This window comes from Pocillopora verrucosa, chromosome 1 (assembly GCF_036669915.1).
Source record: "Pocillopora verrucosa isolate sample1 chromosome 1, ASM3666991v2, whole genome shotgun sequence".
Classification (NCBI taxonomy): Eukaryota; Metazoa; Cnidaria; class Anthozoa; order Scleractinia; family Pocilloporidae; genus Pocillopora; species Pocillopora verrucosa.
Window position 1 is genome coordinate 23,177,613 of NC_089312.1, and position 563,165 is coordinate 23,740,777.

The following is a 563,165-nucleotide window of genomic DNA, read 5'->3' on the forward strand; positions in this document are numbered from 1 at the left end:
CCCCGAAGTTCTCCATTTGGAGGGAGGTAAATAAACACTGGCTGTTCATATTCTCGCAGTGCGTCGACAATATAGGCGCCATACTTCAACACTTGTTCGTACATGTCCTTCATTCCTAGGAGTTGTTAAAGAAATAGAATCTGTTATTGATCATGGGAATATCTTAATTGTCAGAGGAACAGTTCTCTACAAAAATTGGCTCCAAAAAGAATTTCACCTCTGTCTTCTTCCTGTCAATATAATATTATCCAATTCTATTCATCCACGACCTCTCTGATATCTTTCATTAGTGTCTACTGAAACAGTGGATAGCGTTAAAGGCGCGCTTTGATTGGCTATTCAAACTCCTTTGCTATTCACCTCTCAGCAATTCGCGCTGGATTTGCACCCCGAAAAAATAGTAATCGTTAAAGGAATAAATGATGTGTTACAAGAACTTTTCAGCTCAGAGACGGTGGCTGGAGATGGATGTTTACCTCGCCGCTTCGTGACTTAGTAAATATCCACCACTAACCACCTACACTTCGGTGAATAATTGTTAATTATCTGCAAGACGTATCAGATGTGGAAGTTAAGTGCCCGACGCAGCATCATCATACACTTAAATCAAAGAGATTATCTAATATGAACCATATCACCAGATTGTTTATATTGGAACACGAGTGTTTGTACGTCAAGTCATTCTCTGCAAGGAAGGTTAAAAATGAAACGTGAACTAACCAATGGACAAATACGATAGTTCAGCTGCTTTAAGTACAGAGGAGAATTAAATATATCTTAACGAGTCCCCCCCTACCTCCCGAAAATCCTCTCCAGTTGGCAAAAATCATCAAAGGGAGTTGCTCTTTGTTGAAGTCACGGATGGCTTGCGCAGTTTTGTAGGCAGAATCTGGGTACCACACTTGCCCTGCTTGGGCGTGAATCTGAAATGAATGGAGATAACAGTGATGAAAGGAATAACTATTTCATTGAGTATTCCTTGCCTGCTAAACTTCTTCTGTCGTGTCCCTAGGTAACAATTAAGATGATCCTTTCTTATAATAAATACCTCTCCCAAAAATGAAGATGCGCATGTAATATTTTAGATATATTAGTCAGTGGGTAAAATTCTGAAGCCTTTCCTGACATGCCGACTTTTCAATCCCCTCTCTTGTTGTGGCATTAGTTGCAAACAATAAATTAACACCGAGTGGTGTTCAATTCTTTGGAGACGCCATATGAAAGGAATACTGAAAAAAAGAGTAGACCTGTTGACCGAGCCAGTATTTCAGGATTAACACAGAGGAAGTGCGTTCATACCTTGGTGTCGGAATCAGGATTGCCAGGATCTGCAGGAATAACAACTTCAACTGCTCTGGTTTCGACAGTTATCACTCCCATTGGGATACCACCCAGCCTACATAAACAATAAATATTACGAAAAAATGAAACTTGGTCGAAGATAACAAATGGCCTCACTAACAAACAACAAAAACAGATCACTCGTCACTTAAGTTACCTTGCTCTTCCACACACGACAGTCTTTGCCCAACCGTCTAAAGTTTCCACAAAGGAACCATTATCAAAGAAGCCACTGAGCCAGACATCCTCATTTTCTACAAAACAGAGCAGTCAACAAAGTCAATAGCTGTTGTAGGAAAGTTACATAGACGCTTTCAACGACGCAAAGAACGCCCTCGCGAAACTTAATGATACATGATACATCAAGACACACGAAAGTGGTGTATTTTTTTTTTTGGCTTGTAATTCATTTAACAGTAAAGAACAATGAATAGCTGACTCTATCCTACAGCAAACCATTGCACACTCCGTTGGTTAAACCCTTGATGTGCTAACTTATGTTTCGTTCCACAACCATGACGACCCATAAACAAATAGTATATAAAATATAACCACATAACCAAAAATATACAAATAGATAAAGTCATTGTTCTCTGTTTTAAAGCTGGAAAAATTTTTGCTTTGCATCTATCGAAATCGCGCGAGGTTGAACGGACAAACAGAGAGCAAATGTTTCTTCAGTGACTAGGGTTAAATTCATGAATCTGAGCACTTTAAACTTTAAAGTACCAACCGGGATGTGGTGCTCCACAGATCAAGTGCCGAGGATCATATGGTGTCTTGGGTGGGACAAACTCAATTTCTCTCTCAACAGGATCACTCGTCTTTAGGATCGGCAGAGGACCATTTTTGCACTAAACACAAACAACAAAATGACAAGATGCAAAAATACAAAAAATAAAAAATAAAGAAATTGAGTTTTTTCAGCAAAGTTGTCAACGAGAATTGTTGCATTATTGATATACTTACCTTAGGAACATACGAAAGCCACTGCACGATAGCGGAAATTCCTCCAAAATCGTCGGCAACTACCATGTGAGTCACGCCTGTAGAGAGCGTAGGCATAGATTCAGTTATGGGAATTTAGCGACTGTACCACCTTAAGTATAAGGGGGCTGTTGTTCCCTGTTATACAACGCCACGAAGTAAATCCCAATCATAATAACAATCTATGAATAACAACATTAGTTGACGTAAAAACATATTGAAACAAACAAGATAATTAAACATAGCATTTAAAAATGCCAACTGGTCGGTGTCAGAGCTCAGCCAAGGAGATGAACTCGGAGCAACCGACAACAAACCCAGCGAACCCGGGACCACCAGATGACAGGTTCAACGCCTTAACCACTCGGCCACACTGCCTCCTCCTCCATCTCAAGAAAAGAGACTTAAAATAAGCCCTTAAATAAGTTTCAGAACAAAATAAGCCCTTTGGAAACGTAGATTCGTTGTTAGAAATGCGTTCCACGCAGTTGCAAATCGTCTCGTGGATCTGTCAGGAAATATGAGCTTAAAGGGTTTCGAAGGTTTTGTTACTTAGTTCTGGCTGGAGGATTTAGATCAAATGTGTTATTTTCTGCATTAATAAAATAATGAGTGACGGCGTATATGGCAAATTCGGCTCTGCAACTAAGAACACAATGTGCAATGTTGAGACTGTGATAAAAAAACTACTATCTATCTACACCCCCCAAAAATGCGCGTATCAACACACCATTATTGTGCATAATCTGAGGTCCTCCCAGCTGAAGGTTTGACGTATAAACCTGGCGACCAAGGACCTAAGAGAGGAAATATCTATTAAATAAACGAAACAGTATTATCCGCCAAGGTTTCTGTCATTTTTTTGATAACTGAGGGAACAAAAAATAATTTCAAGCTTAGACTTAAAAGGTCTCTACCTTGTTCAGTGCTCCAGATCCCGTGAGTATAACATGCGCATTCTCTACTTGAATAACCCTCTGACCAAGACGAACGAGATAAGAACCAATACCAACAGCACGGCACGTAACCTACAAAAGGGGAAAACACAACTTAAAAGAGGTAAGGCGATCTCGTATTTATCATGTTAACATTTGGGTACAGGGGATAGTTTTTGTAACCCAACCGCTTTAAGAAAACTGTTTACCAAGTAGCACGCGAACTCAATGCATGGACTGAGTAATAACATAAAACAAGATCGTCAGATTCGGCCACCTTATGCTTTAGGTTCTATCATTTTTGTCTTCATTGCTCGGTTGCTGAGGACTGTAAAAGTTCTTCATTCAAACTGATCAGTCAACAAACATTTCAATTGAGAAAACGCACAGTTTTGAAATATTTTTCCGATCGATCTCCAACAGTTCTCGAATTTTCAAAATCATTACAATGAACAGCTACTTACAAGACTCATGGTCACGATATCATCGTAAGCAGCGGACATCTCTCCGGCGATCATGCCAGACCCTTTTAGATTTTCCACTCCGATACCATCATCACGCCCTGCAGAGAGTATGTAAATAACTAATGAGATAAAACCTCAGAGGAAAAGTTCATGATAATTGATTATAGAGATTTATGACTTCTAATGGCTCGAAGAGGACTCTTCACACTTATTCATTACAATGCAGTGTGATTAATGCTCACCTATGATGTCAGTGACTTTGTATCGGGACTCGCCGTCATCTTCAATCAGTTCAGCATGCATGGAGTTTGTGGCACTCAGCTGGAATGATAAAACATGATCACATCACGTTTCAATAGAAACTGCTGAACGATAGGTATCTAGAGCTAAGGAGGAAACTCTCTTTGTCAGTCAGTGGAGAGGGAAATTCGGCTAATAGAGCTGACATCCGAGTACCTCCGACAGAGGCCGAAGCCGAAGCCGAACCAAAGACCTTCCGATTAGTGCTACCAATGCTCTGTAACTAGGCATAAAACAGGTAGTTATATTTCTTCCTTCTAGGAGTGTTTGGAAAGATAAGAATGGGTCAGCGTACAAGAGCACAAAACGATTCTCGCTCCCTAAATACAGGTAAGCAGTTTAAGAAAATGAAACATCATAACGAAAATCATGACACCACTCTCACCTTTTTGAAGTCACTGGGAGTGACATAAATATATTTGAAGCCCTGAAAAGATAAATAAACTTTAAGTCAAACAGAAGACAATTAACTCATAGTAGGATTAACTTACATAGAAAAGTTTCTGTTTCCGGGATTGACTTATCGGTAAGTGTAAACTTGATATGGTTGCATTTAACTTAAATCTGGTAGCACATACTGCCTGTCTAACGTGTGGAGAACAAAGGTCTAACTGAAGTTATATTTATTTTGGTGACAAAAACTTTAACGTCATCTTCCGACTGCTTCCTGGGTTCAAATTTTAAGCTAATTTAAAGAGCTAATTAGATGAAAAACTTCTGATGTCTTTTTTTCTTTTCTGGCGTATCTAATCATCAGGTATACTCTACAAAAAAAAAAAAAGAAAAAATAAATAACAATAAAATAACATGAGACAAATTTAAAAATCCTATGACCTTCTCGGGTGCAAAGGGATCATTCCAGGCCACTTTAAAGTGGTGCTTTACTTCCTCGGCTAATCCAATGCGAGCACCACTGTTAGCAGAGATATACACAAATGGTAGGCCCTGAGCCCTTGCCATTTCAGAAGCTCTCTGAAAGTAAGATCAGAAAAGATAAATTAGAACACTGAAAACAAAAGTAATGTTTGAATTCAGTTGAACTTTAATAGCTATGGAGTCATTCTGGTGGTAACTTACCATCTGAGAAGTATTTCACTGGCAATAACAACGAACTGTAGTTCGGAGAACTCCCTGAAATGCTAACCCTCGACTTAAACATTTAGCATTCCCAGTTTTCTCTTATTTTGGAAAGAGGTCTATCGCTAGTTCCAGGAATTTGTTGAGTGAACTGTAAAAAATATTTACTAGTTCTTGGCTTTTTTTAAAAGCTAAGTTATCGATTATTCTTACTATAACATAAACCTCGAATTCATTTGGTCAAGTAACTACAACATTACCTTGAAAAGCATGTCCTCTGGGGGAGCAAATGAGCCGATCATCACTGTGATGTCATTGGCAACAACAATTATCTATAAACAAAGCGTAGACAAAATAAATGAAAACAAAACAAAATAAAACAATAGACAGTAAGTAAACTAAGTTTCCATAACTTCAAAGTAGTGTAGGGTCGAACTAATTCATCCCATTCTGACAAATCGCCCTACTTTGCCTGGAAAAAATCTTAGGTTCTCCGGAACCCTTCCCAGCTTTGTCGCTCGTTTCATTGGCCGAGATCCCAGAACAGGTTACTCTCCACTCTCTCAGCCAATCATTTTCGCGCTTGAGCTTGACTAAGTAAGATTGCTTTAAGTTCTTGGGGTTTTCTTTCTGATATTTCATTAGCTTCCATTGGCTCTAATGATTATCAGAGGCATTCTAAGGAGAAGTAAGCAAGTAAGTTAAGTTACTAACCTCACGTCCTTCTGGACATTCTGGTGTTATACATTGCAGTCTCCATGCTATCATTCCAATCTGAGTCATAAAAGTCGTGTTAATGTTGCCTATAGTAGAACACAGAATATAATCCACAAGCATTTTTACCTGTGTGTTGGTGGTATATATCACTTACAGTGTTCTCTCCATGCAATCTGTTCATTGGCATAAGTTGATCGTTTTCATCCAAAACATACTCCGTAACTTTCATCTGAAATAAAACGACTATGGAAATGAGAAAAGGAGAAACCTCACACCATTTAAGCAGCATATTGCCTTTTTTATTTATATTGTTCAGTATTGTGCTCAAGACTAGATAACAACAGTTCAGTGTAAACAGTCAGCCCCACCAAACCTATAAACACACGTACGATTTTGTAACTGATTCAAAGAACGCCTTTGTATTATGGATGATAGGCCTAATACTGGGTCTAAAACAAAGATGCATGCTACTGAGAGACTGCATGAAAGACATGACATGATAAACTTACAACATTGGTGGGGCATTTTTCCTCCTTGTGTTTAGAACACCATTGTTTCCATTGCCTTGCGATAGCCTGATACGTTAAAGAAAAGAGAAACCTCGTTTGCACGAGTACTCCTATTTTGTCCTACCGAAGTTACCGTGGATTCACGACATAGAAGCCTGTGAAGTGTCAAGTTTAGAAGAGTCGCGTCACGAAGGGGCATCTTGAAAAGTTAAGCTTAACGTTCGTTAAGCACAATCCGTGCTAATCTTTCTCAGTCCCAACCATCCACGTTCTGTTCTTTCCTCCCCTTCTTACTCCCCCTCTCTCTCCCCCCCCCTCCCCACTCCGGTTATCAGGAGTCTCGGGATAACTTTCAAACTCTGTACATGTGGAATACCACGTTTCACTTCACTTTTCGCGTGGGCTCTAAATCCACGCTGCAGAAATGTGGCCTTAAACTCTTCTTGAAAATAACTTAAAATTATACGACTTGAGAGTAAAAGCAGCTCCAAGGAGACAGGAAAAAGCTCAACTTTTGTTATTTGCTGTGTTTTGAACACGTCATACTTCGAAACCTCTCTTCAGCATACCAAACGGATCTCTCTTCAAGCTACAATTAGAAATCTCCTAGGATTAAATTTCCTGTTAACTTTGGGAGAAGTTATACCCTAAATTCTATTAGGGCAGTAAGGCAGATGACTCACTTGCTGAAAAAGCTCCGGAAAATCATACACGTAGGTTGTTCCAAGAGTCTGTGCCGAAAAGCGCTTCAGCTAAAGAAAAAAAATGGTAAATTTATCCTTACGAATAATAAACCGTCGTTTTTAGCATTGATAAGGTACCACAACAGTATTACCTATCAATTTTTTCGTCTTCCTACCTATTTGTAAATTTTCTTAGAGCTATGATGCTAGGTGAGCGAGAAATCTCTCAAACTGCAATATACCTAGATGTCTCGTAACGTTTAAGTTGTATCCAGCTCTGACCAAAAAAAAAATATATATATACACACACACACATATATATCTTAGAATTTGTATACAACTCTTGTTATGTCAAAACAGTTAGTGCTGGTTGAAGCTACATTTCCCTTTCAATCTAAAATATTCCAGCAATTCCCAATCTTCAAGCATCAATAAAAGGTTCAGCATACATCATCACCGTAATTATTATAAGAAACACACTGGCGAGCCAATTTGACGGCAGTAGTTACCTGTAAGTGGTCCTTCGTGACGTAAGGGGTGCTTACAGGGAGTCCGTGGTGAGGACCTTGTTTCTGATCATAGGACTCAAACACAATCTATACAATGATCCGGTAACAAGGGTTAATAAAAAAAGTGAAAGAACGACTACCAAAGCACATATTGTAGATATCCACACACTGTATAAATAAACGTTTTATCTTTTTCAAGCGAGACTTGTACCACAAGTTTGAGGGTTTACTAAGAAATTATATCGCGGTCCTTCTTGAATACGTTAAATACGTTACGCAGTGGAAGACTAAGTGGCGAACAGAAATCTGGATCGAAAGGTCCAAATTCGGGCCCTTGGGTATGTCTTTCTTATGATTAAGCCTTTAGATTAGTATTGATATTCTCCACACTGATCTCTCTACATTTCCTCTGGTTATAACGAGGAGAATATTTTTGACAATCAAAAGTTTCTTCAATTGTTGATCATTGACATCATTCTCATGACCTTTACATTTGAGTCAAGAGTGATATTGTGAGAAGAAATTAGACGTCAGGGTGAACAGTTACCATCAATTGTAAAGCAAAGCTATCAGTTGCAGCAGCACGAAATTATTCAAAATCATCAACTCACGAAGACCATCCATATCAGTATAGCAATCGGAACGTTGCGTCCTCGACTGATACTTTGACTCTACAATTGATCGCGACTCTAACTTGTGAGAGGAACAAGTAGACATAAATTCAGTGACAGTTGCATCATCAGTTTTCTGACATCACACCGACCACTGTCTCATCCCCTGTTGCAAGAGCCTCGAACTAGTAAGCGATGGCCGCCTTACTAAATATATGTACGATTTTCTCGAAATCCTTACCTGTCCTGTCCTTGGGTCCGTTATCTCTCGGTAGATATGGAAGCCCAAATAATATCCGGACTCGTTGGACATAAACACCCTCAGAGGAATCTTTTTTCCAGTGGGAGTGAGCCTAGAATATAAAATAATTCAAAGATAAAGACTATAAAAACAAAGAATAACTCTCAAAGTAGCCCAGCTTCCGACTAGCATTGAGCGGTTGAGAGCATCACCACTCTCCTTTGGATACCCTCCCCTCCCTTCCTTACGCATTTCGCTAAATTTGCTTGGAAGCCATCATTCGCACTCTTGAGTGGAGAGAGGCTCCACAAGGAAAAAGGAGCTGACATTTGTAACCTTTGATCCAAAGACCAGCAAGCTATCGTTTGGCCGCAGCGTCTCACGCGTTTATTTAGTGTAAAACATAAATCGACAGGTATTTATATAAAACTCTGGTTAAATACCCCAACATCGCTCAATACCTGATAGTGACTTTCATTTCAGCTTGAAGCACACGCAGCTTCCACAGCCGTCTGCCATATCGCGTGACTATGTGACGTATACTTTCTTCAATCTGTCAAAAGTGCAGAATTCATCGGAAAATCTGTCATGTTTTATGCTATCAATAAAATCATCACCTGAATCATACCGGTCTGGTAGAAAAACAATCCGTTTCAACTGATGGACCGTTTAACTGCTATCGTTTACCTTTTCCTCCCCTGTACAATCAAACCACTTCAAAACAGTGTCATTATCATGTTTAAATGCAGTTATCCCCGTAAGACCTAAATCGTACAAGATTAAGCAGACCTACCCTGTTTGGCTCAATAATGACACAAGGCACGAAGTGCAGGAAAATGTGATTGCAGTCTGTTCTCTTGGGCTGCAAGGAAAAACACACTGGCCTCACCCAAATTGAAACTACTATAATCGAAACTCCCGTAGGCACCCAGTCGTAGGTGCTCACTTCTAAGATCTGCCAAAGAAAGCAATTTGAGACAAGAAAATTTTTGCTATTCTGTAAAACTGGCCACGTCAGGAGGTGGTCTTTTAAATATCAACTTTCCAGTGACCAGTGCTTTGATCTTTTCACTGCTATACTTTTGCATCCTAATCAGCTGCGATAATTTCACTTTACATAGAAAATAAACAAAACAAGCTTGCTTTACGTATTACTACTAAATGAGCCTTGAAATCTGAATTTTTGTTTTGTTTTCCATTTATTTTCTTCTTGGCCGGGAGAAAGTTGCGATTTAGAGCAAATAATAGTGCGTTTTGTTAATTAACTGCACTACTGGGAACCAATCAGATTTTAGAGATCACCTATGATTTCAAAATGGATGTTGCAAAGCAAATAACCATGGAATTATTTCATCGTGCCGTTTGCTGGAAGTTTATTAATAGCATATGATACTGGTAGCAAAAATTAAACATTTAATGCACAAAAGAAGACTTACAGTCTCTGAAACACAAACTTCCAGTTGATCTAAAGACTCGAGGAGTTGGATCTCGCTCTCCTTTTCCATATATTCAAATGACGCCTCCTATTAAAGAGAAAAGAAGCGCAAGTTGTAACTTCTTCATATTGAAAACATCTCGTAATGGAACATAATACCGCTGTCTATAGGGTAACTCAAAAAAGTGCGTCAGTAAGGTCTTACCCGGGTAATGAAATCCGAATGTCTCACAATGCTTCTGATGAAGAACCTGTGGTCTGTGACTTCTGAGTGAGCTGAAATCTGCGCAAAATATGATAATATTGACATCATCAGCTTCAGAACAATATTCCTTCTTTTTAACTTAACACACTGCCACCTCATTCAGATTATCTTTACAATGTCAATGCTAAACCAAACAATATCAAAATTAGTCTTAGGAAATTTTTCAAAATTATAATTAACAGATAATTTTTTTCACATCCTCTTCCATCAAAGCATTCCCTTGAAGAGGTTTAAGTAATTTTATTGGAGATCAATGGGACTTTTCAAGGGCTATGGTCCTTCAAGTGTCCTGCCTTTGCATTGTTCACTGATCAAGCGGTGTAACAGCTTTTTCCAACCACTATGAACCAACACAAAGCAGACACAAAATCATGGTTATAGGAACCTTTTAAGATTAATGAATACCTTCTTAGCTGATCCGAGGTACAAATGAATGTTGTGGTTTGTAGTTGGAATCGTCTCCAAGTCAAAGTTTCGTAAACGATTAACCTCCAACTGGAATGCCAGAGCTGGCTCCAAGTGACGATAAATGGAATCTTCTTCGAACTAAAAGGAAGGTAAACAAATACAACGGCACAAGTTAGGACAAGATTTCTATCTACTGCCGAAGTAAAGAAGTCTCAATACCCTCACAGGGGCAAGCCCGTAACCTTCCGTATACTGGTCTGTTGCTCAGAATACGGTACCAACGAGAGGATCATGGGTAGAGCAGACCGGGTGCTTTTGTCGACCTGAAGCCGAATTTAATTACAGAGCTTCCTTTGGCAAACTTTAAACGGAAAATGTTTCACTTTAAGTACTAGCAAAGAAAACTGTAAAGCAAACCATTAAAAATGGAGAAGTGAAGGAGAAGAACTTTTGTTAACATCTTGAAAATTCCCTTGTTATTTCTTCTATACCAACAAACCGGATCTTTGACAAGTCCTTTCTTTAAGTCCTCTCTCTTCGCATGTCGATCAACCTACTATAAACACATATATCAGGAGAACGTTTTTTTTTTTTTAACAGTCGCATACTCACATCGTCCCGAGCTCGGAAGGTGAAGAACCATGGCATCATGCCCTGCTGAATACGCCATAATTTATCAACCTCTATAACATTGTGTCTATCATACTACAAACAGAGTGCTTTGGATTGAGAGCTCTTTCTCCTATTTTTAGTTTGTGCATCAAGTTGCCAATGGTGCTGGTTTGTATCAGACTTGTGGCGGACATTTTTTATATACATTACAAACGGTAGTGCAGGAAAAGCAGTGTAATGGTGGACCTCCTTTTCTTATTTAGAGTAAAAAAAAATTCATGTGATCACCCTTTCTCAATGACAGTTGTCAAAAAAAAAAAGGAAAAAATAAACAAAACGGAAAAAAGAGAAAAACCGAGATCACCACGATCGCTATCAACATAAATATGCGATATTTCCTTCCGTCCTCGCAAGTCACAAAACATGCTCATACCGAGTACACGAAATAATTGCATTACCTTACAATCACTTAATAGGTAAGTGATTCTCCTGATTCCCTTGTCCTTCAAAATCTCTTTCTAAATAATAACAAGAAAAAACGATTAGTGGAATGATTGGCTCAGAAAAGAATACCTTCTGCTTTTACCCTTTTTCTGCATTTCTTAAAAATTTAACTGGGTAGAAGATCCAAAGCTGGCGTAAATTTAAGAAACTCTCTGCCTGCAGCAAATGTAGGAGAAATCGTGACCTAATGATTAGTGCGCTGGACTCTGGATCAATTGCTTCGGGTTTATGTACCCCTGGATATAGTAACTGTGTTGTGCTTTAAGGCAAGACTCCGGCAGCACTTCTATAGTGAGTTAATTTGATCCCCCCTTGCGAAAAAAAAGAAAAAAATATAACCAAAAAAAACAACAAAACAATAAAACAAAAATAAAACAAAGCAATTCTTACCTTGGATTGTGTAAACTCATACACCAGCTTTCGACAGATTTCCACATCTTTGCAATTCTTTTCAACTCGCAAAGCGACGTTTATAATGTGAATTGGTTCTTCTTCCTTTCCAGCACCAGGCTAAAAACAAAATCAAAACAAAAAAGTAATATAAACAAAAACTCGCGCTCTGAAAATATTCACTTGCACATGCATGGGCTTAAATACTGTAGTTCTAATAAATACAATTTCTGTTCTTTATCACTGAACAAAAAAGGTAATTGGAAGGAACTTACACCCAATCTCGAAACTAATAAAAAATACAAACCAAAATACTTCTTCTCAACAAACAGACAGCGACAATGTTTGAGAAGATAAACACTCCACGCTTAAACTAACTGGAAGAGTAAAACATATACAGATATGCCATGGCTAAAACCAAAACCTGACCGCTGACCACGCATGCAGTTATAGGAGAAAAGCCACCATTTGTCCCTCTCCACCAATATCGGTTATTTTGTTGTAAAAATTTGTCGGTTACGGGCTGCGTTCTTTTCTTTTTTTTATTCTTCCTAACTCTTTAGTGCCTGGCTACTCTAAAAGGTGTTATCCTGCAGTTTCGCTTCATTTAGAGCGCATTTCAAATGGAGTGTCGTAGAACTTAAACTAAAGAAATCACAACAGCTAATCAGAACAGAGAAAAATATCACAACGAGCCAATGAAAACTCAAAGCAAAAACAAGCAAACTGCCTAAAGCGTAGGAAAGCGCGAATGACAAAATCGCGATTGGTTTTAGGTTTGAATCTGATTTGTTGAGGGAGTCGGGCAAGTTTTCTAGACCAATCACGGAGCAAAGTAAAGCAAAAGCAAACAATCCCAGGTTACATTGGACAATTAATAGAAAATTGATCTAAAGGAAATTCTCTTCGTTTCCATGAAATAATTTCAAATATATTGACGTTGCTTCACGTTATTCTTACCGCTGGCTTATTTTCAGCTTCAAACACAGGATCCAAACTCATCTTCCTTCCCATTGGTGATGGGGACAACTGCTCTGGGGTTGTAGGCTCAAAACGATTCATGATTTCCTCAAAATTCCTGGAAAAGAATAAGAAGATGACACTTAAACATAGTCTTTGCTTGTTTTTATTCAAGTAAGATGTTTTCGGAGGGGTTGTGGGTACTCCTTTCCAAATTCTCTGTGAACAAAATTATTTCAGTAAAGGTCAACCAGTCATTACTGACAAATCATACTAGTGGCCTAGACCTTATCAAGAAAATGGACTGGACGCTGCGATGGCAGAGTACAATAAAAACTAATAAAAAGTACATACACTCTATTAAATAAAAAGAAAAAGGACATTCGGGGGTGAAAATCAAATGCTTCGTAAGGATGTGTGCACCTTTAGGGGGGTGAAAGACCGTCCCTATTAATAGACAACAAATAAAAGAAAAATTTACTTTTCGAATTCACCCATTGACTGAAACGCTGCCATTACACCGGTTCTTTGGCATGGCTGTAAAGGCTGCTGATTGATTAGGTCATACATATCTTCACTAAGACTGCGAACCTAAAGGGAAACAAAGCGACATTAAAAATTGAAACAGGGCTAAAACAGTCCAAAAATTCGATAGGACTTTTTTCTAAGACAAATGTAACCTTACCCTTGGCATGGCAAGAACAGTTCTACTAGAAGGAACTCTTTGTGGCATCCTAAGAATCACAAGACAAAAGCAGTCAGTAAAAGTCGCTGGGACATGTCAAAATGTGTGCTAGAGCACAACAAACCTGTTTGGATGTGCACTTGGAAGAATAAACTGGAACTCCACAATTAAGACATTTTCGTCGATCTAAGAAAACAGAAAATACAGCAAAACGTTATCAAAAGACTTCACGGTTAATATTAGATTACGTCTCTTATTCTGATCTTTGTTTCCACTTAGCTCGTGATACAGGATCTTCAGTAGCATTTAAGTTGAAAGAAAAGATACTAATTCTAAAGTTTACTTCTTGAGCAGCATACTCAAACGAACAAGCGTCAGTAGGACCACAGAATAGAAGAATTGTCTCACACCCAGTACTGCCTCAAGCTCAGTTTCTCTAATTGGGTTCCATCCCCGATCACAAGGCAGGTACAATAAGACTCAAATACAATACTCATTATTGACAAAGGAACTCTCCCTCAAAAAACGAACAATATCTGATTGTGAAGACCATAATACATGCTACAAATTGTTATTATTGTTTTAAAGAAAGGCCATTCTGATGAATTTGTCTTAAAGGAAACTCCTTAAGCCAACGTTACCAACAACGTCGGTTGGTGTAGTGATTGAATAAAGCTAAGGAATAACTGAGAGATCTTTAAAGTTATATAACTATTTACCTTCTCGTGGTACAATGTGGTGAGTTCATAGGCTTGGTAACTACGTCTGATGTAAACCTACAGAACATGGTGTAAGGAAATATCCCTCGTCAGAGATACAACAGAGTGAAGAAATAATTAAATATATAAACAGTTGCCTCCATTTGGCGCGAAAATAAGCACGGCTTTTTGTCTGCTGACACTACCCGTTCCAACGTACGAACAGTTTTCCAAGAGCGAAGCTCGAGAAAACTGTGAGCTTCGATAAACAGATAACGTCCAAGGACAAATGTGCGAGCATATTTTCACGCCAGATGGAGGCAAATGTGTTCATCATCCATCAAATATTGTTCAATGTGCGCGAGAAATGTTTACGAACGACTTGCTGTTTACGGCAGCGGATTTACTCTTTTCAGTGTTCTCTAATGATACTTTATGAACAAAAAAACCCTTTCCCTTCTTTTGTAAAAACCAGACAACGCACTTAAATTTTAAACAAGGAGTTTCCGTATGGATGTGAGGTTTTAAAATTGGGGAATATCACTGGGGTTTATCCACGAATATTCCCCAGTTTAATCACGTGATGCGTTTAGGCCAATCACACGCGCACAAAAATATTTGAAGTATTATAAGCGTGGATATCATCATTACATCACCATACCTCCAAAGCTGCCCTTTTCACGGCTTCACTGGAGTGGTAGAAGAAGCTTGGAAGAATGTCAAAGATAGCGTTCTCTGACAGAATCAATTTCTGTGACAAAAGCACATTTTAAATATTTACTCATCATTTCCCATAAAGATACAGTTGTTATCATGCTTGCGGTCATCTTTTTCGTTTACTATGCATCGGCCCCGTGGGGTTTGGCAAGATGCTGTAAGTAACAGAAGAGTTAGGGTAACAGAAGGTGAGTTCTGTTGATACTGGGACGAATGCTGTTCTTTTCGAGGGCCATCATATGGGGGGGGGGGGGGAAAGGGGATAAAACAACACTAATAGGGAGTGCAGTGGCGTCCTACCAGCAATTGGGAGAATAGAAGGTTATTCAAATATCATAGATGCATTACCTTTTCTTCACAAAAGTTACGCAAAACATAAGATTCCCAACTCATGTCGGTTTTCACCATAAAAATGGAGAGAAACCAAACCATCGAAGGTGTTTCCTAGTTATGTACGAATGGGGATTTTGTAAGAGAGCAACCTTTAACTATACCTGAAAACTGTCGGAAGACATCTGGTTACCGTACATGTCAATGCCGGAAAGAAACAGTGATTCAATCTGATTGTGACGAAGTTCATAGGATGGTTGCTGTGAAGCTAGCAAGGCCTAAAAAAAAAAGAAGATTGAAACGGACCAAACTAAGGTACCAGGAAATTCATTAAGATCGAAAGAGCCTCAGAAGCGCAGTACAATTTGCTTTTACGAGACTAATCCCATTTCACCCAAACGTAAGCACGAATTCTCATTTTAAAAGAACCTCCAAAGGTGTTTCATTTGATGTTATGCAAATAAATGGCAATCACTTTGAGCGCAAAAGCCCCAAGTAATACCTCAGTGCCGCGCTAACCCTTCAAAGTAACGACCGTAACAATAGTCGAACAAACCTGTCTTGCTCTAAGTGCCACCTTGGCATTATCATGTCTGTTGAGGGTGGTAAGTTCTTGAAGCAGATGGTTCAGTTCATCTGACAAACCAGTTTGCCGTCCGCACAACTGATCCTTAGAAGATCGAAGTTATTCAAAGAGTTTAGCAGCTAAGTTGACTCAAATCAAGTCGATATGTACTATAGTCATCCAATAAACCCTGACGGAAAAGGAAAACTACCACAAATGTCAACGACTAGAGAAAATCATTCCTGTCAGAATGACCAGAAATAGAGTAAGATTATTTACTTACTATTAGCATTATCGTCAGCAGGTTTTTCTTGGCTACAGAAGCATGAGAGAAAATACTTTGCACAACCGGAGAGAGATCTTGCGACTTGTGTTTGTCACGTAACAGTGTGACGCACTTTTCAAAGTTTCCTGCAGAGTTAAATAATCGTTAATAAAATTAACGCTTCGCAATTTTTTTCCAAATGTCTTTGGTCAAAGAGAGCACCAAGGAGTAAATACGGATGAGAGGTGGAACAGGAAGGAGAAAGAATGACTCTTAATTTAATTCTTAAAATCATGAATATCTGTTTGGACGCTCAGAACTTCACTCTTTGTAGACAGTACCTTCATTAAAAACTACTTCATGCTGTAAATACTGCCTTAACAGACTCAAAACCACTGCCTTCATATGTCCACGAATGCCATTGCGATACCTGATGGAAAATTAATTCAACATAGGACAACAATAAGTAAGAAAGTGAAACGCAACTGTTGTAAGTTGTTGTTATTGTTTTATTCTCGGCCAGGAGGAGAGAGCCGAGGAAACAAGGGAATAAAGAAGCCTCCTTCCCATTGACTGCTTGATTGCAAGCTACTCTGACTCATTCTATATCTTTCGCGCACCTACGCATATGTGTGTACATAACAACAACAACAACAGTCGACTCGAAGCGAGTAATGACATCACACGTTCTACATATCCTTTCACTCCTGGAACTTTGAGAAAGCAACCTCGAAATATGCTTGAAACAAAGATCTCATCGCATTCAAACAATGACAGCTTGGAGTGAGGGATTGAATTACATATTCACAAAAGAAAACAGCAAAGCAGATGAAAGACTATCAACACGTTGAGTTACGTTGTAAGCAGGACTGTGTAACGCCAAAAAAAAAAAAAAAAAAAAAAAAGGAAAAAGGTCACCGAAACTGAAATTTTTACCTCTGGACAAGTTGTACAATATTCTGCGTGTTCAAAAAGAAAGCATCCCGCTCAGTTCTTTTAGTCAAAGTTGCTGCATGAGCATCAACAACATTGGCAATCTGCAATAAATTCAGCTCTTTTAATCAGTGATAAATGTTGAACAAATTTCAGGCAGCAATCTTGTTTATTTCTGCATTCACAGTTGCCACCAATTCTGAATGTTTATGGTAAAGGAAAGAAATGTAAAATACTTGCAGTTGCTTACAGGTATGTTTACCTTGTTCATATTTGGAGCCGAATAGTAACGTGGCTTCTCAAATATTATTCACAAGTGTTTTAATACATTTTTCAAGAACGCACTTTATCAACATCAACAGTGTCTCACGTTTTGTCTAAACAAAAGGGAAACCGTAAATCTGCTTCTGATTCAAGAGATAAAAATTTTTATGAATGAGTGGCCCTCATGGTTATCATGTTGCCCAGTACAGCACGGTCATCCTTACTGTATCTTCTTCCTCCGAAGCTTACCTGCTGACTTGGAAACTGACTCAACACGGATGTGATATTACTGGCGTAGCTTGTAAGATGCTTTCTTATGGCCTCTTCAACAGTTCCTGGAATACGGCCCGAAATGGATGAGATCATATCCTGCAAAGAATCAAAACATTCTCTCTTATTCCTAACCAAGATATATCACTTCAAAAACTCAATGGTGATATAACTCAACCTTGTTAAAAGTAAATGATGACAAGTAGCTTACTTGTAATTCTAATAGAGGTAATGCAGGATCTTTCAAGGCTTGCATGAGCGTGTTAACATTTTCTTGTAACCTTTGAGAAAAATATGGTTCACCAACACAGTAACCATCCATGACGTTCTGAAGGTTCTCACGAGCCGTGTGGAAAATCTGCAAAAAAAGTTTTGCAACTGAAATAAACGATGCCATTTCATCTGAGACAGCCCTTTTACGAATATATGATTAGCAAAAGTTTTATCAGGTTTTCTCCCACACACGCCAAACAACAAAGACCATTGCGGTGGTGTTTTGGTTTGTTTCGTTAACTATCACTTTATATTTTGTTTGATCAAAAGCGATTAAATTAGCCGGCACAAGATTTTAAATAAACGCCCCTCTGAGGAAAAAAAACTGAAAAGACATGTTCTTTTCTTCACCTGGTGCAATTTACTTCCTTTAAGTTTGGCTCCACAAGTTTCAGGAAACTGACCAGTATAGGGCTGCGCCTGGACGAACAGAAAAACAAAAAACCCTTGCACATTGTAACAAAAGATATGCTGAAAATAATGATATCATACATCTATGATAACATGCCCTAAAGTTCAACACTAAGAAATATAAATTTTTCGCTATAGCAAAGTGGTACACGCGTTCACCCGTGTCTTTTCAAAGAAAATCCTTTTAGCCTTTTAGCCTGATCAAGTTGCACCGGATCGTTAACTCTAGCCTACTTCTGCTTGGTCTTCCTGTTGTTCTAGCACCTTTCAGCGACTCATGGTTTCATCAAGATATCGTCATCGTTTATATTACCTGTGTAACTTTACTTGGATCATCCAGTTCCAACTTGGCCACGATAGAACCAGGCTCCAGCACAGCTCCAGCATTCTTCATATAGTGCACACTAGTCAAGAAAAAAACCATAATAAATTTTATCTCAAAAAAACTACTTTGATAGAAATTCGAATAGGAAACATCACGAACTCGCAAAAGGCATTAGACAACCTTATGCTTTCGCCAATTATTGTTACCATTCGGCGTCAAAAGCAACAAATTGTTGATTAAAATATTTTGGAGACCAAACTGAAATACAAAAACATCTCACTCACCAACCACTCTCACTGACGGTAAGAGGCATAACCATCTTCATAACCTGAAACCCAGTAAAAATAGCAATGAAAATATGGCAAAAATGTATCTAAACTTTGCAACTGAGGCTTTTCTAATAAAGAGGTACGTTTCTAAAAAATCTATGGCGCTAAGTCGGTAACTGAGTTGATAATGCAAATTGGCCTCCATAGAGAGTTTCAAAAGCTGACTTTTCGAGCGCTTACCCCTCATCGAAACGTCAGCTTTAGAAACTCTTTACGGTGACCAATTTACATCATCAACTCAGTTGATAAAACCAATTGAAATATTTGAAATATAAGGCAATGTTAATTTTTTTTTGGTCATTCAGAGATAAACCTATAAACCAACTTCATCAAAACACTCGCCAAATAAAACCTGAATATATACGAACATAACCTAAGATTCCTATAGGTAGGAACTAACAGCTGAAGAACCACCATTCAACTCACTTCAATCTCAGCAAAAGACTCTCCCTGAAACACATGACCTCCGTCTTCAACAACAAACTGAATAAGCTTTCCAGCGGAAGGGGACCTGATTGTTTAAAGAAAAAAAGATTAGAATGTAACATTGGGTATACTTCACAATACACGATAACCGTTGCTGTATACACCTCGTGAAAACCAAAATAAATTCTGTTGTATATTCTAATTTTGTAAGTTTACATATACCAAGCGTTTAAAGATGAGGGCTTGAGTCTGAAAAAGGATAGGTAAGTAGAAACTGAAAAACTTGCACACGTTTACTTTCTTTATTCATTTTGATTCATCGTAGTTGAACACGATTCCGATAATTCATTTTCCAACAATAGTTCACTCAAAATATTAATCATTCATTACACATAATTTAGACACAGTATAAATAGTAGAAACGAGAATAAGGTCAAAATTGAAAGATGCTATTACCTCAGAACTGTTGGATCGTTCTCTTTCTGGAAGATGCAAGTTTTTCCACTTATTGTCAATCGATAGCTGTTGCAACAAAGGGAAAGAGCATCAATAAAGTAGACACTCTTAAAGCATTACAAGTAAAAGAATTTCCTCTCGAAAGCGAGGAGAAAAAAATTCATCTTTAAATGGACATAAATTACGAAGATAATCACGCACACAGTCGTGTGGAATTTTTAGCTTTCACTTATCAGTCAAGATTTAATTTTCAACCAACCTGTCAACTTCTTCCTTCATGTAAGTGGTGTGACTACTGTCATTCCAGGACAAAAGTAATCCACCATCACTCATCCTGCAAAACAAAGATAAATTCAAAGATTAAGAGTTCAAAGAACAAAACCAGAGTTTTCATATGACTGAAAAAACAAAATCAATATAATAACAAAGTATGTTGATATTAAGCCATTTCAGTATATACTCTATAAGTAAATAGTGCTTTTCGCTCGCGCCGATTGGCTAGATTGGAAGTGATTAGCGAATACTGTTCACCTCCGAAGCCGAAGATACAAAATCGCGCGTCGATAATTTAATTTCCAACCATTCTTCGGAATGTTGACAGAAATTAACTAATTTTTTTGTCGGTTTCTATGTGGTATACTGAAACAGTCATTAAACTTGGTGTTGGTGAAAGTAGTGGATAGTTACCTCCACATCGAAGAATAATTGGTCAATGTCGTAAAAATTAAAAAAAAGGAATTTATTTTACAAAGATCAAATGCCCTTGTTAGTTTTATGCATTCCTGTAAGAGCACCGATAATTTATAGAATAAGCCTCTATAGACTATTGATAATAATTCCAATAATAACAATATAATGATAATAATAACAATTTGGTACAATATAAAATGAAACAGTACAGAGGCTGAGGCTTTTATTGAATAAGCTACAAATTTGCTGTTGAGCACAGCCATCAAATTCAGATAAAACGCTTTTCTCACAAAAACGACAACATGGCAGTGAAATTGGTTTCAAAACTTATGAACAGTGTTAGCATAAAAAGCCAGAGATTTCTGATTTCAAAACATGGATGTTAGCTAGCTAAACAATACATACCTGTGAGCTTCCACTTCTGTCCAGGAGTTGTTCATGACCAAGAAAAATGTGTTTGCCCCAGATTTCCATACCTTGGAAGTTTTTAAAAAATGAAGGGAAAAAACAAAGCTACAGGCAATTATCAGAAACGATTACGTAAAAAAACAATTTTAGTTCAAAATTTCACTCACTTTTAGGCAGTACTTAATTCCGTCATTAATCAGTTCAACATCTTCGGTGTTTACCAAAGAATCAGTTGTAAGAATCTGTCCCCTGAGGTAAAGAAACAAAGAAAAGGCCTAATTAACTATCCTCGCTTAATGAATATTATCGTTACGTCTCAATAATAAGAGCCGGTCACTTCCAACAGACGTAAACTAGCAAGGTATCTCAATCATTATAAGAGTGCTTTACCTTTCCAAAGCAGACTTGAAGTTCACATATCTCTTGCTTATACCTGCTTCTGCCACCTGAACGGCTCCACAGATAACACTCAGGATTACATCAGGACGTTCGGTCTGTTAAGAAGGAAACAAAAAAATTGCCTTAAAGCCGTTCAATCCTTCAAATTTCTTAATAAAGCTCAAAACAAAATTGCTTATCAGCAGAACATTCATAATCTGAAAGAGTCTCAATTTTTCCTTTCGTCACTTTCGTTTCCTTTCAAAACGTGAAAGTTCCATTTTCTTCCCCGAAAACTTTTCGTGACGCTTAACAATTGGGCATCTTTCGTGCTCTCTAAACTTCCCAAGTGCTTCATATCTCTATGAACGCACGCTGACGTATGAACCAATTGTTTATAACATTTTCAACCTGATGGAAAATTTTTTTTCCTCGAGGGATTTGTTTGCTGACGTCATGAGCGTGCACAATAGGAATATGAAGCACGCTCGCGCAATTGAATTTGATTACACAAATTTACTAGCTATGTTATAATGTATAAAGGGGTAAGTTTCTAAAGAAACTGTGGTGCTGCGTCGGTGGGAGAGTATAGCAGGTAATTTAGTGTTAACAACTGGGTTGAAAACGTAAATTAGCCACCGTAAAGGGTAAAAAAGCTGACGTTTCGAGCGTTAGCTCTTCATGCTATGTTATAATGTATGTTTGTTTCTATTCCATTTAAATTTTACGCGGGAAAATGAGCGCGCGCCAGGCCAAACTTGACCTATTCGCGCATGTCAGATAAGACCAACACCTTGTTGCAGTTCTATTCTCCAACAAGTCGCTGTTTATCAGTATTCCTGAACGGTTTTATAGCGGTTGTTTCATTTACTCTTGGGTAGCTTTTGAAGCAGTTGTTTTCAATTGTTCCTGAGAGGATTTCTGGAGTTCCAGAGCAGGTTTTGTAACCATTGTTTTCAAGCTTACACTTACATTTTTACGGAGGCTGTTTTCGGACGTTCTCGGAACGGTTTGGTGTCAATTATCTCAATTAAGCGTTTTAAAGCGTTTTAGAAAGGTTTTCAAGCTCTCCTGAGCAATTTTGTGGTTTTTTAGGCTATTTCTAGAGCGGTCTTATGAAGATTTTCCTGTGGCGTTCAAGCGTTTTCGTGCCGGTTGTCTTTAAGCGTTTCTAAGCATTTAATTCGTGTCTTTAAGCGTTCTTGCTTGCTTTTGTCTACATGATCAAAACTTTCCTGAGCACTTTCGTTGCGGTTGCTTTTAAGCGTACTTGAGCGGTTCATTAGCAGTTGTTTTTGAGCGTTCTTGACCGGTTTTTGTAGCCCGGTTGCTTTCAAGTGCTTCCTTAGGATTTTGGCCCCATCTACAAAACCGGTTTTGAGGGGTGCCTACTAGATTATTCACCCTCCTCCAAGCCCCACTACCACCTTTTCTTTTTAGATCTCGTTGTCGTGAGGGCTGCCTTACGACCATTGAGAGTTCAGGGTCGTGGTTGCCTCCTAGCCAAAAGCCCTTCTCTCCCACCTGAAACCATGGTCACTCACATGCAGGCCAGAAATGGGGGTTTGATCGCAGGATTTGCCACTGGGGGAGTAGTCGTCTGCCTGGGGCTGGCTGAAGTGAATGTTGCTACATTACCCAGGACCCACATACTACTTAAACAATTAAACATTAAATTAAATATTTCTGAAAATCCAACAGAGGATGAACTGATAGATGAACTGAAAGTGAAAGAGGAACAAATTTTTAAATGAGTAGTGTGACAGGTGATTACTAACCTGAACCTGCTTGGCAATTAAATAGTCCAACCAGCCAGTGTCTATTATGTTTGTTGAAAAATATTCATGTTCCAGCAACTGGATCAGGTATTCAACAGTGGTACGGAAATCACCACGAATAGAGATTTCCTTTAAGGCCAACACCATATTTCTGAAAAATAACAATTATTTAACTTATTATTTTAATTGCCTAATGACTAATAATGATTACTGAGCATTAATTTTAGGAAAATTATGCCCAGTTGCTACATGGTTGGCTGAATTGTCCAGATTGTTCCAGCAGTTGTTAAAAACCAACACAATCAAAATAAACAAAATGGAACAAATACACAGATGATCACTAAAAACTTAAACAATTAGGAAAAAAATGGGGAATAAAGGTATAGCTGAAGTTTCAAATCCTTTGGAACACAAATGAGACGAGATAATGATATCACCAACAACCTGCGTAGGGCTGATGCTGGGGTTTTGCCGATTTTTGCCATATGGGCCATTACAGACTGTATTCTCCATAGCATTTTTCCAATAGACAGTAACACATGAACAGGCATACAAAAAGCTTCTATTTAAAGAGGTTTTTTATATATTTATTATTAAATGTCTTCTTTAATTCACAACAATGACATGAACTTCCTCACCTCCTTGCTGCATCTCTGTCCTCTCCCCAAGCAAAGCAATGCCCAAACTGAGAGTCTGCAAATTCATGCAGGCCACCATCAGCTCCTACACTGAAGTACCCCCAAACATTTTTCATACTGCGAAATGTCAACTCTGTTACTGTACCACTACTTGGTTTAAATCCCTGCAAACATTAAGGAAATGGTCAGAATACCTTACTGATAGAAAGTTTGACATCAGCATTTGTTACAAATATATATATATATAAGACCCACAACAATTGAACTGTTTTTCATTTCATGCATCCCTGCATAATTTAGTTTTTAGCCAACCAGAGGGATCATTTTAAAGCTCCATTCAAGTCAATATAAACCTTATTGTCGACTCATAATTCTATTAAGACATAATAATAAATGTTGAGACTAGGCTATAGAGAGCTGCAATTCTTAAACATCCGGCATGTTACTTCCTCTTACTTTGAGGAAATTGGCTGTGTTACAAAAAACAATTGTCAGTGTGTATTATTTGGATTACTTGTAGAAGTCAATATTACTAAGTTACCTCATCTGGATTCTCAGAGGTAATTCGTGTTGCAATAACATGTCCCCTTGGTTTAGGAGGGTTCTGCGGCCTGAAAAAGGATTTCAAATAATTTTATTTAATTAATGAGTCAAATCCATTTTCCAGTGTGTTGTATATAGTCTAATATATAGTTTACATAATTATATTTGTCAATACTGAACAAAAAGTTAATCAAGGAAAAGCATCTGTGTGTAGTGATCAAACCAAAGAATCTTAAATTTTGCAGTGTGATGCTCCACCATGATCTAAAAAAAAAAACTTATTGGCAAGCTGAAGTCATAAAACACAATACAAGTTGTCAAATGAATGTGACCAGAATCCTTGATGCTGCAGGGATCAGCAATGTCAAAAAAGCTCCCCCAGTGAAAATCAATTGCCACTTATTTTATCATTATGATAATAATTATTTGAACAGAATTTAAACATTCGAACAGCTTACTTGTCAAAGTCTATAGGCTCCTTTCCAAAGGGATCCAAACCATACATTGTCCTGACATCCTTAATGTTATACAGAGGAATCCCCATTGCCACCTGCAAGACAGAACAAAAAGTACATGGGGAACTAGTGCAGAACTTTTTTCTACTTTACCTTCCTCAACAAGTTATTATGAAGCCATTTGTTTTGCAGGATTCACATTTTGTATGATCATTAACTAAAGATAGACATTCCTATCTGCCCCTTACCACTGACAAACTTATATACATGTACATGTAAGTGATGTAAACACCCCTGAAATTCCATTGCAGCCCATTTTGTGGGGGCTGTATCATTTTTGTTTTTTTGTCTTTAAATTGTTTGTTTCTTTTCTTTTCTTCTTCATTTAATATTGTTTTTGATTATACTGTATTAAAAGTGAAAATTTTTATTGTCAAGCCAAATATATGCCCGGTTTACTGGTCTGCTGAAAAATTGCACAGCCTCAACCCAAAAATCAAACTTGCTCTGTGAGGAAAATTACATAACTTGGACTAATAGTTGTTGGGTGTACCTGAAGCTGGGCTGCGGGAAGGTTTATGTCAGAAACCATTTCAGTGCAGGGATGTTCAACCTGAAAAAAAAAGACAATAGTGAAAATATAATGAAATACCCCATCATTTGGTTATGATACAGAACCATATTTCAAATGAATCCTCTGATTTCAGTTTTGCAGAGGTGGGCAAATTATATCATAAGGATGCCAGTCAATATGCGATTAGTCTTGGCTTTGAACTACATGTACCTGTAACCGAGGGTTCAGTTCCAGAAAATGAAAAGTGTGATCCTCAGGATGGTAGAGATATTCGACTGTTCCAGCACTGACATAACCCACAAGACGACCAAGCTTAACAGCATCCTGATAACATAGAAAATCAGGGCTCGTTTAAACCTAAATAATGAGTACCACTCACTAGTAATCTTTACTTAAAACTACAATTTAGCAGAAAAATACCTACAGATTCAGTTTTGTGAAAATGGACTGTACCAGCCCTTACCCCAGTAGCAATGTATTTTAGGTTTTTAAAGAAAACTAATGATATGCCTGACATATGATTACCAATCCAGTCAAATTTAGGAAAAAGCCTATGAAACTTTTTAAAGTAGATTTTCTTTTAATTCAGGCCAGCTGGTATAATAATTTAATGCACAGTAAATTAGAAACATTCACAGCTTGTAGTTGCATTAAAACACTGCCTTTTAGTTATCTCTTTATAATGTTAAGCCTGTTTCAATCTTATTGGTACACAAATCAAGTCTTTCAATAATACCTCTTCCATCTTTCTGAAAACATCAGGTTTAGCAATAGCTGCAGGCGCTTCTTCTATTATCTTTTGATGTCTTCGTTGCACTGAACAATCTCGTCCAAAAATGGACATTGCATTGCCATGCTCATCAGCCAATAGCTGGACCTCTAAGTGCCTGGCACTAAAATAGTATTTTACAACGATTTTTTATCACAGTACAAGAAAAAATAGTTCATCCTAAGTAAGGCATATAACTGGTACTTTCATTCATATAGGATGTATTAATTATTTAATACTAATACTTACTTTTTTGCAAGCTTCATAACAAACACAGGAGAACCAGGTACTTCAGTTTGAACCTGGGAAAAAAAATTAGAGAAAAGTATTATCATTTTTCATAATTTAATTGATCCTGTAATTATAATAACACACATAACCTAAATTCATCCATGATGCAAGTAAATACCATTTAACATTATTGTTATAATTATGTATGATGCTTTTTCAGGTTTCAAAACAAGTACAAATAGTTATTTCATTGTGGTTTGATCAATCAGGGTTTTATAAAATTATATTTCAAAACTGCCATTGGAAAATAACATAAGCTTCTCTATTAAAGGGCATAGTGAACACATACACTGTACCTGTCTAAAGAAGTTTGTAAACTCATCGTCACTTGAGGCTTTGCGGATTCCTTTACCACCCCCACCTTCTGAGGCTTTGATCATCACAGGGTAACCAATATCTCTAGCATATTTGATTCCCTGACTGACATCCTGCACACAGCCTTTCATGTACAAGTCATGTGAGACTCCCACAACTTTTCCATCAACAAAGTCTTTAGATGACTTGTCAAGTTTAAGACCTAAAACAGAGTACATTTAGTAAATGAAAAACAACTCAACATAAAATGACGTGAGAAGTATTCTTTATTTGGGATGAGAGCATGCCTAGACATTTTTCTGGACAGTGACTGTAGAAAAAAACAATTTTCCAGTCAAAGGAAGGCTTGAGAAAATCTGAGTGTTTAAAAAGTGATATGGTATCCAAGGCCAAATGTTATCATTCTGTGTAAATTTTCTATAAATGTATGTAATGATACATTTATCATAAACCTAAATACGGTGTTCTCTTGAACGGGTGATTTTTTCTTTTCTTAAGTTAACAAAAAAACACTACCTAACACTGCTCCAAGTATTCACTTAAGACTTGCATCAAATCAGACAAAGTTTGAAAATTGAGGAATATCACCATATATTCCAAGAATTATCAAGAGAAATTTCAGTCAAGAGACACAGTTAGAGCAGTCAAACAATTAACCACCTGTTCCGCTCCAAGGTAGAGTAGGTACACCAACTGTCTGAGCAACTATGGTTGATGCAATTTTGTCACCAAGAGCCCACATGGCTGAAGCTGGAGGGCCTGAATAAGGAATTTATCAGAGGTTCACTTCATTTACCACAGAAAAAGGCAATCCTTCATGAATAATGCATACTGATTAGTCAGGGTTTTCTTTAAGGTTTTGAGTAGCCGGAGCTTTTTTAATGGTAAACAGTTGTGGGTATCAAAATCCAATATGGCAGACAAAACGTCATATTGTTCACACTTTCCCTGCCACCACAGCAAGATTTGTCAAAAAGACAGTCCCCATCAGAGCATTTTTAAACTAACCTTGAGTCAGAAGTCTTTTTATGCTTTCAGAAAAGATAGGCAGTGTCAATTTATATTTTTATTGAGCCCAAGTTTAGACCTGATAAACATCATCTCTATATGGGCTTTTGAAGCAATGAAAGTAGCCGGCGAAACTTTGCTGGCTGCTGACTCTTATCTAAAATCCTGTTAGTGCACTGTCAATTTACACCAGGGCATGACAACACACATTTGCTGATACAAGACTGCTTCCATATGTATAGGCAAAGAAAAGTATACTTACCAATAAAAGTGATTCCATGCTTTGAAAGAAGGTCGGGTAGTTTTGGATTTTCAGAGGCATGACCCCATCCAGCCCAAACTGCCTGGAAAATTAACAAAACTTTGCAGTCTCATTTTGGAGTTGGGGGCAATGGCATTTCCTGCTGCTTCTGGTTTATCTTTCAGGAATTTGTTTGTCTTTCATTAAAACTAGGCTCAAGTGCTTCACAGTAGTCACTTTTCAGTGCTATAATTATGTTTACCACAAGGAAACAAAGATTATTTTACTTTCATCCTTGTTGATTGAAAAACAACTTGACTCTGAAGTTTGAATCAACAGATAATCTCAGTGGGTGAGATGTTGATACTGGAGATTTTCAACAAATAATGCAGATTTTGAATCTTTTGTTAAAGAAACAGATCAAATCAGTGGGTGAGATATTGACTCTAGAGATGTTCAACAAGTAATGCAAACTTTGAATCTTTTGTTAAGGAACATCAAAATCAGTAACATTATTTATTTAAATTGCAGTGAGTGGGAAAGTAACCATAACTGGCAAATATTTTGACTCCACAATTGATCATATTCTTTGTCCAACAGGCATAGTATAGTAAAATATGGCATTGCCTAAGGCATACTAAAATTTTAGGTACAGGTACATAGCAGCTTCAGGTGAAAAGAACAAACCTGCACAGGAATTCTCTTTGCAATATCCAGAATCAATTCAACATTAGCATAGTTGTGATTGTTTGTTCCACCAGGTACTGGTACATACTGATCAGCCATCTTGATGTACTCTGCATTAGCCTGAAAGTCATTTGTACTTCAAAGTAAATTCTTGATTTCTTAATAATGAGTTATATGTCCCCATGAATAAAAAAGATTAACTTCAACCATTCAGATCAACTTTAAAACATGAACATCCAACTAATCTAAATGCATGGTCATCTTTTTTTTATAGCAAATTGAGTAGGTACTATAACATTCTGAACACAATTTTATATCTGGTGGAAATAAATGGGAGATATACTGTGATATTTTTGTGAGAAACTCGGCAGATTACCAGTTCACTTAAAAACCATATCATCAAGAATATAAAGAGTTAAGAACAGTAGAATGTTCAAAGCTGCTCACCCGTAGATCTTCTGGGGTGACCATTGCAACAAAACGTATAGCTTTCTCATTACCAAACAGTTCATAAGCCCAGCGTCTACAAGACCTCATACATTTCACAGCTGCAATGCCGTTATTGGCAATCAGGACCTTTTCTATAACTCTTGAGCCACCACAACGCTTGACAAATTCCGCAGGTGTTGCAAATGTCTGTTGAGACAAAATTAGAGCCAGACTCTATTACTGATAGTCACTATACTATAATATTAGCCACTACTATGAAACATAACATACAACATTCTTTCTAAATTTTTGTTTGGTTTTCAAGTGTGTTTTATCCACTTCTTTTAGGAGTTGGTTTATTTCTCTGGGCTTAATATTAATACTACCGACTCAGATATGCACACAATTAGGTAAATAAATACAAGTACAATAAATAAAATAAAGAATTATCACTTAAAGCATAAACTTTGAACATTATATGCCATTGAGAAATTTTTTTATAAGACTTCAATATGAGAATGCCTCATTTCTTTAGAGCAATTTACTTAGTGCTATTTCAAACACAACAATTGAGAAAATCTCCTGGAAAAATTAATCCAAATACAAATAACAGGGAATAGCATGTAAACAATATATTATTTCAAGTTTTATATAAATTAGAAATATGGTATTAAGCAAACATTAAAGTAATCAGAAAAAATTGAAAAAAGTTCCAGCCGTACTTTGTACACAATTAACATTATTGCATAATACCACACCTCCAACACACCCCCAAAATTAACTGTCTAGACAAAGGCTCAACAGGTTTGCTGGATTTTATTTCACACAAGTAAACTCGTCCCTTTGACACTTAGCCAAAGAAAACTCACTTACGTAATGGGTACATAAAACGTTGACTGGAGAACTTAGCCTACCACATTATAACGATATTTGAATGGTTTACCTCGTGAAATTGAAGTACGATATGATTGGAAGTTAGTCTTGGGATATGAAGTGTGCTTTTCAGTCAATCATAATTCCCGATGAAGGAAGATTAACAGAAGTAATTGACTATGCCTTAAAATATCTCTATTAAAGGACAAGCGATGGGTTTCTGTACTTAAATGAATGTTTAATATTGAAAACACTGAGACCTCATGTAACATTTAGCTACTGATGTGTGTCTCATTTTATTACTTACGTTGCAATCTTTGCTCCCTTTCGAGTCGATCTTCATCGAAATTCCGTCTTCGCTGACATCTGAATCGTTATCAGAGACAGACATTGTGGAGCTGGAGGAGAAAGTAAACAAATGATTAGCTGATTGTACAAAACCGATATCAATCGGATGCATGTTTTTGTCAACAAATTTAAAATTACAAACCTTATAGCGTTCAAGCCGCGGCTTTCTGTGTCCTCTTCGCTCGATTCCCTGTAAATTTAAGAGTCTCACTAAGTTTCTCCTCGTGAATAACTCCGCACTGTTCAGAGAACAGCGCGTTTCGATCTGCTCTTGTACTTCCCTAAATCACGTTGTTCGTATCCCATGCACAGAGCTCGCTTGCCTTTGAAAGCTTGGCTTGCAAATTCTCTACTGAGCATGTCACACGCGTGACAAGCACGTGAAACGCACTCGTCACGCAGGCTACCTAGTACATCAGGAGTTGCTCCAAGAAATACCTCATAAGGTCTACAACAGTTACATTTTACATGAGCATGTGCCCAGATCGTGAATTCTAAAATCAGTCAGAAAACTGATACTGGTCTTAAATGACAAAATGCTTTTTTTGTTTTGAATCAACCACGCTCAAATACGTGACAGGCTGAGTAGATACCTTTACAATTGTTTTAATGCAACCTTATTCACAGTCTCTGTGCTAAACCATTTTTATTTTATTTATTTATCTTTATTGTGCGACTTTGTCAACGTTGGTTGTACGATCCTCAACAACTTTACGAAACAATAACTTATTAATTTCGTGTTTAGACGGCGAGCGACTTTATAAGGAAAGTCACGCAACACATCATTGCGCCAAGCTCATTATTATTAATAAGAAAATTTAAATCGTTCCTTCGTTTTTGTCGATTTTCCTTAAACTTAATCCAAGCAAAGAAATAGAGAAATATTATATTTTCTTCCTTTTCCACCCGACCGAAAAGAAGTTTCAGTACACACTACACACTTACACCACAATTCTTTCATCACGGTATTTATTATGTAAGGCTTCCTTGGTCATTTCATCAGAGTTTATAGCTATGAGATTATTCTTAGAAGGCATTTCATTTCCTTCCATTTTATTATTTTTTGCTTAATTTTATCAAATTTTTAATCCCGGCTAAGTCTTAGTCTCGCTCTTAAGAAATTACTTTCCACAGTTCAAGTGTCTGAATCCTCATTTGGTTACGATACCTTTCACTTATCATTTTTCTAAACAGTGAAGAGCCGCCTGCAGTGCATGTGATGCACAGCCTCCAGGTTTCAGGGTCCACCCGTAACCCATGGAACATCCACAGCACGGCATTATCACATTATATTTTGCCAATTAAAAAATCAAAAAAACAAAACAAACATTATAGTAAAAGTTATAGTGATCACTTTTACAGTTTTCGCACTTTTAAGACGACTGGTAAACTTACCTGAATAGTCTAAAGCGTCTTTGAAAGGAGCCCATGGTGCGACTTACACTCGTTACTTTTTACAAAGAGTGATGCGCGGTATCCAAAATGCCCTTTGTTCCGCGGTTCACTGAGAATACGAGAGATTTGATACACTGTACGTTTATGAAGAGACTCAAGGACATCTGTTTTGGAGAGGATGAAAGAAGAAAACAAACTAATTAATACCGTGTCACCCGAATGTGTTTTCCAGATAATTTGTGTAATTAGTGACAGCAGCCTAGAGACTGAGACGAGATCACAAAATCTTATTGACAGCACGGCTAACCTAAACATCCTTAGACCTTCTTTTAACCAATCAATAATGAAATCATTATCTATAAATAAACATGTTGTTTTCCTTCTCCCGGAAGGATTTCAATCTATTGTTCAGAACTGGTTGTGCTCTTCACATGACAATACTTTTGTTTTCCTTTTCTCTGAATTTTTTTCGGCGTAAAAACCCAGGCAAATCACACAATTTGGTTTGCTATGTTTAAAAATTGTAAAGGCTTCCACTTTTGAGTCGTTTCACATTTCAAAATTTCCTTCATAGTCTTCTTTTAAGAACGCATGCCAGCATGAACACTCTCGGGGTTGTAAAGCAGCCCGAAATGTTGGCAACAGCGGACGGCATTCGATAAAGTTCCATCGAAAGCATTTGAGCTGACGATCGGAAGGTCACAAGTTCTACCATCAGTGAAAGCACCCGGATTGCTTATGAGGAAAATACTTCATATGTGCCCGCTCAGACCGAGGAACATAGGCCGGTAACAGGAACTATCTTACTAGCACATTTATAATTGTTTGGAATGATGAATAAAGTAATATCTCGTTTTCTTTCGTTATTTCTTTATTCTTCATTTATTCATTTTTTTTGTTATGTTTCTGACTATTCTTGGCCTATGTGCAAGTCTTGTGATTTTTTGCGCCTTTAAGTTTCGGGTTTCTAAATTGATCGAGTAGATGTCATCTCTCTTTGTTGAGGGTAGCGAAGGGGATCGAAGGGAGGGGGGGGGGGGTTACCAGGTGCCGTTTCACGCATGGATGTTGGTAAAATCCATGCGTCGCGTGTAATTTAAACAATGTTTCATGCTCTAAGAATCTAGAAGAGGAAAATTCAAATCTCACCTTACATTGCTTTGCTGTAAAAATTCCCGCGTCGCCTATCAATTTTTGGTGTAATCATGCGTTGCGTTTAAAACCTTTGCCACCCTCTTTTCTTATTTAACCCTAGTTTTGTTACAGTTTTTTATAGTGTATAACTTTTGAAAGATTAACTTAAGAACAAAGCTCAATCTAATATCAAGGTACTATGAACTACTGAAGAAAAGTAGACACTAAACTAGAATACGTATTTCCTAATATAGATGGTAATTTGAACATTAATTGAAGATTACCTAATTAACTGTGCTGCAGCAGGTAATTTGCTACATCAGGAACCACATTCCACTATAAATAATTTCATTTGTCGCTCTCAATAATTTTTAATATCCACGTGTTTGCTGTCTGTTAATCAGTTTATTCACAAGTTGACGCGGAAGTTTTCATTCAGAGGATGATAATTTATGGGCAAAACATGGTATTCCTGAGATATATCTGCAATAGCGGAGTGGAGGGTGAAACACTAACGTAATAGTCACCTGCGGTTACGGATTAGCGCCCCATTTGATTCAGGGCCGGTCGAAGAACTCTTATTCGTTTCATGCCTAAAGAAACAGAAGCCTTGATGATATAGGCCGTTAGCCCGTCTCTTGTGGACGCCTATATTGGCCGGAAGGGTATAGATCACGCAAATTGTATCGAGTGGTGGATCACACGTTTATCTCCTCTGAATGAATGCGTCCTTTCTACTATACATCATTATACACGTAGTTTAACGAGAAAATCAAGATAAGGCTCACATGATTAATGACTTGATATTTCCGAAACTCTCTGTTCTAAAGTTAGAGGTGCTTATCGATATTTAGTTTGTATTTAATTATAACCTGGGTCTTACAAGCGTCGGATTTATGTTCCCAGCATCGATGGCTCTAATTTCAAAATTAAAAAACAGTTTTTCATAACATTGATGAACTTTTTATTTATATCTAGCTCATAATCATTTTAACCCTCGAATTTCCAAGTATTTTCCACTTTTCTTTTACGTATTTTTGCAGTCCATGACACACTTTGATCGCCTCCCTCTTCTCCCTCTTCTTCCCCTTCCCCATCGTCCCGAAACATGAATACTTAAATTTTTTTAATAAGTTTTAAGTTTCAAGAGGGGGGAAAGGGATACAGATAACTGTAAGGGAGATTAGCCTTTCTACTTTCAATAAACGGCGTTTTGAAAGCTAGCAGACGAAGTCCGCATTGTGGTTCGCTGGAAAACAGACTAAGTGAAAGAGACCTGATCAAGTTCATGGCAACATATACTACATGATTACGTTTAGAATTATATGAGCTAGAGCTGAAGAGCAAACTAAGATAAAATATTTCTTTAGGAGCCAAATAAAAATCGAAACAACTGAAAGTTAGAGAGTTTTAGACGTGATATAGAACTAGATTGCTAGGCGAGCTATACATCGTTGATTGGTGCTGTGAATTTGGTAAATTTGGTTGATGAAGTCGGCATCTGGCTGTTCTCTGGTACGGGAAAATTATCCAAATCACCTTCCCCAACGCTTCTGGCATTGTTTTCCTCCTAAAATTAAGCAACAAATTAAAATGGAAACCATGCTTGTTTGTATCTATTCTAGCTTTATTCGGTAGTAGCTGCCGAATCCTACACATCGCAGGTTATACCCTCATGAAGACGTCATATCATAGTGCAGGAGATATTATAAACTGTTTTTTCATCTCTTGCATAATGATACTCAGACCCATACACGTAGTAATTCAAATGAGGGCCTTACAAGTCCTGTTCTGTATTTCATATAATAATTACTGGATCTAAAGGACCATGTTGTCCGATCATAGAACAAACAATTAAACTGGCAGAAACTGAAATATTTCAGCTAAGTGAGTTCGAACCATTCATTTATTGAGTATTTCAAAGCTTTGGTTGACTTAAGCGAGTAAATTTCAAAACATGTTAAATATGTTACACAAAGGTATCTCATGAGTTTTGACCAATTTTTGATAATTTTTTTTTCACACCCAAACACCGACCGTCAAAGGGTCAAAGGAAACCTATCTAGTCCTGCGATTGAGACATTCAACCACCCGCCAGTTTCGTGGACCAAGTTTTTTTGCAAGAGCAGATGCATGGTATAACTGACAATTAACGCCGAATCAGTGGAGGTGTAATACTTACATTTAAGGGCGAAATTTTCAAATTCTGCATTATCAGGTCGATCTTGTCATCAACTAAAACATAACAAATGTAACTTTAAAGCATAAAAAATGATGTAAAAAAAGACTATTTATCGCAGTTTACACAACTGACAAAAGCAATAATAACAATAAAGCCTGAAAATCAACTAAAGCAATACTAAAATCTATTTTTGACAAAAAGAAAACAGAGCATTTAACCCGAATTTTAGGCTTCATTTTCAAAAGTGCTTAAGTTGTGTTCTTTATGGGACGATGTTTCTTTGCTTGATAGATACTTTAGTTCCACATTTTAAATAGAATTACTATCATACAGTGGCCTAATTAAGGGCATAAAATAAACTCGAATAACAATGGGCTCCCAATGATAGCTTTGTTGATCGCATTGTTATCCATGGGTTTGAGCCCATTCAGCCGATTGTGGCCTGATACATACGTGCTGTCGTGTGTATAGTCATTTCAACGGGTGTGTTAGCAGTGCTCTTTGTCCCACCTGAGGAGGTACACGTGATTTTATCGCTACTCACATCGGAAAAGACCGAACTAATAATTGTGACCTTTGAGTTCTCATATAACCGCTAACCTAACATTTTGAAAAAAACCGCAAGAGTTACACAACCTACCTGACAATGGAAACGCTCCACCATATTTTTCGAGATACCTTTTAGTAAGCAGTGGAAACAGACGCTCGCGATAAAAATTCTTGTATTGTTTTCGACGGTCTTTTGCATCCTGTCATAGTGAAACATATATGGTTTCTGACTTGAAAGTTAAAAACGAACTGATAAAAAGACAAAATATCTCGATGTTGACTTAGCTTCCTAGGTTAGAAGAATTTCACCTACCTCTTCACGAGGATTACCATGCAAACGAATGTAAAGGAGTGCTACTGGAACAGATAGCAGGTTGAACGGTACCACAATAGAGTGAAGATTCCTGTACTGGTTTTCCACAACAGCGCGTGAAAATTTCCACTCAACTTCCGCATTGTTCTACAGGCAAGAAAGACAACAGACGTCTTATTTTTCGTTGATGATTTCTGAATTAGAAAGGTGCAACACTAGCTGGATTTAAGCGTTTATAAGCATGAAGTCAATGCGACCTTTTCGTTTAACACATAAGCAAAAAAACACACACAAACAAACAACATCTCGTTTAACACACACGCAAAAAAAAAACCAACAAACGAACAATCAAAGATCGGCCATACATGGTGTACCAAAGAACTCCTCAGAGATAGGATCGAAATCTTAAGCCATCCAAGCGCGTGTCATCAATAACCAAGTTTATGGACAGCTAACTGAGTGTGAATGCATCCATCAGCAGCAGTGTACCACAGGTTACGAGAGTAAATAGTCACGTAAATTCACCCAGCTTACCCACGTGGAAGAGAAACAAAAAATAGACAAACACTAATGGGGAAATGGTACTTATCATATTTTTAATGCTTGCTTGATGACAAAGGTATTGCCTATGTAACAGCTATCACAAAACATGATGCATTTGACCCTATCCGCACTAGAAGTAAAGCAAGTCTAGAAAGGATCCTAGACTGACAGCAAAAATTTAACCTCGATACTCATTTCAAAATATTCCGTGATTTGTTTTTGGTTTTCTTCTTTTCCTGATTATTCAAAAAGGGAGCTTTGTACCTTACAGCGCATGCTTATCTCAAGAGTTGCTAAGTTACTCATCTCACCGTAATATTGTCATAAGTCTTGGAAAGTAAGGCCACAAGCATGTTGATCAGCATGATAACGGTCAAAATAAGGAAAACCAAGTATAGACCTCTGGTGACTAAGAAGGCGAGACGATCAGTGGTATTCAGCTTATTCAATTCAGTTAGACCAAACACTGACCATATAAGGTGTCCAGATGTCTTGTACAGGCTGAAAAATCGAAATTATTCTTCTGTTATGATCGATATTGGCTAAAGGACATTACGGCTAACAAATTTCAGTCCAACGATACAGAAAATTATACTCTTACTTTGCATGTTATCGAGTACTAAATTTTCCTAACAATATGCGCTGGCTACTCCATGCAGCAATTTTGTTTCTCAACGTTTAGGAGAATGTTTAGCGAATCATAATTTGCAAATATTTATAAATGCTATTTCACAACAACTTATTTATAACATCGATGTGGGTTGGCCATAACCAAGTAAGATTCACTCTCGGTTAAGTCGAGCTTAGTTTGAGGAATAATATACCTAAACGATTCTAAAAAAAAATATAAAGTATAAAAGTATAAAATTATACTCTTACTTTGCATGTTATCGAGTACTAAATTTTCCTAACAATATGCGCTGGCTACTCCATGCAGCAATTTTGTTTCTCAACGTTTAGGAGAATGTTTTGCGAATAATAATTTGCAAATATTTATAAATGTTATTTCACAACAACTTATTTATAACATCGATGTGGGTTGGCCATAACCAAGTAAGATTCACTCTCGGTTAAGTCGAGCTTAGTTTGAGGAATAATATACCTAAACGATTCTACCAAAGAACGATCAGTAGGGACTCGCCAAACAAAAATGCAGCTTACAAGTCATGTACCCTCAACTGATGAAAAATTAACCTGGCGTGTTTTATTCCTTTTTGTCAAAGGCTGAGCTGAAATCTCTGTACAAGACACATGTAAAGATGTGAACCTAATCTTCATTAACCAGTTACACTCCGAAATCAGTATGCGTATTCTCCACACTGTTCTCTAAACAGTTCCTGTGATACTAGCAGAGAAAATTCGTTAAGCAATCATGAGCCTCAGTTCTTCTTGTTGATTATTTTCTTTAACATATGACCTTGTAGTTTGATTCAGGGGTGATGTTGTAACGACAAATTAGATGCTAGTCAATCTGATGGGTTGAGGGGTTAAGCAGATAGAATGACGTACCACTCTAATGCCCCTGCTTGGCCACAATACCTGGATGGGAACAAAATGAGAGCCAAATTTGTAGCTTATATAGAGTGGACAGTGTAGGAGGAACAGAGATGAAAGGTATGTATGACATTTCTTAAATAAAGAGAATTTATTATAGTGGACTTTATTATATGATAGCCGAACTCGTGCTACCATGAAAGGCTGATCCAAGGCATTGGCTGATGTTGGTACACATCTGGAGTAATGCTTTACATTGCCTGAAAGAATTCTCTCATACATGATTTCTGAAGATAATTTCACTGATAATTTTTCCTTTAGAAACAATTTAATGACCAAAGCCATCTTCTTTATGAAGATTTCCAAAGGACTTTTTTTAGAGCATGACAATATTCTGGATCTGTTTCGATAATACCGCTAACATGCACATTGTTGTTTTTTTTTTTTAACTTGCTGAACTTTTTTTCTTCTTGAAACAACTCTAACACGGAGCTAGTTTACAAAAGGTAGAAATTCAAGTTGGAGGATGGATTGGTAACCAGTCAGGTCAAGGCAGTTTCAGTTTGCTAGTAATCTGAATTTATTCAAAGTTTGTATTACTCTTCCGTGTTGTAAAAGTGAGCTTTTGATCGGATAAATTAAATGATACTAGTTACCTGTTAGGGACTTGTCCCAATAACAAAAGAACAATTCAACAAGGAAAAGGAACGTAACTCACGGTGCTAAGTTGGTTTCACCACTAGTATCGTTGGCGCCGTAACCCAATTTGAAGAGATCTGCATTGGAAACCTTTGTTATGGCCAACGAAAACGCGGCGACCAAGAAAGCAAACTGCATAAGTATGGTGAGTAAGTCAAGAATCATCCGAAATAAAGCCAACTGCAATGGACCAACAAATGAGTTAACCTCCAGGATACTGGAGAAGCGCAATACCAATAACATGGTATTTACGCCATAGAGGATGTTGGCAGTTTCTAACAGGTCATTATCATAAGTTTCGCCTCCGCGGATAACCGTCGCAATGCGCGTCAACACAATCAGGATATAGATAAAGAGAGTCAGGACATCCACGTAGTTCCACATGTCCCTGCAAGTTAAAATAAAAGAGGTTTCCATGTTCACCTGTTTGAATCATCATTTCACTCCAGAGTCCAACGTGAAGTGTCTGGTGAAGAGTTGCGACACGCCTTGTGAACTCTGTGTGAGAGTGTAAGGTGGGGGCAATGGATTCGAAGGCCTCAAAGGCGTCAATATTTCCTCGTTTTACCCACAGTAGGTGATAATAAATTGCATTTTGGAACAAAAAAAGGTTCTGATCTCCTTAGGCTCTTAATCTGTCTATCATCCACAGTAATCTTCTAACGCAAGCTACTAGACTTCCTTTCAGGCTGGTGTTCTTAACCTCCAAAAGTTTTATGTTGAAAACACTTTTTTTAACCGAATAAACAAAAACACCAAATCCGTAAGAGCTACTGTATACTCGTGGTCACAGAATTGAAGCCCATTCCTCTTTATCAAAGAAGATATACGCTGCAAAAATTTCAAATCAATCATAAGCGAAATGTCTTACTTGAAATATTTCAGTTGCGACCGCTTGTACTGCTGGAATTCACTCAGGATCATGCCACAGAAGAAAAAGAAAATTATGTACTCTTCGTATGTTATTGCGATCTGAGAATCCGAAGTGCAGACTATGCAGTGAAATGCTATAAATACCACTTGGGTTAGCTTGTCTTTTATAAACAAGACAAAGGGAGAAGTCAGGTAATTCAGGTAAGAATCTGTTGAAAACAAATCGAGAGATGAATCGATAAATGTGTCGATCATTCATTTATTCACCCAGTCATTCAATCTATCAATCAATCATTTGATATTTGACTCGATCACTTCATCAATCCATCCCTCTATCAACTTGGCAAGAGGGTAAGTTAGGAAACCGAACGACCAACCAGCTTTTTTACTCTTATTATTTAAAAAAAACTTTTTTTTAAATTTTTCTAGTATTCTGACATACCTATGATACTCAATCGTGATCTTTTCACACCCGTACGCGATTTTCCTCTTTGTTCTTGTGACCTCACACGCCTCTGCAAAATGATAAGAATACAAAAGTTTTCATGAAAGATCAAAAGTCAGTTGTCAAAGACAGCAAACGATATAGCTCAAATAACAAGCATAACAAACTATATTAAAAGATTTTGCACCTCTTTTTGGTCATGGTAAAAAGCATATCCAATAATCGGAAGCAGAAATGGAGTGAGGATCGTGTCTATCAGTATCAGCAGGCACAGAAAAGGTCGAAACTTTTCATGAGGCTTTAAAACCTTAGGTATTCCAAGATTCCATCTCATTTGTAGTCTCTTGTACAATAAAGGATGTGCAACAAACTATAAAATAATTCAAATCTGTTACTGGTAAAAAGAGTCAGAATTAAAAAAAAAAAAAAAGATGATAAACGAAATCAATAAGAAAACTTGTATAATATGAGCTATGTACTAAATAGCCATGCTGATGAAAGCTAGCAAAGTTCCAAATCAGTATGCATTACCAATATTACTCCGGTCTGGTATGAGAAAGGGCCGTTCAAGATTGTATTTCACCATAGTTTCAGTTTTCTGTAGGTAATCACAATCGGACTCTTAATGCAACATCTTTAAGAAAAGTGACACCTCTGTCAAGCTATATTTGTGTTGTTTTTCAAAAAGATACGTACTTTCTTTTGAGAATATTCAATTGCCTTATCCGTCATGCCACTGAGCATCGAGGCACAGCGATCAACGTTTCCCGGTACGTCTTGCAATGCAAGCTGCTCACTGCCATTAACCTGATCGATGAGCTGCACAGCAAAATCCTCTGTCTGGTCTGCAAGATTGTTTAGGGTCTCGGTATTCTCTATGTACGATTTTGCCAAAACCCGCAAGTTACTGTTAACCTGAAGACCAAGAAATTTATAATCTATCAAATAAACATGAGGATAAAGTATTAAAAACTTTCTCACTATTTTCAAAGCACCCTGTTTTTACAGTTTACAGAAAAAGACTCTGCTTTGGGCGTTCTGTGTTGTTATATAATTAAAATGTAATTACTTTGAGTTCAGCATGATCTTGTCACAAAAAAGGGATAATAAAAACATATATTTTCAGGAGAAATGATGAACAAGAAATTCAAAAGAAGGAGACTGTTTATTGAGGTTTCAGTTCAAAGTGTATTGGAGTGATCACTTGTTTTTTATAGGAAGAGCCCAAAACGTATTTTGAAATGAAAGTTACCCGGTTCCCTCGCAGAACTTTTCTCTGCATGACTCAGGTAAAAGCCAAATTTGATGTTTATATTGGTCATTGCCATATCGTCGTCCCAGGGGAACATAAGTAGAAACCTGTCAAAATGAAACTATTGTTTAATCATAATCAAATTTACGTAGGAGCAAAATTACTCTACCTTAAAAGCTGTCGATATAGGATCACTGCAAGAACATAAATTTTTAACAGTAACTATGCTTTTAATTTCGTCGACAGTCCATTGACCGCTGCGGTTGCCAACTTTATCCGCTGCTAAATTCTTCAGCGCTTTTTCACCTATGGAAAATAAACTTTGTTCAATTTGCCTACCATATTGACGAGGAAGAAAATTTGGCGCGTCTTGTAAATCTATTTATTCTGAAGTGGTGAAAGATTCAGAGGAGAGGAGTACTTCTCTGTTAACAGCCACTGAACTAAACTATCATAAAATATAAAATATAAGATATTACGATCACTCTTGAACCCGTGATCTTGCTAAGTCACCAACTAAAAAAGTGCAGCTATAAAATTAGCGCTTTTTCTCCAATGGTAAATAAATTTTGCTCGATTTGTCAACGACCTTCGAGGAAGAAAACTTAACTTTAGGATTACATGTCTCTTAGTTAATTTATTCTGAAGTTATGAAAGATTAAGAAGAGGGATGTGACTTCTCTGGTTAAGGTCACTGAGTTAACATCTTATGCCCTTGAAAAACACTTTAACTCGTGATTCTGCCAAGTCATCAGCTAAACCAATAATAACAATGCCAGAAATAAATTCAGTAAAGGCACTGAGAAAATATCCTGAGCAAAGATGCGACAGTGGCTGCGACAATTATAGCAACAAAAATAAAGTAACAGCTGCATTCCCAATCATCAACGACTACAAAAACCAATTTCGCAGTTTACCTAATCCTCGAATATGGCAGGAAAAAACGGAGAGGTCCGATAAAAATAACAGTAGAATACGCATGGCAAAGAATACCTGACCGGAATGTGCAAAGCATATGCAAAGTGCAACAAACCTTCAGAAAGATTTTGTTTCCACGACTTCTTCAGCTCAACTCCTTCCGCGCAATCACCTTAAACACATCAGATACTCTTAGTGCTAAGTAATGATTAGGTGGAAATAATGTTATTGTAATATGATCACCAAGATACTACTCTGAGCTTAAATTTCAATACTGTTTTCAAGGTAAAAACAAAGGTTAAATGATTCTTCCCTGTTTCTGAGGCCCTTAATTATTAGATCAGCTGAATTTCAGAGGTTTCCACGGAAACATGAGCAGTTTTAGATCCTGCAACTTTAGAGGCAGTTTCTCGTTCCCCTTTTTTCTTCCTGTTCTTCTTATCAACTTTTACCGAGTCTGACAAAGACTAACTGCTTTAAGTCTTCAGTCAAGCTAATTCACTTCGATAGTTTAAGGCCTTTAGATGTATTTTTAACAAAAGTGAGGTTATTACCTTTTCCCTTCTCATTCCTTTCTGTTTTCTTGTACCGTCGAAAATCCAGGAGGTCTGTTGCTTGTTGTACTATTTTTACTCTACGCATCTTTTGGATCTATGTTTTAAAAGAAATCTGTTTATACCTAAGGAATTATTGACGTTTTATTTCTTTTTATTTTCGGACTTTTCATGTTGCTTACGGGTAGGTTAATAAACAAATGTAAAGGTGCGACGGTGGACCGGTGGAAAACGGTTATTGAAAACTACTCCTGCACCTTTTCGCACAAGGATCTAAAATTCAAATTTCAGTACACTTTGCAGAATTTTGATCATTCAAATTTTTTTAACATTAAATGTTTTTAAATTTTGTTTTTAACTTTTTTTTTAGAATCAAAATACAATCTAATGTTTCGTCAAGTATTCGTGAAGTTTCTTTGAAGGAAAGAAAACGTTCCTTAAACCATATACGGTGTATAAAAGAGATTTTTCGGAAGTTTCTTTTTTCGAAAAAAGCATGCGATTAATCGGTGCTTTACAGCTGGTGTCACTTCTTCGTACTTTGAGCCCTTATTTACTCTTGGACCAGCTTCATTGGCTAACATGCAGACAATTCAGTTGCCCACCCAAAATACTCTACTCACTTGCAGTATAACATGCACGCAACGCATAATCAGTTTTTCTTTTTTTTACCATGACGCCTCATTCATTCGAACTGAAGGAACAATGACACTTTGGTATATACTTCGTGAATAATTGACTAGAAACAATAGAATGGTATTGATCCAGAGGGTGTCATTTGTTCTGTTTTTCCAATTATCAATGTTTCGTGAGGTTAATTTGATCTTTTACAGCTTCATTGTTGATGCTGTCATAGTTCTTTTCAAAAGTGTTTTTTCCTCTTATGATTAAACTCTACATGGCTTATGAAGGTTTTAGAACACTTTTGCTTCAAGGGACTTACATCAATATAGTTATATGATTGAGTTTGTGAAAGCTAAAGGCTGCTTTCTGGCTCCCAGCATGAATTTAAATGAACTTCGGGGTGAATATTTTATACAAATTTAAATAATGAATGAACACAGGAAGCCATCATTACGCTTAAAGTCTGAAGTGGATAAATATATCGTTCTCATAAAGAAAATGGCGTTAACCTTCAAGCTTTCTCTTTTATTGTGTAATTGTAAGAGCGTGGTGTATTATAAGTAAAATACCCAGCATTGAGATTCGTCTATTATCGTTTAATTCAAATGCTCCTTGTGAAAAAAGCGAAAAAGAATTAGCTGCACCTGGTTTAAGAAAGAGTGGTTACCCAAGAAACTTTGAATGTTATAACACAACTATTTGAAACAAAAATAGGTGATTAGAGAATCTACGTTTTCAACACAGTTGTAAACACTAAATTACCCTTTTATTTCAAACAGAGCAAGAGGAAAATCATTGAGCTAAAAACTCTATCCCGATGCGTCTAAATGACATTCAATTCTTTGAGACGTGATAGACACCCGATCCTTTCTTTTCCTAATTTCTCTTCGAGTTATACGGTAAGGGCGTAATTACTACTTTCAAATTTCTCGAACAGTCTGGGTTCTGCTCTTTAAATTTAGCTGTTGGTAATTTGCTTTTAATCTTTACTCCGACCACGAAATATTGTTGAACACCTTCTAGAACTTAACAAGCGTGCCGCGAAATGCTTTTCACATTTTTTGGCATGTCGTACATACATTGTTTCAATTACCGGGGCCCTCCTAATCTGAATTCCCGAGCTGCCTCAATGTCTTTATTTTATCTCTTTAGCGCATGTTAAGCAGCACTAATCGCCTAACTTATATATTCTATAATTTCCTTACCTTATCTCGAAGATGAAATGACTCTAGCCAGAGCACCTCTGAGAAATCTATTGAAGCCCACTTTGTAATGCTCTCAAAACGTTTGGCAAAGCATCTTTCCGCTTATAGAATGATAAGCGAAAAAATTACCATATGCCTCATCCATGATGATTAGACAGGTGTCTATCTTTGAATAGACAGCACAAATTTATATTTAAATTAAGCCTCCCAGGGCACAATTATCTGTTTGGTTTTTTCATTTCTGGCTATGTGACCTAGTATTAATTATTCAAACCTACTGAGCTCTTGAGCATTTTGAGAATTTAGGAAATAAGACGACTGTTCTAAAACTTTGAACCACGAGCTCAGTAAATATCCCGAAATGTCCGCACTGACGTATCCTGTGACCTAGCAATTCTCTATCAAAGATGAATTTGAAAATGCAATCAGAGAGGTATTTCGGAAAACATCATAAAGATCCCATACATTAATTAGATGAATGATGACTGGGCTATTTTTTACTGTTAATTAAATGCGCCATATGTTCTCGTATCTTTACTGCATATTTTTCACTAACACCTGCCTTCACTTTACCCACGAAACAACTACTATTATATACTTTGGCTGCATTGAAAGTCAATGTATAGGCTGCAATTTTGTGTCTAAAATTAATAAGAGTTAAGAAGAAGTTCATTTTGCCAGTCATAGAAAAACGTGATCTCTATCGAATAAAAATCCCTTGCTATTAGACATATCACTCATTCACGGTAATGAGGAGGCGGTGCATTTTTGGAGGCAATGAATCTTATGTGTAAACTTTCATTCATAGGCAGTGCTGTTGTTGTCGGCAAATAGGTCAAAAGATATATGCATTGTTGCTCAAGCGTGCGATTGAGATGCCTGGAAATTGACTGGCTTCTTCTTACGCGTTTCACAGACTGAGATGAAGTCGAGGTCTATAAAAACGCCAAGAAACGGGCGCTGCCAGCAATGCAGGAAGAAGCTCTTATGAAATCTATAATTCATCCTTGAGATGAAATAATATGTATGGCCGAAATTTTTTTCATTTTCTTTTTTGTAATAAAACTAATTATTTTTTATAGTACTTGACAGTACAATGTAATAGAATACATTACTTACAATAATGTCACTTACGATATGGCCGTATTTATAAAATAAATGAGATAGTGCGCGAGCTCTCACTGGTCATCTGGTGAGTTTAGATAAGAATATGACAGTGAAACGCGAAAATAAGTCTTTTGTGGGCGTGTCTCAGATTCATTTTTACTTCTGGCGGAAACGCGCTCAGCTCGTAAGATTAAATACATGTTTCATTAAAATTGCATGTATTTTTCCATCAGTATCTCCAATATAAGCGTAAAATTCTCCTCTAAATAATTGAGTTCTAGCTCAAAAATGAACCGCGATATGTACGGGATCCGTAACTTCTTCGTCCTGGAAAGGAGTGGGCAAGATTTCCCTGTAACCCTATACTTCATTATAAATACAGAATTGCGATATGAAGATGGCGTTTACCTCTGATAGACCTTAGGTTTTAATCGACTAATCTCAATGAAACACGCCATACAAAAACATGGTGGTCGAGTGCGCCGAGTCAGCAATTCAAATGCTGAAAATTCAAATACACTGAGTCAACTCTAATATAAATTAAATAGTTCTTAAAATCTTATGGAACTGGTTAGGGGGACAGCAGTCTGTATGTCGCTGAGTGCTGCTATTGATATCGATTTGATTATGAGAAGTATGCATCTGGCTGTTCTCTGGTACGGAATGATTGTTTTGGGATGTCCTTAGAGCTTCTCGGATTGTTTATAGGATAGCTATCGCAGTTGAAGAACAATTCTGACCACAAAGTTAGCTTTTTCACCGTCCAAATTGAAATATTCTTCGATCACGCCGGGCTGGTGAGCGCTCTGAAGCGGAACAATCAGCGTCCACAAATATGGCGTTTGTGACCGTGTGGTTTTTAGAGAAGCCTGGAACTGAGTTAACGCCTGTTGAAAACTGCCTCCGAGCGGTCCTGGAGTTAGTCCGAAGGCGCCAAAACTCGAATGTGCTGAAAGTACACAGTTTTCCCGTCATTTTGATACTAAATATGCCATGGTTTCTTCGATGTTCGCTTAGCAAGAGACAGTAGAGGAAATAGTAAAAGAAAAGGTAAGGTTTATTTGTCGTTTCTATCGTATTTTTGGCTAGGATAGTTTTTTAAGTTTCTCTACTTATCCGAGAATTTGTGCTACGAACCGAAACTTCAAAGCCTTGACAAAAGCTCTATGATTTTTGTTTTCCTAATTTTGCCTTCTTTCCTTAGTTTTTTATGAGTTAATTTCTAGGATGCCGCTTGGCTCAATTCATGAAAGCTCGCAAGGTTGCAAGGGAGAAAGCTGTTGATGAAAATCGCAAGCTATCGGCAGAGTACAAAAAAGTCCAGCGAGCCCAAGAAAAGGTGAGATAAATTTGTCCAGTATTAATGTTTTGGGAAGATTTTTATTTTCAATATCAGAGAATATTGTAACAAAGGATTATAGGAAAGTGGTGGAGGTCCATGTGTGGGGAGGCTTGAATTTCAATTTTGACAGGGTAAAAGCTTTTTATGTGTTTAAACTCTAAATGACACTTGAAATTAAACAATCAGTGCTTATGAAATCACTTGTATAATAATTGCTTTCAGTTGGCCACAGTCAGGGAACACTTCAAAGACATAACAAATGAATTAGAAAATATTCCTGTGAGTATACTCTTGATTCTTTATTGTGGTTGTTTTACCAGTACCAGTAAGTATGCAGCAAAAAACTGCTGGGCGCAACCTCCAACTAAGTCTGTAGGTTTGCATTGATTAGTGGTTGGATGAGGTTTAATTTTATGCCAAATTTTATTAATAATGTGAACAGAAAAATATTCAATTTTGTAAAAATAAAAAAAAATATTTTGCAAGTTCAATTTCGGTGAACTAACCACTTAACACAGAGCCAGTGCCAGAATGACAGCCATGGTCAGGCTTCTATGCCGGTACCTATGCAAGTAACCTGAGGGAGTGCCTGTGTTCATTTGGTCAGTAAAGACTGTCATAAATGACAGTGTCTCTAAATTGTAAACTTCAACATATTGAATGTAAGATTTGGCTAAATATCTATTTTGTTATCATCCAACCACATCTAATTTAAATAATTGTGTTACTACCCAGTGTCTAATTTAGCAATATTTTAGTCACAGGGACAGGTATCTCAGGCACGAACAAGAAGCCCTACTGCACTTGTCAATGGAGAATCAACACTGGGACCAAGGACCGCAAGAAAAAGGAGGCATGAAACCATTGAAGCTGCTGCCAAAATTCATGGGAGCTCAAATGAACATTCCTCAGCCTGTTTCAAGGGAATGTTTGACACTCTGCAAAAGAGATGCAAGTTAGATAAGTTAACAAAATATGTGACAGAGAACAAGCAGTTGACCAATAGAATAGTTTGTAAAGAGTATAAGAAGAGTGTGTTAGAATTTGAAAAGTCAGATGACAACATTGTTCGAAGTATTGCAACATATTATGCAAGTGGTGTAATGGGGAAACGAAAGTACAAAAGTATAAGACTGGTGCTTTCAATGAAATCAAATGAAGGCAAACCAGGGAAAAGAACAAGTATTTCAATTTGTAAAGGCTGTAAGGTTCCAAAGCTTCTAACTTATAGTAACCTTGTAGAACAGTTAAAAAAGATTGACATTGGGACTGTTCATGAAATTGACCCAGACTATCTAGAGGGCTTAGAAACTGAAAACCAAGTCAATGGTGCATATAGAGACTTGAGACAATACCCACCACTTGCTATGTCCTCTTAATAAATGTGATGGTGAAAGGCGTTTCAGAAGTTATGGAAACTTTTGAAGTTCCTTTTCTTGTTCCTTTACTCTGCTTAATAAGGAATTCTCGGACTGAGTCTCTGCTTAGCTCAGATAACTGGGCAAAATCTCGAATCAGTCTGTTCTCTCTGTTATAGTAGATTATATCTGTGTGTTTTTCTTCGTTGTGCACAACACCATAAGCGGAACGGGCCTTTTTAACCATCTGTAAAATTAAGGAAAATATTTCCGAGGACATCGCCCTTTTAAACTCTACAGTCCAAGCGCTTCGGGCCTTCATTCTTGGACTGAGGCGCCTATGGAGCATCTTAAGCCACATCTTCACTTCTCCTTCCAGGAGTGCTGTCGCTGGAATTTGTGACATTTTAGCTCGTTTCAAAGAGCTTTGGCCCACACGGTTTTTTTCAAAATTGAAGTGAGAGCTGTTTTTACTTCTTCTTCAAACAAAAAGAAATTATCGACTTCATCACGTAAAGGACGAAGAGCCACAATAGCATTCAAAATGCTATTTTCAGCCGCCATTTTGAAAACTGCTTTGTACTTTTATTCGCATTTCCGCTGTACAATCTCAAACAACAGCGGGCGACAAAGTTCCACTTCACGGCACGCGCCAGCCCGGCGTGGATGGCACATTAAAATGCATTTTGAGAGCAACATTTGATAAATGTTAGAAAAATAAAATATTTATCGTTTTTTTTCGGCGGCGTTCAAAGCGCCCTCTGCGTTCCTTCTAAAGCAAAGGCCTTCAATAAATTTAAATCTGGGAATTCGTTCCGCGTGGCACCATAGATTTTTACCAATCAGAGCGCACGTTTTGTCTAAGTTATATCATTTAGAAATAAACTGCATTTCTATCAGTTTACTGACGAAATAAACCACGCGGTATGTCGGAAGAACACTCAAAGAGTGGTTTATTATGCTGATAAAAAGTGCGGTTTATTGCCTTCATGACATAAGTATGGATGAAGTTTGTAAAAAAGGATTTTAAATTTATTATTATTTTACAATCAAGTTAACGTATTCGCACGTGAGTAAGCCGCACCCCGACTTTTGACCATATTTTCTTGAAAAAAAATTATTTCACGTTTTCTCGAAAGGGCAAAAGACCTGGCGAGTGCCGCACACCGCCAAGATATATTTGTTTATATCATAAAATTCATCGCGATGAATAATCTAGCATGGCATGACATCATCGAACAAACATTGCAAATGCAAACAAAAATGGCTAGTCATATCTTCAAAATGGTCTTAAAGTCAAAAAAAGGTAAAAGAAAGATACCTGGGTAATTTTTGCTAGATTTGTATTCCAAGTACACTAACATTTTGTTTTATTTCCTCAGTAATGATCGCGTGAAATTGCGTTCGTGATCGGGGACACGAGCAAACTTAGCTTAGCGGCCTTGCCTCTTGATGAAAGAGGGAAACTGGGATAAAAAGATTTAAGAGGCCGTGACTGTAAATATCGAGAATCGCTGGCCAGGCTAAAAAAATCGAAAATTCTGATAATTTGCCTGGAAAACCCTTTTAGGGAGATACATTCAAAAAAATTATTTTAAAGTTTGAAAAATCAAATGTGTCCGAGGAAATGGGGAAAAACGAAAATTCGAGTTTTTACCTTATTAATTATTAATTATGCAAAAAATACAGTAAAATTGACCAACTTTAGTGTGCGAGTACTGAAGGAGGATGTTTGGAAAGAAATCGGTTTTTTCTTCAAAGTATAATTCATTTGATTTTTATTTGTGGCATTTTAAGGAGCTTTGGTTTAATTTCAAAATTCACATGATTTTTTAACAAAGTGCTGTCAAACGCTTGTTGCAAAAAGCGAAAAATCGAGCAACTTCAAGCCTTAAAAATGCGTCTTGGTATGTGTGACATCATGTCAAACTACATGCTGGCACAAAGTTTGGTCCTTATACTAACACAGTATGAAGTAAAAAATCTGGGTAACTCAGAAACGTGCCGGCAAAACATAAAGGTTTGCGACGCACTGTGGCCAGAGGTCACGAATTTGCATGATGCAAATCAGTAGTAGAAATCGTACCGCCTAACGGTTCTGGTGTAGGAAAGGCTCTTTTGACGGCTACAACATGAAATTTACAAGAATAATGATCCGCATTTAATAGCGTTTAATTCGTTTTTTAAGCCAATGAGTTTTTTGTTTCATTTCTCGTAACTGTCTTGACGAAAAGCAAAATGTTTCAATTGCGTGACAATTGTCACGTTGGATCAAAGGTTAAGTTGCCGAGTAAAGCGGACACAATCCTTTTTTCGTCAAAACTCCATTCTAAAGCACCCAGTCCTATATATCTCGTTTTATATTACTTGTATAAATTCTTTTATGAGTCTATATCGAACAACATCCAGCCGGCCTGATCCTGTCTGACTGCCAAGTGCAGTTCGAAGGGGACTTTTTCATTTCCGGTTTGCGCCTTTAATACGGGGACCGCGGAGCTATGGGGTTGAGTGGGCTGTGGCCCCACCAAGAACAATTTTTTGTTATCATTATTATTAATTTTAATCTTTGAATTAAAAATTTGACAAATTTTCCTTTGGATTGAAACGTGTTTCCGGTGATTTCAGAAGCTCTAGATTTCAAAATTTGCCGGGGGAGAATACCCCAGGATACCCTGTCAGCAGTCTTTCTGTACTAAGAAAGGCGTACTAAGAAACAGACAAAAGGAGGCCCTCCTCGGAGGGGAGGCCCCAGGGCCCTCATAGATAATTATAAGTTGGTGCCAATGAGCTCACACTACTTGGGAACTGCAATAGCTCCTCCGATCCAAAATATGCTACACGGCCCCCGTTTTGTATCAACGTTCATATAAAACTCAATTTTTTTGAAGCAGCTTTTTGTCATTTGCCTTTTAAACTGCACTGCAAGAGCAGCATCTAACAAGGTCTTCGAGCAGAGCCTTTTTTCTATGATCAACCCCAGGTGGTAATGCAAGATTGAAACTCTCGCAAAGGAGTTTTAAGAATGCGAGTTCAAGATTTTTGAGTGTGTTATTCTCGACCATGGAACAGTTGTACTGTTGGTAATGAATAGAATGAGTTACATTTGACTGCTCAAAAATAGACTCCTTAGCATTTGACAAATTAAATTCTTCCTCCATAGCAACGAGATCTTGCTCAGTTACAGCTTGTGCGCAGGGAACTGTCTGCTGTTTCACTTTTGCTGCCATTCTGGAAAAAAATGAAGCTACTTGTTAAGTAAAAAAAACTCAGAGACACTGAACAAGCGCTCCCCGTTCAGTTCCTTTGCTCTTCTCATTTCTGTTGCAACAATTTCCGCGTCGACCTTCTTGCCGCTTTCTTGTCCGATGGTAAGTCAGGTACTCTCGTTGCTTTTCGTTAAACCGGTAAACTTTCTTTACTTGTTTTAAAGCGAAGCCTTCAGGCAGTGTTACATATCCAGCGCTACGGGGACAGGTTTCATGAGGTAGAGGAATAGTTGGCACGGAACTTGAACCTTCCTCGAGCCTTGCAGCATATTTAACCTTCGCTTTACCAAGAAGTGTCTCCCTTTCAACCGTCTTTGTGCATGTTCCGAACGCGAGATGCTTTTTTAGAGAAGAGTGCCGTTGGAAACTATGCGTGCAGCCCTCTTTTGGACATGGAAACACTTGATCTCTAGCACAGTCTTTCAATTTGACAAAGTCAGCCATGTTTGGATTTTCAGAACCTGCACCACAAGCCCCTCCAAGAAGAGAAGCAAAGCTACAGAATGACATCGTTTTCTGTCTATGCTCTATGAAAAACCTCGCACGTGTTTACCTTTAAGAAAAAGACCGTGATTGCATCATAGAGAATTATCCCCCGGACTGCAACACGGTATAATTGCTACCGTGACATAAGTCCTTTTTATCAAGTTTTATGACAGAAATGTGGCCATTTTTCCGAAAAAGATAAGAGTAAATAGCATAAAAATGGTTGGGCTGTTATCTTGAGGTGAAAAACTTCACAGCAGAAGCTTGCGGTGTTGCGTGACTTTGTTTACTCACATAACTTTTTCCAAGATATCCAAGATATTTCAAAAGAAATATTATCGCAGTTGCAGAAAACATAACTATTCAACTAAGAACGATATCGATAATAAACCACTTGTCAACAAAAATGATGAACTATAAAGCGGCCCTTATCTATAGTTAGGTGTAGGTAGTGCTATTGAAATAGCGAGTCGACAATAACAGTCTCTGCAATTCAAATTAACAGAAAATTTCGTATCTACGCATCAATTTACAGCCCTCTTCTGCAATGTCTGCGGATTTTTTATTCTATAATTTCAAATCATTTCCATATCAAAGAGTTTTTAACCATCTTTAACTATCTTGTTTACTTCGTAGCTCTCAAGTACGATTTCTACAACTGATTTGCATCATCCAAATTCTTGACCTTGGCCACAGTGCGTTGCAAACTCTTTTATTTTGCCGGCAATTTTCTGAATTACCCAGATTTTTTATTTCATATTATTTTCATATAAGGACCAAACTTTGTGCCAGCATGTAGTTTGGTAAGATTTCTCACATGCCAAGACGCGTTTTGAAGGCTTGAAGTTGCTCGATTTTTCGCTTTTTGCAACAAGCGTTTGACAGCACTTTGTTAAAAAATCATGTGAATTTTAAAATTAAACCAAAGCTCCTTAAAATGCCACAAATAAAAATCAAATGAGTTATACTTTGAAGTAAAAACACCCCCGATTTCTTACCAAACATCCTCCTTCAGTACTCGCACACTAAAGTTGGTCAATTTTACTGTATTTTTTGCATAATTAATTGGGTAGAAACCCAAATTTTCGTTTTTCCCCATTTTCTCGGAAACATTTGATTTTTCAAACTTCGAAATATTTTTTTTGAATACATCTCCCTAAAAGGGTTTTCCAGACAAATTATCAGAATTTTCGATTTTTTTAGCCTGGCCAGCGATTCTCGATATTTACAGCCATGGGCTCTTAAGTTATACGGTGTATAGGCCGCACCCTCATTTTGCACAAAATTTATTTGGAAAAAAGTGCGGCCTATACACGTGCGAATACGGTACTGATTCTCATTCGGCTAGAAGAACAAAGATTGAAACTAATTTCTCAATGAATGAACAAAATAGCACCGAAAACCCAAACAGAAATTGAAAAGAACACTTACGAAAACAAGTGACATTGAAGACAAAGGCACAAACTTGAACGTGCCACTGAAGAATACTTACTTCAACTTGGACGGAGAAAAACGCGAACCTTGTGGTCAGAAGTGGTCCACCACTGCGATAGTAGTGTGCTAATCTACGGAAATTTTCTAAATTAAGTTCGCCTGTAAGTAAGATTGATTTATTGGCGAGCAGTAAAGAGATTGGTCCTTTTAATATCAAACCCCCTATCGTGCAGAATGCCGCGACATATCCGGGACTTTTTAAGACTGACCAGCAGTAAATTTGAAACTGAATTGGCGAAACGCGCGCCACGCAATAGAGAAAATGGCCTGAAAATCACAAGAGGGGTGCACGTTTTTCTGATTTTTACTAAAAAAAGAAAAACTTTTAATAAACCACTTTTAACATATTGATTTTGAAGAGGAGAGATTATAGAAGCCTCCTATACCTTTACTGTTGCTTTAGGACGTCTAAAAGACATCAAAACGGGTATTAAAACTCGCTTTTTTACACGTTTGCCTGCATGGGAAAAAGCCCTTTGCTTACTTATGGACGTAATTTTGTGAAAGGGAAAAACTCTTTTGCTGTTTTACCATACGGTTATTTTAACTTGATTGTTAGGAAAACCTTATGGATAAATTTTCGGAGATTGCATAGAATGGAAGTCATACCAAATCGTGATTTTCTGGAAATGTCACTTATTGCCTCGGCTTCTCTGCTAAATTTGTCTTCCACGGGCTCCGGTGGGACCCTTCTCCAAAACTCCCGCGGATATGTTAATTTTCTCTAGCTCCGCCTCCTCTAACAATGTGGCACATGATCCGCGGTGATTAGTGCTGAAGTTGATCAAGAGGTGCTAAAAGAAACGGTCACAAAAACTTTACAAAAAGGAATTAACGACAGGTTTTTTAAGCATCGAAAGTAACAAATACCGCGTAAATAGTGCTTGACAATTATGCAAAAAAAAGAGCATAAAAAAGCTACAGTTTACAATTGCGTAAATTGTAAGGCCTAAGTGTCCGCAACTGCCTTCTCTATGGTTTTTTTTGTGACTATTATGTGCGCATAATTAAATAACTTTCCAAAACTACAGCCTTGTTCTCATTTATGAGAAACTTTTCTCCCTGACGCCAATAATCGAGATGTGTTCCGTCCAAGAAATGCAGCAGGTCGATCGAGAGCTGTCTTTAAAGCTCACGGAATTCCTGACCAATCCTGCCTTGCTTCGTCTTTGTTTACCCTTCATCGAAGGCTCTGATCCACTCTCTTGTCCCCAAATGAATGGAGAGGTCCTATGGCAAGTTAGAGACTTTCGCACTCTTCACGAAATCTTCAGAAACCTGCACGTTAGTTTGGTGAAGCTAGGGTATAAGCTGGCATCATCTTGTGGTCATCGAGTTGGACTGACGGTCTACAGAAGAGTTAAACATCTAATGGATAAATCGAGAGCCATGACCAACAATGAAAGCCGCAAAGCCATGCGATCGTCGTATTGGTGTAAAGTTAGTCTTCGTCCAGATGAAATGCGACGCCATTCAGCACCAAGAAAAGAAAGATGAAGAACTGACCATCAAAAACAAACGATTATAATTTGAACTTGACGATAAGAAAGCATTTTGTAGTTGCTCCTTTTTTAACTCCTGTTTATTAGCAAAAAAGCTTTTACGGTGGCCATTTTACATTATCCCGGCAACTGAGTTGATAAAACCAAAGTTATCTTGTTATCCTCCCAACCAGCGCAGTATCATAGTTTCTTTAACCTTTCAAACCGTTTTGAATTTTTAGGTAAAACAGCGAAGCTTTACGAGGCAATGTTCAGCATTAAAAAAAGAAAAAAAACAAAAAACAGGATGGTCATCGAGGCAAGAAGATTTATAATGTACGGAAGCGACAACAACAGAGGCATTTTAAGGAAATTAGGTAAGGATTAAACTAAACATGAGCATGATATAAACACAAATTCCATCCAACATTTAATGGTGACATATTGTGAACACGAAAAGGAGCATCATGATAATTTATGATATACTTTTTGTTTGCAACAGTAATTAAAAACTATGTTTGCATTATAAATTGCAGAGAAAAAGTTCCAAAGGCACTCTGGTTATCAGAGAACTACGGTCTTACACTTCAGACAGTTAGTATGGAGGATCAGAGTGGGAAAGCATTTATTGACAGTTTTTGGTAAAGGTAAAATCAAGTCACAGTTGTTCCTCTTCTTCCTGTACAAGTTCAAACAGAAAGTTAACAGCACTTAATCAAGAATCTTTTGAAAGAACTAGTAAGCCTCCGTCGTAAACTTGTCGTTATACCAAAAATCCTGGATTTGGCTGTTCTAAGAAGCGAATGATGAACTCTTTGTTATACCTTTACATTAGGAAACAACAATGTTTTCCACTTCAGGCTAAGAATAACTTAAGTGAAATCGACATATCCCAGCCAACGCCTTGATCTTCCCTCTCTCTCCCATTGTTTTCTCTTGATTTTCTCGCGTCTTTCCTGTCTTTCATTAACTTCGGATATAATTCTTGCCATTGTTCATCGATCAGATGCCATTACCCCAGTAATCTAGTTGCTGATGGCGGGCTAATCATAAAGAGAAGATTTTCAGTATAAAACTAAAAAATTGAATGTAGTACAGCTCGCAAGACAAGTTTAGGTATGGGTGTCCGTTTAGTTTAGTTTGCCCCTAATCGATTGGCTTACCTGTATATAAACATAAATCACTAATTTAAAATACACGTCTACTAGTATATGAAGGATCATTTAAATCATTGTGCATTATTGTTTGCTAAAAGTATTTTCAAAAAGTTAAAGCTAACCAACAACGTTTTCAGTACGACGTCGACCTGAAATGATGACGTAAATCAGTCTGTTTCAAGCTGCTACAGCGTGTGTGGTCGCTAATTCTATCATTCTTTGAAGATCTAATGATGCAAGATATAGTGCTTCATTACATGCGCTTTGTTTGATGGGAAAATGTTGTTATAGATCTCAAATATGACTAATTAATATTCATAGAAATAGGACTAGAGAGGCATGTCCGGATAATTAGAGAATTTGGATAATCGAGGTTCGCCTGTATTAGTATAGGTAATCACATGATTTCGAGTGCAATTTGGAATAAATAAGCATGAGCAAATTTTTTTAAAGACTAACAAAATTGCACGAGCCCGTAGGGCGAGTGCAATTTGTGGTCTTTGAAAAAAATTAACCAATCAGAACTGAGTAATTTTTCCATGTATATTATTAAGGATAAAACACACAAGGTTCTGCTTATGATCAATAACATGAAAATATTTCATATAGGTGCTAGTAGTTAGATCGTGCAACAGATCGTGAGTGGAACTAAATCCAAACAGTTTAAAGGAAATGTCAGTTGGTCCGATAAAATGCGTAAAAGTAGGAATGGAACTTTTTAACTAGTTTTCTTTTAGATTTTCCTTAATTTAGGATTTTAGTATCTACCTAGTAAGTTTTTTTTTTCATAAAGGCCTCGTTGGTGTAAGGAAACACGTATTTACCCAAAAAATTCTACTCAAACCGAGATGCAGTTGTAAGTAAGTTTTCCGACACAGATAGGCAAACAGAGGTAACTTAAAAAAAGGGCTTATTGAAGATATTATCAACTAAGATTATAGAAGTTTTGATTATTGATCCATACCGTAAAGACCATCGGGGTTTCACCTTCAGAAACATAACAAAAGCAAAAAAATATTGGGAGAAATTAAGAAACAGAAATTTGATTAAAACTTAAACAGCAGGTAAGCGGTAAAGCTTGTGGCCAAATAATTTAATTTGGGAAGGGCCTGGCAACAACCAACCCAAAACACTATTTTACTTATAACATCTGCGAGAGCCAATGTCATGATGAACAACGTTAAGTTGATTTAAGAGTGCGCAGCGACTGTTAGCTGACAGCAGTATGATGTCACATCCAGAGACTAGTTCTCGTCCTTGGAAATTCATGAAAGCAGTCCCATGTCGGTGTAAAGAATTCGAAGAATACAAGAGCTATTTTTCAGTCCATTTATGTGGAAGCGCAAGAACTAAACTTGCCGTAATCTGTAAAATCTTTCCGTCCGACTGCCATTTAGGCTTGGAAGTCCACTACTTTAGCTAAAATCTTAAAACATTTGCACAAATCGTTCTGGCCAGTTAGGCTGATAAACTTACTAATCAAACAAACTCTGAGTACAACTGCCAGTTAGGCTTGGAAGTCCACTTCTTTGGACCAAAATCTCCCACACACAGATGTGCACAAATTATCCAAGCCAGTGAGGTTGATAAACCAAAGTACAAGAGTATTTAGAAAGACTAAGTCAGAGTGAACACTGACGCACGAAACAAAAACGTTGGAATCGTCTGGTTAACGGAGCTAAGCAACCGCTTACAATGGAAGAACGATTAGAGCGTAGGCCAGAAAAATAGGTAAGAAATGTGGGTGGGAGCCAAGGCTCTAGCTCCAGAAACTGTTCGCCCATCCTACGGAAGCTTCAAAAAGTCTAAACTAGATGATAGTGAAGTAAAAATTAACCAAAAAGATATGATAGAAATTAAAATGAGCTCTGAAATATTTGATTCAGAAGCGTTGATGACTCATGATAGCGTGCTATACCCCTTCCTATATACCTCTCGTTAACTGCACATAATACGGCGGGCTAAGACCTACGCCCTGCAGTGTCCTGACAAAATATTTATTTCGGCCTTCTTACAAGCTCATTCGTCAAAAAAAGAATTTTACTTCCATTGACAATTTATTATTCCCTAGGGATAAAATTAATCTTAAAAGTCAGCCGATGCCTCTCCAGAAGGCCTTTGTATATTCTTATCTAATTGATGATCGACAGCATCGTTGTGTTGGGAAACTTGTGAATGCAGGAACTCTACAGGAGTCTGAGGAAACAGATACCATTAGTTTCAATTCATAAGAATGCTGTCTAAGTAAAGAATCTTTCAACGTAAAATAAAGATAGATCGCAAGACAACGTCTATATATAAGATACAATTTCTATCACGGTATATTTTAGTGCACTGTCTTTCTTACTGAAGTTCCATTTTGAACTGAGAAGCAAATAATGTCTAACCTGTTGAGCTTGATGTATTTTTTCCATCACCTCCAATAATCTATCAAGTTTGTGTTCTTGCTGTTCAATTTTGTTGGCAACTACGTCTATTTTGTTGGCAAGCTGATCAAATTTGTCAGCTACTAGGTCGATTTTCTCCTCATCTACAAATGGAACAGGTTCAGTTGTTATTGTTTTGAAATATCTACTTGGAAAAGGCTTTAATGAACAGCTGATAGGATTTAGTTCGGCCAGTATATGTTGCAATTGTCAGGAAAACGGACACCCTGAAGCGGATTCATATGCTGTGGTGATGTTTACCGTCAGAATAGCACCTAAAAGGTTTCATATTGACGATAATTGGCGTCTCTCAGATTCATTTCACTCCTGGCAAATACGCACTCGTAACTTTAGATTCATTTGATGCTATATTTGGATGCTTTTCTACATTTTTTATGCAAGATAAGCATAAGGATACCGCTCACCCACTAATTTAATTAGCGCTAGATTTCAGCACGACATCTACGGTGTTATTTTCGATAGAAACCTCCTATCGAGGTTTGGAAAACAAATAATACATAAATAAAAACAAATTGAAACAACCAAAGAAGAGAGAGCCAACAGAGAAATGAAAAATAAGTTTCTCTTAATTAGTTGAGAACTATATGTTCTAACAGTTTAAGCCATCATGCAAGTTCTTCGTATCATCAAGGATAGCAAGTTCTAAAAGGTCACTCAAAAAATAAACTCTGCTCACTTATCAGAAAGCGGATATTATATTTCACATACTTGACAGTGGAAATGAGCCTCCATATTTATCCAGGTATCGCCTTGTGAGTGCAGGAAAGAGCTCCAATCTGCAGCGCTCTTCATGCCTTCGTTGACGTTCTTTAACTCTCTGAGGTTAGAATTTCTATAATTAGTATTCAGAATTAAACTGATTTAAGTCAAGCTAGGCAACTAAAGATAAAACTTAAAGACAGAAGATATCATTGGACTGCAGACATTCCTGGAAATAGGAGAGCCTTATTTGGGATGAGAATGTAAACGCCGCAGCTTAGTTTACCTTACAGACAGTTACTCACAACTTCTCGAACAAATTTGACAAATTTCCGAAAAAGGTTACGTATTATACCTGGCACTGTCATAGTTTAATTAATTGGTAACAGGACTTCCTCTCGTCCAATTCTGTCTGGTATCATACTCATGATTTAAAAATCGGACCATTACCTCGCGGTCGTCCGATTTCGTTAATCGTTTGTATGATTACAGACCGAATTAGACTCTACTCGGTCATATTGCCAATATAAACATGTCAGTAATGTCTCCCTTGAAATTTTCCATTCTGTTCTGCTGTCTACTATGCAATATAACATAGCCGCCACGAGAAATCTAACAATAAAAAGTATCCTCCCAATTCTCTCTTTCTGCCATATCGGTTTGTTTTGGTTTTGTCTAGACCAATCGTATTACGGGAAGTGGTATGGACAAACTGTCTATGGCCCAGACTGATAATAGGCCTTTAAGGTATACCATTTTCATGTCTGAATATCAAAACTTTTAATATTGTTTTTTTTTCTCCTTTAAGAGAGTGATTCAAGAAATTCAAAGGTTTTACCATCATAACATCAATCAAACCTTTGCTCGGTTGTCTCCATACTTTTTGGTGTAGAGGAAAGACATTGGTAAGGAAATGATATTGAACGGAACAACAATGGGATGATATCTTCTATATTCTTCTGCTACCACCGCGCGAAAAAATTTCCACTCTAGGTCTGCATTAGTCTGAAAATAAGGACAGTTGCGTTGTGAATTTGAACAGTGATAAGGATACAAAGTCATCCTGAAGTGAGTCGTTTTATTTCATTTATCTTTGATTAGCAGTGAGATTTTCCATTCAAATCCAAGCACGTAGTGAAGGTTACATGCATTGGAAGGTGTTAAGCATGTCTTTATTGAATATTTCTGGCCGGATAGCTTGGTACCTTAGCTCTCTTTTCTATGGATGTAGTTTGGCATTCAAACCACTGGGAATATATAAATGCATTTCAAAAGCAAGCTTTCGTTTGAAATTAGTTACAACACAGGCTTAAACTGAAATCGATTTTTAGACGGACTGCTTCATTTCAAGCTGAAATAGGTGGGTGGGAGGCGGATGCAAGGACAGAGATTTTTTACCTCGACCTTGTTGTAAGTATTTGTGAGCAAGGCAATCAGGATGTTGACCAGCATAACAACTGAGATGATTAAGAAGGAAACGAACAGGATACCGACAACATAATCGGACCCATCGTCGTTAGTCTCCATCGTGTCCAATTCGGTTAGACCAAATACAGACCAAATAAGATATTTAGACGTCTGGAGTAAACTGCAAGATAAGGGAAGTATGATACAATCTCCTCCGTATATAAGTTAAAGAATTTATTAAAATTACACGTGCAGTATTTGATTGGAAACTAGTTATACAGGCACTTGAAGAGCTTTTCCTGGGATCGCAAAATTCTCTGCTCGCTGGCGTCGTTAGCTATGCATGCGAGTTAAGTTTCGTTGTTCAACCTAGTGCACCCGGCAGACGTATTAATGTCGTTGAGTTGTTGTCGCCATTAAACCGTTGCAGTTCGCTAGTAGTTAGTCGCGTTGCCTTCATTACCAGCTTGTATTAATATAAATTGGCCAAGAAATCTTCTTGGCAAAGTTTATCATCTCTGTATAGATAAGAAAAGGTAGTGAACAGTCAAAAGTAATGAATAGTAAGAATTATTCCATAACAGTGGTACATATTCAAATCGAGATTGAGGGAACCCGATAGACTTTACTTACCAGGCTGATTTTCCTTTCGTGCAAAACCTGAAAATGAAAACTTGTCTTAGTATAAGTAACAGTTTAGAAAGCGTATTAACACTGGTATACCGACTTACTAAGAAATGTATATATTTTTTTTAACTTTCGGTTTGTTTCAGAAAATGGGCAAACACAAAAGCATAAACTTTCACGAAAAAGGAAAGCAACTCCTTAGGTCTACTTGGTACATGCTGATAAAAACTTATCCTACAGTAGGAAACTCTTTCTACAGACCCTCCTGTTCGACCGGTTTCGTTGAGTTCTTCAAGTCGACCCGTCTCGTTTGATTCCCTTTGGTGTGCTGGCGTCAGAAAGGAAATCTCAGCGACGTATACCTTCGTGATAGCCGCAGAAAAAGCCATAATAACGAAAGAGAACTGCGTCAAAATGATCAGTAAGTCGATACACATTCGGAACAGAGCAAGCTGAAGAGGTCCAACTGTTTTGTTCACCTCCAGAATGCTCGAGAACCTTAGAGTCAGAAGAAGAGTACTGATGCCATATAGGATGTTGACCACTTGTAATAATCGACTCTGATATGGGTCTGTTTCGTTTAAAGTAAAGCATCGAAGAACAAGCATCATAAAGAACAAACCCAGGATTACCATATCAACGTAATTCCACATATTTCTGCAGAAGAAGAAGTAAGTAAATTTATCTACATATTTGACATGAAGTCCTAGGTGAGCATCTCAAAACTCTCTTCTGATGGTATTTATGTCAGTCAAAGAGATAATCGCTGCAAATATGAAAGCAAAAAAGCAAAAGCCTATCGACAATAAGAAATTTCGGACCAACCGTTCTACTCCGTTAACCTCAACGGTGAAAAATGATCAAACAGACGAATGTCACTCTATCAAAAACAGCAGACCAGCCAAATCGTTAGCTGATGTAAGGCGAGCTATGGGGGAGGGGAAAGATTTCCATTAATAACAAATATAATTGCTTATAGGACCAACAGACACAGAGCGTCTAAAAGACTGTCCCGGTCATCTTACTAACCGTAGGTAAACTCGAACTCGTTTTTCTTTAGCGCTTTTAGAACTCCGGTACTGTTGATATTCAGACAACATGAAGCCTATGTAGAATATCAGTGTTAGCCATTCCTCGGTTCTCACGGAGACGGACGAGGCAAGAACACATAATCTAAAGTGTAGCCCTAAGTGGACAACTTGACTGAGTCGGTCCTTTATAGAAATTACGAATGGTGTTCTCAAGTAATTCAAGTACAAATCTGAAAGAGAAAAAAAGATAGCACATAAAGCGTTTCCTGTAGTGGTTGTACGTGACAAAGGCGAGTGATCACAAAAAAATAATTTACAAGAAAGTCTCAAGTCCTCTTTTTACATTATAAATAGAAATGAATTAGTTCAAAAGATCTTTTGTGAAAGTGATAAAGCTATTTATAATATCGTAACTGTGTTAGCATGAAATATCTATTTTAAGCTTGGACCCAGGTGATATGAACAGTTTCCTTAGGTATTATCCGAAAAGCAAAGAAAGAAATCTCGAAATGTAGATTATTAGATGAATGGGAGTCCATATCATTTCTGGTATTATGCATGCACATGTGTTTAAAGGCTAAAGACTATGGAATAAGTCGAAAAGAATAGGTGTGGATATAAAAGTATATGGCTACTTTGCGGTAAACAGTAGTCGTGACGAACTCCCTCCGGCCTTAGGTAAGACCCTGAGTTTGCAAAGCTGCTCGTCCTTAAAAAATCTTTTAAATTACTTAGGTAGTAGTTAATCTTTGATCTTCTTAAGTATGGTAATCTGATACAGGCCGGTATTCTGGTATTCATGAACTTATCTTGTTTGGAGATTTCAGTTATTTTCTATTTAAAAAAGAGCCGTGAAGTAGAAGTTCTCTTTTACAGTCACCAAATTATATGTGTGCCAAGGCCCTAGAGTAGGCCTTCCGAAGTTGTGCAATGGCTGTTTTCGAAGGAAGTGTCCATACCTCTGAGCATTTTTCTCTCCAGACATGTCTGATCCTTGTAGGAAAAATAGGCAATGAGGGGAAGTAAAATGGGAGTCAAAATCGTCTCCAGTATGGTGAATGAAATCACCGTCAATCTCGCCTTCATTCCTTGTCGATATTTGGATGGCAAACCCCGCTTCCATCTAATTTTAAACAGTCTGTACACCAGTCGATGAGAAATAAACTGCAAATAATTAGATGTGAGGGAATTGGTAAGGTATACGTTAGATTAATGCCAAGACGTCATGGGGTATGTTGAGGCCGCCATCCGTATCCACCATCCCCTGCCTACTCTCTTGGATTGGAATAGTCAGCTAACTTCACATTTACGGCAGAAGATCACCCCGCCCAGACTAATATCCTGCCCCTTAGATGACTCGTCGGTCTTGTTCGTCCCTTGATGGACTAACAGCGAGCCCAAGTAATATCCCGAGCGGCTGAGAAGAGTGTATGGGCTAGTGTACTGACTAATTTTTACATTGCAAAGCTAGAAAAAATGGTGTGCGGTCATTCCTTACCCGTGGTCGTTTCGTACCCAGTCGTTTTGTTTCCAAATGTAGTCGATTCGTACCAAAGGTTGAGTCGTTTCGTATCCAAGTTTGAGCCGTTCCGTACCCAAACCGCTGATTGATTCTTAACTGTCCCATAGTGATATAAATTTATTCGAATTATCTAACGTACGAGCGCGTGAACAGATGTCAGTTGTTGCGTACGACAGGTACCACAGGACAACATGTCTAGATAAATGACATACTTTCAGGAGAATTAACTATGTGACTAGTCCTGCTGGCTTATCTGAAGTTTTCAGTTTATCAGTTATTCCCCTTTGATACAAGAATTACTGACACAAGCAACGACAAACGGAAATGTCGAAGAATAAGTGCAACAATAATCATCACATTGATTGCCGGATACAATAACAATAAAAATCACACTGAGGATAATGATAACAGACAATAATAAGAGGAACTTCACTCACCTTCTTCTGTTGGTAGTCAATTGCTGGCTGAGTTATACTATCAAGTAAAGATGCATTGTTAACAATGGATTTTTCCTCTGTTGGGGTTACTTGGTCCATCAACGCAACGGAGAAGTCTTGAACCTTTCCCGCCAAATTGTTGAGGATTTCCGCGTTCTCATCTCGTTCTTGGGCAACTTTCTTGAGCTTTGCATTACACTATTGTTAAGATGGTAAAAAAAACTATTTAAAAGTTTGATCTTTTTAAATTTGAATCCTTGCAATTGAACTTGAAGTAGTGATCGTTAGAGATGCTCCTCTGTTTTAATTGGAAGCGATAATTGCCACTGACCTATTAAATCTGGTCTTACAACACTCGGTATATAGACCGCTCTATCATTTGTTATCCCCAGTCCTCTGTTACCTAGTATTAATTAGTTGGATTCCTAACAGTTCCAGAAACGGACAACGTCTTCACAGCGTTTAAGACTTTCCGCTTTATATCAGTTATTTTATAATAAAGTTCGGATGTAACGCGCGCTGTCATTGGTTGAAAGAGCGTGCTCTATGAGAGTATAGAGCATAGAGCTAATCTAAGGCTGTCACGTTATCTGCCAAATTGTAGTATGTCCGGCTTTCTCCAGGACTTTTCCCTAGTTATTTTTCTGTCATTGAAAGTGAAATTTCCGAACAGGCAAGTCGGCAAATAGCAACAGAAGAACCAAACAAAGGTTTGTAAAAATGCCAGGCGCCGTAATTGACGTTATTATAACGTGAGCAGAGACGAGAATCCTCAAAGAGTAAACGAAATGGACAGTCGGAGTTTTGAAGGTTTTCACACTCGGTTAGATTGCAAGCTTACTTAGGGTAATAAAAATCAAAGGCAGCTAACACTCGTGTAGTATGTATAGTTTCGTGTTCAAAAACAAAACAGAACAAAATAGGAATGATAAAAAATATAGCCAAACTGGCGTAACTGTTAAAACTCATACTAATCATAACGGTGTCGAGTTGAGATCCAATGCGGCTAGCTGATCATGGCGATCTCCGGTCATCACATTCAATTAAGCGTCAGAAATTACATCGGCCGCCCTTCGAGAGTACAACTAAGAGCTTGCTCTGATATCCTTTCCGAGGCGTTGAGTGGAAGGCCACATAAGACACTGATGCCGAGTTTTACGGCGCTGTCATCCCAAGCAATCTTCATGTTCCGGTAAATTCGGCTGTCGTTCATTCATTAAACACACGCTTAAATAGTTTGTTTTCTAATTGTTATCCGTAAAAAAAATTGCGTGTTTTAAGAGCCACAATTCGGCCGGATTTCACTTAACATTTCACTTTCAGATTCTGTATTAGACACTAAATGGCTCCAGGAGAAAGAGTTAAATTCGACCTGCTATACTATTAAGTTTGTAAACTATTGTGGAATGTGAACTGTGATGGTTTTTTAACTTTGATGCTCTAACATTTTTGACAGCTTCAATCTTGTACAGCCAATTAGATTGTTTGAGCCATTCTAACAGAAATTCTGATTGGCTCATTGTAACGTGCTTTATGAGAGTATAGAGCATGCTGACGACACTGTTGTTCACTTTAGAATAAAGTTTGTTTGAAAAATTGAAAGTAATGCGTGGAGAATTTAACAGATTCTTTACTATAAAACAAACAGAGAAACCTTGACTGTGCTCTGTTCTATTGTAAAGCACTTAGGAAGCGGCTAAAGCACTCAAGAAGTGGGGAGAAACACGAGACGTGGTCGAGTGTTTCTCCCCACACTTCTTTCGTGCTCTAAACGCTTCTTGCGTGCTTTACAACAGAACAGGGCAGAGACAAGGCTTCTCTATTTGTTAAATAAGTCGCCGAATATCCACTGAAACGACCTTAACATTCTGCTCCCAGTATAGGCTATAATATATGTATATTATATGTGTATATATGTATATATAATTAGGAAGTCTGCAAGTCGATTTTCGCGTGGAACAGTGCTCAATACGTTGAAGCAGAGCAGGATAAATATTATGAGAGGAAAAAAGGGGACGTAACTACATTTCCCGACAAGCCTGTTTCGTGAATCGCTTCACTCTTCAGGGGTTTAAACCCCTGAAGAGTGAAGCGATTCACGAAACAGGCTTGTCGGGAAATGTAGTTACGTCCCCTTTTTCCTCTTAATATGTATATATAATTATATATATATATATATATATATAAATACCTGCGGATAAATAAAACAAGGTTCCTCGAAGTCGTTTGGTTTAACTATCACTAAATGACATTGAGTCAACTTCAGTTAAACCTTTTAATAATATATGTGCTTGTTGTTCATCGTGGTGTAAGATAGGAGACGAACTTTGTTCGTTTGTCTCACGATAGAGTCACTTTTGATGTAGATCGCGACGTTTCGACTGAAATACTGCTTGTCTTCATCAGGCGATGAGGTCTATTGTTTACTTGTCACTATTTGTAGCACGTTGATATACTGTTATTGGTGCATTTCGATTAGTTTCGATTTCTTAGTATTATTCCGGTTGTTAGATGGTATCGCCTCATAGGTCCTCATAAATCGGCTGTTGTGTTGTTTGATCGTGGGTATCCAAGCTTCGGAATCGTCGATTCCGCTATCTCTATCGATGTTGTTGGGATGAAGTCTTATATGGATAGCCTCTTTGACCCTACGTGTTTTTGTTTTTCGCTATTGGCCTCGTACTTACTATTCCCTTATTGGATTGACTTACCTGAAAGGATTTTTTCCAGGGATTTTGACAGGAGCATAAGTTTTCAGCTGTAATGACATCTTTAATCTCTTCCACCGTATCCTCTGGAAATTGTTCAAGGAGGCGTTCGATTTTTACTTCACCTGTACGTCAGGGAGACATGAAATTTGCTTGTAAGAATTAACCAAAGCTAGAAGACATAACATCGCCTGTATAAATTCATGAAAATTTCATATAAAACCAAAGCTCTAAATTAAGTCCTATTAGTCGAATTGGGTCTAGGAGATTCAGGTGACTGGAATAGATGGATGGAAATATGACCTCATTTAACTGAAACTCCTTTTATTCTAAATTACCTCAGTCTAAGAACTACAACACCACCAACCGAAAATGAAATGATAGGTTTTCAGTTTTTTATTATTATTTTTTTATCAGGGTAAATTTTTTTACGAAGTAAGAGGAAACTGTGATGGGGATTCAGTCATGCACGGCGTTGAAAAAAAGCATTATTGCATGCTTTCACCGAAAAAGGGACTTTCAAGTTTGACCGCCAAGCATCAGTCTGTCGGGTCTATCATTCTCTCGGATTTTGGTATTTGAAAGAAAAATCAGAAACTTATTGGTCCGGTTTAAATTTGTAAGGGTCTGTTTTTTTAAGATGTATGATTACATCAGATTAACTTAATTATAACTTAAAGTACTTAAAAACTTCCAAGTGTGCACGCATGTTTGCCTTAGCAGACATGCATGCGTTTACCTTGCATTGCTAACAAATAGTAGACGGCTTTTACAGTACGTTGGCGGGTAATGATTGACTGTCAACTACATGCTGATAAAGGCAAATAAATCGCTGTATCGGAAGTTTGGGAAGTTGGAGTTTAAAACGTTTGATATTCTTCGGAACAAAGAGGATCATTGTTGGCTTAACGTGCTTACGTGTCAATACATTACTAGAACGGTGTTGGTTAGATATCACTAGAATGAATGAAAAAAATTTGCTTTGCTTCTTTAAAGGCATAACACTCGCTCAGCTTCTCAACATTTCCTAACCCCCTTATGTGCATTTCTTCGTTTCCATGATACTATCCTGCTGGGTAAATCAGCTTTACTGGCTTTCTTTCATTCACAAGACGGTATTTTAAAACGGGTGTCACTAATTACAGCCTGGGGGGATATAAGTAAGCAGCTAGTAATTTTGCCGCAATGAATCAAATACCACTCATATCGTGGCTTGAATTCGGCAACCGGGCTGTCTCGATGATATGGTGATGAATGGCCTGAGTGCCGGAATTACGGAGTTTTAGAGCTTTAGTCACCAAAAAAAAAAACAAGAAATCATGAAAAATAGACAAACAAACCTACAAACTCACAGCCCCACGAAAATAATAATTAGAAGAAAAGCATCTGCAACATTAGTTGAGACAGACAAGGACACATTTTCGATAAAACCACCATTCTGTACAAGCGCGAACAGCTTTACCTTCTTTCAGCTTTGTCGTCATCCTGAGGGGGTCACCTGCACCTCCATCTTCTTCGTTTATCACTGTTTGACAAATCAGTTCAGTCATCTCGCGGTTGTAAGCGTGCTGGATCAATGAAAGTTGACTATCTCTTAAAGATAACTTAACGTGATCATGGCGAAATCGGTCGACAAGTACATCAGTAGGATGCAAGCATGCATAACGTCTAATTTACCGAACTGAACAAAAGAACAAACCATCTATAATTAGCTGCATATCTAGTTTTGTCCCATATGACTAATTTTATAACACGTAGCACTCAGCTGTGAAATATTTAACATTTTGCTTCCCTTAGTCAACCGGGCATTCGAGGTGTTGATATCTGGGCGCGTTTGCCAGCCAAGCCACCGTACAGTTAATTTAACACCAATATATTTACAAGGGTTTATTATAATTACGATGGAAAAAAACTAAATAAACCAAGCCGAACACGAAAACCCTAAAAACCAGCAGGTGGAAAAAAATGAGGAACGTGTACCCCTAACTAAGGCAATGGTGCCACCCTCTGGGTCTTAGGGTATCCTATGAATAACATGAGATACACAAGTAGATAACAATTACTTAAGGAGGTATGCGAGTACGGCTCTAAGTAAAACCTGGTGTGAACATAACAAGATTTTAGAAAAAAAAATAGCTAAATAAATTTAATCGAAAACGAAACCTAACTACATAACAAGGCACAAATTACATCTTTCGTAATCCTATTTGGGGGATTTTGGAAGAAGTGTAAAAATTGCTCGTGTGAATACGTGTACAAAGCGATGCTGCACGAAGTTTTCATGTTCGAGCTATGCAAATGAATGGATGAATGGGTCTATGACCCTTATCTGTAGATAATCACATCACAAGGGAAGGGGGTTCTTCTGTCACTTTGTCACTACATTGATCGGTTCATTACGCAAATAATATTCCATGTAGCTGTGTATCATTATTTATGAAATACTAAAACAGCGGATAGCGTTGGAAGCGCTCTTATTGGCTATTCAGACTCTTAATATCCTTTGCTATTCGCCTCCGAGTAAATCGCGCTAGATTTATATCCGGAAAAATTGTGATCGTTGCCGGAATAAATGAGTTAAAATAATTCAAGTTTGTGCTATATTATCACACTGTTTCAGCATATTCGCCTAGGTGTCGGTGGCTAGTGGTGGATATTTACCACGCCGCTTCGTAACACGGTAAATATCGACCACTAGCCTCCGATACTTCGGTGAATAGTTGTTAAAAAAAAGTAAAATTAATTGCTCGTTCCGTTATCAAAATCGATCTATGACAGCGAGCAAACTCTCTACTCGTACGACGGAATTAACCACCAGACCCGTTTTGCTTTGTCGGTATGAAAATCAGGCAGCAGGCGAGTGTGTTGCAAACGCCCAAAATTCTCATAGTAAAAATTTTAGTGACTCGTCGTGATATTATCAAACACGAAAGGGAATCCATTTTGTTTTGTTGAACTATACGACACATTTATTTTCAAATTTGCAAATCAGGCTCGAGATTCTACCGTGTCGATGTATCGTGTAGAAATTCCAGTGGCCATAGTTATAAACAACAAATGTTTTGAAACTGTTGGGTGCGCTAATTAAAAAAATATCTAGGAGCGGCCACTAAATTTCAAAGTTTTAGAGCACACGTGTGGTGTATGTGTACTCTAATTGACAAAAGCTTTCGACTTAGAAACCTGCGAAGGTTTCTGTAGCATCGAATTGTATCCGAAGAAAGTTTTATCTTCCCCTTCCCCATGGTTACATCCGCAAATGAGATATATTCAAAAAGTGTCTCTTATACTTGTATCACTGAGTTTTTAGCATTACAATGATATTTGTTTATTTAAGATAAGAAATCACATTCGTAATAATTGTTTTCATATCAAGAAAATTTTATTAAAAAAAGATGAGTAAACCTTCCCTTTCATCTGACTCGATGATCACTATAGCCTATAAAACTGGTCAAACTAAAAGTTTGCAATAAGAATCCTCCTCCTATTCAGCAAAATCACTCTTAAATCTCAGGTGCCTTTCCGTAATTGTCGTCGCTTTCCTGTCAAACTTCGGATTGGTAGCACTCTCGTTGGGAAACATCTGATTGTTGGACTTGACATGGGGTCTGTTAACAAAGTTTATTTTAAAAAGAAACCATGAAAAGACACAGTTAGAAAATTTGTTCCTATTTTTCCAGAGAGTTTACTAGACGAAAAACTAATAATTACAAACAATTAACAACGAAAAAGATATAAATAATGCAATTAAAGCCGAAAACCAAAAGAAAAGCAAACAAAAATATCAACATAGCCGAACTAAAACAAGCAAGTGAATAAAGGGGTAAGTTTCCAAAGAAACCGTAGTGCTACGTCGGTGGTAGAGAATGACAGAGTAATTTAGTGTTATCAACTGAGTTGATAATGTAAATTGGCCACCTTAAAGAATTTAAAGGCTGACGTTTCGAGCGTTTTCCTCCATCGCTCTGACGAAGGAGAGCGATAGACACAGGAACAGAGAAAACGCTAGATAGAGAGGAGAGCAACATAAAAAGAAAACAACAACAACAAAATAAACAGTAAATATCACAACAAACTGAAAAACGGAATTTTTTGAAATGTTTGCAAATCAAAGCATAGATTACTTCTAACCTGACTTTTATGTTGGTCCTTCACCTCCATAAAGGTCTGTAAAGGTTCCACCATTTTCTGCAAATCGTTTTGAAGCTTGTCAATTTTCTCTTCAGCTGCAAATAGAATGGATTCTAGTATTATACCTGGACGGAAGAGGGAGGTAAAAGAAGCATGTAGATATGGACACACCTCGAAAGAAAAGGAAGAGATTAAGGAGCTATGGTAGATGGAATTTAGGCAGTTGTATATTTTCATAGAATTGTATAAAGCATAAATCAACAAATGAAAAGTCTTTAATAAGATGGGAAAATTGCGGTCGTGTGCCACCGCACGATTAACATCGCTTTTTCATAAAATCAATATTGATGTTTAGAAACGTTTTAACCAATTATCTTTAACTCGACTCTTTAAAACAACGTCCTATATGCAGTTTTCTGTGGTTTTCTTATTCATTTGATACTGTCTGACAGGTGCGAGAATGTTGAAACAAAAGAATAATAAGTTTGGCATAACTATGATGATGCCCATACTCTTGAAATAATACAGTTAAGAGAGTTAAACATCCATTCGTTGAAATCCAGGTGAACATTAGAATATTAGTCGTGGTCTAAACCTCTTATCAATCAAAACCGAACTTGTTGGGGAGCACGGTTTCAATCCACGGTTTGCCTTGAGGTAGAGGACCAATCAGAATGCTTAAATCTCCCCAAAAAGGCCTGACTGGGCAAATACTATAACGTTTTATTTTAAACAGCCAAGAAAAAAGCAGGAGAATAGGTATGAAAATGCAAACTCATGGTGTGGCCTTAAAGCAGTCATATATATTTTCAGGAAAGGATTGCTCTTTCTTCAGTCCTCTACTTACTTGACAATGGAAATAAAAGGCCGTGTTTATCCTTATAGCGCTTCTTAATAACAGGGAAAAGTTCTTCATCATAAAACTTGATATACTTTCTGCGTCGCTCTTCAGCCGTCTGAAGTCAGAGATAAAACCACAAAGTTTAATTCATGTTCTGGACAGAAATCTCCGATAAGCTTCCCCGCAAAGTTTCGCCATAAAGCAGTTATCGACAGGAATCCACAACGTATTAAGGTCTTTATATTGAACTTGTACAAACATGTATGGAAGACAGGTGATAACGATGCACTATAATTATATTAAGAAAGAGAGAAGATATGTGGTTATGTTTACCTTCTAAAAGCAAGGAAAAACAGCAAGGAAGGGGAGCAAAATTGGTACTCAGGCGAACCATCTTGTCATAGTTTAAACGAATTTCTAAACTCCTATTTTGCGAAGACAGTGCGCCTAAGACCCATCTTGATCATTTGCATTTTAGAGAGTAATATTTAAGTTAATACTGTTTAAATTGCAGTTGTTTCGTATTTTGATTTGGTGATCCATAGAGAAAATCGGCAAGCCTGCGAAAACGTTTAGAACTCAGACGATAGCGCAAACGCCAATTTATGTTGTTGACAAGTAAGTTGATCGCGCTAGCACTGGCTTATGAAAAAGACTATTCTTTACAAACGGGCGAAGTTCATGTAATCTCAGTTTGAAGATTGGTCAACTGGCCTCCACCCCACTCCCCACAGGAGTCTATGCCTTGACTTATTCCATCTTAATGCTTTCTATAAACACCCTTTGTCTTCGCTTACTAAAAAGGTGAGAAAGAGATTTGGCTTTGTATTCGTTCATACCCTTTCTCGGCGGTCACCACTTTTCCAGATGTAGCATTGGCAAGCGGGAAAAGAAATGATATTGAATGGAGCTACAATGGGATGAAATCTTCTGTACTCATCGGCTACTACTGCACGTGAAAACTTCCACTCCACGTCTGCATTCGTCTGAAGAGAAAGCGATACGCATTCAACGTTTTAAAATCTCATTCGATTGTAGGAGAAAGATATCAGAGCATTCGAATTAAAAGTTAAAAGCAAGACGATTAGAATAATGATTTGAACATGGTTTGAACACAATTATAATTACTTATGATTACTCCAAAATAACATTTGTTTTTCTTGAGATGACTTCGCTTTATGTTACTCGATGACGAGACTGGACACTGAAATTACACAACCAATGAGACAGTAGTATAGAAACTCAAAACTTGATCATAAAACAAAAAAGCAATTACATTACCTCGACCTTCTGATAGGTGTTTGTGAGCAATGCAACAAGCATGTTGATTAGCATAATAACTGACAGAATCAAGAACAACACGTACAGAACACCAACTACGGCTGAGGACAACTCTCCGTGAGATTTCATGGTCTCGAGATTAGTGAGACCGAAGACAGACCATACAAGATGTGTGGATGCTTTGAATAAGCTGAAAAATGAAAATAGAGCAGTTGGTTTCTAGGCCACGTTTTTTCTTAATTATCCAAACAGCATGCCACTTCAGCTTTTGCTTATATGGGAGTTCTTCATAAATACTAAGTTGACCAAAATCCGAAAGTCCACGACGTACATCACAATATTTGTGATGTACGTTAATGTGGGAAGTGGTATTTTCATGCTCCCGTTGAAGCTTGTACTTGATGCAATGAAAGCCTGTTGCATCTTTGAATTCTGATATTCTCAATGGCAGGAAATCAATTTTAAAAAAAGCTTCGACTTTGAACTTGCACATGTTGATTTCTAAGGACCATAACTTACCAAGCTGTTCGTCCTTCTGCGCAAAAGCTGTCATAGAGAGAAAACCAGGAAATTACAACTGAGAAAAATTAATTTAACTGGTGAGGAATAACTTGAAAAGAGACAAATGTTCTTTCGTCTTGGTTAGGATTTAAAAATTGGCAGAGCTAGTGATTTGTTGTAAACGATCCAAAAAACAACCGACTAACGAACAAATCTTTGTCAACGAACGAAGCAGAAGAGTTCACTGACCCGTCAAAATGAGTCCCGTTGATCTTCTTTGTCCTGTGGGAATCAAGTAGGAAATCTCTGCAGTGTAGATCATGGTGATAGCCACAGAAAATGCCACAATAACAAAAAAGAATTGAATCAAAATAATTGCTAAGTCGATGCACATTCGAAACAGAGCCAGTTGAAGAGGTCCGACTGTTTTGTTTACTTCCAGAATACTTGAGAACCTCAGTACAAGGAGCAGAGTGGTGATGCCATAAAAGTGGTTGACCACTTCCAGCAATCGGTTATGGTAAGGATCTCCTCCGAGGCAGATCGTAATGATACGAAGAACCAATATCAATGCATGTAGTGAGAGGGTCATTACATCAACGTAATTCCACATGTTCCTGGAAAGAAGAAAATATTTGGAGGTCACGTTTTGTTTCCGTCAAATATAAACATATCTGCAGTCATCTTACCACAGGAAAAGAGAAGAATTATGGATAGATAATGAAAGGGTATTTAGCGTAATATCAGTAGATAAACATGCCAGATGAATACAGGAAAATGTGCTACCACGTTCTTATCAAATTTTCTATCAAAAAGTTAAACCAGTAGATAACCTTGGTAGATTTACTATTTTGAAGTTTTTCTAAGTTATGTGTCTCTGATTGATATGGTAGATCTGCCTTCTCCTTCAAAGAACATTTTCAATAAACCAAAATCTTCTATGGGAGCTTAATGAATGTCGGATTATGTTTGATACCAATTGAAAATTTTAACACAAATTAATGCCTTATTTTTACGAACTTTGCAAAAGAATTAAAGTAATTTACTTTATCTGCATTGAAGTTGATATTCAAGTGATTTGCTAAAGGTTATGAATGCGGCGAGAATGATAATTACTAAAGAAGATCTACAGGAGGACGAGACGAGGTTTGCCTTGAGTTAGCAAGACACAGTCAAGAAAGAACCCAAAAATTAAATAAAAGGAAAGTAGGGAAAAGATAGATTTTAAAAAAGGTAATAAATGATAAAATAGGGAACTTTTGTTACCGCAGATAAACTCGAGACTGAGATGTCTGTACTGTTGGACCTCAGTCAGCAAAGAACCAACATAAAATATCAGGATTAGGTATTCCTCTGTCTTCGCGGAAACAGAAGATGGTAGGACGGAAATTCTTAAGTGCAGCACTATGAAGACAAATTGACTGAGTTTGTCCTCAAAAAGATCACGAAAGGTGTCGTCAAGTAGCTCAAGTATTTATCTGCAAGAAAGAAGAATAATTGGAAAGATTTCTCACTCTATGAAATTTTTCAGAAAGCCTTTCCAAAGCCATCGGGTCCTAGTCATTAAAAGGACGGCCAGGGGACATATATGAGTAGCAAGCTTAATCTAAGTTTAGTCAGGCGTCTCTGTTACCAATGAAGAAGTTGTTGAATTTCTGCATTTTGTTCCTTGAGAATAATCGCAAATACTTCATAACGCCTTTCCCAAACCATCGATTCCTAGTCACTATAAGATCGGCCAGGGACACATACAAGTAGCAGCATAATTTAAGTTCAGTCGGGCCTCTGTACCACTGAAGAATTGTTGAATTTATGCATTTGTTCCTTTAGAATAATTGCAATAGTTTCTTTACCTCATTCTCCACTTTCAAACAAATGAATAAAAAGCTGATTTCTATGCTTTTTTTTTTCGCATTTCTCAAAGGGGTTTCTCAAGAGTACGCTTAAATTCATTCCCACTATCAATATCATTAAAACTCTTGAGTGACTTTCTTCTTTGCTTACTACTGTGTAGAGAACATACAGACCTCGAAGGGGCTTTTCGGTTTTTCCTTTTTCTTTTTCCTCCTCTGTACGCTTACTGTTGGATATCTGGTCCATGTAGAACACATATGCGATGAATGGACACAAAAGAGGAGTTAAAGTCGTCTCGATTATGGTGAATATGTACAGCAAAACAAGCTTCCATCCCGCAAGGTAGTGCGACGGCAAACCATAGTTCCATCTCTGGTTCACCAGTCTGTATGTCAGTGGATGCGAGACAAACTGCGTAACATTGCAATTTATAAAAAATTAGAGCATGAAAAGTTTTCAGTTAGAAGAAGAATAGCTGCCATTTTGAAAGGGCGATTGCAAAATCGCGTCGCAACTTAGTTGTTCTTCATTCAGTATCTCTTGATTTCTTTATGTGCAAGGTTGCTTTTGTCTATGGCAATCTAGATCTTGAACCTGAACCACAGCCCTAACGTTATCTATCTAATTTCTAAATCATTAAACGGACATTTCATATTGTTCACATATACTCAACAACAATAACAACAACGATGAAAGCAACACTGACAACAATAAGATCAACACGAGAATGAAACGGTTTCCCTAACCTTCTTCTGTTCGTGGCGTATTGCGGACTCTGTTATACTGTCAAGTAGACATGCGTAGGTATCCATATTTTCTTTTTCTTGAACATCGATTTTTATTTCCTCTTCAGTGTTTACTTGGTCCATGAGTGTAACAGAGAAGTCCTCGACCTTTTCTGCCAAATTGTTGAGAAGAACCACATTTTCATTGCGCGTTTTGGCTAGTTCCCGTAGCTTTGCAGAAACCTATTGTATTAAAAAATGAACATTTTTTCAACTTTTATTGAAAAAGAAAAACCATTTTTTTTTTGGCTAAAGGTGTTATGAAAGTCACTTACCTCAAAAGCTTTTGTGAAGGGATTTCGACACTGAAAAAGGTTGTCGACGGTGATGGTTTCCGTTATCTTGTCCGCAGTCTCATGAAAGATGTCTCTAATTTTTGTCTCTTCTGTGGATGAATGAAATGACATGCTAAGTCGTTTAGGAGAAATTCTCTTTCTCGACAATACTTACCACTTTTGTGCTTAGTGGTTCAAATCCTCTAAAGTTTTAGACTGAAATCCTTTTTCTGCTTATTTATGTTGATAAATATCTTCCCAGTCGTGATGTTATCGTAAATATACACATTTTCGACTATTTTCGTGAAATATTGATCGGACAGATGACATCGGATGGTCTGGTAACGTTTGGAGGATGGATTCTGTTTGCATCCCAAAGGATTTACTGTCGTCCTCTTTTACCTAGAGAATCCTTACCAACAGACTACCTAAACTAGAGTGTTCCTCAAAAGATAGGTGAGAGGGTGTACTGACCATTGAGCTGAACATGTTAGTGCTTCACCATTTTCTCCCAAGATTGACACCCACAAAGGAGCATCTTATGATACTTTAAAAAATGGCAGTCAAACAAAATCTAAGCGCAGTTCCTCAGTGACATTGATCTAAAGTTTTTGAAAACTAGGATCGCTGCAAGCTCACACATTTCTTTCTAAGGACACCTTCTCTGCTCTTTTTGCCTTACGATTGTCAAAGAAACGTTGTTGGACCTGAGCGATTATTTTCATCTATTTGCACCTGTATGGGCTCTTGATTTTTATAGACAGGAATCGTCAAACTTACGAATTGGCGTTGTAACATTCGACACCAATACTCAGTTTTCTTGGAAAACATACATCTAAGAAGCAACTTTTAAAGAAAATTTTAATACCTTCACTTATCTCTTTTTCAGGACCGTCTTCCTCGTCTTTTTCCGAGTCATAATTAGGCGGATTTATTGTATGACTCAAACCTACTATGAACAAGAAAAATATATTTTGACATTGGCCTTTTTTCATTCGAGCGGGGATGGCATGGGATGGAAGATTCTTGGTAGTCTGAGTAATAATTTCATTTTAAATCATCATATTTGGTACTTTCGAGCTCCGATTCGCTTAATGTAGGTCTTTGGCGAAATATTTGTAATTATAATTTTGTGCTGTAGGCCGCAGTGTATTATGCGAAAATCGGTTTTGATTTAAGGTTGGGATCACGTTTACAAACGTGAAAAACAATTTGAAGATCCCACAAACAGTTTATTATTGTACGTTTGCTTTTTGCTTTTTGTTAAACCTTGAAAACTAGGATAATGGCGGGAAGGAATCAGTTTTCATGTGTTCTCTTAGCTCTTTAAGAAAGAGACCGCTAAAAACCTGATTTTCAATACGAGTATAGGTGTAAAGCCTTTGAATTTAGGTATTATTTCTTTACTCACTTGAAACGCACCCTCTACATAAAGGTTTTGTATTTGACCTAATTTTGAAAGTTAAGTTTTGAACCGATTGGATTCAGATATGACCTATGTACTTTACGTTACAAAATCAAATACCATAAAGTAAAACGCAAATTTTTAGTAAAGAGTATCATTGCTTTGTAACCAAATTCTCGTTACTAACTTTCAGTTAACCCTTTAACTCCAAAGATCTGGTTATTAATTCTCCCCTCCAGTTGCAAGACATGTTCTTGTAAATAAGTTACGAGAATTTTGCGTTAGATCAAGATAAGAGTATTCCCATTACCTGTTTGCTAGATGGTGGATGGATATTGTATGAAGATGAAGAAATGTAAAATGGTTTCCGTGTTTACATAGCCTGATGTAAACACGCGGGAGGTTGGGAGAACACGAGATAAGCGTAGGAAACCACGACACCAAGCGGAGTGGTTTCCAGCTTATCGAGTTATTTTATTATAAAATAACTAATGAAAGAGCCTCTTCTTGCAACGAAGGAAAGCGACGTGCTTGTTGTTGTTGTTCATTTGGCTTTTCGGCCATTTCTTGAATACTGGAAAAATTAAACTCCAAAGAAAAATTAGGAAAATCTTCTTCTTCCATGACTGTACTCAAAACAAACTTAAAGAAACTGAGTTACTGCTAAATAAATAGCAGGGAGAACTCCGCGAGAAGATTCAGGATGATAAACCGTGTTTACATACGCTCATGTAAAATGGTTTTATGGCCAATCAGAGCGCGCGTACTATTTGAATTATTTTATAAAGTTACTTGTTAATCACTTCTAGGAGTCAATGGGTTAAATATCTATCAACTACAAACGAGGAATACGATCGATGCGTGCACCAAGCTTAAAATAAAAAAAACCAAACAAAAAACGAAAACACTAACCTTCTTCCGATGGAATTATTTCCTCTCGTACATGAAAATGACGGTTCATAAATTCTTGAGCACTAATGGGATATAATATGCCTTGATTAACGTTGGTATCATCTTATCAGGTTGTGAGAGTTCACAAAAAGTAATCGTTATACTATAAACAGCCTGCGTTGTCAAGTGTCAAGTCTATTCTTTTGTGGCAAAGCTACATCCTACTTTGATCTGGATCATGAGGGCTTGCAGAGAATGTTATTTGCCTACCATGCTCGTCTTACCCTCTTGTGGCCTTTGTAACTTTTTTATTGACGAAGGTACTCATACGAGTAAAGATATCTTCTTCACTCCCACGTTCTTCACCCGCCATGATTTGGTTGTTTTATCTCAAAGGCGTTAGTGCTGAATTGTCTGGAAAGGCTTAAACAGTTCTTCCTCTGCGTAAAGTTTCCTCTGCACCCTAGAGCCTGAAAATTGCAAGATTTTAAAGTTTCCCCAAACCTCAGGACGAGTCAGAGTATTTTAACCGAAAATTGTTATTATTATTGTTTTTTCCATTAAATGTACAGTTGAATTATTTAATTTTGGCTATGCAAAGTCGCTTTTTATTAAATTAATATACCACGTGATTATCTCTCGCTGTTATTTCCACTCTCGTGACTCTTCAAAAAATGACGATTTTGCTGTCGGGGTAGTTACGTCGTTGAAATTTGTTTCCTGCAAGGGTTATTCGTATAAAGATGGAATCTTGGATTGCTTCTTATTGTGTTTCGACAAGAAAGGATAATTATTTGGATTTGAACACTAGGACCAGCAAACAGCTTCTTCTGGAGCTTCACTAAAGATTCAGTCAAGGCAGAAAATATAATTTTTCTTTACAACATTAAACTTTATTTTCCTGGAGTTCAAGAAGTCTCTTTCGCTTATACTGTTCTTTCAGATGTTTGTAATTGCTGGCAATTTTGCCAGTGTCGTGATTTTTAACTATCAATTTGCTTGAGCATAGCGACGCGAAATTATATTGGCTTGAGCAGGAAGTATTGATTTAACAAATAGAAAAGCCTTGACTGTGCTCTGTTCTGTTAAAAAGCACGCAGGAAGCGGCTAGAGCACGAAAGAAGTGACTACGTCGAGTGTTTCTCCCTACACTTCTTTCGTGCTCTAGCCGCTTCCTGCGTGCTTTATAACAAAACAGAGCACAGTCGAGGCTTCTCTATTTGTTAATTATAATAAAGTTCGGATATAACGCGTGCTGTCATTGGTTGAAAGAGCGTGCTCTATGAGAGTACAGAGCGTAGAGCTGAGCTAAAGCTGTCACGCCATCAGCCAAATTGTACTATGTTTGACCTTTTCCGGGAACTCTCTCTGACTTTTTTTCGTTCGAGCCGGCGAGTAGCAACGGAGGAACCATTTCGAGTGCAATTTGGAATAAATAAAAACGAGTAAATTTTTTTAAAGACTAACAAAATTGCACGAGCCCGTAGGGCGAGTGCAATTTGTGGTCTTTGAAAAAATTAACAAGTGTTTGTTTATTCCAAATTGCACGAGAAAAATCATGTGATTACTTGTTAATAATATTCATGGAAAAATACGAGATGGCGTATCATAATTAAACATAAGCAAAGCGCGCATCAAGTGCAAAAATAATTTATTCAAACCGCGAGTTCGGTCAAAACAACCGCGTACGATCAAAACAATAATAAATTATGCAATGATATCTTCACATCTTTAAGGTGCAAAAAAGTTCAAGGAATCCAAGGCTTGCGTTTTATTTGCTATCTGTGAGTTTCTTTGATTATTGACCAATCAGAATGTCTGATTTGTTTCTTTCTTTGCACTGAATTAACCCTCTTCTGCACTCAATTAACTCTCTTCTGCACTCAATTACCTGAAAACTGCATTTATCTTAACCAATCAGAACTGAGTAATTTTTCCATGTATATTATTAACGTTATTATAACGTGAGCAGAGACGAAAATCTTCAAGAAGAAAACGAAATGGACAGTCCGAGTTTTAAAGGTTTTCATGCTTAGTTAGATGGAAAGCTTATGTACAGTAATAAAAATCAAACACAGCTAACACTCGTATGGTAAGTAAAGTTTCGTGATCAAAAACAAAACAGAACAAAACAAGAATGAGGAAAATTATAACCAAACTGGCATAACTGTTAAAATTCACACTAATCATGCCGATGTCAGAGCGACTTCAATCACCCTGAGGTCCATCGCAGCTAGCTCACATGGCGATCTTTGGTCATTGCAGTAAAGCAAACTTAAGGAAGTATATCAGCCGCCCTTCGAGTGAAAAAATAAGAGCTTGCTCTGATATCCTTTCCGATGAGTTGAGTGGAAGGCCACATCAGTCAGTGCAGCCGAGTGTCACGGCGCTGTCATCCCGAGCGATCTTTATGTTCCGGTGAATTCGGCTGTCGTTCCTTCATAAAACGCCCTCCTTGAATTGTTTGTTTTCTACTTGTCATGTGAAAAAACTTGTGTGTTTTTATGAGCCACGTACAATTCTGCCGAGTTTCTCTTAACATTTCACTTTCAGACTCTGTGTTAGAGTCTAAAAAAATTCAGGCAGAAGTGTTAAATTCGACCTGCCGAACTGTTCAAGTTTTTAAACTATTGTAGAATGTAAACTTTGATGGTTTGACATGTTTGACAGCTTTAGTCTAGTACAGCCAATCAGATTATTTGAACTATTCTAACAGGGATTCTGATTGGCTTGTTGTAGCGTGCTTTATGAGAGTATAGAGCATGTTGACGACGTTGTTGTTCGATTTGGAAATAAAGTTTGTTTTGAAAATTGAAAGTAATGCTTGCTTAAATTGATGTGTCCAGAGGGGTTCAGGGTAATTTAGAGACAAGTGTCTACCGTAAACCTACCCACACTGACAAATACCTCGCCTTCGATTCTCACCACCCTATTTGCCATAAAAATTCTGTAGCCAAAACTTTACTCAGGAGGGCTGACTGTCTACCATCTTCACTCGATTCGAAGGCTGAGGAGAGGAAATATGTTTCCAATGTCCTAAAGGCAAATGGCTATACAAAAACTTTTCTCCGTAGCTGCCAAAAAACCAGTTACAAATAGTAACGCTCTTGATAAAAGGGAACCAGCGACTGGTTTTGCTGTTATTCCTTACATACAGGGTGTTACGGAACCCATCAAGAGAATTTTGAATAGCCACAACTATCTAAAAATATCTGAGCGGTGTGTCTGGAATACCTTAGTTCATGTAAAGAAAACCGCAACGGGACCAGACGAACTCCCGTACTGGATCTGGAAAGACTGTGCTGAGCTATTCACACCAATCGTCACTCACGTTTGGAATCTGTCGCTGTCTACTCATACATGGCCAGACTCCTGGAAAAGGGCAAATGTTAACCCTCTCCCCAAAGTGAATATGCCTATAGAGGACTCGGACTACCGTGGTATTAATGTTACTCCCGTTATTGCCCGGTTGTTTGAGAAGGTCGTGTATCGTACACAAGCACAGTCAGTCATAGAGAGCAACCTGAGCCACACCCAATTTGCATATAGACAGGCGGGTAGTTGCACAAATGCCTTGCTCGCTATCCAGCACCAGACATACAAGTATTTAGATAGTAGTGACTATAGCGCAGTGCGAATTTTTACCATGGACTTCAGTAAGGCTTTCGATTTTGTGAACCATGCTATTTTGTCTGCCAAACTGAAACAGCTACCTCTAAATCCGTACATTATCAATTGGTATCATAGTTTCCTCTATGCAAGACAACAGCGTGTTGTTAGTTATAATTTTTTAGGACAGTGGAAACTTGTCAATAGAGGAACCACACAAGGTAGTGTAAGCGGACCGTATCTTTTTAATATATTTTTGAACGATTTGGAGATTTTTTTTAATGGTTGCCCTGTGCTTTTTAAATATGCCGATGATTCCACTATTCTTTCGCCTATCACTAGGAATAGTGACCCGTCTGCCGACTTAGTAGGACAGTTCTTAACATGGTGTAAAGACAATAGAATGGTCTGCAACCCTTGCAAATGTAAAGAGCTGGTTGTTAGAAAGAAAAATCATAATGTACTCTACTCTCCAATTAATAATATTCCCCAATGTAATAGCTTCGTTTTATTAGGAGTAACTTTACAGAGTGATGGAAAATTTGATGAGCATGTAAGAACTAAGCTTGTCAAAGCAAACAAGTGTTTACACGTCCTACGAACTTTGAGAAAGGAACATTACTCTCAGGCAGAGATTGATCATCTTTTTATATCGATTGTTTTGGCTAATTTTAGCTATGCACTTTCAGTCTATGGGGCATCTGAGTCCGATCTTACGGTTGTACAAAAATTTTTAGACCGATGTCATGAACGCGGTTTTATCTCATTTCCAGTTTTTATCAAGAACCTTTTAAACAAACAAGACAGAAATATTTTGAAGAAACTAAAATCAACGGATTGCCACCCCCTGAAAGATATCATTCCTGTCCAAAAGACATATCTACACAATCTCAGGAAAAAAGGCTGCGCGCGCCCGAAAATTAATACACAGCGCTTTATGAACACATTTGTAAATAGGTTGATATTTAAGCTCCATTTATTGTAATGATATACTTTTTAATTCATAATATGTATGTAGATTTCTGTAGTTTTTTCAATTCATTGTAACATAAGATATGTAGTTTTATCTTATGATGGAATAAAGACTTATATATATAGACTTATATATATACACAACGTTGAAGTTGCGCAAAAACCTTTTCAGACTTTGGGGCATATTTTCGCCAAACCTAAGGATCCTGTCACGAAAGAACAATGAACCGACGCCATTTATTCTATTCCTTGCAATGACTGTGACAACGAATACATCGGACAGACCAAACGTCAGTTTGGTACACGGTTAAAAGAGCACCAAAAAGCGGTTTTCCTTTGCAAAAAGGAAAATTCAGCTTTATCGGAGCATACATGCTTAACTAACCATACAATTGGGTGGGATAAAACTATCACCACTTATCGGCGTTGCCACCAGCGCCTTTGTTTGGAGGCTTGGCATATTAACTCCGTCCACGCTCCTTTAAATCGTGACGATGGCGGTTTGCTTCCTGGCGCCTATTTACACCTCGTCAGAAAAAAGGCCGCTAATTAGTGATCATATAAAGGACCTCTTGTTGCAGCGTTTAGATCACCCCTGATGAAGGCACTAGACAGGAGTGTCGAAACGTTGGGTCTATGAATTGTAACTTCTTCGGTTACATTCATTAAATCTGCAAACCAGAGTAGCATCAAACTATGTCTGATTATCCACCTGGTTGCCCTGTGAACTTTAATATATTTTAATGCTTGGGAGTTTGCTTGGGAAATTTAACGGATTCTTTATTATAAAACAAAATTATAAAACAAACAAGAAGTGGGGACTACGCCTCGTGTTTCTCCCAACACTTCTTTCGTGCTCTAGCCGCTTCCCGCGTGCTTTACAACAGAACAGAGCATAGTCAAGGCTTCTCTATTTGTTAATTCAAGCGTCATAACTTGTCAATACCAAAGGAAGGAAAATCAAGACGTTTTTCAAGATAACGCTTTGATTTTAATCGTAATTTAAAGGGGATAAGGATTGGCGATAATCTCAGCCGTTTGAGTGCTTTTCACAACATTAAATCGTGAAATACCGATTGTTGAGGGCCAAAGAGTATCAAAAAGTACGTTGATAGCTCAACTTAGGTATAAACAGGATTGCTCTGGAAGTAAAATAGTGCTTTAAAAGTCATCTTTAAATCCTTACCTTAAGCAATCCTTCGACTCCCAATTCAAAATTTTGCGATCAGTACGCTCAGGATCAACTTATTATAATAATTAAAGGATGCACTGTCTTTTTGTGTTAGACTCTTTTCTCTTAACTTTTACTGCATCGACTGCACGTTTAAAGTAACTTTTCGTTTTTGCTTTGTGAACATTTCTTTTATACCACTGGTCGGCTGCTATTTGCATAATTAAGGTTTTGTTTATCAATCTTAGACAAGGAAAAATCGCTGACCTTGACTGACTAGGTACTTAACCAACAAATGACTAATGCGTCATATCCGTTAATGAAGTGGCTTGGCTTAGAAAATATTAACTTCCTGTTCCTGTTTTTCAGATATGCTTGTAAAAGGTAAAAGTACAAATCTTAGTTATATTACCCTGTAACTCCGCTTTTCCGTGCTCAAACATTCACTGCAGTTCTATCGGTAGAAATTACTACACGAAGGGATTAGATTAAGAACACAAGGCTTTACGGTCCAAGTGACTTCAATAAATGGTTTACTAAAAGCAATTGTGATATTATGTAGCAAAGAACTTTGAAATGAATTTCTCATTTCGAGTCCTGTTCTCTGTAATAATCTCAAGATAGCATCTGTTGAAATATCTCTGAAGATTATAAATTTTATGGAGAGCAGATGTCACGATTAATTACTGCATTATGGATGGCTTGGAATGTATTCAGAAGCGGAAAAAATTCCTCGCTCGTTAGGTCGGGGATTGGAACAATTTGGTTGTTAATAGCAAACGCATCATGAAAAGGCAAGGAGTTCAAACATCGACCACCGGATTGACGATTGATTTGGTAGAAGTTCCTGTTTACATAGATTCCCCAGTACACAGACGGTTGGAAGGGTTCTAGTGGGGTCCTCGTTGAAAAATGTGGCACTTTGTAAGTGCCTTTTCCAAATCAACCTCAAACAAAAAGAAAACAAGAGAACGAAATTTATGCCAAGAAATATATCGCTAGTACAACAGAGTATAAAGTACTTTTTTCTGAAATTGAACATTCTCTTTTCAATGCTTATTTGTTACGCATGAAATGAAAGCGAATATAGCAAAATTTAGTCGAAGGTCACGCAACTATTTCGAGCCACCCGAGTGAACAGTAAAGAGTCACTTTTGTTACTTAGAAACCTCTAAAATGATTGGTGAGTAAGTGCTGTTATTATATCAAAGTAGTTTGATTCTTAAAGATACTGCTGACATTCTAAGTGTAATAGCTACATCTTTTTAGATGATCATAATTATGATGATCAAGATGGTGATAGAGGTGACACTTTTTACGGAATACTGCAAAGTAGCTCCTCGCCGGACTGGAGTCTTCAATACAGTAGCTTGTTAGTGCTTTTTCATTCCGATAGCAAGTCCGTGCTGTATTTCAAAAAAGGGACCAGCTGCAGGCTATTTCTGGCCGGAGGTAATGATAAAATAAACTAAAACCTAACAAATTAACTTTGTTCGTCTTTCGTTATTTTGAACTAAAAGTGGAGCTCGTAGGCTGCGCTTCAAGCAAGGCTTTAACATTATTCGATTCATGCAGTTCAGACTTTCCATTAGTTAATTTCTCGATGAATGCACGCTAATTTACGAACTAATTGTCATCTGTTGGTCTCTCTCGAGTTTCAGAAACTGCTACTTACGGCAGAGTATGCACCACCCAAAAAAAAAGAGACAACATTGAAAATCGTGTCCTTGACATAAATTGGACAATTGGAGGACCTTACAGTAGGCTGATTCACCCAAACAATAACATTTTATCTAAGAGCTTCCTTGACTTATAAGAATCGAAAATCGTGGCAAATAAAAAGTGCACAGGGTTAACGATGTTTATTTTTCCACAGATTTTGTTCTTATTCGCAAACGATACATCCACTTTACATGGCCAGGTCTGTTAAGGCACGGAAAGTTAAAATTTTGTGTCAGGGGACCTGGGTGTGAAAATTGTGCCTGTTGCTGTCGGAAATGAAGCATATGTGACGACCTGAGATACATTTCTTCTGAACCCAGCCGTATTATCTCCTTCGGAGTGGACCAGAATCCTCCAACTCTAGTGAAAAGGCTTTTACGAAGTAGTTTCAACTATGCGAATATGAAAGTGATCTTCGCAATAATGAACGCTACTTGAGTAGTAGTGAAAATAAGGCCTGAAAAAATATCAGTCCTGTACCCACGACCTCTGCGATACCAGTACCGCAGTGTTCCCTTACAGTGATCGGTGGAATCTATTGGACTAAGTAACCCTAAATATCTACTTCTTAACATTTAAACTGTGCATAATTTCGTGAGGAACTTACACATCTGTACCGGGAAATCGATGGCTTGTAATTGCTCAGTACCGAACTTCCTAGACGTAGGGAAAGGCCGCATACTGCCATTTAGGAACGAGGATTTATATGTTGAGAAATAAAAAGCTTTTAAATCATTAAAAATAAAGTCTAAATGCGTATTCTTGGAGGAAAAAGAAAAAGAAATGATTCCAGTATGTAATGATAGGTATCACACATCCTTTACTAATAATGCGGCTTTCTCACACGTTTTGTTATCCGAATAGGTCGTCTTATAGCTTTGAAGAGTGATTATTTTAAGATTTTCTTTATTCTTGTTTTCTTTGTTTTATTTTCCTCGGAGTCTTCGACTTCCTCGGAGTCTTTATTGCGGAATTTCCATTTCGCAGTTGTTCCTTACATTTGTCTGAATGTAGTCACTTTAAGAGGCAATCTAATCGGGCTCAGTCCTGGTTGACTACACCCACAAGCTTGAGGACTGTCATGATCGTATCAAGTAAACACTGACACTACACTCTTAGCACATCGAAGGTTAATATTAAGAATGGGCGTGGATAATTGTTACTTACAGGCTGATTAACTCAGTGTTATTATGGAAGACTCCAGATGGTAGCTCTTTGATCGCGTTGTTACTTAGGGCCCTAAGAGGAGATATTCCATGATTTTAGTTAGAATCATATTACCTCCTGCGTGTTGCTGCCTGAGGTTTTCTTTTCGGTCGGAATACAGTTTGTTTGTGCCGTACCCAGGTCAAACAAACGCTTTCACTCTAATCTTGAATGTGAATGAACAAGTTGATATATATCAACACTTTAAGTATGGTACAATCTCACTCATCAATGATTGAACTGGATAATTGGGAAAATAAGTCGCCTGGCAAATTCATCAACTTGTTGCCGTTTAACCACCTGTAAGTTTTGGAAACTTTGTGTCAACAATGCGTGGAAATTTATAATTCCTGTGTGCGTTCGGCTGTAATACTAATGTGAAAAGAAATGCAGAGTGCGAGACCCGTTCTTCTGAAAGGAAACGCTTGCAGGTGCCTCCCTCTTCATACTGGCCACGCCCATGCAGACTGATAAAACAAAGTTAGCAAGGGAATAGAAATTGGATTTACAAAACGAGGGCCACTGACATATGCTAGGAAATGATCATGGATTCAACTGTCTAAATACAAACCTTCCTACCCTCTTTCATTACTATTTACTAAGTGCTACGTATCATACTTTCATGACTTGCACATTGCTTATTCTTGTCAGCTCTTAAGTGTTTTTATATATCCTTTACCTTCCCTGCATTAAATCCAGCTTGTTAGTCTTTGTTTCCAGGATCTGGTATCGGACTTTAGCAGTATCGAGACCCGTATCTTCGGGGACACTTTTTGATAACTTGAAGAAACAATTTGTTTTCTACCTTGTCATGTGAAAGAACTCGCGTGTTTTAATGAGCCATAATTCGGCTGAAGTTTACTGATTATTTCACTTCAAGATTCTGTATTAGAGACTTAAAAACTTCAGGCAAAAGTGTTAAATTCGACCTGCCGAACTATTTTAGTTTGTAAACTATCGCAAATTGGGAACTTTGATGGTTTTTGAACTTTGATGGTTTGACACTTTTGACAGCTTTTGTGTTGTACAGCCAATCAGATTAATTGAACCATTCTAACAGGGATTCTGATTGGCTGATCGTAGCGTGCTTTACGAGAGTATTGAGCATGCTGACGACACTGTTGTTCGCTTTGGAAATAAAGTTTGTTTTGAAAATTGAAAGTAATTCTTGGGGAACTTAACAGATTCTTTATTATAAAACAAATAGAGAAGCCTTGACTGTGCTCTGTTCCGTTATAAAGCACTTAGGAAGCGGCTAGAGCACTCAAGAAGTGGGGAGACTACGTCTCGTGTTTCTCCCTACACTTCCTTCGTGCTTTAGCCGCTTCCTGCGTGCTTTATAACAGAACAGAGCACAGTCAAGGCTTCTCTATTTGTTAAATAATGATAGCCTTTCTCATTGACCGCTCTCCTAGTGAGTTGTTCTGCAAGTAAACACATACACAGTCAGCCTAGTACTTTTTTACCCGCGTGCATTTAACAGGGAAGTGCATGTCTCTCATGTTTTTGCTTCTATTCAGCGGCTTATTCAAAAAGGCATAGAGAAAACGGAAAGTGAGTAAAGTCGCAATGAATTTTTTTCTGTATTATGGATCTTATCCTTCAGCTTACCTCTATTCGTTCGTAGGTGATGACCAATTTAATAATCAAAAATGTTGAATAAAAGGATGAGCGCTGATATAGTGAAGCCAACGTACAGTAGTTGTGCTATGTAATTGGACAAAGTATCACTGGGGATGAAGAGTTCCATATGTCTCGAACACCAAGCAATGTTCAGCCCAGGAAATGCCGCGAAAAGCGAAGTCAGCTAAAAACCATTCTTACTTAAAGAAGATTGTCAAAACCCCAGAACGGAAATTTATTTTCAATTCAGCACTCTTAATCCCCACGATATCAACGAGCGATTTTCATTCAACTAATTCATTCTCGCATTCTTGTCACCTTATTCCCAACAATGGCTTAGCTGCATTTCTACATATCAACATACACACAACCCACAATTCCTCCATTCACCCTAAAGAAGGGCTAACGCTTGAAACTTCAGCTTTGAAACTCTTAACGGTGGCCATTTACGTTATCAACTCAGTTGATAATACTAAATTACCTTAACTTATAGATTGACTATTATCTCACAAGCTACAAACTCGTACTTATGTAAATGTGTTACAATCAAGTTTGTTCCTTTGTTGCGTAACAAATGCAAACATTTATATCCTCTGGTTGTTTCATTTGTAAATAAATTTTCTTGCCCTTGCTTTATAGAATTCAGAAGGAGACCCTAGATCACATGGATTGATTTTGAAGGCTCATTTTTCAAAAATGAATTTAAAAAGTGGACATTCTTTTTTTCTTGGGGACTGTGGAGCACAGACTGCTAATGCGTCGTTTGGTATTTAGAATTCTGTCGTAGAAAAATGAAAATGATCAATTGATCAGCTGACCGTTTGCCATGCTGTCAGGCAACGGAGACAAGCGAATAAAGCGAGTGGAAAAATGCCGTGAGTGTTGCTGCGTCCCTAACAATCACAAATGATCGTTCGCCTATTGGTCCGCTGACTAAGTACCTGAAGCAAGTTAGAGTTGCTTCCATGTGAAACTATGACCATCTTAATAAGGAGGGGTGGCATAATTCACTTTCGTTTGTTGGAATGGTGAATCAAACTGAGCTTCGCTGGTGTGGGCAACTTAGGTTCTTTTTTGTGTTTTATGTTTCCCAGCTACAATTAGATTATCTGTGTGAACAGCATACTGCGACATACAACGCTCAAGTTTAATTAGCCTGTAATTACACCTTTTTCTGAACGTGATTACAAAAACAATGACTTGATCCAACTATGATTCTGTTCCAACTATCCATTCCCTACGTTCACCTAAGGAAGCTGTGACGTAATAAAGCAAATCAATCTTCATCTTCATCGTCGTCGTCGTCGTCGTCGTCATCATCATTATCGTCTTCATCATCGTGTTCGTTCTCGTGATGATCATTGTTTGAGTCCGCAGCATCATCGATTGTTTCATCGTTTTCTGATTGATGTTCCTCGTTAGAGGACCCTTCGTCTCCGCTGGGTGACTCTTCCTCATCTTCTTCTTCTTCCTCCTCTGGTTCTTTAACTAAACTTTCGTCACTTCCCTCATTGGAGTGAATGCCTACATGCGCTTGAAACATGATTAGGGGATTAATTGAAGACTAGCAATGCTTCATTAGTACTTAATCTCCATGCTAAAGTATTGAAGCAGAAATTTATTTAAAAACAAAATACGCAAAAATTCAACATGTAAACAAGCAAACAAAGCTTAAAAGAAATGGAATAGATAGGTAGACTAACAAACAATTTCAAACCAAAAAAAGACATTTATCTGTATTATTGAATTAATGAAACTATTAAAGAGAGCTGCGATTAACATAAGAACGAGCAGAGCAATCTTTTATTTACCTCTCATGACCAGTATTGAATCTTTCTCTGGATTATTTCGTTTGTAAACGCGTTTCTCGTCCAGTTGTTCAATTGGGCGCCCATACGCTTAAAACGGTTGAGCAGATTATAAGGATAAAGTAATATCAAGAAGAAGCATTTTAGAGCATTGCTGAATATATATCGTAAGAGTTATCGATACTCGATTCATCCGTGCTTGAAAAAGTAAGACTCTGAAAACCAACCAAATCTAGCTTGCTACAGGGAGACGGATTTGTACATCCCGTTTCTATTTTTTATTGCTTTTTCGACAACAAGCCATTGACCACTTCATAAATCTTGCAAAGGAAGAGAAACGTTTATTGGTTTCTTAAACATAGTGCGATCAAAGGAATTGCAAGAATTGCTGATCCTCAAAAATACTCCCATGAGTTCAACTACGTCTTAAAAATAATCATGAAGATCCCCTTGGACTCGAATCCCAGATATAGAGAACCCTACCCAATTAGAAAGAAAACGCTCATCGTTGACCTGGGATCTGAACCGGTGCCTCCATGACCGGCTCATGGTTAGCTACTTTCTTCGGATTTGGTGCAGTGAAGACAGCGAAGATAGTGTATTTCATGAAGGTTTTTTAAAGTGAACAATGTTAAAATTGCACTTCGTTCTTACCATTGATGACGGCACAGCACAGTATCAATGTAACTATGACAACTTTCATGGTTCCCTGAGTGTAAGAACGTGTCTTTCATTCAATTTCCATTCAGATGCAAGTGAAGTACGTAACTTTTAAAACAGTGTAAATGATCACCTAAGTTAAGCGGAGTGTGACTCATACATTTTAGCAGCGTTAAATCTAGTTTCAGTAGCGTGTTTTGAGCGTTTCGAGGTTACGCCTATCCCTATGAACAGTTAAAAGACGATCCCACATAATTTCTCTCCAGTATTTTGTCAATTTTCCTTGAAAGTTTGATGCCATCCATTTAAACTCCTGGCTGAAAGAAGTTGGTGTCATGAGGAAATAGTAACATGCTTTTTAACTTTTGTCTCGATGTTCAGATCACGGCAAGGAAAAAATGTTCTTGGAAAAAGATCATCTTGTGAAAATCATCACAACCATCTGAGGCGTTTTAAGATACACTAGTGAACTTACCAGTTTGCAGGGTCAGATATCCGCTAACTTAAAATGTGATTTATGATATCACTTATCGTCAGCCTTGAACTAAGAATGAAGGATGTGGACCTGTTTATATCACAGCAACCAATGAATTGCAACCACGGATGAGACAAGATATTCAACAACCTGAGCATGTCGGGTCAATAACCTCCGTAAAACAACGACTAGTCAACAAGTCAGCAATCTTTCATGGATGAATGTCCAAATTCTCCACACATTATTAAAACATTAAACGTGGATTTAACTAGCGTTGCAAAGTATATATCTGAGAGCCTTTAAGGCAATATAGAAATATGTTTCAAACTAAAAAAATAAAAATATGATCAGTTTGCTTCCTTCTGCTTTCGGTTACAATAAAGTTTTAAATATGGAATAGTTTTTCATCGGTACAGCTACAGGAAAGCCCTCAAGACTAGTGTTTGTGCGAGAAACTTTGTTATGGGAATTTCTAATTTTACCACAATTTGAGATGACAAGCAAGCAAGCATATTTCATACATGAACTGTTATGCCTTGTCATCTAAAGTTTTTGTTGTGAGAGTGGCCTATTCTTGGGTCCGTTAAATATTCATTGAAAGGTTATATAGAATCTATGAAGAGAGAGCCTTTCATATTGTTTTCGGGTGGTATCTTTTGTTATGCTAAGTACTTACCTGTTTGTAAGTTCTCATACCGTGGGCTAACAACACCATCACGAGAGCATTTTACCTGTGTTCTCTCTAGTGAAAGTTCATATCACTAATTTGGAGTTGGTGCAACCTGATTGCTTCAGATGCCTTTGGTACCGATTCCAGTGTTACGAAGCTATTTCAAACCATGTTTCATACCACGGGGAAATGCGTAATTCTCTTTATGTATGAAATAATTCCACAACTCTGGAGGATTAGGAGATCTTCTTCACATGTTGAGCTTCTAACGGGTCTCAGATTCCTTCACTGCTGGCGAATTCTTTCTGTCAAGAACTCTTCACCCCAAGCATCAGTTTCTAAGTAGCCAACGGGTAATATACGCGATGCTGACAACTCAGCACGGGTTAAAATACATACGCTCGGTTCACATGTTCTTAATCCCGTGTGTCATATTTATTCCGTGAGTCATATGCGAGTATTCTCCTTTTCCCAGCCAGAATTTCATTTCAAAAATTTCTACATTTTTACACGGGACGTTTTCCTTGCATCAATATTTTCTTTCGCTAAAGGTGATTCCTCAATTTTGCACTGGTAAATCCTTTACTGCGGATAAAAATCACGTAATCAGGCGAATAAGCGCGCGCATACCGGGAACACGGCACTGTTTTTTCAATAAATGAACCAGGTAAAGAGGTACAATGGTCTGTAGCTCTTGAACGAGCACGATGACCTATATTTTTTTACTGCATAATTTTGGTGTACAAATTATTCCCTTTAAATTGGACGAAACTAGGAAAAAAAAAGTCATCGAAGGGAAAAAAAGATGTAGCTAATTGAAAAGCCTGCACTCAATGATGCAAATTATGACCTTAAGGAACGTGTTGAGTCGATGTCGTTTAAAATTGCGTGACTTTTTCCACAATTTATGGATAAAATTTTTCTATATCTCTAAGACTTCCTACCCATCAAGTTTTTTTTTCAAGTTTAAAGTGTATCGTGAACCGATGAAATGACGCGCGTGATTAGTGCCCGTAGAGGCATAAATACGGGGTAAGTTCGGTACATAATATCTCTTAAACAAGCACACTGACCTAAGTATCTTTTCAGTTACATTTTTTGAAACAGACGTGAGTAGAGAAAATCGAAGGAAAGTTAAAAAAAAGATGTTCGATAACTTTTTTTTTCTCGAGGAAACACCTTACATTTGGTGAAATATACTTACCTCAGATTTTTAGGTGAACTTCAATCAGTTTTTAATCAATCTTTTTTATTCCATGTTTTCTGAGTGGCAATCATTAAATTAAATCAGATTTTAGAAAATAAGAAATCCACTGCTTCGCAGGAACTGCGCGTTAAGCTGTCCAAACCTGGGAAAGCTAACGATTTTCGAATTACGAGTCATTTCCCAGAACTGGCTTACAGTCAATAAGATTATTGTGAAGCTACTACGTATCTCTTTTCCGAGAAAAAAATAATCTTTTGCATCATTTTAAAAACTAGGAATTGTATTACAAATGACACTGCGTTTAAAATTTTACATCAACATCTGGAAAAACTGACCAACCCGCTGTCTATAATTGTAAATCAGTCCAGATATGCTAATACATGTAGAATTAATATCATTATCATTTCAAGCTGCCTGAAAGCATCAAATCGTCCGTTTGGGCTGTTGTTTAACAAAGGATCGAACAGAAAAGCTTGGGTAAGTCCTATGAAGTTAATTTCCTGTACTAAGAGCTTAGGCTTTGTGTTTATAAAACTAAATAGTATCCCTCTTACCAAGTTAGTCCTGATAATAGACTCTCTTATGAATTTTGTCACGTAAGAGTGAAGAAAACCTCCCGCTCACCACTTCCGTTTTGGTAAACAATTGCTTTTTCTACGCACAGCGACCGATGTTTTAATCAAACCAGTTCCTCCACTTGATTTAAGAAATTATGCTACGTGCACTATGACATTTAAGCGTCTTGTTAAGAGCATATTCACATATATATATATATATATATATATATCAGTACAAAAGATGCTAAGAGAGCCAAGTCGTGGCAAGCCTCCCTTCCGCCTTTACGCCTATTTCATTGAAATGCCACCAAACAGGCAAAGCACTAATCAGTTAAGGATTAGAGTCAAGATATATATACAGCTATGTGAGAAAATAGTGGATGTTGTTAAGTGATTTGGCACCGGTAATGTTCAAAATTTATCCCATGCCGAATACGTCAAGCCAATACTACCAGCTTTTTCGTTTGAGATGTTATTGTAGCAGGCATCGAAGGGGCGAGTTAGTATGCGTCGAATGCAAATACTCAACATCGCCGTCGCTTCTAATAAACCTCTATTTCGTTCTGAATCCTTGTTGAACAACTTATGAAGTCTGAATTATGAGACATGACAGGTAGAAACTGAAAACCAGATTGCTAAGCACTTCCGCCAAGAACTTTCGCTTTTATCACCTGAAGATTTGTTATTTAGTGTGTTCAGTTACGTGTAAGCAGCGTCTATCGCCGATAAGGGAAAGCTAATAATCTACCGGTCGATTTTAAAGAAATTTTTGGTTATTTTTATGGGCTTCTAGTTAGGACATCTAAAACTTTTTATTTTGCATTACATCACAGGGATTCTAGCGAGAAGAGGTAATTGCATAGGTTTCACTATCATTTCCGACACACTCGAGTGAATGTCACAATGTTTTTGTTTTGTTTTGTTTTTTTGCATATGAAAGACGTATTTAGTTCGGTGATTTATCGCCACCTGACATGAGAGGATCTTCATGAAGTTAAACAATCGCCGTAAAAAGGCCAAAAATTAAATTATCCGTTGGGAAAAAAAATTGACAAATTTTAACCGATAGTTTACCGTAAAAAAAAAAATTAGCGGTGACAACAATAGAATGATGTTAACCGTTAACCGTAAAATGGTCAAAATTTTAACCATTTCCCCTAAAAGCCATCACCCCATTGAAACCCTCACATAAGGCTGTTTAATTCCAAACCAGTAGCTTATACACTGCGACAACGGAGCTCGTGTTTTCTTAAATATCTTCTGTGTTGTCCTTCGCGGATTGTCCATAATTTCATTACATTATTCATGTAATTTCGCAAGTAACTGTCTAATTTTGGTTCTGAGACAAAACTCTTAACGTAATAAGAAAAAGACACAATCGGTTAAAACGTATTTAATGCTCCAGAGTAAAGGAAAATTGATCCTTCGTGGTTGGTTATTCCTGTAAGTTAATCCTTCATTATATAATTTCCATCGTAAAACCCCTCTGATGAATTTTCTGTTTTCTAGTCTTCTTTCTCCAGTAAAGCATGACTACTACAGCTAAGGGAAAGGGTTCATCCGTTGTGAAAGAAGTCGTAGACACGATCAACGGGTTAGGAATATTTCCAAATGATCATAAGTTCCTTTGCCGCATAGCATGGGTGGAATCAAAATATGGTGAAGACCCTGGTACATATAGACGTGGCTACCATGGAGGTATTTGGCAGGTATAAGCTTAGCATTTAATTTTCTCACCTGAATAAGATGGTTCTAAACTACTATCGTGAATAACTCTCTAACCTCGCCCCGGCTTTGATGAGAATGTATTTCCCTTCGAAAAAAATTGATACAAACTTTCGAAATCGGGGGTAGATCTAAAAATAGTAATATTTTGAAGAATTTCCAAGAGAAAGTTAAATGAATTTCTTCATTATTTTTCACATCATTTAACACTGGCAAATGGGCTTACAAAGCCATGCAACAGCTCTCTATGGATAGAGCGATGTTGCCTTTCCAACATTGTCTAACCTTGAATGACCTAGAATATATTTTAAGTAATGCACTTTTGTTGCGTAGGTGGACGAGATTGGATATCGAGAGACTGTTATACAGAAAGGTCTGAAGAAATATTGGGACAAAATCGAAGCCGAGCTTGATATCGACTGGACCAGTACAAGTTGGGCAGATTTGGAAAAACCGCTGTACTCTGGATTGGCTGCTAGGCTCTTCCTCGCCAGGCTTTCCGCACCTATTCCAAGGGACTTGACCGGTCAGGCTCAGTACTGGAAGACTCACTACAATACAGAAGCTGCCACTAGTAGTGGAACCGTACAGAAGTTTATTGATGATGTTAAACACGCCAAAGGTTGCGCTGTGTAAAATAGATGACGAATCTGTTCAATAAAAGACCATAAAAATTACCAGTCTGCCGCAATAATACGGGCCATATGGTATTGTAAACGTATTTTTATTTCTATGATAGATGCCCTGGGCGAAATACTGGTGAAAGACGAAGGAAATAATTGTAGTCAATAGCTCAAATTCATTTTCTCTTCCACAGAATGTCTATGTTTAAGCATTTGGTCTAAGTGCTCAGAATTCATTGAAACAAAAACTTTTATTTTTAAACTTATAAGGGACTTTTCAAACTATCAAAACAAAGTGGTCGGCATTGAACTGGATGGCAGTGAAATACTATGATTACTACCCGGCAATAAAGTGGTAAGAGCAACTGATCTCTCCTGCTGGAACTGAAAGGGGCATAATGTCATCAGAATTTCAAGAGCCCAGATAATCTGCTGGCTTGGCTCGAGTTATTTTCGAACCTTTCGCATATGATTTTGGAAGGAATACAACCACTTTAAGCGAATTCATGGGGTAAATGGATTTGACCGATTATCATCAAATTTCGCCCAAACGTTCCAGGAATAATGGAAAACGAAAGCGTGTCGGGAAATTTTGATCTTTGAAATATTTGTCTCATGACGTGCACTTACGCAACACGCCTCGCATATTTTTAGCTACCCAAATTTAGATATCGACATCTAGACAACCATCAGAATATCGAAAAAGCCTGACACACTGTTGTTGATTGATGCCTTGTGAGTAAGAGCGTGCAGCCATTTGGCTCATAATGCGGCATCCGATACCCGATAAATTCAATAGAAGAACCCTCGATCGTTTCACGCCTTACCGGCTCCTGACACTTCCTTTAAAAAAAAAAAGTCGCTTAAATTATCTTTTTATCGTAAACTGCATTTATTAAGCTTTCTTCTGATGTATAGTTTGCTAGGTTTTAGTAAAAGTAGCGCGCATACGAATTTTTTCTCGAAGGACACCCGCGTAGGTGGGAAGTAACCTTAAGTTTGGAGAAAAAAATCTTGAGTCAAAATAAACATTTTGCGTAACTGGATGTTAAGAAAGGGATTGTCGTGATGTAAGTACGTTTGCGTTGAGGCGGAAAGCACTAGGTAGCTCATCAATCTGACAGCGGAAAGATAAGACACCTACATTTTAAAGCATACTTCAATTTGACAGTTGAACCTTTCTCATTAATACGCGATTTCCTTTCTCAGAACACCAAGTCATTCTGCCTCATTCTTTTCGCTGGCTAAAACGAACATAAGTCAATTTCAAGCGTTGGATTTTGTCCTTGAGTAGGAAGGTGTTATAATGTCAGACGTGTAGATCAAGTGAGGCCAGGTATGCTACGATAATTAAGTTTTCCGAGCTTTCGTCGATCTACGGCATCATCAAGAAATGTAGATGGAATCAAGATTCCATGATGCTGTAGATCGGCGAAAACTCGGAAAACTAAATTATCGTAGCATACCTGGCCTCACCTGATCTACACGTCTGACTTTATAAATCAATATGGTCAGCTATTTACCGGAACATGTTATACCAAAAGTGAAACTGACAACACCTGAACATTGTGATGTTGATGAAAGAAACACTTCGCATTGATATCAAAGATGAAAGCACGAATATCACGTTTCAGGTTAATCCTTTCATCATTTGCGTCTTCCGTTTCAGAAACGTATCATCTCGAAACCGAAAATTGCAATATAATCGTTGTCAAGGTTCATCGGTCATATCATACCACCTCATTAGTCAACCAATCATTTTTTATTAGGATCAGTTATAAAAACAGGAAAGAAAAGAAAATTATTTCATTAGTTCTAGCGTGCGAAGAAGAAGACCAGAGGACGCTATCTGAGAACCCCAGTGGTAAGACGAATTTTATGTTTAGGTAAGCAAAATGCACGCGGTTAGATGCGAATTTAAACAGCAATTTTCGTGATGTTTACTGCTCGTTCTATAACTAGGGCTCAGACTTGATTCCTGATTAACCCACTCAGACACGAACGGCGAGTTAACAGTTTTTTAATCAGCCTTAAAATGTAACAGAAATTGGCATTCGAGCATCGTAATTAAAATTGAGGTTCTGACCTACAATAGTTACCAACGAATATCTTGCATTTCCAGCATCGTCCTCTAAAAAATCCAGGGCGAGCAATGCAGACGACATTCATTTTCTTATTTGCGATTTCCCCTCAGAAAAATTACTAATTAGCAATAATCTATTTAAAAAAAAAAATTTCGATTTTCCGACTAGTGATCACATTCTGCAAAATAAATACTCTAAGTAACTTCTAAACAATATCTACATTTGCTTGAGTTATGGTGAGAGGATAGGAGAATCCATTAAATACTTCATTTAAGTGAACGCCTTTACAAAACATATGTAGACTTTCACATCTGTTGGTCTGTTTATTCTAAATCAAACATGTGGTATTAACGTGCCTAACCGGCGCAATTGGAATGATTAAATCAAGCTTGAAATTGTCTAGATAGCGTTATGAGAGACCCATATTCAGTATACCGTGACTGACTTTTGAAATTTTTTAATGCTTGAGATTTCAATGTCAATGTGCCTCTACTTGTGAAACTATGATCGAAACAGAAACAACTTCGAAAACAAAACAACGAAGTTATTGATAATGAAGTTTGATCGTCGGGATTCAATTATTATTATTAATTTCATCTTATTGTTTCGGTCCAAAAGGAGACCACGTGAACCACTACACAGGACACTGCTACCCACCTCTGCTCACCGTTGTCGCTACCCTCTTTCGTACTCATCTCTTTTTCATTTCTTGAACATTTTTTCTTGGCAGAACATGCTTTTGACGATCATAGTCTTCGGTCTCGTCGCCCAACATTTTCTAGGCTGTGATGCTGACTCTCCTTACACCCCAAAAGGAAAAGGAGGCGATGTGGTTGCCGATGTTGTAGAGATGATCAATAGCTTGGGTATATTCCCAAACGATCACAAGTTCCTTTGTCGCGTTGCCTGGGTCGAGTCCAAATATGGAGTGGCGCCAGGAACGTATAGGCCATCTTATTACGGGGGAATTTGGCAGGTAAAGATATTGGTCCGGGAAAAGATACCTACAGTGATCTGAGACTCGGTTGGGTAGTGATGAGGGGGGAGAGGGGGGAGAGGGGGGAAAGGGGAGGGGAGTGGGTGTAGTGGTATTCATTTAATTTCCAGAGAGGAATACGAGGGCAGTAGGCATGCGGCATAATTACCCAATTATGATACTTGCAGCTCTCTCGGAAAGTCTTTAACAAATGGACTATTTCCGTACTCCCCCAATATCCGGCACAGACTATAACAGTAACAAACCGATTGAAGGTGCGTGTTTTTCTTGCCCCCTCCTTCCCCTCCCCCCCCCCCCCCCCTCCAATAACACAAACCTCTTACGGCCTTTTACGGAAATGCAGCACCGCTAAACAGTACCAATTGAGAATAAAGGGTGTAAGTTACTAGAGAAACTGTGGTGCTGCGTCGGTGGGATAGTATAACAGGGTAATTTATAGTATTATCAACTGAGTTGATAACGTAAATTGGCCACCGTAAAGGCTAGCTTTGAGGCTCTTTACGGTGGACAATTTACGGTATCAACCAGTTAATAATACTAAAGGGACCAATTTAGAGATGAGAGTACTGAAATACGTATGAACACGTGTTGAAAGTGAACAGCGAGAGCATGATATAAGGTCGAGTCACCAGAGCTGATAAATATGTACTTCATTTGATGGGTTAGTATTTCTTGTTCTGCCTCTATGTCGTGGGCTCTCGCTGGTGCAGTGCAATGGATGGCGAAGCCAAAGCGTTCAAGTCTGCTAGCCATTCGAGCTCGCACGCTTGACAGCTCGACTCACGCGCTTCGCCACTCATGACGCAGCGCTGAAGAGAGCCTGCGCGCAGGTCATAGCTATCTTTCAGGCGCCACCTATTTTTATAATCCCATTCATAATACCCTCGTCATAGGTGGACTCTATTGGCTATCGCGAAACAGTTATCCAGCAAGGCCTAAGGAAGTACTGGGACCGAATTAAGGAGCGACTGCATATAGACTGGGAAAAAACTTCATGGTCAGATTTGGAAAAGCCGCTGTACTCCGGATTGGCTTCTCGATTGTTTCTTGCCAGGATTCCTGCTCCTATTCCAGCTGACCTTACTGCTCAAGCTCAGTACTGGAAGAAATATTACAACACTTCAGCTGGGAAAGGAACCGTGCAGAAGTTTATTAACGATGTTAAACAAGCTACAGGGTGTGCTGCGTGAAAAATTCCAAATGAATCATCCTATCTGTAGCTTGCAAGAAACAGGATAACAATATACATGTATTAAAGAGAAAAAAATTATCAAGTAAATTAATAGCTTTGAAATTGAAATTGTTTCTTTTTTTAAATAGTATTTTTTCTTAATTAAGTTTGGATTTAAGAATTCAATTAATGTTCTTAGCAATTGGATGATCGGTTTGAAATTTAACTATTGCCTATCGCTTGCAAGGTTAGTTTTCTCAGGTCAGACACTTCTGTCCAGTGAGCATTGATCATGCTTCAATTAATTAAATCTCAATTACCAGTCATTGACATTGCCTCATATTATTGGAGTCTTCCCCTCTCCCAACATGTATGACAATCACTTATTTAGTTGAGCACTTCTTTGGCTCCTCTCCAAAAGCTATGTTTATTTGTAATATACATTATTTGTAATATACATTATGCTAGAATGCCAGGGAAAGACCAGAAGCCAAAAGGAAGAGTACATTTATGTTTTTCACCCCTTTTGATGAGACCCCACTCCCAAGTAGTCTTGTGCAGATTTTGAAACATCTGAATATAGTGGAGGTTGAAATCGAAAAACCCACAAATAGCCATAGAAAATTCACATCAGGAATAAACTTGAAGATAGGAGGTCCAAAATGCAAGAGTGGGAAGCTGAAAAGGAGCCAAATTTTGTAGCAAATTGTATTTCTCAAAACATTGAAACCTGTGCTAAAAGGGTACCAACTGGACTCTCGGAAGTGTTCACTCCCTACAGAGTGTTACGGAATAATAGTTTACTGTCATTGTACAAGTAATCATTGGTTGATTAATAACCCAAATAGAACAAAGTGACTAGTCAACATTTCAAGTATGACCAATTCAGGTGGACAAAAAAATTGAACAAAATTATTTACAGGAATAAACATTTTAAAACTCAATAAAGCTCAAATTTCTGTTCAAGCCATCCACTTAAATTTGGTTTTGTGTAGAAAATAAAAAGTAATTTTGGTGTCTGCCTTCATTCAAAGAAGGTTTCAGCAAAGGAGAGATTTTATGCAACAGCCCTCAAGAGAAATGCAGGTAGTGATCTATAATCATCCCTGTTTAAAACTCATTAATCATCAACTAAAGTTCAGTGGTCAAACAACAGTTAACTGACAACCTGTAATTGGACCAACCAATTTTGTTTTTTTTTTTCCTCATATCATACATTTTTAATCTGTAAATATATTACATTGAGGACTTCAAAAGTTCAAGAAAGAATGTTGCTTTCTTGAAAGCAATCAGAGACTTTTTGGTCCTTACAAAAGTGCCCTAACTAATGAAAGAATACTCGGTAACATCTCAGTGTGAACTTTCCACACCATTGTGCTGTCTTAAAATGAACAGGTTGTTTTCATTTCATAATGAGAACTCAAAAAAATCTTTCAGCATAAAAAAAATTGTAAAAAAAATTGGTTAGCAGAACTAAAACTATGTGCTCTAGTCAAGGCTGACTCTTTCATGCTTCTGTATACCTTCCACTCATTGTCATTATCAGATCTTCCATAATGTTAAAACCCTGCAAACAAAATAAAACTGAGCTGGGTAAAATAACCAAAAATTTGAACATATTAAGTTAATTAGAGGTGATAGGCAAGTGTGATTTCTTAATTTTCTTAAATTGATCTTTTTTACCTTGTTTGCTCCACGTTGAAGAAATGACTGTCCAAAAGATTCCATCATTCCTCCAATAAATGAGCCAACACCATAAACACTGATACTACCATGCTGCTCAAATGATGTCCTGCCGAGGGATATAATAAAACATGGTTGGAATTACACCAAAATTAATTATTTACCACCATACAAAAATACTCTTCTGATCAATAATTCTTCCATGATTCCTCCATGGTTTTTCAAGGATTCTTCAGGGATTCTTCAATGATTTTTCAACAATTCTTCAATGATTCTTCAATGATTTTTCCATGATTCTTCAATGATTTTTTAATGATTTTTCAATTATTTTTCAATGATTCTTCAGTCTCAGAATCTACAAGTACATGGTTGGAGAGGAGGCAACTTAAGTTAAATGTGCTAGTCATATAAAAGTGTTGTCTCAATTTGTACAAACAGAATTTGTAAAATTTGTGAAATCAAGATTGAGAACAAACAAAATCAACATTTTTTGCCATTTATTTTGTTTAATGTATGCAAATGTATTTCTCTGACTGCATAAAGTAGCTTTAAAAGTGTATCACTAGTTTTGAGTAACCATCTCTCAAGTATCTTCCCAGACCTAAGGGAAAACAAGTGACAAAAAGGATGATAAAATGGTGATTTTGGCTGCACTATTGTATTCAGCTGAAAGCCCCATCTCATATACCTCTTGCATCATTATTTGCTTCTGAGTGTCCGAGAAATTTATTTGTGTACATGAAGTAGGTGACATACCAGTTTGGATTGTTTTCACATGCTTTAAAAGTGCTGAACTCTTCCAGGGACGCATATTTAGACCATGTAAGGCTATAACTATGAAGACGAAGATGTCTCTCCTTACTATTGAGCCATGCTTCCTCTTCTACTTGAATTGCTGGGAATGGACATAGCTAGAAATAGAACATTTACAGTAACAACTTTAAGTTTTTCTGTGAGGTAATTTATTTTTATGGGCGCTTGAAATATTACTTACCATCTGTTGATTAAAGAAGTGCATAACAATGCTGCCATAAAAAACAGTCTGAAGTGTCTCTACATGTAATGGTAATAGGACTAAGTGGAGTTCACTTACAGTCTGTAATCATTTATTCCAAGTGATTAACAAAGTCAGATGACCACAAATTAAAAATTACAGTAATAAAAGCACATGAGTGAGGTCAAAATGCTTTAGTTTTTTTAACAGACATGCAAGAATGATAAAATGTTTAAAAGTATAGGTATCAACCAAACCTAGACTTGCAGTGAGATGGGAGTTCAGACCTTAGAACTCTGTTTGCAAGTAGTATGACATATGTTAGGAAAAAAATAGTTTTGTGCATTGTCATCCAAGAACAATGATCAATGTAATGTGCATGTATAGTTATAAGTTCATACCTTTTTAAAGAAACCAGGCAAAACATTCACACACTCTCCTCTTCTTAACATATATTCTTCTCCAGTTTCTGGGTCTTCAAGATCACAAAAACCAAACAAAACATAGCCAACTTAATTACAGCAAAAACAAAAAATATAGGGCAGAAATGAGAATGTGACTAAAGTTGGGGAAACTGCCATCTATGACCCTCCACGGGAATTTTCAGGGAATAAGGTGCATGCATGCACAAAGCACACTCGCACGCTTAAAACAAAAGAACCAACTTTTACCATGTTAGCAGCATGTTAGTTACTTGCCTCATCAACTTTGCAGCCATTATCTTGCTTTGCACAGTAGAAATAAAAGAAACGTGTTAAGATCTTGCTTGCAACTTTGCACAATATAATTTTATAACACGTCTCTTAAAGTTAAAGTTGCTTTTCATTTGTACAAGAAGTATATCCTAAGTGGTACGGCTTTTTAGCTCATCAATACACCTAGCAGATTGTGAAAATCCTGAGGGAAAGAGCCATGATTTACTATAAATGTCTCCTTTTTTATTACAACTTTTGACTTGGACAGAAGATCTGCTTATATTCTGTACGTAATTATAAACACCATTCTCACAATTGAGAAGCTGACAAACACAAGTAACAAAGTAAAGTGGCTTACATGAGATAAGCTTGCCTGTTAAGGAAACAAAGGAACTTAGCGTGTTATAAAAAAAAAAAAAAAAAATCTACCATGTTATTGAAACAAATCTCTACCATGTTAGCCAGATATGAACAATAGCTACAACACGCTTTCCAGAATCAATAGTTTTTATGCACATATCTGCACGGTAGGTAAGTCATGCCATTAGCATGCGAGCATGCTAAAACATGCCATGTGCATACATTCACCTTATTCCCTGACATCCTGTGGAGGGTCACATATTGTAAATAGTACTGTATTCTACAACTGTAAAGTACCATAAGTGGGTAAATTTATTAATTAGTCTATATGATATTATATAGAATATGACACATTCAATAATGGTACCAACAGAAGTTTATTAACAAAATGGAGTAAAATCAGTTTTGGCCATTTGTAATGGGCCAGTCACTCTAAAATGACTGAGGCAGTGTCTCTATCAGCATCTCTATCATTAGTAACACCACTGAATCAAATGAACTGCAGCAGTAATAATTTATTAAGAGGCCATTTCAATGTTTTTCCTGATACCATCTGATATAGAAAATGAGTAGCATACATATCGTTCAAAATAAACAGCCCTTGGAGACCTCAGAAAAGTGGAATACAGCAACATAGACTACGTACCTGTTTTGTGTTGCAGTACTGTTATGGAGGTCACATTGGAATCCTTACCACATGTGTACTATTGTTGAGCATACATGTAAACACAAGTGTGCACAACAGTGATAAAAAGAAAAAGAGGCAGTCACTATCAACTCCTGATTTTTGTACAACTGTTAGAGATTCGTTACATTGCATGAGGTCTAGCATTGAAATGTGAACATAAATGTGGCGGTCAAAAGTACAGTAATCACAATTTGATTCACAACGTATGAGTAGTTGAGTACTTTAACCTTTTAGACATATTCTATATTATATTTACAAATTTGCATTCTTTTGCTTGGACAAAAATTTCTTAATTGTGCTCTGTACTTATGAACACACATGCATGTACTGTACTGACGTATTTTAACAAACCTTTTGAAAGTAGGCACTGATCACTTTCTCAAATGGATGTTTAAAGGTATGGTTAATTTCAACATGCCGGACCATTACCGCAGAAGATCGCTTCCGCCATGAAAAAGGAGGGACAAAAATTCGTGCGATAAAGCACTCACAAGCACGATTCTTTTCTTTGTCAATAAAGACTTTAATATATTAAAAGCCGTGTAATTGGTCCATTCTCCAGTATAAGCCAATCACAACAAAGCTTATTTCTGTTCCAACATGGCGGACGAAAATGATTGATACCCGTGTTTCAGCCTTAACGAAGACTATAATTCAAAAAGGAACTGGACTAGAAACACCGAATTATGGAACATCATGTAAAGGTGACGGTTTAAGTCACATTTTACGTTTTATTTGATTCATCTGCAATATTTAATTGTATTTTTAAATATGCTTCATCGCAGTCAAACTGAAGATTTCTTCTCCGCATGGCACAATTCTTCATAATACCGAGAAGGAAGTCGTTATAGGCGAAGGCAAGTAATCTATGTATGAGTTTGATTACTTGGCATGTTCAAGTGTATTCCCAGGTCATGAATCGCCATTATCATTATTCAAAACACTACATTAAATTACAAGCGTTCGATTGATCCAGCATGTAATTTACGTTTTCTTGTTTGTTTATATTGTTACAAAAATTGTACCACTATGTCCTTTTCTTGATGATACCATTGTTAATTCAGTGAAATACATAAAATGACAGTTTCTCAGATTAAGTAACTTGTAGCTGGCTGAAAAAAGGGTCATGTCAATTAAATCATGCATTTATTGAATATATTCTACCTTTGTGTTTTTTTTTGCTTACTTTGAAGGTGACAATGAGGTATCTGAGACCTTGGACAAATGCCTTGAATGTATGCATGCTCAAGAAGTCTGTTCGATACCTTTTGATGATGTCAATTTGTGCCAAGAGCTTGGTATTGTCTTTGAAAGGGATCTAAAATGTGAAATTGAACTTCTTTCCTTCTCCAAGGTACAGTTTACTGTAAATTCATACATGCATATACAGAAATTTCCTTAGTTATCATCTTATAGAGATACTGCTTTTGAAAAAAAATTCAGGTTTGTTCAGGAGTTGAACCTATGATCTCTACAAATTCTGGTGCAGTGCCTTAACAATTAAGCTTACAACTGAGCTCAGAAGCAAACAAAACAAAACAAGCCTGAATTTTTCTGCTTTATTTTCACTATTACTTAAGAAGTGTTGTTAGTGCACGGTGATCACTCTCATCTTCATTTAAATAATCAGCAGTTCAAAGATATAATGTGTATTATTGGCAGTTGTTTATTCATTACTACTGACACAGATTTATTACAAACAAACAAAATGACCAACTCCCAGTAATTTTCACTACTGCTTATAGGTGTTCATTGCTGTGATGATGATCACTATAATCTTCACCATATTTCTTGTACAAAGGCATGTGAAGTAGAATGAAATTTGAAAAAAAGTTTTCTGTGACTATCCCATGACCTAAAATTGTTAACAAAAGAAACAAGCTGAAGGGGTATACATAGTATATTCCAAAAAATTACTGACCAGAACTGATTTTTTTTATCCAGAACAATTGGTATCTTAATTATAGAAAAATCTCAACACATGCACTTCACATTCCTCCAGTTTTTCCTTTTACTTTGGCAGGCAAAAGAGCCTTGGGAAACTACTCCAGAGGAGAAAATGTCTCTTGCCAAACACCATAAAGATAAAGGAACAGATTGTTTCAAGGTTGCTTTTCATTTCCCAGCTCATTTTGTAAATGTTGACACACCTCGTTTTTTGCAGTGCTCTCTTAGTTCATTCCCTGACTGCCGTGAAGTGTTGTTAAAGAGTAAATCACACTAAGCATATTCCAATCATTCAAATCTGTTCATATTTTAGTTATTCAAATCCAGGGACAGGTACATGTCCTAAATGTGTATGTCAAGTGTGGCTTCTGTATGTTGTTTGTCAGCTGCCTTAAGTCAAGCTTCAGTTTGTCCAGTATGAACCATCCCAGTACTCATGCATGTGGACGTAGGTGAACCTAAGGGAGAATGCGGGGGGTGTGTAAACCCCTCTCCCTACTTAAATTACCAACCTTACAATTGAACAAAATCTTCTGTATCATCTGTCATGTAATATCCTCAGTTCACATTAATTTATGTTATTACATAGTCATAAGCCTTCTTTTGTGATGTTTGCTTTTAAAAACTTTTTAAGCCTCCCCCCCCTCTTTAATGTTGAACCTCCTTGTTAGAAAAATCCTGAATCCTCCTCTGGTGTAACTGCTTTTGTAATGTATTCCTTATGATTCTTTTTAAGTCTGGAAAATGGCCCTGCGCTGGAAGGCGTTATAGCCAAGCCCTTAAACAGTTGATTTTAATAGACAATACATTGTCTGAACAGATGGAAGAACAGGAACAACTGAAGGCTGCTTGTCTACTCAACTTATCTGCATGCCAAGGAAAGCTAGGACAGTATGACTTTGTAGCACTTAACTGTACAAAGGTTAGAACTGAGTGCATTTCAGTTGTGCACTTTGTAATAATGACTTAGTACATGTCACATGTACAAAGTTATTTGTAGTAACATTGCTGGCCATATTAAGCCTTCCAGATTGAAAACCATTGTCATGCAACCCATTGAACTACATGTAGCTTATTTGGGAGCTTAAAAACTGTTGTGTTTCACAGAAAGAAGGAAACAAAAAGGAAAGGGTTATTTTCAAAGGGATTGCTACAGATTTGTTGTTAATACTGTTTAGTTTAGAATGTTAAAATAAGGGCTTTCTAGTTTTATTGTTTGACATCAAGCACGTCAGAAGTACATGTAGTGTAATTAAAGTTGCCATCAATCACTCAAAAATTCCAGTTGTTTATTTAATATTAATTTTTTGTGATACAGGTTTATAGTACATTTTGGTATTATTTGGGTTTAAATATTTATTTGAACTTTTACTGTAGGTACTAAGTTTATGGCCAGAAAATATTAAAGCTCTCTACAGACGTGGACAGGTGAGATGATATTATATACAGATATCCTTTCCACCTAAATGGTTGATTTACTTGTTGAGGTTATTTAAAATGTTTTTAACATTGAAAAGGCACTAGCGCATATGTAGGCAATCTGAGTTGTTACGTGTTTTAAAACACTGTGTTGCGTGGTGTTACTGCATAACGTCTATAGCGAGATATCTTAACAAGTTCTTCATGCAAAAACAGAAAAGCTACTTTTCAAATACTGTTTGTCTTTATTTAAAATGTGCACGGTTGTACTTTATTTATTTTGGTAAATAGTGTCCTAATTCTCCATAGGCATTTGTTATCTTGAATGAGTTTGAGAAGGCAAGAGGGGACTTAGAGAAGGTACCGTAGTTTATATTAACGCAGGGAAGGAAAAATAAGTTAACTAAAGCATGCCATTCCATGAGAAAAAACGGTCATTTAAGATCTAGAATCCTGATTTCAACCGTGATATGTTGGTCTTAGTTTAGCGCAGGTAATCGTGTGAACGTCTTGAGTTGACCTTACCCAATGAAACACACTGATTGAATCTAAGAATAAACGGGATGGTACAAGTATTCGATTTTTTTAGGGTTTTCTTCATAGGCAAAAAAATCTAGAAACGAGAGAGAGGAATGAAAACTACGTGTCAGTTAAAAAATAAGCGTGCAGTGTTAAGGCTCCGACGTCGAGGATCAATTTGCAATTCCACAGCTCGATCTCTGTAAATTTGAGTTCAATACGAGTCAGGAAATTTCCATATAAAGCGAAGGTTAACCCATCTAAAATTAATTAACTTTCTTTTTCAGGCTTTGACACTTGACCCGTCCAACAGAGCAGTTCAATATCAACTAAGAATTCTAACGGAGAAGGAACGGAAACACGATGAAAAGTTGTCCAAGGCATTGGGTGTGATGTTTGGACGCAAAAGTAACGACCGGCAGGACTTCTTTCGCAAGACGGATTGGGAGAGTCCCAATGCGCCAGAGTGTGATTTTCTCTAATCAGTGCTTACGCTGCAACGCATTGCTCAGTAAAAGATCCGTAGTAACCCACAACATTGTACTTACTTGTTTTCCTCTGTGTCCTTAGTTCAGTGCCCAAAACATCAAACATTTTTAAGGCAAACTCAATCGGCCGTTCCGAATTTCGAAGCCGCAGAAGAACTTTAAACCTTCCTATTTTGTGGTCAGGTTCTCCACCAACCTAACTTAACTCCCAAAGAGAATGATTGCTTGTTACTTCTCCCTTAATATCCATACATGATCTAGCGAACAGATGATGATATTTTTTTAACTCAAACTTATCTGGTAGAACTGAGTTGTTTATTTTGATCTACCACGCGAGTTGTGTCTAAGTGCTGAGGGGTGGGGGTAGCAGAAGACAGTGGGGGTGCAAAAGCTTCAGGAGGGAGAATTTAACAATCAGATCTTGGGAGTTGAGGGGTTAACCACCACCCACACCACACACGAGGGTGCTATGTGACAAATGTCCTGTGTACGGCTACCATCAGCCAAAGCGAAAGCTTCCTGTGTAGGCATTGGGTGAGAAAACTCTGAACTTCGTTGTTTTATACTGTTGTGACTCGCCCTTCGCGTTTGCTGCTTTGCGACTGAAAAACACACAAAAAAACTGCTGCCTTTTCAGCATACCAAAAAAATTAAAGTCAAACAGAACATTGTGCTAACTTTGCCCAAACAGTTAACATTCTGAGTGAGAAGATTACGAATATAAACATAAAACTTCTATGGTGATCGATACCGTCTAATCCAGAAACTTAAATTAATATGCGTGTTTGTCGAGAATGGAGTGCTATCGACATCATTTGGATAATTTGTCGGTAAAGTCGCGAAAAAAAACTGTGATTTCTAATCCTGGTGTAAGTCACGACCGGTTGTGAAGTGTAGCAGCAATTTTTTTATGATCTACTCTGCTAGTGTTGATTGCCGCGTACGAGTACAGTACTTTAACTAAACTTGAATCCTCAACAGTCTTCAAAATCTGTCACTCAAGTTTCCCAGTCTTTCCTTGAGAATAAAAATTAACTGCACATGAATTTTGATGTCAACCAATTTTCTGTCTAGGATGGTTTAGTCTTTTTCTCGTCTTCGCTTGGAGGTGATAATCTCTATTTTGAAAGCCGGTAACCGGTAGGTAATGCCCTTCCATTCAAAGACAATCACAATCTCTCTGCTTTTCTAGTCGGAGTGAGAGAGCTTGGGAATGAACCTTTTTAGAGACGCGCCCGCAGTATAATTGCGGCTTTTCACTGTAAGCCTTCCTCTCTTTCTCTCTCTCTGCTCGCCAACTGTAATAAAATGAGGTAGGAGCAAGTGCAATCTTCAATTTTTGTAGTTGTTATAAGGCCATCCAAAACCAAGTCATGCCAAAATGAATTGGAAAAGTGTTTCTAATTTTGAAGTGTGAAGTATATGGTTTCAACCATTTCATCAAGATTAAATTTGAGGAGATTGTGGAATGAGGAGTTAAAGGCAAAATGGCGATCGATCATTGTAGCAATGTCGATTCCTCGAAGTATTGAAGAGCGAAATTGACTGTGACCCGAACACCCTTTTGGTGATTGAAAATCTCTTGATCAACTGAAATCGAGTTTGAAGGTGTTGCATTATTCGAGATTTTAGATACTTAAATCCATAGACTTCTTTCTGTGTTTCACTGCGTAATGTTATTTGAAGTAATCCCTTAGCAGTTGAAATTGATCTTCAATTCCTCGAATGGAAAACACTGTTATAGTTACAGTGGTCATCAAGGTTACAGTGCATCGCACGCTGATGATTCTTGATCATCCTGAATGCATTATGCAACTTCACAAAACTTGCACTTCGCAAAATTTGAAAACTTTAAGGACAATTGATGCAAGTACGTAACTAAAGAAAAGTAACTTTTTTGCTTGCTTGCTTACTTCCTTACCAGTAAGCTCCACCGTGATACACTTTATGAGTGCTGTGGTGCTGTCCTCCAAGGAGCTAAGGACAAGAAAAGGAAGTTTGTTGAGACCGTTGAGCTCCAAATCAGTTTAAAGAACTATGATCCTCAGAAGGACAAGCGTTTTAGTGGAACCGTGAAGCTTAAGAATATTCCTCGACCGAAGCTCAAGGTCTGTATTCTTGGTGATGCCTCACATTGTGATGAGGCCAAGGCAAATGACATCCCCTGTATGGATGCTGAAGCTTTGAAAAAGTTGAACAAGAACAAGAAACTTGTTAAAAAGCTGGGTGAGTTGTAGAATTTGAGTCTTACATATTAATTGAATGAGTTGCTGTGACTTTTGTTTTTTTTAATTTGATAATTGCATAGTATCCTTAAACATTAAGACTCTTATGTTGATGTGTTAATTTCAGCCAAAAAGTATGATGCTTTCCTGGCCTCTGACAGTCTCATCAGACAGATTCCTCGTATCCTGGGACCTGGTTTGAACAAAGCTGGCAAGTTTCCCACAGCATTGACCCACAATGACAACATGGTGCAAAAAGTAGAGGAAGTGCGCTCCACCATCAAGTTTCAAATGAAGAAGGTAGGATGTTCACCAGAAATAAGGCACAGTGCTCATGGTAATGCAGTGGTTAATGTATACATATGAACAGACAAAACTCTTTCCAAAATCAGACAACATGGGATATGCATACGATCTTGTCAGCTTACATACATGCACCTCAAAGGTGGTTCATTCCCTCAAAATCCTGTAAACTTAGGGATTAATCATTTGTGGCAAGTGGCTGTTTTTGTTAGCATTATAATCACAGCACTTGCATGTAATGAGTCTCGAAATGTTGTAACTTAGAAACACTTTTCATTTTCATATGGAAATAATTCAGTAGTTAAATCATCCTTTGAGCACTGGTAAGGCCTTGTATTCTGGAAGACCAGGAAAGTTTTCTGGTCGGACCTGCACCCAGGGTCTTAAATCTGTGGGGAGACCGTTTGGTCGATAAAAAGCAAATCACACATTGACTCAGTCACTAAAGCATAACTGTAATGCACAGTTAATGTATTTGAAAACTGCAAGGAATTCTAGGGATGCAATGGGTAAAGTTCAATTCATTTCTGAAATATAGAGGTCTTTTTGATTGGGTGTTCCAAACTAAAACAGTATAGTCACAGTTGCAAATCAGAACGCATGAAAAATATTAAGGAGCTTTGATATTTAAATTAAATAATTCAATTAAACTGGCCACTTCAAAGCAAACTGTGACTAACCAAATCATGGTTAGTTTCCAGTTTAGGAGGATAGTGGAAGTTTTAGGACAAATTACATTTCAGCACTATGTAAAAGCTATGCAGTCTTAGATTTCTTCTCACCATTTAATTGAAGACTGTTCTATGCCATATGTTGACTTATGTTTACAAGAGTACTGAGATTATTGATTCCAGCTCTCTGCACATTAACTGTTTTACATTACTGATGGTCTTTAGGTTCTCTGTCTTGCTGTGGCTATTGGTCATATTGAGATGTCTGATGAGGAACTTGCAGCAAATGTCTATCTTGCAGTCAATTTCTTGGTGTCTTTACTGAAGAAGAACTGGCAAAATGTACGTGCACTCTATATCAAGAGCACCATGGGAAAACCCCAGCGTCTTTATTAAGCACTTGAGCAGTACATGTACTTTCAGTTGTACTATGAACAGTCAATAAAAGTGCATTGATATGTTAACCTCTGTCATTTGTTTTGATGAAGAGTAGAATTGAGACTGCAGTTGGAAATGCAGATGAATCAGCCTTTCAAAAACACATTCTTAATTTTTTTTTGTTTTGCCTTGTGCAGCTTGCTGGAGTCTACACATATGCAGACTTTCCTAGCGATAAGGCTAAAATTATTTGTTTCATACATTGATTGTTATTCAACATCAAACCTGGTTGAGGTCATTTAAGGTTTTCAGCAAACTTGGGTTCAAATTAGAGACAAGAATAACCTGGAAAGTATACACTAAAGGTCCTCTGTAATTACAGTTTACATACTCCTAATATTTTGTCCTTCTTTCACTTCAATGGAGACCTCAGTTGTTTGACAAGGTAACTTATGCCAGAAAAGAAAAACATTGCCTGTACAAGTCACAGTTGTGTGTTGTGGGATTCCCTCCTTCCTGATTCTCTTTTAGTAGCTCCTAACCATGTAACTCCCAAGATGTGATTGTAAATTCTCCCTCTGGCCGTTACACACTTCCTTGTAAATAACATAAATGAATTTGGTTTTAGATCAGGATTTAAACTTCTACCTGATACATCTGAGTACTCTCACAACCTGTTTGCTGGATAATGTGTGAACATAATAGGGAGAAGTTTCATGTGGATCACTTCTGGGAGGTAAAGGGTTAAATTTTTTTCAATTTTTCTCTATGTATTATACTTACATAGGTACTTACACTACACTTCTTACACGATGCTTACACCACATTAACTTGCCTTACTTATAATACATATATTACAATACAATTACACTGGTCAAATTGAATTACAGTTGATCTATTTACATTATTGTGAGTCAATAAGAATTTTGTTTGTTAATTAACATTACATAGGATTTTCATTTTCTAGAATTTAATAGATTATTAAATAAATAGGTAGCGAAAAGAAACAAATCAAAATACAAAGGTTGAGAAGAAAAAGGACAATACAATTTTAAAAAGACAGAAAAAAATGTCCATTTGTTCCAGAATTCCTTCTCCTTATGAGAGACTGCAATATGTTTTTCTAGATAAACTTTTTCAGGCGCAAGTGAGACAAAATCATTGAACTGGTATGTTATGGTATTTAAAGCGTTAACATATAAGAAATATTTACCCAAAATAATGAGATGGTTGAGGACCAAACAGTAGGTGTGACAGCGAATAATTCCGAACATAATCTCTAGTTCTGACAGCAGCAGTTTCGTATTACTAGAGATCATGTACCACTCCTGGAATCTATTCCAAAAAGATCTTGCGTACATGCAGTTTATAAACAAATGCTACAGGGTCTGACACTCAGAAGGACAAAGGGACAGGAGGGCGAGGCAACTTTTTTCACTTTGTGTAACAAGCTATTTGTTGGTAAAATTCGGTGAATGATTTTGTATTGGAACATCATCAATTTGATTTCTCTCGTGGCTTTGAATGGTAGGAGGTAGATTTTAGTCAAGTCACTTTTCTTGACACCAGATGTTAAAAGTTTTTCCTCAGAAGTTGGTGGAGATAGATCTTCAAGGTTAAGCAGCATACTGTATATTGTCTTGCATGACAGTGAACAGATTGAGGTGGGAGGTGTAACTGGGTCTTAGGAACCTTGCAATAGTTTCTTCCAATTTTGGGAAATAGAAGAAAGAATGCTGTAATATTGTAAAAAGTTACATTTTAAATTGAATTTATTGCCAAAAGAATTAAATGGAAGGAAATGGCCCTCACAGGAGTAAAAAAGGTCCGAGATTTGTTTTATTCCTGCTTGATACCAATGAGGAAAGAATACCATTTTCTTATTCACAGTTAACAATCGGTTATTCTAGATTGGCTATGAGAGAACCTCACTTTTATTTTTAGGTGCGGCCGTTGCGATGTTCTGCCAGTAAAAAATGATTTGTTTTTTAGAAAGCAGGAAGATGGTTGTCCAGGTCAAGGAGATTATAATCATAATTATATTTAAACAGTTGTGTACCGCCAACATCAGCTAGGAGCGATTTTGGTATGTACTGCCATGGAGCATCCGAGTTAGAGCATAACCGTTTCACTCAGTTTAACTTAAGCGTTTTGTCGAAGAGAGAAAAATCCTTCATGTCCAAGCCACCAGCTGTTTTTTGCTTGATAAGGGTAGTCTTTTTTATTTTGGCGGGTTTGTGATTCCAAAGAAAGTCGAACGTGATCTTGTTTACTTCTTTACTGAAGTCTTTAGGGGTGTTCATGACGCTGCAGATAAAGACCAGTTTTGAAAGTGCTAATGTTTTAATTATATTTATCCTACCAACGATGGAGAGGTCTCTTTGGGACCACATATTCAATGTTTTCTTTAAAGATCCTAATTTGTCAAAAAAAATTTTCTTTTCAGACTCTTCTAGATCATATGTAAAATGCACCCCAAGCGCGTAAACTGGCTCGCCGCTCATTTGGAGATCAAGTATGGTATCTTTTCTGTGGTGCATAAAGCCAAGCCATAGCATTTCAGATTTTGTTTGATTTAGTTTTAGACCAGAGCACCTTTCGAAAAGCGATAATAAATCAAATAATTTTGACGCTGATTGGACATCAGAAAGAAGTACAGTTGTGCCATCTGCATTTTGCGAAAGTTTAACCTCATTATGTTCATCTATCGTAATACCTTTTATTTCTTTTGAGCGTCTAATACTTTGCGCCAGTAACTTAATAGCAGTAACGAATAGTGTGCCGGAAAGTGGGCAACCTTGACGCACCCCACGTTCTAGATGAAAATGTTTTGAGGCATATCCGTTATATCCGTATAGAACACTTTTATCCATTGTCGGAGGTCAAGACCGAAATGAAACGTTTCGAGGCATTTATTAATAAAATTCCACTCAATCGAGTCAAACGCTTTCTCGAAATCTAAAAACACGGCTATCCCTGGAATATTCCTCTCTTTAGTGAAATGCATTGTGTCTGCTATTAACCTGATACTTTCTCCAATGAACCTTCCTTTAACATACCCAGCTAGATTGGCAGGGATGAATTAAGTTCGGCAAGATCTTCTCCAAGCGCAGAGCAATGGTCTTCGTTGCTATTTTATAGTCTAAATTCAGTAAAGATACAGGTCGCCAATTTTTTAAATATTTGGTATTTTTCTTTTTGTTCGGAATTAAGGAAATAATCCCTTGGCGTTGAGAGATAGACAGAGTTCCGTTTCGAAAGGCGTAATGAAAGCTACTTACCATAAATGAACCGAGCAAGTTCCAAGAATAGCGGTAGAATTCAGGCGTTAGCCCATCCGCGCCAGGAGTTTTATTGTTTTCCATAGTTATTAACACAAGCTCCCACTCATGAACAGACATGACACTTTCGCACGTTTTCGCGATTTCTTCTGATAATGCATTTTCTGTTTCAAAGAACTCACTGAAAGTTAGGCAGTTGGGGTCCATACATCTCGATGTATAAATCTCTTCGAAAAAACGTTTTTCTTCCTCCAGGATGTCCTTCGGGTTTGTGATTTTGTCACCATCGTTATTAACTAAGGACGTTATATGTTTCTTTTTTTGGTTCCTTTTTTCTAAGTTATTAAAATATCTACTATTCCTCTCACCATACTCGTACCAACGTGCTCTATTACGCACGATTGTTCCTCTTGTTTTGATACACGCAATTTTCGAAAGCTTGGATTTTATTCTCTCCAGCTCGGTCACTGTATGATGTCTGGAGTTTGGTCTGCAATCTCATCATTTCCGACAAAATAATTGATTCTTCGTCACGTTCTCGTTTAGCTTTCTTCTTTGAAAAAGCTATTGTAAAGGCACGAATTTCCATTTTAATCCTTTCCCAATACAACCCTTTGTCGTTGACTTGTTCATGCTTTTTTGCTAACATTGGAATTTTAAATGTTAACAGTTCCACGTAATTAGTATCTGACGGCAAGGAGTTGTTAAACTTCCAGAACCCTGGTTGATATTTATGAAAAGGCTTGATTCTTATTACCTCGTTAATATCAAAACAAAATTGATCAACATAATAGAAGAGAAAGCTAAATCGAAAGGACATGCGGAAACACATACAGAAACACATAACTATTACAGACTTACCTGAAGCTTTGTGCGACATTTTGACTGGATATAGAGAGTGGAAAGCCGAAGCTCTCAAGTGGTGGTTCCGTAGAACAAAAAAGAAAACAAACTAAACTACGGTTTAGCGTTCATTTTAGCTTAATTGTCCATTAAACGCCCATAGAAAGAAAATTGTGATGTTTCTTCGCCACGGTTCAGAGCACCATCGATGATCAGCTTTTCGACGTTGAAGTATGCAGCCTTCTTCTGGCGCTTTCTTAACATCTTTCTTACCTCGTCGACTTCTTTAGGAAAATCGTCGGATATTCCAAATCCGGTACCTCTTGGGAGATTTTTTTTGATGAAGGATTTGATGAAAAATTTATCTTGAAATTCCGTCAGCCTAACTATAATCGGTCGCGGTTGAAGACTTCGGCCATTTGATTGTGAACGGCGCGACGTAATTCTGTGGACTCTGTCAAAATGAATGTTTTCTTCGTCGACTGGAAGGATCTTTAGCTTCGTACGCATGAATTCTCTTGGGGCGAGTTTAGTGTCATTGTCTGTTTCGTTTTCACGTTCCTTTATTCCAAAGAATTTCATATTTCCTCTACGACTGCGACATTCCAGTTTAAGATGTCGGCGATGTAGCTCTTTGAGTTCGCGCTCGATGCGTTCACTGGAGGTGTTGGCTGCTTCTTGCTTGAAATTGACATCTTTAACAATGGCTTTTAAGTCTTCTATCTCTGCTTGCGAATTCTCCAAGCTCGTTTGCAGGGCTTTGTTTTCTTCTTCAAGAAGAGTAATCCTCTTTTTATTAGTTTCCAACTCGGGAAGTATAGCTAATAGCGTGTTGAGTTTCTCTTCAATACCGAAGAGCCTCGAGTTTGTTGTTTCGAAGTACTTTTTGCATCCTTGCTTGTGATGTTGATCGGACGCGTTTTCTTCATCCGTTTGAGAGCTACCCTCCCTTGTTCGTTTCCTGCCTTTTTTCCGCGGCTCCCTTTTTCTTCGATGGTTCGTCAGGCATTTCAAATGGATAATTAATATATTTTAACTACCGCTGGGGCTGCGAAGCTGAAAAGATACTACGAGCACATTTTCGGCGTAACCGCCATCTTTCGTGCCTAGTTCAAGTTAAAGGGTTAAGGTTACCAGTGATGACATCATCAAGAAAGTTTATTTGTAATGTTTTAAGTAGACGTACCAGGAAACATGTCATAAACGTGTCTTCGACATGTATCACGAGTTTGGCGCGAAGACTGCATTTGAGGATGGAGTCTCTACATTCCTAACCCTTTGCCTTTGATCACCAACCAAAGAGGCTCTTGATTTTACAAAAAAATATCCTTGTTAGCGCTTTATTGAGGAAATGTATGAAGAGCAGTATGAAGAGTATGCATACTGATGTTAGACGAATAAAAAAAGCGATAAGGCCTGGCAGTCATTTTGCACACTCCCTTTCCCATGAAGTTTGTACTTTGTAAGAAGGAGCATGCGTTCTGCTTGAGGATTACATGTGCTTGACTTTTGAAGTGTGCGTGGTCAGCCATATTTAGTTACATCGTGATAAATTCCAAATCATCCTTTATTTGACTCTGCGAATATCGCAAATACTCTACAAGCTAAATTACTTCCCTTAAAATCGGAAATTATCACGTACGCCTACGTTAAACAACTTCAAAGAATCCAGTAAACGAACTAGAACGGTTTTTAGAGAAAAACAAATTATAATGTTTGACGGTAGAGGAATTGTAAATTGGAGGTACAGTGGTAAAATAGCATTCAGTTTGAATATTCCTGGGAAAGAAGGCGTTTAAATTATGACTTGTCGTGTCTGTCTAATAACGTGAAGTGACATTCCCACACAACACGTCCACGTCATTAGCCGGAAATTGCGTCAGACTCTTCACAGGAATGAGCGAATCGAGTAGAGGCTACCACAGGCCAGTGATCTGAAGGAAAATCAGCTAGTCGTACAAAACATTCGCTGTTCAGCGAATCTCTATAAAATATGCAAGATCTTCGATGAAATTTAAATGTACCCGTCGGGAGACGCCATTTGGTTGGTCTAAAGACAGTAAAAACTGAACAGCACAAAAATAAGCTCCTTGTTAGAATTTTTTAAAAGCTCACAGGGACCAGTGGTGAAAATGATCAGCGTTTACCAGTTGTATCTGAAGCGAATAAAGGAAATCGATGTAAAGACGGGTAAGAACTGTCAAGCGATCTCTCCCATAGTATGAATAATATCCTCATTTAGGAGTGAACGTAGATTAAAGGGTTCTTTCAACATGAGAAAAGACTCCATGAGGCGTGTGAAGATGAATGGTGTTCTAATGGTTAACTTACAAGTTAAGAAATTTTGGTTAACTCTTATTCTCTGTTGTAAATTTGTGGGCTTTCCACAAGTTCGCCAGCTTTGGAATTTGCGAAGACTTTCGATTGGTGAGGTAATAACCATTTGCCCTAAGCTGCAAGCCATTCGGTACATTAGAAAAATAATTCACGTATCGGTGAAAGACTCAAAGTATTGAAACTATTTTCCCTGTCAGGAAGCCATGGCCTAACTGCCACTTTTAATGTTGCTAAGTGCAACTGTTTCCCCTGGAATATCAAGAAACTAGTCGAAAAAATAGGAAGCAAGATACGGCAAGCTGATTAGAAATTACTATTGGAAGTTGAGCATTAATTTTCAGGCAATTTCGAACTTGATATTTTTGCTAATACAATTTTTCATTATGTAACATCACATCGTTACATCTAATGCATGCAGTAGTTTATGTATTCGCATAATTTTATCATCACCTTGGTTGTTAAGTTACAACTGGTTCAACATCAGAGTTGTACTAAAAAAATCAAAATATGTTAGTAAAACTGGCCTCAAAGACCTGTGTCAAATAATGGTAAGAGACTTACTTAAGACAGCGATAGGTTAAGAAGAGCCTTTATAAATAAGTGAATCCCTATCAGGAAACTTTCAGAAGTGTAGTGAGAGATTAAGGATCCTTATTACCCAACTGCACAAAGAAGAATACAAATAACGCGCGAATAGAGTACAAATGTCCTGCGATATTGTACGGTTATTTGGATAATTGGCTTTTTTGTACGGTAAAAAAACCTGTTTAACCAGTCGGCTGCGCGCTATGCTTCTCTATCCACTTCATAGGGCTTCTTCCGCCTTATGAGAAATGAGCAGAGTTAAGACGTCACATAACATGCAGAAAAAAAAGCTGTTGTTTGTATTTTGACTCACCCTACGGGCTCGTCAGTCAAAATACGGTACAACTCGTAAAAATACTCAGCTATACTACACACCAAAACGTCTAATACCCTATATATATTTCTGAATTTGCCAATTAGCAGAAAGGCCAATGAATATGTGACGGGGATCAAGGGTCAGGATCTTGTTTTGTGGAAAAGAAGGACATACAGATGTAGCGAGTGAATGTCTTAGTGAATGGAAACTGATTGAGTGCACATGTGAATGCCTTAGTGAATGGAAACTGATTGAGTGCACATAAATGGCTGGGAAATTGCTTTGGTAGGAAAGGTGAGCCAGCGATTAAACTCGAAGCCATGCTATATTCCAGAGTGATTCCTTGTGGGGCCCTTTGAGCAGGTAAATCAATACAAGAGTTTGAAAGGACTCACAGCACCATCTAAGGAAGCGTTTTCTTTTCAGTGTTTGTTTATCACTGCTACTCTACTCGGGATTGGATCGTCAATGAGGTTTTACTTCATTGCTTCGTCCACCCGAGTATTAACTTACCTGGCTGCTCCTTTACTAGGTCTTCGTCTCTCTGCCATGTTTGTCAATGCGCTCACAGTTCGGAGCAGAAATCTTCTTGGATCTTCGACAGTAGTGGCTGATGTTGGATTTAGAACCTGATGGCCGATTTTGGATTTTACACCCTGGTGGCCGATTTTGGTTCGTGGACGTTAGGGACCGATTTTGGATTTTGCACCTTAGTGGCTGATTTCAAATTTTGAACATCCCTGGCCAAGTTCGGATTTTGGACACTAGTGACTGAATGAGATTTTGGAACCTCTTGACCGATTTTGGACATTAATGGCCGATTTTGGATTTTGCACCCTTGTGGCTGATTTCAGATTTCGAACACTAGTGGCTGATTTTGGTTTTGGACACTAGTAGCTGAGTTAAGATTTTAGACCCTCTCAACCGAGTTTGGACACTAATGGCCGATTTTTAACTTTGGACCCTAGTGGCCGAAATTGGCTTTTGGAACTTAGTGGCCGATTCTTCCTTTTGGACAATAGTAGCCGATTTTTTCCTCGGACATTAGTGGCCGATTTGAGATTTGGGATGCTAGTGGTCGATTTTGGATTTTGGACCATAGTGGCCGATTTGAGATTCTGGACCTTAGTGGCCGATTTTGGCTTTTGGACACTAGTGACCGATTGTAAATTTTGGACAATTATTGCCGATTTTGGATTTTGGACACTAATGGCCGTTTTCAGATTTTTGGACCTCCGTGGCCAATTTTCCATGCTGAACCATAAAGGCTGATTCTGGAGTTTGGTCATTAGAGGCCGATTTGAGATTTTGGACCCTCGTGTCCGATTTTTTAATTTTCGACACTAGTGGCCGATTTTTGAGTTGAGACACTAGTGGCCGATTTTTGCGTTGGGACACTAGTGGCCGATTTTTTATTTTGGACACTAGTGTCTCAAGTTTTAGTTTTGTACTCTAAACAGTTGTAAACAGTTAAGCCTTCAGCCTCAGGCCATAAGAACCAAAGCTATTTTGGGAGCCTGTCAGTTCCATAGGTGTAGTGCGATAATCTTTGATTCGCCTGAAAAAAATCGACGATCAAGAAACTGACAAAAGCGGAACAATTAATAGGTTAAAAAGGGGTATGGAGAAAGTGTGGACTTGAACTGTGGACGCGAAACTCCTGGGATTTTCCAGTCTATTAGAAATCCACTCATTGAATGTCGGCCACTCGAGCATGTGTTTAACTGGGTGACTAACTTTTCTAAAAGCGGGTAAACTTGATCTGCAAAAACACATTTCCATGTTGCCTTGCGTCTGCTCTGTAATAGATCTTAGATGAAGTCAAAACGTGGTAAAAAATAAGTGGTAAACAATGGGCAGCCGAGTGTTTCACAGATCAGTCTTACCACATTTTGACGTCTCGTGTTATCTATTATTGAACAGAACCATGGCAACATGAATATTTTTGTCTTTTTATAAGATAAAAATCAAAATGTTTTCAACGGTGACGTCATCCAAGTGCCTGTCCTCCAAGAGAGGGCGGACGCAATCAAAATACATGCGTAATTCAGCTTATCATATAGAATCTTTTTTCTTCAATTAGAGTTGCGCGGAACATGAAGATGCCAAAATTGCGCTTTGCAGATTTCGGAAAAAGCCTTCGAATCACTCTCCTAGAATTTAACGTTTCTCCTATGGAGTGGGACACGCACTGAGGGAGGACATATGGCGGCTCGTTAACTTGTTCAGACTGGCTTTCTTCTTGAAAGTACTTGTAACTTTTGTCCTGGATGTCAATGGCTGACCATGTCGTACACTGCCATACTGTACACATTTATGGCGCTGGCTTTAGCTCTCGTAAATATTGGTCACCTTTCACTAGTCCCTGCAATTACTTCGCAATAATTGCCACAGAATTTCAAAAAATTCTAATTACAATAATTGCTACAGAATTTCTATCTTAGCTGATTTTTATTATTATTTTACAAAGAACTGGCTTTACATTCATACTTGGCGTTCTTATTTACCTTGTGGCATGACCACAATGCATGATTGTCTGTCACCTGAAAACTCCACGGGTTTCACAGTAAACGAAACTTGACCTTGAAATTAACTTTTCACATCACTAAGACTATCTTGCACACGCACACGAGTCGAAATTAAAGTAATGTCATTACGCTTTCTATGTTTTTGAGCTGTTTTGGTACACTTATCACCAGAATCATAGGCAAGAACTTTAGAGAGCGTTGATAATTTTTTATGTGAAAAATTGCTTTAATTCTGTTTCTCAGGTTGGATTTTATATATAAGTGAATCTGATGCGATGAACAAGACATGTCTTAAAACTTACTTTGTACTACATTTTTATTTTACAGCGTGTGCTCGTCAGTTTGTTCTAATTCATCTCGCCTTTATTTTCGAAGGTCATAACAGTGATTCGGTTAGGAATAGACTTGGTTTTCGGTCTAATCTTTCACGCTGTTAGAGTAGATGGCCCCTTGGAAATTCAGAACCATCAAGGAAGTTGTCAGAAAGCGCGGTAGAGTTCAAGGTAAGAAAATTCTTCATACTGTTTAAATATGCACAGACAAGGTGAAGAGTTGATATCCCATGGCCGGGCTAGGATATTAATTTTGCCTTCGGAGGTGAGTGAAAGATCTTTCAAATATATACAATTTGAAACACAGTTCAAGATTAGGGAAAGCAGAGTTCAGCTCGATGAAATGCTATTTTATCTCCCAATATTAAAAATGATCAAAACAAACGCTTTTTGCAAGGAAAAATTTCTTTTGTCGCTCAAAAAAAAGATTAAACCTAAGTGTTGTTGATAGGCGATAAGCCTTTCAAAAGGGGTGAAACTGTCAGGTTTAAGAAAGGTCTTTGAAAAAACTTTGCATCTATTATTTTAGCCCACTTACCGTGGCGCCTTTTCATTCTCACACGTGGAGATTTTGAAGTAACGTTTGGTGTCGCGGTGAAGATATCATGTTTTGAGAATAGAAAAACTTTGATGTATCACTGATATCGCTTTATACTTCAAAGACCTTTCTTAAACCTGACTGCTTTGAAAAACCGTGCTTGGAATCTTTTTAGATTCAATTTTTCTTTCTGTACAGAGAAAAAGTCCCTTTGTTCCATTGGGTGGCGTTCAACTATCGATGATGTACGAAGTAGTCGATGAGGCACGTGGTAACGAGTATGTTAGATGAATTTACGATTTGAGTTTATCACTCAAAACATTGAAATGACACTGATATCTTTTTCCTTCTTTCTTCAAGATTAGAAACGCGAGGAACGAATGTGCAACTTGTTCGTAAACAGTCTGAAGACAAAGGGGGAAACTTTTACAGTCAAAAGCGCTGCGAATGTTGAAAAGAACAGAAGCATGGACACGTTTCCGATGCGTTTTCTTGACGCCTTGTTTTCTGACGAAGATGACAAAAATAACACGCAAGAACTACCTTGTGACATAATCGCTTTGACGAAAAAGCCATCAGCAAAATGTCAAGGGCATGAATACCTAAGAATTCAGAGGAAGAAGAAGTGTGTGAGAACGTGTAACAAGCTGCCTCAGGAGCGAAAAACAAGCCTCATCATGAGCATTTTTGACAAACTTGCGGGAAACAGTAATGATAATAAGACGAGTTTACCAAATTTGCCGAAAGAGATGGAAAACAATACGGCGAAGACAGATTCCGACTCCCACAACAATTGTGAAGAAACCTCTTGCTCGTCAAATAACAGTGAAGATTGTTCATCGTCATATAAAGAATATGTACGACAAATTTATTTCCATGTAATGATAAGAAACAGACTTGGCGCCAACTTCGAGATTCGGTTCAGCGAATGAAGGATTTGATGTGAATGGAACAGGGCTGATATTATAGAAGTCTCCAGTATCAACCACTTTGAGAAAAAAGGACTGTACAAAAGCTGGAGAAATAACCTCCGCAGCATTGGAGATTGACGGTGTCGAAAATGGTGGTAAAGTAGTACATGAATTGACTGTACGAGCGTGGTTAAGGAATCCTAGTATTTTGATAAATAATCTTTCAATCGTCGCATCATCTTAATTGTGGGTATATTACGAGGAAACCGATCGCTTTACTTTGGATGTATTCATTATGGCTTTGGTCATTTTCGTTTTCCTCTAGTAAATAATTTTTTTCTACGGACTCATGAACTCTTCTCTCATGTCATCTTACACTTTCGAAGGCTGTGTAGATTTCATTTCAAAATTAAAATTTCCCTTATTCTCGACAGGTCGCAATCATTTTCGCGTGTGTACAGGATGTTTCTTATTCCTATTTACCACTATTTCTTACCGATACACTGAAATTTGAAAAGGAATGATAACACCTACAATAACAGTTAGTCAATCCGTCAGTTACTCAGTCATTCAGGCTGTCTGTCCATCGTTTATTCAGTGAGTCAGTCAGTTGGTCAATCAACCTTTCTGTCAGTTAGTCAGCCAACTGTCTCTCAGTCAGTCAACCTGGGTGTCAGTTAGCCAGTCAGTCTTTCTGTTAGTCATTTAACCTGTGTATCAGTACAGTTAGTCAGTCATTCAAGTTTTACTAGCTGTAGTTACCTTCTCCATTTTTATGTTAACAGCTGCCACGGAGTCTGTTCAACTTGGTAATTTGATTTCTTGATTGTTACAAACTTAAAAACCATAGCTGCTTTTCCTTTCAGGAAGCAATTGCTTACCTGCCTCTTGTTATATTACTAAGTTCCATTGTTTCCAGTTGAATAATAAGTTGAAACAAGGCGGAAAAATAGGAAGAAAGGTACGGCAAGCTGTTTCATGCTAATAGTAACTTTTTCTAATCACGTAACCTACCTTAATCTTGACTATAGTGAGAAAGGCAGTGTTTATTGAGTGATGTTAGGATCCAAACGAAAATGGTGATACTAGTGAGCGGCAGTTTTGGAATTGTCTCACAGAAGCCTTTATATAGCGACTTGAAATCGTCGTTAATTTATTGAACAAAAACATGAAAAAAAAAAAAGGAAAAACAGCCCTAAGATTCACAGGAAGGAAGGAAATGCCAGCTAGGCAAAAGTGAATAATATTGCTCATTTACTTCGCCAATTTCATTGCCATTCTTCCAGGCATCAGAGCCGCAAACCAAAATGATTTAAATTAAAGCATATCAACTTGGTGAAACGTCTAAGTCAGACGTCAAATACAAATTGAAGAGAATGTGTCGGAGACCTCATTCGAGGTATATTCCCCATCATATTATTTTTAGATCACTATGGTATTTTAAGATCCAATGATATATTCCTTTTTTCACCACAACGCCTACAACGCCCTTACGCTGCCTAATGCGAGGAGCCACTTTCGTCATTGTGCAAAAGCTCTTTCCAGAAGAGAGGTATTTACTTAAGGCCAAAATCTTCACTACCTAACATTTATATGGATAGGATGTCATCGACTTGGAACTGATCAAACGCTGATATTTCACAAGTATTCTTAAAATTTATTGGTGATTAATTGCGTTGTAAGTTAGTCTCCCACAACAAACATTCTTTTATTACTTAAATCAAGGTATGAATCAGCTTTCAAGACTACGCGCACATCCAGATTTTCCGGCCACGACTAATAGCATTATCAGCGGGACTTTTTTTGTTGCTTGCAGTTCGTCTGAAGATGGCCAAGAGTGTAATGCGCGACACGTGTTTTCAATCCATCCAGTATCAATTGCCTTACTCAGCCTTCTGACCGTTTTATTATTTCAGTATTTAAAAGCAATATACGTGGGAAATGATTTGTGAAGTAAAAGTGAAAGAGAAAATTATTTTCTTGAATAAAACTTGCATGGAAAACGAAAATTTCCGAATTGAAGAAATTTCTTCGCCTGTTCCCAATACTTCGATTCGTTTGTATCAACAAGTTGTGATATCAACTGCTATTTCTGTGGTCTTTTAATGTTTTAGAAATAAAAACTCTCTTCTTAGTGATGTTTGATTAGCGTATGTTTTTTGTCCACCAAGAGGGCAAGGCAGTTAAGTTACATTTACTTAAAAACAAAAACATAGAAAAAAACGGAGTTTTAAATTACAACGGCACGAAAAAAAGTTCTGGCACCGGACAACAACTGAAGGGGGGATCCATTTTTATGTTGGGGAATTCAAGGCAACCGGGCACATAAAAACAGCTGTTTGAGAGTTTAGGTGACTGTGCTGAAAAAAAACAAAAAAAGTTGCAAAAAAAAAAAAAAATTTATCATTGATATGTGTTTGTTCCCTTTTTGCTAAATTATCTTTTTATTTGTTGGCCTTTCTGATCTGTTAGTTTACTAAAAATTGGAGGATTGGGGCTTGTTGTTACCAGCGTTGAAAAAGTAAATGCCACTTCGAAAAGAGTGATGAAAAACAAAAATGGGACAGGGGAGTGGTGATCCTTTAGTAGAATCACGGAAGGCAATTTTATAAAAAAAGGGCAGGGTTACGGGGGGGGGGGGGACAAGTGTTTTCTATGAAGAGAATATGGTTTTGTTTTTCATGTTCTCTTGATTTTGTTTTTGTCTGGTTTATGTTTTTGTTTTGTTTTGTTTTTTTTTTTTAATAAAATTAGATATTGCATCGGTTTAGCCGCTTTCATTTTTATATTTAAAAAATTTTTACGATGAACAAAGTACCCTATAAAAAAAGTGCTAAACCACAAATCCCCACTCCGTAACGCAAAATTCTATTTCATTTCTGGTTTATACTTTTGAGCTCATCTTTATTAAGACCCATGCAAAGGAAATCTCTCTGACCAAAAAAGGCCTGTTGGCGCCCTCTTCTTTTTTTGTCGATATGAATTTGAAAAACACTAATAGGGAAAAAATTAAATATTTCAGGCCTTCTTGTTTGCCATCCGCCCCGCTCCGCCAATTTAGCATTTAAAATATTTTTAGTTAAGGGAGGGACAAAGAGTGCATTTGTGAAGTTAAAAAACGTAAAACAAAAACTCCTTGCGCGGCCTTAAGGAAGGAGGTACTTTTCCCTATTATTTTCGTCTTAAAAAGGGCTTCGATTTCTCCCAAATTGATAAAAGAAAAAAAAAAATAATGGTGATATTTTTAAAAAAAGTATTATTATTAATTTTCGTACATAAGAAGTTTCCAGATGAATTTGCAATTTTCTTCAAGTTTTAGGAATTAGACCATTCCATATCTAAATTTGTTGAAGGACTTTCCAGGGCCACTCTTGTTCTCTATTGTGAAGTGATGCCTATGTTCGGGGGTCGTTTCCTTTCTTTGATTAAAATTGGGACGGACGACCGAAAGGAAATGGGGCCAATGCTGTTAGTCCCCCAGTGGGGGGGAGGGTTCAATGCTTAAAAAAAAAAAAAGGTCTGAGTTCAAACTAAACAGGATGGAAACTGCCTGTCCTTAATGCTTGGGACAGCATTAGCCTGGAAGGTCCCATAAATATAAATTACATTAGTCAAATTCTTAGTTTACCATGGTAGAGTTAATCGCATTACTCAGCCATTAAATTTTCGACATCTCCTCTAAAAGCGGAAGGCGTGGGCCGAATAAAAAGCAGTGATAAAATAAATTCGGTCAGACACTTTTCTGGTATTTATCTTGAGAGTGACTTCCTGTGGCGCAATTTCTATTTTTAACTTTTATAAATTTATTGTTAAACAAAGAAAAATGTGCTAGTGGAGGTAGATTGAGTGAAATATCTAAGTGTCTTTTTTCTGCAGATAAGACTATGATAAATTATCGTCGCAGGTAGCATAAGTTTTAGAATTTTTGCGTGAGAAAGATGAATGAAATCCATATTTACTTTTTTAAAGTCATAGCTTATCATCTCTGGAATATATAGCGCATTAAAAGAGCCATGACATGATATCTGAACCTTTTTTTTATGCACTAGAGTGCTTTTAAATCAAAGGGAAACCGCAAACAAAGGGAAAACATAATTTCCCAAATGACGAACTTGGAAAGTCCGGACTAAATCTAAGAAGACGTTGTGAATCTTAGCACAACGTTAACTTTTGGTGATTTCTTTCTGCGCGACGCATAAGAAGTCATGGATTCAGCAGCAAGTGGAAGTTGATAGAGTTTTCAGAATACGAAGACCAATTGGTTTCCTTAATTCTAAATTTAATGGATGAAAAAGCCTAAGAGTCTGTGCTAGTTGCACCTATGCCCAGCTGTACAAAGCTCTTTTTATTATTATTTTTTTTTTCGGAAAGAAAAACCCGGGGACATCAATATGATTTCTATCGCGGAACATTACACCTGTATGCGTGGCAAACATTTACCAAAGGACGTTACTAGTATCCAGTTTCAGCAGGGAGGGCTGGAAAGCGTATACGAAATAGTACTCTCCAAACCTAAGTCATTACCAGATGCTTCTTTTCTCATTCTCGATTCTTCATTTGTTTTAAAAGTCCATTCAAAATTAAAAGGCAAAATAATGAAAATTGAGTATGTTTCGATAGTTGCAGTTGGAGCTATTTGTTTGTCCCGTTGTCAATCGAATTCTTCTTTTGGTTATCAGGATCATTGGTAGAATAAAATCTTCCTTGAAAACAAGAGAAGCAGATGCATCCATTTGTTTGCTTGTTATGTCTAAAAAACGGAAGACTCTCTCAAAATAAACGTTATGTGGCCAAGATCTTTCTATAGCCGCGACTGTGCGTTTGATCTGGGATATTGATAAGATAAGGAAAGCGGTGAGCTCTAAGACTCATCGTCTAACCACAAAAAGTCACCGTCGCGGAAAAGGCTATAGTAATTTGATATATGGGTTTTAGGTGACGCATCCATTGAGAGTGTAATTGCCTGAACAAAATCTACAAACACTTTGATCTTGAAAGGATCAGTCGAGAGACGTAGGCAAAGGGAATTTCCATAATAATCACCAGACATAAAGTTTGCCTTCTCAATTTCATTACTATCATTGTGCAAGAGCTCCGGCTCGCACAATATAAAACGTTTGTCACATGAGCCTGGTTTTAAAGTTCATTTACATCAGTCTTATATAGCTCTGTGCTAGAGAGACTGGGTAAACAAAAAAGGTCGTACTTTTAGTTGGTATCAGGAGTAAGTTATGACTCAATTTTTCCTCCTTGAATGATGCCCTCAATCAAGAACGTAGAGGGTTTTTGAGCCACCATATGCTTGAATTTGATTTAATTCCGTGTGGCCTGCATAATGACCTCTCTATTACTTCCACCATCAATAATCTTTAAGTACGTTTTTACTTATAAAAGTTTTATAATTGTTGCAGCTGACTTTGTATAAAAAAACCGACGGACGCAAAAGTCAACAAGGCGCTCCATCAAGCAGTCCATTTCCCCTGTGAAATATCATGGGATCCATCATGAGCATAGCTTTCTTTCTGTAGCACTATCGTTTTATCAAAGTATCACATTCAGGCTTAGTTATTCTCTTTGCCCTAAACGTTATTTGGTTGAAGGTCTTCGCCGGGTGTTGGATGCTTTGAGCGAGTGGGTGACACCCTGCTCAAGGGGTAACGTCTTCGTGATTTTCTGCATTGTTTGCTGTTACTTCTTAGCTATTGCACTTTTCACCTGTTCCCTTTAAAGAACTCCTTTCCTATTGTAGATACAGCCCATCTGAACTTTGCATTTCAGTTTTCGTTTACTCACCCTGAAAAAATCTCAGGACCCGGTGTGCTTTTTCGTCTTCTACTTTATGTTCTTCTGTGATTGATCCACAGGGAATATCGCATATTCGTTTTATTTGAAAATTTCGGATAAAGGCCCCGAGTGTCGCATATGTACCTACTTAAACTTCATGAAAATTCCTAAGAAGTCTGACAATCGTCCTTAAAGAAGATGCGTATTAAGTTATCGATGAGCTTTTTCATGGGGTGTTTCTTGCAAAATTACTTCAACTTTAACATCGAGACAGTCAGGCAATCAGCTTCCTAGCTTCTAGTAACTTCGATACCTTTGTTAAGTCAAATGACAGCCTTTGAGAGACCCTCAGTTGTGATTTGTATGACTACTGTTTCTCTTTACTAGGGAAAAATGATTTGTGAAAATTAAGCTTTAAGTTTCACTCATACTTTCACCAGTCCTCTCCAATCTATTTTGAATTCCCGGCCTTTGTGACCCTTTAAGAGGCAGTCCAAAAACGGCTTCTACGCTTTCCGTGAACCGTTAACAAATTACAAATGTGCAGATTCGGGTTACCTGCCCGATCAATTCACTTCTTTAATTAAATGTTCCAAAACAATCTTTCCATCAATCATATGCGTTCAAATACTAAATTTTCCCTAAGCCGAATGAATTTTTAATCAGAATATGAGGTTTTAGATAATCCGATAATCCAAGTCTTTATAATCATCTATTCAAGAGGATATCCATATTCTCTTGTCTATTGGATGGAGTCATTTTTGCCCAACACAAAGATCGACTCGTTGGTTCATTTTTGCGCGAAAATTATTAAGTTTGTATTCCGTAATTTGTGCGGAGGTTCAAAGCTGTCATGCAAGACGTATAAGTGTAAATATCATAAGAAATAACCATATCAAACAAACGAAACCCTGCCAAACTCCATATGAAAACAGCCAAAATTTCAAATGGCTCAAATTAATAATGAATGACTGTCTCAAAGACCACTGACAACCTGGATGTACCGCTCAAGTAACTTTATCGGCTTTCTGTTTTGCAATAAGAGTCAATTCTAAGTCATGTTCGCATTTCTTGCGCTCTTAACGCACGACACTTCGGAGCACGGATATAATTGGAGTTGGAACTCATATTTAGTTACAGGCTTGATAAGAGGTACTTGTTTGCTTTTCCGGCATCTGCATTTATCGGGAAAGTGACAAATTTTCTGAGGAGCGGTTTATAATGAGGAAATAAATTGCGTCCCAAAGAGAACCAGAAAGATTCATTGTATGAGGATACAAGAGTGAAAAAAAAGTTTGGAAAAAATGCCTAAAAAAGTAAGCAACAGTAAATTCTTTGTTAAAGGCTGCTTAATGAAAGTTTCTGAAGGATAAGCTGTATAGAGGACCTAATATTATGTAAATGTGGATATCGTTAAGCCATACATCGCTCATAGATATTGAGCGGAATCATTTCATGGATATAAATGAAACTTGGAAGAATATCACATGAATTTTATCTGAACTATCGCAGCGGGAGAAAAAAAAAACCATCTGATCGGTAAGTGATGGAAAGAGTATTTCAGAGACAGCAGTTACTGAGGATAAAGATCAATCTCTCCACCAAATTGTTTCAGGTTGAAACTGTAACAAATTAAAAAGTGAATCCATGGTGAAAGAAAGATGTCATGACAATAATTTCAATGTCTTTTGTATACGTTTCTTGTGTTTATTTTCTATTTGTGATATTACGTGGCTGAGTTGATTTTAATTAGTGGGTTTCCGCAGAACTTTTTTTGTTTTTGCACTCTGCTGTGGCTATCAAAAAGCAATGGTCAAACCCAGAGTCATTCATTTTCAATTTATTTCCTCAGAATTTCCTTCAGGGATAAAGCTAAATTGCGTGCGTGCAATACTTTTTAAAATATATTTCCTTCCTGCAGTCCGCTCCTCTATAACATTCAGGTGACGTGGGAAATAAAATTGAAATAAATGTCAATTTTGTGGGCCTTTTGGCTGCATTAGCGCCTTTCCCGCAAAATGACATTGAAGCCACATTTCGATAAATGCTAAAATACACAAATATTCAATTTATGGTAATTACCTTCCATCGAACGAAAGAAGCTCGTGACAGTTAATAAAAAAATGTCTTCGATCACTCAATGCGGTTGCATATCGCGCGGCGCTGATTTAATGAAAACTGCAACTGAGAAGGCCACATGTTATAAACGGCTGAACTTTAAGGAAAAGGTTTCATGGTGAGAGCTACTAAAGTGGCAACGAACCTGTTGTAGATGGTGACCCTCGATGCACAGCAGAGGGGAAGACCTTGACATTAATATTGTTCGACAAATTGTGTAGCTGTTTGAAATCCACTTTGAGCACCGATAGCAAGATAATAAAGCTGCGGTTCGACGAAGAGATTGAGCAAGAATTAAAAGATTGTAATTAAAAAAATTGAAACAATTCAATTATGTTATAGGAAGCAAGCATACGTTGAGTCTGAGCAATCGGGTGTGTAACAGCGCGATAAAGAACGATATGTTCACTCGCATTGATATGTTGAGCTTCAATTTTGTCACAAAGAAAATCATTTTAGCCGAACAGCCTTTAGTATTCTTTCTGTGGGCATAGAGCTAACAGAAAAGTGTCCTCTCTGGAATGAATAGATAATTCTGCCCTCAATAAACCAATTACTGTCACTGTAATATTTCTGAAAAAAAAAATTGTAGATCTTGGACAGATATGAATACAGCGATTGGCATAGAATTTGATCAATTAGTTTAGTTGCTAAAAGTCATAAGTGGCATAGTCTCATCTCCTGCGTGGCGACAATTCTTATCTTAGAGTGCCAAAACATTTAACGCAAGGTTTATCTTCCTTTCCGAATAAATATTTCAGTAATGTCAATTGAACTTATTTCATTTACCGGCTACAATAGAGAGACCACTAGCAAAGATTAAAACATTAAATTAGATTGTTTTTTTGGAGAAGAGAGAATGCCACAAATACTGAATTTGAGCAGTGTTTCAAAGAAATGCAATTAATTCGCGCAATTACAACGGCGAAATTATCGGAGAACTTCAAGCTGTGTAAAAGGATCTTTAAAACCAAAACAGAGAGAAAAGATGAAACATAAATAAGAATAAAATTCAAGATTAATTGAAGTGTTGTGTTTCCCACGATATTAGCTCGAGTCAGAGATAAGCTCTCTACGAGATGAAATTCAATTTTAAACTGAACTGATTCGATTACACCACTGTCATGGATGGTTATGCATAATTCATCGTCTTGTGTCAGTTAGTCATTAAATCTATGCAATTAATTTTTCCTAGACGCACGACTTTTCGTAAAATTACAGCATGACTCCTGCTTCTACGAGGTGTTTACGGTATTTTTTTCTAGATATTTCATAGTGGTTCGAAACTCAAAAGCTTGGTATTCAAGCGCTTAAATACAAACATTAATCTTTTTATTGAGCCCTTCGCTAGATATCCAATGCGGAAACACGAAGGAAATAGCCTAAGAAGATGACGTTGAAGAAAATCGAATACAGCCTTCAGATTGGCTGATGTTGGGGAAAAGCTGAAGCCGTGAAATCTCATTGGTCTTTGTCTTGAGTGCTTGTCAATTGTAAAAGAACAGTTGTTCTTTGCAAGCGAAAGAGATTACAAGCGATTATAAGGACCTCAGGGAAGCCAGCGAATTTCAATTGTTCTGATGTTCCATACCAGGTGAAAGACAAAGTAAACATCGCAGTTGGAGAGCATATTCGCTTAAAATCTGTGGTTTTAAAAGTCCGCCCTCATACAGAACCATCTTGGTATGTGGTGAGACCATAGAATATTAACACGATCTATTCGTTTCTTCGAAGAAGATTAGTTGAAGGTTTTAGGGGCGAGAAGACTGACACTGCGTGAGTAAACTTGGATTGGTTGTAACCGGCAGTTTTGGATACAATGTTCGCAGCTAATCAAAACACATCGATCGCAGACAGAGCAAACAGCGGTTTAAATGTCACATCGAACGACTACGGTCTTATTCTTGAAGATCTGTTTCCCGTCGTTGGTGTTTTAATGTGCACTGTCGGTTCCATTGGCAATTTTGCTGTTCTCTTCGCCTTCTTAACACAGCGTAAGCTAAGGACAAAACTCAACTGCTTTCTGGCGAGTTTAGCATTTTCGGATATCTTACTCATGGGCATAACTGTACCTCTGGAATTGGAGTACCATATTCGAGCGAAGTTTATTCACGGCGTTGTCATTTGCGATCTTATGTACACCATCCATTTTCTAGCTTTGTCCTCTTCATCGCTCAATCTATTAGCGGTCAGCGTCTACCGCTATATTACTATTGCATTCCCGTTTTCAGCAAAACTAGCTCAGCCAATTCATATCGTGGCATCAATAGCTGTTCTTTGGCTGTATGCTGTGATTACGGCTCTTCTACCCCTGATGGGCTGGCGGTCAGGACCATCCTTAATTAAATACAGCCTTTGCGTGTTTATGATTGAAAAAGAATACGTAATGTTCATCCTCACAGTCAACTGGGTGCTACCGGCGGTGATTGTTCTTATTCTTTACGTCATGATCTTCCGCATCGCCAGAATTCATGCCATCAAGATAGCAAAACAGCAAGTCCTCAGAGAGTATGAAAGAATTCGCAGCCCTCTTTTCAAATGCGCAAAAACATTAGGGAAAATAGCCATCGTCTACTTGATATGCTGGATTCCATATGTTACTGATACCATCCTTTTGCTATTGTATGGCCCCTCGGTTCCCAGAGCGATATCCCTGATCTTCGTTTTATTCTATTACGCAAACTCAGCAATCAATCCGTTTCTCTACGCTGGGCTTTGCACAGATTTCCGAGAGGTGTTCAGCGAATGCGCAAGAAAGGTATACAATAAACTCTCTCTACTTTGCCGAAGGGTCTCCGCATTTTTTCACTCAGTGGTATCATCTCTCTGTTCCGATTCCAGTCGGACTGGAACACATGCAACAGAGCGTTCTCGACTTCGCCGTTCTCGGAAACGTGCTCGCACACGATCTAGAAGTTCATCTCAGCAACCATCCGTTGCGACTTTCGTTTAAAAGGCGGACACCATTACCTGTGTACCAAAACATGTCTGCTCGTGATATGAAATATGGTCAAAAAGCAAACATAGTCTCGGGAGAAATTTCTTGCATTAATGTGAAAGAAACAAAATGCTTTTATTTTCTTTATTTAAGTTAAAGTTTGTTTGTTTTGAGAAAACATCAACGCGCGCATGGCCGGCCTTTACGGAAAAGAATCGAGAAAGGATAGATTTAACCACCTTCGGTACCTAGTTTTGTTACATGGTTGATCAATATCATAAATTAGCTTGAAACCCCAAAAAAACAGGTTTCAAAAAAACTGCTAAGACTTCATAGCCAGACGCTTTTTTATTATGTGGATCATTTAAATGATAACTCCATTCGTGAGTAATTTTATGGTTCTAGCCGGTATCAACCTTTTAGGAAAATCTCTGGGGCAAGTTTGCATCTAGTTTGGTGTTACTGACCTTAGAGTAATTCATATTTAATCAGGTGTCTGAGAATCAGCTTTGAATATTTAGTTAGTGGGTACTCGGTTGCAAACATCAGTAACCTTGACTCATAAAGTTAGGCCCCAGAAATTGAAAGATATAATTTGAGGAGTTCGTGGTGCATAGAAGAAGCAGGAAACTATTAGTGCTTGAATGAATTCATGAATGAGTTGGTTATGGCAATTCGATAGACGCGTCTAGTCTCGGCTCTGAAAGCGTTAGCGCAATTTTATCTTATTGCGTAGTTTTAACAATTTTGAAAACATATTTATCATAACACCTGTATTTTACGTCAAAATAAATAAGAGCGTCGATTTCCACCCACATTTTGAGCCGTGAAATGCACGCAAAGCAGTGGCCATTTTGATCGAAACGTGCTGAGCGTATGCAAATGTAGAGAAGGTAATCTTGACTCAGCTGATGCTGGATGAAACGGTGTAATTTGCAAAGATTCGAGCAAGATATTGAGTCGGTAAGATATTGGCTTAGGGAATGATAGATAAAAGGTAGAGGAAAGCATGACTATCCCGTTTCCTCCTCCGATAATGGAATCAGATCGTAGCTAGAACAGTCAAGATAAAGAGCACGTAACAGTCTACTTTTAAATACATATGAAGGTTCTTTTTATCCGATGTGTACGGTATACTTTTGCAGCGGGAGTCCGCTTTCAAAACGCTATAAACTATGATAAGATCGGCGTATATATATATATTTTATTTGAAATTGCTTTTTAAAAACAACGACAGGAAAATACGTGAACTAATCGGAGACAATAAATCATCTTGAAATTGAGCACGTCTGACGACACAGCGTTTTGAAAGCTCAGGTGCGATTTGCACAGATCTCTGCTTTGACTTTCACTCCACTTTGTTGCTTATGGGAATCTTTTTTTTTCTTTTTTCACTCTGCTGAAGGTGAAAATGGAAAAGAATGAGACAGGTTATTTCCAATAAGATTCTTTGAAACGAAAAAGTGTTGAAAATTTATTTTATTCCCCCCCCCCAAAAAAGAAAAAGAAAACGAAAATTACAAACACCACTGGTACCGTTAACTATATTCGAAGTATGAGTAGCACATATGAATAATGACTTAAATGCCTCTGATGAACAGGCAACCGGCACGTAAATCCTGTTTGTTTATTAACCGGTTCTTATGAAAAAAAACAAATTTTCCTATGAAGTATCCCTATCCCTGGTTATTGAAACGAATGAAAAATAATATTAAAAAAGATTACTTTGTGGAAAAATTTTATTTCATAAAATAAATCCTATCATTTATATGCTGATAGGTGATCGTGTAGCGGAAGAGAAACAAGGATCTCCGTCCAGTGCATAACACAGTAAATGAAAGTTGGAGCGGTTCATTTATCGTATTACGGAAGACAAACGTGTTCTTTTTGCCGTTTCCGTGTTTTCATCATCATACTGTAGCTTCAAAGAATAAAAAAAAATAGAAATGAAGGCTGTAAGAGCTGTTGTTATTTGCTGTTGAAGTGAAAGAGAAAAATACATGAAAATTGATTTTTGTTTGGCCCAAAAAAATAACAGCAAGAGCACAGGAAGTATTAGTGCAGCCTTCTTAATAGAATCAGACAATTCTGTATTCAATATGTGCTCTTTGTCTCTATATACCGGAATCAGTGCCTGTCCACCTCAATAATGGCTTTTGAACATACTTTTACAAACAAAGCGTTGGTTGGGATTCACGAAACAGTCCTTTCAAACACTAACAACAACGTAATATGGACTGATAAAATTCCTAGTTAATACGTTTGGTTGGTCTGATGTGGTTTAGGTTAGAGAGCAAGAAACAGCGTTAAGCATTTAAGTTTCTCAAGTGTCTCAAATTGAACTAGTTCCCCTGACCGCATAATGACATTTCTTTCCGTTGATCGTATACACAGTTAAAAGGATTGTTTGTTCAGTGTGCCACACTGGGACAGCTTGCTAACACGTTGTAGATTCTTAATTTTTTTCTCGATCTCGTGTAAAGTATTGTTGTATATGTTATTTCAATGTTTCTAAGTGCGCTCCTTTCCCAGCCGTGAGTAACATTCTGGAAGTCTATTTTTCACAAACAAAGATCACTTGAAAAGGAGACAATTTGTTCAACATATCTAATAAAAGAGAAACTGGCCATTTTGACTTTTGAATATCTCTGTCTCCATTCTGTATCCTTGGTTACCGATTCCGGCTTTAACCTTAACTGTGTTTCTATTCTAAGAATTGCACAGAAATGAAAGGGATTTTGACTTCAAAAATACAAAAATTTGCGGAGAAATATTTTGCTTTGGGAAAGCATTTCAGGTTTTTGTTGCTTTGCCCAGAATTGAAACTAAAATGTACCACAATAATTTTTTTTTCGGTATCGATAATTAAAATATTTATTTAGAGGAGCAAAAGTTATGTATTTGTCGAGAGAAGCCGGGCAGAATTTCTGCAGTGGTGAGTATGACTGATGAGGGTGTGCTCCCCACCCACTCCTGGGTTTTAATGACCAAAGCCAGCGTCACATGTGGGTCTATCTTGATGTGGAGTCCCGTCCTTGCATCCAGGATAATTTTTATGTCTACAGGTTTTCCTGCTTAGAAGCCAGCACACAAAATTTTTTGCAACCTGAAAATAGTAATGGGTACAGCAACCGCGTAAAGGCCGATTTAGTTTTACACACCTTCTTTCACGGGAAATTTTCCTGTACACTGATCTCATAGAGAGGACATGCACGTACAGCTGTGGTTGATTTCAAATGTCAGTTTTTAACTTTTATCCCGAGTTCAAGGAGCTCTGAAAATTTTGGCGAAGTAGGGAAGGTAGTTATAATTTCTTTTATGGATAAGACTAACGCGCTTAAATTTAATAAAAAAATTAATAAGTGAAAAATACACGGATAGCTACAAGGATAGGCATTTGGTGAGCATCAGATGAAATGTTCGAAAAGTCAACGTTCTGGACTCCGGATCGAGAGGTCTGGGCACGAGCCAGATCAGGTTATATTGCGTTCTCAGTCTGACGCAAGACACTTTTCCCTTATAAAATCTCTCTAAGGGTATGGATGGCTACCAAAATGAAATGATGGGGGATAAGCCGCAATGGAAAAGCATTGGCGTTACTTAGCACAGCGAAACATGATAAAAAAACAAACATAGCGTTACTCTCGATCGCTTCATGCCACGTGAATCGATCGACCTGAATTGTCCTGTTTTTGATCGCGCCAAAGGTATGTTTTAGTCAAGTGTTTGCATGTTATTTTTTATTAGAATGGATCATTGTAAACATGAATTTTGTCAGTTAATTCTCAAATCCGGTCCTAACGTTAAAATAGCTGGCCTACTTCTGGTAACACTAGGAGAAAAAAAGTCCTAAATTTGACCCGCTTGAACCCGCTCTCTGCCCCATCTTGTCCATCACTGTTACATGGTTTTCCTTAATTTTGCATACCTATTCGCAATCTTTGACCTACTTTCATTTTCACGGGAACTTTGGTCACTCATCAGGAAGATTACCCTGCTCTTACTTTAGTGTTAGCCTCAACTCAGTTAGGCACGATGTAGCCTCAATCGACATTTTCCAAGTATTTTGGACCCTCCTCGGTTTCTCTTTCCCTAACGTGTGTGTATCAAAGGACAGACCCTGTCACTCTTGGAAGGGAAGACTTCTGTCGTTTCTCGTTTTGTTAAACTTAACATCACGTATCATTTCTGGCAAAGGACGGAAGCAGATGGCTGCTCCAACTTTTTTCCTTCTCTTTCTGATACAAGACGCCAAGCCTCCAACTGAGACGAAATTTAGCCATTTAAAGTCTTCTCCTAGGGTAAGAAGAAAGTTTTTCAGGTGCACCATCTCCTACGGCCCAAATCGAGTGGCAAGATTCAATCTTTGTGAAACTCCACTCATTTCCAGCGTCCGAATCCCTGACCCGCTCGCTGGAGTGATAGTCTTCGTGCTCTCTACTTGAATATGAGAAGTCTAAAAGCCATCGTTTAATCATTAGATGACTGTGCAAGCAAGATCTGCAAAATGACTTTACTCCAGCGGCTTGCTTATAGTGGGGACTTTGATGTTGTCTCAATAACCGAAATATGGCTGAACGCTACCATATTTGACAGCGAAATCCTTCCCGGACAGAGGCGAACGCGCTGGCGGAGTACTGATGGCAGTCAAGCGAGATCTTCAGTCTTTTAGACGCTATGTTTCGGAAAGAGAGTGTATTGAGCTGGTTGTTGTCGAGCTTTGAAATGGTCATGACAAACCAGCACTACTCCACTGTTTCTACCATCTTAATACAGCACCCGAACCGCTCCTCGAACTGAACTCTTCGCTTCAAGAAATCTGCGAGTCCACTTGCTTAATAATACTCAGTGATTTCAATTTGCCAAAATTGGACTGGTCAAGCGACTCGTCTGCCCATGTAAACACAAGGGAGATATGGGAAATAACTTCTTTCAACAGTTAATCCCTGGTCCTACACATATTTCTGGCAATAAACTTGATCTACTGCTGTCCAACTGGTGATTGAGAGCGTCTCCACATCCCATCCCCGCGACAGTGGGTTTCCAACGGATCATTATCATTGTTATCTCATTCATGATTAAACAGACCTAGAGATTCAGGCGATCCAAGGGAGCAACGCGGCAAGTTTACAACTTAAGGAACGAAAATCTAAACGATCTGCGGGAGGCCCTCACAAGAACACTCTCTGAAATCGCTGCCTCCGAATACATTAATGAGCACCGGTCAAAATGGAAGGCTCTGTTTCTAACAGCCGTAAAGGATTATGTACCGATGAAAACAATTCGTAATACCAACTCGCCGCCCTGGATTGATGGTGAAGTGCGCCACTTAATTCGCAAAAAAAACGCTGCTTTGCAGAGATTTCGTCAGAACAAAACAGCAGAGCGTAAGCTGAAACTACGTATTATAAGTCAGAACATCAAGTGCTCAGTACAGAGAAAACACCAGTATTACCTAGCCAAAACTGCAATGTCATTCAAGCATAACCCAAAGATTTTCTGGAGTTATCACAAAGCATTCCTGGGTGTTCGATCAGGTGCGAACTCAGTAGTCTCTTATAACAGTGTCGCTGCCGAGAAACCAGCAGAGAAAGCGGAGCTGCTTAATAACTATTTTTGCTCTATTTTTCGCTTGGCTACTCCCGTTGCAAATTACTTATGATTCACTTACCGATATGGAAATTTTGCAAGTAGAAGTGTTGGTTGATGAAGTCAGGGAATGCTTGGGTAGACACCTCAAAGGCGCGTGGACCAGATGGCATCCCAGCGCGTCTTTTGAGAGAATGCTGTGAACAAATAGCTCCCAGCCTCTGCGCGATTTTCAACCTTTCGCTGAGCAAGAGTAAAATTTCCTATGAGTGAAAACTGCAGATATTACACCCATCCACAAGAAAGAATCAAAAGAGCCCGCCGAAAACTATCGGCCCATATCACTTCTTAATATTGTGAGAACAGTTTTAGAACGTTGCGTGGGCTCCCGATTTTATGATCACGTGAAACACTCGATTACCCTTTTACAGCACGGGTTCCTAAGAAATCGTTCATGTGTACACCCAGTTATTGTCTGTGCTACAAGCCATAGGACAAGCTTTAGATAAGAACATTCAGACTGATGTGATTTACCTGCATTTTGCGAAAGCATTCGACTCGGTCGATCATACCATTCTCTTGGCCAAGATAAGGGCTTATGGGATCTCGGGACAATTACTTGCATGGTTCGTTGATTATATAACGGGTCGAGCTCAAAGCGTAGTTTTGGACGGCGCTGCATCGCAGTGGGCCCCGGTTACTTCCGGCGTCTCGCAAGGGAGCCTGTTAGGGCCGTTATTGTTTAAGATCTTAATTAACGATCTGCCTGGTGAAACTGTAGGGCAGCGTTATACACTGATAACACCAAGCCGTATAAAGGCTTCAGCTCCGTCAGCGAGTCTGTCTCTGCAGACCGCTCTAGCGAACTTGAATGACCGGTCAAAGGGAAATAACATCAACTTCAACACCTCGAAATGCAAAACGCTTACTGTGACGCGGAAGAAAACCCCCTTGATTTACGAGTACACCCTAGAAAACACACAACTTGTGCGAGTGTTCGCGGAAAAAGATCTAGGAGTTACAATTACGAGTAAGTTGTCTTACCACTCTCATATAAACACCATCACCGCTAAAGCCAACAAGCTCTTTGGGCTTCAAAAGCGGACATGTCCCTTACTAACTGACGTGTCTACTCGGCGCACGCCATAATTATCGCTGGTCAAGTCACAACTGTGCTACGCTACTCAAGTCTGGTCGCCTGCTCAGGTTTCCCTGAAGGCACAAGTCGAGTGAGTGCAGCGGCGCGCTACCAGACGGATCTCACAAACCCGGATTGGTGAGATGTCCTTCAGAGATAGACTTACAACCCTAGACTTACTCCCTTTTACCTACGATAGAGAACTGAAAGACTAGGTATTCTTTTATAAGTGCTTATTTAATCATACTCACATTGATGTACATGGTTTTACAAACTTTATTTCTCACAGCCATACAAGACTAAGCAACTCCTTTAATTTAAAAACACCAATCTGTAAAACGAGCACTTTTCAGGCCTCCTACTTTAATTGCATTTTGAAACTATGTAATTACTCTTGTTCTGTTGCTCCTTCTTCTAGTTTTTAGAGTCCTCTCTCTCCTTCCAGCTTTTTATTAAAAAAACACTTTTTGACCACCTGAGAACGTCATTTGACATTGACTGGTCTTGCACGTGGACACTAGTTAGAACTTGCTCGCGCCACAAGTTATAGGTGCAGCTGACGCCACACAAACTTGTTGTAATTTAGATCTCTTATGTTTTATTGTATTTTAGCTACAGGGCGGTGCCTCGTATGGGACGTCAGTCCCGTTCGCACCTGCCCTTCTGGGTCAGAATTACTTTTGTTTCTATCTTCATTTATTTTTGTCCCTATGCAATATGTTTTTGTAGTTAGTACTATGTCATAAACCCAATAAAGTTGTAAAAAAAAAATACTTCCTCCAAAAAACGGTCCTACCAGCTAATTTTTGTCAAGCTGACACGATCGCAAGAGTAGAACGAAGCTGTCGAAGTGTATTGTACAGATAGAAATCAATTCCTGAGCATGCTCTGCCTCCTAATTTGAAGTATGCGCCGGAAACAGCAACACGCGCGTTTGGATTTATAACTTCATATGGGTATACTCTTAACGTTGTTTTAAAGGAATCTTCTTGTCTTCCTCGAGACTGCCATAATATCAAAAGAACTTCAGGATGTGAAACTCTGTTGTATGGGGCCTTCTCCGCTCTGACTGAGATATCTTAGTCTGCATGTACAACCTTTATTTGAGGCGAGGTTGATAAGGTTGGCATAATTGTTTCTCTTCCAATGCTGAACGAAATGTAAAACTGGCCAACTTTCCTTTCCGTTGATGATAAAGAGTTTATATCACCACCACCTCAATGCCCGTTTTTCGGTTCATGGCCCTGTGGAAACAGGTCCACAACTATATGATCCCTAAGAGGATCATCCGAATGTTCAGACTGGCCAACGAATCTCGTCAGGCCACCTAAGCCGACTAACCAACCGTGGCATGGCAACTTACTCGAAAGAGAAAGGCATCTGCAACGATCGGCCGAAAAAGAAAAAAACCCAAAAGTGAGAAAACTGGTGAAGATATGATGAAATAATGTTAAGTTGATCCTCCTTCTCCTTCTGACTAATGTCACTCGGTTACGTACGTTTTCCACCTAAGCGAGGACTACTTCTTTCTGGATTTTAATATTTGAGGATTACTTTTCCTTTTCCTTCTGGGACTATAATACCTTTCTCGGAATAGCCGTTTAAATCAGGGGTGAGTAAAGTGATGGAAAGATAGGGAGTTCTTCACAGTGCGCTCTCTGATGACTTGCTTTTAGTTCTCTCTGGTGCGAGAAAATTTCCCTCGTCGTGGTGCTCTTGATGGTATTGCTGTCGCACAATCGTTGGTGGGATACATTTTCCTTCGTAGAGAATTTGACGATGACAATATAAATTTCGTTTTCTCTCTCTCTGCTTGACACGTCTTCTCTATCTCTTGTAGCTCAACTTTTTAGGTTCTCTCGACTTTTCAGTTGCACTAGTCTTTTCGGCTTTACTAGCGACGGCGTTTTTCGGCTTCACTTCTTCGCGACTCCGCCCAACACCACATTATTGTAGCGTGCGAGCAAGCCCTTATGATTAGAGCTTCGGCACGTGGGTTCTTTGCCGGCTGAAAAGTAGAAAGCCATGAGCAACTTGAGTCGGCAAGAAGTTTGCACTGATCAGTAGTGCCAGATCCCCGCACTACTTATTTGCAGTGCCAGATCTTCGCACTACTGACTCTCCACAAATCTTTCAAATCTTTCCGAAGGTGGGAAAAAACGCTTCCTGCAGCACCTATGATGAGGTCATGCATACATACAAAAATGTAGCTGAGATTGGTAAGGTATGGATGGTGATGACCAATCAATTTGTATGTCCTGTATAACCTGTAAGATGGAGGGAAAACATCACGCTAAGTTGTTAAGTCTAGCATTCAAGAGGGTAAGTCTACACTGATTAGACTGAATGTAACATGAAAAATGGCTCTTTTGTCGGCAGAAAATGGGTAAAAGGGTTTTTTTATGCGATGTTGTGCTTTCAGTATTGTTAGTTTGAACACTGCATCCACTAAATTTGCGAAAAGCAAAAAACCAAACCGAAAAAAAGAGAAACCCGATAAAAAAAAATCGCACACATCCAACCTCAACCCTGGTGCCAGCTGTCTATAATATGGCACCTGCTGGTCGGAGTTTCCAAATTTCTAAGGTCACTTCTACTTAAAAATCGACGCTTTTGAGCAAAAACATCGATTAAGTTCGGACGAAAGCCCAACAACGATTAGTGTGGGCGAAACTTACTTCGATAACAAATTAGTCATTTTCGATATTTGATGGTCATGTTGGTCTAATTCAAATGACCATTTTATTAGTAGTCCGCTGTAAGTGGATCTATCAAATTTAAGTTCGCCCTTCGCTGAATTCAGCTTTAGACCACCATGTGATTAGCTTTTCCATAGCATCGTGTCGTTAAGAGCCAAAGTAAAAACTCTAATTTGACGACGTTTCGACGCCTTAAAATTTTAAAACAATTCTGTGTCTCTGTTTTTGCAACGTCTTAGTCTATGTGAACACATTGTGAATTTAGTTTCCTCGTTTAACCTTGAGAGAATTAATGACCCTACGTCGACTCGTTTTGTTTTTGTCTTAAATGTTTCACAACAATAAACAGCCATTCAAACTTGTCGTACGGCCCGTGTTCCATTGTTTCCTTGCGACAAATATACATTGCCTAAGCGCTGACAACTGAGTGTTTTCTGACGTGACGTCATTAGCGTCAGCCATGTTTTTGGCTCTAACCACGCACAGGTTGTTAACACTGACCTCATTTACAAATTGATCAGTGAAGTGTGAAGTGTAACTCATGTGGTTTAAGTTATTACTTAGTATAGTGAATAACAGTGTGAAGACCTCTAAGCGATACAAGAACATTTTTCGCAGTAAAAAATTATGTAACATTTAAAGGGAAGTGTGATTACCACTGCAGGTGCTAAGTAAGTTTGCATGTAAGAATTTTTATGGAGTTCGAGTACTTTAAGTTTCCACAACACGCGGAACAAAAGTACCAATCTCTGGTTGTTAAATATGTGCTTTCTTATGTTAAAAATGTCCGAATAAACTTGTGTCTTACGTGGGATGGGTCATTTTATTAGTTTGTTAAGTTGACATATTTGTAGAGGATGATTTCTAAAAATACATAGTCGTCAATAGACGTGGTTCCGCCGAATCATTTGAATTTTAATTATAGTTGGTAATGTGTTTTAGTCAGGTTTTATCCTAGCGGAGCTGGAGGTTTTCAGGAACGCAGTTTGTGAAGAATAACAACACCTGCTTTTTAAAATAGTGTACTGTCGACATTATCGATAATGGTTTTTATTTTTATCTGAGGGGGGAGGGGCGGGGAGGCAACAATAAACTTAGAATATGACGTCTTGGTCGTCTTGTCTAGTTTAAATTTACGCGATCAAGCTAATGTTCAGATGTGTATCTAATATACTCAGCAGAGCATGCACCGATCTATCAACTTTATTTTGAAGAAAGGGCTGAAAAGTACGAAAACATCACTAATTAGTTGCCAAAGCAATGAAGTGAATGCGGTTATCGCCGATCTTAATGACGACTATAGAATGTCCTTTGTTTGAGAATAACAAACCTTAGAGATTGTTTGACGGGTCAGGGATGAGTGATTTTTTACTTTTAGAAAAATAAAATATACATATATATATATATATAGCGAAGAAGCTGAATTTCTTGTCGAGATTTGCCTGAGTATAAAAGGTACAGTACGAAGAAAGTTTTAGAAGATAATTAAAAGTGAAAATACACGTTTTTTTTTTCAATTAATCTTTTTATGCTACAAATGCCAGGCGAATATTAATTACAACAGGAAAATTCAAGCATCGGTTGGGTCGATTTGTCATCTCCTGTCAGTACCTTTTTAATGGATAGCTGCAGCATAAGTAGTTTTTGTTAGTTTGTGTAATTGGAAAAAAGCTGTCTGCAAACCTTTTTCTTGCTCTCTTAGACAGTTGCTTGTCTCCCTTTCTAAAAACAAAAAAGGTTAAAGAAAAACACAAAAAGAACCGCACTTGTGTATGCCATACGACTGAATGCTTAAATTTACGTCAAACGGAGTGATTGCGTGTTGCCATCGCGTGCGTTATTGTTGTAAGCAACACCGTTACAGCTTGTCAACTGAGCATGAAGAGGAGGTTTTTCAATGGAAAGAGATATTACACCTTTCTATTTCTTTCCTTTTCAATATCTTATCCACACGTCACATCCGGGCTAGTTTACCTCTCGCGCAGTCTCCCGGATGCGACCGTATGTTTTGGGCCCCGTGGCGGGAAGCACAATTGAAAATGTGCATTTTATAAAGAATAACGAAAATAAGCGGCGCGCGGCATGTGTGATGAGTGGCGCTAGGAAACACAACCACGCGGGAGTAGAGACAGTCAAAACAACGCTAGTTGTAGAAAATTCTGCTAAGAATTGAATACTATCGAATGGATTTCAAAGCTCATGACGCTCTTGGGAGATTTCATGTACCTCCCGGCGGTGATTCGCTCGAAGAGACGCGAAACACCTAAAGAAATTTCGTTCATCTTAAGGGGGTAAGTGTTGTTAAGCATTATTTACAGTAATTTCAAACCAAAATGTGCTTCGATAAAGGTCCCGAAAGATCGCTCAAAATACTACGAAAGGAAATTGTAATTACAGAAGGTGACACTTACGGTCGTCAACCTAAAATCGTACTCGAAATTTTCAGTATTTAAATCGAACGGAAATAGTATATTGAATTAGGAAGCGTTGTAGAAACTTCTAGAGTGTTCCGCTTCGAAAGTGTGAGATTTCAAAACCAGGTTGAGATCTGGATATTTTTTCACTCCGTCCGACAACATTTGTAATTTTTCTTTCAAAGTTTGTATAATGAACGAAATATCTCTGTGATGCCTGTTTCGCCAAATGATAACTAACAATCAGGAAATACTAACATCAAAACAGACAGGCTTGACATATAAAATCAATATACCGTTCGAAGACCGTGCATTTATTATCTCCTTTGCCTCACACGTTTGAGAGGAGAGGTGGGATATCATTCTCTTCCGTTGAGAGTGATTTCGCGTGATTTATGTTGCTTAGCAAAGATCTCTATAAGAGAGGCTCCCGGCATGTTTTCTTAAGTGCACTTATGATCCAACATAAAAAGCCTTAGATGAAAATTGGCCCTATTTTTTTATTCGCCTTGCTCTGGTGATCACATTGTATAAGTTACGATAGCTGTGTTTGCTTTTTTGGCCTATTCTGTCCTGTACTGTTTATTTTCTATTGGATATTTCCGAACATTGAGCGTTAGTTAGTTGTATGCCTCAAATCAGTTCTTCGCTTAACTGTCAGTTTAGCGCCGCCTAGAGTCAAATAATGGAGGAAAAAGTAAGGCCATTTCGAATTTCAATTTACGGTGTTAACGCTCGCATGCTGTAGGCTCCTTTTTAAGAATAATGTGTCGATTGAGTAAAATAACTTGGCATATGGCTTTTCAACAACACAGTGACATAAAGTCAAACAGATGCAAAGATAGGAAATGAAATCGTGGCCAGAGATTGCCTGTAAAATAGACTTAATATGACAGAATATTATAAGACTTACTTTCGCTTTATAATCTCGAGTTTTTGCAATTAAATTCTATTCAGTTGATGCATATATTAGAATTCAACTTTCCCGTTAATAGTTTTTGCATGTCATTATTCTTAGCGGTGGGCAAATACAACGACGAGAATTTTTTCCTTTAGATCTCAGCGGCAGTATATTTCCCCTGTTATCTGCTTCAATTACTGAAGCAAAAGATCACCTCAATATAGAATCGAGAAAATATTAATGAAGGCGTCAGTCTATGATTCTAGGATCGAAAGTAAACTTTTTAGAAATAAAAAACAAATATGGTCAAATCTTTGACGAAATTATTAGAAATTCATTGAAATTATTTGGAACTCTCACGTTGGGATAACTCCTAAACCGAGCCAAAAAGAAGGAAAAAAATTACTTCATTTCGGTCGGAAGCCAGAGTGAAAATTTAAATTGAAGAGTATCTAGATGACATGGCATTCGCTTTTCCACCAATTATATGGAGCAATTACCGGAGATATCTTGTAAAGTGCCCAGGGTACACAATATTAATTAAAAAAAAACTCGGTTGGATATTGAAAATTTAAGCAAGAATTATCTAAGGTTTAGATATTTAACATGTGGTTCCACAAAGTCGCAAAAGCAATGCGATAAAAAACTGATCATCGCGTGCGATTTCATTTATAAAAAAGCTAATTTCCCATTATTCTGTTTCCTCAGCTTGACCCATTCTTTGGATCTTAGGCAATCTATCAATGCGTCAGTTCGAAAAGAGAGCTGTCTTTGTTTCTGTAATAAATTATTAACGATTTTCAAACAAGTTTGTTGCGGTCGTTGCTATACGACTCGCGTAACAAGTTAACAGTCTAATGTTACCATGGCTACACCAACTTGTTTTTCTGTATTCAGCGGAGCCTATAACGATACTTAGTGTTATGAATCGTGCCGCAAATGAATACTAACTCTAAATTCGAACAGGACAATTTTTATGACGACTTCTGCACGCTTTGAACCGGTCGATACATATTTCCCCACTAAGGTTTTTCTTAAAATGTATAGACTTAATTTTTAATTTGTTTCAAGCTATAAATCGAGCGTTGTAAACTTTAATTTAAAACAGAACCGCATTCTAGAGAACACTTGTGAGATACTGTATACGAACCGAGCATTCTGTCGAGTTCGGCAGCGAATGTTAGGTTCTGTTAAAGTTGACCGAGAATGCGATCTTAAATTAGATGGGATTCAGATCTTTTCGATATATTCGTATTTTATTTTTCACGATTTTTTAAACTGCTGTAATATGTTTTCAACATCAGCCTTTATTCAACGACTAAGGTCACTGTTAAAAGTTTCTAAAGCTGACCCCCGGCGTTTTGAGCGTTAGCCCTTCGTAGGAGCGAATGACTGTGACACCACAGTTGTTTAGGAACTGACCCCCTCATTCATTTGTCGTATAGAGATAGACGATCTCATCTCAAGTAATTTAGTGTTAACAACTGAGTTGAAAAGGTAAATTAGCCACCGTAAAGGGTAAAAAAGCTGACGTTTCGAGCGTTAGCCTTTCATCAGACGAAGGGCTAACGCTCGAAACGTCAGCTTTTTTACCCTTTGCGGTGACTGATTTACCTTTTCAACTCAGTTGTTAACACTAAATTACCTGCTATACTCTCCCACCGACACAGCACCACAGTTTCTTTAGAAACTTACCCCTTTATTCAGATCTCACCTCAACTTGTGATTTAAGAAAACAATGGGCTGTTTCGGCTTTTCTTTCATTCCTTTTAATGTATGTTTATCAGTTCGTCTGGAAGCTTTGGAAACTGATGAGTTTCATCTGTTTAATCAATTTTGGAAAGTCAGATGTCTGAGCTTACCTCTCTGATGTTTAAAATGAAACTAACAGTCTTTTCATTGAATTACACAGTTGAAATTTCAAGTTAGTTCTGACTCGGCAACTTCTTTGATCTTGGTTTATTTTTGTTCATTATCATTTGTTTTGCACTCCTGAACTGCTGATGGGTATTGCGTGACAATTGTTTACGCAGCAATTTAAAACGATTGCTTTTGACTCTCGCTTTTAGACATTTTTTAAATTTTTAAGCTTAAAATTACCTTTTGCCACCTTATATTCCGCTAATTGGTATCGGGAATTCTCAATTTTAAGGCACTTTGTTGATCACTCTGTGTAAGCTCAATAAGAAAATCGGCAGGGGGAGACCTGGGTAGGGGTGCGCTTTGTAACCACTCGACCACTTAACCCGCGCATAGTCTACTGGGAAATTTGTAACTCGGCTTAATTTTGTTGTTTTGGGAACTTTTGTAAGAGTCAATATCGGAAATTGAGTCAAGATTTTCAGTATTAAGCGTGATCTGAGCGATTGACTTCACGTCGGAAGTTCTAAGGGCCTACATGAAAATAGATAAAGATTAACAAAAGCAATGAAAGAGTGGATCTGGACGAGATGAGGGACACAATCTCGTTGCAAGCTTTGTTGTCATGGACGTGCTGTGTTCTGCAGCTCCGAACGGAGTGGAATTTTGCATTTCTCGCACAATGCAGAAATGACGAATAGGACCCATCCTCTTGAGATGTGAGTTTAATTATTACGATATGAGTATCTGTGAAGTCAAACCATGACTAAATCTACAGCACTCAATGAAAATTGCTTTAATCGTCGAACACAAAATGATGGAGCTGGGTGAAAATTTGCCGTGATTTTGGCGACCAATTATTGCTCAACGATTATCTATTAATTGCCTATCAATTAGCAGACAGACAAATTCGCCGACTAAATCATCTTTTTGACCCCTAGTTTTCCGGCTACTACACACTTTGTGTGTACTAGTACACAAAACATTTTTTTAAGACAAGCATGCAAAGGAATATATGCGCGTTTTAAGTGCTACATTTATTATAGGTCTTAGTGCATGTAGATTAAGAAGTACGGAAATGTTGAAGGATTTGTTATTTCATACTGAGCGTCTTGAAAAGCAGAGATTAATCAAAGATTTCAATATTCGTAAAACAAAGTCTACAAGCTTTCTCCTCTGGATTAAATGTCCATCATACTGTCCTGCTCAAATGGGGTTTACACGTATGTTTGTTGGTATACTGAAATGGTATAATTTTACGTGCAGTACTGCTGTGCTTTGTGTTACTGTAGACTCTAGTAGACTTGATTTTTATTTTGAAATGACATTTTCAGATTCCAGGATTAATATTAGGACCATTCCATAATTTAGAACTACTTAAATGGTGAAATTTAAAATATTTCATATATAGCCCAATGATGGATTTTTGGAGTGAGGAGGCTAAATTATTTTAAAGATAGTAATCTGAAAGTTGAGTTTGTGGGAAATGACAAAGAGAGGATGATTATTTTTGTATGATGAAAAGTGTGTGGAAATAGCTGGCATGCTGTAAGATTTAAAATGATTTTAGGGAGACATTTTTATTCGCAAAATCTCACCAAGGGAACAAAACTAATTGAACTCAACACAAAGGTAAACTTGCTGATAAGATTTTTTCCAAAATGGATTTACTTTGTAAATAAGAGCAAGTAACAATTTTGTTACAGACACTATATAATGTCTGTAACAATGACATTTTTTTTCTTTGTTTTCTCTGAAAATAAAACCCTTTTTTTGTAAGCCTTGCACCTTTTTCCGTTATTAGGGGCCCAAACTTAAGTGCTGTGAATTATCAAAATCCTGGAAAAACGCCAGAAAAAATAAAGCCTACTTTGTCTTACAGACATTATGTTACAGACATTACATTGCAGATATAACATTATGAAAATTTCATTATGGATGTTATGACTGAATGACTTTTATTCTTGTAATTCTTTTGGAAGGAATAAATGCTTCATGCAAACCAATTTTGTTCAAATTTATCACATCCAAGTTTACAGTGCTTTTAACTAAACACTTATAATGATAACCATAACAACAACTGTACATTAACAGTTGCAACACCATGGTGACATGAGGAGTATACATTTTCAAAAAGTTTATGTCCATTTGTGAAACAAGTTTATTGAAAGACATATCATGTTAATAGTCAGTACCATCTTTTAAAATATCTGAAGATTATAAATTAAAAAATGTTTCAAAAATGTAGTTTAAAACAAACAATACTTCAACTTTCAAAGGTCATTGCAGTGATAATGACTGTCCTCATACTACGGAGGAAATTGCCAATTCATACTGTTCTGTGCAGTGTAACTTTCCAAAATAGTGTCAACTAGCTTATTAAGATTCAATGAATAGTACTTTGACAAGGAGTTCAGTACAATCCAAGTTCAGAAATTAAAGCAATGTTTAAGTACTGCAATCTGCAGTTAGTTTGACTATTTATCTGAAAACATTTTCTTTTTGAAAATAGTTAAACAGCCTCTCAATATATGAAAGACTTGGAACATTGAAAGGTCTAATGTCTTTAGCTCTATAGAGCCATAGAAGACTTTTCTTGTGGACAATATAAAATAAAACTTGGTCTCATACTAGAAATCTAATCTGCACTGTATCTCAGAAAGCAAGAAGCAAACGACAGCAGAAATACTAGTTAGAGCTTTCTCAATAAAATTGAATGGTGAGAAGCATGCTCTATAGGGGATACTCTGCAGACCACAATCACATGTACACACAAACTGTAGTATTAATGTTATGGTTATCAGTACAACCAGAAAAGAGGATTAACTTGTAATTAAGCCTGATTAAGAATACCTTTATCAGTTCTGACAAAATTAATTATCAGAAGTTGATAAATAAACAAAAACATTACCTTATTCTTACTGGTGTAAAAAAAAGTTTTCCAGTGTAATGTCTGCAACAAAAATTGTGTAATGTCCATAACAGCAAGTTTTTACCTCAAGCTCAAAATCTAACCATAGAATAAGGGATATGACTAGATTTTAAAGAGCTATGAACCAGCTTTGTTCTTACTATTATTAAATGATTTTTGTCTGAAAAGTCAATTCACAGGAAAATAGGTGTCAAGTGAATATGTTAATTAAATTGAAGCTCTATTTCTTTCCCAGCACCAAAAATTTAAGATAAAATTTATTGTTTAATGGTTCTGAATTGGTAAGATAATTTAGAAAAAAGTGAATCCAATTTTAGACTTCAAGGCAAAAAGAACTTCAGATAATTTTTGTGGCCAACTGTTTAGCCCAGATTGAAACATGGTGGTTTTGGAAAAAGAGCTTCAATATGTGCTTTTACCATGGTTTGATTGTCATCTTCCTTTACATTGCTGTATAATAATTATATAGATTTAGCCAAGCCTAAAAGCAGAGCTCGCATTTTTTGTGGGTCGTCCAACTTGGAGCCAAGTGCACTAACCACCAGACTACTGAACAAAGCCATGGCATTGGCGTGCCCACGGTACATTTGACCTTGCATGTTAAGAGTAGCACCTTGTACGGTCATACAGTTGTACGGCCGTACAGTTGTACAGTCATACAGTCATATATCCAAATTTTTTTGGCTTGATGGGTTACTACTATTTTGTATAATTATGGGGCTACGCTCTGCAAGCTCTGCTATTACCACAATCCCTTTTTATGCTATATTGTTGTGCTTGTAACAGCTGACTTAATATAATTATACTTCCTTTACTGACCTTCATGTATGTGATTCATAACAAACCTTTCTTAAATTTTCTTCTATATTCAACATATTCTTTATTTTTATCTCTATTGCTAGCCGTGGATTTTCTCACAGTAGTGTGGATGCTCTCCATCCTCTCCCTGAGAGACCAGAGGAATCCTTGCCTTTGTCCTATTTTGAGAGAATTCACAGCAGCAACTTCACTAACATCACCCCTGACACCAGTGGTCAATCATCACCCACTACTGACAATACTCCAAGTATTGGTAATGGACTTTTTGAGTCAAACACATGGTCGACAAATACAGGGATCCTTACTGGAAGAAGCAGTGTATACTCTTGGGGAAATGAGGATGTGAGTTTGTAATTTACAACTTGTAACGTAGCTAATGTGTTTATTTTGTACTGTATAAAAGCCAGGTCTTTCACAGTTCCTGGAAAAGTGTTTGAGTAATATTTGTTCTGAGACTTTTGAGAACCAAACATGTATATTGTGTATTACTTTATCATCAAGGAGTTCGATAGACAGGCTTCAGCAACAGTGAAACGGATGTTTGATGAAATTGATGGAATGCTGTTTGAAGGAATGCATTTCAATGGTTAGTGACAATTTTAATTGATACATGTATTCAACATAAACTGTCAAGAATACTGTTTTTAATTATAGATGAGTGTATATCATTGATACACATCTATATTCATTAACTTTTTTCCCACTTGAGATAAAACAGTTAATTTCCATTATAAATGTTACCCTTCTTCTTTGCCATATGCACAGATGATTTCAGTTACTATTAAAATGACAAGAGTATTCAAATGGCCAATAAGAAGATCAAACTTAACAAACTTATTTGTTTGACTTGTGTCAAGGGCAGGTTAAGTTTAAATGTTGTTTGAAGAAAAATTCCCTCTTCTATGCATCAGTATGTATTCTGTGCATGTCTCAATCAGAATGCACCGAGGGAACTTATGAAGCATGCAGGAAAATTGAATCTGATCACCCAAAGTTACCAGCTCTGTTATTAATAATCTTTGATGATTTGTTCATGACAGGAAGCCCTCAACTGTTGTCTGAATGTGAAGAATGGTTCAAGCGATTTCCACATCTGCGGTATGTATTTTGTTCATAATTGATTGTTAACATGCTTCCATGTTTCATTTTCCCAGTTAATAAGGGAGGGGAAATGTATGCTTTCGTGCAATTAGCCTTTTATTTTATTTTAATTATTATCAGCAAGTTAAGTTTGAAATGTTTCCTGAAACAATGATTAAATTGGCAGTTTACATGACAACAAAGGATAATAAAAAATATAATAAAAAATACAGCAAAATGTACTGAATTTCCATTAGTAAATCCCATCACTAGAAAATGACTTTCTCTGCTGATGATCATTAATTTGTATGAACTTGTATACAATTTTGTCAGCCTCATTGAATTATTGGTTTAATTAGACCCCTGTATGTAGATCAGTAAACCTGTGAGCTTTTCCACTAACTATCAATTTCTTTTACATGTAAAATATTCCTTAAAGTACATGTATTATGCCTGTTATACAATTTGTGAAATTTTCATTAAGTACCCCTATGATAAAAGAATAATGCTCATACTCTCAAGCTTTTGCAAAAATGCACCAAGCTAATTCATTGCGCTTTGTTCTTAAAAATAAGTGTTACGGCAGTAGATGGCTATGACAGTGATATCTTTTGTCTGCCATCACCATATTACTTTGAGTTGAGTTGGAAAATGTGGGCAAAGATTAATGCAACATTAAATTACATTTATCAACATGTGAATCCAGCTAGTTAAGAATGCAGCACAGGATTTTTATACTAGTAGGTGTTAATTGTTATCTGCTCACCGCATTCGCCGAGTTTATGTGTGAGAGAGAAAAAGTCGTGAGTCTCTGAGATCACTTTCCAGCTATCTCAATGCAACTTGACTACATCATCACCTGGTAAAGGCAGATTGTTAAAAAAGATAAATCATTACACTAAGAATCAGCCTTATTTTTGCACCTCAGGTTAAAAAAATGAAATAAAACATGCATGTTAACTTGTAAATGAAATCACATTCAAGTGAGAACAAGAACAACCATTTTATTGATGTAGGTAGGCTTTGAGGCAGTTGAATATCTTGGATGTCTTGTACCTTTCTCAAGCTGTAACATGCTATAGTCAATGAGCGGTTTTCTTTGCTTCTTACATAGTATGACACTTTATTTGAGGGGTCTCCTTCATTTCCCTGCAGAATCTGTGGTTATCAATTGCTCAATCCCAAGGATGATGGTACTCAATTGATTCCATTTCCAGCTGGAGAGCCAAGGATAGACAACCAGCGACCACAGACATCTTTTCTTGAAGATGTGGAGGAATTTGGTGCTTTTGATTCACAAGGGTAACTTTGATTTGACATATATACACATAGTTCACCACAAACTAGAAAAGAGGTGTTTGGTTCCATGGCATAAAATGAACAGGTCTGTTCCTTTTAAGGAGGTCTGCCTGTACTGGGTGGGTGAATAACATGTATTTTTGTTATTCGTATATATGGGTTCAGTCTTATCTGAGTCTTCTTTAATTAGAAAGTAATTTAAAAATAGATCATTATCCTTTTGCTTCTAGTTTATGCATTCAAGGATTTCATCTTGATCCATTGCCAGAGCCTTCAGAGTCTTACATGAATGGTAAGAACAATTGTATTTCAATAATTTTTTGTACCCTATTAAGTAACTCTAATAGATTGCAAAAATATTAGAAATGATGGGCACAGTGAACATGTGTACATGTGGAAGTCCAGTAGGGCAAATTATATGTACACGACACATAATAATTATTTTATAGAATGATGTAGCAAAAGCAGATTTACCTGACGTGTATTATAGGGTACATTTTACAATTATACAAAAATTTTGTATACAATGTACTGTAGAAAATTGTAAAATGTACCCTATAATACAGGTATTAATGTGGTAATGTAATGTATTTGGTGTAGCACTGCTATATTTTTAGATTTACCTCAATTATAACCTTTTAAGATGCTCTGCATGTATATGTATGTGTTGCTTCTAAGGGACAGAATTAGTGGTTGTTAACTACATGTAAATTGCTGTTTGTTACTTTGAGCAGACTGGATGCGCTTTTGGATTACTTTTAGATTTTGTAATTTGTGTTACATGCCGAGATTTTTTGCAATTGGTGACCAGTAGTATATAATGGCAGCAGGTTGTACATGTGATATCTGAAGTCCTCTCAACCATGTGCATGTACTGTTATTTTAAACTTGTAGTTGTCTGTTGGGCTCAATGTCATTAAGATCAAGATAATTATTTCTACCAAATGATTGTCTTTTCCTTTTGTCTGGTATTCATTAGAATCTTAATCTGAGAAATTAAGATTATAAAGAAATTGAAGCAAACAAACATAGACAGATAAAGGCCCACAAACTCTGCAGGCTGTATGCATTTTTAAATATTGACAGTAATGTACATTGTAATATATACAACAGTTGGTATAATTCTCCAAAAACATGATTCTTTTATCCATTGCATGGAAAGTTCACCTAACCAAGTATACATCCACATAATGTATACATTGTGCATGCTCAGCATACCATATAAGGCAAAGGTGATATGATACATTATGCCTCTGGTTATTCTTACAGCTGATGAAATGAATGGCTTCTATTCAGAGTTTGAAGAAGAGATCCTGGCAGAAGATGGTGAAGTAGAAGAATATTTTGGTTATGACCAACCTGCTATGTAAGTTTCAAGAAGTGTTTACAACATGGTTATTGACAATAATCATAGATGGCAAAGCTTGCAAGTCATGTACATGTACATGCTGACATTATATTTCCTGTCATTAAAAGCAAATAAATGTTACGATGCATAAGACTTGAAATGGTAAACTCTGTTAATTTGCTGCACCAAATGAAACTCTTACAACTACAGGAGTGATGATATACAGTAAAATATTTGATGCACGGTAGACAAATTGCTATAAAGTAAAGATTTACCCTTAATATACATTTTATACTTTTCTTACCCTTTGTTTTTTTGTTTCATTTTTGACAGTAGTCTGAAACTTATTGGTTATTTTAATTATATGTACTTATTTTGCACTGTAGAGAGGAAGAGGGAACAGAAGCCAGAACTGGTATGAGGTATCGCCGTCAGCAGCGACGAGGTTACCCCCCTGTGACCCCCAATGCTTGTGCTAAGGATACTGTTGTCAGCCAGATGTTTGACCAAGTTTGGGGAGAGGTGAGCTGACATTCCCCATCATGATTTAGAGTCAAATCAGAACACTTGAACACAATTTGTACATATAAGATCTGTATATTTCTTGGAAGTAACCCAATAAATATTTTGGCATCTTCATAAGAATTGAAATGCAGTAGTTACAGGTTTTTAAAAGCAAGGTGGGATCATTTAAAAGCTCATTAAAAATGAAAGCTTAGTACAAATTATTACCAGCCATGATTCAAACATCCTGGCCCTTCACTTTCCTTAAGTTTTATTGTCATGTACACCATAATTCTTATTTTTTTTAATTCAGGTAATGTTCTTTTGAAACTCGCATGTTCTTCAGCAGAAGACTGCCCTCAATAATTAATCACAGTTTTTTATTGAATTGTGTCAATGTTGATTTCATTACTGTTTTAGGTGGTTTTATGGCTGAGAAGTTTGTTAAGTCTCTACTCACAAAAAGTGCTAAGAGGTATGGTATATTAAGTGTTAAATAATGTAGTTTGTTTTATTCACCTATAGCACCTCTGCTCGGTAGTGTATCATTGTAAGTTTTTGTTTTATAAGACTTGTGAAACTGTTTTTAAATTTTAGCTGTTTAGCTTTAAGCAAATGGTAACAACAAATCTAAATTACAGTTTAGAGTTACAACAGAATTGAGATTGGGAAACAAATACTGCAGACCTACATGTAGTGCATGTAGGGGTACATGTAAGAAGCATGCTCTCATTGGTTCATGAAAGTATGTCATGCTTTCTGTATTCAAAAATTGTTTTTGATAAATCTTTTATCATTGTGTTTTTGTATTTCTGTCTGAGGTGTCCACACTAAATCACTGGGCCTTTTTTATGCACCTTTACAGACAAACCACAGTTTCTTGCTGATGTGGTGGTTTCTTCTGATCGTGCCATTGAGAGCCCACTTCGGCCATTTTCCCAAAGTGTTATGTCAAGGAATCACTTTTCCTCCCAGGTGAGCGGGAGTAAATCCCTCATTGTACTTCAATGGTTGTATGGCCTTTTTCTAACTCTTTGTGCTTTATTCCTTGTACTTTTTATTGTACTTCTTAATATCACATACATGTATTGATTCTCCTTATGAACATTTTTTTTTCTGCAGTCAAGACTAAAGACATTTTCAAGTTTCAATCCCCCACCCGATCAAAGTAGTTTAATTCATGCAATGAAGGTGCGACCAATGCCTTTAAATCCAAGGGCTCCTTCTGCAAGCACCTCTCAGTAAGTAATGAGTGATACACGCATATGTACATATTTGTCCATAACAAGGAAATTCTGTGTGTATACTGCATGGTGATTTAAGGAAGAGATAGCTTACACGTCACAGGCAGTTTGAATTTGATGTTTTCAACATGTACAATGTAGTAGCTTCTGTTGTAACTTACAGGATCACTATTTAAAGAAAATTACTCTTTAAAGTGAATCTCTATTCCATATTTGCAGCGCCCTTGACAGCAGAGAAGGGACCCCCTTTAATCCGGTTTGTCTGATATTCCGTCTTTACTTTTTAATTCTTGTTGGCCAAATGGTAAAACTGTGCTTGTTGATTTTTTTCCTTGGAGGTATGAAAGTAAAATGTATTTATATACATAAATGTGGTATGTTTCTGGTAGCTAGTATAAAATCGATGTTGAAAACGTATGATTTCCTGTCATGCAATCCTCTAACCTACAGTATATGTTGCAAATATACATGATATTAATTGTCGGGAAATCAATTAAAGGTTGCTTTTATTATTCAAAGGGCCGGCCAGGGTCCAGCAGCACAGTGATTTCACGTTCTACACGGATCAGTCAGCACAGTTCAGATCCATTCATGCACAAGATGATGCCATTTAAGAGAAATAGGTTTGTCTGATAAAATCATGGCATGTTCGTTTAAAACGAAGGCATTCTTCGTTAGGTGATTCATGTTGTCTTACCTCAAACATGGGGCTCGAAAAGTCAGAGGTGTGGAAGTAGGAGGTTGAGAGGTGGAACTAGAATGCCTACTCATAGAAAATAAACGAACAAATCAAAAATCAAGAAAGACAAATTTTAGTTGAATTAACAGAAACCTTCCAAAAATCAACGGATTATAAAGTAGGGTTTCTTCTCTGTTCAATTGCGTGAAGATCACATAAACGACTGAATTGAAGTAGCAGAACTGATGTGTTCCTAGTGTTCCTAATTGTATTCGACAAAGACACAGTTATAGGAAGAACTTCAGAGGAAAATGTTCATATGTTTACTTCTTTTATGACACAGTTTGGGATTTAAAGACTTTTCAGCAAGGATTGTTGTTTCTCTTGTTTGCAAACTTTTCCATAAGTATAAAATTGTTTTTCCTTTCAGGAACTTACCAAGTATACTACGCTTGACCCATCCGGACAGCAGTAAACCTAAAACACCCAGCGTCCAGGTACGTACCCACAAATGCATGTTAGACAATACATGAAATAAGTACCGCAATGATGCCTGAGAGCACCGCACATGTAGTGTTCCGTCTTAATAGTGAATTGCGCCCCCCCCCTCCCTTCTCCTCGTTCTAATGAACCTACTCCTAATACCCTTCTCGATATCAATCAATGCATGAGTTAAACTTGAAACAAAGAATGAATAAATACTTGCAAATGAATACAAAACAAACAAGGAAATAAATAAATTCCATTAAGTAATTAATAGATCGATGACATTTGATACACACAAAGTGTGTTTATTAAAAAAATATATATTGATTACGGTTATTTTGAGATATGTTCTGTACACTATAGATTATATTTCTTTAAGGAGGGTTTTGAGCAAACGATGTCTACTATTTCTGACCCTTTCATGTTAAAAATTAACACTTGAACTTTAGCTCAGGTTATCCTTGTCCATTTTATATCCGTTATTGATGTTGTTTTGGCTTGTTAGATGATGTTAATTTTCTATTGATGTTTTTGTTCCTTTTAGGATGATGTCATGGGCGGTATCGTGCAAGGAAGGAAATTGTAAGTTTGTAAGTTTGTTTGTATGCGAGGTTGTTTTTTTTCTTAAGAATTATAACGTTTGATCTCATGAATCGGCCCTAAGAAAGAGGCTCGAATATCGAACTCATACTGTCCTTTTTTTCAGATTTCCAGAGAAAGAAAGACTGTCATCTCCGCCTCAAGCCACGAATTCAAATTCTCCTGCGCCTTACATGTAAGTGGGCGGATGATTAGTTTGCAAGCTGTTGATGAGACTTTCTTTACACATTTAAATGATATTAACTGCGCCGATGTACACCGTCTACGGTCATGAGTCACAAGAAGATAAAGCAAAACAAATTATTGTAATTTCTCATAAAAAAGGCCTTCAGGTATAGAATCAGATACGTCCCACACCTTTGGCATTTGGAGTGTTATCGGTGAGAGGTGTATCCGTAAGAGTGTTACATTGTACTGATGATAAAGAACTAGTTTCTACTCAGCGAGAACACTTGACCACACACCAATTGTCACGAAATATACGAAAAAGTTTAACTCATTATTTTTCTTTAGGGGAAGAAACTTCGTTCTCCCTCCGATAGATGGTTTTAGTAGCAGAGAGACGCCTGTTCAACATAACGGAGGAAGAAATAGCGCGGTAAGTAATTTATTTCTATGTTATTTTATCGCATTTTCCAAGTGAATGTGACATTATGTAGGGATTTCCTAAGTAGTGGATCGTTTTCTTTCAGAAACAAGTTTCGTTCCGCCAGTCACGTGCATCAAGTGCCGCAACAGATGATTCTAGGTAATACATCAGTGTCTGAGAGAATAATTGTTACATGTAGTGGATGCAGAGCTCGTCTGTTTTCCTCGTGATAATCGATCTTTTTGTGACAGCTCTGCATCATTTTTTGCGTCTTGCTACTCTAGTCACATTTCCCAAGGTGAACTAATTTATCTTCTAAAGGAGTAATTTGTCCTTACAGTTCTTTTCCACTTTTCAAGGCAATCTTTTAAAGACAGAGCAAGGAATGTTACAGAGTCGTCAAGGCCAAATACATCAATAGCAACACATTCATTGAGAGTAAGTTTGATTGAGATGTTAGCTTGAGGCTGTAAACAATTCTCAATTAATAATCAATAATACAACCTGCAGTAGCCTTCCTCAAGGGAAATTGTAATCAGCAATTAATGTGGTATCAGCCAGTGTATAAGTTAGTAGTGGGACCGTCATGTTCATATTTTCCTTTTTTTGTTACAGAATGACACACCGCATCGACGCTTATCTACCCCCAGTGGGACTCATTTAATGCAAGGAATGTACTCTCGAGGTCAAATGAGACACGCACACAGCCCCCTGACGGGAATCACTGGTGTGAGCATGCCAATAGGCACTCACCCTGCTACTGAAGCAAATGCGTCGGCGCTTACGTCATCTAGTAGTCACCAATATGATGGGCGAGAAATTTCCCCCGTCAGTGACGAGGAGTACGAAGGCTTTAAGAGTGAGTTCATTGTTTTATCTTTTATAAGCTCCCGCAGGCCTATTTTCCCTTAACTATCACATACAGTTTGTTGCTTTGGTTCCTTTTTCCTGCTTTTGGATAGGGAAACCATCAGATTTAATCAGTTCGTTAGATTTTAAACCACTCTTTTACCAGGAGATTGTGCTCCAAGACACTGGAAATTGATCAGATTCTTCCTGAAAACCATGTTATGAGAAGTATCAGTTTCTAACGATAAATAATTTCAGAAATTTTCTTCCTTAACCGAAAACTCGACTAAGGTGCTAAACATAAGAAGCACCAATTAAGATTTTGCAGTTGGCATTTCTAATACACTCTTTTCTCGTTATTTCAGGTCCTGGCCCTTCAAGTCAACATTCTCATAGACGGAGCAAATTAGTGTCTTCCATTAGGTAGTATTTAATCAAATATTTTACTTTCAGAGCGGTGCGGCGATCATTACCATTAGTTAACTGTTAAAATTTTTTTAAGATGTAAAGATCTTTAATCGTAATTTATTTTGTACTGTATCAGTTGTTACATACCTGTACCAATATTTCTAAATTTGTAAATCAATAGACAGAGGAGAAACGGCTACTGCATAGATTTTTATGTCAGCACATTCATGGACTACATTACAAACCAATTGAGAGGTTCTGCATCCTTCAGTGTGCCACTTTATCGGTTTTAATGAGGAAACATGTATCATAACCAGCAAACTTTCGTGAAAATGCTCGTAAGGTTACGAAAAAATCGCTGAAGCACTCGAGAGTACTTCATCAGGTAACCTGTTTTCTTTTGGTGACCTAGGCTGGGACAGTCAGATATGACATCCCAAAGGTCAGCAACTATACTTTTTGAGCTTATGACCGGGTTACAAGGCTTGGAATATCCTTAACGCCATAGTTCTTTTGTTGTTCTCTCTAATGATCAGACATTTTAAATGAGGGATACTTACCAAACAAGGGTTTTTTCCCTAAAAATTATTCAATCACCTTTTGTTGCTTATTTTAAATCTGGGAGGCTGTTACAAACCTCACCATGAAGCACCTAACATCCCACGATATATCTGAAACTCGCCCTATTGAGAATTAGCCAAAGCATAAGTTTCCTCTATTTACCTGCCTTGCTCATACTGTATATATCCTCGGGGCATGCAGGGTGCTAATATTTATAGAAGAATGTATTAAGTATTTAATGTTTTCATTTCATAAAATACAATTTGAGATAAAGTTGACCCGAAGATCATCAGGCCGAAGAGAGCAGTATCCAGACAGGTGTCGGCTCTAGTTACTGCTCAGACATGTCCAATGTTTCAGTGGTATATATTTTTATATTTTTCATGTAAATTTATAAAAGGCGACAATGGATTTATATATTATTATCAGTTAAGAGCGTCGCTGTAAATGGTCAATGCCTCATCGTTGACCTTTGAATTTAATGCAATTTGTCGTAAGAATAATTAATCGAAAGGGATCATAATGTGTCTTCTTTTATATCGTGACGAAAGAAATTTAGCGTCAAAACCTCGTTTGCATATTCTCCACGTTATACTCCAGGTAGTCCGTATGTTACTCTTTCGTTTTGTTTAATCAGTTTACTAAATATTAACTCTGGTTGGCGAAGTTCATTTTATAGTTGTAGGTGCTGAAAACGTGGATGGAATAAACTTTAACTGGACGCCAACGTTTCATTAGACGTCAAACGTAGTTGAATGCATGCTTCGCAGACTTTTTAATTTCTCCAGAAACGAGATTGTTCTGACCATTGGGGCATTTCTTGATAGACGAGAAGAAAGTTATTGGTAACACTGATATATTAGCGGGTTTAGCGGAAATAGAACCATAATAACTGTAGGGAATATCAATAATTGTTTAAAAAAATTAATTGAAGATAGATGATTTTTAGTTCCTCCAGTTAGTTCATTGGGCATGTTTTTTAATGATAAATGAACACATTAATTTATTTTAACTTATATTTGTGCTTTGTAGCCCAACGACTATTGCTGGAGATCTATTTATTTGCAGTGTACGAAACTGCACGTTTCTTTGTTATAAAAAGAAACTTCGCATTTTCACATCACCCATGAAATGCAACTAATTGTGGCTTGTAATCGAGGTTACCATTAGAAAACGCTAGTAAAATACGTTGTTCTCAGTCGCGTGATAGTCACGTGACCGTAGTCTCTTAATTAACCTTGATTTCAAGCTCATGCGGGTGAGGTAAAAAATACCGCTTCATTTGATTTAAATTGACATGTACGCCTTAAGAAACGAAATAAATTCGTTAACTTCCGAGAATGTGCTATTGTTGTTTGTATTCTAAATGTGCAAAAGTTCTTGGTTTACGTATCATTTGTTCCTCATTATTTACAAAAAAACCTGTTTATAATTCGCCCCGTTAATGCAATTAGCTCATAGTTACCTTCAGGCTCCAATCAATATTGTTTTGGTAAACGGTTGATTTCTTTTATGAAATATTTGAGCTCTTTTTTGGAAACCGAACTGCTTCTATCTTGCATCATTCACAAGTTTTGTCGTTCCACCGATATGTTTATCCTCTAGAAATATACTACAGGCTATGAAAACTACCAAGAGCATAGGGCACTTTTGAAGTTATAATAACGAATTTCAGATCATTTGTCAGGACAATAGTCATATTAAAATTTGATTGTTTGTTCGTTCGTTTGTCGTAAAGACTTCTTGTCTGCAATTGGCATATTTTAAGCGAGAGTTTAATTGGTACCGGCCGAAACAAAAGCACACTCCCGAGAGAGAGCAAGAAACAGAAGAAATTGGCACCGTACTTCCTCAGTCCATCATGACAACAATAGATGATTATGCTTTTTCCGAGATAGCAAGCTCGTAAGGCGGTTAGGGAAAAAATGTACTTTATTTTCTATGGGTTTATATATTTTATTGTATGTGTCTATTCATTTTAGTGAAGTGAGAGTTTGTGAGTGGGGATGTCTACACCACAGCTGATTTCCAATTTACGATGGGAAATCGCCTAACTTATCCTAAGCACAGGGTTCTTTTTTACTTGAACGGCCGCGGTCCACTTAAAGCAGATTTTTAATCACGTATCTTGTCCGTCAAAATAAGAGAGAGTGTTTTGTGATAGAGAAAGGCATACAAAATATAATGTGACCACCGATTCTTAGTGCTTGAGAAGGCGACTCGATGTAAACTCGGAATTTCCTTGGGTCTTCGAGTACTACTCGAGGACGATAACGAGGCTTGAGTAGGTTCCAGACCGTAGGATGAGACAAAAATTCAAAATGGCTGGGCTGCAGTGTTTCCTTCACATCACAATAACAACAAAGCACACTCAGGCAAGGTGAGGTTAATTTATTCCGATCTATTTTGTTGTATGATCTTCACAAAGAAGCCCTGTTTTCCGAGAAGATCCTTACAAGATTCAGTGTGGAATTCTTGAGTTCAATAAGAATTCCACGTTGATTTACAACCACGTGTGCGGTAAAATTTAACACTTATTTCGCTGAACTTGTCCTGTAACCCTTACTTTTCCTCTTGCTCTTGAGTATAACCGAAAGAAAAAAGAATGAAAAAGATCCCTCATCTTCAGAAAGTAAAGAGATTTCCTTATTCAGTTCGTAAAAACGGTTGAAGGGAGAAAGCTTGTTTAGTTCATGCAAATTAGACATAGCTTTAAATATAACCAACCTTCTGTTGTTGTTGTACATGTATGAAATTCGCTTTATGTAAAATGGAATGTCTTCGATACTTATGAACACTTTGTTCATCTTAAATGGCACAATGTTGAAATCTGAACCTCTACGTGGTAGTCAAATGGTTATTGATTGACTTAAATATTTACGTAGCTTGCTGTTAATATGAAACTCTGTTTAGAGGGTGCTAAACCAGTGGTCATAGCTCACAGCTTTAAAAGTAAGCGAAAGATTTGTCCATATTTGAAGGGGGAAATTTCAAGTGGTATTTTGACTCGTATTCGCAGAGGTAAACTTTTCTTGACGCCAAGAGATTGTAAACAGTTTCTAATCTCTTAATGACACTCATGGTCTATTTCCTTCACTTTCTAACGCAAACTGTTACATTTCCATCTCGGCATATGCCCGTGAAATTTCAAAAGGATTACTACTTACTTGCAGTGAATTACTCGGATTGTTCAGTTCAGTACTGATCATTTTTGTATTGCACATATTTTTAGTATTTGCAAAATTGTCTCTAGCCTTTTATAGACTCCATGACAGCTCACAAGTGTACCGAAACTGGGCTATGAGCTGACTTCATAATCGATAGAGGAGAGCAGACATACCTGTTGATATTTCATAAGTTTTAACACTGAGCTTCCCGGTTGCATGTACAACCGATCGTTCAGGTTGAAGTGACTGACGGGATTCCTTTTATATTGTCTGTACCGTCGCATTCAGTTAATTTCCAGCATTATCTGATGCAAATGAATACCATTATCAAAAATTTCTGTTAATTTTTTTTGTTAACTCCTGCATGCAGTGAGTTCATTAATCAGTGCTTGATTGGGCGACAAAATTTCGCTCCCTCTGAGTAGCAGACTTGAGATCTGTATCGGGCCATAACCTGAATAGGATTGCAAATTAAAGAAACTCGTCGTGGGCTAACATGAACGTTGTTTTTTCCCTAAACGTGTTGCTTTGGTTCGCAGTGAGATTTTCGCTCGACGATAAAATTAAGCAATAAAGAAAAACCGCGCTCCAATGTCTTTGTGATGGCCGCGAGTGTCGCAGAGGATCCATTGTCTTTACATGCAACTTTATTGTTATCATACATGGATTTTAAACCATAATGGGTTTAGTCTTCTTCACCTTGCTCTGTTGTTTTTTCTACGATCAAAAAAACATCAGTTATCCCGAGAAGTGTTGGTCATCAGTGAGAATAATTGCAACATTCATCATATTCCTGTCTCAAAACATACCGGCAGTTTTTCATCTTTTGGTCCTTGGCTTGAGTTGCCGCTTGAACTGTTTCCTTGGACGCTATTAGCCATGGCTTTGTTTTCCATTGAAAGATCTTCGTTGGTACTATTCTTTTTATTCAGAGATAGCTTGGTTATCTTGTAACTTGTTTTTGTTTCCAAAGAAAATCGTCTGTTCTTATCATGTTGCGAGCCAGACTTCCTGTAGGCTTTAGGTGCTTGACACCTAGGGAAGAACACAGGGAAAACCTGCATTGAGCCAAAGCAAGAATCCAACCGCCGTTTTTTCGAGACAAAAAGGCTTACTTTTGAATCAAAAGGCTGCTTTTTAACTTTCCTTTGTCATTGTAAGAATTTTTTTTTTCCTTTTTGTTTTTTCATCTAAAAGACGTATAAAACTAAGAGTGTAAATTTCATGGCGGGGTAGGCATGATTACCAGCGAGCCCGCGCTCATCCCGAATAGCGAAAACAGCGATAATCAGGACAAAAGGTGGAGTAGTTTCATATAATTGTTTTTCTCTTTATTATTTGATGCATACCTTAGCAATCTACCGAACTCTTTTCGATAGTTGCGGTTCAATACTGCGTAAACAATGGGGTTACAGCAACTGTTGGCAAAACTTAACCAAAAGCCAAACATTATCAACTGAAAGACGGTGCCCGTCATTTTTCCACCAAAGTTATCGTACATCATCATCACGTGGTATGGAAGCCAGCAAACGGTAAACAGAACTACCACAACAACTAGCATACGTATGACGCTTTTCCTCGCTCGGCGAGCTCCTACGGAACATATGATGGGAAAAATACACTGCAATCAGAGGGAAGTCAGATAAGATATGTCTAATAAGCGTTCTACGATTTAATTAAGATAGTTTAAGTAATGCAAATCAAAGAAAGAGATTTGGTTTGAATGCACGAGGCCATTTAAAGACGGGATATTGTTGTTTTGTGGCAGTGAAAATCTATGAAAAGACGCGAAAAATAAGCAGACGAAGAACAAGCGGGCCCATGTGTTAAAAAGTTGTTAAATACTACAAAGTTAAAGTTTTTCTTCTGTTCCTCGCATCCACAATTAATAAAAAATCTCACTGCGACCTTAACAATCATGAGATCAATATTTCGTTGTTTTTTGTTGTTGTTGTTTTTTTTTTTTCAGAGATAAGCTGAAACTAACTTCATAATTTAACGCCGCACTACAGAATTGTGTACAGTTAGTCATGAATGCCAAATACAGAGAACCTGATCTAAATAGTCCGGAACATCAGTTGTGTTGAGATCCCATTAACTGAGTTTGAAATCTTGTTGAAATCTCTGAAATTCCAAGAGGGCTGATCTGTTGCCATAAGTATTCTTTAAATAACTTGAGACCCCAGTTCACAAAGACGGCTGTGTACGCTTGTGCGAAAGCTCTGAAACGGCTTATTTTCTACATTGTGTTCAGACGGACCCTGTTTCTTCGGTAATTATAAATTCGTACGATGCTCTTCTTTTATTCCTCAGATGAGAATAATAATCACTTAACATGGTAGAAATGTTCTGAACGTGCTAGACTAGTTTTTATTTTCAAATTTACAATGCTTAGAATATAGACCAGTTGCATTTGAAATGGTATTTTTATAAATTGAAAAAAAAAATGGGTAATTCTTAGCTTGGTAGCGGCGTCTGGATGCCCTTATTGTTCATGAAAGAAACTTATTAACTTTGAGATTTTCAAGTTCGGGGACGTTAAGGCGTACGCGAAAGTTGACTATCATGTGAAAATTACCATGCAAATGTTAAGATTTGATTTTTAAAAGGCAAGGAGACAATTTCAAATTCGATTTGGCAAAGGGAACAAACTATTTGACATATCTCCGAATACCACGTCACCCAAACACATGTTGGGTAAGTTCATTTTCCCATTGAACTAACACATCTGATACAGTTATCTGATTTTTTGCTTTAAGTACTTACCGCGGTCATAGATTTCTTTCATACTTCAGCTTGGTTGCTTACTTCTTAAAAATGAAACATGCATGTACCTAATATATTTTAGAGATAAATTTGGCAGATAGCCTCAACCACGATAGCCTCATTCAAACGTATATAGAAGTTTTATTAAAAATTGTTCATTAGAATAGATCTGTTTCGCTCTTGTCAAAAATAACGGAGACGTGTTTGGATAAAAAAAAAAGAACTGTTTAAATGCAGTCATTAGAATCAAATTTATGCTCGAGTTCCAATCAAATAAGGTAGGGGCGATGATCGAAGACGTGTCTTTTTGATGATGGCTTTGAAGTTGTGTAACTATGTACCTTATCATATTTGTCCTTCACTCTTTTTCTTTGTTCGTTTACCTAGATCATACTTGCTTGTTGGTTTTACTTTCGCTGGGTAAAAAGTTTGTTCTTGCTTCACCGATCAGTAGAAATAAAATTGAGCTGATTCAAAACATGATTTTTTTTTTCAAAAAAAGGCACCATTCGATTGCCCTAGCATTTTAGGCACTCTAAAATTTTTCCTTGATACATCTTTAACTCTTCAACAAACTTATTACATCCCTCTATTTTTTTTAATCATCGCATTGCAATGATAATAGAGGATTCATCTCTTTACAAATTCTTGAAAAATGTTAATCTTGGAAACATCAGATTCACAAAAATGATTGATTTTTCACAAACTTGATATGAAATCTTTGTAAACCCAGTTTGCACCCTGTTTTAGAGAACACTCCGTCATGAAAACAGCCTCTTTGGACGAATCAACAACTTAGTTGAACCGATACATTTACTGCGGCTATTGCTGCTGCGAACTTAACATTTTACCTTTATATATTAATATTATTATTGTTATTTTTTGCATAAAATTGCTCTATTTTCCAAAATCTCATTGCACTTCAGGGTTTCTTTTAATTCTTCAATGAGGAAGGCAGAAAGCAACCTTGAAGATAATTTAGCTGAAAAATTATAGCGTTGTAAGCTCTAGTTTTGTCTTATCCATTCCGCTAATCTTTCTTTGGAACACCCTAAAGCAATTTTCCTTTTACAACACAAAAAATAAAAGCTTTTTTTCTAATCTTAATTAGTCACAAATTCAAAATTAAAAGTGGACTCCATTAACTGCCGCTATTTTAGGACTCTCACCTCAGTACAACTATTTTCAAACCAGAGTCGGAAACTTATCAATTGTTTTTGATACTTTCAATTATTTTAAAAACCTTTTCGAGCTATTGTTGATATTTACTTGGCATGGGTTTTAATTTTAATCATTAGCGATCAAAAGCTTTTGCATGGGGTCTGGTTCCTTTTTTTAGCTCAAGCAATTCTGCACCCCTGCAACAATTTCTTGCTGGGCGTGGTATTTAATTGTTGGCAAAGTTCCACGCTGAAGGCGCTTGAAAAACTCAGAGGACATTACATTTATATCGTTATTGTTATTCTGAATCAAGAAGTTTAAGTGGAGAAGTGTGTTCGTTGAAGAAAAAAAAAAAAAAGGAGAAAAAAAAAAGGAGAGAAAAAGATTATATTAAACCCACTTTTTTTCTTGTCTTAAAACCTTCTCATCCGGCAGTGAGAGATTATCGAATGAGATGTTTTCGGAAGCATACTATAATTGCAGGAAATTAAAATAATACAGGCTTTTCTTCCAATGACTATCGCATTTTGACTCCTAGATTTTAAGATTGTATGGAATGCCCTAGAAAACCATGACTGGAGGCCTCGGAAAAGGAGACAAGGATGCGTTAGTGAAACAAAAGGCTCATAAATCAAACCGATTTAACTTGAAGTTTTCCCCTTAAATGAAAACATAGGCTCGCGAAAAGAATTAATCATTGTTTCTTAACGTTTAGATCTCTGATAGGTTTTTGGTTAAGTTTGTAAGCGCAGGGAAATCAATGTTCCCACACTTTCGTGTGCAGCAGAGCTCGAACACAGTAAACTGTTTATCCAAGCCCACTAAAGGGCAAAAAAAGACTGGGAAAATTTTTTAAGAGATCGAATAGTTATCTTATTACAGGAACACTGTTAATTCCATAAAATGTGTGGTCTTTTTATGAAAACAAACCGATCTTTGACGCAAAACGTGCAGCATGTGGCCAGAAAATGAGTCTACACAGAGAATACGAATCGCCAAAATTGTACAACTCACACAACGTAATAAATCAATCAGCTAGTTAGACTTAAAGTTATTTATTCAAAAGCAAATCAATTTTCTTAGAAAGCATCAGTAATCACAGTTGTCATCGTTCTTATACCCCGTTCGGAACACTGTATGGCAGCCACATATTACGAGATACAGTACAATGTAACTAAAGGAGCGAAAAGCCCTTCACCGACAGCTTCGCGAAAGATTTAAATTGAGTTTAATATTGCATTTTTGTCAGGTTTAGTACTTAGAAACTTACCGCCAGTCAACTTTTTGCGGCCTTTTAGGCCTGAGAAAAAAAAATTGACATAAAGTGAACGTAACGTAAAATAGGGAAAATATTAGGTTAAGAAAGTAATTGCGAATGAAACGAAAAAGAAAAAAAAAGGAAATAAATCTTGATTGTGAAGTTTATTACTATTGAGTATTCTGTTATTGTTTAAATTTATGTCAAAAAGGGGTTCTCCGTTAAACTTGTTGATAGAGAAAGTCGCCATTGATATAAATTACTATCGATGAATTTACCCTTTTTTAAATATTTTGAAACCAATTGTACTTCACTAAACAATTGTTTCAAGAGTCTTTACCAGGAAAAAATTCTTCCCAAGTAAGATCAAATATTATTCTATATAGTCAACAATCAATATTTCAAATAACTTATCTCCCTCTTGCGAGACAGATAATTTCTCATCCTTTATCACAACTCTTAATCTCAAATAATTGACATTTAAGGACAGTGTCTTATAGTTCAGAGATTACGCTGTCCTTTTCTTTTCTCGAAAAAAAAGAAAAGACAGAAAAAAAAATAACATAAAGAACTAGGCTTCCAAAATTACGCTGAATTTCTCTGACTCCTCTCGATGAATGTGCCAGTCACCTGTCGATATCTCAAGACAATTGCCAGTTGAATAGAGCCGCATGTAATGGCCGGTACCAATTAAAGTTGTATTATAATTGTAAATCTGCCATATTATGAAATACTCGTCAACATGTTTATGAAGACTTAACTCGAAAGCGCCGTTTCAAGTCTCGGAAATCAATTGAATTTTTCCTTCTTTTACTATTATTTTCTTTTCTTTTCTTTTCTTTTTTTTTTTTTTTTTTTTGATCCGCCTTTAGCTGCACGTAAATCTTTAAGAGGCAAGAAAAGTAATTAAATATTCACAAACGACAGCCTCTATTTTTGTCAATGAAAGAGAACTGGAAAGACGGTCAGATCTAAATGTTATATTAAACAACTTAAATTGATTTTTCTATCGAAAATTGTGAGTTTTAAAAGGAAATAGTAAATAGAGTCACGAAGATTCAACGCAAAACAATCGGAGATAGACGACTGAATGGATTGTTTTATGTTCATTGCGCAACCTGCATTTGTTTTAAAACCCATAAGTCAATGTCAGTAATGTTATTAATTCTGACAATTTTACGTTTTCAAGGAAGAACAGCGTGCGATCCTTTTCACACAGCAAGCCTCCATGTATTTCAAAAAGGTCATGCAAATAAACAACGGCTACAGCAAGATGTTTATCAGTAAAATTTCCGTTTCATTGGAAGTTTCCTTCGGGAATTTTTGGTGTGCGCACAATGGTGGGAACTTTTTCTGCACACGGGGTGATTTACAAAAATTCTGGGCCAAAAATGTGCATAACTCCTTTTTAGTTTGCGACTTCAATCATTGTAAACATGGCTATATTGCTTCAGGTTAATTGAAACGGGTTTAATGGCTAAGGTCAGTCCTGCATGCTCTAAAAATGGAATTTTTCCTTCTACGTTTGGGAATTTTTTTACTTCTACGTTTGCAAAGTCGACAAAAACCTATCTGGAGTAGAGCGGCTCTATCCCGTTGAAAAACTACAATGTCTCTATATTAAAAGCTGATTATTAAGCCTATAATGCTGATAATTGTATGACAGTCTTCAGCTTAATCTCTCTATTCGACTGCTTACTCGGAAAAGTTCCGAAGAATCCAAATTGTGACTGAAGGTGTTTCGTCGAGAACACTTAGCTTTTCTGTTTACCTGATTTTGGCTGATTTTATCAGCAGAAGTTTTAATACCGAAAGCTATCTTTATGTATATTTATTTATTCTTTTTATTCTCAAAGTTGCTTGCATTTTCCTGTGAACACCTTCGTACTGAATCCGGTTGCATAAAAACAATATATTTTTCGGAAATAACGACAGTAGGTGATGTTTTTATTCAATTTTGTAAATGCAAAAAAAGAATTCGACTGCTATGGAAATATTTTACCTCTTTTGTTACCACTGCAAATTGCTTTGTTTACATCGATGTTTTGAAGTTTTTATCCATACTCATTTATTTTTTTTACTCTTTCAACTATTACAATGCAGTGATAAGCAACTGAAATAAACAAAATGCACAAACAGTCACACTGTCCTTCCGATATTTCTTCCTTAAAATACTAACAAAGAAGCAGAATACATCGATTAAAATCTGCATCTTTCAGTTAAAGAAGAATCATTGTTTGTATTAATCCATTAACTAAAAAAATGACAAAGAGACTGTTTTAAAACATGTAACCTACTCTCAATTTCAAAGAAACACGCTTGGGATTTTGCATTCAAGAAAGTAGCATTTTCGTTCATGTTTGTAGGACTACAAATACTTCTATTCCTCGTTACCCGAAAAATTAAGACGATGTTTGTAACGCCTGGGCTGGTTCATCGTAGTTTCAGCGGAAGTATTGTGGCTTTAATCCCTCGACCCATTATTTTGAAAGCTGTTTTCACATTTTTAGACCATTATTTCAGATTTTTAAAAGCTGTTGTTTCTTAAGATCTCAAAGCTGTCACGTTCTCCTCGTATGAAATACGAGTGGAAAAGCCACTATCATTAATGCAAATTTGGGTTTAGAGTATTTGTTTATAGATTAGAAACAGCAAACAGATCTTTTGAATTGGCTTCCAATCCCAATTTTTTCTTTTAGGCTTAACATATTCTAGAAAGCTTACATTTGGGCTTGTATTCGTCTTTTTCACCCATTCGAGGAGCAGTATTTAAAAAAACATACAGCACGAGGGACTTTTCAGAATAAATCCGGCTTAGAACGAAACGTTTGAAAGTAATGTTAATAATTCACAATTTACGCGTTTTGGTTTTGGTAAACGCAGACGCCGTATGTATTTAGGCAAACGTTAACAGATCACGCCGAAACAGGCCGCTGCATTCAAGGCTTTTCATAGCGGCAAATAACTGTGTATCTGTAAAAAAATCTGTTTCCGCCTCATCTCGCGTAAACTTTCCGTTACTTAACGAATGAAATATTACTCGCTTACATTATGAAATGACAGGAATTTGCTGCCCAGCACTTACCTTCCTGAGTAGAAGATTCCGAAGTGTTAAGATTGTGACAAATTAAAAAATACAGTACCGATATGGCGATCAGTGGTATCAGATAAAGTGCTGCAAACACAGCAACCGTGAAGATCCTCTTAGCCTTTTCTGTGGACCATTTTTCTTCACACCGGCCTTCTGTAAAATGTTGGTAAATTATTAACGGAATTGGATAGATGAACGCGGCGATCCAAATTGCTGCAATGATCATGATCGCATGTCGCGTTCGAATTCTTGGAAGCAGTGGATGGACTATAGCGCGGTATCGGTCCGCTGCGATGGCTATCAACGTTCCGACGGAGGAGAAGAGAGTGACCCCGAGTATAAAAGGTATGGCTTTACAAAGAAACTCGCCAAATGGCCAGTACTGTAGTACAGAATACGTCACTGTGATGGGAACGTTTATGAGAGTCACAGTCAGATCTGCAACGCCCAAATTCGCTATAAAAAGATTGGTTACACTTCGCATCCGAGGATTTCGATATGCTAATATGACCAGAGCGTTTCCTACGGTACCAACAATGCTTATTACACCATAAAATACAACTCTTAGCCACACAAGCTTATCCTCGTACGCAGCTTGAGGCTGTAGTGTCGGAGGAATTGTCGAGGTCACATTGCTGAAGTTTCTTTGGGAGAAGTATTCCGTCATAGTGGCGACTGCAAACTGGCTTGTGGAATCGAACGGTGCAATTTCCTTTCTTCAACGTTGAATTTATTTTTGTTCTCTACGTCGCTATAGGCACCACTATATAATTTTTTTAAAATAATAGGAGCCGACGAAAAGTGTATCCCAAAGCCAATATTTCCGGTAAATTCTGCAACGGAGACGAAATATGATAATGCCGGGCTGTAACCGTAACCTTTCAACCGGTCGCGAAAACTTAGTGAAGACTATCCCGCTAAATAGCAAACCAGAAGTAGTTATCTAAGCCGTACACCTTACGAAAGCGCGCAAGGGACTACTTTCAGAAAAATGTAGCGCTTCAAATTGGTGGCTTGATGTCTTGAAGTTCGGATCCCTTATAAATTTAACGGAGTTGTGAAAGGAGGCTTCAAATGTCGCCTTTACCGCCGTGAACGCGATCAGTTGACGTCAGTGGTCAGCCTGCGATTGGTCCAAATGAAACTAAGGCAGCTATGATGAACGCAAGGAAGCCAATTTTACTGTTTTTTATAGCCAATTTCCATGTTCTGTCTGACTAAATCTGATGAATTTTCAATTGGATATTTAGTTAAGGCAGATGCACCAGTCGACATGCCCATCAAGGTCTTTAAACATTATCAACCGGATAACCTGTGCGAGTCCACTCATCAAATAAAGGCAGGCAATTTTCTTTTCAATTAAATCGCCTCAGTCTAATTTTTCCAGGTTTTTCTTCCTCTTTTAGCAATAATTTGTCGCTAAACCTCTGAGATTTTGCGGCTATTTCCCAACCGTGTCGACGTGACGCGTGATTAATATCCACAGACCCGTGAGATGTGCGAGTATGCAGTCAAAATTAGTCTCGAGGCGCCAGTACTATACAAATACTCCTTCGCCAGATCCTGAACCTCAGTGCATTCAACAATCCGTTGGCTATCCGTGGATAAATTAAAAAGGAAGAAACAATTAGCAATTTAGTTGTCCTTGATTCGCCCCAGAAACCGTGTAATATTATATTCCACTCGCGGCTTCTTCAAAAAACAGACTCTCGACAACCTTTAAGTGACAAGTTATCATCACCTGCTTTTGGAGACAGAATATTCGTTCTTTTTCCAGTAGCGGTTTCTGTTGACTGATGTGCGAACTTACTTTTTCCTTACCTTTGTATTTATATTACACAAGTAAAAAGAAAACTTCAAGTCTCTTTCTCCTGTCATACCTCCTCCAAATGTGTTATTTCTTAAGCTTGATGAGTGTTACGTTTGACTCTGCTTGTGCAAATTTCATCAAAGTGTGCTTGCATGCATGTGTATATTATTTTTTTTTTCTGTTAGCTTATATAAGCAGCAAGCCTGTGGCTGATGGGTGGTGGATATGTCCTTTTATAACTTGATTATCAGATCGGATGATTATCAATATGCCAAGTCTGTAGAAGATAAGCGAAGCAGCGCGCATTTTATGATGAATTGATTTTCTAACCCGGGTGAATATTACTCTTCTACTCAATGTAAACATTGCAGATAGTTTTAACAGTGAGCTTTGAGCAGCTGCCGGGTCCTTTTTGTTTAGGTAGTATTCAAACTGATCTTCTGTTTAAAGTCCCCTCTCATTATCGTTATTGTTGTGACGAGCTGCCGTGAAGTTTCATTTTACAGCTCAACGTTCGGTGTGGAAAAGTTTAATTAAAATATTTTTCCCACTTTGAGCCTCTTGAGGGATTGGTAGATTCAGTTCTATTTGACTTGTGTAAACAAGTTTCGTTTGGGCTTAACTTTTTTGTCCCTTATCTAGAGGTTAAACGCATCACCAAACGCAGATCTTTAGATTTGTCGTTTTTCCCCCTTCTATTCCTTCTTTATGAAGTAACAATTGATGTCATCTCCCAAGCCCTTTCCATATTTTGAATCGTTTACTTTTTAATCGTTCAAACATGAAATCGAAGCAAACTTTTAGTAACAGACACGATTTATGTCAAGTTAGGATGATGAAATGAATAACGGTGGATTTTTTCCTTGTCCCAGTACTCCAACAATCAGCTACAGCTTACACCTTTTTTAATTTTGTAAAGCCCTAATGATGGAGTGCTTCCACAATGATCACAATCGGTGCCTTTTCATCAAACAAACTTCAAACAGTTACTATTGCTAATGAATTTTTTCAGCCTTGGTTCTTGGAAATGAAAATAAACACTACAGTGACACACACATGGCTCTTTACTAGTTTTATTTATGATTTGAAGCGCTTCGTTACGAATTAAAGAAAGAGCAAGGAAAACAGTGGGCTGAATAATCCTTACTTACTTCTTTACTCCAAATGTATGTCTGACACACGAAAGAATAAGCAAACAAATGAAATTTGGCGGAATCGAACGCTCTTGCTGATTGTATTCAGATATTAAGTCAATAAAAAATCATTTCTTTGTAGAAAATTCTAGAAATTTTGCAAATGACAGTTATGTATAACTTCTCGTGCATTTTCTAAAGGCCTTGCCTGTCGTTTTCGTGGAAAGTGCAGAGTTTATAGTTTAATTCTATGGCCTCTTCCGGAACTTTGTACCAATATTCTGCCAATCGAGTAGAATTAAAGATACTATTCTGAGAGTGTTTATGCTCTTTTCCGGAAAGTGAAGATTTGTCGAAAGGGAAGGATTTGAGATTAAGTGAAAAGTTGTCACAATACCGGCCTTAAAATTTGTACCGATTTAGACTTCAACTGCTCAAATGGGCGTTTGTTATGTCTTCGACCAAAGAGAGATTCTCCAAATTAAGTCACCAAGGGTAGATTTGTAGAAATTTTGATTTGGAACATGCCAAAAGAAACTTATTTTACTTATTTTATGATCAATTAATGTTTTTTAGCTCACTTTGAAGTTTTACAGCCCATATGGCCTTCCGGATGAAGCTCCGACAATAATCGCTCATTATAGAGCTTGCTTTAGTTAAAATTATTATTTTCAAGCCCTGGCCATTCCAAAATTACTTCTCTCTTCCGTGACCACTATTTTGTTTCTTCAGGAGCTGAATCTCCTTGAAAGCTTTTGGTTTCGGCAGATCCCTTTAATAGATATTTGAAATGCACTTTCCTGAGAGTTCAACGTTGTTAATGGTGTTAACTGATTTCTTACTTCCTTTTACGGAGCCAGTAATCCGCAGACAGTGCATAAAACACTTTCACTTATCTGTTCGTGGCATCATGCTTTTTTCTGTGTAAATTATTTATTTAGCGGCGGCGCGGAGAAAAAAACTGTAAAAAGACATCCATATATCAAAGAGAAATATTTCATTTATTACTTAGTATGATATTATCTTTCACAAAAAACTAAGTCACCGCAGAAGATACTTTGAGATATGAATTATGTAGACATGTCATAACCAACCGCCTAAACCTTCGACGGATTAAAGTTTAATAGGAGACTGGCGTTGTAAAACAAGTGGTCCTTGTGAAGAAGAGTATTGTCAAGTGCTGTTCAGTTTTGAAAGAATGGTACTGATAAAGCAAAAAAAAAAGAAGAGATTAAATGTAAATTCAAGCACGAGGCAATATTCATAAGATTCGAAGCTCGTTGTGACACTCAATGCTGTCCTTTGTTATCGTTTAAACCAAGAGGTGTTGGATTTCCTTTCTTAGATCATAAAGATCTCACGGACGTACATTTAAGCATCTTTGTGGTGCGCTCTACTCAGCCAAACATTGACTGTAAACTGCTCTTCACGTTGAAAATCTAAAAAATATATTAATCACCAGTTCAATCTTAGATATGATTTTGCAGTTTAAGTATAAATTTGCGATTACATGAAATGCCGCTTAGCAAAGTATGCTGGTGAAAAATTAATATCAAATACTAATTAGAAGTACGTTTTCTTTTTGTTTTGGTTTAGCTAGCCAACTTTTGCTGGGTAACCTACATCAGTCAGGGTGGAAGTTTATCAATGATTCAAATCAGAGAAACCTCCGACTAGTTCTTGAAATGTTTACATACGTAAAATAGAATTGATTTGATGTTTGTCACAGTAATATCCTGCCCCCAGGAAGAGTCTTAGACATTCTGCGAAAGGAACGTATAAATCAGGAAGGAAAAAAAAAAAGAAAAAAAAAGGCTAACTCATGGAGTTACCGCATTTAATTTTAGCAATCCATTTTAGTTTGCCATCATTAAGAAAGGTACTTTCTTCGAAGGTAATAATACTAAATACTATTTATATCTCTGTCAATAAAGGATGGACATTCTTTCAAGTAATCACTTCCGAAACGATAAGCCGGTGAAACTGTCAGAATTTAATTTAATACCATAACAAATTAAGGAGTGGACTGAAAGATAAAATGAATAAAATAACTTCTAAATTTTTTCTTTTTATTTTCAAAAGCAATTTTTTGTGTTGTCATTTATGCCTTAGATTTCTCGCCTCAATTTATTTAAAGTCTTTCAGTGAATTAAACTGCGTAATTTGATAATGTTCCAGCTGTTGTTTGATCAGTGTTCAGAATCTACAGCGAACTATATGTGGCATATTCCCGATTTTTATTTATTGTCAACAGGAAGGAATCCCGTCAGAAAAATCAACTATTCTTTATTTCGAAATTTCTTCATAACTTCGCAAAACTATCCCTAAACGTTTTTGATTCAATGCTTTGATTAAATATTAACGAAAAGAAAAAAGAAAAGAGAAAGAAAAGAACGAAAACAGATTATTTAATCTTTGGTCGTGGTTGATATTGAAGATTTGTTTTTGCATCCTGTTCAACTTCATTAAGTAAATTGACATCCGTACAAGAGAGATCTTGAATTGTCAATTAATTTTGTGCTGTTAATTTGCATGGCAGCCGAAGATGTGATTTTTGTGACACACGGCTGTCGGGTTATCTGGACTCAGCTGGGGATTTTAATTAAAAACTAAGGAACCCTCCTGTCAGGTACAGAAATCTAATATGTCTTTGGCAAATATGTGACAGAACGATCTACCAGGTGAAAAAGGCTAAATATGGTTTAAGCGTGCACAGTAGGAAAACCAAATATTAACATTCTTAAAACGCAAACATTCCAAGAAAAATAGAAAGCACTTTTCTTAATTTTAGAATGACTTATTCCGGTAAGGATTTGTTCACAAGGGCTATGAATCGCACTGCGGAGCGTAAATGATCCGGAATCTATGCAGCTCGTAAAAAAAATCATAACTAACCCTTATTTAATTTGCATCAGACATTTTCTCGTTATTTAGTTGAGAATTAGATAGCGATCTTTCTACGATGAATCAAAGTAATTTTCCCGAGAGACTTTCGATCATCTGCCATTTATACGATAAATGGTATTTGACAGTGTACTAATTGCTTGAGAATACTGAAAAATTCATACGAAAACCGTGAAGTTTTATTAGTTAATTGATGTAATTTACCATTTTAGTTTATGGGTGTGATGTTTTTTTTTTCCAACTAAAAAATTTTTTTTATATCTAAGTAACAGGCGTTAGAAAGAAAACTATGATACTGTACAGCTACATCGAATTTATGTCTTTTGTATTTTGCTTTTTTTTCTTTAAGCAGAGAAATGTCATGAAAGGTATAGTTAAGAATTAAAAAAGTGCAAAATAAACCTTTGTTGTAAGAACTGTTGTGTTAATATTCTGTGGAAACAAATTAACCTTGTGTAGGAAGTTCTCACACCAATGATAGTGCGTCACTGTCCTCTTTCAAACGCTATTGACAAATTCTTAACGCTGCGATTAAGTTCTTGTAAACACACTAATTCCACAGGCTAACTTTCCAAACGGGCGGATATTTGCAAGTTGCGTTGTATTCTCAGTTTCTTAAGGGCGAGGAAAAAGGCCTGTGTTGGACAAATTATCCGCTCGCACTATAATTATGGTGAACCATCAAATACGGGATTATTTATTCCACTTTCATCTAATTTTTCTGTTTTTTTTTTTACCTCTGGCTTTCAAAATACATCCTACGGCCTCGTCTGAGCATTGTAGGCGTGCTCGAAACATAAACGAAACCACGACGGTGCTATTACGATCTACAAACAAATCTGAAGCACTCAAAGGTTTGTCGCTCAAGCGTAAAAATCAGGAAAGATAATCAAAGTTTGGATCATTTAATGCTGCCGTTTTTTTTCTACGCTTTTTATCCGTATGTTTTGTCCTGCTCCACAGTGCATTACCTTGGTATATTTTACGCGTTCCAGTCACTCTATGTGGTAAAGGAACATAGTTGTAGAATGTTAAATGCTCCTCGTGTTGAAATCGAAACATTCCCGACAGGGGAAAAAAAAAACCCCGGCCATATTTGCCTTTGACAAATAATTTGCCAGATTCATGGCCAATCTATTTGAAGATCAACTCGTGCAACGAGCAAAGTTGGGTTTTTTTGACGCAATCATGAAACCTTAGTGTAGCGGCCCTTTTCCACATCTCTCGCGATTTTGCATTTTGTCCCTGTTTTGTCTATTGAGAGATAAAAATAGATAGGAAAAGCTGAGATATCCTTATCTGATTTGTTTGGTATTGGATTGGAGTTCTGTTTCTCTTCCGTTAGTTTTTAAACTGAAGCTCCCCATGTCGAAGAACAGCAAACTTCTTAAAGGTGAATGAAAAACGTTTGATCACGAGGGCGATATTTTTTATCCTTTTGATGTTTATTTCAAATCTAAAGCCATAGTACATTAAAAGAACGACTAAATCAACAGTTACCTCTACGGTTAAAAAAAAAAATCATCAGGTTTCTCGCTCTATCTAGATAAGATAAGGCCTGAATTTTGTTAACGATAAAAATATCAACGATGTTACTTTAACCTGTCAAGTTTACCCTTCACAATATTTCCTCTAAAATTTAGCTTTGCCGTCGTTCAATAACTACCATACCTTTTATATAATGATGTTTTATAATGTAGATTGCTTGGGGAGAAGATTGACAGGGGAATTGAGACATATATGTGAAATTCCAAAATGCTAGCAGGAGCATTTGACATAAATTGATTTTCGCCTTTATCAGACAATAAAATAAAAGAATTATCGATTTTAGCTTGTGCAAGGAATGATAGAAATAACCTGAGAACGATATTAGTCAGCAAACGGAAGATTGCTTTTATCTATAGAGGAAAACCTGCCTGCCATGTGAACAGGAAACAGTTCATTGAAGAGGACAAGTAAAATCAAAATATCAGGTGGCAGCTTGGTAAACTTTCAATATATATTTATTTCCTCTGACTGTAAGATCTTATTTTTCTACCCAATCCCAAAATATTCGGTTAAAAGGTTGGATTCTGTGGCGGCGATGATTTTCAACGAAAGTAACACGACCTATTACAACATACCATCCACTGTTTCCCCAGGTGAATCAGGAACTGCGGCTGAAAGCCGGGTTTTTAAATTTTCACGCATTGCAGCCTACAGCGTTATTTGTGTTACTGGAGTTCTAGGTAATCTATTGGTTATTCTCGCTAGTCGTAAACCAGGCATGACCACAGTGAGCAACGTTCTCATTGCAAATCTTGGATTGGCAGACCTCGCAGTCTCTCTCATCAACATGCCCACTGTAGTTACATACAGTCATCTGGTGTACTGGCCATTCGGTGCTGCCCTCTGCAAGCTTGTTCCGTTCCTGCAAGGCTTAACTTTATCTGCCTCAGTGGGTACGTTGGTTGCCATCGCCGCTGAGCGATACTGGCATATAGTTTTATACACAAGAAGAAAGCTCACCGTCCGTGAGGCTCACAAAGCCATAGTGCTCATTTGGGTGTCCTCCATTTTTATTCCTATCCCGCTGCTGGTGTTTAGCAAGACCATAAGGTGGAATGAAGGAGCCAGAGAGATCTGCATCGAAGAATGGCCAAATCTGAAAACCAGGCAAGCTTACACAACTCTGGTGTTCTTGCTGCTGTATTTTCTTCCCTTATTGTTCATCTGTGGGCTTTACGTTCGGATCGGTCACTTCTTGAAAACCCTGCCGACAACCCAAAGTGGTGTGTAGCCTTTCATTTTATTCCGCTCTAATGATTGATGTAACCTGAAAGGCATACTTTTCTAGGTTCTATAGACTTTCTGTTTTCTTCCACTATAAAGTTATACCATCTCAGAACTTTTTTTATGTAAACTCGCTTAAACATGATGTGAATACTAAGCATCTTTAATCACACCTTGGTGTATTAATCGGGTACTGCATTAGGAGCATTGAAACATAATTAGTCGGAGAATTAGTTAAGACTTGGCCACGATCCAAGTTCGCACAAATCTTTTGTTTTTCTTTGTACGTAAAGACAAAACCTACTAAAGTCTGTCTGATTAGCATACAAGCACGTAAACTCTTGTTTTTTCTTTCTTTTGGTAACTTATCTTGTAATCATATCCTTTCAGTTAACAACCGAAATCAGAGGAAGGTGATCAAGATGTTGGTTATTGTGGTGCTTTTGTTTGGTCTCTGTTGGTTACCATACCACATCGTCTATATGTATGCCGAATTCAGTCTGTCCCAGCTCACGCCACCTTTCATCTCGTTCATCCTATTTGCTCAGTGGCTGATGTTCACCAACAGCGCTTGTAATCCAATTGTATACGCAGTCCTGAATAATAACTTTAGGGGCGCATTCTTGTCGATATTGTTTTTTTCAAGTCGCAAACAACCGCGAAGGCGCAGGCGAACTGCCTCAACTTCTGTTCAGGTTGTACAGAGTGCCCAGTGAATGATTGTCACAAGTTTTCGAAAGCTATAGAATGAGTTAAACCAATGTATAGCTTTATTGACAATAAAAAATCCAACTGTTCATTTACACTGTAGGTGGAGAATATATGGCGGAACACAGCTCTACCAGCCGTGTGTTTTACAACGGCTGTAGCTATGTAATATATCCACCGTCCGCTTTTACATACATAAGGCAATTGTATTTTACATGATTAATTTGATGCAGGTTTAAAGGCTGATTTATAATTTACATTGTAACGAACCCTCTGAAGTCATATTTTTCTCGTGCAGGAAACATCCAATCTGATTATGTCACTTAAAATAAGTGTTATATAGATGCCTGTGCAAAATTAAGTGCCGAAACTCCGTGATGATGTTTCTCTAAACGGACAGATCCTTCAGCACAGGACGAAGCGCGACAAAAGCATTCCATGTCATAACAACTACATGCTCGCGATTAAAAAGGTCATTGTGTCTATTGAAAAATGCTATAAGTCAGGATTTCAATAGTAAATAAAACAGCATTAAATGTTTTACTACCAGCTTATATTCTGCTTATTTGGATTCATTCTGAGTTATCACCAGTCTCATCCTTCCTTTTCTTCCTGCCCCAGAGTGATGTCCCGCCTGGAAAGGTTTTCTTTGAAAGCAAACAAGTCTCAGAAAAGAGATCTCCAAAGACGGGGCCTGAACTCGGATCTCCTGAATTCCGGGTTTCTTTAGTTTATAGCGATACGAACTTGACATTGTGAATCTCGCTAAATATCACGCAAGCAATTCGTGATTGTCAATACATCTCTCCTTCAGGGAGATTTTGAACAGCTTGACTGCCAAAAACAAATCCAACAAAATATATCGTTAAAAACAGCGAGTAACAAAAGGGAAATATAAATCTTGAATATCTGTCTATTTGATTCCCATCCAGAGTACAACCAAACGTTTTCTTAATTTTTTCCATTAGTGTTCCTTCGTTTTCTTTTTTTCTCCTGAAAATTGGCTTCGTGTGATTGCAGGTTTTGATAGGTCTCTTGGTGCTATTATATTTGAAAATTGTTCCGTTTTTCCTCCCTTTGGATGAGCCTATAACGTTATCTATAGAGTCCGTAAAGACGTAGGATTTGCCTCCCATGCAAATTCTTATCTCCATTTTGCTACAGTTATCAGCCTGAAAGAGGAAAAAGTAGAGAATTTGAAAAAAACGTGATTAAAGATTTGATAAATTTTAACCCTTTAACTCCCATGAGTGACGAAGACAGAATTTCTCTTTACAATATCAATACAATATCAAGCAAACTAGTGATGAGAATAAAGAAAAATATCAATTAGGGGATTATAAGTTGATCCAATCCCAAATTCTCCAAACTAACATCACAAGAACTGTATGACAGACAGTAAGGAGAATTACCAATGAGATCTTGGGAGTTAAAGAGTTAAAACAGAAAACAAGCAATTGAAATGTGGGATGTTCATCTTGTTTTTGTTTTTTGTTTGTTTTCTGTTTATTACTATGTATTAAAGTTTGATACCTTCGGTGACAACTTGCCATCGCTATGAAATTTTGAATTGTTCATTGGCACATAAGAAATTTCGATTGAAAGTACATGGACGTACTCGTTTTTTGAACAAGTCATAATGTGAAACTGTAAAGTGCAGACTTGAAGTTTTATTTATTCTCTTCTCACAGCCGTTCTTACCCAATCCTCTGTTGAGAAATCGTCATGGGACCTTTCACCAGGAGAGAAACTACCAACGTACTTCATTCTTCTTGAATACCTCAGAACAAACACATATTCCACCAGAGTAAGAAAAATGAATCCAAACGACATCAGTAGAAAGTAGTCAATAGCTTTGAGGTAGGACACTCGCGGCAGATTCGAGTTCACAGAGCCTAGCATATAACATATCGTCAATACTGTGGTGATACTAAGGCCAACACGTGCTGGTATTGCGCCCGGGTCAATCCAGAAACTGACCCACGACAGAGCTACAATGCATACACATGGTATGTACATCTGAAAGATGTAGTACATGGTGCGACGTTGAAAGTGTATGGTCACTGTGAGACCAGAGAATGATTCTGGCAAGAGAAAGAAAATAGTTATAATTTAACAATTTTTTTAATGGCTTTTTTAAAACAATGTTCTTTTAGTGCTTAAAAATTCCGTTTCTACAGTTTATTCATCAGTCGTTATTCAAAAAACTACTTAAATCGTCACGCAGTTGTGTTCGTCAACGACTTGCATGGTGTATCTATGATTGGTGAACTTCACGATTTGTTTATTGCGACTGTTAGCCATGCAGTCGTATGTTCGTATGTTTATTGCTCTATCAAGCTGCGGTTTTGATTTTTACTCATTTTACTAAATTCGGAATCATACGTAAGTGCGGTCTTTTTCACACCATTACTGGAGGATCTGTTTCATTATCTGTCACCTGAGTGATATAATGGATGCTTGAGTTTCCTCGTTGCGTTAATGACAGTAAACTGCGCCATTTCCTTGTCGTATATATAGACTTCAGTCCCCACTTCTTTTTTCCAGGTGAATTTAAGATCGTCTCTATCATAAGAAACTGAGAGAAAGTTTGTTCGTAAAGACATGTTTTGATGCTGAGAATGGTAAAAAATGAGTCATTTAATGAAGACTCTAAAGTAAAAAGTATAAAAGCGTCTCATGTGTTACTCACAACTTTCCAAAGCTAAATGACAAATTTGATCATCCATTGGATAGTTCCGTAAGTTCATTTTACAGGAAGCTGTAGATTTCATCCTAAGGAGATATAAAAACAGATTTGTAAGATTTTACTTATACAGTGAAGAAAACATTCAGATTATGTTTAGTTCCCCAAGCTTTCAATAAAAATGAGACATGCATATGCATACCAAAAAAGAGAGACCTGGTCGTTCTTGAAACAAAATTGTAATCACTCTGAATAGAGACTTTGTCACGAATTAGCTCGGTAGCGCAGTGTTTCTGGTGAAGTAATCGAAAAGTCTCACACTAATTATGCGGTGAACAGCATTGCTGGTGGAAATTGTCATGCTTGTTGTGGTCTCACCAAGAGATGGAAAATGCTGGAGATTAGGAACCCCTAAATGTGCGTCATGAAGCGAATAGGTTTCAAATTTTGCTTTGGAGCCCAGAGATTGTTTCCTATAAGATATGATGCCCTGGAGCCCCCAAAGCCTCGTTTGAAGTGATGCCTCGCTCCGGTCTTCACTTTAAATAGGCTAAGGCCAACGTATACAGATATCAGAACACAAAAAGTTTAAAAAGGTATCGCACCGAGCACTCAGCATCATATGACCTCCATTCAGGTTTACCCAAACTTTCTTGTTTGGAAGGATAGTCTCGTGGACACTGGTTTGAACTGAATTTACGAAGAAAGTGTCTGGAATCCAGAATTTATCAGCAAAGTCACCACCAAGAGTTAGAGATCGGTTGAGACCTAAATCAAGTCTCGGATCCTGCCAGAACAAGCCTAGGTATAGATCCATGCTAAACTCCTAAAAGACAAGGAAAAATCAAATGTCATTGATTCATATGCTCGGACTGTGTTCGAATCGAGTGTAGTGTGATTGCTTCGCTGTTGACCAAGGTTAATGAAATGTTGGAAATTTAATTTTGCTCAACCGTAAATTATATTTTTAAGAATTCTTCTGACTTTTTGAAGGCTTGGAATAACTTTAAATTTGGTGTTTGGACCCTTCCTATTTAACCTAAATTTTGCGCGCTTTCTTTTGTAACTTGTTACGTTTATTTTTGGCATGAACCTTCCACACTAGTTTACCAGCTGACTCACCATATTTGCCTCCCGAATTTCCCCAAACGATAAGATGAGAATGTCCACTTTAACATCAACACCTGTCACTATAATGAAGGCAGGAACTGTTGTAGTCCTTTGGCGTATCAACATTGGACACCAATGAAATTCTTAATGGGCAACCAGCGTTGCAACAACGCTCCTAATCGTACCTGCCGTGCCACTAATCAGGGGAATAACCCTAAATCATAAATGCCTCACGGTGCCTTCATGGTGCAAGAGTTGCATATCAAGCATCATGCCAGTAGTAGTTAGGTGAGGAGGGACGTGGTGAGGTGCAAGGCGAGGTTAGTGGCCGGGCAAGTCGGTAGATAGGTAGATTGGTGGGTGAATAGGTAGGTGGATAATTGTAAATGGGTGGATAGGGTGAGTGGCGGTCAGTTACTTAACTAAGAATGGATAAAATCGTCTATGCTATTTGCATCTTTTCGATTGTCTTTGAATCTCTGAACTGAGACTGGACACATGTTTACATACTGAATCGGAAAGAACGCTTACCTCCATAAAAAGGCCGCATATTGCGATCATAGTTCCTCAATATCAAATTGATTAATTCAGACATGTTCCTTCCTGGCTGTATAAGCGTCCTGTTTTTTACTACTGAGAGCTTGTCCCTTGTTTTGTATTAAGAAATTAAAAGGGGAAGTTAACCTTTGCTAAAGATTACTTGGTTATTACCTTCGCAGGAAAGAAAATGAAATGAGACTGATTATCACAAGGACAGCCACAGAGTTTGTAACATGTAAGTCAGTTACACTTATTTTCAAATGAAATCAGTAATGTTTAGATGTTACAGAGTAATTTTTATTGGTGATTTCTAAGAAATTTTTCGGGGAGGAATGGTATATAAATCTGATAAATAATACTGATCTTAAGTGATTTTATCACTCCTTCTATTATTTTAAGCTTTTTTAGTGTTCGTAAATAACCACAAACAAGACTGAAAGAAAACAGATTTCCCTATGAAAATGTTTGAAGTAAAATTTCATGGATACATTTCGAGAATGATAAGCTTAAGTTTATTGTTCCATAAGATAATTTTAGAGATGGATATCTTCTTTTGTCGTATTTGTTCGCATCACACATACCGATTTAAATATTTAAAATACTCACAACACGTTTGTAGCGATACAGTCGACGAGCAGTAAGGTCAGTGCAAGTATTCTTCCGGATCCCATTTTCTCGTTCAGGCCTGGAAATAGGGTTTTGGACGAACGTTTAATTAGTATTTATTAAATCCATCGAGGAAGCATTTGCAAAGGTAGAGGAAACTAGAGATGCTTTTCGATGAGTCCAGTTGATACCGCATGGTGATGCCTTGAACACTTAAAAAGGTGTGTCTGTTTTCCTTAGCATGTCTCTCTACCTTACTCAAGATGATGCAGCAGTCTCTGAAGCCAATAAATGCCTAGGTATACTACCTTCAGTGGTGACGCTCATGTCGAAAAGACAGAAACACGGTTTTAGGCTTTGTTCGTGGGAACTGCACAGCTTTCTGTGCACGCCCGTCACAATAATTGCCATAGTAAGGAATTGTAGGAATCCTTGTTATGTCATACCAGAATCAATTCGTCACCAACTGGGACGATCAGAAAATGGACTTTGTTACGCATGAGTTTACATTATGGCATGCGGCTTTTCTAGCGAAGGTAGTTTACATGATCGAGTGATGCCCACCTTTTCGGCTCTTTTTTTCAAAAAGGGGAACGAGGGAACTAACTAATCGTGTATAGGTGGTCTGTGTAATTAAATCACCCACTCTTGTCATAATTGCAGCCCGTTGGATGGCATATGCCAAATGCTATAATGTTTAGTGTCAACTCAAATTAACTTGCAAAAGAAAGGAGTTTCTGGGGAACATTTGTCAGTTCTCGCTTTCAAAAGAATTTAAGAATTCAAAAATCACAAGTGAAGACATCGTTTCAGGGTAAAATAATGTGAGATACATGCCTGTATATCCGAACTTTAGAGTTTCTAATTATTTCCCTATTCTCAAGGACTCAAAGTGCTGGATCTTGAAAAATTTCCAACTTGAGCATTTGGATGGCCGTCTCATACACTGCAATAAACACGTACATGATTGAATGAAATCTACGGAGAACGTGATGTTTTTTAGTGCCTCATCAAAACATGCACATACACAATAATGTTACAAAAGTATTTGTACAGCTATTTTCTGTAGATATTTATCATTAGTGTCTTAGTAATTCCACGAAGTTCTATTGCACTTCAATCACTCATTGTTATACAATGAGTAGGATATTCAAATCTGGTATCAATGGGCATAAAAAATTAAAAGCGTGTTTTTATCTTCCGAAAGGAACCCGACGTTTACCTTGACCTAGCTTTTTAACGAAATATGCTGAGGTCAAACATTCATTATGCGATCTTGTATAACACAAGGAGCAGGTTTTGACTTCTAGGGGAAAAAATGAAGCAAACAAACTCACTTGAAAACTACTAGGTTAAATAATGTATGTCACTCTTTCATTATCTATCGCTGCGTTTGAAAACTCCTGCAGTTTAATACCTAGCTGGCAATCTTAGGCAAAATCCTAAAGAGCAAGAGCTGTTTTGTTTCATAGTTCATCATTTTTCACCTTATTTCAAATTGTTGTACTGTGTTGAGTTTAGTTTTTAGGCTTCACTACGGTCTATAAACACAGAATTAGACCTATGCGCCCATCTTACTTTCCAAGATTGAAATTCTCAATTGCTTTTTTCGTTGTTGTTTAGCTAACAATGTTCTGGGATAGCGCTGGCGTGAATTCTAAGTCATCTGGTTGGGGCTCCTTGACTAAATTTTGTTTATCATTCTTTCGTGGCAGTAGCATTTGACAATGACGAATTTTATAAAATTTGTCACATTTCTACCATATCATGAATAGCGTATTTTTCATAATTGCAGATTTGCTCTTAGAATATAGCCTCTAATGAAAATCATCAAATCCTGTAGATAAAATACGACAATCTATTCACCTTGGAATAATTTAAAAATACAGCTAAAACATTGACTCAAAGCGTCTCTGCATAATTATATAACTTCTAATTATTTGAATTAGGTCTTCAATGAAAACATTGGGGCGAAAGTACCGCAAAACTGCCAACGGGCGTTAGATTGTCTCTGTACCAAGTGAATCGTTTTCCCCAGATTTAATATTTACTCCTTTTTGTCATCGACTTAGATGAGAGATTATACTTTGGTGCGATCTCGACGAACCGTAGTACGTGGAACTACCTATATATTTTCTTGTCTTAATAACTAATACAACCCTTGAATAACATTTACCTTTGAATGAGCGAAGGAAAATCCTAGCCGTATTCGTTCACTGGATTACCTTGACTGTAATATTCTTTTTCAAGCGACGTAAACGAATTATCGCACCTCGGCTTGAATTTTGTGTCAAACGATTTGAGTTTCTGCCTGATTTTTGCCTAGTGAAATCCCCGGATGCCACAGCAGGGCTCCATTTGTCTCCCGACTCACGCTATTTGACCTCTGTGACGGTTCAGAAACAACAAAATTTGCTCTTAATCATAATTTGCCAAGACTTTGCGTAATACACTGCGTATATTTCATTACCAAAAAAACGGTTGATCAAGACTCTGAAACTCTCAGGTTTTTGAGAGTATTTTTTTGTATAAGCCTTAAAACTGAATTCATAAAAATTACAATCATGCAATGACTTTTCATTACTCAAGTCAAGTTGTGAATGACAGGTGCTTATGAATTTTTAAACGCAGTTGTATTAACGATTTTGAATGTTAATGAGCCGTGATCAATGAAACGCTTGGATGTTATGTGCCTCACCAGAAATGACTTATTTACTGGCATCTGACGTAAACTTTCAGAAGTTCTCCTCTTTTGTTAGTTATCCGCCTGAAGAAGTCGACGACCCTCCGTTCCATAAAATTGTTTTCTAACAGAATGATAACACTCAGCTATCCATTTCTAGGATGAAACCTCTAGAAAAAGAGGTAATTTTCTGAAAATCGAACTTAGCTAACTGGTCAGTAGTGAGATGATCCTATCACAAATAACCCTTTTTGTATGACGTTTGCTTCAAGACCGAAATTTCATTTCCTCAGTTTCTAGTCGCACTAAGTTCACACTGATGTTTTTTTGACAAAGAATTACCAAAACAATTCATCGTCTCTTGCTTTGATTTAATAAATGATCAGTATTGGATAGGCACACTATCTTAGCTAGTTAATTGTACGGTGTCTTCAATGGATTGAAGAAGGGTTTGATTATTTCAGTTGAATAGTATCCAGTTCTCTCGCCTGCTCCCCTCCCCCGCCTTATCCCCTCCCCTTTCCCCTCTTTGCATTTTGCTCAATATGATTACATTGATTGTTTTACCGAATTGTAACTTCATTGTTCTCAAGCTCGCTTTTACGCGCCATTTTTATTCAATATGGCTCGCAGATAATTTGGGGGATTATAAGAACTAACAGACGCGTCTAAGTTGATGCTTCCATATATAGGGGAATAAATTGATTTATTTTATTGTAACCCGTAAATTGAACTTACTGTAGCATACATGAACTAAGCATGTGGTACTTTAAGGTTTCTCTAACTTTTGGCAGATAGGCCAGGATACTTATAGATCAAAGCATAAATGACACTGAGAACACTTCCACTCCAAGTGGTTCACTACACCAGACGCACAATATCAAGTATAAATTGGCTTATGGTCTTGCAAGATGTTTTTCTCTTCTCGTTTTCCTTTTTGTAGTTTTCCCAATTTCTTATATTCATTACACTTTTCAAATTTGATATAATCGTTTTTCAAATTTTGTATAATATCACTATACTGAAATCTTTTTTTTCCATCATAGTTGTAGTTCTCACATCGTTTTGCCAGAGAGGTATGATCTTATCAAGCACTCGATATGTCACAGATATCACATATATATCTATATAATATAAAAAAAAGAATAATGAAAGAAACATGGAAATTTGCCTTTTTATCCAAGTAAAATTGTACTGAACAACAACTTTTGATTCTTAATCTGACTACTGCATCTCCAAAAAAATTTTCAAACAAGTATTAGGGAACGCCTTACAATAGTAGAAAGTAACACGTTATGTTCATCGTTAATTTAAATTCCTATTGATGCGATAACAATACTACGATACAATTTACCACGCGCGAGGTAGTGTGGCTTTCGATCAGATAGACCAAAGCTGTCTTTTCTCATCATCCTTGAATTTTAATAAGAAATCTCCCTTTTTACAACTGGTTTACGGTCATACAAAGGAGCAGCAACGGCGGCGAATCTGGCCATTTGAGAACACGTCATAAAGCAAGCGACAGCATGAATCAATTTGACTTGGGTTCTTTCAAACAAGGTATATGCTCTTAACACCACTTCCCAACGTCTACTTAATGGATAGGACTATTTTCTGTTCTTGCTTTGTAGGTCCAAAGTACAATTAATCATTCCATCCAGGCACTGTTACTTTTTCACCATGTAGATAACGAAGTAGGTGGTCAAAAAGGCAGCATATCCCAATGGAAACAGAATTCTTGAATACTGATCTAAGTAGTGAACTCCTTGTTCTGACCTAAATTTGCGTTTTACTCTGTGTATGACTCCTTCGTTCTCTTTAACTCCTTTCTTGACAAAGAAGGGTTTTAAGCGTGTTGCCAGGTTCTGCTTTCGTGTGCGATCGTGCACGGAGCTTTTTCTTTTTGGGTAAGAAGAGTGTAAGCCATTTTCCATGTTTTCCAAAGAATGTCTAAACTTGTAGCTTTTGCCGTCGAATGCGACAGTTACAAGAAGAGGTCGTCGGTCCTACGAAACAGGAGTTTAAAGACATGAGGTGAAACAGTACCGCTACCTTACATCGAATGATGGTAGGTTAACACTCTATATTCGGTAAATATTTGAATATAGTTGAGTAGTTATCTCTAAAATATATGATTATGATAAAATGATTTCGGTGAGCATTACTTATTATTGACTTCGAGATGTTCAGCTTTGTTGAGTGACTTCACATGAAAGAAACTCAAATGTGCTTTTAAAGTAACGATTTGGTAAAAAGGTACCTTTGACACTAAGACAGAAATTTCAGGCTATAAATCTCTGTTCTTACAATAGAGAGAGTTTGTTCTATAGCACAAACGAAGGAAAAAGAAAACGGCTATAAGAATCGAGGGATAGAAGTAAGAAGGGCGCGTCTTACGTGTACTGCTGTTGCAACTGGCCGTGAACTTACCAGATTTTCTTTATCCTGGCTTAACTCGCAATCATCCTTCTTGGTGTTATTCATCGCGTGTATTTTGCGAGATTGCTTCAGAACAAGAACATACTCTAACAAAGTCATAAATATAAACACAAATCCTCCAAGTAAGAAGTAGTCGATAGACTTTAAGTAAGAAACACGTGGCATCCCTGCATTGACGTTTCCACGCATGTAGCTTATAGTCAATACAGTGGTTATACTGAGTGCCACGCGGGCGGGAACGGCCTCGTGATTTATCCAGAAGCTGACCCAAGAGAGAGCTACAACACACACGCAAGGAATATACATTTGAAAAATGTAGTACATAGATCGTCGACGAAATATCATAGTCGCTGTTAAACCAGAGAACATGTCTGAAACATAATGAAAAGAGAAAATTCTGGTTGGTTCCTTGTTGAAGGAAAACTATTGTTTAGGAATAAATAGTAACTGGTTATTTTCAGTTCATGAATGGATTGATAAGTACAAAATGTCACATTGTTAGCCGTCTGCTAGATATCAATGTTTTGTTTCTATAGTGCGCAACAAAATAATTGGCACATTGGCCTGAAGATATATTGAAACAGCCGTTGGCAAAATTATCGCCAACAGTCTATTGCCATCTCCGCTTCTCCTTTGTAATTTTGCGATTTGTGTTCATCATGATACATCTCGCTTCATTTCAAAGTGATATCATGCCATCTTACTGTTTAACATTTAAAATAACTCGACACTTTTGCAGACTGTACAGTTTTCACCTCCCAAACCATTAAGTTTCATATGTGTTAAGCAAAATTTTATTATTGTGCTTCAAATTAGGATGTTTTGTGTGAGAGTCTTTGCAGTATATTTCTTTTAGTGACAGCTTAGCCTTACTTATTTACCGCATGAAAATTTTCCTTACCAGAGTGATACACTGCATGTTTTAGATATCTCGTGGCGCTCACAATATCGAACTGTGCCATTTCATTGTCATAAATGAAGATCGTACTCTCCACCGGAGACCGCCACTTGTATTTCAAGTCTTTTTCCTCGTACGAAACTGCCATATCGAAATGATAGTAACAACAGTAAATGTCAAGTCAAAGTGTATCGCAGGAAAGGGAGAAATATTGACAAACTGGTATGAACCCATACACTTAGTTTAGCCGTGTCAGATTAGTTCAAAACAGTGGGCAATAATGTTTTAGGGATAATAAGAGATTCTCCCTGGCGTGCCCTCATCCCAATATGAAAGTTTTTTTCTTGTGAATACTTACAACTTTCAAAGGCTAGGTGACAAGTCTGTTCATCCAGTGGGTAGTTCCTAAGATCCAACTTGCACGAATTTTTTGTTACTAACCTGTTGTGTAAAGATTGTAGAAAGAAAACAAACTTCAAACAGCTTATATTCGATTAATGAAAGCATCGAAAGAACACTGAAAATTCTGTGTCCAAGCAGAGCAAAGGGCTTTATTTGTGGTGACTGTTTTTAATTCGCTATAATTGTAAGTTTTTTTGTTTGTTGTCTTTTCTTGTTTGTTTTTTTTGTTTGATGTGTGTTTGTTTTTTGTTTTGTGATGTAATTGAAACTACCTTGCGCTTAACATCATGCTTCCGTTAATTAGATTTATCCATATTTTCTTGTTGGCGAAAACCATCCTGTGTATTCTTGTGTCGATGGAATTGACGAAAAAGGTGTCAGGTAACCAAAACTTTTCGCATGCTATTCCACCAAGGATAATTGTTCTGTTGATACCGAAAGCTAATCGTGGATCTTGCCAAAACTGGCCAAGGTATAAGTCCACCTCAAAATCCTGCAGGATAGTAAAGAGCACTGAGCAAATAATATGATATAATCATGAATAGTAATCGGCTGTTAAGAGAGGAACAGGAAAATTGCATATGCACTTTAAATAAAGCGGTAGCACCAAAAAAAAGGCAAAATGGACGTATTTTCTTCGAAACTAATTTTTCTTCCTTTTTTTCACTTTAAAGGTAACGGAAGTTTAGATGAAGGTTTTCTTTAAATTAGGCGAATGTAGGTGCCACATACCATGCTAGTTTCACTAATCTCTCCAAATGACAGAATTAACATGTCCAAATCGACGTGGAGTGTTTGTACTGAAAGAAAACACAGCATAAATCATATACAGGGGAAAACGTAAAATAAGGTTGTAAAATCATTTTTTCAGAAACTAAGATGGCAAATGAGGGATATAGATGCGTTTTTTACCTCGAACGGGTTCAAGATTGTTAAATTCTGCACAATTCCTTTCTTTGCTAAACATTTATGAAGCAAATGATTGTCTTTGTTTTAAGAGATTACAGATACAGACAAAAGCCGACTTCGGGAGCTAAGCAGGCAAACCTGGGCGGCGTTAGACAGATCCATCTAACGCACTCCTATAGTTAATCAGAACACAGAAAACGAATTATTCTGCTTGCTTGAGGAGCCAGCCATGCATTGAATAAATGAACGCGACAAAGTAACATTTTTATCTAAAGAGCATATTTACCTCCATAAAATGGACGAATCCTTTTGTCATAGTTCTTAAATACAATTTCAAGAATATCAGAAACGTTTCTTCCCGGTATCACTAATTCCTCATACTTCAGTTGGTATTCCCTGTGAGGAAAAGAAAATTTTGTCAAAACGACTTCAAGATTTGCTCTTAGTCAATTCAATCCTCACAAAAACATCACAACAATACTTTTGAACCCAGTAAGGAGCTTATAAGTGCACATAAGTTCAGCTTGTTACCATGAGCAGAATGAATGCACGTCATGTATCTTCCGAGGACACCCTCGGGACTATAGAGATTATTTTAAAATCAGACAATTGCCCGAAAATTGATTTCCCTTGTAATTCTGTAGCCGGCTACATGAAAAAAAGTACCTACCATGGCGGTGTGTTCGCTGGCTTTATTTCTTCACTCCTATTATGTTTTCGCGTTGCCAAGTCTATAGTTGACTCCCTGCAAATAAAATTGAGAAAAGCGACCTCATTTCTAGGTTGGTCTTTGAAGAATCGCCAATAAATCTACTTGAATTACGAGAAGGAATTGAAAAGGCAGTGGTTTTTGATACACAAAAATAGAACTTCAACAAAAATACAACTTTAAGGTGACATGCTATCTTTTTTTTTTGTTTTGTTTTGTTTTTCAAGCCCATTCTTCTCCTTTGTCGAGAAAATCTAATTCGTCTGATCACAGCTATTTCAAATAATGGCACCCCTTGAAATTGAGGTGCTCTCTTTTTTAAAAACTTACGTTGTGGTGAGCATAGACTCGAAAGGATTCCCTATCTTAGTAAGTGGCTGTTTACTTGTAGAGGTAGAGCTCTCGTCAGCACTAGAGGTATTCCTTATCACCAAGCCATGGCTAAAAAAAAAATCAATTAAGTTTAGAGAAAAACATGCCAAACTTCTCCCTTCTTTGCCACGTTTCTTTTGTTGGCCTTATTAGTTTTGCTTTAAATGGCGAGAAAGAATCACTTTAAAGAATTACCTGTATGTTGGCTTTTCAAAAGAGTTAGATGTGTAGGATAAGTTTGTATTCGTCTAGTCTACAATGTTAATGGCATAGGAACTCTAAAGAAATTGATAAAAACTGATCCTAAAGTTCTCTCTCCTTGGACATGAATGCAAATTTGAACTTATATATGACAACCACCCAACAACGGCCGATTTAACACTTGCTCCTTTGAAAATAACGACAACTTGGTCCCATAGAAACACAATTAATATAGAAAACAAAAGGTGTAAAACTCATTTGAATGGGCTGAGAAGTCTCTTTGTATTTCCTATGCAAATTATCGGGTTCATGAACGATTTAATTTAAGCGGTTTAGTGGCAGAAGTTTCTGAATATATGGCTGCCTTTATAGAACCCTGAGTTTGTTTTAAAACTACAGTTTGTTTTAAAACTAGCATTTGTATCATGATTTACTATTATCTGAATGATATTGTAATAAATTATAGAACGGTCGAGAGTTTATGCACCCATCATTAGTGCCATCAAAACACCAACATAGGCTGAATATAGTTAGAGCAATATATGTAATTATGAACTTTGTAACTGACATTTATCGCATCAAACCAGGTCAATTCACATTTCCCTTAAATACAATCACCAATCACCCATTGTTTATTAACTGGTTGTTAGCGATAGTTCAAACTTGAAAAACAAACTTTCCAAAGCTAAGGCAAAATATGGAAGTGAATTTCTCTTAGTATACGTAGGAAGATTTTCATGTTATTACCTGAATAGACCTGACAGTCGTAAAAATGAGAGAAATCCAACAAAATGCAAATATGACATCGCTGCCTTTCCTTCTAAAGCCTCTAGGAGAATGAAAAGAGTGAATTTGTTAGTGTTGTAACCTGGAATACCGCGTAATGTAAAAATTGTCATCTCGAACATTGCATGAACAACAGTAGTTTTACGTGTGGTAAGATTCACTATATCACCCACAAACTCTAATGTATGAAATATCTTCTGCACGACAGCTACTATTTCATGCACTGACATGTTTTGGTAGCATAAGTGACATGTTATTGCAAAAGAACCATCCCTACCTTGGACGTTTCCTATATATCAGCGGTTCTTAAGTGCCCTTACATGGTGGCATTACGCAACAGGTTACTACATAGAGCTTACTACACAAACAAATCATTCAGCGGCGATAAAAAAAACGTAGCGACAGACTGATTTAAGATCAGGAATAATCCAAAATCGGCCTCACGTATTAACCACGTTCTTTCCCTTTCAAGCGAACAGTGTTACAGAATATTACACAGACGTTCTCTTGTGCCATGGCTCGTGAATATTACTAATACCATATATTAGACAGCCAAAAAGACGTTTCTATGTAGAGTACTTCGTCAACTGTGACTCAAGATGCTAAAACGAACATGCATTTACTTAATTCAATTCTCCCATGGGATTTGCCGAAAGTACAAAGTTTTAGATTATTATGTCTTTTTTGAAGGGTTTTGTATTAGATATTTAATCAAGATGAACTTTGTGTTGGTGTACTTCTTCTAATTTTGCGGGAGATAATTATCATTTTTGTTTTGTTTTTTTCTCATCTGGAGACGATTCTATTGCCTTAAAAATTCATTTGTCTTTTAATCAACAATCAAATATCGCGCTCAGTCCCTAAAGCCCCCATTACCTGTGTTTCTATAAGTTACATGCAAATTTTGTTAAATTTCGTGCAAAAATATATAGCTTTCCTTTATTTTCATCGTTCTTGTCGGAGTTTTACTTTCTATGTAATGGAGAAAACAAAAGTGAATTAGGCTGGTTTTCTTTTATTATTTATTAGTTCAGGACTGCCAATGTGTCTTAATTCTGACTTTTAATTACAAATAGAGTGTATAATATTTCTTTCTGAAATCAGAAACGGTTCATCTACTCGATGATCTTAGAAAAACAGGGTTTCTCGTCTGTCAAAGAGTGCATTATTACGAACAAGTGATCAAAGGATGATAACGGTTTGTAAGCGAGTTCTTCTTTTCAAGAATTAAAGAAGTTTAAAGGTAATTGAAGATTTTTTACGTAAAATCACATCTTTATTTAACACCTTAAATTCAATCTTCCTTTCAAATTTTCAATCAGGTTTCAGCTTATTAATTGGCAATCCTTTGAGAGTAGACAAAACATTACTTTTGCTTGGACAGACATCGATCTGATGAAGTTTTAAACTCCATATGCATTTGTCTTAATGAGGTAAATCTTTAGAGCGTTTTCCATGATAAAAGCTGTTAAACCTCCGGTTTGTAACGGGAAAATATGCTATATCAGGAGGTGTCTAGCAACCCGCGACTACGCGGTCGTGATGCATTTCCCCTACAGTACGTTTTTGCAAAGTTCAAGAATCCTCTGATGAAGAGAAAGCTCTTTCGACCAGTAAATTCTCTAAAATTTATACTTTTAAATTCTTTCATTGCGAGGAGCAAATTCGAAAGATTGAGAAAATTGATTCCAAAAGGTAATTAGAAGAGACTCACGTTTATGTAAATTCGATTCAATTTTCAGCTTCACCGCTGTGTTGACGACTTTTTATTTCAAAACGTCTGCCGTTGTTTTACGAAAAAGTCGACTTGCTCAAATTGTTTTTTTCCAAATATTTAGGTGATAATCTTGTTTGAGGTTTACCAGCATCACGAAACAGAAAATACAGTGACATTTAGACATCTAGGCAATCTCCTATTGGCGCCAAATTTCAACGGGCAGCACCTGCTTGCGACTTGTCCTCAGTAATTTGATGCATTTATTTTTCTTAAATATGTATTATGGTGACATGGCGAGACTTTGGCTTACTTTACTTCCATCCCATCTCATGAAACTGGGGCAAATTTCATCATAGACAAGGAAATTCGAAATGTCAATACGTTCAGCTATATACTTGCCCTAATTTGGCATAATTTCATTCAATTTGTATACACTGTTTATGTATATTTACTTGAGGGAACACGAGTTATTCAATTCTGTAACTGTAACGGCGACAACTTGAACGCTCAATTGAGCATTGCTCAAAATTGTCGAAAGTGATAAAGCAAACAAAAACATAAAGGGCAAGGGAAATGTTTTCCGTTGGATAGGCCTCAAGCAATCTTAAGATAACAGTAACCGATACAACTAACCGCTAATTCCTGCTATCGAACTGATGGGTCCTCGTCGTCAACCACAACATTCTTCTCTACTTTCAAATTCACTCATTCTCCCCGAGTCGGCTTAAATACTTCTCAGGGGATATGTATGACTAGAATGGCCTTAGCTACGGACGATGAATGTATTTAATGCTGCTGAATCGCACAACAACCCAAACTGTTTTCCGTTATTAATTACAGATGGGAGACAGAGTGGTTATTTAAATACTCAGCGCTCGTCATTGGATGTTTAATTATTAGTGGCGTGCCAAAATCTATGCACTCACCATACTGTCGCTCATTGACGTTGCATTGAGTTTCTAAATCAACAGAATGTGGCGTAGGTGATTCTAACTTGACTCTAAGTTTACTACAGCGACAGAAAACGTGTATTTCAAGCGGGAATTTCGACTTCTCCATACAACGGTACGAAGGTGATTAAATTAAGATTTGGTGCTCTCTAAACGGTTTGTAAACAACGCTTTTCTAATAATTAAAAACTAACGATAGAAGATTTTCAAGAAAGGTCCTTTCTATTAAAGACATTGTTTCAAGGTCCTTTACGTCTTATAGGGAAGAAAACAATTCAGCAATTAACTTTGAACTTCACGGTTATTACTAAATCCATACTCTTGACCAGCCCGCTTTTAATAAAACCATGAAATAATTGAAAACAGTAGGGCACTCGAAAATCATAACATAATTTCCGTCAGCAGTGAAACTATGGATTAAGTTTGCTAGCAGGTGAAAAACTGAACTATATCACAGAGCCACATGAGGTCATTGTTCACAGAAATGTTTAGTATTTTATGAGTGAAGGACTTTTCCACTCGGTGTTAGAGACATGCTCTACGCAATGTTCTCAGATATTGAAAGCAGACTGAAATTTCGACAACCACACTTGGTGAATAATTGTGGAATATTCAAAGCGCAATTCAAAAGGATCATAACAATTATTCTTTTTTTTTTCCAGTGACCTTGCAATAACATCTGATCTCCCACAGTGAATTGTTTACAAAACAATGCACTCTTTTTTATTAAGGAGGAAAAAATACCCAATTTAACAAGTATTCCGGCTCATTGCATAAGTTGCCAAGAGACAGTAGTTTTCATGAAACAAATCCGGCTTCGTTTTCACAGCTACCTAAGCTATGTGTCTAACTGCGATGATCTTACTTTAAATGATTAGTCTACAGCTAAAATACATGCCGTTGACATATCGTTAGGAAGCGTATCACCGATTCAGAAAAAAAAAAGGCCAGATCCCGTCTGGATTGATAGCAAAGCTGGTGGAAATGGTGCACCGGTGCCGCATTCAGTGTTCATTTCATGTGAATTTCAAATCATAAGTAGATGACAGCATTCATTTGTAACTTCTTAATTACATTATACTTGAAAGGGATCAATCGAATAATCAATTGAAATCAAACAAGTGAGGTATTTTTGATACCAAAGCCGGTTAAAAGAAGCAATTCCAAAACTCACGGTAGCCATGGCAGCCATATGACCTATCGCTGATCTTATTTCAGAAGAAGTTAAAATGATAATTTTGACAACAATTGATATATTATTCATGAATTTTTCGTTTGGAAAAAAATATAGTACCGTGGTAAAGATTCCAGTTGAGCGAAGTTTACACATTATTTTTAAGTTTGTAAGAGCTTTACACGATTGATTAGCCCCACTCTTACATCGTGAGACAAACGATAAAAGGTTCTCTTGTCTATGGGAAAAAAAAACAAACAAACAAACAAGCAAACATGACGAAATACAATGCTTTCTCTAATAAACTAAACGAATGCCGCAATCACTGAGTCGCCTGTGTGTTGCATTTTCAAATGACTGCTGCGATCGCTGTGGACCGTTTACAGGTACCGAGCTCTAGTTTTTTTTATTGCTCTTTTCACGGCAAAGTTTCGTTATTACATTTAAATTATCCTCTGTTTTGGTTTTATCGAGTGTTAGAGGGCTTTACTCCCCGAAGACGCTTAAAGGAGTGTTTACTACAACACAGTCATATCGTGGGCTTGCAGAGATCTGTGACTTATTTAACCAAGTTTTATTTTCAAAGAAAACTGGTCGCAAATTATGACACGAAATAACAGGAAGAAGGAGACAACTTCCTATGTGTCGAAATATGAGCATCAGGGGAGATTTTTTGAAACAAAGAAGAAACATTGAACAGCACGATACGTGTGAGGTTTAGTTTGCCACCCACATTATGCTAATGGTATACTAACTAGATCATGCTATTGAATGTCGTTTTGCGTTCATGGTAACTTACAAGTGAATCTCTTTCTAAGTTAAATGGGAAGTACATTTTTGGTGAGCAATAGGCATTCTTTGCGTCTTTGCGATGTTTGTATCGGCCTCTGATTGTTGCATTTTTGATAAACAGTATTTTGTCTGCTCTCTTTCCTCTTCTTAACTCGAAAAAACCAAACAGGACTCCAGTTTCTGATTCACAAGGCCTTACCTGATGTTTAATGAGCAAACATACAAATTCAATAAATTATTGAGCAAAATAAAATACCTTTTAGGGAAGCAAAAAGAAATCTGCCCATCTAAGACACGATTATAAGTGCTGATCATTATCAAAATAACCTTAACCAACTTATAAAAGTGCCTCGAAGTGTTTATTGTAAATTTTAGGAGGTAGATGGTTAAACAATGAATTTGGTGTGCTTTTGTTTCTTCTTTGTTTTAAAGTTTTCACCCATGTGTCGATTTCATAACAAAGGGAACGCTTTTCCATTTTCCATAATGCTATCGGAAATTTCTTTTTTTTGCAATCCTTTGAAAAAGAGTTTTAAAGGTCAAATTATCCTTGCGAGTGCGAAATGATTATGACGAGAGAGTACCTTAGGTGTGAGTGTTTCAAATTATCCTTGCAAGTGCGAAATGATTATGACGAGAAAGTACCTTTGGTGTATTAAGAATCAGGTTATGAGTGTCGATCATGGACCTCACTGGAAACTCGTGCCACTAAAGAATTCATCCACTCAAGACTTGATCCAGATAACATCAACTGAGAAAGTGGATTCAAGGAACGTGGATGCCAGCAATCAAAAAGCATGCACCACGGGCAGTCAGTAACAAACCTAACCTATCAACACCATGTACCATTCGAAAAAATACTCAGGATAGAAACACACCAATGACTATGAGCTAAGATACACACGTACAGTAGTTTTTAACCAACGTGCTGAACAGATACGACTCGTATTCATTCGAAATCATCACCTGACAAAGAGTTGCCACGTATAATGCAAGGAATAAGTTTGAAGTGGTAGTTTAAAATGACTTATTTTTCAGTTCTCTTGTAAAATTTACCTTTGTTTTGTCAAACCGCGTTTGACTCCTAACGGCTACTTGCAGAGGAATATATTTTAGGACGTTGTGGTGACCATTAGCGACAGTGCGTTAATCTCGATTTGTCTCTGGAAAACCACCTATTTACCTCAGGCGATGATTACCTGATTATTCCAATTTAAGACTCACTTGATCCATTTAGATAGTAGAACTCTAGCGTGTAAATAAGTGAACCGCACTTTAGGGGTAAGCGTTAATAGCAGTGGCTAGGAGAACGAAAAACTTTTCTTTTAATCCTACACTGACCAATTTTTAAAAAAGGGAAAAAAGAAAATGCACGGGGAAAATGTATCTCATCATTAACGCAATGCACTTATTTGAAACGTGTTTTATTGAAAACGAGTTCATCATCGCATATCGTAAATTGAATTTAGTAACTCTTGGAATCAAGAGTTCTCTTTTGTATTCTCTGAAGCTGTAAGCTAAGGGGTGAGTTCTTCTAAGAAAGCTAAGTGTTAATAAGAATCTTGACCAAGCTACCCCATGTGCAAGTTTTAGATTTCAAACTGTGTTTGAAAAATAGCAATTTGAAAATGGAAACGAAACCTCGCACTGCCTAGCAACCGAAGTACAAAATCTTATTGTAGATTAAATTTACGTGCTGTGGCAAGTACTTAGATTTATTTCCGCTTTTGTAAATGTTATTTTTTTAGCGACATAAATAAAATCGAGTCGCTCCTTTTACAAAGTTATGGCTGGTAATGAAGGGCTAAAACGTTGCAAACTAGAAAAATAATATCATTCAAGCGTATAGGAATAACTACTATTCTTCAACAAGTTATCGTGAGAATCACCCCTCGAGTTGTTTCTAAATACTTATGAAGTAACTACTGTGATCCCTTAATACTTGCGCAAATCATTTCTTTTAATCTTAGATTTCAAACTGTGTTTGAAAAATAGCAATTTGAAAATGGAAACGAAACCTCGCACTGCCTTTCAACTGAAGTACATTATATTGTTGTAGATAAAATTTACATTCTATGGCAAGCACTCAGATTTATTTCTGCTTTTGTAAATGTTATTTTTCAGCGACAGAAATAAAATCGAGTCATTCCTTTAACAAATTTATGGCTAGCAATGTAGGCCCAGAACGTTGCAAACTAGGAAAATATCATCAATCAAGCTTTGAAGAATGACTACTATCCTTCCTGACAAAAAAATACTTTTGCTTGATCTCTTAGAATCTTGATGTTTAGTGTTCCGTTTCTATTTTTCGCTTAACTGACACAAAAGTAGCTAGAAATGATTTCAAAGTTGTCATCAAACTATGCATTCTAAATAAGGGGAGCAATTGGCATGTCTCAAAATATGTATCTTGTAAAAAGGAAGAAACACGTCAAAAGAATGAGAAAAGAGTAATTTTTTTAAAGCAGAAAGGTAAGAACACTTACGTGAATCAGTAAAGATTACGAAGAAAAACTTCAGTGAAAAGGACTTTGTACAGTCTTATTCAGAGAAGGACGACTGATGAAGTCAATGTGATGCACTCAGGGGTGTGTTATTTCTTTATGAATGGTAGCACTTAACAGCAATATGCAAATTGATATCTGAGTTAAATGTAGAAGTTACGATAAGTGCTATGAACTTTTAAAAGAATTATGAAATATTAATTGTTTGAAGGCAACATAAATAAACTTGACAATTACTTCAAGAAGTGAAATGCACGAAAATATGTTTGTATTCTACCAGCGTAATTATTTTGTTAATAATTAAGAGTGTTTTTAAGGCCACTCAATCTGACATGTTTTTTTCCCAACAAGTAGAGAGTACATTTCTTCCTTAAATACTACGATGGGTAAGGAAACACGATAAAATTAATCGGATCAGGAAATTATGAGTTGTAGGTCTTCCGCTTCTTAAGTTAATCGATTTTGAAAACAAACAGCAAGTCTCTATTTCTTGAACTCTTATCTGGTCGGCATCATTTCGCAGATTGTCAGTGATTCACAATTTCGCTGTTGGTATTTAGCATATCTAAGGGGGGTCGTGATTCTCTCACCTTGTAGCAATTGTAAAACTTACTAGTCTCTCGCAGAAATGAGGTATACGCCATTTGTAATCACCCTTGCAGTCACCTTATCTCAATTTAATTGGAGACAAGGTTCAGTTTCTTGGGTATTGTAATTTAGATTAGTTTTTAATGGATGATGCAATAAGAGGTCGTAGCTTGATAGGTAAATGGCATTCACTAATCATACTCTCATTGTTGTTAATTGATCATTATATAGTCCTAACTGCGCTGAATCACTGCCATTAAGCCGTTGTTCGCAGAGTCACAGAGCAGCACTTACTGTTAATTATCAACTGAAAATCGATAAAAATTTGAAAACCACCATGACTAAGTTGAATCTTTTTTTTTTCTTTTTTGCCCAATTTAGCATATCATTAATTTTATCTAAGTTTCTTATTTGGCCACTAACTTAGTCATCAGCTTGTTTGGGATCTAATCTGTCTTTTAATTCCTAGAGGCTGCAATTATGGTTCTCTCACGGTTTAATCATTATAAGTACATTATTATTTACACCGAAATCGACAAACCAACAGTCAGTCAAAGTCCTTCAATTAACTTCTTTTAGTCTGAGATGATCTGATCTGAATTGCCAGCCAACCTTGTCATTCTTGGAGAAGCAAATCTAGACTTTATGATTGTAAAAGCTCGTAAGACTAATGAAAAAAAAAATTTAAGAATTTGACTATACTGAAAATAAGCTTACGTTATTTTTGGAAAATAGGGAATATGAACAGTGACGGGAAATACGCAAAGACTTTCTCTTCATCTTAAATTTATGATGAGCAATTGTGGTTTCATACTATCGGCGTAATAATCGTTTTCTAAAATGTATTAAGTGCTGTGATGACCGAATAAAATGCACTTTCCAAAGTACCTCGGATAAGGGAGATTCTTGACGCTCTCTTTTATCTTCAAAGCTTTTTACTAAGGTTAAAGGAAAATATTGTAAATGATCTGTTGAACTATATGGCTAATTTTGTATGCATTGGGAAATTTGTCGCTTACTAATCTTTGAAATGAGACATCAGTTAAAATAAAAAAAAAGACCCTTACACGTTTTTCCGTATCAGCAAACAGCAAAGCTTTTCAACTGGATTTTCTTTTTGCAGCTGAGGTATCTTTTTTATTGAAATTAAAAAGAAAAAAAATATATATATATATATGCATTAGACTAAGCTAATATTGCCTCAAAAACTAATCAATCAAACACTGAAATTAGTTACAGCTCGCAGGGAATTAATTCCCTTTTTTTTCTTTTAATTTTCGTCTTAACATCTCCGCAGCAAATCCGAGCGAAATTAGTCTTTATTGCAATATTCAAACCCAGTCGTCATCCATAAGCGATCATGACAACATTATAAGACTATCTCACTCAGCAGGACACGGATTTTCATTAATGAAGTAAGAAATAAGCCAACCTGAATACGCACAAATCAGGTTATGGTCAGGAAATATTCCTAAGAGTTTCCACTTTAAAACAGCAAGGCGGAGATATTGAATTAATTTGGCTATAGAGACATATTCAAGTGGGTCAGTAACCAAAAATTGGTTTCTGGAGAATATTACATTGAATTTCATAGACACATTCCTGGTCTTATAGTGAGCCATTCTCAGTGACAACTGTATTACATCAGATATACCGTTATCTACATATTTCGAAGGACCAACTCAGCTGAGATTTTACAGGATTTCCCTTGTGAACTATTACTAGTATCACAAACATGTGTCCTCATTATTTTCGAAACGATTACAATTTGTCATTCCCTGCGGCAACTAAGATTTCCAACCGAGAAACTCGAATATTGAAAAAAACCATGCTGCACGTCAAGACTAACGAAATTACATCCTTTCTCTCGGTTTCAGTGTGTGAATTTAAATGCTCGTGAAATTGGCGATAAATTAAACTAGCTTCCTGCTGAAATTTATTCATGGCATGATCGATGGCAAACAATTATCAAAGACTGAGTATGATGTGATAACACGATAATAGCCACTTCAACGATTTTTCTTCAAATTTAATAGCTTTAAACTTGAAACTGATTGGAGAACCGACAGAAAAATTATTCGAAATACAGCGATTCAAGATGCTACGATAGCTATGAAATTTAGAGCTTTAGTAACAGGTAAAAGAAGCAGATGACGTGATCTGTATTATGCGTTTGAGGCGACTGTTTTTATCTCCTAACGGAATCATCATAAGTTTTGTTTAAATTCAGTTTACTTTCTCTTTTCTTTCGATTCTTTCTTTCGTAAATTGCTGGGTTTCACCAAATTTTGAACCTGTGATTCCCATTTCAGGTACTTTGTTATGCGAATATTCTTTCACTATATTTATCATGTCACAAATTTGTATGAGAAAGAAAGAAATTATTTGTTTCAATTCAATGAATTATCATTTTACCTGAAATGTTTCAGTTTCCATTAATGACGTGAAAGAAAAAATGATTCCTCTAGATGTCGTGAAAAGTAAACCATCAGTCAGTGGTAATTCTGGCCCAATATATTTTCGTTTATGAAAGAAAATTAACTTGATATTAAAAGAAGGAATCTTATATCTCGTGCTTATATATTTATAAGCCATATGTGCCCAGTCACAAACCACAAAAACGTGATAAAACAAATTTCAATAAACATTTTAGCATTTAATTACCGAAAATTATATGTTCGAACATTTAAAATAGTAAATGAGTGCTCGCATGAAAATTAAATGCAGAAATAACATGAAAGTTCTTCATAGAAAGACACCATTCCCTCTCATGCAGGAGACCTTAGTACTTTTCCTCTTCTACATGGTTTAGTGGGCCTTTCTTCAACTCCTTGAAGTTATTGCAATGCCCACTTTATTTACAACCTTGAGAAACTTCCCACAAAGATGAGCCTAAGTTCCCATAATCAGTTATGACCATGGTGCGCATGTCCACCAATGGCCATGAGGGTGAAAGGTTAACCGCTGTCCTATCATCTTGTCGGCAATATTTCAACAATCGAGAAACTCCCTCTACAGACTCGCTTATAAAGGTGATTTTCGTGAAACCTTCGAGTGCAATTTTCGTTTTGGTTTTTCATAAAAGCGGCCACGTCAAGAATACTTCAGAGAAACAATGGCTGATATGCAAAGCACATGTCTGACCAGTATTCAATACTTTGTGTCGTATGTATGGACACTTTTCATCGTTTAAGTCTTATCTCATCATGCCTATCACTGGCGAAAATGGAAACTCTGAGAAAAGCTAAAAGAAAGTACTCTTTGCCTTCCTTTTACCTTAGACAATGGAAGCCGATTAAATTTACTGCACCACTCGTTATACCCCTAAACTTGTGCCTCACTAGTTTAACTGGGTCGAAAAATATAAAGCGAGCAAGAAAAATGGTCAAAACCAAATCGATCAAAATCTTTTACTTTTTATTTATTAGTAAATAATCGTTTTAATCTGCATATTGCATTGCTAAAAGATTCTGTCAGTATGTATTTGCATTTGAAGGTGAGCAAATGTTTGTGCTAGATAAAAAATCCAGAATGAGAATTTTTAAATAGAATTGGAGTGAGAAGGCCGCCCTCTTTCAAGTTTCAGTTAGATCTGAATCAAAATAGATTTCGCTTTCAGGTAGTTCATTTTGTTTATCGCAAATGTGGTTTTTCGTTTTTAAAATCTTCACAATATTAAACTTCAACATTAGAAACTCGACAAATTCGTACGAGTATCGTCGAGGATAAAGTAACATAGTGAGGACAAAACTGCAGCAACCATGATGAATTTCTCCGAGTGGGCAGTTAAATGGGTATTCCTTTCATGATACAAGACGATACGTAATTAGTTATTTGTTGTTGCAGGGGAATTCTGCAGATATGTGTAAATAGAGTTGAATTCCTACAAAGTAAAGCCAGATCTGAAGTGGGAATTGTTTCACTTACCTTAAAAGACAATGCCTTTGAAATTCATGACGAGTTTGTCATTAGCTCCCGCGAGTCCTCCACTTTCTTCTCGAAAACCGTTAAACTTTAGAAATACATTGCGCAATATCAGTATTAGTGAATTCTAGTTAGTTTATAAAACGTTGAGGATATTCTCACGATGTTTGCCCAAACAAGACTCTCCTAGTGTAAGAGAAGACGGTGAAAAATGCTTCAATAGCACGTTACTAGTGCGAGAGACAATTTTGTGTGTGGATTGATAACAATCAAGAACAGTCTTTTTAAAATGAAATGAAATCTACAAGTTGCAAAACAATACATACCTAATTTCACCATTAATAAATAACTAGTTGAGGAAAAAACAATGTCTAGCCGGCAGACTTTGATAACGGTTGTTTGACTATTGTTGCAGTTGTGGCTTATGTAACGCGCGAAATGACGGATGATATAGAGGTGAAACTAAAACCGCAGAGGATTTTTCTCATTTATGATAAATACAAAACAACGGACGTTACCATGTCAACAACAGTTAACCTGTTTCCTTATCTCTGAAATTGAAAGATTTAAATGCAAATTGTAACCTATTTGACTTCAAACACATCTGCTTAGAGAACTTGCATGGGAAACTTTGACAGAAGTGTACACAAAAACTACTTATGTAAACATACATATAATTTATAATGATCTTTACGTTTGCCGGCGAAAATTGCTGGTTTTTCACATGGTTTCATCGGATGCAATGACTTGTAAAAATATAACAATGTGATAACGAAGTAAAATGTCGGTTACATAACTCAAATTCTGCTTCCGTTAATGAACACATTTTTTTACCTTTCATTTAACAAAAAGATCCCTTTGATGTTTTAACAATGGTGCCAAGGAAAACTAACTGAAGAGTTGAAAAAATAAATTGAATTTGCCTACCTTGTTATCAAATTCATAGTAAAATTGAATTGATTTCAATTCACTCATATTATTTCAGAGAATTTCCTGTTTTAAAAATCTCTTCTCACATTTCGCATATCTTCAAGAAGTTTTCCTGCGTAACGTCCTCAAGTTCGCTCAGCCACCTTCGTATAAATCTGAAAAAACTACTAGCTGTGGTGATCTGCTGTGGTTATGCTAACAGCAAGATTCTATGTTTATTACCATAAAATCTAAAAACTGGTTAAAACATAAATTTTAATTAACCAAAGATAACATCCCCAAACAAGCAGGGGCGTACTATGAAGTGTTGCTTCGTAACGATTGCCCACTCTGATCAATTGAGCACCGACCGTTACCAAAGAAAATTTGCAATTTGTGCCATCAGAACTAATCCATCGTTCGCTGAATTTATTGCATGTATACAAAAGTAAAAACTATATTTAAAAAAACCTTGTTTATAACTCAGAATGCTAAAAATCTCGGGAGGAATTACATAACATCTTAAAAAATGCAATGCTGATATTTTGATGTTCAGTTTGGGAAGGTCTCAGTGTGAGTAAACAGACGTTTTGCTCGTTCTTTCGTTATTGTTTCTGATAACCATTACTATGCAGTAGTTAGGACCACGCTATTAGAACTACAAGTTTCACCTACTGCTGCTACTTGAGATAACCCAATCCTTTTCGTGCGCTGTGTCATTTGTTTTCATGCTTTCCTTTAGGTAACAATAGCTGGCCAGCATGTATTTCCTAAATGCTAGAATAAACAAATTATGTTACATTTTAAGAGCTTGTTTCCGCTAGATCACAACCAATCCGTCGCAGTACCATTTTTTCCATTTTGAGAACTACTAAGACAAATACTGAGTTAGAAAGTAATTATCAAAAATGTCAGCCGATGAAAGGACGCCGAAAATTGCTAATGCAAAGCAAATTTTGTGAGTTGATCTTGTTTTGGATTATAATTGATTCAATAAGGTATGGACCGATTCAGCTCTTCGCGTGGAAACATACTTAAGCATTTGAATTACCTAACGGGCCATCGATATTACCAATATAAATTATAGCTCAACGTATGTATTCGAAATAATGAAAAAAAATTTTTTCTTCGGTGATTGCAGCTATCTCTGTGGCTTTATAGCAACTTCAATTGGTTGCAGCATTTAGCAAGTTTTTCTACATAATCTGACCTGTTACAATATTAGGATGTGAAATTGTGGACAGATATATTCGTTTAGTCGATTATATAAGAATGAGTTAGACGCTGACATTTAATTGGAAGAGTTTAACATGATTGTCAACTCGTAATTGTTGTAATTAACAATTTATGGACGACGACCACGAAATTCTTTTTATCACTTCGCAACTTATGACATCTCAAGAAAACTGGAAGGCTTGCTTCTCGATTATGTCAGGAAACTGTTAATGACATGTATTGTAGACAAACTGAAAACAGATCAGAGGAACTGCATTGACGCCATTTTACTACAAATTTCAAACAAAAGAACCCGCTTTATTTAAGGACTACGTAACACACTCAATCCATTTGGCAATTTCATGCTACAAGAAGAAGAAATTAGATCTAGTCTCACCTGACGATATTTCTCCGTGAAATACCAGGATTTTACAATTGGTCAGACCCTTGCTTTGACGCTTCGCGATCCACGTATACTAACAGCTAAGGAACAGATTGCCGAAATAGATAACTCCTTTCCTGTTTGAGAGTAAAGCGAATTCCTGTGACGCCTATATTTGATGTCACGTGAAGATATTGATTCTGGCACAATTATTATCAAAATTAATCAATTGTCCTTCTAGTTATTCATTATCCTTCTCATAAACTCAGCTGCTTTTTTTCTTGTTTCACGTTACTTATTCAAACGTTTTATTCATTCGATCGGGCTGACTCCAAATCAATTTGGTTTCCTTGAGGCTAGCATTGAAACAGTTCTTCACAGTTAGAGCAAATAATCTATAATGAAATTTGCCTGTGGCAAAACATTGTTTATGTCTTTATCTGCTCTGTCTATACATTTTTCAATTAAAAAGGATGTCTAGAGATTCTTTGTCGCCACCCCAGGGCGACAAGTTCTCAGTTGTTGTCACGAAATAACAAAATGTACTCAATATTGTTGATGTAGTGAGCGTAGAACGTGTTGTGTAACGTGCACTTTAAAGATCTCTCAAATTTATCATTTTTGGTCATGCATAAATCAGAACTCACGCTGACAGAATCTGGGATAAAACTAAAGTAAATAACGTGAAGGAAAACCGTTTGAAGATTAACATTCATAACAATGTTATTTTATTTGTTAGAATATATGCTTACATTCCCTTATTGCCGATAATGTCGGACTCTTGTTCTGCTCAAGCTAGTTACTACATGTAGATGCACACACGATCATATGAGACTGTAATGCAGTAAAATCTACTTGTATGTGTGTGCCCTCCATACCTTCCTTTACGAGCAGAATTGATTGCTAAATAACGGATATTCAAGAACACCATGTACAGCTATGTTATAATTCTTGATAAATCATGCTAAACATAATCTTGATTAAAACTTTAAACAATTGCACTGTAAAATCAGTATAAACTCTCACTTCAGTGACAATGAATGTTAATTAACCAACCGCTAAGAACTGATTATCACCATATCTTTCTGAATCGAAAGTATTTTGGCACATGAATTTAATTGCGTATTCTACCAGTCTCTTCGTTTTCGTTCACCTGAGCATTAACTAATCTTTAATCGTTTGCTTGAAACTTTAGTCTCGGCCTCGTAACAATCGATGATCCCAACTATATCGGAAAATTTTGATTAAATTAATGGTCGGTTTTTTTTTTCTCCATCTAGGGGCTTCTTATGCAATTGAAGTGTATCAAATATTTGACTCTACAAATAAGTAATAAAAATAAATGGTTGAATCAATCTCGACTTTTTATGAGTGATACTTTTGGCATGGCAAATACGGCATATATCTTTGGGAGTTTGTGGTTGGTAGGCCTCCTTAAAAGTCATGTTTTTTTTTGTAGAATAAGTATCTATTTAATAAGGCTGCATTTATCTGAAACGCAAGAAACAATCCCAGAGAACTTTCGTAGCAACTTCTACGTCAAAACAACGGAGTTTTTCGCTCCGAAAAATCACACTCTTATGGTCTAACAATGTTTGGTCAAATTGCGATTAAGGGCTGTAAAAGACTCTGTTTTCCTATCTTTCCTTACCATCTGAAAGAAGGCAATTATTATTTGTTATTTTCTTAAATGACTACGTCACAGTTTATCCATTTTATGCATTTTTTTCTAAACTTTTCAATTCGCAATCCGGAAAAATCTTTTCCACCCTTCGACATAAGTCCCTACTAGTTCAAAATTACTCCTTTTGAGTTTTTCTACCCAAGTATTAAACATATTAACGATAGTTTTTAGCTATCCAAGAATGAATTACAGCGAACAAGCAGCAGAAAAGCGTCCAAAGAAATAAGCATTTATACCTTATTCCTTTAGAATTGGCTGAGCTTTCATTTAGTTCACATTTCCTTAGAAGCCACAACATGTCGCCTTAAATCAAAGCAATTTTTTTTTGTCAATCCTAGTATGAGCATAATAAAGTGCATATCTCTCATTCGGTGATATATGTCTTGAAAATTGGCGATGCATGCAGCCTTAGCCACCGATTTAATCGATATCAGTTGAAAAAACTTTCAAGCGCGTGCGAAGCTAATCAGATTGGAGATTAAGACGAAGGGAGAAAACTTGTGGGATGTTGGACTCTTCTACTCCTTTTCGCCTTCGAAACTAATAACGGAGTAAAAGCACCAATAAAAAACATTGAACACAAGATATGCAACAGGGAATAATATACGAGAGACGCGATCGATGATGCTTGCATCACTCTCCAGAAAAGCAAACTTCACGAGTTCCCTAGTTTTCCCGAGGGCCCCAATGCTGCCGCTTTGCGAACGCTCAAAGTCTTTCTCATTATCAGAATTGTCGTCTTTCTCACAGCGTCTTGGTGATGTTTCGCCATTGTCCTGAAAAACAGTTTTTGCAAATACGAAGATGATCAAAGTGATTTGTAATACAATTCTTTAGCGGCTGTTTCCTGTTTCTTCCCAACCAGCTCAGAAATCGCGAAAATATTTACAGCTCTACGTGGGGTTGAAAGTCGCAAATTTACGCCAAAGTCCTGGGAGAAAAAAAAATTACTATCCAAATCCTATTACTCTACCAGCTCCCCCCCCCCTTTTTTTAATCTCGCTTTTTCCCTACCCACTGAGCCACTGTCACAAGAGGAAAGGTTATTGTACACGAATAATTATGTGCGGATAGCCTGATGGTGGCAATAACAATTTGATCATTTTTGAAACGACATTTTAATGTTACCTGTTTCAGAGGTATCATTTCCATATCTAAACTGTTGTCTTTTTGAGGCCCTTTCAGCTTTCTTTCGGTATGAAGACGCACGATGACGTATTCTCCAACCGCGCCAAACACGAAAAAGAAAGATATTATGAAGTAAACATCGATGGCCTTGATATATGACACCTAGAAGAGGAAACGAGGAAAGAAAGCTTAGCTCTGTGCTCTTACTTTTTTCCTGTTGTTGTCTGACTCGAAGAGACGAATATGTTTATGTAGCTCGCGCGACATTATTATTATTGCATGACGCAGCGGTGAGCGGATTGGACTATGCACGCGCTGAGCATGAACATGTGAGTTTTACAACAGATCCTACGGAATGATGTACGGAAAATGTCATTCAAAGTTACAAGGGCACTCTCCTGTTTGAGAAGACGCTTGAAAGATCTTTCAAGCGTCGATGACGACGTAGTTTGGTTTAAATTAGTTTTGCATTTCAATAACTCTTGCTATCTGCAACACCTGAAGTTGTTAAAATGTGGTATTTCCCTCTAAAGTTCCTGTATATGCTTTTACTTAGCGGTATGTACCATAACTTCAACTTCTTTATGATTTTTTTTTCTTTTTTTGATTGAGCAAAGCTAAAGAGACAAACAGTGTAAAAATATTCTAGTAAATGAAATGGAAGTGTGAAAATATGGAACAATCAGTATATAAATGCTTTGCAGGCATTAACAACGCTGAAAATCAAAATTTTGAGAATATTAAGATCATATGCTTTTTGGTAGAAGAAACTTTGGCGCATCAAATGCTAGATCGAGGGGAGTATGAGCCATATATGGTGCATGTTTTTTAATATATGCCACTCTTCTTTTGCAGTGAAGATCATTGTGCTAAAAAACGTTTTGAGTATGCACTACATGTTATTTGAAAATAGCCACACTTTTAGTTCTTCAAAGCATACCAATAAATATAGATGAATGATTGTCACATAATTCTGCAGTATCCCCGCAACTTGATGCATGCACATTAAAAAATACATAATCATGATAGAAATATTAAAAATAATAATAATAATAATAATAATAATAATGCAATTAAAAGAAATGCTCGTTTGTAAGCAATGTATTTTGGAAATGTAATATGCTAATTAGCTTCGAAACAAGGCCTTGTCCAACCCGCAGAGTTAAACACACGAGGACAGGGTTTCTGCCATTTTCTTAACCCTGTTGCCCTCACCTTAGGTACTGAAGACCGGAATGAGCCCATAAGTGTTACGATGGTTAGAACTGTTGTAACTCCCAAGGCTACACGAGCTGGAACTGCGTCCTGTGCGATCCAAAAACTTAGCCAGGAGAGGAGAACTATCAGAACTGTCGGTGCATATATCTGGATGAAGGCGTATCCAAGACGGCGCTTAAAGGTGAATTCTGCCCACAGGTGCGTATAGTCTGAATCTTGTCGAAACAAAAAGAAAAAATGTTTTTTTAATCATTTCTGTGTACTCATAAAGCTGCATTTTACAAGAAATTAATTTTTATAAGCAGCAAGGCGACCACTAGTTCCTGACTATTGAACAAACGATCGAGCGACCTAACAAATGCTCCGTCAGGTTAGTGCCCACAGCTACGCTTGCAAAAAAAATCAAAAAGACTATTGCCATGTGAATTGTATTCTCTTCATTGTTAACATGTTTTTCCTCATCAACTTCTTTGCATAACTTGACGAACAAACTGAGTGCGAATACTTACTTGAACCGCGAGTCCCATAAAGTACTATCGCCCTTCTGGTCTTGATGTCTCTCAAAGTAAACTCGTTCATTTCATCTTCAAGAATGACGATACCTTTCTTATCTTTGTCTTTCCAAAAATAGTCGACTTGTTCAATCGGATAAGCATCTAAAGGGCACATACGGCTGTTAGACTGCGAACTGTGTCCTTAAGTGTTACCACAAACATATAATAAAAAGGTGCGAATTGGCGATAAGATGTCGATATCAGATTTAAATCTATTCGTCATGAATTTGAGTGAATGTAGCCTGGACTTTTCACTGATTAGAAAATTTGGCCTAATATGTCAACAAAATATACATTTAAATCTCCTGGAAGAACTTGTTTAATGAAAAAAAAGTTTACTCAACAGCTTAAAAGTGTCAGGTTGCAAGACTGTTTGTCCAGTGGGTAGTCCCTCAGATCCAACTGGCAGTTTGCTGTCATGGTTATCCTGCAAGAAATTTATAAATTCAGTGACTATATAAGTTTTCTCGTTTTTTTATTTTTGAGTGTCATTGTTTTGTTAAGATGACAAGTCATTTACCTACTTTGGGTATATCTTCTACATTTAGTTGTAAGAGCGGGATAATATTCTTGACTTTGTAGTTTATTTTCATAATTGGCAAGTTTTCACTCTGCAATTTCTCAACATAATAGTCTAGGAAAGCTTCCCTCTCTATTTGAGTTGCGCATTATAGTGTCTCGAGTTTTAGGTTTGGCGTCTAAGGGTCATAATGTATACGCACATATAGAAAATTATTTTTCGATTTGTCTTTGAGTAACTGGTGTTCGTTACCTTGAACTCCAAGTGACCTGACCGTCAGTCCTAATTTTTACTCTGCTGTTATCAGCTGGTACGTTGTGAAAATTGGCTGTCTTGATATTGAGAAAAAAGGTATCCGGCAGCCAGATAAGATTTCTGTAAGATCCGGTCAAGAAAATTGGCTCTTCAAGGGTGTGGTTCAAGCGCGGGTCTCGCCAGTACTGACGAAAGAACACGTCAACGGAGAAATCCTGCAGTACAAACATAAAGGGTTTCTCTGACTTCAAAACGATCAACCGTTTTTTTGTTTTGTTTTGTTTTTGTTTGTTTGGTTTTTTTTTTTTTTTTCATTCAACATAGGTAAACTTTATTTTTCGCTCAAAAAAGGCGACTATTGCACCAAATATGCTGCGAACTTTTAAAATTTCAGATTCCTAGAAAAACGGCATGTTCTAACATACGATAAGTAAAGTACAAAATCTCCCGCAGGATGGGACGGTGGTCTATTTCTTGCTACAGTCAATGAAAATGGTCGGGTAAAAACTTTGCGCCTAAGGCGGGTGATTTTGAAAATTTATTTTAGCTCCTGATCCGTTACTTACCATATCAATTTCCCTCACTTTTCCGAAATGTACCACGGACATGTCTATCGTAATATTCAGTTGTGGTCCTATGTTGAGGAAAAAAATATTCGCTTATCCTGCGAAGAATATGATACTTCAAAAACTGAACATTTTTTTTAATGAAAAGAAAGAACATTTGATGGTATAGTCTGATTTTCAGGGTAAGTCGTGAGAAGGCCTGTTATCGGTAATAGTCACTGAATTAACGACGACCCGAAGCCGAGTTGTTGTGACTCGAGTGTACTGAGTCCGATTACGCCGTTCGTGTTAACTGATTTGTGAGTTTACTCGTAATTTTTGATCGGTCACGAGACTCACGTGGGTCAGTCGTGATTGACTAGTTTCGATCCGTCGGTATTGTTACGTTGTTCTGTTCAGGGGAATCTGAAAACCAGCTTTCCAGACTTAGTCGCTGAAAACAAATAGTGCTATAGGTTAGGCATTACGCATGGTTCCAGTCAATAGCGTAGTTCGTAAGTCGATGATGTTCGGCATTTGATTGTTGAAATCCCTTTTCTCGTCGCTCAGTCGTGTTCAGTCAGTCTTGCTGTGAAGTTTTTAGTCTTTCCGATGTAGGAGGCTTGACCGTTGGTGTACTTAATCTTAAAAAACCGCGCCCTATTTGTTTTTAAGTTCTTCTATGTCTTTGACGTGTCTCGGTAACTGACGTGGTGTAGTGATAGGATTTTAAAAACCCATACATACACATAGAGGAAGGGAAGGCAGATATGAGGTGTGTTTCATTGCTAAGATTAAGCAAAATGTTCATCTAGAACTAATTTAGAGAGTATATTCAGTGATACTGAGCGTCATAAAATAAGTAGAAACGATTGCAAATTCTCTAAAGATAGAGATCCATTACCTTTGTGAAAAGGCCTCAGCCGTTTATCATAGTGATCCTCGTGAAATAATTTCTTCATAGTCTCTGTAGTGCTCTTGTAGCTTCAATGAAAAAACGAAACCGAAAAAAAAAAAAAAAAGAATTTTAAAGTGATCTGGAATAAATGAAACATATGCATACTTTTATTTTCCCTAGGTATAAAAATATAAATAAGGATAACGAAAATTGTTTCAAGATGTATTTTTATGCAAACGATGCTTTTGTTTCACGGCATGTATTTTAGATAACTCATAATTATCGAAAGGTCTCAAGGAAATTTCATTGTTGGAGGAGAGTATTAATTATATTTTATAAGTAGATTAAAACAATTCTCCCCATGCAACTGCATTCACGACACATATCACACAACGAGACACACGCACACGCACGCGAAATTGGTTCCTTTTACAGAAGCTAAGCGAAAAGCTCACTGGGAGGCTCGTCCTTCAGCCAAAATCTGTGCCGGGTTAAGCTGATTGAACGTTGCTTTTTGTGGGGAGTAGGATATATTTTTTGTTTTACAAAATCGCTGGTAAGTTGACTTTCTTTCGAGCTTTCGTTTCTTAACTGAAATGGAGGTGCATCATCATGAACTTAGCACTTAAGCCATGAATCGGAACATTCTCAACACAGTTGTTGAACTTCTCTACGCATCGAAACAGTTATCTCGACTTTATTTGAAACTTTTGCACTGAAAATTTTGGCTCAATGTGAAAAACACAAGGAGTTCGCGACGTCTCTAATAAGTTTAGCGCAGTTTTTACATCCGCTCTTCTCCTAACATGTTTAAACTCTACATTAAATATTAATTTGAAATTCCTTTCACTTTCTTATCTCAATGCAACCACATGTTTGAATACATTTTCAGGGTGGAAAAGGCAATCATAGGCAACCCATCTTTTTCAAAATCTCAGCTCCTTGTTCGATGTTATGTATCACTAAGTTCGGAGTTTAATTCTTTGAGAGAAAACCTTATAAGTTTAAGTTTTCTCGATGAACGCGTTGTATTTATCTAAGCTCATCATGTTTCCTTATTAACTTTTTTTGTAATGTGGCAAATAAATAAATACAAATTCACGGGAATAAACGTAATCTAAACCTACCTTGAAATTGACACCTTTTACTCCATTTTATGTACTTTTCAATTACTTTGCTATAAGACTAAACGATGGGCTGAGATCTCTTAGCTTCGAAAAAAACATATACGCTGAAAATTGAATTCAATCAGTACCTGTCCGGTGAAGGTGAAGCTGCTATATATAACTTGAAATACCATGCCATGAAATAAATACACAAGAATGTGCGATGCATTGTAACCTCTTGCTAACCTAAAAAAAAAAAAAAAAACAGTTATGGAATAAACAAACTCGCTCGCCTTAACGTGAATAGAAAGATCATAATCTGGATGAAGAATAGCAACCGCCTAAAAACGCTGAAGACACGCACCGTCGGCTTACTGATGTTCCAGCTGATGAGGATATCGTTAAACAAAGAACATTTATGCTGTTTTTATTTCTTTCCTTGCTTTAAGAGCTTTTCACTGCAAGGGAAAACACCTTTGTTGAAGCTCAATACTGATCAAGTCTTAATTAAATTTATACATAACTATTCAAATATACATTTGATATATTCAAAATTATAATGATATTTACTCTACGGCTTCCGAAGTCGATTTCCTCTTTTTGATAATAGGTGTACGTAAAGTATAAAATGAAAAGAACGTTTATCTTACCAAATATATAATTGCTATTCTGGTTTGTCATACTTAGATTGGATAGGTAAATTGCAAGACATAAAGGAAAATGTGTCTCATTCCTTAGGCTACAGGTATTGTGTGCTCATGAAATTATTCTGTTTGTTTAATTGTTGTGAAGAGACGCACAGTTACCTGCTACTCTTTGTAAATATCACTACATTTTTAGTGCAATGCACTGGCAACCGCTAATAACAATGATTGCCGTGGGATTGAAGGCTTTGGTGACATTGATGGTTCCCAGTGAAAATACCTGATGCCAGATGAGTACTTCTGTCACTTTTATTTTGTCATAGAAACCGCATATGCATCTCCGGGATTTTATGGATTATACCCAATTAATAATTGATCAAACTCGTCCGCAAGGGCCGCTACACAGCTGGAAATAACAATAACTCCTTTCTCATGGAGCAATAAGCTTAATGCATGTTTACGTAAGAAAAGCCATATTCACCCCCTAAGCCTCGTCTCTCCGAATCACCAATGATATCAGAAGAACGCTTTCCTTAAAGCGGTAAAAAGTTGGCAAAGATTCAAGTGTAACAAAACTTCGGTGTGAATTTTCAAAGGGAAAAACGAGTGAGGGCTATCGAAAAAATGCTGTAATGTAAACTTATTCAACGGCCTTGCTTACCACAATGTTGATCAGAATGTCTTTGAAACGAAAATTTTTGAGAAGGATATCAATTATGTTGTGGTAGTTTATGAGATGTGCATGATAGAATCAATACCGAGTCTCGCCTTACTTTTTCGTACTTTTTGATGAGAGATTACAGGGAGATGTCAAATTCGCTTTGCACAGGCGTGGAAACATAAAATAAACGGCGTTCAAATGTTCTTTAAACTTTGTTAAGGCGACAAAAAGGTGGTAAATTTCAATCTTGGTTTTCTAAAGACGTTTTAAAAAGAGAAAGGAAACAAAAAGTCACTGAAATTACCTCTTACAATCATCCTCATATAGTTTGTGTGAAAAATTCAAGTTGCAGAACAAGGATTCTTTAATCCTTTTTCTAACGTACGTTAGCAGTTTCACTGAATGAAGCAAGGCTGTTCGGCCAGCGCCTTTTTTGCCGACTTGTGTTGTTGGGCCGGCATTTGTATTTTTTGTCGTGTTTTGGAATTGTTTTTTTCTTGTTGCCATCTCCTTATGGCCAAATAACTGTCGTATGGCGGCCACAAGGGTGTCTGAACACTCAAACTATATGAGCTTCACATTAGAATACGACCTAGTAATATAGAAAAAGCTGCCTGACACACAATGCTTATCGTCATGCCAATTTGTGTAATTTCTTGTGGAAAACCTTAAAACGAAAAAAAAAATTATCTTGAGCAAATTAAACAATTTTTACCCACTATTCCTATTTTCTGGCATTTCACTTACAGCCGGAACTTTTCGAACATTGGTGATGCGGGTGAAACGTGATGAAATGGAACTTATGTTCTATCCATTATGCAATTACACTGAAATTAACTGGCTTCCAGACTATTTCAGTTATGCTTTCGTTTTCACTTTGCTTCGCGTTTAAAATCTTGCGAACACTCTTCAGTTAAAGTGGTTAGTGACTGGAACGCTCAAGCTACCCCTCGCCGGCATTTTCTTTTTTCCTATTTTTGTCTTTTTGGTGTATTTTAATTGTTGGGTTTTCTCTTTTTGTTTAATTTTACATTTGCCATTTCATTTTGTCCAATTCCTATACGGAAGCCCTGTTTACTGGCCCTGTGGCGTGTTACCTTCTAATTTTGTCGGATGTTATCAACGGGAACGCGCTCTCTTCCTCTTGAGTAGGCTTCGATTTCAAAAATGCGTCGATTTGAAAGAAAAAAGCAGTTTCCTAGCCATTTCATATTAAGAAAATAATTGAATGTGTATTTATCACTTTGATACCAATTACGAATTCTGCAAATAGAAGAAACGCTGTGGGTCGCGTCCTTCCAGACACTCAGACATAATTGTACTAAAGTTTCATATACATCTCGTACACGCTGCGTTTTAGGAATGAATACCTTTTTCTAGATACCACATCGTTTTCTTTTTAGGGTGCTTATATCTGAATAAATTCTAACTCTTTCCTGGGCGTAGTATAATTCGAATAAATGCTACCCGACCAGTAGAATCGGATTTAAAAAATATTTGCTAGTGGTCAGTTTTCATTAACATGTACATAAGGTAATATGGGCGTCTGAAATAAAACAATCCCGTGTATGAGATAACCTTCCCTACTGATGTAATTCAAAGTTTATTTTGCGAACTGGAGAGTCATCAAAACGTTAATCAGACGCCAAAAACATGAAATGAGTGAAACAGGTGTTTTTATTTAACTAGCAAGTAATAAACACCTTGCTAAATTTACAAACGTTACTCCATTTTAAATTATCTTTCTATAGTCAAAGTGTTGATTTTTTGGCAGATTTCTTATTACCTATACCAATCTAGATCCATCCTTTAAATTTCGTAAGTTCTTACTTATGCAATAAGCAATAGACATTTGAAAAATTAATATTGATATTATCTCCCTCTTTTTTTTCAGTAAAAAGTTATTAGAAATGTTGCATGCTTTTGGGTCTGTTTGCTAGGCGTTCTAGTTGAAAAAAAAACCACAAACAAAAAAAGAAAGAAAAAAAAACTGAAATCTCAGCCTAAAGAAATTAAGATCTCGTGCCACTAAAGTCTGGCCATTTTATTGAATTCTAGTTTCCGAGGAGAAACGTGTGCATGTGAATCCTATGCTTTTCAGCAACCGCGACATTGAAAAATTAATTGTTAAATAAAACATGCATATATCGCCCGCAAAATAGCCGGACACTCAAGAGACATACAGCCTCTGACAAACATCGACTAAATATTTGCTTAAAGCAATATCACTATAGCCCAGTAGAAGACACGTGCTTCTTAAATTTGTCTCTCCGATTGGCTCCTGAACTCCGGAGATCAGCGAACAAGCATGCTGAGAAAATATGGGTTGCGCACCAACCAATTCAGAGGAAAAGTTGTCGTAATTATTACTTTTGAATCTCCCATTAATATAGGAAGAAAAAATTGTCTTAAGCAGAAAAATTCACCTGCCGGATCCCTCATGAATTATGTCTGAATAGTGAGAATGAAGAGTACCTGATCATAAAATTAATCAGTTGCAATTTATGGTTACATTGTTTGAAAAAGCGGACCACTAGAAATGGTCAGAATGTTGAAAGCTTGTAGAGCGAGTCAACCGACTGATAAACAAACTTAATCCGTTTTCCTCCCTGCAATGTGCTCTCAGTTACCTCACATAAATATGGCGCTCTTCCCCAGTTCGCCGGCGACTTAGTAAGTTAAATTGTCTCATTCATTTCCAAATTATATGTGGAGCGTCGCTATTAATTTACGCCGTAAATGTTCGTTGTTGGGTAAGAGGGTTAGTTGGACTCGAATATCAATCCCAACATGGTGAACACTGGACTGATCGTGTCAAAATCATTAGAATGCATTCCATTATGCTCAAAATCAATGATGTGAATTTTGTTCTTTCCTCCATACTGCCATTTATTTACGTCGGCTTGTCTGAGCCCAGCAATTAGCCATACTATGATTGTGGTATCAAGAAGGCCCACAGCCACATTCACTACTTTGATCCGTTGCGATAAAACATATAATGGCCCTGGAAAGGCAAACACACTTTATTGACTTTAGTTTAAACTTTTTGCCGGCATTTGTGCTCACAAGTTAAATTCTGATAACTTGTGCGATATCCAAATTTGATTTTAGTTTGGGTATATATTTTAACTAAAATAGTCTACCGAATATTGATACGAATGTATACACCACCCGTTCAGCTTTTTGGAAATCAGTAGACAAATCGGGCTAGGAAAATTAATCTTCTGCAAACGAAATTGATGAAACGGCTTTTATCTAGATATACGGATAAGTAAAAGTATATAGGGAAAAGTTATTATCAGGAAAGATTGAGTACCAAGATGTATTTCTTCAACAGTAGCAAGTAGCCAATATGGATGCAAACTTCGGATGATTTTGCCTGTTTTCTGAGAACAGGGTTACTTATGATACGCTCCTATGAACTTTAGCCCTACTGATTACTTTAAGGAATTTTGATCAGATGATAGTTGAAAGAAAAAAACCGGCATCTACGTTGTTTCATAACAGGTTTCTGTTACAATATTCAATATATAAAGAAGAGCCCACATTCTGCCTATAGAGATGTAAATTACTGTCTGAATAGCAGCTGCCTCTTTCTCAGAAGAATGTTAAAATAGATCCTTTGGAGAATAGTAGCTTGCGTCAAATTCGGGTGAAAATGTTTCGTGTTGAAATTATATAAATTCTGGAGAAAAGGTTCTTCACGGGTTTTTCGCACTTTGTAATAACCCTACCCTAACCCTCTCCCTTCTTTAAAGCTATAAGTATTAGGGGTGTGAATGTTCCGTGTTTAATGTCAAAAACTCTCCTCGAGTAATGGCACTTCTTCTCATTCAATGCATTACGCATTCTGTGGCTCTGATGTGGCTTTAAGTCTCAGAAACCACGTACTTAAATGTCCAACCTTGCGCTTAGCAAGCTTCCCTGCTCAGCTGTTATGCACTGATGTCTTGTTAGATGGATTAGGCTTCAACTTCGCTGCATACCTTACTCAGGAGTTCAACTTCCAGGTCTCTGAGCTAGTTATGCTGTTGTAAGGCAAATTCGCCTCGTTTGAAAATCATGACGTGGTCTAAACATTAAGATTTCTCCGCATACTCACGTGAAGGGAATATTTTTGGCTGGTCTGTCATAGCGTAGTTTGATAGCATCCTTGTAACCAGGTTTCTTTCCTCATCAAAAAAGGGATGGGCGAGACATTTATGTTTCACATCGAAAGGACAATACCTCTTTCTTTTTTTTTTTTGTTATTGTGCTAAGGTGAAAAAGCAGCTATTGTATTTCCTTTTGAAAAATTGTACCTACTATTTATTCTGTCAAGACCTTTCTAATGGAAAAAGAAAATGTAAACGTATTTCGTATATTTTTTTTCAAATGGCAACATTTTTGAAAACAGGTGTTTATTTAATTAAATAATTTCAAAAAGATCATTTTTAACGGTGTATTATGTAGGTAGAATTTTGGATTTTGATTATTTTGATTATTATCATTATTATTAATAATTGTTATTAGTTATTATTTATTATTATTACTAGTGCCCCAGAACATTCGTAATGCCAACATCATGACACTCTTCAAGAACAAAGGAGATCGCAGTGACTGCAACAACTACCGTGGAATATCCCTCCTCAATCTTGTTGGGAAGGTCCTTGCCCGTGTAGTTCTGAGCAGGTTGCAGTTACTTGCAGAACGCATATACCCTGAGGCACAATGCAAATTTAGAGCAGGAAGATCAAGGATCGTCATGATTTTTCTCCCTGAGGCGGCTGCAAGAGAAATTGCCGAGAGCAAAGGCGGCCATTATGCATCGCCTTATCGACCTGACCAAGGCTTTTGACTTGGTTAGCTGGAGAGGACTCTTTACCGTGCTGCAGAGAATAGCATGCCCCTCCAAGCTCCTGAAGATGATCAAAGCTTTTCATGAAGATATGCAAGGTATCATCCAGTACTATGGCTCCTCCTAAGATCCATTCCCATTCAAGAGCGGGGTGAAACAAAGGGTGTGTACTTGCTCCTGCACTTTTTGGAATCTTCTTCTCTCTGCTGCTTTCCCATGCCTTCAGCCTGTCAGAGGATGGCGTGTACCTCCACAATATAAGTGATAGTAAACTGTTCAGCCATGCACGTTTTCGATTGAGGACGAAAGTGCAGAAAGTATTGAATAGGGAGATGTTCTTTGCAGACGATGCTGCCCTGGCGGCACACACCGAAGAAGCTCTACATTGACTTGTAAACTGCTCTGCACGTGCATGGCATGAGTTTGGTCTTACTATTAGTCTCAAGAAGACCAACATCATGGGCCAAGACGTCAGCCAAATTCCCAACATCTCCATCGGTGACTACACTCTCGAGGTGGTAGACACTTCCACTTACCTGGGTTCCATCATCGCCAGCAACCTCTCTTTAGACGCTGAGCTGAACTCAAGGATCGACAAGGCAGCAACGGTAATGGCCCTTCTGGTCAGAAGGGTCTGGGACAACTCCATGCTGACCATCAAAACCAAGATGAAGGTCAGTCAAGCTTGCGTGCTCAGCACACTGCTCTACAGCAGCGAAACATGGACCTTGTACTCTCACCAAGGGAGCAGACTTAATGCCTTCCACCCGAGTTGTCTCATACAGATCCTGGGCATCACCTTGCATAATCATGTCCCAAACAAGAACGTTCTAGCACAAACAAGAATACCCAGTATGCTTGCCTTGCTCGTCCAGAGACGCTTGCGCTAGCTTGGTCATTTAAGCCGCATGGAAGATGGTCGAATTCCTAAGGAAATGCTGTATGGAGAGCTTGCTACTGGCACTAGACTTGCAGGAAGGCCTGTCCTTCGATACAAAGACGTTTGCAAACGAGATCTGAAGGCAGGCGACACCAACTCAGAAGGCTGGGAGGCTGCAGCTGCAGACCGCGACAGTTGGAGGCTCGCCGTCGAAACAGGGATCCAGACAAGCAGGAAGAAGAGAAAAGACCTGTGGGACGCCTGGCGAGAGCGCAGATGACAGAATAGGACAGCAACAGCATCTACAGAGCCAAGCATGGACATGTAGACCTGTCAAAACTGCAACAGAGCCTGTCGATCAAGAATCGAATCGTACAGCCACCGCAGGCGCTGCAACTCAATCAGACATTAATCTCTTGGCGCATTTTCCATTGTCTTCAGAGACAGGATACCGATATATATATATATATATATATATATATATATATATATGTATATATACATATATATGTATATATATATGTATATATATATATATATATATATATATATGTATGTATGTATATATACACACAAACACACACACACACACACACACACACATATATATATATATATATATATATATATATATATATTACTACTGTTATTTTTATTATTGCAAAACCCGAAAAGGAAGCACTCGCGAGGGAAGCCTTCAAAGATACGGCTATTAATGTAACCACATAAGCACACAACCATCTGGGGGCAATAGTAGACTCAGCAGCATTCCTGAACGAATACAGCACTAACAAAGTCACATGCTGGACAAGTGGCCAGGCTGGCCGAGTTTGTACTGTCACAGCCTCAAGCATGCTATGCTGCTTTCACATTCAGCCTGAAACACCGCTGGACCTATTTCCTTAGAACACTGCCTGATATTCAGGATCGTCTAGAACCACTGGAGAATGCAATATCAAATGTCCTTATTCCAACAATAACGGAACATAGCTGCAGTTCAAGCGAGCGGGATATGTTTGCTTTACTAGTGTGTCATGATGGCCTTGGAATCACAAACCCCTGTCATGAAGCAAATAGTGAGTATTAATCATCAGAGAGAGTAACCATGTCGTTAGTTGAGAAATCGTTTCCCAAACACATAAGCTCCCAGATGACTTCAATCTGCGTTCAGCGCAGTAGGAAGCCCGAAGTGAGAAAAGGCATTTAAAATCTCAGTTGATCATGTCAAAAACACATTACCAAGAAGAGTATCATGGTCACCTTATCTGGTTGAATACAAAGGAGAATCCATTTGGCTGTCGGTGGTGCCGATGAAAGAAATGGGTTTCAACCTGAACAAGATGGAGTTAAGAGACGCAATCAAGCTACGCTACGATTGCCTAATTGACGACATTCCATGCACATGCGTTTGCGGCGAAGCCTTTTCTGTGGACCATGCCATGATCTGTAAACGTGGGGGTTTTGTAATTCAGCTCCATAATGGGTTACACGATATCGAGGCTGAGTTACTTAGTTTGGTATGCAATGATGTTCAGACAGAACCCGTCCTTCAAGACATTACAGGCGAACAACTAAGTAGAGGGACAAACAAAGTCCTGGAAGCAAGACTGGACACTCATGCTCGAGGATTTTGGGGAAGACAACGATCTACCTTTTTTGATGTTAGGGTATGTTACCCAAATGTAGACTTGTATCAAGGTCTTGAACCTCAACAGATCTGCAAATTGCACAAAAACGAGAAGAAGTGTCTATATGAGGACAGAGTTATTGAAGTTGAATGTGATACGTTTACACCATTGGTCTTCACCACAACGGGAGGTTTGGGAAAAGAATGCAACAGACACCATAGCCGGCTAGCTGACCTGATTTCAACTAAGAAAGGAGGGAGTTATGCGAAGACCATCTCGTGTATCAGAGCGAAAACGTTTTTCTCATCAATAAGATGCACTCTATTGTGTCTGAGAGGCTCAAGGACTATTAAGAGAGTCTCGTGCGACATTAAGAACATTGACATCCAAACAACAGAAAGCGCCATGTCCATTGAATTTTAGACTTACTTTCTTTTATATGTTCCTTTTTTATTATTCACTTTATAAATATTGACTTTTGGATTATTTATCCTCCACAAGTATTTGAAATATTGAATTCTAAGTAGTTGCTTTTTATGTTGAAAATTTTACCAGTGAACTCTTTTTTGCTTTAGCTATGCAAGTTCTTCGGAGTTAATATACATTTTTGTAAATAAAGCACGATTTGTTTTCGTTCTCTATCCATTTACTATTATTCTGACTAAGTTGTCGATAAAGTTTTACATTATTATCATAAATTATTATTATCATCACTATTATTATTTTTACCACTATCATTATCATTACATGCAGTGAAAATTTCTGGATACATAAAAAAAAAATTACAAGATCAGGCGTGAACACGTGACCTATCTGCTTAACAGGAATTTTAACCTAAAGGTCAAAAAAACTGTAAATGTTTCTTTTCAAGCTAGAGTTGCAAGCTCGATTCCCGGGTTGATACACGCGCATGCGATAAACACCAAACCAAAATAAACACCAAACCAAAATAGGATCTTTTCTCTCTTTATTCCTTTCCTATTCCCTGGGGTGTTATTATATCGAAGCGGTCAACTGAAATCATTACGTGAAGAAATAACCTAGGTATTGTGATCATTGCTTGAGAATAATGTTGATTTTGAAAACGAGCACGTGGCAATTATAAGAACCAAAGAAAGGTAAAAACGAGCGATAAATTTCGCTTTGAGTAACGACTACGAGCTGGATAACATAATCACAAAACAAGTTATTGCTTACCAACGTTCGTGGGTCTTGATTGCTTTATCGAGGATTGCGGTGTAACTTGTTTTCTATTCAAAAACGATCTTGATCACACGGGGTCTTATTTGAACTGAAACGCTAACTATAATTTTCTAGCTAAAACCTAACCACAAAATATTTCGCAGCTTTTCTCGGAAGCGGTAACACTTAGCTTCAATGGAAGCAGTTACAAAAATTACTAAAGTATATACAAAAGTTATTATTATTATTATTTACGATTATTACTTTCGACGTAAGAAGAACGCACACTATTTGTGTCGCTATTTGTGTGGACAGGCTTACATCTCGGCTCGTTTTCTTCAAAGAGCTTTAAGCTAGTGGAACCCTGTGGGTTGACTCGCTTCGTTCTCCGGGATGCCATGGGTTTTACAAAGAGCATCAGTTCTGTCTCGCGTGATTAAAATGCTTCCATAAATACCAGAAGCCTTAAGGCAGAGCTGGATAATCCACAAAGCAGAATGGGTAAATTAAAAGCTACTCTAAAAATATTTAATGTTGTCGACTGACGCTGTTTTCGATTAATGCTGGTCTGTTTTTTTCTTCATACTTCGTCGGCTAGACAAATTTTAACAAACGTATCAAAGGGGGAAAGTGGTTGATAACACAAAAAGCTTAGTTAATTCAAATCCATTTAACACCTGTCCAAGCTAAAACCTTTTCTTTCAAGTAAAAATTTAGGTTCGCATCGTCTTTTCCAAAAGAAAATATTCTTTAAGTGGAAAAAAGATGCATCAGAAACACTTTTGATTTTGCCATGAATAGCTCTTTTCTCGCATTTTACGTTATTATAAACCGCTGTGTCTGTAAACAGACGTTACGTAATTCGTTAATCGTCACAAATATTAGACAAAGCTTGCATTCTTACTCTACCGTACAGAGTAGGCTTTCACTGTCTCTCATGTATTTTGAATGGTAACAAAATTTAAATTTCTTAAGCGCAGTTATATACATTCCTTTTGGAAGAGGATTAATTTTATGTAATAAACATGTCTGCCCATTAGGCTGAAGTTGTGGTGTCTTATATGGCACTTAAGTGTTTCATAATTATGATAAATTGTCTTTCGTCGAAATAGAATGGAAAAAGGATCAAGAATGACATACCAACTACGTAAAACGTTAATCTGCTCTATGGAGGTATAAAAAGTGTGTGATGCCTTTTATGCAAAACAGCTATTTGTTTGCTTTCCGTGTGGTTACGTATATTAAGTTGCCGATATGCTATGTCAAAGCAATCGTGGGAAATAAGCCAATGGGAAACGTACAATCGTTATACTGCATGGTGAGATATTTGTTTTACAATTTTTACATATTGAACGAATGATGTTCCCACAGATCTTGCCAAGACCTTCAAGATGTGTCTAAGATTCGGATTACCGGCTTTCGTTTGGATATTGATGGCTCTTCTGTTGAAGACATCGAAAGCGGAGTAAGTAAAATTTGAATCATATCGATTAATTTGAGTTTTCATTGACAAACATTCGAGTTCTGTAGTTTTATTGGCAATGAATACGGTTTCCTATGGTTAGTATGAACTCATCAAATAATGATGAATGGTTTTACTAACGATTCTTTCCCATGACGAATGCATACGACGAAAAATCGTTATTCTGTTGGCACGACGGAAACTTGGTAAAATATGTGCTGCGATGAACTCTCTCAGTTGCATTTTATCGTAAACTGTACTTGACGCAGAATGCAGGATCATTTTCAAACTTCTCCTTTTATATGTTGTAAAGATATAAGTTAATCTTCATCACTAAGGAAAGGAATTCAACATCGCTCTATCATCGTCGTCCTCACTGTAATATTTCGCTGCCTTTTCAGTTTTGATGTTGTGCCATCTTTAAACGAGAAAAGACCTGTTTACACATTTTAATGCGCATATATTATAACTTTGGTTCCATACGCTCTTTACACAAAGCATACTCATTACAATATCTCATTAATGCAATCCTAATTCACTTTTAGCGGTATTTAGTGTCATCGAAAGTGACTGCAATAAATGTCTGTAGTTTTCCAATACAAGCAGTTCTATACGAATGGTACAGCTCTATATTGTATTAATTTGTTAATTTTGCACTTTGTTTTCTTAGAAATGTAGAGGCCGAATCGAAGTTTATTCTTAACGAACCTCAGGCTCGTCAAAACATTATTATTATTATTCCTAAGTGATCGCGAATTCTTCACTTTAAAACGCTCCATCGTCGAGAATTCAAAACAACTTACACCTGGTCCAAGCTCAACAAATCATTTGCGACTTTGCAAATTATTCTACGAAACACCTGGTAACAGCCCCAGTAAACGTCATTTTTTTTGGCAGGAAATGAGGTGGGAAGCGAATCAGTGATGAATCAATAATTCATCCCTTGAATTAGTGAAACGTTTTCGCCCCCAGTAGAAACCAAATACGAAGTATTTATGTGATGAGAAGAGTTTAAAAAATATAATTTACGGAATACCAGGTGATATGACATGAAATTCTTTAAGATAAGATTGTAAGAAATGTATGGCGGACGGTGTTGAGAATCGATACTTATATCCCAAGAGTAAAAATGTGAAATGATTGTTGCTCCCTTTTTCTTGAGCTGAAAAGAAAAGTACCATCTTCAATTTTTCATCTTTGCAGTTATCAAGAAACCGCAGAAAAGCTCCATGAAATAACCGATCCTGATACTTACCACAAATATCTGCGGCCGTATCACAAAGGTGAAATACTTAATCAAAACATTTTAAGGTTCTGGGCTTTAACAAATTAAACCTGATGAGCAAACAAGAATTATTTTTGTGGTAATCAACAGGTTACGCAGTTAATGTCACCGTCAAACTAACTGTGGTACATTTCGTAGCTGTAAGGGAAATGAACGAGGTATGAAAAACTAGGCTTATTGTAATCGAGTTAATAAGATTAATGACAAATACAGAGGTAAATTTTTATTTTTGTTAAAAAAGTGGGTCCTTATGTCCGGCAGTTTCGGAGTTTTGATTGGTTCAGCCACCATGCTATAATCTGAAAATTATCCTTGGCGTGCACATTGTATGGATATAATGATCACATGACCAAAAGGAGCGAGAAAAAATTATTTGTTTTAGTTTACAAAAACGTCTATAGCGTATAGATGCATTGACTTATAAATTGATCAACGATTAATTAGGAAACGTGATATATCATGATCCACTTTTAATGAGAAAGATTGAAACTGCACCATGCCTAACTCCCTTTTAGTTGCCTAAGAAGCCTCATCCTCTTCTACTTTTATAGAAGATTTTCGTTCCAGTTTGATGGACTTTGTTAAATATAGTCGAAACACTCTAAAGGAATAATAACTGGTTATTCTTAATGACAAAAGTAATGCTTATCCTGGTAAATCGATGCGATGGAAACAAATAGACATTACTGAGTGAAACACCACAAGTATTACTGTGTGGGTCTTCTAAAAAGGGTCAGATATACATGTAACAGTGAGAGAAGGTCATTTGCTGCTGTTTCGCACACAGGAATTTTCCCTAGACCTTGTGATCTGGCAAAAGTGGATGGATGCACGGTTGAAACATTCGTTGAATTATTCCATTACTTTGCCTGCAAACGCCAAGCACCTGATTTGGCTCCCTGACACTTTTTTCTTGAATGTGAGAAGTGCTACTGTGCATGACGTCATTTCGGAAAACAGCAAAGTCTCAATAAGCCCCGCGGGTCTCGTAACTTACAGTTCAAGGTAAGTATACTTTGCAGTGAAGTTGTGAAGATAAATGGAATTCCCTTTATGGAAGAAGATATCACATCCGCTATAAGGTGAATCGAAAAAGTTCAATTCCGCGTTATCGTTAGCAACATATATAAACCACAGGTACATTCAGCCCGTTTTTGTGAAATGAATATAAAAGATCGACTATAAGCTTCTCACTTTAATGTAAGTGGGAATGGCTGCTATAGGCTTATTTAATTTGTCCTTGTTGGGAAAGTTTCACTGTGACAGAAGGAAACTCGTTTGAAGGAATTCTAAAATGAGTGGTATCCAAGTGTTCCCAGTTAGAGTCTACCCATGACTTCCTGACTGGTCCTTCGAATATCCTAACCATTACACGCTTACGGAGGCTCCTAAATCAAGCTCATCTGTCACACATCCTTCACAACGGTAGAGCCTTAATAAAACTGTTATTCCTTTGGGTTATGAAGCAACTTATGATGATTTACGTGAAACCTGGTGGTATTTACGGAATGAAAAAAGAATCGGAATACTAAAATCAGATTTAAAGAATTTCGTTGCTTCTATTTCTTATTCAAAGGTACACTTCTCTTTGCTCATTTGTAATTGTAAAATTAATATGATGAGTGGTTCAACTTTATTTTTAGCCACAAAGATGGGAAGTGTAGATGAATAGACATCCTCAGCTTCACCTGGTGGTTTAAAGCTTTTTCTTTACATTTACGCATAGACCATGCTCATAAATCTAGAAAAATCCATTTTCTTTTACAGAATAACCATTAGTGCAGGATGCCCTATGAACTTAAGGGACTATCCAATGGATGAACAGATGTGTGACTTAGAGTTATCAACTTGTTGAGTATTCAAATAAATGATTTTATCCATTGTATTAAGTACTGCATATTCCTGACATCAACGAGCAAACCACTGCTTATGCACATTTTGATTTCCATACAGTGCATCGGTGGTTTGAGAAAACTGTTTAAAGTTCTTTGTGAAAATCGAGAAATTTCAGTAAAATTAGACTAATTTTTATTACTCGGGCATTTTCAGGATGTGTCGAAGAGACTGTGCCTGCTTTGCTTTTATGGCCGCTATATTTACCATTTTTTTATCTATTGAACCTCTTTCCTGCTTAGATGCATATACTGAAGAAAATCTCGAGTTCAGGTGGTTGAATAAAAGTCGAGATGATCCGATAGCTGTCAAGGACGAACATTTAGCCGAATTAGCGCTCATCGACACTGAAACCTTAACCAAATATGAGGTTTATGCTGACGGTGAGTAATAACGAAATCAAACTTGATTCTTTAGCCAGTAATTCGAATTAAAAAGAGCATAAATTGTATAATAACATTACAGTATTCTTTGAAACTACTCTCTCACTTCTCCATAGAACAGACTCATATCTGAAAACGATGCTGTCGCACAGAATTTCAAAACTAATGTTTGCCAAGCAAATCTGCTTGCTTGCTTGATTCTGCGGAAAACAATCGGATTACCTGAAGGGGTTTCCGAACAACTTCGGAATTCTAGTTGAGATTTTAGTATAACAAAGTTTCTCCTCACCGTCATTTACTCTTTGCCTATATTTGGTAGTTTTGTCCTTGTGTTCTCCACAGAATCACTTTCTTATTGATTTCATAATCCAAGACCTGGATTTTTTTTAAAGGAATTAGGATCCTTAAAGTATTTACCTATCTAAATTTTAAGTTGTTTTTGTACAAATCAAATTATGGATTATCAAGTTTTGATTTTCGACCTGTGTTAGGATCACATACAAAACTCGTGGCTCGTTTTTGGTTCAAACGGCGTCTGGGATATGCACTTCTGCAAATCTACATCCCCACTATCATGCTTGTGGTCTTGTCTTGGTTTTCCTTTTGGATTCCTGAAGAATCTGTTCCAGCCCGTGTAGCGCTTGGAAGTACAACTGTGCTTTCTATTGTGACATTTACTGGCTCATTCAGGAGTTCTCTACCAAAGGTCTGTTATTAGCAACAATCCTTGTCCTTGATACTTATATTTTATTTTAATTTTTTTGTTGTTTTTATTTTACAAACTGGCGATGGGCATTGCATATAGGTGTCTTCGTTAGTCAACTGTAACACGAACTTTTAGTGAGTCTCGTAATAGTATACTTTCAGTTTATTGATTATTTCGGGAGTCTTATTGTGATTCAGTTTTAGCAGAGATCCCTTATAGTAAAGCACACTTTTAATTGCTGTTCGCAGTTATTAAACATTAAGAAACACCATCAGATTTCCGCGATAAAATCTGCATCAAACTTGCCTAGCTAAGGTCATATCCCTTATAAGGAATCATTCCGTAAGTAGAAGTTACTCGTGCTGTATTTTTCACATTTCAGGTATCATATATAAAAGCAGTGGATGTCTACTTTATCGTTTCGTTTGCATTCGTTTTCGCGGTAGTCTTTGAGTACGTTTTAGTTTTGCTTAACACTGGAATAAAGCGCCAGAGACGTGTCAGTAGTACACATCTCTCAGGAAATAACAATGAGGCAAACGGCTCAAAGGTAATACTAGCGTTTCGCTTATACACAGCTTTTATTGAGGCATGTATACAATCTCTTCTAAAGAGATAAACTTATTCGTGGAAGTTTATGAAAATGGGGCCTAGCGATGAGAATCTATTCCACGGATAAATTTAAAACCAACTTTCTCAACCAAAAGAACAAACCTAAACCAGAACCTTTTCGGACGCTTTATCGTTGACTACATTTTTACTGCCTATTTTGAAGAAGAAAATCTTGACCAATTTATCAACTTAATTAACTTATTTCATTCAGCACTTCGGTAAATTTACTTGAGAAATTTGGAAACTTCAGCCACCTTTGTAGACATCAATTTATTTATAAATGGTAGCGGCTACAAAACGTGAGAATTTTTAAAAAATCGTGACTGTACCGACTCCTTTTACAAATGCCTCTAAAGCAAAGAGAATTCCATTGGTATTGACCCTCTTCCTCAACAATCTTGCCCTCGAAAAACGTGATCTTAGTTGACTTCAAACACTCGTTTCCTTGTGACGAGACAAGAATATTGTTAATTTTCCTCTAATAGAAGTTGTATCAAAACGGAAGGACTCCTGGTTATTTTGAATGTTCGCGCACGCAAAGAAGTACCGATCCATTCATCTCTTATTATTTTAAAGACAGATAACATTTGGACTTTCTCTCCGCCAAGGCAAAACTGAACAAAATTTACCTTTCAAGCTGCACCTTCTCTCCCTCGGGAAGAAACAAACGTTTCTCATGTAATGAATCCCAGTTTCATTCAATACCACGTTAACCTCACTGAATCAAAACACAACCCACCATCCTCCACTTTGCTGAGGCAAAACTCTTACGGTCAAAACTGTCTAGGAGGCCTATCGACCTTTATAAACTTATATTTAATGACAAAAAAAAATTTTTTTAATGTTGCGCGCGCTCGCTATTTAACTCAAGAAGCTAGAGTCGCTCTCGACTATCGCCTCGAGCGACTCTTACGCTTCTTACGTGCATAGTAACCTCTCGCATGCATCATTATATAACCCCGTAGTGTAGTACACTGATACATTGTAGCGCAAGAGTTACCTTTTTATCACACCAAAAATGTTTTTGCGATGAATAAATTATTTTTAGCCCTTAACGATGTTACACGTACACAAACCATTTTCATCCTCTTTGTGTTGTCTGGACCATGATTGACTTTGGTGCATTCAAATGTTGAAGTTGTCTTTAACCTTCCGACATCCTTTTTTTTTCTTTAAATGACAGATAGACGTGTTTAATAGCATACAAGAATTGCAGGATATCAAAGTAGAGAGTCTGGAATCTTCGAAAGAAAAGTCTAAGAAAGGGAAACATAGCTCAGTAAGGAAGGCCAAAGAGTATATGCGCTATGCTTTTGTAAGGAATGAAGGTAGCTCAATTGACCGAGTGTGTCGTTATCTTTTTCCTTTTTGTTACGCTGTATTTAATGCGGTTTACTGGGCTTATTATGAGTTGTCGACATTTGGAAAGCATCCACCTTCCGATATGTAACAAGTATGTGACTTCAGATAACACTCGGGAAAGGTTAACATTGAAGACAGATTAAATAGATTCACTATACGCATGCTTTGTTTTTTCATATTACTTACCAGGATTTTATTCATCGAGGTTTGATAGGTGCACATTACATTAAAGACAGTGGTTACCAATCATGTGTATGAAGATCAACTTAAATTCTTCAACCACCTGATATTCCAATTTCAGTGAGGGTTGCACGATCCCTGGACTTCGCCGTTTAGAGTTTCATGGCAAAATTCAAGAACCAAGAGTTCAGTATCCTCTTTACCACCCCCAACACGGCTAGGCAATCAAAAGTTTCGATAAAACCTACTGGCCATTCTGTCTAATATCAAAATACCAATTAAGCTACAGAGATAAGATTTCGGAAAGAGTCTGAGAGTTCTAAAGAAGGTACGGCCTTCATCCTGCGTTGAAAAGAGACACACGGTGTTCTCCGACCTCACTGAGACATAAATTCTAAACCAAGAGAATACGAACTCTTTTTTCTAAACAGTAACAAAATAAAATATACTTTTGAATAGGTTAGTAGTATTAGTAAGAAAAACTATGATATTTCCTTTTCATGGCATGAATAATTTCGTTTAATATGGAATTAAGCTTTGGAAGAGCCGCCAGGCGTCTCTAAAAGTGTTGCTCTTTGCCTCCTGCGAGTGGTGGTGGAGAAAGTGATTTTTTTATGCAATTGTAGTTGCTAACTTAAATCTGAACCGATCTTTATTGTTAAGTACACCAACAAAAGATAATTACTCAAAGGCAGCATTCGGATTCCGTAGGACTCGGCGTCAATGAAGAAAGTGGTAGTACGACTAAAAGATCCAGTGTACTCATCATTTTAAAATTCTCATACATTCTAGATCTGTAAAGGGGAGTTTGAAGGATCTCTTTCATATGCATGAATTTGAGACGGAATCGAAACGCAGATAGCTGATAGCGCTCTAATTGGACTGTTTAATATTTGCTCTTCTCTATGTTTCAAAATAGCATAAAGAAAAACTTAAAGACCTCTGTTAAAACTTTCTTCTTACAGAACATCACTTTTAAAGCGGGTCACGTGAACAAACTCAACCAAAACGCATTATAGGAGACGAACAATAATTCCAACTAAATTCCATTGAACCAGTCATTACTTAGAGCTAAATAAGTAGCGATGATAAAAAATTTTGGTGAAATCCAATGTTCGCTTCCTGTAATCGGATTGGTCAGTTTTGTTTATACAGGGAGCACCGGTAATGGAAATCGCACTTTATTTGGCCGTTATGAAAAACCTTTAGTTAGTGTTTCTCATGTTACAGATCTTGCTTCATAAAGTTTCTATATCTACTTAACTTGCAATCAAATAATTCAAACGAAGACTACAACGAAACTCTCGTATCCTAACCGATGCTGCGTAAATTCCTTCTCGTTTCCAAGACTATATATCAGTACTCTCAGTTTGAATATCTGAAGTAATAACCAATGTTGAACACAAAGAAACTCAAAGGAAAAATTATTCGGGCAATCCTGTCAAAGATATCCACCTCACTATTTGACCCAAGAGCTAAGCAGAAGCTGGGGATACATTGTATGATGGTTGTTCTGGGTGGATTGGTCGTGTAAGGACTGTGTTGGATAGCTGGTCCAGGAACGTTCTGAAACAAAATCACACGAAACAATGGATGTCAACTGTAAGAATCTCTCCTGGGCTTACATTCAAGACATTATAGAAATATGTTGAGCCATGTAAGCATCCATGGACAAGTTTGGTTTTTATATGTCTGTAAAAGTCTTGGCTTGTGGTTATTTACATAGGAAGAATAAGAAACGAGTAATTTTTGTTATTGTTATCGTTAGTTGTTGTTGTCATCCGGGCTTTTCTTTCACTTGTACGATCAATGTAGAAAGTTTTACAAATTGATAGTTAAAAAATGTATTCCCACTCCTCAACCAACTTCTTCCATAGTCGTCAAAGGTTCCTCATTTTCATGTTTTATAACGAAAAATTTCAAGTATTCCTAACGATCGGCCTGCTCTGTCTGCGTTACTCAGTACTGACCTGACGTGGGTAAGAACTTCGAAGGACAGATTTCGGTGGTAAACTGTATGACGATACTGGACGCACTGGTAAACTATACGAAGACGGTGACCTCTGAGGTGGTAGGCTGTGTGCTGATCTCGAGCGGGATACAAGGGGAGTGTTTGTATGATTTGGAGCTGCATTAGCACTAAAATTTTCTATCTCCATTTCTGCTAATGCATAATCTTTTGATGATGAATTTTGTTTCTTCCTTGCCTTCATTCGTTTTCTTTCGCTATGCATTAGAACTGCTACGTATTCTAGTAGGACACCAAAGACGAAGATGAAGGAGACAATGAGATATGAGTCGATTGCCTTGATGTAAGAAACCTTTGGAGAGATAACTATAGCTTTATTATTAATGCCTACGGACATTTTTTTTGCGTGTGTGTAGACAAGCGACCATGCCCTCTTCCGAAAATGATCATCAAACCAATCATCTCATACCTCCTCTAATTCACTATATTTCCTACAACAACCAAATGTGGGGAGCTGTTTTTAACACTTCGAATGTGATTGGATGAGAGCATTCCTCAACATTACAACAGGAAACCAATGACCAAATCTGGGAAAGTGGTGGCTGCCTGCAGCCAGAACTTTCCAATTATTTCCCTTTGCCTTTGTCATGCATCTTTTCTATCAAAAAGACATAAGAAGGGTAAAAGTAAGATTAATGCAAGAAAATCATTACCGTACCTTAGGGACAGAATTTCTGAGTGAACCCATGAGTGTAACAATGGTCAAAACTGTGGTAATCCCAAGAGCAATTCTCGCGGGAACTGCGTCTTTAGAAATCCAGAATGACAACCAAGAAAGAACGACGATGAGGAACGTTGGAGAATAGATTTGAATGAACGAATATGCCAGTCTTCTTTTGAAAACAAACTTTGCGACCAAATGGGTGTAAGTACCTGTAAAGATAAAAAATCTTCAGATTGCTACATTTACTGGAGGCAAAACAAAACAATAAAGTTCTATACAATACATATATCGAACAGGGGCTATGACTCGTTCAAAATGTGCATGCGTCATGAAATGATTAAGTGAATTACAAACATAATTTGAAATGAAGTATTTTGAAATTATTGATAGTGAAAAATTAAATGAAACCATGATTCTTGAGAATACCTTTCTTAAGGTTGCATTGAAATTCACTTAGACTTGCTGAGTTATCAACTTAATTCAACAGCAAGTTAAACTTGGTAGAGCTAACATGTATCCATCTCCCTAGAGATTATAATTCGTTTTTCTTAAGCTAAATGGGGATTTCACATACTAAGGACCATCGTGATATAGACTCTTATAAACTGACCAACTCGTTCACTCCAGTGTAACTTAACTGATGAAATGGAAGTTTAATTAATTTACTTCTATGAACTATCCATTATTTTTTGTCGTCACTAAACAACGACTACTTCAACTACCTAAAGTAAATCTTCATGCAACATAAAGAGGGTAAAATTCAAAGGAGACATTTTTACGATTTAAGAAAACTGCACGTGCTTTTGTAATTAGACTCATAACAGTATGACACGTTTTAAACAAAATTGCCAATCTTGAAAAAAAAATCTGAGACAGTATAAAAAGGCATATCTACTTACTTTGGTTACAAAAGAAAGTACTCTCACTTTGAATTTGTAATTAATGTTTTCGAATCACTGGTTTGGTTAAATGAATGTGAATCCATGGGAAAAGGTGAATGAGGAAAAAGACTCCTTAAAGGCATACCTATGACGTATTTCACAAGCTTGCGCTCACTTTGCGCATTAGCCAGTTCGAACTCTGACATTTCATCGTCCAATATTATAACTGCATTCTCGTCGTCCCAATGGTAATCCATGTCATTAATGTCATATGAGTCTAGAAAAACCAAGAAAACAATAAATTGCCGAATATGTTTTGGAAAATAAGGGAAAAAATAGTTCAAGCAAAAACAATGAACCAAGTGAACGTCTTAAATGTCAGAGCTGATTGAAATCTAACATTTCTGTCGATTATCATTGTATTACCCACCGAAAAAGTGATGAGGACATTTAAAACCAAGACATCCTAAATAAATTTACAAAGAAATTTGTCATAGTTAGAAAGGTTAATAATACTCACAGCTTAAAATTTCAAGAACACACGTCTGAGTGTCTAGTGGATACTCTCTTAAATTCATCCTACATGACGCAGAAACTGTAAGCCTTTATGATAAGAAGAGAAAGAAGACGAAAAAGTCAATCGTTTTTACAAGTGGGGTGACAATCTCAAAATGTACAACGAAGCTGGATTGACTTCACGAAAATGATAAGTTTCTGGCTATTTAGAGGTTTAAATTCTTAGGAGAGAGATCAAAATATAACGTTTCGCGGTTCGTTTCAAAGGATACAATTGAACATTTAGAGTAAAAGCTTCTCACCTCTCACTGAGTTCAATATCCCCGTTCGGTTTAATCACAACTCTGCTATTAGCAGCAGGAACATGGTGAAACTTGGCTGTCTTTACATTCAGAAAGAAAGTGTCTGGAAGCCAGAACTTGACCTTTTCACTTCCAGAAAGAAGAATTGGTTTCTTTAGATCATGCCTCAATCGTGGGTCGTTCCAAGCTTGCTTGAAAAATATATCTAGGGTATATTCCTATCAAAGAAACAAACAGTTTATGAAATATATGTTTGTGTTGTATTTTTTCCTAATTCACAGAGAATTTTCTAAATTAATCGCTCAAAAAACTCGTAAGTATGATGGAAAAAATACATCAGCTGGACTGAAAAGCTGCTTGTCCTCCATACAAGTGCATTCCTCACGAAGGTCGCTCTACAGCTGTTTTCCTCTACATTTCAACATTTTAAAAAATCACTTTGTCACGTACCATGTTTATTTCCTTTATTGCACCAAACGAAACGACTGTCATGTAAACTGAAATGTTCAAAGGTGGACCTGTGGGGAAATGATCTCACTGATGAGATTCAACAACAATGCTCGTGCCTTCGGACTTTATTGAATAATTGTCTCAAACAAGTACCTGGACAACTGACTGACTGAACAACTTACTGACTGAACAACTGACTCACTGAAAGACCGACTGCTTTCTGACTGATTGAATGACTGACGGAGGGATGAGCTTAATGACTACTGTGTAAATAAGTAACTACGTGACTGAGAGTCTGCCCTATCGAATGCGTGAATGTTTGACTAACTATGAATTGAAGAAGTTATTGACGAACTGACCGGCTGACTTAGGGAAAGACTACAGCTGCAATGACTGACAGATTGACTTACCAACTGATTGTCTGACGAACCTAATACATTGGTGACTGGCAAACTGGATAACTGGTGGACAGACAAAAACTTTGACATAAAGAACCACTGATAGCCTGAGTGATTGACATGCTGACCTATAAACCGACTGACTCACTAAGTCACTGACTGAAAGTCTGAATGAGCAAAATAACACCCTACCTTCGTGGTAGGGCCGTATCCGCTTGTCGTATTTAGGAGTTTTCGAAAGTGAGTCGAGAACTTTAGTTGTGTTCTCATAACTTCTTCTAAAGAGACAAATTCATATTAAATGAAGCTAATGTGACACAATGGTCGAATGTTTGTTTTGTGCAATAATCTTTTTTTTAGCTAAGTAATGTGACTTGACTTGCAATGGTTTTAAAATGGTTTAAATTCCCCATTGGTGATTAAGTGTCATTTTTACAGTAGACTGGCTGCACGATACTTACAAAGTTTTATTTTAACGTTTTTGTTGGATGTTCTGTTATGAATTGGCTCAAGTCAATCTCCAGGGTTATTCCTTTTCCCAGTTCTCGTCTTGTTTGTTCACATCGCCGAGAAAACTCTCACCCGTGAAAGTACGGGGAAAAAAGAGGGCTTCAGAACCACAATTCGGCTCAATATTAAAAATTTTCACACCAAGAAGTTACCTCAAACTGGAAGAACTCTCAAATACCGTTTGATAAGATGAAAATAGACCAGAATAAAAGGAGTTAACCAGAGATGAACGAGAAAGTTGAGAATGGAGAAGATTGACAAGAGTTTTGTGCGAAAAACTTGAGTAGTTTAGCGTTAATTTTTTTAAACCGAACACATCGGGAAGCAGCCGTGATCAAAATTTATGAAGATTTCTTTGCACAGCAAGTGTTTCTTACCTTCCAAAGTCTTTGCTTGCCCGTGACGACAAGAAAAAGATAGCTGACATAAAAATTGATATCTTCCTCATCACTCACTCAGCTGTAAGAAAAGGAATAGTTTGAATTACTGCTTCAAAAGGTATATCTATTAAATGAATTTGAGGAGGATTTTAGTGCCCACAGCTGAAAACAACAATCCGTTCCCGCGATGGCCTTTGCATATTCCCGTCATATTTGCGCATATATGATATTTTCTTTAGTTCTTGGGGGAATGGGGGGGGAAGAGATGCACGATTGAGGATGAAAACAATAACGAGGGATCTTTTTGGTTGGAAAGAAAGAAAGAAGAGAGAAAGAAGAGTTTTCAATCTGTGATTGGTTTTTTACATCTCGTTTTTCTTTGAAGTTTAATACCCACAATTCACATTTATGCATTAACGAATCCGACAAAGCTAGTTGTAGCACTTCCTTGCAATCTCTTTGATCGTAGATAATGGTTTTATATATATATATATATATATATGTATATCTATATAGACAAGATTTACTCTCAAACACCGGAACACCGGTTGTATTTCGGGATGGCTTGTCAAGTGGCATAAAAACTTAAAGAAAAGACATCAATTTACCTCGTGCGATGAGAGATGTACATATGATCTTGACCGACTCAGACACACGGCTGAATCAACGTCTTTTGCTCACCCGGCCCATACACACACATTCGAACGAGAACTTGACTAGCAATCGATTATACTGACTGATTTAAATTTCTATGTTTACCAAGCGGAGATGGAACAAAGGCATTAAAGTAACAAAGCTTTTGTTCTCAACAGTGTAACGCTTATGATTTTGGTTTTACAACCTGGGTGTACTACGAAAAAACTCTTTGAATTGTGGTGACTACCAGTTTAAATGAGCATGAAACTTTCATTGATTATCAAATCCCGCTTATCTGAGAAATAACGACAGTGAAATCCAGTTGAAACCAGCATTATTTGTGTCGTTTCGTAAAGTTTACTGACCAGCCATTTTGAATGTTCAAAAAGGTTTAATCGCTTGTTTTAATCCTTTCGTCGTTTTGAAAACTAGATTTTCCACCGAATGACACGATATAGTATCTACATCCTTAACGAAGGTGCTGCTCTATTCTCCCGGATAAGAGAAACTTTGTGTTTTTTCAAAAATTTTTTTTTTTATAGTTATTGAGAAGCGCAAATGATTTACCCTCAAAAATTGCCAGAAGGAAAATATTAATCCAAAGACAAAATAAAATAATTTTTACCATTTAAGTACAGTCGTCTAGAGAATCTTCGTAAGCGTGTTTCATCTCACATAAATTTTGATATTTTCTTGTCACGTCTCGTCATTGATTTTGAACAAAACTGATTGTAAACAAGCAATTCGTTTTCGTGAAACATTGCCTCGTTTTCCAACGAATAAACTCTCATTCCATCATATATAAAACGTACTCACTCACCATTTCAAGTAGTTTTGCCCTTACGATCCTATTAACGACCTCGTTATCTTCGTCTATTACTGTTATTTTCTTCATTATATTTTCTAGTACCTGTATGAAAATTAAAATTTAATATTTCAAGTGCATTTCAAATTTGTGTTTATCTCCATGTGGTTAGTTAACGAATATACAGTTCAAATGATTGGTTTGAGAAGATCTTCTATTGTTAAAAATACAACAATAATCAACACTTTATTTCATCGTTGTATGTCATATTAATTTTATCTTTTCTCCCTGTCTTCAAGCTTAATCACATGCCAAAATTACATGTATAGGAATATAAAAAATTATTCTTATGGGAGTCGGGCTATCGGATCACTCTTCGTTGAATTGTTTATTTGGAACGTGTCGCTGTAAACTTTGTGGAGTGGGTAAGAGCACTGTCAACCGAGTACAGCTGCTAACCACTAAAAAAGGAAGTTCAATGTTCAAACAAAGAGATTATCATAGAAAGAAAAAATGGAAGTTTGTGGCGACTGGGGACGTGCCAACAATGACAAATGTCTGTTTACACAATTATCTTCCCTAAACTATAAAAATTGTAATCTGTTCGAAAATCTGGTTTGTGTGCACAAGAGCCGTACTTTAAGAAAGCATTCAGTAACTAAGTGAAAAAAAATAATCCTTTATCATCTAAAGATCTCCGTCCATGATTGCAATGCTTGGTTTAACAGATAATTTGAGTGCTCTTGGCCACGTTAGACCACGTAATGAAATTTTACGCCTTACTTGTGAGCAAATGATGAACAATTCTTAATCATTTTCTTCCTGAGTGCATCTTTTATGTCTGACGAATAGTGTCAGATGAAAATTTCTCGCATATGAATGCAACTTAAAATACAACTAATCGTTCTGCAAGAAAAGGGTAACGAGAAAGTGATCAGCTCATCATCTTGATGAGTGAGAAGAAAAGGCATGACAAGTAACTGTATTCATTGTATGGCAAGGTATTCCAAAGGTAAATCCGAGCGTCCTGTTTGGTTCTTACCTGGTCTGTATTTTGCCATACGGACTGTTTTCACGGAAACAGACATAAGCTGTGTATTTTTGTTCACGAAAGTCGGCGAACTCAAAATAAACAAGTTTGGTGCGAGCATCATATAATAAACTACTTATTAACCCCGCTTGCTTGAGCTCAAATGAGATACATTGAACCTCGTTGTTGAAAGGACCGAGCCCAGCAAGGGCCTTACAAAAAACTACCTCGGGCAAATAATCCCTCTATGGCCCTCACGATCGGTTAGTAAAAAGTTAGCATTTTTGAAAGATTCGACAGCTTATGCCTGTATTGTTATTTACAATGATTGTGATCCCTTGCCTTAAATTGCTTTCAATGATTGTGCATAACTCTAAAATTTACTTAAGGGTTGAGTCTGTTACTCTTTCATTTTCAGTAACATAAACCCTATTTGTTTTTATTCGTAAAGCAAAGCTCGAGGACTAGTAATATCCAGATTTGTCTTAAACTCAGATTTAATTAAACAATTTTTTAATTCAAGTTTTGCAGTTAAGAAGAGAAGCAATGAATGATATCTACTCTTTAATTCCCGAGAAGTGGTTTTCTTAAGTTGTATCTCCCCGTCAATATCTTGCTTAGACTTCCGAAAAGAGATTCTTTTTTTCGTCCAAATCAAAACAAAACAAAAGTTTTATTTTGACTGTAATACTTTTAAGAGAGACTACCACGAAAATGCGCATTTCAAATGGAGACATCAGAGTTTTTTTCTGTTTTATATTTCTGTTCTTTAAATTTATCTACTTCATTTTTTCAAATTTTTTTTGTTATCAAAAGTGCACTCAGTCGAAATAATACTGATTTAAGGGTCAGTCATTTTTTGTTAAGAAAGAAGAGTAGACGGATGAGCATTAATAAATGCATGGCATAAACAAAATGGAAAAGAAGCGAAGATCAAGAGAACAAAAAAAAACATCTTAAACCTATCCTTAGATAACATTGCTTAACTTCTTATTCTTTGATGAGTAACCCTATGTGGTTGCCTGGCGTAACAAAGGTGTTATCTGATTTTATAAGTTTGTTCTGTTGTCTCACGACAAGGTCACTTGATGTGGAACGCAACGTTTCGACTGCTTACTGCAAGTCTTCTTCAGGCGATGGGGTCAACTGGTTGTGGTACAGCATTATATATCATGGTGGCCTGTTGTGAATGGTGCATTTCGATCCGGCGATTGTTCCCATGTATCATGGCTTCCCCAGGCGTTGGCTGGTTTTTCGTGCGTCGTTGGTTTAGATGTTTTCTTATTGTAGGCATCCACGCCTCCGGTATTTCGGCTCCGCTGTCCCTGTTAATGTTATTTGGGTCGAGTCTTATGTGAATTGCCTCCTTCTCTTTCCTTGTGTACCAGTGCATTTCTCGGTCAATAAGCTTGGTTTCGTTCCACAGCGGCTTGTGTCCGGTTCCGTTGGCATGTTCTGAAACCGCAGAATTCTGAGTGCGTGCGAGTCATATATCACTGTCGTGTTCTTTCATTCTTTCTTGCATGGATCGTCCTGTTTCCCCGATGTAGACTTTACCGCATGTGCATCGTATCTTGTAGACTACGCCATCTTGCTTTTTTGGATCAGCGGGGTCTTTTTGTCTGACCAGCCGAGATCTTAGTGTGGTGTCGGATTTAAAGACGGTGCGTATTTCTTGTTGCTGTAGGTGGCGGCGGGACTTCTCTGATGTATGGCATCACTGCGGTAGACTTGAATTCTGCTGTTTCCCTCTCGGGCGTTGGATTCCTGGTTTTGGTCACCTTCTTTAAGAGGGACGGAGGGTAGCCGTTGGCGACGAGAGCTGTGGATAGATGTTTTTTTCTCCTGGGCTGTTCTTGATGGCTTGGTGACGCGTTTAGCTCGGTCATGTAAACGATTGAAAATATCGCGCTTCACAGATTGTGGGTGGTGCGAATCATAGGCGAGCTACTGGTCGATGTGTGTGGGTTTTCTATATACACTTGTGAGTTTGTGAGTAGTTTACCGTCGGGTTTCCTTGTTACGAGGGTGTCGAGGAAGGCGATCTTGTTGTCTACCCCATTGCCTGACGAAGACTTGCAGTAAGCAGTCAAAACGTTGCGTTCTACATTAAGTGACCTTGCCGTGAGACATCAGAACAAACTTATAATATCATCCAACTACCACGATGAACAACAACCTATTTCATAACAAAGGTGTTATCTGTCAAAGCATTCTTACTTTTTGCTTTCATTTGCTAATAAAAGAGCTTTTAAGTGATTCAACATGAGCCCAATTAAACGAGTTTTGGACAGTTAGAGGCTTGTATGGACGTGACGCCCTTGTGATAAAAGACAGTAAATAGAGTAAACGAGAAGGAGTTAATACAAGTATAGAAAGCAATTCAATACATGGCAGTGTTAAAATTAATTCCTTTACCGGGCTCGTCAACATTATCAAACTTTAGGGAATTTTACATTTCACCCATTCTTTCCACTCTTCACTGTACAGTATATACCGTCAAACTATCCGTAATAGTAATTAAGACGGGAGTTGTATACATTCCATGTGTTACTATAGTGGTTAATCTTGTTGAAAGCATCCAAACCTTACAGAGCATTTCACTCGATTTACTCAGGTAAAAGAATGTAATTTATGATACTAATGTTCCATTGAAAAAACATGGTACATCAGTAAAGCTAGATAAAAACTAAATCATTTCATTAACCTGGATAGCAGACCTTTCTGTTTCCATTGGAGTGTGAAGAACTTGAGCCAAGAGTAGGCTTGGAGCGAAAGAGTGCAAGAAAGTTAACTTACTTTTGGTCAAAATATTTTTAGTTGAAAAATACAAAGACTGTTAAGTCTGTCGAAACCACCAAAATTTCAACCTAATTTGAATTTAAAAGCAGAAAAGCTAAGTTTTAGTTTCAACTTTTCCAAAACAAGGTGATTAACGTCCCATCATCCAATAGAAATCGTAACAAGGTGTAACGGTAATTTGAAAAGTCGTATAAAAATTGCCTGAGGCCGTACTCTTCGAGAAAAATCTTTGCGACTGGCAGACGATTGGCCAAGACTTGAAACGTTTAATAACGTAACAATTGGCATCTGTTTATCCTGAGACCTCCCTAAATCCGAAAACAAAAGATTAATTTCAATATTTTAAAGTTTAAGTCTCTGTTTTGCATGTTTTATTTCCCATTTCAACGCTGTTTTAATTCAGGCAAGTTATATCACTGTAAAGCTACTATCATCGTAAATTTGGTGAGAATTGAACAAAAAACCTTTTGCTATAAAAATATGAAATTAAACCATTTGGTGTACGTTTTTGTCTGTTTGGACACGTACATGGCCTCATCGAAAGGTAAGCTCTTAAGCTCTTAAACGGTGTTACAGTCAAAAGAACGATAATCATGTTTATTTCTCACTTCCTTCACTGCGTCTTTTTTTTCTTGCTTTTGGGGTTTTATCTTTGCCCCTAGGATTCATATCATCAGGTCTCAATTCTTAAGTAAGTAAAGAACTTGATATTTCTGCTTGTAATTTTAGGTTGCCATGGTTCAAATTCATGATTCTGAGCGTTTTACTTAAAATTCATTAGCTACAATTCTTCAGTAATTAAGAATTATTCGTTTTTTTCATGCGTCGAAGAAAGCATTTTTCAGTTTTTTTTTCTTTCGATAAATGTTCAGTTTCCGTTTAGACTGGTGTCGTATCAAGAATACTATGATTGGCGAAGCGATATAGCCAGTCTTATTTAAATGCTAAACATTATCTTATGAAGAAAAAAATAAGTACTGCTCTTATTACAAATGAAAAATTCTGGAAATCGCATTTTTTTTCTCTATTGTTATTTAAATCAACATTTAGCTTTATCGTGTTAAATGGTCTGACTTACTACTTTTTAAATGAATCGTTGTCTCATATTTCACTTTTTATCATTGGTGATGAGATCAGAGTGTAAACCTTCGTCAAATTTATTTATAACTTAAATCATTTTCAATTATCCGGTTCTGGAAAAGCTCTGGAAATTACATATTTCAGTTTCATTCGACATTTTTAATTCATCATCGTCATGCTCCAAATACAGTTTACTTCTTTTAAAATATCTCGTTCTCAGTTACTAGGGTGTGATAAGAGCATATAGAATAGTGTTGCAGCGTTTAAATCATTTATTTAACGGAAGACTGATGATTAGGAAGGTAGTTGCCGCAAGTAACGTGTCTCATCACTTCCTTCCGCTTCTTTCCTGCTTTTGCAATCCGGGCCAAGGTGTGATTTCCTTTAGGTCAAGAAATAATGTTTGATAGGTCTCTGAGAGAAATGTCGTGTCTGCAAGTGTATGTATGCCTAAAGCTGTGAAGAAAAATTAACGAGAATTGGCCATTGTACGGCACATGAATATCAAGACACGCTGTACAGAAACTTTAATACTTAGCCTTTTTAAATTGCCTTTTCAGATAGGAAATATGAAACATAATAATGCCTGCGGGTGTCAAACATCCTGTTTAAAGAAAGTGTTTTGATATTGGTTTAACTACGACGCGTAGAAGATAAAGCCACACTAAAGAGTGAGAATGTTCTAGAACGAATTTTAATTTAATTTTGCAAAGCAAAACGTATTGGAAACAATATTCCACTCAATATTTCCCTAAAAGCAATGTAAACAGCACTTTCCAAATAATCTTCATGAAGAATTGAATTTTCTTTGTACTGCATAAATGTTCTTTTATTTGTTCCTGTGTTTGCAGTTAGGGAAAAGGAATAAGCTCTATTTTGCCATAGATAAAGATTTTCTTTTGAAACGTATTAAAATAACATAGGGAAGTACTTGAATCATTATAGCAGGCAAAAATACCATGTTTAACCATAGAAGTTATTGGAATTACAAATTGAGCCGTTTTGGATAATGCAACACTTTTAGTGTTATTCAATTTGCAGCAAAAGTCTGTACAAAGCATCATTTTTAATACCTAGGGTAGTTGTGTTTTATATATGTTTGGTACTGGGTTTTGGTGTTCTATTCGACCGACAGACTTGATCCAATATCATGATTATCTGCTAGGCGCAATGAGAAGTCAACTCAAAAAAATTGAAATTAAAACCAGTCAAAAGGATAAGCATTTTCTCAACAAACCGCTATTAAAAAACCCAGATCAGTGTTATTCAGGCGAACGCGAAACAATGGGCTCTTCTGCAGCGAATATTATCAAACTAGATCAAAGATCTGGAGATATTCAGTGTCGTCCAGATATTTCAAACGTCAGAGTAAACACTTATTGTGATAAGGTAGCTTATAAGGGACATTCGAGTTTTTCGATGGCAAGTTCCAAACTCGAGATAGTGTTAATCGCGGCCACAATTTATAACTTGTGATGGCGACTTATAACTTGCAAGTTGGGAGTATTTTTGTCTTGGTTTTAATTACACCGAAATTCTGGCCCCTTTAGCGTTGTATTTCGTTTTACACTTAAAAAGAAAGAAAAAACCGCCACCAGCAGTTGCTGTTAACGACTCAAGGGAACGAAGAAGTAAGTCGCCATCGTAAGTCATAAGTCGCCATGGCAGGTGCAAAGTTGCGATCGCAAATCATAAGTCGCCATCGCAGAAATAAGTCGCGATTGCAAGTTAAAAATGGTCATCGCTAGTGCTAAGTTTTCATCGCAAGTCAAAAGTCGCCATCACAGAAATAAGTCGCCATGGCAAGTTCTAAGTCGCGGTCGCAGGTTATAAGTGGCCATCGCAAGTTTTAAGTCGCCATCGCAAGTTTTAAGTCGCCATCGCAAGTTTTAAGTCGTCATCACAAATCAGAAGTCGCCATCGCAGAAATAAATGGTCATCGCAAGTTCTAAGCCGCGATTGCAATTTATAAGTCGCCATCGCAAGTTACGAGTCGCCATCGCAAGTGCTTAGTCGTCATCACAAGTCAAAAGTCGCCATCGCAGAAATAAGTAGCCATCGTAAGTTCTAAGTCGCGATTGCAAGTTATAAGTCGCCATCGCAAGTGCTAAGTCGCCATAGCAAGTGCTAAGTCGCCATCGCAAGTGCTGAGTCGCCATCGCAAATGCTAAGTCGCCATCGCAAGTTCTAACCAGTGATTGCAAGTTATAGGTCGTCATCGCAAGTGCCAATTGCAAGTCGCCATCGTAAGTCATAAGTCGCCATCGCAAGTTCTACTTCGCCATTGCAAGTTCTACGTCGCCATCGCAAGTTCTAAGACGCCGTCGCTGAAATAAGTGGCCATAGCAAGTTTTAGGTCGCGATTGCAAGTTATAAGTCGCCATCGCAAGTTGCAATTTTTGAGGGTTAGTAACTTACAATCGAAGTAGTTGAATGTCTCTTTTGGGCCACCTTATCCTGTGTGTAACAACAGGGATTACAGGAAAAATAAAGATACGGGCAATTCAAAATCAAACACCATGCAGTTTTACGGTTGTAAAAAAGTCAATGCTAGAGAAAAACTGTTCTTCAGTGGTCAATGCTTCCTATTACCCGGAGAAGCAAAACAAGCAAACCAATGCAACAGCTTATGCAAAAGTAAATGCAGCTCTTTGGAATTTCCGCTTGATACACATGGTATTCATGATACTGAAGATAAAACCGGCTACTGAAGGTTTCCATCTCATGTCTCTGCACTGGATAAGAGAAATTAATGGATCAATATCAGTATCTGGGCAACTGTGTTAGGGGAGGGGTAGGTGGGCAGTTTCCCAAATACTGATCAAAACTGTAGGTTGTAAATGCAAATATTCTGAATAAGACTAAGAAAGTTTGGCCAGAATGTTCGACCTCCAAATCTAAGCACCAACCTCGTAGCTACCAAAGTTACACAAGACAAGCTGGAAAGCTCTTCTATTGTTGCACAGTTATTCTGTATAACATTTCATCGTAACCTACAAGCTACAAAAGAAATATCCTTCAAACTTATATTAGAATAATTCTTATACTCGAAAGTCTATGTCATTCATAGGCGCGGAAAGATGTTATGAGAACTATTATTTGTTTTAGCATTTTGGTAGTTGTCATTTTCTAGAACTCTTTCTCTTGCAAATTTGAGAGTCTAGGATTCCGGCGCTTTGATAATTATCTACAGTTTTGCTTCGAATTTAATGTTATTATTTCAGCGACAAATAGTAGTAGCATCTTGAATGTCCACAATTCATTCTCAAATGTGTATCGCCGCAATTTGGAATTTGCATCCTTAAAAAACTGATCCTACTCGTAAACACAAAAACACAGTTAAAATGAAGATCTAGACACAATGAAAAGGGCCGTAATATACTGAGGACCTTCAATAGTAAAAATTGTTTGGGGTTCCTTGAATCAGGGATTCTGCTCTTACGTTTTCTGCTCTCCTCATTGTCATCTCCTCGTTAGCCTTTCCGCCCCCAGTCAAAAGAAAGTGTTTTTCGTTGGCTATCAATTACAATATACGACAGCGTATGATGAACCATGCCTCCTACTAATAATTATTATCCAGACTACATCATTCTCTTTCGGATCCGTCATCAGTTTTATTCGACGAAATCAGAATGCCTTATTGCTCGTTCCACATGGTAAATTCAATTGGAAAGAACATTCGACAGGGTTTGTACACTTCTTGTAGGTCAAACGGATATTGGATTAATGGGAACAGCAGCAATTACGAACATGATTGCCTTTATTCTTATTTTCCAGTTTAAATCAATTGGAAATCAGCTAATCCTAACATACCTCACTGTGATTAACAGAGGCAAGTGTAAAATGGCACGTTGACGTTGTTTGGTACGTTTTACCGCAACATACCGTTACATAATCACATTTAATGTAAAACACACCCTCACACCCAGGAAAGGATAATTGGCTTTCAGATCCAAATAAAAAGTCTCAGAATAATCCCATTATATTAAAGTGTTTTGAGTTTTAGTTTAGAACCTGGAGTAGAATAACGAGTGACTATTCCTCAAATGACTTAAAAATTGCTTTTGAATTCAGCAAAGTCAAAGAGACGTTTCTCTTGTGTTGGCTACAAAGTATAAGTATTGATCGCTATGAAAATTGAGGTCTATACATTTAGTGCTATAATTCAGCTCGTTTTTGTCAAGGAACTTTTATCCTCTCAAGAAACGATTGCAGAAGGTAAGATATCTATGCCTTCCATTCAATGAAATCGCAACGTTATAATATAATTCTAGGTAAATTCTGAACCCACATAAATCAAGTGCCGTCCGCGGTCAATATTTATCTTCTCGAAGGGAAGAGACTTGGTAGATACAACCATCAGTTCCTGGTTCTGTATTCGTTCAGAAAAATAACGTTAAAAAAAATTGTTTGTTTTGCTTGTGTACAACATAAATTTTCTCTCTAAGAGTAGAGTAATTCATCTTTCTTAAAAATGTCGAAATTAAAAAGAAAAAGAGACAATTGCTTAAAAAAAAAACTGCCCATTCTCATATTTAAAATAATAAAAAAAAAAAAAAAAAAAAGATATTTTATTTCTTGATTGTTATTTATTTCGATCGTCACCTGAAACAGCATTATTAATACACCACTTAAATCTTTTCTAAATATCATAGATACTTTTAAATGGTAGATGTTTACACAGCCGAGTTTTTAGGGGTCGAGATATTTATACTCCATTTTTCCTCAAATGATCAGGCATGAAAGACCTCACGGAAAAATTAAAGGAGAAATAAATCCAGTACCGTATAGGTAGCAAGCAGGAAATTTTTTTGATGTTGGTGAGCATTAGAATGAATGCGGAGAAAATCTAATCCGACAGTGTTAACGAAATATTTTAAATGATAGCTATCAATGTTTTGCTGCTCCCTTGACAGAATTCTCAAGTTCAATTGAAATGTCGATGTAAAATGGCTTGAAGTTATTAATTATGACTGAAAAAGACATGTACTCTTCGGAAGAGTCATTCACATTATAACTTTCTCAAAACCATTCATACACACTGAGTCTCTTTTTAAGGAATTCGAGATCCATAAATTGCCTAATCCGGCTAATCTATAAAATGTATTTTTCCTGTATTAGCATCAAAATTATCCCCTTTCATCACCTTTTGCAAATTTCTTTCAGACTGCATGATCAATTTATCAATGTAATAATTGGCCTACCTTCAAATCGTCTTATTTTCATCAATGTCATTAACGCCAGCTATTAAGAAAATTTAACATCCGCTTTGCAGCTGAAAAAGTTTGGGTTCATAATGATGAAACCATAGATAAAAACACGACCCTAGTAAAATCTTAAAATGTGCTAGTAATATCACACCAAAGATCCTGTGGTCTTATCGCTGACATAATTAAAAATAACTGGTGGTTCAAATTTTCGTGTGTAATTTTTTTTTCCTTTTTCACTTGGTTATAAATAATTGATTTTCACCATTTTAATTAAGGGTATCTTTTGTTGATTACTTTTTGTTTATTGCAAAGTTACCTTCTACTTAATGTAAGTTGATAATACAATTTTCTTCTCAGCTCGACTTGATGCTTTTTCTTAGTCTGCGTAACACAGCTTAATTTTTGCTCTTAAATTACTCGACACATATATTTGAATTTAAAAGATGTGAAACACGGTGCTGTATTTTTTCTTTTTTTAATTTTTAATGTTAAAAAAGGCATTGTATTTCAATGAATTTCACGATAGCTCGAGGCTAACACCCCTGCTATATATGAAACACTTCTTCGTCTTAAAAAAATCCTGAAACAAGCTGAATTGAATAACTTCAGAAATTTTCGTCATTATTGAAAATCCTTCCTTAATGCCTGATATCTTAATAATCTTTGCTTAATTTCCCTCCATAATCATTCCAATCAAAATAAACCACTAGTTCTCTCACCTCTCACTCTCACTCTACTCTAAAACGTAAGAAAAAGTCTCAAACAGAGAGATGAGATTGTTATAATCTCCAATCCTGAAAAGACTCGTGCATTCAGGAACATAATTCCGTAGCTACTAATTCTCACATTTCGTAACATTGTAGCGTGTTTAGGGCAGACGACATTCAGGCGCGCTAACTCCATCATTGATTTAAGTATCAGCCAAGAAAATAAGAGCTGATCATACGGCTATTGTAGTGTTTTCAATTGCTTGACTATCTTTGTTTCATTAGGCGAGCCAATAACATTTCTTTTCCACAACTCGACGACTTTTTTCGTTCCAAATGATACATATCGCCTGCGTGTGCTCGCTGTTGGAGGAGGGGGAGGCGGGTGCGGCGGGATAATGAAAGGACTGGGTAGGAGTGGTGATGTAGCAGTAAAAATTGTTCATGTCAGCGGACCAGCGGCCATCAATGTGTCTGTGGGACTCGGAGGATTAGGCGCTGAAGGCCACAGTGTAAAATCGATATCCAATGGAGGATCTTCTCATTTTGGCAAATACTTCACTGTCCCTGGAGGTCCTGGGTGTTCAAAGAGTAAATCTGAATACAACCTAAGTCACCTCAAAGGAATAAGACACCTGCAGATGAGCAAAATAGCTAAAGGTAATCTGATCGCTATATCAATAAAATTTATGACTTCATAGACGGACCCCAATCAGAAGCATTTACCAACCTGAGAAAAATACGAATACATGCAATGTTTGCACTGGCAATATTAACCTTCTGGCTGAAAACTGATTTCCAAATAGGTTAGTATTATTACAAGGCGTTGAGTCTGGCTTGAAAAAAATTAATTTTAAGAGACAATCATCCATCAAATCTTGTAGCTATGTAAAAGCTTCCTGCCGCTTAGCATGATCGGCTTATCTACATCTACTACGCACTTCGCAAAAAAATCATACCTCACGACTTTTTTTAACACCTTAAGTTAAATTGAGCATTGCTTTACGGATTCAATGTCCATCATACGACGAAAAACAATAAACTAGCAACTTCTTAAGCTTCCATATAAAATCAGGAGCGTAGCCAGGATTTTTCAAAAGGGGGGTTACACTTTGTCAAATAGAGTGTGCTCACCAGCTTTTCATATTGACCTCCACGCCTTGTTTTACTTAACGCGACATAAAAGGGCTTACAAAGATTGTGGACACGGGCACCCAAGGGCCCTCCCTGGCTACGCCCTTGAAAAATCTATTGTAGGACTTTTAGTCAATCCAAGGTGAAGTATCATTCAGAATCATTTCAGGTGTGAATGGCGTGTCTAACAGCTCTGGTCTTAAAGGTGGAGAGGGTGGAATTCTTATCAATGGCTCTGGACCTTCAGGGAACAAGGGAGGAGGTAGCACTTCAGCATTAGGAGGGATTGGCTACGGAGCAGGAGGTGGAGGTGGAGGTGCACTTTACTTACACAGTGGATCTCTAATTTATCCTGGAGGAATGGGCGCTAAGGGTGTTGTCTACGTGGAAATGCTACATTCCGGTATCAGTTACAGTATATGCTCTCAATTTGTTTTTCACAATTGAAACTGTTTTACTTGAGACACCAAACCTTTGCTATTGTAAGCAAATAATAGCATACAATGAAAATTTCTTGTTAGACGAATATAACCATCGTCCCAATGGAGGATTTCCAGGCTTCTTGTCCTTTAAATAAACAGTGACTTTTACCATTTTTTCGAAATCTTTTTTACTTCTTTCATTTGTTCTATTTGTTTCCATTAGTTTATTTTTGCATAAAAAGTATTAAAATCCCGTTTCTCTCTACAGTCTGTTCAAACCCAGCTCATATAGTCTTTGCAGTGGAATCGCGTCATTCTCAGAGCGAGTTTGATGAACAGTTAACCTTCATACAGCACATTATCAAGTCCTTTCAGATATCTCCTGATAACGCCCGCGTTGCTTTGATAACGTACGGGAATGAAGTCCATCTTCAATTTGGATTTCATGACTTCAAGGACTCTAGCAACCTTTTGAAGGGGGTTGCCAGCATCATGAATGATTTTAAGGAGAGTGCAGAGGTGCAGTTCGCTAAACTATACGAAACAGCGCTGATAACCTTTGACGCCGAAGGAAGAGCAAGTACACCATTGTCTAGGGCGTTAATTGTGTTTACTTATGCTAAAAACGCCACTCAAAACGATTCGATGCACAACTTGGTGAGCAGCGCTGGGAATAAAGGCATTTTGATGTCAGTAGTTGCAATGAGAAACACGAGCAAAGAAGAAGACTTTCCGAGTCTGGTAGAGGACGAGCAAAACGTGTTTACTGGAGGAACGACTAATATCACAAACGACGTTCCTTGGATTGTCGATCTCATTTGTCAAGGTAAAACAGTTTATCGTCAAGATCAGCGATGCACCACTTGTATCTATATATATATATATAAGTCAATGCTAATCATACTAAGAAATAATGCAAAACGATATTTCTCCTCTCTTAATCATTTGATAGGACCAACAGCAGGAAAATCTGACATCAGCTCAACAAATGTCGGTCTCGTTCCATCAACGTTAGAAGTTGTAACAAGTTCCAGTTCATCGAACGTTACAAGCCTGTACTGGCACACTCCGTCACTTTTTGGTACGAAAACGAATACTTTTTTTCCCAACCCTCTAAAGGAAGGCTAATGCAAAAGCTTCTGAAACTCACTAAGTTCCTCAATTCGGTTATAACGGTTCTTGCCATGTTATTTGAAATTGTATGAGCCTGAGCCTGTCTTGTTGCTATGTATTGAAGGACTAGCATTTTGTAACATTAGTGTATCATGCAATATTTCTCCTGTTTGATTATTTGTTACGTTAGCGTCTCGTGCACTGTAAGTTTTTTCTGTGTTCTGTTTTGATTGTTTGTTACGTTACAGTCTCGCGTGCTGTTTTCTCTGTGTTGTGTTTGATTGTTTGTTACGTAAATACCTCTTGTATGGTGTTCTCTGTATTCAGTTAGATTGCTTGTTACGTTAGTCTCTTGCGCACTGTTTGCTCTGTGTTCTGTTTTATTGTGTGTTGTGTTAGTATCTTGCACATTGTTTTCTCTGTGTACTGTTTGATTGTTTGTTACGTTAGTACCTCGAGCAATGTTCGCTCTGTGTTCTCTTCTATTGCTTGGTAGTATCTCGCACATTTTTTTACCCTTAGTTCGGTTTGAAATTTTTGTTACGTTAGTAAATCGCTCCCTACTCAATTCTCTGTGTTCTCTTAGTATCTCGCACTCTGTTTTTTCTTTGTTCATTTGATTGTTTGTTACGTTAGCATCTCGCGCGTTGTTTTCTCTGTATACTGTTCGATTGATTGTTACGTTAGGTAATTCTTGCATACAGTTAGCTCTGTGTTCTGTTTGATTGTTTGCTAAGTTAGGGTCTCGTGCACTGTTGTTTTAGTGTTTTGTTTAATTTTTGTTTTCTATGCGTAATAGCTGATTTGGGCTTCACATAGATCAACATTCGCGGGAAAAATATCTTAAGCTCATAATTTATCTGCTTTTTATCATCGCCAGCTTATGAAGTAATACGCCAAGATAATTCAATTGTTAGGGACTATTACATTGAACTAATAGGGAGCACTTTCTCAAGCGAACTGAAATTTAAAAAGGCTTAACTGTTGCCTTTCGTTCTGTTCCAGCCGAGAATATCTCCACAGAAACTGTTTACAAACACAATTTGACAGTAGCGACCATTACCGTGAGTGCAACTGTCCCTGTTAAGGCCACTACCCACAGTCAGAATGGCAATCAACGGACAGTGGAAGAACTTGAGGAAGGTACTCCAAATTGTGTGCATGCATTGACATACCAAATTTCTAAATTTTATAAGCCTCTAGTATAAATTCCCTTTTTCTTTAAGAGCTAATGGTAGAGAATTCGTCTTTACAGATCTTGATGATGTTTTAAATTTTAATGTTTCGTCGATCGACCCAGGTGATATCGTCAACATTAAGGTAAGTTTGTATCCGTATTCGAAATAATCAGGATTCCTTTGCTACCATACTGGCTGTGTCATCATGAGGACGTAAATAAAATGAAGTCAGCAAAGATACGCCAAAGACTAGGCTTGAATTTTCAATTTTTTTTGGTGGAACCTCGTCTCCCTTGAGAGAAACCTTATGTGTCAACACATGTTTTAGAAAACTCAGTTTTTTTTATAATCAGGCATATGCTGTTTCCTAACATAAGACATGCCATTTTTCATGGCCAAGAGAACTTGTACTATACGAAACCTTGTTGGCTCCCAAGCGTCCCGACAATAGTGCTGTTACTTCATCGAGGTCCTTGCTCAATGCTTTACCTATTGATCAAATATATGTAATATTCACTCGGATTATTACAATGATAGATTTCTGATCGAATTATCAGAAAAAAAACGTCTCGTGTGAGCTGTTTAACTATTCCACACACATGCACGGATTAACTCCAGCTCCTGTGGTTGATGCCCTCTGATCTTTTTAGGAGTCTTAGTGATCGCTTTGAAGCTTAACCCTTTACGCCCTAACATCAGTATGTATATTCTCCATACTGTTCTCCGTCCATTTCCAAAGAGGCTGACAAGGAGAATTTGTTTAAAAAATCAAGAAATGCTTTAGTTGGTGATCATCTCCTCCATTCTTATGTTTGATTTAGGGGTGGAATAATAAGGAGAAATTAGATGCTGGTCACTCTTAGAGGCTTAAGGATTAAGGAGCTCATTTTAGCCCCATGTCGGGTAAATGCGAATGTTTTCTTACTTGGCTTGCAGAACTATATCAACTTAGCTGGCGACGTCCTCGCTGAGAGTCACAGGCTACCAAACGCCTCAGAGGCAAGTCTTACTTTTCGTACCAATCTACATTAGTCCTTAGACTAGTAAGACTACAATCTACATTAGGCCTTAGTCCTTAATAGAGTTAAACAGTCTTTGTTAAAGAAGATGTGTTCCCACGCGTTAGAGCTAGCGAAAAAAATTAATTAAAGAGATAACGTCTATGTATCCGTCAGTAAGAGCTCTTCTCTACTCTTTTACATTATCCTGGGTGATAGTTTGTCTTGCTAAAAGGGCAAAGAATTATTCATTCTTGATTTCTTTCATGTGATATGTAAAGAATCAAAACTTGCACGATCACCACATCAAAATCATGTGACATGTTTTTATGAATCCTTTTGCAAAATGGATCTTTTGTGATTGATGGAATATGGCATTGATTTTGCATTCTTTTGAAATTCGTCAGCGCGGGATAGAATTTAAGTTAGTGCAAAAAGTTGAAGACATCGGCCTCTCATTGGCAGAAAAACTGGTACCGACAAGAGATGGGTACAAAACTGTGGCACTTTCCTCTGGGAAAGTAGGTGAGCAATTTTCGTCAATATGTTTCTTTCCTTGCCCCGGTCACGGTGCGTGACGGACGGTGTTCACAAACATAGAAAATCTGGGTAAAAGAAAAAAAGACAGCTAACCCCTACATAACTTTTTTTTTTAATATATATATTTTGTTCTCTAGAAATGGAAGTAGCGTCTATCAACCTGACACAACTGGAACAGTTAAGTTTACCAGACACCCGTAACAGCTCTTACAAAGGAAGTTCCTTGGAACAAATTGGCAAAGTCGTAATCCCTCTCGAGGCCTTTGCCTCTAATACATCAGGTACATTAATGAAGAATCTTCCTTACAACGTGATAATGCTGCTCCTTTGTCTGCATGGTGAGAGGGAGAATATGTTGCAAATGATGATTTCAACCGATGACATACAACGGTACCTGTATGCATTCCTTACGATTTCTGAGAATTTAATGGAAGGTTGCGAATCTTAATTTTTGTTAAGGAAAATATCATTGTGATTTTGAAAGATCAAATCTTGCTCAAGGTTTTACAAAGCCTTGGCCAAATTAACTTTGTTAAAACCCTAACCCATTTATTGACCAGTTTGTGGGCTGATAAAGAGCCCTGTTACGCTCATTGACTCCATTTCTGTGGTAACACCCAAGTTATTTAGAGAATGATTTTGAATTTAAAGTTTCCCCCCAAGTTTCAGTCACACAAAATCGCAGACCATGCTGCGATGTAAATTTGCTTCAACCACCTCTGAATTGCCAAACAGCTATTCGCATTTAGTTCATTGAAATGCACGCTTCTGGAATCGACATAACGTCTTTTTTTGCAGAGCTTGGACAGGCAGTGTGGATAATGTTCGATCCATTGACGGCTATGAACAACTCTGCGTAAGTGGTTGACCGGCATTTGGTATGATTTTTAGATAAACTTTTCTTTCGCAGGCTGGATTTCAGTTTTAATGCATTTTTTTTTGTCACTTTGAGAGCAAGAATGAATTTTTAGTGAATGTTCCTTTGACCTTGAAATTTTAAGAGAAAACTCCACCCATTTATTTCCATACCAGATCGATTTTATCGAGGATTTTCATGGAAAATAAAGGAAAGCTAAAGACACTTTTTTCTTTCCCACAGCGAAAGTACAGTGAGTACTCGTATTATGAATGTCATTGCACAACCGCATCGCACGCAAGAGTTTGAGAAACCAGTCGAAATGACGTTTTGGCCTGCTCAGGTAAAAATTCTTATCTGCATATAGGGGATATGTCACTTTTTGGTTCTTTATCAAGGTTTTAATTCCTCGCTGTTCTTTTCATTTCGTATCTCGACGTCTAGGCCAGTCAGAGTAACGAACATTGTGTATTTTGGAATCAGAGCGAGGGGTAAGTCTGATTTACTTTTAGAGGATATGAGGGTCTTCCCACTTATTAACTGACTGATTGACCCATTGTTTAACAAATTACTGACTGACTGACTTTGCCCGACTGACGTGCTGACTCATTAAGCAACTCACGGTTAACTCACAGACATGTAAAGAAAATGCACCATCTGGTAATGTGGATGCATTTTTGGTTTTATACACGTGACTCCCTAACTGGCCAGCTTGCTGACTGAACCACTCGCTCGCTCGCAGACTCACAGAAAAGTTATAAAAATGCAACCACAGACAGTACTGATTCGTTTCCCCTCAAAGTTTACTAAAATTGAATTATATTCACTCAATTTTAATCTAGAAATTACCACGGCATCTGGTCGACAGGAGGTTGCCAAGTTGCTTATAGAAACTATTCTACAATCACGTGCCATTGTAACCACTTAACTAGTTTTGCTGTTCTTACAAGGGTCACTCCACATCAGGTAAACTAAACACAACCTTTTCAACAGCGCTATCGTTCCTCTCCTTAAATACTTAGGAAAAGGCGTGGATCCAAAGAAAAAGAACTTGAAAGGCTGCGCATTATAATCACCGTGTTTCAATAATGCCAGAGCGTCAGTATCGCAGTTTCCTTAGCATAAAATAGCCCAGGATACTATCATTTCCGACGCACAAGAATATTAGTCCGTTACAGCTTCCCTTCAGCAATTTATCAAGTTCCTCTGACATTTTGCTGAAACCGATTTGTACTCTTGGGTAGAGAGGGGCTTCATCCCTCTAACAAATAATCATTTCCCATGTTGTTGTTATACATATTTTGTATTTTTTCCACAGCCCGGCGAAAAGCACGAACTATCGCTGTCGATCATTACCTATGTGGGATGTGGTCTGTCAGTACTTGGATGTCTTCTAACAATCCTGACCTATGCATTCTTACCGTAAGTATGCAGTCCGGCCGTAAGAAAATATTGCAAGGGCACAAAAATCACGGTGCAACTTTCATCACTCTCAATTCGGTCTGCCTAAAAGTCTCACTCTATCACTTCTTTGAAATAGAGAAATAGCCATTAATTTATTGGGTAAATTCTAGGATCAAAGTTTCCATCTCTTTCTCTTTTGGCTAATCGTTATCCTGTTTACATATTTTACAGGAGTCTTCGGTCGCAGAGAATTCTTATTCATATGAACTTGGTGATTGCTATTCTTTTGGCCCAAGTGTTGTTTTTGGTTGCAGTGTTTGCGGTGAGCCCGCAAACATCAAGGGTAAGTTACTGCCGACAGTGTAAAAAATCCCTGAAAGTAATGTAAAGTAAGGAAAGCAAATAAGAGCATTTTTCTTGCAGTGATTTCATTAACTTGATATGGACACTCCACTAAACAATGATTAGATTTCAAGTTGATGAGCGACAGAACTCGTACCTCGAATTTTGGTTGAAATTAAACCAGTCATGGTTATCCTTTACAAATCCTAAAGGGAGCATTCTGATGTCATGCTGTACTTAATTTTTTCTTCAAATGTTAATCTCATGAAGTAGAATTTTTACTCAGCCATGTGTATATTGCAGGTGGCCTGTTACGGGATTGCAGTAGGCCTGTTTTTCTTCTTATTATGTGTGTTCTCGTGGATGTTAGCCGAAGGCCTCCATATCTATTTCATGGTAGTCAGAGTCTTTGATTCTGGGAGAACAAGGAAGCTTTTTTACTTGCTTATAGGATGGGGTAAGAAACTTTTATTCGTTTACTTATATTTCCTCTTGTTTTTCTTTACTTCTTTTTCGTTGGACGGAATGCTGACTGTAATGTTTAGAGTGTATTACTCGTGTGACAAAGGCATTTGTATTAGCACATTTTAATACAATTTTCGGTCCACAAGTCGATGAACCTAAATGGAGCAAAGATGCTTGGCAAAGTAGGGAGTTTAAATACGTCAGTAAAAACCGTGAAATCAGCTCTCTGAGTTTAATTCGGCGCTTCGATGGCAAATCGGCACCAAGTTATGAATGATGGTTTTTAGCTAATCACAGGAACCTATGGTTCCTGCTAATCATTAATACTTTCAATTATTTTTCGAAAGGTTTTCCATTTATTGTTACTGTGGTTGTGGTTTCATTTTTTCAAAGGGGACTTCTCTCCAGAGATCTGTAAGTACATTGTAAAGTACTTGTTGATCAACAGAAACTACGCAAATCTGCGCGATAGGGGTTGCAGGGGATAACGCGTTTAATCCAAGTTTTAATGCATAAATTAATTGTCTAAAAAATCAAAGCAGTGGAGTGAGAGATTTAGCGAGTGACTGAAATTTCCTTCTATACCAAAACCTCATAGTATAAATGACCTCAGACCATGACATGAGGTAGAAAGGAAAGTTTAATGTAAATCGGCAAAAACGCCACGGCATAATCTTTATCGATAGTTAAAAGTGATTAATATCTATTTTTGGGCGAACTGTTTATTGGGTTACTGATTTTGAAAATTCTTTCATGTCCTGTTCGCAGATGCTGGCTTTCAATTGAGACTGGAGCCATTTGGAGTTTTGTTGGTCCACTCATCTTTGTCATGCTGGTATTTTACACCGTGATCACCACTTTTTTTCTAACATTAACGTTCAATAACATTCACTTTTATATTTACGGTTAAATTGATTACACTCTGAGTGTTTCATCTACCACTTTAAACCATATCTTTTATTTCTCGTCAATCTGCAGTTTAATCTGGTCATTGTAACCATGGTGATGAGTGTTACATCTAAAATGTTAAATGAAGAGAGGCCATCCAATGTTAGGTAAACGATATAATCTAACATAGGTTTTTTCTTGTCTGTCTCTCTATCGGTGGCAGTCTAGATCTGCCTGCCTACTTGGCAGTCTGTGTGTCTGTGTGTCTGTCTTAGTGTCTGTCAGTCCGCCTGTGTCAGCCTGTATCTGTCTGGATTTGCCAATATATAACCCATATCTTATGCCTGTCTGTCTGTTTGTCTGTCCATCTGTCCGTCTACCTGCCTGTCTGTCTGTCTTTCTGTCTACTGTCTGTCTGTCGGTCGGTCGGTCGGTCTGTCTGCCTGCCTGCCTGTCTGCCCGCCCGTCTGTCTGTGTGCCTGTCTGTATGCCTGTCTATCTTTCTGTCTGTTTGTCTATCTGTCTTTCTAAATGACTTTTAGCATATATGTCTATCCATTTGTATCGCTATGGTCTGTCTCTGTCACCATCTTCCAATTTACTCTTTTCTTTTGACTGTGTTACTTACCGAAGTGGACTTGCCTTTTACTCACGCCCATGACTGTTCAGTGAAATTATTAATTACCGGTCTTTGCACATACAGTCGTTTGTTTAATCAAATTTTCCTTATTTGTACCTCAAAGGTCTTTGACAAAAGCCTTCGTCACCCTTCTTCCTATTCTGGGTCTGACATGGGTGTTTGGTCTTCTTGCTGTCAACAATAACTCCATAGTATTTGAATACCTTTTTGCAATATTCAATTCCTCGCAGGTAAGATGTTTTTAAGAGTAAACAATGTTAACTGTTGCACTCGGTTAAAATGATATACATCGCAAAAAATGCCGCACAGTGTCTAAGAAACTCACGGCTATTCCAGCCTTCGTCGGTTACCTCCCTGGCCTATATTCCCTTTCTCGATCACATTATTTTCATCGGTCCTCCATCCAATTAATTAATTCATCTTATCATCTTTCCATCTATGCATGATTTTTAGCGAAATACTTCACACGTTAGTTACCAACACGGAAGCTTCGTCTTGTTTTCTGTAGTTCACGGCCTTTGTCTCATTGCAATTTTTATCAAAGGAACCGTGGTTATGTAGAGTATTTTATGCATTTACCTATCCGTCCATCCGTTTTCCAATGTAAATAATTCATTTATCTAGAAAACAAATCTTTCTCACCAGGGCTTCCTTATTTTTCTCTTCTACTGCTTGAAAAATTCAGAGGTGAGTAGCATTAAATGTTTCGACGACAAAAGTATTTGTGTCTCCAACTGACACAGACAACAGAGTTGAAAAACTAAGTAAACAGTGCATCTTTTGTTTCTTTTGACGTAATCTTGTGTCCAAATTGAACTTAGGTTCGTAAAGAATTTAAAAGGAAACTGCACAATCTACGTGCGCAGAGGCATCCCTCTTCTCAAAATCCGTCGAACACTCCAAGATCTACGCCGGCAGAAATTGAAGTGCCAGGACCTTGCCCTCAGCAGGAGAACATAACACGAGATAAGGGCTTTGAAACAAGACTATGACCATATTTATTTAGTCTTACTTTCTAAAACAACTGAAGTATTTACACGTTTCTTCACGACTTTTTAGCCCAAGCCATTAGCCCAGTCTTTAAAATGGAAGATGTGAAATATGTTTCGTTGCTACTGCTGATTTAACGTCGAAGAACATAGTTTTGACGAACTTGCCCTTGCTTGGCTGAACTTGAACAAACTACAGACAGAGACTACTTAATTATTTATAGGTTATCCTCGTCTAAACTCGAGAAAAGTCCCTCGTGGATTTCTTTGATCAACATACCGGTAAGACAGGCCACCTTTTGTAAAACGAGATAGGAACTACACTGATGAAATTTGACGGAACGCCGCAAGATCAAATGATTCCCATATGAGTCAAAGCAACTATTATTGTTAAAGAACCAGATTTTAAAGGGGGATTTTCGAACGTGGAGCAAGAAGGCAGCTAGAGTAAGGATAGTTCTACAAAACATAGCATGGAAATATATATATGTATATATATGTATATGAAAAAGTGTGAAAAAAAAGTTAAAAATTCCTGAGTTGAATTTGTTGTAGAACAGGTAGAACTTCAATCGGCGAAAACCTCATCAACATAGATGCATTGAGGAAGACAGCTGACAAAACCAGAACAGTCTGTTTGACAAAACAACAAGGGTAGGGCAGATAATTGATTAGCTCCAGCAAGAGGCGCCGGTGAGGGGCTGTGATAGAAATTCCATATGCATCTAAAATGGTGTGTAAATTCACGGCTTATCTTTCCAAGTTACAGATCAAGAAGGTGACTCAAAGGGATGTTGGGTATAGTTCTCATGACGTAAAAGCAGTTCAACGGGCGCTTAAAAAACACCACTATGAAAGTTATGACCCTGGCTCCGCCATTAAATAACCACTGAGACCCCAGGAATGTAGACTCCTAGTACTAGATAGTCAGCCTTTTCCGGGTAAAATGGGTAAACGACAAAGAATAAATGGGTTCCATGTGCCTGTCCCATTTAAAACCTGGTATAGATTTGTATCCGACCTAAAAAGTGCAGCCATCTGTCCGCTGTACTTGCCTCTAACAGTAATCAAAGTATGGTCAATGAAAAACTGCCTTAACACCTCGTTAACGAATTCTGTTGAAATAGCAAGACAATTGAACAACATTCTGAGTCCTCAAATTAATTACCGAAGTTCTTGAATATTCCTTAATTAGCCCTCTGTACAGCTATTTTTCACTCGTTCTATTATATAATGTTCTATAATAATGATACCAGCAATTTCATCGATCCATTTTCTTCCATTCATGCTCTAGCGAAGACACCAGACATCAGACCCTTATCATGAATGAAACCGTAGCCCTACACCCATCATTGCGAATATGTTTCTTTCTTATGGTCCATATATAATGATGACGTATCAGTGATGGTGTTTCGTCAGTAGTTATTTCACTGTAATCGAGTTTAACAACATCGAATTACAAAAACAAGTTATATGGCGGGTAATCAATGCGGACAACTTGATCGATCAAAAGTCGATCGATTACGTCTCGTTTTGCAGATGGTCGGTGGACACCTCGATTGTGACATCGGCTTGCAGTGTGTCGTGTGTCCAATCGACCATCGGCCGACTATCATTCCCTTTCTCGGTCGATTATCGGTCAACTATCAGTTCGTTTATGGGTCGATTATCGGTCGATGATATGCCGACTATCGACCGACCATTGGTCAATAGTTCGACCACAATGGATAAGAATTAGAACACATGATCCAAAATCGCTTGACTGTTAAGTAAGTATCGCTAAAAATTTATTTGTTTCTCCAACACAAAACACCCTTTTCCGGTTCCATCCCAAAGGTATGATACAGTTGGAACTCTGCCTAGGCGGCCAAACAACCAAGCCACCTTCCATAAATACGGTGCACGCATACACTTCTCAGTGGCTGCGGTCGATCGAAAATAATCCCTATATAATGCATTAGGGTTTGGCAATAGCCGTTGGAAACAGTTCATTTTTCCTGGTCTACCTTACTGAACGTGCATTCTTGAATTATTTTTGCTCGAGCTCTTTCAAGCCCTACTCGTTGGTTATTCAAGCCCTATTTATTGATTGAGTGCGCAAAAAAATAGTGCATGACAATGAATCGTAGGTGTCTGGGACGCTGCTGGCAGTAAGACCCATTTAATTTTTTTTCCTCTATTTTTAATCGCTTCCATCTGTTTTTCTACTGCTAAAACTGGCCGCGAAATCAGCGGAAACAACTGATTATTTCGCGGGTGTTTGGGCGACATAACGTCGCGGCAGTTTAACAACTGATCAATGTGTTATTTCTTTAGTAAGCGGTCAAGGTCAATTTTATTGCACGAGCTTTGAAACGTTAAATCGCACAGAGTTAAATATAGCTCACTGAAGCAAGACTTCACTAACTTTCGTTGAAAAAAAAGCAAACTTCAGAAATCATCGCATTATTTTGACAATTGGATTTCCGTTTTTAGCCCACGCGTTCATCCGAATCAACAATCCTGTCATGTTTGTGCCAGATGCTGCCATAAAATTCACCGAACTGCGACAGTCTTTCGTGTGTATTTCAACGAAATATTCAATTTCTCTCTTGCTGTCGACGCCTTGGGTAAAATAACGCTGAAGACGAGACGTAGAGATCGCGTGGGTTTTCAGCAAAACGATTAAACTTTGATCTGACACTGTCTAGATAAACCTCAAATTTAAATTCCAGTACAGTTATGTAAACAAAAATTACCCCGACTTGACTTCGAAGTTTTATTAGAAGAGGAAAACAAAAAGAGAAACTTCTTCCTTCTTCTAACTTTTAATGTGTCTATTATGTTACTTCATGCACTTCTTATCGCATGCAGAATTGGACCAGGACATCGGAAATGTTCAAATATTGTACTTTGTTATAATTCCGACCACCAGATACAGATTCTTATCACTTCGTCTTATTCCAGAAAAGTCTTTCACGAAAAAGCTCTTCTCTTATAGCACTTCTAAATCTTTAAATGTGATATCTTGACGCGTTTTGGTCATGAAATCTAAGCGCTGTTATCTTTAAAAATACCAAACATATAAATAGATCATGAAGAATGTAAATACAAAGATTTGCGCTCGTTGTTTGAATTTTAGTAATCCTGATCTTGGTCTGTTTGTGTTAATCTTCCATTGTAAGGCTATTTACATTGATTTTCCAACACAAGCAATATTGGGTATTATATTGGCTTTCTTAGTTGAACAAACCGTGGAATTTTGGTTCGAAGAAAAGATTTTAGTGAACGCCACAGGATAAAGATCAGTTGGGGGTACGCAGACTACGTCGCACAAACAAAGTGGGTGAAAAACTCTGAAGAAGGGAAGGAAACAACTAAATCAAGACAGGTCCAAATTTAGACAGAGTGATAAAGCTAGTTACATGAGTAGTCAATGCAAAATTTATGTGACGATATTACCATGTCTGTCAATTAAGCCAAGGCTTAAAATTTGGAGGCGTGATTAATCTGTAATAGAACCGTCCTCTTCTTTTTTCGCTTCTCCAGTTTGGGAAAAAAAAAAAAGATCACAGAACTTTATAGGCTCCATCAAGTAGTTAAGTAGGATGCATATGGGTTCTAATTAAGAGCATCAAACCCGTTATCAAGAAAATTTACCTCCAACCGCATGTCCTTAAAGACTTAAAGAAGCTTAGGGTGTGCTATTGTGACGTCACATAGTTTTAAGCAAAAGTTACAAAGGGGTCAGAACCGAGGTCGGTACAAAACAAGTGCTTCAAAGGAAGTCATTTAAAATATGCATACCTCCACGTGTAATACCAGCCGATTTGATTACTATGACAGCGTTTTGCTCGAGTGATTCCTGCTTCGATGGTTTGAGTGTTTGTGTTAGCTCTGTTACAGAGTGTGCTTTTAATCAGACACTCTGGACTCAGACATGACTAAGGAGAGAAAGACATCTTCACCAGTTGAACAAGGATCGCATTTACACATGGCTATCAAGTTGTTGAAAGCGGAAAATGCGAACCTCGAGAAGATAATAATTTTGCTGAAGACCGAGAACCAAAACATGCAGCGTAAGATGAAGGAACTCGAATATCAGAACGACAGGTTTAAAATCACGCAAAATCAGCTAAAAGCGGAGTTGAAGAGGGAAAAGGAAATGGTGAGGTATTTACATAATGTGAACAAGAAATACGAGCGAACGCTTCAGAAGAAAGAAGCAGAGAGCAGACAGCTGCGCAAAGAGGCTAAAGAAGCTGAGATGAGGAGTCTCAAACGAGAAACCAAAGACGTAAACAATAACGCAAAGGAAACCGGCAAAGACACGGAAATCCGACGACCGCAGCCACCTAAACGATCGGACTCGTTCAAAAGAAACAAGGATCTTGCGGCTATAAAAGCGGATCAAGGAATCACTACCGTGAGCAACCAAAACGCTAATTTAAAACCAAAACAACCGGCTCAAATCACGCCCGCAATCAAACAGTCGAACTCAAGCGACGACATAACTTGCGAATGGGAAGACGTTACGGACGTTTTGGGCTTCTTAAATGAGAAGGTCAATCAGTTCGAGCGGTTACTTCTGGAGACTGGAGGCTCGAGCAAGTCGGGATCTGGCTCAGGATATTCCTCGTCCGACTCAATGACATCCACCAAGTAAAGTGTGCATGAATCACCCGGCTGTAACTTGTATGCAACTTGTCTTTTATAATTCAACCCACGTAGATATCACTATTGCTCCATGTATAGCCTCACGAACTAGAAAAAGGGTTTTCCTCAGGTTTCGCTGCTAAGTATGTTTTATTTTAATTAGTAAAGCAAGTAGCTGTGACCTTTTTCAAAACAAACACCAATTGTCTTTTAAAAGTGTACTTCAGTATGTGACATTTTACTCCAGCTGTCAAAGGGGCTTATTAACTCGACTGAGGTATAATGTTTACTAACAACAGCGAACAAAATGGAAGAAATAATGCAAAGGTCAAGAGAGCTTTTTTTTAATGCTCCAATGATTACAAGACGTGTGTATTTGTTCTGCAGCATGACCCCATATTCATTACAGTTTTAAAAAATGTACTGCGCTGTTTTCAGATAATATTAGTAGGAATTATGCAAATAGTTAACGCAGTTTACAGCCAGGTGTTTAGTTTCTTCGTAAATATGAATGGATTATGAGTTCAGGGCGTGACAGAAAAACGTGCGTAACGCAAAGGAAATCAATCTGAACTCTTAAGAGTGGGAGTCGAAATTGGCTCGGTGTACAAATTAAATTATCTTTCAGTATCACAGATCCATGATTATAAGCTTCTCAAGAGATCTTAAATGTATATTAAACGTTTGCAAAAGAATGTTTATGCGCTTGTTCTTCACCATTACAGTACAGTGGCTAGTAAGACAGCGCCATCCCGTAAAATGTTGCGTTTCCCATCATCTCTTAGCACGTGAAAGTCAGCTGAGTGAAAAAAAAGGAAGAGAGAAAAAAATTTATCGATCGTGGATACGGGTTGGGTTGCAATTATGTCAGGGGGTTTAGGTATTAATTTTTTCCATGCTTGCCCCCCTGATCGATTTTTCCCCCAAGTCTTTTCCGGCCTTTAGCCCCACTCAAGAATCATTTCCCAAACCAAATTTAATTTCATAAGTTTTGTTTGCCAGGCAGTATGTATTGAATCTTGATTAAGTTATTTGTACAAGAAAAAGGGCCTATCGTGCGACGGGAAACGAAACATTTCGTACGAATGACCAGTTTTCACATTAGTTAACATATGCTTCACAGCGATAAGTGACGGATTTGAATTGCACGAGTTTTCCAGGAAGACATCTGTACTTTCCTTCGGTTGGTATTGAAACGTCTGAACAAATCCTTAAAGTTAGGCTTCACTGTAGCGAAAGTGTGTTTATTCAGAAAGATGTACCACGTTGTTCCTCCAATTGGTTCGAAGCTTACCTTTTATCATGGCTTGATAATCAGACGAGCTGGTGAAGGGACCTACAAAAACAACTTATGTCCAGGGCTACTCTGTCGTTCCCCTAATGCACTTCAGCACATCTTCCATCTATTTAACTCTGAAGAAGAACGCATACGTAATTTAACATAAACAGTTTATGTGATACTGTCCTACTGATTTGTCATATTTTTAAGGGGGGTTATTTTGAGCTTCGTATCTTGTTGTAATTGACATTTTAGCGACATCTTTAGACCGACGCTGCAAACTACAATTCAGATAGTTTCATTGCGAACTGACAAGCATCAGGTCCCTCATTGAAACAGAGATCGATAGATTCCGTGGAGCTTAACTCTTTTTCTCTCGTGCCGTAATAGGAAATTGTACATCAGGTGTTGACAAATAGCAGCCAAAAAAATGAACACAATTTCAAGATAGTTTACTCTCAAGTGACCTTGTCCTCTTAGCTCCCGTGCACTCATGTGAATGGAAAGTCGCCGCTTACGTTTCACCGCCAAAAACATATCCATACCTTCGAATCGCATGAACAGATTCACCTAGGCCCTTCCTTCAAGAAAGAATAATATGCGACGCAATGATGTTCAGATCGCGTACATGTAAAGAATCGTTTTCAAATTTCTATGTTATTTTCAATGCTTATTTGTCAAGCTTATCCCTATTCGGAAATAAGATATTCCATTATCTTATTAAAAAAAGAAGAAGAAGAAACAAGATGAAAAGTAACGAAAATTATTCATACGCCAAGTCAAAAGATATCAACTGATGAAAAATGATCTGAGAATAGAAATGGTGACAAGGCCAATATACAATTTAACGCCAATTATACCACAATGATTAACAAAAGAATTGAAGCCCGTGACAGTATCGAATTCCAGACACGCAATGATAGTTTTTGCCATCTCATGATAGGGCTTATCATAGACGTCGTCCGCGTCGTTCTCACATATCCTGCGCCCTCTGAAATTTACCAGTTTAGCTGATTATCTACGAATGGATCAAAATCACTTGGAATGCCTAAGAATTGAAAACAAAAAGCTTCGTGGTAAGCACAATGAACTAGAGTCGGATCTTATCGAGGAGAAAGAAATGGTGAAATATTTGCATGGTGTGATAAAGAATTACCAACAGCTGTTAAAGTCACCACAAACGACACGACATCTTCAAACTGCTTCTCAAAAGAGCGTGCGTCGATCTTCGAGTGCCCGACGAGTGACTAGTGAAAAAGATGTAGAAGAATCGTTCCTGAAGAATTTGATCGAAATGAGTAGTTTTCATCCGGGAAAGAAGGAAGCGAAACCTAAGGAACAAGGGTTCGTGCCAAATGATAATTCACATTCAAAGGCGTTAGACACGTCCGACTGTGAAGATACAGACAGAATCGATAACAACAACAGCCATGTATCTGATGAAATTTTATTACCTACTGATCAGCGACGCGAGAGATCAGAATCTATTCCTCCTACAAACTCGTTTTACTCGAATTTTCTGAGTCAAAAGACCCGTAAACCACGAGGAAATACTATCTCGGACTTTAGAACACTTCCCCTTAGCAACCCGAGCGCGAAGTGTTTCGAGAGAGAGCATGTTATGCAAGAAATGACCCAAATGTTGGACTCCATGATGCAGAAAACAACTTTACTCGAAAAAAGCTTAAAACAGAAGGACAAACATTTGACAAAAATGGAACGAAGGTTCGAATACTTGGAAAGCATAGCGCTTGGAGAAGAATCTGAATGTCTGTGACGAGCTTTTGCGTGACTCACCTGATTTGAGGAAATAAGGCATACGAACGCCCACGCGGTGAAGGAAGTTCGTACAATCAACGAAGATACAATTTACTTACCACTCTACCGTGGCCATGCTCAAAATTAATTTATCGTCAGTTTACATTGGTGATCAAAGGTCCAGCTCGGTTTCCAATATCTTGCCCCTCCTCTCTTTTTTTGGCTCAATAGCTAGGTGATTAATTAAGACGAGTGGCAAGTCCACCCAAATCCCACAAGTGCGATCACAGTCCTTGTAATGCATATCTGTAAAGGTTTCAGTCGAACGATTTATTCCGGTTACCGGGATTAAACTTGAAAGGTGGCGTCGCGTTCATCGCGATCACCGAGTTGAAATTTCCCACTGAATGGAGGCCGGACTGAAATCTCCGTTCACTTAGCAAGCTTAAATTTCCTATATGAACAGAGGACATTTGTCTTGCGAACCAGGCTGAACCTGACACTGGCCTCTTATGATGACTCGGAAAGGAGAAAGAATGGAAACCAACAAGGCTTCGCTTTCCAATAACCTGACGGACAGAGGTACAAAAACATTTAAATACCGTGATTGAAAGAAACCTCGAGACAAGGAACTATTGCAAAAGAGACTATGCAAAGCTGCTATAATAAAAGTGTTTAAATTATCACTTAAAGAAGTCGTGTATTAGGTTTTATGAAAATTTGTTTCTAGTGATTTGTTAAGTTTACATGAAGAGTTATATTTGCGATTCAATAAGCGGAAAAAACAATGTGAATGTTTGACACGAATAAAGGGATCGAAAGAAGAATAGAAAATCCGCACGCGTTAATAAATCAAATCAGAAACCGCTGTCATGCATAACCTCTATATTGTCTCTTTCTCGTTTTCCTGTGGTTAAAGTGTACTTCCGCGCTTAGGATCTTAGTGATATTTAAAGTTGGAATCTCGACGAAATGAATTCTTAGCCCAAGTTACCTCGCCTTTATAGAGAAGCCATGAACGTTATAAAGCTTCACGTGACGACTGAAGTAGAAAAACGTCGGTGTACTGAACTCCTGTCACCGGGTTTCTCGCGTGATTGACCGTGCCAGCTGGGATGCCTTCAGTATATACTTATAATACAATGTGAGATCAAGAAGCCGTAAGTTACAATGGTTAGCCTGTGGACCTTAATTAAACCGAACCTTCCCCCGTCTCCAACCCCAGAAAAGGGTGCGAGCAGACTCTCAATCAGTGAAGTCTGCGAAAGTCGAGCCGGCCCTTTCTCAGTCTTCGAGGGGTTTGGCAGCTTGCAAGATGCTGGTGATTGAGGCGACAATGAAAGCGTGTTCGTAAGCTACCCTCAAAAGGAAAGAAACCAGCCACCGATTCCCTTAGTGATAACAGATATAGCTCGTGATTATGGCAATAGCTGCAATCGTCTAGGGGAAGAAAACCTTAGCAAAAATAGGATATCACTACCAGATATGAAGGTCCAGGACTGTGGAAAACCACTCTTTCCATATCATTAAAGGATCATGCCAGAAATAATCAACAAAACAGTTAAATCCAACCAGGGAAGTAACGCGCTTAACCTCTTCCTAAAGCTTAATTAAAGACCCTAGATGGCTGCAGGCACGAAATGAATAGTTGACAGGTAATCTGTATTCTTCGTCTTCCTACATCCTTTTTTAACCTTTGTTTACTCATTTGATATCGATATATTGTAATTGAATATTACTCTGAGGTTTTTCACAGCTGGTCGTTCCATTCCGCAGAGATCTCTAAATTGCCTCTTAACAGCAGTTCTTCCTTCCTTTTTAAAAATTAAAAAAAGAAAAATAAATGAGATAACGGAAACCAAATTGTATGGGCTCCCTGGGTGGTTGGGATAAGCTGTATAGTCCGTGACAAGATCGTTGCGCAATTGAAGTATGAATTTCATTTCTAGAAGGTGATTTTATGCCTGTCTCTACACGCGTGTATCCGCGCAACTTTGCGTGTTACGTGGTGGATTTGCTTTGTCGGACGAAAAACACTGGAAACTAGTTTAAAACGTAAATCCAACATGGCGGCTTGGATGAAGATGTAAACAAGAATGAGTTAATGATCTGTCAGTTTTTAGGCAAAAACAGGAGAATAATGAGGATTTTTAACATCACACGCCTTTAAGTTGATGTTGGATCTTGCTAAATGTTGTTTATATGGAAAAAACGACGTCCCATTGGTGTAAAATCTCGGAGATGGAGACCTCGTGCAGTCGTTGGGATGAACTGCTGGAGGTAAGGAATAACCTTCTTACAAACTGCTGGACGAGCATGTTGTTTCAATTTATGGAAAGACTCCCATTTAACCCATAAAATTCTAAAACAAAGTCGTAGTCCTAAAGGTAATCTATTGTTTTGCTATTGTTTTCCTCTTTCAAGTATATACTGAATTAATATGATATGTACAATGTCAACATAATGAAGAATGGACGTAAGAAAAAAAATTCCAAATCGTACTCAATTTATTTCTACTTCATGTCTGGGGCGGATCTAGGATTCGTCTGGCATGAGGAGTGGGTGGTCGGGAGAGGGGGGGAAGGATCTTCTCCAGGAGAGATCTTGGGAAATGGGATTTCCAATGCCCAGAGCCAAGAACAAATTAATGCACGAAACGTGAGTTTTGAAAATAATTCACAGTGGCAAATTAACATCATCAACTCAGTTAAAATTTTTTGTTATGATCTCACACTGAATTGCAGCACTACAGTTTCTTTAGAAACTTACCTCCTTTATCTATCTAATATGATACTTATTTAAGTATGTGACAGTAAGAGAATGAACATAAATTTAATACTCACAATATTTCTATCCTCACCATGCCAAAGGTTCACCTTAATTAACAAAACACGTACCAAAAGAACCCAACTGATTTAGGGCAGATTAAAGATAGAGGCTTCACTCAAGAAAATTTTATCCGCATAATGTATCTATCCGTATAAAGGTTCAGCATCCCCCCTTTCTTCCCCAGTTACCCCCTGGGCATTGGAACTTTTAAAGATTTTTCTTTCCTTTCAATTCTTGCCCGGGGGCAAAAATTGTGTTCAAATGTCTCCTTTTTTTTTTCGTGAAAGGTTAAATCAGGGACCTTGACATTCTATGCATTGACCAGACTTTAAAACTAGACCTTTTTAGACCTTTTCCTGTGGTTCATTGCCTCTTGAAAGTGAATTATTTACCTTAAGCACCTTCATATTTGTAATGGTAATTGAACTGAGTCGAGTGCAATGATTTTGAGTGCAATTTGGGATAAATCAGCACAAGTAACTTTTTTAAAGGCCAACCAAATTGCAGGCAAGTGCAGTTTGTATTCTTTGAAAAAATTATGAGTGCTGATTTATCCCAAACTGCACAAGAAAAATCATGCAATTACTAAGTTATAATTATACAAGCAAAATATGCCTTTGTTTCCATTTTTGGCTGTTTTGATTTTTTGTCATGGCTCACCAGTTCACTGAGCTGTTTGCCTTTCCCTGTTGCAGGAGTTTTTGGGCTTTCCCCTCAAGAACTTGCTTCAAATTTTCAAAACCTCTCTCAAGAATAATTCAGTGCTTGTATTCTTTCTCAGACGACAGCAGTAACCATTACTTGAAAACTTTTACTCTCATAATCTTCCCCATCTTTCATACATACTGTTACATAAAACTCCTTTAGGATTTTATAAGGGTCTCCAGTTCATACTTTCATATCTGTTTTTGGAGGCCAGACTTTTAGCCTGTTGTTTTACCTTTGTTAGGTATTTTGAATTTAGCATTCTCCCTCAAATTCTGAATTAAGACATTTTTACTTTCTCTTTACCTGTTCACCATTTTTTTTTTAGGTGTTTTGGTGACTTACCTGTCAATTAATTTAATTTCAACTTCCTGCACTTGATTTCAACTTTCTGCTCAGTTTGGGGCTAATTTACATGTTCTCACCCAATGAACATGCTGAAAACTTTGCAAATATGTGATTTCAAAATCAAATGAGTCAGCACACCACAACTTTGCCTTTGAACTCACACAAAATTGCAGGACACAAAGTTTAATTACCATTTCATTACATCCATTTTAAGATTGCAAAATTCAGTCACTCAGATACAGGATTTTTTAGTCTTTACAAATGTTCTGTTGATCCAAGTGGTGAGCTGGTTTGTAGAAAGTTGCAAAAGTTGTTTTTCATTTTACTGCAATTTGATTACTTTCTTTTAACAAGCAATTGGTTGTTGTATTTAAGTAAAGCTTCCTTGATGGTGGGGAAAAAGATACAATTTAGAGCAATGGCGTGCTTGGTGAATAAATCACACCAGTGAGAGCCAATCGGATTATTTGGATCATCAGTGATTTCAAAATGGAGTGGATGTGAACTAAGTTCAATTTTCTGTCAAGATAGTGATTGAAGACCTACAGTTTATATGTACATGTATCCACTTTCAAATAGCATTTTGTAATGGAGCAATAAAAGATGTGCCTTAAACAAATGGAGCTATGGTAAACTAAAAATGTTGCGGAATCAATTGAGTCAATTTCAAGTGATCAAGTTCATAGCATAAGGTACCAAATGTTTTGAATGTTTTCATTCAGACAGAAAAGGACTAGATCTGTGATAACCCCATCGCAGGCAACTGAAAATTGTTTCAACTGAGACAACATATCTTTTAAACTAAGCAATCTTATTGAAGATCATGACATTTGACTTACTGGTTGTTCCTATATTAAGTAATGATTATACAAAACATATAATTTATGATTAAAATTCCTATAGACATATATAACTCCTTTGAGCAAATAATGAAGACAACTTAATAAAATATATCAACAAAGAGTTATTGCTCTTTTTTAAAAATTGAAATCTTAATTTTTTTTATTTGATTGGCATCAAGCATTTTGCTGAAATAAGGATGAAATTTTGCTCTGAGACATATTCTGTTTCACTGAATGTATCAATCATCAAATAAAACTCATATGCAAACAAAATGAGAATAAACTTGACAGAGTAACTGTAGATAAGACTTGTATGCTTTTGATTTATTTTTCAATTTTTTCGCAAAGTTGTTTGAAGGAAGATTTTTGATTGTTGAGTTATATTGGGGGTTTCAAACCTCAAAATTCAAAGTTAAATATGGCAGTCCATCACAAGCAGATGTTAGGCATGGTTGTGTTTTTTGATTGTGAGATAATTTAGATAAATACAAAGTAAATCATGATTTAAGTTTAGAGAAAGATGTATGAACCAAATCAATAGTCAAAACACCATATGTTTGTATAATTCAACCAAGATCAATCGCAGGCCTTCACCATTACACTCAGCAGCCAATTTCAGGCATAGGTAAAAAAATGATTTAAAAAGTGCTCTTGTTTACATTGCATTGTTGGGGCAAGGATAGCTAATTATCAAACCAATCTTAAATAAAGAGAGGGAGGACTCAGAAAACAGGAAGTTACAATTGAGAATAGCTTAATATGCAGGTAATTTAAACTATTTCTACCATTCAAAGGCATCTCCTCAAAAAGGCACATGCATATCTGTACATTAAGTAGTTCACACTAATTTCAGCCAGGTGCTGTAAAGCATTGTTATTGAAAGAAGAATTTGCCTTTTACTTACAACAATTGTCAAGTTTGAAGTTGATGAATATTGTATGCTTAATGTTAATGAATGTTCAAGCAGGTTGTTGGTTACTAGAGTCATCACCTTGCTTCATGATTTTCAGTTGAGAAGGACAACAAACAAGGAATTCACATGTACAACTTTTCCCTTATTTTGCTTCTTCAAAGTTAAGAATTTGAATGCAAATTCTGGTTATAGATCAAAGCATCAATTAAGTGTCATACTGTTCCTTGTCTCTGAGGATTTTATTCTCCTTTTCAAACAACAACAGACAGTGTGGAATCTCTGGAGAGAGACCACAGATATTGCAGGAAGTCAATTTTAATATTACATGAACAACAAAAATAGACTGAATATGTGAACAATTCGAAAATTTGTGGTACACACTTACATCGGCATGAAGATGAAAATGTTTACATCTTGATATAGGCATTACATGTGCAGACCATTAATCCTAGAATGAGCGCCTCCCCTGATAACCACTCCCCCTCCATCAGCCCAAAAAAATTTCAAAAGGCTCCCCTCCTAAACCAAGCTCCTCCCTTCCCTTTTTTCCACGTCTGTAGAAGAGTAATGAGACTACAAAGAAAGTTCACATCTGATACTCACATTTTCAAATATGACATGAGCGATAAAAATCACTTGCGCTCCCACACTTGCACCAATTTATAATTATGTTAAGTGTGGAAAGTATTAAAAAAAACCACAATTTTACTCCCACAGGCAATCCGTTGCTTTTACCATAATATTATTTCTTTTCTTCAGGGAACGGTTTGCATAACAAAGTATGTGGTTATATGGGAAGCTAGCCAAAAATCACACGTGTATAATATCTGTTCTGCATAATTTTTGGGGGAAAGCACTGCAGCATGGGTATTCTAGAAGTTCGCAGTATGCTTTTGACTCGAATGTAGCTTAATTGTTATTTGTAATTGTCTAGCAAAAAATAATGTTTGGAAGCTTAACCGTAGAGTGTCGTAAGTGCTTATCGCAAGTTCTCACGTTTGTCTCTTGTATGGGACACCCGGAATTTCTTTCTAAGAACAGGTCTAGTACATGCACTTATAAAAATTGTAGTTAACCTCGGGTAAATTAGTTATACCACTTGTGATACTTGGTGAACGAATTCCTTCAAATAATGCAGCAAGCCTTTTTTAACAAGCGGGGTCTTTCGCGTTTACAGAGACGCGGCAAGAGTAAGGAAGGTTGAGCAGTCATCAGTGGAGCTTCTCTTCATGTAGGGTCAAAGTCCTCAAATATTTTTTTATTTTTTTATTTGTGGCATCGAACCCTTGTCGACTGTCGTTGTTTTCCTACTGAAAGTTTCCAGTATCGTTCATTATCCCGTTGAATGCTGACATGAGAGTTTGGAAGGGGTGGGGGGGGGGGGGTAACGAATTGTAGGCTCGTGACGGTTTAAATTTTCCCGTCAATAACCCATTTTTAGAAGCTAAGTTTTATTCAAATCCCATAATTTTCTTCAATTGTGTGTCCTGGTCTTAGCGGTTATCATCATGATAATCTTCTAGCAGATAGGTGGCCTCATTATATATCCATTATAAGTGTACGTGCCTTTATCCGAAAAGTTTCAAAATAAAGGTCGGTGTTTATTTGCTTGCAACGTAGTTCCTCGTAATTGTTGGAGATTGAAGTACTGTATGATACGGGTAATCTGACATTCCATGGGAAAAGAAAAACATACCGACTTTACGGGCTGTTCAAGTAAGCTGGTTTTAGGTGATTAAAATATGCAGGGAATCTTTTTTAGCAGTTCAAGTTCATCTGAATTTAAGGGACTATATTTTTCCCATTACAACGATGATTGTCTCTCTCTGATGAACTTTACAGAGATTCGAATCAGCCTACTGCTAGTCATCCCCCCATCGATGTGAAATTTCAACAAAGGTGGCCGAAGAGCTCTCCGATTCATGATTTTCGGTAGGAAAACTGATTTGAATTGCAAATAATTTTGACACATTAATATTCATAATATGAGATTGGTCTTGCACGTGGAGAGACCTTACTAGTTGTAAGAAATGTCAGCGTATTTTTCAGGTTCTCAGGGGCCAGGAAAAGCCTTGTTCCAACCCAAATACCTTGGATATCGTCTGTAAAGGCGTGAGATTGTTTCTTAGAGGTTACTGAAGCAAGTGGTTTGAATTCGAAGACGAAGAAGGCTAAGTATGATGGATGTCATTTAAGTCACGACTCTTTTCAAGGTAAACAACGTACAAATATGTATTTATACGTTTTTTGTATAGAAATGCAGTGTATGTGTTTCAGGTTGTTGCTCTAGTATAATTTATGGTATGAGTTTAATGAAAAAAGGAAAAGCATGTTATACAAAGTTCAGTGTGAGACAATTTTTCTGTAGTAGCCGCCATGACAGTTCTTGATGAACCACGTGACTTTTAGGGCAACAATAGGAAATACGTACTTAATTCATGATGAACTGATCGCCTAATGACTCACTTATCTTTACTTTTATACTTATTATTCTGTACACAGTTTCTATTATATTGGTATTTTAAAGTTAAATTTGTTTCAACGCGCTGTTATTTTCCCTACTTCCAATCTCCACTAGAAAAGAGAATGCTAAGTCGTCTGAAATGATAGAATTCGTATCCGTTTTTAGGTCTTGTGATCATGGTAATGGTACATTGAAATTGTTCATCGAAAATGCGATGATGACTCCGATTGAGTCTTTCAATCCCGACATTGATCCTCATCAATCACCCAAAAAGCACTTACCATAATATAAGTATGTACGTTTTTACAATACAAATTTCTGCTTTTTCTCTCATCAGTAACAACGTTGGGCAAAAGATGAGGTTATCACTAGATCAAGAAATTCAAGCGAGGAAAGGAAACAAGACAACTTCCAAAAATGTGAGTTATTTGCTTGTTTGATTGTTTTTATCGTCTGTAATATACGCTTTAACCTGGATTTAACAAATGTCTGAAATTCAAAAACCACCAGGAGTAAAAAATTTAGGAAAAACTACAAACAGAGAAATGATTTCGACTGTTTTCTTTAATGTTTATTCCGGTGAATATATCTTTGATCAAGGTGATTTTCAGTCGTTTACAGCACTTTTAAGTTGATAAATCAATTACCACTTTTGATGATAAAATACTGTAGTCACAAAACAAATCTGGTAATTGTTTAGCACTTGAAGCTGAAACCGGCCTAATTCAATTCGTCTCAAAGTCGATACTTTCTTACCTCTGTCTACAGTTTCTCTAAGATCGCTGAATAGTTTGAGTTTTTCTTTTCAAAATTTGATCTTTTGTACTTCATTCGATAAAAACCTTGAAGTGTGATTGTCTAATGCTATAGAATTGGTATTTCGCAATAGTTTTTTTCCCCAAATTCTATTTTAAACCCCTGATAAGTTTGATAGGTTTTTTTTTGACAAACTTAGGAATTTTTTACCTCGTTCGATAAAACCTTTGAAGTTTAAGTGTCAAGTGGTCAGCCCTTGGCGCTAAAACCAAATTCAAATAGGATGCTCCAAAAGAGGATATTTTTTTCGCCGATACAGGGCGTGAAATTAACTTTTTTTTCTGATAGCCACTTGGCTCTAAATTCTTCAAAGTAGTAGCCAATTTAAAAAAAGTTGGTCGCCATTTTCAAAGACAAACAAAATCTTTCTTTACGTTGTCAGCATTCTAGATAGACCTTCCAAAATTAAGTTAGGGAAAAGATCTTTAACGTGCTACAAAGTGGACACTAGGATGGATGATAAACAACGTTCAGGCTCATCTAAATCCAAGATGGCGTCTAGTTATCGATCGAGATGCATGTGCTACGTTTTGGAAACAAACTTAACAAGGAAGTTTGCCGCGGATTTATCTTTGCAAATCTTTTTAATTCACTATATCTCTTGGTAAGGTTATGATGAAACGTTGTAGTCGCCAATTTGGCGACTAACTTTCAGGATTTGGTCGCCTAAGTGAAAAATTTAGTCGCATTGGCGCCTGTATTAGGCGCAATTTCACGCCCTGCCGATAGTCATTTAATGTTTTCGTGAAAGCGAAAATCCAAAAGCCGTAGTGTTGATTAGACTTATTGCGTTTTCGATGTGGCTTTTATTCAAGGGAAGCGTCTATTTTTAAAACCTATTTGATGAAACACTGAGTTCAGTTAGAGCAAATCACATTTTAAATATTTTGTGACCAGATATTTTTTTTTAATTCCACCGTTTTCCTTTTTTAGTGTATATTTTTTTCCAAGGATAGTGAAGTTTACCATGTTGTGCCACACTTGATATTTTCTTTTCATTAATTTTCAAATGAGAGCTGCATTCTTCTATTCAAGGGCAAAATTGTTTATTGCGATTAGGTTTGGTGGTGGCGCCTATGTCGTGGTTTGATTTTATCCTTGGTTCAAATTTTACTTTCTTTTGTTTTTGGGTATTGTAATGTAAGGTAATGATTTTGAATCAAAGGAAAATAAAATTTGAACCAGGGATATAATTGAACCACAGAACCTATTCACCGTGAACTGTGAACTGAAACTGTAAACTGTATCCTTTCACCTTGATCAGCTTTCGGTAGCCTGATATTGAATTGCGTTATCCAGCGACGGTTTGACAAAATAAATGTCATTTTATTGTCATTGAATTTTCACGTTCAGCGATTTGCATTTATAGGCTTGCGAAAATTATGGGATTCTTTGACCTTTGGTATGATGATTCTGTTATCTTTTTTTCATCCCAAGTGTGAGTAAAAGCACAATTGCATGTCACTTGAAATATTTACACAGACGAAAGAAGTGAATGGAAATATAATGATATAACTCATTTCTTACTACTATGAATCACATTCCTGCGTGATGATCTTAGAGGAATTGCAAGCGAACATTTAAATATGTTGCTTGAATGCAAGTGTTCACTCAGATAGAAAATACTCAATCTTCCAATACCTGAAAAAAATTATTAGAAAGGCAAGATTGTAACTTAATTTCAATACTTTTGAGAACGTAATAAATTTATCGAGAAATCCAGATTACGTCCACGTTCCTTTATAGAGCGACTTAGTCCTATAGGATTTAATAACAGATTTATTCTCGTTTTACATCGCGAAATAGTTTTAACGTTGGTTCATCTATTAACGACTCAAACTCAAAAATCGCGGCTTGAAAACAAGGTGTAAGGTCTGTTGTATTTGTTGATGTATCGTTTCATTCAATTTTCACGCAGATTGACTGATGCACGAATCAAACAAGAAAGGCTGTTACACAAAGACAAGATTTATTCAGAGGTATAAAACAGGTGCAGCCCATTGCCACCCCGAATACCGCCAACAAGAGCCAAGAGACATTTAAAAAAATCGACGACTTGAAGCCAAGCGTAAGCAAATGTTATTTTGCCATTTTATTGAAACCCAAAATTTTTTGCCAACGTAATGCTCATGGCCACGGGCTGTTTAATACTTTTATTTTTTCCCGCCAAAAAACTTAGAAAAATACGTGTGCCTATACTACGCATGCGCCATTTTTTTTTTTATTTAGTCTGTAAGTAAGATCTGTTCAAATATGGCGAATTTTCCCGCCAAAAGACTTATAAAAATACGGCGCCCAAAGTACGCATGCGCCAATTTTTTTTTTTTTTTTTTCTAAGTTTTATTTTTCAAGTAAAGTTTAGGTAATAAACTTCATCTTTATTTCCTTGTTGTCTTCATTTTCTGTATTATCATCTACTATAAGTTGATAAAGAGATCAGTTTTATTGTGTTTCACTCAAATACCACAAAGCATTTATTTGCTTGTTTAAATTCTCTTTAATAATCAGTTAAATTAATAAATAGGATGTAACGAAAAAGTTTTGTTATATATACTAAGACTTTTGGCGGGAAAATTTGGGCCGATTTGCACAGAGTTTCCCCTGGCAACATTTTCGGCAAAAATTTTAACAAGACTTCATAACAAATTTCCCACCAAGTAAACATTAAACAGCACCTCGTGCAAAAAAAATTGAAAAGTAAAGGTCAATTTATCCTCTCTTGGAAAATAAATAGTAAAAGGTCTAGAACGTTTCGTTTCTTTCAAAAGATATTCTGACTCGACTATGTTTATCCCTTAGCGGTTTTTTTTTTTTTTGCACGAGATGATGTGTGTATGTTTTAAACAAAAAAAAGCATCATGGCAAGCTATAGAGAGCGCTGGAGCCCAATCAGAAAAATTAAAGATTTCAAAATTTTGATGATTCGTAACTTCAATTTTTAAACCGATTTGTTGAAGTCCATAGCTTGCCACGATGTTTTCGTAGAGAAATTGATCTTTAGAGCCACCAGTTTTCGAATGTGACACTGGACACAGGCTGTAAAAGGACCAACAAGGTTTATCCAAAATGTTGAACTAGATTTCCGAAGTAATTTGAAAAAAAAATTGTATAATAACGGTTGGAGCACATCCTTCAAATTTGAATCGCCGGCAATAGCTCATACACTCCACGATTAGGCTCAAAATTTCTTAACTCAATTCGCGAAGCACTTTGAGAAATTATACTTTGAGCAATCTCTTTGAATTTGATTGTAGCCGTGAGGGCTTAGACAAAATACAATTAGGCCCGAAGTTTCTCATACCAAATTCGAAAAGTAATGTGACAAATGAAATGGTATTATAAATTTATTTTAGCCACAAGCGCCAAGACATACGATATAAACTGAATTTTAAGACGAAACCAAAAGTGTTTGATCTTTTTTCTGTGTTCCTGTGTTACACCGAGTGAGTGCCCATAAGATCTTTCTACCATTTCAAATAAGGTGTAAATAAATTAACTACTAAACTATTTTAAAACCGAATGCCTGGTCTGAAGAGCAGAAGATGATTCTTTATTTCAAGTGCAACTTAATTTGCAAGTTTAACTTGATGACCTAACAGTTCCTTTGAAGAACCAATTGTATGTAGACCAGTTAAAATTCAATACGAATTTTAAACATTACTAGCTTTTCAACGCAAGGACGCTTTAACTTCGTGAATTTTGGTTCGCACTTTGGTTTGTTAAAATCAACGTGCATTCTGCACAAATTTCAGTATCATTATAAGAATATATACCTTCATTTGGCCCTAATTTCTTAAATTTCCAAGTTATTTTTCTACAATATGTCAAGACATTCAACAAGAAAACAGAACATAACTCATTTGGATGACAAACTGTTGAATTATTCAATTTTGATTCATTTACATTTGATTCGCAAGTTTTCGGAAAAAAGGTGCCTTACCAAAATTTCACACCGTTGTGCAAAAATAACATCAAGATTCCTCTGGGAATACCAGGAGACTCTAATGCTCCATCATAGAAATTACCACTTGCCGTTAAAATTTTTTAATTCTTGTGTACTAGCCAAAAGCTGCGTCGATTTTAGTTTAAACCGGCTTTAAATGATTTGCCTAGTGATTTTCTTTCGTCTTCTCCAGCGCATAAAATCTACTAGAAATGTAGAACTCTTGTTTTTGCAAAATTTTTGCCGGTTTATATATTAACAATCGGTTTTCAGAAAAAGCTCTTGACCAGGCATTCGAGTCTTAGACGTAACTTCTGCACTAGACGTGCTCAATTGATTGCACAAAGGAGTGGATACAAGATATTATGTGGCACTATTTCCTACATGAATGACATACAAATGCAACTTTTTAGAACGAATTAAAGTTCTTAAATTTAGTTCATGTAGAGAATGAATGTGCGGTTAAAAATTATCGTTGTTAGCCGATGTTTGTCGAAATTAGTTGACTGGCCTGAGCTGAGTCAAATGAAGAGTGATTATGGGTCAATTAGTACAGCTTTCGTTCGTAAAAGTGTGAACTCGGTCAACTCGGGTAAAATAATAGCTGTCAGACTAAATTGGCGTTGGTCAGTTGATCAATCGATAAGGTTGGTTTATTCCATTGGTTACTTTGTGGGATTTTAAGTCGTTTGTAAGGTGCTGGCAGTTGTCATCTGTAGGAGTCTTTTTAAGCTAGTTAACAAGCTTGATTATCAAGGTCAGTCGTTGAAAATAGGGGAATAAAGGTTTTGACATCGAGCAACATGCCAGTCAATAGTGTGGTTTGTGAGTCAGCGCTGTTCATCAATACGATTTTTGAAATGAAAAAAAACAGCTGGGATGAATTCAACTCTTCAAAAAGATTTAGTTTGAAATTCTAGAAGTCTTTTGTTAGAGTGCCACCTTAACAAATGTCCCCTTTGTGCAACATCAACTGAGGTATACTTATGATACAAACTGTTAAGCAAACGAAAATTGAGCGATTGGTAGTTCAAAATCAAAGATTTCAGTTGCAGCTTTCTGTAGCCAGGTATAAATAAATTTCCAGATGTTACTTTGGTTATTTCGATAAAATGAAATCGTCCGAGATAATTTGCTCAAGTTGTCGCCAGTAGTTTAATTTAATCATACTATCCCTCAGGGTCTACAAAACAATCCCTATCCAAAAATAGTGCCTAATTGAAAACTATTCACTTACCAAGTATCCAGTTCTATCCATTCCCTGACTCTAAATGAAAGAATGAAGTCTTCGTACGATAATAAGACGAGGAGAGCCACTATTTTTGCTACTTTTACTCAATAATTTCAAAATTCTTATCTTTGCAGTATCCAATACTAATTCAGTCATCCTAGTGTATCCTTTTGACCAGAATCTTTGTCCTTCTATCCTTTTGACAACTTTGCTTCTCCTGAAAATATGAATAATGAATATAATCAGGGAATGCTTATCGTCACAGGACGAAGTCGCTTAATCTCGAGACCTTAAAATTTAAGTTCCATAGTTTCTCCGCACTAAAGCACAATTATAGAGGAAAGGAAAAACAACAAAACTTTTCGAAATATAACGTTGAATGAAGCAAAGTTATTTAGTGTCTTGGGTTATTTATGCTGAATAGTTTTCACATATCCACATGGCCATCTTCAACTTCAAAATTTCCTCCCTGAAATCTTTTTTTCCTTGATTCACCAAAAGATAGCCATGAATTTCTCTAGAAATATTTTACAATCATAGTTACTGCTTTCTCGAAGCAAACACCCTAATTCAATCGGACTTCGAATCGAAGAGCCGCTCAGACGAAGCAATCGACTTGTGTTTAGTTGTTTCAACGAGATACGACAAATTTAGGTCTCTGAAAGAATTTGAAACAATATTTTCATAAAGAAATACTCACTTAGTTTTGTTAGTAAATCCAGAGTGCTTCTGACTATCTTTTGTAATGGCCCAAAGTCGTTTGCTTTTCAGAGTGTAACTCTATGTTTCTACTTCGAAAGTTTCGTCTACACTCTTCCACGTGCACGGACAGCGTGGTTTACTGAAAACTCTACAATTCCTGATGAATATGGATCAGCACCTTCAGCCAATGATTGACTGATGCGTCACTGATCTGGTGCAAAAGAACGCGAGGCTTTGTGTGAGATTAATTTGCATGCAAGAAGTAGGGAAAAAATTATCATTAATCGCACTGTAGAGAGTATTCTAAAGTATTGCGCGAAACTATGGCGAAAATAATTGATTGCTTTGTTTTTAGAAAAAAGTATGGAATTTTACAGAAATCCTTTCCTTATTTCAAAAGAATAAAAAACTGACAAGAAAATCGAAAAAGAAACATCATAGTATATGATGATGATGAGAAAACCGAAAAAGAAACAAAAATGACAAGATTCCCCGCGCCAGGGTTTGAACCCTGACCACGGACCGCAACATGGTGCAGTCAGATGCTCTACCCACTGAGCTGCAGGGAACTTGTCAACATTTCAGGCTGAATTTTAAAGTCATGTTTTAGGTGTCCTACGCACTGCAAAGATCAAGCCTAGAAACATATGCGCTGTTCCACAGGACGAAAAGAATCTCCCTTGCAATGAAGAAGAAACTCTTTCCACGTAGATTTGCTGGTTCTATGAAGGATTACCTATTTTCCTTTATTAGAGAGTCTCAATAGGGTTAACCAATAGTTGTAAAATGGCCAAAAAGCTAGTCCCTAGGCGTAAAAATTGACAAATATTAACCATTAGTCGTTAAAAAAAAGTTAACCGTGGAAAAAAAAACTATCTGGTGACCACAAAGGAAAGTTATTAACCGTCAACCGTAAATTGGCAAAAAATTTTAACCTTTAGCTGTAAAAGCCATCATCCTAGTATTGAGACCCCTTGTTATATAAATAATTTTTGTTCTGATGCATCTCATCAACTTCACATGTTGAGAAAAAACATGCAGTCTATCCGATGATAAATAATATTTGTATCAGTATGTGAGGACATTAAAGACGTGTTATCAACAAGAAGAAAAATATGATGAGAAAACCAAAAAAGAAACAAAAATGACAAGATTCCCCGCGCCAGGGTTTGAACCCTGACCACGGACCGCAACATGGTGCAGTCAGATGCTCTACCCACTGAGCTGCGGGGAACTTGTCAACAACTCTGGCTCAATTTTAAACCCATGTTTTAGGTGTTCTACGTGTTACAAAGACCAAGCCTAGAAACACACGTACTATTCCATTAGACGAAAAGAATCTCCTTTTCATTAGTTTGCAACTGACCTAAATTAGTAAGAAGAAACCCTCTACACTTAAACTCGCCGTTTCTATGAAGGATCACCTATTTTCCTTTATTAGAGAGTCTCAATGGGGTTAACTGATAGTTGTAAAACGGCCAAAAAAGTAGGCGTTAGGCGAAAAAAATTGACAAATTTTAACCGTAAGTTTTAAAAAAAAAGTTAATCATTAAAAAAATACTTTCAGGTGACCACAAGGAGAGATATTAACCGTTGGCCGTAAAAGCAATTACCTTATTGAGACTCTTTTATGAATGAGTAATTGATATAAAGGATTACCTATTTTCCTTTATTAGATAGTCTCAATGGGGTTAACCGATGATTGTGAAACGGCCATAAAGCTAGCCACTAGGTGTAAAAATTGACAAATTTTAACCGTTATACGGAAAAAAAGGTTACTCGTTAAAAAAAACTTTCTGTTGAGAAAACCAAAAAAGAAACAAAAATGACAAAATTCCCCGCGCCAGGATTTGAACCCTGACCACGGACCGCAACATGGGGCAGTCAGATGTTCTACCCACTGAGCTGCGGGGAATTTGTCAACTTATAAATCTGAATTTTTAAACTCATCTTTTAAGAGTCCTATGTACTGCAAAGATCAAGACTGAAAACACGCGCTATTCCATTGGACTAAAATTTAGATTTTCTATCTCTTTGAAGGATCACCTATTTTCTCAGTTATAAGAGAGTCTCAATGGGGTTAACTGATAGTTAAAAAACGGCCAAAAAGTAGGCGTTAGACGTAAAAATTGACAAATTTCAACCATAAGTCTTTAAAAAAAAGTTAACCATAAAAAAATATTTTTTTAGGTGACCACATAGGAGAGATACTGACCGTTAGCCGTAAAAGCTATCACCCCATTGAGAACCTTTTATATGAATGAATAATTTTTGTTTTGATGTATCACATCTTAAGGAAAAGCGTGCAATCTACCTGTTGGTAAAGGATATGTGCATTAGCAAATGAGGACATAGAAAACGTTTTATCAGCTAGGAGAAAAAAATTTGATGACAAAACCGAAAAAGAAGCAAAAATGACAAGATTCCCCGCGCCAGAGTTTGAACCCTGACCACGGACCGCAACATGGTGCAGTCAGATGCTCTACCCACTGAGCTGCGGGGAACTTGTCAACTACGCATATGGAATTTTAAAGTCCTGTTTTAGGCGTCTTACGCACTGCAAAGATCAAGCTTGGAAACACACGTGCTATTCCATTGGACGAAGAGAATTTTCTTTGCAATGGTTTGCTATTGATCCAAATAGTGAGAAGAAACTGTTTCCACTTAGATTTGCAATTTTTATGAAGGTTTACCTATCTTCCTTGATAAGAGAGTCTCAATGGGGTTATCCGATAGTTGTAAAACAGCAAAACGTTATGCGTTAGGCGTAAAAATTGACAAATTTGAACCCTAAGTCTAAAAAAAAATTAACAATATAAAAAAATTATTTAAGATGACCACAAAGGAGAAATATTAACCGTTAGCCGTAAAAAATATCACCCCGTTGAGACCCTCCTATATGAATGAGTAATTTTTGTTCTGATGCATCACATCTTGAGAAAAAGCATGCAATCTACTCGTTGATAAATGATATGTGCATCAGTATGTGAGGACATCAAAGACGGATTATCAGCCGGAAGAAAAAATATGATGAGAAAACCGAAAAAGAAACAAAAGTGACAAGATTCCCCGCGCCAGGGTTCGAACCCTGACCACGGACCGCAACATGGCGCGGTCAAATGCTCTACCCACTGAGCTGCGTGGAACTTGTCAACATCGCAGGCTGAATTTTAAAGTCATGTTTTAGGTGTCCTACGCACTGCAAAGATCAAACCTTGAAACATATGCGCTATTCCATAGGACGAAAAGAATCTCCTTTGCAATGGTTTGCAATTGATCCAATTAGTAAGAAGAAACCCTCCCCTCTTACACTTGCTGTTTCTTATAAGAAGCACCTGTCACCTTTTATTCTCTAAAAAAATTTGTGTACCAATGCATTACCTCTATTCTACTTCTTGAGCAAGAGAGTATAATCTATTCGATGATAAAAGATATGTGTCTCAGTATATGACGACATCAAAGACATATTATCGACAAGAAGAAAAATATGATGGCAAAACCAAATGAGGAACAAAAATGACAAGATTCCCCGCGCCAGGATTTGAACCCTGACCACGGACTGCAACATGGTGCAGTCAAATGCTCTACCCACTGAGCTGCGGGGAACTTGTCAACATCTCAGGCTCAATTTAAACTCATGTTTTAGGCTTTCTATGCACTGCAAAGATCAAGCCAAGAAATACAAGTGCTATTTCATTGGACGAAAAGAATCTCCTTTGCTATGGTTTGCAATTGACCTAATTAGTAAGAAGAAACCCTCTCCACTTACATTTGTAATTTCTATGAAGGATTACCTATTTTCTTTTATTAGAGAATCTCAATGGGGTTAACCGATAGTTGTAAAACGGCCAAAGAAGTCAGCGTTAGGCGTAAAAACTGACAAATTTTAACCGTAAGTCTTTAAAAAACATATAGGAGAGACCACATAGGAGAGATATTAACCATAAGCCGTAAAAGCTATCACCCCACTGAGACCCTCTTATATGAATGAGTAATTTTTGTTCCGATGCATCACATCTTAAGCAAAAGCGTGCAATCTACTCGTTGGTAAAGGATATGTGCATCAGCACATGAGGACATTGAAAACATTTTATCAGCTAGGAAAAAAATGTGATGAGAAAACCAAATGAAAAAATTCCCCGCGCCAGGGTTTGAACTCTGACCACGGACCGCAACATGGTGCAGTCAGATACTCTACCCACTGAGCAGCGGCGAACTTGTCAACAACGCAGTCTGAATTTTAAAGTCATGTTTTAGGTGTCCTATGCACTGCAAAGTTCAAGCCTTGAAACGTATGCGCTATTCCAGAGAATGAAAAAGATCTCCTTTGCAATGGTTTGCAATTGACTCAGTAGGTAAGAAGAAACTCTTTCCACTTAGATTTGCTGATTTTATGAAGGATTACCTATTATCCTTTATTAGAGAGTCTAAATAGGGTTAACCGATAGTTGTAAATTGGCTAAAAAGCTAATCTCTAGGTGTAAAAATTGACAAATTGTAAACGTCAGTAGTTAAAAAAAAACTGTTAAAAAAAAGACATTTCTGGTGACCGCAATGGAAAGTTATTAATCGTCAACTGTAAATTGGCCAAAATTTCAATCGTTAGCTGTAAAAGCCACCATCCCATTGAGACCCTCTCATAGGTATATACCGTAAAATTCCGGTTATAAGTCCCCCCCCCCCTCGGCTCATAAGCCCCCCCTCACGGTTATAGGCCCATCTACTTGGAAACAAAAATATTTATCCAGTTATAATAGAACCCCCCCGAATATTAGCCCCCTCTAGTTTTCTTTGTTTTCCTAATATTAAGTCACTCTTGCAGAACCCTGTACTACTTCGAACACAAAATTTGTAGTTGTATACTGAAGGCAAACTGACTGCATCATACAGGCGAGGTCGTCTGACCAAGTGGAAGGGTAGAGCGTGGCGGGAAGTGAGTGAGAACAAAGATGCCATCGTAAGAAGATTCAAGAAATGCGGAATTTCTCTGGATCTCAGTGGATGGGAAAATAATAAAATTAACATCGAAGGGATTCCCGATTACAAGATGCCCTCACTTAATGAATCGAAGTCCTTGAAGATGATGTAGAGTTTCATCTTGAGAGTGATGACTCAGACAAAGACGTTTACGATGATGATGGCGATGAGTTCGTAGCATAAAGTCAGATCACTCGGTAAACTAAGATGATGTCAAATTAACTGAAAGAATTAAATGCAGGAAGCCCCGCCGCCGTGAACTGGACATTATAATTTTTAACTTCCGGTTTGTTGCGTTCCGGTTACGTTCACGTTGTTAATTTTGATTTTGTTCCTAAAATAGAATTACATTCGATATATAATGAGGCTTGAAAGTTTAATCAAAAATTAGTAAAAGTATTTCCATCAACACTGCTGTGGCTCATTTCGAAAGGTTTTTTTTTTTATTCCGCCACCGCGGATATAAGCCCCTCCGTTTATAAGCCCACCCAATAAACCCCTTACGAAGTTGTATAAGCCCTGGGCTTGTAACCGAAATTTTACCGTATTTTTGTTCTGATGCATCACATCAACTTCACATCTTGAGCAAAAGCGGGCAATCTATTCGATGATAAATAATATGTGTATCAGTATATGAGTACATTAAAGACGTATTATCGGCTGGGAGAAAAAATATGACGAGAAAACCAAAAATCACAAGATTTCTCACGCCAGGGTTCGAACCCTGACCACGGACCGCTGCGGTGCGGTCAGAAGTTCTACCCACTGTGCTGCGGGAACTTTTCCTTTTGATCAATACTACGAAATGTGCTTATTCTATTTGGGTTAAGTTCCAACCCCGTCAATGGACCAAACTCTTTTCTAACCAAGCACTTATTTTGTTACAATTTGAACGAGAGCTGTTCATTAGGAGATAGAGCTAAGAACATGAGTGCTTTTAGTAAAGTTAAATTATTGATAGATCTCTTTCCTCTGACACTTTATCAACATTTTGCAAGCCAAATCAATTAATTTAACATTTTTGTTCTTCTTTTAGAATTTTCGGTCGTAACCCAATGAGACAGAAAAATGAACAGTAATCAGTATAAAGAATTCAAATATATATATATATATATATATATATATATATATGACGTCGAGAGCGTCGGGGCACATTTTTAGGAAGTTCTTCTTTCCCCTGGATACAATTTGAAATGAAATAAATTTTATTTATTGGCCGATGAAAATACTACTTCTCAATTTTAGAGATCCTTGTCGAAAGAAGTCTGGCATAATCCTGAAACTGCGCGACTCATCGTCGGGGCTATAAATTTTGCGAATTTTGCCAAAGAATCTCTACAGAGACGTTCGGAAATTCTTTGGATTCGTCGTTACGCGCTCCATGAGCCATCATTAGTGTCACTATAGGAAGTTTTCCTCATAAATTATGACCCACCTAATAACGAAAATTTCAACGCCTTATCAACTGCTGTTGACTTAGTTACTCATTAAGATACTCTCCTAAAAGTCAATTAATTGCACCCCAAAAGTACTTAATTCTTATTTTGGGTAAACAAAAACTCAAGGTTTAATTAACACTCGATTTTTAATGGTACAAGAACCTTTTAAGGCACTTTTTTATGAGTGTTTAGTATGACCGTTAATCCGAAAACAGGTGGATAAAGAAAGAAGCCAATGAGAACTGAAAGAATTAAACGTATCTGGCTAAGAGATGAATTACCGTTACAATTAAAATTCAGCTGGTACGTGCCCGATTGAATAAACTGTTCTTCCAAATCTGAAGATTTTTAGCGATAGTCCTAGCTGAGAAAATCCGTTTCTATTGACAACGAATAAGGCAGACGTCCTTCATCTGGTATATTTTAGGATATCTTACTTTTTATTACCATTTTTCCGACCATTATCGGCGATAGAACGGTTAGACTTACTGAGAGCAATGTGTTTATAACAACGCAGATAAGACTGGTGTATAGGATACATTTATATACCGATTTGCCTAAGGTAATTTTTCCAAATTTCCTATGTTTTTTTGTTTTCCTACCCCAAGGCATAAAATATACCTGCTGAGTAGGAATTGATGTTACAGCTTTATTCAAAGCAAACATTTTTCATTTTGTAAACGACAACTTATCTCACAAAAACCTTCCCTGTGTTTTTGTCGAATACTGTTAGGATCGTTAAGTTTGAAACCATAGTTTCGATATGATAAAGAAAGTTGCTACTCAGATAAGGGTTGTCGAGAAAAAACCTTCCAGAGATGATAAAAATTTTTCTTAATTTATATTGGTGGTGCATTTATCATACAGTTTGTATCTAATTTACATATCGCGGAGGTTTGAATTGCAAAAGAGTTCTATAGCCTGAAACAATTAACATTTCGTCTGCTCATAATGAGCTTAATCTCTTCCAGTTTTAAGTTTTATATTAAGCAATTTTTCCTGCATGTTGGTGTGCACTGTATAATCTTGTTCTCGTCAGCGGAATATCAAGCAGGGAAATGCTATAGGTCAGGATTTAACTAATTTGTTATCTGTCGATGTCGTTAAAGGCAATTAGAAAAAGAAAAATTACAGGGATCGAAGGCAAACACAGAGGAAAATATCGTGTAAGTTACTAACTTCATTTTATAAACTACCACGGTATGAATACACAGAAACCAGTTAGAGAAATTACACGAGCCTATAGAATTTTTCGCCGATTATGTTCTTGTGTTCGTTTTCTAGGTGGTACCGCTCCTTCAAATGGAAAACACGACAAAGGAAAATATAGTCAATATCTCTACCAGCCCTCGATCGAACTTTGACGTCGATCCTTTGCTCGTTGCACAGTTAGTAAGCTTTGCAGTCATCGTTCCTTTAAATGTTTTGGGAAATGTTTTAATTTGCTGGATTGAACTATCGAGGAAAGTAGTCAGAAGCAGCAGCCTTTTCATACTAAATCTTGCCATCAGTGATTTAGCGGTGGGCCTCCTAAGTATTCCACTCGACATCACCGAGATCCTCTCAGACCAGTGGCCCTTCTACGGTTTCGTGTGCAAATTAGTCTACCCTTTCCAAACCGTTCTTATGGCTGTGTCCGTCATCACACTACTTTGTATGGCTATTGAACGTTACAGAGCAGTTGTTACACCTTTTAAGTGTAAGCCAACGAGCCGATTTATTATTAAAGTCATTGTCGTTGCATGGGCAATGAGCTTTCTACTGGTTACCCCGTATACCCTAATTTTGAAAATGAAGAATGGCAAGTGTGTAGAAGATTGGCCAAGTCGAGATCACGTCAGGATCTACACCGTCAGTGTTTTCTCGGTGCTGTACCTTTTACCACTAACGCTCATCACCATCTTCTACACAAGAATTGGTCTGTATGTGCAGATGGAGGCCCAGAGGTGGAAATCAATGGTAAGATGTTATGGTACTTCCATACGTCAGGTGCGGGAAATCGCACAATCGCGGCACAGACAGAATACGAAACTTATAGCAGCATTTATAGCTGCAGTGATGGTGTTTGCAGTATGTCAGTTACCCACCCACGTCATTTGGCTGTGGCATGACTTCGACACTAAAAGCGAAGGGGAACACTTAGATGTTGTGATGCCATTCTGCCACATTCTAACATATTTAAATAGTGCCATTGATCCATTTATCTTTGGAAGCCTTAATGCTCAGTTGTTACGAAAGAAAGTAAGATCAATGTTTAACTTTCAATGTTCGAAAAAACACAGCATCAGTTGTATCGCCTCAGGTAATAGTAAATACAGTAAAGGATGGAAAGAGTCATCATCGAGTGCTGAGACTGAGATGCAAAGACTGGAGAACGACATAAAGGAGACCAATGTTTAGTGTAAGAGGTTAGTAGTTCCCCCTTTTTATGAATGCTAATCAATCTTCACTTGTAATCAGCATGTACCTGTTGGCTAAAAGCGGTTGCAGAGGGGAAAAAACCGCGAAGACGGCAATACTTTTTAAGCTACTCCGGAATATTGTGTTACCTCCATTGTGGAAGGACTTTGAAGAACTGAAAAGTTCTAACTCAACTATTTCTTAAATAAAGGCATCATCTTCAGGCTTCGACGGGATTTAACCCTGAGGCAAAATGAGCGCACGTGCATATATCGAGGCAAGATAGCGGCGTTTTTAAAATTCCCATTACTTGTTTTAGTTTCCCAGGGATGAACCCAAACCAAAACAGGTATCTGTCACATATCTCACTAAACGAAAAAAGGTGTTTTGGTAATAGCTGTGAATTTAGCGACTGAAGTTGAATATCCGTAACATAGCTATGAAGTTCGTAGAATCTATTGGCGGTTTAGCGCTTCTTGTCATCACCTTCGTAGTAGACAAACCTCAGGAAGAAAAATTTTTGTTATCATAGTCGCGGCGGAAAAACTCGAGTCAGCTTATGTTTGAGGAAAAATGATTGTAGCCCTAAACGCTCAAATGGTTCGAGTGGCGCAGTATACGCACTCGTTTTGCCGCTGTCATTATTTCGTTGTTGAGCTCGCGCATGCTCTTCAAGTACATCTGTCCATGGCTTTGAATTATCGTTTAAGAACTTCTGTTAGTTGTTGATGTAAATAAAAAAACCCGCGCGTGCCACGATCTTATTTGCAAATCCATAGAAACAATAGAAGTTTAAGTGAATCGAAACGGAAACTTTCTAAGGAAAATCATAAGAGGCAAAATACTCTTACCTAAAGTAAGGTTATTAAAAATAGTAATGCCCAATAGGCCTTAAATTTCATATATGACAGTACACACGATATATAACATTCAATTATTTAATTGAAGATGTGTTGGTATTGCTTCATGCAATATGTACAGCGGAGAATGTTACTATAACCTTGTTACTCTTTGGATCCAGTCCCTCAGATAACGAACATTGGCATAGACTCCCAACTTATTCGCCCAGGCACACCCGTCACCCCAGCTGACTACCCCTTCCAGATACCATCTGCCGTTCCAGTTTTTACACACGTATGGTCCTCCGCTGTCACCCTGGCAGGCATCCTTTCCCCCAGAGATTAGACCAGCACACAGCATACTCTCATGGGTTCTTCCTTCATAAACTCTTTTGCACGAACTGTAGGGTACGATGGGAACGCTCACCTAAGCCAAAACAAATTAAGTGAGAGATAAGGAAATATATTAAACGCCTCCGGTGTAAGGAATCACGGAGTTCGGCGCGTGTCATTTCTCAGACTGAATCTCCCTTATTCGTAATCTTTTTGGAGCACGCATAGCTTGCAGTTGCATTGGTATATCGTTATATGCATATATAAGCGGCTACAGCCAAGATTCATACGAACATTTCCTTTGTCTCAACACAAATTGGAAAAAACACAGTGCTTCTTGTCCTATGAATTTACCTGATTGAGGTAATCGGGTGAACCACCGCCATGTTGTAGGTGACCCCAGCCGGTCACTGTACATTCCCTTCCATACTGGTTTCCGTCATTGGGTAAGCACACTGGTTGGACCGCACCGTTTAATCGGGCTGGGCGATCCAGCTGCAGCAAGGCGATATCATGCGCATAGGACACGGGTTTGTGGTAAGATGGATGGCGATAGATGCGTCGCACGTTGAAGTCTTGTACCCTGTTAGTCACAGAGGTCCTGTGGTGTGCTCCAAGCCTAAACAAGACATTTCAACGGAATTTTCAGAGACATCAAAAGCGAGGGCAGCAATGTTTGGGCATGTTCCGTAGTTTATTGTAAATGAATTGATATGGCTCTAGTGAACAAATTTCTTTCAGATGGTGACAGTTGTTGCAATATTTTTGGCAAATTTATTTTTGTTTCTTTCTGAAACAGGTTCAAACACGTGAATATATGACAATGTTATTTAAGGTGAAAGGGACGACAAATTTTTAAAATGGAGTCTTTCAAAGTCCTCCAAAAATAATTTGGCAAGGTGGCTCTGGTTGAAGCAACGTAGCTCTCTTTATCTGAAAGATATTCAAACCTATCCTCCTGAAAACACGAGCAACACCAGATTTAGGAGTATAAGAGCGAGACTGCCCAATCGTCTGAACCTTTCCAATTACAAAAATCACCGAAAAGACACTGAACGATTTTACAATAAACTCGGGTGCAATAACGATGTTTCAAATAGATAGTGCTTTGTTGAATATCATTTATTGCTTATCTGTGGCATTCAAAGGCATTTAACTTATTGCGCAGAATGCACCATTAAGAGATCAAGTTTCGTGCCTAAAACAAACCATTTCTTTTTCAAATGTTCGACTCAGAACGAAAATGACTGAATAGTATTACTTTACCTATTAATACTTGCCACGAATTGAAATGAAATGGTTCTTACCTGACCTTAAAGTCTCTCTCATTAATGTTCTCGACGCAATGCGCCGCTGTCACCACCCAGTTAGGACTCAACAATGAGCCCCCACAGAAAGGTCCTCTGGTCATAAGCATAGCCTGCCATGGCCATGAATTAGGAGCAGCTTGGTATCCGCCAACGATTCGAGAACGTGGTCGAACACCACACCCCTCTTAAAAAAAATATTGAATTAGATAGGGTCCCAAAAAAAAAACTAAGTGAAGAAGTATAATTACCAGATAGCTGAGAAGCCATTGCTATTTTTAATACTTATGGCCTTATACTGTTATAGACAGCTTATAGACAGAAAACAAAAAGGACGATAAATTTAAAGTGATGCTCGAGATGGAGTATTGCGTGCAGAACTGAAAAATGTCGACTCTAAGATTTCTGTGTCTGCGAATCCCCTATTCCTTTTAAAGTGAAGTATGATCGCTTTTGCTGGAAGCTTATTTTTTCCACTCTCTGATAATAAGTTGAAGACAATGTGAAATTGTCGTCATCCCCTGCTGTCGGAATCTTACACCAAATTTATAAGTTTTGGATATCGTATAGTTGAGATCAAGTTAACTAACATTAGATACCTCGTGGTAAGTCCTAAAAATTTCATTTGCTACTTAATATAGTTATTAACAGCAGTTCTTTAAAAATAAAAACAAAAAACAAAAAAAAAGAGCATGCCTACCTACTGAAGAGGATATTCCAATTAGGAGAATAAACGCAGCAAGAATCATTTTGCACTTCGGAAGCTTCGCAAAAATGGAGAAGCTCTAAACGAATTAGATACTTAAACGAAGCTTTTTTCAGCCACCTGTGCAGATTGCGACCAAGACAAAACAAGCTTGTGTACAAAATCCAGTTGTTGATAAACAACCTGGCAGAGTCAAATACGGTTACGACGTTCACGACTAGACAAAACTACATTTTAATTTAACTGCCGACCAAATGTTGACCATCGCTCCATTGAAACTCAAGGTGATAAAACATTGTTCATTTAACCAAAGCACCGCTGTATTTACGGATAATGTTCTTCTTCCTTCCATAAAGAAAATATTGACCATTGCTCCTTTAAAACACGATATGATATGACATTTCTCATCGTAAAATTTTTTTTTCAAATAATAATAGTGTTCGTTTTAACCTGTTCAACAGATGACTAGCTTAAAGGAAACTTGTATTTGAGTTTGTATCGCTCTATTTTTATAAAGTACTGTTCTAGTGGTCCAGAGGCTTCCAGACGGCTAACGATCCTCCCTATTCATCAAAAACCAGAACGTAACTCATTTCTAATATTGGGAAGAAAACTGTTGCACGACTATGTGTGCACTGTGCCGTCTAATAACCAAGTTTCTTTATACACCTGCTGAAATCACACACTCGGTATGTTTTAGACTTGGGTTAGAGAATTGCGTTAAGCAAAAGAATTAAAGGGTTATTACAGATCAGCTTTTTTTCAGCTGTAATAGTGCAAAAGTGTAAATCACATTGAAAAAGTAAATGGTAAATCTTTTACATTAATCAAAGGTATTTTTGAGGCTTCTCCTAAGAGAATTGCTTAGGCTTAAGTTTTGGAAGGTTCTCTGAGGCCCACTTTAGTATGTGGTCTTGATAAAACATCATAGTTGAAGGCAAGATTTGATCTGTTCTCACCATGTCAATCTGCTCGCACAGAAATGATTTGGAGGGATAATTTTCTCAATTACCCTTTATATACTGATTCTCGTAAAATTGAATTTCGTAAAAGCTCATGATAACAATAACTTTCATGGCGGTAATCCAACTTTAAGTCAAGAATCATTAACAATATTACTGGGGTAAAGTTATTGCATTTTGATTGATCGTAGTCTTTGTAATGATTTCGAAACTTGAAGTTGTACTTTTATAGCATCGTACCACTACACTGTCGCATTCACAGACCTCCTTCATCCAGCGTGAGTTCTTCCTATTGAGGCAGTACCATTTCGAGTACCCTCCTGGTAATAAAATACAATGTGACCATTGAATTGAAATGCATAACTGGGACATCGAAATCAATACCAGACGATAATAGAAGGACAGGGCAGATCCAGAATCTAAGGGCCGGTTATTTAAACAAAGTCTAGCCGTTGTTTAACAAAAATATGTTCTAAGCCATCTTCAACTTAGCCGAACCTTTTATCTGAACATTCATTTTTGTGGACAGTCTCAAGAAGTCCGTATGCTGATAGTGGAAGGACATCTGTTTAATTGAATCAACCCTTTTATAAAAAATCCCTTAGGCCCACCGCTTGCGTGAAAGCGCGGTTTGGGTCAGACCTCGTGTAAATAACTGACCCAAAGTATCTACGTCCATGCTATGTGTTATTTAGTTCTTGAATAATGTGTGGACCATTGACGTTTTGAACTCTCATTGAAAATTCTTTGAAAGCTATCGTCAGTAAAGCATATACTTCTCGGGAAATACATATGCTGTTTTTGAGGCTTCAGCAAGGTGGTATTCTCGAAATACCAGGGAAGGATTTCGATCTATAATAAATACTTTTGCTTTTCAGCTTTTAGATGGACCTTAAAGAGATAAGCTCGAGGCCCTTGAGTTTTAAGAATGCTGAAAATCGCAGTTATCATCAGGAAGGCGGCCCAGTTGATATTGGGGATGTATCTTATAGTAATTAAAAAGGGAAATCAATAAACAACTCTAAAATAATTCTTCGTTAATAGACGACGACAACAACAGCAAGGGAAATAACAACACTCTTGACTGAACAAAATAAGAATGAAAAGTTAAATGCAATCACGCTTTAGGAATAAACCAAACAAGATTTATGTAAAAATGAACGTTCAAATGCTTTTGTGGTAGTTTATTGACGACATCCACCGCAGCCATCTCTATTGTAAAGAATGTATAACACTGGAAACGGATCGCAAATATTACTCTTCTCTATGGCAATATAACACTGATCATAGATGTAGTAACACCTCAAAAAGCCAAAGGAATTTATAAAAGATCAAACGACTTGTTATACATCTCGAGAACTTCAGTAATGTACGTGGAGTGGCGATCCTTTTACGACATCAACTCAAGACGTTAATTTTACAAGAAATTCTAATTTTCTGAAATTTCAGTTTGTCCTATGTTAGCGAAGTACCCATGATTTGCAATATAGGCTATAAGATGTTTACTCGTCGATCTCGTCAACTGGTGTTCCATAGCCGGGCTTCTTCCAACTTCGTAAAGGATCATGGGGCTAAACTGGAGAAAAATTATTTTATTCCGCGTCCAAGAAACGCCTGTTGATTTTCAAAGTTGTCAATGCAATGAGAATCACATTAAGTCAAAACAACGTTTACGTTTCAAGATTTGGAAAAGTGAGCTTAACATTTGAAGTGAATCTTGACTCTGACTGGGGAAATTGACGAGGATTTAATAAACTAGTTTAAATGTAACGCACTAAAGCGATTAAATTTCTGGTTTGATCATCACTGGTAAACCTCCAAATAAAATCCTTGAGCACTACTGTTATCAGAATGGCATGTATTTAAAAGCGTTTGAGTACTCGGAGAGATTCTATCAAAACTCTTGACAGCTGAATGAAAAAACTCCAACAAGAATCAATATACTCGGAGTCAAGTACACTGTGTGCGAACTGGCTCGGTGAGGAGTTAAAATTCAGCGCGATATGTACTGTATTTGCTGATTTGGTGCCAGAATGAAAAGATCAACCACTCGTACGTTAATGTTGTCATGGCCATGATGAATTATCGTAAAATAACCACTTATTTGTAGACTTGACAGTTCTGTGTACTCAGGTGTTCCTAACTTCAACTAAGATAGTTTATTTTGTTGAGCCAGCTGTATTTGACGCTAAAAGCCCCAAACTGATCAAAACTTGAATAACTGATAATGAACTCTTCATATTACTTTGCTTTTAACAAAGAGGGGACAATGTTATCGTTGACAGTTAGTAAAGTGTCTTAAGCGTGGTAATGTTAAAATTAAAATTTCGTCTTGAAATATTGAAGAAAACATCTTGGCGAGCTTGAGATAATTATTATCCCATTAACGCTTTGATATGGATAATTACATTCATCAGATTAAAATATTTTTAGGAAAGGAATGGAATCACTAAGCACTGTCCGTAAAACATTGTGACATCCTACTAAATTAATATTTGTTTCAAATAACACGGAAAAAAATGATCAGTTTTTAATAATTTACTCATGAGCATCATTAAGTCCGATTCTAGAGACTCGAAGCAAGAGATATTTGTGTAAAAAATAATGAAAATGACAGGTTAATGAAAAGACCAAGCAGCAGGTGTATAATTCAATTACTTGTGGTACACGTGTAACTTCTCAAATAGCTCAAGAAATGAGTTGGCAAAGGCGTTTTTCTCTGAAACAACCAGCAGTGCAGAAAATCATATAATAAAAGTAATTTCACATATCGACCGGGCGAATTTCTCATTCGATAAGATTCAGTTTAAAGACCTTTTGTAGTAAAGCAATTTGGTTGTTCTCCGAAAAAAAGAAACGCACCGAAGTAGACCGACAAGTCAGAATATTTTGCTGGGGATAATTACTTGATTTTTGTATGATCATGGTTACTAATTATAACATATTACTTCAAGGGAAAAATTCTGAGTGATATGTTGGCATTAACCTCGACACTACAATATCACTTCTGAATCACGAATCAAGGTAACGAGAAAAAAGGAAACTTTCCTTTTTTAGTTGTTTAAACTTTCCTTATTTAGTTGGCGATCACTGATCGCCAACTAAAGAAGTTCCTAATTGTTAAGCAAACTCTCCGTGTCAACACCCAAGGAAATGTATAAGGAACGCTACGCGAGAATATGCATACTGATGTTAGGGTGTAAAGGATTAAAAAAATTTTCTATAGAAAACTATATAGAATGTGTCGTAGTAAGCTGTTGAAACACTTGAGTGCTGTGTTAGCAACTCAACAATCATGAGTCATGGTGAATTTTGAAAAATGTTCTTCCACAATTAATTCCTTCACGGATCAATCCTCATAAGCAAGCTGCTGCTGAAGCAGTTGCAAGAAGAAGGGGTTTCGGTCACACTCAACAATATCCAGGAGTCAAGTGTTCCTTTCGATCATGTCAACGTGTCCAGTTTTGGATGAATATCGACTCCTCTGATGTTTTGCCTTCATTTCTTTTGGTTCGGATGAAGGGCTAGTGATAAACTAGAGGTTTATCAGTATTCATATATTGATTTTAGTTAGGTGTGGTCTTAAAAATCAGCTGAGCTAGGCTTCTTTTCAGGAAATCAGTCTATTTCTGATACATTGTATTAGTATTAGATAGATTGTTTTTCAGTACAGCTACCACTAAAGTTTATTTCATGTTCCTGAAAATGCTATTCATTTCACTTCATATCTTTTACTATTGTTCAGATGCAGAAAGAGTTTCGGAGCTCGAGGTGATTCCTAACACTTTGATTTATCATAGTTTATGTAACGATCTTGCAGCTTCGAGAAGTGGCTTTTGAAGCAACGGGCCGCAACGCCATCGCATTCGCAGAGCTTCTTCTGACACTTGCTGTTTCCATATCCAAGGAACCACAGGAAATGATATCCTCCTGAATTGGAAAAGTAACATATATCCATTGATAACCTTGATCTCAAGAGTTTTATTATCGAGCAGTACACTGAACCGGCCTTCCCTTCCACTAACACTCTTATCTCCCCCCCGGCACATCTTGAAAATCAAACGTTGAACCCTGAGGTTGTGATTGATAAGTACACTTACTGCAGCCGCTGCACCCCTGTGTCCGGTATGTCACATAATACACTGCATTAGGATCTGGGCCACATATCTTTGTTCTTTGTATGTCGCTATAACAATTGTCGTGGACATAGCAGCATCTAACGAAGAGATTATGTGAAAAGAACTATTATTATGCATTGTTTTGTAGTTTATGATATCGGTAACGAAGAAAGAGTTGAAAATCAGCTTTAGAAAAATTACAGAACAAAGAAGACAAGCGTTAAGATATCTGAGAAAACGTTTACACCTCTCTCGCAGGGTTTTTGTGCATAAAATACTGTTTTCTTGCTGTTTTCGTTTGTTTGATTGCTTGTTTTGATATTCTTTTTCGTTTTTTCTTTACTTTGTTTTATTTTTGTTCACAGTTTCGTATGCTATAAATTTCTTTCACTGGTTAACGTAACATGTGATCAATTGGGCCAATGCCCTATCGGAGATTAACGTCTAAAGTTTTTCTGGGAAATGTGCAAATAAGGTTCCACATCTGTTGATAAACGTCGTCCTTCTTGTGATCATGGTGTAGGGGGGGCTAAAGCCATAGAGAGAACAGATAATCTGTGTTCTTTCGTTAAACGCGTCGATTATAGCCGTTTCTAACAATATATCCTTGGTTCCGTCCATTAAAACTTAGTTCTACATGTGTTTTACAGCTACTTCTGAATTAGAACCTGAAAACGTTACAAGGCTAGAATATTTATAGTTACAGGTCAATGTCGTCGAGAGGTTTCCCTTTCCCTCCTAATCCACAGAAGCACCCGTAGCCGTTAAGGACTGGCGATCTCAGATCTTTAACTTCACAAGCGATCATGGCGCCAAATTGCCCAACATTCCTCTCCTTCCGCGTCACTAAATTATCTGGTTAGAAGAAAAAAGATAAAAACATGCAAGAAACTGAACATTTTCCATCTCTTGCGGCGATGATTTTACTTGTGTTTGCATTTGCACTGGGGTGGTATGCACGTGTATTTCTTTAAGTTTGCACCAGATGAAGGCATAGGCCCTCTATTGCCAGTGTACCTTCCTCGCGACCTTTGGAGAGAGGTAGCTCGGGAGCAAAGACGAGACTATCGAACAGAAGGGAATTACACCAATCGAGTCTACAAATTTTTATTTTCAAGCTTCAAGGTAAGAGTTAGGGTTAGTGCTATTCGTTACAGTGTCTACGAATTTCTTATACCATTTGTTGAACATACCTTGTTCATCGCTAGTGGAGTCCTTTTCTTCGATATAATTGTGTAATTTCTTTGAAGAAAAATGGACATAAAATGCCACGTTGAAACATGGTTTAGTTGTTATCAAGAAAATCCTGAAGTATTTAATTAAATGATAAGTCAGACGATACCTTTCCCATTGGAGGGGAGGATTCTCCACCTTTAGGGGTTATTGCCAGAGCAATCAATAACCAAACGCACATCTTCATGATGCAATGTATTGAAAATTGAATCTTCACAGAGTACCAATGAACTTATCACTTGTCCGTGAAGTAGATTAGATTGAACAACACTGAACCAAGCTGTTCTTAATTGTATAGCTTTTGTTTAAGTAAGTCACTCAATCACATTTGTGCATATTAATTAACACGTATGTTTGCTTCTGTCAGTGTCAATGGAATATTCCCTTAATCAAAGCCAAACAAGGATTACCATGGATAATGTTCTGATTTCTGCTCATTCACGGATAACACTTGCAATAACAACAGCATAAACAACGATAAGGACAATAAAAATAACAGCACCAACACCAACATCTTTCATTCGTGTGCAATTTTAGTAAATCCAAAGGTTATATAATGGGGTAGTGTTTCTCCCAAAAAAGAGCATAAGCACAAGCATTGGTGATCAAAAAATACAGTATTGGTTATTGAACCTAAGAATTTAAAAATTATTTGAACCCATGAAAAAATTGCCACAGTTTAAGAAACTGCTACTTCTTGATGACATGTATTCATGTTATAAGATAATTATGACAAATGGCAAATCAACACGAAATGAACAAACGCACCTGTTGTCAGAATTAGCTCACCTGATATAGGAAATAGAAACTAATCCGCTATTGTTGCCAACAACGCAAAACTGACAAAGAGAAAGCACTTTCTCGTCAATCGAACTGAGCTACTTGAACTGTTAATTCATTGAAACAAAGGGTTCAATGAGGGAAAGGTAAAAGTCCACCAATCAATACCCTATGGTACTGCAATTATTATTCGACATAAAACCAACAGATTTCAGTGTATGCCGTTTTTGCTTCAAAAACATTCATCTGCTCTTACCCTAGCTCTAAATTATATCTTGTTTTGATTTCATAGTTTGACCCTTTGCATCAGTTGTTATGAGTGTGCTGCAAGGAATAATTGACACAGGAGAGAATATTTTCCAGAATCCGAGAAACGACATTCGTATGAAGTTAGGCACTGATGACGATTTTAGACACTGTGGTCCACAATTAGACAATAGTGTTTAATGTTGGAGGCTGTTATACGATTAATCGAAATTAGTATCCGATTTTGGACACCATTTATCGATTTCAGGACAATATAGACCGATTTTGGACACTACTGTTCGATCTTAGACACTATTGTCCGAATTTGGACACTGATGGCTGATTTTACGGACACTTGCGTTGGATTTTAGCAACTAGTTTCCAATTTTGGACTTTATAGTCTAATTTTAGACAATGATGTCCTTGGAAATTTTTTTTCTAATTTGATTCCTCAGCAGGTAAGATGCGGGGAAGCAAAACCTTCATTCCATCCATCTTGACAAAAAAATTGCCATAGAACCATTTTATCGGCCTTCCTTAGACTCAAGTGAAAGATAACCTAGAAAATGACAATGATATGATTTATACAAGCTACGAACGAAAAATTGGTTATATTTTGCAAGGGGCTGTAGCATGTTCTTTACATTAACACGATATTCTGTTATGTACAAATAATTCAACAATGTGTGATTTTAAAAAAAATAATCATAGGAGTAGTATCATTTAGGTCTGAAATTGCAGACGCAGTCAACAAATTCATCCTTCTGCAGTTTTTAAAAACGCATTAACAATGAACTGAACTTTGGGAAGAACTCTCCTGAGAGTCATTATTTTCTTTGGATAATAATTCCTCGGTCTTTGCTGAATTGTTATTAGGTAATTTTGCTTCGTATATCCTCTCGGGTCCTCCAATGGTTAAAGCGGCCAGCGGAAGATTGCGAATGGTGGATGCTGTTTCTTTACGAGTGCATTCACGAAGGCAAGTCCGGATGGCCTTCTTGAAATCTGGTTTCAGAAACGCGTACATAAGTGGATTTACCAATGAACTGGTTGCTATGGTGAAAAAGGAAATAATGGACAGTGCATATGGGATGATGTTAGGTCTATTAAAGATGATGTCTGCAGTTGTTATGTAGACGATTGGTAGCCAGCAGAGTAGAAAAGCTGAAGCAACTATGGAGAAAACTTTGGCTACTTTGGCTTCAGAATGCAATCGTTTTCGTTCGTTCTTGTGCACTCTAAGAGAATCCAAATTCTTTTTCATTGTCAGGCTTCGGCGAACTTGCTTAAACATTCGTACGTAGGCAAACGTAATGAAGATGTAAGGCAGGATGATGCCGAAAAACATCATGCAGACCATATATGCCCTATGTATTATTCGAGTTGAATCAGTTTCCCAAAACAGAGGGAGTAAGGAGTATATTGCTGGAAGCACCCACGAAAGTGCGAGACCTATTTTGAGTTTCTTAGGCGCCCGATATGAGTATTCCAGTGGTTTCATTATGGCAACATATCGATCATAGGTCACAGTGCATAGATTTGCAACACCAGAGAGCAATATCATACACACTAAATAACCTGTTACAGTCGAAGAAGGCTTGATGAGGTAGACAGGCAGCAAAACTCCTCCTGTTAAAATGTCCGACACGGCGAGTGACACCATTAGCCAATTGGTGTTGGTTCGAAGATCTTTCTTGAAATAAACCAAGAGGCAAACGCAAAGGTTCGATAAAACGATGAGAATTGAAAGAATGCTCAGAGATACTACCACAAAATCCGCGTTGTGATCAGTTTCAGCCATTTTTCGGCAGAGCACGTTTTGATGCAGCGCTGACTTCTATAATTGTCTTCCTTTTGTGTTTTCCTAATAAACGTATTCAACTCTGTGGGCAGCTTGTTTTGGTGCGATAAAATTGCCGAAGGGCTGACTATGGTAGCACTTTGTTGTCATTGATCACCAGTACCAAGGTTATTCCCGACTTTGTGGTTGTCTCTCGTAGGTGTTCAAGCGATGAATCTATTCTACAATCCACAATCATGAAAATCTTTGATATGTTCCTAATCCCGTGCTGAGCGTAGTACCGCAATGATTTCAATGTTGTTGGTTTTCCTTCCTTTATGAATAAATTGTAACGTCCCACGAGAGCTCATTAAAAAGCAATAAAGGCTTCCGAGTGTACAATTGAAATCCACCACAACTCTTTACAAGATCCTGGATGCATTCAGTTTGCCTGATTAAAGTACTATTTCTTACTTTCATTTGCACTGGTTACTTTTACGGATATTTTTGCGGTGTTGATACTCCTATCACGTTTTGTGCAACCTCTCGATCCTGAAAACCAATTATTGAGAAATCTACAACAAACATTGAGATCGGAAATGAATCTTAATTGCCCTTTGAAAAAGAAAACTAACCAACCACTTCAGTGGTGCTACTCAGTCGCATAAACATGAGACAATATTTATTTTCTTGTTCAACGCTTTGAAATGCACTAAAGAGCAATTAAGATTCGTTAATGACATACAAAGCTTTCTTCAGTATGAAGAGACTAGCCATAGAGCAAGTACATTATATTCATTAAAATACACTTAAGTACAGTCTTGTTTTGCATACGAAGAGAGCTAATGGGCATACTTAGGCGAAAACCAAGATAAACGTTTGGTAATGTTTTCCTCGTTTATGCAAAACACCATCATGAGTCACAGTAACGAAGGGAAGTCGAAAGCCTGTTGTGTTTCCGCATTAATATTGCCCACTTTCCACTGGAAAACCACCTTGATTTCTATTGGTATACCTTATTACAAATATACACTTTACAGCAGCTGAACCACGCACGAGTGTAATTTGTAATTAGAGGAAGCGAATTGTAGGCGAAATTAAAATCAGTTCTGTGAAAAATGAAAGATGTTGAAGAGTTTAAGGGCTAAGATTCCACAAAATTCTGCGTGAAAATCAATGGCCCGCTCAGGTGAAAGAGGCGATAATGTAACGATGTTTATTAAAACAATCGTGTCTGCAGGATGATCATTTCTCATGCTAAAGGTCATGTTCACCTCCTCACTTGATCAAACAGATAAAGAACTGATTTTCACTATAAAAAGAAAAATGATTTAAAGTAAAGAAATAGAAGAAAGCAAGGTTGCAAAGAAGACTCCTTTTTTCTCAAAAATGTTTCTGTTGCCTGGCGGCTTTCTTTACGCTCCTAAAGATAATTGTGCTGTGTGTTGTTGAACTCATGCCGCAAATTGCGAATAACATTTGCGACAATCATTTAATTTTGAATTTTCAGTATCTCTTAAATTAGCTTTCTCTTAAAAAGCGAAAGCCACTTGATTATTAGCGAATAATTTGTGAGTGATCGTCTCAGATCTTAGAATGTCTTGTCTTAATTTATCACATTCGCAAACGGGTATGATCAAATTCTTGGCCAATAAAAATTCAAGTTGATAATTAGAATATACCTAATTTTTTGTTGGCTAACTAGATCGTTATTTTACTGCGTCGGTCTCTGGAAATGTTTCTTAAGAAGTATGGCTAGTTTTTAAAATTTGGAAACTTACATCTCTGCGGAATTACCTATTTTCTTTCATCCTCTGTTCAAGTGTCAGTACCATAGCCAAGAAAAGATTGATTGTTGTGCAGATGGTGGACGATTTTTTTCCTCTTAAGATGAAAATTTACAAAATAAACGAAATGTGTTCATAGGTAGGCCACAGAATATCTAAGCGAACAAAACATGTGCAGCAACTTAGCATATCGCTCTACCTTCTCTTCGGCTTTACCCAATTCGGTACAGGTAATTTGATGTGCTGTAAACGTGCCAAGAAGAACGTTTCATAGTGATAAAAAAAAAGCTAGACGTGGTTGTTGTAACGAGTTGTCAAGAACCCTCGTTTTCAAACACGAGCCGAAATGATTGATATAGTCGTTTCTTATCTTGTCGATGAATCGGTCAATCGATCAATCCATCAATTTATAGACCTTCAATTGCTAGCTTTGAGGGTTAAATACACACTTGAAGAAATCAAGTTGGTTTAATATAACAATTCAGTCTTAGATATATTTTTAACTATTACTGAATAATAAACAGATGCATCAAACGAAGCTCAGTTAACGGTTATCTTAGATGTAAGAATAAAGTTTAAATTGGATTGTTTTTCATTGCAATTGTTATTTCACTGTAAATAATCATTGCCACCATTTTCCGATATCTGTCTCTCTATAAAATACACTGTGATGTTACTGATTTAATTTTTTCTTCTTATGTGTATTTCTCGGTAGCTATCCTACTTTGGTTTACTATTCTTACCGGTTTCATGCGCATATTTTGAATCTCGTTGTTTTATCTATCTAACCTTTGCTCCCCCTCCCACCATAGTTACATCAAGCGACGCACGGGGCAAGAATTCCTTAAACCGATTATGACAACAAGAACAAACGGAATTTTTATCCGGCATGTTTTACTTTTTTATAGGGGTTGGGGTGTTAAAAGATAAGGCTAACATTTCCGTATCTCAAGTCATCATATGGCGAGTAAGCACCACATTAAATCTATTGCACGGATTTCAGCCACTTCGATGATCCATATCGATGTTAATTAAATATCTGCCACTTGTTGATACCAGTTTTCTCGTAAGCATAAAGATAATCACAAAAGTGGAACAGTGTCACATGCCATGTCGTGCTCCTTTTCACGTTTCTCCAAAAAATTGCTAAGTACCATTATATGCAACATCTGGTTGTCAGACAAAACTCACGAATCATGCATCCGCCGAGTTCTGTGAAACTAATTTTTCCAACATAAGTTACATAACTATTGATTTAATGAAAGTGAAAAAATATTCTTGGATTAAGTCATTAAGTGGTGATAGGACTAATTGTTCATGCCCGCGGCGGTCTTGTAACGGGCTGTTTGATTAGTAGTATTTACTAAGTATTTTGGCTGGTTTGGAATCAATTAGTGACAGCGAAACTAGAAAATAACAAATTCTTTTCACACACATACTAGAGTTATCTTAAGGCGGCGTTTGGTTCTGTTTGATGAATTCCAAGCGTTATATTCACAGTTCTCATAGGTCGGTTTCTTTGCCATGTTTTTCATTTTTAAGGTTTTTTACTATCACAGCAACATCAATAACATATGTTGAATCCTGTTTCAGAGTTGACGAAGGAGTTCGGTTAGGAAATCTTTTTTTGATAATGCCCCGGAAGTCGGGTTTGAAGAAAGAATAGACTATTGGATTGACCGCAGAGCCCAGTGCGACTGTAAATAAAGAGAAATCCAAGAGCCACACCGGCGATAACATTTCCACAGTGTTTCTGTCAGTGATTGCAGATATAACGCTGGTCAAGTATAAAACTGGCGTCCAACTTAAGAGGAAGGAAATAGATATCAGTGCAAACATCTTGGCAACTTTTGTCTCTGAAGCCATCGTGCTGTTAGAGTTTTTCTTCAGTTTATCTTTGTTGTCCCGTTTGCCTCGCCAGCTGCCGAGACTGCTATCTCGTCGTAACCGCTTGACAATATGCCTAGCTTGCTGAAAGATCTGGTAGTAGGCTATACACACAAATAAATACGGCACAACAACGCCCATACCTTGTAGCATAAACATGTAGATTGCTTGAGCTAGTATACTGTCTTTTGACCCCCAAATGAGAGGAATGATTGACACAAACAAAGGAACAATCCAAGAACCTACAATGAATTTGAAGAAATATCTCCTCATGACGGCATAGTAATTAAAAGGTTTTTTTATAGCCAGGTATCTGTCTAAAGTCACTAAAAACACATTGGCGACCCCCGTAAGCAAAATAGCGCATACGATGTATCCTGTGACAGGGTGCGTTGGCAAAGCAATGTACAAAGGCAAAAGGAGGGCACCTGTGAGTATGTCTGACACTGCAAGGGACACAACGAATCCATTGGTGTAAGTCCTTAGCTTGGGATGTAAATACACCAAGAGGCACACACAGCTGTTAGTAACTACGATCAGCAATGACAGGCAGCCCAACGGGATGGCAATCTCACTTGGCTGCATTAGCGATAGACGTTTCAACTATTGCAAAATTAAAATTCAGTTTATGACTTCAAGCGCTGTCTCCTTTTGATTGTTGGTTGAATGACGCGGCGAAAATTGATCCTGTTCTGTTATTGACCCAGATGTCTGGTTGTAATGTGCAAAACTGTGAGACTTCGCGGGATTTACCTATCGTACCAAATCCACTGTTCAAGGGCTTGGGACGGAACGGTATTCAATGACAAGTCAGTTGACAAATTGGATATTCTATCTGTCTCTTTTTGACCTGTAGGTTCGCGTGACATAAAAATTTTATCATTGTGCCCAGAGGCAGTAAATAGCGTGATCAACAAACCGCAAAACACTTTGCCCCTTCAGGTGTCCTTGCTCAGTAACTGAGTGCCACAAACTTATAAGTGCCATTTGTTGTAAAGCCGAGCCAAAACAACTTACATCTCAGCCATGGAGCGATGATTGGATTGCTCGGATATTACTACTTAGATCAAATGTTTGTATACATAAACCTCTTTCATTGTACTTTTACGAAATTAAGTGGACGTCCGGTCAACACTTCCTGTAAAGATGTAAAAGGGTTTTCATCAGTAAAGAGAACATTCTGTTCGTTAGCGTTAATGGTATACAATACTTAAGGCCGTTATTTAACCATTTTGCTAAAGTACTGCTTGAGGAACGTTGACAACAATGAATTTAACTCAAGGGAAAACAGGTGACTACTGTAAGATAGCTGAATGAAGGAAGCACGATAGAGAACCTTCTCAATAACACCTTATAACACGATTAGCTTTTTTCATGTGTATGAAACAGCTTTAATTAACAAATTATTCTGGTTGCTTTCGCCCAACAGAGGGGTCCAATTTTGGAATGGTACCATCCAGTATAGGGCACAAGTTCAGGATATATACAATTTCATGACTCTGATGAAAAATATATTCCTACTTCTAGTCTTTGATGATTGGCAGACCATAGCTGCTGATTTCCATGATCCAGCACGGAAGCTGTAATTCTTTTGTAATCGCTGCTAATTGCCACGAATCGAAAAAAATTATAGTACATGTTTCCTTAATGACGCAGTTGAAAATATTAGAAAAAAGATATGTGTAATGAGGTTAAGATGTTTTGAAGAATTCTAAATATTTATGCAAAATCGGCCCGAGGAATGAAATGATCCTCTCCCAGGTTAGCTTATGTGGGTCTAGGGAATAATTGGCTTTCCTTATGATAATGAGTATCTAATAAGTATTAGGTTTCAAATGCACGCATAAATACCGCACGTGTGTACGAAGGAAAACCAAATGAAAAATACATCTGAGCTTGCTAAACAGTGGCACTAAACGGTTAGTTGCGGAAATCAAATCCTTTATTTCTATTTGATTCGTGAAACTAGTTTACTCAAAGTATCATGCGGCTCATTCGATGTAATATAATAGCGATAAAATGTTCATGACATTTTCAAGACAACGGACTGTTTTGACTTGTTTTTTTTTCCTTTTTCCGACTCAATTGTTTGACAATTGTAAATCGATGGCACAAGAAAGAAATGCAAATGAGAAAATAAAAGGAAAAACCTGAGAAGTCAAGTGAAGGCAATCTCGAATTTTTTCCTGCTCCGATATCTTTATCTAAAAGTCCTTGAAAAAAATGTGTGATTGCTATGTTTGATGCGGGAGGTTTGATAAAAAAAAGAAATGCTGTGAAGTCGTTCACGCGTGGGAAGAAGGTAACTAAGTTTGTTAATAGTGAATGGTGGAGAGCGCCCTGATTCCACTCAAACCCTCATCCCTCACCACACGATCTTTGTCCAGTGTCCTTTTAACTTTCATCGAAAAAGATGAATACACTGCGCCTTTTGTCTGTCATTAAGTGTTTATGAGCTATATAATGTTAATGAGTTATTTACTCCCACCCAAGTTAAAAGTGTAACTGATAGATAGCGATAGAATAAAGGGTAATCCTTTTATCACTGTGGAAGTTGCAAAGATTTAATGAGATTTAATCACATACTTGTTTAGAAGGTAAAAATTGTATCTGTTTATTTCCAGGAGATGAATCATTTGTGTATACCCCCTATGTATACTGCTTGAGGAGGGAAACATTCAGTCTCAGATATTCTATAACAGGGGTTTGGTTTATAGCATGAAAATCCTGCATAACAAGATATTCCGTTTTTCAAAGCTTGAATGAGAACTGTTTAAGAAATGAAGATTTTGCGCCAGAGTGGTTCCACCAAGATTAAAAGATTGCATGGGTCGTGCACCTTGCTTTGTCTTCAATCATTGAACACTGATTTTTTTCACGAGAAACTGGCAAAAAGAATTTTTCAAGCTCTTTGTGACTCACTACTTTTCCTGTTTGGAAAAAAAATTCGATCGCAGCAAAAAAAGCACAATAAATAGCGGACTGAAATTTTCGAAAGAGGAACGTGCTCTGACAGCTTGAAAGCTCCAAAGGTAATAAGGTAATGTCAGCTAAGCCACTCAAACACACCGAAAAAAGATAACAGATTGAATATTTTCACAAAGCATAAAGTGGACGATGTGATTTAAGGCACGGGTGCGCTATCCTCACAAGTGACGCGCCATTGTTTCCAAAGAGGATTGAGCCACTTGACTAATGCATGTTAAGCACGACGAGTATTGACAATGGCGTCTTCTCATATTAGCATTTGTTGCGCATTAGTTAAAGATTCAAGTTACTCGTTAGAAAATAGACAAAAAAAAATTGCTCCCTGATAATTATCTGCTCACTGTTTGACAACAGTGAAACTTTGCAACTTTTGGGTGTATCTAGTAGTCAACTTAATTGTTGCAAGACCGACCTGCCTACAAACACCCCCCCCTCGAGGCCATCGAACTAGTCTGATAATTATCTGCTCACTGTTGACCGCTTAGCAACTTTTTTATGTATTTAGGAGTAAACTCCACAGTTGTAAGAGCTACAAGCTTGCAGAACTCCCCTCAGCATCACTAAACAGGCAGATAGTATGTAAACATCTCCATGACGACCTCTTTCGATTCCAAACGATTCATATTTCTATTATCGAAGCAAAGTCTTTGTTCCATTTTAATTTGTCTTTTAAAGGCACCAAAAAAACATAACCAACCTTCTAATGGCTCCAGAGTTGAACTAAACTTTAGAGCTTGATTTTAACGGCTCTATGGCAGCTCCTTAATCCTTCCACTACAATCAGTGAATCGTTTGTATTGATTGACTGTCAAGCAGGTACGTAATGAGAGACAAGGAAAGTATCAAATTGGGAATGTTTATTCCCATGTTATAAAATTCTCCCTAGCAGGCAACAAAGAAACGAATGGATACCAGCTGGGGGAGTTAAAGTGTAAATCCTGGTACGAGGAGACATGACCGGTTAACTAAGATGTTTGACTTTCTTGCACTTCAAAGGCGCCGTCGCAGAAAACGCTAGAGAAATGAATATCACAGTATCAACAACAGGTCTGATAAAACGAAGTAGAACAAAGCGTTACAGTGAGGAGTAATAACTGCGATACAATTGCAGTTGAAAACCGAAAATTTGATCGATAGGAATTTAATGAGCAAAAAAAACAAAGCTTCAAACTAAATGACATTAGCAGAACGTGTTATTATCGATAATGACAAACATCGGTGCTTTTATATTTTTATTAATTCCTGAAAGCTTGGATTGGGAGGAACATATGCATAAAACTGGTCGAAGAGTGCAGAAAAAAAAAGGGAAAGAAATAATGACTATTGTTTAACAGTCGCAAAATTAGGAAAAAAGAAAGATGGTTTTAAAACTTGACATGTATATTTAACACCAAAGCTGATTCATTACAAGCCAATTTTATTTGCTTCTCACACGTCCATGAGTCAACAAAAAACGGAAATTAATTTGAAAGTATGAAAATAAGTATTTTCTAATCTATCAAAGTTCTTAATTCCAGATGGCTTGAACCCCTGTAGAAGGATAAGCTCGGAACGATTCTTGCCACGGCATTTTAAAAAAGTAGGTGTCTTTTATCCAAAATCGTATAACTTCAGCATTGGGTAGTTAGTTAAGACTTGAGTTACTTTTCCTTCGCATTTTTAAAGATTGCTGCTAAAAATTGAAGGTGCGTGTATGGTACCAAAACGATTCTGAAAAGTCCAGCCGTATGCATTTTTTCTCAGTTTCGTGAGTAAACAAAAGAAAAAAGAGCGATATTGATTCAAAATTCTTCAGGGAAAGAGACTGTTTCTTGGGATCTGTAAATTCCAAACACTCGCTTAGGTGGAGGGTATATCCTATTTTCCACTAACTAATTTTGTGGCGTAACGGTGATGAACGTATTAATATAAACTGAGGCACCAAGCGTAGAAATACTAGCTGATTAAATCAACTGCTTCGTCTGTAGTTTGTCACAGTATATCTGTAACATTTCAAGGTCGCCTTTTGGACATCGTTTCAAACCTTATTATTTCCCCCTCTATGTTTTCAAGTTATACCTCAGTAAACTGAACCAAATAAATACTCTGTGGTCACTTTCGGTTGGACAAAAAAAATTGGTGGAAAAGGAAGGTTAAATAATGTCGCACCTGTTTCTAGTCACGACGGATTGTCGATATTTTGCAAATGCGCGGAAAAAGTAAACTTTCTCTAGGGTCTACCGCTTAAACTGCTATTTAGGGCTGTATCCTCTAGACAAAGCTAATATAGAGGAACTTAAAAATTTGTTTGTGCAAAATGAAAATAATCTAAGTCCTCAATGATGATCTTAACCTCAAACCTCCCGACTACGTGTCGGATGTTCATCTACTGTTAAGCGAATGAGTCAGTATAAAAATGCTCATGGAATTCAAACGGATCATGCCGACGTTCTTTCCAGATGGCTGGGCCGCGAGTTACGACGTTGGAACGGCTGTAACTCAGATGGTGATCAGCTTCAATAACTTTTGTTTCTCGGCATATTTTTTTATTCTTCTTCTTTTCAGATTCAAATCAAAATGAAGTGGTTGCTTTGCCTGGCTATTCTTCTTTGCTTGACTTCATTTTCTGATGCATGTGAAAAAGAACTGGTAAAAAACTGCACAAAATCTTATGTGACCCTGTTGGACAAGAAACCAGACGAGGGCTCTCACTGTACGCGCTTAAAGGTAACGTAATAGATGAATAGGTTTTAAAAATACAGGAATTTACAAAACGTTGCAAATGAGTCGTCTGACTTTAATTCTGTTCACGGAAAATTGCGAAAAAACATTTTTCATGTAAGTTGTCCTTAAAGGTTTATACCTATCACCAGATGTATAAATATTGTCATAAATGCACTTTCATCGCATTGGTTTTGATGAATTAAACTGAACTAAGAAAGAAAATGTAGATAAAAACTTCTTTCCCAAAACAGGGAAGTAGAACTCGCGTCTTTTTAATAATTTGGCTGTTCACAGATTCATACCATAAGAGTTTATCACGGAAGATATCGTATCCTTATGCTAGCTTGATAATAATAGATTCACTGATAAAATCCCATGGACCTTGTAAAATATAATACTTGCAAATACAGACTTCACGAAATTGTAGCTTTCAAAAGCTGAAGAAACTCATCCACATTACGGATGTTATTATAGTTATTCCATTTTACTACTGCAGGAGGTATTTGGCTGCTTTTGGTCAAACAGAGACTGCAAGGGTCAAAACATAAGACGGTGGAGAGGGTGGGTATTAATGGTTGCAACTTTGGAGAAGTTTCTTGACATATGCCCAAGGGACGATCAGCAGCTGCAAAAGTTCTACGAATACCTTCCAGATGACTGTAAGAACATATATATAATGTTGACTGTGGTTCGAAAAAAAGAGTTGTAGTCTATTCTCCTCTTTTTACTTACCCACTTTGCTACATTCCACATCGTGACTAATAATTCGAAGGAGGGTTTAACAATATCTCGTGCAGTTTTTCTTTTATCTTTCACGATCGATATGGCCTACGTTTTATAACGCCGATTAATGATCTTCCTTATCCCCGTGTGGTTTTTTTTGCTTATTTACTCTTCTCACAAATCATTTCCATTTCCCTTTTCTTACCCTAAACATGTAGCCAAACCAAGACGCATCTATGAGCGGTTAAAGGCGAAACGTAAGTGGCTAATAGGAATTAGAAAAACATTGTAGGAAAGTCTGAATAATATCTACAACTGAATTTTTCTTAAGAAGTGAAACTCATCTTAAAAATGTAGCTCTACCTCTCTATAGTAGAAGGTTTGAGCTCGTGCCCCTTCTGCTCATCTAGAGTTAAATGACAAGGTAACAGTTTTAAGATAGTTTACCTTTAACTCCCACGAGTGACCAAGAGAGATTTTCTCCATATGATATCGTTACAACTCAAGCAGAGTAGTGATAGGAATAAAGAGAAATATCAATTAGGGGATTGTTAGTTCTCCCATACCAAATTCACTACGCTCACATCACAAGAATAGTATGGCAGACAGTAAGGAAAATTTCTAATTAGATTAAGCCTTTGATACATGCTCATTTTCACAAATATTACCTTCATAGCTATATCTGCTAAGGACAAGCAGTGCGCAACCCAAATCCACAACTCGTGCAAGAAGCAGTTCGTTGAGCTGGTCCGAAAAAATCATCGCATTTGTGATGATGGTGGCTACTGGCTAAAATGCTATGGGGAAAGCGGTTGTGACAAGGAGTCGGCGATTGTCCGCTACGCAAAGTTTGTTGCAGAGTTGGCACCAAAACTAGTCAGTGACTGTAAGCGGTCTGAGCTGTGAAACCATTTGGGATCAAAAAATTAGTATAACCAGTTGCAAATTAGTATTCATGTTCCCTTATGCAGATTAAAAGTGAAAACTTCATTGTGGATAGTATTTTTTATCGTTATTTATGTCTACTAAACATTGAGTTAAGTCAATTTGAAACCTACCACTCATGTAATATCCTTAGGACTTCTCCTCCGAAAGCCGTCTATTACGACGTCTGCTAAGGTCATTGTGTATGACCCTTTTCAGTCGGCAGTTAAAATAAGGTTGTTTTAAAAGCACATAGTCCCGGCTAGGTTGTTCATCACAGTCGTTAGCTTTTATCGTTAATCGGAAGAAAACCCTAGTGAATGATACAAGAAACGACTGGAGTTTCTATCGAGGAAAACCTTAAACACATTAGGAGTTTTCACCAACACATTATTGATTTCCTCGGTATCTACGACTTAGTTTTCGAATTGAGCTCAGCTCATTTGCACTCAAGTTGTTCCTGCTGGTAAACTTACCGTTCAAAAAGGACAATTGAAAAGCACTGTGAAAAAACCCAACAACAACTCGACTTGGAGTTACCTTTAAGTTAACTGTTGTGTAGAGACGGAGGGAGGGAGTTAAATGATGAGACGTGTTATCAGTGATTGGCTTCTTGCAGTATATAACTGAATTAAATCAGATCTATTTATGAAGAAAACTAAGAGTTCGCAGTATTAATAAAAACGGGCACCTGTATGGCGCTTGTTTTTATGCCAGAACTCTCGCAGACCTCCCGCTGACACGCACTCCTTGCCGACTGGAGACACAAGAGTTTTGTCACACGTGTGGCGGTGCAAATGAGAGCATGCTCGCACGGTAGAATCAACGAAGCCGAAAGTTTGCTAAGTACGTGGGAGGAACCTGGCCTGAACTGTATACAACAGGTGCTATGCACTTGTCCTCCATGATATAGATCTTAGCTTACTTTGTTCATAAATGTTTGGGAAACAAGATTGTTTTAAATGAACGGTTCAGGGAAAAATTTCAAAAGCCCAACCAAAAGTTTTTATTCAGGCATTTCTCTGCCTTTGGCTAATTAGAAACTTCAAAGGTGACGGCGGAGAGGACGAGGACTATGATAGTTACAACATTGGAAAAGTTTCTTGATTTGTGTCCTGTAAGAACAAAACAGAACAAAGCAAAACTGATACAACTACTATCCTGCAGATTATAAGAGGACCTTACTTTTTTTGGATAATCTGGCGATTATGATCCACCAAATGATGGTTATATTTCCTCCGTCGTCCTCAAAAATGTTGCACGGCCTAGAAGCGCCAATGAGTACTTGAATACCAAGCGTACGTGGTTAGTAACTAATGAAGTTGCTAATTCACTCCTATCGTCAATAATTTGTTTGCCTATATTGTATCCCGGAACACTGGCCTTAGTTTTGATGTAAAGCTCGAGGACAGATAACTTGCAGAGAAGGCGTAATTTTGGCGGGCGAGTGCTCAGTTATCTTGATGAAATTATAGCTGTCACCTTTGATTTTTTTTGCAGTAGCGGAAGGCTGGAAAGTGAACGAAATTTGTACCGAGGAGTTGAGAGAGAAGGGAGGGGGTGGGGCAGTGAATATTCCTTTAGTCTTTCCCCGCCCCCTCCCCCCACCGTTGACTCCAAATCAAACGTGGCCGGTTGAATAAACGATCGCAAGTGTCTTAACGGTTGACTCGCCCAAATAAAACGTCTGCATTGCAGGCTAGAGTACAGAACGAAAGTATCGCCACAATATTCAATCTGAAAAAACACAACTGCAGTTTGCGACTTCAAAGGCGAGAATAAGTTTATCATGGACAGTTTTATTCTACTACGGTCATTGTGAATCTTTACACAACCATTCTGTTTGGGTGTGTAAAGATTCACAATGGGATACCTAATACATAAGAGGACGAGTCATCAGCGAACCTTTGCAAAACCAGAAGTAGCTCGTGAATTATACTTTTTTTTGTAGGTTACTTGACTACACACGAGCAGGCTGAATATGCATGATTATCATATGCCCAACCCGTTACCGTGGACTTCAGTTACTTGAGTCCATCTTAATTAACTATATCGTGTTGTAGTACTGCCAATTCCACTCACATCGTTTTTCTTATCAATTCACATACATTGCCTTGGCACTACGAATATTGCTTATCGCCGTCTTTGATCCATGTTCATTCACTGATATGTTTTCCTTCGATACATTTCACGAGGAAAAGCCGTGCACAGCACAAATTTACGGAAAAGCCATCGTATCCGGGACGATGGCAGCTACTGGCTGGAATGCTATAAGGGAAGCACTTGTGACGAGTGGTTGGTTATCGTCCCCTTCGCTAATTTTGTTGCAGAATTAGCACCAGAACTGGCGAGCGACTGTAAACGGTCTGAGCTGTGAAACAGTTCGAGTTGAACCGTTTCCGAAAAAAAAAACTTGCGAGCAGTTGCAAATGAGTACTCTCGTTCTCTAATGCATAATAAAAAGAGTGAAAACTTCATCGTATTTTTTTCTCCGTTGTATAATTCGGTCACAATTTGCTTTTATTCCCCCGCCAAAAATAAATTCAAACAACGGGGTGTACGAGTCGTTCATGAAAATGAATGCGATAAATTTAAATCGGCAATACCGGTTAGTCATCAATACCAAGTTTCAGTTATTCGATTTCAAAATTAAGGTTTGTATGTTTCTTTTACAAATGAAACGAGGCTTCCATTTCCTTTTAGATCATAAGGTAAGCTTGTTATCACCTTCTTCAAACCGTCATCATTGTAAATATTATTTGTGTTTTTCTGGGGGCGTTTCAAGTCCGGTTCGTGTTAAACCGATTGTAGTGAATTGAAACGAATCAAGCGAGATTGGAAGAAGTTACTTCGCAGATTTCTTATTTTTTATTTCACCTGTGAATTATAAGTTGTCAAACTTAGAGTGTTTTAGTATCTTTTTTTCTGTTTTTGTCTTATCTTTCTGACGGACCAATTTCCGTGAAACACTTTAGCCGCTATTTGTACATCATCATTTTCAAATCAAGACGATGAATACGGAATCTATGTCATCGATGTTTTAATTTGAAATCTAAGTTCATCCGTTAATGCTTTATTGATTGGGGATGATATTCAATAATACACGTACGTCGTTGTCGTTCATTCTTTGATATTCAGGAAATTTTATCGGACAAAAGTCAATTACCATCACTCAGTGGAACCTAACTGACTTTACTCAGCGGTGAGGTCGAGCTTGACGTAATTTCCCTTGAAAAATTTTTAGTCATTTACCGGAAAAAAACACCTTGAACTCCATGATATCCAAACCGGTTTAGTTTCGTCTTTGTAGTTTGAGATAACAAGGCTCTACTTGCTGTTTTTAATAGACGGACGCGAAAAATTATTCAATAATCATGTTTACTTATTGCAGTTGCCTTTTTGTAAAATTTCTCAAATGTCATTGAATATTTATTTTTTGCAGCTGCTTTCTTGAGAAATTTCCCTTATCTACGTATAAAAGAAAAACTGTGCTTATGAAAGATCACTCTTTAAAGTGAATGCACTAGCTTTGAAATTGGGTATACTTATATTTTTGAAGAGCAGAAGAGGAACCTTTAAGTTAGCTTCAAGTTCAACAAAAGAAAGAGGTACAGATTTCTTAATATTAATTAAGCTCACACTGAATGACAAGAAACGTGTTCTTTTCACCATTTCATATTTGGGCTGTAAAAAGACTTGTGTTAAAGAAAGAAAGCCCCTCCCTTTTTCCTTTGAGTGATCCCGAAACCTTTCGGGGGATGGCGGTAAATCGGTTCATTAAAAGGTTGTTCATTAATTCAGCTCCAGGTTGTTAAGACCGCAAAGAAAAATCAACGATTATTTGAAAAATTCTGAACAATTTAGTAGTCGTTAAAGTATCACTGGCCGGTCGCATTTTCAGTGAAGAAATATCTTGCACATAATTCTTAAGTAAAGAGAATGAAATATCGCCAGTGCACTAAAAGAGTGTAGTTTATTTAAATTCAAACTACAGTCATGCTAAACGGTAGACGAACTATTCATAACTAATATTCCACTCTCATTTCAATAAACCATATCGTACCTTTAAACATTCATTAGCAGCACTGTACCTATATGTAAGGAAACGTAAACCCTTTTCCTGTTAGTAAATTTACCACAAGGATTAGGATTGAGTGAAGTAGACAGCACATACCCACCCAAAAAGCAGCATGAAAACGTCGGTGTGGCTTCTTGAGGGAATTCCTGATTTTCTCTCGAAGAAACTGAAAATTACTTCATTTTGGTTTCATTCAGGATAACTTTAGTGCGAGGTATATAGAAAACGCTTTGTCACACGAAGTGCATTCGAATACAACTTTTGTTTTTCATGGGTGGATGTACTGATATGTTCCTCTTGTGAAAATAAAATCTCTTCTCCTTTGATAATTTCTGACTATGTTATTTTCAAGATGGATGCTATGAGACGGACCCAGGCTATCCAAACACTGCCAATTAGAAGACACTTGCTATAAGGAACTGACTTTTCGAGCAGAACAAATAAACAAAACAAAACAGTTGTAAAGCCTGTGCTTCAGTGCCAAAACAGCGACAGTTGTTTAGAGTGTTAGCACTGATTAGTGTTCTTGTTCATGAGGACTGAAGTAACACTTACTGAATAACTACAACAAAACCTTAGAACTGGATAGGATTTTCTGAAGTTAGAGCTTGATTGCTTGAAACATTTTTTAACAACGCGTGCAACGAATTTTCGATTAAGTCTCCTACATCCGAGTCCAAGAAAAGTATCAGTTGGGACAAAGGAAAATATAACGAGAACCGATAAGCATAAGCACGCGAAAATAGAATGAAAACGTCGCCATTTGTTTAATTTTGTATCTGATTGCTCTTAACCAACTTTTGTCTTTCTACAGATTTCAACTCGGCCATCATGACAGCATCAAGAAAAATTGGAGTGCTTATTCTGATTTTTAGTATGTCCCTCTTGCTCACCTCTGTACGAGCAAATAACTGTGAAACCGAGTTGCTACACAGATGCATTTCTCGCTATAGAGAACTTGTAAAGGAAAAACCAAATAATGAACAGCATTGTACACGTGTACAGGTAAGACTGACGATATTAAGGAAAATTTCTGATCAAGTCTTCATGAATGTCATGCTTAAGGCAAAGCAGTCTTTTTTCCTTTTATTTCCCATAAATTCCACGACGGTTCATGTCCCGATCTGGAGAAAGTACGATATATAGGGTAACCTCTCCTTTGGAGACATTTCTCGGATAGATATCTCGTTTGAGACAGAGTAGTTTTTTTTATCGAAACTAGAACAATCCGGAACAATATTTGCATGATAATTTGATTTTAAGACAGGCCCTGTTGTCCCAATCCGATATTTCCTTGGGTATAAAATGCTTGTTCTTGGGGGTTTTCGTCATTATTGTAAATATTTTTGGTATAATCTTCCAAAACTCCTACGAGCCTCTATAAAAGGAAGGCTTACTTCGTTCCTCGGCTGACGATGCCCCCCCCCCCTCCCCCACTCCGGAAGGAATATTCACTTTAAAATGTAAATTGCACCATCTCAATTAAGTAAAGGTCATAAGATGATTTTGGGTACAATTCAATGTTAATAAGCACGAGAAAATTTTTGCTAAACAGCAAAAGGCACGAGCCCGTCGGAAAAGTGCAATTTACAAGCGCTTATTACACCAAACTGCCCGAGAAATCATGTTACTACTTGTTATTATTGTGCATGAAAGAACATCATAGAAAGTCAAGACAGACGAAATTTTAAAAGTGTGCGCACGCTATTTGTAATTTGAAGACGTGTTACAATTTTGCTTTCGTGTTACAATTTTTCACTCGTATTACATGAGAATGCATTCGTTTTTCATTCGATTAGAAGCGTGTAATTTTTAATGTATATTATTACAGTAGAAAATGAATTCTTGCGTCATAGGATCTAAAAAAAAAGTTATTTTCTGATTAAACCGAAGGGAGTGGTCGATTGCTTTGCTGAAAATCCTTCTTGCCAAGGACAATCAATAAACCGATTTCGTTTGTGGATTTTGCAAGAGGCAATGCTAGAAGTAAAACTGAAGGTTTGTCCAAGGGTTAACCATGAAGGCCTTAAGGATACCAGTGAGAAGACAGGTGAAATAGAATAGATGTTGTCTTCGGCTAATCTCGATTTGGATGATGTCGCTTCGAGTTGTTCCATTTTGCTAGATGTGCACTTTAGTTTAAAAAGGGTAACATTTTTATAATATCTAGACACAGTGCCTTTGCATTCATGCTTCAAACCATCATTACATTATTTTATCTGAATCCAGCCATCCGAGTCCAAATTGCAATTTAAGATCAATGACAAAACATGGCCTTTAAGCAAAACTTTATTTCTGCCACAGGTGCTGCCGCGGGATACATGTTGGTGGAAAACTTAGGTAAGAGAACTTCTCTTTGGTCAGTTTTTTCTTAACGTAATTCCTCGCCCAAAGGAAAAGAAGGAGTACCTAAAGTTCCAAATTTCACTGCTAGCTCAAGTTTGTTTCTGGTTTTGTTTTGTTTTTTTTTTCTTAATTTGGCAAGGAATGTTTATAATTATGATGTGTCCGACATTTCAGAAATTCATGTTGCTATTCTTAGCATGGGATATAAGGCCTCTGGACGAATTGAATCAGAAAATTCTGTAAAATGTTAATTAATAGTCATCTGTGCTCTTGTTCCAAACTAAATGGAATAAATGAAACCGATGTAAACTTCTATGAATCACTTTTAAAGCAGGGTGCTAATTGTTCATGCTGCGTTGCTGTTCTCGGTTTTTCAGATCAAGACGATTTTTTCAACTCTTGTGCTGTTCAAGTTCACAGGACATGTAGCAAAAAATTTCTAGATTTGATGAAGGAAAACCAACGTATTTGTAGAGATTCAGTCGAGTGGTTTGCATGCTACAAGACTAAGGCCAGTGAAATAAACTGTAACTCCCCCATTATAAAACAATATTCAAACTTCGTCGAGAAGGTTGGAATTCAACTCGTCAGTGATGCACTGTTTGCCAACTCATGTAACGCCGAGCTGTAGAAAAACTTTGACTGATCAAAGAAAAGTTACTAGTGTTGTATTAAAAATGAAACTGAAGACTTTTTGAAGAGGGCATCTCAGTTATTTGTATTTCTCCCATAGCTGTTAAAATTTCCAGTGCGGTGGGGGTAAATATTTACCACTTTCACCGACACCAAGGTGATGTTCTTGTTTGAGTATATAAATTCGTTGACACCAAAAAGCGTCTAAAATGAACCATGAGGCCATACGGCTTTATGAGTCAGATGTACATGATAAAAACCGTTTTTTGCACTCGGGAAATGATAGTAGCTTTTCAAGGTTTCAATTCCTGAAAAAAAATAATCATCATGAAAAAAAAATTATTTCCCATGAAACACGAGGAAAGGGGAACATTTCCCATAATTCGTTCATAGATCAAGCTTTTTAGGTGACACCGTTTCTGAAGTAGGGTACATAATAGACAAGTTAAAAAGCCAATGAATCCAAAATTTGCTTCATTTTTGTCAAATGTCGGATGTGTTTAGAATTTCACGCGAACGCAATGCAAGAGAGAGTTAAAGAAAGAGTTATGGGTAACAATGAGTCATGTAAAGAAAGATGTTTTTCGTCTTGTCGCGAGCGTGGGACAAAGAAAAAAAAACTGACTCCCACGCTTGTGACAAGACGAAAAACATCTTTCTTTATTTCTTTACCGAGTTCACAACTTACCATCTTTCTTATTTCCATCTACAGTGGGTCATGTAGTTGCTCAGTGTTTATAATAATGAGAGTAAAGCTCAGGAGAGAGCTGAAAAGAACCAACACTTTTTAGCTAGATTTCTTTCCACCATCTCACAGTTTTCATTTACATAAGATCATCCTGTCTTATTTTTAGCCAATAGCTTATTACCACGCATAAAATAATCTGGGTTTTACAGCCATAACACTTGACAATAGTTGAGATGTCTCGTAGACACCAGATGTAAATTAATGATCATATGCAAAGAACTTATTAGCAACGGAAACAAGCTGAAAAGCGACTTTGTGCGATTTTAATGAAAAAAATACGTATCAAGAACTCAAAAACATATATAGTATGGAGAGGTTGTTTTATTTTTTTCAACTCGGACAACAGCAGTATACTTCTGCTTTTTCTGATAACTTAAACGGTTTTTGCATATAAATCACTGATACTTCTAAAAAAGCAGCAATGACATCATAGTAATGATGGCAGTATCCATGATAATAATGAAAATAATAATGATAATGGAGATAATTATAATAATGGAAATACTAATGATGAAAATAGTACATGTTTAAACGAAAGCATCCTAATCACTATCACTATCTTTGTCATGGCGCTTTAAAAGAACTGACAAGACGTCGAAGTTTTTTTCTCCGGCCATACATGAGCTAATTGTGATTTCCATGTAATCCGATGTCCGTAAACACCGTCTGATTTAACAGACAGAACAAAAAGGAAGATATGATAGACTTTATATTTTCGATTTTGTATTTTCATGAAAAAATCTGTTAGTTCCCAGAAAACTGTTATTATATTATTCTTACTTCCACGATTTTTCGGGTATTAATTACGATCATTGCCGTCTTCATCATTCTTCGAGTCGGTTATGTTAGACGTTGCTCTCGGTAGGATCGCTCCCTTTGCACAACACACCATTGACTACTAGAGTTTGCTTTGTCTTCATTGGAACAATTGGCGTAGAGTATGTTTCTCCAATGCTTGGCATTGATGACCTCTGAGATCTTCTCGCGTTCAGATAGGCTCGTTTTCCACTAAGAATTTTCTCCAGGGCTCTACGAAAATCCGGTTTCATGAACGAGTACAAAACAGGATTTACAAGAGATCCAAAAACCACACAGAAAGGCGAGAAGTCCAGTAAAAGCGTAGGAACCACTTCTTTATGGCCCACGGCGTTCGCTGCCGACCAAAATAAACTTGGAAAATAACTCAACACAAACATAAATGATGCTACAGCGAAGACCCTCGCCACTTTAGCTTCAGAGGAAATCTTCCTTGGCGTACATTTTTTTTTCGTATCCGCTTTCGAAGCATGCGAGGAGATGCTCAGTTCTCGCTCACGACGCACACATTGCCTCACTAATCGAAAGATCTTATAATTTGCACAGACTATTAGCACGTAAGGTAGAGCTATACAAATGATGAGAAAGAAGACGATGTAAATTCTTGTGTGGAGAATTGTCGTATTTCCTTCCCATGTAAGCGGTATACATGCGACCACCACCGAGAAGATCCAAATTACTGGCACGACGATTTTGAAAACTTTCGCTATCATTTCAGCGTATGAAAATGGGTGCAAAATTGCCAAGTATCTGTCATAAGTCACTGCGCAGAGATTTGATGCCCCCACGAAAAGCACAATAGCGTACAAGACGTTAAGTGTTGCTCGAGACCATTCGTGGAGCTTGGCGTTATATTGGATGAGGATAGCAACACCTGTCACAATATCAGAAATGGCGAGCGATACTACAAATCCATTGGTGTAGTTGCGCATTGATTTGACCTTGTACACCAACAGGCAGACAAGTGTGTTGGTTACTATAACGCTCACTGATAAAATACTGAGAGGAATAACCAGTTTGAGTGAGTATGCTTGGGACATCTTGAGTTATGAAAAGCTCCGTGGAGAGTCGTGCTTTTGGCGTTGGTGGCGGTTGATGTGATGTGTTCAACCGTCAGTCAGCGCTGATTATCCGGCAAGCTGTTTAATAAAATTTCTTCCTCCTATCTTGAAGATTGCTCACTCTTGCAGTCCGAGTAAAATCTATTTAGTTTTAAATGATGAAGACTGCATTTGTTTCAACCAGTTTCAAATGATCGACTGCAGACGGTGACACCTTCAAATTATGCTTTCTTTTAAATAGCAAGGGTCTTTTTGTTTTCGTTACCTCTCTGAAGCCCTGCAAATAGAGAAGAACACTTGTGAATGGACTGTAAATAGAGGAGGCTTAGTAATGGAGTGTTCTTGAGAACTCGCGACTCGAAACTCAAAAATTGTTGCATATGTTTCGTTTTCGAGATCATGGCTGTGGCAATTTACCCAAAATCTGATATTTTTATTGTGGATTTAGCAATTAGTTGAATATATCAAGTTCTTTTCAGAACTGATATTTTGGTTTGCCGTATATTGGCTGTTCACAGCGGCTACATATTTTAGACCTGATAGATTAATTTATTACCTACACGAACTTAAAACTTACCGACTGTACACAAACATGAAGAGTATACGTACGTGTCCTTACATTGTGAACAGGTCACTGCACTAACAATGAAACAATCCTAATAGTTCGATTGTTCTGCTTAGGAACGATGTTGACTCGAAAATCACTGTATAAATGAATTATGTTTTTTTGTTTTTTGTTTTGTTTTTTTCAATTACTAGTCTCCTAGAGCGACTAGCGCCATCCATCATCCGCAACAAAGAGGATTTGTTGGTGAAGAAAAACACGCTTTTTACGTTGTTTGTCAAGTAACCAATATCCCCTAAAGAATAAACTCACTTCCGAGAAAATTGTCTCTGACGCTCATCGTACTATGATCTCCTTGCCAAGCAAATAGGTTTGTCCATCTGCACCAAATGTCCTCTATTAGTCTCGCATGTTTTATTTTCTTGCGTATCAGTTTTTTGTTCTATTTTTATTTTTTTTTTTCAAGTCAAGTTATGTCCAGGCAAGAGAAGCAAATCGCCGTACAATAACAGGAATAGATGTATGTTATGATGTTATTGTCTTGAAGGTAATGCGGATGTGGTTTTCACACTTTCGACTGTGCGCCAATCCAAATTGATCATTTTTAGAACGCAGCTGTCAAAGCAAAAAATCACGACAGATATATTGAAAAGAAAACGGAAGAACTCTATAAAATAGCATTACCAGGATCGTTTTGAACTTGCTCCATCACCTTTCTAATAATTCAAAATTAAGGAAACGGAGAGGAGGTAAACGCTCTTGGTACACCGCGACAAGATCTACACTAATCAATTTGGTGTTTTTATGTTCGGCGTCCGCATGATAACACGATTTTGCAAATTTAATCAGGTTAATCTCTTGGTTTGTTTGTTAGCATTGAATTTGCATTGACTAAGTGTCGGTTCTTCTAGACCAGTTTCCTTTATTTAGCCTCGAATTAAGGGCGCCCAGTTCATGTTATTAGATAAAAAAAAAACCTTGATTTGAATGGAGTACTTCCTAACATGTACAATAGGCGGAAAATATACAATTATATTTAGAATCATGTATGAACAAAATTATCCGTCAAAATTCGCAATGCAACCCTTTGCTAAACAACCGCATGAAAACCAACTTTTCGGAGTAATCTCGAAGAGATACTATCAAGATGAGTTATCAAAAAATTTCCACGTGATTTCAAGCGAGAAGTGGGTCTCTGAATTGATATGCTAGGGATTTTTTTTTTTTCTAACAGAAGTTTCTTTGTTTTATTCCCACAGAACTGCGGCTTGCACATTATGCGTTTACTTCATTTTCAAAGTTATAACTTAGCATGTAAAATTGGTTTGGCAAATTTAAAGTGGCACACGCCCTTCTTTAAGTAGAATGACAAGTTGCTATGGACTCATGTTTCAACGTCACGTACAATGCAATTAACCCCATAAATCTACCTTCGCTTGAGAACAAAATTAACTTCTACTGAAAACATGACCGCTATTCAAGTAAAAACATAACTAAGCATCTCCTCTTTGAAGATAAGATTGAAGATATGCGTTAAGATTTGCCAAATTTATAATTTATGTTGATTTCGATGTGCAAGTTACAGATGGATTATCTCCAGTGCGCACAGAGTTGCGACCAACAAAACTTTTTGAGGGGACTGGACTTATACTCTAAAAAGAGTAATTACTAAAAAGTATTCTTGTTTTTTGAAAGTGGGGTATCTAGGTACTTACAATAAATAACATGCCATCCAAACAGCTAAGTTCAGCGAGTAACTTTCTGTTACCTGTGCACGACTTCACAGTCTTTCAAAATGTGTTAGCAAATCCGAGTGTTTTAAGTTTGCGATCACGTACTGCATGAAATGAACTAAATTAATCTTTTGTGAGTGAGTGTTACTTTAAAGATGTACTTCACCTTGAACGTTGTGTACTATAATTAAAGATTTACAGAATATTTTTTCTACCAATAACGGAGAGCAATAGAAACCACACGGAGTGAAAAAAGGAAGTAAAATTTCCCAAAAATCAATCATCGTCCTAACTGCCAAAAACCCAAAGTTTATCGCTTTGATTATGCCGTCAAACTAAGAATAAAAAACCTGATGTTTTCAAAAAATTTAGTAGTCGGTCAAATCTAATGTCCTTCCACAAAATAAATTTTTTGTCCATTGACATGACAAAGACAGGGATTGAAATGAAAGAATCATTCTTCCAAAGTTGTTTGGGAATGACGATTGGTATATTGTTGTAGCTTTGTACATATCAAGCTCAACGGTCACGCCATGGTCAAGTAAATTTGACGAAACAGATTCAGGGCAGAAAATTTTGGAATTAATCAGAAAAACCCATGAAATAACTGAACAAGTAACGTACCGAGGAGTTGAGATCTTTCTGTCGATTCCTCTTCAGTCATTTGCATTCGTCTCTAATTACATGATTGCGAAACACGAAAGACTCATTAATTTTGAATGACTTTATTTTGAAGCTGGTTCTTCAATATTAAAACCCGAGCTGTTTGAGAAAATATATGCTAAGACAATTGATAGATTACAAATGCCCGTTACTTAGCCTCAGGATGTTTTTTTCGTTTAGTTGCGAAATGTAATCAGGTGCTGATTCATATATAGGTTACCAAAACTCATCATGGCCAGATTGGAAACGATTGTTTCCCTCTCATTCAGTTAATAGTCATATTACCTTCAATTAATTTACTCTAATTCAATGATCACCAACATAACAAAACCAGTATCGAAATAAATCAGTGAATCAGCAACAAAATCAGAGAAAAATGTAAAAGAAACATTGCGTTAGACACGCTCAATGCTTAAATGAAACCACACGAATTACGAAACTGTAGAAAATCTGATCACCATTGATAATAAACTTTTCGACCGAAAATCTCTGAGAGTAACAAACAATGTTCTAAATAATATCCTTGGTGGCCTGTAAACAATGTTTTCAGGAGTACAACTGATTTTCCCACTCATGTAGAGTTAAATTGTTTCCTCCAAGTTGGAGATAAGATTACATGTTAGATGCTTACAATTTTGCTTGTTGTATTCGCAGTAATACTGTGAGGTGTTAATGCATCAAAATATAAACAAGTTGGACCGCCTGCACACGTAGCGGAAGGTAACAGCCTTAAAAGAAAGCTTACAATAAATACATTTGTCATTTTGCTCCATAAACTAACGAATTCAAACTAATTGAGTAAATGGTCGGATTCAAAACGATTTTTTTTCCCTTCTTTAATTTAAATCGATATTTTTAATTTAGAATCGATGTGACCTTCATAAATGTTTAATGCGAGCGAAATCTCTCAGTCTTATTATCTTCCGAACTAACTAGAACACTCCTGACACAAAATTATTTTGTTTATTTCACTGAGAACCATCAGTAAAAACAAGTGCATTTTATATAATATGTTACCTTAATATTCTGCCCTAAACCTGCCACATAGCTAATAAACAATAAACTGGTTGTCTTTGTTAGCATTTTTAGCATTGAATGATTTAAGACAACGTCACCTCATCAGATAAAAGCAATTACTTCAATCCGGACCAATGGTGCGCTAGATCTGATTCCGGTTTCCTAAGGAAAATAAGCTGATGTATCTTATAACCTTTTACAAGGCTATGCAGTATTTCTGAAAGGCCTGAATGACATGATATTTGCTGATTTGAAAAAAGCCTTTTTGACGTAGACTTTTATGTGAAATCACAGGAAATGAAGAAAATAATACTATATAGAGTTGACTAACTGTGATCGATACTATTATGTTTGGGTTTTGCCTTATAAATATCAAGAATTCCCCTCCGACGTTGGTAAGCCTTGCAAAAAAAAGCATCATCTCTATAATAACCAAATATATGAATCAACATATTTAAATTTAATAGTGACAAGTGACTTGGGAAACTACATGTAGCAGAGAAACATTTATTTCCTTTCTTTATTTCAAGCTTTTCAAGAATATCACACAAAATATATATATTTTTTTTTTTTGCGTTCGTTGTTGAATGTGAATGGGACAGGCATTTTGGCCTTAATGCAAGAAATTTTGATATCAAGTCTAGCCGTGCATAAATTTTTTTTAGTTTTTACTGCATTCTGAACAACTATTTTACCGAAGGAAAGTCGATTTTGTTTTTTTGATAACATCGCAGGTTGAACCAAACAAATCCCTAAGTTTCCTTGGTATCTATGGATATTTAACTGGCTGAGCTAACCTTGGTCTCTGCAAGTGAATGTCAGTCCTGAATCCGTAATTACCCGAGAAAATTATTACATAAGGGAAATCCTTTGTTACATCTCAATTTTAGCATCGATTTACCTTTCTACGTTGGCTGTTTTCGTTAACCAAGAATGATTAATTTCATTCACCTCACGTATGCAGTACCAAACAAAGGCCAACAGCTAGGATAAAAGCAGTGTGGTCAGCTACTTAACACCGGCCTATTAATTTTAACTCGGTGGACAATACCGGAAAACTCAAAATTTGGCAAACTATCACAAAGGGACAGAAATGTCCTATTTTTAATTTTGCCGGCTTTCTTGTTTTTATATGCCAGTATATTGCCACCTCTTCGTTTACCATAACACTGAATGTGGAATTACCATCGTTCAAGATTAGAAATATTTTTGAAAATACTATCGAGTTCAAGTTGTGCACAGGATGAGTGATTACATTCAAAGATTATGATAAATTGTTGGAATTTACGTCGCATTTAAGTAGACCTCCTTCTATTTTTCCTCTAGAAAGGTTCACATCAGGTTTCTTTTTGTTTAAAATTAATTTTACAAAGGAATCTTTTACGACATACAAATATCAGTTGGCCTTAATGGCTTTGTTCCACTGCCGTCATTTATTCTCTTGCAGTGTCCACACAGAATATCTGTCAGTGAATCTTTAATTAAGATCCTTATAAAAACAGTTTTTAATTAAAACTTTCCTTGAACCAACGAATAACCGTGATTCACAAGATCGTCTCGCAAAATAATTGAAAAAAAAGTAGGCCCTGTAATCACTTAATTAAGAGCAGATGAATTTCTGTGCAAGTAACATATTTTTTTCTTGGTCAGTAGCGCGAAAAAATCGACATTACTGATTGAGCTACGTTTGAAATTCTGGCAACAATAGAATAGACTCAAACTGATACATAGGATCGACAAGATCATTCCGTGGAGAGGTAAGAAAAAAAATCATTAAACGACTGAAGGAAAGTCAGTATCTTTGCAATATCCGTGAAGAGCTTTACCGACCATCACGGGCAGGTTCGATATTTTTAGATTCGAAAAGGGGAAGTCTGGGTCGGGTTCATAAAATCGAAGTTCAGTAAGAAATTTCCTCTCGTTTCTTACTCGTTTTGTAATCTCTTGGTTTTAGTTAATTCCAAAGTCGACTTAAGTGGTTTAACGCTTTGTAAAAACAGTAGTTTATCAAAAAGGATAACCTTTCCTTGTCTTTACGTTTGACTTTCCACGCAATGATCCACGACAACATGTGGGCGAATGTTCCTAACATGCGTCCAACAATAGTGAAAGTGGGCTCTTAGAAAATTCAGTTACTCTCGGCACTGTGAGATGCAACACTTAAATTCGTCTAAGATTTTGCAGCTGGCGAAGGTTTGAATTATCTGGAATTCCATGAAAAGCCGTAAATTTACGATTGTCTGTTCATACACAGCGTTAACAATCTATCCCATCCCTCGATCACACCAGGTCACAAAAGATTAAACAGCAGGAATAAAATCATCACATCGACATTGGCAGTTTTATATTGTGGGATTTGTCACTATTCTTTGGAAATGAGAATCTACGAGAAAAAGAAATGAGACTGAAATATTTTGTCTAACCCTTGTGCGTATTCTGTACCAAGCATCATTCCTTTTCTTTTCCGGCACAAATCATATGTTGAACTTCATGACAACTTGGACTGCTATGGCAATGATTTTGGGATGTTAACTATGTTTTGCCGCCTGAAGTGAGTGTTGCGCTGGGGGATTATTCACGCTGGGAAAGTTTCATTGCCCCTTTTTCAGCAGAAAGAAAAACAATGTCACCAACCACGCTGCTTTTCATGCGCCCAGCGGGCAGGCCGGGTTACCTCGTGTGTATCCACATGTTTCATTAGAAAAGCTAACGCCTCATGTTAGACTTCTTAAAAACATCAACCTCGGGTAGTAATAACACAACTAACACGTGGCTATGACACGCGCGCAGTGAAAAGTGTCTTCAATCACGAATTACTTCTCGGAGTTGACTTTAAATTGATATCTTGTCTAATTTAGATTTGGCAGTGCTGCGTTTGACACTGTGAGAAACGATAGTGTAGCATTTTTTCTTACAAACTGTTCAATGGCGTGACGAATTGGAGAGACAAAATCCTTTCTGATTACCCTTAAGACTGTTTCATGAGTATAAACAATCAGTTCTGACAACCCCAGAACGCGATTTAAATACCCGGCGGACTAACTTCAAGCTTTACTTCAACGCAATAAAACTAAACAACTGTCTGTAAAATGTAAGGGGAACTTGGAGTGTAAATTGCCTTATTTGTCTATTTACACTAGCATTATGCAGAATTCCAAAACATTAGAGCGTTTCGAACCATTAAACCGCAACGAAGAAATCGTTATCAAATCTATGAAAAAAAATTTGTGAAAGGTAATCCTGAGTTGACTGAAGAGAGCATTTAGTTGGGGGAAAAGTCAATCAGTAAAGAAACCTTGGAAATGTATTATTCGGGTTTGGTGTCGATTTACACAAAAGCCTAGATCGAGGCAATGCCTTAACCTCATGGTGATTTGGTTACAACATAGACGAAAATAAACCCACAATATCTCGCCCTAAGTGAGCTAAAACAAAAAAAAGATATGTTTTTAAAGCTTACTTGCTAAAATATCTAGCTCATTAGGCCTGTTCTTCATAAAGCCTTGTATAAACGGTTCAATTCTACATGCATCTCGACCCCGAATTATCCAAACGACAACTGTATTTTAAAACACAACTTGTCAAGTCCAATATTCATTGTTTTGTCAAAGCGTTTGTTCGCTCTGTCTAAATAAAAGAACAAAGACGATTCCTTTTATATAACTATACAAGCTTTAGACAAGAATTAAAATAAACCATCCAAAATTCGAATAAATCCTTGGACTTTTTTAAAGAAGTAAAGGACGGTATACGATGTTAACAGAGATATTTCCTACCTACTTATATTACAAAATCATCGACCAACGTCTTTGTTTGAGAGTTATCAATAAAAGAAATTTCCTACCGCCCAGAAATCCAGGGAAGTCGTGTAAGCATGTAGATGCCGACGATCGCGAGATGGATGTGGGCTGCTCAGTGTTACGCAACGATGTCTCATGCGTGATTCTTACAAGTGAAACTGCATTACTAATTTTATCGTGGTATGTCGTGTTAAATTATCCGACAAAACTGGTAGTGATTGTTTTAATTGCATCAAGCGTCTCAGCGGGACGTTTGATAATTAAAGAGGACAAACATAACCTTGACAATTAATCACGACTGACAAAGTAGACATCAATAGTGCTTTTTTTTTTTGGTCACATTTTATATTAATTTACATTTTGGTCATGATTTCTTAAAAGGAATGTTTAAGATCCTCTGAAAGTATGAGGTGTGTTGCAAGAAAAGACTGTTCAGAAGACGATCAAACAGATCTTGCTTACGATATTTTAATTTAATTTTCAAATATCTTTCAATTTTACTTTTGAAATTGATTTGGCTATCGATCCTGTCTTCGGTGTATTTAAGCAGTGGTTAACACTTTCACGAGGGAGACGCCGAATTGCGATTTTCCGTGAAATTTATCTTAATGGCTAATGTTGAGTTCTGCAAATTTGGTATTGGAGATCCAGTGCAAGTTTATTCCATTACTTAAAGCTGCATTAATCCCCTTGGTCTACCTGTTTTTCATGTTCATCAATTTTTCGCACAATTGTTGCACAAATTTTGACATTTATTTCTATTCATTCCCGACGATTGAGCTGATGTCCTTCTTTGTCGGTTATCACTAAGATGGAGATCATGAGACACTTGCTCTTTGTTTGGTTCATTTTGTTTCAAATTCTGTTTTTAGCAGTTTCCTTTCATGTTTTTTTCTGGGCCCTTGTGGAGATCAAACAAAACAAAACAGAATTTTATGTCATGTTCTTTTGTTGCAACTTGATATATGCCATGAGTAAGTAGAATAATCTTTAAATTAATTTAAATAGCATTTTAAAGAATCAGGTTAAAGCACCTTACCAACAAGGTTGTGCACAAAGGGGAACACCGAGTCGTAGAGGGTACGAAACGAAAAGATAAAAAGAGCTTTCGATCTTATTTTAAAAGTTTCTCCGCTGAAAAACATTTTTGTTTTTTTTCGAAAGAACCAGATAGCTGTAATACAACTACCTCAATTTCAAGTTTGATTGCTTATGCTGATCAAGCCCGACTTTATCAAACTGATGCATTTGATGTATTTTGAAAATGCCGACAATATATTTATAGCTTTGGTTGATATATGCATTACATTTCTTCTAGTGAGGGAGGTAATTGCATTTGACTCAAGATGGGTCTTTGGTGACGGGAGATGACGGTTACGATACTATTCAGACGAACCAAACACCCGTTTTGCTAAGTGGGCATTCAATGGGCCGGAAACTTGTATTGACCTTGAATTTAAAGCTAAATATTTTATCTTCAAATACGCACGTACAGCAAGGGAAGAAACGACGAGTAAGATCTGTCAGTGTACCAGAACTCAACGGAAACTAAGCTATATGTACACTCTAGAATTGAACTTCATGGAATCCATCGAGCCTCTTTTAAACTTAAGGCATATGATGGATATCCAAATCATGAAGGCTGGAACAAGAGGCATTCAGGCATCTATCTGCTATTTCAAGAGAAGAGGACGAAAAATCTTTGCACACTTTTTAGTACATTACCTTATTGTATTGTTTCGTGTCACTGAGATCGGGCATAACAAAGAGCATCGCGTATGAACGATTTGGTAGTGATGTCAAGTTACAATAAAATCAGGAACATCAAGAGAATATTGGTTATTCCAAAGGATATTAAAATAAACCTGGCAACTTAACGTTTTCAATCAAAGCAGTAGTGATGTTGCTAAAATGGTTAAAAACATTAGGTTTCTGGACGCTCGAGGTGCGAGACTGCAATCGACCCGGGAAGAGATGACGATTATCAGTTAGTTACAGTTATTAAAGCTTATACCCAAGATACCAAGCTTAGTAGCTTTAAAACTGTGATCGCGAAAAGAGAGTATGGCAACTGTAACGCATCAATTTCCTGGTATCTTGTAAATGATTGACTGTCATAATAGCACAGCCAAAATGGCAGAAATCATTAAGGTACAGAAGGTAATTTAGTATTAACAACTTAGTTGAAAACGTAAACTGGCCACCGTAAAGAGTAAAAAAGGTGACGTTTCGAGCGTTAGCCCTTCATCAATCGCTCTAACGAAGGGCTAACGCTCGAAACGTTAGTTTTTTTACTCTTTACAGTGGCCAATTTACGTTTTCAGCTCAGTTGTTGATACTAAGTTACCTGCTATACTCTCCCACCGATGCTGCACCACAGTTTCTTTAGAAACTTACCCCCTTTATTCATTAAGGTACAGTCTTGGATTTTTCGACGGGGGTCTCGGCGTCTTTCGAGTCTTGGATTTTACCATTCACTACCCCTTGATGTTCCTTTCAATAAGAATTGTCAGAGGTATTAATTCTTCCTTCTCTCACGATGGATATTTACTTCGAAGAAAATAAACTACGCAAATGCTCTAAAAAGAAAACGTGACATTTAAAATTGGACTTGATTTTAAGTAGTCAGCAGCTCGGCAGTAAACCGATGAAAAGGGAGTGCTAGGGAAGGCAAAGATATCTTACACATCAAACTCAAGATCTGCTTATAACATAAAAAACTGAAAAGAAAGGTAAATATTTTATGACTCGACTTTATGAAACCTCGCGCGGTCCAATTTTTCCGGTGCGATTTCTATCTTTCTTTGCATCTTAATTTACGCGCTAATTTTATCTTTTCAATTTCTTTTCTAAACGTACCAGTGAGCCCATTTTTAACACCTTACCTGGGCTCTAGTTCGACAACTAAGCTGGGAGAGAAACTTTGAGTTTCATCTCCAGCTAAAGATCTTTCACTTCCTCATAAGTTTAGTGACAGCTGCAAAGATACCCGCCCACATTTAGATCAAGGGTAGTGATCTGTGTTGCCTTAGTCATTTTGGCAGGGTACATATTGACTATGATATATAAACACCGGAATTCTGTGCTGATTAGTACAACTGTCAAAGATTATTTGACCCTATAATAAACCCATTGCTACATAAAACTTGGATGAATTACCAGGCTCATTTATAGGGTGTAATACGACAGATTTAATAGCTGGACAGTTTTAAGAAGATAAATTCGGCGGCGAGCCTCGTGTTTCAGATTAATTTTCCTTTCTGCTAAAAAAAAATATTAGTTACTCACTACGAATCTTAGGGCCATTTAACCTTGTTGATTTTGTCACTTTTTTTTTTCTTTCGCATTCCGTTATTGAAAGGGAATCATCCCCGAAACTAACGAGGCCATCTACCTAAAAATGGACAGTACAAGAGAACATCTTCCCTTCCTTTTTCAAAACTGATGATAGTTTTTTTCTTTTAACCCAGTGTGACCTATGCTTTTTAAAACAGTTCCGATCATTTATTCCCATGTGGAAAACTTTTTCAATCGATATGACATATGCGACAAGACACAACTTTGATTTTAGCCCTGTAAACTGACCATGACTAACCTTTGAATCCAGATATAAAAAACCGACTTTGGACGATCCACAGGCCTTAATTTTTCTTGTTTTAGACTTACTATCACAGCTTTGTCTTCATGCTTTTATACGCTTCGTTAAATGTTAGATATGAAAGGTACGGAAGACCGCTTGACGCCAATCTAAATTATTGATAAGTTGCTTTTGTCAATATAAGACGACTCATCTTCAAATTGATTTGTAATTGCACACACATTTGGAGGGTTTTAACATTATCACTTCGGTTGATGTGGTACTAATTGACTAGGAAAGCTTAGATTTAGTCACGCAAATTTCTTTTTCTGTCGGAAAAAAAAAACCAAGCCACTTGCTACTTTAACTGAGGATTAAACACCGCGAAACACCGGTTTTAATTATTGTAATTCCGTAAAGAAAGGTTGCAGGCGGTACTCATAACACAGATCTTACCCCTTTGCCGCCAAAGATAAATACTCCTGATTTTATTGGTTAAGATTTTGTTATCTCTCTATAAAATTATTTTTTGGCTCTATGTTTTGAGTTTTTTTCGGATGTTTTTAAAACTGTTTTAATAACAAATCTCAATCATTACATTGCCGGGAAAACTTTTTTTTGTCAATTTCGACTTGTTATAGGTACTGAATGAAGAAAACAGATGCTGAAGAACCAAATTCTTTATAATGACAATGCGAACCACAAGAAGTGATCTCATCAGCGTTGTGCTGGAAACGATTAGTGGTTACCGTTGATAAAGCATCTCACTACTTCTTACGGAACTGAGCCCTCAAATCACCCAAACCAATTAACTTGAGAAAATTTCGCATGGGCTAATGCAGTTAACTAACGCTATTGGACTGAAAGAGAAAGAAAATGCGCTCAAGTCCAGTCGTTTGGAGGAAACTGCGAAAATAGGGTTAGGTCATTAAAAAACATTGAGCATATTGATTGTAAAATATAATTTATTAACAGCAAGATAATTTGGAGTTTTAACCTCTGTTTCAAGAAAATTCTTCAACCACGACTGACGGCCGTGGTATGAATTTATACGCGCGCGGCTGTGTGAATAAAGACATTGCTTGTCAAAAGAGAGATCCCCGAGATCACATTCCTCAAATCGTAACCCTAGCGATGAAACTTATGATCGCTCGTTGCCTATGATCTAACAAGCTACTAACACACGGACTGAAGTCATATAATATTACTGCCTTTGCTTTTTTCAGCACGGCACTCCGTTGTGAAAATGTGTTCTCTGTTATTCTGAATCCTCTCCGGTTTTTGCGGACTGAGTAAAGGAAAAACCTGACGGAAGAATGCAGGAGGTGTTTTAAGGGACGCAAAGAGTGTTCCCGGATACGTCAAAAATTCTTAAAGTGGGAGATATCTTTGAAAGAAAAGTCAGAATTGATGAAGCTTATTCCACTCTCATCCATAAAACATGCCCATTATGTCAGTTAGATTGCATTTGACATCAAAGCTTTAGATACTTATCATTTTGGCTAAGAATATATGAAAGTCATCTATTTGAACTGCGGATAAAGACGTGAATGAAAGTGATCCTCGCTACTGTTCAAGTAGTGCACATTACTGCGAGGATCACTGTCATTCACGACTTTTCATTTCATTACCCTGTCACTGATTTTCTGAGTAAACTTCATTTTCTCTAAGCATTAGGACATTTACTGTTAGGTGTTCTTTGTTATCGTGCAAGTGATTGTGCAATGCCAACGTTGTCAGACTTGAGTGATTGTGAGAAGTTTACACTGCCCTCCAAATATGCAGGGAGAAGAGAAATCAAGGTATTGTATTGCAACCGAGCAATTTTTTATTTTCTCATAGTAATTTATTGTCATTATTACATTCGTATTTTAAATCAAAGAAATTTGAGCAATTTAACTGGCTCTCAGGAGTGCGATCTATAAACGAGTCACTAATTTTTGCCTTCATTCACATCTTTTCCCAAGCCAGTGGGAGCGGAAGACAAAAGAAACCAACCGATTAGATTTCTGCGGCACAATTTATTTACAAATCGAAATATTTCATGTCTTAGTATTTCTATTGGATCAATAAAATCTTGACAAAGGGAACGTATTTAGGAGGCTATAATACGACATTGCAAGAAGGATTTAAAAAAGAAGCAACTGAAATACGTGTCGCGAAAATTTTGTGGTGAGATAAGAGTCTGTTTTTTTTTAGGGTCTGAATTAACATTTATGATATCAGACCAAAAAGAACTACACTCAAAGAAGCTGCCTGCTTGTTCAAATGTGAAAACACAGCTGTGATTTCTGACCACATTGGTCTTCATTCAATGGAGCTGCACGCTCGTTCAAATCTGAAATTACACGACTTCTGACCACATTGGTCTCCATTCAATGGGCCTGCATGGATGATCAATCAGTTTAAAATCACACAAATTATTTCAGACTACATTGAAGTATACTTAGATAAAAATTTCAATCTTAATAAGACGTAAACATATGTGAAGACACACCGCGGCATGGATCGTTATAATCCCGAACGACTTCTATGATAGCTGAATCATAATCAGGGCATTGGCACAGCGTCAGTAATGGCAGAAAGTGCCTTAAATTGTGAAACTCAGAAGACAATGAAGTTGTAAGTTTCTTGCCGTTGACAGTTCCGATATCCTCATCATTGCCTCTAGATCCTGGTTTAGCTGCTCCCAATGTACCGATCGTTCCATTTAAATTTTCAGCCCTTTCCTGCGCAAATGTTTTTAGCAACGGCAAAGATCCACCTGCCTTTGCATTATCATTGTTTACTTTGCTCGCTATGTCCTTTGAATGTTGAATTATCACCTTATCGTTTAAAGTAGTTCTGGGTTTTGGTTTTTCCAAAGTCTTAAAGCCTTCCCTGTTGGAGCGGTAGGAATGTGTTCCTTTCTTATATCTTGGTAAAGCCGTTTCCATGTCCCTCGAGGAGTAAACCTGATAATCGTAATCTGCTTCTCCTAAACCGAAAAACTTTGAGACGTCATCTTCGCTGACGCTGCGCAGATGGTTGCAGCCTTCACAAAAGACTAATTCATTGGTGTTTAGAAGCGATGAAAATGCAATCGTTTCGAAAGGCAGTTCAGCCGGATTTTTACTTTGGTTATCTTTTACGGAGTCCTTCTCTCTTGAGTTCCGAACTTCATCGCCTCCTTTCTGTTTTGTATCGTCACTACTACAATTTAAGGTGTTAGATATGTTTAATGAAGATCTAGCTCGATAACCATCCCTAAAGTGGCTTGAATAACCTTCCAGTTTTTTCTTTCTGACACTACTTGATTTGCTTCTGTGCATTATTTACCGCAAAAGCTGGTTTACCTCATTTGCCCCCCAAATATAATCCATAGATTCCATTCAGCGGGTAACTTTTCTCGAAAGTGTAAAAGTGTGATTATTATTAAACAACGTGTCTGAATTTAGGTTTTCAAATATTACTCGTCTAATAGTAAGCTGCATAGTCGAGAATGTTAACTAGTCTTGTACAAGTCAATAACCTGATTTCACCAAAGAGATAGTTTCCCATTTCATGACGCCAAAGGGTAAACAAGGACAGGAGACAAGATAGCTGACACCGATTTACAAAGTTACAAATAATTAATTTTGCCGACAAGGTATTCAAATTGAAGGAGATTTGAGTTATTAAAAATTCAAATGACTAACGGGCCTATTTTGGTAATGAAAAGAACGGTTTAACGAATGAAAAAAGCGAGATTACCCAAACAAAGAAAGAGTGCATCCTACGTGTCGCAGCAACAAAGCGGCTTCTCCTGAAAGGATGGTTATTTTACCAATAAAAACTGGAGGCTTTTAATGTGATAACAATTTACAAAAGACCTTACCATATGATAAGTTAACTTCTGTAAAAATCTCACAAGAAACACAAAAAATCGGACTCGTAACATTGTGGTTCTACAATGCGACTAACCGGTCCAAGAGTATATCAGGACTGAAGACAACACAAAAGTGGTCGAGGAAATATTCAAACTTTGTCTGAAGGAAAAACTTCTTGAACTACCTAATAAAACCTTAACGGAAAAGCATGTGGGAATGAATTTCTCAGTTCGTGATTAGAAGTACGTTCCCTTCAATATCTTACATGATTTGAATTTTTTGATAACAAAGCTGATCCGTCTCACCATTAAAAAAAATCAGATATGAGGTAAAATCAATATCTCGGTGGTCTCGTAAACACGGGAGCGTTAAAGATAAAAATTATTCATATCATAAATCAAAGAGGTCGGAATTATAAAACAGAAAAAAATATTTTTAAAGGTAAAGAAACATTTATAAGATACAAATGTTTCGAATATAAGTCAATAAATATTAGTTAAGAAGCAACATCTATCATCTACTGGCAGGTTTTTCTGAGTTATTTCTTTTTTTTGTTTTGTTTTGTTTTTGCGATTTAGTCCACTGGAAGTTGTTTTATAGCTATTGATAATTGATTCAACACATTAGGGCTCGGTAACGTTCTTTGTACTCTTTATTACAGACTCGCTCCCTTTACGCGTCTCGTAACAACCCCCCTAATACGTCTCTATTACGAGACCTCTAATCAACTCTGATAAGACACTACACGCTCTTCACATTCAAGTCATATAAAGAATACTACTTGAAGTATACGAAAGGTAAAGAAAAGTGAAAAGGGACATTGTAAAATCACAGTTTGGGAAGGATAAGGTGAAAATACGATTAGGTCACCGCTCTGAGAAACAAAAGAATCCATAAAATACTCAACAATTTATTTTCAGAGATTGCCTTTCCCTATATTAAATGAGGCAGTTGTCGATATTCAGTGTCTGAAAGCTTTAAATGGAGTATCACTCTCTGCAAGTCCTATTCAGTTCCTTTTTTTGAATAACTCCACAACCAGATAGATTTACAACCCTTTAGATTTTCAGTATCATATACTCCAAATTTGCGTTTTAAATTAAAGGAACCAGACAGAAATGAATGACTTTTTTGCTCACAAACCGAAACTCCTGTCAGTGCACAATGACGGGAAATGTAGTATTTCTTTTTGCTTTGAATCTGGACCTCTCGGTAAATTCAGTGACAAAAGTGTCGTTCCTGCTGTTTCCTTGGAGACTTGGTAACCTGACGTGATCTGTAAGATAAGAATTTAACTTCGTCTGCGCAGGCTCCACATATAAAACCTCGCCCCTAGTGGGTAACAATCTTGAATGGAAAGGTTTAAATACGTCCTTTGTCGTAAAGAATGTCGCAGTTTGTCGTTTTTCTTCTTGATATTCTTGCTGTGGACAATCCCATGATCCTAAGCCGTCCAGGCAACCACATAGAGTGTGGTAGGAACTGATGCGAACCAAGGGTAACTTTTTTTCCTTTCTGAACTTCCTCTGGTCTCGATAGTGGGCCAAATATTTTGATATTGGTAGTAGATCAAACTTTTTTCCGTCTCGAACTCCCTTTGTGGCCCTATCCGTTGACAACGTTTTCTCCATGAACGGTGTTAATGAAAGACCTCCAACCGGACTACCTTTGCAGAGTATTGGACTCTTCCTATGCGGAAGAGATTCATGAATCTTCTGATTTTCTACCCAGGACGCTTTTGTTTTTGCCATGCGTGATAAGATATTTGTTCTGGAAACTCTATCCGGAGAAGCCTCTGAAATGGAATGGACAGACCGAGTGTCATCCAGAGCGCATGTGCTGGTTGGAGTGACATAATCGTGATAGTTGTTTACGTTTTGGCGAGAGTCACTTGGTGCTGTCATTGAAGCATAATAATCCGTCTTTGGTGCTTCTGTCTCTTTTGTCAAAGATTGTTCGATGGACCTATTCTTGGTAGGACTGTGTGGCACTTCAAAGATTTTGTTCCTGTCAAAGGCTACTGTGACAGTTTTGAGGTTTACCCTGAAGAATTTAAGGTTAAATTATTAAAAAAATTGAGACAAGAGTTGTGAATTTGTTTAAAGCGCCAGATATAAAACCGGACATGTAGAGGAGGTCTTGATTAAGTGCGTTAGCATAAAGGTATGCCTTTCTTCACAAGTTTAAAATTTGATCCTAACCACGGAGCAAAATATTTCTTTCTGAAACAATATTTACATCTGCCCTCTAGGTGCTTACATTACAAGTTTCTGTAAATTCTGAAATATTTTGCGACAGCCATTTTAGAAGGCCACAAGTCGCACAAGATGTGTATTCGACTTTCAGACTTAACTTGATGAGTTGATAAATATAGTTTCACCTTCGAGCCAAATGATTAATAAATTGGTCATTTAAGTACTCTGTTCAAGAACCATTAATCATGCCCCACAGTAACAAATTCTGCGTATCTGTTCCATGTCGTTAGTCTCTGACTTTTCTGAAATACCGTTTTTATCAAATTCACCCTTATTTAAACGCATTATGGGTCCTCAATTCCTTCGTTCAACTCTGAAAGTGGGAGAAACACTGTGGAACAAACGCGAGACCACATACAGTGAATCGTTTAACATTTTTCGTTGGCTGACATTTTCTGTGTTTGAAATCAGTTGCAATCAGTACAGCCATACTTCAATTCCTATCAGTTAAACATCTCGACCGCAAATTTCACTCGAATTTCCAACCAAATGACTTCGAACTACCTAATAACTAGTGATCTCATTTCCTGGGACCGTGCTTTCTAGTGACTGCGAATACTCTCAAAAGGACCAAGCTTTATCTCAGTTTGAAGGATTGACAGTGAACATTTTCATCGGCGTTTCGTTGTTATCCGATGAGGGATTTTAGTCAACACTAAACTTAACTCGATGGATTGCCACTTACTTGTGTTGACAATCCACTTGAGAGGTACCGGGCCTCCATATGCCTTGTGCATCTTGTAGTGTACGTAAATGGCTACCTTCGAAGGCCATGACGGGGAGGAATAGATATGCGAATAAAATACTTCACTTTCACGGCTGTCGATGTGCGACTTCTAACTGCACTGAAGTGTTGCCGGGTAACAATACGAGTCATGCTTTGATTATGGAAAACAAATGACCAGTCGGTTGTGGCTGAAGAACAATTGACTTTGATTCTTTGAATTATTTGCATATATATTACTCGGCTTGACGTTAGCTTAATGGACATTTAATAACACTTCGAGAGAATGGTTCCACCATCAAAAAGAGTCGCAGTAAAGACATGCCCTTTCCTTTGCATCTTCAGTAGCATAGTTTCAACCTACTAACCGCCTCATATACAAGAACTTTTGAAAATAACTAAAGAGGTGATAAAGTTAAGTGTATTCGAAGTTCATGCCAAGTGAATCAATCTATTATTCCTACCAGGTAAAATTGACTGATTATACGACACTTCAAGGATTAAACGAAATATGAAATTACAGGGCTGTCCAATAAAAGAGAGGTCACGCCAGTACATAATTTGCAAGGAATGTTTGATGCCTTCGTTAACCTTGTCAGTACAGCCATTTAACTTCGGCCGGTCCCTTAGTTTGTTGAAAACTAAAATCCTGCAAATAATAAACAAACACTTTTTTCTTGCTTTGAATACCTGACTATTTCACATATTATACGGTTGTTCCCTGATCTGCGCGACTGTCAAAATTGTACGTATCCAGTATTTGACACGCTCACTAATTATTGGGAATGACAAAAAGGATTAAGAAGCACGACGTTTAATAAAAATCCAAAATTCAAACCTTATATACCACTTAGAAGACACACGAAAGGACTAAAATTTTCGTCGGACGATTCGTATTCCAAATTTAACACAAAGTTAGGTGATGTGAGGCTGTTTGCTTGATATTCTCAGGGTATTCTTTGTTCAATATGTACAAAATTATACAAGAAAAGTTAATTGAGGAGATGATAAATGTCGAGTCTCATCTTCAAATAAAAAAAATCACATGGTTGATCCAGGTAATACGTAAGACTCATGAGGAATGTGAACCTTTTTTATAGCTTTAGTTGGTAAAACATCACACTGCGAAATTTGAAGTATGGAATTGAAAATCCTATGGACAACCTAGATTTCAGAATAGAATAATATATTTAGAATGAACAATGGAATAAATAACGTATTTCTTTTCAATAGAATGAATAACATATTTCTTTGTAAAATAGTATCCGCAGCAGTAAGTTAGTGTCACCCTGCGGTAATTCTTACGTTTAGCCCGGCTCATAATGATCGGCACATATAAGTCATATAAATCTTGAGCAAGTTCAATAAATTTTCTGAAGACACCAAATTTGTTTAAAAAGTTAATTACTGATCCGCTCGTCACAACCGCGGGCTCCGGTTTCTCATTCTTCGCAGTTCAGGACATGTACAATGAAACCATGACAACACCATAAGATTGTCTCTTTCTCTTAAAACTTAGTACCAATAAAAACTAATACGTATACGGATAAAAAGAGACACATTTTATCTATAATTGTATATTAACTAGGAAAGAAATGATTCTTCGATCCTAGAAACGAAGCAATTTCACAATAAATATTTATTCTATTGTCGTTTTCGCTTTTCGAGCCTGAAGATTTTCCGTTCTCCTGGAATTGTGTATATTCATCTCGTGTACGGTCTAGCGTTAATACAAATTTTCATCGGTGCATCGTTATCACAATCATTTGGATCAAAACCAAGAACATTCCCGCTTGTTGCATTACGGTATCTTCCATATAAATTTAAGCTTTTTGGTCGTCGTTCAACTCTTGACGGCAAAGGCTCTGTAAGACGAATCGCCCTTGGACAGTACCCGTAAGGTCTTTTATCCTTATCATATTGAAGACAAGGGTACAAGGAATCCATTTTGTGATTGAATCTTTGCCTCAATTTACCACCATTGCAGTCAATACACAGGTCTTTCCCAACAACCTCGCAAAATGCCTTTCTCATAATATTATTCCTACACAACTGATTTGAGGGCTTGACATAAGTGTATGAGGGAACGCATCGGTCAAATCGCAAGGCGTCGTACTCCATTTCATCGGAGTTTTCTGGCAGTAGAAAATAATTTCCCGGCTTGAATTCAGGAGAAGGAAAAAACTTATAACTTTTCTTATTGGACGCTTCGGTTTTTAGATCTCTCAGAAAGTTACCAGTTTGTTGAAAGCGCCCAGTTTTAACCCTCTTTACTTTTCTGTATTCTTCGTTGATCCAAGCTTCCATTCTGCTGAATGATTTCGGTTCGCAATGTTTTTCACCGAAGATGAACAAGTCTCTGACACTTTTAACGTCTTCATCATAGCCGGAAAATTGTGTTCTATCTTGGATTTGTTTACTTTGAATCTTGGCCGAGATCTGATTACTCCCTGTTTGTATTTTAGCGTGCTTTGAATCCATCTTTGCTGTATTTCCCGAAAGTTCACAAGAAAAATAGAAAAATGCTTAAGGCTTCAAATGATTGGGATCGAAGTTTCTCACGATAGACATCTTCAGCCGTCGGTGGTGGTTGAAGTTTGATAATTTATTCATTTTTCGGTCAAATTTGCAAACACCTGCTCTCAAAATTTGTCCTTCTGTTTTAACATAAATAAAATCCCGCCGCAATAAGTAATTTTTCGAGTAGTAGCATCAGTCTAATCTGAAATTCTCGAGCCAGTTACAAATTACGGTTGAGAGAGCCTAGTCTAAGAAATTTTCAATTTAAAAATCATTCTGATCTCAAATAATATAAATATATATATAACATATGTAGTAATTAAAGGAGAAATGGCTTCGGCTATACCGTTGATTGGAATACAACGAATCAAAGGTTCTCTTCAATTTTCATGCGCCTTAACATTCAAAAGGAGTATGTCAGATAAATCATTGGTCTATTCCTTGGAAAACAATAGAAAGAGATATAAAAAGCTACCCCTCATATCAGTAAATTTTCTGAAAAATATGGACCCAAATAATACAGATAATTAAAAGAACCTTAAAGCTATAAACACAAGTGGTATAAGGCAACTGAGCTGTTCTTAGGCAGTATGAAAGTTTCAAACAGCCTTTTCAAGCAGTTCGTGATAATAATCAGTGACTCAAAACGTACAGTTATTTAGATGAAATGAAGGGAAAAAAAAGAACAGAGATCCGGCATTAAAAAAAGAGAAAATTGGGTCCTTCATGTAGTTGAGGATCCCCTGCCACCCCAACCATGTAATGGCCGAAAGCCGGCCCGAAGGACTAGCTTATTCTTAGGCTACTTTGAAACATTCGTTTTGGCTCCCATACACTTTAACATTCACAGTATTAAGATAAGAATCCTTTTTCTCAGTTCCGCAGGGTCTGCACTGATCATGTGCACTTCCAAGGAAGTGAGATGACATTTAGCATTTGAGTAACATTCAGACCTTCCTCTCTGGGTTTTTTCATCGTCGGCTTCCTTTCATTTGACTCAGACTGTTTTATGTCTGGTAAGACTTGGAGGCCTTTCACATTTATTTCTTTACTAAAACTTTTATTTGCCTGGTAAGCAGCAAAAGATTCCAAGGAGAAAACTGAATCAAGCGACATCGAGCGATTCTTCCTGAATTTTACCAATTCTGATTCGCTGGCCAAATTTGTCTTTCTCTCTGCATTCTTGAAGCAACCTGGGAGGACATTTTCGTCAGGGTGAACAACGTTCATCGGTGCAGTTACGATGAGCTCCGAAGGCACCGAAGTTGATGACGACGTCAAATTCGGAAGGGAATCGCTCTTGGCAACAAGAGGAAGTAGCCTCACCCGAAACTTGCTCTTATAGCGTTCTGACGCTGCTGAGTAGGCTATGTTTGGAAGAATATCAGTCCTCTCTTTCTCACATTTATTTTCGTATCTTCCGGAGGTGTTACCTTCAACAGGTTCTTTCTTTAAGTTGACTTCTTTTGCCTTTTTTAATTCCAAGCGTTGTTCGCAATTCATGTCTTTGGGACTCCCGATACCTTGGTCGCGTCTCGCGTCTTTTAACACGGTATGAAATACAACAGCATCATCAAAAGAAGGCATTTTTTCTTTGTTTCCTTGGCTCGTCGGAAATGGTTTTCTTGTGTTATACAGCGGCGGTATTCTTTGAGGTTTGTTCTTCCTCGGCCCGCTGTACGGGTTAGTCCTTGTCGAAAATGGTGTTTCGATCACGTCTCGCCCAAATTCCATGTTCCTGGTCGAGAGGCAACTTGTCAAACTCCTGTCCTGTAAGACCGACCAGATTTCTTTCCAAGGGCTCGGGTTGAGACTCCTTGGTGCTTCTTTAGCTGATCCCGATAAATTCATTTCACTTGTATTCTCTTGATCGCGGCGGTCGGATGACACACATACGCGAAGCTCACATAAACTACTCTCGCCCTGAGCGGCGCGTGCGTCGGTTTTACCACCGTCTTTGCTAGTACAAACGTTCTGTCCTTGTGGACCGGACTTCATGCTAACATTTATTTCAGCGACATCTGAATCCTGAACAAAATTGTTATAGCTGAGCGCAGTTCCCTCTACAAGGATTTCAGATTTATTGTTGCTCGGCCCTCTTGGATAGTTCCTTATTAATTCCTTAGATGTCGCTACTTGAGGATCCTTCGTTATAAAATATCCGTCAGATATTCTTCTTTCTGACATTTCTTGGCCTGTTCTCTTGTGTTTTTCTCTCTTTGAGTCAATATTCCGTGACATCAAGCACCTCTGTAGATCATCTTCCATGTCATAGGCACTACTTGAAGCCACGAACACCTTCCTCTTCGAAATCTCTTTTCTTTCCGTCATAAATTTGCCAATCATTGCAACAAAAAAAATCCTACACAACCCCTTCCAAGCGATTGCGAAAATGTCTGTAACTCTATAAACACAGACTGGTTTTGACTAACAATTAACGGTATTTTCCAGAACAAAAAAGAACCACGACAATTGGCCCGACATTAAGACAAGTGGTGAACATGTGATAAAATAATTTCAGACCAGCAGCAGTATTGTTTAAGGGGTGTCGAGAATGCATCCCAAGAGAATGTCATTATTAAAATGCTCTGAACCCATCGAACGCTAATTACGACTCTAAGAGGATTCTTGGACCGCGAAAAGTACCTTGACAAGAAATTTGACAGGTTTCTAGACTGGAAAAAACAACGGTAGGAGATTTGTAAGACAAGTTTGTATGACAAGAGTGGTTTATTGCACGAGCTAATGAGTTTCTGGTCAACGTTATCAATTAGATCAAGCAATCAACCTTCGAAGCTAAAAATAACAAACAAACTTTACAATGGACCGGTGCTAGTCGAAGTAAACAACAAATCAAAATGATAGTTTATCTAAAATATCCATGAGAAATCCACGAGAACTTTTTCCTTATGAAAATGTGACCCCAGTAAGACGGGTATTTCACCAAATGATTTGTTACCTAGCCAATACGACCTTTTAACTAGGAAATTGATTATGCTCAATCAGCCGTGAAATGAGTTTTAGAAGTAATCAAACGCTCCGCTTAACCCTTTACAACTGAACATCAGCAAACAGATTCTCCATACCGTTCTCCTACCATACATTAAGGTGCTGACAACGAGAGTTTGTTTACCAATCATGAGCTTATTTCTATCATTTCTTTTATTCTCGGGGGTGACATTGCACTGTGGGAAATTAATGTCTAGTCACTCCTAGGGATCAAACAGTTAATCATACATCCTGAAAGAGCAAAATAGTGGTAAGCTTTACGATATATATTCTGTAAACCACTCAAAATTAATGGCAATAGATCTTCGTCAAGAAAACCGCTTTGCTAGTAATCAGAAAATAATACATTAAGCCCTTTAGTGTCTCCTAAGCGGATTAGTTAAACATGAAACAGTCGCTGTCAGCTGTGTCATAGTACAAATTCCTCTTTGTATTACAAGGACACTTCATTGATTAAAACTTGTCACCCTAATGACCATGGATATATAATCATAACATCTTCATCAAACACCTTTAGACACTTTGATGCAGTGTTCAGCTATCCTGTGTGCAGTTGCCCCCACACCCTCCAAAAAGCTGAGGGCTGGAGACTCTAGGGTTAATGACAATTGAAGCCTGTTTCCTTTAAAAACATTTAATCTGTTAATTATAAAATAATTTTCTTGATTCACTTCAATGCTGTTTTTGTGAGCAAGAAAGATTTGTTTGTATATCTATGTCTTTCATCCTCTCATTGATATATCTTGCACCATCCACAGATTGGGGTGCAAGTCTTCAAAGTTACCCAAACATCAGTTCTGCTCACCACACTCAGTGCATTTGACTTAATATTTAACATTTACAATTTAATCGTAAAAATCCCCAGAGTTCATGAGAATATTCAAATCAATCAGGTGCTTATAATATTCATATCTAATAATATGTCAGGTATTTTGCAAACCAGTGCACTCTCCATTCTTGGTGTTACTTTCCAGGAAGATTGCAGATTTACTGCAAATGTAAGAAATAAGCTAATTAAAGCTAACAAATGTCTTTCTATACTTAGATCATGAAGGAAAGAGGATTATACTGCAGCAGAAGTAGACTATCTATCCCTTACTTAACTTTTGGTCTATCAGTCTTCAGTGCTATTGATGCAGAGCTTACAACTGTACAGTGTTTCCTGGACCCATGTCACAAGCAGAGATACATATCTAAGGTGGTAAACAGCTATGATCTATTAGAAATACAGGAAAGGAAAATAATCGTTCAGGTAAAACATCAAGAGAAACATCCTCTGAGAAACCTTATACCTAAACTGAAGGTCACAGAGTACAATTTAAGACACAAATCTAATCACCAGCCTAAATTAAACACAGACAAAGTGAGGAACCCCTATTTTAATCACCTAATTTTTAAATATGACCCAGCTTTGTAACTGGTATTTTGTACATTTTTAAAGATAATTAGCTTTGTAATTATTACATACAATGTAACTTTGTTCTAAATTGGAAGTTTTGTAAAATAGGATAAGTAGTTTTTATCTCATGAATTAATAAAGACTATTATTATTATTTTTATTATTAATAACTTAATCAATGTATGTCTCACTTACTTATCAAACTTCCAACATTTGGAATAAATCCCATAAAAATTCCCCTATTGTAGTAACTGATACTTTCCATCAAAAATAACTTTTGCACTTCAAGAAATAGGTACATGTGCTTTGTAACAATTAATAAAGGGTTTCAAGTCCTTGTATTCTCCTAAACATTCCCATTAAAATTTGCTTAGGGTTTTAGGGTTATGTGTTTGTATAGTGCTCATCCTTAGCACATAAAAAGGCTATACTTAGTTATTTTAAAGTTTCTTTTCCTCAACACTGACCTTTTGAGTAAGATTTTCAAATATGCTCTTAACCCTTTAACTCCCAGAAGTGACTGAGAGGTAACTTCTCCCTATAATATCCACATACTATCTAGCAAAGAGGTAATGAGAATACTTAAACTTATCGCATAGAAGTTGTTGTTCTTGATCTAACACCAAATTCTCTTGACTAATTTAGAAGCAAATATGTAGCAGCTAGAGGGGAGAATTAACAATCAGATCTTGGCAGTGAAAGGGTTATGAAAAGTTTTAATTCCCTGAAATTCTGATGACTTAGCCTACCTTATGGATGACTCTGGTTGATCCTATTAACATACTCCCAAAAAGTTACCTCTAACACATTATAAAATCATTTTTCTAGTCACTTCAAGTCAGCTTTCCAAAATTAGGCATCTCTGCATGCAAGTTGGAAGAATGTATTCGCAGTACATAGTAATTCCAATAATGCTCTGTAGTAGTTGTACCACAATGCAGACTTGAGTTTTTGCCTTAATTATGTGGTGTAATTTTAAGTCCACTTTCAATTCCAACAATTAAAGATTAATATGTACACTAAAATTTAGCCATTAAAAAATTCAATAAATAAAAAATTCTTTGTAAAGATAAAACTATCAATAAAAATGTAGATTATCAAATTTTTGATTACATTTGTTTTCAAATGCATATATACAAAATCAGATCATCCCCTGTTGAAATCAAAATATAAAACATTTGAGGATTGTTTTTGCTTTAAAAGAAAAATTTACACCAAAGACTCCTGAGAACCAGCACCACGTTGGGTTGTGCTTTCCTCCTCTGAATCTTGAAAACTTATCACAATATAATCTCCATCCTCAGCATGGATATTTACTGTATAAAACTCATTTGACCTTTCACCTCTTAACAGAGGTTCTTTCTCACTATCACTAGAACGGTGTTCATTTCCCAAATAGAACACATAATGTTGCCAAATGAGGATGATGTTGAATAAGAGAGTGGAGACAGCAAGTGCCATCTTAGGAATGTTCCCTGTTAGCTGATTGTTGCTGTGTTCAATGAAGCAGTAAAGATCCATCTGTAACAGACTGAGTACTCCTCCACCAAAATCCAGCAGCACTCCACCAATATGGAACCCCTCTGTGGATTTGCGTTTGAAGTTGAGCCACACTTGAGGTGAATACTACAATAGACATGCACAAAAAAATTCACAAATTGATTAATTCCAATTCTAGCAAAGTTCTTAATTATTATAGGGATTAAAATGCTTTACAGGAAAATTCCCGTTCTTTGCAAGATCAAATTAACAAATTTTAGCCACGCCTCAAGAGAAAAGTCACATAAATCAAGCCACCATGGAAAGATAAATAAAAAAAAATAGTGCGACCCTGCACAGATGAGGGGTTCATTTTTATACAGGCCGTATTACAATTAAATAATCAATGGTTTTTATACCAAAAGAAAAAAATTGTTGCTTTCCGTCCAGTCCAGTACTCATTATCATGACGTGCAAGGCTGAACTCATAAGAAGGAAAATCAAACCAACACAGCACAGAACAAAACAAAGCAACTAAAATAAAGGAGTGAATGAGTAATTCAGCCAACCTCTAACAGTCTGATCCACGTGAATCAAAATCAGTAATAATGGCTCGAAGTGTATTCCACGACCTCCCCTTCCTGCTAGGCCACTTGTTCAAACACAACATGCATCACTGATTACGCAAGCATGAGATGTCGAGCCAAACCACATGGCGTCATTTGAAACAATAATAATGCCTAAGTCGTAAATATTATTTCTGAAATTGAGATGAACCACGTGTATTTTTCAATGTAACACCATTTATTAAACGCCGATCTGGACCTATTACGAAAAATGCAGCATGGTTCAAGCATGGACGTGTAGTTAATCCTTAACAATCTAATAAGCTGATAATTTAAAAATTAGTTTAAATGAGATACAATGGATTCGTTTTTGGTACTCAATTTATTTGTACTCACCGTCCCAAATGAAACGATAAACTTAACATATCCACAATACTGAAGGACCACAAACCACGAGCCGAGGATGCCAAAAAGGCTGAGAACAGTTAGTACAACGAGGGCCAGTAAGCAACCAGCACAAATGGCAATTGTGCTACGATGAATTTCCTGCGATCCCCGATCGTACATCAAGCACTGTATGCCCTGAGTAGTAGTACAGGCAAACGCTACGATAGAGAATACCACGTCTGTCAGCTTGACCGGGTTATCCTGATCTAAATTAGACATGATCGCCTTCGGGTCGAAATAGACCGTCACATTGTAAATCATGTAGGTAATATAACTGAGAAAGAAGTAAGCCCACATGTCGAAAGAAAAGCCAACCACACATTTTCGCCTCCAGTTTTCATAAATTTGTGGGAAAAACGATACCGTCCAAGACAAAAAATAACCCCAACCAACTATATCGGCCACGGTAATGAGCGCTGCTGTATTCGTCATGCTTTGGCGAGTTGCGGCAGTTAAAAGCAAATGGAGAATTCTGCAGTCCTTCAGGATGGTTGTGACGCAAAACTTTTTCACCAATCACTTAAAAATTCGATCGGTGTTTGTTTTAACCTGTAATTGTGACCGTCCTTTTGTGTCACTCTTTGTTTACGGCTGCGACGAGCCATTTATAGGAGTCTATGTCACGCAACGTATGAAGTGCTGTGTTGTGAGATGCGCGGCCTCGATCGGAAGAATGACGTGAAGCTTGCAAAGACCACACTCTTCGAGCTGGTTATAATGCTAAGGGATTCATAAAATTCATGAAACAGAATCAAATTAAATAAAACAAAAAGTACTTCAAAATTTGCCTCAGCTTTCACCCTTCCTATTTATATTAAAATAATACTGATTAATGATATTATTTAATAATATCAATTAATTATTAGAACTTCAGCTGCAAAATTATCACTTTATTTTGCTTATATCACCAGGGCTAATATGATTAAAAAATTACACAGATAAGATAGAAAAAGTGCAAGTGATTTCCTAATGACATACTGTAAGTTATTATGATTCGTTATTACAGTATTTGCAGACTTGCTGCATCTGGTTGTCCTCTTATACTTAACTACAGAAACTCAACTGTTGACTTGACCCTCATCTCACCTTTTACTAAGTTTGGCTTGCCATAAATAATTATAACTGCAATATCACTAGCAACACAGAAAGTGCTGCAAATTATTGATGTGATCTTCAGAAGATGAGAATTTTTTTTTTTAACTAGAATACCAATTCTATCCTGGGAACCAATCACTGGGCATAATTCCCAGTACTCGGTCATCTCATATATGAAAGCCCTATTTTGAAAGTAAAGGCTTAATCTACCATAGAGGCTCTCAAGTGCATGCTTGGACCCAAATTTTTCTCAAAAAGGTGTCAAGAACTAGCTGAAAAGTATGTGAAAACACTGCCTTATAAGGTTAAGATTTTTCGCAAACGTTTCACATACTTTTCAATTACTTTTGTAACACCTTGCAAAAAGAAAAAATGGTGTTGATCATTTTCAACCTTCCAGTAAAACGATAAAACAAGTTGGGTAATGTGTGTATGTATAAACCTATCACATAATTTCAGAAGAGCAGTTTCATTTGTAAACCATATTTAAATAGTCACATTTAAAGTTCTGATGAAAAATTGGCCTTTCCATGAGTGTGTATAATATTTCTTCAAGTGTATGCATTTTGTCCAATTACATAATGTCAAAGACTAATTCAGTCCCTTTCCCTTTAAAAATATCCATTGTATTCTCTAACACTGTTAAGCCTAAATGTACCATTCCTTATGCCATAGGTATTTCATGTTGAGCAGCATATCTAAACAAAGTAAAAGAAATAAAATGTTACTATAAGGAGTAATACTGGTACCTATTTTTAAATTAAAAGCCTCTACCCAAAAATTTTTTAGAGATCAACACAAGTTATTTGATTGCAAATACATGTACACTGCAGCTGTGGAATAAATGTTAGTAAACAATAAAATCAAATATTGTAAACAAAAACCGATGAAAATGAGCTATGACTTAAATTACCATTTCATTCTCAAAAGAGTTTAAAAGGATGGAAGAAAATCATTGGCATTTAAAGCCCTCCAGTGGACACATTGTAAACAAACAGAATTGCAAAGCGCCCATGAAATTTGATTACAACCTGACTAATACTCTACATCTGGTGAGAAAAATACATGAAAGTGAAAACAGATATGTACAATGCTATTACATGTTTATGACTTGCATCAAAATTCATTATGATTGTTGCTTTACTTGATAAGAAATAATATATTTTTACCTTCAACTAAAATGCTACTGGTCCAAGTAACAATAAATCCTATATCATTTTATTAATAATATATGACAACATATTAAACATGCCATTTCCCCTTCTCCTGCATTAAATTAGTAGTCTGCCCTGTTAATTTCAAATTAAAGTACAAAATTACAAACTGTAACAAACCTTCCAGTTACAAAGTGGAAAAGTTGCCTCTCTATGTCTCCCAGCAGTGAACTGGCACCAATCCTAAACAGATCAGGGTGTGTCCAATCATCCCCAAGTTCTTCTTTCATCAAAGAGAGCCATGTTAGGGCATCTTTAGCACTGCGGATTCCACCGGCTGGCTTAAAGCCTACCTTGTGACCTGTTTGCTATGTTGAAAAAAAGAAATTAAAAGGGCATAGACTGCAATGCCCTTGAACAGTAACAAATAATTTATCATACAATATATTAAAAATGTTACACCCTTGTTGAAAATTTTGGGAGGTCCTCAGGGCAAAATTCAAATTGTTCACTTTTAATCCAAAAGTGTTGGTTTCTTCTATTTACATGTAAATAAAATCTAGAGTGACATCAATTATACCAGCCCTTCACCTCCCAGTGCTCGTTCTTATAAAACTGGTCCTCATCATTTATTACATGTACAGTATTATATCCAGCAAATAGTTGAAGAGCAAAAACAAAATTACCACAGAGGAATGGGGCAGCAAGATTTACTTAATAGGTTTTAGATCAAAGCAGAATGTTTCCATTATCAACTGTAACATCATACAAAAACAAAAAGACTTGACAACAAACTTTACCACTCAAGGGTTTATTCTGACTAACTTCTCGACAGAGTCGCACAGTAAATCACAGTGCAGTCTATCAATCACCTCCAACAATGTGATTATAACATTGGCTCTAAATTTTAAAATAGCTGTCTTGCTTTTTTCAAATTACAGAGGAAGTAATAACATGATCAAAGAAAATTCAACAGCAAAGTGCCAAAAATATGTTACTCAGTGCGGCAAGACACTTTTCAAAAGTAAGATATGAAGTTTTTGCTGATTTAAGTATGGAAACTGGTTGCCTATCTCAATACCAGTAATCAAAATAATACTTGCGACAAATAATATTCTATGCACTGCTTTCTTCATTTACAGAATGGTTGTAACAACAAAAATTTTACTATAGAACTTGAAAGAATCAGGGCAATTACAGAACAGCCCCAGACTCAGTGAATATTGTAGAATAATCCCCTTGACTTTGTCTCAGATATTACCAGTATTCAACAATATTCAAGTCTCCTTTGGCAAATGACTGTTTTAAAAACACAATAGTCACAGAATATCAGCGCGCACATGCAAAGATTTCAACAAATTATCACATCACAACAGTTACTACCCACACCTTGAAGGCTCTATAGCTATTTTAAGGGTCAAATGGAGATAAATTCTTAAAGCCTAGTAGCCCATGACTTTTACTGCTTGATCTGAGCAGACTGGTAAGACTGTTACTCCTTAGTGGAATGCTCATCAACCACAAGTTACCCTAAGCATTTTTATCAAGTTTCTTTCACAGTTTCCCAGACTAGCCACAAATAATGCACCTCTAGATACAAAGAGATACTTAAAAAACAAGTATTCAAGCTAAGAACAGAACCCAATGATCAAGTCAAAGCTAAAACCAGCTCCTTGATCAAGAGTCTAACAAGCTAGTCACTAAACACTGTCTTCTCATGCTTGTGTTAAGAGACATTGAATTGAACATTTCTGTGTACTTTTGGCTCTCACGTGCCAAAAACATTTATGCATGCAAGGACATATCAAATATAAACAAACATATATAGCATACCTGATAGTAATCCCTGACTGCCCGCACCATAACCAGTGCGACAGGAAATGTAGCATTAACTGACTCTTTACCAGTTGATGTTTTAATGAAGTCAGAACCAGCCATCATGCTAACCAGACTAGCTTTATAAACATTTGTTAGAGAGCCAAGTTCACCTAAGAAAAGAGATATATCATTACTGAATGCTTATCATAAGCATACAGTATATAAACAGAGGTCCCAAGAGATCAAAAATGGCCCACAATCTAGGAGCTTTTACAGATGTGAAGCAACTACGTGTAGGAGTGTTGCTACCCATTATAACCTGCTCCAGGCCTCAGTTGGTAGAAGCAAGCAAGAAAGCAGGCAAACAACAAACTGACCCACAACCTGGCAGCTTTCATGGGCATGAAGCAACTTAGAGTGTTGCTACCCATCATAACCTGCCCAAGGTCTCAGTTGGTAGAAGCAAACAAAAGGGCAGGCAAACAATAAACTGGCTCACAATCTGGGAGCTTTCACAGGCATGAAGCGACTAAGTGTTGCAACCCATTATAACCTACCCCAGCCCTCAGTTGGCAGGAGCGAGTTAAAGAGCAGGCTTTTGAAATTACAAATGGTGGTTATGGTTGCTAGCATAAAATATTTTACAGCTGTTTCAGGAAAGGTTGTTGGAAAAAGGACAAAAGTGTATGCAAAAATCTCAAAAGATAGCCTGGTTTTCCAACTAATCAACAAATTTTAATAAGTCAAATAAATAAATTTACCAAACCCATGATGCTTCATCCTTTTAATAATGTTTTTAACAGTTCAAGACTTTTAAACAACCCACAATTCCTTTAGGCACTGTCTCATGCACTTAACACTTATTTTTCTGACAACCTTTCTGGAAACAGCTATATACAATGTATATTAACCACAAATATGATCAATGCCATTCACGATAGACATGGCTATCAAATTATCCCTGATTGTACCTGTGGCAATGATTGTCTTAAGATGAGCTTCTCCACAAGCTTTGCGCATTGCCTGTACTTCATTGTAAAGTGCTTCCCAGTTACCCTCCAGAACAAATGCTCTGCTGATCACAATGTCAATCTCTGAGGCACCTGAAGCTACTGCTGTTTCTATCTCTTCTAGTCTTTGCTTGAGGGGTGTCTGACCTGAAAACAAAAACATTTTATCTATCTTAAACCATTTGACTACTGAAAGTGACAAACATTTAATTTTTCCTTACAATATCACCCCTGAATCACAGATTAAGGTAACAAGAACTAAAGGAAGGATCACCAACTAAGGAAGCTCTTATGAGATAATTCTGGTTTTATCATCTGAATTGATGATGTAAACTGGCTAACTTACATCATCAAATCAGTTACAAAATAAAACCAAAATTAATAAAGGGGTAAGTTTCTAAAGAAACTGGTGCTGCATCGGTGAGAGAGTATAGCAAGTAATTTAGTATTAACAACTGAGTTGAAAACATAAACTAGCCACTGTAAAGGGTAAAAAAGCTGACATTTCGAGCGTTAGCCTTTCATCAATCACTCTGACAAAGGGCTAACATTCAAAACATCAGCTTTTTTACCCTTTACGGTGGCTAGTTTACATTTTCAACTCAGTTGTTAACACTAAATTACCTGCTAAAACCAAAATTATCCTGTAACACTTCCCTACTGAGGCAGCACCAAAGTTTCTTTAGAAACTTACCCTATTTATTCATTTACCTTTGTCAGAACCTTAGGAAATGTATAGAGAATAATGTGAGGAATACACACAGTGATGTTTAGGTGTAAAGGATTAAACAAAAACAAAACTAGTAAGACAAGACTAAGCACAATTGTGAAATACTCATTTAGGGAAATAATGAATGCACATTGTACTATTATTCTGAAAAGGCCTTGAGCATGTTTACATTGGAATACCAAATTTAACCCACAGGCTTCACTTCCATGGGGTGGACTAGTGAATTTTAATGAGTCAATATTCATCAAATACTGAAATAATAGCAATACCCACATTAAAACAACAAGAAAGAGGCAAAGATTAAAAAAAAAAATGTCAGAGCAAACAAGGCTTGGAAGTAAATTTTCTGCAAGTAAATGTCATCTGGTATAAGAGCTATTGAAAATACTATTACCAGCTTGCCATCTCTCTCCTCAACAATTGCCACTTGGAGCTTGTTGTGCAATAAGATGGGGGGGGGTGTGGCATTACAATCCAAAATTATGGTTGTAATCAAGACCATGAAAAGCCTTTCTTCTTCAAAAGCTCATTAAAAGTGATTCTTTCTCTATCTCTGAGCTGTACTGTACAATCACAAATATCACAAATATCACTCCACATCTCTTCTCCTATATCCCCCTTGAGTTTGGGAGAAAACAGGAGAAGACATGAAAACAAAAAAAGCTGATTGGAAATATTACAAAATATTAAGGTTATACCAGAAAAATTTGGATAATAATATCTAAATGCTGGATCTTTCAATGATAAGCAAAGGCTCCAATCAGAAATAAAAGTTTCAACTTGGTCACTCTTCAACAAACACTGTAGACGCAATTTTTTAAAAGGTGGAGGGGGTGGAGGGGGGGAGGAGGAGAAGGGGGAACGGGTTATACTTGGATAAAAAGCACATTTAATTCATAGGAGTGATTTTCAATAACTTTATAAATTAATGGTCAACGTCGAGGTGTAAACCGAATACTTAATTTTAAGAAGCAGTCTCAATCATTTCATTTTGTTGATCACCTGCTGGGAATCCTGCAGCCACTGAAGCAATTGGAACCTTGGAGTTAAGATTCTCGAGAGTCTTTACGGCGTCTGGGACACGAGACGGGTACACACAAATAGCACCTGTAGTTATTCCCTTGTCTGCCATACCCATGCTTTTCAGTAAGTCTTTCCTTACAGGATTTTGCGCTTTGAAGCAGAGTCGGGACACGTTCGTCGCGGTGTCATCTCCAGACAGGGTGGTAAGGTCGATACAAGTCACTGCTCTCAAAAGCCATGCCGCTTGCCATTGCTTCTTTACTGACCGGCGAGTCTTGAGCGTATCAGCCCGTCGTTTTACAGCAGGAAGGTTAACTCTTGTCCTACCTACCCACTCTAAATCTAGCGGAATGCCTGGATTACGCACCAAGTGTGAAGACATGTTAGACAACGTGACGGGCAGTTAGAGAACACGAAAGAGAGGAAGCTGGGTAAGAGAACTCTTACAGACTGGGGAAAAGCTAAAATTCGCTTGATCATGGCCTATATTGAATTTTTTCAGAAAATTAAGAAAAATTACAGCTCTGCAAAACTTAGAATACAGCACCATTAGACCCTTTTCTATCAGTAAAGGAAGCTGCCATGGAATACTAGTTAAGAAAAACCAATGCCAAAACCAAATGATTTGATTCCCAAATGATCATGAGCCCACATATAGAAAGACAGTTACTAGCGGTTGCCACCCATTATAACATTACAAAATATGGCGGTTTTTGCCGTGGTGAGCAGTTTGCAAAATCATTGCCTCAGAGCAGTAGCCGGCCAGTTACCAAATCATGAAACCTCGTTAGCCCAGCTTCCTGTCGAGATTAAGACAAAGCTGGTTAATCTGCTATCAAAACGAGGTCTTTTAACGGACGCAAATCTTGGAAATGTAAGTAACACATTGTCCTTGGATCTAGAAGAAGAAAACGGGGACTGGGATTTTGCCCAGACTCTTGCTGAGAAAGTGGGATTTGAGGATTGAAAATGTAGTATATGAAATGGAGGCAGATTTTATTTTCTTTTATCGCCGTTTTAATTTATAATTACTTATTTGCGATCAGCACGACTGGACTGATACCTTTGTAGGTTGTTTAAGGTTCTGATTCATTTGAAATTACCTACAAGTTAAGATGGTTATGAGCTTTCTATTTGGTGGATTCATCGCCATTAAAATATTATGGCACTGATCCTCTCCTTAACCCTTTAACTCCCGTAAATGACCAAGACAGAATTTCTTCTTGCTATATCTATACAATATCATGCAGACAAGTGATGAGAGTGAAGAAAAATATCACTTAATATGCCACTCAGTACAGATTTGACTGTAGTGTTTTTGATGTAATTAGTATTTTATTTTCATTCTTATTTAAGGTATTACACCCAACACTTAGGGAGCTGGAGTTGTGTGAATGTGCAATTTCAGACAGAGGACTTTCTTTCATCTGTGTTTGTAAAAACCTAAGAAAATTAGACTTAAATGCCACCAAGAATTCCAGAGCAGATGTTACATCTGAAGGTATGTTGCACCAGACTTTGGTTCCTTCACACAGGGTCTTTTTTATAATTTTTATCAATTTAAAATGGCCAGGCCCTTTGGAACATGTGATAAAATGATATTTATTCCATCAAGGATAACTACTATGCACCAAATTTTACATTTTTCAGGGTATTGCAGTATGTAATTTTTATATTTTCTGATATTAATTTCAACAGGTATGAGCAGAGTGTTTTTATCTTGTTGTTGCCTTCAGACTGTGTACCTCCGCAGATGTGTTAATCTTACAGATGATGCTGTTGCTGCTTTGACACAAAACTGTTTGTGGTTGGAACATCTCAATTTATGTGGATGCAATAAAATAACAGATACATCTCTCCAGCTCATAGCCCACAACTGTAAATTCCTTCAAAGTCTTAATCTCTCAAATACTAAGGTTAGCAAACAAGTTTATATTTCCTCAGATGTGATCTCTTATACTAAGTTAAGTATAGTGAGTGCATGAGTGTAAAATTACCTGGTAAATAAGAAATAGAACTGGGTATAGGATAAATTTATTAGAATATTTCAAAACTTTTTCTCCTTCTTTATGGCAATGTTGCTGTGTTAACTAGAGCAATAAAAATCACTTTGTAGTAATTGGAAGCTTTGATATATCATCCAAAAAAAAACATCTATCTTACCTTTCCTTTGATTACTGTGTGTACTGTTTCCAGATTTTTAAGGCTAAATTTTTATAATTGTGGATTTTTACCACCTTTTGAAACTAGATTTCCTCAATTTCAACCCTTAGAAAAAGTCTTAGATCTCAAAAATGATTGCATCTTGACCTGCCGTGTATAAAAATTTTGAAAACAGCCCTGAGTTGTTTCAAAATGTTGCCTATATAAAAGCAGTTTTCTTTTGTGCACTTTCAGGTTACTGATAATGGTATACTGTGCTTGACAAGTGGAAAATGTCAACATTCTATCAAAGTAAGCATAGATCTAAGAGGGCCACTAATCTATCATCAACCACAAGATCACAAAAAGTTTTATATACAAAGAAATATCTCTTTGACCAACTTCTACCATTGTGTCTGGCATTGAGAGTCTTCCATCCTGAGGATTAACATCCCATTTGTTTGGTCTTTCAGTGTGTTCCTTTAGTTTGTTCACTTTGAAGTAAAGAGAAGAGTATCTTTTACTCTTGAAAACAGTTTCAAAGTTTATAGAATGTCTCAAAGAAAGTGAGCAAGAGCAGATTTAAAAGATTTTGTTTTACACTAGGTTAATGGGTCAAAGTTTCAATTACATCACCCTTGCTTGTGCCTGATACATCCTTCCTTCCCCTCCCTTATAAACAAAACTCTCAAACTAAAATTAAAGTAGCTAAGTCAGAATATTATGGCCCTGCAATATAAAATGAAAAATATATGTTGTTGACAACTGTGCAAAGAAGAGGGCACAGGACTGTTTACTTAAATTCCAAAGAGTAATTTTTCATTAACCCTTTAACTCCCGTGAGTGACCAAGACAGAATTTCTCCTTACAATATCAATACAATGTCAAGCAGACAAGTGACAAGAATAAAGAAAAATACAAGTTAGGGGATTATAAGTTGATCCAATACCAATTTCTCCAACTAACATAACAATAACTGTATGGCAGACAGTTAGGAGAATTACTAAAGAGATCTTGGGAGTTAAAGGGTTAAGTGTCCAAAATTATTCTGGATTGCATTGGGTTTGCTTCATTGCACTCGGTGATTGTCAAAGGGAACTAACCAATCAGATGCAACCTGGTAGCACCTGTTTCCCTTCCCTTTAGAAAATTTACTTTTTTCACTTCAATTTTCATTGACTACTTTTGACATTTTCCTTTGCTCTGATCGGTCATTTTGACTTCTTTGGATTTGTTCTTTAAATACTTAATCAAAGCCGGATTATTTCTCAGCGAAAGAGTTCGTATGTCAAACCAGATCCAGATAAAAATGCCCCTATAATTTAGGTCAAGATCATTGCTCTATCTCTTCAGAACCAAGGTCAGAATTCAACCATGAACTTACTATAAGATAATGAAATATGCCGAGAAATTTAAGCTTGAAATTTAGGGATTTTTTTATGATTTTTTAATATCACAGGAAGTCCAATTGTCGCATTGCGTGAACATCTCAGATGACAGCATTGAGGCGTTACTCACTTGCTGTCCAAGAATAAACATTCTTATCTTTGATGGCTGCCCTAATGTCACTGACCGATCCCGTCAAGCTCTCGAGGAGGTTATGCTCCGCGGCGGCAAAATGAAACAGTTATCATGGACGGTATATTAACTGTAGTAGCTGAATTTGTGACCTGTAACATATCAATATTACTAAGCTTCTGACAGCTTGTTCAACCTCAACGGTATCGTCAAAAAAGCAAAGGCATTACTCGGCATCCAGTGACGTTCTTCCTCTGTCGCTTTACCTTTTAGCTTAATTTATCCCTTCTTTGTCACTTTTGTCGTTCTTAACTCATGTTCTCTTCGTTGCAAACTTTTCTCCTTTCTGTGTGTGCTAATAGGTGCCACTTAACTTGAAAGCTTTGCCTACAACGGATTTTGCGCTCATTCCCTGAACATATCATGGTCTTACTTTTTTAATTTCTTTTTTTGTGCACTGCATAGTGTGGAGTGTAATAATTCGAGAGTATGAATTAAAGAATGGTCTCTGCGGATCAATTATAGAACTCTTTCGTGTTTCACCATTTCCTCAACGAAATGCATTTGAATGATCATCGTGTTGACCTGTTTCTTAATTCCAGTGAGTATAGGTGCTAAATGAAAAAAAAATTGAATCAGATACAACAAAAATTTGGCAAATTTTTCGGAATAAATGAACCAAAAATAGAGATTTCCCTAAAGTCGTGTTGTGTAGTACATTATTGTCTGATCGTGGACACTTGTGTACAATTTCAGTCGCTAGGGTCTGATTTTAGGGACTAGTGTCAAATTTTTTATGTCAGTATCCGATTGCAGATGCCAGTGTCCAATTTTGGACACTAGCCTGATTTAAGACACAATTGTCTTTAATTTAAGAAGAAAGCGACAAAACTTTTGAGTCTGTGAAATATGTTTCGACAGAAACTTCTGTCATCTTCAGTTAATTATTGTAAAAAGCGTTGGAAGTTGAATTAGATAGTGGGTAGAACAGCGCTAATTATGATAAATAGTGACAACAAGAAAAGAGGTAAAGCATGAAAGTGTAAGAATTAAAAGGATAGTTTTAGATTTACATGGTGTAATTGTTGATTCAAGGATGGTTGTTCTCTTTGAATGCGAATAGCCAATTTTATCTCAAGTTGAAAGCCGGTAGAGGCGTGATCTAAAATATGAAAGTTATCTGCTGAACACAAAGCGCGACAATGCGGGAGAATCTTTTTTAGTCAGTAATTAAAATGGCTGCTCGAATTGCTTAATCGTGGGTATCCAGGCCTTGGGAATGTCGATTCCGCTATCCCTATTGATGTTGTTGGGATGAAGTCTTATATGGATCGCCGCCTGATTTTAGACTCAAGTGTCTGATGTTAGACATTGGTGTTCAATTTTAGACATTAGTGTCCGCTTTGGACATTAGTCCAAAAAAACGGTTTGCCCACTGAAACAGGGAACATTGCTTGCATTGTATATGGTTGAACATTTATTGAAAATGATATCTTTGCATCATACTGTCAAAGTCAAACAAACATTTAAAGAAGTGTTTAATAAGTGGGAAAGACAAAAGTGTGCAAATGTAAGTTTTCAATTTTAAAGCTAGAAATTATGTTCACAATATTTTTTTCATGTTCCCTTAATGATAAACGCCCACGCAACGCGGTGTAATAATAGGTCGCGTGGGGCTAAACATCTTTAGCAGTTGACTCAGTTATTAGCCGTAATGATCATGATCATTACAACAAATCTGAATTGCATTTCCCCATTCTATAGAAACAACCCAGGAACTGGACTCTACGCACAGTATTGTGCAGGGTCAAAAATCGCGACGATGATGGTATGACATATCATTTCTCGAGCTAAGCGCTAGCCGTTGTTAGAGTGCACTCTGATTACCGTAACGCTTCCAAAATTATCTAAAACCTCCACATCATTGCAAGAAATATCGATGAAACACCGACACCGCCAGATGTTGCATGTACACGCACGATTTACGCACTCAAAGGAACACGTCACAAAGCCGTATATACAAGACACTTGCATGTGTTGTGGACCGTTTTATAACTACACAAGGCACACCGCAATACCGCAAAGTAGAATTTCAATTACCGCAATGCCTCCCAAAAAATTGCGCAACACTGAAAATCCCAATGTTCTCTTTTTGCCCTCATTCGAATGTTTAGTCCAATCTAATCTGACACGACAATAGCTAGCATCTGGGGTGCCATAATTGCCAAATAATGATATGTTTATACCTCAGTAAAGAACATCTTGTTTTACATAAGCAATATTTGTTTTCGGGTCACCACCTCTGAACTAACCACATAAAGTTTGTTCTGAAGATATTGTAATCCCTAATCCCTTTCGCATGTGCGACGACTCCCCATTGGACCCCTTTTTGGATCATTTTTGGACTATTTTATGAGGGGGAGAGGCAGATCAGCAGTGCTTAGAGAGAGGTGGGATGCAGTCTATCAACACTCAGGGAGGAGTAGGAGGCACACTGTTGTTAATGAGTCCATTGGTCCAAGGGTCCAGTGGTCCAGTCCATTTTTTAACCCTATACCGGTTCATTTGGATCTTCTAACCTTTCCCACGGTCAGTGCTGAATCTTTATCGGTTTAATAATTAAGATGGGGAATCTGATAACACAGTAAACGGCGAAGATAAAGAGATGGGGGCCGCGTATGTTAATTCTTAGTCCGAAAAAACTATAGTTATTAAGGATTATTTTCCACCCAAACATGGCATGATGAACTATATGTTATTTTTCACCCAAACGTTTCGTTAATCAGTGGTTTCGCTGAGGAGTTAATTTCAAGTGGGTGCCGAAAGAAATCCCTTTATGTCCTTGTTTGCGTGTCTACGCCCTGCACTCGGTTTAACAACACGCGCCACCTTGTCGACCAATCAAATAAAAGGTAAAACTAATCGATGGGATTTTTCTGGTTTTGCAAATCTGACTTTACGACTTTTAAAGTCTTTCTTCAGTTTAAAAACAAAGATAACCACCGAATAAATTGGAAAAAAAACTTTTTAAGTTTTTGATTGAGATCAGAGAGCAAAATTTCGCTTTGTGAAGCATCCTCTTTCTCTCGCGTCCTCCCTTTCTTCGAGGGAGCGGGGAAGATTGACGGGGAGCTAGCGCGAAGTCTCGCATGATCCGTCAACATTTGAGGATAATAGTTATTTGGCCTTGCACATATTTACGGTTGCTTTTCCGTGATTCAGTAATGCATGTCTATATCTCCGATGTTTTGAATTTTTTGCAAGGAACAGTTTTTCAAATTTTCTGCTTGGAAAGAGGAAATGGAATGGATACAATTTCAAGAATTATGTTTAGTGTTGCAACACGAGAGACAATGCGCGTTCTCGTATGTCTTTAAACTGTTTGGCACTCCTTGCGCCTTTTTCATCATCCTCTCCCTGTCCCTTGGTCTACTTGGTCAAACTATACTGACGATGTGAAACAAAAAGGCAAAACTCTTACATTCTTCCTGTGGTCGGTCTAATCTACTCAGCATTATCAAGGAATTGTCACTGATAAGTGATAACTTGAGATCCGAGCAGATGGTCAAAGACGCGATGACAGACTTCAACGCGCGGAAACATGTGACCCTAGTAATGTCCAAACCAGACCGCCTATTATCGTTAATTGAAGATATTTAGAAGTCACAATGCTTCTTTTACACCAAATTAAGTTATAGCCAAGGATTTTGTTTCTTTTTCGAAAAATTTCTCCTTTTAGAACCGCATCATGTTTAAATTTTCTTGTTTACATCAAAGGTTAATTCGGTTACATTGGGTCTTAGCGCAATGTCATCTGATTTGAATTCATTGCATTATATGAGAGCAAGATGTTCACAGCATCCGCACGATACATCCTAAAACCATTTTAAAATATTCAAAAAGGAAAACCGATGTTTTTTTTTGCTAGGTTTTAAAGGCGTCCATTCACTCGCTGCCAAACGCGCGAGCATTTCGTGATATAGCACCACTTTCATTTTTCTTTTAAAAAACAGGCAGCAAAATTAAAGCAGACAAAATGAGGTTTTAATTATCGCAAACCACGCAATTTTTTCAATAAAATTTTTGGTTCTTAATAAGCTGCCTAATATGTTTGTTTTTTTATTTAAAAGAAACCGAATGTAACAAAAAACGATAAGATAAGAGAAATTAAGCATTAGATTACGCGTCAAGTGGATGAGAGAACAGATCTTGCCATGATCGCGGTGGCCATGATCGACTGAGCGATCAAACTTTTGCTCACATATTTCACCAAACTTTGCATCCCTGATTCTTTATTGAAGCTTTCTATACACTTCCCAAAATTAAATCTTTAATGTTTCTACCAATTAAGAATCAATTTTGAGATATCTTTGGAGATAACCATCGCGTGTTCAGTCCAGTTTGATTAGACCAAATTCAGCATTCCAGCTGACTACATTAATTACGCAATCTAGTAAGCAACGCTTGCTTAGGTCTTGCACGGTGGTGTAATAGACTCACTTTTCACTCAATTTGACTTCAAAAGGGTCAAGATTTTCTCGTCAATTTGAAAAAGATTAAATAAGTGAAATTGTCCAGAAGAAGGGGATCAAAACAAACATCAGTGCGACAATCGCTTACCGATGTTGAAATTTTCATTTCCTGTTGACGGTGGCAAACAGGAAAAAGATGCAGGCCCCTTTCCCGAGTTTGAGGTCACGCGAAAAAATGTTTTGCCAATAAGAAACACATGGTAGATCTTTAAGCACCCGATAATTGTTAAATAAACTAAGTCACCAATTGTTTGTACTTATTGTTTTTCAATAGCCCCGGTTCGAGGCAAGATTTGTTAAAGAAGTTGGTACAGTCGAGGAAAAAAGATATTGAACATCGCCGTTCGACAACGCTAAATTCTCTCTATGTGAGATAATGGTAAAGTGTCAAGAAAACAGTAAGACCTCTTCAAAGCTCGTGCCTTAGTTACCCCCTGCCAAATACCGCGCCACGAAACCCTACCCCTGCCCTTTATATGATCGGCTTTTATACCAAGAGCATCCCACTTGAATTAAGAGCTTTGTGTTTGCAGCTGCAGCGACACGTTGAAAGTTTATCGAAAATGTGGCATAGTGAGTTTACAACAAATTGGCCCGGTATGGTTCAGCAACAGATGCTTCCATCCAGTTACCTTGAAGACGACGACGACTCACACGTGAAAAGGCCAATGAATTCGTTCATGATCTGGGCAAAAATTATGAGAAGGAAGTTTGCTGAGGAGAACCCTAAACTACACAATGCAGAGATCAGCAAGTTGCTGGGCAAGGCGTGGAATGAGCTGACCACGAAGGAAAAGCGGCCGTTTGTCGAGAAAGCAGAAAGGCTTCGAATTCGTCACATGAAAGAGCATCCTAATTACAGGTACACGCCAAAGAGGCGATCGCAAGACAGACGGCCTGGTCAGCGAACAAACTCCACTTACATGAACTCGAGCTTCATCAGCAACATTTCAAACGTTGTAATGAACAGTCAGATATTTGGACTGCCTCCTACTCCAGAACTTAGTCCTAAAGACAGACATTGTGCTTCCACTCCATACATGGACCATGCAGGACAATACTATCCGACGGGATATGAAGATTGGAACTACAATACGTACAGGGAATCGTTCGGCAATCATCGTGATTACAATGGTTATCCTCCGACAAGATTAGAAAGAGACCAAGGCAGACCTCAATTTAACGGTCCTTCAACCTCTGACTATCCTAATCCACGATTTAAAGGAGCCATATGCTTCACACAAGATAGAGACACTTTTAGTTATAATGATGAGACTAGGCCTGGCACAAGCTCAGAACAGATGTTTCACCCAGAAAACGCAAGGAAAGACGTAACATTTCCACCTTGCGCATATCAGTCCGGAAAGATAAAATCACCAGAGAATTATTATTTTAATGAACCTCGTTCATCGATTGTCAAAACTGTGGTACATTCCGCAGGAAACGTTGGATCTACGTTGGCCACAGGCGAACAGCAACAATCTCAAAAAATCGTCAGAAGAACACGCTTAAGTTCTTGTAGATTTGCACAGCCTCAAACTGTAGAAAATGACGACGAAGAAGAAGGTGAAGATTATTCTGGACGGATGAGAGAAAACTCGGGGACAATTCTAGAAAATTTCACCGAACTTTTAAGCGATGATTTAGACAGAGAGGAATTTAGTATGTATCTCGCCGAGGCGTACTGACTGAAGTAAATTCTTCCATTGTAAACACTTTTAAGGATCAGTGTTCCCCATCGAAATCATCGCATAATGGTAAAACTGTGAGAGACGAAGTACAGTTTTTATCCATGAAAGGCCGGCATTAAATTGCTATTTGTTAAATATATCAGAAGGTGGCACGAGTGGTTAACGAGTTTAGAATGATATTACATTATACTAATCGAGAGTGCTTTTGCTGTAAACAAACTGCTGTATCCTGTGTTTTTGGGAACTGTTTTCTTTCACCTACAGAGTGTCTCGAGGACTTGTGAACAGCGCATTTGCAGGCCGTTGATAGAGGCCTGCTATTATCCGTATATAGCGTTTGTGACGAAAACCTTTCGTTGTTCCACGGCGCTGAAGCTGCAATGATAAGGCGTTGAAAAAAGTCGAAGGTTATCTCCTACGATTGATAGCTTACTTACTTTATTATGTTAATACTATGCTAGAAACATTAGGAATTTAAGTGCAATTTTGGTTAAATCCGTAGCAAATGTCGCCTTTTAAATTTCCAAAATAGCTTCAGCGTTGTAGCAATTAAACATGATAGCTTGGTCCAGACGCCGACGTGTTCATAAATCAAGTTCTCAGTGGTTCTTTTGCATCATACCGGCAAATTTAAACTGGGTTTCACTTTGCACGGGATCATTTTCAAAAATTCATAATTGTCATACAATCGGGACCTTGTTGCGAGAAACAGAATAAGAAATGTTTTATGTCACTGATAAATGTTTGATGCTTTTTTTTCAAACTATTCTCGTTCTTTACGTTCTTGAGGTTTCTGATGTCCCCTGCTGTGGCAAACTATCATAGCGACAGTTGTCGACAAAACCGCCTACTATGTGTGCTGCAGTTTGTAGATAACTTTACGAGGCGGTGAAATTTCTCAAATTATTATAGAAGCTGTTGACTGATTACGGCTTAAACATCTCAGTCGTTCCTGCGTTAAATACATAAACATCTTCTTTGAAGCAGGCTTTTTTTTGGCATGGAAGCTGTTCAGAGACGTATCAGAATTTTTAGGCAAACTCACTGGGCATTAATAATTATAATAATTTATTGACTTATACTCCGCAGTTATCAATATAAACTTTTCAATTGCGCATTACAATATTAAAAATTCAACTATATCTAGATATTAAATGAGCATTGCACCAAAGGATTAAGTCTGACCTACTATTGCAGAGGAATTTAACCAAAACGATTCCCAAATTAATCGACAAAACCATTACCGTGAATTTCTGGTTCATTTTAGCCTATGTAAAAAGTTGGTGACTAAGAATGATCTGATGAGAGCCCAACATAGGTTTTCAGTTAGAACTTCCAACAGATTTTTAAGAGAAACGAGTCATTTCATGGTCCCACGGCTTAACTTTTTCTGACTCGAGGAACCAAAAAACAGTGAAAGAAAATTGTACATGTACCTTTTAAAGTTTTTCATGTCAGCCTGCTAAAAATACTGAAAATTTATTCAGTATTAATTTATCGGCACAGTATGCCGAGTGCAAGGTGATTCACAAAAAAAAAACAATAATCAATGGAAAAAAATGAACATAATTTATCGGTACACTGAAACCGATTCTATATTTTGTCCCTGTCCCGTTCGTCAAACAAGGAGTCGGTTTGTTTTCCTTACGTCGAAGCAGCAGTTGAACTCAGGTTTTTTTCCCCCAACTCTTAAATTCATTTGAAAGCCTTATTCGTTGTCCTGAATCTAGATCTCTTCATAAAAAAGAACATTTTATCAAACCTAACCCATCATGTTCATAGCATTCTTTTTACTGTTTTTAAACTGTTTAGTGAAGTTGATATAGGTTGTACAGTTTTTTCTATCACCCCGCTTAATATACTTTGTTCTCCTAATAGAGGGGTTATTTACAGTAATTATGTTGAATCGAATGAGGGAATTTAAACCGCTGTCTTCTTAATGAGGGTTTCCGCTGAGTATAGCACCACTTAAGGCATTTTACACTTTAGCATTTCATAATTTTGATAGGAGCCTATCAAGTCCATTCAAGAACTTAGCTGAAATTAAAAGTAGCAATGCACTGACCCATGAGCAGCGTAACCCCTCCGGCAAAATTCTTCGTTTTTTACCACAGGAAATATTTGTCTGGATTAAGAAATTTTCAGTCTACGACGACAGACGATCTGTTTTAGCAGAGATATTTGTTGGGCATGGAAGGTAACATTATAATAGTGTCCTTTATTCGTTTTACATAACTCTCCAATTATCACCTTGGGTTAAGTATGACAGATTTTCAGCTTGAGTCGAGGAAGAACCTTTTCTTCTCTGTGATATTTTTTAGCACTTTCCGCTCCAGTTCATAAAGTTTTTTTTTCTACCTTTTTCCTTCAAATAGTTTCAGAGTATTTTGATGTTACCTTTTGGCTGCCTGTAGGCCGTTTTGGAGCTATCAAATTGTTGCATGCAGAACTGTTTGAGTTTGATAGACGGCATAAAGCCTCATGCTGGCTAGAAATACATCTTTATAATTTTTCCAATGTCACTAAGGGAAACACGATACAGCAAAGGGAATTTGGGCCAGCCATTCTGGAGATTTTTGGTGCCAAACCCAGCTGAAAGGCCCTGAGAATTATGAGTGGATGTAAGAGAAGCTGTTGGAACTCATAACTAGCTAGGAAGGTTAGGTGATGATGATTAAAGGTGCTGCTTTAAAAATCACTGCCACTTTGTTTTGAGCAAAACCGCTGTTTGGGGCTGTATCATGGATACGAGAAAGAGTTTTTCTGCAGCGGGATTTTCTTTCCTTCCAGCCAATGCTGGTAAATCCATTGGATTGATTCCAGTCTATCTCATCTCTTTTACACAGATTGATCCAATTCTCTCAATAATCTACACTTCCGGTGAACAGTTACCGCTCTTATCCTCGATCAAGCAAACCACTGATTCTTTCTACGAATCCCATACATTTCTCTTTGGATCAGTTTTGAGAATTGAGTAGTTCATTACCACAATTTCGTGCACTGTCTGACTATGCAAAGTCTTAACAATAAACTCAGCTATTGAAACAACTCCCTCAGCTAGGCGCGCCCATTTTGGGCTCAAATGCTCCAAGCAAGGAATTTGAGTGAGAGTGTTTTTTTGTGCTGCTCAAAGTCGTCGCTTCAGCTGAAACTAACATTGGTTTCCGTGAGCGAGACTTGCATGCTTTTGGTTGCAAAGTTACCAATGGGCTCAAATCAACTCTCTTCAGCAAAGTGCAAGACACCTTTTCTTTTGCCTCCAAATACATATAGGTAATTATCGATTTAACCCTAATAATCTTATCGCTATAGTGTTCGATAATTCATATGGAACAATTCATAGTTCAAGGCATGTATTTGATTCATCTATTTGGGCTTAAATTGTACCCATGAAACATAATCCTTACGAGGAAAGGTACTTCTAAAGAACGATAAATTTATAAATATCTTGAAAAGACTATTTGACGACACTTTATATCCTTTAAGTTTGTTTGTTTATAGTAATCTCAACCGTGGACCTCCTGCTGAGCTCTATCCAATTAAAAGTGGGACCGTTTTGGAATCGCAATTTTTGAGTCTCAGTTGCGAAATATTCAGCGATAACTGCAGAAGCAGTGCTCGTTTTGAGAAAAGCTTGCGACTTTCCTTCAAGGAGAGCATCGACAAGCGTCTAAAATAGCCAATAATCATGCCGGAAAAGTGAAGGAAAAAGCTCAGGAGCAACAGAGTACGCCGCAGGATACCCTTCGAACTATAAAGGCGCACTTACACATATCTCTCTCGCATGTTTCTTAAACACCAACAGATTCCCTTAACCGTCATTCAAAGTATTGACATATAACCATTTTAGACTGTTGTTAATGAAAAACAGATTTACAACCATGGTGAGTAAAGAGTACTTCTACATTCCGTTAAACTGTAAATTCTTTGGTTTCTCAAAAACATGTCATGACCATAAACTGAGGGGACCCTTGCTTTCCAATTTGTCAAGAGTTTTTTGCCGTGGTTCAAATTATTATTTTCTTGGTAACCATTATTAATGCTTTGCCATCCACAAGGCACTTTGTCAAAGCCGTAAATATGGTATACGATTAGTATAAATGATCTTCTTGGTAGTCCCGCCTATTCGTTAAGACACAATATGTTAACTTGGACGGCGAACAGATGAGTTTAAGTCGGTATGCCAGACCTTTCGAAAAAAACACCAGCTTTGTTATCGCATATCGACCTTGCAATGGCCTGGCTCATCATCTCCGTAGCTTAGTGACGGAGCATCGAAGCGGGATATCCGAAGGTTTGGGTTCCGATTCCCGGCAAGGAACTCCGAATAATTCTTAGTCCCACATTCGTGACACGAAATATGACATATGTTCTTTGTATGCTGTTCTTAGTTTCTCGGCTGAGTCACGGGCCTCAAGTTTGAAGATTCAATACGTCCATTTTGAAGTGACTGGTGATCCTTGTCATCTGATTGGCTCTCACTGCAGCGATTTATTCACGAATCGCACAAGTTTTTGCTCTAAATCGCATCTCTTTTCCAACCAATAAGGAGCTTAACTAAAATACAACAACTAAAAGTAACCAGTCAAATTTCAGGAAAATGAAAAACAACTTTTGCAACTTTCTTCAAACCAGCACACTTATAGATCAACAAAACATTTGTACACACCGGCTAAAAAAATCCTGTATCTGAGCGACTAAATTTGGCGATTTCAAAATTAATGTTGTGAAATTTGGTCTGAAACCATACTCGTGATTTCAAATCAAACTCGTACTTCACACTCATTTACTTTTGAAATCAATCTAATGATTTCAGACCAAATTGCACTCCACTTAGTTCACTTACCATTATAAACCGTCATTTCTCTTTTACGTACCTACCTAACTTAGTGTAAAACGTCATTGCGTTATTCCATATAAGGAGGGGTATGAGCAGAGTAGCCGTAAGGTTTTTCCCGAGGGGGACTTAGGAACTCTCCACCGTTTAAAGGCCAAACCCAAAACGTATGGAAACTTCATATCTTAAATGTAATGGCATTCATTCAAAATTCACCTGATTGCGGTAACTTGGTCATAGAAATAGCAAATTTAAACAGTTGTTGGATCAATATCAGTATCTGGGCAACTGCCCACCTACCCCTCCCCTAACCCAACATTAACCCTAACTTGTTATCAATCGATTGTTGTTGAGTTAGGGGAGGGGTAGGTGGGAAGTTGCCCAGATACTGATATTGATCCCAGTTGTTGAAAAAATCCAAACAAAACGTTGACGCCCTTCATCATCGATGACAGTCAAGCATTGCACATCATCATGTTTGCCCTTTACATAAAGCAGGGACGAGCTCTAGCTTATATAAACAAGCACCTGACGTTTAGCTAAGTCCGTTTCTCACTGGCGCATGTTTCATTCCCGCAAAAGTCGTTTGCGTAGTATAAGTGGTATTCTTGTCGTTGCAAGAACTTGTGGCAATAAAAGAACCTCACAGGTATGATATAAGGGACAAGGGGGAGGGGGACTGGGAGGTTCCTGACCCTCTTGAACCTTCCCCTGTACACCTTCCTCTGCACAGCGACAGCGGGATATTTTAAAGAACCTTACGGAGATTTTTTAAGCGACAGCGATCAACTTAGGTAATTTTAATGAGTCTTTGTGTTCGCGTCTGTACTAATAACAAGGTTAGACAAGACACTAATGGATTCTATTAAATGGTGGTCATTTGAACGGTACAAAAGCGTGATTTAGCCGGTGTTGTCCGACATCTGAACCATCTTTGGTCAGGGCGATAGAAAAATGAGCGGGTTACTTTCTTTTGGTTAAGGTCGGCGGTAGTTTTGCAGCCATACCATAATGGCCATACTTATTGTATACCACCCACAGTCAATATTTTTGCACGCAAATAAGATGATAGTCACACTATATTTTCATTCAAATAAATAGACTTCTATCAATTATAACAATCTATTAGATCTAATTTTTAAAGGGCTGAAAGTAAATTAGAATTTTAAATGGTGAGAAATTGTTTAGCTGATCACATCGTGTACGTATATATTATAGAGCTAGTAAAGAGATTAAGAACCACTCGTTATTTATCACGTAAGAGGAGGGAAAGGGTTTTTTCCCTGGGGGGGGGGGGGGGGCAAATAACATGGTTTTCAGGGGGAGCGGAGGGGGTATAAGTCGTCGCCAGCAGAGTATAAATAGGGGTGTTGGGGTTTTTATTTGCTATATCCTCCGATAATTAGATTTATAAGATTCCAAGATTTTAACTCGTCAAAAAGAAACTATCCGTTCTCGAGGAAAACAACTTCTCTCGAAGGCTTTAACTCAATTCTGGTATATGAAAGCTATGCGTGTGTAAATAAACACGCCCTTTGATAAGATAAGCAGTATTCGGTTTTATGCTCGGTTCTAATTAAAAAGTAATATAATGTTCGCAGTGTTGAGTTCTGAAGGTTCGCAAGGTTCAGTTCTGAGATTCGTGTTCCGTTTCTTCATAGGGGGAATATAGAAAATTGAATGCTAATTAACTGCCAAAGAAGGGTGATCATTAAAATATCACAGAGTTTCATGTGATGATATTGGTAACAAATCATGATCGGTCCCTTAATAAGGTTATCATTGTCAATTTAAGAGAAAAACTGAGTAGTTCTATACATAGGTTATGCACCTATAATTTTCAAGCTGTTCCACAAGGTTTCCATTGGCTGCATCATCGATATCGTCTCTAGTATACGAAGTGTTCTTGTACCTTACTGATGACGTAAACTCCTCTGTCAGCGTTTCATTTCTGCTACTCCGATTGCTCGATAGTGTTGGTGTAAGAGGCGTTGAATGTATGTCACTTTGAGGTGCACTTGACCTACCACAAACGATAGCAGCTACTGCCTTTCGAAAGTTGGGCATCCTCCAAGCATAAAGAAACTGATTCATCGAGCAGTTGACTAATGTCAGAAGGAACTGTAAATCCCGAAGCCAGTGGATAAGTATACAGTCACAATCATTGCAAAGGTTTATCATGTATATCATGACACACGATGGTATTAAACACAAAATGAAACACATTAAAATCAAGCTAAATGACCGCGTAAGTTGTTTTTCCATGGCCATGGCTTTTGACACGATGCGGTCTTGACAAAATGAACGCCAACGAGACACCTGAACTCTTAGCTTGTAATGAATCTGACAGTAAGAAAATGTGACAATCACAAATGTGGTGATAACTGCGGTATTTGCGAATATAAACGCAAACAAGTAAAACCCAGTAGCGAAATAAACGAGAGGTATCGTCAGAGATAAAAACCATATTAACGCACAGATAAGAACCACTGAACGAGTGGAAAATTTCCTTCTGATAGTCACGATTGTTAAATGTCTGTCAAGAGTTAGAGCAGTCAGACTAAGAAGTGAAGCTGTACAAGAGATGAAAAACGTTAAGTGAACAATCCATATCGTTCCTGAGACACCGTGGCCAAGGGCTTCCCGAATATGCCAAACGACGAATGCTGGTTCGGTGAAAATCCCGACAATGACGTCACTAAATGCCAGTTGGAGGACAAAATAGTTGAATGAGTTAGATAATTCCTGATAAGGATCTTTCAAAATGGCAATGCAGATCAGAATGTTTCCTGGAACTGTAATACAACAAAGCAGTAAGGAGAGACATGCAGTCGTCACTGATGTAGCAAATGGTGCGTGCACGTCGTCACATAAATTCATCATGAAAACCATCATGAAATGTCTCTTGTTCTTCTACCTTCAATAAAAATACAGCATTAGTTTGACATTTTATATGAAAATAGGGTATCATAAATAAATCATATTGTTGACCATATTATTCTCAAGCACTTGATCCCAACGACAAATTAATAAAAAAAAACAGTGGTTGAATGAAGGTCATCATTCTTAATTTTCTGAAACCTCTTGGGCTTGCATCTTTCGTTTTCCCAATGAAGGTCTTTCATGAATCATACATACATAAGAAGGTGAATAGTACGAAATTTGAAAGAAACTGCTCTCTTGAGTATTATCACATGACCTAACTCACAGCACATTGGAAAAACAAAATATGCAAGCTTATTCAAGAGACCTATTCAGGAGTATCTATATTGTGAGGTTCAAGAGGTCAAAGCCAGCAAATAGGTTCAAGTAATTACATTTGTTGATTTTATGATTTCTAAATACTAAACAATATTGATCACCAACGAATCTATTTTCAAAGACCCAAGGAGAACCAGTACAGGGTTTGCTAAGAAAGTATTCCTTCGCGTGGGAAAAAGGTTGGCTGTATACTGTCTTCCATTTTTTTTCCTTTTAATGTAAACACTGGCTCAAAGAAGGCACTAATTTGGTTTTATCAACTGAATTGATAAAGTGAATTGGCTACTGCAGGCGGGTTATAGAGCAGATATTTCGAGCATTAGTCCTTCGTCAGAGCGAATCAGACTCGCCGTGATGGAGGGCTAATCTCTGGAAAGGTAAGCCTTAGATCCTCTCTAAGGTAGCCAACTCACCCTATAAACTCAGTTGATATAAAACCAAGTTATCTTGTAGAAACCCTAAAAGACGCAGCACCACAGTTTTTTTAGAAACTTACCCCCTTTAATCATATTTTAATCATTTTCCCATCATTTGGCAAGTGTCGCACAGATAGTTCATAGATAAGCGACCAACCGATAAGTTTTGTCAGTGTTCTAATCTGTTTAAGCATACTAAATATTTGTTTGTGTTCCCGACACATAGGCAAATTCATGGCATATATTTTTCAACTGAACTGAAACTTTGGTAGAGAATAGACCAAACAGAAATAACTGACTGGCGAGCCTTAAAGAATTTCATACCATATGTCGCCTTTGTTGGATAACAATAATTAAAATTGCAAAACAAAAATTTTTGGGAACGCAAGTAGGTAAGGAATAGAGTCACGTACGCTTATAAACATAGTAACCGTCACAGCTCCCCCATTGTGTTCATCAGTAATCTAATTGGAAATCGTGTTGTAAACAAGCCTTCTAGATCAAAATTACAAGTTCTAACAAAGAAAAGGCAGCTACTGGGCAATCTTAGCTCTTACCTTTACGTATAGTTCAAACCGGCTTTTTCTACTGAATTTATGCAACAGTGCAACTGAAAATCTTTGAAGATGGACTTGCTTCATGTGAATGTGAAGTTGTCCACATCTGGTCCTATTCCAGTGGGATATGAAGTGTTTGTTTTCTGAGACAATAAGATGATATTTTGACTTGTTAGTTAAAACAAAACATCGTCTAAAGGGGATCAAGATAAGATCATGCGTGAAATGATAATGACGACGCTGAGTTCAGTAATATAAACACTTCTAAGTGATCGACCAGTCATGCATACCGTGAAATAATAATAATAGAAAATCCGTTCTTCATCAGTGATAACCAAATTGAAATCATTTTCCAGTATTATCACATCTATGGGATAGGTTCACAAATTGTTCTTCTCCGTGATACTTTCATTTCCTTTTTCTGAAGATTGGATTTTCATTTTACGTCTACAAACTCTGTGGCTCAAAAAGACAAAACATAGCATCAACAACAAAACAAGACTGTATTCGTTATTGATGCTTCCACACTTGGACGTTTCCTGACTTTCTTTCCTTGCAAATGCTATCAGACAACGCCCAATTATTTTTCAACAACTTTTAATCGTACTTCTGACAAAGAAAGTAAACATGCCAGCATTAGAGCCTGTTAGAAACGCTTCTAAGTTAACTTTCATCTGTCGAAAACAAGTTCATTGATTGCGGTGTTTTCTATACATTTTTAGTTTCTTTTTTATTTATTTATTCTCCATACTACAATAGAAATTAACAAGGAAACTTGATAAGCTAAGCTAAATATAGCAATGTGTATGGCGAGAAAACCTGAATGAAAACACGAGCCTTACATAAGGTTAGGATTCCTCCTAAAAGACGCAGAGGTGTGAAGCCAGATTCGTATCAAGGAGAGAACCCACGAAAAAACAAAGGAGTAAGTTGATAATTGTGTGATTAATAAGCGATTCCTCACTCCTCGAAGTTAAAAAAGAATTGGATTTTTAGTCAGAGTCATCTTTAACTATCGAAAAGTTCATGAGACTCTGCTGTAAGAGCTTTTTCCTGTTTTTAAATTTTGACTGAATTTGCTATGAGGATCACAGAACATATAAACGTATCTTTTTCGCAGTTGTGTAAATTTAGACACTTATAACTACAACAACACTAAGGACACTTAAGTGTTCCTGTAGTCGGTCGGACTTGTTGCGTCATAGAAAAATGTGTCTAATAATGATTGGGAAATCTAAAAATTTCATTATCGAAGAGTCATGAATGATGAGTTGACAAATGTTGAAAACACTTTTCATAAGGCTAATTATCCTCAGCAAATTTATCTATCACAATTCATTTTTTGTTGAGGAGGTTGTACCAACTCAACATTAACTTCAGTCTGCGGAGATGTAAAGTGATTTAAAGAACTTTCGCTTAAAATCTACTGGAAATCTTTGGCTTAGGCTTTTTTCTTCTTTGCTTTGTTTTTCTCTAAAGTAGACCGTTCGAAAAAAAATTGACCTTTCTCGGACCTTTCCTCAGGGTTGCCCTTAGGATCAACAATGCTGAAAATCACGCGCCAAAGAATGATTAATAGTCACTTTTCCAAAAACAAAAATCAAGTGAATGTAAGCATTTTCGAATCGCATGTTGCGTTAAAGCCGTGATAAGAAACTTCTGTAAAGAAATGAAGCGCGACGCAAACGCCAAGCGCATTGCACACCAACGCCGCTAGACAATGTTTACCTCACAGGCGCTTCTACGTTTGTTCTCTCGCTGGAATAAACAGCGGTTTGACTGAGTTATGTAACAAACAATTACTTGCCCAGTCAAATTTGTATTCCCTTCCCTCAGTTGTCCGTCTGCAGCGCTTTTAGACACCATATATAGCAACTCTAGTTTGTTTAGTTTTCTGTCTGTCTGGCAGGTACCTGACAGAGATCTCAGATGGAATCTTTTGTCAAGCCGAGCCTCTTGGAAGTTTAGAAATTACCCAGATTTTTCCGTGACACCTAATATCCTAAAGAGGGATGATCAAATTCTAAACCACTTAGGAAAACACTTTGAGACGGCGGCTATGAATCTCAAACCGATGAAATGACAAGAAAAAGTAACTGTTCAAAGCCACTTAGCCGATACAGCCTTGTAGAGGTAATTCCTAATGGGAGAATAACCAGAGTAACCCTGTACTAGCTCCAATGGTGAGTAAAATTTACGATGATTTTTATTACGTAAGTCGTTTCAGCTTTGAGTAGTCGGTCTGTGTGCATGCATATCCTTGCAAGTAAGGCAATTTGCAGGAATTTTGCCAAAAGATAGCATCGTTCGGCTTGATCTCACGTTGAGAAATCTTTCGTCCGCGAATTAGATGCCATCTTGATAAATTTACGAAAAACTAACTCTCGACAACCCAGGCGCATATCATCATCCCTGCCTTCCAGAAGTCCTCCGTCACGCCAACGTTTGTTAGAAGTGATGTATGCGTGACAGTTTAAGGATTTATAGCCAGTGTAGTTTGTTATTACTACACTTTTAAGTTCAGAAAGACGAATAGAAGACGAATTAGTTGTAGCTTTATAAAGAGATGTTCTTGCTTTCGGAATTTAGAGCTACGGAAAAAAAAAACCTTTGAAAAATAATTAGTACAGAATTCCTTTAAATCAACGCTTCTTAGAAGTGTAAACCTATCTGGTAAGATTTAAAAAATTGACAGTGAATGTCTATCGTCGCTCACTATGAAAATGTCATAAGACAACGATAGAAGAGGTAAATCTGCAAAAAAAAAGTCAACTCAAGGCACAAGTTTCCTCCCTCACTGTTCTCCTTACAACATTTTTCTGTTCTAACCTTAACGACAGTGGGCAGATAAGTTAAATTACCAGGTGCGTTGCTCGAAATATGTAATCATGTTATCAAAAGGGCTGGATCATACCTTCTAGACCAAAAAGGTTTCCAAGACACAGCAAACAATACTTATAAACAACTGGAGCGTTTTGGTTTGCTGTAAGTTGGCGGCCCAAACTGATTTTTTCGGGGGGTACTTCCGAGTTCTTTAAGCCTCGGATTTCGCTTGTCCTATCCCCTCGCATGCACTTCTCAAAGTTTATTTGTTATTCTGCAACTTTTTCCTATCCAATCACATCCTATTTTTTCATGGTCATTGAAAATTGTTTCAACAGTTAAACAACTTTATGTTACTTAACCCTAAACTTAGGGGAGGAATACCTATTACAAGATTTTGCTTACAACAGGGCAAGTTATCAGCAAGACAACAGGATTGTTGATTCTTCAAGATTCTCAAAAGGAAGTGAGCGCAATCGAATAGTGTGGACGAGACCAAAAGTGTCACGTGCCTAACGTGTCGGTCTTGTGATACCTGTTTGCCCAATGACATAATAAAACGATTTCGCAAAAAAATCGAGATTGAGTAATCAAATGCTTTTATTATGAACCAACTAGTCGTTCAAAACTTGATAACAAGACAGGTTCATGTTTTAATTTCAATTTGTTTACCATCTCACACCGTTGGCTACTTTCTTTACCCGCAATACATAACGGAATAGCAAGTAGTGTAACCAATGAGATTGCAACATTTGCGATGGAGCGCTAGAGAATTTATACCACTGAAAGATGAAGGTAACTTCACTTTTGTTACAGGTTGAATCGGAATGATGCCTTTTATCAAGAATTTATGCGAGGATACTCGGCCACCTTACTCCTTGTCGATGTTCACGGCCTCTGTATCACTGGTGCTATGTTTAATCACGGTGCCGGGAAATGTGTTGGTTTGCTTAGCAATCTTCAAGGATCCTTACAAAGAACTGAGGACGTCGTTTAACTTTTTTGTATTTCAATTGGCCATTAGTGACCTTGTAGTGGGAGTTTTGACCGAACCAATGTTTATTTGCTTCCACATCAGAGAGGCCATGAAGTATCCGGTCATGGAGAATATTTGGGTTATTCACCTGACGTTTTTTATATCATACGCTGCGTCGCTGTTAAGCCTGGCAGCGCTAACTCTGGACAGATATCTCACAGTGATGTCACACCACAGAAGGCTGTTATCCACCACTCAAATCACCCTGATATCTGTGCTGATATGGGTGATATCTTTTTCGCTGCCATGTTTGTATTTCGTCACCGGATTTTACCTGTTTGCGTTCATGTTTACAAACGCTTCTCTCATCATAATAATCAGCATATTAACGTTTTCATATATCCGTATCCATCAGAGACTGAAAGATCAGATCTCTCGCTGGCATTGGTTCAAACAAACACAGATCAAACTGACCGCGATGTCGTTAGAGAAAAAACTGACGAGAGCCTTTTACATCATTCTCGGTATATTCCTCATGTGTCTACTGCCATCATTTGTAATGATTTACATCATCATCTTCTGTGATGAATGTGACTGCACGCTCGTTCATTGGATGAGAGACTTGCAATTCATTTTCCTGCTGCTGAACTGTTCGTTAAATCAGTTCTTATACGCCTGGAGAGCACGGAACTTCCGCAAAGCCATCTCTGCCGTGTTTTGCAAAACAGTTTCATACCAGGTGAACGCTGAGCTTGCCGGCAACAACAATGGCATAATTGCCGCTGATTCTAATTCAGCTGATGTAATAGAACTGATTCCTCTGGACCCCACGAAACTTTCCCTGATGCCTATAGAAGAAATGGGTCAGACAAACCAATTCTCCTTTCAGTCTTCAGAAAAAAGAAATTAAAGACAAAGCGAAGTAGGCAAGGCTTTCTTAGAAGGTAACTGATTGCAAGTTTATGATGGAGTGCTGAAGAAATAGAGTACATCTTCCTTCGTTGGTATAGCAACCTTTTAGGCCTATCCAGAATATTTTCTCTGGCGCGCGACTGGTTTAAACGCAGAAAAAGAGACAATTCTTTTTTTCTTTTCATCGAGTCGCTCTAAGAAGTGACGGTGAACTGTTCGTAATAGTTTCGCACCGCGCGCCGGGAAAAAAAATCGAAGGATAATAAGAACCCGCAACTTCTATTTGGCTTCAAAATATGCTCGTATTTTTGTCCCTGGACATTGTCTTTCCTTGAAGCTTTTCCTTGAAAAAACGGTCCGCCTCTCAGAGAAGGCAATGTCTGCGGGCTGATACCTGAGCATGCTTTTACGCCAAATGAAGCTATCGCGTAGTAACTGTCTCATCATTGCTAGTTCAACCATTCGACCCATCATAGTGATCAAATATTGACCTTCATAACAAGATGTCTGGTGACGAAAATAAACATTGCACACAATTCCATAGTTCCATCTGCACCTTTGTGTCTCTGTAAACATGGCTGTTTCATGAGTTTTGCATCACAATGAAATTAACGTTTGGGTTCATGAGCTTGTAGTAAAATGTTATGTGATAAAATCTCATTTCAGCTGACATTTTTACCGCTCAAGAGATTGGGGCGAGGAAACACTTGTCAGCTTAGGCTCCTTACAACTAATCAAGATAATGTTGATTGTTGAAGCTCGTTTTATTTTAAAATTCCTCAGCATATTTTCGTAAGGCTTTTCTAGGGGTTTTCTGCTTGTGTATGGATCATTTTTCATGATTGCTGACAAACCTTCGGGCTTCGGGGAATATTTCGTGCTGATTTGTGCGCTGCAACTGTAATATTTAGTTTATACTTTACCCTATTGTGCGCTGCAACTGTAATATTTAGTTTATACTTTACCCTATTTTTCGTTTGTGATTCCCCCTTTGAAATAATATTAAAGGAGTGCTACCCGGCGAAATCGGATGAGTATGAATCTAGCGCATCCAACAAATTATTCTTTTCAGCAAGATAGGGAAAAGTCAAAATTTGAAAAAGAAACCGAAATTGTTTGCGGAAATTGAGGAGAATTTTCGAAGAATTTTCAATCGCTTGGTTATCGAGTTCGCAGTTGTGGAAATAAGATTTAACGAATCACGGTTGCAAAACAAAACTATAATCTCCCTGCATGAGATAAATTTTGATGAAAGCTTAAAATCTGTTTCTAGGACTTGGCTTAGCCTTTCTATTTAATCTTTTTCTCACTTATAGCGGAATTTCATTTGCAAGGCAAAATGAAACTAACACCCTCTTTTATAGTGTAAACGAGGTTCATTCTATTGGCACAAGGAATGAATAATAAAAATATATAACAGGCAATTTTGGTAGCTCGAAACGTGTGCTTTTAAGATGTTTATCCGTATTAACTATCAAATATAAATGAGTGAAACTACATAAGTGAATCGCCGTAATTTCTCGGGTTACCCACAAATAGCTCGACAATATTTACCTTAAACGCAATGAAGCTGATTTGTTACATCGATTTCCCGATATCACAATTCATCACGTACTTATAAAATTTTTCAGGCTTATAACAGCCCACTTATTTCACAACGGGCAACACCACACTTTTTGATGTACTAAAACTTTGTGGCGATCGATCTAAAACATTATCATTCGCCAATTTCAGTTCAGGCTGATTTGTTAATTAATTCAAATTCAACCGGAAAATGTCAGTTTACTTATTAACAGAATACATAAAAGAAATATTGCCGAGGCGATTTAAAACATCTGCCCCAAGGTATCCTACAGCGCCAAGTGGAATTTTGTCACAATTCAGTCACGTATAAATCGAACATGAAAGGATGACAGGAAAGAAAAAAACTACTCAAGTGAAGCTCAAATACCATAAGAAAATTTGGTTTTAAGGTATGGGTTTATTTCATCACAAAATTAAGTTGGTAAATGTCAACAATGACAGAGGGTTTCTAAATTACTTTCCAACAGAGAGATGTCAATGCTTTCAATAAATATCTTTTCATCTAGTTTCACCTTTTAATTTCTTTTCTTTTTTTTGAGAAATCACAATTGCCACTGTCGTGAACCAACCAATAAAAGGAACTTCATTTGCAGTAACAGATTGAATGGGTAAGAAGATTTAATAAAGAAACTCATTCCTACATTTCCAACGAGTGTCAAGTTCCATACTCACAGGTGAGAGAAGACGCTCTCGAATGGATTTTGATGATACATTTCTTGTTATTTTGCGATGAACTTTGGTACTAATCTCTGCGATGATGAATGGGCCCCGTTTGCAACGTCAGTCACTACAGCTTGCGTGTCGGCCATATTATGTGTAATCACGGCTCCAGGTAACTTGCTCATCTGTTGGGCGATCATCAAGGATCCGAACAACGAGCTGAAATCTTCGTTCAATTATCTGATTCTGAACTTGGCCATTGCGGATTCTTTTATTGGAGTTGTGACAGAGCCTGTATTTGTTTGGTATCACACCTCTGAAGCAATGAAATACGAAGTTCTTGGCCTTCGTTGGTTGGTTTATATGTCATATTTTATGACTTCTACCGCCTCAGTGTTAAGCATAGCTGCGTTAGCAACAGATCGTTACCTCGCCTTGACTTCTACTACCATTAGAAAACTGTCCTCTTCGAGCGCTATTACAGTTTCCATCGCAATATGGATTTTCTCATGCGGTTTACCTTTTCTTTATTTCGGGACTGGGTTTTATACGCTGGCGTTCGTTTTTGCCAATACCACAATAATTCTAACTCTGATTCTTTTAGTTTTTTATTTTGCACGTATTGTAAAGAGTCTAAACGCTCACGAGAAAAAAATGCGATCGGTTCTTGGAATGGAGGCGCGCCGTCAAGGGCTCCACAGAGAAAAGAAAGCAACAAGAAGTTTCCTTTTTATTTTGGTTGGTTTTTTTGTATGCAGCTTTCCGTCGTGTGTCATGATATACGTCATTAATTTATGCAGCACGTGCAGCTGTGACGTTATACACTGGTTTAGAGACCTACAGTACTTGTCAGTTCTTATCAACTCTTCGTGTAACCAGTTTTTGTATGCGTGGAGGATGAAAAGTTTCCGCCGAGCTTTTAGAAGAATTCATCCCCTCTTCGTTTGTTGGGAAGAACAAGAGAGAAGATCGACCGTGTCACAACTACCTTCCAATGCCACCTGGTCGCAATCGCACGAACAAATGAAAAAGTGAGCGTTGCTGAAAGCTACTTTTGTGCTAACCAGCCGGTTTCGTTGACTCGTAACCATTATTCTATATACAACTTATGTAACTTTCATAAAATTTCTTAATGCTTATGGGAGATCAAAAAAGGGCTCACCTTCACTCCCACGCCCCTCCCCCCACTCCCCCCCTTTCAAGAAAATCGTCCCAAATTCTGATTTAGTCGTGATGGCTCGTCAGGCTACCGGATTTTTGGAGCTCGCGCCATTTTTTAGTCATATGATACAAACCAGATACGTTCTCTGAATCCCCAAGAGAGTATTTCTGTGCTAAGAGTTCTAGTTTAACTGAGCCATTTTTGGATTGAGTTTAGTACTCGCAAAAGAGACAATGAAACATTTAAACTGTAAATGAAAAACATATACTAAAAGTTTGACTGGTGAACTACTTCCACTAGTATAGGTGCGATCAGTAAAGTTTTTTAGTCGTTAGTCCTTTGTAGTTTCTGCTACGTCTGACTGTTGGTTGGCCTGTCTTCTAAACCTGATCCTCCTGTTTTGGAACCAAACTTTGACGTGAGTCTCGGTCAGCTGAAGCGCAGTAGCAAGATTACGGCGTTCTTCTCCTGCCACGTACTGCTGCCTAGAGAAAGTGTTCTCCAATCGCTCCAGCTGCGCAGGCGTGAAAATCGTTCGGGATCTCTTGTTGGGTTTTCGCTTATCTTTCTTGTCATCACCTCGTTTGATGGTTGATTCTACAAGACAGCAACTGTTTGGTCAAGTTTCAATCACAATAACTGCGGCTTCGCTTGATTATTTTCGTTTTCTGCCCATTGAAACTTAAGCTACTTTTTCTGCAATGAAGTTATTTAGACCTTTATCGCAGTGCTTCCGTTGTCGAGAGTAAATGTCTAGGCAAATAAAACTAAGTTTGCTTTTTTTCTTCAGTTACCCGTGAGACATAATGATACGACTGAAGAATTCGGTTAAAGTAAATATGGAAAATTTCCAAGAAGTTTGGGTAAAATAGAAATTGAAAAAACAACAAACTTTTCTACCCCAAAAACACACCACCCTTAATTTCCTTCAATAACTAGGTAGGCAGGAGGCAGAATGGCAAAAGGTGTAAATAGGTATAAAAAGAGTGTAGATAGAAACTGAAGAATCTGGTCACACCTACCCATGTCTGATTGCCAATTGACAGCGCATGCTCCGTTATGACAGCAATGATAGTGAGGAAATTGAGCCGAATAATCAAAGGGGCCAGAATCCCCCGCGAGCAGCAACTGGCGATAAGAAATGGAAGAAGGAAGTGACTGCATTGATGGAGAGGTGGGCGAAGAAGACAAAATGGCGCGGATGGAAAACGAGCTGGAGAACTGGCAACTTCTTTCCTGATCGTTGAAGTGTAAGTAATCGGCAGCGGGGGCTTGTGTTGAAGAAGGATTCGAAATAGCCGAAGTTGAATTCAATGCCGCTGGAAAAGAGGAGAGCATCTTTGCCGTACTTTTTAATGTTTTGAGGACGGGATACAAAATGAAAATGAATTACTTTCCACTGCATTGGCCTTTAATTGCTTTCTAGACGACATTTGTTGCCTCTCATAGGAAAATTATATGTACTATCACGCCATGGTTTCAGCGGAACAAGTATTAACTTTTAAAAGCAAGGAAGGATTTCGTAAATAACGTGACTTTCCCATACGCTTTATTTCACGTAATATAAAATTGCTTCATGGAGGATCTATTGTTAAGTGTACGAACAGCTGTAAACATCCCAGGACTTTTGTAACCGATTAGTTGTTCAAATGGTGAATATTATTGCCTATCCTGCCAGGTAGGTAATTAGAACGGAATATGGATAATAATAGCCTAAAATTACCGATAATAGACGCTCTCTTAAACGCCCTTAGTTAGTGGGGCTCTTTTGGTCTCAATAAGCTTTATATTATGAAACCGACTCTGTCACTAAGGTTTTGCTACCGCGAAAAAAATAGTGTTGAAGAACGAGTTTATAAATTGTGAGTATTCGAACCTACGTGCTTGTTTATCAGTTATTTCGTATTTTGGTGTCTCTTCATATGAAATTACGCGAGTTGCACGAAAGCAATTGATTGAATAACAATTTGCATTCTGTCGAAACTTAAGCTTCTTTTGTCTTTACGACGACGGCAGGGGGCTTATACAGGTCACATTCAAGTGCTTTCTCTGCCTGTCATTTAGATTTATAGTGTTGAAGTTACCAAAGATGCATAATTTTTTTTGTTTGTTTTCGTTGTTTTATTTTTGTCTTTTTAGTAGTGAACTGACTTAAACCAAAGTTATCTCTTCTATCATAATTTTTCATTTGATCGCGCAAACTATGAGTATTATGATGCCAGATGCGGTGATTCCTATTATATCTCAACCCCCTCGTGAGGTTTTTGAAATAAATTTTGAATTGATTACTCGGCTACTTTAGTGACCGCAGGCGTCAATTCGAAAATAACTTACTTGTGCTTTTTTACATAAGTGGGCCGTTATTGGAGGTGTCCTATCGATCGATCAAAAGAAAGGTGTTTCTTGCCCAAACATGAAATATTAAGACTTGTTAAAGGAGATATCGACGAAATGGAAAGTTCATAAATCGTTATTGGTTTGTATTGATATCGTGATATGTAACAGCAATCCGGTCGTTGTTGGTTTTTCCCTTTTTCATAACTTTTTTGTTTCTTCAGTTAAAGTATCTCATTTCATCTCATTAAAATGCTACCTTTTTTTCAGTAGATAGTTAATTTTTATGACATTGTCTTATCTTGAGATATCTTTTGCTAGCTTTTCACATCTGTTCTAAAATAATCGAGTGTTGTCTGGACTTATATAAAAACTTCTAGTCCCCAACAAGTATTGGCTGTAACTTAGAAGCTTCAGGGTTTCCCACCAAAGCTATCCGTTGCGATTTAGAGTTACGTACTTATGGCAAATGCAAGCCTTGAGATCTTGAAAATAATATCAAAGTATTCTCTTTCATGTTATTTCTCTCCTCACACGATGGACCTGTGTATTTATTCATGAAGAATTCTTTAGATCGTATGCCGGAATCTACAATTTGATACAACAATGCCCGGTAAATTAAATGTCGCGCAAAATAGTAAATGATACTGAATTCATCACAAGCATTACATGAGATATCTTTAACTTTTTAAAAGTCTTTGAGTAAACGCACCCTTCTCTCCCCTTTCCCAGCCCGTTTACGGCGAACTTCGAGTGACAAAGCTGTCTGGATATAATGCACGATATGCACTGCCATCGCAGCTTTAAACGAGGCTTTTTTCATTCTAATCCCCAATTGCTTTGCTAAGAAAATGTAGGGGTTGTTCTATTACTGGTGCATTTTATCTTGCTCACATCAACGCACGATCTATTAGAGCATAAACACTCAAAGACGGCTGACATTGCAGACTTTATCCATTGAAGCAAAACATCAAGATGTTTACCAGTCGCTGTTACTGACTCCTTTCGAGCGTTAGCCCTTCGTCGTTCGTTCTGACGAAGGGCTAACGCACGAAACGTCAGCTTTTAAACTCTTTGCAGAGGCCGATTTACGTTATCAACTCATTTGACAATACTAAATTACCCTGTAGCACTACTGACCACTTTGTGTCGTGTCAGTCCTCAAGGACAGCTCATTACACTCGACACGCCTTTCCTTGAATCTCAAAAGCACTTTAAAAGCTCTTTTGAAAGTGGGCATGCGCCATGCATACAAGAACTGGTTAGCTGAACAGTTAACAAGGGCCATTAGAAACTGAAAGTCGCGTAACCAATGAATGACGTCACAACTGCACACGTCGCAAAGTAGAATGATGTAGATGATGACACAAGAAGATACATTACAGCAAACGAACACGAAGAGGACTAACAGGAATGATCTTGTAGCTTTCTTCTCATATTTGACTCTCTGTTCCATCATTCGATCACTGCGGGTGGCTTCAACATTATCAACATGGGCGTGAAGACTTTGGTAGATTCTAATGTATGCAAAAGTGATAATCAGCAAAGTGGCCACTACAGTAGTGTTAGCAAACACAAAGACAAAAGTGTAAAAACCTATTGCGAAATAAATGAATGAAACAGAAACAGAGAAAATCCAGATGCCGATGGAGATTGCTACTGTTCTTGATCGAGAACAACTTCGCCTATAGGTGGAAGTAACTGTGAGGTAACGCTCAGAGGCCAGAGCTGCTATGCTAAGCATAGAGGCAGTGCAATTGATGAAGTAAGTTACATGAACGACCTCTACGTGGCTCATTACGTCGTATTTTAAAGCTTCTCTGACATGAAACACGACAAATACTGGTTCTGTACATATACCAGTGATCAGATCGGCCAAAGCAAGATTGAGAACCAGGTAGTTGAATGCGGATCGGAGTTCTTTGTTCGGATCTTTGACAATCGCCAGGCAAATCAGAACATTTCCTGGCACAGTTATAACACACAGGATTGTCGATATAGTTGCAGTTGTCACAGACAACTCAAATGGCGCCCTCTTATCTTCGCAAAGATTGCTTCCAAACAACATGATGCTTCTTTGGATTTGTATCTGTCTTAGACAGACTATCAATATCTGCCGACCAAAATGGCAATGATTATACCAATATGATACAAACTAAGTTGTTCTCACAAACAGTGCGCAGACGTTTATGACATTTCTACGTCAGGTGTAGGTGACGAGAAGAATGGAAGCTTCCAGAGCCGAGAATTTTCTGCAAATTTTTAGGCACCTTGGGTTAACAGTGTCTGGTTGTGCATATTCACTGAATAAGCCTTTGAATTGAATTGAAATGAATTGATTTCATGTCGAGGAAAATGAAAATGTCACAATAAAGCAAACATTTGACAAAGGCTTAAAAACAAACAATATTCCTCCCGCCGATAGAAGTAATAAAACTAGAATTATTATTGAATTTTTGAAGGAATAACCCCATGGCTTCAGAATAGCTAATTTTTAATTCCTTTTTTTCTAAGAAGGAGGGCAAAATTTGAAGGTTTAGAATTGAATTAAAAGATATTTTACAAAATCAAACTAAAAAATTTTACTTGCTAGATTTGAAAAAATAATTTCTGTCACTTCTAGGTGGCATGTGACCTTAGAATCATATTTACATTTCGGAACCAAAGGGAAATTGGACGGCTACGGGTGAATTTAAATGTGTTTCATTAAATTGTCAACAATGTACGAATTCTAACTTTGAACCAAAGAGTTATTTGCAAAAATAGATTCTCAGTGTATTGTGAACGATTTGACTGTTGCCATAAATATTTCTGGCAGCGTTGATTGTATTTCATTAGGCACTATTGAATTTGATTACTGGAGAGTGAAAATGTCGATCGAGCTGAGACGATAATAAATTTTTTTTTGTTCTGTCTGACCTGTGATCAAATTGTTTGAAGTTTAAATATGGATTTTTCACTCATTTGAATAGCTGAAGTTCGAACTAGTTACGAATATCAAGCCTTTTACAATCCAAAGAAACTGAAAAACGATTTCTTTTTTAAAAGCCAGTAAACACACTTTTTCAATCAGGATTTGCTATGGTGGCGATACTGGGGACATGTCTTGTTTAATGATATGCACTTTAGAATAGCTACTCGCCTTACACCAAGAAGACCCCTAAGAAGCTCTAATTTGCAATTCTTAACACCGCCAAAGTGTATTTCCTAGGTGCCAAAGGAGTTTTGGATCAATATCAGTATCTGGGCAACTGCCCATCTACCCCTCCCCTAACCCGATAACAAGTTAGGGTTAATGGTGGGTTTGGGGAGGGGTAGGTGGGCAGTTGCCCAGATACTGATATTGATCCAGAGTTTCTATACTCAAACTATTATCCGGCCCAAAGTTCAGAGAATATTTCAAAATCATTCTACGTGCGATCATTAGTCTCCCTTATTTTTCGTCTTTATTACATTGACATATCGTTCTTTTATTCTATAAACTCTAGTTTTTATAGGTGCGTAACTGTACCATATTCTTAATTTGAAATTTTAACATCCCTGTTATGCTACTGGCTTCATCAACATTATCTCATTGATCAGTCTCCTTATTTCCTCTTGCAATTTTGTCCATCCTGTAACATTCCTTTCGTGACCGCATTTTTTGGCTGAATACGGTATGCTGAAACAAGTACACGTACGCTCTGCGGAAATTCCGCATCCTCATTGAGTAAAGTAACTGATTCGTGGCTGCAATAATCATGGGCAGGAGGAAATAAACGTCACGCAATGTGTTCGTGATGTCACAGGAGCACGTGGTGCAGAAACTGATGATGTTTGCAGCAATGCATGATGGGAACACCGTGGAACAGAAAACAGTCAAAATCGTCATAAAAGATCTGGTGACCTTCCTCTCTCTCGCTAAGGCTCTCCGCTTGAAGTCGCTGTGTTTTATTGTATCCCAGTTTTTTACATGGCTCTGCATTGTTTTTGAAGTAGACTTGTGCGAGGCAAGCAAAATAGCGAACACTACTATGGCTGACGTGTTACTAAATACAAATATAAATAAATATACTTCTATCAAAAGATAAATAAGCGGGAGAATCAACGACAGGCACCATATTAGGGCAGAAGTTAGATATCCATGTATTGGCTTGAGCCTTCTACATGAGGTTGACGTAACTGTACGGCAGCGGTCCACAGCCAACGCCGACAAGCTCAGAAGCGAGGCTGTAAGTGACATGAAATACGTCAAGTGAAATACCCAGATCCAGCTCAACTTTTTTCCCTCAATGGCCTCCCGGGAGTGATAGATGATGAAGCTAGGTAAGGTTACAAATCCGATAACCAAATCAGCAACAGCTAAGTTAATTATAAAATAATTAAATGGCGTCCGCAAGTCTTTGAAAGGATCCTTAATGATAGCAATGCATGTTAGCATGTTCACTGGTACAGTAAGGACGCATAGTAAGCTGCTAATGACAACAGTTGTCCATGAGACGAAACGCGGAATGTCATCCTCTGCGCAATTGTCTGAAAATGCCATCTTTGTATGTCAAGTCGTGGGTGTAACAATTGAGAAACCTTTCTTCAAATACATGCGAGCAATTGTGAATCTTTCTTTCATTTACCGTTTTTCCGGCCGACGACGAGTAGAACACATCCAGTTTTTTCCTCTATACTCACTTTTTCTCCTCACCTAATCCATTGTCATTGTCTTTGAACTGTCTTTCATTTTAAAGGTTCCTCATCAGGCCCCATGCACAACTTAGCCCATCTTCTGAAACAAAAGATTTATTGTCTTTAACAGTTCTTCAGACTCAGACTGAAACGTTCAACAAACTGCTAACGTAGCGCGTTCTACCTAGCCAATGTACTAAGAATCCTATCAGGTGCAGGAAAGGAGTTCCTTTTCGAGATCTATCGCCGTTTATTCCTCTATTCGAAGAACACTGTCATAACAAGAAACTGCTAAGTTTGCAAACGGCTTATTTCATGTCGTGTGTAACTTTATATTTCGCAGTAAGTGGAAAAGAGGCTTGAAAATAATCCGTTGCGGAAATCGAGAATTTAAAATAAACAAAAGTGGAAATGTCCCAATTTCCTACCCTTTCGGGAAATTAGTTAAAAGCTTAGATATATTTCCAGAAGCGTTACTATTTACTTATTCTTGACAGAACGCCTGTCAAAGGCAGCGACAATTTTATCGCACAATGCTTTGACGCCAACAGACAATTTTCCATGTTATTTTAGGTTGAAATCCAATAAAGAGTTTTACTGAATTGATTGTATATGAAGGTATCTAAAAATAGCTCATCAGAATCATGATTTAAAGAATCAGACTTTTAATATCCGGCCCACTCTAAAGATCGTCCTCTCTGAAGATCACATGACAATGCTTGCGTTTCCCTCATGATGTCCTATTAATTAACCCTTTAACTCCCATGAGTGACCAAGACAGAATTTCTCCTCGCAATATCAGTACAATATCAAGCAGACAAGTTATGAGAATAAAGAAAAATTTTAATAAGGGGGATTATTAGTTGATCCAATACCAAATTCTCCAAACTTACATCACAAGAGGTATATGGCAGACAGTAAGGAGAATTACTAATGAGATCTTGGGTATTGAAGAGTTAAATGTGCACGACTAAAGTCATCCCTGATTCAATCAACCCTCTTGTTCCCATAGTCGACCTAACTTCTTTTTTTTTATATGTGGTCGGTAAAACAAGGGACTTAAAGCAAAAACCAAGAGATCTGGGACAGCAATCCTTCGAAAGTCGTCGCAAAATCGATCTTTGATACTTAACGGGAAAAACTCTCATTAGTGCTAACGATTTGGGAAAAATTGATAACGTGCATGAAGCTGCATGATTCCTGCACCCAAACATAAATTAAATTGCATAACTTCGGTTTCTCCTTTCAGTTACTTTGGACTCCATTCTTTATAGCAAACTAAAGCTCTTTTTCACTGAACTCCTCTGAGTTGAAGCCATCGTGCATAAGTATATTTGTGTAGAGGTTCGATTTACATCCAACGCCCAACTTCCAATTGGCCAATTTGTTTTGGCTACTTATTTCAAATGCGATCCAGATAGCAAGCGGTTAATTGACATATTTTATGCATTTAACTCCTTTCGAATCCAGAAATATTGATGGACAGGTTCTGTCGTTAAATGTAGTGTTTATATGTGGTGTTTACAAAACTCCTTTGAGAACAAGCACTCTATGGCGTGAAAAGTAATTGGTTTACACCTTCACCTGTTTATTCAGCTTGAGTCTCGTGTTATTTTTCCGACAGTTTTCCCCAAAAGTTCTCAAATAAGCCGCCCCCCCCCCCTGCAATGCAGAATGTAGAATGAGAAAACAAAATCTGTGCGTAGTATAGCACGTTTCGTTCCAAATTATTGCAGCAGATTTAAAGAGAAATGATTTATTCAAGTTTATTCCCAACGCGAGCTTAGACTAATAAGCATACCTATCAGGAAGTAACGACAGCGCGAATCTCTCTTTCTACATGTTTTATGTTGACGATTATATTTAGAGTTTTACCAATCGGATCGGAAAACAATGCTGAAGTTGTTCTCTACCAATCACTTAATTTCCACAGCTGGACACGTGACGGCAATTTTAAATTGAATGACAGCTTGGAGGTCATTTTTTTCTTTGTCAGGGATGGGATAGAAAGACCACTTGCTGGGGATATGGCTAAAGGGACGATCCGATGGAACCTTGGAAGAGTACGTCACAGTATCTTCACCCTTTAACAAAGTGATCATAAAGGAAAAATTAACACATTGGACTTTTTGGATATTACTCACGAAGGGGGTGGGAAGCGTTTCATTTGTTTCCAACCTATCTGGGTCCTGTCATAAGATTCTGAAGACCAACTCCACCTTATGAGTCCTGCAGTTAGCGGGAAATTAGAAATTATGTGAGGATAAAGCTAATACCTTTAAGAACGCCCATTATGACCAACATACCTGAACCAATCTTCACGCCCTTGGATTTAGTGAGCCCAGCAGTTAGCGGGAAACTAGAGATTAAGTGAGGATAAGGTTGATACCTTTACTTACGCCCACCACGACTAAGACACCTTAAGCAACCTTCACACCCTTGGATTTAGGAAGCGAGCAATTTCATCAAATTATAAAATCCTGGGCTATTAACAAAGCATATTATTTCAAGTTTAGATTGATCCCTCATTTAATGAAATGGTAAAAGTATTTCTGTTCTCTGTTATTCTCACAAAACCCCACAATTTTACCCGAACCCATTTTAGCTGTTCATTCCCGCCAGTTATAAAATTGTTTCTAGCGAGGCGTCTTCATGCAGTTTCAATTTTGAAAGCGATATCAGTGCCGTTTTTTGTTTGTTTTATTATTTCCATTAAAGCTTTTTCCTCGTTTTTTCTCGAGCCCGTCGTTAACGTCATGCTCCTTGAATCGCCAATATTGACAGCGGAAAGAATTTAAAAATACATGATTGCCTCTACCTGTTTTCTGGTTGAGTTTTAGTGGGCTACGAGTAAAATATTAGGCGAAATAATGTAATCGTAGGAGGGTACGAAAGCTTTTTATACATAAGACTTGGTTTTGGTGCGAATTCGAACTTGTTTTTCAGCAGAGAAACTGAGGCTTAAGTATCTTATTTTTAACAAAGAAAACCACTTTAACCGCCAGAGTTTGACAGATGAGTTGTTTATTCAGGAATACACTGTTTTTGTTTGATAAAAAGTTGTATAGGAGACCTTGACACCTGGATTTAGGTGTAATTTATATTTCATTTTTGCGGTATAAACCATTTAAGCCTGTCTTAAAGCTTCGCTTTATTGCTCAGTGGAGCTGATTATCAAGCTGAGAAACCGGAAACCCCCATGTTCGCGTGACAAAGACCACCAACGACGCGAACTACGAAGCTCTCAGACTTTGGGAGATTGAATGTATGTATGCTTATGTTTTTAGGAGTAAAGTTTCCTTTCTAAGCTTTTTATTGCATTGCAATGGTTTAGTATATTGGCACTGAGAGATTTACTTCACCAACTCGTCTTGAAATTAATTCAAGCACAATTATTTCATCTAGCACGAGATGACAGTCGCAGAAGGACCTAAAGATGTTTGTATTTAAAAACTGGCTCGGTATAAATTTCTTAATTTAAAACAGAGAAATATACATATTTGTACGAGTCTAAGCTTAATCCTTGCATGTTATGGTCGGTTTATTAAAAGCCAAGGTAGAAAATTTAGTTTATTTTTGTATTTCGTACTCCGCTGTCAGAAGCATCGCAATCAGCTGCTTCACATTGGCCTGGTTACAAAGGTTTATAATAAACATGGCGGATGGCGGGAGTTCAGAAAGGTTTGAATGCAGGTGGCTTTATCTAGCCGTCGATTCCCCACGGAATGTAGATTAAGATGTGGAAGTGGTGGTATACAGCAGCAACTTCCTCTATAGCTGGGCTTTTATGTTATTGGAATTCTTTGTCGGCAGATTTCGTGTACGATGACAGGTAAGTGCGTGTAAGACTAATTTGTGATTAATCTGGAACGATTTTGAGGTGACTGGTGGAATTTTGAGGTTCACAGAATTCAATTGCTTTTTATTAAAGCATTAACATTTAAGTGACCGACAATACTACCGATCGAATCTTTACAATTTCTAGGCAAATTTGCCAATGATACCGATTCTTTTGGGTCTTTTTATCGCCCTTTGAAGAATGTTTCTTGCCATAAAAATTCAGAATTTGCATTATCTGCATCTCTTTGATCGTTTGCGGGTGCTTCGGTTTATTTTTAACTCTCGCGGACGACCTAAGGATCAAGTAGTTGAGCTTAAATCCAAACTCCTGATTTAATAAATAACCATGAATTTAGAAAAATTCATTGGGTTTTTCTTCGCGATGAAACACTCTTCTGATCGATTTCGGTAAATTTAGCAGGAAAACATCTCAAACTGGCGAACCTCCAGAGTTTTTGACAACCACCTGCATTACTTACGTTTATTGTTTTTCTCCTGTTTACCGTGGTGAATTTTTTTTAACAAAGGCAATCGATAAAACGATTGTATGCAATATTTTAGCAAACTTCAGTGTACAAAAACTCAAATCTCCAACGATCGGAATAACATTATCCTAGAGAAAGCCATTAACATCTTGATAACTTGAAATTCGAGGTTTTCAAACGTCGTTTGGCATTCTTTTGGCTATGAAATATTCTCAGTTGGAGCTTCTCATATCTTATTTATAAATTTTCATTGCCATCGTTGGTTGGAAATACTAAACCTTTTAAAATCTTAAATTGCGAAAACCATTTCAGTTATCATTGCTTTTACTGTATCCGCTCGTTTTGGCTTTCACTTTGACCTACTAGTAAATATGACCATGCTGAACAAGAGAATTTTAAACCAATATATGTAGTTAATATATTTTCGTTTTAAAAATCTCTTACAAGGAATTCACTAAGCCAAGACTTCTCAATCATTTATAAAGCAACACCAAAAGCAATGAAAACACTTCTTCAAAGACAGACTCCTCAAAATTTCCACCTAAATAGGTTTTTTCTTTTTTTTTGGGGGGGGGGGGGAATGATTTAAAAGTTTCCCAGGAAGCATCAGTATCAAGTTTTTTTGAGCTTTGTTGTGGAGTGGGAGATTCAAACTTTGGCGACTTCAGTTTTAGGTCAAAAAGAGAAGTTATCATTATAGTGGAAGAAACATTTAAAATTCTCAAGTGCCAAAGTACTACAATAACTACTGTAGAATCCAGGGAAACCCAAAAATAAGGGAAATGAAAAATGGTTTGAGCTTGTAGGAGTTCAGGCTCTCAGGATTGATGCTGAATTTCAATTATCCTGTTAAAAATTAATAAGATGTTGATATTTTTATCATTCTTGCATTATGGACAGTCGTTTGTGTGCATTTAGTTTGTTTTTTAACAGGTTTTTGAGGAGCAAGTTTAGTTTAGGAAGTTTACCTAAATGTATTTCATTTTCATAAATGTTATCACCCTTGTTCCAATAGTGAGTAAAGATTGGGACTTGTCATTCAGCTGTGTTGTGACACTTATTGGCCAACACTTTTAGTTACAGTTCTAGTTATCAAAATAAATTTCTGTGGAGGGAAAGTAAAATGAGCTAGAGTTAACAAGGAGTTTGAGTTAACCAAGTTCAAGCTAGCTGATAGAAAATGACAAAAAATGGCATCAAATCCAAGGGAAATCGGATCTTGCTCTAATTTGTAGGGAGTTCAAGTTAATTGAGTTCCAGACAGTAAGGCTCTGCTGTCTAGTTACTACCAGCAGTTGGTGAGCACTGTGTTTAAATATTAATAGGGAACAAATTGAATTCTGTTGTCAATTAATCACTGTTATGGTCCTGTTCTTTTTTTTTTTTCTTTTCAATGCTAGCCGAGCCATTTTAAAGAATTCTGATCTGCTACCTTCGACTCCATGGAGTAATGTCTTGTTTAATGATTTTTGGGGGACCCCTCTCATGCATAGTGGAAGCCACAAGTCTTACAGACCTTTGTGTGTTGCAACATTCAGGATCAACTACTTCTTTGGTGAATTGAATCCATTTGGATACCATCTTGTGAATGTCTTTCTGCACAGTGCAGTGTGTTGGCTAGTTGTGACTTTGTCATATGTTTTTCTCCCTGCTCACTTTCCATGTTTAGTGGCTGGGCTTCTTTTTGCCATACATCCTATCCATACCGGTAAGCCTGAAATAGCATCTGGTTTGTAAATTTTATTTCATGGGAGGGTTACCATTTTACTTTAACCATCTCACTCTCAAATTTACTAATTTACTTCCCACTAAGAATAATAATTATATTTATATGCAGTTATGTCTGGCCCAACAGAATATGCAAATAATGATAAAGAAAGTTTGTTTACTGATTGCTGTTGGCTGCAAAAGTGATAAAAATAGTTTTTATGAGGCTTAAGGTTATGGAATAATTTATTCTAAAATTTATGTTGGATTAACGATGTTCTAGACATTATTTAGTAACCAGTAGTCTAAAGTAAATGTGAATCACATTCTTGTTGTTGCTCTGGAATGTTAAGCAAAATTATTCAATTGGGTTTACAAATAATGCGCTATAAATTTAATTGATGAAATGTTAAGTTCTCAAATTTGTTATAAATATTGTTAGCCTATTTGAATACATAAATATTCTTTCAGTATTTTGAGCAAATATCTTTTTTCTGTTCTTGTCAGAGGCTGTGACTGGAATTGTAGGACGAGCTGATGTTGAAGCATGCTTGTTTTTCATTGCATCATTTTTGGCGTATATCAAGTCTTACAAGTTAACTATGAACAGTTCTCAGTTCAGGGAGGTTCGTACTCAGTGGCTGTGGTTGATATTCTGTCTTCTGCTGTGTACAGCAAGCATGTTAAGCAAGGAACAAGGCATCACTGTGTTAGGAGTTTGTGCTGTGTATGAGGTTATGGTGCTGTTAAGCTGTGTCAAGAATCAGACTATTTTTGCAACCATATCAATGGTATGTACTCTGTAGTAAAGATTCTGTTGTACAAGCCTGCTTGGTTTCCTACTGCAAGATATTTACAAGGTTTTATTTGCACAATGCACTTTGAGGAAATGCTTCACCACTTCAGCAGGATGCTACATAAATTTATATTTCTGGTAACCAGGCCTCCTCTTCAAATCTGGGAGGAAGAGACATTATTCTTAGTGCAAAGTTTCTTTTTTCTTAACACAACACAATGATGCCATCAAGACTCAACGACTTGTGATTGGGACTCCTTGTAATTGCCTTTAGGCCTCCTCTTGGTCTCTGGTATATAATAAAATGAGCCTTTCCAGTTTTCAAGTTTTCATGCAGTATAGAATGCTCACCCTTTCTAGAGTCATTGGTAATTTCATGACCCATTTCATATTCTAGGGCTGGAGTGTAACTGTTGTAAGAGAAAAGTGCCAAACAGAGGCAATGTAGGCAGTTCTGGCTAATAAACCTAAACCATTATAAATTCATAGTCCACCAGACTATAGCTAACTGCAATAATTGCAGCACAGCTTATCTTACTAGACAGAGGTAAAGTAACATACTGCACTTGTAGCTTGGACTAGGAGTTAATGTAAAATTTTGGTTCCTTGATCAGTATTGTTAACAGGGAACTCTGTCTTCTATGGTGTAATTTATTGCTATTTTGAGCCCTGACATATCTTTTCATTGTGTTTCCAGGCTGTTAAAAATGGTCATGCCTTCCGCTTATTTTTGGTTGTCACCACAGGACTTGGGCTGTTGCTTCTGAGAATCTACATAATGGGGAGTCAACCGCCGGATTTTTCACCGTCTGATAATCCTGCAGCAAACTGCGATAGCAGGCAGACTAGGCTGTTAACTTTCTTGTTTTTGCCTGCATTTAATTTCTGGCTTCTGTTGTCTCCTAAAACATTGAGTTTTGATTGGTCAATGGATTCTATACCTCTGATAGAATCTTTGCTGGACCCACGCTGTGGAGTGATAGTGGTGTTTTATGGAACTCTGGCCTTCTTGGGATTCTACTGTTTAACAAGCTTGGTATTTCACCTAAATCTAGAGGAACCTGTCAAAGACATAACTTCACAAGTGGACCATAATGTAAAGCGAAGAAAAGATGTAGCTGAAAAAAATGGGAAAAAACCTGTGAAGAAGTCTACAGACTATGCCAAGCATTCAAATGGTACTCATTCTAATCCAAAGCACAGCAACAATAATTTACCAGTCAGAGAATTTAACATCACCAACAAGACTTGTTGGATTGAAACAACACTCATTTCACTTGCAATCTTAACACTTTCTTTCCTTCCAGCTAGTAACCTATTTTTCTATGTTGGTTTTGTGGTGGCAGAGAGAATACTCTACATTCCAAGTGTTGGATTTTGTTTGCTGATTGCTGTGGGAGCAGACATAATTTGTAGAGCTTGCACTGAGCAGCAGATGAGACTGTTTTGTGGGTCCTTAGTGTGTGTATTGATTTTATCTGTGGCGAGAACTGTGGAGAGGAATTGGGATTGGCAAAATGAAGAAGCACTGTACAGGTAATTGACATTTGCACATGTTAGGTCATGTCCTTGTAAGTTTAGTAAACTACCAGACATAATCAACCTCAGGATGTGTCACTGTCACTTTTCATCAACTTGGTTGTAAAGGGTGAATGACAACATCCTAATTCGACGACTGTGCAACCAGCATTCCATATGTACCATGCCAAAAAAGATTTGTCACCTGTTTCCTGCAAAGTGTTTCTTCCATCTCTACTAAAGATAAGTGTTGAGGAGAAATAAGAATATTCACTAGTTCTGCTTCATTGACCAATCACAACATATTACTAGCGATAAAATTTAAAATTGTTATTTAATTTAATGCTCAACAGATCAGGAATCACTGTCAACCCTGCAAAAGGTAAACAATTATTTTGCTTGAGTATGACCCTTTAATTTTATATCAGTGGATAACAAAGAAGGAGAACAAATTTGAGTATTAATTTCCACCAAAGGCTCATCCTGTGACCTTTTTATTGCTGGCTAGGGATGTTTTCTTTTTTCACTTCAATCCCCAGACTTAAGATACTTTATCTTTATTTCCATGTTGTTTGTATGGTCTCTCCTTACAGTTAACTCTCTCTTAGTAGAAGGACAAAGAAATTGCTTCTTTCTTTTCCTTTTGGAAAGGGCTAAAACCTGAGGCAAAGAAGGGTATAAATGTCCCCATCTCTCGTCTGTCCTCTCATTCTACCCCCATCCCGAATAAATAGACTTATGCACACATGTTTCAGTTTGTGTATGTTATTGTAAGTTGTAGTTGTTTTCATTTTCTTTTTTATGTGGCCAACTCATCCTGTCTTTCATTTCCACATGCTCTTTTATTTTAACACTTTTTGATACTTCATAACCAGCTTGGTCAAACCTGGGGAATGTGCTGAGCTCACAAGGAAGAACTAGAGAAGCTGAAGATGCTTACAGAAAGGCTCTGACATATCGTACCAACATGGCTGACACTCACTACAATTTGTAAGTATCTGGATGTCTGACTAACCTTAAGGTGATTTCCTGTACATTTGAATCAGATGGGACTGAAGCACGGATTAGGAAATGAAGTTTTCCCATCATTTATTGTTAAGTACTATAATTGTACATATACAAGAAAAAAATTCTGTGCTTGATTTGAAATGTAAGACCACCCAACCTTATCATGTTCACTCTATCTCAGTTAGGAAATCTTTAGTTTGTTTTGTTTTGTTTTGTTTGTTTTCTTTTTATTATAGGGGTATCCTTTTAGCTGAACGACAGCAGTACAATGAAGCAATTAAAAGCTATGAAAATGCCATCCACTACAGGCCAAGACTAGCTGGTAAGATACTCTAGACATGGTTGCCTTGCACAGTCATTGGTTATGAAATTATTATTATTTACTCCCTGACTTTCCCTGAATTTATTAGTATTAATTATTCTTTATTCCCTAACTTTTCCCCGACTTTTCCCAGGCAAACACAAATGAAATTTTCCTGACCAACTGTCAGTTAAAAATTTTACAAACAAGTCCAAACAATGGCTTCCAACCTCTTCTTACAGCCATACTCTCCCCCCATAGATAACATGCTTTAGGCAAATCATATACACTGGCAAGTCATATACATTCAGTATACATGGTAATTTAGTATTATCAACTGAGTTGATAAATGTAAAATGGCCACCATTAAGAGTTTAAAAGCTCTGACAAGGGGCTAACACTTAAAGTGTCAGCTTTTAAACTCTTTACAGTGGCCAACTTTGTTATCAACTCAGTTGATAATACTGAATTATCTTGTTAAACTCTACCCCCTTCATACAGTATACATGAATTGATATTTCAGTTAACGTCAATTCGTGAGCATTTGAGAGTTTTTTAAAAGTCTTCAATAAATTTTCTAACTCAATGAGGTCCTTTTAAGTTATTAAATCTTTACTTAAAATTATTGAAGATCTTTGAAGCAATCAACATTACTGCTAGGTTTTTTAAGGAAAATACTTTAATTGTTCATGTTGTTTCCTCAAAGCTGCCCATCTGAATTTGGGTATTTTGCTGGCTGACTTGGGACATAAGGAGGAAGCTGTGAAGGTGGGAAAGGTTTTCAGTAGTGTTTAACTCAGTAAAAATTAATTATGTGTTGGCAAACTTTCTTCTCATGCATGTTTCTGGTATCAGCAAACCCTCTATCTTTTTATCAAGTAAAGATACCTAACTTAATCTTTCCTACTTAGATTCTGAAGAATGCTTCAACCATAAGTGGTCATGGGTTAAAGGATCCTAGACAGCACAGTCATTCAAGTAAGTACTAAACATTGAAGCAACTGTGATCCATTGAGTGTATCATATGAATATAGAGCAACTGGCTCATTTGCTTTTTACCCAACACAGTTACATCAATAAAGTATAATCTTGGGCGCATCTTGGCTCAACTTGGAAAACCAAAGGTTTGTAGCACTTTCTTGGCTCATAGTGATTTTGATTTAAAGAGGTCTTCAGAATGGTTATCATAATTTGAGATTTTTTTAACAATTTTTGACAGGAAGCCCTTAAAGTTTACCTTGAGGCAATGAAAACCATGCCAGCTCATTATGAGCCTCACAGTTTGTTCAACTTGATAGGTAAGTGGCTTAAGAGTGCAATGATGAATAGCCATTAGAAGAAAACTTGGTTGAAACAATTTATGATGACAGTTTTGAAGGTGTTTTGTGCCATATTATGTGAATAAAAGGGGTTTTTTGAATGAATGATGGGTAAAATTTGTTCTTGTTTCAAATTATTCTTCAAATTAAGGTAAGAGGGTCAATACAAAGAAACAGAGGGGGGTGGGGTGGGGTATTTGCTGAAAAACATTTGATAAGTATGGGAAGTTACATACACTGTCAGTTTAATCATTATCAGAGAGTTCAAAATTTGACTTCTGTTACAGTGTATTCAATTTGGGGAACCTCCAACACAGTCATCAAGTGTGAACCAAACTTTAGTCAAATTGAATTTTTTATTCTAGGGGAAGCATACTCTGCAACTGGGAAAAATGCAGAAGCTGAGAAATGGTACAAGGAATCACTAAAGAGTAAACCAGATCACTTGTCTGTTCATCTTACCTATGCTAAACATCTTGCTAAAATGGTAAGTGCAATGTTGAATGTCCAATCAACTAAACCATGTCCACTTCAGGCAGTTTAGATTTACTGGTAAAAATAAAATTGGTCACATACGTTTTGCTTTTCTTACTGGTTGTTTTCAGGGAAACTTTCATGAAGCTGAACATTGGTTCAAGAAAGCACAAGTTTTGAATAAATCAGATCACGCTTCTTGGACACATTATGGTATGTTTAGCAGCTTACAGGAAAGATCTTTTATTTTTTAAATTTTAAATTTTAAATCATTCTTTATCAATTTGGGTGAAGACTCAGGGACAGGTTAGCCCAGCAAAAAATGCCGTTTGTGAGAACTGAAAGGATAAGATAATTATGCTTCTGATTTAATTTTTCTCTCAGGGCAGTTTTTGTTTGATCAAAGGCGAGTGACTGAGGCAGCTACAATGTTCACTAAAGCCATGGAATTAGCCCCCAATGACTTTGATATTGCATTTACTGCTGCAGGCTATCTCAGGTACTTTACAAAGTGATATTACTTTGATTCTACTGAATTCCTTTCTGCAAGAAAGCATAATCATTTCATTGTGCAGGTACTCATCATCTTCAAATATTGTTTTGTTTGTAGGGAAATTGGAGACCATGAAAGGGCAGAGAGTTGCTACAAGAAGGCAGTCAAGTTGAAACCACAGGTGGGACACATCTAGTAAATATTTTAGTCTATTTGGAATACAAATCTGCAATTTTCCCTTGCAATTTTTGCAAGTTAGTTCCCAATCAATCATCAAATAAATTGTGTTTAAGAGATTCACAACAGCAGAATACTACAATACTATAGTCTAATGCTCAGTTATGGTTTCTGAATAAAAAGATACCTTCCTTTTTACCATATTCTTCCCTCAGAATCCAGTGGCACATATGAATCTTGGAGCTATGTTGCACCTCCAAGGTAAACTCAAGGAAGCTGAGATGAGTTACACCAGAGCTCTGAAGCTGAGACCAGGAGACCAGCTTACAGAAGAAAATCTGAAAAAACTAAGAACTTTGCAGGCCAAAAGGAAAGTTTGAGTGATAAAAAAAGAAACAAAACAGAAAAAACATGCATGCGTCATAGATTAAACAAATTAAAGTATCTTAGATAGGTATTTGATTGGTAGTTTTGTGAGAAACTTCAAAAGTTTCTTCATTTTTTTGTACTTTTGATGGTTTTACCTTTTGGAGTGATTTGATTTATAATAAAGTTTTAGCTTAATCTAAAAAATTTGAAATTTTAATTTAATTAGTGTCAGAGAATAAATTAAACAAAATTTTAATCAGATTGATATTAGTAGCATATAAGTATATTCAAAATTTATGGTAGATATTGAGTTTTGTAGTAGAATTGTGTTGAGATAATTTTTTAGACAAAGATATTTTTGTTTTCTTTGGATCTAGTTTAATAAAAATAATATTAGTTCTTCCAGATGTGTCTGATGGTGTTGATTCCACAATCATTCCATAAAGTCAAAAACATTCCGGTGCGTTCAAAGTGCGTTTAGAGTGTGGCAAAATTACAGCAATGGTGTAAGATCAGTGCGAGAAAGCTGCGGGGAATGTGCAAGCAAAGTATGGGTAAAGTGCAAGGAAAGTGCGGGAAAAGTAGGTGCAAATTGGGCGAATAGTAATGATAATGTAATGATGGAATTATTCAAAATAGAATGAACGGCATTGTTAGAGAAATAATAGGAAAAGACAACTGTTCTCAACCTTATACCCCAAGCGTAACAGAAGACTCATCTGAATTTCAAATAATTTTTTTAATTAATATTCATATTTGCGCTCAGTCTTGCACGTGGAAGAGTTTACGAATTACAAGAAATTTCAACGTCTCTTTCCAGCTTTTGGGGAATTCAAGAAGCACATTATTTCTTTCCAAAACCCTGAATATGTCAGGCCTGCCAAAGTCGCGTAGTGTTTCTTCTGCTGAAACGAGTGGTTAAGATACGACGTCGACTGGATTCTTGGTTAAGTTTGTCACGCCTTTTCTTCAGGTAAATAACCTGCGTAAAGATACCTTTGGGTAGAAATATATTGCTCGTGATTTTGTGATTTCCCTTATAAAAACAATATTCAGAGTCGAATGTATGAAGGGAGAGCATATTGCAAATTACACAATGTAAGACGAGTGCTAAGTGGCAGCCGCCATGACATTTCTTTAACATTATTTTCACAGCATCGCGAGAAATTCGTTCTTTGTTGTTATGGCTTCTTTCCTTATTTCGCTTTTCATTTGTTTTTTCGTTTCCCATACCATGTACACTTATTAAGTTCATAGTGTTAAGACATAAACTAAAGTTTTGTTTAAGAAGCTCTTAATGGGGTTGTCCGCTAGCCGTAAAACGGCGAAAGCGTCAGGCGTAAAAATTGACAGATTTTAACCGTTAATCCTAAGAAAAAACAGTATTTTTTTTCTATCCTAGCATGTTTAATCTTCCAAAGTGTCAAACTACAATTTTAACCGTTAGCTGTAAAGGCTATTACTCCATTAAGATCCTCTTGTAATTTTCCCAATCCTCCGAACACGTCAAAGAAAGAAAGAGTAATCGCCAATAGTGTTGTAAAGTAGAATCGTTATCTGATGGTGGTAGAACACTGATTTCAAATAATTACCATTTCTTTGTTGATATTGTTCTATCTGACTAAATTACCTTAACAATGTTTATCTCGTCCAATACCCATGTAATTTTCGGTTAAGCCAAAGTTAGCTCAATGCCTCCCCCCCCCTTTTTTTTGCCTTTCTTGCCTTTGCTCAATAAATAACCAGCATTCAAATTATCAATATTCACTAGAATAATAACTACTTTTTCGACTCGGATATTTACATTTATCTAATCTCATCTTATTTATCTCACGATAGGTGCACATGTATTCAAATCTATTTTGTCGTTTTTTCTCAACAGCACCAAGGTTTAGGATAAAACATTTGGATATCAAGAAATACAAGGGAGCAGAAAAAAAGGACAACATACAATAAGGTTAGTTGTTTAGTTCTGATACAAACAAACTAATCTAAGCTTATAATAAATAAAGTTCATTAACATGCAGATGAAAATGAGTTACAGGGATAGCTGTTTAGTATGAAGACCTCTCTAATCTCCAATAGTTGATACGATCCCTTGAAATAATTTATCTGCCCTTCTGGTGATACATGCAATAGAATAGAAATTTCCAATCTTGGTTGATTCAAAGTTATCATTTGTTAACTTTAAAGTAGCTTCAAAATGATTTCACTTCGCGAAGCGTTTCAGAAAAAAAAAGTGGAGTTGCTCCAAGTTAGGAATTGCGCAAGGGATATTTTGCCATCCCAAGCAGTCGCAACATCGCAATCGATGGTAGAAGGTTTTGAAACTAGGGCTATCCATTCTCCAAGATTAAAACGTATGTCAACATACGTTTGGAGACCTCAATTAAACTTGGATCAAAAGTTGGGGGAAATGAGACCATACTTCGGGGCGGCAGAACTTCACTGGGGGGCGAAGGAACATGGGCCAACCATGCAAAGGGCGACGTGACCTGATACCAAGTAAAGCAATGATCCTTACTGGTGGGCTCAAATTTAAGCCATTGTAGAACAGAAGCCTGAAACAAGAAAAATAAAAAAAAAGGTTTAGTCGGGACTCAAATCCAAGCCTTCCAGATACTAATTGAGCGATGCTTCTAGAGCTGGTTTGCGATGACATTCAACCAAAATCGAGAACGATGGAAACTAGCTACACAGTAAAATCACGTGTTCACTTTCTTCCATTGCTGACTTTTCGATATTAATCTAATTAAGCTGCTGTTGTTCAATAAGACGAAGGAACTGTTCATGATTATATATCGCCTGGGGCAGTTAATTGGCATACAGTCAATTTTTCATTTTCCCGCCATTATACTCTGTCCGCGACGGATGGTCGTCCCTCACTCACCCTTGAAAACTATGTGATCCTCCACGCCCACCACCCCCCGTTCCCTATTCCCCCTGGCAGTAAAGGATGACGAGTCCCCAAGTGATGCAAAATTTTTCAGCGGAATACGAGGTGGCTCTCAAATGTCTAAAGTAGTTTTTCATTGCGGAGGTTGACCTTTATTATATATGCAATGAAAAGCAATCAGGTATGTATTCGTACTCACAACTGAAATGTTTCCCTTTATTATGTCCTTAGGAAAAACTAGGTTAAGTTAATGATCAAGAAAAACTTTAAGGTGGCATTCAGTGTTTACAGCGCTTCGCTTTAGATGAATAAATACTCGCCATGAAAGTTTTTATATACTTTTGTGAAAGCAGATGTCGAAGAAATTCCGATTCAGTATTTTGCATCAAATTACTGTCCATCATTTCTTACATCTTATCATAGCAACGGTTTAGTCAGTTAAATGATCTTTGAATCTTAAGATTAAGGAATGATATGAGGAATGAGCTCGGTAATCTCAATTTTACAGACTTTTGCGGACAATAATTTCTGGCCGACCAAAAACATTTTGCAAGGTTTATTTGAAAACTTAAGGCTACCGCGTTTGAACTTTTGGTTGCATCAAAATCATTGAGCCAATCTAGGAATTTCATATTGCACAACGTACAAATAGATAAGTGCTCCCTCAGGGCTACGGTCAGGAGATTTTAAAGACGTTTTTCGGGAGGTCTTCAATAGCACACTGGTAAGGAAAAAGGGAGGGAATCACTGAGCTTTCTTCTGTAAGTGAACACTCAAAACAAACATTAAGGCGGGGGATTTTCTGAAAAGGTATTCTGTTGCTTTGGTCATAGCAAGTTTAAAAAGCGGTTCATTTATGTCTATAACCCTAGGGCCTAAATTTCTAGGCTCTTAAGGGATGTAAACACGATTCATCACGATCCGAAGATTTATATTGCTCATTTAAATTTTATAGTCCTGGATTTTCGAATTTTGTTTCAAGACTCTGATAATTTCTTTCAAATTTAACATTTTTGTCATTTCATTCGATAAAAACTTTGGAGCCCAATTGTCGAATGTCTCATCTCACGGGGCAAAAGAATTCAAAACCAGTTTAAGTCGATAATCAAGAAAAAAAACTTTCAGTAAAGAAGTTTGCTTTCCTTTCCACTATCGGATCTTCAAAGAAAATGTTGTTGTCTTTGAAAAATTTGCATATCAACACCAAACTGCACGAGAAATTGCGTTAATATTTGTATTAAATATGCTCGAACTGTTTTTTTAAGGTCTAGAATAAGGTAGATTTTTTAAGTTTAGTTAGGAACATGGAGCTCCTTTGGTTAAAGAAAAGATGAAACCGTGCATTTACTTATCAAAATCAAAGTTCTTTTTCCGTTTACAAATTGGTCGGGAGTACAGTACAGTTTAAATATTACTTTAAAATATCCCGTGCTTTTCCAGTCTATTTCTTGTGTTGAGCATAGGTACAGATGGCCAGTATTAAGATATTTCTCTTGAATAAGCGATTTAAAAAAGTAATTATCTAACTTAACTTATCTTGATATGAGTATCAACGTTGATGAAAAAAATGCTCCGAAATTACAAAAATTTAACTGCCACCTCGATCCAAATTTCGGGAACTTGACATCCAATGGTATCACACTAAAGAAATCTAGTTTTAAGTTCATTAATTCAAAGATATTCATCAGAAACGAATGTGTGAAAGAAATAGATTGCTTGATTTCGCACACTTTTACCAAAGGTATTTATTTATTAAAGAATGATTTTTAAAAAATACGTATTGTCATAGGTGTGGTTTTCCGCTTTTCCATTCTTGTAAAAACCCCGCTCAGACATATTCATTTCTTATTGTTATTTAAGTGCTAGTATACACCGATTTCCACGAATCTTCGCGAATTTCAGATTTTATTTACACGCTTCAGGGTGCTAGTTACATGCTTTCATTTCTTGTTTCATCGGGCTTCAAAAAACCTGTGAATATTCTGGTTGTGTGTAGCTTTTTTTTGGCTTCCCGTCGAATTTTTAAACAAGTGCACAGAATTTCGTCTGAACTTGAACTTGAAATGATTAGAAATATCATTTAAACAATCAGAAACTTAAAGTTATTCAATTATTACTCGTAAGTTCGTTCGTCGTCTCAGAGGAATGGCTGGCGACTACATAGGTTTACTGCTTGACTTTATCAATAAAATGGAATAGTTTAAACCCTGAACATAAATAATTTTTACGACAACAACAAAATTACTCGAATCAGTTAGAATATTCACCAGTGATCGTGATTCGTATCGAATTTATTGCTAAATCCGGGTTACTTTCACGTTTATTTGTATCTTCACACTAATACTTAATTTGTAACATGACGGAATACATGTTTCTGTGTGAAACTAACAATCGACTTGTCATGGCTTGGGAAAGAAACGTATTCTGAAAAATCTATTGTATTTGTTGATTGATGGTTTATTTTCACTTTCTTGCAGACTACTGGTGAATATTACCGATGCTTCAAGCACAAATCAAACAAGAGAGATTGTGATCCAGGAGAAATTCAAGTTTTATTAAGAGGTACAAAACAGATGTAGCGCATTTTTTTCAACAACATTCCGTGTCGGAGCTAAATGATCAAATCACCAAAACGAGGACTATGAAGTTGCTATTTCGTGATTTTTGTCGGTTCAATTCATTTTAAGGGCTGTTTAAGAATTAAAAATTTTCCCGCCAAAAGACTTAGAAAAAAATTACGGGCTTCTTAGTACTCATGCATCAGTTTTTCTGTAAGTAAAATCCGTTCAAATGTGGCGAAATTTCCCGCCAAAAGACTTAGAAAAATACGGCGCTCAAAATACGCATGCGCCAATTTTTTAAAAAAAAAATCAAGGTTATATTTATTTCCTTCTAGTTGTCTTGTACTATTATTAGTGAACAAGTCAATAAAGTAAAGTGATCAGTTTTCATGACTCATCTTTTAGTGTTGTCTTTCAATACACTTGTATACTCAAACCACAAAAGTTTCATACTCGACAAAGAGTTTTATTTATTTTAAATTCTCTTTAATTAATGAAGAAATTTTTCGTGTATATACTAAGACTTTTGGCGGGAAAATTTGGACCAGTTTGCACAGAGTTTCTCCTGACAACTTTTTTGCTAAAATTTTTAACAAGGCTTCCTTCAAAATTCCCGCCAAAAAGATTATTAAGCAGCATCTCGTGCAAAAAAATTAAATTGTAAATGCCAATCTCTCTTTCACTATAAAAAATTCAAACAACCTGAAAAGCTGCGTTTTTTTTACAAAATTGATTCTGACTGTCTTTCTCTAAACCTATTTTTTCACTTCAATTCCTTGCACGAGATGACGCGTGGAAGTTCTTAAAGAAAGAACATCGCGGCAAGCTATAGAGAGTCTCATCAGAAACATTTAATTTATCTCCAAAAGTTTGATGAATTTCTTGATTTTAAATCTGATCTATCCCTTTTTTGAAACCAGGAGCTTGCCATAATATTTTCATTGAGTAAAAGACCTAAGGTCGCCAGTTTTCGAATGTCACACAGGAATCAGGTTAAAGAAGCTGTTAAATTTCCTACTTTTGACTGAATCAGTGATGATTTTGATGTTAGCCGCAATATCCAAGACATGAGGCTCTAAGTTTCTTGATTAAACTAACTTCGAGAAGCTTTTTGAGAAATAAAATTTTATCATTGTTGGAACAAACTCAAATAAATTTGACTCAAGACATTTCAGAATAACGCTTCTGGATTAAATTTGCGAAGCTGTATGACAAAATTTGATCAACTGTTGGAGCGAGCTCCTTCAATTTGATTTTAGCCACAAAAGGGCTGAGACATTTCACAATTAGGCCCCACTGTTCTTGACAGAACTAACTTCAAGTACCAATTTGAGAAATAACTAGTCCCATTTGTTGGAACAGACCATTTTATTTTAGCCACTAAGTCAGGGGCTAATAGATTTTCAAGTTATTTAAGATAAATTCCTGCCGCGAATTGTTCTAAAACATGTTGTCGTTAGAAGCGTTGAATCTCTGTTTTATTGCAATAGTATACTCAATTTGATGTTAAAACTTGATGTTAAAACTTCAATCATTTTTTTTTTCTGTATTCCTGTGTTACATCGAGTGGCTGTACAAAAGATCTTACTTCCACTTGAAATAACGAGTAAATAATTTAACTATAAAATATATTTTAAAACCAAATGCCTGGTCCAAAGAGCAGCAAGTGATTGCTTTTATGGAATGCAACCTAATTTAAAGAGATTATAAACTGTTCATACTTTCTTGACAAGAAGTATTGAATCTCCAAGCTTTTTTTTGTTAGAAGTAGTACATAATAGCTATCGGGGGGGGGGGTACATCCCAAGGAGCCTGTATTTTGTTGTTTCCTGGTAGATTGGCCTAAAAGCGGCAGTATACGGCATGTTCAGAATTCCTTAAATTTCCCTTCTTCTAATGAGAAATATGCGAAAGTATTCCGCAACAAAACAAAAATAACTGATTTGATTTGGTAAAATGTCAACCGAATTACTTTTGTTTAATTTGCATTTCTGATTCGCACGTTTTTCTAGAGAAATTTACTGGCCTTGCCAAAATTTCATATGTCATTTCTAAAAAATAAAAGAATGTAATTTCTCAAATGTTCTTGTTCGTATGAAACACTCGAGCCATTTCATAACGACTTAACTCTGCCAATAGTCTTATGTTCTATTTATTTGGCAAGAACTGAATTGACTCTTATGTTCACGTTCATTTTCGTCGATCCAATCTGTTAACGATTGTTCAAAGATTAAAAAAATATATATTTACCATCATTATTCCTATCGAATAAACTCTTATCGAAATGTGAAATGTACATTTCTTCGTCGGAAACGGGTTAATATAGAGGCAAATGTCAACGTAATCAGTTTCTCGAAAGAGCTCGTGACCAGGCATTAGAGTTTTAAAACACAAAACCTCCAAACTGAAACCGAATTCAGTTGATGGCACAAAGCAGTAGATATAAAGCTAAGGTGGTACGTAGGTAATCTTTTGATTCATGTATGAAAAACAATGATTCCTTTTTGAACAAAAGTTATAAAATTTCATATTCAATTCAAACCATGGGAGAATGAATTCCCAATCGAATCGATATGCTTTTAGCCAATTTCTCTCTTAATTGGAAGCAGTTTGTAGTCAATCGTGTAGTGCGAGCGTCTGGTTGTGAGGAGTCAAAGTTAGTGACTGGTCTGAGCAGAATTCACCACCAGAGTCAAGTGAAAGGCTATTTGTAAGCAGACAGTTATAACCAGTTTGGTTCGTAAAACTAATTGATCAGTTTTGGAAAGAGGTAGCCGTCAGACTAGAAAAGCGTTCGTCGCCATCGCTGAGGTCAGTTGAATTTGTTCTGTTTGTTCTTTTTGGTCTGTTAATGACTCCGTTGGTTAGAAGTTTTTGTCATCGCCTTCGAGAGGAATCTTGTCCAGGTTTTTTAAACTGGCTTTTCAAATTCAGTCATTCAAGATATTTTGTGCAATATAAACTTAATAAAAAGTAGCATAGCAGCCTGTAAAGTGGTTTGTAAGTCGATGTAATTTATCAGGTAAGATTTATTACCTCATCAAAAAATTTAAATTCTGAATTTCACTTGGTCTTCGCCCAAGATCTTTTATCCAAGTGCCACCTCATCAAATATCACCTTTGTGCAACATCAATGAATATATAGCTGACTGTAAATCAATACTGAGCGATCAGTACTTGCAAATTAGCAATTTTAGTTCCAAATTTCTCTGGTTCGATTGACATAGAAATCAAATTATATCTTTGGTTAATTCGATGTAACGATATTGTCGAAAGTAAATTGCACCAAATCATAACGAGCTGTTCAAATCAATAAAACGATCGCTTGAAAGTCCGCAAAACAATCCGTACCACAACAAACTATTTAAAAAATGGTGGCTAATTAAATTTATTCACTTACCAGTTAGCCAGTTTTATCCATTCCATGACATTTGATGAATAAAATGAAGACCTCGCACAATAATGAGACATAAAAAGCCACCATTTTTTGCTTCTATTACTCAAAACTTTCAAAGTTCTTATCTTCGTTGTATCCAATAAAACTTAAGTGATTCCACTGATTTTCTCCTCTTGACCAGAATCTTTCTTCATCCATCCATTTGACACTGTTCCTCCTGAAAAAGAGATTATGAATGCGATCAGGGAATGCTTAATTTCTACAAAGTCGGACAATCTTATACAAACTTAAATTTATGTATAATTTCATTGCGTAACTTTTCGCATTTTTATTTGCAATGAAGCAAATACTATTGAGCAGAAGAGTCATCGCGCTTCCACGTGGCTGCATTTAAAACAAAATGAAGTCCCCAATAGATTTTACAAGCTAAAAGTCTTTTATCACAGCGTTTCGGTAAGAATATCCAAGAACCAGACGTGTTTCTTTTCCCCTAAGCCAACACCCTAATTCCGTCGAACGTCGATTTCAGAACCGCTTACATCAAGCAACCAACTCGTTTAGCTCTCTGAAAGGGTTCAAGGCTATATTTTTGTAAGGAAATTCTCACCTGCAGCTGTAATAACAAAGACCGAATTTTCTTTGCTCGTCTTTACATGCCACTTGCCTCCTTCCATCGATATTGCTCCTTAATCTTCAGCACTTCGGAAGCACGTCTTCGTCCTTCGACAGGCAGCATGGTTTGCTGAAAATTCTACAACTGCTGATGAATATGGATTAGCAGCTGCAGCCAATTATCAGCTCCTACGTCACAGATTTTTCGCGGAGTTTTGTTTGCACGCTAATTCAGCTATTTAAGAATTAACAGGGAATGAAAGGCATTCTGACTGGCGAATTTGCATGCCGGACGGGGAAAAAATGACCTTAATTTCATTTTAGATGGTATTATGTGAGAACTGTGTGATCAATCAGACGAAACTGATTTAAACTATTCGTGAATTTGTAATTGTGTGAATGTATAAAGAATTATTCGTAATTCTCTTCTGATGGAGGTGAACTTAAAGGAATTGCTTAGGTTTTTACGAAAGATCTATTCTCTCAGGGTCCTTGTCCAAGACTAATTAGGAGAAAATTCTATTCATTGTAGCACTTAAGCTCGTGGAAAGGGTTTCATTTTTTGCGCGATAAGACGAAAGTGCGAATCAAGTGCGAAAAAAATGCGAGGGGTGATACATGATCAAAGGGAGGCGCGCGAATAAAGACATCCACTTGTGTGTGTCTTGCCCCTCGCGCCTTTCTCGCACTCGCCTCGTGCTTCCCTACACTCGCCTCGCGCCTTTCTCGCACTCGCCTCGTGCTTCCCTCCACTCGCCTCCCGCCTTTCTCGAACTCGCCTCGTGCTTCCCTCCACTCGCCTGAAGAGCGCAAAAAAAGGGAAATAAAAGGAAATAAAAGGAACTGAGGCACATCGACCTCAGGGAGCCACGCCCAGCATAGTACGCCTTTATTCACATTTAGATTTTGAAAACAATGTTGATAACCACACGTGCTTCCGGTCCAGTAACTCAGCCTACACGAGATACTTAATATCAAAATCGCAGGACCCCGAATATCAAACCATGTTAAGTTGTACTTAATCTTTAGGAGCAAATAAAAATGTGCCTTCTGAGGGAAGGGGGAGGCCTTTCCAGAGTTCACGTTATAGAAGTGTTCCCTTAATGACAGTCAGGCAAGAAAAAGTGAAGCAAAAGGAATGAGGACACAAAGAAATGAAGACAGAATAATGGAGAACCTTTATTCGAACTGTAGTCTCATGTAAAAATAGTTGTACGAGAAAATTTCTAGAAATTAGGCGGTTTATTTAAGACTGCCTCATTAGTAAATCATTTACTGTTTTGAAATAGATCCTTTCATTCACTGTCATCAAACAAGGCCAAGGTTTCTTGGAAAATGAAATTGAAGTTATCTAATAAAAAATATTACATTCTTGGTTTGATTAATAACTTTTAAATGAAAATCTTATTAAAGTTTGATTTTGACAAACTTTTAATGTTTCAACCAATCAGTTGAATGACCAGTATTTAAAATTAAAGGGCACTGTCAAAATTTCACTCTTTTTCTGTTTCTGTCCATAGTTAGGAGGCTTGTGCAATTTTACTAACCTAAAAAACTTACTCATTTTAACTTATACCAAATTGCACTAGTATTTGTGTGATTACTAACCCAAACATGTATCTAGAAATGAGTTTGGTAAACGTGAGAGGCAATGTCACCGCTAAACATTTTCCTGTGCAGATTATAGATAAGTGAACATCACTCAAGCTTTTTTTAAAAATAAGAATCTAGATTTTTGTAGTGTAGCTGATACAGCATAAGCTTAAGTTGGGGCTCTTGGATCCCACAGAAATGTGTTCCACAATCAAAATGATTGGAATTGATCCCCTATCTCATACCATGTTGCACTTATTTTTATCTGTTAACAATCAACAGACTTTACCAGTCTCCTCTGGTTTTTACACAAACCCTTTATGCCCTATAAACAGTGAGCTTATTCTTTTTAATGTTCTCTTTACAATTCATACAGTAGTGAAAATGAAGAGCATCTTAAGTAAGTGATCATTTCCTTCATTCTCATTACCTGTCCACAGGGCAGCATCTATACAATGTGAGGTTAGAACAATTTCATTTACAATTTGATTTACAGAACACTCTTCTATGTACCATGTTAGTGGATTTCCCCCTCAGGAATTCAAACTTTTTATTATCAGAAAATAAATTAAACAAAATTGAAATTAGATTAATATTATTTCCAATTTGTAAATCTGAAATTTCAGGTATTAGGAGAGTTTAGTTGTTGAATTATGCTGAGATATTTTCTTGTAAACAAAGAAAATTTTCTCTGCTTTGCATCTAGTTCAACTAAAAAAAAAACCATATTAGTTCTTCTATACAACCATTCCAATAAGTCAAGCAATCTGGTGATAAACAGTTGCTGTAGTTATTGTACCACCAAACATATCATCTTTGATAGGTTTTCAGTCTTATACCCACTTTGTTTACTTTATATTTAATTCCCATCTACAGATCCATTTACAGCAGTGGAATGTAAAGCAGAATTGAAGTAAAAACTGAGTTGTTCAAGAAATCCATAATTTCAGCTTTTCTGATCACTGGAGTACAATAATGATGGAAGGCAGCATTAACTGTGAGGATAAGGTGGGCAGAGTTTGAATTTCAAAGGTTTTGAAAAAAATACTCGTCAAACTTTGTGGGGTAAAACTTGAATGCACTTTTTTTCATGAAAAGTTGCCACCAAACTGTCAAATCCTTTGGACATTGCAATAGAATTGAGACTACCACCTATAGGAGTCTTGGACACAATACTGCCATCAGTTTTCACAGCAAGGATTGTGTTCTGGTTGTTCTGCTTAGAAACACAGACAAGGCAGTCATGTGCATCATCCACAGCCACTAAGTAGAGCTTAGAGGGACTTTTGGAACTATCACCGAGATTCTTTGTTTCTTGAAGAAATTTACCTTTCTTGTCAAAGATCTTGATTGTGCTGCTGCAGTCAGTGACATAATACTTATCTTTGTGATGCACTGCAGCCAATGTGTTGCCTTGAAAGTGACTTGATGTGAATGCTAACTTGTGGCATCTTTCGGAATCATACACAACAACACCAGGTCCATCATCAGTCAGGGTTGTAAGCACATAACACCCATCCCCACCTGTTGTTACTTTCTGAAACCTCACTGATCTATTGGGAGACTGGACAAACTTGTGTATGAAAGCACCATCCTTGTCAAAGTGTAAAAGGCGATTCTTCTCTTGGTTCAGAACCACAATGTCATCATTCTTGGAATACGTAATTTCCTTAAGATCACCATACTTGATCTCAAATTGTTTTTGGTGATCTCCAGTGGCAGTGAAAATATGAACACAGTTGTTTTCTGCATCAAGAACGGCAATCTCACCTGTATGTGGAGAAACAGATAATGCTGTTGGAACAAAGTCTGTGTCAATAACACGAATGACTTCATCATCACCCAATGCAATTGCTGGTCCAGAAGCAGCTTTTTTACATGGATCACAAGAAATTAACCCCAGGATTTTGCTAGATTTGTCCAAGTTTCCTGCATTAAATTTGGCAGTAGCTGTCCACTGCATACTGCTCAAGTTTTCAATTGAGGCCTCCAAAGTCTTAAGACTATCTTGAAACTGTTTTTCAAAGATCTCTCTTGATTTCTGAAATTTCTTCCAGTCGCGTTCCTCTTTAACTTTGTCAGCACCTTCCAGGGAGGTTAAAACTTTACCATTGAGCTGTCTGACCTCTTCTAGTTTCTTTCCAAACTGACTTTGGTCAGACTTTTCGTTGTAGATCTCGTCTGCTTGAGACAATAGCTTTCTCTCTTCTTTGTTAATTACTTTCCTTACACGTTTAGCTTCCAATTTTATTTGATCTTTCATTTCCTTCTTGCTCTCTTCAAAAAGAATCCTTCGAAAGGTTGTGAGAGTTTGGAACTCTTCCTTAATCTTTTCCCTTTGTTCTCTGTAACATTCAAGAGCTTTGTCAAATGCACGCCTTCCCCTATGTTCAGGGGAGTTCTCTACGAGCCGTTTTAGCAAGTGGTTTGTGGGAAAACCGGTAACTCCAGATAATGGAACCGTCGACTTGGTGCGACATTCAGGACACTCCACCGTACTCTTCTTGCGGGTTCGTCTGGCTAAGTTTCCGAGGCATGTAACGCAGACATTGTGCGCACAGTTGGGAAGGCACTTGGGATCGTCAAATATTTCCAAACAAACAGGGCAATGAATTTCAGTACCGACAAAATCAGCCAAATGGTCTGAAACTCCGGAAGTGGTTCCCTCCTTAGCCTTCGCCATCTTGCATTTAGCTTCTCTGCAAAGAATCGTGGGACAGTTTTCTGAGCTTCCTCGTTCCCAGGGTTTTGCGGTTTCGGTAGATAGCAGCGACAGGATACCGAGAAACCCCTAAAGGCGAGGTTATTGCTTCCGCCGATCAATAATAATTATTGACTGAAAGTACACGCTACTTAACATAGCTCCTCACGTAGCAATTTTGGAATTAGATACATTTCCCTGCAGAGTATCATCTTTGAGAGATTACACACAGGCAAGTACCAATTTTTGAAAGAGTAGATTTTAATGTAGACCCTTAACATAACTTCAATCCAAGAACTATGTACAAAATACTAACGAAAATAGTCCCTCATACTGTAACATGATGTCATAGTTAGAATAATACAAAGATGTAACAAAGCGATGTTCTCCTGGTAATAAATACTACATTTTCTTTTCTTTTCGACTCACGGACATTTCTTTTGAAGGATACCTCATCCAAGACCGAATACAAAAACTGAATTTTCAAAAGTTTTTTAATTGATCATGTCTTAGAAAAAACAGATCGATTAGAAAGGTGGACTGAATATTCCTGAGTTTCTTTTCCTAGTAAAGCGTGAAACCTCTTTCTAATGCAGAGTGCGTTGCCAAGATAAAGAAGGTAAAAGGCTTTGCATGAGATTGTATCACCACTTTCACCCTTAGCGACGTTGAGGGTTCAATTAAATGCTACCACTGCGTCGTTCCATTGCTAATGAACATTTAATAACCGCTTACTACTGATGGTCCTCGCGGGACATTGCGATATTTATCCTCCACCCATCCCCCCCATAATACATGAAGAAAACTGTTCTAAGTGATCATTTCATACGAAATGTTTACTATTTCTTCTTTGCTCTCCCGTCCGACAGGTCAGGTAAGGATGTTGGCTTAGCTAAGTAGCTCTGCCCGTTTTGCAGCTGATCCAAAGAAACTGCCGAACGTAAATGAGCTGGAACGATGGGAACATCCGCCAGATTATCAACTGAGGCTGAGAGTAATGACGAGGAAGACTTGATTGCAGTCTTTGATTCCGAGGATCCACTAAGGGCACCGGATTCTAGTAAATGAAAAAAAAAAAAAAAAAAAAAACCGAGGAGGAAAAGTTAAACCAACAATTTATTTCTCTTAGGAACAGCTATTTTTTATTCGGCCGTCTCAACAAAACACATGGTATCGTAGCGAAATTAAAGTCGAAGGTTCTAAATAGAAAAAAAATGTTCAGACTAGCTGGGTTTACCTTGGGCAACGTATTTCTCTAATTGCGCCGTGTAATATCCATTGTGATCCAGCCGGGCGATGATATTCAGCATTTGATGTTCACAGTCTGTTGTAGAGTAATGGCTAAGCTTCTCCAACAAGTCCATCAAATGACGAGAAAAATTATTGTCGAAGTTCTGAATGGTGCGTTCAAAATCCTCGCCACTGATCATTTGGTCAACATGATCAAACACAACCTACGTGGAACAAGAACCAACAATTGTCCGTGATGAAGTACAATGTGGGGTGGGGAGGGGAAGGGGACTAGCAAACGCTCGAAGAAAACTATCCAGCCCAATGAATTCGATTGATTTTGTCAGTCTATTTTAAGAAAAGACTTCACTCCTGAGGGCGACGAGATTGAAAGGTTCGGAGAACTTGAAAGTCATAGGTAACACGACCATGTTTCGGCTTTGCTTTCACATTCTTTAATTTTTTTATCTTTGAAATTGTTCGTAAAAAATAACCATTTAGATAACCAGGAAGTCTGGAAGCACAGGGTTTCACCATCTGAGTCGTGTTATTTGATTCTAAAAACGTGCTTGATCCACTGCAAACCCATTAAAAATGACTCCTGTACCTTTGCGGTAGTTTTACGCTTCTCTTGTTCTCCCGGCGGTGGACCTTTCTTACTCATTGGACTCACTCCTGTAGCATCGGTCTCCTGTGATTCCACGCTTGCGCTCTGGGTGAACCGCTTACAATGAAACATATCAGGAATTGTTAATTTGACCCTTTCTAAAGCTTTGGAAGGAATTGCCGGACGTATCTGAATAAAACGTTGCACACTCTACCGAAAAGCCAAACACATAAACCGCCAAAATTTAGAAGAGGGTCGTGTGTGTAGAGAACATATTAATACCTCACCTGCATACAATTCGTGAATGTCACACAAACCAGCATTAACTTGCTAACAACCTGCCACAGAACGATAAAGCTTTGTAAATGTAACCTGTGGGTACACATGCATTCCAAACCTCTTCAGATCATACTGTGAACACTTTCCACGTTACTTATCATATTATATCAGCATTACCAAAACAACTACATGGTTAGCATCGTGCAGTTGAGACTCAGCGAACTTTCAAACTAGTCTAGGCGGGGTTTTTTGAAAGCTACTTCGGATCCCCTCGCAACTATTTCCTCTAAAATCAAACCGTTTGCATGACGTTGCTGCCCTCACCTTCAGCAGCTCTATATTTGTCAGCATACAGTCTTTCAAACAGCGGTCCAAAAAGTCGTTGTGCTTTTCTAGTACACCATCGATATTTGTAACCTGTGTAAACAAAAAGACAACAAACCGTAGTTGACTTCCACTTATGAAAACTCGCTGCATTCTTAGCTAGCCTTATCCCAGTAAGTAAAAAAAAGGAAGGCGAATTCTATTAACATCTTGTACATTTTGCACTTCGATTTCATTTTTGCTGAGTTTGATAACTATTTGGTGATAGGTTCTAGCTAGGCTATCACTATAAAAACTAAACCAATCACGGCATTCCTAGTCTGAGATACTTTGCAATTCCATTTCACAATGAGGACAAATTCAGTCTTCTGTAGGCAAATTACCGAGGCGAATTTTTTCGAGGAAAGTTCAATTGACTAGACGTCGCTTTAAGAATATCTTTGTAAACAAGGAAAAACCACGTGAAACTCGAGAAGATGGTTTTTTTATCCACAGCAAGATAAAGAAAAGTTAGAAAAGAAACCCGCTTAAGAATTTTACAGCATTTCACTTGGAGTTCCTATTGATTACGGAAGAATGCGAGTTCACTGGCACTGAAGAGTAGATCGAAATTTACTGTGGCCTAAAAACCGTAAACTTACGGCCTCCCCAAACATAAATAAACTTCTAACCCTTGCTCTTGAGCCAAAGCGTTTTCATGGCTAATAAACTTGTTAATCCATTAGAGAGCGCTCTCCCTGTGTATCATACCGTTTTAAGACTTTTCTCCATAACATGCCAGCTGGGCTCCAGAACCTCAAACATCATATAGTGCTCGTATGTCTGTACAAAGTGCAGCATCCGCTGACGAAGAGCAAACGCAGCTGCATACCTGACGTAACAAACCAGTGTTAGCGATGAGTTAGATATTGGCATCAGCGTGATAACCAGATGAGCAAAACGACAACTATTTCCTCATTGTTTTCAAACAGAAGAAGCTGAAGGAACCAAGTGTTCTTTCATTGTAAAAAAAAACTCAAGATATGTTATCCACCCAACGGCGATTGAGAACTTGCATCACGTTGCATTAAACATTTGCCTGTAAAGATAGAGTCTAAAAACAAGATAACTGATAGGAAAAACTTACAGAAGCTAATTCCAGTTTCTATGTTTGGGTGACATAAAATACCCACCCTCCCGCCTCCACCCAGCCCTTGCTATTTTTCAGGGTTTCCTAAACAGTTTGCAAGTGCCCATTTATATTCCTTTATTAACACCCGTGGGTGGGGAGTTTGTGTAACAGTAGGGTAGTTCGCCCTATCGGTCTGGCGTTCAATGCACCAACTATGATGTGAAGCGTACTCCACATTTCAAACATGAAAGAGACCGGACGTTTAGTTAATAAGCGTCATAACTCACCATGGGGAAGAATTCAGAGTAAACTGCTTTGCTCGCTTATTGCTCACCCAAACACTGAAAAATAAGGAATACATCAGTCCGAAATCACACTTTATAAGGGCAATTTTCAGCTGAGTGTTAAAAGTAATCCAGCATTGCTTTGGTTTTGCTTTACATTCTGTGATTGGCCCAGAAAACTTGCGCCATCCTCTCAACCAATCGAAGGAAATTAAAACCAATTGCGACTTGGTCACTCCTGGTTTCTCGCATTTAAGGCAGTCTGCTTGTTCTTACTTTGAGTTCGCACGGCTTCTTGGTTATATCATCCTTTGATCTGCTTAGCCTTTGGTTTTGCGACACTCGATCGAAATGCACTCTATGCGCGACGGAACGTAATTATTTCCAAAAACGTTATCACTGACGAAACACCCACAAAATTAATACTATAAACAGAAAAATTCTTGTTGCAATTTCGGAAGGAAAAAAAATTGCAAAGCAGGTGAAGTGGTTCTTACTTGCATAGCTGTCTTTCAACATGACGGGCATAAAATAAATGTCTAAACAGCATCTGGTATTTCGTGAGAGCCTTCATAACAAATAAACAAACAAACAAAAAAACAAAATGAAATAATTGATCAGTGAGCAAAAACGACTAAAAACAAGGAGCTTTTATTGGAATACAGCGCATTAGCAATCTTTGAATATGTGACTTATTGGTTTCTCTAGAGAGAGGAGGTGAAGTAAAACGAAGAAAAGAGGAGAGTAATGCGGGCCAAATGTTCCTCGCAGTTTAACATTTTAGTATCCCAGTTCCATTTTTCGACTCATGAAGCGAAATATGTTACCATGGAGTTTGAATTTTATGTCCGTGTAAAACGTTACTTTTCATGGAGACTCTGAAATACTTTTTTTAACACGAGAGAAGTTTAATTCTTACCTTTTTGCTGAGGATTAACGAAACGGGCCATTTCACCACGTAATCAAACGAGAAGGCTTCAAGTCCTGAAAAAGAAAAAACATCCGTTGAGGAATTACTAATGCGTGACCCTCCGTCCGGCCCCGTGACTTGCACAGTGTAGCAAGAAAGCAAGGAAGAGAAACTTCAAAGAGCAGCGGACATATGATAAAATTCTTTCATTCAATTGTCGTTAGGTCAGACCAGACGGGTAAACATTTGGCTCTCGGTTATGACGTAGCTAAGTGCATGCGTCATGTACGAAAACCAGAGATTTTCCTGTCCGGCCCATCCTCAACTCATGATCAGTCAATAAGTACATATTACTGACAAAAATAATAGCTTACTAACCTGATATCTGGAGCTCAGTGGGATCCTGATTATACGTCGTTGTGCCTGAAGCGGAAGGGTGGAGAGAGAGGGAAAAATCCTCAACAAATGTATAACATTACAAACTTAACTTTTGATGAGGTAAACAAATGGTTTCACATACCGTACCAGTTGAAATGCTACAAATATTCTGGTAAGGCAGACTTCACAATAATTAACAAATAGAGTATGTTTACCTTTACTGTCATAAGCCACAGACAAGATACGAAAGAGCTGAGTGATGAGGTCATAGGGAAGCAAATCGACTCTGCAAATGAAAGATGAAGAATGTAACAAAATGACGCACAAGTATCGTACAATGAGACAGGGTTGAAGGTTTGATCTGATTTTATGTGGCTGAGGGCGAATAACAGGGCTTATGATGGTTTCGCCCCATTGCAAGTTCACTCCCTGATTCCTTTGAGAGTTCGCCCCCTAACGTAGAACCAAAAATACAAAATGGACCTTGTCGCTCTGACAAAGGGCTAACGCTCGAAACGTCAGCTTTTAAACTCTTAACGGTGGCCAATTTATGTTCTCAACTCAGTTGATAATACTTAATTACCCTGTTACACTCTCCCACCGACGCAGCACCACAGTTTCTTTAGAAACTTACCCCCTTTATTCACTTGTCGGGCTCGATTTACTTAAGCGCAGCGAGGTGCGGGAGCGACCGTGAAGCGCAAGCTAAAAGAATGAAATGTCTATTTTTCCTCATTTAACGTCACTACCTGGCGTTCGCATTCTTTAAACCTTCTGCGGCCATTATTTCGATCGCGACAGAAGACGTTTTACCAGGGTAAAAAAAACGGTAACAAAGGCAGAGGAACGCGAGCAAACCCAGTGAAATGTTTGTTCACTGATCACTGCACAAACAGAGCAATTTTCAAGTATCAAAAACCGATCCTGGAATGCTTTGGGTTTCCTTATCTCTGCTCTGTGATACAGAAAACTTGCGCCATCCTCTCAACAAAGTAGATGCAAAAATACAAACACTGGGTCAATAGCGTCGTCCCGTGCCTCAAGCAGTTCGCATGCTTTCACTTTGAGTTCGTGTTAGCTGATGATAGAGTAAACCTTCGTTCTGATTGGTCTTTGGGATTACTTTGATTTGGTTTTACAACATTCAATTGAAAACTGCTTCTAATAAAGTACCTCAAGTCATCTTTGTACGGATCATTGTTTGCTGTACTTGTCCTTAAAGCTAACTCTAACAATGTTTCCAGTCTGGAAGGCATTATATCTAAATAACACTAAATCAAAGAACTACAACTGTAACGTTTAGGTACGAGTGCATGGTCATATAATGCTTTATAACTACTTCATCAAAAATTTTTAAAAATATGGACAGTAGATGTACACGTGCCTAGTCCAAATCACAAATTAACTAATCAACAAGAGTGGTAGCAAAGGAAAGACCCAATTCCGTGCACCAAAGTAGTATCGAGTCAACAGATAACTCTTCACATAAAATGTACAAAAGCACCATTTAAAACCCACATGGCATTCACCAAGTAATTCTGAACTAACCAATGTTATTCAATCCGACATTTTTATTACTGATGCAATAAAAGTTTCCCCTTGTAAGTAACTCTTTCCAAAGGATACCATCCATGTTTTTTTTCATCTCATCTTCAGCTAGATCCATGAATTGAACAAAGAAATCTCCCAAGTCCATGAGAAAGTAATGTTTGATAGACCTGAAAATAATATGCAGTTCATCCTGGGAGTGAAAGGAAACGCAGCTAAAACTATGTGCCGCATTTCTTTTAAACAAAAAACAAAACAAAACAAAACAAAACAAAAAATAAACAGAAAAAAAATATCACTGAGGCCTCGACCAAACTGCAATATCGCCTGAAACCACATCGTCAGCGTGTTTCGTTAGTGAATTGTACAGGCATGACCGCGTTTTGCCCATGCGATGAACAAACGAAGCACTAAACGGGGGCAAATTACTTAAGCCGCAGTAGTCAGTGGAAAGCACCCTTACCTCAATCGAGCCATCAGTGCCCTTTCATCCATCAGCAGATCCAACAGTGTCTTACTAGCGTAGCTGTAAGCCTTTTCAATCTTTTCAACATATTCTCTCTCATTAAGTGTGTAAATAATCTCATCAGCGTTTGGGCATTGGACATTCTGACCTAAAGTAAAAAATATATATATATATTTTAACCTCAAGAGGACCTGCATGTGCTGAAGTTTATTACATTTATACCTAACCCTTATATTTGTTTGAGTTGACTAATTTCCTTCTTTTTTATCTTTAACATTTTCCTTTCCATGCTGCCGCACATATGAAACAAAAGCAACAAAACTCTTGCTGCGCTCTATATACACTTGTTGTCATCCTAACGCTGAACTTATCGCTACGCGCTCGTGACGAGACAAAAAACATCTTTTTTATTTTATCAACGGACTCAAATTTTACCACCTGTCTTATTCTATTTATTCCTATGAACATATTGCAAAACGTTTACATATTGTCTGCTTACACTAAGAATATTAGAAACACTTACAGTACTAGAAACACTTACCGCACTGTCGAAAAACATTCAAGTATTTCCCTGTACTGAGAATGTTTTGTGCTACCTATAGAATTGAACAAAGGTGAAAAAAGAAGTTAACCTATACCTTCCCAAAAATTCTACTACTTCACCGGTAAAGAAGATAAAGCTTTTAAATTGCAATTTATTCGAAAGCAAATGACCATGAAAATTATTGGATGAGTGTAAATTGGGTGTAACCAAGGAAATATTTCACTCATCATCCCACACCTAATCATGCCTAATCTGTCTGAATCTAGGTACTATATTCCTCTTCGACAATTTGTGAATCAAAAAGCCAAACAACAAGAAAAAGAAAGGAAAAATTCAAAGAAAAGTAATATAAAAAGTCCACATGAAAGGATCTACCAAGAGAAACATCTTATGCCCAACCCTCACTGGCGCATACATTTTAGAAAACCAGGTACATAGGAATCGTTTACAGCGATACATGTGTTTATTAAAAATATTCTATAGTTACCTTTTCCAGAAATACAGGAATGTTCTCTCTTACAACGGTGTATCGTTGCTCCCAGTAAGTGGCAAAAGTCAAGAGAAATTCACCAATAAATTATCTGTAATTAATGGACATGCTCAGAAATGTTCAAATGCTAACCTCCCTTTTCTGATTCACAGCTGAAACTTCTTTTCAAACGAGACTCAGTTCACATAGTTCTGTTAGCTTTATCATGGTAGTATATCTGGCTTAAAACTGTTTACAGACCTGCCATTTTCTCTTCCCAAACTACAAGCCAAGTAAGTGCCACTGAGAGGGGAAGAAACAGTAGATGTACACCTTGGTGACCCATTTATAAACTCTCACCCCTCGTGCTTCCTTACTTACTGAACCCTTTACACCCCAACATCACCATGCATATTCTCCATACTGTTCCCTATACATCTTCTAAGGTGTTGACAAGGAGAATTTGTTTGAGCTTATTTGGTTTGTGATCATTTCCTTAATTCTTGTAACCTAAATGTGTGACTCAGGGGTGTTATTGTAAGGAGAAATTAGGTGCTAGTCACTCTTAAGGGACAAGGGGTACTTGGTAACTATCATGGAAAATGGCTGTGGAAAGACTAGCGTGGCTTGTTCTTCATTAATTTATTGAAAATCTTAAACATCTTCAAAGGATATGCATCATTGTAATCTTCAGTGACCTTCTCTTTCTGAATGGAACCATGTTCTGCCACAAGGAACTAATTAAAAATGATTAAAAATACATTTATTTATTAAAACACGACATTTTAACCCTAGATAACGTAAAAAAGAAACTACACAGAGGTTGCATGGCCAAAAAAAAAAACCACACACACACACACACACACAAAAAACAATCAACTAGATAAAATCAATCTATTCATTAATAATCTAAATGCAAAGTACCTCAGAATAAGGATCACTGATAATCCCTTTGTAAATCCACTGCTCAAGGATATCAAAATATGGAACACAAGCCTGCATAAAAAAGGAACAATTATTAATAATATCCAAAATAACCAGGAGTTTATTCCAAATATGTTACAGGGGTAAAAACATAAATAATGTAACTGTGACTGGATAAACATATTTTTATAGTTGTCAAATCAACTGTTAAAAGTGTCACCATGAGAGCTGACTCCCATAGAACAGAACACCATAGGAAGGGAGGTTCCTTGATGGGTTGCATACCCAACTTTCCTTTCTCCTTCATTTTGCCTTAACCCTTTAAATCCTAGAAGTGATTAGCATGTACCTTCTCCTTATGATATTCATACATCATCCAGCAAACAGGTGATGAGAAAACTCAAACTTACAGATGTATCAAGCATAAGTTGTTATCTTGATCCAACACCAAATTCTCACAAATATTTTACAAGGGAATGTGTAGCAACCAGAGGGGAGAATTAACAATCACATCTTGGGAGTTAAAGGGGTAATATTCTAAAATGAAGTGGTCTGTATCATTAATTAAAAGTGTTGGTTAGGTTGGTACATATTTTGTACTGCCTTTTTTTCAGTGTTTTTTTTTCTATTATGAGTGTTCACCTTTTAGATGGTAACTGGTAAAATTTCCCCAGTAGTACCTCTTATTACAGCCTAATTTGCTAGAAGATCTTGTAAACTCAACACACTAAAAGGATTGCTCTACCAGTTTGAAAATTTCTTTTACCTGTTGTGCTTAAGTAAGGGAGAACACTGATTACAATTAAAGTGTAATTTGAATTTCATCATTATTCCATTTAAAGGGTTCATGTCAAAGTCAACTCTTTGCTCTCCTGAGGTATCCATGAGAGTAACAGGCCAAAAAAACAGTCAATCTCTGCTTCCAAACTTTGCACTTCTTTGTCACAAAGAGGGATTTTCTGGATTGAAAAATTTTGCTGCATAATTGTGGTACAGAGTAAAGTAACATGCATGATACATGCCTTCCTTAACTGCTGGGGTAGTGATTACACATAAAAATTAACATACTACTAAATTTTCAAAATGACAATACACAACAATATGCAAAGTATAATTACACTTACTGCCTGAGTGAGAAACAAGCAGAGATCTTGGGATTTCCTGTCCCTGTGTAAATAACATCAAGTTGACACTGTTGTATGAAAAACATTTCGGAAAACAAAAGCTGGGAAAATCAATTTTTTTTGTGGACCACTACTGATGGCCTTAAAACAAAACCCATACCCTGTATATCCTACAGTCTTTTCATGTAACAGTGTCAACACAGCTCCTCCCTTACAACTTCCCTAAGGGAGAGAGAAATTTTTATCACATTAATAAAAGTAAAATGAAAAATAAAAAAAAATAATAAAAGTAATTTGAAGAAGTGGAAAAATTGCAAAGAGACTTACAAAAGCCACTTGACAGCTGACATATAACACAAACTTAACCTTTACTACCAACTTACTTTATTGGTAATTAAATGAGTTAATGAGAGGTGGTTGTATACTGCAGATGGTTTGCATCCTTTGTATGACTTAAGTTAACTTCTGTCCTCTACTTTTTTCTATGCAAATTACTATGAATTTTCATTTGATAAGTTATGCTTGTGAATGCCTTAGTTATCGCTAACCATTTACTGCTTAAATACTACTTATCCTACTAACCTTATCAATAGCCACTGATATAGATGAAAGTATCTCCATAGTTCTCATACAAGGCTGAATATAAAACCACAGTTTCTGCAATGACAGCTGACCCTAAAGCAAATACAGTATAAGCATACAAGAGAGACATGTAAGTCACAAAACTTATATACAACCTCGCCAACAAAAAGTAATATTTTAAGAGTTTGAGAGCTGGTAGTTCTTAAGTCTTGTTAGATAAAAGTATATCTAACTTGCAATATAAATCTTTTCAGGGTGTGAGCATTGAACATGTTCTCCAGACAACATAGCTAGCAATTGCCACCAACAGCAGAGAAGAGGAAACCATTCAAGACCTCCTTCTTTTGTTCACCCCCTCAGTGCAACTTTACTTTTTGGCTCAAGCTTCCCTCCATCTTACTCATTCAATACCAGGGTGTCAAGAGACTGGAGAATTCTCCAGCTATAACTGGCTTTCAGGAGGTATTCTTATCCTCCTGAAAGAATATTCTCTTGTTTAATTGTACACAATTCTCTAGGCTTCTTCTGGCAGTTCACTTCTTACTAAAATCCCCACTGCAGATCTAGGATTGCTTTGTTGGTATTTCCTCCAACACATGAATCACAGAGAGCTTCTAAACTTAAAGCTATAAATCTTAAAATCACCCATGCCAACCAACAATATTCCAATAGTTCCAGAAGACATAAACTACATGGCAGTCAACTTCAAGCATGAACAGTTAGAAGCTATGAATTAATGAAAATCAGTTTTGTCTTAAAGGCTACAGTTAATACTGACCAGTCTGAATTGATGTTCCAGTTGTGCTACAAGAATGAGATATTCCTTTGGAAGAAAAAAAAACAGCGAATAAATCAAGAACTAACAATACCTGACTACATCACTAAAAATTAACATTATTAATAGTATTTAATATGCACATTTCTGGTGGTTGTGAGGGTGTGAATTCTACACGACACATACTCAGTCTTAACATTCTGTGTTCATAGTTTCCTCATTTACCTGTAATAAGATTTTTTATATAATTATCAAATTTTTATCATTAACTTCTTCAAGGGGTTTCTTGAGTTGACACACAATAAATTAGCAACTGACAACAAATTAAATTCAATAAATAAATTCGTCCAACTCGAAGCCCAGTGCACTTACCACTGGACTACTGGACAAAGCCGTGGCATTGGCATGCCCACAGTACAGTTGACCACGCATGTTAAAAGTAGCACCTTGTACGGTCGTACGTCCAAATTTTTTTGGCTTGATGGGTTACTACTAGTTTGTCTTAATTATGGGGCTACACAAGCTCCACTATAAATAACTTCATATTACCTTCAATAATGTCCTCATTGCGGCACACAAAGCATGATTTACAAGACCATGTTCAAAGGAAGATTTTGCTGAAAGAAGAAAAAACAGCCAATAGAAAGTAATTATGATTAAACAATGAGATGAATATCCCTAGACCTTCCTAAAGTTTCTCTCTCTTCCAGTTACAGCATCAGTGAAATAATAGTCAGACTAGTAGACCAAAAGAAATCTCTTTTTATAACTAAACCATTAATCTCTTAATAATGCTTTCAATGGCTTTATGAGTATGATTATCCCTTTAACTCCCATAAATGATCAAGACAGAATTTCTCCTTGCAATATCAATACAGTATCAACCAGATAAGTCATGAGAATAAAGAAAAAGATCAATTTGGGGATAATTCGTCGATCCAATACTAAATTCTCTGAACTAATATTATAAGAATTGCATGGTTGACAGTAAGGAAAATTACAAATTTGATCTAAGAGTTAAAGGATTATTTTGAATGTACCTTCCATGAATCTGCAGATAGTTGAGTAGTGTGAGCAGACTGGCAGTATCCTTTGCACCAGCTCCAAAAGTGTTATCTCTGTGAGAAAAGATCTTCATCAGTTGCACAAATACATACACTCATCTGTAACAAAGAACCATTCAAGTTAAACTCAACCCATCCTACCAATTACATAGATGTCAAAATCAACAGCAAATATGACAGACTGTTATATTCAGGAGTAGACTGAAGTTAAACTTAACTTAAGTATAGGAGACACATGGCTTAATGGTAAGTGTCATTGACTATAGATCAAAAGGTCACTTTTTAGCTGTCAAGGTCATTGCGTCATGCGTTGCAGTGTACAAAGAGCCCCTTGCCAGAAAGCTGAGAATAAACCAGAAGCCATCAAAGCCTGATGCAGGGTTCTTCTTCGAAGGAGGAAACTGAGTACAGTGGTAGCTGAGCACCAGGATACATAAGAGACTAAGTACCTGCATACAATCACATGGAATATAGGAGTTGACTTCTGATCTAAATTTTTTGGCTAGGTTTCTTCATTAGGATGCCCATTAGCACCTAAATATGTAATGAAACACCTGCTGATGAAATGAAACACCATCTCATCCAGGCAAGGACACAATACTCCCGGTGGCTTGAAATGCAACGGGAATGAGTCAAAGGATAACTTCTCTCAATTTGAACCACTTTAAGCTTTTGGACAATAAATTTTCATTTCATATTCAACTGAAGTCTTCGTAGCAAGCAAGTTACATTACCTAGAGTCTTGTCAATGGTAAAACTTCTTGCACTGTACTTGTCTTTCAGGGGTTTTACAAGCAAATATTTTCCCTCCACACCCTAAAATAAATTCAAACAAATTGGTTTGTCAAAAGCAACTCCCATCAGTAAATGAGAAAAAATTGGTTTGACATACTGTTTAAATACCATAAAAATGCCATAGAATAAAATTTTTGTAAGTTGAGAACTAACAGTACACCTTCAAGTAAGTTGAGACTTTAAACATTTCATCTTTTTTATTTTGAGTAAAGCCCTCACCATCATAAGGAATAAAAGATCTTCCACAATAGCTAACTCCTGCATTGGTAGAGGTAACGTACCAACTGACACAGGCTGCAAAGTATCCACAACCAAGGCAAGTTATTAGAAAAATACATAAACAGTGAGAACACAATGATGTGGAGGGTCTTATTTTTTTCTTCCAGTTTCATTTGTATTTGTCCCAAGCATTTATTTGTGATTATTAATAATGATACACCCTGGTATCATGATGATAAACTGGAGAAAAAAAAAAGAAATGCTTTGAAGCAGCAACTGAGGGAAAGCTATGACTTATCATTATCATGAGATTTTCACATACTGGAGTGGCATGACTTGAGCCTGCTCCAGAAACATAGTCTCTGCTTAAGTAAGGCCGTTCAGTGACCCAAGAAGGAGTGGGTGGTAAATTCCCTAGGAAAATACAAAACATTTAGATTAAAAAAAACCTGCATAGCAATACATGTAGCCCTGCACTGTTTTAACTTGTTTCGACTTTGGAAAAACCTGCTTGTATCATGCAAATTTGATCTTCTTGCCCTTTCCTTTAACCTGCCACGCACAATATACAGACAGTGTAGTGTCGTATCTCTAAGTATGCATTTCTCATAAGAATAGAATGACATGACTGTATGTTAACTATGAATATTAATGTTGTGAAATGTATTTAAGTGATGTGAATATTGATTAAAAGTGTGTTGTAAGTTGTGACCATATACATGTAACTGAAATATTGATAGACTTTACAGACAGATTACAAATTCAGAGACAGATCAGAAAAACATTCATTGTTATATGTAGCACTGAATCTTGACCATAATGTTTAACAAATGAATCTAGAATCTGTAAGCTGTTTTGACATACCAGTTCTCCTTGCTTGTTTCTCTCGCAAGGCTTTAAGTACAGCCTCTGGAGATGATCCTGATTGACTATTACTACTTGTGACTGAGGCAAGCTTAGTACGGAGCTGTGATAAACACAACAATTAACAAAAGAATTTATTACTGGGGTAATCTTAGTCAATTTAATTCTTTTTCTCAACATATAGATGGCACATACCCCTTGTTCAATACCAAAGTTAGTTTATCATGTATTTTGAGTGCTGGGGTGTGAATAGTTCTGAAAAGAACAATTATTAGTAAGAGAAAAATACTTTGACTCTGACAAAGACTTTTTGCAGGTTGTGGAAACCTCAGTTTCTGTTTCATATAATAGTTCAGTTATCAGTATTATCATCATAAGATGAACAGACTACAGGATAACAATAACTCAATCTTCATCAGCAGTAATCATGAACAAGTCTACCATCTGAACATTTCCTCCTAATATAATCATATGTATATAATCATTCTGTTTATTTAGGCTATTTCCATGGTTACCTCATTAAGTTCATGTTGCGACATGGGGCCTGATGGAGGTATGATATCCTGTACAGCATCAGCTTTTGCTATTACACTACTTTTGGCTCCACTTGAAATAGCCACAAGATGTGCCTTAGAGCGATCCTTGGAGTTCTTTTCAAGGAAAGTTAGCATCTAGAAACAAGATATTTTACTGCAAATATTAACTACAGTGATCTTGCTCCACCCGTGGTAAGATCTTAAAGCTTCAGTAGCGGTAATCGTACAGGAATAAGAACTATGAGACAGTGAATCATAAACACAACCCTAAAAAAGATCCTGAAAGATCCTGCAAGACTATTCACCATCCATGGCAACTATTTCTCTATGGTCTCTAAAGTAGGAACATCAAATTTTCAAACCTGTTTATCCTCTGCCAGTCTTGAGAGCAGGTAAACCAATGGATCAAGTTCTCTGACACTGAAATTAAACATCAGTTATTAAACAAATGATAACAATGATACAAAAATATAAAGCCAAAACCAAAGTGATCACAAATTACACCAAATCAAAGGAAAAGAGAATACCACAAGGATCAAATGAGAACCCAAAGTATAACTATGTAAACTGCTTAATTCCTGGGAAAAAGGGTGGGTGACTAGATCAAAGATGAAGTTTTAGTTCTGAATCTGATTTTTTGAGAGAATGGCAGGAGTTTTCTGGACCAATTATTAAAGTAAAGCAAAACAAAGTTTTAATAGCATTCATTGATTGCCTTTGACATTTACTGGTAATTCCTCTCAAATGTTCCAAGCTGATAGTATTTAAAACTAACAAACTAAGACTATTGTCATAAGCTGAACATGAAATCTTATTGGAATATGCTTATGTCAGAATGCAATGAATGCTAGAACCTCATGCTTCCTGGGTTGCCATGTCGATTGATCATGCTATGTTGTAATGATTTGTTGTGAGTTTCTCTGTTGATACTACAAATCTCACCTGCATTCAGTGAATCTAAAAACAACTACTACCACAACACAGCAATAAATGACAAAAGAATCATGCCACTCAACTTTTTAGATTTCAATTCATCATATTTCTTTAAAAAGTCCCTTGGAGTTGAACTTGTTTCAGCTATCTTCTTTTTAGCCGCGTGAGCTGATACCTGATTATACAATGAGAAAACTGTAAGCTACTTAAGTTTAATCTTGCGACTTAAACATTCAAGTTACACCCTAATATTAGTATTCACATTCTTCATACTATTCCCTTTACATTACCTATAGCAATAATGAGGGCAATTTGTTTGACAATCAGGAACTTAAATTGTTGAACATTTCTTTTATTCTTATAACCTTTACATTTGATTCAAGGAGTATAGTGTTTAGAGAAATTAGAAGCCAGTCACTCCAAAGGGTAAAAGGGATAAGTCCAATGTAGCTGGTAAAAACCATGTAACATAACCAGCGAGGTTTTCTAGCAGCAGGCTCTTATCTTATATGGTACATAAACCTGTTGAATGGAGTATTTGTTACATACCCACTCCAACATAGATCAGAATCATTCAATTAAATTTAGCCTTACCATATTAATTGTTATTTGTAGTGCCATTGTTTTTAATGATTCAACAAGTATAGTAACTGTAGTAAAAATACTCTAAATATCAGTTTAAATATCAATATTTTAGTTGGCCTATACAGTAAAATAATCTTTAATAGAAATGTGCTGCTAATTTCTTACCTGTGTTGTCACATAAGGGGTCAAGTTCTTTGTCAACATTTCAGCATACACTTCAGGGCCATCTCCTGTGCTGGCTCTGAGTAAAGCAAAAGTTAGAGTAATCACGTAGCAATTATTTCAATTGTGTGATGCTTATCAGCTTATCAGATTTTCATTTCATATATTCATTTTTCTTCTTTTCAAAGTTAGCGTGATTTTGAGACAAGAAAAGTATCCTTCAAGTATACCAATTGAAATTTGCAAGTCTGTGGTTTTAAAAATTCATGCGAAATCATACATAGTTCCAAGGCTGATCGAGAGGAGTTCAGTTAAATTCAACCCTTTGCCGAATAAGCTAACCTCTTGCGGCGGCGAAAACAAAAATACCCTTCTATCTCCCTAAAAAATTAAGTAACATTTTATATAGATGCCTGCAATACGCAAAAAATGTAAAAATAAGCCAATTTGTTTACCTCGATCTAGCAGCAACCGAAAGTCTGCAAAGCAAGGACACTTCATGACATGATTTGTTTAAGTGACTCACCCTAATAAGCCCAAGAGCTGCGAAACATGGTGATGTATCCTGAATTCGCTCATTTTAACTCTATTTGCAACAAGAAACTAAACAATTTGACCCAATATCCAATAAAGCCTATATATTGCCGCCATTTTCAATTTTTATTAATTTAAAGATTGGTTGTTGCCGCTGACAAAAAAATCTGCTATCATTCTCTCGGCTAGACCCTGGGATGGAAACTTGTTTCCAGGAGCTGCGCGGAAATGAAAATGGTGGATTGTTGATGTTCTGGTTGTTTTCTTGGAATTCTTTGGAAAAATACTCTAGGGGAGATCGTGGATAGTATGTATGTTTCATCAGGTATTCCAGAGTGGAGGAAATTGGTAACTCAACGAAAGAGTGGGAAAACGAAAGGAAAAATGGATGTCTGTATTATCAGTCCAGAGGGAAGAAAATTTCGTTCGCGCGCTGAGCTGCAGAGGTACCTTTCACGTACAACTGAGGAAAGTCACCCCTCGATCGAAGATTTTGATTTTCGAGTTCCTAATTCTCTTGCAGTTTCAGATATCGATCGTATTTCAAGCGGGTTCAATGATCTAGCAGAGGCGATGAAGCGGGAAACACCACAAGATGAAGTAGGAAACAAACACGTATTCACCCTACAGAGGACTTTGAATCCTCAAAAGACTTCTCCGTATTTTCTAAAAGCTAACAGTTTGCGAAAAGAACTAGTACAACATCGCAATTTAAAACGACGGTTACGAAGCGAGTCTGTCCCTGAAAATCGTTTTAGAGTCACACATAATAAAAGAGTTAGAAAGTCGAAGACAGACGAAAGTAGAAAGTTCATATGCAATAAACGGAAAGAGGCGCGAAAACAAGCAGCTGATGGTTTCAAATATCGTAAGATCTCAAGTAAAAGAAAAGTGAGAAACTCGAACACTTTAAAGTTAACCAAGATGATTGGTACTGATGAAAATACAAATTGTGACAATCAAACAGGAAGTGAAATTACAGCTACTACTGTTTCGAGTCACTACTTCAAATCAAGTGATCCAGTCTTCAAAAATTCAAAATTTGTATCCAAGTGGATCCCTCCTAAATCTCCGTTCAATTTGATTCAAGAGAGCCTTTTCCATGACCCATGGAAACTGCTTGTTGCAACTATATTTCTAAACAGAACATCAGGAAGGAAAGCTATTCCAGTCATGTGGGATTTTTTTAAGAAATATCCTGATCCCGAAGTTACAAAAATAGCGGATTGGAAAAGAATTGCGGGTAAGCTTTAGATATACTTTGGCTCAAATGGGATGATTTCTAGGAGCAAACACGATGGGCATTCCAATGGAAGCATTTCAGAAGCAGGCTCATAATTTGGAGGTTTCAAATCAATAAAAGAGCACCATCGGTCAGTTACCCTCTTGGGTGTGCTTTTACAGCCCCAGGGAAAATTTGTGCTTTTCCTTGATGTTGTGTTGTCTTATTTTTCTGCTCGAAAATGATTCCCAAGAGTCAAATACAGTATCATTTCACATCCAGTCCACCCTTTCTAATTTCTAATTTAGGAATCAACTCTCAATTTGTCCATGTTGACCAAACCCTGGAAAATCATTGTTTACCCTCTCTTTGGTACTAAATTATTATTGATCTACCTTTCCAGATAAGCAATGTTCCTTTCTAAAACTTACTGAAAGCTCTGTAGAGAGTGTGCCCTGTTTTTGAAAAGAACCTCTCTGATCAATGAAAATTATTGTCTATGACATGGTAGCTGAAATAGTTAGCATGCCAAATTACAGGTCAAACTATCAAGGTTTGAGTCATAGATAGTTATTATGTGCTGTTCTTGGGTGAGATAGTTCATTACCATGGTGCCTCTCTCCACCCAGAAATATGTAAGGCAGAATATGTTTGTTTCAAAGGTGATAATGAAGAAATGTAAAATGATTTCCATGTTTACATAGCCTGATGTAAACACGTGGGAGGTTGGGAGAACACAAGATAAGCATAGGAAACCACGACGCGAAGCTGAGTGGTTTCCAGCTTATCAAGTGTTCTCCTGTAGTGGTTTCCAGCTTATCAAATGTTTCTCATGTAAAATGGTTTTATGGCCAATCAGAGTGCATGTACTATTTTAATTATTTTATAATGCACAAGTAAAACATTAAGACACAATAATTTCACTTCAAGTCATGGAATTTTCCTTACTTTACCAGAGCTCCTCCAACCATTGGGTCTACATGAAAAAAGAGCCAAAATCATCATAAGATTTTCAGAGGAATTCCTTACTAAAGACTGGACTTACCCAATTGAGTTGTATGGCATTGGAAAATATGGAGATGATTCATATAAAATATTTTGCCTTGGTGACTGGAAGAGTGTTACCCCTAATGACCGTAAGCTCAATTTTTATCACAAATGGCTTTTGGAGCAAGATAAAGAAGGATTTTGAATATCCAAAACTTCATCAACATGTTATGCACTAAGGTAATACTTTTATTGAAACTAAATAACAGTTGCAAACCTTGCAAAGATTATCTGTCAATTTTTCGGGTATTTCTGTTCTGGAAAATGATGCAAAGTATTTATAAAATATGCCAGATAAAGGCTCTACATCTGAATTATTAATAAAAATATCTCAGGCTCTAAAAATAGAGGCAAAAATATTTTCTGTGTTGTCTCAATCTCACATGTCTACTAAATACCCTGAAAACTCTTTTAATGCAAGGAGAGAATTCTTTAAGTAAATGCAGACCTTGCATAAATGCAGTGTTATTGTTGTTTTGGTTCCAGATTGGATTTTCACACTTACACTCTGTCCACCCTAAAGGATTATTACCTGTGATTGTAAATTGCACACAATTTTTTTGCTTTCAACAGATAATGGCTGGTGGGAGCTTTGACTGGACAAGTGAAACATGCTGAAAGGGGTCCACTGTATTTCTTTGTAATTCAAGCCTTGGCAAAGAAATAAACTCAAGTTTTCTAAAAACAAATATAACGCAGCCATAAGCCAATTATTGGAAGTGCAACTTATCAATTATTACAGCATGCATTCCAATATCATTTATAATTTGTTATTTCCAAATATTTTTACACTGATGAAATAATTAACTCAACCATTAAATATTTTTAGAAAACATGCTGCAGCAAGAGTAGGCTTATCTTTCAAAGAGTCAAACTTTCATTTAAATTCTTGATGTTCATACTTTCAGACTTCACTAACCACAGCTAAATGAATTATAAGTAAGGTAAAATTAAAAATTCTTCCCATTTAGAGACCGATCATTGATGTAAGATATAAGAATCTAAGCGTTATCAATACAAATCTAGGTGCAATCTTCAGTTGTTCAAAACCTTCCACAGAACATATTCAATTATTGACATTCAATGGTGTACTGTTCAATCCTACTGAGTAAAACAGCAGTCCATGCTTTGGTCTGAAACCTTTATTTCTAACACTCCTTGGTGCACAGATGCCTCTGTCAGAATCACTGCAATTGATTTTCCCACAGAGCTTTCCTTAAGACCACTGAGGTTGGGGTCTTCATCACAGCATTCTCTGACATCCTCAGCATCGAGAGATTTCTCACTAGTTTTCATCTCAAAGGTAACACAATCCTGTGAAAAGAACCATTTAAAGTCAGGTGACAGCCTTTGTAGCATGTGCTTGAACACAGCTTTGCATTCCCCTTTAATTGGTGTGTATCATAGTAGAATGTGTACATCTGCAACAAGGAAGTGGCTTGAGGGAGGCAGATACTAATACATGTTTCACCCCTTTCTTTAACAAAAAAAAAGATAACTTATGCCTCCATATGCCAGTGAGAAGCTTGAGTAGGACCCAACCCCTCGAAAATCAGTCCATCACTGGTTACCCTCACGCATTTTCATGGGTTTCCATGACAGTCCACCAATACTCATCAAAAATACTTCTATGTGGAGAGAGGCACTATATGCAAGTAGTGTTTGGCCTACAAAAACAATGCAATCTCAGAATGACATAGCAAGGTCTTGCACTCTGACCACTCCACCCCAAGTTCCCTGAGCTAACCATAAATTAAGCCACTGTTTTAACTGCACAAAATGTTAAGAGCTCTAGAGGAAATTTTCAGGCATATCAAAAGTCACTGTAGCAATAATATTGAAAGAAGAACAAACCTGTTGTTCATTTCTTGACAACTGAAGAGAGTTCAAAAGAGTCAGAACCTGATTCTTGTAAGTTTGGATCTCAACAACCACTGGACCTCTTACAATACTATAACATGGCCTTAACTGACATCTGACATCATACCCCTCTCTAAGGTAATCTTTGAGGTCTACATAAGATGTGCTCCCAATTTCCTCATCATCACAGAGAATCTGAAGGTGCTTTACCTCGGCACAAGTGGGGAGGTGATCTGCACAACAAGAATGGTATTTATGAGAAAAATATTAAATTGGCAAACATTTTAGTATTTAACGATAAAAAATTATAATAAACATTTCGTAAAAGTATATTAGAAATATGTTGACGACGTTTTGATGTTTGGCTAACGTCATTATAGTGAAAGATAAAAAATGTTTGAATACTAAAAAGACAATAGGTGATGGAATGTTCTTTTAAACAAAGAGTTTTGCACAAATGGAATCAACCTGCGTGTTGAGACTAGGATTGTGCTGCTTGATGAAAAGCATCTCATAGACAAGACGGTCAGCCAAATAACGAAACATCGTCAACATATTTTTAATATGCTTTTACGAAAATTTTTATTATTAAATGTTTAAAAAACCACTTCTTTTTTGTAAACATTTTAGTCTGAGAAAAAAATGTTCTACCTGTAATTGTTGCAACTTAAAACTACCAATGGTGATTGTCCCCAACACTTCCTCTCTTTATTCAGTCACTCACTTTTATTACCTTCCATTGTTGATCTGTTTCTAATTTTTTTAACGTGTAGAGTGAAATTCGTGACTGTATGATTATAATCCAAAACATTCCAGTTTAATTGCTGTAAACTAAACAAAACGGCATGCAGAATCATTAGCTTGTTAATCAACTTGTGTTTTAAAATATATTTACCTTTAACCTTGTCAAACACCATGCATTGAAAATCAAAAAGGTGAAGAGGGAACTCCTTAACTACAATTCGCTCTGTATACCCAGAAGCTGATTTGAACACCATCTCATCACACAATGGTTCTTCATTGTAAAAAGCCAGTATTGTGTCCTTTGAGTGAAGTGTTCGTATGCGTGGATGCTGCCCTTTTCCACCAGCTTTAGCGGCAGCTTCTTCCACGTGCTTTGAGAAGAAATCCTCCAGGTTTGAAGCAGTAATATAACCCACTGATTTGGCTTGAGCTTTGAATGCACCACAAAATTTACAGTTTGTAACTTTACAATCATGTGCACCACGCAACCCACAAGTTATGAAGCGTGTCAGAAAGCTTCCTGTTCTGGCCAAAGCATAAGAAGATTGTTGAGATGATGAAGAAGACCACTGACGTATGGTAAAAGGTGGTGTAACTGGAGCTTTGTGGATCACATTCCCATCCACAGCACTAAAATCAGTTGCTGCTATGTCTAAATCTGTATTTGAAATAGGACTCTTGTCAGTAGCACAACAGTTCTCATCGCCACTTGCCTTTCGTAGTTTACTGCACAGTGACTCAAGAGGATGTGGTGGGGCCTCCACATTCACTGGGTTAGGTGACTTGTGAACTAAATAGCTTTCATCCTTAAGATGTTTTGAAGCAATATTGCCATCAGCAAAGCAGCAATCCAAAATAATCAAGAATTCACGGACATGGGGACTGAGAAGGTTTAGGTGCTTTTCCAAATCATCCACCGTTAGGCAGTCATTGTCAGAAGAACATAGCAAGTTGCTATTATGATCACTGTGACCAGAGAAATAAAAATAAACAAACACATTCGTCTTTCCTTGAAGCTTCTGTTTAAGGTCTTGTAGAGCTTTTTTAACTAGGTTGGATTGTGATGCACCTCTTGATGTATTCGGTTTAATGGTAAATATGTGATCTTTTCTAAAAGCAAGAAAAAAAGAAGAATGGTCATGTGGCACTAAAAGAGTAAGAAACTTACCGTTTTTATAAGGACAAATACCTCACTCAAATATTTATAACTTAGAATAGTAATGGTTAGGTATTTCATGGCCACTTTCTTAGATTGAGGCATTAATTTGAATTATAAGAAAGAGAAAATGAGGTCACAGTGACACAGAATAATTTTAAGCTTTGGATCAGCCAAGATTTATTCATGAAAAACAAAAGGACCATGCTTAAGATTTGTATCATTTTGGCAGTAATTTAAATTTATATCTTCTTTGAATGTTTCCATTTGTGATGGTTAGCCTCTTTTAACCATACTCAATCTTCAGGTAATTGAGCCTCATGCACAAGCAGTGACTTCTCCCAGCACAACTTTGGCCACCTGGTATCATTGGAAACCCTTGGATCTGGATGATAATTTAACTCCCACTTACATCCACAATTGTCTATAACTTTGTTGATCATAGAAATGACATCAACAATTTCCAAAACTGAACTGTAACCATTAATTGTGGTGTTAATTTAATTTATGATCCATAACCTTTTTGACCATAGCTCTAAACCAAATTAGCAATGAGGACAGGAAAACTGTTACAGTCATTGTAAGTAAATAATCTACCCTATACATGCGAGTAAACTCCAGGGCTCAGTAGTTCAAAGAGCAGACAACACCATCCAACAGATAAATTGCTAGCCAGCGGATAAGAGTTGACAAAACATACTGTGCTATCCACAGTATAGAGATTTATCCAGTGGATAGCGTTATCCACCCTTCGATCAACCAGGGCCAGGACAATAATCCCATCTGAAGCCCCTATCTTACACTTTCAATCTAGATCAAGTCAAATAAGTGCCCAAAATTGGCTAAATATGAGTAAGTAACCAGTATTTAAGCCTATGATCCTAGAGCCCTACCTAACTCCAACAATGCGGCAATCAGTTAAAACACTTTTAAAGCCTATTAAATCATGTTGAAAGACTGTAGCTGTCTTTGGTGAGTCTGGGTCATTTCCACAAACTAGAACTGCATATGTATCCGATCCTCCTACAATTAAACAAATCACCTATATTAAAAAAAGTGTAACTTATTGTATCCATCATTCTTAATTATTAAAAAGTCCAAGATGCACTGCAAACCAATCAAACCACACTACTACAAAAATATATAAATTAGCCTTAACAGTTAACTGCCCATAAAAAGTTTTTCAGTTTTTACAGCCTTCATTTGACTGTATATAATTATTATAACATTACAGGGTGGTTCATTAGATAAACAACTGTATGGAATACCTTACTAAAGGACAAGAGCAAAAAATATTTTAAGAGCAAACCAAAAGCTTGGGTCTTGATGATAGTGACAAAACTTTGACTACATGTTAACACTTCTAAATGATAAGCTATACCAATTGGAGGTTCAGCAGGCCCATGGTATGGACATTCCAGAGGGTTTCGGTGTGCTTGCATCAAACATGTAGCACAAAAATAGTCACACTTCTGAACAGTGTTGCAGCCATGTGACCTCACTCCCAAATAGCTTGCTATTGGCAAGAAAAAAATGAATTTTAATAGATAAGTTAAGAGATCCAGATATGGAAAATGGGGATCTGAGTTGCGAAAAGGCTAATAAAGATGCATTTAACTACTAACAATATAAGAATATAATTAAATTTTTACATACACTGTAATTAGTCAAATAATAACTATCATGTACTTTATAATTTTGTAGTTAAAAGCAATTTAACAGAGTTAATAACACAGAGCATCAGAATTCTCTAGTAGTCAGTGGTTTTGCACATGCATCAGAATTCCATGTGCTCCTCATTTGATGTGTTTTTGCATGTACTTTGAGTGCAAACTTTCAGCGTTGTTCGGAGAGGCAGTTCATTGTCCAGGCAGTTTTCTCCACCCCTTCCTTCCCTCTTTCCACTGTTCATTTAGCATGATGGGTGCCTGTTTCTTTTTCTTGTGTTGGGGCTCGTGGTTGGGTACCAGGATTTGCTAGCTATAGGAGCAGTCTCCATCTGGAAGCTGGCTGCCAACAGCGAAAGCTTCTGGATGTTTCAGGCACCCAACCTCCACTTAGCGATGCAGTTTTTAATGTATTAAAAAAATGGTACCAGCCTACCCTTACTGCCAAGAACACTGGTCAGAATTGGCCACCTCTAGTTAATTATTATCATACAATAAGTACATCAAACTGCTGGATTTTCAAGAGATACATACATGAATGATTTAGTAGACAAGAAACACAATAGGCTCCTTCTTTGGAATATTTACTGACTCCTTTCTTGTCCAGTAAGTCCTTTTTGCAAGACATCAAAACATTTTATGTTTAGTTTACTGTTCTACCTTACACAAATACATGTACCTTTACGGTACAATTTGCATGGGATTTGAGGGTAAATGGATGGAAAAGTGCCCATACTAATTTGAAACAATTATTAATAATAGTACATTCAAACATTACACATTTTCACTTTTCTATTCAAGCCTTGTAATCAAAGCCATATTTTCTCCCTTAAAATGTTAATATCTGGTTTCTGAGCAGCTGTTTCAGTCACCTAGCTTGCGTTATGCAGGTTATATGTCACTGTTGTCCTGTTGCATCCTAAACTCTACCTGAATCTTTAAATCTAGCTGCTTGGAGATTCTCAATGAAATGTTTAAGCATTTTGCTGACTTTCTTTTCTTTTAAAGAGGGTAAAATCTGCTTTTTAGGGTCCCACCACTCTATCATGACAGACCTTCAATAGGTGGGAGTGAGGTGGGTGGCTGAGTTGCTAACTAAAGATGTTCTACAATCATTATGATAAGTTAAGTCTCTTAACTTCAAGGCACCTAACATCTAAATACAGCCTAGCAGACAAAAGTAACTTCAAAATGTTCCTTACCTCTAGTCTCTTGCACACATTTGGCAGTTTTTCTCTGTCCTCTGGTGGTTTTACACAGTTTATTGCAAGATTAGCAAATTCTTCAGTGAAACCTTTTTCATCTCCACTTTCAGGCCACACATCCTAGCAGCAATACACAAAACATTTTAATATCATGATGATACTTCAAGTTCTAACTTAAAATAGACATATTGCCATGATGCACAAAATATTTTTATTGTTACCTTCTGTGCTGAACCAATTAAGTTTTTTACATCTGAAAACACTCCTTCTTTATAAAGTTTGTCATACAAGGTCACATTGTTTTCAACAGCTCTCTTTTGAGTGAGAAGTTCCAGGAGCACTGAAAAATTAAACATAGTAAACAGTTTACAGGGTAAGGTTTCAATTCACTTTTAATTAGTCTGTCAATTAAACAGACTGAGGTGAATAACAGTTAAACGAGCCTGTAATCTAAAACAATAATAGTCAAAAGCATAAATTCAAAATATAATTGGGAATTTTAAAGAAATTTTAGGGTAAAAAAACAACACCCTTATTGCTGGTCCTTAACAAGGATGAGGACCACCTGTTTTCAAGTTCCTTTAAGATAGCCTTCCAGGAGGCCCTTGGTATAACTAGTACGATATGGAAAGTGTTTCTTTGTGAGCAAAAGAGTTTGAGCCTTAGAGCAACACTAACAGGCAAAGTTTGCAAAAACTTCATCACAAGTAATAAAGAGCTAACCTGCCATAAATGACAGGAAATTGAATCAACAAATGTTCATTTATATCAAAAAGAGTTTTTTAGACCATGTCCAATCCCTTTTAGATAGATCCCATTATAACAAACCCACAATATTTTCTTACAATTCTCGTAAATAACACAATTTGAGCAACTGCATACCTATTCCAAATGAGAAAATGTCATTAACAGGTTTAAAGTGTCTTTCTTTAAGAAATGCATCAAGGTATCCAGTTGTTCCACGAATCTGACTGAGAGATGCATAAGAGTAATCCATAGGTAACTCCTGAGCCATTCCAGCATCTCCCAGACGTGCATTAAACTGTTCATCAAGAAATATATTCCCTGGCTTTACATCCATGTGTACAATTTCCTGCCTACAAAATAAAATCAATATCAATAGAGAAGAATGCAAAACTGCATTGTGCTTTTATGATGACCCACAGCATTTTAAGTACTATAAATTATATTTTTTTAACTATAGACATGTTAAAAGAAAACTTTCATGAGAATTTAGAAAATAAAGTTCAGTATTAATGTTGTCATCATTATCAGTGTCCCTATAAGTATCAGGATAACCATCATAATGACTATAATTGTTCTCATTATTTAAAAATCATAATCTAGTCTTGGGGCATCCTCTTTTCATTAAATTCACAGTTTGAACAGAAGTGACAGGTTTGTTCCTGTTGTTGCTTAATATGTAGTTCTGAGTTATGTTGATTTATGAAAGATCCCAAAACTGTTCCTGATCTCCATCTAATTCAAGAAATATGGAAGTTTGGAAAAAATTGCTATTTATAATAACTATTAACATTATTGATATCACTATTACAAATATTAGAATTTCTTAACCATAGTATTATAATTATTATTATAATTATTAGTATTTTCACTGTCATTATCAATATAAATAAATACATATCATTATTGTTGTTGTTTTTATCGTCTATAAAATCATAACAATTTTCAATGAACATCAATAGCCTAGTAAAAATAAATGATAAAACAACATCAGAGCACAAACCTTACACATCTCTTGTTTTTCACTTCTGTATGCAAATAATGCAGTCCCCTGGCAGTATGAAGGGCAATCTTTAGTCTAATGCCAAAAGGTAATTTTTGGCCTTTTGAGTGCTTTCGTAGAGCCTTATGTAAATCAGTGTGCATTTTAGGATACATAAGACAGCGTGGTTTGCTGCAGAGAGGAAACAGAGATTGATAAATAATGGTAATAGTACCAAGTGGAGTCCAATTGTCTGTAATCATGCAAGTGATTAACACAATTGGACAACCACAAAACATGAGTCCGGTTTGTCATTTATGAGTATGGTTACAGACACAATTGAATGAAACAAAGTCCTGCTACCAATTAATCATTACAATTTCTGAAAAAAACAAATCATTTACTGTAATTTCCATCCATTTACCCGCGCCGCAGATTACCCAAATTGGTCAATTTTTGCAATAACGAGAAAAAATTTTCAACAGATTACCCACACTGGCAGATAACCCACACTCAAAAAAAAAAAAGACAAGTAAAAACATTCAACTTTGTCGACTCACCCTTCCTCCTCACAAAAAGCATAAAGGGGCATCAAATTGGGATGTTTAATATAACCAACTTTTTTTTCCTGAAGCAAAATCAAAATCATGTTGAGTTCTATTGAGTACAAGAGTACCCAAGGTGACTTTTCACTCAAAATCAAATTGTTCCTTACACTGGTATACATGTATTTCAAGTGCCTGATACTTTCTCAATAAATCCACGGGTTGGGTTCTAAAATTTCCCCATGTTGTACATTGATTTCCAATGGTACCTGAGCTGGGTTAAGTGCAATTTAGCCTGAAATTATAATTGCATGATTTCACAATAGGATGAGCAGATTCCTGATTAAATCACACTGCAAAATGTCACTCAGATTACCAGGATTGCCAGCGATTTAAATATGGGTGATATGACACAAGATAACTATTTTCTTATTCAACAAATAAAACACAAATCAATCCTGTTACAAATCTGAAGCTTTTCATCTTGAGAGTTTTTGCATCTTTTTCTCAATAAGCTTTGATTTAATACACAATTATATGTGGTATATATTATAAGTCATTACCCTCTTTAATTGTGCTTCACCTTGGGGAAGTCCAGAGTAAGTCTGGTGCTCTTCTTTGATGACAACAGTCTGACCATGAAATTTCTTGGTACCTAAAAGACAGGAAGACAAATACAATCAATTAGTACCACACTTCTACCTTAATAGTTAATCAGCCTTATTGTGCTTTTTATTGGGATATGAAATATTTACTGTAACTTTACAATAAAATACCCCCACAGTGTATCATCTGCACTCTATCCCTAATATTCATCCCTCCCTCCCATCTCCAACTGAGACCATGACACATTTACTGAGTAAGCTAACAGTAACTGTACCTTCATAAACCTTCCCGAAGCCTCCTTTACCCAGTAGTTTACTGTTTTTACTACTGAAATATTTTTTAAAACAGTTATAGCTCATCTCAACTGGGCATTTCTGATGTAAATGTGCTGCAACTTCGGTATCATAATTGACTGACACAGCTCTTTCAACTGGAACTTTCTCTGAAGATGAACTTCTTGTGATTTGACTGGAGCCTGTAGTGCTTGCCATTAGTGTGGGGTCTACTCTTTCAACTGGAACTTTCTCTGAAGATGAACTTCTTGTGACTTGACTGGAGCCTGTAGTGCTTGCCATTAGTGTGGGGTCTACTCTTACACTAACTTGCTCTGGATGATCTTCATCATTAATTCCAACATCATGAGCTACACTGCTAACAGTTAAGTCATCAGAGACTGAGCCCATAGAAGATTCTGGATGAATTTCAACAAAATGTGTACTTGAAAGTCCTTGATTTGGATTGCCTTTGTCATCCTTTCCTCCAAGTTGGGCTTGATTGCTGCTTGGCCTCAGTCTAGCTAAGACTGAGGTGTTAGAAGATCCAAAACTATTTTCAGCTACATGCATTGTGGAACTTCCTTGTTCTTTGTGATCCCCTGGATTAGTTTCACCAAAATGAATATCAGAAGCTCCTTGATTTGGACTGTCTAGTTCATCTCTTCTTCCAAGTTGGACAGAATTGTTGCCTGGCAATTTACCTGACCCTGAGGTGCTGGAAGCTCCTACATTGATATCATTTGGATGTACTGTTAAGCTCCATTGTTCTGGATGATCTTTGTCATTTACTCCTACAGGTTGTGCATTGCTGCTGATAGTTGAATTTCCCAAGTGTAAAGTCATAAGAGATCCTGGATCCACAGTTGTTCTCTGATTGTTTGGAGGAAATTCAGCAGGATCTTGAGAGTTTTCACAATGTTCTATCTTATCAGAAGGTTGCTCTTGTTGACCAAATGGGACACTGTGTTGGGTTTGGTACACAAGGGGGTTTGGCTGCACTTCAGGTGGTGGTTTCGGCTGTTCCACAACAATATTACCTCCATAATCTGGCTGAGAAGTAGGCTGTTGCTGACCTGATGGATTCCCTCCAAGAGTTTGGCTATAAGGGGGAAACTCTCGCTCTTCTCTAGAGGAAGGTCTTTGTTGTTCCCCTGGACCACAAGTTTGTACAAAACTGGGATAATTTTGGACTGGATAATTTTGGAATGGATAATTTTGGACTGGAAAACGTTGGGCTGGATAGCTTTGGACTGGATAACTTTGGACTGGATTAATTCTAAATGGTGCCATATTTTCCATAGGATACTGAGTATACTGATGAGCATGTTGATCTACACCTGTCACAACATTAACGATGTCTGACTGCAAACGATTGCCAGCCTGTTGAGTGGCCCCTTCCACTGGCAAAGATACAGAGGGTGAACCACAGACAGAGCCTCCTATTTGACCTGGCATCTCATTTCGATGGTACATAGATACTGAACTTTGACCTGTACCAGAATAAACAGCTGATGAGGCTCTTCCATTCATTGTGTTGTTGAAATTGTTCTGTAGAGCATATTGTCCATCAGTCCTGGTTTCATTTGCTACAAAAAAAAATATCAGTTTAAATGATTGGCTGACTGGTTAAAGATCAAAATTAATTAATTCATCTGATGACACTTAGCTGATGCTCACAGTAATTCAAGGTAAATTAAAATATATTTATTAACATATACTCCATTTCAAATGGGTATCCTTCTTACAACCTTAAAAAAAGTAAAGAAGAATTTATCTTTAAATAGTTGTGGTACATATTTCAATAAATATTTGAGACCCAAAAACATGGATGCTGTAAGGTGTACAAGGTTCTCTTCCAATTTCTTATAAGAAAAAGTTGGTTCATACATCCCCTCATTGTGTTCTATTGGTTGGGGCACTCTCAAACCTGAAATCCTTGGAGTAACCCTGTGAAGGACTGAAATCCCATCCTGATGGAGAGAGGAGAAGGGGGGGAAAGGGTAAGGAAGAAGGGGGAGGAAATGCCAAACTCGTGGTTGCTTTATGCCATGGAAACTGGGATAGGGTCCCATGTAATATATGCTATCACATATCAGGGTACAGATTGTTTCCAAGTTACGTTATAAGGTTTATAGAGGATTTACCTATACCAGCTTAAATATTGCAAATTCATCCCCTGAGATAAAGCAAGCAGAAAACATTCATTTTCTTTCAAAACTGTAATATATATATATATATATATAGATCTGCAATTTTTCTTTCAAGGGAAAATATTTGAGACCAAAGGCATAATGGGATGCTAAACGCTGGGGCCAATGATATGAGTTTGACTATCAGACTTCGAAAATTGGTCATTGCTTCAGAATACGTGTTGGCTCCCAAGTAAATTATAGCCAGTTCGAAAAACTAGATTTCTTTGATTTGATTTCTGCTAACATAGGCATAATTAAGTTAATGTCAAACCAGGTAATTTAAAGACAAGGGAAATGTAGCAACTTTACATTACCCATGAAGGAAATATATTTTGATTTAGACAGAAGACCGTATAGCGTAAAGAAACAGGTTGAAAAACTTTAGGGCAAACTTGTTTTTATGCTGCGGGCAAACGTGTAAAGATGGTGTGAGGCGAACTTGCATTGAGGCTTCCAAATACCATGTTAGAACACTCATATTAGCGATGCAAACAACATAATGTTGCCGATACCAATCCTGTGGGGATGAATTCTTCAGTCGTATCAAAAATTTAAAACTTAAATATTTTTTCACAACTTCACTTCTAGCATTCTCTGACCATTATATCCACACAATGTTAACCTTCCATTGATTCCCTAAATTAAAGGGTGCAAAGGAAGCCAGCAACGCAAACACCAGGCCCCGGTTGTTCGAATATCGGATAACGCTATCCACTGGATAGATCTCTATCGTTTTGCTATTACTTATCCGCTGGCTAGAGATTTATCCGTTGGATAGCGTTATCCGCCCTTTTTACAACTGGGCACTGCAGATTGGCAAACACTATATTGACGAACCTTCTTTACTCAAATGAACCTTAACGCAGCAAAACTCACCTTTTCTGGAGTCAAGAAAACGTTGAACTTTAGCCTTTAAATCCAATCTCCCAACGTTATGAAAGAGTTGTCTTAAAAAAGAGAGCTGCTGCTCTTCGCCTTCGGTAATCTCACCAATGGCTACAAACAGTTCCCTCGGTGTGGATATATTTTCTAACCTTCTTTTGGCCAATTTGTCACCACAAAGGTACTTTAAACTAGCTAGATCTTCAGATCCTATGTCGTCGGCTATTTTGTTGAGGAATCCTCGTAAATTTGAAATCGCCATCTTCCGTACCCTTCCTGAAAGAAGGAAAAGAAGGAAGTCAAAGACCACGTGACGTTTAGGGACTTCCTCCTCCTCGGGAAATTGCGTAAGGATAAAAATTGTAACTGTAGAAAGCAGAGTAGCTCAGTGAAATAGGCCAGTCGTTGAATTTTCAATCTATTCTCCAAGTGATAGAAAATTCGAGTGCGATGATTCACCAGAAAAAAATATTCTGCAGGCGAATCTGAACTAAAGAAAATTCGGTAGTGGTACGTAAAAATTTAACATACATGACGTACCTATTGTGTCAGACTTCCTGTTGGATTGGACTGGCTTCTTTCTCGAAACTGAAAGTTTTGCGCAACAACATTAATGGAAAAGTACCTGGTTCCTCGGTTAGTGACATGTTACATGACTTCAGCTAAATGACGTCTCTATTTATCAGAGCATGGTTATTAGAGCATGGTCTGAACTAGTTGATCGATTGAAAATTAAACCAAAAACTTTAATTGAAAACATTTTTTTATATTTACATGTACGTACCTAGGTAAAGATATCAAAATTAATCAGTTGAAATTCGTTCAGCTATACCTTTATTTTTGGATTTTTTTATTTACTCATTTGCTTGTCAGCGAATTTATCAAATACTGTAGATTCCAGGTCCTAGTGCGCCTGTTCAGTAATAGATCATGTCACAGATGACGTCAAAATGTGGTAAATACAAAAAAAAGTTACACAGGAGACGCAGCCGTGTGTCACTGATGTTCTTACCAAATTTTGATGTCCTCTGTGATCTATTACTATAAAGACCTTCGGCATAGAATCTATTTGTTTTAGATGATAAAAATGTTGTTAATGGTGATGTCATCTGTGTCTAGGAACCAATCAAAATGCATTTAAAATTCAGCTTACCATATATTAACTTATTGATACATGATAGAGTAAGTTATCTATTTGATTCATTGATTGATTGATTTTCCATCTTTCTGCATATGCATACGTGTAACAAGTTAGTGAACTGTGTCTATTGCTGCATTATTTCTGTCATTCCTGCAGAAAACATAAGATGGAATCGGAAGGTGAAGCCAGCAACAGCAAACAAACTCCTAAGAAAAGAAAACATCCCAAATACAAGTTTGGTTATCAGTCTCAGCAGGTTAAGTCCCAGTGGAAAGTTCATTTAATCAGGAAATTTGACTGCATGCAGTTTTAAATTTGCATGACTTTGATGAGACCTTAATTTACACCTTGCAGGCTGATAGCCAATCAGGAAATTCCAGATCACTGTCTAAACTGAATGAGGTGCAAGGTGACTTATTTTCATGTCCTGTCAGTGATTCCCTTGCTCACTGTATAAGTGCTGATGCCAGGATGGGCAAAGGAATAGCAGTCCTCTTTAAAAATAAATTTGGAGGAGTGGAGGAGATCAAAAGTCAAGGTATATTTTTTAAGTATGCTGTATGGTCTTTAAAGGAATCCTCAATTAAAAAAAGGTTGATTGAACCTTCAATAAAGTAATTGTAATTGTGATTCTGAATATCTTGTGTTTAACACAGTTTCAAATTATATAAAGTTCTACAGGATTTGCTGTTAGGCAGAAATGGTATTTCTCAGGAGTGCATTTGAACTTGAGTCATATGCATTACAGCTGAATGCTTGATCATACCTAAACACTTACTACTTGAATTTCATTTAAGATGTGTGATGGCGGTAATAACATAAGCCAGTATTCACTTTTCTAGCTCAGAAGTTCTACGTCTCTCCCACTCCCCTCAATTAAAGGTGAAGCTGCAAGAAAACAATGTTCAGAAATGAAGGTAATTGTTGAAAGTGACTCAGTGGGATTTCACATCAGGTGACAGCTTCCACCGACCTTTTGAATGGAATTGTTATTAAGTATTGTTACAACAACCATAAAGAACATAAGTGTCTAAAAACTTTTTTTAGTTACACTATTTATTATAAGCTACATGCACCTAAGACATTTGTTTGCATAATTTCAGCATAATTGTTTGGATAATTGTAATCAAACAGCTGTTATATGCATTTTTCTTTTATCTTTAACTTAGGGCAGAAGCCAGGAGGCGTAGCTATTTTGAAAAAAGGAGAAAGATTTGTCTATTACTTGGTAAAGGTTTTGAACTCAGGCTGTGACAATTAAATGATTCAGAAAGTGTCATCATGATGTGTTAAAACAATAACTCAAAAAAAGTCTGTGTAATTTTATTACAAGCTTTTGGTGCATGATATCTGTAAAACACGTCTCAGATGAAGTTTCTGAACTTAATTTCGACTTTCTGGATGCACTGTTCAAAACAAATATAAGCTCGCTAAACTTTTGTCTCTTCATTTATTATTAATAAATGATGAAACAGATAAAAATGATTTGTAAGGGTTCCTTTGCAGTATATTCCATTTCAAATGAAAGGGCTCTTCATATGTGAAGAGGTTTAAAAAATTCAAGTTTCCAGTGTCGAACACTAATAATAATGCACTTTTGTGTCATATATGCAATGATGAAAGAAAAATGGCAACAATTCCTAATTACAGCTAATATAGACTTAAATAATGGTTTGCTGATCAAAAATTAATCTTTATTTGTGCAAGGGGACTTTTGATGGTTTGTATTCTGTTTTCCTATTAGGTCACCAAGGAGAAGTCTTTTCATAAACCAACATACAAAACTTTGCAGTCATCACTGGAAGCCATGAGAGACCATTGTCTTACCCACAATGTGATTGGCCTATCAATGCCGAAGATTGGTTGTGGCTTAGATGGTCTACAATGGTACAGAGTTAGTGGTATCATACATCAAGTATTTCAAGATACAAATATTAATGTGACTGTTTATAGCTTGTAGGAATTAAAGGATTTCATTTTCATCCAGAAATCCTTAAAGAGTAACACGTTCAAAACACATGAATAAAATGTGTAGCTTTATTCAATGTTCTTGTCACAAATTGTTTAAATTAGAAAGTTAAAAAAAAAGTATATTTAATTTGTTGCTGTTTCTCCATTCAGAATTTTGCATGTGTTTAATGTCTATACTGGATCAGTGTATCAGTTACAAAATGCTCCTAAGAGGGTTGTAGCACAAGTGTCAAAGCTGCAGGAGATTGGACATGCTAGAGAGAAAATTTTCTGATAGAAAAAATTTTTAGAGACAGGCCCTTGCTGTTTTGTCTCTTGATGTACTTCTAGTGCTCTCTTACAGGCTAGTTGATGTAGGATAGTAAACTTAAGACTTTAGGAAGGTAAATGTAGAAAATACAGTTACCACTGTGATGTTGTGAACATAGAAAGGTCAAGATACAAAAGTTTACTTTTCTTAATTACTAAACATACAAGATGGATTTGCTTCCAAATAGTAAGGCATGATATTCTCTGTCAAAGATGCATTGTTTTAGGGTTGTATAAATGTTGTTGTTGTTGTTGCTTTTTTTTTAGTGATGTTTTTTCCTTATTATTGTATGAATAAGAAAGTATTAATAAACAGTCGACCTTGCTTTATTAAGGTTTATTTGCAGTAGTTTAATTCAAGAAACCCTAACACAAAATCTAAGCACCCACACTTCACTGTTAAGAAATATCACATGGTAGTCTTATGTTTTTGGTGTGCATGCATGGGTACCCATAAATATCAAATTGGTAAATAATGCAAAGTGGGGCACTGTCTGGAGACTGGTTGTAAAGGACCAGTTTCTTTTTTCGAAGACAAGCATAGATTGTCCAAATATGCATTTGAAGCACAAAAATTCTTAACACTTGCTCAAGCACAACAACACATTCACGTTGCTTCACTCAAACCAGTCACCACCGAGGCATTGTTTTACATTGATAGCCAGTCATAGTAAAGTACTACCAGTACAGCTGATCACCTTGCATTTGATGGTCTTTTGCAAGAGTTACTTTCCAGATTTTCAGTATTGTTGCAAATCATTGTAACATTTAAGCGAGCGCAATCTTTGTATGTTAGGATGTCTTAAAGCAGCAGCTTTAATTTTTCTCAAGGGTCTGTGAGAAAGCCATAAGGGTCCTGCTGCCTCTATTATTACCCACTCCCCTTCCTCGGGGCTTTTCTCCACCAAAATAAAGAACAGAGATCAACTAGTAAAGATAGAAGATGCCTAATAAGGTCTCTCCAACTTCACCTCTCTGGCCTATTTATGAAATTTGTCTGCAATACTACCCAGCTCCATTATGAGGCTCTACAGACACTGAATTCACAATTCAAAAAAACAAATGAAATTCCATGGTGAAAGTAACCTTCACTTAAACCTAGGTTAATGTATGTTCACCAGACATGAATTAGAAAATTCCAATTTAATATGCACCAGCACAAACTTGTCATGTCACATAAAAAAACACAAAGATATATTTTAGTTTAATGTGAAAGGTTTGCAATTTTCTCCAATTTATGCATGTGTGCAAACATGCCACCTATTTACTTTGAATTCAAGAGTTTGATAAAACTTCATAAAATAATTCAAATAGTACATGTGCTCTGATTGGCCATTAAACCATTTTACATGAGCGTATGTAAACACGGTTTTCATACTGAATCTTCTCGCAGAGTTCTCCCTGCTATTTATTTAGCAGTAACTCAGTTTCTTTAAGAAGATTTTCCTAATTTTTCTTTGGAGTTTAATTTTCCCAGTATTCAAGAAACGGCCAAAAAGCCAAATGAACAACAACAACAAGCACGTCACTTTCCTTCGTTGCAAGAAGAGGTTCTTTCATTAGTTATTTTATAAAAGAAATGTAAAATGGTTTCTGTGTTTACATAGCCAGATGTAAACACTTGGGAGGTTGGGAGAACACTTGATAAGCTGGAAACCACTCCGCTTCTCGTCATGGTTTCCTACGCTTATCTCGTGTTCTCCCAACCTCCCGCGTGTTTACATCAGGCTATGTAAACACGGAAACCATTTTACATTTCTTCAGTGTAAAATAGCCAAAATGGACCATTTTGTCATTCTCATCAAGTGATAAACGATCACACAATATCTATGTTGCCAAGAAACACTGATTTCAGTTTTTAATACTCTTAACCCTTTAACTCCCAATATCTCATTAGTAATTCTCCTTACAGTCTGTTATATAGTTCTTGAGATAACTGTTTAATTTGGTGAATTTGGTATGAGATCAACTCCTTAACCAGTGAAAAACAAGACAAGACCATAACATGGAGAATAACTTCATTCAATTGTAAAGTTGGTCTCAATTTCATCATAATGTAAAGTATGCGAGATCAAGACACACAAGAGTAAGAATATATTACAAAATTATCAGTGATAAAGCAAACACTTTCCAGAGACACAGCTCTTTGAATTTTCATAAGTTGTGATATTCATTCTTTATTCGTCAAATACAAACTTGATGTCAAAAGGTCAATCATTTATATTAAGAATAAAAAGTTAACATTAAATGCTAGAATTTCCAGTTCCTCTACACATTTCTTGTCATGAGAATTAATTCTGTAGATGGTAGAATAGGTTTGTTACGTACATAATGAGTGAAATATGAGCCAGAAAATTGATGATCAACATCACCCACATTCTACATGAAAGTAATACTAACATTACACAAAGAGGAAACTTAAAGGCATATTTTCAATTTTGATGAAAATGTCATTTCTTATCTCTGGGAAATGTCTGGCCTGTTTTAACAGTAACAAATTTAATTAAGTCTACTCTCTTCCTGCTCAATAATTACACAAACAGTTTATATACTAATTAAGGATTAAGAATCATGCAATTGTTTAATGTTACACTGAAAGTTACACATATCTTGACTACATAAAATTTATGAAGTGTACAAGGTACATATAATATTTGTTAATAAATAAATTCAAGTTGCTTGCAACTACAATTCCTTTACAACATGATGACTTTCTGATTTACAGAACAAAGTCAATTCAATAAAATGCAATAATGGTAAGCCTCAGTGTAAAATTTGAAATTTAACAATCCCAATGCAACTTCCTTTCAACTGATCTAAAAAAAAAATTTCTCATTTCAGACATGTAACTTTAAGGAAACAGGGTAAGGTTTGTTTCCTTCGTTGTCTGTACATAATTACAGACCTGTACCTCTGCTCAAATAAAAATTTAAAAAAAAACTACAGCTTAAGCTAAGAGGTTCTTCTAAAAGCAAGAATGCACCAACATAGGATTTTTAGTAACAGGTGCTCGATACCTATTTATAAACAATGGCCCGCTTGAAAAACAAACACGCCTCACAGCAGATATAACTTTCAATTGGTCAATTGTTAGGGGGTAAATTTACAAGACATGCACATTTCAGTTTTTCCAACTAAAAATCTAAAGAATAACATGAACCTACAATGCTCTCCTTTCTTTCTCACTTACAAATTATAACATTAATTAATTAGCTTTATGAATTCCCTATAATTGCCAATTAACCCTGAGTCATTTTTGTTTGAAACTATTCACAAGCCAGCTTGCCATCAAAACTGCTTAGGGCCACTGCAAATGCTTGTAGAGCACACATTGGGTAACTGTAGTCCATAGTAAACACATCTTCTGCTACCCGGCCAAACTGCATAATTATGTAATCAACTGGAACAGCAAAAAAAGAACTGACATCAACTCCAAGTACACTGAGGGGTAAAAGCTATAAACGGATGTCATTGCAAGTTTATGATACACAAATTGATCAATTTATCATTCTAGTATTATCCTTTTACAACCATAACTGTGTAACATTATAGCAGAAGAAAGCCCAAAATATGCAACAGTATTAGACTGTAGATCAGGGCAAGATTCGATAGATGAGCAGAGTAAGATGGCTACAATAAATTTCTTTTGGGCTTAATTTAACACAGCAATGTACATAAAAAGTGTCAAAAAAGCAAAAGATAACTCAAGAAAAGTCAAATATGAAAATTGAACAATCTTGAATTTAATACCTAGAAATGTAAGAATTAACTAAAGATAATTACATGAAAATTGGCTTACCATTAGCATCCATTACAATTTGAAAGTTCTTAACAGATGCTTGAGTCACTCTTCCATGAAAATTAAGGACATAAGATTGTGTATCTGGAACCAAAGAAAAACATACTCACCACCATTTCTCTTCAAAAGCCTTTTTTTAGATCATTTCCTCTATTCTTTTTAGAGCTTCCAAACATCAAATTGTAGACCAAAAAGAATTTAACTGAAGTTTCTTTAAATGCTTTCAGATCTGAGGTCAGATTTCACACTAGCCCTGAGTTAACTCAACCCAGCTTTGTACAACCTAGTCCAGGTCTCCAGGTTTAAGACTTAACGCAATATCACCTTAGCAACTGGTTAGATGTTTATACTGAATATCTTGTTCCAGATTGATCAGTGAAGAACAGATAGTTAGGTTATAGAGTGCAGAATAAAATTTTAAAATAGCACTTCCTCAAAATTAAAGTTTTTAAAGATCAATAATCAATCATGATAAATTATAGAATATTTCAAAAACCTAAAATATGGTTTGTCTGTCACATGCAATTACTTCAAGCATTAATTTTTCCAACCCACTGAAAGGTTTTTTTGAGTAATTTGTGCACCAAGGAAGTGTAAAGACAAATGTTGGTTTAGTGATTTTGTTTTCAATATTAAAAATAAAAATTACACATAGTCACTCATAATGTTTTTTGAAAAAGGTGGTTTAGTGATTTTGTTTTTAATATTAAAAAAACATTCCATGTGGTCACTCATAATGTTTGTGAAAGGTTTTCATACTGAAATTGCCCACAGTTCGTTCCTCACAAAAAGTTTCAAAACATTAATGATTTCCATAGATCAAAAGACACTAAGTACATTCATGCTATTTCCAAACCCTTAAGCTTTCTTACTGTACTGTAAACAATGTAGTGAAAAAGATCATGTTTACCATCATTCCAAACAGGAGTTTTGTTATGTAGCTCCAACAGATTCTCGGTTTTCCTGTTCTTGTATCTTTCCAATAAACCATCATTGTCCTGACCAAGAGTATATACCATTAGAAGTTACTTCTAACATGTTAAACTGATAAACAATTTGATACATAACTGTTGCTCCTCAGCCATTTACCAGCCATCTCCATTCTGCTAATGGTGATGAATATTGTGAATCAGACATACAAATGTTTCACAATCATTTTAATAGAGCTGTACTTCAAAATCAGTGTTTACCTTACTTGGAAATGCAAGAATATTACATTTATTTAAATGGAATGATAAATATAAATGAATCGCAAAAAACAATTATCTGCTAATTATGTATTTTACAATACTTCAAAGAAAGTAAGAAAACATAATTAGCAACAGCAGATTTACAGAACAAAATATAAGTCATACCGACATGGGTCGTACTGGTATTCTCTCATGATCAATCCCCATTTTTGGAAGAATTACTGTCATTTTGCGAGGACCTTTAAAGCCAAGAACATTTGTATCCTACAAGATAAAAGAAATGTTTTTAGTAAAACTACATGGGCCTTGTATTGATTAGCTTGACTCTTTCAAAGGATAAGTACAGCAGCCAGGAATGAGCAGGGACACTAAGCAACCTTATGAAGCTTTTTTTTTTTTTTGAATAGGTACTATCCATATAGTGGTTTCAAAGGAATTTTCATGGACAGATGACGATAACATGAGAGCATGAAGGTCTTGTAAGGGATACCAGCACAGTAACAGAAGACAAAAGAACTTCTTTAGGACTGTCATCTAGATGGGCCAAGTAACAGACCTAGTTCCATTTTTGCAGGTTTCCATCCTGACCTCTCATGCATACAGAGATCTCTGCTACCATTTACATATTTCTTCACACTGCCACAATGAATATATGGCATGTAAACCTACAATTGTACAGTGTTCCTGACATTTAACAATTTTCCTAGAAAAGATAATGCCAAACCCCTTGCTCAATTAAAGAAATGGAGGGTTTTATCCATGGAAAAATGCTCTGACAGTGTTAAATGCAATTTTCATGTCCGAAAATGGGTAAGTAATAAATTGAAAAAATAACCAAAAAATTAAACATGTTTTTTCACTACAGTTGATGTACTGGTTGGATGGCCAAGAGGTTTCAGAACTCATTGGGCTGGTTATCCACTGTCTAACCCAAACTGCGGTTTTAGGCAAGCAGTGATTCTCTTTAAGATGGTTGATTTTAAATTAAATAAATGTCCTTCTATTATTAGCTTTGGCCCTCTTGACACTGTTCACAACAATGTATACTCAGATTTAAGGTTAGGCTAAATTGAAGATGGCTTACAAAGCAGTTTTGTTAAAACAACAGCTAACCCTTGTTTAAGTGACTGGCCCCTTGTGGCTATGCTCTGTTGTACTTACATAAATAATAGCTGCCACTTCTTCCCTAATATTTGAACCATCAGACATGACACCTCCTTTTTTGGGATTCACGCCACTGTTGAACACTGTAAATCTTGTCCCTACTAAATTGGATCTGTAATAAAAAAAAAACAAACAAACAAAAATAAATGTTAAGAATCTTGAATTTTCCTCTTCTGAAAAGTAATGAAAGCAAGTGAATCATAACATAACACAATTAGTGATATATCATAAGTAATGTTACTCAACAAGTTGTGTTGTTAGTAGTGATGTTAGTAACACAATGGAATCAGTTGTGTTGTCAATTTATGTATAGTTGTAATTAATAGTCACTGTGTTGAAAGTGAAGTAAAGTAATAAGCTGGCAATGCTGTAGGTATTGTATTTTAGATTGTAATAGTATTGTATTGTCTTCTTTGTAAATATTGTGGCAGCTGTAATAAGAATAGAAAATTGAAAAAGAAAAAAAGACAGCATTCACATTAAAAGAATGTTTGATTGAAGGCCAGCCTAATATACACATACTAAGCAATAGTATATACTTTGAGTTAAAACTAAAATGTACCTTAATTTTCCAATAAAACTCTCTCCACCTCTTGACAAGTCAGTTGCATCTGTGCTTATTAGATAGTTAGAGGTTGTGCTCTTTTTTCTCTTGCGACCAGCCAGAAGGAATATCTGATTTCAATTCAAATAACAAATTTGTTTAAAACAAGTCAACTTAGTAACTATCATAAATTTTTATAAAAAAAAATTCATTGTTTTACAGTATCAATTACACAATGAATCAAGTGTAAGTTTAAGGTTTGCTTTCAGTTGTAAAACAATTATTTCTTAACTCAATGTTGTCATGATCAAGCCAATTAAATACTAGATGCAGTACCTTCTTCCCATCATCTTTCTCCATGTGTAGGAAATAAGTTGGATACATCCCTCTATCCATTCCTTTCTTGTCTCTTGTTATTCTACATTTAATTGGAGGTTCATCTGGCTGGGCAGGTCTATTGAACAAAAATAACTAATTGACTGAAAAGAACAGAAAATGAAATGTTGGGTTGCTACTGGAAACATTGATTTTTGAATGTTTTACTGTGCACTAGCATGATTGACTTCCTACATGTAGCTGAGGAATTTCCTCATATTCTTCACATGAACTCCAAATTAATAAATAACAATTACTCTGTCTTTATTGGTTGAGTTTGAAATTTAACCAAGATAATGCAAAGAAGTTCAATCCTACTATTAATATTCAAACTTACCGAAACACAAACTTATCAAGATCATCAATCATTTCAAAATTTGCGCTAGGTGTTGTTGTAGTTGTATTTGGTGGTGATTCTCCATTGCTGGGTGGTACCTTTGAATTCAGGCAAAATGTACACAATCATGTAACTTGCAGACCTAGAGGTTTTTTACATGTGTGTACATATTTTTAAACATGTAATAACTTTAAAGTGCTTAATTTAAGAAATAGCTAGCCAAACAGAACTTCACAAAAAAGACAAAGTAGTTTCAAAAACTTCAGTTCATCACATGACTCCAAATGTATCTTTTAACTAAATGCTTTGGGCACTGAAACATTGTAAGTAGGAAGATGTCCCTCTGGCAGGAGTGTTTTTAAACAGAGTTCACTAAGATAACTAAAACATTAAGTGGTAAGACTAAATCAACACAGGCCTCATTTCGCAATACAAAGTCCTGCTTATCACAAGTAGTACAGATGAACCTGAAATTTGTCTTCACAAAAGAGTCTATATTGCATAGTACATAGTAGAAAAAATAAACAAACCCAAAAGGGAAACATGTATATCCTAATAAATCCCCTTGGAACATCACTGGCATATTAAATGCACTAATCCTACTGGGAGAGAAAACTTTATTAAAGTTTACTACAGCTGTACCTTTTTTTGTTTTGTCACAGAGTCATATGAGGGTGGAAGCGCATTAGACTGGAAGCTTGGAGATGGGGTTCTTGCCCTTGCAGGTGCTATCACTTGAGAGGAATACTCTGGTTCATCAAAATCGTCCTTGATTCCCGCATAATCAGCACTAGATGATATGCCCATTGCTGCTAATTTCCGTTCTGTATCGGTTGTTTGCTGTTAAAAAAAAAAATATTGGAAATAGTCAAAATTAATTTTTTCATGGTGCTTGGGTAAATGTGCATTGTAATAAGGTAACCATACTCTTCTAAAAATGCCAAACCTTGTCACCTCATTTATAAGTAAATTACATGTAAAACAGATGATTAAGTCTTGAATTAACTTTTCTGAAGTTACATGTAGTAGATCTTCTTTAACAGGCTTAAAATTCAAGGTGTTAAATAACAACCATTAGATGGCAAGATTTGCTGGTTTCAGGTATACCAAAAGTGCTACTATGATCAAATTTAAAAAAACACTTTGGAAATAGTCAAAATTAATTTTTTCATGGTGCTTTAGTAAATGTACATTGTCATTAGGTTACCATACTCTTCTAAAAATGCTTAAGTTTGTCCTTTCATTTACAAGTAAACTACATGTAAAACAGAAGATTAAGTCTTGAGTTAACTTTTCTGAAGCTACAAGTAGTGGGTCTTCTCTAAGAGGCTTAAAATTCAAGGTATCAAATAACCACCATTAGATGGCAAGATTTGCTGGTTTCAGGTATACCAAAAGTGCTACTATGATCAAATTCCACTCTGTCAAAATTAAGGGGAATCATGAAGAATTCCATGAAAAACTTAAAATGGTGTTTTCCAGCACCTATCATAAAATTCAGAAAACAACTATACAGCCTAGAATCCCTATGTTCAAACATTGGATGGCTTCATTTTTTCTTAGTGTAACTGATTCTCAAATTTTAATTAATTAAAATATTCCAGCAATTCACCCTACTTGCTTCTCACACACTTGTCTTATTGATATGCAAAATGGACAAATGTGAAACTTCATGAACTTTGCATTTTAAGGGCATCTAAAGTTTCACCCCTCCAACTGTAACTGAGAAGAAAAGCACACAGCACACCTAACACACAAGAGATAATTAAATGTATTTTTTTGGCACATTTGTTACAAACCATGATAATGATCCAAAAAAGATGTATTTAGATAAATTAATTAAAAAATACTGAAAGCAGTGTTGTAACTCACTTTTGCACGTGGAAGTGGTTCTTCTTCTTCCTCTGATCCAACATTAACAAGTAAACCACCCACGACAGGTTCTGGTGGAGCAGTGTAGTTATTTACTGGACCATCTATACCTAATAATAATAATAATAATAATAATAATAATAATAATAATAATAAAACACATACACAAACAAATAATTAGGACAGTTGTATATAATGGGGCACTCACAAGGACTTCAAACTGCAAAGTTATGAGAAATTATCTTGAATTTTTTAAGTATAGTTACATCAAACTGCTATATGTAAACAAACTTAATGATTTTGAATAGTTAAATCATAATAAATGTATTATTATGATTAAAATTATCTCTAGGATTATAATAATGATAATGATCCTGCTCACACCAAGGTTATCCTCCTGGAGTAGTGTATTTACAACTGCATAGTTTTTTTAGCAGATAAAAGACAGAGTCCCACATATACTGGTGTGCCATCAAAATATAAACCACTGATCAATGTCTCACCATGTAGTTGTGTTCCACCCAGAACAAGGGGCATTCTTTCAGAATGGCGGGACTTTGGACGTGCAACATCATTGGCTTGGACCATTCCTTTAACCAAATAAAAATGTCCATGAAACTATAACTGCATATGAAACAGTGATAAATGCAAGTACTGTATGCAGCAAATACTTGTTCGCATTTTCTCTTTAAACTAAGGTTTAATTCACCAAACATCCAAATCCATCAAAAACCAAGAGGGATCAAGCCATGTTTAACAGTCAAACAAACATTTCCAGTAACAAGTTATCTGTTGGAAATGTGTAATCATAAATAAAAATGAATAATGTTACCATCTGAATGAAAAGTTTTATCTTCCCCATCAATTTGCTTTTAAGTCTAGTGATTCTTTTTCATTCCAAAAAATACATGTAAACAAAGGTAGCTGCTGCCTACAGAAACTAAACATGTAGATACATGTACATTTAACTCATTAATTTTTACCTTTTTATTCTAAAGAACAAGTACAACACAATAATGCATGGTAAAAAATGGCTGTGACATGATCAATCCACAACCTTGAAAGAATCGACATAGTTGTAAATAGTAAGATATGGTTAAAGTTAATTATGTATCTTAATACTGATGATAAAATTATTTACATTTATCTTAAAAGTGAGTTTTCATCGCCTAAAGCACCAATAGCTACATATACAAAATGTTCTGCTCTGTTTCACCTCACATTACCATACTTTTTTTCCACAAAGAGTGAGAAATTAAAAATTATGTATTTTTTGTCAAAAAAACTGACATCCTCACTCTTTGTTCCTTCACCTTGTGCACCTGTTTTACCTAATATCAGATTGTTCAATCTTTAGGTGGATCACTGGTAAACATGTAATTGATTTTTTTGCATATCTTCAAAAATCATATTTTGTCCAAGCCAATAGTCTGAAACAGTACACAATTTGTATCATTTATGTGTCAATTACTTGTGTTTTTAATAATCCATTTGAAAGAAAAATCTCCACGCAGATCTTTTGTTTGTTGGTATAGTAGGTACACTAAGTCTTGCAAAAATGAAGGGATAGTAACTATAATCCTTGTATACATCTTAAATCATGAGATACACTTCATTTGCAGGAAAATTATTTTAATGAGTAATTAATGCCTTAGGGAAATATTTGTAAGAAATATAGGGAAATTTCCTCTATGGTGAATTGTTAAATTCATTTCAAAGTCCACACGATCCTTATTCTAATTACTTTCCTAATTTGAAGCACAAAATATACAGTAAAAGAATTGTGCAGTTTGAAATAGGTGTACACACTGTACCTTCTACAGTTGACACTGTAAATTTTTCATATTAAATAAACTGAAGAAGTGCGCAATAGAATAATTACAATTTACCATCCACTTTGTACTTTTCCACCCATTTATTGTAAACATTGTGTGCCTTTTGAGGAATTTTAAAATAACAGTGCCTTACTTCAATTTAGCAAACCACCTGACACTGCATATTATTTTACATTTTTCATCAAGTTAAATTAATTGTAACAGAAAATGTCTAGAATTGAATATTTCAAAGCTAATTAAAGTGTTCAATTACAAAAGAAATTTGGTCTTGTGATAGCAATTCAGTTCATGTGCTACTAGACAAATTCATCTATTTTTAGTGCATAAACTATAAGACAGTATACATGCACTCCAATTTATCCAGTGCATTGGTTCCATGTTATATACACACATTCATTGCAGTGCATTTCCAAATTTCACTTCCATACATATACACAGTAAGTAAGTGTGTACATCTGCAGCTGCTTCTGCAAAAGGGTAGGTTGAAATATACTCACATACAATGTACACTAATGAACAAGATAGCTGGCCAGAGTGCTCTTTATGAAAATGAAATAAAACAGCCAGTTTAAGCAGTATGTTTGCTGTGAAAAACCCTGAACAATTCAAGTCTTCTGGAAAGGAACACCTTCATATGTAATGCATGCACTAGGTAAAACGTAAATTCAAACATGAAAAGAGCACAATAATTAAATAACAAAGTAAATAAATAAAAGTCTTAACAGGCTCAAACAAGAAGGCAATTATCGCTAGAAAATTGTTATTGGTTCCTACATGTATATTCTAAATTAACCATGTTTTCAAGTTGCACTCATCTGATTGGTTCTACAAGTAACACTTCCAGCTCACAATTACTGTCATTTGTGCACAAATTATGCAATGTTGTTAACTACATACATCTGGTTATCCAAAAAAGTCTAAAGCAGTAAAAAATGGGAAGATCTACAGAGTACATGTAACTTACAAGAAGGCAACTCAGACCACTTATTAAGAGAAAAATTTAACTGAGAAAATACAAATCAGCAAGTTTCATCTTACAAGTTTCCCAATGTGAACAGTTTCAAAACAAAAACTAACCTTGAAAATTCTGTAATTTTTTGGTTGTTCTTATTTTTCCAAACATTGCATAATAATTTCAACAATTATTATAATACTGTAGAGCACTGTGCTGACCTGAGAACGTTTCCCACTGGTGAGCACTATGTAATACATGTGTTAATTTTTATAGTATGCTACATACATGTATACACTCCTGAATGTAAAAAAAAACAGTTTTCAGGTTTAAAAGCATTCATGCTGGTCTAATGAGCAATTTTCTTACAAACAATAATTATGGAAATATGTTGGGATGAAACAAAATTAAGGTAACTGATGCAAGTTCGATGCAATTTGACCTGAAACTCACTTCAAACTTCATTATACATGTATGTTATGCCACAACATTAACTATATGCAATTCAGTAGCATACGGATACATCTACCATGGTCAAACTTACCAGGTTGAGCTCGCTTCATTTCATTTTTTTTCCGCATAATTTCTCTCTGAGAAGTAACATAGACGACAACATTTCATATTGTTTGGGCAGGTAGTCATACAGTTTCAAGGCCAAGTTATACTAAATAAGCACACTTGTAGGTTGAGAGCCATTTCTGTTCTTTGAGATGATTTTCAATCAAAGAAAGATGATTTGGGACTAATGTCACCAAGCATGGGACAAAGAAAAAGTTCCAAGTCCCAAATAAGGAATTGAACCTCAGACCTTCAGATTCTGCACTCTGTTGCTCTACCACTGAGCCACTCTCTGTGGTGAGCGAGGCTATTTCTACATGTATGTTCATATGTGACGTGCATTCTACAGAATGCCATGATAAGCAATGTCAAATGCATCAAATGTGTAAATAGAATTTAATAGGAAAAGTGATAAAATTATCAAGCTTTCAACAAACTAGATAAAGATATTCTTTGTCATATTATGAGCGTGGTGCAAAGAAAAATTTGTAAGTCTTATGAGGAATTCAGCATAAGATCTACTGATTCCGTACTCTGATGTTATACCACATGTAATTCACTGAAACTGTCCTGTAAACCTACAAACTTAGTTTTCACAATTTTACCAACAAATTGGTGTAGGCCTAATTCCAATACCAGAAAACACTCAAATGTTCAGTACATACCTGCTGTTGTAACTTCCTTTCACGGACACTGTTCGGATTGACCTGAGGTACATCATCTTCATAGACACTGTAAAGTATTGCACCAAAGACTTATTGAATATAAAAAAATAAACACTTATCTTTCAGAGAGACAATTAAGATATCTTACACCTTATGGTTCAAAGCTTTCTCTAAATTAAATAAAACAAGGTTAATTTCATTTTGTTCTGCAATTGTGATTTGCGTTTCCCTTTATCTCAGACTATTGTTGAAGATTGGAGAACAATTACATTAACCTGATCAAATGTTTATATCTACTCTAAGTTCACTCAATCAAGGGGGAAAAATCCTCTGTATAGCCTTTACTTCAAATGAGGTCTCTGTAACTGAATAGTAAAGCAAGTAGCTGGTAATCACACTGCACCTTCGACCAATATCAAATTTTTATTTACCCCATGTTAGAGGACCATTTAGATAAACATTCAGGCTCACATTTCGACCAATATTCATGACAATGTAATTAAAAATAAATTTAGAATTCCAGGAGTTATAGCAATTATTCCTCAGAAAGTAAGATTTACCTTCCAATTAAATTGGACAAGACAATTTTCATGTTTCTGTTCGACAAAAAATTGCCCTCTTTCCACACAATCATGCAAAGTGCATGTAAGAGCTTGAGGAAAAATCTACTGCATTCTGACAAAAACACTATAAACTGTGAATATACAGTAATGTACATAATAATTCTTATCTTAATTAAAAAACACTGAGATGACTAATCTGCTTGAAAGGCAGAAAAAATAGTACATAATAGTAATATTGAGTACAAGTCAAAACAGCTTCTGTCTTAAGCAACACTACATGTAATTTTGTATATCATCCAGGTAAAAGCACTTTCTAGTAACAACATCTTGATGCAAAGAACAGAACACTAAAATGTTCTCACAAAGAGTAAAATGAAACAGTGTCTGTTCAGAGTCTTACACAAATTATAAGCAGTTCACAAGTTGATAGCAAATGCAACTGGAAAGGAATATAAGTTGTAAAAAAGATTTGATCAACAAGTACACATACGTGTAGCAACCATTATTCACTATTAGCAAGTAATCTTAGTTGCCCTAAGCCTACTGATGACCATGTCATCCCAAGGTATGGTCATTAGCTAATTCATGGTTTACTAAAAACTGATTCTTTAGCTCAAAACAGCTGTGCAAAATGCAAGGCAGTTGATCAGTTGATAATACCATAATTATCTTACCAGAGCTTCAGCCCCAGGACTTTTTTGGCTGTAAGACATGTTTTGTTACATACTGTATTTACTTGTGTATGAGGCAAACTTGTGTATAAGTTGACCCTCCATTTTCAATGTCAAAATCAGATTTTTCATCATTTCTAGTTGAAGAAGTAAAATTCAGACCAATAGAAATTTCCCAAAAAGTTAATCCCTTATTTCTGAGAATGTATTGAAAACACAGTGAATTAAAAAGACTGCAGAGCAAAATGTAATCATGTATAACAAGACTGCACGTAATTATTTCATGACAGCACCATAAACAGTAGTCAAGCTGTATGAAAAAATATCTGCTCTATAGATCAGAAGACACAATGGAAATCAGCTCCAGTAGGTGTGTGTTTAAGCCACTTTATTATTTCATACCTTTTGGTTGACGAAGAATGCGCTGAAAACTGATGAAACTCAAACACAATTAGAAATGGTTTCATAAGCTTGGTTTTCCTAACAGACTTCAGGCAATTGTTATACTAATTTCTTGGATTGCTTGGGTCAGGTCTTTGTGTATGACTTGTGTATAAGTTGAAGGTGATTTTTTGGGCTGATTTTTCAGTCATAAAAGGTAGACTACTGAACAAGTAAAGAGAGTAAATATGGAATAGTTCCTGTTATTTCTCTTGCAGACAAAATATGTTGTGATTTTTCTCTTTAATTGGTTTTATATAAGCAGTTGATGTCCATTTTCCCTTAGTTCAGAATAAGATTTATTTTGATTCTGAATACTTCACAGAAAAAGATGGTTTTTAAGAAATTTACAAAGGAAAACAGACACCCTTAAAAGTGATTCTTTCTTCCTTCTTCTAGTCATAATTTTTTAAAGGTTGTCTCACTTTTACTTAGAGATATAAATCTGAAGAAATAACATCTTATGGAACAACAACCATTTAATTAATGAAGATGAACAAAAAACATTCTGAACATGAGGAAACAGGAACTTCTCTCTTAACAGGAAGCACCTGGATGCTTGCAAGTCCAATTGGAAATAAATTTAGTTCTTTAGGAGTCATTGAGGCAAATGAATATTTCAAATTTTCTCTTCCACAGAGCTGTGTATAAATTTGCTGAAAATAAATTTTAAACATCATAGTAATATCATTAAAAATTCACTAAATGAAAAATAAACACCTTTTGAACATTTTGTTAATTCAATTTTGAGGTTTCAATGGGGTCACTCTACCCTTTAAATACCAGTTTTTTGTTTTGTCTGGGAGGAAAAAAACATGCAAAGCTATATAAACATCATAAACTCTTTTTTGCCAACAATTACCAAAACTCTAGTTAATACCCTAAATGGTAAATACTCTAAAACAAATTCTAAACCACTCTGAAATTCTTGAAAACTAGAACAATTACAGAGCTGATAACAAGTTTGAAAGCACACTGTAGATATGAAAGAGTAAGGAGCCGGATTTTCATGGATACCACTTTATTTCCTCAAACTACCGGCACATGAAAGACTAGGAAATACTAATTAGCTTAAGTTTCCCATTGCTCCACAATGTTCACATCAACCTTCAAGCAAATTCTGATTGTAGCGATGATTCACACATCTACAACTGTTACTGATACACATACATCATGCTTTCAATGCCACTGAGAAAATTAGCAAATGGCTGGTATACAAATTTCTTTGATGATGACTCAAGAATTGTTGATTTTTCACAAGCATGTATATGGTAAAATGAATTTTAGGTAGCCAGCTTAAGATGGCAGACTAACCAGTGATTTTAGACACTACTCTGGGAATATTAATCCTTTAAATAACTGATAGCTTACATAATGAAAACTCAAGATAATAGAGATGCAATCTAAATTTTCATTTACACATGGGCAGAAATCAATCAAATTTGTGAATCTCTAGCTGGACAGTGAGGGATTACATCAAGCATATATATGACGTACATGTTATAAATATACCAGCAAGGCAAGGAAAATCAAGAAGTAAATGGAGAAGACTCTCTGGGGATATGATCTGAAAGAGGGGTGAGTAAACAATGAAGATCGTTTCTGTCTCTTTAATCCTGTCAAGAATCCATGCTGTCCTAAGGAACAGTTCTATGAGCATCCTTACCAAGAGAGGGAGAATTTGCACTGTCCAAAATAATAGACTAATGAGTTAAGTTATGTGACAAATAAGGCACTTTAAAACAGTTACTTATATCAGTGGCAGATCTCAAATGAAACTCAAATACTCCAAGGCTAAAACAGAACAACAATTCTGGAGTAGGGGAAACTCAGAACTATTTAAAAATGTTTTAATTACGTGCAATGAAGCATTGCAATTGAAGTCACATGGGCCATGGTGCTCTTCACTTGGAAAATTGTTCTGTACTGAATCTGGTTGTACAGTTAGTTCAGTTACAGTCTGCAGTTTGAGAAGCAGCTCTATTAAAATTTATATATTAAAACCAAGAGTTGTAGCAATGGCTTGCAATAGAGAAATTATAAACACTTACTCTTCATGTGTTGAAAGAGTAGAAAGGTAAAGATACAGGATAGGATTCATGATGCTTACTGTATATATAAAGAGGCAGTAGCTGACTGAGATTCAAATGTGTAATAATTACTTTAACCATAACAAAATACATTACGTACTTATCCACAGAGTGAATACTTTAGGACGTATTTAAAATTGTAAGAGATTTAATGCATGATTAAACGAAGATTTTTACTCCTCTACTCCTTAAACGGTAAACTTTTTCAATGATATCACCTTTCGCCCCCTAGTTCGCCTATGGCCAAAACAAATCGCATCGACCCACGATACTAAATTAAGGTTTCAGTCAAAGGAATCGTCTAAGGCTACTAAAAATTAGCGCTATAAACCAATTTTTCAAACTTTTCAACCCAAATTATAACGTAAAAAGCCAAAACAACACTTTATTAAATTCAAGAATTAACGGCTGTTGGTACACAAATGAATACTCGAAATCAAACTGTATCAAACAATTTGATAAATATTGGTCAGCAACCATTTGAAGGCTTAGCAAGAGTGAATGTAAGGTAAGTCACCGAAAACTTGCACGACATTTACCTGCGCTAGGTTACCTGCAACTCTCTAGGCTAATGCTAAAGCGGAAAAGAGTAATCGGAGCTTAAGACACAACTTGAGTTGGGGATTTTCTGTGGTGGCAAAAAAAACGGCCTACTTTGAAACAGTAAGTGAATGAACAATCCAAGAGAAGATAGTCTTAATACAAGAGCTTCGCTGTACAATCAATGAAAACACCTGACACTTCATAACCTGTTTTGCTCGCAGATTATCATGGCTGAATCGAGGAAATGTTTGGCACTTCTAAGAAACATATGCTGTGCACTCAAAGTATAACCGTAAATAGTTTTCGGCATTTTAAACATATTCCTCAAAATTGTGGAAAATTCGATCAACGACAAATCAACACTCCAACATGTATTTCAAAAACACAAATCGGCAGACTTAACTTCTTTTCCGGCGATTGAATGAGAGAGCTAACTTAGGACATAAATTCATTTCTGCGCAATGCCACATCGCGAACAAAATCGGTATTTAACACTGGTAAATGCACATTAAGAGCAGAAGTAAGTAACATCTACCTTCCAGGCGGTCCACCCATGGTCCAAGCGCTGTGGATGACAAGTAATTGCAAAAACTTCTTAGTCATCGTCACCGACATAAAACGCCATAGCGTTGCCAGGGAGTGTATGATGGTTCTGAACCGCAATATCACATCAAAATCGCATGAAAAACGAACCGCATGTCAAACTCACCTGTTCTGGCCAAAGCTTGAAGACATAGTGAGAGATAAACAGGCTTTGAAATTATAGAAAATTCGATAATATTTTAAATATTCTGCTCAGGGAAATGGCTAAACATAGACGGAACTCTTATAACTATGTTCAAACAAGAGGATCGCGGTTGTTCAAGCGTTTCTTTGTCACCCCTTTTCATTGGTCAGAAAGGATCACGTGACTAAGGTGCCCTCATGAGCAATACAGAAAGAGAGCAGTCTGAGAACGACTGCTGTTAGGTAGCATATTGATGTAAGATCAATCTTACTCAATCAGCTTGACCGCACTTTCATACGTTTACATTTTTCAGTGAAGTTTAGCGCGATCGATGTCATTGATAGAAGCCTCGTTTTGTATTAAGCTTAAACTGTAACACGCATTAGGTCAAGAAAATATATTTAAAATTTAAAGCTTTCGTATCCTTTGGTACATTATATCATAAAGAATTGAGATCAAAACACCGTCTCATACGAGATTAACCATACTGAGAACTTAGACAGAGGAAGTTCTCCCACCTAAATGAAGGGCGTAAACAGTGTCATGGGGAGGTTGGTTCTGTCAGTGGGAGTATGCTGAAAATATTTGCAGAATTTAAATATTCCTTGCCATCGCTTAATCTGCACATAGCTTATTTACTACAAACCGACAAAGGAACTCAGCACGCTATTAAGACTACTAAGGTTAAGATTGTTGGCGCAAAGCCAATTTTTTCAGTAGTCCATGCTGGGAATAGAGTGATGGCCTTCATGGAAAACGTTTGTCCATTTTACGGCTTCGGTTGACCGGCTAAGATGGCAAAAAAATGACATATTGTAGAAAGGAAAAACTAACCAACCAACTTTTCTTACGACTAGCGGTTAAAATTTTCCAATTTCTAAGCCTAACGGCTAATTTTCTTGTATCTGTTTTGTTTTGCCGTTGTACGGCTCCCCATTAACCCCATTGAGACCATCGGAATACGGAGCACGACAATAAGTCTCCATTGTAGTTAGCAGCAAATGGACAGCTGAAGCACGATTGTCTTAGTATTAAGCTAGATAAAGCCCCCCCCCCCCCCCATGTGGAAAGAGCATATTTTCGATGTTAGAAGCAGTATCGAAAGTCCCTGGTGCTAGAAGAAGACATGCGCCATTTTCTCATGAACAGTTTCCAATGACTTTCTACTTATAAATCGTTAATCTTACGACGCTGTCGTCATTACAGTCGATGATATGGGCAAATTGTGACCAAGTACTCATAATCGGTCTTGAGAATTTACCATAGAGAACTTCTCGTGTTACAATCAGATCTGGCATGGTAATAAAGAGCTATCTGATATAGATAAGAAATGCCCTTTTTTAAGAAATGAAGATCGGCTCTGTTGTCACCTAAAAACTTAGCTGCGGAATACTTCACCTCCGAAAAAACTTTCCACGGATCAATCTTGTCAAAAGGGAAAATTTAAGAACTTTGAAATCATGATATTTTTCATATACATCTTAAGATTTGCAGATGTTGTCCTCTGTCCCCCCCCCCCTCCCTTTAGTGTCTAAGGGCGACACTCAAATACATCGTTTCTACTATTATTATAATAGGTGAAGTCATCTATTTTCGAAAATGTTGTTAACTATTGTATATTCATTATCACGAGCTCAGGGACCAGTCATGAAGGGGAGGGGGGGTCACACGATTTATTTTTTTTTGGGGGGGGGGGGCAGTACAGAGAGGGATCAGTTGTGGTTAATATAGTATAAAGGAGGACTATAGAAAGTTGATTGCCAATTAACTGCATATATGGTAGGGAAGTGGGGGGGGGGGAATCAAAATATTGTTTTAGAGCCTTATGGGGGGAGCAGGAGTTGTATCGTGACATGGCCAAAATCCTCCACCCCCTCTCCAACGATCGATAAATAATGGCTGATCCCTGAGCAGGCAACGCGTTTATTTGCGTGTCTTTTATAACTGCTATATGAAAACAGGAAAGTTTCGATTTCTCAACTAATGGCCTTTCTATTAACCAATCTGGATTTTTTAAAGTTGCTGTACAAGAAGGAGGACTTTGAAAATATTACAAAAAGAAACTAAGATAGTTGCCGACAAAATTTCCCCTTTCCATAATGTTTTCCAAACTACCTAATCAATTTTAGGTAGATTTTCTGAAAAAAAAGGAAAAGTCGTTAGAAAGTTTTATGGGAATCTCGAGGTGGTATCCGAAAGGTCTGTTCGGGCCAAACCCACAAACAATTAATAACTCACTTTTGGTGTTGAGGCAATAATAATATTTTCTTGAGAGGTAATGCAACTATTGATACTTTCATGAAGTGGTAATTAAACTAACAGACCGTCGGAAAATGTTTTCAAAGGAATACTAAGCGGTCCGAATATCATGAAAATTTCTTGCTCACAACAAACGTAACCTCATCTGTTTCTTTCTTTTACAGTGAGATCGTGCATCCTACCGAAACACGATAAGATTTTGAGCCTCAAAGCTCATAATACTCTAAATAATTGCTGGCATAAATGTGTTTAGAATGTACCAGCATTCAATACATAGCTGGAGACGAATAAAGGAGTGGCCTCGATGAATCGACAGGGAAATGCCAGACCCTGTTCAACCTCTGCGGTTGCCTCTGGTCCCACATGACGACGTGAAGGAATAAACGAAAAAGCTGCGACAGGACCACCAAAGACACCAACATAAAGAGACATGCAGGTACAACTCCGAGTAAAGCGAGCTCAATCCACTGAAGCACTTTGAACACGTTTTCTCTTGGACCACCAATTTCTGTTCCTTCGGACACTAGAGACGCCTCAGCCAAGCTAAAGGTGGAGATGATGACCAAGGCGATTAGAGAAAATGTTTCACAAGCGTTGGCGATTGGGTCTCTGAAAGGCCTCTTGTACAGATGATGCAGCAAAATGGCCAAGCATGCAAAGGTAAGACATAAGAGACGCAACATAGGATCAGCTAAGAAGGAATGCAGACACAAGAGAACCAAACGCCGCGCTATTAAAACGCTTTCCCAGTACAATGTCCCTTCATCGTCTTCATCAGGTGGTCGAAATGGTTCGTGAAGGACCTCTTTGATTTCTTCAGCTCCCTCAAGGTGTACTTGTGTAGGTTCCTTTTTGATGCAGAGTTGAACGACCCAGTAATGTAGGAACGGTAAAGGCAGTATACATGCCATGGTCAGTTCTCTGGTTGATATTATGCGTTCATTCAATTTTTTTGAGCCCCAGAATAGGACGAATATAAAAGGAACGACAAACACCATGATAAAGGAAAGCAGAGCATGCTGCCACCACTGCCAGCAAAGGATGTTCCCGTCCAGGAAAAGACGCCATTCTGATTTCACCTGGATACAGTTCATCAGATTCAAGGACACATCTGTAAGCTTTTCATAACCAAGAAGTAACGTTTCTACTATAGCTGCCAGATACAGGTTGACACGTGGATGGTCGACGCAACCATTATAACTCATTGCTTTATGACTGATGCAAATCAACGAAATACAAGCAATTGTTCCAAAAACTGTCAAACTGGAGAACAGTCGTTTGGTAACTGCCGTGAGCCCAGGAAAAGGACAACCAAAGTTTTCCTTCCATATCTCAAAATTAAACAGAGATATGAACGGGCGTACAAATGTTACTTTGTTCATCAGATCTTCTGGCGAGGTGGAAATTAGAAGTAATTCTACGGTTTGATAGAAATAAAATATCGTCTTCACAAGTGCATGATCGAAGTGCTTGCCGCTATAGTGCTGCTCATCTGATGAGTGCAAAGACTGTAAAGGTTGACGTCCGTGATTTTTGGGTCGAAACCACGCAGCATTTCGCCATAAAATTTGAAATATACAAGGTCGTGTGATGAGAAGGAATGACAAGCAAGTAATGTATACGAGACTAAAGAACCAAAACCAGTTGTTGTGACAGTTTTCCTCTTCATGACATTCAGAGGAAAACATGGCTTCCGTATAGCCTTCTCTGCACTGACCACAGAGGAAGCCAGTCCTGTAGCCATGGCAACTATTAAAGCTTCTTGGGCTTGGTTCGCAATATCCCAGAGGACAAATCTCAAATTTCACGGTTGGTCGACGATCTTTTGGCTCAAGATATCCCCAGAAGTTTGGTTTTGCTTCGATCTCACGAGTGCAGTTGCCCCCGTAGGGACAGGGGATACATTGCTCGTCCACTGAAGTATCAGAAATATCAAGAATTGCGTACACTTGCTGAAGGTTATACAATCCGACGGAGCATCTCTTGCAAGTAAGTTTGTAGGTATCTTCTATGGTTGATCCTGAAAGGCTAACGTTAAACGCGTTTTCAAAGAAATAACCCAGTGGACACGTTATGTCGGATTTTTTATCAATACGGAGACTTATCCCAGATCTCAGAAATAATATCACGCTTGCGTCAACCTCAAAGTGTGATTTGAAACGACAGTTGGTGATATTCACAGAAGAGTTTGAGTTCACATCAGAATAGACAAAAGCTGATGCAAAATAATCACGTGGATAACGCTCGAATCGACTGTTGTTAAGTATTACTATTACATGGTCCTTGATGTGAATGTCCCCACCGAGCCCCTCAACAGTGTTATTACTGAAAGTAACATTTGACAACGCTGCTGACGTTTTTTCGAGTGTTATTATCGACTTTAGTACTTTGTTGCGAGAGAATTTTGTGCCTTGAAGATCAAAAAAGATGCTGCCAGCTACGCTATCTTGTTCCCCTTTCGTAGTTTTGGGTGGGTTGTTTCGCTCCTTGTAAGGTGAAATTGAAAGTAAATGAGAAACATCTTGCCTGGAGTTATCTGCGAAGTCTGAATTGTTGATGGTCAAACTTCCATTGTTCGCAGAAAAGGAGATCAAAGATCGATTGTTTGAATGGAACTGCATGTAATTCATCGACATATTCATCTCACGTGCTTTAATGTCAATTGCAGGAGAATTAGCCCCCTGATTTGCAATTGTGTTATGTACTGAACAGTTGTTCATTTGGATAGTGACTCTTCTGAGCCGACAAGTAGAACTCGTTTTATCACTGACTTTGAGTATGAATGACTCCACGTTAATTATTGACAGATTCTCCAGTGAAATCGACTTAAAACAGCCGCACAGGTTGATGCCATGTCCAAAGATGGTAGTAAAATTATTTCTGTGGAAAACCACTCTACCAACTGACAGCGAACTGGAATTGACGTCTATCAAATAATCGGGAGAAGGAAGCGAGTGATTATCTCGAAAAGTGCAGTTATCAATTTCTAACACGAAGTCAGCCCGAGAACGAAATTTGATAAGTGGCTGTGATCTTTTCCGGATGAAATGCGAATGGGTGATTGATATCACCTTCGAATCTTGCCCGGTGTTGACATCTGTAATAACTGTTGAGTTGGTAAAGTTGCTATTTGATACGTTCATGGAGCATGCTCCGTTACAGATAAGACTGGCTTGCACGAATATGGTATCCACAACTTCCAAACGGCAACTGTCGTAACAGGCGACACCAGACTGAACGGGCACCATCGTAGGGTTTGCAAAGGTGCTGTTCAATACTTTCACAGAGCATGAGTAATTACAGGTAACGCCGCTTTGATCGAATGACGAGTTCTCAACTTCTAAGTTACACGTTCCATTACAGGTAACACTAGATTGAACAAATGATAGATTCTTCATGGTAATCGTGGGTACAGAGTCTGTCTTGAGTCCGTCACCAGTAGCAGGAAAGGAATAAGATCCTTTGGTGGGGGAAGTGTGCATGCCCGTTCGTTCAGGTTGAAACGATGTGAACCGAATCTCGCATGAGATATATGCAGGCGCAAACCAGCTGGAAATAGTTAAATTCTTCATAATCACAGCACTAGTGCTGTTTTCTGGACCACACTCGTAGCGATTTTCTCTGGAGTCTGTTCCATTCAGGATAAGAAATCCACTCTTTTTCAAAGAATAATCTAGTGTCTTACAAGGGTCGTACGGTGAGCCACAGCGAGGACTGTTTGCACCTGTAGTGTGAGAAACGTAGATAGGAGAACTCGAAGCACCTACAAAATAGAATAATTGATGTAGTTAGTTCTCTTAGATAACCGGCGCAAGTATGGATTTTTTTTGCATTGCACAACTAGATTAAGGATTAAATGAAGTGCCTAAACCGAAACACGCTGGGAAGCATTCCTAAAGCTTTGTGACAGCCTCAGTTGATGTCGAAAGCTATTGGCGGCTTTTTAGCCTTTCGTTTACAAAATCAAATATTAAAATAGGCTGATAGTATTTAGTTTTCATGCTATAATAAAAAAACAGCTATGCGGTGTTCACATTCCGCTCGGCATTAATTTCAAGACCCGAACAATTACTTTTCGGTTTCAGCAATAAAAAAGAACTTCGTTTTACAAGAGTGATCCAATAAGGAATTCAGCCATTTCTCTATTCTGGATAAAATAATTTTTTTTGTCAGATAATACGATAAAGTTCATCGCTAGCATGAGTAAGTCGAGTGAGGGTTAATCGCGACACCGAATGAATCTACAAACAGCGGGACTTGATAAGAATACGAATTCTTGTTGACATATAACAACCACCACGATGACTTCTTGTTACAGAGAGATTTGGTACGTAATTGGAGAGAATGACTCTTAAACTTATAATCACACAGAGCCAAATAGAAGAGTAAAGAATGCAGCAAACTGGATCAGGAGGTAAACAAATCATGCATGAATGCAAATAGTCCAAATAAAATCCAGTTTTGAGTTCTCAGAGGCTGAATTGGCGATAGCTTATAAAAATTGTGCTACCCTGAGTTACTTAGTTTAAACTCTTTGTCGCTAAAGAAAAGTAATGTACCTGATGAGATAATCAAGACACAAACCAGAAGGTAAATGAGACATCTAGGGAAAATGGCGGAGGCTTGTTTTTCCATCTTGTCACTGTCTCTGTACAGTATTCAGCTTGGTAGCTGAAAATTTCTCTCTTTAGCTTTCTCTCTTCACAATAAGCTGAACGATAGGTTAGAAATACTAGCCTTATATGGAAAAGATGACACAAAATTTATGAATTAATATCGATTTTAATTTCTTCCGCTTCAGGAAAAACTAACCATCAAATTTGAATTGAATTACAATTGAAATTAATTCCGTGCTCTCCGCGGTGTCCTTACGAAATCTGTATTTCCGTCTCCTTTCCGCATATGCAGTGGAAAATACGCCTTTTTTCCATCATCATATTGAAATAGCATAAAGCTGAAATAGCATAAAGCTGATTTTTGTTGTACATATGCTAATAAAAACCATTTTTTCCTATCGAAACTTCTACATGAAACTCTCATCAGTCGTATTGTAAATAAATGAAATACCTCAGGAATTGAAGAAAATCTGTGCAATAGGAAGAAGACTTTAGGAAAAAAAGTTCAGAAACATCCAGAGGGAGCTAATTTTCAAGCCATTTTTGAATGATTGTCTAGAAGGAAACAGACAAGATACGTTTCAGCTTTCTTTCTTTTTCATTTGGCAGCTTTAAGGAAAAGGATGATTCCGTCTCATAATCGGTTAACTTCAGTATTTGTTTATTTAATTTTATCATGTTTATGCGGAGGTCTACCAAGCGGATTCATTTAATCTTGTATTTGACTTTTAACAGTTCGCTTCTTAGTTATGGACTTTTGAGCTAAAAAAATTCATTCCAACACCGCAAGCTCGACTCTAGAGCTAAATTTCTTTCATCTAAAATGAATTCAATGTCGCCAGAAATCATTTTAAAAAAAACCACATGTTCCCATAGACTGGTACAAGGTAAAAAGTGATAAGATCAACAAGTATGGGTTAGAGTTGAATGGTACCAGGAATGTTAATAGAAATTACGACAGCTTTTTGAGAAGCAAGTCTCTTCATCAAGCCACTCAATTTATTGAGGTATGGTGACTGAATCTCTTTTAATATTGACGGTTAAATCAACCAGCCTTCCCTAGGATTTACGAATAGTTATTTTTGTTGTTGTTTTTTTAATTTATTTGATAGATTATAAATATCTTTCCGTCGAAAGATTATTTTTACCGAAGAAAGCTCATCAAGAGTGGAATTTAGTTTCATTAGATTGTCCGTGATAGTCGATGTTACTCAGTTTTTTGAGTAAAAATCACATGGTTACAGAAATTTGGTTTCAAATACGTAAAAATTATGTAAATTTACAAATTTTGACAGAATATTAAAAATTTTTTACCGCACTCGAAATACTTGGGTGGTATTGGCCGCTTGGCTTGCTAAAAATGATTATGTTTACTGGGATTCAGTATCTCCCTATACTAACTACGGAAGATTCAGAGAAAATAGCCCCTTTTAACATTTTGTCGAACTTGATTTTATTTTAATTTTCAGATGGCGATGAAGAACGCGTTTTTAGTTGGTGTTTCACTTCTAGCGCTCATTGTTGAAGTTTACTGTCAGTCACAGGTAAAAATAAATTCGTGGATGGGAGAAAAGTGGGCGGCTCTTGGCTTCATTACAAAACTTAGGGCGTGGGTAACATTACTTTTCGTTACTACACGGAATAAAACTTTGGAAATAAAATAAATAGTCTGGGTAAAAGCAACGCTTTTCACCCTACCCTTGTAACTTTATGGTAAGCACCTCTTGAAGGACAAAAGGCTCTAATGTCCAGTTTTACTCTGTAAAATCGAATAATTTCTCAGTCTTCTAAAGCCATCTTCTATTTCATTTTAGTTTCTTCGATGGTGCGTGGCAGAGAACGGTATCTGCCATCGCGACAGGGAATGCTGCGACAAAATGACCTGCAGCGACCATTTTGGAGTCGGTAAGTGTATACCGCTAACATCATCAGCCCCAGTTCCTTCGACATGGCCTCAGACAGGTTCTCAGACTTGGCCTCAGACATGGCCCTGCACACAAACCTGGCCGCCCCTGTACCCTCCTTGGTGTGTGCCTCTTCAGAAGAAGAAGAAAAAGAAGAAGAAGAAAACCAAGATTCTCATCAGAGTTTGTGGAGATCTAATGGGAATGAATGTTAAGGCCAAGAAAAAGGACAGCTTATTTAAACGATTAACGTGCAAACAGATGAGAGAATTGTATGGAAATAAGGAGAAAACGAAGCAAAAGTAATCTCCCATCAAATTCGATGAAAACCAAACACAGCCAATCGTGTCACCTTTTATAATAATGTCAGACTCTCATCCAGGCAGTGCAAACGCCATTGTTTGAATTTGCTCCCAAACAAAATGCAGACGAGGTGCGACAATAGTGCAGTGTTTCGTAGTTCCACAGGGACTGCTCAACAAAAATGCATCAGTTTGCAAAGGTTTTGCAACCTTCTACCCTAAATTAACCAGGTTACAGTTCATTGTCTAAATTGTAAATTACTCTTTTGTTTGATTAAAAGTAATCTAACGCAATAAAACTGTAACAATAAAAGAGGCTGCTTAAAGTCTACGCCAAAACCTTCTCGTTGTTAGGAACCCTGTTATCGCGTATTTCGAGTAATTCAAGAACTGAAACTAGAAAATTTAACGACATTTAAACATCTTCTTACTTAAATGATTTGAAACAAAATCTGTGCAAGCAATTTTAAATGACGTTTCGATGACTTTATGTCCACATCTTCAAATTCGCGTCGTTCAGCTTATGCGGGTTCGTTGTGTAATCAAAAGCCTCTGAACGTTTAGCTTTCCAGCTTTCCTCGGCATTTCTTAAGAATGAGGAATTCATTCGTGTTGATCCTTGATTGCAACATTGGTGGCACCAATCCATGCGAACAACTTACCATTCTAAAGATATGCCTCGGAAAGCTGGATTGTCTAATTAGAACAAAACGCTCTTCATCAGGGACAAGAAACTCAAACATATTTATCTGGTCTTTAAGATCGTCTGCACGGTACATTGTATCTTAACCACTTGCACTTCGACTTCCGCCCGCTTTTCATCTTGAACAGCCCGCATAATTTGACTTATACGAGGTTGAAGTCATTGAGTCACCATAACGTCACTCAAAATTTTTACTTCTGATTTTTAGCATCAACTGATTTTTACTCGAATATCCCCTTTATTTGAAGTGTAAATATTTTTTACCTTGATTTTGTGGAGAATTTAAATATCTCATTCGAAAGGTAAGTGCATAGGAGCTTGCGAAATACTGTTGTTGGCTTTAGCACTTATGTAGTCACTTAAAGGAACTTAGTAACCTTCTAGATTGTGCCAGTTTTACTCCTCATATCTACTTCGACAGTGATAGGAGATATGGATATTAGTCCATAGAAACCTAGGTTAAACGACGTTTTGAAATATCAAAAGAAAATGTAAAGAAAGGAGGAAATGGCAGGTTCGACCATAGAAAAGTGATCCCACGAGATGTGTGCAAAGGGCAGTTATGAGCTGTGTATAACAACAATGACTTACAAGTTAAGTGCGTAATATCTTGTCTTAATTTCCCATCGAGACACTACCGTCCCTTTGAAATGGAAGAAACGAGAGCATCTGTATCCGTGTTGTTTTGATACATTCATGTCTGAATTCGAAGATTAATTTCCCTGTGGCTTTAAGGTCTTTGCTTGACAAATGTGAGGTCAATATAAGTGACCGTCTAGGATAAGCTCCAAGCTCGAAGGAAAATTCACAAGCTTTCCTTTTCCATATAAAACTCTTCCCATTACCACTTCCTTGCCCTGTCATCATTGCAAAGAGTCCTCCATTCAACCGTGCAACCAATGTGTCCGTATCTTTAATAATACAAAATGCGGAAGGTAATAACAAATCTTTTCGCAGCGCCAGTTCCTTTGCATTTTATAGAATAGACATGGATTTTATTTTTCACTCATTTATTTCTGGTTAGATTGATTGCTTTTTTCTTTCTTATCTCTAAAGAAAGTATACAGAAATCACATGTTAAAACTAGAGGCAAAGCGGAAACTTCTGCAACAAGGCCGTTATTGAGACAACGGTAACTTTGAAAAAATTCACTAAAAATTTGAAACATCCAATCCACTTCTCGATTACTTTGTTACATAACCAAAACAAGCCTAAAGCTTTACCCGAACTTGCAAGGATCCTGATCGGTTCAAAGTGGTTCAATCGCCTGTTCAAACTGGTGAGGCAAAGCACGGGCTTTTTCTGAATCGTGGACTCTTTCCAAGGACATGAAAAGTCAAACACATACACGGCAAAAGTCTTTAGGCCGCAATATCTACGATTTAAACTACTGTGGTAGGCAAGGGAATACTGGGGCGTATAAACGGTTAGGCAATAGCTACAATATGATGGGGAGATGCATTTAAAAGCTTTCAAAAGAGCGCATACGAGCGAGGTAGGGGCCTCGGAGACTATTGCGTGGCTTATAATCTCTAGGGTTTCAAAATCTCTCTTTCTCTATCATGATCTATCCCTGCATTTTTCCTATCAACGTCCAAACGATATGACAGGTGCTTTCCCCAAGAAACCTTTGGCAATACACAATTAAATCATCCTTTTATTGTACATTATTTACATTTTCATTGTAGAACATACCACTGTGGTACAATGCCATTACCTTCCTTGTAAGATAACCAATCACCGAGATCTTCTGTACATTGGCATTCATAGAATTGATGTCAACGAGCCACTAAATCATTCTTTAACTGCTTGATTTCCAAGCCCACTTTGTCCAAGATGCAGGCATTAACAGGCTCCATAGCTTCCGCAATACATTAGGAGTAAGCGATCAAAGCCAAAAATTACAGCAACTAGCTGAAGCCTTGTTACACATTTGGAACAAATATTGCCTTTTTTTTATTTTCCTCCACTCAGGAAGTTAAAGTGAAACTATGGAAGTCTCCTCCAAGGGTGTAAAATAACTGATAAATTGAATTCAATGTCGTCAGGGCGAAAATTTTTCCCAAGGTACGAAGCTCATGGAGGTCAAATCGCCATAACCTTTTGATGAAGGATAGCATGACACCAACCTATATGCGGGATTGGTTTTCCACGTTGCTGGCTTCATTATCTCCTCGGTTTCATCAAGAGTACATAGGTTATGACAGGCACTCCTCAATGGTATGTCGCTTTTTTTTTTGGCTTTTTCAGGTCTTAGATATAGGGTGCAAAGCAAATTCATCAAAGTCTAAACCCCAAAAAGACTTTGTTTTTGAACCAATTTGGAAATAAGTCCTCTTCTACATAAAGCTCAAACAAAACGTAAGAGAATGTAAATAGAATCGTTAAAAACCAATAAAACCTCAACTATTGGTATGTATTAGAAAGTTATATTCATGTATAAAAGAAGGAAAAATGTCTGTTTGCCAGAAATCCTTTGACTTTGTTCATCCCAATGGTCAAATTTGTCTGCAAAATGACACCTCTACGTTTGACTTTCCCTTTTTAGATCTATAAGGGGATCTCAGTGGGGTGATGGCTTTTACGGCCAATGGTTAAAATTTTGGCAAATTTTCGGCTAAAGATTAACATATTTCTATTTTGTCACCAGAACTTTTTTTACGTTTAACTTTTTGTACGACTAACTGCTAAAATTTGCCCATTTTTACACCTTACGGCTAAATTGTTTGGCCGTTTTACGGCTAGCAGTTAACCCCAGTGAAACCATCCTATGATTACAAAGAAAAAGGTGTTGCTGATCCGATGTTATGTTGGTCCGAGAGATCGAATCGGGTTGGTATATTTTATACGTCTCCCCAGAGGTTAGGTCGTACAGGTAAATTTAATAGTTTAAGTTGCGATAAAATATATATTTTTTAACAGGAACACTAAGAATAAAACAGATCTAAGAAAGATCGAGGTACGATATTTCGAATAATGTGCCAATTACTTTGCCAAGCATGACTGAATCATATATGCACTGTTAAATGCCCAATCTCAATAGTTGAGGAGTGCCTGACATTTTCGTAAAGTCGTCAATCACAGAGACACGTGACTCTTCTCAAGTACAGTTCTGTCTGTCAGTAGTCAGTATCTTTGTCAGTTGCATCGTGTCACAATACACCCATCTGCCAGTCAGTTCCATTCTGTCACAGTGCACCCATCTGTAAGTCAGTTATTATGATGTAACAGTGCACATTTTCCATCTGTGAGTCAAAATGAAACAAAGAATATTTAAGGAATAAAATGGGCCTGCATTGGACTGTCGTTCGTAGCTACGCTTTAAGTTAAGGAATGAACACAATTTGATTCTTTGTGCTTTTAAAATTTGTCGACTGTAACCACAAACACTGTTTATTACTCTTGACCCATTATAACACGAACTTTAAAGAGAAATCAAGATGGGTTCCCATTGCTCGAAGTTCGAACTTAAAATGACCCAAGCGGAAAAAAAACATAGAGAATCAACTGTTTCGGTCTATCTAGAGTCAACTGAAATTACTCTAATTAAAGAAAACCAAACAACACAGGCTTTTTTCTATCGGCCTTGTTTACTTAGCACATAGGACTGTCAATTTTTATTACAAAAAATTCTTTAAAATCAACATCAAACTCGTGCATCAACACAGGAACTGTACTCTTTAAATACCAGTTATACGAGTTCGATAACTTTTATCTCAGCTAAAATCCTACTTCTCACGTTAGAAATTGTTTCGTATTCCATCCATTTTTTGTACAAAATTAGCTAAGTAATGAGGACATTTAGCTCAATCATCTTAAGTCTACCGAATAGTAATTTCATAAAGTCTAAAGGAGGAAAACAGTACAAGAATGAAAATTTTAATTCCAAAATGTTACATTAAGTAAAACGTGTCTAAGTATATCGAAATACCATCACGAATTTTCTTAGAAATTAAGGAGTGTCTTTGAAGTCTTGCAATAAATCAAAAGGGAGGGTCTGTGAAATGTGGCCAGACCAATAGTGGACCTTTTTTTATGTTTTTTAACCACTTGGCATTCGACTTTTTTTTACTAAAAAAGATAGTACATTTCAAACAAACAACAAACTTATTTAAATACAATTCAAGTTTCGAAACAATTTTTTCGGAATTTTTCGTTTTCAAGGTTCCATTCAGTAATTTGGTTCGAGTTGTCAGTAAACTGGTCGTTTAACGGTCTTGAAAAAGTTGTCGAACATTTCATCGAAGTCCTGAAACGTTTAACTCGTGAAGTTACGTGTCATGGAATTCAGCGAAGTTATCCATACTGCAATTTACCTAACCTGTTATAACATAGGTAAGTTCCTCAAACTATTGAATTGCATAATTATGCAACGTCTTAGCACTAGTGAAGGTCACGTTGAAACACGTGACCTGTCGTTACCTTTGAAGCATGCGCAATAGGCACTATGAGTGCTGTAGTCTCAAAAGACGTTCTGTTTTACCGCCTCCCTGTGTTTCACTCAGCCATTCCTTGCAAGGAAACTCGTATACACGACCGTTCTCGTCTTTGACTGTCACCTACAAAAACAGAAAAAAAAACTCAGGAGTTGAATAAACAACGAAAAGCAATTTTGAATTCTGGGTTAAAAGAGTAATGCATGAATTGCACTGATTTTGCTTCACTATTTTTTGTTACTGGTGTACTTAATTTGAGTCACTCTTTTGATAAAACAAATGCAAAACTTAAACCAATCTAGAATAAGTCACGCGTGTATTCTCTCACCTGAAGATATTTTTATGCAGTTACTTTACTTCTGATCGATCTATTTTGGGTTTTTTTATGCCCAAAACAATCGAAAAGCGCACCGAAGTAAATTTATAAACCTCGTTTTTTAAAATCCTTAGAGAGAAATGAAGCTAAATTCTATGGACCAATAATAATTGAACCTAATAAATAGTTATTGGGGAGAACTTCATCAAAACGAATATCTTTCGCGATTCACCTTGCACTTCTATAAATTCACGAGGCTACTCTTTTCAGGGTAGTATTGGCTACTTTGACATTGGATCACACTCTAGATGTTTGTCTTTGATAGCAGATTTCCAAACTTTTTTTGTTTTTCCGATATGCTGAGTGGATCATTATGCCGTGGAACTGATGGGAAATTGTGATCCTTTCCTCGTCGTTACCTTAAACTAGTATAAATAACGTACGGCCGTGGTGATTAAAGGAGACTGGCGACTATTTCTTTCGATGATTGCCAATGTTAAGACCACACTTTTTCTCGCTGCTATTGCCATTGCATAGTTCGTTTTATTAGAATCAGCAATACTGAATTAAATTCAAGGATAACGCAATTAAATAGATGTTAAAACAACGTAATGGTTTTCGCACCTTCTGTAAAAACCAGCTGGGAGTTGATCCTGAGTTATCGTGAAGAATTCTAACTTGCCTCAGCTTACCAAGATCAGGTAAAACCAAAGTATTTGTATCATTCCTGAGAAAGAAGAAATTTAATCGTTGTCGATTCAAATGAATTGTTTTTTCACCCTATGTCATTAAGATTCTGACTCACTTTCCCCTTGAAAAATGTGTGGTGTCCAGTTTCCTGAATCCGGAGTCTCCTTTCTCTCCATATAAAGTGATGTACACCTTAGCGTCCGTGTCGGCGCCTTCGACATCTCCAGTTAACGTAGTTACAGTATAGTTGGTACCTAGGAAGAGTCAGATACGATCACCCGACCCAACGTCAGTAGAGTGAGGTTTCAAAATTTAAACATTAAAAAAAAACGTGAATAAGATATTGTGTAAAGAAATGTGGATTAGTAACGATTTCCTCCGATTGAATTTAAATCTAATCTGCAAAGTAAGTTACGAAAATTTGCAAAGTAGTTTTAACTGATCCACCTTATCTATATGTACTTAGAAGTCCATCTTATCATTACCTTCTAATTTTTCCTATCAATTAAGTTGTGATATTATTTCGATTATTATTCATTCATTCATTTCCTACCTAAACCAAAGAAGTAGACCATGTTAGTGGCATTGCCACCACAATTCTCCTTGTCATTTCCTTTACACGGCATGTTACACTGTGCATCATCTGCTTTGCCGTACTTTCCATAGCGGTGCCCGCAAAAACATTTGTCAGCGTCCTGAAGTCCAAAGTAAGAGTAACCCTTTTCTTCAAGAGCACATGCTCGTACACAGTCCTCCTGTGTAACAGATTTGACTGTAGCTTTGTCAGGTAGATCGTGCTTGACATTTTCATCTTTATAGCAGCCGACCTTTTGGAAGAGTAACAGCACGTCTTCTTTCTTTTCGTCTGGAAGATTTTCGACTGTTTTGGATTCAAACGATAAAACAGGTTAGCTTCTTCAAGACTCTGTATTTCTTTTCGTCTATTTAACAAATTGACAGTGGTTCAGCGTGGTCAATATTCCCTTCGACAACGATATTGGTCATTACAATAGTCAAAATGATGCGCCGTCGGGTTTTCCGTTTTTAGACTACGCAGATTCTGATGATTTCACGTTGCTGTTTTGCAGAGGACGGTTGAGAAATTTCCAAAGCCTTAATGCACGCATGCTTAGCTCTTGTTCTGGCCATTAAATATTTTTTTCCAGCGTTCCTGTTGCCGTCACCATCGTGGTTTGCTCAAGGTTCCCATGGCTGTCTAGAAACACCACCCACCTCTCACCTTCCCGTAAAATTTGGGATATTGATCCACCCCTAATAACCTACATCCGCAAAGTTTTCTGTGTTCAAACAGTAATTAATCAAATTGCGGCGCCTTATATGTACTTGTTAAGAAAGATACCAAGTTTCAGTTAGCTTTACCAGTAAGAACTTCACTTACGAATGAGATTCAGAGAACTAGAATTCTTTTGATAATCCTCTGTGCCAGTCTTGAGTTCGGGTTTGGGAATCTTGGCTTTCTTCACGATGGGATTCTCAGCATCTGGTTTGGAAACTAGGGGCAAAATGGCGGATATAAAGATCATTAGTACTAATTGCAGACAGACTACTGAAGCAACAAATTCATTGTAGTCAAAACTCCTTCACGCTTTGTTTTAGAGAGCTTTGCTTTTTTATAACTGGTGTCGTGTACACGATGCATGGACTCCCAATTTGCGGTGGACGCTGCTTCTATTTGTAAAAGAAAGTGGTTGTTACTTCATTGGAGGTTTAAAATGTCTACGTAACAAAAGAAGTCAGTAAGTCAGCCGGTCAAAACATTTTGGTTACCCTGACAGTTTCTCCCAGTGAAATCAGATGTGCATTTGCATCGGTAACCATCCATTCTTTTATTATCCCGGATGCACTTGGCGCCATTTTCACATGGCTCTGGGTCACATTTGTTTCCTTAAAAATAAATTAAAAAAAAAAATCAAAGAAAATTGCATCCATGAGATGCTTGTAAAAAATCGATAGTCTAAAGCCCAGCAAATTCTATTATCTAGGTGATGTATTTCGCGCTGTTGATACGTCACAGATGACAGTCTTTCTCTATGCTGGTAACAGTTTTTTTCTAGGATTACAATTCTACCATTGTTTAACACTTCAACTTCTAGGAGTGATTTACGTCGTGATCTAATATATTATCCTGCTGACAGGTTGTGAGAGCAGAAAAGTTTATGCGCCACAGGATCCTAACTTGGTACGATACGGCGTTTCTTTTCCTCATTTATAGGAAAGTGCACGGCGGTCAGAAGAGAGAAATACCCCACGGAACTTGAGAGTTTCGGGGAACAAAGTTATCTGACCACTTCACTCCTAGAATCCCAAAAATCAGTTATCTTCACTATCTCTCCTGCATTTCTAGTAAATGTGACTCTAAATGTTTGATAACAAACCAAACGACTTCTTTCAGAATGTCAATATTTTGTAACTGTAAGAAAAACTTGGCAACTGGTCACCCTTGTGCGTAAGATAGCAAAGATAAGCACGGATTGTAAACAAAAGAAGTTGAAATATTACCTGACGTAGACTCAGATCCTACAAAAATTAAGGAAAAAAAAGAGTGTTCAGGCCCAAAGACTACATTCACTATTTTCTTTTCAATAAGGTATGACAAACGCTCTATTGTAATTGACGTTGTGGCCTCAATATACCAGTGATATCAATTTATGTTCCACAAGTAAATCCTCATTTTTATTCTATACTTAACAGCTATTACGTTTTACCTCTGCATCGTTATCACAACGTACATAATAAGTGCAAGTGGCACTAAAAGGCTGCTTAAAAAAGGCAAGATACCACTTCTTGTGTCATTTTCTAATAAACGTGTAATTACTCCTCCTCTACTAAAACAACTCTAAAGAAAATTGTGAGGAATTTAGGGATTCCAACCCTTGATCTCTGAGGTCTCAATAGCCCTAGTCTTTTTTTTTTTTTTTTTTTTTTACGTACCCTGAATCTCGTCGTCAGCCTCTTCGTCTTTGTCATATTTTCCAGCATTGTGTGAAATAGATACGGCGCTTGCTGAAATAAAGAAATTTCAGGATACTTACACGTTGGAACATGACCATGATTGATTCCGGTAGCAAATAAAGTAAAGAAAAGTATCTGAAGTGAACTAGTTTAACAGAACATTTTGACAAAAACACTTACCAATTAAATGTGCAATTAATTAATCAGTCAACTGATCTATTAATCTTAAAGGGAAGTAAAGTTTACGGGAGTTTTCTTACAAATAAAATACATCTGATCGTTTCGAGAAAACGTTACAATACACAAAATAAACTTTACAATCAAAGTCATGCTCGTCCCAGTCTCCTGAACCTGACCCGTCACCAGATTCCAACGCGTTATCTCCTAAAGGTTTTGCTGTGTGAAATAAATAAAAGTGGATAGTTAGTCACTCTGAGCTAATCAAAGAATAAGAAATCGACGGATGAGAGCATTTTTCAATTTGTTGTCAAAAGTAATCCAGAATTGCTTTGGTTTCAAGGACAAAACTCGTTCCACCTTAACACTGGCTAATCAGCTGCAAAACTTAGACCAATGGCGAAATTGGTGTCCGCGTTTTACTTTAAACGAGGCCGGCGTCAAGGATCTACGTTGTCTCCTCATTGGTTCTTTGTCTTGGTCATCTTTGCTCTCATTGGACGACCTGATACTTGTTGCTCCTCTCTCAGTTTTGGTTTTACGAAGCTTAAATAAGAAGCAATTTTTACAGTTCTTGAAAAACAACTCAACATCTTTAAAAAGATTCATTCCGTACCCTTAACAGGACAACTCTTGAGGTTTCCAATCTGTTGTTCGTCCAAAGCTTTGCCGTAAATCTGTAAACAGGAAATCTTTCCAGCGAACCTTCTTTCGTCGCCATCTCTGGCCCCAATCCTAATAGGATACTGTGTAGCCAGTTTAATCTGACCGATGTTCCGACTCTTTACCATCTTTCCATTATGCCAAAGTTGCGCTACACCTGTAGTGTTGTCGTATGTTGCACCGACCTGATTCCATTCGTTCAGCTAGAAAATTACGAAGATTTAGTGTTACTTTGCATCCCAAACATAAAGGAAAACGCACAAGTGATAAACGGATAAAGTCATTTCTTCACTGCGTTTGCGTGATTTTCCCTATATCCGAAAATTAAACGGCCCATCAAGTCAACATTAATGGTTCTTCTTAGTGGGGTGGGAAATTTAGGCTTCATTGCATAAAAAGCATACAGAATTATGTGTCTTTATTGATGACTCATAGTCGTTTATGTAAAAGGAAAGGAGTAAACTTTCGGCTTGTTGTTAACCCGGTCACTTATCGGGAACCCGATTAAGATGAAAATTTTGGATGTTTGGGTTTAAATCGAGATTTCAAAATGAGGTACAAGATGAGCAATGAAACACATACGAAATTAACGATAAAAAAAGAAATTACAAACCAGTAACACTCTTGAAGCAATTGGCTTGTGGAAAACTCCATTACGGTGTACAAATCTGACAAAAAGCTCGGTGGATTCAAACTGCCACAGATGGACTCCCCAGCCGTCCGTTTTGTAGTTCAAGATGGGTCCCCCACTCCCTGTGGGATAGATGTTTGCCAGGATTGTCATTGAGTCCTGTGTATCCATCTTGCCGTCATTAGGAATCTCCACAAAGGAATCCGCTGTGCCTTTGAACTCATAGGCTCCATCTTCAAGGCCTATTCAAAATAAGACAGGTTTTTTTTGTTTAAAAAGCTACTTATTCATATTCAACAATTTTAAACAGCTAAATATTTTGCGTGAAGAGCCAAACCAACTACCACGGGGGAGGGTACTATCGTAGGCAAGCCCGTCCCAAAGGGGTTAAGAAACGTTTAAACTCTTTATTACATCCATTTTTAAATCAACGGTTATCTTTTAAATCGGACTAGCTCTCTACAGTGTGATTTATTTATGATTCGCACTATTTTTTTTTCCAGACCGTTTCTTTTTCCCAGCCAATAAGAATGCATCACTAAAACAAACCAACCAATCAGATTTCAAGGCTTGTTTAAAGGAACCAGTCTAATTGCATGTAAAATAAAATACAAAGAACCATTGTGAGGTGGATTTTGCAATTTTTTACCCCACCTTTTTTTATTGTAAAATGGATGAAATAAAATGTTAATTAAACTACGTGTCGTGTCCGTTTGGCGTAAAATCATATTAGTGATTTGAAAGCGTGCTCGTTCGCTTTTAAGATCACTAGTATGATTTCCGACAAAATTACAATCTGTTGCGTTCAATTATCATTACTAATGCGTAACTGATTTCAGTTGGATGACATTCAGGTTGAAAAAAGAAAACATGAAATTTCCCAATGTAAGATGCCTTTGTTTAAGACCAGAGAGAATATAAGTTCGAAGCAAGGCCAGCAAAACATTTTTAAGATCAAGCTAAAGAACATCAAAGAAATTGTGAGACGATAAACATAGAATCCATACATCATTATCATAAACTGAGCAATCAGTGCACTCTCACCATCAGGTCCACTAGCGAGTTCTACATTACTAAGGACGCCATTTTCATGGTTAGGTCCCGCATCCTTTGAACCAAATGCTTTATTGAGTGGATACAAACCAACTGGCTTGGGGATAGCTGGAAATATATTAGTAAGAATATCGTGAGATCATCACTGTTCAGCATGAACGCGTGATAAACACGCGCGAAATGAAATGAAGACTCGAGAGGCATGTGTCTCCTCACTCGTGCGCGTTTAAGGTGCCCCGTTAGAGTGCTGACAAAGTACTGCATAAAATTGAAACGTTTGTATCGATTTTGGAACGCTTAATACTGAGCCCTCTGTTCTAGATTATTGACTTGAAAAGACAGCAAACGTTTGAGTCAGAAACTGCTTCAAAAAATAACTTAGCTTTTGAGTAAAATCACAGTATAATAACTCTATCCAATTAACAAGGGCTGGGGATATTCCTTGTTCATTCACTTATTCTTTTTTCGACAATAATCGTAATTAGTTCTACCTCGATCAGAATGCGCCCTTTCCCCCAAAACCACCCACAAATTATACTGGTAAACTCTGTCTAAAATTGATATCAGGCAATACCCAAATACTACGCCTGTATAGAGATATCTGTTCAAACTCATTTCCACAGCTACAAACCTTCCTCCTCCGATGATGGTCCCGGGCCAGTTCTTCCGTCTAAAAAAGAAAACATACCATTAAATTAGTTTATTACGGTGTTATTATGGTGATATTATACAAAATCTGTCACAGATAATTTACTTTAAAAAGGTAATCCACTTTCTCTTCCTAATGTTTAAAGCAACACTATCGCAATACAGCTTTGTTTCCTATCTATGTGTAATCTGAAGTTATTAACCACTTTTCACCATTAACACTTTATAACTTTTTATTGTCAAACGAGCACCTGCAAAGGTTTCATCTCAGCACCTACAAACTTGAGAAAAACCTTTCGTTTTTTAAATAATGAACAAATCCTTAAAATGGAACTTGAATTGAATTAAGGTTTTAAATTCAATCCTCCCAACGCAGTCAAACATCTGTTCCTTGATGTCATACGCCACCTACTTCAAAGTATCTTTTTCTGACTCGTCTTACATCTCCTGTCATCTCACTGTGTTGATGCTTGTTCTTAATTAGAATAATATTAATGAAAAATGATGTCCTTTACCGGGCAATCGCCAACTCAAATGTACTCTTTTGATTGGTCCCTCGAAGTGACCACTGGGAAGCTCCACAGCCACAGAAACACAGTCAGCCAGCTTATCAGACTTCTGATACGCCTCCAGGTAATAGTATTTACCTTTCTTGAGGTGAATACGTTCGGACTTTTGCTCTGGAAATCTAGAAAAAAAAAACAACAACAATTCGTGTTACTGTTGCTTTTTGACACCTTCACTCTGTAGGCTGCTGTAGACATCGTGATAATTGATACGCCATTAACGTCATAAAAGTGAATGTGAGGTCATATAGTAAAACGTCGTATCAATCATGCTCCTTTTACTTCTCATATTTGACAATTAAAGCCCAAGGTAAGAAACTGCATAAATCGAGAAAGTGTCATTTCTGGCCCAAACGATTGCTACAACCGACAAAAATGTCTAAATAGTAGCATTAAACTGTCCATTTTTTTTGTTTTCAATAGGTGTAAAATATTTGACAATTATTGCATGTACGACAAGGAGAAAATATATCAATTACTTAAATAAGCTTTTTAAAAAACCCATAAAGCTTTTAGATTGACAGGGCTATTTTTACCTTTAAAGAATTATTTTTAAAACATCGTGAGCCCTTTTAAATAGTAAATATTCCAAAAGGGCTCAAATTGTGTTGAAGTTTCTTTGACTACTCCTAAATTCGCCATTAGCTCTTGCCTTCTGTCCGTAAGAAACGAATTTCACCGATACATCTGAAGCTTCATTAGCTGGTGATAAGCGTCAGATTATCAACAGAAATGATTTTGTTGATTTACGCTTAACCAAAGCCTAAAAATGTCATGGATTGAGAAACTTTTTTAATTGAATAAATCTTTGCTTAAAGTTGATTCCGTCAAATTTTAAGATTACCTGTTAAAGCTTGTTCGTTTAAAATTTATGCTGACTTTGGGTTAAAGGTTTGGTGGTCGTATTGTAGTTTCTAAGTAACAAAAGATATCTGAAAAAAATTTTCAATGCGAAATAAATTCGCAAATCCACTTCCTAAACATAGTTAAGCATCTCATTAACCATTGTGGCTTTTATCATCGTTTTTCATCTTGTGAAGAGATAACGAATGGCGTTTCAGGTCTGTTAGCAGTATTTATCTTAGAGAACAAATAGGAAATGATAAAGTAAACAATACATGTCAACAAAATATGATCACAGCAGGCCTGACTCTGCACGAAAATTAACTCGCATTGAATTTGAAATTTCCAATGAAATGTTGTTGATTTATACCGGCTTCAGTAGTCGAGCTATCACAAATGGCTATGAATGTTAGAAAACTTAATTCGTCACATTACGACAAAGAGAAGAAACTCTACGCACCAGAGATGGCCCAAAGAGAGGAGAAATGCTTTCCAATTATAACAAAAAGTTATTCGTATGGACAACAAAGGAAAACTATCACAAAATCCCTAAATCTACCGAGTCGACAAGAAAGCAAATGTACTTCGAATCTACAGAAGAAAGCATTTCGCCTGCCCCAGATCAATGTGAAACGCGAATCATTCAGTGTTTGCCAGAGATACCATTCCCGCGATAACCTTTGCAAAACCAACAAATTTGATAACAACTCGTCTTCATTTAACTCATTTGCGGCGAAAAAGGTCACCTTTCAAGACACGGCGAAGTTACCCGGAGATGGGCCTGACTTATATTCCTCTAAAAGGCTCTTACAGTCCCTACGAATTCTTGATCTTGACATATCGAGAAAGAAACCAAGGTTTCAGCGAGATAACAGTTTAAGGATTTGTCCCGTGGAGCTATCACCAAGACCCACAAGAAATATCATCAGAAAGGACACAATAACTTTGTCAAAGCCTAGGATCAAAGCGACATATCCCACACTACGACTGACAACTATCGATAAAAACGCAATTTTCACTTTTTCGCCGTCTCCAACGGTGAGCTTCGAGTCTTTAGATTCTATAATCGGAGGGCCGCCCACCCTGACACATCCACCACCAGACATTCTCTCCTCTCGTTCACCCTCAGAACTTGAGCTTACACCTCCACCAACGCCTTAGTGCTTCAACGATTGGAAAAAGAGGAATGTCTTAACTAGTGACGATACAGCGATATGGTACGGAAATTAAGTGCCACTTATTCTGGAATTGCAAGTTATACTAAAAAAAAAATTAATTTAAGAACTTAAGTATCCTTGTTCCTTTTTTTTTGTGTGGTAAATTAGAATCTTCCTCAAAGAGAGACGGTAAATACTAGCAAACCCTCAGATTTTGCGGTTGAATGCTGAACCAATTAAACAAGAAAGGACTCGCGTTTAGAATCTACCCTGTTCTGATGCTTTCATTAGTTTTAGTTTTATTTAGAAAATGAGTATGATTGCAGAAACTATCACTAATGGAAATTTGAAATGTGCAGTGCAGTGAAGTAAACGAAGATGCTAAAATTTGAGACTGTTATAAGGGAGTAATTCAACACGCATATCTTGTCGTTGAATCAAACTAGAGCTGTGCTTTTCATCTAAAACAAAAAGCTGTATAAACAAAGTCAAGTGAAAAACAGAAAGAGTCTGAAAAACAAAGAAAGATTTGCTTGCTATTTGTTATGCAAATTTTAAACCTGCCACTGCAGGTGACCGTCCTTCGTGATGGGGAAGACATACAAAATTGAAATTCAATATTATGCAAATGTAAGTTTAATGCAGCTTTCCTCTTTTACTCGAACTGATACTCGACCAATTAAATGCCTTGACGAGTAAGTGAAAAGATATAGGTATCGCGAGTTGGAAGAATCAGGTTAAAACCATACAAACGACTCCGTAAATTTTTCCATCTCGCCGCTGTAACATCGGAAATAATAATCTACATGTTGTTCTCTTTTTGGTGCCTTTCACTTAAAAATTTAAATTTTTCTATATCATTCTGCAGAAACGGAAAATTATATACTAAAAAAAAGAACAAAGCCCAACGGATTCCGCTAAAAGCCTTTGACCTCATTAAATTCATTTTCTTTATCATATGGGCTAAACAATATTACGATACCTAGACATTTTCCTATGAAAACAAAAGCAGAATTAACTAACATTTACAAGCTATTAAAGCCTTAGCTTGCAGTTTAAATAATGATTTTCAAAATGCAGAATATCTCTCATGTTGATCCACCTGTCAATATTTGCTGCATGTTTCTAAACTCATTTGATAAGATGTTTTTTTTTCCTTTAGCCCTGTTCAAATTGAATGCCTGTTATTTTGTTCGTGGGCGTTGAAAAGAAGGTTGCTCGAGTCTTGGTGCTTGACGTGATTTCCTAATGCTTGTGTTCTCGTCTTACTTGCAAGAAAACTGACTGTGCGACTGTAAAATGCATGAACAACAAACCTTTTGATAATTAATGTTTTGGTATTATGGCGTTTCTTTGACGATTGCCATATACAGTTCGTATGAAGTCTTATGATATGATGAATTTGAACATATGGTAGATGCCTTTCATGTCGGCCGACCTTCCTGTTTTTTCTTTTTCTAAGCGGCAAAACGCCTCATGAATCAGTAAATTTTTTGTGTCCGGATTTGAAATCTTTCCTGCGATCATTAGTTACTTTGTTGAGATAACTTTGGTAACAAATAGTGTTAAGCCAAGTTGCATCAGTAGTTGTATGGTAATGTTGCGCTAAGTTAGAAATTCAGTTTGATCTTAATGATAACAATACAGTCGTTGCTTTGCCGGAAAGGTAATATATCTGGTAAAAGCTGCTTAATAAGGTAACAAAAGGCGTAAAATATAAAAGGAAAAAAACCCAATTTGGTCTTCAATGGAAAAAAAGCCTGACGCTAGATTTAAAAAACTGAATGATACTTCCTGCATTTGTCGTGGAAGAATCAAAGGTTGGCCTTCTGTATTATGAAGATAATAGGCGTGTCTATTTCTATTTATAATCACCAAGTCTCTTGAGGATTCTGAAAAGTTAGCAGCGGAGAACGTGCGAACATGGCTACTTCTCGGGAACACAGGGAGGACTCAAAAGTTTTAAATTCAGCTTTAAGGCTAACCAAAGGATTTCCAACAAGCAATGTGACCATTTATTTGAATATAAAGGAAATATATGAAATGTGGCTTAGGCAAGCGACCGTTGCCGTACAAACTGATTTCAAATAATTGCAAGTACGAAATCGAGAAAATTCCTCGCAAATTCGCACGCTAACATGAGGCTTTTGACGTTTTCATACATGTTCTCGAGATTCAAACATAGAAACGGTCGCATCGTTTTTGTGGGCCCCTTGCGCTTCGAACATAACATATTACGCGTACAAGGCTCTTTCGCTATTGATTCCTTTCAGAAGACATCATTGCTAAGAGACGATGCTATGAAGCGGTCTCTCATAGGTTATTTTTAGACCTCTCTAGATCCAATGACCAATCTTGCGTGCCCTCATAGACATCTCATGTGGTATTGATTCGTTGTACTTCAGAATATTCAACCTATACCCAGAGGACGAGGTGTTCCAGTCCAAAAATATTTTTGGACGAATTTCCTCTGAAATGACACTTATGTCCAGGATTGAAAACGTATATTATTTGACGTGATACTCGTGTAACCTCATATCCGACTGAATTTATTACTTCATATTACACTTGATTATGAGTGTTTTGATAGAATTTGGCGATAAAAACACTTTGCGGCGTCTAGCCTATTCCCATAGCACTTACTTGAGCCACTCGTTGTGTGCTGTCCAACCATTTATAGCTACAATCTTTTTCAAGTTTTTCTCTGACTCGTCGAAACTCAGCCACAATTCTCCTGTAGTGTCCGCCGCCAAGAAGAACCTTAAAACAGTTCAAATGTCTCAAAAATAGCTTTCTCTTTGGAAATATTTTATGAATTACCTCTAAGTGAAAAGGCTAACACCGAGTCGTCTAACTTGAAACAAGATTTAAAAAAACGGTACACGTATGTAGTACAAGGAGTAACTGCACTAGTTTGGAAATTATCCCAGGTCCCGCTTAATTCTGTTACTTTTTCTGACTTTGAAAGTTATAGTGTTTGATCTGGTTAACACAGGCTTATATCTTTGAAGGGGCGAGAGGGGAGGGGGGAGGGAGTGAAGGACTCGCAAGTGAAATAAAGACTTTAAGAACTATCCAAGGTAGAACTTAACGATCGAAGAGGAAATTCATTTCTTCATAGAATGTGTGCACCCATTCAAATTAGTTATCTAAAGAAAACGTCAAGTATTGATATAACTCATATTTGACTACAAATGTCGAGAATGCTTAAAAAGGTTAACCTGCTTTAAGTCTGAAGCCTTAAAAAATTTCCTGAGCTAAACACCTAAGAATGGCAACCCAATTATTATTTACCGATACAAGCCGTTTTCTGGTGCTTTGAAGAAACCGCGTATCCTTGAACCGTAATTATCATCGACGTTGTGTGGTGCGTCAAACTTGTCCAGCACCTCAATACTAGAGGGATTGTTTGGAAAGTTCGGATTGGAAGTGAGGTCCATTATTCTATAGCCTGGGATATCTTGCCACACCTCACGAATAACACCGGCGAACGGATCACCTGAAAATAAAGTAAAGTAGCTAAACAGGTAGTTCACTTAACGCGCGCATGTTTGATGAAAATTAGGCATAAAAAATGGTTGCGTTGGACGCGATATCCACTACAGCCAATCAGAATATGCAATCTTTACCGAATTAGGGCACAAGTCGTTCTGTCCTTTTTGGGTTGAATTTGCAAAATAATCAGTGTTAATGTGTTTCTCCAAAGATTGCAAACTAATCTCAAATAATTTAAGAATATCATATACAGTTCTTTACGGTTTTCCTACTTTGCAACATTGTGATTCGAGCGTCTACAGCGGCAATAAAACCGGTAAAAACAAAAATTGTCATCTTGGCCAGAAAACTCATCATCGTAAAACCTCCACCTTTTGGTCTTTCCTGAGGTCTTCCTAAAATGAGTAGTTATAGTTTTTTTGTTAGTTGATATATTTTTTGTTTTGCTTACCAGGCATTCTCCATTGAAGTATTTCTTTGGTAATAGGTCTCATGAATCGACCACTGGGCAAACGTACTCCGGCGGAGAGTGAGTCAGTTGACTCTGTGCCTTTCTGTAGTCCAACAATGTAGTAATATTTTCCAGCCTCTAGAGTCACAGACTTCGAGCTTTGACCAGCATATCTAAAATAAAACAAGTGATTCCAGAAAAAGGGTGAATCGATGGAACAGGTTAATTAAGTTTACGTATTTTGTTTCAGTCTGTTGGAGACATCTCGGCAAGTAAGACAATCTATTGTATAGATATCGACGAAATACCAGTGTTTCTCCTGTTTCGAAAACATGACATCTTCACACGTGATAAAAATAAAACAATAATGTCATATTCCACTTTAAGTTGAGCGGAGGACATTTTCATAATAAAAAACTTGTAAGTTTAACGTGAAGATGATTTCTACATTCGGTGCTGCTAAAGTGAAGTTTACAATTGTCTTTGATTTTAATATGTTATAATATCTATGTTATTCAATTTTATAAACAGAACATTTCATTCCCTCCTGTGGATAACAGTTTATCATCACTTGAAGATAAAACTCGCTTATATTGATATGTTATCCGTCGTTAGATGACAAATTAGCGCAACTGCATTTTCGTTCTACCCTTGTATATCTAATAAGTGGAATATCAGATGATCGTCTTCTCTCCAGAGTCGCTTTCTCTACATTTCACTCATTCAAAACCGTAAGGTCAAAGTTGCTTCAGTGCGCTGATATTCCACATTTTTTCTCAATTAAGGCTAAAGTTCTTTTGATTGAGTATAAGGAAAACACGTACTTGTTCCACTGGTTGTGACCAGTTGCCTGATCCAGCGAAACCATTTTTGTCAAGTTTTGTTGACTTTCTGTGCTGCTCATCCACAGTTCGCCACTCTGTGACCCAGACATGTAGAAAGTGTAGTTCCCAGTCTCAGGTGCCACGAAGTATCCTTTCACCCTGCTACCATAGTCTTTGTCAATGTCAAATGGAGAGTCAAAGTTTTCGATGATCTCAATAAGTGAGGGGTCGTTAGGATAGTAGGGATCGTCTTTCAGCTTGCTGATGGATTTTCCAGGCAGTTCTTTCCACACCTCGCGGATAAGGCCAGGATATGGCATTTCTGTGTAAACAAATAAGAAATGATAATGGCGCGAACTTTCTCTCTCTCTTTTAATTACTGAAATCGGCGAAGAACCAAAGAAAAATTAAAAGATCTGCGGGAGATGAAAATAACATTGGATATTGTAAGGGCAGGAGAAGTAGAACTTATAACCATGGATATATGCGATCCCCGCCGGTCGAAGTAGGTGTGTACTGTAGTTTTTTTCTTGATATTTGAGCTAACTGTGCTATTAATGTAAACAGTATAACTAATGGCATATAATGGTGGGCCTAAGCGTTTTTCTAATGTATATATTTCATAGTAGATCATTTGAAGTCAACAGAAAGCTGAGTAACCTTTGAGCTCACAACAACTTAAACTGAAACCAAACATGCCTTATGTGCACCAAGAGTTTCGCATGTTTGCATTGAAAGTAGACCTTTTCACATGAGTCTTGCTTCAAACTGAACCAATAACTTGAAACTGAACTCATAACTTCAAACTGAACCAATTGACGGAAGGTATTCACTCTAAAAGGAACAGGGTTTAGAAGGAAAAACGGATAATTCCGGCTTAAAATCATGCGGTGTCACCTATTTCAGTGTCCAGGGAAAGACTCAACGATTGTTTGGGGAGTCATGATTCAAAATAAACTATTTTTAGGATTTTAGACAACGATACTCACTCTTTCCACCGTATATTTTTTCCACGTCTTTCTTCTCAAGAAATCTTGGGAAGATAGCAAGGGAGCCGATTGAAAATTCTGCAGGGGTATACTCGGGTCCGACATTTTTACGACCGACAATAAAGTCGGCACTCTCGGACACCACGTCACGGGGCACACTCTTAGGAGTCTTAGTCCAGCCTCGGAACTGACTGTCAGTGTAAAGCCACAAGCCGTCAGACAGACTCCAACTCAATACTACTCGCTGCCATCTGCAGACAAATGAAATGCATTATCTCAAGTTATACTTTAAATTCTAAGTTATGTTACTTATGGGTTAAGTTTCCAATTGCTTCTCAGGCGGATTTTCTCTGGTTTCTCCGCATCCCCCCCCCCCTCCCCTCTTCAGAAAACCAATACTTAAGAAAAGAACACCATCACATTTGTGAGTTTTAATATATTTTTTTAACAAAAGAAAATAAACGTGTTATGGTCGAGTTGGAGGGCTCCTTCAAGTCTATAAGGTGATTTATAAACATCATGTAGATTGTACTAAAAATGATCATAACATCTGTACATTACAGTATGGATAGGTGTTACTGTGTGGTAGCTAATCTGTAAACCAGAAGATACACTAAAGGATTTTTAGTTCATATTAAATGTATGCGACCTAATCACGGTTCTCACAGAGATATATCTAGGTAAACCAACCTCACAGTGAAGATAGACGTTCTAACCGTCCAAGTCAGAGTGTCTTCGTCCGTGCTCATGGCAACACTAAAGTACAAGTTGTTGTTGAGGAGGTATGCAGACAGGCCTTTGGTACCTTTTTGGTGACCGCCAGAATCCAGAATGTAATGAGGTTCTTTGTACGTGCGAACGATCTGCAAGGAAGTGAAGCCAGTTTAAAGAAATATAAATAAGGGATAGAAAAATATTAATTGTAAAAGCCAAATCTTAAGCGGAGAAAGATTACACTTGCCCTGCCATAGGTAATGAATTTCGAATGTCAATATCGATTTGTTTTACCGCATTAATTCTTACCCGGTTAAATTTAAGCTTGCAGCTCAAGCTGAGTCCATTGGGACACTTGGAAGGATCATGGAGACATTTTCCATCGAAGGTTCCAACTTTAAGGAAAGATTCCTTCCCATCAAGATGCACTCCTCCATCCACGGCTCTGACTGGTCCATGCACCTCGATGTCTGGGCTGCCGGTTATCTTTTTGTCTTGAAGCTTTGGCAGCAGCCACATGTACCGTGGAACAACTGTAGAAAGGACAATAAAGAAGTAAGTTACACAAAACTGGCCAGTTGTTCTCATTCGTTACCAGACTGGTACAAACTTTGTACGACTATCATCAAGAGAATATCAACAGTTGATATTCTCTCGCTGGCATATACAGACACTTAGCCGCATTAGATTAATGAACATGACCAATTCCTAAGAAAACTGATTTTTTTGTAACTTATTTTTCCGCTCGCTGTTTAAAAAAATTGGTGAGTGCCGATATGTAGGTAGCATCGTTTAACAACATTGTCGTAAACTACTTAATGGCAATTTTTAAATTGCAGCACTTACCTGTATTATCAAATGTAAATACATAAGGAACATCCTCAGGAGCAAGGAAACGCGTAAAGGCGTACAGTGAGCTTATGTACATCCTAATGAAGAAACAAAGTCATTCTAAGCAACTGCGGTTATGTGCGATAAAGATTTTTGTCTGAGTATAAAGCTGAAATGATAAAGCGCGGAGAGTTAACTAACAGCAAGAGAACAAGTGGCATAGCGTCTCAAGCGCCTTATCTCACACACCCTTAGTTTTCAATTCTGGCGAGCTTATCAGAGCGATTGGTTATTTTATTAATGGCTATAGTTGATATGTTTTTTCCCTTTTGATTGATAATATTATCAAATTTTGTGCAGCTTGCACCAAAGAATCCCTTGTTTGGCTCCTGCTCAGATGTCTCATTGCTAGGGATTCCTCGTTGATGCCATAAGTTACATTATTCGTATGATAGGAGCAACGGCTCGTTATCGGTGGACCATGCAGCCATCTTTGGTCATTTCATCAAACAAATTGAATTACCTGGTGTACTTGAAGGGTGGGTTTCCACTCTTTCTACCAATAGTAAGTCGAGCCTGTTTATTTGGTATTAGGCTGGTTTCTGTTCCGTCCTTCAGCGAGTCTCTGAACGCTCCGTTAACATAAAGCATCAGCCCTTCTTCTTTCTTCCAAGTCAACACTATATCCTGCCACTCATTGGTCACAAGCTCCATTGACAGCTGCCATTCTTTGGTTGACGTCACAACCTGCAAAAAAGATCAGTTTGTTTTTAAGAGGACAAATCATCCAAAAGAAGTAAGGAAAGTAGCCTTGTAAATCGCACAAAAGATACCAGAGGTGAACATCGATATAATCACTTCAATGATGTGTTGTGATAGTCTCGGTTAGGGTAGTTATGGGAAAAACTTTTGACAGAGCTAATTACCGACTTTTCGACATCCTGAGCGATCGAAATACATGATACGATCGTTTCCTCATATGGAGCCCAAACGACTTACTGCAGTATCTGCAACCGTCTCGCTTGAAATCTCATAATATCTCTGGGTTAATTTTGATAACTTAATACGAAGATGATAAATGCATCGAATTTGCTGTTGGCATTGTTTTTTGGCTGAGTGAAAAATTAACTGAGTTCGTATGTAATAAAACCTGGCCCTGGCCCTGGCCTTTGTTCCCTACCAGGAACAAAGGCCAGGGTTTAATTTTAACCCTTTAACCCCTTAAAGTGACCAGCATCTAATTTCTCCATACACTCTCATCCCTGAATCAAACATTTAGTTCATTAGAATAAAAGAAATGACCACCAAATAAAGAAGCTTTTGATTGTTAAACAAATTTTCCTCCTCAACAACTTAAGAAATGTATAAAGAACAGTAGGGAGAATATGCCTACTGATGTTAGGGTGTTAAGGGCTAATTGAAGTAATCTCACCTTATAGTATAAAGAGCCATTATGAATGTAGATTGAAACGCCGCGCGAGTTGCCGCTGGAGTCTAGAACATATCGTTTGTCGTTGTAAGACAAAGCGTCGTCGTCGAAATTGAGCTGTGAAAAATGAATCCATGGAAATCAATCATCACGTCAGAAATTAAAAGGGAGGTGATCGAGGACTTCATTTTAGCAGACAAACAAGAACTATAACAATAACGAATAGGCAAAGGGTCTTTTAAAAACTTTAAATTTACTTTGTAAGTTTTTTCGAGTCATTAAATTCTTTATCCTTCATCGTAACTTATGAGCGATCAGCGAACTCCTCCCTCTCGATGATATGCTTTGAAAAGAAGTTTGGGCTTTCTTGAAATATAGTCTAAAAGTACATATATGATTCTGAGAGAATTATCGCACAGTTCCAGTACAAGAATAGCAAGGAAAAGTCCTTAGGATTTAAGCCCTCTTCGTCCTTGATGTAGAAAGACCTGAACAATATTTCGTTATCTCATATTCTAGTCCTCATTAGAGTTTATACCTGTAACGCATAGGAGAAGCCCTTGATACAGAGATCAGGATCACCCAAGCACTGTCCATAAAAATCCCCTGCGTCTAGCCATGAATCCACTCCGTTGAGCTGAAGACCACCGTCCACTGATTTAACATTACCATGGGAGGCAATGCGGTTGGATCCGTGAATACGGCTGTTGGATATTTTTTGTACAGTCCACAAATACTGAGGAGTTACTGCAAGAATAGAAGGAGTGCAATTTGCGACATCAGTTAGCTTCAAGGCTGCCTCTATCAATTCAAATTGGCTGGTTGAACCGTTCTATCGACAAATAGAGCGAGTTAGCTATAAAAACTGACATAGCTGGTTCTGTCGGCACTCCCCTTGTCTCTTGACTTGGCCAGCCGCTATTCACGCTTTTGCTAGGACCTCACGCGAATTGCATCGCATTCCCTCTAAGGTCCACCAATACAGACAATGACACAGAATAATTCGAACTTAAGCATGAAAAACACGTGGAGGTGAAGATCTCGACCTTCACCTTTCATTTTGTACTAAACAAACCCAGTTCTTTCCGCTCGAACAGATCCATTGAATGGAAAAGAGTCTTAGGACTAATACTTGTCACTTCCTTGAGCCACTCTTATTCTCGGCTTGACGATTCGGGCATACTATGTCAAGTAAGGTTCTTTTAACCGTTATTTTCATTAAGAGAGGCCTATATGTAGATGTTGATGTTATAGTTATCAAAACTGGCGTCAGAAATGACAAAAGAAATAGCTTCTCTCACCGGAATGGCTTCCAAATATCGTAACGCTTGTGTCAATGTCAGGATTCAATAATGACTTGTTGGAGACAAATTTCTCAACCTCTTGAGTTAAAGTTGCGTCTGTTTGGAAATAAAAAACATCAGAAAAAGAGATCGTGAGAAAAAGAATAACGTGTCTCAAGGGTGTTCACAGGAAACAGCCTCTTGGAAAAGAGAATGGTTTGAATCGAGTGAATATATGATCTATCTTTTAAACTCATGGAAATTGGAAATGTTCAAGAGCCAGCATCACTTACCATTAAGTGGATGATGTGGGCCCTTAGGACCTTTAAGAGAAAGCAAAGCCAACGTATAAGCCAAAGACAATCTAGTAAGTTATGTTTCTATAAAAGTTGTCTAAACCCTTTAGTTTTCTGCAACTGTCTTACACTTTGACTGTATATGCCTACTTTCGCTTGGAAAATGCGGGCAATGTTCATCTTACAGTTGAAATTTCCAAGTATCGACCCTTTGTACTCGAACATTAACATTCATATTCTCCGCATGTTTCTTTTTACAATTCCTATTTTACTTACATGGAGAATTTGTTTGATAATCAGGAGCTTCTTAAATTAGCGATCATTTCCTTTACTCTAATGACCTTACATTTGATTCAAGGGTGATATTGTAAGGAGAAATTAGAATCAGTCACTCTCAGGGGATGATAGATCTCTGGTTAAAATAAACTATAACTGAAAATACTTACCTTAAACAGCAGCTGAGACAATTGTGTCCCAACAGGTTATCAAGAAATTAAAAATTGTTTAAATTAGAATAAGAATGTTTAAAGACTCGTTTTATCATTAAAGCCAGTTTACTTACTTGGCTTCTTACAAATAAAACTAAACTGGCTCTGACATGGTTCGTCGTGCCATCTTCCAGTGCTCGTCACTATTGCACATGACACCCCTCCATTGTTGGGTGACTTATCGTCCCAGTTGGTGTACGAGGACGTCATTCGGTCAGACCACACCCAGTCTCCCTCATTATCAATGTCGTTGTAACCAATCCAGAAGTCCGATTTCGAATACACCTGAAAGTGTTTATTTCCCGTTAGTTTACCTTTCAAAATGCATATTTTGAGATCTTAAGGGCCCGCGCAGTTTGGCTATAGCTGATAAACCGAAGTTACCTCATTTGGTTTTAAAGGTGGCAAGTCAAAGTTTTGGGGTCATTAATAAAGGGCGTATTTATTCCTGAGACTTGATAAGTGGCCATGAACCAGCAAACACTCTTAATCTCCTTCTATATTCAAAAACATATATATCCTAGATATTTTTACGCATTGCAAGCACAGGAAAATTCAAGTTTTACTTATGGAATAAATCATTTAGAAACTGAAAAGATAAAATATTTCCTTAATAAATAGACACCTTTTGTATAAGTGACAAACCTGCGATATCATAGTCTCCTCATCATCACTAAGTATACTTGCTAACGACGCCTGTTCGTCCATACATGATACCAGCGAATTTTCCCACGTTTTAGGTTCTTCGAATAGTTTATAGCATCCACGAACTGAGTTTAAGGTTAGCTTCTTCCAGCCCTTGCCACAATCTTAAATCACAAAAAATCCGTAGATATAGTTGGTTTGATTACTTTTTCATCCCAAGCATGCAAGACAATTTTCACAATAAATTTCATTGACCAAATGTGACTTGAAAAGGTTTCCTCTCGCCAAAGTGAACCTTAAAAAACAGCTGTACCGTGGGGCACTTTAAAATACAAACAATCTTTGAATACCCTCGAAATTCACGAACATTGCGCTATAATTTTAAACTGATAACCAACCAAAGCAGTCCAGGCTATGTGTGCAGGAAGATAAACTGATAGCCAACCAAAGCAGTCCAGACTCCGCGTGCTGGACGAAGATCTAATAAGAGTTTCCTTACCCTCTGGTTTCTTCTTGCAGAGGTACTCATGAGTCTGTGAGCACGATGCATCTTTCCATTTCCCTTCTTTAGAACTTAACAGAACACAGTCTCTCCCTTTGCCGTGGTCGTCCTTAGCGCTGCTATCCCAGTTCGTAAAAACAGACAAACTTGAATCACTCCAAGTCCATGTGCCGTCTCTGGATTTGTCCCGGTATCCTAACCAAGATTCAATGTTTGTAAAGTTTTCAATGAAACGTTGTTCATAGGCGTTGGTCACGCTGAAAAGCTCGCCGCCAAGGCCCTTGCACGTTTGATGTGCGTTGTCCCATGATTTACGTTCGAAGATCTCTTTGTAACAAAATGAACCAAAATCACCGAGAGCTCCGGTCCAACCAGCGCCGCATTGAAGATCTGAAAGTTAATTTGTAAAGTGCGTCACGACAGCTCCTGACCTTTTTCCTGAGATTTAAATTCTGAAGAATGCATCGTTCGCGTGCCCGAAGGCATTGCGCTGAATTAAAGACCGCTAATTAGTTAGGAGAGACCGAAAAAACAGAGTTTTTCTGTGGTCCTTTTTTATTCAAGCTTTTAGCTTGGAGAAATAACTGTTAACTAAAGATTCAATTTAATGAATGTAGTTAGCAGGTTAATTTGCGTTTTTGAAGGCATTTTTCATTTTCATAAAACAATTTGGGGTAAATCATGTGAGGTTGTTGTATTGGGGCTCACTGTAGTTTCACGGACACCTCTTGTCAAACAGATTTTTAATCAGTAAGTAGGCGTTTTGTTCATCATCAGCAACAAAGGTGATCTTCTTACCTGGCTTTGGTCGAATCAAATTCTTTTTTCCGATATTACCATTTGAATTTGGGTTTGCGTTTGCGTTTGTGTTTGGTTGGTGTGTTTGATCACTCTGCTGTCCTTCTGGTGGCAAAGGAACTGGGTAGAATGGATAAGGACAAAACTCGTCACCTTCACACGGTTTGCGCTGTGATAGAAATCAATGGAAAGAAAGACAATGAATCAGTAATCAGTTAAATCATGACTTGTATAGTAACGGAAAACAGCGAAAACCGTTTATTAATTTTGCGCACTTAAGTAACGTTGGATAAAAGTCGAAAAACATTTTTGTTCTAGAAATTTTCCCAGCCTAATTCGTGTTTTGTATGGCAACGGTAGACAGGAAAAATCGTTTATTCATTTTGCGCACTTAAGTAACGTTTAATAGAAATCGAAAAACGTTTTTTGTTCAAGGCAGTTTTCCTAGCCGAAAGCGAACGGTAGAAAATGCAATTTTAATTGTCTTCCATTTTCCAGAAGCGTTTTTCTCACACTCTCTGTTCAGACGATGGAATGGCAATGAAGACGTTGTAGGTTCTAACATGATTGGATATCAGATTGTAAGGAAATTCAAATATTAGCTCAGAAAAATAAGACTGCTAACTTAAGGGAACGACCTTCCCCGGAACAAGTGCTGTTCGAGAATAACGTGAGAAATGAAACAGTAGATGAACTGAGCGCACTTGTCACCATTACTTGTAGTGGTAGCAGTAGTAGTATAATAAACAGGAAAGTCAAATACTTTCGCGGCATACCTGAGTTCAAAATGAATAATCTGAGCAGATTTGTTTAGTTACTCTTCAATAATGAACAAAAAGTTATAGTAAAAAATTTGAACTATGCAAAAAGTAATAATTTTCCTCTTCATCTTACGGGTTTATTGGCTTTCCCATCATTGTCTTTTTTCCATCCTGCTGACAGCTGAGGAGACACAAACTGACTTGGTTCACTGAACAACTGACTGTCAAACATTCCTTGCTGCAATAAAATGAAACAAGACGACAGATGAGCCAAAGCAAACGTAAAGTTCTGCGGACGAATGATGGTTTGATTATTAAAGAAAATCAGCCTGGCTACACAACTCTGGTAAAAAAGCTATTGCCTTCATGAACCCCAAATTTTCGTTAATATTTAACTGTTGTAAGATATGGTGAGCAATCAATGTAAATTTATTGAACAGAAGTATTCTTCTGATTTAGCAGCCACAAAAAAGAAAAAACCATCACTGTTCTCTATTGAGTAGCAGAGAAGAATTGTGGCAGGCAGATCCCAAGTTATAAGGGATTTATGTTCGCAGGACATCCGTGACATTTTAGTTTCAATCGCGACTCAAAATTTAAACCTTTGTCAAACTTAATTTTTATCAATAAAATTATTTTAATAACGATTACGGCAATTCTGAATATGATGCCATACGTTGACAATTTTAATTTTCAAGTCTATTTTTCCAGTTAATTCAGTCTCCTTTATTAATGTTATCGAAGGCCTAAAAACTTATTACGTGCGAGCTTGGAAATAATTTAAAAATAATACAGAAGGTTTAAGAAAAGAGAGAAGAAATTTGAAAAATCTCTTCGCCGCCAATAGATATTTGATTCTCTCCGAACTGAGTTCAAACTAGTCTGTAAGTTTAGAGATTTTAAACGTGCATACTTTAAGTGAGTTTTGATTTATGCGAAACTGACTGATTCGTTCATCATGTCACAATCGTAACATCTTTGAATAGCAAAATATGTTCATAATATTATTGTCAGTCTAAATAACATGTTATGTCTACTGTATGTTTTAGTCACTCACAACCAATAACTTTGGTTTTCAATTACATTTAGTCTAATGAGAAATGGACCACAGTAAAATTTTTCAGTGTAACCCTCTATCTAGTTCAGGGAGAAAATAATTTTTGTGATGCCTGGCAAATGGATGCCAACGGTCTTGGATTTATGAATTATGAAACTGGAGGTGAATTTCATGTGGAAGACTGGGCCAATAATTCGTTTTATTTAAACGCAGAGCGTTTATTAAGAATACGTTTATTTCCGCCTGATTAGCTCATGTTGTAGAGCGCCGGACTATAGTGCCGAAAGTTAGAGTTGAAGCCCCAGATCGGACCAACACTCAGGGTCTTAAAATAAATAAGGAGATTGTGCTGCTGTTGCTATGACACCTGCGTTAGACATTTTAGTCTTCTCGGATAAGGTCGAAAAACAGTAAGGCCCCGTCTCCTGCATCTTCTCTGTACTGGTTAGTTGAGGACGTTAAAGAACCCACACACTAGGGTGGAATGTAGCTTCCAATGTTGTGATTCTAAAATTGAGGATATCTGAAAAAATTTCCTTCAAAAATTGTAAACTGCTCGATGCAGTCTGGTCAAAGTCCCCCGCAAAGTATTACAAAGCACCATGAGCTAATGGATATGGCGCTAAACAAATCCTTCATCATTATTATTGTCATTAATATCATTGCTGTTATACGAGAATTAGGACTTATGTGTCAAAACAATAGAATGACCAAAACACAACAGCTATTCAGCGCTTTCATCCAAGGAACCTCCTAGTAATGCATATATTTGATCTTAACTTTAACATATCTGTCTATCAAAGTTTCTTACAGTGTTCCCTGTGTTTAATTGATCATTTTGACTTCCTTCAGGTGGTAATGGTATTGGATAAGGATTTCCGCCTTCTGGAAACCATTGACGACCGACCACTGGCTGTTGACATCGCAGTCATTTGATAACAATCAAAAGATGGTTCAGAACATTCAAATTGTATAAGTATCCACGATCATGTTTGTTACTCACGAGTAAATAACGAGTGCTTACACTCTTTCCGATGTTAGTCAACGCCTGTCTAGTAAATTTTAGCTCAATATCAGCTAAAGCGGTCTCCTTGATCAAGAAGCATATTACTTATAGCGATTTGAGGAAAACAACGAATGTTAGCACGCCAAATTGTCTCTTGACGTTATCTGATGTTAGTCTGTCAGTACATGTTAGTTGGATAACTGCTGAAGTGTTCCTATTAATCACGAAGCCAATTGCTCAGGAAGATATGGCGTTTATCTCTAAGCACGAAAAGTTAAGCATGAGTTTGATACATTATTCCGTGTTAAGCGACGTGTCTACGTTGGTGAAATAATCCTCAGATACAAGACTAAGCTCGTTTGAATCTTACAGTTAAAAATTACAGCAAACATAGACTAGACTACCTAGCACATAGAAAGTTTACTTCAGTTAAGTACTGTCAATTTTGTTTGTATTAGACCATTACAGCAAGTCAGCTTGTACCATAAACAACCGATGTTAATGTTATGCTATGATGTAATAGTAAATTTATTTACCATTTCAGTAGCAGTATTGATAGGGGATAAGATTTGCTTCAAAATTAGATGATTATTTTAATGCGCTATGTTAAAGTTAGAGGCGTTGCAGTCTCACTAAATCATTTCAACAGGGTTAAAAATGTCCCATAAAACCCAAAAAAATGTTATGACATTTAGGAGTAACCTGAAACATGTATATACATATATAATTTGTCTTCTCATTACTTTTAGGGAAAAAAAGTATCATCCCTTCGTAGGAAAACAAACTAACAAAAGAGTGATTACTCTAGAACCCCCGATGTAATAAGCTGCGTTAGTGTAAGAGGTATTTTGGACCCGTCAATGTGAAGAGTGCGCTTTAAAATTCTGTCTTAGGGAACGTTAGGATAAACACCTAACGTGACGACCATAGGGAATCGTTCGTTATATTTGGCTCCACTGTCTATTGAATGAAAAACAATAAAAGCTCAAGCGGCAACAAGAAAAGTTAAGCTCAAGAAGGAATACAACGTCCATTGGTCAGTACAAGGCAGCCATTTAACCAAATATGATAACCTTTTCTTTTCTCCCATTTTTCGTAATTTAATCCTTATTACTTCCCTACTCTTTTTACATACCTCTGGGTTGGTGTTTGCTTGACTGAATGGATAATAAGGAGACTGGGACTGCAGTGACCCACGAGCAGAAGCCTGGGAAGAAGTCTTGATAAAAATACAAGAAGTTTCAAGTTAAAGTTCTTAAAAACAAAGGGGCAACGTAGTCACTTATTTATGTATATCTCCCTAAGAAAACCCGCCTGTAATAAAATGCCCTAGAAAAGATCCGCGTTCTAAATTTGCGATACAAAGGTAACAAAGACGGAAATTTCATCAGGAATATCACATTTGAGAGTAGTTTTAAGAGCCATCATAAAAAAAATTGAGCAAAAAAAGATAACGTATCTTTGAATTAAACATAAATATCCTTGTTATTCCAGTTTTCACCCTAGACAGAGCAGTCTGGATCTTTTCCAAACTTTAAATAGCGACACCATTAAGAATAGCTGAAATTGGACGCAAAACGCGCAGAAGTATAAAGTAGTACAAGCTACCTTAGCTCTTTACTGTCTGCCTTACAGTTCTTATGATTTTACTTTGGGGAATTTGGTATTGGATCAACTAATAATCCTCCAATTTATTTTTTTTCTTGATTCTTTTCTTTTGTCTAGTTGATATTGTAAGGAGAAATTCCGTCTGGGTCACTTCTGGGAGTTAAAAGGCTAAAAGGTAACTCCGCATTTAAAAATGGCGCTATACCTTTAATGCATCTTGGTTATTTTCGGTTTCTTGGTAGCCATGGTAACCATGATTTCCTTGTCCTCCTTCGGGGGGTATGGTAAAGGGATATATGGGTGGTGCCGGGCTGGACCTTCCTTGACCTGTTGTACATAGGTTTTTAAAGTTAATAAACGGCCTATTAAGATTACATTCGTATGTCTGTGAGCACGTTAGTTGGTGGTAATTCTGGTGTCATGTCATGCCAGGTGCTTGTTAATAGGTTTGGTTCTTTAATGATTTGCTGAACATAGGTTTTGATACTTAATTAGATTAGTTTTAATACTAAATTTACAACATATTAAGGTTATCGTTGGTACGTATGTGAACATGTTGGTCGTAGGGTACTCTGTGTTACATTTCCAGGAGCTTGTTAAGGATTTGTAAGATTTTGTTTTTCTTAATTTAATATTAGCTTTGTCTTAGTGTTAAATGATCAGACCACCGGAGGCAGCAAAATGCAGCTTCATTGAATTAATTTTCGAGTTAAGTTTTACTTGAACCCAAGTTCTCCTTTCGATTATGTTCACTCGATGTGTCAAAACACTAAGCATTAGAACATAATGAATCAGTTCATCTGTTACGTCAACATTATCTCTGCAGTATCACTAAGGCTAGTCGATTTCTTCTAAGTTCTTTGTTAAGAAAATAATATTTTCCTTACCTGGGCTTGAAAATGAATTAACATCACTTCCGGTATAACTGGAGGTCTCCGTTGATACCAGGTCGTTGTGGTTGAGAGGCGGAAGTTGTTGATGATTCAATGGCGGGAGAAGAGCCTCATTGTCATGACTCAAAGGGTATGCATGCTCTAGAGGGGGAGACTGGGGAGGTTTACCAACGTAGCTCTGTATCATTTCACCTGAGTTAAGATATGGGTTAACATATTGTTGGTTAGGTAAGTTAAAGTCATTGTTGTAGGGAGGTTGGCTAGTTGAAGGGTAACCGTCATCAAATTCGGTACTGTTTCTTTGTTGATTATTAAAAGGCACACTCTGATGCTTGGAAAGCTCATTATTAATCGGTTTACTTACTACTTGATTAAACCTTAGGCTCTGAGTTTGCAGATTTATATTTGATTTCAACTCGTTAGCTATTTGATTAGGCAACAGGCGCTGTCTCTGGAACTCGTCATTAGCTTTACGCTGAATTACATTTGGTACAAAGGGCTTGAACAGTCTCTGAGGTGTGACCGAACCTGCGTTATTACTATTAATCAATTGATTACTTCCCATAGTAGGAGTCTGGGTAATGTCGGCTTTTTTAAGTGTATCCTTATGGGAATTTCTACCGTCAGTTAGTTTGTTTGACATAAAGTCATCGTACTGGGCCGTGAGAGGGTTATAGTGTCGTCCAGTTTCGACCACATGAAAGTTGGAAGGACCAGGTCTGAAAGCCCCTCCTTGGAACGGTTGGCGGTTCCCGAAGTTGTACCCGTATGGTGGTGGTTGCGGTGTCGGGACGTTTTCTCTGGTCTGAGCGAGAGCATCCTCTAAGCCCTTCTCTAGTCTTCCTAAGGAATCCACAATTTCGGCCTTTTCTTTCTCTATTTCTTGCCTTAGTTGTGTTTTGTTCCGATTGCTTCCCGAAACATCTTTATTTCTTATATTGAGCGTTGTAGCATTGTTTATTCCTGGTAGCAAATTCCTCGTGTTCGCGGTATTAAGCCAGTTTATCGGTACATTTGAGCCCGAATCTTGTGTGGCATTCGTCTGCCATATTCGAAGAAAACTTGCAAGAGGGTCTCTCCTTGCTCCTATTACCAACGACAAAGCTCTATGCTTAACTTCATTTCTCATTCCAAAAATTGACTTTTTTTCCTTATCAGTGATTTTAGCAGAACCTGTTTTTTAATTACTAAATTCCGAATTTTTTTTACTCTTATGCCCATTTTCTTATGGAATCTGATGGTTACTACATGAGGAGCAAAATTTCGCCCAAGTTTTGAAAGGTAATAGATGGAATTATGAATCAAGCTCGACTTCTGGAGAGGACAACGCTAAAATCGCAAGAATTAAAATGACTACAACCTACAGATGAACTGCAATAAATCAGAAGGCAAATCACGGGCAGAAAAGACGTGGATACCTGATGATACCGGGATTCCAAACTTTGGTGCAGTAGTCGAAGTCGCTGTACGTTGAGACATGAGATCCGCACGTAAAAGGCTTTGAAGCTCCTTTGGATCGTCGTACGTAGATGGAACCCAACCTTTAGACTGAGCACTTTCTTGCCATGTGGAAAAAGGCAGTCCGTTTATGTTAACTGGTTCGCCAACAGATCTGTTCTTAAAGTCAAGAGGAGCTTGATCTATAGTCTCCTTCCCTTGAACAACAGGCTCCATTATGTTGTTGTAATTCTTGATTAAATCTGCTTCTCTGCTTTTTGATATTAATTGGTTCGAAGGTTTTTGAGAAACGGAATAGGTCCCAGCATCGGCGTTATACGTTTTTGGCATTAAAGAACCTCTTCCCTCCCCTTTTAAGTCTACAGGAAATGTTTGATAACTTAGCTTACCATTGTCACTCGAAGGTGCTGCGTTTTCGACCTGCGATGTGAAGGCTGATAAAGCGTCAACATTTTGTGAAGACTGTTTTTCGAAACTAGCACTTGGAGTGTGTTTAGCCTGCTCTATGCCATGCATCAGAGGTGGCAATACGGCAGCCTCATTATCACCATGATTCAATGGTGGTAGACTGCTGAAACTCTGTAAAGCGTCACTTCCGTGATTGAGTGGTGGAAGGTTGCCCGCTTGTTCAACACCGTGCAAAAGGGGTGGTAAATTCGCAGCATGTTCTTCTGCATGGTTCAGTGGGGGTAGACTTGAAGCTATTTCCACGTTATGATTGAGGGGAGGTAAGGCGGGTGCCATTCCATTTCCATGATTCAAAGGGGGTAAGTTTGCCGGACTTGGAGCAGAAATCTTCCCTTTGGTAGTTCCCTTTTCCGTGCCTGGAGAAATGTCTGAAAAATAAATAATTGAAGTGAAGAAGCAACTCTTCTAGCTAAGGTTCCCTTTATCATAATTCCTATCTTTGCTTTTTGCGGGGTAATCTAGTATTATCAACTGAGTTGATAACGTAAATTAGCCACCGTAAAGAGTTTCACAGCCGACGATTCGAGCGTTAGCCCTTCGTCTGTTTGCAGTCGTACAAGATAGTTGCATTAAAGTAATAGCCTAGAATTTCTTAACTGGAACAAAAACGCAATGTAGGGGGGGGATGCATTGTAACCTTTAATATGTCCTTACCAGTCGTTTTGGAAACCTGATCTCTAGACGCCCCTGGATCAGCAATCCCATCGTCTGCGTTATCAGATTCGGGGATTTTTCCCGAAATTTGTACTTCTGGATTGAAGAACTTGTCCATTGGATCATCACTTGGGGTTTCATCGGAATTATCCAAAGACGTGGTGATTTTTGAATTGAGTGATCCAAAGAGAGGATCTGCGGAATGCTGATCTTGGTTAAATATCGATGGACCTGTGAAAGCCTCGTTGATGGAAGTTGCTGCATTTTCAGTGCTGTCCACAGATTTTTCATTGTTATCGTCAGTTGGTAAGCTGTTGGCTGCATAAAAATAACGGTCAGTTAAGGTTTAAAGAATAGGTGTCCAGGAATAATTCAAGGGTAATTAAAAAGGCTGTATTTTGTCATATCAGAATCTAGTTGATACGCTCACGTTTGACTCTTTCCGGGTAATAGATTCAGTAAAAGTTTCTAAACCGAGTGATGGAACCATAAAAAAAACTTTTAGGAGATTTTATATTACCTTGTGACAGATCCGACCGGGATGCAGCAGGAGTTATGGTAACCTGGGCAGGTTCAGGGAGTGGCTTATTAGTCGGAGCATTCTGACGGTTGGCTTCTGAAAAATAGAAGCACACGATTAATATCGTCATTGGGTGCAAAAGCCTCCTGTATAAAGTACAATTACCTGAGGAAAGCTACCAAAATAGCACGTAATGGTTATTGAAGTCAAATATTTAAACAGATCAATTTAGACGATAACAAATTCATTTAGAGGAGATGCTGTTTTCAAATTTTTATAGGAGAGACCATTTTCGCTAACCGCATCCTTTATTTAGATAAATTTGGTGTCCATTTTTCAAAGCCTTGCTTTAGTCAACAAGAAAGTAGTCATTTACGTACATCATTGAAAGATTGATTTATTTGCGGAATTGTTACCTGACAAAAGGTCAGAGCGCGACACTCCTTGAGACATCTGTGCGGGTTGCGGGACCGCGGGATTATTGGCGACCTGACTAGCAAACATGTCCACAGCACCAGCTGAGGGAACACTGTTCTTGTTTATTTCTAGATTACATTAGATACAAAATGTAACACGCGTGAGACTTACTAGAACTACATAAGCTAATTCCATAGGACTGCTGTCAAACACTACTGCAACGAGTTTTTTTATGGGATGGGCGTACATTTGACACCTGCGTGTGTGGGTAAGAAATTGAATGAAAGTGACCAGGAAATGGCCAAGTGAGAGAGTTTCAACCACTTGTCGCTGCCATCTTCTTACCTATGAAGGCTGATCTGCTCATGAACGAATAAGTGGCTGGAAGACTATCTAATTAGCTAATAGACCAACTGACTGAGTAACTAGGCGAGCAATTGCCTGCTGGATGGCTGGTGAATAACTATCGACTGCATGAAGAGTTTATCAAATAACTAAAGGACTGACGAGCTGAATACCTGATTAACAGGTTTTCAGTTAGCTTGACTGAATTAATGACAAATATAATGACTCACCGGGGGCCTAAATAACTTATGGACAACCTGGAGCACTGGCTACATGACTTTCACTCTTCACTTCCTAACCAAAATACTAACTGCCCACCGGGCCAACTGGCTGACTGAACGACGGACTGATTGACAGAATAACTCATCGACTGACTTACTCGCCAAAAACTGACTGACTGAATAACAAACTATCCGTCTTACTGTCGAACGAAATATATAACTGGCCAAAGTAACTGACTGTCCACAAGCTGAATGACTAGATGACTAACTGCCTGAACTGATGCCTGTAAATGAGTATAACTTCACTGGTGCAAGTTTGTGAATGACCAGAGTGAATGAATCAGTGGTTTGACACCGGTAACCAAGGACGTGTTTCATTTGAGAATGGCAAATAAACACGATTAAGTTCAATGTTAGTGCTGATGGAAAAATATGACATCAAGACGCGATCAGTGCAAGCAAGAGATGTGGCAAAGTGAGGTCCGTATATCTATTCTCTACAGAAAAAAACTGGAGTTCGATACGAGCGTCCATGGTAAATAACTGACTAGGGGTTTCATGAGCTGTCATAGTATTGCAAGTCGTCATTGTATCCTAGATCGTCATACTAAGATTAGTTTGTCATGTTCAAACAGGATTATGACTTATTTTAAAACATCATGAACAAAAATAAGTTAGTGAACCTGAATAAGTAAGTGGAAATTCTAATTGCTTGTCTTCTAAACAAGTTTTTATTAAATGTATTGTCGGTGTGTGGAAACGTCACGGTCTTTTCCAGCAAATCGGAGAGAATTTTCGCTTCTGTTGTGGTATGAAAAATCAATTTAAAAATTTCGATGTCAGGAATGACATTTGGGCTATTGTGTAATTGCACATGTGTAATTGCGATTTTAAAAATGTTCGAAACCATCGTCACAGTTTAGGTTATGCCCTGTGGAAAAAGAAGTGAAAATTCTCTTCTAGTGCTGTTCTGTCTGTGCGTTGGCATGCCCTAACCTTCTTGCACCTGTTTATACAGTTCATCCTTCTTCTGAACCATGCCTGGAACAATCTTGCGTAGAGTCAATGGAAAAGAACCTGGGACGGGTGCGTGATGAGAAACCACCACCCCTAGACTATTTCCCGAACGGCCTTGCGGGATGAGGTTTTTAAAATCAGCGGAAGAAGTGTTGGCTTGCTGTGGTATGAGGCGTGCAAGCAAACCTAATCCAGAGGGTAAGTCAGGAGCATTGTGCATCAAACATTAAACAGCGTTATCAAAATAAACCTCCATTATAATATTATATGTTATTTATATCAGTTAAAAATTAATCGATTAGTCCTTACAATTATTTCCGGAAAAGTTTAATAAGTAAGAGGAAAGGAAGGGGACACCTCTGCTACAGCATTCCAGATTTCATGACAATCGGTCAAATTTGGTCATAGTCGTCCAATTTTTCCCTAATCTCGAGGTTGAAATATTTGTATATTTAAGCGTTACTCAAAGTAACCTTGGTTCAATGAACGATTTGCAGGATAATAAAATACTATATTTACCGATGAAGTTCGCTGTCTTTACTTATATCCGTTCAGCTTATGTTTCAGACTTAAGGAAAAATGAAAGTAAGAGGTGGCTCGTTGAAACCAGGTCGAGAGATTCTCCTCATCCATTTACGAATGATCTCTTTAGGCACTTTTGGTTTGGTTTTGTGACTTTTACATTCCTCACATTTTTTTTTCAAATGAAGGCGAACTATACTCCAGAACCGAACTTATTCAATCACTGGCATTAAAAAGCATGCATAAAATTTTGACAATGGCCACGTTTTAAGATTCCAAACAATAATTTAACGCTTCGAAAATTTTCTTTGAAGGTGCGAATTGTCAACCACGGACGCTGTCATTTTGAATTTGGCCAAGCACCCTGGCCCCTGTTGTGCGAAGGGCGGATAACTTTATCGCTATCCAGTGGATATAGCGGTGATTTTTGTTACAGTTATCCACTGGATAGTGATATGTCTGCTGCATAGCGTTATCTGCCCTTTGAACAACCCAGACCTGGCTGCTTACCTGTCGCTTAACGAACCCACGCTCCTCCATTATCTCCTCTTGGTAACTTCTTTCAGTTATGGTCATTCGTGACTCAAATCATGATCTTTCTGCGGGAACCATATCGGGGGCTATTTTTCAATCAGGTTAATCAATCTTTTTCAAACTTTCCTGTCCATGGTCGAATTTTAGCACATTTGAAAACAATTTTCGAATAGCTAAGTTACAATTTGGAATCTGAAACGTAGTAACTATTGTATATTTTTTCTGCACATGTTTTAATGACAAGGATATTAATTATGATTCTGGAGCATACTTCCCCTTAAGCTCTAAAAACACGTCTCCACTCTGCTGGGACTAAGCTGGCCTTAACAGCCACGTTATGATTGATGGCGACTATCTCTCTAAGTAAGTTCGAATCAAAATTTGAGGATCTGGTCAAACCGTCCTTCATTTGTGTCAAGGATAAACAAGCATCAAGCCATAATTTTCACAACAACAGCTCCAAAGCTAAATATTAACCAGCTTATTACGAGATGTGTGAGCAGTGATGGACTGAGACAAAAATGGACTATTACTCTCTTTAAGAAAAAAAACGATAACGCTTAATTAACATGGTTAGGGTGTAATTGCCTCTGAAGCGGTTGTCTGTTGTACTCTCATTAAAGCAATGTCACGTTCAAGAGTAATAGAATGTGACGTGTGCATTACCATGGTTACTGAAGAGTGGTTTCCCAGATTAACGTGATTTGTGTTTTAAAGAAGGGAACATACATGTGCTGCTTACTAAAGATTCGACAGTCTGTTTCTTCTCAGTGTTGTTTTCTTTTTAATAAATCATTTTTGTAATAAGTAATTGTCCTTAGCAGATCACGCAATAAAAATTTCCCCATTTCATAACACAAAACCTACCGCTTTATTTCAACCAAATACCTATAAGAGTTGGTGTTGAACAACAACAAGAGTACAATTGTCTGTACATAAGTAAAAATGAGACCAAAATATTGGCAACTGAAAACGTCTTCCCATTGGATAGTTAAAATAAATTAAAATATCGCGGTACAGGAAAATCGATTCCATCCGCCGCACAGCGCGCAATGTTTTTTTTTGTTCACTAACATTGTATGACATCGAGAGATATTTACAACTAATGCGTGCCTTTTTACAAATCTACATGCTTTCCATGGTGTGCAAAACCAACCTTGAGATGCCAAAACTGAATTATGCAACATTCCTAGCTTCGTTTTAGTATAAAAACAAGCAGCAAAAACATTGAGTGGAGGATTTTAACCGAGCTGAGAATCAACGAAAACTACAAATGAAGAAAGAGTGGTTCTCAAAGAGGTCCAAAAGGTTTCTACGTTCACAGTCAACTCGAATTAGTGCAAGGAAAGACCACAGTTTAGGGATTTCCCAGGCTATTTCATTTTACGTCATTCTATTCCATTCTATTCCATTCACCCCTACCATTTTATTTTCCTTTTGAATTTCAATTTTTCACCAGTAAGGACTATTTTTCATTCCAGAGGGTACATGTAACAGTTCCGTAGTAGATGACTGTAAACGTAGAGAGTAGAATATTTTCAAAGACCACCGGTCTACTCTGAATTTGTTCTTTGACAACTTGTAAACAATCAAGATTTAATTTTTTCTTCCTCAAAATAATTCTGACACCTTTCCTTCACAAATCAAAAGCATAACATTCGCAAAAGGCCGAATTGTCAGTAGGCCTTGCTTCATGACAATTTATTCAGCATTAATAAATGTCTCACTTGTTCTAGGAAAGCTAAAAAAGGGAATGGGAAAGCTGTCTCCTGTTGAACAACATTCTCTAACGCTAGATCCTACACATCATTTAAAATGACGAAACCATGAAGTTTTTTAACCTCTTTGTTGACAGAATCAATTTAAGTATGTCCCACCTCAAGAAAAAGGGTATTTGAAAACATTACTCCCTTTATTGAAAGGAAGAATTAACATTGTTAAATTAAAATAGACAGTTAAGTGACATTATCATCATTAAAGGAAATTGATTTTCCCTCTGTTGTAATCTTTCTTTGCACAAATTTGATCTGTATGGTTAATTTTAAAGTTAGAATCAGTTGATGTCGTCATGTAATGTTGTCCGTCGTATACTGTATCGCTGACGGCGGGATTGCTAGCTTAGCTTGGTTATATTCTCGACCATGTCAGAATTAAGGCTGACTCCATTTTGACCCATAGTTACTCGTCCTCGGGAAAGTAACTTCTTAACTCTCTCAGGCTGCTTTCTTGCTCGCCTGTTGGTTGTCAGAAAAATGAAGACCTAATGTTAGAAGCGGTCTTGCGTAACAAACAAAACTCGACATTCAAACGTTTTTACTCTTTTTCTGTTGATAAGAAGGATAACGAACTTCTCTGAATTTACACTTTTGGCGCATCATCGTTTTACGGTTATCTCCGAGTATAGCAGCAATTTCTACTGTTTTCTTCTGTAATCACTCATCTTAGATTTTCCGGCTCCCATTCACCGATGTGGCTAAAGAAAATGTAGACTTAATCCTGAATATGCGAGCGTTCCTTTCGCCAAGCTTACAGTATACGAGGCGAACATAAACGGTGTCGTGAGTCACTGTGTGAGAAATTTCATGGTCATTCTTTAAGTAAATGTAATAAATTCTAATACGTTTTCATTCAATGGTAAGAAAGTCCTCGACGTCAATATGGTTAAAATGTTTGCACATGAGGAAGGAAGAAAAATTTTGATGATCGAATGATGTAGCAGAGGAGAAAAAAGTTTACACCGTAAAGCGACTAAAGTTAGGACTTTGAAATTGGTAAAAGTTCCGTCGTGAGATGTCATGTCCTGGTAAAGCAGGCATGAGTAAGCTTCATATTTTAAGGTAACAGGCACAATGCTCGTTAGCATTTACAGAGTAATTGCGAGATAAACCACAAACGGCGTGAGTGGTTAGAATACGTTGTTATTGTTGATGTTGTTAGGTGTTAGTGGTTCAGTTCCTTGCGTAGTAGTGCTGGTGATGTTAAAAACTACTTATTTGTAAAGGAGATTATGTTCATACACTCGTATGCTTGGAATGCTTCAGTTACTGAGCAACTAGCAGCTGAGCCTGAGCAATCAGCGAGGAAATAGCTGAAATATTTATGCTAAAGTTACCTTGTTAAGCTTCATTCACTAGCCAAAGCTTCAGAACAGAGTAAGAAAATCAAGCAAAGGAGAGTGATTACATTTTAAGAGCGGAGCCGCGCGTGAGTCATGACTTGATGTTGTTTTCGATAAACACGAGTTCACTGTCGATCAAAGAAGTCGCTTTATCCTACTTATCAACAGTTGATAACATTTTATTTCATGTTCAGTTGACAAATTGGTATCAGTTACAGTCAGTCGTAAATTAGATAATTAAAAACTGTGATTTCTTTTCAGAGGTTTTGAGTGTTTGGAGTATTGATTCTTGAAAATCTGGAGACCATCAACTAAAGGGTATAAAATTTGGCACATAGAAACAAAAAGAAACCCATTGGACGCTCCTGAACGACATCAATTCACTTACCTTGTTGTTGCGGTTGTTCGAGAGATGGCAGAGCCTGTCCTTGAAGGATCTGACTTCCTGTTAATATAAGAAGAGAAATACACTTAGTTAAAATCAATAGGATTTTGGGGACGAGTCTTTAGCATAGTTGTCATTTGGTATCAATTTATCGTCGATATAATTGTTCTTTTATTTACAGGAAGTGTGTTTCATTCTATAACCGTATTAGGAAAGTTTAGCTGGTAGATAATGTCAAGGGGGAGGGGTGGGAAAGGTGTGAGGTTGTGGAACAACGACATACCAGAGTTTTTTCTCAATATACCTGAAACTTGTAAAAAACTAATTAAATAATACATAAAACTGCCCAGAGTATTGGTTTTTTTTGGCAACTTATGTTTTAATACTAGTTAGAAAACATTAATTAAGAAAGAGATCAATTAGACTCGTATACGAAACTTGCGTATACCTGAGTTGAAAAGACCCCGGATACCTGAATACCCAAAATCATTGGCCGGGCCTGAATATCACATGATTTCAGAAGCTAAGGAGATGCGCGCAGTTTTATCTGCTACATCATCAACTCTGTGTAATTTTTTTAACCCATTATTTTCTGCATTTATACTCACTTGCTGCAAGCTCGTCCGCGGGACTTTGTGGTAAAGCTTCACTCTGAGGTATGCTCTGTGGGAAGACAGAAGCCGTTTGTCCCGACATGTCTGGTAAACCACCCATTGTGATATTTTGCTCAGGAATGTCCGATCTGAACTGCTGCTCAGGAGACTGCAGAACTTCCTGCTCAAACTGCGAGTCACTGACTGCAGGCATCAAAGTTTGACTTCCTGAAGGAGTAATATGAAGCAATAATATGATGCAATAATATGAAGCTTTCAATACTGAGCTCAAAAAATGCATAAGAACTCTTACTACAGTCTATCAGGTTCTATATACAGGCCAGAATGGCAGCCTAACTCTGGTTTGTTTCTAAAGAGACTTGAGATCGTATTGCTTATTCTCCTGACAAATAAGTGGGCATTAGATGGAGTTTTATCATGTTTCCAGGAACCATGCATTCGGCAGTAAAGGGAGTGCAATGTCAAAGCAAGGACATCACATAGTGACCCAGGAAAGTAAAACTCGAATCTCTCAAGAAAGGAGGCCATCAATGTCAGCAATAGGTCACTTTGCTTCTTATTAGACGACCTTCACCCCTTTTTAAAATTAATTTTAATCCCTCCCAGAGAAAAAGTTTATAGAAAAGGCTGCAATTGGCGTGAGGAGGGGAAGTTCAGTCAGTGTTTGAAATATCTGCAAAGCAATGCTACTACATTATGATTATTTGCATAAGTGCGTTATTTTTTCTTACCTGGCTGTGGTATTTCACTCTTCTTTTTCGCTAAAGCGGCGAGCTTTTGGATTTGAGAACTTTTCCATAAGATGAGTGGGTCTGAATGAGATGCAGAAATCAAACCAGAGGCAGCCTTAGAGCGAATAGGCTCCATAGAAGCTCCTTTGCCCATATTTCGCACGTATTCAAAAGGATCTACAATCTTATCTTTTTTATCCTTTTCATCGGTGTTATTTTTCGGCGTTTCGGGCTTATCCTATCAAAGGAAAAGAAAGGGAAAATATTATAGGTAGTTCCCAAGTTTAAGAACCGTGAATGATGATGAACATGCGGAATGCTTTCCAATTGAGTGTCCTAAACTAAATCTGAGGTTATCATAACGCTAGGCAAGAACGAAGGTTAAGATTACTAACTTTCAATGAGAACTGAAAGTGAACACTAATTTGCACTGGCTTTAGGCGCGGTATTAACCAAGTCGACATTGGTTTCCATTTTCTGGACCAATGACAAACCCTAATTAATTTGGATTAGTTTCGACGCTTTTACTCTATCATTATCTGGCTAATATCAACTTGTTCTTTATCAAGACAACTGCCATAATCTTTTTATATTGCCTTATTATACTTAAAGGAGTTAGGGCGCGATGTTTTTAGGTTGTTTCTCCGGCCCTGGTGTGTATATCAATAGATATCAAAGGATGAAGAGCAGTCAAAAAGGAACGCGAACGGCGGAGTTAAGGAGAGTGAAGAATAAAACGAAAGGGAGAGACAACCTTAAATTAAGGTTGAACCGTCAAATTACTTCAATAGCTTTTTCGTTGGACTAACCGACAAATCAAAAGTAATTGGTCTATATTTCTACCTGCACCTCTGCCCCGGTGGTATTCTCCTGCTGCTGGTCATTCTCTGGTTGTATGGCCTCAGACTGGTCGGCCTGAGCGGCCCCTTCGTCTTCACTTTGTTGCTCTTCCGCTTGCTCTTCAGGGGAAGCCATGATGCCCGACCTTGCGAAGTTTGGTTGCTGTTGGTACTGGGCATAAAAATCGGCCAGAGGCTCATTTCCGACTTGCTGAGGGAAATTGTAAGCATATCCGTTGTTACCGTATCCCATCATTCCATAATTGGGAGCCATCATCATATTGGTATCTTGCATTGGGTTTGGAACCATGTTCCTTTTGGAGCTTTCATCATACCCTATTGGAAATCCCATCCGCTGCAGGATGTCGGTAGCAGGCGGAAGTGGAATGTGCGACTTCTTAGATAGCTCTTCCTCTTTTTGCTCCGCAGCACCCTCTAGGGCCTCTCCAAGCATCTTCAGCGCTACACCTCGATACATATTAACAGCCTTTGCGATTTCTTTGAGGTCAATCTTTGGATAGACTGAAACTTGTGGGGCTGGGGGTCGTGGAATCGAGCTGTGTTTTTCGTTAGCTCTGCTTACAGTGCCAGTGGCAAGATCTGTTGTTGAAAATTAAAGAAAAATGACCTACTATTGCGGCAAGTCTAACGAAAGATATGAGGAAACCGAAAAGCAACACAGGAAAAGAGACGTTAGTTCAACTTCGGAAAGTAAATGTTTCCTTTTTTGCAATATGGCGCACGATTTCTAACATATTCTATCATTATTGTTTGTTTAACTTTCTCCGGGTTAAATTTGAAGAGTTTTTTCGGTTAATCCTCCGGTAAGATTGTGCAAGTGCAAACGTATCCTCTCGTTAATAAGTCAAACTATATTCTGGGTTGTTTGATGACAAGAAGTAATACTTATGATTTCAACGTGGCAGAAATACCAAAGAAGTGGAATGGATGAACAAACATAAATGCATACCTTCAGCTAGACTTCCAGAACCCGAGCCAATTTCAGCTGTCCCGGGAGTGGGTGATGCTACTGTAACAGGAAGTGCTTCACCAGATCCTGATGCAGCTTCACTGACCTCATCTTTTTTCTGGGAGCCTGAACCGGCCTCACCGCTACCAGATGTCTGTATGATGTCTTCATCTGAAGCTGAAGATTCGCCCATTCCGGAAGCACCAGAGGCAGAGCCAGAGTCAGCTGCAAATTTTGCCATTAACACTTTGTGGATTGGTGCAGGAATCCCCGACTTTTTATATCCTGGATCTTCGTCTAATGAAGATTAATATTTTATCATTACTTGGAAATTCAATACAATGTCAAAAATTATTTTGAAATAACAAGTTCTGTACACTTTAAGCCGAATTAGGCTGTGGAGTTCATCATATTTTCATTGTTGTGCTTTTTTTTTTCAATTCAAAATCACGGTAGCCTAAAGTACGAATGAAACATAATCACGAAATCCCGTGATAATGACTTCACCGCCTTCCCTTCATTGACGATCTTCATTACTCATGCAATGTGTCAGTCTAAAACGGAAGATTTTTCCCTTAAATCTGACCCTTCAAGGCCATCTAAGGAGTTACTTTAGTAAGATAATGTTTGAAAGCTGTGAACTAACCATCGTCGCTGTCGTCATCCCAGTCGCTCGAACCGGAGCCGGAATTGACTTCATCAGCGTAATATAAACTTGCTGATCCTGAATCGTATTCGTCGTATCCCGACCCAGACTCTTCATTGTTATGTTTGATCTCTGCACAAAACAAGGTTAAATAAAATATTAACAGAGGCTTTTTAGTAAAGTACGCGTAATCTCAGAGGGTGCCAATTTGACTCTTCATTAACCAAACACCAAACAGAGTTCTGTAAGCATCCAACCGGTACCCGGAAGGTATGGGTTAAAGCTCCTACGAAGACTAAATTCCTCTGAAATTACTTAGCTTTATCCCCAGTTTACTTGTGAAGATAAACTCGTGGGGATCATTGTTATATCGCAAACACGTATCACCTACCACAGAAATGGCAAGACTTTTTGCACTGAATCTTCATAAGGTCTGGGTACTTTGTGCAGTAATCATTCTTAGCCATCTCTGGACAAGTGTCAAACTGATCATCACAGTCTTCTATTGAGAAAAAAAAATGGAAAATACTGTTAAGGTTACCAGTATTTTTATTGACGATTTTAGGGGGGAACTCCAACAAATTAAATAAACATAAAACACTGGAGCTATACAATGCCGCAGAGCCAACTAATGATAAATAGTGGGGTCTTAGAAAGTTTATTTTCCTCCCAATGTCTGGGTCTTGAGTAATTCTGTTGTCTTAATTCTCTTAATGAGAGTCGTTTTTCAGTCTATTCTAACGTGTAATTGTCCGAGCATCGATTTTCCCCCGTAAACGAATGCTGTAGGTGATACTGAACGGTAAACTGCAATGTCACACTGTAGGTTCTACTGTTTTTCTTGGGTTCAGACCACATACTGTATGAGTGAGTAATTGCGACAAGCTAAGAGTAAAAAATGAGTAATCATGAAATCCCTGATTCATTAAGGCTCGGGATCTTTGAAATAAGTACAAGAAAATTCAATTCACCCTTTAAGAACTAACAGCCCTTTTACAAATTTTGCTGAACTGACAAAAACTTCATGAAAATCACTACGAGTTTGATTAATCTTCTGATTCTATAAAAATTATCTGCATTTATCTCTCTTCGCAAAATTACCCTCTTCTATTACTGGCTTCTTGGGTTGAAGTCCCTGGTATACTGGTACAGCTTGGACACCCTGGGCTGGAATTCCAGGAGTTTGCTGAGGAAGAGCGCCAACCATTGTGTCGGGCATTGTGGTATCTATGCAAGGAAGGCAGCATTTAGAGCTTTAAAGAAGAGCTTAAACTAAACAGCAACATAAACAACTTAAATGCAAGGCATTTGAAAGACGTTGTAAATGTTAACTTATTCTCAAGTTCTTCATCTGACTGCGTGCTGTAGCTTTAAGTCTCAGAAGATGGTCGACGCCATTGAACAAAGTGTGCCAAACATGTCTTTACCAAACAAATTAGGCCTATTTGTTCCCATATATGTTCCCGTTATGATGATTTTAAGATTAGGTACTGTTACTAATGCTGACTACGTAAGGTCAAAAGGTGACTTACTTATTGGAAACGCAGCAGCAACGTTTTCTGGACTTTGCATTTGCATATTAGATGGATCTGCCACCTGAGGGGCAAAGGCTTGTTCCGGGGCCTGAGGGGCAAAGGCTTGTTCCGGGGCCTGAGGAACACCCCCTTGAGCCTGGTCGAGAACTTGCTGGGGGTTCTGAAGCGGACTTTCAGCTGGGGCCTGGTCTGCCAATGGTTGAACTTTAGTAGGCGCTGGGGCAAAAGGCTGTGCTGTTGGAGAGGCTTGTGGTTGGTCTCCAAACGTCATTTGCGCTGGATTAACATCCATCGCTGGACCTTGCATCTGAGGCTGAGGATAACCTTGATTGTTTGTTGCATCTTGTTGCTGTTGCCCTTGAGGAAGGTTTATTGACAAAGGACGCAGACCACCAGCCTCAGTAAGGCCGGGTATAACCGACTTCCTTCCAGCGTTCTGGTTTAAGCCTGGTTCAAGAAACAGTTACAACCATTTTAGGTCACAAAAATGATCAAAGAAACATTTAGATAAACTACATGTAGCTCTTCCTGAAAAGGTAACCAACATGAATATATCCAACTTTGAATCTGGCGCTGATGTTAACCAAAAAGAAATTTGCAGTTTTACATCGCGCTAGAAGGAAATTACTTATAAGCAAAACAAATTTAGCTTCTAAATTTGAATGAAAACATATAATAATGACATGTCAGACAAATATTAGACCTTTCAGGACCCCCCTTCACTGACTATGATGTTCCTGGAAAAACTTTAATTCTAAAACTAAAATATTATTTCCTCTAGTTTTGTCAGCGGCAAACATCTGCCGATCAATTTAGTCGCTCCTGTACTAACCTGCTTTTGCCTTTTCAATCATGTTCTTTTTCATCAGCTTCGAATACGGTGAATACTTGTGAAGCTGAAGTGGAAAAGAACCTCTAAAGGGCACTGCTGACTTTCGAATGGCTGGAGCCTGGGGAGCAGGTACAGGTGCTTGTGGGATGGCCGACCGTAGTGTTCCTTGAAGGTCTGCTGTATTGTTAACTGTGAAAGAACAGTTACAGCCCAAGTAAACAAAGAGTGATAACTCAATCCATCTCCGATAGAGGAAAGGTTAACCTGGGATTTCCACTGAAGAGCTGTTTACAATTATTTTGCTCCGATAAAAAGTTAGCACTCGAAAATTCACTTTTTCAAAATTTCCTACGGCGGTCTATTTACCCTTATTGACATTGAGTTTATAAAAAACTACTGAACTGTGGAATTGTTTCAGCCTAGGTTTTCCTTGCTTTCTTGTGAATTATAGCTAGTTTTTAATGGTCTTTAAGTTATACTTTTAGTTTGATACCGCTTATCACAATCGGTACACGCTTTATAAAGAATATTTTAAGGTGCAACTTGATATTAAGCTGTACTTCTATCCTACCTAAGGGGTTAGAAAACATATCCGGACCAACAGGAACATCGGTTTTCTTCACTATCGTAGGGTCATATAGCGAATTATCATCGAAGCCGGGTGACTGTTGCCCAACCAAGGCAGCAGGTGAGTAATCAGGAACAGTTTCCAAAGTACTTTGAGTTTGTGCCGGCAAAAATGCAGTGTTTGACTTGTCATTGGAAGTTTTGTCATTCTCCTCTGTCTGGACTACTGTATTTTGACTCTGATCCTCAGTAGAAGGTAACTTTGCGTCTGCACCCTGTGACGTCACATTCGGTGACGTCAAGGATGCGTCCGTCGAACTTTGTGTAGGAGCAGTTTGTGCTGCGGTAGAAGGATTCACTGTGTTAGTATCGTCAGAATCGTCAGAAGTAGCAGTTGAGGTGTCTGTACTGTTGTTATTGTCTTTTATATCAGTGGTGTCATTAGAGTTGTTAGACTTTTCGGTGCCTGTCGCATCAGAAGTCGCGAGTGTTTGCGACAGAGTCTCAGTCGCTTGCTCGTGTTGGCTGTCGGTCTGATTCAATGTAGTTGTGTCTCCGGAAGGCTTCGGCAACTCACCCGAACCCGACCACAGTTCCGAACCCGAACCGGAAAAGTCGTCATTGTCATTGTCACTATCTTCGAGGTTGAGTTTTGTTAAACTCGTCGCACTTGGATCGTTAAAGATCTCGCCGAGAAGAGCATCAGGAGCGCTTCGACGGTCAACAGCCTGAGACGCCGGCGGCCGTAGGTCTGAAAGTTAGTTTATCAGTGTGACTGTTAGTAAACTCGAATTAACAAGCGTTATAGCCCACGCTGACAGGAATCAGGATGTTAGGGTTGCCTCAAGTTATATCATATAAAGTATTAAGCAAAGCATGCAGCTACTATTAAAGTATCTTTTTTCTTAAATGGAAAGGAAGAAAAGGGATTAAAATTCTTAAATAAATGATTTGATGATTTTTTTTACTTCTCAAGTTTACCATGTGGGTGTCAAACTAGGTGAAGTGATCTTTACGTGGCTTATGTAAATTAATCGCTCGTTCTTGAACAATATAGATCTTGACAAAACTGCTACAAATTTCATTTAAGGATCAATACTATTTGATGATATTGGCATTTTTGGCCAGCGAGAACGTTAGGCCCAAGCGCAAACATACGTTGCTCATGCGTTACAGCATAATTTTATACATTTCTTTTGTTCACTGAAAATTATAGTATCACGGATAAACGTGATACGAAATATCAAACTGGGGTCTAAAGTCTGAAACTAAGGTTCTGTAAAGAACTTAAGCGTGCTCTCGAAATAAAATCAGCCAGATGACTTTCAGCTCCGAGAAAGGGAAGATATGTATCCATTCCTCTTGATTATTGCACCTTGCAATCTAGTCCCGATGGAAGCTGATCGACTATCAAGTTCGGTTTATAATACCCATTACTCGAGGTGTTTCATCGTAAACCTTTACTTAAGTAGTTAACCATTAGTCAGAGGGAGGCGACTGACAAGATCAATTCAAAATGATATAGGTATACTTGGGTCATTCTTTTTTTACTCTAGTTGCCAAAACATTCAATCTGAATAGTAATATTTAAGAATTGACCGATCTGTTTCGACAGTTTTGTTTTAATTTTTCGACCCGGACGCCAAGGTCAGCAAATTCTAACAGAATGCGAGAGTTCTTAAAGACCAGTAACGCAAGAAGGTAAATGAGGTGTGCTTGAAAGATGCATGGGCCCATAGTTTTTCTTCCGGCCTAAAAGCAACCTGTTAGACGTACAAGTGTCGAGGCAAACAATCGCTACAAAGCTACAGGGTTTAAAATACTCCTCCAAGGAGTAGTTATCAGTAATATTCAACATGTAAGAGAACAGACTGGTTATGCTTTTGCTTACCTTTCGCTCTTGATAAAGTTACTAATGATATAATTAATAATAAGAAACGAAAACCCATAACTGAGTTGGTGGCGACCTGAGGAAATAAATATAGACATAAATTAGACTGGTCAAAAAGTCGTTCACAATAGGCCAACTGTTGTAACAGACTGTCGCGAACATCCCTAGAAGATGCGAAATTTCTGAAATTCCGGACTCAACTCATGAGTCTCTCAGAACCTTTATGATTATTAGGAGGAGAAATTGAAAATCATTTGTAGCCCATAAAAAGTCAAATTTGTTATTGGTAGATCAAATTGTTTAATCTCATATTGACCATAATGTTTGCTGTAATGGTTCAAGGGAGCTTCGTTCATTTCCTTTTACCTGCATCTGATAAAAGACATTTTAAAAAACGCCGCTTGAGAAACTCTTTTACTACCAGCCTCTCGCCACAAATTGATCGAGCAGATCACAGAAACTGGCATTAAAATGCCATTTAATTTTGTTAAGCAGAGATTTATCACCCGCTCTGTCGTCATGCTCGCAAAAAGAAATAGCCACGACGAAAAAAGGTGCTAATAATTGCAACCAGTATGATCTCAACCTGGCCTTTGCCCGAAGGTCCTCCTTCTAAAATGCATAACACTTCTAGAGCGCATTGAAAAAGACAAAAAAGACAAAAAAGACAAAAGGAAAGAAAAGGAAACGGAAAGTGGAACAAAAGGGAATTTATATTTGAAAAACAGAAGAAATTTGTTCAGACTGTATTTTATTTGACTTGATGCGATGATGAAACGACTATACTTGAAGATGATTTAAAGTGTCCGCCTTGACGTTGACCTTATAAAGAGTCTATATAGAGTATTTTAGTTATCTGCTCGTCAATTAGTACATAAAATTGAAAATATTATAGAGATAATATTCACTGCCAATACGTTTCCTAGACTGAAGATAAAATAATTGAAATTCAAAACATTTGTAGGAATACTGTTTCTAAGAGCTAGCTAACGGCCTTAGTTTTTCAAAGGTCAACAAATTTTAAACAAGAATGGTCTCAGTTAATTGTTTTTCTATGTTTTTCAACTTTCATCTACATAGAAACTGACCATCGATAACATGACTCTCTATGTGCACTGTCAAATGCAGTCCATATATGTTGATCATGAAAAAATTTTGGGCAAACGTGAACTACGTTGTGCTTTGTCAAATGACAGTATAACTAAGGATAGATAATATCTGTGAAGAAATACGAAAGCCGTAAAACCAACGCACTGAAGGCTGGTGTGTCAGTACACACTGTGGATATCAGTTAAGTAAGTTCCTGATTTTGTTCCAAACTTTATAATAAAAGATTAGAGCAAAATCAAAATACTCCGCGGGTATCTTGACTAACAACTGAAGTGAAGATCTAAATATACTTCCAAACAAGTGCAAAATCAGCTTAAATGCAAAGACTTCATCACTGAATACAACTTATAAGGAGTTCATTCTACACCCTTAAAACTGAAAATCGATACTTTGTCCGCCATTATGCAAGTCCAACTACACACAAAGTTAATTGACCTTACCTAACTTTTAAATTTGAATTTTTGCATCCTGAAATCTCCAGCAAAATGCAAGCATAAAACATCCAAAATATAAAAACGATTTAAAGCGTCAGATGGAACTTTTGTTCTGTCTTAGTTAAGTTATATGATATCCTCTTTCTAGGAGACACGCTGTACACCAAGAGGTATATAAGAAAATTTGCTGTCGACACTTACCCGTCTGACAATCAAAGCTTGATACGGGTTTTAATTCCTGAGGCACACCTCGTGCTTGAAACAAATTTGATTTTCCCTTTTTACCACATGAGCAAATTTTTTTCTTTCCGCCTTTCTTAGGAAATTCGGCGAGTAATTCGACTTAGTTTTGTAATCACAAGCGATTTTGGAATAGATTGCAGATTTCCTAGGTCAGTCGTCATTACAACATCACATTTGCATTTGATTATGTCATTTTGTTTCCCAAAACCACAGGTCGTGTGAATAATTTACCGACCGTGAAAATTCGATTGTGTTCTTGACACCTCTAGGAGATTTCCATCAAGATTGGATGTCCCGGGACCAAACATTTTACAGTTCGAAAAAAGGTAAAAAAAAAAAAGGCGCAAATCAAGATCACACATTAACATGGAAACCTTTGGTTGTTCAACTTCTCATGGTTTAGGGTCATTTTTCCCTTAAAAGAAACAAGCAAATCAAAAAAGATAAACATGTTATAGCTTTAGACGCCTAATTCTGCTCTAACAAAAAATGTTCCATTCCCTCGTTTCCATCTTTAACCAAATTTGCAAAGTTTTCAACAGCTACTAACCTTAGAACGTTGTCATTGTAGATTTCTCCTTCGCAGGAAAACACCTCTCCCTCTCCCTCTCTCCAACGTCTTGTTTTCAAACCTGTTAATTATGCAAAGGTTACCTAAACATCGCAGAATGTCCCAACAAACGACCACATGCTTGTGAGTGAACAATATAATCACAACAGAAAAAGGCGGGAAAACGCTAACCTATCATTCGCGCCAAAGATGACGGCCTCCTGCAGACTGTTCATCGCTGATTGGCACTATCCTTGCACTGTATTTATCAGCGTATAGCAAATAAACAAAGATTGTCTAGGGATAATAGCAAACAAATTTATGTAGATTAAAAAGCTTATATCGTAAACAAGCAATTGATTCAATTTCCGTTAGTTGACGTTATAGCTAACGAGAAAGCATTAGTACGTACGTCTTGTAAGAAAAAAGTGTCTAAAGATGGGAATAGGTAACTATCATGTTTTTGCTTTACTTACAAACGCTTTGATATTTTTAAAGTCACATTTAAAACAATACGGCAATTTTCTGCCCTTTAATTTTACTGTTGACATAAGAGAAGTAAAAGGATATATAAGGGGAAGAACTTGAGCATTTTGATGCGATGAGTTAGGTAACGACTAGATTGGTGGATCAAATGGTTCAAAACCTTATAGAGGCCGTGTTCTGAACCGTTAATTGAATTTGGAGCAGTGTAACTCTATTGAAGTTGTTTGATCACACGGTTGTTAGTGTGTGTCAACACATTCCGCTCAGAGCAGGTCTTTCGATTGTTGTGAAGACTTAGAACACACATGAACTGTTAAAACACATGATGTCATGTAATAAATAAACGGGCTGTTTAAGATACTTGATAAGGAAAACCTGGATATCAGTATTTAATAAAAACGAGCAGTATTCAAAAAATCCTTTGAGATTATTTTTTATTAGTTATACTGAGCTCAAATTGCCTACGTTTCACTGAGTGATTAACGGATCCGAGTAAGCGACTTTAAACGTCCACAAATTGATTTCTGGTTGGAAACGGATTTCACGAAGTTTTTCGGGTAGGTAGCAAAGTTCAGTTGGCAATGAATCGCCATTTTAAGAGAATTTTAAACCTCAAGACTGATTATTGTAACCATATTATCTTAGTTTTCTTATTTGAATCTTCATTAATTTGTTTTCATAACAACTTCATAGCTTGATCGTATGATCTGTTTATCCGATTTAAGGACTGAAATGTCTATTTGTTCAGATATCTTCAGACCACTTACTATCATCAAGGCTTAGGATTTACAACGAAGCGAATGGGCACAAGACGTGACATAGTGACTGATGTTTTGGGGAGATTGGGGGTGTGTCGTATTCATATAACTAGAGCAGCTTTATTACCTAGCGCACTCAAGCAACAAAACAAGCGGAGTACAAGCAAATCGGAAGCATGTGTCAGCTATATATATTATGTTTCGGCACATATTGAAGCTGTTTTTTAATTTCTAGAGGGCTTTGTCAAAATATGGTCTAAAGACGGGTGGATCGTGAAGAAAGAGTTTTATCGTTTCTTTACGAGCGCCGGACAATGAAAAAATAGTGAGTCCCCATATATGAGGAATCAAACCTCAGACCTTCGGCTTCCCCATTACAATGCTCTACCGCTGAGTCATAGAGACTTAACAGTAAGAAAAAATTTATTAAATCCACATGTGAATCTTAATTTCATCTCAGTAGTTTATTATCTGATCATAACATCAAATTTACGTCTAGCTTTTAAGAAAATTGCTAGCCTTACATTACAAACGCACCTTTCATCCTTTGAGCTTTTCTTTGGTTGTACTGTTCCCTACCAAAATCCATACGGCCTCAGGAACTATCCCCGAGTGGATGGTGCCCATCGACTTATGTCGTGTAGGCTGCCTTCCTTCTAGGCTTTGTGGGTTTTCAACCCTGCGAAAGGAATATCTTTCCGTTGAACGGAAATTAATAACTCCTCAGGAATGAATAGTAAATTTTTATAAATACTGTCAACATCGTTTCGTCCTAAGTTATCAGTCATTAGTTACCACCTCGAGGGTTGGAAGATCACATAAAGGGAAAAGAAGGGAGGATAAGTCTTCGTCAATAGAGTATAAGGCCGGAGGGACTACTGAAAGCTTAATTAATTGCCAATAAGGGAAGGGGGGGTCATATGAAAGTTATAAAACCTTATGGGGGAGATCAGGTAAAGAACAATTGGAAGTTGGAGTGGTAAGCACCTTGCGCAGATTAATGACACAAGCAGCTTGTGACAAACACTGGAGAGATGTACGAGCTTTAAAGTGAACTAACTCTGGCTATGCATAGCAGTGGTTGCGAATAATGTAGTCAACACTCACCTTCTCAGATAAGTAACGCAAAAATGTTTATTTACATAATTAGTAAACCGATAATTCTAATTACACTTATGAAGTTACAATCAAAGCTGTTACATAAGAACATTTAAAATCTCCCTGATCCTGTTTATGCTCTTTGTACATAAAGAATGTTTAAGTGTTACGTTTTTGTTTTCATTAGTTTGCAAAATGACAGAGGAACGTTTCGACAGCTTAACGAAGACGAAGCCTGGTGACTTGTAGCTGAAAATTTCTGCCTCCACCGCTTCCTAACACTTTAAAGTATTCGTAGATAGAGCAATTTTCGATTGAGCGTCGAATGTTATCCAAGATTTTTTTTATTTTGCTTTATTTCGCTCTGCGATTGGTCCAGAAAACTCGCGTCATTGTTTATCCAATCAGATACAAAACTAAAACCAAATCACGACTTGGTCGCCCGCGTTTTCCCGCCTTTTAGGCAATTTGGTCGTATTTACTTTGAGTTCTCAATGGTTCTTAAAGGCGTTTTCCTTTATCTGATCGGCCATTGTGATTACTTTGGTTTCGATTTTACAACACTCAGTAGGAAAGCGCTTTCATGAAACTCTATGATCAAACAGAATCATTGCGTAAACGATCAGCGTATGAGGTATATGGTATACAAGTTCGGAATAACAATTTCAGTGACTGCATGTTGAGATCGAGCTGCGAACTCTTTCAACTCTATTACTTGTGTACAGTATGCAGCCTTTTATTGGATCCCGCAATAACTAATTTATCCATTTTTTTGCTTGTCATTTCTCTACCTCTATCTTCTATATTTACCATTTCTAATGAATACCAGTTTGAGTACCAACTATTTCGCTTAGTGTCAAAAAGACGTCTCAGTGTGGTAAAACGCCTTTCGGAAACGGCTATGGCAAGTCCAGTATGATATATGAATACATTTGGCGGAGTACAAGGGTTTACCAAAAGCACTGCTTTTACTTCCAACCAAACTGCACATTTATCCAGGATACTAGCCCAACATGGTGGTCCACAATTATCATTTGATAGCTGGACAAGAAAAAAAAAACAGAAAAAGTAATATCAAATTAACCAATTTGAAACGTATAACACCGATGATGACACAAAACGATCGCAGCAGAAATTTCAGCCTGCATTGCTAGCGGTTTTATGTGTGCTGTATGAAAGGCGAAACAGAGAGAGGTTTGGGACGTATGATGAACTTAAAGTGCGCGAAAAACTGCCAGCCACGCAGGATACATACAATCAAGTTAGGGTTGAGTGTGTTGCTAGGTTAAGGTAGGATCCCTGTGGCATACTGGGACTTCAGCGCGATATTTGGAACGAATCCAAGATCCCGATTGTTTAGGAGAAATACATAGCCGTGTTTCTTTCACGAGTTGCCACCCCTCACTTAAAGAGTCAGTTTGGAAGGAACCGCTGTAACAAAATGGAAAGCCAAACAAAATAAATCAGGGGAGGGAAGCGGAAGCTTTTTTTAGAATTTTCCAAGGGAAATTTATCAGAACACCTCAAATTGTTCCACTAGAACGAGATTCCTGGCTCACCCTCAAACATATCGAATGTAGGTTATTTAAGACACCAACAGAGACATATTGTTCACCTTTCTCTAGTTATCTCAGAAGATGGGGTTTGACTAGTTATGAAAATCTCTTGTAAAAGCCAATATTAGTAGGATTCTTATTAGAGTTGCCAATGGGAAACTGAAGTTACAGTTACCTCCGTTTTTTCTTGACAAAAAGAATCTCTTTTGAGTCTGTTAGTTTTTACATTATCTTACGTAACTTACGTTGCAGTTCAAGAAATCGCCTTCTGGCCTTGGCCTGTTCGCTCGCCACTTGTTTGAGATTTCGTTTCATTTTGAAGTAGGGTGAAAACTTATGCAACATAAGAGGAAACGAACCCTTATAAGGAACCTTGTTATTTTGCGGAACAAACGACTTCTTGTCAATGCGTGAAGGGGATTGTGGGATGTTATGTCTTCGATCATATCGGAAGGCTGGGAAAGTAGGTATCATGGTGTCAACTTGAGCGCGGGGACCCTGCTGTGGCTGCTGAAATTGAGCAGAATTTGAAGGGACAACAGGATTTGTGCCAAAAGCTTGATTTTTCGATACAGCAGGCGGTGGAAACAGAAGGTTCTTCAGAGCCAACTCTTTGTCTAATTGTGTTTGCGGGTCATGAATAAAACCTCCTGGTAAGTCATTTCTCGAGAAGGAGTTTTTCCCGTTTGGTGCAATTCTTGGACGAGACAGTTGTGTGACCAGTGCCTGAGATGGCGTTCTGGAAGGTGAGGCGAACACGAGACCAGCCTTAAGCTCTTGAGCAGTAGATTTATCAACATTAGCAGAATTTGAAGCGGGGCTTGTTGAAGCTTGAACATTTTTCATCTCCTGAGTCGTCAACGATGCTTGACTTCCTCCCTGCGCCGGTTTATCCGAAATACTCGTTTGAAGTAAAGGATGCGAGTTGTCTTGGGTTATTGAAGGTGAATTTCCTAGGAGATTTCCAGAACCTTTATTAATCAGTTGATTCTGATCTTTTCCAGTGGGAGCATTTCTTTGTTCTTCTTGTGTCAAGGTGTAATCATTAGCTGGGGACCCATTATTTAAACTGATTCCTGAGCCAAGAGAAATGTGGCTCATGTTAGGCTTTTTATTCTCATCGGCGTGGAAATGTGGCAGGTTGCCGCTTTGGCTTGACCGCAGAGCGGGAGTCGGTTGAAGTAATGAATGCGCTTTCGGTCCCAAAGCAGCACCTTCGAACTTATCACTCAAAATTGCGCCATTTGAATTGGTGCTGGATCCCTTGTTGAAGGAGGGGATAAGTCTTGGTTGCGACTGAAGATTAGCATTTTTATCATTTCCAACTGTCATCCCTACTGACAACGGACGAGGAGACATTTCATTAGAACTCGTTTTCGTCTTTGCATTTTGATCTTGTAAAGGTGGACTTGCTGGAATCTCTGGGTGACTGACAATAAAGGCAGGTCCCCTTTGCGGTTTTTTGTTCATATTTGTAACAGTTGCTGGTGAAGGACTCAGCTGAATGGGTCGTGTCGCGCCGGAAAGTTGAGTATTTGGAATACTTTCAGCAAAGTTTTGTTTTAAGGGTTTATTGGAAACAATATTTCCGTTTGCGTTTTGAACTTTCCCCTGAGTAGCCAACTGTTGCAGGACTTTTCCATTTGGATTTACACCAGCGACAAAAAACTTGATCCCTGCACCACTCGGATCCGTTCTCTGTTTCTGCCGCAGGAGGGTTTGTTTTCTACTTTCCTGTAGCTTTCGCGCAAACGCACTCGCTTCAAGAAGCTTCCGAGACCAGTCCCTGTAGTGGGTCCGATGAGGATAATAATAAGAAACGTACTGTCTCTGAGGCTGAGCTTTAAATATTTTTGAATACTGTGAGCCTGGAAGTCCCGTTTGCGGCTGCTTCGCTCGTGCAATATGTGCAGTATTTTTATATGCTGTATTGTACTGGTAAATTGGAGGCTGCATATAACGTCTTCTTGGCGGAAGTCCGTACAGAGATGTTATCTGAGGGCGCTGATATGGTAACAAGGTAGAGATCTGGCGTTTATCATGGTACGTCTTTACCTTAGCGGCATTTGATTCTAAAATAGAGCAAAAACGTAGTTTGCAAACGTCACTATAGTTACATAGTAAAAATGACAATAGGTGGAGAAGACGTTCGGGTGGGCGAGTTCCCCTTCCTCATTACTTGAATGGGAAAGGGGCAGCGGCCCTATCCATCTCCTCCGGGTTTCCCCGACCTGTTCAAGTGAGAAAAGTAATACTTGAGCGTGAAGAAATCACATGATTAAAGCATGCACGGCTGCAGAATTTACCAAGTACTTCAAGTTACAAACCCTTTCTGCTAAACTTGGGAGTTTAGTATAAAATCCTATTCAAAGCAACGTACCTGTTACCGATAGCAGAGCTAGTGATGTTAAGAACATCATCACAGACATACTGAACTTTGAGAGAGATGTCCAATGAGATTCCTTTGCCATCTATTTCTTCGATGAAATGAAAACACTGCAAGTCAAACAGATTTTGGGTAAGTTTATATCGGGAAGCACGCTTGCCCCTTATCAACAGAAAACGTTAGCTCGCAGTTTTTTGGCCATACTTGAATTGCAGTTATTTTCTCCCCCGGTTCAAGGGAATCGTTTATTCAAAGTGACAGGGAGGACCAACACAGGCTAATTTGATATCTCAGGTTGTTTTGCAAAGTATGAAAACTAATTCCACCGAGCTGGTGTTCTCTTAGCATTACAAAATTAGCGGTCGAAACAACGGAAACAAATGTTTGCATTGCCAAAACGTGTAGCTGCTTTTGTATTATTTAAAATGCGCCAGGAAAATTATAGTTACATACGAAATAATCAGAAACACTTGTCAAAAGGGTGAATTGGAATCTCTGAAGGACTGCCTGTTATGGCAAGAACAACACCAAATGGGTGTGTAGTTGGTCTTTTTCGGGATTCTTAACTTCCTTATATGCTTAAAACAATAAAAGAATTTCGAAATGCTATCTCAAGTTTAACATTCTGAAAAAGATCAACCTCACGTCGACGAAACTGTGAGAGTTTGACAGAGATCAAACCCTTTCATGATGTCGTTGATTACGCCTGTAAAGGGTTGAGAATAGTTGGCGATAGTTTAGCAATATATTCCAGCTCATTCTAATTACTTTGCAATCATCGAACAGTATTTCTGTTACGACTATGTATACTGCTGAGATTTTATAGGATTGTTTTCAATTTTATCGCGAACGCGAATCAATAAGGCAGTTTATCTGCAATCGACTGAAGGGCTATTGTTAACAAGAATTGGATTACTAAATAGTGAAGTACTCACCAGATTTCCGTTTAATTTGACGACATCCTGATTTCTTTATTTCCCTTTCCTAGAATAAATCAATGATCCATTTTCTTGTTTGTGGTAAATAAAGTTACGTTTCTTGAGGAATAGGATCTGAAATTTATGTGTATTAGCCTGTATTCCAAGGCGCTATATTAGGGGATCAACAGCTGGTTGCTAGTGACCTGTCGCGTAACATGGTGCCCTATTCACTGCAATTCACGCTTATTACACAAAATGACTTGCCTTTCCGGCAAACTATCAACAACGAAATTCTCCTTGTACTTCAGTAGGTTTGTGCAAAACTTTAAGGGAGAATCCGGTTTTCAATCGAAACCTTCAGAATCCATCCATTATCTTCATTAGGTTCATGACCCACTGGTGTGTCACAAAGAAGAAAATACACCTAGTCTCCAATGTTTAATGGCTTTAATCTAGACGATGTGCTTCTTATCTGACTTCTAATTGGTTTTTGGAAAATTTTCGTTTCTCTTTATTGGCTACTGTTAAACGACACTTCCGAAAATAACTCAAGAGTTTTTAGTTTCTGGCTAAGACGGTCAGCGGAAGTATTCAAAAGATAACTACTGTGCGTGGAGTAGATTAAGTAGATAAATCACTGTAGTGAATTTCTTAACGCTGTTTGGATAATATCTAACGCGTTTCATTTACTTTAGCCATCAACATCAAGTTTATAATCAGCTTTGTTGAAAGAAAAGAAAAAAAAAAAAAAGGATTGAACAAAATCAAACCAAAAAGGAAAATTGGCATGGTTTACTCATCATGAAGGAGAGTTGTCCAACCAGCCCGTTCGATTAACGCTGAGGAAGACTTTAAGTTCTGGTCTTTGAATACAACCATTCCAACAAAATTATTACTCTGTCGTATATTCGAGGTGCAACAGATGATGCCACAGCGGTAACGAAAAATAAAAAAATCCGTGACAAGTCACATGATCATGTTTTTGAAGGGAAGAGCCGCCTCTGTGAGATTATTCGATACTAACGAAATCGTAAAACATTTTTTTCCAGTTAAATTAACCAGTTTATCGTCAGTTTACGTTGACAAAGGTTTGCAAGCCTGTAAATGGATTTTTTTCCTATCTGCAGTACCATTTTTCGTCAGTAACACTGGGAAACCCGACGTGCTCAAGATATTTCAACATTACTCGAAAAAAACGATACTTGTTGACAAATCCAGGTTTATTGACTCAACTTTTGTAAAATTTCCATTACAATAACCATTTCCCATTAAAAAAACAATTGGTCTAACAGATGTATGACTAATAAACAATAATCCAAGTTTATATTAAGTAGCACAAAAGGAATTCGCTGAAGGGACATAATCACGCTCAAATTATAATCATAGGCTTGGCAGCATGAAAAAGGCTTCCACACGATGCTCATAATCTTGTTAATTTGGTTTTCAGCACACAGATATTGAGCGAGGAGATTCCTCAGACTTCTGGGATTTCATCATACACAATTACCTTTGTTACCAGTTTAAGATTCTGCCTTACTGTAAAACTAATTTACAGATGTCACTTCGGTAAAGTTAAGAATCATCAGTACAGTTTCAAATGTTCCTTTGTCCCAAGCTGATTCTCTTATTATTGATAAGTGTTGGACATTATCTCATGATTCGGTAATCCCGTCTTGTATGTCATTCCAGTCTTCTTTCAACTTTGGTTTCAAAGGCTGGCCTGAGCTGTGGCTCCCTTGGGCTACAAGAAAAATCAGACAAGGAAAATGTTGTCTGTCGACGATAAAACACAGTGTACTTGGAAAACCAAAAAATCTAGTGGTAAAATAATACGATACAATTCAATAAAATACGATTTCAATTCTTCGAACGGACACTTTTCCTTAGCTAAATGACAGCTCTCTAAAATAGAATCAGAGGTGTCCATTTAGAAGAAAATTAGGACACGTAGCACCTTTTCCCCATATCGAGCATTTCTTCACTGCACGCGAAAAAGGCGTTGATTTTGGTGTTCTAAATAGTGAACATTATACATCAAGCAGTAACTTTATTTATATAAGCCCTTTGACCCCCAAGATTGACTTACATCTCATTTCTCCTTACAATATCACCCTGAATCAAACATTTAGGCCACAAGAATAAAGGAAATGATCATGAACTAAAGAAAGCTCTTGATTATTAAAGAAATTCTCCCTTTCAGCACCTTAGAAATGTATAGAGAACAGTAGGCAAAGTATGCAAATTGTTATTAGGCTTAAACAGACACTTACCATGTGATACTCGGCTAATGCTTCAGTCAGTCGACGACCAAACTCAGGAGAAACTTGCGTGAAATTACTCACCTAACAAAACGAAGGAAAAATAACATCATGTTAGCTATTTGTAAAGCACTCCATGATCATTAAATTTTACTATCACATTTTGATTCAAATAATTTTTCAAACAATCGATGCATTCTACACTGTACTTACAGCTCGTTTCTGAAGAAATTGTTTAGCATCTTTCAGGTGACCAGCAATATTATTCACCAGCCTAGTTCTCTCTGCTTCATTCAAAACTTTGTTCCAGAAATCTGTGACCTGTAGTAAGGCCAAAAACATAAAATGTCCTGACATATGAGGTAAATTACTGCTAAAGCACATTGTATGCCTTCTCAATAAAGATACATTATTTCCACTACATCAATGCACATCCATTTCTCTAGATATTGATGAGAATATGTCTGCTTATCTCTTAGTGTGAGCCTGTACAATTTCATCAGGTCTTATGTACAATTTCTCAAACATCAAGCCCATCCCCTCAAGATGTACATGTAGTTGTTTGGCCTTTATCATGTTGACACACTACAGCCTGTAATTGTTCATGAACTTACCAATATGCTGAGATTTCACTGCACTTGATCAAAATCTCATGCAGCTACATGTACATCATCTTTTAAAACAAGGGAATCTTAGATGCATTTGGCTTTCTCAATCCTATCAAACCACTTTTCTCTCTGTTTCTCAAAACCTCAGATCAATCACTAAGGGCTGGTTATTTATACTGTAAGTTGTCTAAAATGGCCGTTTTACACAAGCAGTGGGCCTTATGTACTCTCTATAAGAGGTTTGTTTTCATTACATAAATGTCCTTCTACAGCTAGCTTTTTGCCCTCTTGACACTGTTCACAAAAATAAATGTTCCGATAAAAGATTCAGCTAAATTCAAGACAGTTTAGAAATAATGTAGTTTTGTTCAACAATGGCAAACTTTGTTTCACTGTTTAAGAATGAATGAGCTGTATAAACAACAAACATATCTGCCATTACATCAAAAAATATTCAACCTGTGAAAAGTTATCATCGTCTGCAGAGTTGTATCGGGCCACATCACCAGTGATCTAAAATAAAACAAAAAACATTGTCTATCAACTTCATGAATTGTGCTTGGAGACTATCAATTAAAAAAATAACTCCCCAACTAAGAAACACTAAAATGGACTTCTGACTATCTACACTTACCTTGACTGTGTGTGGTGAATGCCTCAAGTCATCCAAAGGCCCTGTGAAGCTGTTTGGAAAATAGTTTGGAGCACCCTCTGGAAGAAGAAATGATCAGAAACAAGGATTGCATCAATACCAACAAACAACAACAAACAACAAACACAAGACTTTTGAATTGGCAGACAGCTAGATACTCTAACTCATAATTAACTAATTCTTGAATTCTTTGAAATTTCATCTTGCTAATGTCAGTAACTCACTGACCTTTGTTCAAAAACTTAAGTAATAAATTTAATAAGGGATACACAAGAAGCAAATTTTAATAGTTTGAAGTCCAGATTGAAGTGGCCCCTGAGACATTTATCTCAATGCAGGCTTTCAGCTTGTCATATTACCTTGGTTATCAAAGGTCTGTGGTCCATCCCTCTGGTAATTTGTAACCCTAGTCCTGTATGGACAGTTCACTGGAAGCTGTAAGTAGTTAGTTCCCAAACGATGCAGGTGAGTGTCATGATAGGAGAACAGGCGGCCCTAAGAAAAGCAAAAAAAAAACCTGTACACATACTGCATGTGAGACATATGAACATACTTGTACATCTGCAAACAGTGTTCAAGTGCAGTACACAAAAACAAATAACCAGGTGTGGCACCCTTTAGTAACTGGCTTCTTACAAATCCCTGGTAAGAACTAATAGAGCTGTGACATGAATTGTATCCTTGCTCAGGACACCACAGTGTCCCCTATAATTAGTTTGGGGGCCACTGAACTTTTAACAGAAATGAATGAACTTTTTCCAGTATCAAACAAACTATACAGTTGAAGACACATCAGTGAATATGTGTTATACAATACAGTATGCAGCTAATCATCCTGTTGCAAACCTTAGGAGGGATCAAAGGGGCATGTTCCTGGATTATGATTGTAGGATGTCCATCCCTTGTTTTTAGTTTTGTTTTAGGATGTCCTATGCAACAGAAAATGAGTGGAGCATAATATAAAGTGTTTTCTTCCTAAACTTCTTATCTCCTTTGATACGAAGCAAAGCTCAGCAAACCACATGTTTTACTGCTTCTTTAGAATTATGAAAGCTTTTGTACAACCATAGAGCATTTTATAATCTTGCATGTAAAGCTAATGTATCAAGCTATGATCTGTTACATGCAATTCATACCTGAAGCATCTTATCAGGGGAAGGCTCAATACCAGGAACCATACTGGCTGGATTAAAAGCACTCTGCTCTATCTCTGCAAAGTAGTTTTTTGCATTACGATTCAGCACCATTTTGCCAACTGGGATGAGAGGGAACTCAGAATGTGGCCAGATCTAATAATCAAGAACAGGATAGAATGTGACCATGTAACAAGTATTTTGTGACAATTGGTAAGCAATGGAAGTTCTGTTATCAAACCTTAGTAAGATCAAATGGATTCCAGCGGAACTTTTCAGCTTCCTCAAAGGTCATAACTTGAATATACATGGTCCATGATGGCTAAAACAAAAGTTTATACATATTACTTTGGGCAAAAAAAAAAATCATTAAAGATGCTCTCATCAAGTTAGTTAGTTTAATTTTATGAATATATAATAACTTCATCTTTTACCAGATTACCAACTTTCAGATAATGACCCACATCCCCAAAAAGTAATTTAATTTGGAGTTTATACATTTAACGGTTACATACATTCATATGTACACGTATCACACATGCTTGGTCTCAAAATGTAACTTTATTTGGAGTTAAGTTTAACAGTTACATGCATACACATGTACATGTATCACACATGTTTGTTCTAAAACATGTACATATTTTCATGAAACTTGTCCCACTTACTGTAGAGAGGACTGTATAAATGAGCACAATGATAGCTTACTGAACAAAAGTTGGGTCACTGGGTGACAGAGACCCAAAGCAGTATACTTACTGGGTCTCCACCAGCAATGGCATTAAAAAGAAGTCTGTTGTTGTAGTCTGGGTCAGAACCTGCTAACTGCTCAGCTTTGTCTGCAGGCACACACTTTATCCCCTGATCAGTCTGTCATAATAAATAAATAGATCAAATGTAGTGTCACATTTAAACCGAGCTGAATTTAGGAATACTATAAAATCGTAAATAATCCAAGAAACATGTGACTCAAGAGGATATAGACATGCCAAACAATGCAACAGGATTAGAAATAAATTATACTAGACAGTATTTTGCAGCAGTAAAAAGTATAACTGCTTTTGTAGCTGTACCTTGACATGGAACTTGCAGTAAACAGCTTCCTCCTTGTCATTAACCATTTTGAAAGTATGACTTCCATAGCCATTCATGTGCTGGTAGCCATCAGGAATGCCACGATCACTAAACAGGAAACACACCTGATGGGTGGTCTCAGGACGCAGGGTGATGAAATCCCAGAACATGTCAGGGTCCTAATAAAAACAAACAAAAATAATAAATTTAGAAATAAAATCAAGAATCAAAGAGCAACTTGACATTTCATTAATTAAAAGCACAATGTACACAAAATCAAAATATATTTTTGACATCACTTAACAACACATAATACATTAACCCTTTTTTTACCTTTAGGTGAGTGGTGGGGTTCCTTTTTTGGGTATGAATAAAACTGGGAAACTGTATAATGGAATAAAAACAAAACTAAGACATGAATAAGAGAATTACAGTTCTAGAAAAGCATGCACTGCAACCAAAAAGCAGATTAAATTTACCAGAACAAATTCCTTTATTTATTAATAAATAGAATTCCTTTACCAAATTTAGAAGCAAAACACCCACAGGAATCTTGCACTTGATTTAACCAGGTTAAGCTGTGCTTATTCTTAACCAAAATTGTATATTACCAATATTCTCTCTTCCTGCTTGTTCTGGATTGTTACCTGAACACTAATACTTGATATTTAGTATAACAACAAAAATGTATACCAGGATTGGATCTCTGATAAAAAAGATTGGAGTATTGTTTCCAACAAGATCCCAGTTTCCCTCCTCAGTATAAAACTTCATGGCAAAACCACGAGGGTCACGAGCTGTGTCAGCACTGCCAGACTCTCCACCTAAGGGTACAGTAAAGTAATGAAACATATAACTTTAGAGAGAAATAAGTCCACTAATAAATCTAAATAACAGAAATCTAAATAAATCTATTTAAATCTATAAAACCCTTCAACTCCCAATATCTCATTAGTAATTCTCTTTACTGTGTGCCATAAAATCCTAATGATGTTACCGTGGAGAAATTGGTACAAGATCCTCTAATAATCCCCCAAATGATGTTTTTCTGTATTCTTATCACTTTCACACTTCATATCATATTGATATTGTTAAAAGAAATTATGTCAGGTCACCTATGGGAGTTCAAGGATTAAGAGCAGGCAAAACTTTCAGATTAAACAGTCCATGATATAAAATTAAAAATGTGGTTGATAAGTCAGTTTTCACAGCTTTTACTTTAATAGTATTCCCCAAATTTCAGTTCTGTTTAAAGGGCAATGTAGCTGTAAAGTTTTAACTCCAGGAGCAACCTTAACTTTATGCAGTTGATTGTACAGTGGAGTCTGCTAGTGGATGTTTAGGATTGTATACTGTCAGTAATACTATATATTTTCATCAAAATCTGCACAAGTGTAAAGAGAAATGACAATAAAATGTTGAATCACTGAATTTGTTTTACAAAAATAGATGAATAAATTAGAAAGGGTTATCTTCTGTTTCCAGTCTAGTTTAAGATCCCTTTAGCTATCAACTTTCCTCCACATACATGTACACAAATGCAATCAAATATAAAGACAAACACATGCAATAGCTGTTCCAAACAAAAATTTCCACAGATAGGTTCTTAAATGGTACAATTTAACTGGCACACATGCTTTACAAACCTACTGTCGAAAATCGGGTAACACAAGGTGTCCTCTTTCCAATTCTGTTGAAGATTGCAGCCTTGCAGTATTTGGTAATATCATGAGTGACCTCAAAATATCCAAATGCACCACCTCCCTTGGCATGTACCACTCTCTCTGGGATCCTTTCTCTGTCAAAGTGGCTCATCTCATCCAGAAACTGTACATCCTGCAACAGAATGGGTCCCCTGGGTCCAACTGTCATGGTAGATGTCTTTGTGTCAATTGGACACCCAGTTCCAGTAGTGAGAACATCTGGAGACTTGTCAAGAATACAAAGGACTTTTCAAAATCATAATTAAACCTTTTAAAGCCATGTTTAATCCTTTACACCCTAACATCAAAATACATATTCTCCATAAATTTCCTTCTAAAGGTGCTAACAAATTGAATTTGTCTAGCATTCAAGAGGTTCTTTATAATTATTTAGTGGATGATAATTTCCTTAATTCTCCAGACCTCAATGTGTGTTTGGGGGTGATACTGTAAGGAGAAATGAGATAATAGTCACTCTTAGGGGTCAGAGGGTTAAGTATAACTTCTGTCAGAATGATGCCTGCATGCATGGTTTTTGTTTGAGCTTCTTATACACATCTGTATCTAGCATGTGGAAACTTGCTTGTTACAGTCAAGAGACAAATAATCCAAACATTTCTTTGACTGTAAGTAAAAAAGGCTCAGCTGTGCTCTATTCTTTGCTAAGCATGCAAGATGAGTCACGAAATGATGCATGCACGATGTCACACGCTCAATGGCTTATGTTTCCCTTTCTTACAGCTAACAATAGCCAAGAACGTCACACATTGTGTAATACGTACGTGGAAATTACTTCCTAAGATGTACGTGCTCCTAGAAAGGAGTTTACTGACGTGAAAGAAGTAGTGATACTGCAAAATATCACTTAAGTGAAGGAACATAGGTGTGAAAATCGTCATAAAACTAACGAATGAATCTCTAATTTCTGGCTGACAAAGTAATCAATAGAAAAATTAACGTAACTTGAAAACTTCTGCAAAAACACAAAATAAAAATCACGGTTGTATCAGGAAAATAATTGATAAGTAGAGGATTTTACAGTCCTATCAAGCCAAACACGAATGCATATCATGACCTCAATTGACTCCTAGCCGAGCTTCTTTACTTACACAGTAAATAGATCGGAGGAGCCACCCGCCAAGGAGCAAACATGATTCGATTCGGTAGATCACACAAACAGAATCACTTACAGCCTAGACTGATTGGAAAATATCTGCTTACAAAAAAATCCTGGGAATGGTTAGATTAGACCTAATTTCCACACGTAAATGGTTGGAAAATTGTAACATACTCACATACCCACACTTGACTAAATACGCTCCGTAAGTCAATGAATTTGAAAGAGAAGACACGTTTGCAATTACTACACAAGGACTGGCGCAGAGGGAAATTAAAACTGGAAAGCTTCTTACCCTTTTGGCCCTGGAGAAATCACTGAGCTGCTCAGAAGCTTTAGAGCGATTCGCCATTTTCGTTGCTGCACTAAACTGGCCAAAATTCTTCCTTTGTGACCTCTGTACGTGAAATCACGGAGAACTATCGTTTATCACGTGACACAGTATACCCATATTTGGCACGTATAAACGAAGACATTTGTGGGTGGGATGGGGGAGGGTATATCAAGAGACGGGACAAAGGCGCGCAACGCGTAATAAAATTATTTCTTGAGGCGTCACTGAAGACAACTATCTAGTTAAAAGTGGAAGACCCCTTAATGCAAGAAGGAACCAGCCAAAATACGAAAACGAAGAAACACTGAAAGATTTTTAGAAATTTTGCATTTTTCTGAAAGTTGCAGTCTGTTTTACTACGGTTTTTTATACTGGATACATCAAACTTGGAGACAGCGTTTAAAGACAAAAGTTAAAGGATTTGGGGGTTAACCTTTTTTATTCCAGGAGAAGAACTCGTAAAGGTTGAGGGCGAACTTGCAATGGGGTGAAATCTTCATAAACCTGTCAGACCGGTCACTGTGCGAGACGTCATCATGGCGTAGTACCCCTTGCGTCGAAGGCTCATAGGGACCGTATACTACCGGCCGCTCAACAGGTTACAGGAGAAGGGTAGACAGAAGCGTAAATGATGATGATGACGACGATGATAAAAATAGATTGAGTCTGGTGGTTTTGTGTGCGCTACAGCAATATACAACGAAGCCGCGGAAGGCTTAGGAGGAAAAAAATTTTAAACTTGGCTTTGACACTCACTTGGCGTACAAAAAATCGAAAGTAAAGCCTAAAGAAAACCACGGTATAGCAGGTTTTTTCTATTCGCCTCTAACTGGCGCACACAAACCGAACAGCACTCACAAACACGCCAGCTACACAGGCTACAAAAATTAAATTTGAAAAACAATTATGTTAATTATAATTACAACATTAATAATAAAAGTAATAAAAATGATAATAAAAATAATGATGGTGATAATAATAATAATAACAATTATAACAATTATAATAACCTCAATAATAACAACAATAATAAAATAAAAGTCTCCGCGTGCTTCTGGGAACGCGCGAGCGCTCCGTCAAAATGGCGGCAAGCGACTCTTATCGCCTAAATCCCTCACAGTCATTATTTCACTTGTGCAAATCGCAATTTTTCTCTCGCAGCGTTTCTTTCCTTAGAATTGCGATTCTTCAAAAGTTATTTCAAAAAGGGGACAAATACAGCTGAATCAGAGCCATGCCAGGGAGCCGTAAACATGTAAGGCTGACGCATAATAGTAGGTGCGCTTCAAAGTAACCTACATGTTTCTAATTTATGTCGTTCTTGTTGATGTTTTTTTTTTTAGGTGGAATAAATGAGAGGGGGAGAGTCTCAAATCGCTTTGTTGCGAAACTCGGCGCTACTTTACTCTTCCGCTCCGTTAAATGAACGTCCGAATTTTAGGATTTCCGAGAAACGTATTAGGAGATGCAAAAATGTTGGTCCCCTCCCCCTCACTTATCGATCCGATGGTTCTTTGATTATTTGAAAATTGAGTTTCTCGCCTCCCCTGATGCTCACTCTAAGGACATTTCCCTCTCTTTTAAGGATCTGAATGGATTTGTTTTAACAAAGAGATGGTACTTATCTCTTCCTTTGTATTCAGGGTGGGTAGTTTCGCAAGTATTCATGTCCCCCTAATGGGTCCTAATGCAGTATCGCCCTTAAGCGAAGTGACTTTGACGGTAGTCTTGGCAGCTATTGTTGATCATTGTGGATTTATTAATACTATTGATGTGCAAAAAAAAAAAATACAACAAATAAACAAACAGAGTAACTAGCCCCCCCCCCCAAATAGAATTCTGTCCGCTAATTTTCCATTATAGTCCACCTTTTCACAAGTTTAGATATGCTGTTTTCATCTGTTTTGGTGACAACAGTTGGGGCTTATTGTTGTTATGACTGTACTTGGGCCAAGATCAGTCAAATTGTGGCCAACACACATTGAGGTTTATAAAATAATTCGAATAGTAGGCGTGCTCTGATTGGCCATAAAACCATTTTACATGAGCATATGTAAACACGGTTTTAGTTCCTCTTTCATCAGTTATTTTATAAAAGAAATGTAAAATGGTTTCTGTGTTTACATAGCCTGATGTAAACACTTGGGAGGTTGGGAGAACACTCAATAAGCTGGAAACCACTCCGCTTCTCGTCATGGTTTCCTACGCTTATCTTGTGTTCTCCCAACCTCCCGCGTGTTTACATCAGGCTATGTAAACACTGAAATCATTTTACATTTCTTCAATGATATTTATTTTGAAGTTAGAAGGAACAGGTGCTTTGGGGAAAATACACTATTGTTTTCTTTGACAGGGCTTAAACTGGGATGGAGACATGAACCTTGTAACATGATCAGAGATTATTGACAATTGAATCACAGAAGTCACAAAAGGCTTCAAAGCTGTATTTTTAATGAAGAGATGATTTTTGCGATAAACACTAGACCACTATTCATTTACTCATAGCAATACTTTATTATTAACATTATTTCTTATCAATTCCCTATTGATATTCCATATAACTAAACTACATAATACATTTATATGTAAACTATATTGGTAGACTTGAATCTTAAGAGTAAATATTTACCCCGTAACACCATTTTCATTTTGTATATTTAGATGCTTTCAGAACTGAAACATCCTGAACCCCCTCCTCGATTAGTTAATTGAATTAGTATTAGGTGCTTATTAAGGTTAAGAGTTAGTCTTAATTAAACATTTCCATTGAAGGGGGAGTCCATGATATGTCAAGTTCAAAATTTTGGTATAGAAATATACTTATTTATAAGGCCAATAACTTGTTTCACCTTAAGGATCAAAT

General features: G+C 37.2%; 56 protein-coding genes, 1 long non-coding RNA gene and 2 pseudogenes across 86 annotated transcripts in view; 28 read left to right on the plus strand and 31 right to left on the minus strand.

Moving 5' to 3' along the window:
* Positions 1–31,902, minus strand: part of LOC131796673 (acetyl-CoA carboxylase) — a 36,240-nt gene extending 4,338 nt beyond the window's left edge. Inside the window, exons 1-65 of one of the 2 annotated variants that reach the window (XM_059114279.2) lie at positions 31,716–31,902; positions 30,463–30,510; positions 30,280–30,370; positions 29,118–29,306; positions 28,671–28,790; positions 28,005–28,086; positions 27,395–27,493; positions 26,716–26,936; positions 26,378–26,430; positions 26,096–26,252; positions 25,570–25,683; positions 25,339–25,398; positions 24,789–24,880; positions 24,329–24,398; positions 23,788–23,951; positions 23,150–23,300; positions 21,384–21,487; positions 21,161–21,242; positions 20,991–21,061; positions 20,155–20,229; positions 19,896–19,961; positions 19,440–19,524; positions 18,969–19,012; positions 18,673–18,763; positions 18,300–18,368; positions 17,887–18,033; positions 17,655–17,774; positions 17,145–17,245; positions 16,550–16,638; positions 16,227–16,354; positions 15,935–16,048; positions 15,543–15,656; positions 14,993–15,082; positions 14,353–14,409; positions 13,758–13,819; positions 13,634–13,682; positions 13,430–13,539; positions 12,949–13,066; positions 11,989–12,108; positions 11,553–11,612; positions 11,095–11,136; positions 10,480–10,620; positions 10,015–10,092; positions 9,811–9,897; positions 9,168–9,236; positions 8,836–8,927; positions 8,375–8,486; positions 7,523–7,609; positions 7,014–7,082; positions 6,331–6,396; positions 5,976–6,050; positions 5,819–5,878; positions 5,365–5,436; positions 4,862–4,999; positions 4,413–4,454; positions 3,970–4,048; positions 3,728–3,825; positions 3,246–3,356; positions 3,059–3,125; positions 2,311–2,387; positions 2,075–2,195; positions 1,499–1,595; positions 1,300–1,396; positions 797–923; positions 1–115 (exon numbers count right to left, since the gene is read on the minus strand). The exon at positions 1–115 is cut by the window's left edge and continues 72 nt beyond it. In XM_059114279.2, coding sequence (XP_058970262.1) covers positions 1–115; positions 797–923; positions 1,300–1,396; positions 1,499–1,595; positions 2,075–2,195; positions 2,311–2,387; positions 3,059–3,125; positions 3,246–3,356; positions 3,728–3,825; positions 3,970–4,048; positions 4,413–4,454; positions 4,862–4,999; positions 5,365–5,436; positions 5,819–5,878; positions 5,976–6,050; positions 6,331–6,396; positions 7,014–7,082; positions 7,523–7,609; positions 8,375–8,486; positions 8,836–8,927; positions 9,168–9,236; positions 9,811–9,897; positions 10,015–10,092; positions 10,480–10,620; positions 11,095–11,136; positions 11,553–11,612; positions 11,989–12,108; positions 12,949–13,066; positions 13,430–13,539; positions 13,634–13,682; positions 13,758–13,819; positions 14,353–14,409; positions 14,993–15,082; positions 15,543–15,656; positions 15,935–16,048; positions 16,227–16,354; positions 16,550–16,638; positions 17,145–17,245; positions 17,655–17,774; positions 17,887–18,033; positions 18,300–18,368; positions 18,673–18,763; positions 18,969–19,012; positions 19,440–19,524; positions 19,896–19,961; positions 20,155–20,229; positions 20,991–21,061; positions 21,161–21,242; positions 21,384–21,487; positions 23,150–23,300; positions 23,788–23,951; positions 24,329–24,398; positions 24,789–24,880; positions 25,339–25,398; positions 25,570–25,683; positions 26,096–26,252; positions 26,378–26,430; positions 26,716–26,936; positions 27,395–27,493; positions 28,005–28,086; positions 28,671–28,790; positions 29,118–29,306; positions 30,280–30,370; positions 30,463–30,510; positions 31,716–31,750 — 6,131 coding nt within the window. In that variant the 5' untranslated portion in view covers positions 31,751–31,902. Of the gene's footprint in view, positions 116–796; positions 924–1,299; positions 1,397–1,498; positions 1,596–2,074; positions 2,196–2,310; positions 2,388–3,058; positions 3,126–3,245; positions 3,357–3,727; positions 3,826–3,969; positions 4,049–4,412; positions 4,455–4,861; positions 5,000–5,364; positions 5,437–5,818; positions 5,879–5,975; positions 6,051–6,330; positions 6,397–7,013; positions 7,083–7,522; positions 7,610–8,374; positions 8,487–8,835; positions 8,928–9,167; positions 9,237–9,810; positions 9,898–10,014; positions 10,093–10,479; positions 10,621–11,094; positions 11,140–11,552; positions 11,613–11,988; positions 12,109–12,948; positions 13,067–13,429; positions 13,540–13,633; positions 13,683–13,757; positions 13,820–14,352; positions 14,410–14,992; positions 15,083–15,542; positions 15,657–15,934; positions 16,049–16,226; positions 16,355–16,549; positions 16,639–17,144; positions 17,246–17,654; positions 17,775–17,886; positions 18,034–18,299; positions 18,369–18,672; positions 18,764–18,968; positions 19,013–19,439; positions 19,525–19,895; positions 19,962–20,154; positions 20,230–20,990; positions 21,062–21,160; positions 21,243–21,383; positions 21,488–23,149; positions 23,301–23,787; positions 23,952–24,328; positions 24,399–24,788; positions 24,881–25,338; positions 25,399–25,569; positions 25,684–26,095; positions 26,253–26,377; positions 26,431–26,715; positions 26,937–27,394; positions 27,494–28,004; positions 28,087–28,670; positions 28,791–29,117; positions 29,307–30,279; positions 30,371–30,462; positions 30,511–31,715 lie in introns of both variants that reach the window. The other variant, XM_059114278.2, reaches the window with a different exon arrangement.
* A 681-nt stretch (positions 31,903–32,583) lies between these two features.
* Positions 32,584–44,620, minus strand: LOC131796861 (short transient receptor potential channel 5). The gene is made up of 15 exons (XM_059114470.2): positions 44,501–44,620; positions 42,672–42,768; positions 42,233–42,289; positions 41,369–41,505; positions 40,644–40,862; positions 40,135–40,317; positions 39,945–40,017; positions 39,501–39,711; positions 38,649–39,017; positions 37,946–37,975; positions 36,748–36,937; positions 35,894–36,040; positions 35,672–35,780; positions 35,032–35,084; positions 32,584–34,419 (listed from the first exon to the last, which is right to left on the minus strand). The coding sequence occupies exons 2-15, from the start codon at positions 42,757–42,759 to the stop codon at positions 34,294–34,296; spliced, it is 1,992 nt and encodes a 663-aa protein (XP_058970453.2). The 5' UTR covers positions 42,760–42,768; positions 44,501–44,620; the 3' UTR covers positions 32,584–34,293.
* Positions 44,621–45,898: 1,278 nt separating this feature from the next.
* Positions 45,899–48,348, plus strand: LOC131796784 (uncharacterized). Its single transcript, XM_066161976.1, has 4 exons — positions 45,899–46,657; positions 46,812–46,946; positions 47,172–47,228; positions 47,708–48,348. Exons 2-4 carry the CDS (start codon positions 46,854–46,856, stop codon positions 48,326–48,328), a joined length of 771 nt encoding a protein of 256 aa, XP_066018073.1. The 5' UTR covers positions 45,899–46,657; positions 46,812–46,853; the 3' UTR covers positions 48,329–48,348.
* Positions 48,349–58,009: 9,661 nt separating this feature from the next.
* LOC131796729 (short transient receptor potential channel 5) lies at positions 58,010–62,539 on the minus strand. The gene is made up of 8 exons (XM_059114330.2): positions 62,401–62,539; positions 61,633–62,028; positions 61,378–61,404; positions 60,736–60,925; positions 60,196–60,342; positions 59,347–59,455; positions 58,579–58,721; positions 58,010–58,387 (listed from the first exon to the last, which is right to left on the minus strand). Exons 1-8 carry the CDS (start codon positions 62,469–62,471, stop codon positions 58,277–58,279), a joined length of 1,194 nt encoding a protein of 397 aa, XP_058970313.2. The 5' UTR covers positions 62,472–62,539; the 3' UTR covers positions 58,010–58,276.
* A 766-nt stretch (positions 62,540–63,305) lies between these two features.
* Positions 63,306–68,657, minus strand: LOC131796730 (uncharacterized). The gene is made up of 4 exons (XM_066162154.1): positions 68,532–68,657; positions 67,073–67,194; positions 64,362–64,559; positions 63,306–63,566 (listed from the first exon to the last, which is right to left on the minus strand). The coding sequence occupies exons 1-4, from the start codon at positions 68,617–68,619 to the stop codon at positions 63,306–63,308; spliced, it is 669 nt and encodes a 222-aa protein (XP_066018251.1). The 5' UTR covers positions 68,620–68,657.
* A 4,229-nt stretch (positions 68,658–72,886) lies between these two features.
* LOC131796858 (short transient receptor potential channel 4) lies at positions 72,887–84,936 on the minus strand. Its single transcript, XM_059114468.2, is given in 14 exon segments — positions 72,887–73,027; positions 73,323–73,512; positions 73,842–73,868; positions 74,073–74,440; positions 75,090–75,117; positions 75,120–75,257; positions 75,260–75,301; positions 75,851–76,088; positions 76,424–76,645; positions 76,738–76,847; positions 77,606–77,686; positions 79,055–79,116; positions 79,318–79,503; positions 84,801–84,936. Coding segments are annotated over 12 exon segments (1,470 nt in total). The 5' UTR covers positions 79,407–79,503; positions 84,801–84,936; the 3' UTR covers positions 72,887–73,027; positions 73,323–73,447.
* A 5,546-nt stretch (positions 84,937–90,482) lies between these two features.
* On the minus strand, positions 90,483–92,417 carry LOC131796862 (uncharacterized). The gene is made up of 4 exons (XM_059114471.2): positions 92,280–92,417; positions 91,799–91,853; positions 91,148–91,234; positions 90,483–90,869 (listed from the first exon to the last, which is right to left on the minus strand). Exons 2-4 carry the CDS (start codon positions 91,845–91,847, stop codon positions 90,613–90,615), a joined length of 393 nt encoding a protein of 130 aa, XP_058970454.2. The 5' UTR covers positions 91,848–91,853; positions 92,280–92,417; the 3' UTR covers positions 90,483–90,612.
* Positions 92,418–94,489: 2,072 nt separating this feature from the next.
* Positions 94,490–97,115, plus strand: LOC131796845 (uncharacterized). Its single transcript, XM_059114452.2, has 3 exons — positions 94,490–94,633; positions 96,223–96,422; positions 96,772–97,115. The coding sequence occupies exons 2-3, from the start codon at positions 96,243–96,245 to the stop codon at positions 97,072–97,074; spliced, it is 483 nt and encodes a 160-aa protein (XP_058970435.1). The 5' UTR covers positions 94,490–94,633; positions 96,223–96,242; the 3' UTR covers positions 97,075–97,115.
* Positions 97,116–98,770: 1,655 nt separating this feature from the next.
* LOC131796758 (uncharacterized) lies at positions 98,771–101,643 on the plus strand. Of its 2 annotated transcripts, none has more exons than XM_059114358.2 (3): positions 98,771–98,925; positions 99,876–100,121; positions 101,036–101,643. In XM_059114358.2, exons 2-3 carry the CDS (start codon positions 99,879–99,881, stop codon positions 101,330–101,332), a joined length of 540 nt encoding a protein of 179 aa, XP_058970341.1. In that variant the 5' UTR covers positions 98,771–98,925; positions 99,876–99,878; the 3' UTR covers positions 101,333–101,643. The 2 variants fall into 2 exon arrangements, with proteins under 2 accessions (XP_058970341.1, XP_058970340.1); XM_059114357.2 differs by having other exon boundaries at positions 98,788–98,947.
* An 826-nt stretch (positions 101,644–102,469) lies between these two features.
* LOC131796760 (PRELI domain-containing protein 2-like) lies at positions 102,470–106,238 on the minus strand. The gene is made up of 6 exons (XM_059114359.2): positions 106,085–106,238; positions 105,692–105,749; positions 104,392–104,465; positions 103,753–103,907; positions 102,997–103,105; positions 102,470–102,880 (listed from the first exon to the last, which is right to left on the minus strand). Exons 1-6 carry the CDS (start codon positions 106,157–106,159, stop codon positions 102,821–102,823), a joined length of 531 nt encoding a protein of 176 aa, XP_058970342.2. The 5' UTR covers positions 106,160–106,238; the 3' UTR covers positions 102,470–102,820.
* Positions 106,239–106,315: 77 nt separating this feature from the next.
* Positions 106,316–110,430, plus strand: LOC131796778 (uncharacterized). The gene is made up of 8 exons (XM_059114378.2): positions 106,316–106,437; positions 106,519–106,590; positions 106,927–107,087; positions 107,757–107,840; positions 108,417–108,602; positions 109,058–109,108; positions 109,409–109,459; positions 109,906–110,430. Exons 1-8 carry the CDS (start codon positions 106,347–106,349, stop codon positions 110,098–110,100), a joined length of 891 nt encoding a protein of 296 aa, XP_058970361.2. The 5' UTR covers positions 106,316–106,346; the 3' UTR covers positions 110,101–110,430.
* A 943-nt stretch (positions 110,431–111,373) lies between these two features.
* On the plus strand, positions 111,374–113,769 carry LOC131796679 (large ribosomal subunit protein uL1). Its single transcript, XM_059114287.2, has 4 exons — positions 111,374–111,419; positions 112,031–112,332; positions 112,459–112,631; positions 113,531–113,769. Exons 1-4 carry the CDS (start codon positions 111,415–111,417, stop codon positions 113,699–113,701), a joined length of 651 nt encoding a protein of 216 aa, XP_058970270.2. The 5' UTR covers positions 111,374–111,414; the 3' UTR covers positions 113,702–113,769.
* Positions 113,770–123,260: 9,491 nt separating this feature from the next.
* On the plus strand, positions 123,261–126,339 carry LOC131796731 (uncharacterized; annotated as a pseudogene).
* Positions 126,340–134,715: 8,376 nt separating this feature from the next.
* On the plus strand, positions 134,716–137,477 carry LOC131796811 (histamine H2 receptor-like). The gene has a single exon (XM_059114416.2). It carries the CDS (start codon positions 135,076–135,078, stop codon positions 136,207–136,209), a length of 1,134 nt encoding a protein of 377 aa, XP_058970399.1. The 5' UTR covers positions 134,716–135,075; the 3' UTR covers positions 136,210–137,477.
* A 10,189-nt stretch (positions 137,478–147,666) lies between these two features.
* On the plus strand, positions 147,667–165,534 carry LOC131796819 (protein FAM149B1). 2 transcript variants are annotated; one of them, XM_066172165.1, is made up of 21 exons: positions 147,667–147,911; positions 154,630–154,888; positions 155,048–155,132; positions 155,587–155,644; positions 156,782–156,928; positions 157,156–157,217; positions 158,195–158,291; positions 158,660–158,795; positions 159,198–159,252; positions 159,643–159,752; positions 159,900–160,018; positions 160,241–160,277; positions 160,541–160,644; positions 161,131–161,197; positions 161,731–161,768; positions 161,893–161,961; positions 162,300–162,384; positions 162,479–162,534; positions 162,735–162,813; positions 162,991–163,234; positions 163,590–165,534. In XM_066172165.1, the coding sequence occupies exons 1-21, from the start codon at positions 147,820–147,822 to the stop codon at positions 163,649–163,651; spliced, it is 2,061 nt and encodes a 686-aa protein (XP_066028262.1). In that variant the 5' UTR covers positions 147,667–147,819; the 3' UTR covers positions 163,652–165,534. The 2 variants fall into 2 exon arrangements, with proteins under 2 accessions (XP_066028262.1, XP_066028265.1); XM_066172168.1 differs by lacking the exon at positions 147,667–147,911 and adding an exon at positions 151,226–151,514.
* A 2,248-nt stretch (positions 165,535–167,782) lies between these two features.
* Positions 167,783–177,069, minus strand: LOC131796686 (allatostatin-A receptor). The gene is made up of 4 exons (XM_059114295.2): positions 175,631–177,069; positions 168,710–168,953; positions 168,170–168,395; positions 167,783–168,077 (listed from the first exon to the last, which is right to left on the minus strand). Exons 1-4 carry the CDS (start codon positions 176,301–176,303, stop codon positions 168,030–168,032), a joined length of 1,191 nt encoding a protein of 396 aa, XP_058970278.1. The 5' UTR covers positions 176,304–177,069; the 3' UTR covers positions 167,783–168,029.
* Positions 177,070–183,393: 6,324 nt separating this feature from the next.
* Positions 183,394–185,078, plus strand: LOC131796693 (neuropeptide FF receptor 2-like). Of its 2 annotated transcripts, XM_066164938.1 has the most exons (3): positions 183,394–183,467; positions 183,737–184,254; positions 184,646–185,078. In XM_066164938.1, the coding sequence occupies exons 2-3, from the start codon at positions 183,750–183,752 to the stop codon at positions 184,969–184,971; spliced, it is 831 nt and encodes a 276-aa protein (XP_066021035.1). In that variant the 5' UTR covers positions 183,394–183,467; positions 183,737–183,749; the 3' UTR covers positions 184,972–185,078. The 2 variants fall into 2 exon arrangements, with proteins under 2 accessions (XP_066021035.1, XP_058970287.2); XM_059114304.2 differs by lacking the exon at positions 183,394–183,467 and having other exon boundaries at positions 183,567–184,254.
* Positions 185,079–185,287: 209 nt separating this feature from the next.
* On the minus strand, positions 185,288–192,209 carry LOC131796692 (gamma-aminobutyric acid receptor subunit beta-3). Its single transcript, XM_059114302.2, has 10 exons — positions 192,082–192,209; positions 190,743–190,851; positions 189,906–189,984; positions 189,291–189,406; positions 188,772–188,839; positions 188,255–188,475; positions 187,656–187,738; positions 187,404–187,541; positions 186,665–187,047; positions 185,288–186,135 (listed from the first exon to the last, which is right to left on the minus strand). Exons 3-10 carry the CDS (start codon positions 189,968–189,970, stop codon positions 185,758–185,760), a joined length of 1,452 nt encoding a protein of 483 aa, XP_058970285.1. The 5' UTR covers positions 189,971–189,984; positions 190,743–190,851; positions 192,082–192,209; the 3' UTR covers positions 185,288–185,757.
* Positions 192,210–193,287: 1,078 nt separating this feature from the next.
* LOC131796777 (gamma-aminobutyric acid receptor subunit beta) lies at positions 193,288–213,587 on the minus strand. 3 transcript variants are annotated; one of them, XM_059114375.2, is made up of 12 exons: positions 213,475–213,587; positions 210,957–211,041; positions 199,266–199,347; positions 198,276–198,386; positions 197,907–197,981; positions 197,523–197,632; positions 197,060–197,127; positions 196,600–196,820; positions 196,284–196,366; positions 195,929–196,066; positions 195,019–195,398; positions 193,288–194,594 (listed from the first exon to the last, which is right to left on the minus strand). In XM_059114375.2, the coding sequence occupies exons 3-12, from the start codon at positions 199,322–199,324 to the stop codon at positions 194,256–194,258; spliced, it is 1,584 nt and encodes a 527-aa protein (XP_058970358.1). In that variant the 5' UTR covers positions 199,325–199,347; positions 210,957–211,041; positions 213,475–213,587; the 3' UTR covers positions 193,288–194,255. The 3 variants fall into 3 exon arrangements, with proteins under 3 accessions (XP_058970358.1, XP_058970359.1, XP_058970360.1); XM_059114376.2 differs by lacking the exon at positions 210,957–211,041 and having other exon boundaries at positions 213,475–213,542; XM_059114377.2 differs by lacking the exons at positions 210,957–211,041; positions 213,475–213,587 and adding an exon at positions 201,655–201,793.
* Positions 213,588–214,898: 1,311 nt separating this feature from the next.
* On the minus strand, positions 214,899–223,869 carry LOC131796684 (glycine receptor subunit alpha-2). 3 transcript variants are annotated; one of them, XM_059114292.2, is made up of 11 exons: positions 223,770–223,869; positions 221,732–221,825; positions 221,517–221,613; positions 220,268–220,347; positions 219,385–219,452; positions 218,816–219,033; positions 218,388–218,470; positions 217,999–218,145; positions 217,487–217,704; positions 216,272–216,433; positions 214,899–215,919 (listed from the first exon to the last, which is right to left on the minus strand). In XM_059114292.2, exons 3-11 carry the CDS (start codon positions 221,594–221,596, stop codon positions 215,662–215,664), a joined length of 1,314 nt encoding a protein of 437 aa, XP_058970275.2. In that variant the 5' UTR covers positions 221,597–221,613; positions 221,732–221,825; positions 223,770–223,869; the 3' UTR covers positions 214,899–215,661. The 3 variants fall into 3 exon arrangements, with proteins under 3 accessions (XP_058970275.2, XP_058970276.2, XP_066021018.1); XM_059114293.2 differs by lacking the exon at positions 223,770–223,869 and adding an exon at positions 222,174–222,308; XM_066164921.1 differs by lacking the exons at positions 221,517–221,613; positions 221,732–221,825; positions 223,770–223,869 and adding an exon at positions 221,389–221,510.
* LOC131796685 (gamma-aminobutyric acid receptor subunit beta-3) lies at positions 220,745–240,819 on the plus strand. Of its 3 annotated transcripts, XM_059114294.2 has the most exons (11): positions 220,745–220,817; positions 222,055–222,112; positions 232,571–232,664; positions 233,865–233,944; positions 234,037–234,104; positions 234,734–234,951; positions 235,714–235,796; positions 236,082–236,222; positions 236,714–236,928; positions 237,311–237,478; positions 238,724–240,819. In XM_059114294.2, the coding sequence occupies exons 3-11, from the start codon at positions 232,591–232,593 to the stop codon at positions 238,988–238,990; spliced, it is 1,314 nt and encodes a 437-aa protein (XP_058970277.2). In that variant the 5' UTR covers positions 220,745–220,817; positions 222,055–222,112; positions 232,571–232,590; the 3' UTR covers positions 238,991–240,819. The 3 variants fall into 3 exon arrangements, 2 of the variants coding, with proteins under 2 accessions (XP_058970277.2, XP_066021028.1); XM_066164931.1 differs by lacking the exons at positions 220,745–220,817; positions 222,055–222,112 and adding an exon at positions 232,354–232,372; XR_010717158.1 differs by lacking the exons at positions 220,745–220,817; positions 222,055–222,112 and having other exon boundaries at positions 232,535–232,664; positions 238,724–239,272; positions 240,372–240,819.
* On the plus strand, positions 227,968–228,399 carry LOC131796732 (uncharacterized). The gene has a single exon (XM_059114332.2). It carries the CDS (start codon positions 227,968–227,970, stop codon positions 228,397–228,399), a length of 432 nt encoding a protein of 143 aa, XP_058970315.2.
* Positions 229,047–230,440, plus strand: LOC136278919 (uncharacterized; annotated as a pseudogene).
* On the minus strand, positions 240,423–246,711 carry LOC131796682 (glycine receptor subunit alphaZ1). Its single transcript, XM_059114291.2, has 10 exons — positions 246,669–246,711; positions 245,210–245,291; positions 244,515–244,600; positions 243,925–243,992; positions 243,475–243,692; positions 243,177–243,259; positions 242,802–242,933; positions 241,770–241,984; positions 241,053–241,403; positions 240,423–240,648 (listed from the first exon to the last, which is right to left on the minus strand). The coding sequence occupies exons 2-10, from the start codon at positions 245,278–245,280 to the stop codon at positions 240,448–240,450; spliced, it is 1,425 nt and encodes a 474-aa protein (XP_058970274.1). The 5' UTR covers positions 245,281–245,291; positions 246,669–246,711; the 3' UTR covers positions 240,423–240,447.
* Positions 246,712–255,695: 8,984 nt separating this feature from the next.
* On the plus strand, positions 255,696–262,361 carry LOC131796733 (uncharacterized). Its single transcript, XM_059114333.2, has 8 exons — positions 255,696–255,783; positions 257,768–258,142; positions 258,786–259,019; positions 259,307–259,864; positions 259,991–260,119; positions 261,157–261,294; positions 261,407–261,471; positions 262,266–262,361. The coding sequence occupies exons 1-8, from the start codon at positions 255,696–255,698 to the stop codon at positions 262,359–262,361; spliced, it is 1,683 nt and encodes a 560-aa protein (XP_058970316.2).
* A 377-nt stretch (positions 262,362–262,738) lies between these two features.
* LOC131796787 (adhesion G-protein coupled receptor D1) lies at positions 262,739–269,596 on the plus strand. Its single transcript, XM_059114387.2, has 15 exons — positions 262,739–262,852; positions 263,005–263,148; positions 263,666–263,723; positions 263,967–264,066; positions 264,168–264,214; positions 264,566–264,689; positions 265,042–265,145; positions 265,359–265,470; positions 265,773–265,926; positions 266,282–266,348; positions 266,703–266,769; positions 266,913–266,989; positions 267,566–267,692; positions 268,108–268,149; positions 268,284–269,596. The coding sequence occupies exons 2-15, from the start codon at positions 263,007–263,009 to the stop codon at positions 268,452–268,454; spliced, it is 1,392 nt and encodes a 463-aa protein (XP_058970370.2). The 5' UTR covers positions 262,739–262,852; positions 263,005–263,006; the 3' UTR covers positions 268,455–269,596.
* A 2,499-nt stretch (positions 269,597–272,095) lies between these two features.
* LOC131796786 (uncharacterized) lies at positions 272,096–273,781 on the plus strand. Its single transcript, XM_059114386.2, has one exon. It carries the CDS (start codon positions 272,371–272,373, stop codon positions 273,094–273,096), a length of 726 nt encoding a protein of 241 aa, XP_058970369.1. The 5' UTR covers positions 272,096–272,370; the 3' UTR covers positions 273,097–273,781.
* A 1,514-nt stretch (positions 273,782–275,295) lies between these two features.
* Positions 275,296–276,957, plus strand: LOC131796785 (uncharacterized). The gene has a single exon (XM_059114385.2). It carries the CDS (start codon positions 275,390–275,392, stop codon positions 276,140–276,142), a length of 753 nt encoding a protein of 250 aa, XP_058970368.1. The 5' UTR covers positions 275,296–275,389; the 3' UTR covers positions 276,143–276,957.
* Positions 276,958–277,068: 111 nt separating this feature from the next.
* Positions 277,069–287,737, plus strand: LOC131796773 (uncharacterized). 2 transcript variants are annotated; one of them, XR_010718414.1, is made up of 7 exons: positions 277,069–277,778; positions 278,073–278,403; positions 282,938–282,991; positions 283,603–283,692; positions 283,810–283,973; positions 284,562–284,643; positions 286,959–287,737. It is a non-coding gene; the product is annotated as an uncharacterized lncRNA (long non-coding RNA). The 2 variants fall into 2 exon arrangements; XR_010718413.1 differs by lacking the exon at positions 282,938–282,991 and having other exon boundaries at positions 277,070–277,778.
* A 10,794-nt stretch (positions 287,738–298,531) lies between these two features.
* Positions 298,532–299,987, plus strand: LOC131796734 (neuropeptide FF receptor 2-like). The gene has a single exon (XM_059114334.2). It carries the CDS (start codon positions 298,635–298,637, stop codon positions 299,730–299,732), a length of 1,098 nt encoding a protein of 365 aa, XP_058970317.2. The 5' UTR covers positions 298,532–298,634; the 3' UTR covers positions 299,733–299,987.
* A 667-nt stretch (positions 299,988–300,654) lies between these two features.
* LOC131796794 (trypsin) lies at positions 300,655–303,030 on the minus strand. The gene is made up of 4 exons (XM_059114397.2): positions 302,912–303,030; positions 302,212–302,398; positions 301,259–301,523; positions 300,655–300,998 (listed from the first exon to the last, which is right to left on the minus strand). Exons 1-4 carry the CDS (start codon positions 302,958–302,960, stop codon positions 300,726–300,728), a joined length of 774 nt encoding a protein of 257 aa, XP_058970380.1. The 5' UTR covers positions 302,961–303,030; the 3' UTR covers positions 300,655–300,725.
* Positions 303,031–307,529: 4,499 nt separating this feature from the next.
* On the minus strand, positions 307,530–309,505 carry LOC131796836 (acidic phospholipase A2 DE-II). Of its 2 annotated transcripts, none has more exons than XM_059114441.2 (5): positions 309,340–309,505; positions 309,191–309,236; positions 308,702–308,852; positions 307,980–308,095; positions 307,530–307,809 (listed from the first exon to the last, which is right to left on the minus strand). In XM_059114441.2, exons 1-5 carry the CDS (start codon positions 309,415–309,417, stop codon positions 307,658–307,660), a joined length of 543 nt encoding a protein of 180 aa, XP_058970424.2. In that variant the 5' UTR covers positions 309,418–309,505; the 3' UTR covers positions 307,530–307,657. The 2 variants fall into 2 exon arrangements, with proteins under 2 accessions (XP_058970424.2, XP_066018015.1); XM_066161918.1 differs by having other exon boundaries at positions 307,532–307,809; positions 309,191–309,239.
* A 1,535-nt stretch (positions 309,506–311,040) lies between these two features.
* LOC131796835 (octopamine receptor beta-2R-like) lies at positions 311,041–312,630 on the minus strand. The gene has a single exon (XM_059114440.2). It carries the CDS (start codon positions 312,055–312,057, stop codon positions 311,041–311,043), a length of 1,017 nt encoding a protein of 338 aa, XP_058970423.2. The 5' UTR covers positions 312,058–312,630.
* Positions 312,631–314,258: 1,628 nt separating this feature from the next.
* LOC131796771 (histamine H2 receptor) lies at positions 314,259–319,676 on the minus strand. 2 transcript variants are annotated; one of them, XM_059114370.2, is made up of 2 exons: positions 319,396–319,676; positions 314,259–316,848 (listed from the first exon to the last, which is right to left on the minus strand). In XM_059114370.2, the coding sequence occupies exon 2, from the start codon at positions 316,293–316,295 to the stop codon at positions 315,327–315,329; it is 969 nt and encodes a 322-aa protein (XP_058970353.2). In that variant the 5' UTR covers positions 316,296–316,848; positions 319,396–319,676; the 3' UTR covers positions 314,259–315,326. The 2 variants fall into 2 exon arrangements, with proteins under 2 accessions (XP_058970353.2, XP_058970352.2); XM_059114369.2 differs by lacking the exon at positions 319,396–319,676 and adding an exon at positions 317,232–317,432.
* Positions 319,677–320,222: 546 nt separating this feature from the next.
* LOC131796846 (uncharacterized) lies at positions 320,223–323,114 on the plus strand. The gene is made up of 5 exons (XM_059114453.2): positions 320,223–320,277; positions 321,243–321,404; positions 321,898–322,060; positions 322,343–322,381; positions 322,801–323,114. Exons 2-5 carry the CDS (start codon positions 321,255–321,257, stop codon positions 323,028–323,030), a joined length of 582 nt encoding a protein of 193 aa, XP_058970436.2. The 5' UTR covers positions 320,223–320,277; positions 321,243–321,254; the 3' UTR covers positions 323,031–323,114.
* A 3,448-nt stretch (positions 323,115–326,562) lies between these two features.
* Positions 326,563–330,103, plus strand: LOC131796658 (uncharacterized). Its single transcript, XM_059114258.1, has 5 exons — positions 326,563–326,656; positions 327,941–328,131; positions 329,020–329,176; positions 329,431–329,466; positions 329,850–330,103. The coding sequence occupies exons 2-5, from the start codon at positions 327,958–327,960 to the stop codon at positions 330,101–330,103; spliced, it is 621 nt and encodes a 206-aa protein (XP_058970241.1). The 5' UTR covers positions 326,563–326,656; positions 327,941–327,957.
* Positions 330,104–331,177: 1,074 nt separating this feature from the next.
* Positions 331,178–344,159, minus strand: LOC131796797 (D(1C) dopamine receptor). 5 transcript variants are annotated; one of them, XM_066170587.1, is made up of 2 exons: positions 344,104–344,159; positions 331,178–333,007 (listed from the first exon to the last, which is right to left on the minus strand). In XM_066170587.1, the coding sequence occupies exon 2, from the start codon at positions 332,707–332,709 to the stop codon at positions 331,699–331,701; it is 1,011 nt and encodes a 336-aa protein (XP_066026684.1). In that variant the 5' UTR covers positions 332,710–333,007; positions 344,104–344,159; the 3' UTR covers positions 331,178–331,698. The 5 variants fall into 5 exon arrangements, with proteins under 5 accessions (XP_066026684.1, XP_058970384.1, XP_058970383.1 ...); XM_059114401.2 differs by lacking the exon at positions 344,104–344,159 and adding an exon at positions 342,906–343,001; XM_059114400.2 differs by lacking the exon at positions 344,104–344,159 and adding an exon at positions 340,553–340,677.
* A 4,446-nt stretch (positions 344,160–348,605) lies between these two features.
* Positions 348,606–351,014, minus strand: LOC131796830 (uncharacterized). Its single transcript, XM_059114435.2, has 2 exons — positions 350,874–351,014; positions 348,606–349,976 (listed from the first exon to the last, which is right to left on the minus strand). Exons 1-2 carry the CDS (start codon positions 350,960–350,962, stop codon positions 349,088–349,090), a joined length of 978 nt encoding a protein of 325 aa, XP_058970418.2. The 5' UTR covers positions 350,963–351,014; the 3' UTR covers positions 348,606–349,087.
* Positions 351,015–356,810: 5,796 nt separating this feature from the next.
* LOC131796818 (cystinosin homolog) lies at positions 356,811–361,005 on the minus strand. The gene is made up of 2 exons (XM_059114421.2): positions 360,282–361,005; positions 356,811–359,466 (listed from the first exon to the last, which is right to left on the minus strand). The coding sequence occupies exons 1-2, from the start codon at positions 360,762–360,764 to the stop codon at positions 359,050–359,052; spliced, it is 900 nt and encodes a 299-aa protein (XP_058970404.2). The 5' UTR covers positions 360,765–361,005; the 3' UTR covers positions 356,811–359,049.
* Positions 361,006–361,216: 211 nt separating this feature from the next.
* Positions 361,217–367,638, minus strand: LOC131796763 (deoxyribose-phosphate aldolase-like). Its single transcript, XM_059114361.2, has 5 exons — positions 367,142–367,638; positions 365,371–365,556; positions 364,415–364,569; positions 362,762–362,949; positions 361,217–362,125 (listed from the first exon to the last, which is right to left on the minus strand). The coding sequence occupies exons 1-5, from the start codon at positions 367,542–367,544 to the stop codon at positions 362,092–362,094; spliced, it is 966 nt and encodes a 321-aa protein (XP_058970344.2). The 5' UTR covers positions 367,545–367,638; the 3' UTR covers positions 361,217–362,091.
* Positions 367,639–367,841: 203 nt separating this feature from the next.
* Positions 367,842–371,894, plus strand: LOC131796816 (protein AMN1 homolog). Its single transcript, XM_059114420.2, has 5 exons — positions 367,842–368,036; positions 368,519–368,663; positions 368,861–369,078; positions 369,560–369,616; positions 370,764–371,894. Exons 1-5 carry the CDS (start codon positions 367,866–367,868, stop codon positions 370,950–370,952), a joined length of 780 nt encoding a protein of 259 aa, XP_058970403.2. The 5' UTR covers positions 367,842–367,865; the 3' UTR covers positions 370,953–371,894.
* A 3,936-nt stretch (positions 371,895–375,830) lies between these two features.
* Positions 375,831–378,090, plus strand: LOC131796833 (transcription factor Sox-17-beta.1-like). Its single transcript, XM_059114437.2, has one exon. The coding sequence runs from the start codon at positions 375,831–375,833 to the stop codon at positions 377,040–377,042; it is 1,212 nt and encodes a 403-aa protein (XP_058970420.2). The 3' UTR covers positions 377,043–378,090.
* Positions 378,091–382,967: 4,877 nt separating this feature from the next.
* LOC131796798 (adenosine receptor A3-like) lies at positions 382,968–388,035 on the minus strand. 2 transcript variants are annotated; one of them, XM_059114403.2, is made up of 3 exons: positions 387,845–388,035; positions 386,117–386,259; positions 382,968–384,799 (listed from the first exon to the last, which is right to left on the minus strand). In XM_059114403.2, exon 3 carries the CDS (start codon positions 384,775–384,777, stop codon positions 383,695–383,697), a length of 1,083 nt encoding a protein of 360 aa, XP_058970386.2. In that variant the 5' UTR covers positions 384,778–384,799; positions 386,117–386,259; positions 387,845–388,035; the 3' UTR covers positions 382,968–383,694. The 2 variants fall into 2 exon arrangements, with proteins under 2 accessions (XP_058970386.2, XP_066018101.1); XM_066162004.1 differs by lacking the exon at positions 387,845–388,035 and adding an exon at positions 386,407–387,834.
* A 126-nt stretch (positions 388,036–388,161) lies between these two features.
* LOC131796820 (melanocortin receptor 5-like) lies at positions 388,162–393,074 on the plus strand. 2 transcript variants are annotated; one of them, XM_059114425.2, is made up of 3 exons: positions 388,162–388,299; positions 389,756–390,859; positions 392,951–393,074. In XM_059114425.2, the coding sequence occupies exon 2, from the start codon at positions 389,767–389,769 to the stop codon at positions 390,823–390,825; it is 1,059 nt and encodes a 352-aa protein (XP_058970408.2). In that variant the 5' UTR covers positions 388,162–388,299; positions 389,756–389,766; the 3' UTR covers positions 390,826–390,859; positions 392,951–393,074. The 2 variants fall into 2 exon arrangements, with proteins under 2 accessions (XP_058970408.2, XP_058970407.2); XM_059114424.2 differs by lacking the exon at positions 392,951–393,074 and having other exon boundaries at positions 389,756–392,514.
* A 62-nt stretch (positions 393,075–393,136) lies between these two features.
* LOC131796822 (adenosine receptor A2a-like) lies at positions 393,137–394,279 on the plus strand. Its single transcript, XM_059114426.2, has one exon. The coding sequence runs from the start codon at positions 393,141–393,143 to the stop codon at positions 394,104–394,106; it is 966 nt and encodes a 321-aa protein (XP_058970409.2). The 5' UTR covers positions 393,137–393,140; the 3' UTR covers positions 394,107–394,279.
* Positions 394,280–394,288: 9 nt separating this feature from the next.
* On the minus strand, positions 394,289–395,596 carry LOC131796849 (brain-specific homeobox protein homolog). The gene is made up of 2 exons (XM_059114456.2): positions 395,256–395,596; positions 394,289–394,830 (listed from the first exon to the last, which is right to left on the minus strand). Exons 1-2 carry the CDS (start codon positions 395,569–395,571, stop codon positions 394,565–394,567), a joined length of 582 nt encoding a protein of 193 aa, XP_058970439.2. The 5' UTR covers positions 395,572–395,596; the 3' UTR covers positions 394,289–394,564.
* Positions 395,597–397,693: 2,097 nt separating this feature from the next.
* On the minus strand, positions 397,694–398,867 carry LOC131796851 (melanocortin receptor 5-like). The gene has a single exon (XM_059114458.2). The coding sequence runs from the start codon at positions 398,633–398,635 to the stop codon at positions 397,700–397,702; it is 936 nt and encodes a 311-aa protein (XP_058970441.2). The 5' UTR covers positions 398,636–398,867; the 3' UTR covers positions 397,694–397,699.
* A 5,573-nt stretch (positions 398,868–404,440) lies between these two features.
* Positions 404,441–419,147, plus strand: LOC131796691 (protein O-mannosyl-transferase TMTC2). Its single transcript, XM_059114301.2, has 20 exons — positions 404,441–404,491; positions 404,827–405,058; positions 406,952–407,259; positions 407,766–408,049; positions 408,752–409,590; positions 409,926–409,954; positions 410,448–410,562; positions 410,817–410,902; positions 411,588–411,649; positions 411,793–411,859; positions 411,950–412,005; positions 412,101–412,179; positions 412,566–412,687; positions 412,806–412,887; positions 413,059–413,173; positions 413,285–413,348; positions 413,560–414,294; positions 414,534–414,686; positions 415,596–415,670; positions 419,087–419,147. The coding sequence occupies exons 2-17, from the start codon at positions 404,964–404,966 to the stop codon at positions 413,722–413,724; spliced, it is 2,568 nt and encodes an 855-aa protein (XP_058970284.2). The 5' UTR covers positions 404,441–404,491; positions 404,827–404,963; the 3' UTR covers positions 413,725–414,294; positions 414,534–414,686; positions 415,596–415,670; positions 419,087–419,147.
* Positions 419,148–424,334: 5,187 nt separating this feature from the next.
* LOC131796735 (uncharacterized) lies at positions 424,335–427,908 on the minus strand. The gene is made up of 2 exons (XM_059114335.2): positions 427,903–427,908; positions 424,335–427,563 (listed from the first exon to the last, which is right to left on the minus strand). Exons 1-2 carry the CDS (start codon positions 427,906–427,908, stop codon positions 425,824–425,826), a joined length of 1,746 nt encoding a protein of 581 aa, XP_058970318.2. The 3' UTR covers positions 424,335–425,823.
* On the minus strand, positions 427,739–444,849 carry LOC131796661 (gamma-tubulin complex component 2). The gene is made up of 33 exons (XM_066163237.1): positions 444,713–444,849; positions 444,190–444,265; positions 443,523–443,614; positions 442,869–442,926; positions 442,486–442,641; positions 441,971–442,073; positions 441,429–441,520; positions 441,107–441,181; positions 440,827–440,908; positions 440,069–440,146; positions 439,578–439,645; positions 439,032–439,076; positions 438,254–438,346; positions 437,832–437,893; positions 437,672–437,714; positions 436,548–436,619; positions 436,299–436,360; positions 435,642–435,699; positions 435,152–435,206; positions 434,608–434,758; positions 434,223–434,314; positions 433,770–433,857; positions 432,812–432,882; positions 432,597–432,641; positions 432,228–432,292; positions 431,806–431,876; positions 431,312–431,365; positions 430,664–430,784; positions 429,914–430,006; positions 429,598–429,648; positions 429,311–429,427; positions 428,711–428,927; positions 427,739–428,530 (listed from the first exon to the last, which is right to left on the minus strand). Exons 1-33 carry the CDS (start codon positions 444,763–444,765, stop codon positions 428,313–428,315), a joined length of 2,877 nt encoding a protein of 958 aa, XP_066019334.1. The 5' UTR covers positions 444,766–444,849; the 3' UTR covers positions 427,739–428,312.
* A 116-nt stretch (positions 444,850–444,965) lies between these two features.
* LOC131796799 (methyl-CpG-binding domain protein 4-like) lies at positions 444,966–447,134 on the plus strand. Its single transcript, XM_059114404.2, has 2 exons — positions 444,966–445,963; positions 446,899–447,134. The coding sequence occupies exons 1-2, from the start codon at positions 445,030–445,032 to the stop codon at positions 447,132–447,134; spliced, it is 1,170 nt and encodes a 389-aa protein (XP_058970387.2). The 5' UTR covers positions 444,966–445,029.
* Positions 446,775–460,249, minus strand: LOC131796671 (uncharacterized). Its single transcript, XM_059114274.2, has 14 exons — positions 459,842–460,249; positions 456,773–458,359; positions 456,456–456,547; positions 455,908–455,975; positions 455,369–455,539; positions 454,504–454,718; positions 453,843–453,961; positions 453,619–453,741; positions 452,951–453,029; positions 452,131–452,265; positions 451,643–451,772; positions 449,745–450,703; positions 448,844–449,082; positions 446,775–448,303 (listed from the first exon to the last, which is right to left on the minus strand). The coding sequence occupies exons 1-14, from the start codon at positions 460,107–460,109 to the stop codon at positions 448,091–448,093; spliced, it is 4,398 nt and encodes a 1,465-aa protein (XP_058970257.2). The 5' UTR covers positions 460,110–460,249; the 3' UTR covers positions 446,775–448,090.
* LOC131796672 (ADP-ribose glycohydrolase OARD1) lies at positions 460,233–463,598 on the plus strand. Of its 3 annotated transcripts, none has more exons than XM_059114275.2 (5): positions 460,322–460,483; positions 461,145–461,244; positions 461,343–461,526; positions 462,158–462,216; positions 462,733–463,598. In XM_059114275.2, exons 1-5 carry the CDS (start codon positions 460,461–460,463, stop codon positions 462,946–462,948), a joined length of 582 nt encoding a protein of 193 aa, XP_058970258.2. In that variant the 5' UTR covers positions 460,322–460,460; the 3' UTR covers positions 462,949–463,598. The 3 variants fall into 3 exon arrangements, with proteins under 3 accessions (XP_058970260.1, XP_058970258.2, XP_058970259.2); XM_059114276.2 differs by lacking the exon at positions 460,322–460,483 and adding an exon at positions 460,567–461,029; XM_059114277.2 differs by lacking the exon at positions 461,145–461,244 and having other exon boundaries at positions 460,233–460,483.
* A 1,800-nt stretch (positions 463,599–465,398) lies between these two features.
* LOC131796826 (tubby-related protein 3-like) lies at positions 465,399–481,725 on the minus strand. Its single transcript, XM_059114431.2, has 15 exons — positions 481,577–481,725; positions 481,403–481,432; positions 476,560–476,626; positions 475,881–475,926; positions 473,053–473,139; positions 472,550–472,659; positions 471,320–471,517; positions 470,678–470,775; positions 470,302–470,419; positions 469,984–470,096; positions 469,419–469,533; positions 468,423–468,521; positions 467,978–468,065; positions 467,068–467,151; positions 465,399–466,668 (listed from the first exon to the last, which is right to left on the minus strand). Exons 1-15 carry the CDS (start codon positions 481,600–481,602, stop codon positions 466,535–466,537), a joined length of 1,413 nt encoding a protein of 470 aa, XP_058970414.2. The 5' UTR covers positions 481,603–481,725; the 3' UTR covers positions 465,399–466,534.
* Positions 481,726–483,380: 1,655 nt separating this feature from the next.
* Positions 483,381–488,510, minus strand: LOC131796789 (uncharacterized). 2 transcript variants are annotated; one of them, XM_059114390.2, is made up of 2 exons: positions 488,438–488,510; positions 483,381–487,616 (listed from the first exon to the last, which is right to left on the minus strand). In XM_059114390.2, the coding sequence occupies exons 1-2, from the start codon at positions 488,454–488,456 to the stop codon at positions 484,120–484,122; spliced, it is 3,516 nt and encodes a 1,171-aa protein (XP_058970373.2). In that variant the 5' UTR covers positions 488,457–488,510; the 3' UTR covers positions 483,381–484,119. The 2 variants fall into 2 exon arrangements, with proteins under 2 accessions (XP_058970373.2, XP_058970372.2); XM_059114389.2 differs by having other exon boundaries at positions 488,413–488,503.
* A 4,524-nt stretch (positions 488,511–493,034) lies between these two features.
* LOC131796654 (uncharacterized) lies at positions 493,035–544,298 on the minus strand. 7 transcript variants are annotated; one of them, XM_059114252.2, is made up of 56 exons: positions 543,631–543,775; positions 541,886–541,961; positions 540,572–540,745; positions 539,999–540,334; positions 539,428–539,616; positions 538,593–539,042; positions 538,162–538,287; positions 537,452–537,562; positions 537,061–537,192; positions 536,415–536,711; positions 535,449–536,044; positions 534,606–534,843; positions 533,869–534,081; positions 533,264–533,320; positions 528,681–528,887; positions 527,118–527,246; positions 526,702–526,797; positions 526,182–526,499; positions 525,020–525,895; positions 523,596–524,687; positions 522,914–523,035; positions 522,236–522,319; positions 520,906–521,007; positions 519,171–519,275; positions 518,277–518,445; positions 517,476–517,868; positions 516,977–517,140; positions 516,406–516,616; positions 515,841–515,870; positions 515,566–515,664; positions 514,803–515,011; positions 514,268–514,381; positions 513,359–513,582; positions 512,851–512,933; positions 512,314–512,537; positions 511,981–512,153; positions 511,291–511,541; positions 510,302–510,623; positions 509,478–509,650; positions 508,826–509,030; positions 508,175–508,291; positions 503,481–503,653; positions 502,949–502,987; positions 502,309–502,425; positions 501,247–501,506; positions 500,587–500,836; positions 500,112–500,189; positions 499,773–499,844; positions 499,341–499,358; positions 498,609–498,725; positions 498,220–498,333; positions 497,374–497,700; positions 496,936–497,074; positions 496,755–496,857; positions 495,801–495,937; positions 493,035–494,623 (listed from the first exon to the last, which is right to left on the minus strand). In XM_059114252.2, the coding sequence occupies exons 2-55, from the start codon at positions 541,941–541,943 to the stop codon at positions 495,824–495,826; spliced, it is 11,190 nt and encodes a 3,729-aa protein (XP_058970235.2). In that variant the 5' UTR covers positions 541,944–541,961; positions 543,631–543,775; the 3' UTR covers positions 493,035–494,623; positions 495,801–495,823. The 7 variants fall into 7 exon arrangements, with proteins under 7 accessions (XP_058970235.2, XP_058970234.2, XP_058970236.2 ...); XM_059114251.2 differs by lacking the exon at positions 543,631–543,775 and adding an exon at positions 544,223–544,298 and having other exon boundaries at positions 539,999–540,745; XM_059114253.2 differs by lacking the exon at positions 540,572–540,745.
* Positions 504,621–507,028, plus strand: LOC131796655 (uncharacterized). Its single transcript, XM_059114256.2, has one exon. It carries the CDS (start codon positions 504,771–504,773, stop codon positions 505,533–505,535), a length of 765 nt encoding a protein of 254 aa, XP_058970239.2. The 5' UTR covers positions 504,621–504,770; the 3' UTR covers positions 505,536–507,028.
* Positions 544,299–546,666: 2,368 nt separating the features above from the next.
* LOC131796790 (uncharacterized) lies at positions 546,667–551,580 on the minus strand. 2 transcript variants are annotated; one of them, XM_059114392.2, is made up of 4 exons: positions 551,442–551,580; positions 550,501–550,616; positions 548,366–550,192; positions 546,667–547,605 (listed from the first exon to the last, which is right to left on the minus strand). In XM_059114392.2, exons 2-4 carry the CDS (start codon positions 550,589–550,591, stop codon positions 547,595–547,597), a joined length of 1,929 nt encoding a protein of 642 aa, XP_058970375.2. In that variant the 5' UTR covers positions 550,592–550,616; positions 551,442–551,580; the 3' UTR covers positions 546,667–547,594. The 2 variants fall into 2 exon arrangements, with proteins under 2 accessions (XP_058970375.2, XP_058970376.2); XM_059114393.2 differs by lacking the exon at positions 551,442–551,580 and adding an exon at positions 551,147–551,170.
* A 1,047-nt stretch (positions 551,581–552,627) lies between these two features.
* LOC131796859 (catalase) lies at positions 552,628–560,393 on the minus strand. Its single transcript, XM_059114469.2, has 14 exons — positions 560,264–560,393; positions 558,795–559,077; positions 557,842–557,972; positions 557,482–557,532; positions 557,148–557,327; positions 556,834–556,944; positions 556,319–556,399; positions 556,081–556,233; positions 555,304–555,439; positions 554,927–555,003; positions 554,752–554,805; positions 553,898–554,005; positions 553,697–553,768; positions 552,628–553,167 (listed from the first exon to the last, which is right to left on the minus strand). Exons 1-14 carry the CDS (start codon positions 560,318–560,320, stop codon positions 553,135–553,137), a joined length of 1,527 nt encoding a protein of 508 aa, XP_058970452.2. The 5' UTR covers positions 560,321–560,393; the 3' UTR covers positions 552,628–553,134.
* Between the last annotated feature and the right edge of the window lie 2,772 nt (positions 560,394–563,165).

What these genes read in the sequence shown, in the direction of transcription:
- LOC131796861 (XM_059114470.2), bottom strand. Translation starts at nt 42,759, where the DNA reads ATGCGTAGAGTAAAAATAGTACAACAAGCAACAGACCTCCTGGATTTT. An exon ending in TTTACCATGACCAAAAAGAG is followed by an intron (nt 40,018 to 40,134) that starts GTGCAAAATCTT and finishes ATCATTTTGCAG; the next exon opens with AGGCGTGTGAGGTCACAAGA. An exon ending in TGAAAATTTCGCCCTTAAAT is followed by an intron (nt 34,420 to 35,031) that starts GTAAGTATTACA and finishes GCTTAATTTTAG; the next exon opens with GAGGAAAACAATGCCAGAAG.
- LOC131796784 (XM_066161976.1), top strand. Translation starts at nt 46,854, where the DNA reads ATGAAAGCTCGCAAGGTTGCAAGGGAGAAAGCTGTTGATGAAAATCGC. An exon ending in TCCAGCGAGCCCAAGAAAAG is followed by an intron (nt 46,947 to 47,171) that starts GTGAGATAAATT and finishes AATTGCTTTCAG; the next exon opens with TTGGCCACAGTCAGGGAACA. An exon ending in ATGAATTAGAAAATATTCCT is followed by an intron (nt 47,229 to 47,707) that starts GTGAGTATACTC and finishes GCAATATTTTAG; the next exon opens with TCACAGGGACAGGTATCTCA.
- LOC131796729 (XM_059114330.2), bottom strand. Translation starts at nt 62,471, where the DNA reads ATGTTGTCTGAATATCAACAGTACCGGAGTTCTAAAAGCGCTAAAGAA. An exon ending in GAAACCGGTCGAACAGGAGG is followed by an intron (nt 61,405 to 61,632) that starts GTCTGTAGAAAG and finishes TTTCATTTTCAG; the next exon opens with GTTTTGCACGAAAGGAAAAT. An exon ending in ATACTTACAACAAGGTCGAG is followed by an intron (nt 60,343 to 60,735) that starts GTAAAAAATCTC and finishes CCTTATTTTCAG; the next exon opens with ACTAATGCAGACCTAGAGTG.
- LOC131796730 (XM_066162154.1), bottom strand. Translation starts at nt 68,619, where the DNA reads ATGACTGAACTGATTTGTCAAACAGTGATAAACGAAGAAGATGGAGGT. An exon ending in GACGACAAAGCTGAAAGAAG is followed by an intron (nt 67,195 to 68,531) that starts GTAAAGCTGTTC and finishes CCTGACGTACAG; the next exon opens with GTGAAGTAAAAATCGAACGC. An exon ending in TTGACTACCAACAGAAGAAG is followed by an intron (nt 63,567 to 64,361) that starts GTGAGTGAAGTT and finishes AATTATTTGCAG; the next exon opens with TTTATTTCTCATCGACTGGT.
- LOC131796862 (XM_059114471.2), bottom strand. Translation starts at nt 91,847, where the DNA reads ATGAAAGTTGTCATAGTTACATTGATACTGTGCTGTGCCGTCATCAAT. An exon ending in GTGCTGTGCCGTCATCAATG is followed by an intron (nt 91,235 to 91,798) that starts GTAAGAACGAAG and finishes AACCGTTTTAAG; the next exon opens with CGTATGGGCGCCCAATTGAA. An exon ending in TTCAATACTGGTCATGAGAG is followed by an intron (nt 90,870 to 91,147) that starts GTAAATAAAAGA and finishes TCATGTTTCAAG; the next exon opens with CGCATGTAGGCATTCACTCC.
- LOC131796845 (XM_059114452.2), top strand. Translation starts at nt 96,243, where the DNA reads ATGACTACTACAGCTAAGGGAAAGGGTTCATCCGTTGTGAAAGAAGTC. An exon ending in ACCATGGAGGTATTTGGCAG is followed by an intron (nt 96,423 to 96,771) that starts GTATAAGCTTAG and finishes TTTGTTGCGTAG; the next exon opens with GTGGACGAGATTGGATATCG.
- LOC131796758 (XM_059114358.2), top strand. Translation starts at nt 99,879, where the DNA reads ATGCTTTTGACGATCATAGTCTTCGGTCTCGTCGCCCAACATTTTCTA. An exon ending in ATTACGGGGGAATTTGGCAG is followed by an intron (nt 100,122 to 101,035) that starts GTAAAGATATTG and finishes CCCTCGTCATAG; the next exon opens with GTGGACTCTATTGGCTATCG.
- LOC131796760 (XM_059114359.2), bottom strand. Translation starts at nt 106,159, where the DNA reads ATGGTCCGGCATGTTGAAATTAACCATACCTTTAAACATCCATTTGAG. An exon ending in TGTGAAAACAATCCAAACTG is followed by an intron (nt 103,106 to 103,752) that starts GTATGTCACCTA and finishes ATCCCTCGGCAG; the next exon opens with GACATCATTTGAGCAGCATG. An exon ending in TTCAACGTGGAGCAAACAAG is followed by an intron (nt 102,881 to 102,996) that starts GTAAAAAAGATC and finishes TTTTGTTTGCAG; the next exon opens with GGTTTTAACATTATGGAAGA.
- LOC131796778 (XM_059114378.2), top strand. Translation starts at nt 106,347, where the DNA reads ATGATTGATACCCGTGTTTCAGCCTTAACGAAGACTATAATTCAAAAA. An exon ending in AACTTCTTTCCTTCTCCAAG is followed by an intron (nt 107,088 to 107,756) that starts GTACAGTTTACT and finishes TTACTTTGGCAG; the next exon opens with GCAAAAGAGCCTTGGGAAAC. An exon ending in CTCTCTACAGACGTGGACAG is followed by an intron (nt 109,109 to 109,408) that starts GTGAGATGATAT and finishes AATTCTCCATAG; the next exon opens with GCATTTGTTATCTTGAATGA.
- LOC131796679 (XM_059114287.2), top strand. An exon ending in GAAACTTGTTAAAAAGCTGG is followed by an intron (nt 112,333 to 112,458) that starts GTGAGTTGTAGA and finishes TGTTAATTTCAG; the next exon opens with CCAAAAAGTATGATGCTTTC. An exon ending in TCAAGTTTCAAATGAAGAAG is followed by an intron (nt 112,632 to 113,530) that starts GTAGGATGTTCA and finishes GATGGTCTTTAG; the next exon opens with GTTCTCTGTCTTGCTGTGGC.
- LOC131796811 (XM_059114416.2), top strand. Translation starts at nt 135,076, where the DNA reads ATGTTCGCAGCTAATCAAAACACATCGATCGCAGACAGAGCAAACAGC.
- LOC131796819 (XM_066172165.1), top strand. Translation starts at nt 147,820, where the DNA reads ATGACGCTCTTGGGAGATTTCATGTACCTCCCGGCGGTGATTCGCTCG. An exon ending in AAGGGACCCCCTTTAATCCG is followed by an intron (nt 160,278 to 160,540) that starts GTTTGTCTGATA and finishes TATTATTCAAAG; the next exon opens with GGCCGGCCAGGGTCCAGCAG. An exon ending in TAGCAACACATTCATTGAGA is followed by an intron (nt 162,814 to 162,990) that starts GTAAGTTTGATT and finishes TTTTTGTTACAG; the next exon opens with AATGACACACCGCATCGACG.
- LOC131796686 (XM_059114295.2), bottom strand. Translation starts at nt 176,303, where the DNA reads ATGACGGAATACTTCTCCCAAAGAAACTTCAGCAATGTGACCTCGACA. An exon ending in GGAATCTTCTACTCAGGAAG is followed by an intron (nt 168,954 to 175,630) that starts GTAAGTGCTGGG and finishes TATGTTCCGTAG; the next exon opens with GAGCTCGCCGAGCGAGGAAA. An exon ending in GAGTTCGGTAGATTGCTAAG is followed by an intron (nt 168,396 to 168,709) that starts GTATGCATCAAA and finishes GTTCTTCCCTAG; the next exon opens with GTGTCAAGCACCTAAAGCCT.
- LOC131796693 (XM_059114304.2), top strand. Translation starts at nt 183,567, where the DNA reads ATGATTTTCAACGAAAGTAACACGACCTATTACAACATACCATCCACT. An exon ending in CCTGCCGACAACCCAAAGTG is followed by an intron (nt 184,255 to 184,645) that starts GTGTGTAGCCTT and finishes ATATCCTTTCAG; the next exon opens with TTAACAACCGAAATCAGAGG.
- LOC131796692 (XM_059114302.2), bottom strand. Translation starts at nt 189,970, where the DNA reads ATGGGATCCGGAAGAATACTTGCACTGACCTTACTGCTCGTCGACTGT. An exon ending in TGTATCGCTACAAACGTGTT is followed by an intron (nt 189,407 to 189,905) that starts GTGAGTATTTTA and finishes ATACAAAACAAG; the next exon opens with GGACAAGCTCTCAGTAGTAA. An exon ending in TATGCGGCCTTTTTATGGAG is followed by an intron (nt 188,840 to 189,290) that starts GTAAGCGTTCTT and finishes CCTTCATTATAG; the next exon opens with TGACAGGTGTTGATGTTAAA.
- LOC131796777 (XM_059114375.2), bottom strand. Translation starts at nt 199,324, where the DNA reads ATGTCATATTTGCATTTTGTTGGATTTCTCTCATTTTTACGACTGTCA. An exon ending in AGATTAGTGAAACTAGCATG is followed by an intron (nt 196,821 to 197,059) that starts GTATGTGGCACC and finishes ACTATCCTGCAG; the next exon opens with GATTTTGAGGTGGACTTATA. An exon ending in AGCATGATGTTAAGCGCAAG is followed by an intron (nt 196,367 to 196,599) that starts GTAGTTTCAATT and finishes TTTACACAACAG; the next exon opens with GTTAGTAACAAAAAATTCGT.
- LOC131796684 (XM_059114292.2), bottom strand. Translation starts at nt 221,596, where the DNA reads ATGCATCGCACATTCTTGTGTATTTATTTCATGGCATGGTATTTCAAG. An exon ending in GCTTCACCTTCACCGGACAG is followed by an intron (nt 220,348 to 221,516) that starts GTACTGATTGAA and finishes TTTTCATTGAAG; the next exon opens with CTACAAGAGCACTACAGAGA. An exon ending in CAGGTCACTTGGAGTTCAAG is followed by an intron (nt 218,471 to 218,815) that starts GTAACGAACACC and finishes AATTTCTTGCAG; the next exon opens with GATAACCATGACAGCAAACT.
- LOC131796732 (XM_059114332.2), top strand. Translation starts at nt 227,968, where the DNA reads ATGGGCCAAGACGTCAGCCAAATTCCCAACATCTCCATCGGTGACTAC.
- LOC131796685 (XM_059114294.2), top strand. Translation starts at nt 232,591, where the DNA reads ATGTGTCTAAGATTCGGATTACCGGCTTTCGTTTGGATATTGATGGCT. An exon ending in TCTGCGGCCGTATCACAAAG is followed by an intron (nt 233,945 to 234,036) that starts GTGAAATACTTA and finishes GGTAATCAACAG; the next exon opens with GTTACGCAGTTAATGTCACC. An exon ending in CTGTAAGGGAAATGAACGAG is followed by an intron (nt 234,105 to 234,733) that starts GTATGAAAAACT and finishes TTTCGCACACAG; the next exon opens with GAATTTTCCCTAGACCTTGT.
- LOC131796682 (XM_059114291.2), bottom strand. Translation starts at nt 245,280, where the DNA reads ATGAGGAAGATATCAATTTTTATGTCAGCTATCTTTTTCTTGTCGTCA. An exon ending in TGTTCTTGAAATTTTAAGCT is followed by an intron (nt 242,934 to 243,176) that starts GTGAGTATTATT and finishes TGGTTTTTCTAG; the next exon opens with ACTCATATGACATTAATGAC. An exon ending in GCTTGTGAAATACGTCATAG is followed by an intron (nt 241,985 to 242,801) that starts GTATGCCTTTAA and finishes TTATCTTTACAG; the next exon opens with GTACTTACACCCATTTGGTC.
- LOC131796733 (XM_059114333.2), top strand. Translation starts at nt 255,696, where the DNA reads ATGAAAATTGAGGTCTATACATTTAGTGCTATAATTCAGCTCGTTTTT. An exon ending in TGTCGATCTCATTTGTCAAG is followed by an intron (nt 259,865 to 259,990) that starts GTAAAACAGTTT and finishes ATCATTTGATAG; the next exon opens with GACCAACAGCAGGAAAATCT. An exon ending in GCACACTCCGTCACTTTTTG is followed by an intron (nt 260,120 to 261,156) that starts GTACGAAAACGA and finishes GTTCTGTTCCAG; the next exon opens with CCGAGAATATCTCCACAGAA.
- LOC131796787 (XM_059114387.2), top strand. Translation starts at nt 263,007, where the DNA reads ATGGAAGTAGCGTCTATCAACCTGACACAACTGGAACAGTTAAGTTTA. An exon ending in ACGGCTATGAACAACTCTGC is followed by an intron (nt 263,724 to 263,966) that starts GTAAGTGGTTGA and finishes TCTTTCCCACAG; the next exon opens with CGAAAGTACAGTGAGTACTC. An exon ending in TTACTTGCTTATAGGATGGG is followed by an intron (nt 265,927 to 266,281) that starts GTAAGAAACTTT and finishes ATTTTTCGAAAG; the next exon opens with GTTTTCCATTTATTGTTACT.
- LOC131796786 (XM_059114386.2), top strand. Translation starts at nt 272,371, where the DNA reads ATGACTAAGGAGAGAAAGACATCTTCACCAGTTGAACAAGGATCGCAT.
- LOC131796785 (XM_059114385.2), top strand. Translation starts at nt 275,390, where the DNA reads ATGGATCAAAATCACTTGGAATGCCTAAGAATTGAAAACAAAAAGCTT.
- LOC131796734 (XM_059114334.2), top strand. Translation starts at nt 298,635, where the DNA reads ATGGAAAACACGACAAAGGAAAATATAGTCAATATCTCTACCAGCCCT.
- LOC131796794 (XM_059114397.2), bottom strand. Translation starts at nt 302,960, where the DNA reads ATGATTCTTGCTGCGTTTATTCTCCTAATTGGAATATCCTCTTCAGTA. An exon ending in GAGAGAGACTTTAAGGTCAG is followed by an intron (nt 301,524 to 302,211) that starts GTAAGAACCATT and finishes TGTCTTGTTTAG; the next exon opens with GCTTGGAGCACACCACAGGA. An exon ending in CACCCGATTACCTCAATCAG is followed by an intron (nt 300,999 to 301,258) that starts GTAAATTCATAG and finishes GTTTTGGCTTAG; the next exon opens with GTGAGCGTTCCCATCGTACC.
- LOC131796836 (XM_066161918.1), bottom strand. Translation starts at nt 309,417, where the DNA reads ATGAAGATGTGCGTTTGGTTATTGATTGCTCTGGCAATAACCCCTAAA. An exon ending in CCTCCCCTCCAATGGGAAAG is followed by an intron (nt 309,240 to 309,339) that starts GTATCGTCTGAC and finishes TTTTCTTCAAAG; the next exon opens with AAATTACACAATTATATCGA. An exon ending in CTCCACTAGCGATGAACAAG is followed by an intron (nt 308,853 to 309,190) that starts GTATGTTCAACA and finishes TCTTCTAACCAG; the next exon opens with ATAATTTAGTGACGCGGAAG.
- LOC131796835 (XM_059114440.2), bottom strand. Translation starts at nt 312,057, where the DNA reads ATGGCTGAAACTGATCACAACGCGGATTTTGTGGTAGTATCTCTGAGC.
- LOC131796771 (XM_059114370.2), bottom strand. Translation starts at nt 316,295, where the DNA reads ATGCAGCCAAGTGAGATTGCCATCCCGTTGGGCTGCCTGTCATTGCTG.
- LOC131796846 (XM_059114453.2), top strand. Translation starts at nt 321,255, where the DNA reads ATGAAGTGGTTGCTTTGCCTGGCTATTCTTCTTTGCTTGACTTCATTT. An exon ending in CTCACTGTACGCGCTTAAAG is followed by an intron (nt 321,405 to 321,897) that starts GTAACGTAATAG and finishes TTACTACTGCAG; the next exon opens with GAGGTATTTGGCTGCTTTTG. An exon ending in TGAGCGGTTAAAGGCGAAAC is followed by an intron (nt 322,382 to 322,800) that starts GTAAGTGGCTAA and finishes TTACCTTCATAG; the next exon opens with CTATATCTGCTAAGGACAAG.
- LOC131796658 (XM_059114258.1), top strand. Translation starts at nt 327,958, where the DNA reads ATGACAGCATCAAGAAAAATTGGAGTGCTTATTCTGATTTTTAGTATG. An exon ending in AGCATTGTACACGTGTACAG is followed by an intron (nt 328,132 to 329,019) that starts GTAAGACTGACG and finishes ATTAAACCGAAG; the next exon opens with GGAGTGGTCGATTGCTTTGC. An exon ending in CATGTTGGTGGAAAACTTAG is followed by an intron (nt 329,467 to 329,849) that starts GTAAGAGAACTT and finishes TCGGTTTTTCAG; the next exon opens with ATCAAGACGATTTTTTCAAC.
- LOC131796797 (XM_066170587.1), bottom strand. Translation starts at nt 332,709, where the DNA reads ATGTCCCAAGCATACTCACTCAAACTGGTTATTCCTCTCAGTATTTTA.
- LOC131796830 (XM_059114435.2), bottom strand. Translation starts at nt 350,962, where the DNA reads ATGGCCTTCGAAGGTAGCCATTTACGTACACTACAAGATGCACAAGGC. An exon ending in CAAGTGGATTGTCAACACAA is followed by an intron (nt 349,977 to 350,873) that starts GTAAGTGGCAAT and finishes TAAATTCTTCAG; the next exon opens with GGTAAACCTCAAAACTGTCA.
- LOC131796818 (XM_059114421.2), bottom strand. Translation starts at nt 360,764, where the DNA reads ATGACGAATACAGCAGCGCTCATTACCGTGGCCGATATAGTTGGTTGG. An exon ending in TTATCGTTTCATTTGGGACG is followed by an intron (nt 359,467 to 360,281) that starts GTGAGTACAAAT and finishes TGTCTATTGTAG; the next exon opens with TATTCACCTCAAGTGTGGCT.
- LOC131796763 (XM_059114361.2), bottom strand. Translation starts at nt 367,544, where the DNA reads ATGTCTTCACACTTGGTGCGTAATCCAGGCATTCCGCTAGATTTAGAG. An exon ending in GGCTGCAGGATTCCCAGCAG is followed by an intron (nt 365,557 to 367,141) that starts GTGATCAACAAA and finishes TTTTGTTTTCAG; the next exon opens with GTCAGACACCCCTCAAGCAA. An exon ending in TTCCACTTTGTAACTGGAAG is followed by an intron (nt 362,126 to 362,761) that starts GTTTGTTACAGT and finishes TACTTTGTTTAG; the next exon opens with ATATGCTGCTCAACATGAAA.
- LOC131796816 (XM_059114420.2), top strand. Translation starts at nt 367,866, where the DNA reads ATGGCGGTTTTTGCCGTGGTGAGCAGTTTGCAAAATCATTGCCTCAGA. An exon ending in TTAATCTCTCAAATACTAAG is followed by an intron (nt 369,079 to 369,559) that starts GTTAGCAAACAA and finishes GTGCACTTTCAG; the next exon opens with GTTACTGATAATGGTATACT. An exon ending in AATGTCAACATTCTATCAAA is followed by an intron (nt 369,617 to 370,763) that starts GTAAGCATAGAT and finishes TTAATATCACAG; the next exon opens with GAAGTCCAATTGTCGCATTG.
- LOC131796833 (XM_059114437.2), top strand. Translation starts at nt 375,831, where the DNA reads ATGATCGGCTTTTATACCAAGAGCATCCCACTTGAATTAAGAGCTTTG.
- LOC131796798 (XM_059114403.2), bottom strand. Translation starts at nt 384,777, where the DNA reads ATGATGGTTTTCATGATGAATTTATGTGACGACGTGCACGCACCATTT.
- LOC131796820 (XM_059114425.2), top strand. Translation starts at nt 389,767, where the DNA reads ATGATGCCTTTTATCAAGAATTTATGCGAGGATACTCGGCCACCTTAC.
- LOC131796822 (XM_059114426.2), top strand. Translation starts at nt 393,141, where the DNA reads ATGAACTTTGGTACTAATCTCTGCGATGATGAATGGGCCCCGTTTGCA.
- LOC131796849 (XM_059114456.2), bottom strand. Translation starts at nt 395,571, where the DNA reads ATGCTCTCCTCTTTTCCAGCGGCATTGAATTCAACTTCGGCTATTTCG. An exon ending in CAATTGGCAATCAGACATGG is followed by an intron (nt 394,831 to 395,255) that starts GTAGGTGTGACC and finishes GCTGTCTTGTAG; the next exon opens with AATCAACCATCAAACGAGGT.
- LOC131796851 (XM_059114458.2), bottom strand. Translation starts at nt 398,635, where the DNA reads ATGTTGTTTGGAAGCAATCTTTGCGAAGATAAGAGGGCGCCATTTGAG.
- LOC131796691 (XM_059114301.2), top strand. Translation starts at nt 404,964, where the DNA reads ATGTGGAAGTGGTGGTATACAGCAGCAACTTCCTCTATAGCTGGGCTT. An exon ending in CATACATCCTATCCATACCG is followed by an intron (nt 407,260 to 407,765) that starts GTAAGCCTGAAA and finishes TGTTCTTGTCAG; the next exon opens with AGGCTGTGACTGGAATTGTA. An exon ending in CTACAGGCCAAGACTAGCTG is followed by an intron (nt 410,903 to 411,587) that starts GTAAGATACTCT and finishes GTTTCCTCAAAG; the next exon opens with CTGCCCATCTGAATTTGGGT.
- LOC131796661 (XM_066163237.1), bottom strand. Translation starts at nt 444,765, where the DNA reads ATGAGCGAATTCAGGATACATCACCATGTTTCGCAGCTCTTGGGCTTA. An exon ending in AAGACTGTAGGATATACAGG is followed by an intron (nt 437,715 to 437,831) that starts GTATGGGTTTTG and finishes TTATTTACACAG; the next exon opens with GGACAGGAAATCCCAAGATC. An exon ending in TGTGGCTTATGACAGTAAAG is followed by an intron (nt 432,642 to 432,811) that starts GTAAACATACTC and finishes CTTCCGCTTCAG; the next exon opens with GCACAACGACGTATAATCAG.
- LOC131796799 (XM_059114404.2), top strand. Translation starts at nt 445,030, where the DNA reads ATGTATGTTTCATCAGGTATTCCAGAGTGGAGGAAATTGGTAACTCAA. An exon ending in GGATTGGAAAAGAATTGCGG is followed by an intron (nt 445,964 to 446,898) that starts GTAAGCTTTAGA and finishes TTACTTTACCAG; the next exon opens with AGCTCCTCCAACCATTGGGT.
- LOC131796671 (XM_059114274.2), bottom strand. Translation starts at nt 460,109, where the DNA reads ATGGCGATTTCAAATTTACGAGGATTCCTCAACAAAATAGCCGACGAC. An exon ending in AAAAACAAGAGATGTGTAAG is followed by an intron (nt 454,719 to 455,368) that starts GTTTGTGCTCTG and finishes TTTATTTTGTAG; the next exon opens with GCAGGAAATTGTACACATGG. An exon ending in TAATTGGTTCAGCACAGAAG is followed by an intron (nt 453,742 to 453,842) that starts GTAACAATAAAA and finishes TATTGCTGCTAG; the next exon opens with GATGTGTGGCCTGAAAGTGG.
- LOC131796672 (XM_059114275.2), top strand. Translation starts at nt 460,461, where the DNA reads ATGGAAAAGTACCTGGTTCCTCG. An exon ending in GAAAAGTACCTGGTTCCTCG is followed by an intron (nt 460,484 to 461,144) that starts GTTAGTGACATG and finishes TCATTCCTGCAG; the next exon opens with AAAACATAAGATGGAATCGG. An exon ending in AAAGATTTGTCTATTACTTG is followed by an intron (nt 462,217 to 462,732) that starts GTAAAGGTTTTG and finishes TTTTCCTATTAG; the next exon opens with GTCACCAAGGAGAAGTCTTT.
- LOC131796826 (XM_059114431.2), bottom strand. Translation starts at nt 481,602, where the DNA reads ATGTCTTCAAGCTTTGGCCAGAACAG. An exon ending in AACTCCTGTTTGGAATGATG is followed by an intron (nt 467,152 to 467,977) that starts GTAAACATGATC and finishes CTTTGGTTCCAG; the next exon opens with ATACACAATCTTATGTCCTT. An exon ending in AATTGTAATGGATGCTAATG is followed by an intron (nt 466,669 to 467,067) that starts GTAAGCCAATTT and finishes TTGCTGTTCCAG; the next exon opens with TTGATTACATAATTATGCAG.
- LOC131796789 (XM_059114389.2), bottom strand. Translation starts at nt 488,488, where the DNA reads ATGGAAAAACAAGCCTCCGCCATTTTCCCTAGATGTCTCATTTACCTT. An exon ending in TGTCTTGATTATCTCATCAG is followed by an intron (nt 487,617 to 488,412) that starts GTACATTACTTT and finishes TCTATTTTGTAG; the next exon opens with GTGCTTCGAGTTCTCCTATC.
- LOC131796655 (XM_059114256.2), top strand. Translation starts at nt 504,771, where the DNA reads ATGGCTATGAATGTTAGAAAACTTAATTCGTCACATTACGACAAAGAG.
- LOC131796654 (XM_059114251.2), bottom strand. Translation starts at nt 541,943, where the DNA reads ATGGGTTTTCGTTTCTTATTATTAATTATATCATTAGTAACTTTATCA. An exon ending in TTTGATTCGACCAAAGCCAG is followed by an intron (nt 517,869 to 518,276) that starts GTAAGAAGATCA and finishes ATTAACTTTCAG; the next exon opens with ATCTTCAATGCGGCGCTGGT. An exon ending in GCTTCTCCTATGCGTTACAG is followed by an intron (nt 514,382 to 514,802) that starts GTATAAACTCTA and finishes CATTTTTCACAG; the next exon opens with CTCAATTTCGACGACGACGC.
- LOC131796790 (XM_059114392.2), bottom strand. Translation starts at nt 550,591, where the DNA reads ATGGCAAAGGAATCTCATTGGACATCTCTCTCAAAGTTCAGTATGTCT. An exon ending in AGCTCTGCTATCGGTAACAG is followed by an intron (nt 550,193 to 550,500) that starts GTACGTTGCTTT and finishes GCTCTATTTTAG; the next exon opens with AATCAAATGCCGCTAAGGTA.
- LOC131796859 (XM_059114469.2), bottom strand. Translation starts at nt 560,320, where the DNA reads ATGGCGAATCGCTCTAAAGCTTCTGAGCAGCTCAGTGATTTCTCCAGG. An exon ending in ACAGACCTTTGATAACCAAG is followed by an intron (nt 555,004 to 555,303) that starts GTAATATGACAA and finishes TTCTTCTTCCAG; the next exon opens with AGGGTGCTCCAAACTATTTT. An exon ending in ATTCACCACACACAGTCAAG is followed by an intron (nt 554,806 to 554,926) that starts GTAAGTGTAGAT and finishes GTTTTATTTTAG; the next exon opens with ATCACTGGTGATGTGGCCCG.